This window comes from Anabrus simplex, chromosome 1 (genome assembly GCF_040414725.1).
Source record: "Anabrus simplex isolate iqAnaSimp1 chromosome 1, ASM4041472v1, whole genome shotgun sequence".
Classification (NCBI taxonomy): Eukaryota; Metazoa; Arthropoda; class Insecta; order Orthoptera; family Tettigoniidae; genus Anabrus; species Anabrus simplex.
This window is the reverse complement of record NC_090265.1, coordinates 842,844,227-843,420,942: the sequence shown is the minus strand read 5'-3', so window position 1 is coordinate 843,420,942 and position 576,716 is coordinate 842,844,227. Positions and strand designations below refer to the sequence as shown.

The window sequence follows — 576,716 nt, the reverse complement described above, 5'->3', positions numbered from 1 at the left end:
ATGTTTGCTGCTGATGATTGGTTTTATTGAGTCATCGGTCGTCAATAATTTGATTGTTACGATAATTATTATCATCATCGGCAAAATATTTATGACTTACTAACAAACCGTCAACTTGAAAGATAGACACGTAGGACTGAAAAGCGTAGGATGGGGACAATTTCCACACTGTGGTGGGGACCTTTTCTAATGTCGATAACGGCAGCGTTCTATTATTATTATTATTATTATTATTATATTAGTATTATTACTTTTATTACTGTGCAGCCTGGAAGTAGCCACCAGGGATTTGTTGATAGCTATGAAACATTATTCCCGCGACGTCCTTGTAGGAAAACGTGAAATAATATTGTGCGAAATAATGACAATATTACTGGCAGAGAATTTATTGCAAAGATACATGTGTAGGGCGTTCAGAAACATACATGATGTGCTGTAGTATCACTTATTGTTCTTGTACAACTCGTTGGCTGAATGGTCAGAGTACTAGCCTGCGGAACAGAGGGTCCCGGGTTCGATTCCCGTTCGTACCTTAATTAAGGCCACAGCCGCTTCCTTCCACTTCCTAGGCCTTTCCTATCCCATCGTCGCCGTAAGACCTATCTGTCAGTGCGACGTAAAGCAAATAGCAAAAAAAAGTACTGCTTACATCCCACCGCTATTCTTCGACCTTCGTTCAACTTCTAAAGACTACACTCTGTTTTGTTCCTTTGCACAGTCCTGTGTTGCAATGATAACCGGCAAAACGGAGGGTGTATTTTGTTCATTGTTTAGCTAGAACAGAACGACGTTCTGTCTGATGATTTGCTTCGTGTACATACATCACATTCCGGACGCCTAATCTTAATGCCCTACATTATATCTGCCAAAAGTATGATATAAGTATAAACTATTCACGTGTCCCCTCGGACGATTGTAGACAGTGAAAAAATGAAATGGCGTATGGCTTTTAGTGCCGAGAGATCCCAGGAGGGGTTCGGCTCGCCAGGTGCAGGTCTTTTGATTTGACTCCCGTTGGCGACCTGCGCATCGTGATGAGGATGAAATGATGATTAAGCAACACATACACCCAGCCCCCGTGCTAGGGAAATTAACCAATAATGGTTAAAATTCCCGACCCTGCCGGGAATCGAACCCGTGACCCTGTGACCAAAGGCCAACACACTAACCATTTAGCCATGGAGCAGGACACTGTGACAGTGATTTTAAATAATAATGTTATGAGTTTTACGTCCAACTACGTACATTTTTATGGTTTTCGGAGATGCCGAGGTGCCGGAATTTAGTCACCCAGCAGTTCTTTCATGTGACAGCAATTCTACCGACACGAGGCTGACGTATCTGAGCACCTTCAAATATCATCGGACTAAACCAGTATCGAACCTGCCAATTTGGGCTCAGGAGTCCAGATAACTATGCTATCATTATTAGAATAGATGGCATATTCAGTGGAGTGGGTGAGAGACGCCGTGAACGGATATTTTCATACTTTATTATGCGTATGTAGTTGTAGTATTATCTTTCGCAAGTCATCATCAAATTCAGATTATTTATTTTGCTCACACATTAAGAATATTTATATCGTACCGGTCTATCGGCGACCACTTGTACATTATGCTCCATCCATCCAACAGCGGGCGAGAGAGCGAACGTGTGACGTCATGGTGTCATCTAAGGCTCTGTAAGTCTTTAGAGAGCCCTACTGTCATCGAGTCTTCGCAATCGAAACGAGCCCGGTCCTGGACTCGAAAGAGTCGAGTACCGCGATTCCAGGCATCACTCGCGCACATCACCAGATTTAGCATATCGTTACGACAACAAAGACAAGAAAATTGTGATGCCTGACTATTGCTGTGTCCCAATGTCCCAAAATCAAGGTCGACCGTATTCATACCATCAATTTCCCAAGCAAGATGCTTTCCGTAAAAAGTGGCTGCATGCGATTCGTAGGCAGGACCTACGAAATAAAAATATAACTCCTAATATCAAAGTCTGCTCGAAACATTTTACAGTTGAAGATTATGTCATTACTGAAACTGGTAAGTAAGCTAATTAGTACTAATTAAGAAATAATTTTATAATAAGGTAGTCCATTCTTAAAAGTTAATATGACCTATTTCAATAATTTTAGGCGAAAGACGAAGACTTAAGGAGAACGATGTACCTTCGATATTTTCATGGTGTGGCACCGGTACCTTGGAAATAACTCTGAGAGCAAGAAGATATAGAAGTAGGAAAACAGCCATAACACCGTGTGCGGTACGGTAGGCTGAATCACGCAGTGACCTATAATTTGACACTGGAGCAGCATCAATTTCAGACTTCCTGAACAGGAAATAACTCATTACTTCCAAATTTGAAATTTTTATACCGGTATTTGTCTTATGATCCGAAACAAGATCCTGAAACTCGTGCGCTACACGGAAATGAAGTTCAGTCGTACTGGATGTAGCCCCAGGCACTGCTGTCACACCAATGCCGTGCCTAATGTACGCCTATAACCGGCAAAGAAAGGAAAAAATACTGTATTAGGAATGTTTTCAAAATGCTATTTGTACTTTAAGAATTCAATCTTCACAAAAACGCTAAAAGAAGGAGTTGCTGCATTTATTCCTTACTGGTACCTTTCAATCAATTCTTGCATTTTTTCAGATACTTTTTTGCCCCTTATCTTTAATTCTGCTTCCAAATCCGCAATCGTCATTGCACCTATACCATTTCCCGTCTTGTTGAAAACATTAGCAGAATATGGTAACCATTTTAATGCATTTAAAGCAAAAGTTTCGTTTCGATGATCGCAAATGTAGGAATACCCCCCATATAAGTCCCATGTAAAACAATCGAGCAGCGGAAAGCGCATACCGGGTATTACCATTACGCTGCCTAGCGGACAAGTTTTGCGTGATGCATCCATATTGTTTCTTAACAAATGTTGGAGATGTGTTCGTGAAACAGGCACCTTTAAACGATGTGTTAAATTAATAACCATTGTTAGTTAGCATTTAAGTAAAATTTAACATAGAGTTGAAGAAACCGCGCCTTAAATTTTCAGCAACACAAGGATGAGAAACGGCTAGGAACAGGAGCAGTCAGACTTAGGTACAGTCACAGCATTTGCCTGGCGTGCAAATGAGGAAACCACAGAAAACTATTTTCAGGGCTATCAACCCCTATATCTCGAACGCAAGCTCACACCTACGCGACCCTAACTGCACGGCGAACTCACTCGGTTCCACGATTTTCAAACAACTACTTCCGCCTGCATTACTATAAAAAAAAAAAGTCTGAAAATGGACTATTTTATGGCGCACAGACTCATGTCTTATGAAAATTAAGATAGAAATGGATTAGGAATATACGTCGTGATTATTTTGAAGTCCATGCCAAAACTGCAGCGTGCATACATCATTTTGAGAATAAGTCTGAGGTTAGGGAAGCCATTTCTCTACTTTCAAACTATTCGTATTCCTCGAAAAATATTAATTTAGATAGAATGTAATTGATATTGTGTTATTCAGTCAGTGTCTATGTGCTTCAAAGTGTCGAGTGATTTAGATGTAAGTTTATTTTACAATCTATGCTTTGTCTGCGGAAATGATTTGCTGGATCTTGGAGTATAACAAAACTTGTGACAAATGGAGCACCCTGCGGAAATGATTTGCTGGATCTTGGAGTATAACAAAACTTGTGTGACAAATGGAACAATCTGTATACTGTTACACGGAAGAAATGGTGACTTGGGAAGGCTTAGCTGGGTTTCTAACCCAGGGTTTTAGACTACTAACACCTTCCGATTCATGCTGGAGTTGTGTGTTATGTTATAAAGCAGGCTACACCGAACTGAAGCTCGTCCATGTGGTTAAATATTAGTATTCAGAGTCAAGAGATTTTTCATTCGTGTTTTTTAATGGGTAAAAACCTATTATTCTTTAGTGTCTGAACGTTTCGTTACTAAGGTTACCTTCATTGTGGGAAGTGTCGCTATGCCATATGTCAACATTGTGTTAGCATTTCCAAGGCCGTTCATTGGGTAAACGATAATTCCCGGGTGTACTTGGGCTGAGTGGTTCAGACGGTTAAGGCGCTGGCCTTCTGACCCCAAGTTCAGGTCCGATCCTGTCTCAATCCGGTGGTATTTTGAAGGTGCTCAAATACATCAGCCTCGTATCGATAAAGTTACTGGCACGTAAAAGAACAACTGTAGGACTAAATTCCGGCACTTCGGTGTCTCCAAAAACCGTAAACAAGTAGTTAGCGGGACGTAAAGCCAATAACATTATTTCGGGTGTACTTCCCTTTCGTTGGGTGCTGAATTTAAGAAATTGTCCACGACTTCAAAACTAAGGCAACAAATTAAAGTTCATAGTTCTCATGAGAGCTAATACATTGGGGAATGTCGCACCTTAATTTATTTTGAAATATTCAAAATGATGCTGTACAGACTTTTGGGCTTATGCCGTGTCAAGAAAATAAGGTGAAATTCTTAACGTTTCGCAGAAGCCCGAAAGTCTATACAGCATCATGCCTATAAGTACGGGCCGTGAAAGCATTAATGGCAATATTCAAAATGTTATATCTTTTTTTAAAATATATATTACGGTCTGAGGATTGGAGTCTGTCTTGTTTAAATTGGCTCTCAACAGCTTAGGTCATCGGCCCCTAATGGTACGAAGTGCAACAAAATGATACCATAATTAAAACTTCAAAATGTATCCACTGACTGGCATCTAAAACGAATGTTATTGAAAAATGACCGTGAATTCAATTCACAATCCCTTATTTTCAGAGATGCTTGTTGTCCAAATGGGTCCAAAATCCAGGTCACCAGCCCCTCATAACAGTAATCACTGGTAAAGCAGAACCATGGTGATCCCATAGTGGTACTAACACAGGTAATGTACACTCATGGTGTTCCTCACATGGTGGTAGTAATCACAGGTAATGTAGACCCATGGTGTTCCTCGCAGAGTGGGAACAATCACTGGTAATATAGACCCATGGCGTTCCTCGCAGAGTGGGAACAATCACTGGTAATATAGACCCATGGCGTTCCTCGCAGAGTGGGAACAATCACTGGTAATATAGACCCACGGCGTTCCTCGCAGAGTGGGAACAATCACTGGTAATATAGACCCATGGCGTTCCTCGCAGAGTGGGAACAATAACTGGCGTCAGTATTCCCGTGGTGTTCCTCGCAGAGTGGGAACTAATCACGGGCCACGTATACTCATGGTGTTGCTCACATAGTGGTACTAATCACAAGCAACGAAGATGCATGGCGTTTCTCTCATAGGTAACGCAGACCCATCCTAAACACAGTGGAACAGACCGGTGGAATGCACACGATGACACTAATCACAAAGAACGCCCATACCCATAGTGTTCCTCGCATAATAATACTGCTCTGATGTAACGGGTACCAATGGTGTTCCGCACGTAATGGTATTAATCACAAGTAGTCTCATTAGTCTATGTTATTCCTTGGTCGCCCCTTTTAGTCTCTTATGATAGGCAGGGGATACCGTGGGCGTATTCTTCTTCGTCCCTCACCCACAGGGGATACAGCGCAAATTAAACTTCAACTGAATGCTGATAAAGAAAAGTGTATGCAAATTGTTTTTTTTAAATGATTGCATAGTAAATATAAAGAAGATAAAGCTTCGAACAATATTTAAAAGACACAGACAGGAAATATCAATAGTGGTGGTGATTGTTGTTTTAAGAGGCAACCATCATCTATAGAACACTAAAGCAGAAAAAAATGAAAGGGATCCGACACTTCGAAAAATGAAGGTATCGGGCAAAGAAAGGGAAAGGCCTTGAAAATGAAAGACGTCCTAGGCCTCGAATGCTGTAATACCGTCCGGGTCGAAAAAACAAGAGTTGACCAAGGAGTTCGGACAGGATATATGAAAGCGGGGTGCATGACAAGTTTAAGCAATACCAGGACTCTAAGGGCCCCGTGGTCGCCAACCCACGCTGCAAGTCGCCTCATACGACAGGCAGGGGATACTTTGGGTATTATTCTACCGCTCCCACCCCCAGGGGGTGGAAATATCAATAGCCTACGTGACATTTCTTGTATTTTGTACTAACATTATCACATTCTGAAGTTTGCTACAACCGACAGTCATGACAACACATACTTTGAAATAAATGGCATACTACAGAAAGAATATAATTACCTTAACATTACCTTAATATAAATTTCATAGAACTCACTTAACCACACGTTTCTTTTGATTTCCCTGAGTTAGATATGATAAATTGCTTATTTTCTTCCAAGTTCAGATAAATATCCATTCCAATGCAGAAATAGTACCACGCACCTATCATTTGTAAGTTATTTAAATGTTGAATAATAGCGGAGTGGCCGCGGATGTTAACGACCTACGAGTACGGAACCACGCTCTGCATTCGGGAGACGAGTGGGTTCGAACCCCACCGTGGATTGTCCTGAGAATTAATGTGGTTTCCCATTTTCACTTTCAGGCAAATGTCGGGACAGTTCCCATCTATAGGCCACATCCACCTTCTTACCCTAATCCATTCACCATCAGCCCCTCAACAGCGGTTGGTGACTGGAAAGGCATCCAATCACAAAACCATGCCGTAATTTAATCTCGCCTTACCCCCGACTGCGCATCGGAGAAATGATCGAAGGGGTAGTAGGCATACATTAGACGACCTTCAGAAGTGTTAATGTGTAGTTATATTTTATAATTAAAAATCCCGCTGCTGTATGCATAAAACATTTTTAGGAATCATTTATAACCACAATAGACAGGATTACTACGTTAAAAGGGTCATTAATAGAGTAATGGTGAAAAATACCTACGCTTACAGAAAATGCTGCGCCATCAAACCTTCGCACTGTTCCAAAACTTTACATGAAAGGCCGGGCTGATGTATAAGATGGAGATTTAGAACAGGCTTTTCAAGAAAGCAGAGTAAAATTAAAATTGAAACGTGATTCAATAAATGATATACCGTAAATGACATTCATTTCAACGATCTGGCCCATGCTTTCTCTTCCCATTGCATGGAATACCTGCTTCCATCCACCTAAGGGCCCCGCGGACGCCAACCTACGCTCCGAAGTTAAAACCTCGGCTGTCCCCTTTAATAGCCTCTTACGACAGGCAGGAGATATGTGGATGTTTTTCTACCGTCCCCACCCACAGGAAGGTAATGTGAAAATACATTACAGACGTGTAAATGACAAAACCCAACTGACAGAGTGCAATAAATCGTTACAATACAGTTACGCCAGTACACGTCTGTAAACAACTGATATTTAAAATAACAAAGTCGTTCTAATTGAAAGCTGAACAGATACATAATATTTATCTTCTCGATGGACATTTATACCATCATGGGTAACACGTGGCTGTCGAGACTTTCTGGAAAAATAAGTTGGAATATATCTTGGCTAGGCCTTGCAAATACATTTTTTTGGTGATTAGAATGTTGAAGATGTGCGTGTGTCCGTATCGTAATTTGATGTATGCCGGGCTGAGTGGCTCAGATGTCAGGAGGCCTGCGCCACAACCTCCAACTTAACTTGGCAGGTTCGATCCTGGCTCAGTGCGGTGGTAGTTGAAGGGGCTCAAATACGTCAGCCCCGTGTCGGTAGATGTACTGTCACGTAAAAGAAATCCTGCTGGACTAAATTCCGGCACCTCGGCATCTCCAAAAACCGTTAAAGTGGGACGTCAAGAAAATAACATTATTACCCTTCTGTATCCACCAGGGGATATAAAAGTTACAAGTTCGTAAAACACACAGAAAACCACCTCAGTAAACGCATAAAATATATACATATAATTTCAGCAAAGTATTTCAGTAGAACTTCCTTTTCTGAATAGCAAGCAAGAAAATAATGTCTCACTGTTGTGGAAACAGTCACGAATGCCGGCGAAACGTGTTACGTCATACTTGGTAGTATCAACATATTCTTAACAGTAATAGAACTGAAAATTAATTATAACAATTTATCGAGGTAAAACGAGCGCTATACAGTCAAATGAATCAGACCTTTCGTTTACTCCCTTCTCCGTGAAGAGACTAGCGCCATCAGCCGATTCCAATACGTCTACCTCGTCAACCATGGTTAAGTGTTCTATGCTGCGCAGCGCGTGTGGTGCGTAGCGGAATGAATAGGGCACCGCCGTCTCGATCCTCCTGAACTGCCTGCTCTATACCAAGGAACGTAGAATACACCTTTGCTCTATACGAGGCTTTTTTTGACTAGGCTGCGACAAAATTTCTCCGCCAGATGGTAGGCACAGACACACAATGTTCCAAACTTATTCTGACGACAGCCTACAAAACACTATGTAGTATGATCACTGGTCATATGTTCACTGAAGCTCGTAAATTACATCAGTAATATTAAATATCGGCAATATTACCTGTATGAGGTCGCAGTTGGTCTCTTCATACACAATTTAAAGATTTTCTTGGACGAAGGCTTGGAGTGGTACCGTACTTTGTGCTCTTGCCAACGCCATCAGTTAACAGAGGTCTTACGATAATACCACTAACAGTTTGATGTTCTTTGACCTCACACTGTAAGAGAAAAACATTCCGGAAGAGAAGACGTCGCAAGTCCTCGTATTACGCTCGTACGTTTGAAGGATTCCGACAATAGGGCACAGTAGCTTAAACGAACTCCTGCAGATACTTATTTTGCTAGTGGCTTTACGTCGCACCGACACAGAGAGCTCTTATGGCGATGATGGGATAGGAAAGGCCTAGAAGTTGTAAGGAAGCGGCCGAGGCCTTAAGGTACAGCCCCAGCATTTGCCTGGTATGAAAATGGGAAACCACGGAAAATCATCTTCAGGGCTGTCAACAGTGGGATTCGAACCTACTATCTCCCGGATGCAAGCTCACAGCCGCGCGCCCCTAACCGCACGGCGAACACGCGCGGTGCAGATACTTCACCAGAGCAACAAAACAAGCTTTTGGGTATCGAACTCCTCTGTCCTGATGAATAATCAGTTCCATTTAGCGGTCGAGATGTTGCTGACACAAATGTCACACTCCATCCTTTCTTCAACAACACAAACCAAGCACCCGCAAATTAGGATTTGATTTCCTGTTTCTAGTTTGATTGGGATATTATCGTCTAGATATTTGAGGTTGTCCAAAATGTCTAAACATGAAGACGTTTGTTCTGTGATTGTCCGTCACAATTCTTATCACAAGGAATCCACTATCCTCCACGGCTTTAATCACCTTCTGAAAAAAAAAAAAAAAAAAAAAAAAATCCGCAGCCTGTTTCCAGTCATTCGACCGACCGGGTCAGGAATGGAATGAAGCCCCCATCTAGCGGCGAGGATAGGAATTGTGCCGGTTGCCGAAGCCTGTCGCACTCCACTGGGACAATTACTGAATGACAGATGAAATGATATTCAAGAGTGTTGCTGGAATGAAATATGACAGGGAAAACCGGAGTACCCGAAGAAAAACCTGTCCTGCCTCCGCTTTTTCCAGTACAAATCTCACATGGAGTGACCGGGATTTGAAACACGGAACCCAGCGATGAGAGGCCGGCGCGCTGCCGCTTGAACCACGCAGGCACCATTATAGTTGGGGACAAAACATGACGACCTCAGTTCCTGGAAGCGAGCTGAAAGCCAGTAGTCAATCACACCCTGCACCCTGCTGAGTTAACGAGCTCTAAGTGATCCTTGTTTGTTTTTGAGAGACTGCCAAACCACTTTCTTCCTCACTCTCTGTAGTATTTACCCTTTCTTCATGTACAGTGCAGTTGCCGATTTGGCAACTCTGGCTGCAGTAGAGGTAGTAAATCCTATAAGTCGCTAATAGACACAGAACTGCCGCTAGAAAGTAGTGGTATGAGGCGAGGTCGTCATGATTTGTCCCCAACTATACCTTCTGAAGTAAGGTGTAAAGGCACAGATGCGCGAGTAATATGAGGATATCCAATTAAGTTACTTCCTTTATTAGGTCCTTGCCTAGATAAAGCCGACAGCCGCTTTTCTCTTCATTCCCTTCTAGACTGTATTTCATGGAGTCTTATCTATTCCGGCTGCGAACCACCTTGCCGAGATTGGCAAAATGGTACGCAACCGTTGAATATTTCGGGGAAAGAATCTGAAGTTTCAGCTCTACAAAAAAATATATCTTTCACAAACGGAAAGAAACAAGTACACCTTAAAATCACTTTTGAAATACCGGCATCAATAAGCATAACATGATTTCACAATTCTTGTAGAACGGAAGTGACCAGACAATATTTATGCCGACGTCGCGAACAACCGAAATTAAGCTTCAGGAGTGGAAAGAATAGTAAATGAACTCCATTGTCATAAAGCAGCAGGAATAAACTAAATTGAAGACCTGAAATGGTGAAATACAGCGGGAAGTCAAAGATGAACGTCTTCACAGAGTAATGATTAGCATGAAATGAGTAAGGTACCCTCTGATTGGACGAAAGCTGTAACTGTACCCATCTATACTCAAGGAAACGGGAAGGTTTGAAACAACTGTCAAGGTAGTTCATTGCTCCGTATACCAGGCAAGGTGTTCACTGACATTTTGGAACGGAGGTGCAATCTGTGTAGGAGAACAAGTTGGATGAAAATCAGTGCGGTTTCAAACTGCAGGGGCTGTCAGGATCAGATTTTCAGTATGTGCCAGGTAACTGAAAAGTGCTACGGGAGGAATAGACGGTTATGCTTATGTTTCGTAGATCTGGAAGGCAAATGACTGAGAACCGAGGGAAAAGATTTTCGCCATACTAAAGGCGACTATGAGATTAAGGACAGATTATTAAAAGTAGACAAAGGCATTTATGTTAATTGGGTTGCAGTGGAAATTGATGGTAAAATTTCTTGACTCAAGGTAATTACAGGGATTACACACGGCTGTAATCTTTCAGCTCTGTTGTTCCTACTTTACTATGTATGAAGCAGCGAGGAGGGATTCAGTTAGGTGGAAATGTAGTAAGCAGTTTGGCCTATGCCGACGACTTTTTGTCTTAATAGTAAATTGTGCTGCAGTATAGTATCTTCGAACTTTAAAATAGGTGCAATGAGTATGATATGAAAATTAGTTTGTTAATATATCTCCGAACTTTTTGCAGTTCAAGTCCCTGGAGTAGTAGTTTTGATAGAAATATTTGAGAAATTATTGTGTAGTACTGGTGTGGTAGAGGTATCCGTAGAAACTCTTACTAAAATATTGTTGAAATTAGGATAGGCTTAATTGCAGTTTGGAATTGTGTAGTTCTTGTGTATTACTTTCGATATTCAGTAATTAACATCAGCTTTTACCCTGTTAGGGGTTGTAGGATTAAAAAAAAATAGAGCACGACTAAGTAGTATTGTAGTGTAGTCGTATACTAATTACCTTATTGTTGTGTGCTATCCCAGACAATATATCCCTCCGTTCATTTATTTTTTTGCAAATAAGTTATTTTATTTTTTTTATTTAAAATTTTCCCCCCGTAAAGAATGGCTAAGGAGCGCGAGTGTACTTATTGTGGGTGTGGTGAGGCATTGAGGGGTATGAGGGAGGAGTGGGAAAGTTTGAGGGAGATAATTAGGATTCTCACAGAAGACGGGAAGGAAGATAGGACTCCCTCAAACAATGTACAGGTTACAGTAGGTGTACAAGAGGGAGAGGAAGGAAAGGGATGAGTTGTAGAAGACAGGTGGTCTAATGTTCTAAGGGGAAGGAGATTGCAGGCCAAGGGCTCTATTCAGGATCAGAATTCAGGACAGGTGTCTGTGCGAAATCGGTACGAGTCACTCCAGGTAGAACAACAGAGGGAAGATGAGGGACAGGGAACTGTTGCTGAGATGCGTGGAAGTAGGAGGAAGGGAAAAGGTAGGAAAGGGAAATGTAGAGTAGAGGATAGGAAAGGACAGGTGGAACAGGATCATGGGAAGGAGAAAAGGGAGGAGGAAGTAGCTTCTGCAGCTATCAGGAAAGATAGGGCTGACCAGGAGGGGAGGGGATCAAATGAGGTGGGTAGGGTTGAGGCTCTGGTCATGGGGGATTCCATCGTTAGACACGTGGGGAAAGTGTGTGGAGGAAAGGGAACCAGGGTATGATGTTATCCAGGGATTAGGTTGAGGCAGATGTTGAGGAAAGTAGAAGAGAGGGAGGAGGGGAAGGAGAAGGTGGTAGTGTTTCACGTTGGTACCAACAACGTAAGGCAAGCTGATGTAAGTACCAACATAGTTGGAGATGTGTGGGATCTGGTAAATGCAGCACGGGTGAAGTTTAAGAAAGCGGAGATTGTTATTAGTGGAATACTGTGTAGGAGGGATACTGACTGGAGGGTGATTGGGGATTTAAATGAGACTATGGAGTGGGTATGTGGGAAACTGGGAGTGAAATTTCTAGATCCTAATGGGTGGGTAGGAGAAAGGGATCTGCGCTCGGATGGCCTTCATTTAAACCGCAGTGGTACGTATAAGTTAGGAAAAGCCGGAAAAGCCATCCATCTAATTTTTGATCTGATTTTTGATATGCTCTATTGGTGGAAAAGAATCTAATTCCCTCCATGGGAACTTAGAATTTCCACTGGAGTGTGTATCGTAGAGATAGGATAGGAAAGGTGGGAGGGGGAGTTTTCATTCTGGTGAAAGAAGAATTTGTAAGCTACGAAAAAGTTAAAGACGAGACACATGAAATTCTAGGTGTAAGGCTCATTTCTAAAGATAATAGGCAACTTGATATATTTGGAGTGTACAGATCGGAAAAGGGTAGCACTAATGCGGATTCGGAATTATTTGATAGGATAGTCAACCATGTGGGAAACGACATGGAAAGAAATGTGATTGTAGCGGGAGATCTGAATTTGCCAGATGTCAATTGGGAAGAAAATGCGAACGACAGGAAGCATGACCAACAAATGGCAAATAAGTTAATATGGGAAGGACACCTGATTCAGAAAGTGATGGAACCAACCAGAGGGGAAAATATTTTGGATGTGGTGCTGATAAAACCAGATGAGCTCTATAGGGAAACTGAAGTAATAGATGGTATTAGTGATCATGAAGCTGTTTTTGTGGTAGTTAAAAATAAATGTGATAGAAAGGAAGGTCTTAAAAGTAGGACTGTTAGGCAGTACCATATGGCTGATAAAGCAGGTATGAGGCAGTTTCTAAAAAGTAACTATGATCGGTGGAAAACGGTAAATAAAAATGTAAACAGACTTTGGGATGGGTTTAAAGAAATTGTTGAGGAATGCGAAAACAGGTTTGTACCTTTAAGGGTGGTAAGGAATGGTAAAGACCCACCTTATTATAATAGAGAAATAAAGAGACTAAGGAGGTGCAGACTGGAAAGAAAGAGTTAGAAATGGCTGTGGAAGTAAGGAGAAACTGAAGGAACTTACTAGAAAATTGAATCTAGCAAAGAAGGCAGCTAAGGATAACATGATGGCAAGCATAATTGGCAGTCATACAAATTTTAGTGAAAAATGGAAGGGTATGTATCGGTATTTTAAGGCAGAAACAGGTTCCAAGAAGGACATTCCAGGAATAATTAATGAAAAAGGGGAGTGTGTATGTGAGGATCTTCAAAAGGCAGAAGTATTCAGTCAGCAGTATGTAAAGATTGTTGGTTACAATGATAATGTCGAGATAGAGGAAGAGACTAAGGCCAAAGAAGTAATAAAATTTACGTATGATAACAATGACATTTACAATAAGATACAAAAGTTGAAAACTAGAAAAGCGGCTGGAATTGATCAGATTTCTGGGGATATACTAAAGACAATGGGTTGGGATATAGTACCATATCTGAAGTACTTATTTGATTATTGTTTGGCCGAAGGAGCTATACCAGATGAATGGAGAGTTGCTATAGTAGCCCCTGTGTATAAAGGAAAGGGTGATAGACAAAGCTAAAAATTACAGGCCAGTAAGTTTGACATGCATTGTATGTAAGCTTTGGGAAGGCATTCTTTCTGATTATATTAGACATGTTTGTGAAATTAATAATTGGTTCGATAGAAGGCAATTTGGTTTTAGGCAAGGTTATTCCACTGAAGCTCAACTTGTAGGATTCCAGCAAGATATAGCAGATATCTTGGATTCTGGAGGTCAAACGGACTGTATCGCGATTGACATGCCTAAAGCATTTGATAGGGTGGATCATGGGAGACTACTGGCAAAAATGAGTGCAATTGGACTAGACAAAAGAGTGACTGAATGGGTTGCTATATTTCTAGAAAATAGATCTCAGAGTTAGAGTAGGTGAAGCTTTGTCTGACCCTGTAATAGCTGAGAGGGGAGTTCCTCAGGGCAGTGTTATCGGACCTTTATGTTTTCTTATATATATAAATGATATGAGTAAAGGAGTGGAATCGGAGGTAAGGCTTTTTGCGGATGATGTTATTCTCTATAGAGTGATAAATAAGTTACAAGATTGTGAGCAACTGCAACGTGACCTCGAAAATATTGTGAGATGGACAGCAGGCAATGGTATGTTGATAAACGGGGCTAAAAGTCAGGTTGTGATTTTCACAAATAGGAAAAGTCCTCTCAGTTTTAATTACTGCGTTGATGGGGTGAAAGTTCCTTTTGGGGATCATTGTTTGTATCTAGGTGTTAATATAAGGAAAGATCTTCACTGGGGTAATCACATAAATAGGATTGTAAATAAAGGGTACCGATCTCTGCACATGGTTATGAGGGTTTTTAGAGGTTGTAGTAAGGATGTAAAGGAGAGTGCATATAAGTCTCTGGTAAGACCCCAACTAGAGTATGGTTCCAGTGTATGGGACCCTCACCAGGATTACCTGATTCAAGAACTGGAAAAAATCCAAAGAAAAGCAGCTCGATTTGTTCTGGGTGATTTCCGACAAAAGAGTAGCGTTACAAAAATGTTGCAATGTTTGGGTTGGGAAGAATTGAGAGAAAGAAGAAGAGCTGCTCGACTAAGTGGTATGTCATAGATGTCGATTCCCATGGGGAATCTGAAATATTTGTCCTGAATGAGTAAATTTATAATACCAATATAAATGGTCCGTCATTGGACATTATAAATTTTCCAGCTAACTCATTCTTGGTTGCCAGCGTTTCGCCCTCGTGTGCTAGGGTGGGCTCATCAGTTGGTACCTAGCACATCTACCAATACGCTGGCTAGTGTATACCGTGGAGGCCACTGCGTAGGCTAACTGGAGCCACCGGCAGTGCCAATGCACTAAGAGACTTTGTCTCATTATCAAAAATTGATGCCTGCTTGGCCATCAGATGACATAGATGTTGATTCCCATGGGGAATCTGAAATATTTGTCCTGAATGAGTAAATTTATAATACCAATATAAATGGTCCGTCATTGGACATTATAAATTTTCCAGTTAGCCTACGCAGTGGCCTCCACGGTATGCACTAGCCAGCGTATTGGTAGGTGTGCTAGGTACCAACTGATGAGCCCACCCTAGCACACGAGGGCGAAACGCTGGCAACCAAGAATGAGTTAGCTGGAAAATTTATTATGTCCAATGACGGACCATTTATATTGGTATTATAAGTGGTATGTTCCGAGCTGTCAGCGGAGAGATGGCGTGGAATGACATTAGTAGACGAATAGGTTTGAATGGCGTCTATAAAAGTAGGAAAGATCACAATATGAAGATAAAGTTGGAATTCAAGAGGACAAACTGGGGCAAATATTCATTTATAGGAAGGGGAGTTAGGGATTGGAATAACTTACCAAGGGAGATGTTCAATAAATTTCCAATTTCTTTGAAATCATTTCGGAAAAGGCTAGGAAAGCAACAGATAGGGAATCTGCCACCTGGGCGACTGCCCTAAATGCAGATCAGTATTGATTGATTGATTGATTGATAGCTGCAATGAGTACAGTATGATACGAAAATTAGTTTTTCAATACTAAAGTGATGTCAGTAGGTAAGAAACCTAGGTTGGGGACCAAGTATTTAAGATGTACATTCTGCCAGGTTGGTAGTATAGCACAGAGATTGAATCAAGTGTGCAGCAAAGCTAATGAAGTGAGATCGCAGTTGGGATCAGCAGTATTCTGTAAGAAGGAAGCCAGCTCCTGGACTATACCTTTATAGTAGTTTCTTTTCAGGCCACCTTTGCTGTACAGGAGCATGACGCAAAAGCTGGGTGGACCCAGGATATCTTAAGAGGGGACCGATATGAAAGTAGCTAGAATGATCACAGGTACAAACAGGTGGGGAAAATGACAGGAGTATATTCAGAATGAAGATCAAGTTAGGATGAACTCTTATTGAAACTGTATGCATAAGTCAGCTTCCATTGTGGGGTCATGTGAGGAAAATGGAGGATAGGTTACCTAAGAGATTAATGGACTGTCATGGAGGGTAAGAGAAGCGGAGGGAGACCAAGACAAAGATGGATAGAGTGTTTCTAATGATTTAAGGATAAGAGGTATAGAACTAACAGTGTCCACAGAACTAGTTTCAAACAGAGGATTATGGCAGCATTTAATATATTTGCAGAGGCTTGGAGACTGAATGCTGAAAGGCTTAACGGTCTATAACGAAGATTTACAATATGTATAAACCAGGAAAAACTCAAGGCATAGAATGGGAGTGTGTGACCCCCCCCCCCCCCATGTGTGTAGGTAGAATGCATCCATGGTATCCCCTGTCTGTTTTGAGAGGCCCAGGGGCTCTTAACTTTGGAGCATGGGTTGGCAACCTTGGGGCACTTAGCCCAGTCCTGACATTGCTTCCAATCATGCCAAACTCCTCACTTTCACTTATTAAGTCACACTTCTCTTCGTCAGCTCTCTTTTCTATCCTAGACGGTGTTGAGCATTCGAGGCCTAGTGGGTCATCTTCATGCTCTTCTCTTTCATTGGCAGATAGTGTCAGATCCCTTCCTGTTTTCCCCTCTGATTAGTGTTAAAACAGGATGGTTGCCCAGTTGTATTTCCTCTTAAAACAATAATCACCGCCACTATGACTGTCAGGCGATGGTCTCAAAGCAGACTATAAACACAGTGCTGGTGTCTTATGCTCTTGAGTATTTCAAAAAGTAGGGATTTCAAATGTGCTCAAACAAGTACAAACTGTTTCTGCCCTGCCATGACACGATACCCCCCCCCCCCCCCCTGTTACAATCAACATTGGTACAGATATTATGTAAGTCTTGTGCAAAATTCACCTCGTACACTTTCCTTTTCACATGCCATAAGACAAAGGAACATATCTGTAGGTGTGCTGCACGACCATCCGTATGATGTCCGTTGCTTTACATCACATGCAGAAAATCTAGTAGATACTTATGAGGGAAAGAACTCAAGTGGAAAAAGATCAGTGGAAGGAAAGCATTTGTTCCATGAAATAAAGTTATATCTTAGGAAGAATATGTCACTAGGGATCCCAGGAAGCTTGCCACGCACTTATTGAAACCAACATTTCTGAATAACAATATGAAATGGGGTCTACAGATTAAGAATTTAGCCAGGATGAGATTTCAGGAACTGACCGACCACAATGTGAAGACATGTGGACTAATAATAAAGCCAGAAAAAAATTATTCATCTTTTTGTGGTGGACTTATTGGTGATGATGAAATTCTGGAATTAAAAGGACTTCCCTTTGAATGTTTCTGATTGGGAAGTCTAAAGTAGACTGCGTAATTCTCGACTGGAGTAGGGCCTTTGATCAGGCACCTCATCAACGACTTATTCAGTGGGGTCAAGTCAAACCAAACTTCAGTCACCTAGGGCCGCTTCTGCACACAATATTTAAGCTGGATCTGCCAGGTTGTGTATTGTCTACCATGGCACAGATCGCTGATGACACCATTGTTTACAGATTCACTAGCAATGAGAGAACGACTTAAACAGGTTCCAGTCAGATCTGGATAATGTGGCTCTGTGGTGCAAAATGCATAGAATGTCTATAAATGTACAGAAATTTAAATATATCCACTTAACTAGGGCAAGATCACCATTACAACACCAAATGTCACTGTGTGGTAAAAAGCAGATTTCTTGCACCCCAATAAAATTGCTCGGCATATTGTTATTGTTTTATTCCACCTGTCTCTTTTTTTCATTTGTTCATTATGTTTTTAGCACATTTTTAGCTTGTATTATGTAGATTACTTTAACCCCCATTTCTTATTTCACTGAAGATGGTTCAAACGAGACAAAACATGTTTGAATTTCATTGCTCCAGCTAAAGATGGAATTATGTTTTGTATTGAATTAAGAAGATAGGCCTACATTTCATTTTTTCCTTTGTAAAGTGAAAACCGACAATATGAAACGATTCTAATATCTTGTAAAGGTCTTGTGAATACCATGTAAATATGATAACTGTATACAAGCACACAATGTAGAACATAATTGTATATTTTAATATTGTAATTTTAAGTGAGGATGGAGGCACGTTTGTGTATGTGGGCTTATGCCCTTTCTCCATGCGTGAACTGTACCTACAATTTGTGGAAAATAAATAATAAATATTAAACTACACTTTACAGGTTTTTTCATGCCTGAATGACAAACAAACTTTATCAAAAACTGAAGACTAATAAACAGTGGAGCAACTGGTGCTTCTGGGAATGTGAAGCGTTGTGTGAGGGCCATAGCTTTGTTCCACATCATTAAGTTCTCATGGAAGACCACTTGTTTACCAGGGGTCATTGACAGTCTGCAAACCTGTGCCCTAATTTGGATGTAGCACACACACCTGGTCACTGACCTTGATTTCACCAACAAATGGACGTCCCAGTTATCTGCTATAGAAATCAACCATGAACACCACCTCAAGGCATGGGTCAGGCAAAGTTCAGGCTTATAAAGCCTAAGGAGATGGATGAATCAAAACAGAGATTTAGGGGAAATTCAATACCAAGAATGACTAGAATGGAAACTATAAGCATTTACCAGATCTCAAATGACAAAATCTGGCTGGAAATTAATACACTACACAGAGTAGTCATAATATTTGACTACAGTAATTTAATTTGGGCTTAACACTTGCAAGAACTCATTTCTTATTTATGTACCCTGTATGAACAGTTTCTGAAAAACAGTAGTGAAAGAATATCACCACCTCTACAGATGAAGCATTTAACAATGTTGAAGTAATTTTCATGTTATAGGAATGACTACACTCTTCCCTATATTTTTAATTAATGTGTGTGAATGTTGCTGCTAAATCCTATGCTACTGCCATGTTTACCCTAATGTGTGCTGTAAACCATCAGTAGAATTGGGAAAGGGCCTCAAGGGACTTGAGATTCGTAGGCGTACACATGTCTATCATATGTCAAGCCACAGAGTTCAACACTCATTCAAAATTTTCCAGAACCCAGTAAAGTAGTAGGCTATGTACTGTATAAACAAAAATGCCTAGGTTTTTTTTTCCCCCCCTTCCACGCCTTGCCTTCCAATAAATACATCCACTATATACTATCCCCTGCCCACGACAAAAGGACACAAACTCCAGAGGCTTTCAACATGGGTTCATATCACAGACCTGTACTAGAGCCTGGTACTACTTCCACTTGTGCTGGGCTCCATACTTTCATCTTTCCTATCTCTTGTCCTCTTCAAATCCTGATAGTATTAACTTAGCAAGGTTAGAGGGTCTTTTCAAGCCCTTTGTGGCCCTTCACTTTCTTTATACAATATTTTCATTCTATCAAGTGTTGAACCCCTGCTTTTTTCACTCTGATTAAAGTTAAGAAGGGATAGTTGCCAAGTTGCAATCCCCCCTTAAAACAACAATCACCATCACCAGTACTTCACAGCATGTATTTATACTGCAGAGTGAAACTGTTAGTGATTAACATCCCTATGGCCAGCAAACTTAAAATTCTGGGAAATATTTTTGCTATTATGATGGACTTTTTGACACTTAAAATATAATTTCCTTCTGCTTGCATTCTAATATAATATATAAAAAAAGTAACCTGAAAATGTCATAGATAAATTATGTTCAAGATGAGCAGGACATGCAAACCAACACTCTCTTACAAGCCTAATAAAGTTCCCACCTATACAATATAGTACAAGATTCTTCAGTTTATTTACTAATGTTTTACCTTAGAATTTTGGACATCAGCTTACGCTTGAATGAGATTTAAAACTAAAAACAAAAGGTATCATACAGCAAAACATTAAGCTAAAACTATATCGAGGCTAAAATGACAACTTCATGTCAGTTGAAAATTTCTTCCGAAGGTTGTATGATGCAGCGTTGACGTTCTTTAAGAAAACCAGATTTGTTGTTGACATTAAAATGCAGCCTTTGGTATTTGAAGATGTAAATTCCAAGTCTTGGCTTATGTTAGGCGTTACATTTTGGTGAACTCTTAATAAAGCTGGACTAGGAAAAGTTAATGTGTAGAAAAGAATATACCGGTATATCCTTGCCAGCCGGCCTTGATTACAAGGTACTAGTATCATTCCGTATTGACGGTTTTCACTTTACAAACAAAATTTAATATGTCCTATTCAATACATAAACTAGGTCCAAAGAGAACAAGAGTTGACCAGAGGTCTGATATGAAAGATGAAAGCAAGGAGACTGGTACCAGTGGAAGCAATATCAGACTGGTCACCAACCCATGCTGCCAAGCTGAGAGCCCCTAGAGGTTACCGAATTTGCCTACAGGGGTTCTTTTACGTGCTGGTAAATCTACAGACACAGGGCTGGTGTAGATAAGCACCTTCAAATAACACCAGACTGAGCCAGGATCAAAGCCTTCAACTTGGGTTCAGTGGCGATTACTAGGGATCAGAAGTTCACATATTTCCATATATTTTTCCCCACCATTGTGTGAATATGCTGGTAATTATTTATGCAAATCACTAATATCTGAACACAATATAACCACTTTTATTATGCATAAAAATGCACATGTCTCTTTAAATCCATGCATCATATTTAGAATTTTATACCTTAAAATGGCATATTAAATGGATTTCATTTTTATTATGCTTATAAATCAGAGCCGTCTACATTTTACAAGCCGGAGTCATGCAAGTTTGGCAACGTCCAGCGGAGGCGGAGGCGAAAGCGCGGGAGCTATCTGTGTATGTTGATGTGTAGTGAACTTCGTGTTGTGTTTATTTGTATTTTTCATGGATATGTTTGAGTATATGTAACAAGGTAGGTGACTGAGGGACATACGTAGAACCTATTATCGAAATACGTGAAGGCATGCCCGAATTTGGGTTATTAATAACACGTTTCATGTATTTGCAGATGCCCAGAAAATGTTGTGTTCCTATGTGTCGTAGCAACTATGACATTAAAAAGGATGGTTGTTACCTCATTTAGGTTTCCTTCTGATGAGGAATTAAAACAAAAATGGATTCGTCAAGTTAAGCGGGATAATTGGGAACCTGGGAAGGATTCAGTCGTGTGTATAAAACATTTCACAGATGATAGTTTTTCAAAAGGGAAAAAGTTTTGTGATAGTAAAGGCAATATAACTGTACAACCACCTAAACCTAATGAACTTCTTCCTAATGCATGTCCAACTATTTTCCCAAATTTGCCCAAATATTTGTCATCTAAGAATGTAAAAAGAAAAGATCCTGAAGATAGGAGACTGGAAATTAAGAGTAGGGAAAACAAGAGGAAAACAGATTTGGAGGAATCAAAGCTTCAAGATGACTTAATAGCTGACTTTAATCATTTAAGATCCCTTCTTCATACCAAAATTGACATGTCAGTATGGCAGATCAGTATCTGTAATGAATTTCTTTGTATACACAGATTAAATCTGGATGATTCGCCAAATGTAAGTAATTTACTAAAAATTCACCAGGATATGCATGTGACTGTATATGTTAATAGTTATCAGGTGTCAGTCAAAGAAATTAAATGTTTAGCTGATGGTAAAATCTCCAAGTGGTCTCAGCTAAATGAATATTTATTAAATTATACAGGAGCCACTGCTAGTAGTGTTAGTGTTGAATGTGTACAAAGTAATGTACTTAAAATGCTTGACAAGCTCATAGAGTTTTGTGAGGTTAGCAGTGAAAGCACAGACTTCTCATCTAACCTTGTTTTCTTAAGGGAACAATTCGAACTTTGTACTAAAAGGAAAAAAGAGTTACTCAAAAAGTACATTGATTCTTGCCTTTATGTTGAACTGTCAGTCTCACGCTGCTTATTGTTCTTTGCGTGAGAGTGGTACACTGATACTACCACACCCTAAGTACCTTGAAAAATTAGCAGCAAATTTACAAGTGTCACCTAATTCAGAAAAGGAAAACAAACTTTCTTTACCGAGTGACAAGGAATTTATCAGACATTGGAAAATATGTAGTTTTAAGTCTTGATGAAATTTATGTGAATCCCTCTCTTGAGTACAAGAACGGAGTACTCATTGGTCAAGCCAAGAATAGCCCCTTACAAGAAGCAAGAACAATACAAGCTTTCATGGTGCATTCTGCATTTGGATCCTTTAAGGAAGTCATCTCTCTCACCCCAGTGAAAGCACAGTCCGGAGATATTTTATTTAACCTGACAATGAATACTCTGACACTTGTTCAGAATACAGGACTAATTGTTATGTGCTTAATATGTGACAACAATAGGATAAATAAGAATATATTTAGCAGTATGTGTTCATTGTTAGGAAGTGAAAGTCCATATTGTGTACCAAATCCCCAACACAAGAATTTACAGATATTTCTCATGTTTGATCCTGTACATATATTTAAGAACATCAGGAATAACTGGCTGAATCAGAAAGACAAAACTTTTATTTTCCCTGATTTTGAAGTAGATCAGATTATCCGTAAGGCGTGCTTTAATGATTTAAGGAACCTTTATGTGTACTACAGTCATGCATCCAACCTGATTGCTACAGCTTTTAAACTTAATTATAAAACAGTGTATCCCAACAATCTTGATAGGCAGAAAGTGTCACTTGTTAATAATCTGTTCCATGACACCACCATAGCTGCTTTAAAAACCAGTCAACTAGATTCTAATGCCACTGCAATTTTTTTTTTAGAAATTATTAGTAAGTGGTGGCGTATTGTAAACGTCAAAAGTGTAACTAAAGGAATTTGCAAGAGGGACCACAATCAAATGCCTTTTACTGAACTAGATGATGACCGCATTCAATTTCTTCAACATTTTTGTGAGTGGGTAAGCAGTTGGGATGATTTAAATTTGGTTCATGGTCACTTAACAACTGACACTTCAAGAGCTTTGGTACAAACCACAACTGTCCTGTTAAAAATTATCCAATTTTCATTTGAAACTGTGAGACCAAATTATTTACTGTTAGGGAAGTTTCAGAGTGACAATCTGGAAAGAAGGTTTGGTCAGTACAGACAGCTTAGTGGTTGTAACTACAATGTTACTGCACTTCAAGTTATAGAAATTGAGAAGAAAATTAGGATTAAGAGTGTTCTGGGCTTGCACTCATCTAGGTATGGAAAAGTGCAGTTTGACTGTAGCCAGTTAGCAATGTCTGATTCCACCAAGGCAGATGATATTAGGCTCAATATGGCAGTGATAAAAAAGTTTGACTCACTTCTATCATGTGACATTTCTGATGGGCATTTTGAGATGTCAGGTGTAATATACATTTCTGGGTATGCAGTAAGAGCAATATCCAAAAGGATAAGCTGTGACACATGTTTAGGTCTTCTGCAGTACAATGAAACAGATGACCCCTATTTTGAAGAACTTCAGAGAGGTGGGTTAGTGGTGGCATCAGATTGTGTTGTGTGTGTCTGTAACAGTGACAGGAATGTTTACCTTGTTGGTGTCTGAAGACTACAAGGAAGACTACCTGGATTGTGGAAATCACAAAGAAGTTCTCTTCTCTCTATCCCGATCTGCTTTAGGGAGATGAAAATCAACAGTTCTGGTTTGAACAGGGTAACTGTGGGCATGACAATAATAGTCTAATAGACTGTTTATTGTCCACATTTTGCAACGTCGTGTTGAATAATTATAGAAAGCAGATTAAGAACAAGAGTTATGCCAGCAGTGATGATAAAATCAGTAAACGAAGGAAGCTGTCAACACTCCATAAATATTGAGCTTGTGAGTACTGTTCTTTAAAGGGTTTTGTTTTTATGCATGTAAAATGTGTATTTCTAACTTTGCACGCAACATAGTTTTGACACATAAATGAGCGAATGATGTGGGTAGATTTGTCAGTGGGAGGAATTAGAACAAGAATTGTGTCCGTGTATTCACCATGTGAGGGTGCAGATGAGGATGAAGTTGACAAGTTTTATGAAGCATTGAGTGACATCGTGGTCAGGGTCAACAGCAAGGATAGAATAGTGCTAATGGGCGATTTCAATGCGAGAGTTAGGAATAGAACTGAAGGATACGAAAGGGTGATTGGTAAATGTGGGGAAGATATGGAAGCTAATGGGAATGGGAAGCGTTTGCTGGACTTCTGTGGTAGTATGGGTTTAGCCGTTACGAATACATTCTTCAAGCATAAGGCTATTCACCGCTACACATGGGAGGCTAGGGGTACCAGATCCATAATAGACTATCTTAACAGACTTTGAATTTAGGAAATCTGTTAGGAATGTACGAGTTTTTCGCGGATTTTTCGATGATACAGACCACTATCTGATCTGTAGTGAACTAAGTACATCTAGGCCGAAGGTAAAGAAAGTGAAATCTGTCTGCAAACGAATAGGGTAGAAAGTCTCCAGGACGAGGAAATTAAGACAGAAGTACATGGATATGATTAGTGAGAAGTTTCGAACAGTAGACAGTAAGCAGGTTCAGGATATAGAAAGTGAATGGGTGGCATACAGGGATGCTGTAGTAGAAACAGCAAGGTAATGCCTAGGAACAACTGTGTGTAAAGATGGGAAAAGGCGAACATCTTGGTGGAATGATGAAGTGAGAGCAGCCTGTAAACGTAAAAAGAAGGCTTATCAGAAATGGCTCCAAACAAGGGCCAAGGCAGACAGGGATTGGTACGTAGGTGAAAGAAACAGAGCGAAACAAATAGTTGTTGAATCCAAAAAGAAGTCATGTGAAGATTTTGGTAATAACCTGGAAAGGCTAGGTCAAGCAGCAGGGAAACCTTTCTGGACAGTAATAAAGAATCTAAGGAAGGGTGGGAAAAAGGAAATTAACAGTGTTTTGAGTAATTCAGGTGAACTCATAATAGATCCCAGGGAATCACTGGAGAGGTGGAGGGAATATTTTGAACATCATCTCAATGTAAAAGAAAATCATCATGGTGGTGTTGCTCATGGGGAGGAGGAAAAGGATGTTGGTGAAATTATGCTTGAAGTGGAAAGGATAGTAAATAAACTCCATTGTCATAAGGCAGCAGGAATAGATTAAATTAGACCTGAAATGGTGAAGTACAGTGGGAAGGCAGGGATGAAATGGCTTCATAGAGTAGTCAGATTAGCGTGGAGTGTTGGTAAGGTAACTTCAGATTGGGCAAAAGCAGTAATTGCACCTATCTATAAGCAAGGGAACAGGAAGGATTGCAACAACTAGGCAAAGTATTCACTGGCATCCTGGAAGGGAGGGTGCGATCAGTCGTTGAGAGGAAGTTGGATGAAAACCAGTGTGGTTTCAGACCACAGAGAGGCTGTCAGGATCAGATTTTCAGTATGCGCCAGGTAATTAAAAAATGCTACGAGAGGAATAGGCAGTTATGTTTATGTTTCGTAGATCTAGAGAAAGCATATGACAGGGTACCGAGGGAAAAGATGTTCACCATACTGGAGGACTATGGAATTAAAGGTAGATTATTAAAATCAATCAAAGGCATTTATGTTGACAATTGGGCTTCAGTGAGAATTGATGGTAGAATGAGTTCTTGGTTTGGGGTACTTACAGGAGTTAGACAAGGCTGTAATCTTTCACCTTTGCTGTTCGTAGTTTACATGGATCATCTGCTGAAAGGTATAAAATGGCAGGGAGGGATTCAGTTAGGTGGAAATGTAGTAAGCAGCTGGGCCTATGCTGACGACTTGGTCTTAATGGCAGACCATGCCAAAAGCCTGCAGTCTAATATCTTGGAACTTGAAAATAGGTGCAATGAGTATGGTATGAAAATTAGCCTCTCGAAGACTAAATTGATGTCAGTAGGTAAGAAATTCAACAGAATCGAATGTCAGATTGGTGATACAAAGCTAGAACAGGTCGATAATTTCAAGTATTTAGGTTGTGTGTTCTCCCAGGATGGTAATATAGTAAGTGAGATTGAATCAAGGTGTAGTAAAGCTAATGCAGTGAGCTTGCAGTTGCGATCAACAGTATTCTGTAAGAAGGAAGTCAGGTCCCAGACGAAACTATCTTTACATCGGTCTGTTTGCAGACCAACTTTGCTTTACGGGAGCGAAAGCTGGGTGGACTCGGGATATCTTATTCATAAGTTAGAAGTAACAGACATGAAAGTAGCGAGAATGATTGATGGTACAAACAGGTGGGAACAATTGCAGGAGGGTACTCTGAATGAGGAGATAAAGGCTAATTTAGGAATGAACTCGATGGATGAAGCTGTATGCTTAAACCACCTTCGGTGGTGGGGTCATGTGAGGCGAATGGAGGAGGATAGGTTACCTAGGAGAATAATGGACTCTGTTATGGAGGGTAAGAGAAGTAGAGGGAGACTAAGACGACGGTGGTTAGACTCTGTTTCTAACGATTTAAAGATAAGAGGTATAGAACTAAATGAGGCCACAACACTAGTTGCAAATCGAGGATTGTGGCGACGTTTAGTAAATTCTCAGAGGCTTGCAGACTGAACGCTGAAAGGCATAACAGTCTATAATGATAATGTATGTATGTTATAGCTTCAGACCTGCCGACTGTGGGGCTTGAACCCACCCCTGAAAGCAAGCTCACAGCAATGTCATCGAACTGCACAGCCAGTTCACTCAGTTTCTTATGGCGTGTAATAGGTCTACCACATGGGCTTGCTCTCTCCCAAATTACAGTTTCAACTTCTACCACAAGGCGATCCACTTACCTGCATATGGATCTTCAGTTTTTCAATTATACATATATTAAAAACATCATGTATCTTAGTAAAAGATACTTCGCTAGTCTGTAGTTTGATTGGTGTAGGTATAACAAATCTGATGATGCTTGCTGTTTAAAGGGGCCTAACATGTAGGTCAACAGCCCCTAATGGTACAAAATGAGACAAATTGTAATGACAATTTAAAAGTTCGAAATCATCCACTGACCAGAATAAAAAAAACAGGACGATGATTAAGAATGAATGGATATGAATTTAAAACAATCAGAGGATCCAGTTCAGAAACTAACATAAACAATAATATTGCTGACCAAAGCACAATCCTGAATCGAGGATGCGTGTTGCCTAAAGGAGTCCAAAATTCAGGTAACAGCCCCTCATAATGGTACTTACCGCTAGTAAAGTAGAACCATGGTATTTGTCATGGTGCGGTACTAATCAGAAATAGTGTAGACTCACGGTGTTCAACACATATGGTACTACTCACTAGTATTCTACTTTGTACAGGTAACAAAGACCTATGGTGTTTCTCACATAATGGCGCCACTCATAGACAACGCAAATTCATGGTGTTCCTCACGTAAGTGTACTAATCACGGGCGCCGGTATTCTTATGGTGTTCCTGCCATGGTGCCGCTGATATAGTGGTACTAATCACTGGCAACGCCCAGACACGTGGTGTTTCTCACAATGGTACTAATCACAGGTACTGGAAAACCCATACTCTCACCTTATGTTGTTACTAATCACAAACCTATTCTGTACCTAACATAGTGGTACTACTCGCAAGTAAAGGTGACCGATGGTGTTCCCCACGTGATGGTACTAATCACAAGTAGTTTCATGGTTCTAATACAATCATCTCTTCGTCACACCTTTTAGTCACCTCTTACAACTGGCAGGGGTACCGTTTTCCTCAGTCACTGATTCAAACGGTCGGCCAGAATGAGGATCATCTTTAACCCCAAAATTCCCCATCTGGAACTCTTTGTACCAGCGGAAAATTGCTGTCTGATGTGGACAGTCTTTCCCCAGCACAGGAGTCATTTCCTCCAGGTATTGATCAACAATTAATCCACGAGCAAAATTGTAGCAGATAATTGCGCGAAATTCACCTTTAGACCACAATGCCATCTTAACATGCTTTTAATCCCACTGCTTGGTAACAACTGGTGTGAAGGTCGCGCCTTGCTGTCTTCTAGACCGGATTTCACCCCTCTTTTCATCCCTCACCATAACAGGGTGTCCAGCCAACCGTTTTCGCATATTGCAAAACTTCCCTAGTGCCCTTTGTACTGCTTCATATATGGATCACTCTGTTCAACGTGTGTTTTACAACAAAGATAATACCTGAAGGGTGGAGACAGTTGCATAATAAAATGCTCTTCAAAGGCAAATGCGACAGGGATGACCCTGATTCGTATAGAGGTATTTCCCTCAAAAACAACATTTGTAAGACCTATGCCAAGATCCTTAACCCTAAAAGTGATATGAGTCGATAACGACTCATTTATGCCTTTGTGAAATGATAAAGTCGTTATTAACAACTCATTTCATTAGAGACTTGTTGCTGGGCAACCATTTAATGAATATCATCGAACTTTGCACTAATCAATAGTTCAGTTCATTGGCTATTTTGATTCATCTAGCTGAATTATCGAATAGGTTTTCTTGCTTATGTACTGTCTAAAACAAGTCTTAGCGCCGCTCGCTCGACGTGCCACACCGCATGGCAGTGTTCTAATGTTCTTCTACTTGATTGGTTAGTGTTTCAATACACTAAAATGTGCGATCCATGTCGTTCTGACAATATTCGGGATATGTTAAAAGAATATTATGAAAATGATTTTTTTCAGTCATAACAGTGATTTGCCAGGTGATGAAATACCAAAAGCAGTTTCTTTGAGTGGTGACTTGTCAGAAAATGATAAAAATAAAGCGAAGCAAATGCTGGTGCCCTAAGTAATTGTGGCATTCATCCTACTTGCTACCGTAAGTTGAAACAACACTTCTACAGGCCCATAGTAAAAGGGAGGAAAAGAAAAACTCTTGCAAGTGACTCGAAATAAATAATTATGCCCGAAGAGGAGATTTACATAGTTTTGGTTTTTTGTACATAACTTTGTTTAGTTTTATGGTAAATATGTACTCTCTTTTGTTGCTAACAAAATGGTGAACATTCTATATATTTACCTTTTGTTTTTGGGTCTCTTATAGCTTTGAAGCTACATACAGTGAAAGTTGAAAATTGTTTTTTTCAAAAGTGAAAAATTGTAATTCACCACCCCCAATAAAATGGAATCAAGGTGTGTACCCAATATTATTACATAATCACATTCTCTAGTCTATAATGAACAAAAAGATTTGTAATATGATATATTTTACTGTCATTTTGTAAATTTTATGAATGTTTAAAAGAAACTCGTACTAAGACGTTACAGTCGCTTATCACTTAAGAGGTTTTTACATATCGCTTGGAGGGTTAAGAACAGACTAATTGCAGAAACAGAAATTAAGCAATTTGGTTTCATGAAAGGAAGAGGGACATCACAGTACGGAACCTTTTCTTGATACCAGGTTTTACGAGGGTGAGGAGTAAGCTCTCCCGGTTCTGGTTATACTGCCAACTGAATGGAAATGAAATCTGAATTGAATCTATAGTATGATCGATCGATACAAATTTTCTAAACCTTTATTATCTTAAGCCAACTGAGTCGCACACACATTATACAACATTCTCGATGCGAATCTTGTTCCTAGCATGAATTCTATAGTTTGGCTTTCTTGTGTCAACAACAACAGTACTAGTACGTAAAGTGTGCACCAGATGTCTCACGGCAATTCATAGTTTGTGTCAAAAGTTGCCAATACAAATCTCGAAGATAACCGAGGTCTACCGATGCTGCACAAGGGAGCACATATTATTGCAAGTAATGAAAATCATTTTCTCCGTATTGAAAGAATCTTAATTTATAATAAGAAATTTATTTTAACTCAACCTATTCAATACAGTATGTGTACTGTAAAAATTCGGAGCTCAGGTATCACGAAAAGGTTCACGTACTGTACAAGCAATCAAGAATCTCTTTGACAATATACATGATTCAATGAGGTGGTCAAAGAGAAAATTTTATGTAATCTTTGTGGACTTCAAGGAGGCTTTTGACCTCTTAAACAGAGAAATACTCCTTAGAAAACTAGCAAATATGATTGGAGCAGACAACCCACTAACCATAGCCATGAATAACTAACATACTTGCTCACAACAGCGTCACGATATAAGATGGCAAAACATTTTCAACAGCCATTCTACAAAGCAACGGGATCTCCTTAGCCCGATACTATTCAACATTGCCTTAGCAGATATCACAAATACCTCGCACAATACATCAGTTGAGATGTACCATTATGCAGATGACATAGCAATAGGATCAAGTAACAGATGACCTACAAGCTGTAGTGGATAAGCTTGACGAGTATGCTGACATCAACAGTCTCAATTAATAGAAAGAAAACAGTTTTCTGGAAAGGAGGGAGAATAGCAGCAAATGACAGGATAATAAGCAGTGAACGAACAATCCTAGAAGTTGTGAATTCATTCGAATACTTGGGGGTTACGCTCCAGCCCTCTTCTTTTAGAATTCATTTAAGAGAAGGTCATTGGCAGCCATCAGAAATTTATATGATCTGAAGGAACCCACTGAACTGCCCTAATCATTATTATTATTGCATACTAATGTACATAGCTGAAATTAAAAAGGAAAATGTGCACCTATTGATCTTTCTCGTCTAGGACACATGGTTATATGGTATTTGTCGCACTGGTTATTACACAGTGCACATACACATTCATGGTTTGGTTCATGAAACTTTTTGTTCTTACAAATTTTATGGTGAAAACCATGGACTGCCAATCTTGTTATTACATTACTAAGGTCTTGATTTTCTTTTATCTCCTGCCGATCATTGCATCTGTGCCATAGAAGTCCAAAGGGATTTCTGCTCACTACTTCTCTTGTCTGGATCAGTTTTGTCGCTTGTTCAGTAGATGGCAGGGATAGTTTGTAACGTAAGTCCTCGATGTAGGTTTCTCTTGCCAATTCGTAAACAAGCCTGGAAGGTGTTATTGCCACTCCAAGCGCTCTTTTCAGATATCGGGCTTTTACTTTCTCCATTGAGCTTAGGTCTGATAAAGATAGGTTTTCCCATATTAATTCTAATCCGTAGGTTAGTACTGGCGATATTTTGGCACTAAATAATATCATAGCCGTCTGTAGGGATAGCCTGGTCATGTTCTTTATGTCATACAATCCTCTTAAAGGGTGATTCCTAGATATTTATAGTAGTTTACTGTCTGCAGTTCTTTCCCTCCTACCATCATTTTATCCTTTGGTGCTAATCTTCCACCTTTCCGGAACACCACGTATTTTGTTTTATTGCTATTCATACTGAAGTCATTTTCTTCTGCCCAGTTATGTAAGTCGTTTAGTGCTTCTTGCAATTTAAGTCTGTTTGAGGAACCTATGACCATGTCATCTGCATACATTTATAGAAATCATTAATTCGGTTTTACTAAGATCTTCACGATATCTGCGGTGGCGATGTCGAATAGGGTAGGGCTGATGGGATCCTCCTGTAGTACTCCATTTGTCTACAGGATATCTCTGGAAGTTTTTATTCCGTCCTTTATTTGTATTCTGTTATAGGTCAGTATATTTCTTATGGCTGTTGTAACTTCATTTCCTCCGTTTGTCATGGATTCCATTTTTGCTATGAGTTTTGTCCTGTTTAACAAATCAAAGGCTTTGGTGTAGTCGAAGACGGTTCTGATTTGCCTTTTGGATGTCTTAGTGCATGGTCGTTGCCATTAAGAAGATTATGTATTGCTTGTAAGGTGGACCTTCCTTTTCTGAAGCCAAATTGTTGGTCTGGAATCAGTGGATCTATTGTCTCCGTTAGACATTTGTTGGGTAACTCTGTGTAGACTTTAAATGTTATTTTCAAGTGCTATACTACGGTAGGAATTCGGATTATTTGTATCCCCTGAACCCTTGTAGAGGACTTTAATTGTCTACTTTCTCCAGCTATCTGGGATTCTCCTGAGCTGAGGCATTTATTAAATAATTCTGTCCATATTTCCATTAACACTCCTGTTGTTTCCTTTAACATCTCATAAATCCCGTCTGGTCCTGCAGCCTTTTTGTTTTTTGTGTTTCTGATTACTGTATCAACCTCTTCTGTTGTAATTTGGGAGGTGTTTTCTTCCTCATTCGGTGTCCCATTTTCATGTGATTTGTTCGTCTTTTATTTAAAATTTGAGAGAAGTGGCATTCTCAACTTTCCATTTGGATTTCATCTGGTGACCTTTCTTCTGAGTGCTATGTAGGGATCCTTGCGTGCTTCATCTGCTTCTCTTAGTACTTTTTCTATAAATTGCGTTTTCTTGTTTTTCAGGAGCGTCTTGTATTCCTTTCTCTTTCTAGCATATTCCTCTAGGTCATCTTTTACATTTTGAGTCTTGCTTTGTGTAGGGCATCTAACGTTTCTCTTCGGTGTTGGTAGCACTCTGTGTCAAACCATGGTTTCGATTTCCTTGTTGTGGCTGGTACCGTTGCTGCATTTATAGCATCTTGAATGGTAGTCACGATAAGATAGATATTTTCTCTTACGTGTCTCTTTGCATTTTCTATAGCTGGTGTATTGTTTTGTAACACTCCTAAGTTTATTTTTCTTGTTTTACGCGAGTCTGGAAGTGACTTTTCATCCATGTTTCTTACTAACAATCTGGTATGTATGGGGATATGTTTTGTGAGTGGTGTGTGCGAGGTATCCCATTTCCTCTTTTAGTTTTTAACTATGAGCGGTTATGTGAATGATGTTGATCCATGAAATATCACTAATATTTGTCACAAATGGAAGATTATTGCTTTTACTCAAAGTCTCAAATCGGAGGTCGATAAAGAAATAATCCGAAATATTTTATTTTGGAGAATACATACTTTACTGCCTTACAACTAGAACTACTATTTCTGCTACGGTGTAACAGTTCCGTAAGTGTTTTGTTTGCCTAACACTGTCGTGTGTGATGTCTTTGCTCATTGAAGTTCTTTGGTGTCGTTTTATTGACTTTTCTCATTCGATGTAATTTGAAGGGCTGTCACTTCATGTGCCCTAACTGATTCATTAAACGATATATTGGTCCAGGGATCATGCTATTTTTCTTTCAACGAAATATCCGCGTTGGACATATGGAAAAAAAAAGAGTGCGAATTCACAGACATACCACTCCCATTCATTGGTGCCAGCCCTGGACCTCAAGAAACAAAAGACAGCGCGAGCAGCAGAATGTAACATAATGGAGTCCCTTTTACAGCCCGTAAGTATGTATACATATTTCTCGCTAGTAACAAAGGTATTTCTTAATCAACCTCTGATTTGAGACTATTTGAGTAAAATCAATTACTATCGTCCATTTGTGACAAATATTACAGTGATATTTCATGGATCAACATCATTCACATAACCCTATGATCTTTCCTCTATAGAAAACTAAGTCTATTGTGCTTGTTCCATTGTACGCTGAATAGGTTATATCTTCGGCCTTGTTGAGTTTAAAACCTTCCTCCTGAAGAATATTCAGTATAGTAGTTGTTTTGTTATTTGGTTTGTCAATTCTGCAGTTGAAATCTCCTGCAATAATTAAGTTTTCTTCTGTTCTCACTTGTGATATAGCCCCTATTATCTGCTCCACTGTTTCTTCTATTGATGTGCCATATGTAATGTACATGCCCACTACTGTAATGTCCATGGATTTTATGATTGTCATGTTTTCTTCTTTTACCATCTAATTTTTCCCATGGTGTGTTCGAACATAAGGGATACACCTCCCTCCGGTCTGCCTAAAGCTTTCTGTTTAACGTAAGTGTGCTGTGTAGTATCCTGTGATGCCAAAAGGCTCCGTCAGAAATGTTTCCGTAGCTATTATTACAGCTTGTCCTATCCAAATATCATCTGGTGCTGTATTTACAATGCCCTTTAACCCTTCCACATTCCATGGTAGAATGTCCAATGTCTTGCCTGTCGTCTTCTGGAATTCTCTGTCTCTCGTCTTTATTGTTTATGAAATCGGTAAGTGCGGTAGGTTCCTCCGTTTGGCCAGAATTCTGGGTCAAAGACTATTCCTCGTACTTCCGTAGGTAGGCTATGCCTATTTTAAACGCTTTGTTTCTTCCTCGTGTGGGTAATTGTTCACATTCAATTACTTTAGTGATACTGTTGTTTGTGAGGTGTTCTTTCAGATCCTCTTCTGTGATGTCATCCCTCAATCTCACCACATATACCCATGCTGTCCTGGGTGCTGTTCTTAGTTTTCCTTTTTCTTTGCCTCCTGTGCCGTGTTGGTGATTCATATTGTCTTGTATCTCTTCTAGGAGAGGATAACCTGTGTTGGGCTGTTATTGCCAAGTTTCCGATCTCTTTCATATTCATAGCTTTTGCTCTGTTGTTAGTATGTTTATGTTGTGTCCTTTCTTCCTCCTTGTAGGTATTAGCAGATTTGTTTTGCTTTATTCCCTCCAGGTCCTGGACTGATTTATTTGAGACTTTTCCTAGTCCTGAAGCTAATATTTCTGCTTGTTGAAGTTGTGCTTCCAAGAAAAGTGTCTTTTGGTTACATCGCGCATTCCTATCTACAAAATGTCATCTTAAAATTTGTCACAAATGGAACATAACAATTGCTTTTACTTAAATGAAGTGAAAAATCTGCGGTAAAATAAGAAATACCATCGTTATTAGAGAAATATGAATACATACTTAACGCCTGTATACAGGACTCATTTATGTCGTATTCTGCTGCTGGTGCCATCTTTTGTTAATTTCTTGAGGTCCAGGGCTAGCACCGAGCAATGGGATAATTGCTTTTACTTAAATGAAGTGAAAAATCTGCGGTAAATTAAGAAATGCTGTCGTTATTAGAGAAATATTAATACATACTTAAGGCCTGTAAGACAGGAATCGGTTATGTTGTATTCCGCTGCTGGTGCCGTATTTTGTGAATTTCTTGAGGTGTAGGGCTAGCACCGAGGAATGGGAGTGCTATATCTGGATTCTCATTATCAATGTCCATATGACTAGAGCGGCCAGTTCAAACAGCGAAATGGAGGTCAATAGCATTCACGATGTTATTTCGTTCTTCAATGAGGCAAATGACCACGTTATAGTGATGTGGCTGGAACTCTACGGAAAAACAACTAAGGACGCATTCAACAACTTGGTGCTGCACATTACAGAGAAATATCGTTAGTACCACAAAAAAGATTTGTGTTGAAAGAAAAATAGCATGACCCCTGGACCAATAAATATTTATTTTTGTTCGAACGAAAATAGCATGATCCCTGGACCAATAAATCACTAGCCCACAGAATTCTTATGTACATTGGCCATAGCTTTTTGTCGCCTATTAAATCTTGCATATCGCAATACAATTCAGGAAATGATGTCATTGACAACTGAAGCAATGAAACGAAAGCAAAGAACATCAGTGAACACAGACATCACACAGAAAATTGTTGAAAGTGTAAGACAAACAAAAGACATACGTGTGTTACTGCGAGCGTAGTACCAAAAGTACTTGTAAAGCAGTAAAGAAGGTATACATAATATTCTCCAAAAATAAAATATTTCTTAATTTACTGCAGATTTTTAGACTTCAACTGTGTAAAAGCAATTATGTTCCATTTGTGACAAATTTTGCAGCGACATTTCGTAGACAGGAATGCGCGACGTAACCGCGTCTTTTTATCAGTTCTTCACTTGCTACTTCTAGTTTCTTTTTGATGTCGTCACATGTTCGTTTGTTTCTGAGTGTGGCTTGCCCAACTACGTTATTCTCTTGCATACCAGAATTGAGCCCGTAGTTTTTCAGATGATGCCTACACGACCCGTACATCCACATGAGGGATCTATTATTTGATGATAGTGCCTTGAATTCCGTCACGTTTACTGACGTGTATTTTCTGTGAAACCAGAGATTACATACTGTCGCAGCCAATAGCGCTATCCTCATTTGAGAATGCTGTATCGCATTTTGCACATTTGTTTTCTCTTTGATTGTCTCCCATTGTCTGCTTGATCTTTTACAAACTCAAGAGGGCTGTGGCTTTGTAGGCTAACCCGATATAAGGAGCGCACCCTGTTCACGTCACAAAGATGGCTTCCCTTTCAAAACTGAACTGCGTGATGTTAATATTTAACAAATATTTACTATGCTACACTTCTATTCGGTAGAAATTCAGTAAGGGTTACATTACTTTTATAGCATGATAAGGATGTAATATGTTGGAAATCTTAAGTGTAATACCTTGTAGAGGGGAGAGGTGTTCACTGCAACAGTTAAGAACCCACCCGCCGTCCCCCAGAAGTAATTTTACTTTTATAACCTAATACAATTTATCACGCACCATAGTCCATCGCCTAACTACGTTCCAGCATTTTGATTGGGCGATATACATTGGTATATAACGTCACTCGTAGCAATGAAGTAAATGAATTCCATTACCAACCCGCGCACAGAAAATACACAACTGCTCAGACAAATGGAGGTGTCACGCGGGATACTAGAGGCCTAGGGCCGCTTTGAGTCTTCTAACCTGGGCGTCCCCAGGCCCCCTTTGCTTGATACAGATGAATGGCTTTGTCACTGACCAATGGTCTAACCAATCCAAACCAATGGCTTTGTCACACGGGATACTAGAGGCCTAGGGCCGCTTCGCGGCTTCTAACCCCCTCTGCTTGATCCAGACCAATGGCTTTGTTTCTGACCAATGGCTTTGCCACTGACCAATGGTCTAACCAATCCAGACCAATGGCTTTGTCACGTGGAATACTAGAGGCCTGGGGCCGCTTCGCGGCTTGTAACCTGGGGGCTTATGCCCCCAGAATCCCTTTGCTTGATCCAGGCCAATGGCTTTGTCACAAGATTCGTAAATTCAAAAGTAGCGCCACTGCACTAGAACTAGTTCTTTACATGAACAGATGGCTGCTTTGTCCATCACACGATTAAGCCCTTCGCGAGACAGAAACAAATGACAGTGCAATCGCGCCTAGATGCGTGCGCTGGAAAATGTAACCTGTTCTGAACTTTTGCCCACTAGCTTCACCAGAACACTACAACACTGAATATATAAGATTCCAACACCCACTACTAGCTTAATACAGCCATGATGCTACTCTATGCAAAAGTTCTACCGGCCCTGTCATATTATGGTTTGGAGCTAATTAGCTAATTTGGGAATATCTAACTATCTGATCTTAAGAGTTATTGAGAATGTCCAGGCTAGATTCCTTAAAAGAATTTTAGGGATTTCCAAAATGTCACCATCAAGACTTGCTTATGAGCTAGGCAGAGAAACCTTCCTTATGGAAGACATAACGAATGAGACTACAATTACCCTCCACACGACAAGAACAGGAACTACTTCAAATTAGACTAAGAAAACTAGTGTAAATTGATTTGGAATTCTACTGGGCAGATGCAATGATTAATCGAAGCTGGACTGTACCGAACAACGAACTGAGGTATGCTCTGAACAGACTGGCCATACATGGTTTCCATCACAAACGGTGCTTACGACCTGGTTTTCATGACCCATCTGTGCAGTGCGTGTGTATGTTAACTGTGATCGATACCATTTTAGTTAATGCTGTAAAAGAACAATTTCCTTATTGGAGTACTCTAAAATGTAATTCACATTTGTGCACAATTTTCTTATTATTTTTATTAACTTATTAGAGGGTGAAAATAGAAGAGTCCCACAATTCGAAAAATTAAGGTATTCTGATAGATGAAAGAGAGAAGCCTGGCACACATGCGTCATCCTGGAAAAGTACTGCAAGTTCGATTATGAGTCACTTTGCAGCTTTATCAAATACGAAAACAGATTTTATCATTCTGTAAAAAAAATATGTCTCATTCTCTGTCTACATGAAATGGTATGGGTTTTACCACATGGCTCCCCGCAACAGCATTTGTGAATAACATCTTAATAATTACTTCCAGGTAAAAGTCGCCGTGATTATACTAGGGATATTTCATAAATTCGAAAGATAGTGGAATACACCTATAGAGATATTAAGTTACACCCTGCAAATCATTAAATACGTCTCATTGACAGAATTATTCTCACTACTTAAAACCATCCACTGGGATTTGGTGGACCAAAGGGTTTCTCCCTTCAGCACCAGCTAGCAGTTTTTGAATTCCAATCCTGAAACCCCAAACCCACACAAGAGAGCAACCACCCTGTTAAGAACGTAAGTTGGACTTACGTAATTTGGATAGGAATAATCTGCGAGGGGGAAAAAAAAAAAGTGGCTTCAAGGTTTCGCGAATTAAACCTAGAATAGCGTACATAAAGAAAGGGTCATAAAATATCTTATTCCACGATACAACACGTTGACAAGGCTATCAAAAAAGTCGATATTGGATTATGGACTGTCCAACTTCATTCTTAGTGTGACAGAAAGAAAATGTTTAAAAAAAAAAAAAGTCTAGTCTATTGTTGTTCTGACATAAATCGGCTGTAAACTCACCCGAAGAATGGATCATCTTCAAAGTCGCCCATGAGTGACCCGAAGAGAGACATTTTCAACGCTGACTATGGACGTACTTCCACGAACAAGCCGCCACAATTCGTAGCACAACAACCCAAGCACGATGCCAAACACTACTCGAGATCACTTGACTCAATCTGCATTAATAATAATCCCTTCCAACTCATAAAATGGCGATTTCTCTAGAACATACTACGTTAGTGATAAATTGTTCTGAATAATATCTGAAAGGCAACTACTGTAAGTTATGTGTTAAAATATATTATATTAAATTACTTGCATTTAGGATTTTAAAATTATTGCATGTTACTTAATTAAAATTAATGTCCGTTTTTCAATTCTTCAAATGAACTTCCGCATAAAACTCAATTGTTTCCTAGAAAGAAACACGTCACCAACGAATCGCGCAAACCCAAAACTGTCTTATACAAATGTTTATTTGAATACGCTACATTTTTTTAAAAAAAAATGTGATCAAATGTTAAAACAGACTAGTAACACATTTTATTTCGGAAATTGAGTGTCCGTAGGTCACTAAGATAATCTAAGCATAAATGAAGCAAGCAAGATGTCATTCTAACCTGTAAAGGTGAAACTGTTTTTTTAGTAGTGTGGAAGAAATAAAGCAGGGTAAGGTTCTAGGGAACAGAAATTTAAATTATTAATTTTTCTTTTCGTTCCTGCCTTGTATCTTTTGAATATTTAAGCCTAATGACGAACGCTTATTCTTTTTATGTTGTTTTAGTACGGAGTTTTCAGAAGAGTTGCCATGGGAAACGGCGAGGTAAACAATGTGCGGAAAGAGTCCACTGGAGATGCAACTAAGCCTCCATTGATGAAATTATCATCGTATGTGCTTGCATTACGGCCATGGTCGTTGAGTGCTTCTCTAATGCCTACGTTATTAGGTAGTGCTATTGCCTACAAATATGGACATGGTGATTTCAGTTGGCTTACTCTTTTGTTAACATCGTTCACGGTTGTGTCAGTGCATGGTGCTGGAAATTTAGTTAATACGTATTTTGACTACATGAAAGGAATAGATGGAAGGATGAGTGATGATCGTACCCTAGTGGATCATATCCTTTCAAAAGATGAAGTTGTTACTCTTGGTGCTATGCTTTATGCAGCTGGATGTGTGGGATTTATACTTCTTGTCGCTATATCTCCAGCCAAGATGGAGCATTTAGCACTTGTATACTTCGGTGGATTGTCGAGTTCCTTCTTGTACACTGGTGGGATTGGACTGAAATATATAGCTCTGGGTGATGTTTTGATACTCATTATTTTTGGACCAATATCTGTTCTCTTTGCATTCATGTCGCAAACAGGACGTGTTGAGTGGGCAACTATTTACTATGCCATTCCATTAGCTCTCAACACAGAGGCAATCTTGCATAGTAATAATACTAGAGATTGTGAAAATGACAGTCAGAAAGGAATTGTAACTTTAGCTATTTTAATTGGACATACAGCTTCCCATATTCTGTATGCTTTCCTCCTTTTCACACCATACATTCTGTTTGTTGTACTTGGACTCCGCCACTCATTGTGGTTCCTATTGCCTCTTATAACACTACCTTCAGCTTTTCGAATTGAAAAGCAGTTTCGATGTCCTGAAACTATACAGAAAGTGCCTCGAGAAACTGCTAAACTGAACTTGTACTTCGGTCTTTTGTATGTTCTTGCTTGTAGCTTCACCAATGTGAACCAGCTGCCATTCCTCCATTAATCATATAACAAACCATATTGTATAGGTAACCTCACTGAAGGGACACTTTATCTGGGCCCGGAGGAAACGCTTCCCAGTGATAAGTGTTTTATGATGAATTTTCACCTGCAGATGGCTTGGATGCCTTCTGTGCAATACTCATGTGTAAATGTGTTTTGACAATAATAGTGTAAGATACGATATTACAGCTTTCACGCGAAGAACTGTGACAAAACCCTTTTTTTAATTTTCATTTTTTGTGCCCTTTTTTTAATCTAATAATTCTATTCACTGTGAATACCTACTGTTGGAGCATTTTATATGTCTTGGGAATAATTACAAAATATACCTCTCACATAACCATTCCTGTCATGAATTGTACAGTATGCCTTATTTTATATTCTGTTGCTGGCTATTACAACGATTCCCTTTGCTGTGTTGTGTACTTCGAATTTCTAGGTTAGGGATGGTCTTATTCATTGCACGTTGTAGGCTGTATGAGTGGAGATAATAAAACAAAGTCCTTTTATAGTTCTTTGCCTATCAATTCTGTAATGAACTGAAATACTTGCTGAATTATATTAAATCTGGTGAGAGGTGAAGTTGCAGTAGAGGTAGGAAAATTGTGAGGAGCATTGCTTCAGACTGGTGTGCTAAGCAAGTGACCAGTAGTGTAGAAAATAATACGCAGGACATCATATTCCAACATTTGTATATTTACTTTATATGAGGTGAAGTACAAAGTTTAGGTTCATATACATCTGTAACATGAATATTAAATATTGCTTGAAAAACTGTATAATATTTGACATACTTTCATGAAAAAATTATTACCTGACACTGTTCCAAGGGTTCTCAATAAGAGTGCTACTTGTGATACATGCTTCTTTTTTTTCTTTTTTATTTAATCACAAAACCTTTTTATTCTCCATCAACAAAACTCCTCTTCAATCGCTAACTCCAGCACCTTTCAGCTTCCTCCCTTATCTTAATTTTCTCAATCTTTCCCATCATTGTTCCATGACTGATTTTCACCTCCCATTAATGTGTCTAACATTTTAGGGTAGAAATTATCTGTCTTTCTCTCTCTCTCTTATCACTCCCTTGCATGAGGTATGACATTGTAACTCTTCAGTTCAGGGTTGGTAGACAACCCGTATTTTACAGGATAGTACTGTAGTCTTGCTATATGTCCTGCATCCTGAATGGTTCCTATCCAGGACAGAAATTGTCCCATAGGCCTAATTCGTCATATTTTTCATCTCCAAAGATATATGCTGTGTTTCCACTTCTGGTGAATATCAGTGACTTTATTTCTTTCAAAGAGGACAGATTTCTTCACTCTTTAGTTTCTTTCCTCTAGAGTGAAAGTTTGTTGGGAAACATCAAGTAGGCCTAGCAAATGTTGTGAAAATGGTTTCTCTTTGAGCATATTTGTCAAATTGTAAATTCCAATTATATCAGTTTCTACGTTAATTATATATTTTTTAAATAATTTGAACATTGTAATTAGTTTAATATAATTTTAATATTATAATTATTAATACAATAAAACAAGTTCATTTTTAAAATGTTAAGGCATAATCTTCAAAACTTACCTAATTATTTATAGCCTATGTGAAATGCAGCCGCAACTCCTTTTTTCATGAATCCTCCAATGACTGTGTTATAAAAGGTTGAAGATGAGTTTCTCTTCATGGTTTCATTTAAAACAAGACTACACAAGCCCTACCAAATTCTTTATAAGTTATATACGCAATAACGTGACTCTCAGATATCTCGGTATGCAGATGGCAATAACAAACATGGCCAGCAGAATATTTTGTTTAGTTTTTCACATCCAGTTAACCACTTGTATACTTCGTATAGCTTTGTATTTAATTGGCGGTTGACAATGGCCATGCGGTTAAGGGCGAGCAGCTGTGAGCTTGCATCTGGGAGATTGTGGGTTCGAACCCCACTGTCGGCAACCCTGAGGATGGTTTTCCGTGGTTTTCCATTTTCACGCCAGGCAAATGCTGGCGCTGTACCTTAATTAAGGCCACGGCCACTTCCTTCCCACTCCTAGCCCTTTCCTATCCCATCGTCGCCATAAGACCTCTCTGTGTCAGTGTGACATAATGCAAATTCTAAAAATAAAAGGTAAACATTGACAGTTGAACCCTTTCTTATTACTGCATATCAAATGTACTAATTTAGGTACTGGTCTATTCCAAGAAAGTATTATTTGTTTTTCCTCAAAAGTCAGCAAGGTTTCCATTTTTTTTCAGCATCACTATGAGATTTCGTTGCAATCACCCATAATCACAATGCTACATGAAACTTACTAAATTATTGTCGCCGTAAGACCTATCAGAGCCAGTGTGATGTAAAGCAAATTGTAAAAAGAAAAACCCTACTAAATTAATTTTCTTACTGAAAACACAGCACACTTCACATACCAGCCTGCAAGAACACTTTGGAGACTGCACTGCAAGGTTGTGTACAGGAAGAAAGAAGTATGTGCTCTCAAATGGACAATAATGGTGTGTTGTGACACAGTCTGCTGCATACTGAGAGGGTTGTAGCTTTTAAGAGGAAAAACTGCATGTTCTCTCTCCCCTTTCTCATCTGTTTTGCCATGGCTTGTTCCTAGAAACTCTTAATTAGCAAGGTGTCCTTGGGCTTTCAGAGGCTCTTCGATATACAGGGACTGACTTACTGTCTTATGTAGGCTTATACTTGCTTGCAATCTAACCTGTAAAACTATGAATATCATTATAAAATTATGTAACAAATGTGTGAATAACAGAAGATACCTTAGAGCATGCAGTTTGTTTATTTATTTATTTATTTATTTATTTATTTATTTATTTATTTAGCATATGTTGCATAAAAGACAAAAAGAAATACATTTCCAAATACACAATTTAAAGCATTAGGGCCATATTCTCATATGTGGATTGAAAGGTTTGTAATCAATGCGTTTGGATTTCATCCAAGGAACCGGGATACGAGTGTAGAAGGCACTCCTGCGCTATGTGCTCAATTGTCTGCATTTCGAAACCACAGTCGCATCAAGGAGAGTATCCGACTCCACTGATGTAGGGCTGCATCAGTTCGAGGAGTGCCACACCAAATTCTGTTCAGTCTTGAGCAGACTGTCCAAGACAGATTGAAACCAGCTAGTGTCACAGATTTCAATGAGGCCATGTGGTGATGAGTTTAACCATTCGTCTCCCCAGTCATTCCAGAGGTTGAACTGAGTGAATGTAACATCCATAGCTGTTTTGCATGCTGGTTTTTGGAATTTCAGCTGCGTTGTAGAGAGCTGTTAGACATCTTAATGAATAGGAAGAGCATTTCTGACTTACCTATATAATAATGAAAAACTGCTGCAAAACTATAAAATTGTAACAACCCGCTCTGTAGGTTAGCTAGAACATCATGGGATGCTGTCTCCAACACACTCAGGACTACTGTTCTGGCTGTCATATAATAACACTCAGTTCTCTCCACATGGCAGATGCCGCCCACCCTCATCGGAGGGTCTGCCTTACAGTTATTAAATTTCTGTAAATTTGTCTTCATTGTCACAGAATTTTTTATAAAATTGCTAAGAATAATTAAACAACTGATAAGAGTTGCTCATAGGGATGAAAAATATATTGTAATTGAATAAGATGAATTAACATTAACAGTCCTCCTCCTCCCCCCACCCCAGAAAAAAGAAGACAACAATTCTAAATTTTCACTTTTTGATGTTTTTAAATATAATTGAAATTGTAACCTGGTTGTATTCCAGAACTGAATGTTCACCCTAAATGTTCACTCTAAATGTATATACTGTATGTTAAGTCATTAATAAATTGTTCTATTATGACAATATAATAATAAATTTGTAATTCTGAAACAAAGTTTACAGTTTGCAAAATCAAGCCTGTTGAATTTCTCAACTGCACATCTGTTCTGTAGTTTGATTCAGGTATCTGGCAACCCTGTCTCAGTTACCCTGTAAATATTATTAACACGAACGTTACAAGTCCTGTATAGAGGGCTATTGTTAGTTGTATATTTCAGATAATTGAATAGAAATAAATTAAGAGTGAGTTTGCCATGTTGTTAGGGTAAAGAAGTAAGTATAAATAACCACCTAATCGATACTTTATTAATGCCTCAGGCAAAATTGAATAAAATTAAAACTTACAGGACATGTTTCGACCACTTAGTGGTCCTCTTCAGCTTTAATTTTATTCAATTTTGCCTGAGGCATTAATAAAGTATCGATTAGGTGGTTATTTATACTTACTTCTTGATTAAACATCGATACGGTCATGAAATGGACAACTTGTAATATGTTGTTAGGGTTGCGTAGCTGCAAGCTTGCGTTGGAAAGATGGTGGGTTCGAATCCCCCTGTTGGCAACCCTGAAGATGGTTTTCTGTGGTTTCCAATTTTCACACCAGGCAGATGCTAGGGCTGTAGCTTAATTAAAGCCACAGACACCACCTTCCCAATCCTAGCTCTTTCCTATCCTTACCTTGCCGAAAACCTTTGAGTTTGTGTGCTCTCTATTGTCCTTTGGAGTTTCTTGATTTGATCACTCTTCTGGTGTAAAAGGAAGCCAAATATTGGATTAATATCTTAAGAATACTGACAGATGTACAAACCACTACCATTTTTATTTCTTAACTAGCTGTAGTACTTGACATTAATGGGATAATCACTTAGCATATGCGTGATTACATTTTTGTCTACCTCTCATATTGTTCGCCAGATTCTGAGGTACATAAATGGGTATGTGTCTTCTTGTCAGAAGCTTGTCATGACGTACTCGCTTCTTTGCTCTCTGCGGTCCTTTGCAGTTTCATTTTTATTTTCCATTACTGCTGATCTTGATTTGATCACTTCTTTCTGGTATAAAAGGTAGTCAAGTATTGGATTAATATTTTAAAAATACTAACAGATGTACAAAGCCTTTAAAACATCGGAACGACCTCCATAGCAACACCCTTTACAGTCTATAAAGTTAGTTACTGGCTCTTGGACAACTTTCGTACGGCTGTCACTGATATTTTCCTTATTTTTCACCACATCAGGGAAAGATATAGAATAAAAATTTACCATGAGCTATTTTCATGTAAAGAGGAATACATCATGTATTATGCTTTAGGCACCTTCTGAAGCTCCCCCTCCTGATTGACTTTTTGAAAAACTTATAGCTAATATTCTGGTGGACTTTATTCTAAACTGAAATACCAAGTTTCATAAAAATCAACCCATCCATTTTCCCGTGATGGTGTAACAGAAACAGACAAACATTAAACTGAACTGAACATAGGTCATTACGGTGACATTGGTATTCTTGTCAGAATGTCACAGTTAAAAGTAATGCTACCATAGATCAGGGGTTTCCAACCGGTGGTACTTGGGAATGTTTCAGGTGATTACGAGCATAGAGAAAATACAGATTAAAAACTGTAAAAAAAAAAGAAAATTCTTAACATGTCTACAAATGGATACGAGCGATAGGCTAGTAAGGGCCTCTGTGTGCGTGAGCACGCAAATTACACTGCTGCCCATCTGCTGGGCGCTGGTTGTCCGCCCTTCCACCGTGCCCCTTCTAACTTCCCCTACATTCCTCCGCTACACGGTTGCCAGTTTGCATCAGTGTGAACGTGACTGCCCCCCTCGGTTACATCAGCATAAACGGTGATTTTGCAATATTTATATGTTGTGTTGTGCATCTGTTACTGATGCATGTGTTGTAATTGTGCTTTTTGAAGCAAACTAAACTATGAAGCAATTTTTGATGACTCCTACTTCAAAGGATAGTGTTAAAAAACTTAAAACACAGGCCAGTCGTAAATACAATGAAAGCTACTTACAGTACGGTTTTATAGTAAAGCCCGGCACAGAAAATAGTGACAATCCTGTTCCCCAATGTGTTGTATTACACCCTTCCGGGTCTCGAATGGAAGACCCGCGCATAAGAATGCCTCCACATAACTGGGTAAACACCCACGGATGAGACTAGAGTAAAGGGGGGCTCGACTAGCCTAACGAGCTTTGAACCGATTCCCTTCCTACTTTCTGTGCTAGCCGCGGCAGCCCGAGCACTTGGGGAGTGGTTACGTTCAAAAGAAAGAAAAAAAAAAACAACAACAAATATTTAAGATGGAGCCTTATGTAATATGAAAGTAGGATTCTCCAGGTTCAACTATTACTGGATACTGCTTAGCATAACTATAAATGACAAGAATCATATAATGTGGGGTTACGAATACTAATTTATTCAAAATATGATATAATAAAAGAAGGAAAGTACACCACCCTATACAATGAACTCTCTGCATACGGGAGGAAAAGAAAAGTAATTGACACTCTAAATATGACTCGCCTAAGGGCGCCGCCGGCACAACGGTATAATTGAGGTTTTGGGGCCACTTTCGCCCATCTTTCCCTAATAAGTTCATGCTGTTTCATTACATTTTATTCTTCTGTCGATCACATCGTGTAATATGAGATGATGTCCACTTACATAACACATTATATTCTTAGCACGTAATCAACCGGTCCCTACGCTACATAATTGACACATCAAAGAGATATTTACATAATACACAACAAAAACACATACTATTTAGCTAAACCCCGGACCTCCCTGATCTATCACCAAGACCAGACAACGCTGAATGACGGTTCTGTTTTAACTCAAAATAGACGAGCCTTACATACCAAACACATACAGGTATATACACTTCATGCCGAAAAGAGTCCATTCCTGTAAGAAAAACATGGTTATCAGTATCACCTGCCTCAGCCCATCTGACCTGGGCTCGAACATATGACTCCGACCGAGAGGTGCATTCCTGAAAGAGAATCCTAACTAGCTACGGTATCATATCACCGGACATTGGGGAGAGATCCACATTCATTTATTAATTACCTTTTAAAATCACCGTGATATTATCATGATATAAGTATTCTTTGCTAAGCCATTTAAACCAAACAAAAGAGCACGGCGAAAACCCAGGGCCCAAGTCTTGCGACAATAGGACAGCAGGTCCCCTTCTGTCACAAAGGGGGCAAACAGACCCGCAAAAAAAAAGAAAGGAAGGATGGGTCATTCGCCGTACTGCAGCCAACACTTATTCATTAGCTACGTCAGCTTCTTGACTCCTCTCAGTTATAATGGCCAGGCCTCCTTTTCCTCGGAGAGACACATATCTCTGGCCCATTTGTTTATTCATCTTACCGTAGAATTCCCATGAGATACTCATTTATTCTATACCTTCTCATTCTTTTCATGAGCACCATCACTTCCGAATTATCTCATCAGAAACTATCTGGACATTCGGCCCTCTCATTACGTCTCATACCGCGTATCTTCTTTCCTTGGGCATAGAACTCTCATTATTCCTTGATTCCACGTTCTTCAACTTCTTCGCTTACCGCCCAGAGTTGCCTATATTTATATTTCTACCGTACATAAGACTCTGGCTTCCCTGGATCTCAGCCGGTTGCATACAAAAAAAATCCATACCTTTCTGGTTAAATAATCAAGAATCACAGGAAACTCGCGAACTGTCCCTCACTATTATACCTAAATAACATAATGCACCTCTCTCTTGGTCAGGATTTCTTCTCTCTTGTTGTACATGCACTTATCATATGTGTAAATTATGCATGCATCGTCTGATTGACCCATGAGTTTCCCCAGCAAATACAATCGCCATGTTGGACATTAACTAGCAACCTATGGACATGATCTTCTCTGCTAATTTCTTATTGTTCCAGCCACCCCTAAGGGAAACTCAACTATTCTCCTATCCTTGTCTCCCTTACTTGCTAGGATACACCACATATTACTAAGAATAACCCCTCACGATAAACTAATCATTAAGAAGGGGAAAAAAAAAAAAATGGGTCGTCCGAGGTGTTAGCTCCCTTGAATTTACGTTAACATTTTACAAAACAATAAGTTCCCATATTAGGACATGCATTATTTTACAACAATTTGAGTCTTTACAAATGAAAGCTCATCCTACCCCCGGTCATACATTATCGTGCTTAAGAAATTTATATTTGACATCAACTCATCTGTTTGGTGGCCGTGGTTTTTCCTTCCACGGGAGACCCATGGTGGAGCTTACTCCTGCATGACCTCGGCGCTGGCGTCGAGCGTGCTGTCCTGTGACCCTGGTACACACAGGTCCGACATTCTGGCTGGCTCGTTCACTGCTGAAATCTTAAAGTAATCCAAGGGGTAACACTCCACAACTCGTCACACGGTCCTGCTGTTACCACGACATGAACACAGAGTCTACCCCACGAACAAGCAGGTCATGCCACTTACAGCGAGCGCGTTCACAGCATGAATCGGGTAGCTCACAACACCTGAGCCCCTGACTTAGAGTAGCAACCTGGGTGATACCAATTTACTAATATTACGGACTCATTTAGGCTGGCATTGTACATAGCCGAACCCGCTACTCGTTTATAAACTCTACTTGCAGCTTATTTACTGACACGCGGCACAAAAACATTCGCCTAGGCTCGCTTGGCTTCCCGTCCGCACTTCACAAAGGCTTCGTATTTCACCGCTGCGAAGGACACAATAGCACTGTTTTAATACGCTGACAATAAGGTTCTGACTGTAAAACTGGGGCACAACGTGACACAATGTCCCCTCTCAACGACCCGCTAAGAACTGTCTTCAGCGAGGGTCAGCTCAGCTTTTATGGTTTACGCACCGGAAGATAATGGGCGTAAACGATTCACGGTTCATTAAGGACAAGAGCTCCTTTCACCCCAGGAATTCAGACCATTTAAATAGTGGATATTGTAGCCCTCTTTTTCCTCTCCTTATTGATCCAGGTGCGCTTAACCAACGATCGGCAATTATCCCGTAATTCGACTCCCGCCTTTAATTATTTCATTAGCGTCCCTCGGGGGTGGAGTCATCTTTTGAGCGTGACTCTTAGCTTGGGTGACGCTGTTGTATTCACATGTGTTTGCAATCTGTTAAATCTGGACATCTGGTGACCTCCTTTCTTCCCCTGAATAAAGTATTACATATTTTTAGTCTGGGAAACGCAGAAAATTCAGTTCTATTCATTGGTGTGTCTCACATAATTTTCCTATGTCTGAATCAAAATATCATCCCATTTTTACGCGCCAAAATCCGACGTTGGCACCCGTAACACGTGCATAAAAAAACGGAAGTTCCTTATGTTAGTTTGGAGTTCTGGGAAGCTAAGCCACACCTCGGGGCGTATCTGACTACTCCAGCATCACGTCCTCTTCTAGCTCTCTCTGCAAGTTGAGAGGGTCTTTTCGCAGGGGCTTGGCTCCTGCTCAGTCTTCCCTTTGTTTTCCAGGCGCTCTTCCGCGGGTTCAATTCTGGCCGGACGCCGCTCGATCCCCATCGCCCATACTACTACCAATGAGGCGACCTCTAGGAGTGATTTTAATGAAGTAGAAAGGCACCTATAATTCCAATGAGCTGTACAGGACACTGTACGGTTTCAGTATGTTTTGAAACACTTTCGAACCAAAGCATGAAGCCTTCTTACTGATGTGACACCAAAATTCTAAGCACTCTGATTTAGTTGGTAAGCCCATTGAATTTATTAAAAAAAATCTACTATTTTTAAGAAAGAAAATCAATGTATAACCAAGTTTGTTAATACTGATACTAACTTGATAAAGGCATCATACCTTGCTAGTTATAGAATTGTAAAAGATGGAAAGCCTCACACAATAGGTGAGACACTTTTACCGCCAGCCGCTATGGATATCGTTCAACCCTTGTTAGGAGAAAAGGCACCCAAAGAAATTTAAAAAATACCATTGTCAAATAACACAGTAAAAAGGCGAATTGCCAATTTGTCTTTCATTATTGAAGAACAACTTACTTTACAACAAAAATGCACATATTTTGCACTTCAAGTAGACGAAAGCAGCGATATCACAAACATGGTGCAGCTACTTGTATTCGTACGATTTGATTACCATGGAGAGGTGATAGAAGAGTTTTTGTTCTGCAAACCACTTCAATCAATCCACGAACCTGCTACGCAGGCGTAGTGGGGGAGAGGTGATACTCCCAGGTGGCGGATAGGGGGTCCTAACCGGCTTGCCGGCGGACTTGAGGGAAATAAAATACCTCTCGCGGACCAAACACACACCCCCTGCGGGTGGGGGAGGCAGACGAATAATACACCCACGGTATCCCCTGCCTGTCGTGAGGGGGGACCAAGGGATTCTTGGATTAGAACCATGAAACTACTTTTGATTAGTACCATCATGGGCAGAACACCATCGGTCGCTTTTACTTGCGAGTAGTACCACTCTGAGGTACTCCATATTTTTGTGATTCGTAGCACTCGAGTGGGGTTCAGTGTGTGTTTCCAGTGCCCGTGTGTGCAACACCACAGGTCTGGGCGTTGCCTGTGAGTTGTACCCGTATGAGCGACACCACGCGTCTGGGCGTAGCCTGTGAGTTGTACCACTATACGAGCGACACCGTAGGTCTGCGTTGCCAGTGATTAGTACCCACTCTGTAGGAACACCACGGGAATACCGGCGCCCGTGATTAGTACACCTAGGTGAGGAACCTCATCGGTTTGCGTTGGCTATGAGTGGCGCCATTGTGTGAGAAACACCATAGGTCTGCGTTACCTTTACGATGTACAATACTTGTGAGTAGTACCTTAATGTTTGGAACACCGTGAGTTTATGCTACCTTTGATTAGTACCGCAGCTTGAGAAATATCATGTTCTCCTTTACTACCGATAAGTGCCATTAGCATCATTGTGCTGTATAAGTGGTCCCTTGGTCACAATACTATTATTTACAATCTTTTTTGAGTCTGATCCACTGGTTGTTTTTTTTTTTTTGGTCAGTGGATGCTTTTCATTTTTTGTTATCTCATTTCGTACCATTAGGGGCTGATGACCTCGATGTTAGGCCCCTTTAAACAACAAGCATCATCATCAGCATCATCAGACCACTTCAAACACTACAGTGGAACTCATCTTTAACATCATTGATGAGTATGTGCTCAAAGCAGGCATTTCTTGGTCCAAGTGTATTGGTTTATGTACAGATGGGGCAAAAGCTATGTCAGGAAAATTTACAGTGCTAGCAACAAAACTAAAGAAAGTTGTTCCTGAATGCCAAAGTACACATTGTATCATCCACCGAGAAGCATTAGCTGCTAAACGTGTCCAGAAAATCTAAACTCCGTTTTATCAGATGCTGTGAAAGTTATTAACTTAATAAAAGCTAGTGCTCTTAATTCAAGATTATTCTCCTTGAGGTAGATATGAAGATAATGGGTGGCAAGTTTAAGACTCTGCTCTTACATACACAGAGGTGCCAACTACTATGGATTTCACCTCACGATTACGGTCAAAGGAGAAATTTTTACGGAAAAGCTGACATGAAAAAGTAGTTTTCTATGGAAAAAGAGAAAAGAAGGAAAAGTGTTCAATCCTTTCGAGCCTTTCTCCTAATCAAGAAGTTAGTAAAATAACCACCTAATCGATACTTTATTATTGCCTCAGGCAAAACTGAATATATATTAGCACTTACAGGACATGTTTCGACCACTTAGTGGTCCTCTTCAGCTGTATAAAGAAAGAATTGAGAAAAAACAGGACAATAAGCACAAATAATAAAAGTTCTTTGGAGACTCCTTTGTTAAAAAGTGGAGGTCATCAGAACAGGACATCTTGCCTCTCGTTCTTGTTTGGAAAAGATGTTTATTCTGCGCTGTCTAGAGGGTTTGTCTTTGAGCGCGTCCTGGTGAAGTAATGATGTGACACAGTCTGACAGTTCATGCAAAGCTCTGGAGAGAAGGGAAGTAAGAGTTTTGTCGTCATCTAAAATATCATGTGAGGGAGGAGGGAGATTGGGCTGTGCTTCTGCGATGTCGTGTTTGATTATATCTCTTGTCCGTCTTGTCTGTTTTAAGTCTACCCATTCCATGTTGTTCCAATGTTTTATCACAGAACTTACAAGTTGTGTGTAAATTTTATTCTGTAATATGATATACTTTTGAATAGATTGCTAGAGGGAAGGGCAAAAGGGGTGTCATTATCAAGAAGGAAGGAGCATGTTGTGGACTTGACTCAAAATTTTTCTCGGGGGTGGGGGGCGATTACTGATAATCCCCTTCAAAGGTTGGCACCTCTGCATACAGAAGCGAGTTGGTTATCTCGAGGGAAAGTTTTGATCCCTCTCTTCAAACCGAGGTCAGAAGTTTTTATGTTTCTAAGTAAAAAAAATAATGACATGAAATACTTGTTTGGAGATGAAAAATGGTTGTCAAGATTGGCATATCTAGCTGACATTTTTGACAGGCTCAACTCGCTGAACATGGGACTTCAGGGACCAAACACAACAGCCTTCACAGCCAATGATAAAATAAACTCCTTCAAGAGAAAGTTGGTCCTGTTTTGTTTACAAATACAGGAGGAGAATTTATCTGCATTCCCTACACTTGTCATAAGTTTTTGAAGGAAATGAAATATCTCCAATGCCAGATGTGGTTGCTGATATCATTGTTCATTTGGAAGCCCTTCAAGAAAGTTTTAACAAATATTTCTCCGAAGATTATTCCAAATTTGACTGAATCAGAAATCCTTTTTCGGGAACCTCACCAAATGAGTTGAAATTAAAAGAAAGTTTTATTGATTTAACAGAAGATAGTTTCACGTAAAACAGTTTTAAAGAGAAATCTTTAATTAAACTTCTGTATCGGGTGTAAAACCGAGTATCCAATGATCTTTTGGCAAGATCTGCTATTTTTATGCCATTTGTTACAAGTTACTTGTGTGAGATTGGATTTTCTGAACTTTTATACATCAAAAATAAGCAGAGAAAGAGAATAAGTGATGAAGAGGACGTAAGAGTGAAGTTCTTCCATTACTCCTGATAATGATATTTTAATCTCAGGCCAACAAACAAGTTTTGCACTAAAAGTTGATTTTTTTGCTTACTTTGTACTAATTACATAAAATTGTATGTTTTTAGACCTATGAGTAATAAAAAATTATAATTTGCAGTAATTGTTTTATTTTTTCCTTTATTATAAAAATGTTATTAATATACATATATTTCTACATATTTTTAAACAAGAATTAGCAAGAAAATTTTGAAAAAAAAAATATATTGTTGTCTTGATAAAGCCCAGTCAGCATTAAATTTCACAATGAATTCTGAGTTCACTGTGAATTTCAATGCTGACTGAGCAGTAAAGAAATATGTTGAAACTCCCAAAAACTTTTCTGCAAACTCTTTGTGAGTTAACAAATAATTCACTGCAAAATCATTTGTGGCATAATGAGGAGCAAATTGTGAACTCGCTGTGAAATTCAATGTTGACTGTGAGGGTTGAAAAAAACCAAATATAAGTGTGTTAATAATCAAGTATGAAGTTTTATCAGTAACTTAATTAAAATAAAACAAACCATTGGGCACTTTTCTGACAGTAAATATGTTTCTAAAAATGTTTAGGACTGTTGGTATGCCAAGATTTCTAAAAATTTGAAGTAGTTGCTAAAAGGTTGGGAACTGCTGATATAGATATTTGAGAACTAAATTTTAGGCCTTTCCCTAAACTACCATCTCACCCACCATGAAAAGAAAAAAGGATTTATAGCCTGCAATGTATTGCCTTACTCCCTGACTTTACATACCGATTTTCATTCATTTCTATTCAGCCATTTTCTCGTGGCTCAGAGTTGACATGAACAAAGTAACTAAAGTCTAAATTGATGAATATCTCTGTTATAGCTTAACATTAAAACTGTTTAAGACATAAATGATTCTCTATAACGTTTGCTAAGTAGTATTTATGGATAGATATGGCACGCATTTCAGTGGGCTTGGCAGACTGATGTGCAATAGCAACTTCTGGCTCAGCGAGGAAAGCAACTGGAAACTACCTCACTCCTCATTTCCCTAGTACGCCTCTTCAGTGACACCCAGGCTATGAATATGACAGCTAATGGTGAACCTGTTGAGGATCCAACCAGCCTTCGGGCTGAATACCCAACATACATACGTACATACATGACTACTAATAACATAGATATTTGAGAATTAAATTTTAGGTCTTCCTCTAAAATACCATTTCATCCAGCACGATTAAAATTTTTGATATAAAGGCCAAAGGCAGGCATTTATTCAAGTGGAGGCACTTGCTTCCCCTAGTGCACCGTCACTGCATTGTCCTACATAAGAGGCTTGCAGCGGTATCTCAACGGTGCACTAGCCGCTAGCGTCTTGAAAAGGTGTAGCAACACTGGTAATTTCACGACTGAAAAAGCCTAAAGAGCTTCAATATTTTTAACGTTTGCAATTGATGAAATTAAATTATGGTTTCCTTCTAGGAACCTTATTTTTGTTATAAAGGCAAAACGTAGGCATTTATTCAAGTGGAAGCACGTGCTTCCCCTAGTGCACCGTCACTGCATTGTCCTACATATGAGGCTTGCAGTGGTGTCTCAACAGTGCACTAGCCGCCAGTGTCTTGCAAAGGTATAGCAATCCAACTGATGAGCCCACTGCTACACTGGGGCGAAATGCTGGTAATTTCACAATTGAAAAAGCCTAAAGAGCTTCAATATTTTAAAAATTATTTATAGTTTGGATTGTAGTGCCTTATTCCCTGACTTTACATACTGGCACTCCTGGGGAGAATCAAGCTGGTGAATACCTTTCTCCCTGTCTCCTCCAGACTCTTTCATGGCCATCTGGAGACCTAAGGAAATAACCTTGCTCCACTCTTCTGCAGTCCAGTCCTAATACTGCTATGCAAAATTCAATTATGTTACCTTGTGCACTCATAAGAGCTTCAGTCCTGGTGCAGGAAGTCTTGACTTCACATTGGTCTCCTCTAGTCTTCGTCTAACTGTTCTCTCATTTACATGAACATTTTGGACATTTGCGAGGCGGTTTTTGGCCTGAACTACTATAGTATGGTGGTCCCGCAAAATCTGGAGGACCAGAAATCTGTCATCGCTTGGAAATGTATGTCTTCTATGTCCTGACCTGGGCCTTCTATTGTAAGTATCAAACTCCCAAAAACGTTTAATTGAGCGTTGAACGCTCCCATACGATGCCCCGAGAACATTTGCTACATAGCGTAAGCTTCTCCCATCATCCACCAAGACTACGGCCTTTACAATTTCATCCCAATTGAGTGACATCTTTACTCCACAGGATCTGTCCATAAACTGTCGCGATAGTCATAAGAGTGCACTGACAATCATTAACAATATTGCTGACTAATTGAAAACATTTGGCTATGATGCATTGTTGTATTGGCCCACTTTACCCAACGTAATTGCGGCAATAAAACTCATTATCTGCAATACCTTCAACAAAGCAGTGGCACACGACTCAGAGAGAAGGTTTTGTGGTTCCTCTGTTGAAGAAATGCTTACCATACTCCTATTATTTGGAAAACAGAAGTAATTTCCGTATGAAGTGCTTCAATTACAATTATCCCACTAGAATGTTATATTTCTCAGGTTATTCATTTTTTTGTGTTGTTCAGTGTAGTTTTGCATCTTAAAGTGTTAGGCCTACTTGTATGTACAACATCTAAGTGCATTTAAGAGCCCCAGTGTGTAATTACAGTGTGAGCTTTGAACAAACAAGTTTTTTGCTAATACCATCTGTGAGTTGTACTTACAAATCTCTGAGTTAGAGATTAAAAAGGGAGATATCGATGTAAACAGTAGGGGCTTGGAAAACCAGAAAGCTTTTTTTTTTTAATTATTATTAACAAATACATTGGAATTGGGAAATATCCCGGTGCCAGTGGTCACTTACAGTAGTGTGATAATAGAAGTTAAAAAATAGTTACCCAACAACTACTACTACAACAACAAGAATACAACAAGCAATTCCATGAAAAGAAAGTATAACAAGAAATACTACCAGTTTAACATTCTAAATTCAGGATCATATACAAATTCACACACAACTTGAGTATTTCCAGTGCTTAACATTACGGCTTATTATACTATGGGTTGAGAACTACAGGTACAGAAAATTACAAGTGACAATACAGCAATGTACAAGCAATTCCATGTAAAGGAAATATTATAAGAAATGCTACTAGTTTAACATTCTAAATCCAACAGAAAATCACAAATTCAGTGTTTGTCATGTAGAACTTTTACTTTTCACTTTACATTAGCACTAATGATCTTAAATGTTTTGATACCGGAAGGGAATCTATTAAAGACTGCTGCAGGTAATTTATTCCAATCCCTTATGATCCTGTTTACAAAGAAAAACTTGCCCACATTCGTATGCTGGTTTCTGGCCCTAATTTTATGCTTGTGATCATTTCTCGATAAGTACGAGGGAGGTTCCAAACTATTCCTAATACTGCTCAGGCAGCCTTTCCCATGTAGCTCTTATAAAGATCACACAGATGAGCTCTAGTTCTTGTACATTCAAGACTCCCAATTAATGGTGTTCCTCCTATTCCTGTTTACGAAATGCATCGCTCTTCTTTGAACTTTTTATAGCAAATTTATTAAACCTACCCTGTACGGATCCCAGCACACAGATCCATATTCAAGAATCGGTCTTACCAAACATTTATAAGCTTTACTTTTGGCACTCCATCATTGTTCAACATCTACACCAATGACCAACTGCTACCCGAAGGAACACAGAGCTTTATCTATGCAGATGACTGTGCCATTACCACTGAAGACACCTGCTTTGATGCTATTGAGCAGAAATTATCTAATGCACTTTCAGTGCTGTCTGCTTATTACAAGGAGAATCATCTGAGACCGAACCCCAGTAAAACTCAAGACTTGTGCCTTCCACCTCAAAAATAGAATGGCAAACAGAACTCTCAAAATCACTTGGGAAGGAACCACATTAGAACATTGCATCACACCAAAATATCTTGGAGTTACTCTTGATCGCGCTCTCACTTACCAGAAACACTGCTCGAACACCAAGCAAAAAGTGGCAGCCAGAAATAATAATATAAGGAAGATAACGGGTACTACATGGGGGGCACATGCCAATACTGTGAGAACCTCTTCCATTGCTCTATGTTACTCTGCAGCGTAATATGCATCCCCAGTATGGTATAAGTCAAGTCATGCCAAGAAGGTAGATGTTGCACTAAACGATACCTGTCGCATCATTACCGGCTGTCTAAAACCTGCTCCGTTGAACAAATTGTATAGTCTTGCTGGTATTGCCCCTCCTGATATCCGTCGAGAGGTTGCAGCAAAAAACGAGAGGAAGAAGGCGGAAACATCTGAAGCTCACCCTTTGTATGGATACAGGCCAGTTACTCCAAGACTCAAATCAAGGTAAAGTTTCCTCAGAACAACAGAGGCTCTTAATGGGACACATCAGCAATCCCGAATTGATATGTGGCGCGCAAGCTGCACTCGCTCCGAAGAATGGTTGACACCAAGTGAAGAATTACCACCTGGTCACATGGAGAAATGGAGTACTTGGAGATTACGGGTAGGCATGACAAGATGTAAAAGCAACTTACAGAAGTGGGGTTTTAACATCGAGTCATCATTGTGTGAGTGTGGTGCAATCCAGACATCTCATTTGTTGCAGTGTAGTAAGTGCCCTAAAACATGCACAGTACAAGATCTACTTCAGGCAACAGAAAATGCACTGGATGTCGCCAATTTCTGGGCAAAAGTAGTATAGACTTTTTCTTATAAGTGTGACTTTGTATATAATGTATATAATTCAGTAAGAGTATATATGTATTTATAGTATTAATGCTTCTGATATGAATAAATAAATAAATTCAGCTAAGATGTCCATCCCAAATACATCGTGAACAGTTTAAGATACTGACATTCTCTTTTCGCTTTCGTTAATGGTATTGAGGGGTTCATAGTTGAACATGCAGTACTTCACCAGGCTTTTGACAAAATGTATTGGCTCACGTTTTCATATGAGAACGTTATTTCATGCAATAACTGCCAATGATATACTATCAAGTTTACAGTCATAGTTACTGGTACGTCGCACAGCTTGCACTACAGGAGGATCAGTCTCGAGATCTGCGACGTCAGTCTCGAGACTCTCGAGCAAGAGCGTTGCCCATCACTACCTGCTGGCTCAGGATTTGATTCCTGGCAAGTCCAAGAATGTTAATGAGGTTCACTCAACCTCGTTGAGACCAAGTGAGGAGCCGTCTGTTATGAGAGGCAGCAGACCTAGTCTCAAAAGCCAAGCAGTGCTGCTGACCACTTGGCACTCCAAAATCTGCAGAATCCTCTGACTAGGCAGCAGTCCTCTTGTCAGGCCAAGGCCCTTAATGGGCTGTATGTCTCATGGATTTTTAAAAATATTGTTTGTTGATTTATATTGCTCATAGAAAATGTTCATGTATTTGAAACTATTATCCCTGCATATTATACATGCATGCATAAGATCAAAGTGCAAAATAGACATGGACGACAGCCACATGTAGTTCAGAAATAGCTTTGGTACCCGAAAGGCATTGTTTAGTGTCAATGTTCTCCTCAAATATGCCAAGAACAATGCAAAGATGTATTTGTATGTTTTATTGATTATTATGAAAAGGCATTTGAACAGATTCAAACATGAAAAACTGATCGAGATTCATTAGCAGAAACGGTTAGACATAAAAGATATCTGTATCATACAAAATGTTTACTGGAACCAGCGAGCAAGCAAGATTGGATGAACAAGAACTTCACAGATAAGAATCAAAAGAGAAAGTACACCAAGGTTGTATACTTTCACCGCTCCTATTCAACTTCTTTGCCAATCACAACTTCAGATACTGAGCCAGGTGTGAAAGTAAATGAAGTTGCCATAAGCAGTATTAGATCAATCAATCAATCACTACTGATCTGCATTTAGGGCAGTCGCTCAGGTGGCAGCTGTTGTTTTTGTATTTTCTTAAATGATTGCAAAGAAATTGGGAATTTATTGAACATCTCCCTTGGTAAGTTATTCCAATCCCTAACTCCCCTTCCTATAAACGAATATTTGCCCCAATTTGTCCTCTTGAATTCCAAATTTATCTTCATATTGTGATCTTTCCTACTTTTAAAGACACCATCCAAACTTCTTAACATCAATACCACAGAAACCAAGTTCATGGTATTTACAAAAGCATTGATGAAGGTGTCTCCATATCATTAAATAATCAAGCCCTTGAACGAGTAAGTCAGTTTACATAACTGATAATCTGGACTCTGAAAAAGAGATCAGATGCTGTTTTGAGATTTCCAAATCATCTTTCCAAAAGATGTCATTCATTTTTTTATGATAATCTAAACCTCAAACTCACCGGGCGAGTTGGCCGTGCGTGTAGAGGCGCGAGGCTGTGAGCTTGCATCCGGGAGATAGTAGGTTCGAATCCCACTATCGGCAGCCCTGAAAATGGTTTTCCGTGGTTTCCCATTTTCACACCAGGCAAATGCTGGGGCTGTACCTTAATTAAGGCCACGGCCGCTTCCTTCCAACTCCTAGGCCTTTCCTATCCTATCGTCGCCATAAGACCTATCTGTGTCGGTGCGACGTAAAGCCCCTAGCAAAAAAAAACTAAACCTCAAACTCAGGCAAAAGCTGTTGAGATGCTATGTTTGCTGGGCTGAATGGCTCAGACGGTAGAGGCACTGGCCTTCCGACCCCAACTTGGCAGGTTCAACCCTGGGTCAGTATGGTGGTATTTGAAGGTGCTTAAAAACGTCGCCCTCATGTCGTTAGATTAAAATGCCCTCTTCGGGACTAAATTCCAGCACCTCGGCATCTTCAAAAACTGTAAAAGTAGTCAGTGGGACATAAAGCAAATAACATAATCATTTTGTATTTTCATGTTTGTCATTTTCTCCTCTTTCTTTTCCTTCCAATTCTTGGCTGTCATTGTGTTTGTCCTATTACATGTTCTTACACATGTTTCTGTCTTTACCGAGGGAATGGCTGCACCATCATTGGGGTAATCACATGAATGTGATTGTAAATGAAGGGTACAGATCTCTGCACATGATTATGAGGGTATTTAGGGGTTGTAGTAAGGATGTAAAGGAGAGGGCATATAAGTTTCTGGTAAGACCCCATCTAGAGTATGGGACCTTCTCCAGGATTACTTGATTCAAGAACTGGAAAAAATCCAAAGAAAAGCAGCTCGATTTGTTCTGGGTGATTTCCGACAAAAGGGCAGCGTTACAAAAATGTTACAAAGTTTGGACTGAGAAGACTACTCAACTAAGTGGTATATCTTTCTGAAAGAATGTTTCTTGAGGGTCCAACCTTTTAAATACATTAGGTTTTTGATTAATTTACAAAAATAATGTTACATCATTACTGTGTCTTAAGCGGGACATATTTTGCCTATTTTTTAGACATCTTCAGCCGCTATTCCTAATATCTAAAGATCAAAATTTCCAGTATTCTAGGCTTTGTTTATGCTAAAATGCTTAAAATAGTTGGGCTAATATGAATTGCTCTGTCTAAAAAGTTAATTAGACAGTAATTCATGTCAGCCAGATGTTTCTATCAGATATATAGCATGCATAAACTTTTTATACAGAGCAATTCATGTTAGCCTAAACATTTTAAGCATTTTAGCGTAAACAAAGCCTAGGATACTAGCAATTCTGATCTTAGATTTTAGGAATAGTGGCTGAAGATGCCTAAAAAATAGGTGAAACATGTCCCACTTAAGACACATTAATGATGTAACATTATTTAAATTACAAAAAAAAAAAAAAAAAAAAAGATTTATTGAAAAGAAACATTATTTCAGAAAGGTATATGTTGTTCAATATGGACCTAAAGGTGAGATTTATAACTTGTAATAAGTGTTATGTTCCAAGCTGTCAGTGGAGAGATGGTGTGGAGTGACATTAGTAGACAAATAAGTTTGAGTGGTGTTTTTAAAAGTAGGAAAGATCACAATATGAAGATAAAGTTGGAATTCAAGAGAACAAATTCGGGCAAATATTCGTTTTTAGGTAGGGAAGTTAGGGATTGGAATAATTTACCAAAGGAGATGTTCAATAAATTTCCAGATTCATTGCAATCATTTAAGAAAAGGCTAGGAAAACAACAGATAGGGAATCTGTCCTAATTGCAGATCAGTGGTGAATGATTTATTATTATTATTATTATTATTATTGATATATCTAGTCAACACTGCTTTATAGAGTAGAGACCTGGACTGTCAAAGCTTCCTCCATGAACAGATTAGAGGCCTTTGAAATGTGGTTACATAGGAAAATAACCCGGACAGATTTTGTAACCATTAAGGAGAAGAGGGCTTCTACACCTCATATTACAAAGAAAGATGGAAGGAAAGTAAGGAGCTGGTTGACCTCCGATGTCATGGCTGCAAAACATCAAAGACTGAACTTCAAGTTAGCTAAAGAAAGGGGTGCATTCTCCAGGGTGATTGCCAACTTCTGGGGGACTGGATATGGCACTTGAAGAAGAAGAACAACCCTTAATGAATTAATTATTCTCAACTAATCTAATGAATAGAATTTTGTATAAAACAATGTACGATCTGTGCCTTATACCTGATGAACTTTTGCTGAAAATGTAAAAAAAAAAAAAAACATGTATACAGCAACCTGATTTTATAATTTAGGTTGGTATAAGAAAGAAATCATTTGAAATTTTTGCTTTATACTACATAGGGATCCCAGATGTTCTGTTTTACTTGGAGCAATCTTGTTTTTAGGAATTTTGTTCTGGTGTCTCAAGAAAGCCTAACTGGGCTGTGAAATGTCCTGTTTTCACTGAAAGAGTATCAACAATGAAGACAGTCTTTTTAATGATTTCACACTTGTGAACATGTTTGTAATGGAAGGGGAAAAAATCAAAGAATGGGATCTGAAAGTGTTAGAGAAAGATGACAGGAAACTTTTTCACACTTAAGTAAGGAAAGTTTAAGCAGTGTAAAGAATATTCAAGTAATGGTGTCCTTCTGATGGAGCCTGCCTGAGTAAAATGCCCTCATTGAGAAGGATTTTCTCATAAATGAATAGATTGTAGACCAGAGAGAAAAATGAACTTCAAGTATTTATAAAGACAGTCAAGTCACTTTTGTTGTTAAAAGATCTTACTTCTTTGAAAATTATATCTTTTAGTATCAAAAATTTCACTCTTCCAAAAAATATGCTAGGCCATCAACCTCCAAATCAACAAATTTATTTCTGATTGTCCCAAGGATAGCTAAATTTCTATAGTATTAAAAAATCTTTCTTTTTGTAGAATTAAATGTACCATAAGTAGTTTTTTCAAATTCTCAGCTAAAGATGAAAACAAATATGTAAAATTAGCTAGTTACGTATTGTACCGGGATTGACCGTACATCAAGTATTTCTTAAATAAAATACACCATAAAGAATTTATAAAGTATTAGCAAGTGTATTTTCAGTGCTCATACTAACAAAGTCTCACAGGAGCAAGTAGTCAACCTGCACGATGCTACTTTCGTCATCACACAGCCAGAGCGGTGTCAAGGACAGGTTGCACCATTTGATCCGGAAACATCCAAGCAAGGAATTTTTCTATATCCTAAACCAATTGAGGTATCGATTCAGAAACAACGGCATCTTATAGTGCACATTTCAAACATCTCCTCATGTTAATTTCTCCAAAATCGATCCAGGGATTATGGAGAAATTCAAGATTTTATAAAACATTATGTTGGAGCTAAATCTATATATAAAAGGCCATCCATCATTCTTGGTCCTGACAAGGCAGTTCACACTGGCAACATGACGATGTTGGTTCACCGCATGGTACAGAGTCAGCTTGCAAGGCAAAATTATGCCCAAGTGATGTGCGAATTGTGGAACATAGAATAATTCCGGTGTTACGTTACTTGCACACTTTCAGTAAGTTGAACCTCGTTGAGGGACTTATAAATATTGTAGAAGGTGATTCTAAGACTTGTATAACTAACATTTACATGTGTGCTAGAAGCCATAATAGTGAATTTTTTCTAAGTGAATTTGACTTAAACTTTAACATTACGATGTGAATAACAGAATATTCAGAGACTTTACTTTTCATACAACAAATGTTTATCCATTCACTTAGACATTATCTCAAATGTGGTAGTGAAAGTGATATGTTGTTTTTCTTCGAACAGACTTTACACAATAATAATAATAATAATAATAATAATAATAATAATAATAATAATAATAATAATTGCTTTGCATAGAATGCACTAGCAGTGGCGAAACTACTTGGAGTCATTTGAGGCAATGCCTACCCTAAGAAATACGATTAAACATAAATATCGTAACAAATTTACCTGCTATTCTTATTGTGTAAATCAATCAATCAATACTGATCTGCATTTAGGGCAGTCGCCCAGGTGGCAGATTCCCTATCTGTTGCTTTCCTAGCCTTTTCCGAAATGATTTCAAAGAAATTGGAAATTTATTGAACATCTCCCTTGGTAAGTTATTCCAATCCCTAACTCCCCTTCCTATAAATGAATATTTGCCCCAGTTTGTCCTCTTGAATTCCAACTTTATCTTCATATTGTGATCTTTCCTACTTTTATAGACGCCATTCAAACTTATTCGTCTACTAATGTCATTCCACGCCATCTCTCCGCTGACAGCTCGGAACATACCACTTAGTCGAGCAGCTCTTCTTCTTTCTCTCAATTCTTCCCAACCCAAACATTGCAACATTTTTGTAACGCTACTCTTTTGTCGGAAATCACCCAGAACAAATCGAGCTGCTTTTCTTTGGATTTTTTCCAGTTCTTGAATCAGGTAATCCTGGTGAGGGTCCCATACACTGGAACCATACTCTAGCTGGGGTCTTACCAGAGACTTATATGCACTCTCCTTTACATCCTTACTACAACCCCTAAACACCCTCATAACCATGTGCAGAGATCGGTACCCTTTATTTACAATTCCATTTATGTGATTACCCCAGTGAAGATCTTTCCTTATATTAACACCTAGATACTTACAATGATCCCCAAAAGGAACTTTCACCCCATCAACGCAGTAATTAAAACTGAGAGGACTTTTCCTATTTGTAAAACTCACAACCTGACTTTTAGCCCCGTTTATCAACATACCATTGCCTGCTGTCCATCTCACAATATTTTCGAGGTCACGTTGCAGTTGCTCACAATCTTGTAACTTATTTATCACTCTATAGAGAATAACATCATCCGCAAAAAGCCTTACCTCCGATTCCACTCCTTTACTCATATCATTTATATATATAAGAAAACATAAAGGTCCGATAACACTGCCCTGAGGAACTCCCCTCTCAGCTATTACAGGGTCAGACAAAGCTTCACCTACTCTAACTCTGAGATCTATTTTCTAGAAATATAGCAACCCATTCAGTCACTCTTTTGTCTAGTCCAATTGCACTCATTTTTGCCAGTAGTCTCCCATGATCCACCCTATCAAATGCTTTAGACATGTCAATCGCGATACAGTCTATTTGACCTCCAGAATCCAAGATATCTGCTATATCTTGCTGGAATCCTACAAGTTGAGCTTCAGTGGAATAACCTTTCCTAAAACCGAATTGCCTTCTATCGAACCAGTTATTAATTTCACAAACATGTCTAATATAATCAGAAAGAATGCCTTCCCAAAGCTTACATACAATGCATGTCAAACTTACTGGCCTGTAATTTTCAGCTTTATGTCTATCACCCTTTCCTTTATACACAGGGGCTACTATAGCAACTCTCCATTCATCTGGTATAGCTCCTTCGGCCAAACAATAATCAAATAAGTACTTCAGATATGGTACTATATCCCAACCCATTGTCTTTAGTATATCCCCAGAAATCTGATCAATTCCAGCCGCTTTTCTAGTTTTCAACTTTTGTATCTTATTGTAAATGTCATTGTTATCATACGTAAATTTTATTACTTCTTTGGCCTTAGTCTCTTCCTCTATCTCGACATTATCCTTGTAACCAACAATCTTTACATACTGCTGACTGAATACTTCTGCCTTTTGAAGATCCTCACATACACACTCCCCTTGTTCATTAATTATTCCTGGAATGTCCTTCTTGGAACCTGTTTCTGCCTTAAAATACCTATACATACCCTTCCATTTTTCACTAAAATTCGTATGACTGCCAATTATGCTTGCCATCATGTTATCCTTAGCTGCCTTCTTTGCTAGATTCAATTTTCTAGTAAGTTCCTTCAATTTCTCCTTACTTCCACAGCCATTTCTAACTCTATTTCTTTCCAGTCTGCACCTCCTTCTTAGTCTCTTTATTTCTCTATTATAATAAGGTGGGTCTTTACCATTCCTTACCACCCTTAAAGGTACAAACCTGTTTTCGCATTCCTCAACAATTTCTTTAAACCCATCCCAAAGTCTGTTTACATTTTTATTTACCGTTTTCCACCGATCATAGTTACTTTTTAGAAACTGCCTCATACCTGCTTTATCAGCCATATGGTACTGCCTAACAGTCCTACTTTTAAGACCTTCCTTTCTATCACATTTATTTTTAACTACCACAAAAACAGCTTCATGATCACTAATACCATCTATTACTTCAGTTTCCCTATAGAGCTCATCTGGTTTTATCAGCACCACATCCAAAATATTTTTCCCTCTGGTTGGTTCCATCACTTTCTGAATCAGCTGTCCTTCCCATATTAACTTATTTGCCATTTGTTGGTCATGCTTCCTGTCGTTCGCATTTCCTTCCCAATTGACATCTGGCAAATTCAGATCTCCCGCTACAATCACATTTCTTTCCATGTCGTTTCCCACATAGCTGACTATCCTATCAAATAATTCCAAATCCGCATCAGTGCTACCCTTTCCCGATCTGTACACTCCAAATATATCAAGTTGCCTATTATCTTTAGAAATGAGCCTTACACCTAGAATTTCATGTATCTCATCTTTAACTTTTTCGTAACTAACAAATTCTTCTTTCACCAGAATGAAAACTCCCCCTCCCACCTTTCCTATCCTATCTCTACGATATACACTCCAGTGCCATGAGAAAATTTCTGCATCCATTATATCATTTCTCAGCCATGATTCAACTCCTATTACAATATCTGGTAAATATATATCTATTAAATTACTTAATTCTATTCCTTTCTTTACAATACTTCTACAGTTCAACACTAACAATTTTATGTCATCCCTACTTGATTTCCAGTTCCCTGTTCCCTTATCACCGCTCCCTAGGCCATCCCGTTTCCCTGAATGTACCTCCCTATTACCCTTCCAAACAAATTTCCTAACTTATACGTAAAATAAACAACAATCTCTATTTGATATGTTCTACATGATGAGAGCAGATGATGTACTTCGCTGATCTCCCTGCTAGATGGTGACAGCAGGCTACTTGTTCTGACAGCGAGGCAGTCTGTAACTTGTCTCACCCAGGACTTTTTGTTTTGTTTCTCTTCCGTCAGCTTGGGATTGGTGCAGGGTGGCAGAGGAAAGATAGGTTACCGCCCGTGCTCCTCTCTCCGCGAGGTCTAGGCCCCAGAGAGGCATGCCTCCTCTGCTATTTGAGAATGTAGAAATTCTCTGTGCGAAGGTGACAATGAAGTACCATATTGTTAATTGTGCGTTATTCTTCTGAATTAGTTATTGGCTTTATTTGTTACAATTCAGACATGGGTTGTTAGTTGTGTAAAACAAGACTGACATCATTTGGTTGTAACTTGCACTGAAATAATGAGTGAATTAGACCCCTTCAGGAACATAACGAGTCTTTTGAACTCTTGAAAACGTAAACCATTCTCATCTTGGGCTTACAAAGAGAAATGTGAAGCCAAAAACAAAAGATGTATTATGCCTAATTTAGATATTGATTATTTTGACAGTAAAGTACCAGTAGTGAGAACATTTCAATTTTCTTGGTATACACGATATTTGTGGTTAACAGCCTGTTCCAAAAACAAGAGGCTTTTTTTATTATATGTGTGGTTTATTTGGTGGTGAAAAAGAATGGACTTTAAATGGGGTAATTGTTTAAAAAAAAAAAAACCCTTAGAAAAGCAGAGAATCATCAAAATTCAAATAGACATAAATAAATGAATACTGGATTAAAGCCACTATATTTATTTAATGAAGCTGAGCTTTCAGCCAAATTGCATTGTCCTTCATCAGGGCATGTTAAGTTCTGCTTCCGACAGTGAGCAAGGAAATTCGAAGAAACGTGGAAGTTATGACCGTACTATCCACGGCCTGCCCCACTAATTGGACTCAAGGATCGTCACGCTGTGATTCACTACCCTCTGTCGATGGTGCATTAAGAGAACTGACAACATCCATAAAGAAAAACAGCTATACGTCAGGAGACATAGCACGAGCTCTGAAGATCAAGGAGCCTAACAAGGATAGTACCAACCAGGACTACAGTAAAAAGAAGAAAGTATTCCTTCCTTTCGTGGCAGGTATAACTGACAGTATAGGGTGCATTCTTAGGAAGTACAATATAATTCCAGTTTTCACCACGGACTGGAAGCTCAAATCCCTGTTTCGACCATTCAAAGAAAAACCACATCTTGAAACACAGGGCATGTATGAAGTTCCATGTGGTTGTGGTTGCTCATATATTGGCATGACGAAAAGGCTTGTCAGCACCAGGGTGAAAGAACACATCAGGTTGGTAAAGAATGTCACTCTTTCATCCTCCACAGAGAATGTCATAAGCCAGTCTGCCATAGGAGAACATTTCTACAGTACAGACCATGGAATACTCTTTGATCAGGCGAAGGTCATCGCGCCTGTTAAAAGACTTGTATGCTCGACTGGTAAGGGAAGCCATAGAGATAGAGATGTGCCCAAATAACATCAATAGGGAAGATGGCTTCAAGTTATCAAATACATGGACACCTGTACTGCAGAAATACATGCATAACACCACCATGGAATAGCGGGACGCACTCACGAAATCATCGACAGAGGGCGGTGAATCACAGCACGACGATCCTCGAGTCCAATTAGTGGGGTAGGCCGTGAATAGTACGGTCATGACTTCCACGTTTCTTAGAATTTCTTTGCTCACTGTCGGAAGCAGAACTTAACATGCCCTGATGAAGGCCAATGCAATCTGTCTGAAAGCTCAGCTTCATTAAATAAATATAGTGGCTTTAATCCAGTAATTTTTTTTTTTTTTTTTTTTTTTGCTAGTTGCTTTACGTCGCACAGACACAGATAGGTCTTATGGCAACGATGGGACAGGGAAGGGCTAGGAATGGGAAGGAAGCGGCCGTGGCCTTAATTAAGGTACAGCCCCAGCATTTGCCTGGTGTGAAAATGGGAAACCACGGAAAACCATTTTCAGGGCTGCCGACAGTGGGGTTCGAACCTACTATCTCCCGAATACCGGATACTAGCAGCACTTAAGCGACTGCAGCTATCGAGCTCGGTAATTTATTTATTTACATTAATACAATGAGCCACAAAAACCTACGTTCATTATTCAAATAAACATATTCACAATGAAGAGAGATTCAGTTTACTGGGGCGCGGGAGGATAGAACATTCTTTATCTGAAGATGCAAGAATTCAAGCTGTTAAACATAACAAAGTCGTGAAACAAAATCAGCTTGTTGTTGAGAGAATTGTTGACATTCTGTGTTTTCTTGGGAAACAGGAGCTTGGATTTTGAGGTCATTTTGAAGGGGAAGACCCGTTCAACAGGGGCAATTACCTAGTTGTTAGATGTTCTTTCAAAACAGGAACAGTACATTCAAGATCATCTCCAGTCCACATCAGGCTTTAAAGGCACATCAAGCGAAATACAGAATGAATTAACTGAGTCTGTAACTGCCATAATTCAGGAGACAATCAAAGCAGAGGTAGATTCTTGTGATTTCATAGGTATTCAGGCAGGTGAGACCTTAGATGTATCAAACAGATCTCAAGTTAGTGTAATATTCCGGTTCTGTTCAAAACAGGGTCCCGCAGAAAGATTCATAGGTTTTTATGATGTTTCGATTGATAAGACTGCATCAGGCTTATCAGAATTAATTGTCGATATTCTGCGAAAGTGGGGAGTGATTGGTAAAGTCGTATGTCAAACATATGATGGGTGTTCCACAATGGCAGGAAAGCATACGAGTGTTCATCATTACGTTAAACAAGTTTGCCCAAGGGCAATATTTCTACACTGCTATACCCACAAGTTAAACCTCATTCTTCTTCGTTGCTCCAAAACAATAAAATCAGTCAGGCCCTTCATTCATAATCTGACAGCGTTTCATTCATTTTTAGTAGATCCTCAAAAAGAGCTCATATTCTGAAATCCAAAGGATTCAGACTTCCACAAGCGTGCATTGCCCGTTGGAGCTTTCATTCCAGAGCAGTCCACATAATATTTTCACACTTTGATGATCTAAGACTGGTTTTTAAGACATTGCAGAGAATGATGAGGGTTGGGACAGTGAGTCGTAAAATTCAGCTGTTGGGTTGTGTACCATACTCAAGAAGGCCCATTTCATTCATTTGTTCTGTCTCTGTAGAGAAATTTTCATTTATACAGACCATCTCCTTGATCTACTGCAACATAAAAGCACATCTGATGTAATTCTGTGCGATACTGAAATTAGAAAAACCACCATTTTGCAACCAAGAAAACTCAACGTTTGGAAATATTCTACAAGAAACTTTAAGGTAAGATTTTCTGCCTACCCATTCATTAACTAATAGCTTTGCCACTGTGCAGTAGTTAGGAATGATAGTGATTTTTCCTAGTGATTTACATGACATAGACACACTGCACTCATAGACATTCATGTAATGCAAGTGAAATTTCCAAGTGCTTCTGGTAGGTCGCTACAAACATTCAGTATCTTTAGAATTATACTTCTAAGAGTACAGTTATTCAATCATTAATTATTAGTATTAATTATTAATTAATCATTAATTATCATTATTAATTAATCTGGATGCTGAAGAATGCCACTGCTACCATATAATGATAAAATTAGTTTGCGATAATATGAAGGAAGTGGGAATTATAGGAACATACAGGCCTGGAAGAGAGGAAAGAGACATGGAAATATTTGAGAAAATAATAGATTATACTCATAAAAACAATAATAATGATATGGTAATAATTGGGGGAGATCTAAACTTGCCTGAAGTTGAATAGAATGGAGCTGCAAGTGAAACCCATGAACAGAAACTGGCAAATAAGTTAATTTGGGAGGGAGGATTTACACAAGTAGTACAAGAACCGACTCGTCTCAATAACTTACTAGATGTATTCTTGGTTAAACCATGGGAAATTGTTCATAAAACTGAGGTAATTGAAGGAATAGGTGACCATAAGGCTGTAATGATGGATGTAGGACTGGTACCAAAAAGGCTTAATAAGAGGGTTACACAAGACAAGAACTGTACAGAAAAACTAAAGTTGATGAATTTGGGACTTACCTTAAATCACAATTCAGTTGTTGGATAAGTGAAGGGAGTAATGTGGATACACTTTGGGCTAAATTTAAAGGAATCATTTGGGAAGGAGAGAAGAGATCTGTACCTGTTAAGAAGGGTAAAATGACCTCAGACCCTGTTTATTATACAAGGGAAATAAGAAAATTAAAAAGAAAATGTAGAATAGTAAACAGGAAAATCAAAGAGGATAGGGAGAGTAGAGAAACTAGAAAACAGCTAATGAGGGAACTGAATAGAATGAAAAAGGAAGCAAAAGAGAATTATATGAATGGCATACTTCAAGAGGGTAATGACCACAAAGGGAAATGGAAAAAACTGTATTCATATATCAGAAATCAAAAAGGAAAAGGAATCCAAATTCCTACAATGGTGGGAGAAGGGGGTGAACACTATTTAACAGATACTGAGAAAGCAAACCTATTTAGTAGGGAATTCAGAGATTCAGTAGATGATTGTCAGGAGTTGGAAACCGAAACAGACGATAGAGAGGGAGAGACACAGAGGGAAACAAGAAGCTTCTCATTCACAAATGAAGATATTTTCAGAGAAATCCAACTGATTCAGCACGGAAAAGCAGCAGGAAGTGATCAAATTACTGGGGAGGTGTTAAAGACAATGGGGTGGTACATAGTGCCTTATTTGAAATTTCTCTTTGACTATGTCATAAATAATAGTGTAATACCAAAGGAATGGAAGGAATCTATAATAATACCAATTCATAAAGGAAAGGGTGATAAAAGGAAACCAGAGAACTACAGACCAATCAGCCTAACCAGTATAGTTTGTAAAATACTGGAGAGTTTAATATCAAAGTACATCAGAGGGATATGTGATGATATTGGTTCATGAAGAGCCAGTATGGATTTAGAAAGAAATTTTCTTGTGAGGCACAACTGGTGGGATTTCAGCAGGACATATCAGATCAATTGGATTCAGGAGGCCAGTTAGATTGCATAGCCATAGATCTTTCCAAAGCCTTTGATAAAGTGGAACATGGAATATTATTAAAGAAATTGGAGGGAATAGGATTGGACGTAAGGGTTACACGTTGGATAAAAACATTTCTAAATTCAAGGGTTCAGAAAGTCAAAGTAGGAAATAATGTATCACGGGAAGAGAAAGTTTGGAAGGGAATTGCACAGGGTAGTATAATCGGTCCGTTACTTTTCTTAATATACGTAAATGATTTAGGGAACAATATAACATCAAAAATAAGATTGTACGCAGATGACATAATTGTTTATAGGGCAATAAATAATATTGAGGATTGTTCAGAATTACAAAGGGACCTTGAGAGTATCCAGCAATGGGTTGAAGAGAATAATATGAAGGTTAATGGAGGCAAATCAACTGTTACAACATTTACAATCAGGAGTTTTAAAACTGAATTTGAGTATACTTTGGATGAGGTAGTTATCCCAAAAGATGGCAAGTGCAAATACTTAGGTGTGAGATTTGAAAGTAATTTGCACTGGAAGGGTCATGTGGATGACACTGTTGGGAAAGCATACAGATCGTTACATGTCATAATGAGGCTACTTGAAGGATGAAACAGAGAATTAAAAGAGAAAAGTTACTTAAGTATGGTTCGTCCATTATTGGAATATGCAAACAGTGTTTGGGATCCTCACCAAGAATACCTAATAAAATAAATAGATAGTGTGCTGAGGAAAGCAGCAAGATTTGTAACAGGGGATTTCAGGAGAAAGAGTAGTGTATCAGAAATGTTAAAGGAACTTGGGTGGGAAACTTTAAGTAAGAGAAGGGAGAAAACTAGACTTATAGAATTATATAGAGCCTATACAGGAGAAGAAGCATGGGGAGATATACGTGAGAGGCTTCAGTTGGAAAATAATTATATCGGCAGAACTGACCACAAATATAAAATTAGAAGGAATTTTAGCAGAAGCGATTGGGGTAAATTTTCATTCATTGGGAAGGGTGTGAAGGAGTGGAACAGTTTACCAGGGGTAGTGTTTGATCCTTTTCCAAAATCTGTACAGATATTCAAGAAGAGAATAAACAGCAACAGACAAAATAAATGAAATGTTAGAGGGCATTCGACCAGTGCAGGTTAATGTAAATAAAAAATGTGTGTGTGAATAAATTAATTCCATCCCCTGGTCTAAGGAGTTTGGACAGCCAAAGTAGGGGACTGCCTGTAGGGGTGAAGTACAGTGGGGATTTCGAGGGCCCTGGGACCGCTACGGTAGCTGTGAAGGCCCTTCAGGAACTCTGAGAAGTGGTGGAAAAAGGGGCTCTGGTTAAGACGCAGCAGGTCGTTATGCTACTTAGGTTCTAGAATGGGTAAAAAAAGAAATAACTAAACAAATGCAATGTAAATTTTAATCTTATACCAGTTGTATAGTATCATTTGAAGTAATTCCACATACTGTAAATCAGTTAATCTAGTCGTGCCTTATTATCAAATAATTTCCTGGTACAGTATAGTTTCACATAAAAAAATGTATCCTACACAATTCTAATAATAAGCATACCGTACCTTATACAATGTAATATAAGAATCTCATAATTGACTTTACAGTAAAGAAATTATATAATTTCAACACTCCACCTTGATCAATAAAAAATGTTGATTAAAAATTGAATTAAAGATACATGTTTTGGTCCTGTTCGGTCTTCTTCAGTCTTGAAAAAGAATATAAAGTTTTTAGAAATGCTCTAAAAAAAACCCACCACATTAGAAGTGTGTAAGAAATTGATCTACAGCATGATATTTTTTTATGCAATTTATATTTGTTTACAAGCCTTAAAAAACAAGTGTCTTTTTAGGTATTCTTCTTTATAATTTTTGGTTATGTTTGTGTTTTTTTACATTGTGACAAGTTGAAACCTTTCAAGATCAACGCAGCGTATTCATTCCAAGAATTTTTATAAATTCTTTATACCTTCTTGTAGTAAGTGTGGAGTGCCCATGAATCCAAAACTAATCCACTTCAGAAACCTTATCTGAACTCTCATGACACGGTACATGTGAGCTTTTCGATACGATAGCCAAACCTCACAACCATACTCGAAAGAGGGTCTCGCCAAGGAACAAAACAGTGGCACATGCAATGTTACTGAAATCTTTGCAATTTCTTTTGATGAAATCAAGTAATCTGAAATCTTTTTTAATAATATTATCAATGTGTTTCTCAAAAGGATAAGCCATTCCTGTTACTCAGAATTACACCTAGGTCATTAAACACCTCCACATGATTTAAACATTCTCCACTGATTTTATATCTGTAACACACAGGCGTCATTTTTTGAGTAAATGACACCACACTTAATTTTATTTAGTCTGAGGCACCAGTCATCACACCACTCGCATATTTGCTTCAGATCCTCTTGTAGATAATCGTCATCACTGCCTTCTCCTGTGACTCTGTATAGTTGTACTTCATCATCATACCAGAGACATTCGCTGTTCTGAATGACTAAAGTACCGGTAATGTCATTTAAAAACAAAAGAAATAAAAGAAGCCCTAACAGTAATCCGTGTGGGACACCATATGAAAATTGGTAGTGTTATAGATCAACCTCAGATTTGACAATACATGTTCATTGTGTCAAGTAACTCTTCAGCCACTCGAAAATACTCCCGGACACTCCATACACTCTCAGCTTCTTCAACAAGGCCTCGTGTTTTAACGAGTCAAAGGCTTTGGAGAAATAAGTATATATCACATCAACCTGTTTACCTTTATCCAATGCATCTGAAATTGAAAATAAATAAACTGCCAGATTGGTAATGCTTGACCTGCTTTTAACGAATCCATGCTGTCATGGGTCTATATACTGACTAAAACAGTCATATATGTATGACTTTCTCCACCACCTTTGTTAAAAGTGAAAGAAGCACTACTGGTCTATAATTACTGAATAATACGTATTCACCTTTCTTGAAGATCCCCTCAGTTGGAAAAACCCACCCTTAAATTATAATTTCACGTAGTGGTGCTGCCAACTGGAAAGCACAATCACAGAGAATGATGTCAGGAACCTCTTCAAGCCCATGCGATTTGTTAATACCCATCTACCGATGGCAGGATCCCTGTCCCTTCTGACACAGAAGTTTCAACAGGCACTGGATCTATTGTGAATCGGGGAGAAAACATTGCATTGCAGGGGTCAGAAGTAGAATAGTACTATGTGAAATTTTGCACAAATATGTTTAGAATTTTATCTTTTGTGTGGGTTACCGTTCCATTTAGTAGTATAGGGGGGAGGCAGATGGGAAGTTTTTTTTTATTATTAATGAAATTCCAAATGGGCTTAGCGCATGTGATGATGTCATCTTCTACCGAAGTAACAAAGTCCCTGTACTCAGCACACTGCAGCTTTTTACATTCACCTTGTATGTGAAAAACTGCACATAGTTACACTCTTGGCCTGATCTTTTGCATTTCCTTCTCTCTTTTTCTTTTACCTTCAGTTTCTGGATTAGTTCTGAGTTGTACCAAGATGGAAATTTTCTGACGTTAATTCTGCAAAATGGTATGCTATCTTTTACGACCATAGTAAGTCATAAGAAGTGCTCATAGCTTCATCCATGGACTGGGATTCTTTAATCATATCCCAGGAGCACAGAGATAAAAGGTCCCTCATTAAAGGAAAATCAGCAATTAGACCTATGACTTTGTTTTGTGCTTTGAAGTGAAATGTCCTTGGCATAGGCAAGAAGATTCCGATGGCTTGGTGATCAGAGTGAATAAAATTTTCAGTTTTGATGGACTCTCCACTTCCAAGTAATTTGTTTGAGACTAAAATTAAGTCTAGAAAATTATCGTTCCTAGTTTGGAAATCACAGATCTGACTGAGATTGAATTCATTAATAATTTCTAGAAATAAGAATACCTCCTCGTTTCTCTGTTTGATAACGTGTTGGACTTTTGATGACTCATCAATTTTCCAAGCTAATTGGCTCAAGTTAAAATCACTGCACACAATGACAGTGTCCCATGAGTTGAGAACGGATGTAATCTTTCCCAACGTTTGGCATAGGTCTTTAAGCCGGTCGTTCACCTCATTTAGAGGCAAATAGCAGCACATAATGAAGACAACATGACCGGGTTGGAGTTGACCTTCACTACTTGACACTCCCAATTCCCAGCAAGCTCAGGCTTTAACTTTGGTCCAAGGTCAGGCTTCACAGCCAGTAAAACACCTCCCCCACCCAGTTTTGAAGTGTCCACGGAATTTCTGTCCTTATGAAATACAATGTAACTGTCCATTAATATTTCAGCATCAGCTACTGTTTCATTAAACCAGCTTTCACTGATTGCATATTATAAATCTCATTCTGTATTGACGGACATCACTTTACAAATAAAGTGTCATACAATCCTCCTTTTCAATACAAAACAACCATCTATATAGGTAGATATAGTTAGATAATGTCCCATCTAATATAGATGGTTGTTTTGTATTGAAAAGGAGGATTATATAAGACTTTTTATTTGTAAAGCACTTTCACTGATACAAATACAGCCATAGCCACTTCACTTAGTCCAGCATAAAAGCCAGCAAGTGGTTACACACACTCCTCACATTTTGATGGAAAAATGTCGTACATTGATAGCTTTGGTTGGCTCAGTTATATATCCCCGGATAGCACTAGTATTAGCATTATACTGTCCTCCCATGACTTCTTAGATTGTTTCACTCTGTTTCTTTCATCTGTGTACAATTCCTGCCTGTATCAGTCCGTGTTTAGAGCCATTTGTGGTAACTTCCTGTTATGTTTACAAAATGCCCTCACTTCATCATTCCACCAATCTGTTTGCTTTTCCCCATCTTTACACACAGTAGTTCTTAGGCATTCCCGTGCTGTTTCTATTACAGTATCCCAGTGTGCCACCTATTCTGTTTCTGTATCCTGAATCTGATTACTGTCTATTGTTTGGATCTTTTCACTAATCATATTCATGTACTCGTATCTAATTTCCTTGTACTGAAGATTTTCTACCCTTATTCATCTGCAGGCAGATTTCAATTTCTCTATACTAAGCCTAGAGCTAAATCTACTGACAACATTCGCTGATTTACATGTCTAACAAACTATGTTGCGTGCATTAGGATTCCTGATGAATAATCCTGCCTCACACTCTGTCCTCCTTTTTTAATACCTGTTAAGAACACTTTATAATCTCCTACCTCTATTTTATTATCTCCCCTTACCTGAATATTATTAACCTCTAACACATCCAGATGCATCCTCTTTACTGACTCACCTAGTTCTACTTTTTTTCTTTTTCTTTAATAAGCCCCATTAATATTGATAGTTCCCCATTGAATTCCATTTAGTTCACGAAGTTCAAGTTTGCCTGTCAAATGGAAGTGGGATATAGGTCTGAGGCTTGCTTAAAACATTCTGAGCAGGCTCAGTAAAAATTCTGTGCATCAGGATGTTACCATAATTACACATAGACCCAGTGAGGATCTCTCCTTTTATGGGTTAAGGACTATCAGTGGATTGAATAGTCCTAGACACCTGAGTACAAGGAGGGTCATGGCTCAGAATATGTCCTAGTAGGTTACTCAGCCGTTGCCCATGGTTTATGAACTAGGATGTGACGACAGCAGGCCACATCATGAACCATCACTGTGCATTAAAAATTTTACATCAATAAATTATGAGCAGAAGGGCACAGATGCTCCCCATTCACCATAAATCAAGGATTAAGACTCAAATGAAATGAATTATACTATCTGTCTCGTGGGATGACTGGGTTAAATACACCTTGCAACACCTTTTTTCCCCTACTTGAACATACTGTACATCTTTGCTATGAATAGAGGGGCAAACCACCTACCGACTTGTCCAGTTGATCATGATGTCAGAAGTGTACGTACTATTCTCGAGAGTCTCGTGAGACGTGTCTCATCATCAAAAAGTATGTAAGGCAAGTGCTCTCGTTTCCCATCCCTACGTGGCGATAATTAACAATGTTAGCGGCGTTATCTTTACCTTTCCAGATGAGCATTGTGATACTCATCTGCCAGATAGATGGGATATTTTTGTCTTCGATACATATTTTATTGAAGACGTCTGCTAGGAATTTTGCACTACATTGCCCCATTTTTTTCCATATTTTGACAGGAATGTCATCATGTTCAGTTGCCTTGCCATTTTTCATGGTTCTAGTAGCAGCTGTGACATCAGGTGTGGTGAAAGGTATGGGCTGGATCAAAAACTCCAGTTAAGAAATCAATTATGTAATCTTGTAGAGAAAACTGTAAGTATTATATATATTAAAGGAGGAATGATGTCAACTGTAATCCACTTGCATGGATTAGGTCCAATTTTTGTGTTAAATGTCATAAACCACCCTCATCAGCAGTGGTGTCATGTCTTAAGATCAATCAGTCACCACTGATCTGCATTTAGAGCAATCGCTCAGGTGGCAGATTCCCCATCCATATTCTAGTTCAGGTCTTACCAGAAACTTATATGCCCTCTCCTTTACATCCTTACTACAACCCCTAAATACTCTCGTAACCTTGTGCAGAGATCTGTACCCTTTATTTGCAATCCTGTTTATGTGATTACCCCAATGAAGATCTTTCCTTATATTAACACCTAGGTACTTACAGTGATCCTCATAAGAAACTTTCACCCCATCTACGCAGTAATTTAAACAGAGAGAACTTTTCGTATTGGTGAACTCACAACCTGACTTTTAACCCTGTTTATCATCAGACCATTGCCTGCTGTCCATCTCGCAACAATGTTGAGGTATTTTTGCAGTTGCTCACTATCTTGTAATTTATTTGTTACTCTATACAGTATAACATCATCCGCAAATAGCCTGATCTGTGATTTCCATCCTTTACTCGTACCATTATGTGTATAATATAACATATATCCAATAATACTGCCTTGAGGAATTCCCCTCTTAATGATTACAGGCTCAGATAATGCTTCATGTACTCTAATTTTCTGAACTCTATTTTCTAGAAATATAACCACCCATTCAGTCACTCTTTTGTCTAGTCCAATTGCACTAATTTTTGCCTATTGTCTCCCATGATCTATTCTCTCAAATGTCTTAGATAGGTCAATCGCGACACAGTCCATTTGACTTCCTGAATCTAAGATATCCGTTATATCTTGCTGGAATCCTACAAGTTGAGCTTCAGTGACGACCTTTGCTAAACCTGAACTGCCTTCTGTCAAACCAGTTATCAATTTTGCAAACATGTCTAATATAATCAGAAATAATGCTTTCCCAAAGCTTACATGTCAATTTGACTAGCCTGTAATTTTTGGTTTTATGTTTACCACCCTTTCTTTATACACAGGAGCTACTATAGCAACTCTCCATTCAATTGGTATAGCTTCTTCATGCAAGCAGTAATCAAAATAAATACTTTAGATATGGTAGTATATCCTAACCCACTGTTTGTAGTATATCCCCAGAAATCCTACCAACTCCAATTGCTGTTCTAGCTTTCAAATTTTGTATTTTACTGTAAAATGTATTTTTTTAAATCACAGAAACCAACAATCTTTACATACTGTTTAGTTAATACTGTACTTCTGCCTTCTGTACATTACAGGAGCAGTGCACCACTTAATAATAAAATTCAGGATCACCTACTTCACCTACTCTAATTATCTGAGTTCTATTTTCTAGAAATATAACTGCCCATTCAGTCACTCTTTTGTATAATCCAATTGCACTAATGTTTGCCAGTTTTACTTCTTAATTTTTTTCTATCTTATTTGTAAGATTATCACAGTAATTAACTTTATTCTCAACAAAACCTTGCTAGCAGGTATATAGTCCCTGGGACTATATACTCGTTTCATGTAAAGCACTGTTCCAGTGGAGCATGCTCGGTACCAGTGTTCCACTGACATGTTGGGGAGGCAGGGGAGGCAGGGGTTGGAAATGCTGGCTTGAGAAAGTGCAGCTCCTACTGTTGAGCAGTTAGTTTCTTCTTGGATTCGAAAAAGCTGCGCCTAGAACTGGGAGTGATTTATTGTAGAAATTAATTTAGACATACATTGCATTTATTGGTATATGATAATAACTTGATTGAATTAGTGTGTGTGTACAGCTTCTGAAAATTATTGTCACAATTTCAGTGATTACATCAGAAGCAGAACAAGTGTTTCAATGCTTAAACAAGAAAAAACATTTCTTTAAAAAAAATCAAGCCTCCATGAAATACTCCGTGCCCTTTATCTACAGAGAAGAAATTTATATCTAAACTCTCAAACTTAAGAAAGTAATAGAGAAATTCGCAAAAGCTAAAGAGAAAAATGTATGTGAATTTGGTAGTAAAATAACATTGCAAGAAAAATATTGCTGTAGTGTAGTGATAGTTGAGACATTATTTTTGTTCTTTACCATGAGACCTGCTAGGGACCACATATCAATTTAATTTCATCCTTCCTTGTTGTTTCTGCTTCCATTCTTTCCAGTATTTCTTCATCATTGCACTGTGCTTTATTCCTCTCTCCCAGACCACTTTGGACTGGGTTTCCTTTTCATTCTTTCTTGGAATCCTTCCATTCTTAAAAACTTATTTTTAAAAATCTCTCTTTCCATAGCTTCCTCTTCTCTTCTTTCTTTCTTTCTTTCTTTCTGAATCTTTCTTGAGCTCTTGTATCCAGCTTGTTGACTTTTTCTCTCAAAGTTACCTGAATATCTGTTTTGTCAGTCTATTACCATCTATTCTTTTGAAATGCCCAAAATATAGCAATCTCCTTTTTCTTATTGTTTTTGTTATATTTTCTGTGTTCTGGTACTATTTATTACTTCTTAATTTCCATTGTTTTTTGTTTTTTGTTTTCATTGGACCTAAATTTTTCTCATGATTCTTTGTTCTAGTACTTCAAGTTTATCTACACTCTAGTTCAAAACTAGACATTCACTTGCGCAAAGATATTTTGGTTTCTCTACTTTATTGTAGTGCCTTATTTTAAGACTTTTAGATAAGCATTTCTTGTAAAAATCCTTAGTGATGCCATATGCTCTTTCCATCTTGTGTAACCTTTCTACTATAGCAGATTTTTCTAGACAATTTCCTTGAATTATTTCTCCCAGGTATTTGAAATTTTTTGCTTTTTCTGCTCGCAAGGTTCTGTTCAGAATAAAATGTCAAAAATTTTGGAGCGTTTTATTTGTAATAAATTTGGTTTTGTCTACAGATCCTCAGACCTGGGGATATACTAAACACAATGGGCTGGGATATACTACCATATCTGAAGTACTTATTTTGATTACTGCTTGCATGAAGAAGCTATACCAATTGAATGGAGAGTTGCTATAGTAGCTCCTGTGTATAAAGGAAAGGGTAGTAAACATTTAATCTATATTATTATTATTATTATTATTATTATTATTATTACTGGTATTCCTGGTAAAGAGCCCAACCCCAGACTCTGCCCTTCCTTTTCTAACACCCGTCAAGTACACTGTCACTCCTATATCTTCCTCGTTATCTCCCCTTACCCGAATATCACTTGCTCCTAGCACATCCAGATGCATCCTCTTTGCTGACTCAGCCGGTTCTACTTTCTTTCTTCCATAAGACCCATTAATATTGATAGCTCCCCATCAAATTCCACTTCGTTCACCAAGTTGTTTCCAAGGAGTCCCTCGCCTGTCAAATGGGAGTGAGACTCTGTTACTCCCATAGGTCCGAGGCTTGCTTAAAATGTTCTGAGCTCGGTAAATTCATGAAGCAGGATGCTACCCTACATGCACATAGTCCAAGTGAGGACCTCTCCTCTAACGGGTTATGGACCACCGGTGAATTGTATAGTCCTAGCCGCCTGAGCACAAGCAGGACCATGACTCAGAATATGTCCGAGCTGCCCACTCCCATTCCATAGCAACTGGTATCCTGACTATCAGGACCACTTACTAGGCTACTCAGCCATTGTTCATGGTTCACGAACTAGGACATGACTACAGTAACCCACACCATGAATGACAGTAAGCAGGTTCAGGATATAGAAAGTGGATGGTTGGCATACAGGGATGCTGTAGTAGAAACAGCAAGGGAATGCCTAAGAACAACTGTGTGTAAAGATGGGAAAAGGTGAACGTCCTGGTGGAATGATGAAGTGAGAGCAGCTTGTAAACTTAAAAAGAAGGCTTATCAGAAATGGCTCCAAACAAGGGCCGAGGCAACAGGGATTTGTACGTAGATGAAAGAAACAGAGCGAAACAAACAGTTGTTGAATCCAAAAGGCCGTGAGAAGATATTGCTAATAACCTGGAAAGGCTAGGTCAAACAGCAGGGAAACCTTTCTGGACAGTAATAAAGAATCTTAGGAAGGGAGGGAAAAAGGAAATGAACAGTGTTTTGGGTTATTCAGGTGAACTCATAATAGATCCCAAGGAATCACTGGAGAGGTGGAGGGAATATTTTGAACATCTTCTCAATTTAAAAGGAAATCATCCTGGTGGTGTTGCGAACAGCCAAGCTCATGGGGAGGAGGAAAATAATGATGGTGAAATTACGCTCGAGGAAGTGTAAAGGATGGTAAATAAACTCCACTGTCATAAAGCAGCAGGAATAGATGAAATTAGACCTGAAATGGTGAAGTATAGTGGGAAGGCAGGGATGAAATGGCTTCATTGAGTAGTCAGATTAGCATGGAGTGTTGGTAAGGTACCTTCAGATTGGACAAAAACAGTAATTGCACCTATCTATAAGCAAGATAACAGGAAGGATTGCAACAACTACCGAGGTATCTCATTGATTAGTATACCAGGCAAAGTATTCACTGGCATCTTGGAAGGGAGGGTGCGATCAGTCGTTGAGAGGAAGTTGGATGAAAACCAGTGTGGTTTCAGACCACAGAGAGGCTGTTAGGATCAGATTTCCAGTATGCGCCAGGCAATTGAAAAATGTTACGAGAGGAATAGGCAGTTGTGTTTATGTTTTGTAGATCTAGAGAAAGCATAGGACAGGGTACCGAGGGAAAAGATGTTCGCTATACTGGGGGACTATGGATTAAAGGAAGATTATTAAAATCAATCAAAGGCATTTATGTTGACAATTGGGCTTCAGTGAGAATTGATGGTAGAATGAGTTCTTGGTTCAGGGTACTTACAGGGGTTAGACAAGGCTGTAATCTTTCACCTTTGCTGTTCATAGTTTACATGGATCATCTGCTGAAAGGTATAAAATGGCAGGGAGGGATTCAGTTAGGTGGGAATGTAGTAAGCAGTCTGGCCTATGCTGACGACTTGGTCTTAATGGCAGATTGTGCCGAAAGCCTGCAGTCTAATATCTTGGAACTTGAAAATAGGAGCAATGAGTATGGTATGAAAATTAGCCTCTCGAAGACTAAATTGATGTCAGTAGGTATGAAATTCAACAGAATTGAATGTCAGATTGGTGATACAAAGCTAGAACAGGTCAATAATTTCAAGTATTTAGGTTGTGTGTTCTCCCAGGGTGGTAATATAGTAAGTGAGATTGAATCAAGGTGTCGTAAAGCTTATGCAGTGAGATCGCAGTTGCAATCAACAGTATTCTGTAAAAAGGAAGTCAGCTCCCAGACAAAACTATCTATACATCGGTCTGTTTTCAGACCAACTTTGCTTTACGGGAGCGAAAGCTGGGTGGACTCGGGATATCTTATTCATAAGTTAAAAGTAACAGACATGAAAGTAGCAAGAACGATTGCTGGTACAAACAGTTGGGAACAATGGCAGGAGGGTGCTTGGAATGAGGAGATAAAGGCTAATTTAGGAATGAAATCGATGGATGAAGCTGTACGCATAAACCAGCTTCGGTGGTGGGGTCATGCGAGGCGAATGGAGGAGGATAGATTACCTGGGAGAATAATGGACTCTGTTATGGAGGGTAAAAGAAGTAGAGGTAGACAAAGACAACTATGGTTAGACTCAGTTTCTAATGATTTAAGAGGTATAGAACTAAATGAGGCCACAACACTAGTTGCAAATCGAGGATTGTGGCGACATTTAGTAAATTCACAGAGGCTTGCAAACTGAACGCTGAAAGGCATTACAGTCTGTAATGATAATGTATGTATGTATGTAATTATTATTATTGTTATTATTTATAGGAAGAAACTCCGGCTTAACCTGTTTTTCATATGTATGTCCAACCCTTGTCCCTTTTCTCTATGAGGTCGGGTATGTTAACTTCTGTTTTCTAAGAAACAATGTCTCATTTATAATTAAGAATTCAGGAGAATTATACATAGAGTAGAGTATCGCTCAACCGACCTTTGTTTATTCGACATTCCGTGTTATCTGACACTGGTAGACTTAATTTTAACTTTAGGTGAAGAATAAATTCTGGGACACCCGGTATGGAGGGTGCGACCGTTGGACAAACACTCGCCTGACTGCTGACGGTAGGACCGTTTTTTTCTCAAGGGCAGGTGCATCGAGTCTTCAGTCATTGTTCAGTGTAGTATTTGTTGGGTGCGGATGTTATAGTTTTCATGACCTCTGTGAGTATGACGAGTAAACGGAAGCAAGTGATTGTTTCTATGGAAGACAAGTTGAGTGCGTTAAAGAGACCGGACAAATGGGTAACTTTTCAAAACGGGCTTCAAATTATGGTGTTGGATGTGTTATAGTGGGAGACTGGAAAAGAAAGAAGGCAAAAATTAAAAAGCGGTGCTCTACCAGAGCACAAATGATGCACTAAAAATTAGAAAAACAATGAAAAAATGTGAGTACAAAAAAGTAAGTGAAGCACTATTCCTTCGTTCACTCAAACCGGGAAAAGGGCCTGCCAATATCTGGCCCCATTCTGCAAGAAAAGTTGGAGTATTTCTAGAAGGAGTTTAATGAAGGTGTCCCTAATTTTACTGCCAGTGCTGGGTGGCTCGATCAGTTGAAAAAATGGTACGGCATTAGGCAGCTTAATATCAGTGGAGAAAAACTGTCAGCTAAATCCGATGAGTTTGTGATATTTAGAAAGGAATTTCAAGAAATAATTCTTGCTGAAGGATTTACCGGTGATCAGATTTTAAATTGTGACGAGACTGGGCTAAAATTCAAGATGCTGCCGTCAAACACTTTTGCAGCCCAAGCGTAATAAGGAAGGAGTTACTGTTCTTGCCTATAGTAATTTTACTGGGAACTTAAAACCAAAATTGCTTATGATCGGTAAAAGCAAAGCAGCAAAGGGCATTTAAAAACATTCCTGTTAATGCTCTTCCAGTCCATTACATGAATCAGAAGGCTACCCTGGATGTCTGCTGACATCTTTAAAGAGTGTTCTTTTTACACAGTTTGTTCAAGATGTAGAAACATTTCTAGCTTCAAACAATCTCCCTAGAAAAGCTCTTCTTCTACTAGACAATGCTCCGTCACACCCAAATGAAGAGTATCTTAAAAGTGGTGACATCAAAGTCATGTTCCTCCCTCTTAACGTGACGTCATTATGCCAGCCAATGGACCAAGGTGTGCTTGGAACACTGAAGGGGAAATATCGGTGGAAACTTCCTTCATCTCTGATAGAGGAAATGGACAATGGAAACGACATGATAGAAAAGTTAAAACGAATCGACATGAAAGACGTGGCTTACTGGATAGCGCAGTCTTGGGAAGAAGTTGAAACGACGACATTAGCAAAGTCCTGGAACATATTGTTGAGTGAGGTTGAACATCGAGAAGAGGTGGCACAAGAAGACATGGAAAACATTGTTCCCTTACTGAATTGCATTCCTGGCTGTGAGGAGGCTAAGACTCAAGATGTGAGTAAGTGGTGTGCACAAGATCAGCTGTTTGAACTAACTAAGCCTGATATTATTAATTTTGTGAATGCTAACAAAAATGAGGATGATGAAGAAGAGGAACGAGGCAATGCAGAACAAAAGAAGAAAACCGTGACTCACAGTGAAGGATTAAGTGCATTGGAAATAGCATTAACCTACGTTGAGCAACAGCTGGAAGCAAGCGCAACGGATGTGTTGATTTTTCGTCGATGGTGGGATCATGCAGCAAGAAAACATGAATCAGCAGGCAAGCAGACATTGTTGACAAATTTCTTTTCATAAGACATTTGGAATGATTTCGTTCAATACTGCATGTATTGTACAGTTGAATTTATAATTCAATAAATGGAGTACCATCATGTCATTGTTTTAGTAATACAGTATAGCCTTCCTGTTTAAGTTCATTTTTAAAGTTATTCTGTATTATCCGACATTTTCGGTGATCCGACGTACTCCAGGTCCCGTTTCGGTCGGATAATATAGATTCCACTGTATATATTTTTTAAATGATATTTGTTCATGGTGTCGACCTCTGCTGAGCTTTCGCCACTACTTTCACCATATGATAGAAACCTGCGTGTAAGTGTAATTGCGGAAGTGTAGTGTTTAATGTGAGGAAAGGAACGTTATGGACAACACAAACACCCAGTCCCCAGGCCAGGGATATTAATCATTTACAATTAAAAACCCCTGACCCGGCCGGTAATTGAACCCGGGGCCGCCGGGTGACAGGCGGACACGTTGCCCCCTACACCACGGGACCAGACAGAATTATATTTTAGCTCCATGATCAATTGGTTAGCATGCTAGCATTCGAGAGAGAGTGGGTTCGAACTCCACCGTCGGCAGCCCTGAAGATTGTTTTCCGTGGTTTCCCATTTCTACACCAGTCAAATGCTGGGGCTGTACCTTATTTTAGACCACAGCTGCTTCCTTTCCACTCTTAGGCCTTTCCTATCCCATCGTCACCTTAAGACCTATATGTGTTTGTGCGATGTAAAGCAACTTGTATTACAAAAAAAAAGGAAAGTCATACTTGGTTAGTGGGGTTGGGGATAAGTATTTTTGAGTTGCTTTTTGAAGATTTTGTAGCAATCTCTCAATCGTGTTTTGTTGAATTCTTCGGTTAATTTCAGTATATCCTTACAGTGATATATTTTAATTCTCCGTAAGATTTGGATGGGTTTCTTTCCTTGCTTTATTAGATTTTTGAAGGATATTCCTGATTGTTGGGGTTGGTCTAATAACCATGCTCTATGTCTTTTCTCCACTGTTCCACAATTGATGCTTTTATGGGGTTTTATTGTGGCCAATTCTTCTGCAATTTGTTTGAAGTTGTTAACTAGGTCTTCAAGATTATCTGCAATTTTTATTTTCTCAGTTGCTTTTTGGTTATTTTCATTTTGGATTAGCTGGGTAGGGTCATTTTTATTTTATGTTTAGGGCCTTGGTTTTGTAGTTCCTTGTGGAGAGTTCATTTTGACTACATAGTGATCCAAACCTATATCTATTCCTCGGAGGGCTCTGACGTAAATCTCTTTGTGGTATTGTTTGTTCATGAAGACATGATCTATTTGCCATTCTCCGTTAGTGTGGTCATGGCGTTTCCATGCTTTGAGCTTTCATATGTGGAATTTTAGATTAAGCTATGGTTTCTGCAGAGACAGAAGTCTTCTTTTTTTTTTTCCATTTTTCTTTGTTCTCTTGTGGACGGGCCATTATCCAATGATGTCACTGTATTGTCTTTCTCTGCCTAATTGAGTGCTGAATTCTCCGAGTAATAGTTTGACGTGGATTTTGGGGATGCTATTTATGGTCTGGTCGAATAGGTTCCAAAATTGTTCTGGTTCCTTACTGTCTTTTGAAAAATTATTTTTATTAGATGCCTTTAAAGTTAGTGTTGAAATTCTTGAGGATTGTGAATTGAAAAAAATCTTGAATAGAGTTTATTATTTTAAGGCTGACCAAATGACCTGTTCCAAACTGTGGGTCATTTTTTTATCCCTCTCTTCCCCAGTATACCTTTGTAAAACCTGTATGATTACATGGCACAGAGGTGCCAACTATTACAGATTGTCCGTAATTATTACGAATTTCACCTCACGGTTATGATATTACTGTCGAAGAGAAAAGCGATGTTATCACGAAAAATGTTCATTCCTTTCAAGAATTACTCCTCAAACCTCCTCATTTCAGTGCTTGTGAGTTGGCAACTATCCTTATTCCTTCATCAGTTCCTTTTGCTATCCGTGAGTGTTGAGAATGATGGAGTTCTACTCTGATCTTCTCCACTATAACATATTAAGTAATGCTTTATTTGAAGTATGAAGGAAGAGTTTTCAGTGTTGATAGGAAAATCAGACAGAATTCAGCCTACATTAAGCATATCTAGGCCTACACTGAAAATCGCTTATGGTTCAGAAGACGAAAATGTTACACAGGGAGAAGGATGCTTTGGAGAAACCTAGCCTGCTGGAAGCGAGACAAGCTACAATGATTTTTTATCACAGAACAGGAAATATCATGTAATATGATATACTTTAGAATAGACTGGTGTTGGGAAGGGAAAACTTTGTGTCATTATTAAGAAGGGAGGAGCATGATTTGGATTTGACATGACAAGTTTCTGTGGTGGGTGAGTGGGTGGGATTACTGATAACCCGCTTCAAAGGTTGGCATCCCTGCATGGCGTCCTCATCTGTGTTTCTTATTTCTTGCAGTCCCATGATAAGAATTTTGTGTTGGTACATTATTGTTGATAAACTTAACCATGTTGTAGTGTCCTCCGACTTGCAGCTATGCAACCCGCTGTCGCATTGAAGCTCTGGAATGTGCGTGGTGTATCCAGCTAGCGCACTGACTCATGACTTGTGACATCAGCCAGCCAGTATAAATAGGAGGCAAACTCAGCAGCAGTAGGCAGTCAGCTGTGTCCAGCGATCAGCTCTACGCCATAAGTCAGACATGGAGGTACCCCTCTTAAAAATGTGGGCTGAATAGGCAGACTGAATTCTGATCGAGAGGTCTCACCTCTGGACTCACCACCGCCTCAATATTCCTGCCTTCCTCATAACTTGACCTACACACATACAGCATTCGGCTAGGAAGAACTTTGTATTACATTCAAGCCAGACTTCCAGACATTAGATAGCCATCAGCTATCAGGGACATTCATATGTTCGGGACATTCTACACTGTCAGTGTAGATCCAACTGTACATAATAGGGCAAAATTGTATAAATGTAAATACTTCTCATTCGAACAGCAAGCTTACTCACTGTATTATTTAGTGTGTGCTCCAAATAAGAAACAATTCCCAAGATAATTCATTTTGTATACTGTGTGAAAGATTTCACGAAAATAAACTTTTAAGTTGTGTTCTGTATATAGTGCTTCTTGTATACAACAAACCATAATAGGTATTTGTATTTGTTCCTGTACTGACTTGTCTGAAGCTATTAAAAAACTATTTAAAATAGTATATGCTTACTCCACCTTGCCAATACACTTTTATAATTGAAAATCATTTATTCAAACATGTTTCAGGAATATAGTACTTTTCCTTGATTGGACTTCACTAATGAAAGGTTATCACTTTTAGTTTACCAGTCTGCTTAAGTGAGTTAAAATTATGTATGGAAAAGTAGGTAATTTGTTTTGGTTTGTGTTTTGATTTTGTAAGTTTCATGTTTGTGTGTGTTAGGGTATTTCAGTGCATCCGATCGGATTTTATCGTCTAAGTGGCAGCCCACCGTATCAGAGTGCTGCCTTCTCTGAACTCTTGGTTCAGTCGGTGGAGTATTTCTTTAAAGACTTTTCATGGTTGACTGTCAAGGAGTCACCTGTGGTGGGACTAGGTCCCCAGTTACAACTTTGGATGTGACCCAGTGAGGTTCGCGTTAACGTCAGGGTTGGTCCTCTAGCCTTTGCAGGTCCCCTTACAAACTGCAAGGTAGCAGCTGCTGACTGAAGGTTCCTCCGCTCCTTCTGCCGTTGGGATGTTGCCAACACCGTCTTCCACCTTCCTAGCCATTGACATTCAGCCCAAAATTGTGTTTGGTCACAAGAGTTATTTTATTTCGATCAAGTCTGTCGGCAAGCCGGTGAGGACCCCATCCCACCTATCCGTCACCTGGGAGTGTCGCCTCTCTACCTGCTATGATAGCATCAAACTATCATTATATACTACTATAAATAAATACTTCGTTGCTATGGAAATGTGGACAGCAGACGAGCAATAAATTCAGTGTTGCTTATTTTCCCACATATCGTATTATACTGGTTTACATTAGGCTAGGTAATATTAAGTATTAATAATAATCTTATTTATTTTATGTCCCACTACCTACAAGTACTTTTACGGTTTTCGGAGATGCCGAGGTGCCAGTAAATCTATGGACAAGAGGCAGGCGTATTTGAGCACCTTCAAATACTAACGGACTGAGGCATGATTGAACCTGCCAAGTTGAAGTCAGAAGGCCAGTGCTTCAACCGTCTGAGCCACTCAGCCTGGCTATTAACTATTATTTTTAAGTTTACTTTGTATTACAAAGGATGCTGCTGTAATTGGGATAAAAATCCTCTATCATGAAATTATTAAATTTAAAAAATAATCACCATTGTTGTGAAATCATGATTCATTCAAAACAAAGCAGGACTATTGACAAAAATGCTGCATCATTGACAAAATGTTCCCATAGCATTTAAGTCAAATTGTGGAACTCCTGATGTAATTATAAAGAGCGAGAATGAAATTCATTGCTATTTAATACAATAAAACCTCATTAACACACACTTGCCCAAGATGAACACAATGTTAACAAGAACAAAATTTTAGTCTGGCAGCGAATGCATTATTTCTTACAGATGGTCTCTTTGGTTAACACTAAATTTGATTACTGCAAACTGTGAACTCTTTTTTCTTTTCTTAGCCTCCTCATTATATTTAACTTAACACAAACCACCAATGCTTTTTATTGTGTTTCTGTACTAGGAATGCAAGAAAGGTGCATAGTTCAAAGTAAACCATTGTCAAACCATAGTTTATTTGGATGTTAAGCTATGAGTAATTATGTTAACATTGGCATTTCTTGGTTTAATTAGCTTGACAAGTCCGAATTTTACCGAGTCAACAATCCGCTTGTATTCTTGCCCTACAGACTCATTTCAATAACATGCACATCACTATTGAAGATCAACAGTTGTTATTGTTTTAGGTAATGATAGTAACCAGGGCAACGACGTAATTCCACCTAACTGCTAGGAAATTTTAACCACCTTGAGTATTTTAGTTTTTCTGTAACATCCAAAGTCATTGATCAGTTTATTGATTATGTCAGTAACTTCCTGCATGAATGGGTTGCCAAACTGACAAAGTTGGCCATGAAGTGATGAGGCACTTTCGTACCCCTGATCGACAGCGAAAAATGAGTTGAATACCGTAACAGTTGTTAATGTAGTGTCATATACTGTACAAGGCACCGGTACTGTATAATACTGTACTGTAAAGTGACTAATATTTTAACTCTTAAATATGGGTATTAGTTTAACACGAACTCGTGATTTTCTGGTGCCTTGGATTTCATATTAAGGTTTTACCATACTCATACATCGGATGACCGGCCGATATTGGTCTTTTGTTCAAGTGCCTGTGTATCAATATGAAGCATATTCTGGACAGCGTCTAAAACAACCTCTGCATTATGACCTCACATTATAGGAGCATCTCTAACAGGAGGTAACCTTCAAGTGCCCCAGTTATACACAAGCATCATTCAAAGTTCCAGTTTTCTTAGCTCAGGAAATCACTTGGGATACAGGTATTGCAAATGGAATGACCTATCATGTATCTGCATATGTGGGTAACATATCAATATATTTGTCACTGTGATTGATACTTGCACATATTTCTGTATTTATCTATGTAAAATTGATATCCTCGATTCGTAAAATAAATAAATACTGTGATAGATTCCTTGTGACCTCCAGAGAAGTCCACAGGTGACTTGTACATCTGGGTATATGGTGGTGATTATTATTATTATTATTATTATTATTATTATTATTATTATTATTATTATTATTAGGGAGAAGGTGAACCCTGGTGTTGGGACATACTACTGCTCCTGTTGAATAACAGCAAGGGGCCTGCTCAAGGCTTAATGTCTCCATCCAACGGATGAATCACCAACAACAGCGTCATATGCCCTCATTAATATGAACACTGTGGAGAGGTTTTGAAAGGAACCCAGCTTTTGACATGCAATTTAGGATTAAAAAGTGTACGTCACTACCTCTCCTACCCCGCTGGCCAATATTTTGATGGCAAAAATGTTTTCCACCAACAAAACTCGAACCAGCTAATCATGGTGTAAGATAATAGACTTGACGCCTTAGCAATCATGGTCACCTGGTGGGCATTTTTCATTGTAATATGCTGTGAATGTAGATTAGTACAAATAATAAAGTTTACTTCCAGTATATGAATGAATGAACTTTGTGTTATGATAATTTTTATAACTGTTGTAGGTTAGGCAGAATATATGTTTCACATAACATTGTATTATTGTATCAATTTCTTTTTTTACAATTTGCTTTACGTCGCATCGACACAGATAGGTCTTATGGCGACGATGGGATAGGAGTGGGAACGAAGCGGCCATGGCCTTAAGGTACAGCCTGTGTGAAAATGGGAATTCATGGGAAACCATCCTCAGTGCTGCTGACAGTAGTGTTCGAACCCACTATCTTCCGAATGCAAAGTATCAAAAGAGATGCTCCACCGTACAAAGATACAACGAAGTTGTGAATTACTTCGAAAATATCTACATAGGATTCAACCCATGGTTCCATTTTTAGTTCCCAAAGACCTCACTGATTCATCCACAATGACGACACACTCTTGGCTTGCAGAAGGTGCACTATTAATGCATGCCTCTTCCATCTCAACATTTAATTTTCATCTCATATCTCAAATTTATGTTCTGCAACTTTCATTTAGGTTTCACAACAATAGATCACTTCACACAACCTATCAAATTAGCTGAATTAAGTGTACATGTGTTATAATAGCATGTTTGTGGAATGGTACTTCCATCTTGACCTGACAATTGCATAGGCCTATACACCTGTTCCTGTGCAAGGTTGACTCGTTTTACATTGCTGACACGCAGATGGCAAGGATAGTAATATTGACTTTAATGACTAACAGTGTTAGATAAATTCATATCTTCAAAAATTTTAAGGATCTGATGGACCACTCTTATAGAAAGACAAAAACAGTTTTTACAATTTGCCTTACATTGCACCAACACAGATAGGTCATATGGTAATGATGGGATAGAAAAGGTCTAGGTGTAGGAAGGAAGCGTCTGTAGCCTTCATTAAGATATAACCCTAGCATTTGCCTGGTGTGAAAATGGAAAACCACCTTCAGGGCTGCCAACTGTGGGGTTCTTTTTTTTTTTTTTGCTAGTTGCTTTACGTCGCACCAACACAGATATGTCTTATGGTGACGATGGGACAGGGAAGGTCTAGGAGTGGGAAGGAAGCGGCCGTGGCCTTAATTAAGGTACCATTTTGCCTGGTGTGAAAATGGGAAACCACGGAAAACCATCTTCAGGGCTGCCGACAGTGGGGTTTGGACCTACTATCTCCTGAATACTGGATACTGGCCGCACTTAAGCGACTGACTGTGGGGTTCAAACCCACTATCTCCTGAATGCAAGCTGATAGCTACGTGATCTAAACAGCGCAGCCATTCCCTCAGTAAAGACAGAAGCATGTGTAGGAACACGTAATAGGACAAACACAATGACAGCTCAGTACTGGAAGAAAAAGAAAGAGGAGAAAATGACAAACATGAAAATACAAAATAACAAGGACAATCTCCACAGTTATCTTCAAAGAAGATACACACTTTTTTGTTTTCATAGTCTCTTCTTCCTGTTGCTCGCTCCTCCCACACTGACCTGTCACAGTGTTTATCCTACTTATGTTCCTAACATGACTTGATTTGTCACTCTTTGTTCCTTTCTATTACAATGACTCATTGTGTCCCTTTTCTCCTTTTATGTTTGTCCTGTGCTCTTAGTCTTTTACCACCTGTATTCTTCTTGATCATTTTCTCTTTTCCCTTTTCCTGTGTTTATCTGGCTTTCTTCTTACGCTACACCTCTCACGTTAAGACTGAAGATCTGTCAAGATGGCCCCTCAGTGAGTGTTGAAGCCCGTTCTCCTGATGAAGCTGGGAAGCAGAAATGAGCTCACTGGGGACTGAGAAGAAATCTATGAAGAAGAATTAGGATTGATGAACAGAGAATCCTACCTATTTGAAGATGGCACTATATGGAGATTATCCTTGTCCTTTGTGTTTTCATACTTGCTCTTGTCTCCTCTTTCTATTGCTCCCTTTTCTTATGCTGACCTTTCACTGCATTTATCCAGTATTCCTACTCAAGTTTCTATACTTCTATACATGACTTAAAGTAGTTAACTCTATTCATTTCTTTTTGTACCTTGAAAGTAAATAATTTCTTTTCACCACCATTGCTCTGGATTGTACAACTAGCTCTCAATGATGTCCTCAGCAGCTTGTGCTGGACACTAAGAACTGTCTGATTCTCAAGTGAAAAAATATTCTAACCTCTTTGCAACAGACAACTGAACTGCACAACCTAATAACATAAGCAAGGACATAGGAGAAAGGATGAGATTAAATGATGAGAAACCAAGTTGCACATTTGGAAAACATTTATAAAAAGGTTTCTTTCCATGTTTACAGCAATCATACGAAGAGCAATGAACATAACTTTATCAACGGCTTCAGAGATAATAACCATATGAACTATCCACAAAACTTTTGTCTTAATATGCAGTTCCTTTTTGGATAAAAATATAACACTGTGTATTTAAATGATGAATAGAAGAGAAATCTAACAATAGGAAACATATCACAGCAATATTTTGAACATATGCACTGATATCGAGACAAGATATTAAAAGTAAATGGTATTGAAAGAACTCTCTCTTCATCACATTTGAAGCAATAAGGCTTGCATGTTTCCGCACTGTGTTAATTCAGCACCAAGGCAATTGCTTTCAGAATATTACTGATTTTTAAGGTTAATCAAGTCTATTAAAAAATCTTCATTATTGAGCACGTTGCATTTTAACATTTTATAAACAGTTATTCATCAGTCATTAACTCCACTTTATTCGTACTTATTGGAATCTCAACATTTCCTACTGAGGTTCAGAGACTTCATAGCTTTGAAGGTTGTTAAGTCACAAAACAAAGGTACAATGCACCTGATGCAGGAAAGGTGCTGCAATAATGTTGGTAATGCCGCGTTTACACGATGCCAGTTTATGAGACAATTGTTGACAAAAGTTGTCCTCTAATTATTGCAGGACAATCGCAGGCCAGTCCAGTTGAATGAGAACCCATTCACACGAGGAAGCTATTGCCACGGCAGCTGATGATGAGAAAATGGCTGAGTGCACAGCGTCTGTAGTGTCCTGTGAGGAATTAAATTAAATTTGTAATGATATGTGCCGGGAATTCATTGCTCAGTCATGCAAAGTTTTGACCTCAGCCACACCAAATCCTTGAGTGTTCATTTCATCGGCAATCTCAGAAAGTGCCACTTGACGAGCATTTTTCACTTTGCACAGGTCGTCATGCTGGCCTAACAAATACCGTTGTTCCCTATATAGCTTAACGAATTTTATGTTAGCATTGTCACCCCAGACTGGAGCCATAATTATGCGGATAGCTTACAAAATAATTTTAAAATTAAAGTATTTAAATTATCAAGACCATGCAGGCAGCTGCAATTCTTGGTTGACAAGTGAACTGGCACAAAATAAATATACAGCTACTGTCCTGTCACATTCACACAACGCCAATTGTCGTGGCAATACTGAGCTCCAGGTGGTGGGAGGCACAGCTGGTTGTCCTCAGTCTACTCTTGCAGACAATTGATTGCCTGGGCAATTGTGAGGGCAGCTGCCTAGACAAATGGACCCAAGTGTTCACATGTAGCCAATAACTGTAAGATGGTCAACTGTCTTCTAACTATTGTCTCATCAACTGGCATCGTGTATACGTGGCATAAAGGATACATAACTGTCCTGGGAGTCCACTGCTGAAGATGACCGAATACAATACTTCAACAAAATTTGTTTACCATAAGAAGAGCAGTGAAGTTGTTACATATCATTGTTAATGTTTTATCATCTGTTCTTCCCTCCTCGACCATATCACCTTATACAAACAAATGCCAAACAAAGTATATTGTGAGAACCAATCACTTTTACCCATCTCTTCCTTCGTCTTACTGTTTCATATGTAGGATCACAGGGACTAAATCCATATTATTGTTATTTATTTCCAAAAGATCAGAAGCACAGCCAGTGTAGGAGGTTTGTCTTCCATAAAATACAGTAGAAGTCTGCTATAGCGATAATTCATGACCGCGAAAAGTTTACTTGCTATAACGGATTGTCGTTATATCCGATTTTTGTATAAAAGTCGGAAAACTCACCATATACATTAAAATCGGTATGAAACGGCAATAAGTTTTTTCACATATCCACACTACGGCTTATTTCTTTGTTATTTTTCGAAATCCGATACTACATGAAAGTGAATGTTTAATTACATTCTGAAAAAAATATAGTACCGTATTTCTCCGAATCCAAGATGAACCCCTTTTTCCTTCAAAAAATTTTAATCAGGCTCAAACAGTACTTTGTAAAATAATACGAATTCCTTTGTTGTACAGTAGGCCTACGCAATTTACACTATTTTTAGACGCCGAACATTAACTTCTGTCATGCCGGGTTTTTTGCGGCTGCACAATTATTCTTTATTTCCGCGGGTTTAATGACCATTAACTTAAAATTGGCATCATAATACCGAAGAGAACCCGTTGAAAATGTGCCGGCAGTACCTATTCCATGCGTCTCTACAATACGACGAACCATCAGGAAACTATTATTGCTGTCTATAAAACTGTTACTTTTACCAAACACAATCTCTACTGCATTTGCTTTTACTAAGCGTCAGCTATAACCGGCTGCTGCTACACGCACGTCTCGCTTGCCGGCTAGCGATGTACAAGCCTAATCGCGGACGTTGGAAGTCAACGAACGAGTCGATTGCGCCACGGTACGGCCATTCCACCTTGCGTTTTTCGTGCACAAACCTCACAATTTCATCTTCGACTTCTTTTAAAGCGTCCTTGTTGCGGACCACTGAATGCATTTTTTGTACAGTACGCATTTTTTTTTAGCTCTTTGTCTTCATGCTAACGCCAAATATATGCTTTGGTTAGGCCTATGCCGTATTTTCTTGCGGCTGCACAATTATTCTACAGTTACGAGTGTTTAATAACGATTAACTTAAAATTTGCATCATAATATCGACGAGAACCAGTTGAAAATTTGCCGGCATTACCTTTTCCACGTATCTTTACAATACGACTATCCATCACGAAAATATTCCTGCTGTCTATAAAACGTAATTTTACTAAGCGTCAAGTACAATAGACGCATTATAACTCTGCCACTGAGTAGCCATTGCCTTTCTAAGAATTCGAAGGCTCGCATGTTTTGATGCCATTCTTCAGATTTGAGAAACGATTTTTGTAGAAGCTAATAGAACGCCATACTCTCTTCACTATTTCCCGAGATCCAGTGACGTTACACACAGGCACTGTACAACCGGTTGTCGCGGCTAGCGATGTAGGCTGTAGTAAAGCGGCGGTCGTTTATTGTCAACGAGTTTTGTGCGCGTGTGAAAAGCAGCAGCGTGGTTACCGCGGTAGTTGCCAGTGGTATCCATTAATTTACTGTTAGGCCGCAAATGCAAGACAACCCCTTGAGTTTGAGATTCTGAGAAATAAAAGTCTTGGATTCGGTATCACTCCAGAGGTTTCTGTGGCAAACACTTCAGTTTTCTTCTTCCAACGGCGTCATCTAACGTAACAGTATATGTCTCATGAAAACATATTTGAAACGCATGTAGAGAAATGGTAATACTCGCAAAAAATTTACATGTAAATAGCCTTTCCGAAATTTAACTAGACGCGAGAAGATATGAAATATCCTCTGTAATCGGTGATGTACTCTGCCATATCTTGAGGTGTATCACATTCTTACTTAATTTCCGTACAATAGACGCGTTATAACTCTGCCACTGAGTATCCATGGCCTTTCTACGAATTCGAAGAATTCAAATCAAGATATCGTTTACTTCAGTCATTATTTTTAACGAGTTAGACGCGTTATAACTCTGCCACTGAGTAGCCATGGCCTTTCTACGAATTCGAAGAATTCAAATCAAGATATCGTTTACTTCAGTCATTATTTTTAACGAGTTAACAACTGCTATCTGCCACGTTATTTAAGCATTTATTACGAAAACGTGTTATCCTCTTTCATTTCGAATTTTCTTTAGAGAACAGCAGTCGACGGGTATTACTAATCAAATCCATGATCGCCTTTAAATGTCGACGAGAGAGCTCGCAAATGCACAAAGTGAGAATACTATACCAGACCGAAGATGATCGATCGGATTTTGTTGCAAACGTTACAGTTTTCTTATCCAAACGGCCATGGGCGCCCGCAGGATCTTTTCCAATAATTTTCTTGAATATAAATACCAATATAACGTCAGCAACATTAGATTGTTTACATAAATTTGCGAATATAACACATGCTAGATGACTGTCAGTAAGTTCAGTTTATGAAATAATCTGGTATGATATTAAACAATTGAACATCAACTTTTTAGAATTCCAGGGGGGGGGGGGGGCAAGCGCCCCCCCCCCCTTGCGGGCGCCCATGCAACGGCGTCACCTATCCAAACTTAACCGTACTATACATATGATGAAAACACACTTCAAGCGCCAGTAATGATAACCTTCTCGCTAAACATTTTCATAATAGCCTTTCCGTAATTTAAGCAGACGCGAGAAAATATAAACTAACCTCTGAAATCAATTAAGCACTCAGCCGTATCTCGAGGTGTATTTAGCCTCAAAATTAAGCGGTCGTTTAGTCAGCCTTAATTTTTAACGAGTTAACAACCGTTATCAGACACATTATTTACGCATTTATTACGAAAATGTGTTCTCTTTCATTTCGAATTTTCTTTACGGAACAGCAGTCGACGGATATTACTAATCGACTCCGACATCGCCTTCGAATGTCGACGAGAGAACTCGCTAGTCCACATAGTGAGGAAACGATGCCGAAGGTAATCGATCGCATGCATTATCATCGCTGGGGTGCATAAAAATTGGTAATGTAAAAAATCGTGCGCACTTAATCGCTCGTAATAACGGATGCATCATTGATAGGGCTCTCGCTGTAACCGAAGGACGATACACTGTTTCATATAGGAATTTTGAAGGGACAGAAAACAATAGTCGCTATAGCGGAGTTCTCGTTATATGCCGTACTAGCTATAACGGACTTCTACTGTATACACAGACTCTAAGCAGCAGCAGTCTCTGTGTTTTGCATGGTTGAACACTGGCTTTTGGCCATTATATCTCGAGTTTATATTTTGGTGAATGCACAAGGCATGTTGACCACAAGACAAGTTTTGTCTAATTTACAGTTATATTTATATCAATTTATCGTTCATGAAACAGCCAGAAGGTAACAAGGTACAGTTTGACTTAAAACAACGATGGACTATATTCTGAATGAGAAAAGGAATTGAAAGCAGTCAACAGAGTCACAATTATGCCAGATGAATCTTTTGAAAAAAACTGAACTGAGTTAGCAAAATTCTGTCTTGAGATGAGCCAAAAGCTGACGAAACTTATATCATGGCCAAACTCTACTTAGCCCCTACACTTCCCTCAAAATTCCTGGGTGTCTCAAAATGTGTCCTCTCAATCTCTCTCCTAGTCAATTTTATCAAAGTATTCTCTTCTCACCATCTTAATTCACTATCTCAATCTCATATACACTTTGCCCATATTCCAAACACTCCCTTTTTTACTCTCAATTTTTCTCAAAGTTCTGTCAACAAACAAGACTGCAGTTGTAGAGTGACTTTAAACCTCGTAGTCTAAAGCTACAAGATACATGTTGCAGTGAGAAGTGAAAAGAAGGGTACCCATGATCTACGCTCTATGTTAATGTGTTTAAGGATAAGATAGAAACATTTTCACTGACAAGGAATATGTGGAGAACTGATCAAAGCAGCAAAAGGCTTGGGACAACTTATTTGAAATAGGTTTTGGAAATAATACTGTGAAACTTATTTAATCCAAAACACGGATAATGTAAGTTTTAGAATTCTGACTGTTTAAGGTATTTAACTTCTGCATTCTGTATTATGCAGAACACATCTGCTTTTTTCTCCCCTTCCTTGGTCTATTGCCAGTATTTTGCCTTTTCTTCCTTCTTTTTTCTCATTTGTTTTAAAAATTATGGTACCTGAAAATAATAATCTTCCTTTACTAACGTGTGTATATTCTTCAGATTGAAAATGTTCCTTTTATACTATATTTGCAAAGAAAAGGATTTTTATCTACAATAGGTTGCAAATGTCAGAAGATAATGATTCCCATAGGCTGCAGCTGTTTTCATACCATAAAGTTTGAGGAAATGTAAGTGTCCATGTTACATGCAAATAAATGGATAACTGAAAAGAGAGGATTTAATTTAGAATCAGAGAGAATTAAAAAAGTAATAGGTTTCACCCTGTGTCATATATCACAGTATTAACCAATCACAACAAATGTATACAGCTATATTTTAGAATTACGTATGTTTATATTACACAGTTATCTGGTTCAATTTAAAAAAAGTATTTTGTTCAATGCAATTCTACTATGACCATATTTCACTATAGTAAGCAAAAAGCTTCTGCTTTGAAACGTAAAATATTAACATACATTATCAATTTAAAGGACATAACCTTTGATTTCCATTAATTTACTAGAGAACATTTTCACATGAATATTTGACATTTACACACAATTTCTTCAAAATAAATTTTAGATTTGCTACAGAAATCTTTACTGGTTATGATCTAATAAATGGTCCGAGTTCATTTTCATAGCATAACAGCACTGGAAAAACAGCAAGCCTTATTTCATCATATGAATGTCACCATTTCACTTTGATTCTCAATAAATAAGAAATGAAATTAGAACACGTTTTATGAGGAATTAGAGTGCTTACTAAAGGTGTCATATTCACACATTTACTCTGTTCTTCATTAAGGGCAAATATATCCTGCAATAATACTAAGATTAAGTCACTATTTTAAAACACAAAGAATGAATTCTTGTAGTTTCAATTAATGGGGCTAAGGTCATTGTGGCTATCAGAAGGTGAAAATAAGATCCACATAGTTTCAAAGTCAGAGAAGTGCTCCATTTAAAACCAGGTTATAGCTGAATTAGGGACTCTGTAACTGAGGTGGTAAAGGCATACTCGGTTCACCTGGAAGGACATGGGTTCAATTCCCTATCAGGAAGTTGAAAAATTTAAGAAACAAGATTTCCACTTCTGAAGTGGCACCTGGCCCTTAGGTTCATTCAGCCTGCACCAAAAATGAGTACCAGATTAATTCCTGGAACAAAAGTAAGTGAGCGTAGGACTAACCACTCCATCCCACTCAGTGCCGAGGTTATGGAAAGTGTAAGCCTTTGCCTTTCACTCCTCCAAGGACCTTCATGGCATATACGGAGATGGCTTTGCTTTTATAGCTGTATTAATCAAGCAAGATCTTTTCAGAACCCCTTGATTACGAGTAGTTTTCTCTGGGATTCTCTCACTGTACACATAGACTGTCCACAAATTAGTGGACAATTGTATAATACCATACTATCATTAATACTGAACAGACAGACATTATATTACCACCATTTAACAGAGGGATATTTGAAGCTTTGTACTGCCACATGAATTTGATTTGTTTGATAAAAAGACTGCCTTGGCAACAGATCGTACCCAGCGTGTCCTCAATATCACTAACTTAACAGTGCTGTTGCAGTTCGCCAGGCATTCTATGAGCAATCTGGATATCCTGGTCCTTCCGTGTTGTCAAACCAAAGAAGGAACAAATAGTTTTGCAACAGAGAATGCATCTATCATCAAGAAGGGAGAAGATGCATGGGGACGCTAGTGATACTGAAGAAATGGTTCGAGTACGTGAAAGCTGGATGGATTGGATGAAAAACAAACGGCGACATCATCTGCATGTGCTCACCCTATTCACCAGATCTCACAGTGTGGTGTTTTGAGGACAATGCTTATATTCCTCTACTTTCAACCATATTGCCAGAATTGAGTAGGCGCATAAACACTGCCATCTGAAATGTCACTCGAGATGTTCTTCAGAAGGTTTGGTGGTGAAAACAGGAAAATAGCATTTATTGAAGTTATTAAATATTATGTTTTCTTGTTCAGTACTAGAGTAAATATAGTATTACAAAAACTAATAATTTGTGGATATTCAAGTTGCTTTTATTCCTCACAGTTCAATCACAGTAAATCTAAAAATTATTTTACTAGGAATCTGATGCCAAAGAAACCCCATCAGACAAAATGGAGCAGAAAAAGTTCTAAGGAAATATATCATCACATTTCAGAAGTGTAATTACAAGCTCTTACTTCCCCTCATAACCAGCAAGCAACACTTTCAACAATGTAAGATTACAGAGGAATGTCTGGCAACACTTTTACAGTAAGCACTCTAGAAAGTTCATATATTTCTATACAATGGTCATGTGCACCATACAAGCAAGAGGGTCTTCTCTCCAGTTTTCTTATAAAACAGCACTTCCATGTCTTTCCATCTCAAGCTACCAAACATAAGATTTGTAAAATACAGGAAAAAACAAGAACAACTCACTTCTTACGAGATTCCAGTCCAGGCCACCCCACTGATACCAGAATGAGCCAAGCAATCCAAGACACTGTCAGCAATGTTAATTATTGATAGTATTTATCAACACACAGTATTGGGCAACAATTTTGTATCACAAGCACTGCCTAAATAGAGAACTGGCAATGGTACTGATTCGATTTGTAGGCTCACTATGAAGCAGAACATACAAGACAATGCACGTATCACCAGCTTTTCACCTTGAATGTATTAAAAAAGGATGTTTACAATTATTATTGCCAGTAAATATTTAGATCATTTTTAGTGCTATCCTCTTTCAAATTTGAGCATATCAGCTCAAGATTTGACACTTTACACGTAATATTGTACTTCAAATAAGAACACAAGAGGGTTTTAAACATATCCATTATATAAAAAAATGTATTTTTTCTTCTCAAACAAGCATTGACTTATTTTCCCTTACCAAAACAAGAGTCATTCATAACAATAATCACTCTTCTGTCACTTACCTCAATGCCATTGCTGAAATTACAGGAATAAACTATTTTACACTTACCATTGATTATAAATTGAGAAAAAAAAACATGCTACCTTTGTGCCTAATGGGAAGGCTTTTTCGACCTGAATATCCTATCAACAACCATCAATACAAACATGTACTTTCAGTGCATCAATTTTCTATTTCCTTTACTTCATACTATAAATACAGCAAATCTCCTTCTGGGAAAACTTCCTAACAATTACATACAAGCATTTGTTTGATGAACATGAAGATACAGCCATAAGTTAACCATGTTCACATGGAAAATACTCCAGTAACTGTCAAATAAGTTATTCTATCTGAATTTGTGTTCTATTTAAACATAACATTTTTCATTCTATAATAGGTTACCAATGAGCATAACTACACTTGAGTCTCTAAACAAGAACATTAAAAAAAAAATCTTATTAGAGACTGGTGGGTACATTTGAAGCACTTCAGTTATGTAAATTCTTGACCAGAAGCAAGATTTTCTCCTTTATGACATGTCCACTGACAAGAAGGTTCATGGCTGGCTTCAGTGAACTATGCTTAGGCTACAGTTTGTAATTTCGATTTTATTAGATGTAAATAAAATATCACATTCTTCACAGCTGTCCAGGTAGTACCTAGTTCTAAAAATAATAATAATAATATACCAAAGAAGACTTGCAAATGCTACATATCTCAGCAGAAGAAGCCCTTAACAGAGATCGCTTCTGCAAGAAAATATTGATGAATGGGCTAAACCGAGACGAGCAACCGAAGAGAAGACATGGTGCCACTTGGACAGAGGAGCATAAGCAGACCGATTCACAAAGAATGAGGGAAATTTGGGCTCTAAAGAAGGCCAAGTTCAGTGTCAAATGCAAGAAGACTTAACGTGGTCCTTGATGGCCCCAACGAATTATATATTATAATAATAATAATAATAATAATAATCAGGTGAACTCAACGTACAGTAGCTACCTCTGCTTTTGATGCCATGATTAGAGGAGAAACAGAAGATGAAGTGAAAGGATGACTCGACAACTGGAGGGCCAAGTTCCAGGACTTCAACCTTGAGATCCACAAGACTAAGACAGTGGTGATAGCGATGGACAGAGATGGATGATCAGCAAGCATCAAAATAAGAAGCCAACAGTTGGAGAGTGTAGAGAGTTTCACCTGCCTTATCAGTGTAATATCCAGGGACAATTTAGTCACAAGAGAGATCCTTCTTCCACCAACCAGTGAGGACTCTTCTTTGGAATGCTAAGATTCCAAAGAAAACAACTACATCATTTCAGTTTTGAACTATGGCACTGAAACAAGCAACCTCACGAAGAGAGACTTGCCAAGACTAACTTAAAAATAAAAAACCCCTGAAAGTACAGTTTCAGCATGTCATTAACCTAGTCAGGAGGGGGCAAGGATAATGAACTAACTAGCCAGCTGGACTCCAGCCAACAAGAGAGTAAAGGTATTACACCAACTTGTATTGTATGCTAGAGTGGAGAGAAGTGAGGAAGTCGTTAAGATAAGTTCCAAATTTCAATTTTTAAGGATTTAAACATAAATGTATATACATTTCTAAACATTTTTTAGTGTGATTTGATAGAATCTGATTATGTTCTTTCAAGAATGAAACATGCCATTCTATTTTAATTAAGTTGTTTCTTTTTCAGGTATAATTTTGTTACCATATGTTTTCTCTTTCAGGTAGTTTATAAATGTATTCCAAACTAGTTTCAGCAAACTGAAGAATCTAACAGTTATATCAAAAAAGAGCATACAAAATACTTATCTGCTGATCATTACTTGGAGAGCAAAACAATACAGTAAAGAAGTCTAGAGAAGAACAAGTCATTTCATCATTTTGAAACTTAAATCACAGTGATGATCTGAATAAATGCAACAGAACATACAATATTAAAGCCTTGCCCTACCCTTCTTACATTAAGAAAATAGAATTCTCAAGAATGGCTCTCTCAATGACTGTGGATGCTCATCCTTCTATGGAAGAAATGTGCTCATTGAGGGACTGAGAAAAAATAGATCTGAAAGAACCTAACTATGAAGGTGTCCGTGTATGAAGATGTGGAGTTTATCTTTGTCTTTTCATGAGTAACCTTATCTTTCTTCCATAGCATGTGTTCCTTTCCTTCCTGTTTCCTATTCTTAATGATATTACACTATTAACACAAACCGAACATAGTATACAATTTTAGGAGTATTGTGGTTATTAACCCTCTTGATAACATCTTAAAGGTATATTATATTAGGGAGAGCAATATAAACATAGTTAGCAATGCAAGGTAATGCAGCAATTCCATAAGGCAGCACCAAGAGATACTGAGGTGATAGATGGACCGAGCACACAAGTCTCAGTTCTCCTAACTTCGTGGTTAATGCTCAAATAGGTCAATGATCTCAGAGTACAAATCTTGAGATGTTGCTGTTCAAATGAAGCCACACAATAGGACTGCAGCAGATAATCGAGTACGTGATAAGAGGAGTGTTAACTATGCATTGGTATTGGGTGTACACTGGAATGCCCATTGAATGAACAGTATCTTGGAAGAGGCTAATACCATGAGCACTGACACTATGATTATCAAAAATCAACTTTGATAGGCTGGCTATGTCACCCAATTGTCTAATACATACCTTCCAAAGCAGGTGATGTATTCAGGGAAGACAGTAAAAGTGATAAAAAGACCTTCTAAAGTTTAAAATGAAGAAGAGCCACATGGACAATCAGCAACCAGAAGGATGCAGCATCTGATCTTTCGATGTGGCGACATCTTGTCCGTAAGGGCCCCACAACATTCTGAACAGCAGTGATGAGGGCACGAGACCGATGAAAGACATTGCAGAAAAGAAAGAGAAAATCACAGAAGAAAGGATCACCAGGTTCTACAACAACAACAACAACAACAACAACAAGAGGTTTTATCGGTTCTCATGCACCAACATCGCAGCTGAGCTTGTGTTTCCAGTGTGTTTCTTTAGCTATCTCAGAACCCTTTATCAGTGAATTTGATGTATTCAGAATATTCCATTATACTTGCTAGTGAGTGAATGGTTATTATGATGATGATTTATGATGAAAAGTGGCCATTGGAAAATGTTTGTACCCATTTATAACACTCTGGACAACAAAGATACAAGAATGCACAGAAGAACTGATGAGGGGAACCTGCCATGTGAAACAATTTAATTTCCCACAAACTTCGCTCAGCAAAAGAAGGGGCTGAAATAAGCGAACACATGTTTCAGCTTATCCGTTGACACTCGACCATTTCCAAGAAAATAATGGTTGAAGTTTCTGATGTGCTTTATGTGCCCGTTAGAGCATAACGAATTCAACTGATGCAGTAGCTTCACACTTTTGCACTCTGTGTTCAAACTGCCAATGATTTTTTATTTTATTTTTTGGTTTTATATGTCAACTTATGTCCATTGATGATTACTATACGAATGTTTCTTATCAAGTTAGTGGTTGTAAAATTACAACTGGGTTTCATATATGGCATTTTTCAGGGATTACAATGTTTTGTAAGTTCATTCTTATATTAACACATCAGGGACATACGGATAATACCGATCGTAGAAACATTCGAAACATAGAAATTTTGCACACCACGAGCATCGTGCGAAGGCAGGTTTGCTACAGTTACATTTCTGGGAGAGAATGTCACTCAGGAAAGAAACGTCGTTAACATTACTGACGATTTTAAGTGATGGCAATAAGTTTGCAACAAACCACACATAACAAATAATTTTTCCAAAAACTGGTGCTTGCAATTGATTATGAATCAATGCGTGGATTTTTATTGCATCACATCTCGTCGTGATATCCCTTTGCTGTGCAATGAGTGTAGAACAATTGATGTTTTAAAATCATTTACCAGACAGAACATTAATAGATGAAAAAGGATAACAATATTTCAAAATACATTGAACAAAACCATCTGTGTAGTAATCGTCACTGGACAAAAGTAAATTTGAATTTGAATACGGGGCGCAAAAGTACGTGGTCATGGTAAAAGCCACTGTGCCAATGCGTCTGTGCTCGGCACTAATAGGCACATAAAGCATGTCAAAAACTTTGACTGTCATTTTTTCGGAAAAGGTTGTGTATCTAGGGATAAGCCAAAACAAATGTTCGCTTATTTTGACCCTCTTTCACTGACTGAAGTTTCTGGAAAATCAGGCCGTTACACTTGGTGGGTTTCCTTCGTGAGTGCACAGCATCTTAATGGAGTTCAGAGCAAATACTGGACCATCAGTGTCAACTGTACACCAACATTTGATTGCAGCCAAGTTAGAAACATGTGTGTGTTTGGTCAGACTTCTACCGACATAACCTGGCCAGAGATATTAAACATATGGTTATGTGGAAGGAGAATGAGGTAGTTGAACTTGGCATTGTATACAATTTCAACCATGGACAAGAATGTCTGTACAGGTTTAGAAAACTTTCGATTCAATTGGTAACCACAATACATCATGAGATGACAATAAAAATGTTGATTTATCAAGTAAGCATTGATAGGAAATAATCCAGTATGCTTATTACTTAGGAGACAATTCTAACAGCTAAATACTTAGGGCTAAGATTAAATTTTTTTACAAGACTTCTTGAAATAAGGCACTACATAATTCCCCAACATTCACGGTAGTATACAAGAATCAATCTTTTCTTCGACATGTCATCATAAGAAGCATAATGCAAATGTGTATGGAGGCTTGTAAATTGATTAAGGGTTATAATGGATGGGATTGTCATGGTCATGAAGTCTGATAACTTGGATTGGTGAACTGTCTATATTGTAATTAACTGGGAACAGAGCTGAGAAGGAAGCCAACTACAGCCAGCACATTGGGTAAGCTCATAAAGTTACAGTGGAAAAGTATCGGAAAACACCTTCTCAAATGACTGATAATGGGATTCGAGCCCTGTTCTTCATAAAATAAACTTAATGGTCCATATCGCACTTTAACAGATTCACAACCAAGTATTTTTTTATTTTCCATCTTGTTGATACATTAGTTGCTTAAGGCAACTTATTGGTTAAAAGTGGTACATGGTTCATATATTATTAACTTCAGCCACATAACACTGTTTAGATGAAAAATTTATATATTGACAAAGTTTCAATGATTTGAGAGAAGAAAATATATACATTCTCCTTGTTTTTAATGTTGTCATTTAATCTTCTTATGCTATTTTTAAAGACACTTTCTCTCAAAGCATTGATACTTTGTCAATACAGTAGAGTCTCGCTCAACCGACCTTCGCTTATCCGACACTCCGTGTTATCCGACACTGGTAGTCTTAATTTGAACTTTAGATGGATGCAATTCTGGGACACGGGGTGTGGAGGGTGCGACTGTGGGACAAGCACTGGCAGTCATGCGGTAGGATTGTTCAATGTAGTATTGGTTGGGTGCGGATGTTATAGTTTTCATATCCTCTGTGAGTATGGCGAGTAAACGTAAGAAAGTGATTGTATCTGTGGAAGACAAGTAGAGTGGGTTAAAGAGACTGGACAAAGGGGAAACTCTCCAAAAAATGGCTTCAGATTATGCTGTTGGACGTGTTACAGTGGGAGACTGGAAACATACGAGGGAATAAATTGAAAAGTGGTGCTCTACCAGAGCAACAAGTGATGCACTGAAAATTAGGAGGAAAAAAAAAAAAACAATGAAAATTGTGAGTACGAAAAAGTTCACTAAAACCCAGGAAAAGGGCTTGTCAATATCTGGCCCCATTTTCCAAGAAATGGCGGTGTATATCCAGAAGGAGTTTAATAAAGGGACCCTAATTTTACTGCCAGTGCTGGGTGGCTTGATCGGTGGAAAAAACGGTACGGCATTGGGCAGCTTAATATCTGTGGAGAAAAACTGTCAGCTAAATCCGATGAGGTTGTGAAATTTAAAAGACAATTTCAAGAAATAATTCTTGCTGAAGGATTAACCGGTGATCAGAGTTTTAAGTGTGATGAGACTGGGCTGAATTTCAAGATGATGACATCAAAACTCTTGCAGCCCAAGCCAAGACGTCTGCACCTGGCTACAGTATAGCCTTCCTGTTTGTTTTAGTCCATTTTCAAAGTTACTCCGTATTATCCGACATTTTCGGTGATCCGACGTACTCCAGGTCCCGTTTAAGTCGGATAATCGAGACTCTACTGTATATGAATTTTTCATCTAAACAGTGTTATGTGGCTGAAGATGATAATATACGAAACATGTATCACTTTCAACCAATAGGTTGCCTTAAGCAACTAATGTTTCGACAAGGTGGAAAATTAAAAAAAAATACTTAGTTGTGAACCCTGTTCTCTATGTGGTTTGGGTCATGTAGCTGTGAGCTTGCATTCAGGAGATAATGTGTTTGAAACCCACAGTTAGCAGCTCTTAAGATTGTTTTCTGTGGTTTCCCATTTTCACATCATGCGAATACTGGATCTGTAACTTAGTCAAGGCCATGGTTGCTTCCTTCCCACTCCCTGCCCTGTCCTATCCCATAATTGCTATAAGACCTGTCTGTGCAGGTGCAATGTAAAACAACAACAAAAAACTCCTTTCAAATACAGCAGTCATTGTAGCTTTATTTGTTTGACTTCCATTTTAGTCCGTCTCTGAGGTGTAGTGGTTAGTGTGATTAGCTGCCACCCCCGGAGACCTGGGTTCGATTCGCGGCTCTGCCACAAAATTTGAAAAGTGATACAAGGGCTGGAACGGGGTCCACTCAGCCTTGGGAGGTCAACTGAGTAGAGGTGGGTTCGATTCCCACCTCAGCCATCCTGGAAGTGGTTTCCCAATTCTCTTCCAGGCAAATGCCGGGATGGTACCTAACTTAAGGCCACGGCCGCTTCCTTCCCTCTTTCTTGTCTATACCTTCCAATCTTTCCATACCCCTGCAAGGACCCTGTTCAGCACAGCAGGTGAGGCCGCCTGGGCGAGGTACTGGTCATCCTCCCCAGTTGTATCCCCCAACCCAGAGTCTGAAGCTCCAGGAAATTGCTCTTGAGGCGGTAGAGGTGGGATCCCTCACTGAGTCTGAGGGAAAAACCGACCCTGAGAGTAAACAGATAAAGCAGAAGAAGAAGACTTCCATTTAAAAAAATCACAGTTACTGGTAAAGATGTCCAATGATTAAAATTGCTAATATGGTATCAGACAATCGTCGAATGAACCCTTAACTGACACGACCTAAACTTCATTTAACACTGATGATTTTACTCAGTGTCTCTTTAACCTGACAAGTAATGGTCACAGTGCATGTTGCATTGATATGATAAAATTAAAAATCATCTAAAAATTGCTATTAAAATTACTGAAAATTCAAAATACAGTAGATGGAGAACATGCATACAGTTTTTCTGCATAAGATAATAGAGCCAGACTTCTAGAGTAGAAGAATACAGAATACTGTACTACTCCATGCAATTTCTTGTGTCAGAATAGAATCCTGTACAACTCACTGTAATTCATTTAGGTATAAAACTAGAAAAAGTTTTAGACAGATTTAACTTGTAAGATACACCAGTTCCCTGTAACTTACATATGGTAAAGAAAACAAAACTTCGGATCTCAGTATACTTGATTTGAACTACAAGAACGGAGAATCTTACATGGTAACTTCACTGAAGTAAACCCAAGGCAAAGTAAGAATTTCATGATATTGGAATGTTATTATTCAATATTTCCTTCAACATTTTGTATTAATTGATGGATTGATTCTATCTAAAAAAAAAAACATTGATTAAATTTGAATTTTTGACATGTTAAATGGAATACTGATTAATAATTACTTGAATTTTCTCACAGATCAAGGAAGTAAGCCTATGGTACTTTATTCAATAAAAGAAATGAGTCTTCGGACTTGCCATGATCAGGTAATTAGTTGTAAAATGAGATGTAGCTACTTATAAAGAGCACAGAGTTGAGGCTGATATTTATATATATGATCAAATCTCCTCAGCAGGATTGTGCTTTCAAGCATATACAAAAAACAATAACTGGGTCATTAGGTAGCCTTCTTGGTAAGTAAATTTAACTTCTATTCATTGTACAATCTGCGCCGATCTCTCTGGCCTAAGACAGAACATCGGCCTGCAGGAGACACACTAACTGATACTAGCTGATGATGTGACTACTGCTGACCTCATCATTCACTTTATGTCTGAGAGTGGATTAATTAAGGTCAAGCATTCACTTACTCAGGGAACTTACGTTCCATTTTGATCAGTTGGTACCTTTTTGGTTTAATTATTTTTTTGTTTTGACATTTATTTTGAAATTCCTTTGTTGAACGATTTTGTTTTATTTTAATGTTTTTTTCTCACTTAATTTGTTCAGAGAGGATGATTACCTAGTTGTACTTCCTCTTAAGACAAAAATCACCACCACTCTGAAGAATGTACAACTGACTTCCTTTACTTCATACGGGATTCCTTTACCACGTGTTGTACTGCTTTGCATCTTTGTATTCTTCAAATTTAATTTTCATTACACTGTATGACTTCATTTGGCTCTTTGTTTTCCCTTGCCATCTCTATTAAAATGGGGAGTGTTTTGGCCTTGAGAGACTATTTAGATTTGTCCAACCAAGCAGATGCTATGTTGTCGCATTATTCCACTCACTCGATGTGCTCCATGGAGAATATCACTGCTTTAAATATCACTTGCACCAGGTCAAAATATTTTTATCTCATAAAACCGACCACCATAGGAGCAGGTTTTCCATTTGACACAGACAATACCAATAATACAACCAATAACTTATAATGAATACTATAAGTAATATGAAGATAGGCTTCATAAGGAAATTCCCTCACATCTCTTTTGAAGTCAGACAATGGATTTTAGGTTTCTCAATTTCAGTTCATATTAAAATGTCCATTTACCAAGTCTCAGAATATTCAACATTTTTAAGCAGACCCTCTTCTTTGACTTTCAGTTAGTTCATTCTAACCTATTTATCTTGGTTCATCACTAAAAAATGTCTCTTATACAAAGCAGTATCCTTCAAGGCAAGGAAAAACCATTTCTTCTGTTCCCACTGAATTGGCCTTCTAAACTTTTTTCAAAATCCGTGTTTGATCTTAGGTTTCTCTATTACACTGTCTTAATTCTGATTTTTTTCACACTGCTTCAACTTATTCTCTGGTTTTTTCTTGAAGAGTCCCCTGCTTTTGTTGTTGTTTCATATGTAATGGGGCTTGGGAAATCTTGATCAGCTTTGTTCTCAGTCAATGTAAAATTTTGTCCCATAACCTGGGACAATGGGAGATCTGTATCAGTTGCATTTCTTTTTAAAAACCTTGAAGTGTTTTTCACCCTGTTTTTTACTTTGTTGTCATTTCAGTAAGCTTATATATGCAATGTCCCTCTACTTTTTGTTTTGACAGCAATTCTCACCCAAATCATTGCCACAGGGCCTTTCTTACAAATCCAGACCATGCAGCGGCGTTTCTACTCTCCGAAACCTAAGCAACAGTACGGGTTCGACCGAGCATCAGTAGCCTGTCAATCTCAGCTGTTAACATGGTGAGACAGTTATCATTGCAACACCGTATTTTTATATGTACTCGACAGGTACATGAAGTATTTGTTCAGCAATTCCCTGATGAAGTGCCACCTAGCACAGATTCATGTAATTGTAAATAAATTTGAATTTACTGGCTCAATGCTCAATAAATGTGCGCCCACATGTACAGTTTTAACAGAGGAAAAGCTAGATGACATTGGTGCAAATCTTGGTCACTGAATAAATCACTTGCAAAATTAGCACAACAAGTAGGGGTTTTGGTTTCTTCTATACACAGAATTACAAAGCTGTTACACATCAAACCATACAGCTTTCAATGGGCCCATTGTTTAAAACCTGCTGATTCAGCCACAAGAGTGAGATATTGTGGGTGGTATCTTGCATCATTGAATGATCGTTTCTTCGACCCACAGCTTGTATTCTTTTCGGATGAGGCCTGGTTCCATCTTAATGGTCATGTGAACAGTCATAACTCTCGCTGCTGGTGTGCAGAAAATCCTAATGGTGTTTATGAGGTCCCTCATTATGAAGGTTGACACTTCCAGCATTTTTTATAAGGTAAGATTTCATATAAGATTGTATACATGCTTAAAGCAGGGCGGCCGCACGCGACGTAAGTTCGGCTGAGGCAGTTGCTGTAGTGCAGAGTAGAAATACCGTGTGTTCAGTCTGGGTTTATAAGATCCTGTACACTTCTCTGTTCTGAAGAGGTTTTGGGCTCCATAAATCACACTTAAAAGAAACATCTGGCAATGAAACTTCAGTATCGTTACTCGAGCCAGTATCATCATTTAGATAAAATTATGTCTCCATTTACAGAATCAATAATTATTGTAGTCTTCCTAGCCTGAAATCCTTCACTTCATTTAGGCTTTCAATCTGAACTTAGATATTTTCACGTACTCAGTAAATTCAGTGTCCATTTATTTCTTGTTCTGCGCACAAGTCTCCTGAATCCATATCAACTACATTAGAAATTTGTTTCTTTTATAATAAATCTACTAAATCAGTATTATTATAATTTCATAAACGTACCTTCTCTGAAGTGGACACAGCCCACTTTCTTAATTATCAGCTTGTGGCACTCAGTTTGCCATTGACACTGACTAAGATGGTTTGGGCACATAAAGCGAATGAGAGACGAAAGAATGCCAAAAAAAGTGATGGAAATGCAAATCCAAGGAAGGAGAGGCCGTGGACGACCACGATTGAGATGGAAGGATACCATCCAACGCAGCATTATAGAAAGAAACCTGGACTGGGACACAGTGTTGGAGGAGGAGTGGTGGAAAGACCGAAGAAAGTGGAGAGGAACCATATATGCCCCTACCCGGCTACAGCTGGATAAAGGGAAATGATGTTGATGATGATGTCTAACACTAGACACGGAAACCCTAATGATTGTTACACAGTGCAAAATAAACCAGTGTCATTTTCCAAACAATAACAATGATGATATTAGAATGTCTCAAAATTATATCCAATAAAATTCCATTAGATTTAATATGAACTAAGTAATTGACAACATCAAATTCAGAAACATGAATGTCATTGGACTAACACTCTAGATACAAAGCAATGGGGATTTGTGCCAAAACCTAGAGATGAAAATTATTCATGGTATTGAAAGTTTGAACGGTTATGGAATTCATTAAGTGAATTCAAGAAATCATCTTAACATACTGTATATACTGAAATCATCTAATCCAACCAGTGGATATAAAACAGCAAAATTATTTGGACAAATGGTTTTGTAATTACAATATTATTATTACTATACCTTAATACTAACATAAGCAAACCCCAATAAGAACATAAAAATATTCTATACAAACTCCTGAAAGAATTTTAATACATTTGTTGAATCACTGTATTTCTTTCTGAAATGATTTGCCTAGCTTTGATACTGTTTTAAAGGTAATGTTTTGTAAAAGATAAATATGAATTAAATTTCAATATAATTAATTACCTGGCAATGGACTTAGACAACACTTGACGGTTGGAATTTTGGTGTGGAATGGAATTTTTTAACATGTCCACAGATTTATAAACATGGATTTTTCAATTTTAGCATCTGTTAACTGTTAATGTTGAATAATAATCAATCCTGCTCCCTTGAGCACAAGAGGCAAGTATTTAACCAACAGCAGCACAGCATAGCATGAATTTGTTTATATTCCAATGACACATCGCAAACATTTGTGATTACATCTGTCATCAACACCTGTAAACTTATCTTGCAAGGCATTTCAAACAAAGACTGAACACGAGATTTCAGCTTTCAATTATAACAACACACTTATATTCATTCATCAATTCCCAGTTAAAGAGCAACTTGGGGAACATAATTAGCAAAGTACTTTAACTGACTTTCAACCCAGGTGGCCAAGGGTCGAATCTTTGTGAATCATGGGTTGGAATTTTCACCTATAAATATTACGCAGTATCAGAAAGTAGATTCAGTGTTAAGCCCTGACCAAAACCCAAAATTAGTCAGAATGGCTCCAGCTACCCCAGAACTATCTGAGATAAGCTGAAGAAAGTTTAGTTAAACGTAATCTATAATATTCTGAAACTGAGAGAAATATGAAATCTGAGGTGTCAAGCAAAGAATAAAATAAGAAAAGGAAAAATAACCAACTAAGGTAAAGATATTGGACACACACAATTTGGAGACCAGAGTGTCAAAAGAAATACACATTCTGAACAGCATTTCTTTACAAATATATTCCCCTCCCTCAAGGACCCTGTCAAAGTATTTGTGGCTTTTTTCTAATGCTACTTACTGTCCTATATGTTTTGCAAAATTCCTCTTCTTTGTATAATTTCTTTTGTACCACACTGAACACAGTCACCGAGTGTTGCTCAGGCTCCCATTATAATTGCCATATACACAGTGCTCAGGCTCAGATTTCTTAACTAATAAATCACCATATGCTAGAAATACTCCAATCACTCTTCTGGTAAAGATGAATGACAGCACTACAGTATCTTATACTACTGCTAGATGGGACAACTGACCATTACTGGATAGAATACAGATGTTTGTTTTGAAGAGAAGTAAGTTGTTTTTAATGGCTGCACGGTGTCTTGATTCTCTGAGCAATAGCATGCTAAAAACCCTAATAGTACATCAGGATCTGAACTGGAAGACAAAGTCATTGGAAGAGACTGGAAAACAATCGAGGAAAGGTATGTGTTAATACTGCCGAAGCTGCAATACACATCTCTGTTTACCCAAATGTTTTGATCTTTATCACATGTCAAAATTTTCTGAACTGCAACTGTAGAAAATGGATTACCTTTAATGACCACATTACTTCTTGAATACTAACATAACAATGTTAGATGAGAATTTGAAAGAAATTGAATTATATATACATAATTGGAAATAAATTAAGATTAAATAAAACTGAAATATGTCATACCTCAATGCCTTTGCTGGCAGAACCTAGTGTGTACAGTGCACTAAGTCTTCTGGTATGGGCTAGAGCAATTTTGTTACTTTCATTGAACTGTCTCTGTCTTATCCTTGGCTTTGACAATATGAAAGTGACTGAGGTATGAGCGATGCTAGTAATGCCATTCCTTGTGCAGCCAGTCCCTGCTATGAATGGTATGAAAATTTTGCTCATAGGGTCGGTTGGTGCATGCATTTCAGTGGGCTTGGCAATGTACTAGCAACTTCTGGCTCGATGAGGAAAGCAACTGGAAACTACCTCACTCCTCATTTCCCTAATATGCCCCTTCAGTGATGCCTAGGCCATCTAAGACAGCTGATGGCAGAGCTGTTGAGGATCCAACCAGCCTTAGGGCTGAACATACACGTCATACCTGGCGAGAGCAGAGCTACTAAATATCTGCAGCAAAGGGTGGAAATTGACATTCAGCTTGGTAATGCAGCTAGAATTCTGAGAATGTCACCAGATTCCACAGCTTTGGATTTTTCTTTAATATGTACAATTTCCAATGTTTCCCTCATTTTTTTCTTTTTTAAAAGAATTAATGTTATATGTATTGTGGTAGTGTCTGCCATTTCATTGTAAGACCTTGGGAGGAGCAAGTTAGCCTGGACTCGGCCATGAATGATGTTGCTGAGTTAGGGCCCCGTCATTCGCTGCACAGCGAACCGATCAGGAATGAGCCAGACACGCAAGGCCAGCCCCTTCTGCCACTGCTGTCATTGCCCGGTTATCTCACCGAAGGACTTCCGATAGTGGCAGCGATAAGGACCCCGCAGACCCTGTGGGGCAGGGGGGCCCATGACTGTTTCTTAATTCAGTAGTTGAAGAGTGATTTTACATATTGATAACACTACAGCACAAAGACAGTATTATTTTTATTAGAGGGTTATTCCAAACTTAGGCTGTCGTAGTGCAGCGTTACTATCGTCAGTAGGAGTACGCTGGTTATTTCTGAAAGAATATGGGTTTCCCAACCTGTTCTAATAATAACCATCCATTGCTGCCGCTCACAACAATCAACAATGCTTGAAGTAATTAAACAGGTCTGAGAACCCAGTAGTCAGCGAAGATGCAATGACAAAGACATCCTCCTTATCTACCACTAAATACAGAAGTTTTCAGCCTGTTTATAACTCTCGGCAGTCAGTGTAGCAAAGTAGGCCTACGATGGGTGGTTGAGTTGTAAATAGTAGTAAATTATTTGGTCCTAGGAACAAGATTATTTCTTAATATTGTGACGGTCAGCGTATTTTGGTTACAGTAACTGGAATATGCATTTCTTGTGTGTGGGTCACACAAGTGTGTTATTTTAATTCCTTCGGATTTGAAAACTAAATTGTGTAACTTATTATTATTATTAATATTATTATTATTATTATTATTATTATCATTGCTGTTCATTGTAATAATGTACAAGCTTGTACTACAAAATAATCTTGTAACTTTCCTTATCAGGAAACGAGGGGCCCATTTTCAATTATTGCGGAGGGAGCCCCGAGCTTCTTAGCACCGTTACTGCCTCCTGATGGCTGGAGAAAGACCTACAAGTGAACCCATAGCATTTGGATTTGAGGGGACTCAAGGGGCTTCTCCTTTCACAAAGTATCTGGAAGGGCCAGCCTCCCTATTTAAGGTGGGCTGAACAAGCTCAGTTGAGTTGTTCAGTTGGAGTTTAGTCAGATTTAGTACTGTGTGTGAGCACTGGGTGGAGTACTGTGTGCGAGATGTACTCCCGTGGAGTTCACAGTCTGTGTATGTCAGCCAAAGTGTGGTTCAGTGCAACTGAGCACCACAGCGCTATGAGTGCAGTTCTGTCCATGAAGTAAGTGTTCCTTCTGTCTATCGTCGAGGAGCAGTCTCTCATGTCTAGCTGCTGTGAGCGAACATGGGTGTCTCTGGAACAGCGTGAGAGAAGTAGGCAAAGGACAGTGCACAAAGATTGCTGTGAATGTACGGCATAAAGGATTGTGAAAATATATTGTGAACTACGTGGCTGTGATAGTGTATAGTAAGAATAACTGTAGAACTGATTCAGACTATAACTGACAGTTGTGGAAGGGTGCGTGGTGCGATTGTTTTAGTTTGTAAATCAGAATGTGAACAACTAGTGCGACTGAGCAGTGAGAGCAGAGAGCAATAACTGTTATATGTACTGTGTTATCCTAAGTTGTGGTCCTGGTGTGTCTGTGTAGTTGTGCAAGCAATTAGTACATACATACATACATACATACATACATACATACATACATACATACACTATCATTATAGACCGTTTTACTTTCCAGTGTTCAGTCTGCAAGCCTCTGTGAATTTACTAAATGTTACCACAATTCTCTATTTGCAACTAGTGCTGTGGCCTCATTCAGTTCTATACCTCTTATCTTTAAATCATTAGAGACTGAGTCTAACCATCGTTGTCTTGGTCTACCTCTACTTCTCTTACCCTCCATAACAGAGTCCATTATTCTCCTAGGTAATCTATCCTCCTCCATTCGCCTCACATGTCCCCACAACTGAAGCCGGTTTATGCGTACAGCTTCATCCATCGAGTTCATTCCTAAATTAGCCTTTATCTCCTCATTCTGAGTACCCTCCTGCCATTGTTCCCACCGGTTTGTACCAGCAATCATTCTCGCTACTTTCGTGTATGTTACTTCTAACTTATGAATAAGATATCCTGAGTCCACCCAGCTTTTGCTCCCTAAAGCGAAGTTGGTCTGAAAACAGACCAATGTAAAGATAGTTTCATCTGGGAACTGACTTTCTTCTTACAGAATACTGTTGATTGCAACTGCGAGCTCACTGAATTAGCTTTACTACACCTCGATTCACTCTCACTTACTATATTACCATCCTGGGAGAACACACAACCTAAAACACATAGAATTTAACACTGTCAGTGTTGTGTGTTTATTTACCTACCCGCCATCATGTTACAGTATACATATATGTATATATATATATATATATATATATATATATATATATATATATATATATATATATGTTACACATATATATATATATGTTACATTTATAAATAAAAATATCAAAGTGTGGTGTTTATTAGAAAATAATAAATATATTGGCCTCTTTTCGTATTTTTATGTTTGAACTGAAAAAAACAAATCAGTCTTGAGTTGAGATAGATAGATATATAGTTTCTAGATACAAAAATAATCATTCATTTAGATTAAAAGTTGTAGGAATTATAAAGCCTCAAAATATAGCTAAAATGTTTGGTATACAGACAGCAGTTAACACATTACAGTGTTCAATTTCATAATCAATACGTGATGAACAGAAATACTGATATGGTATAAAAGACAATGAGAAAACTGAAACAATAATGAAATATGCTACATACACACATGAACTTAACAATGAAACCTAACCATAAATTATAAAATATAATCTTCCATTTTTTACTCATGTATATTTTGTCTAAAATGCTGAATATACACACACATCCAGTTTGTACCTTCAATACTGGTGTTGGAAAAAAGTTAACTGAGCTTAAAAATTATATACATACATATCCCTCAGAAATCCATCCAACAGTAATTATTAGTACAGTATAACTAGATGCAATTTATGGTAGGAACATACAAACATCTTGATCTTCAAATGTTTAGTTAATTTACTCCCATATATGTTTGAAACACTATCAGTTATTTCTTATTGTTACATGAACCTGGATATTTATACAAAGCCTGCCTGATGGCCATGATCGTTAAGGCATCAAGTCTATACGGTCTGACACTGTGGTTAGCCGATTCAAGTCCCATCGGTCAAAAAAAAAAAAAATTCCACCATTAGAATGTTGGCTGGCAAGGTAGGACAGGTGGTGGTACACAATTTCTAATCACCAGATTGTGTGCCAAAAGCCTGGATTCAATTCTAAACCTCTTTGCAGTGTTCATATCGAGTGAGAACATGATGATATTGATGGTGATTTGTCCGCTGGATGGAGATGCTGAGCATTGAGCAGATCCCTTGGTGCTATTCGATACGAGTAGGCAAGTGCCGGCACCGGGTTTCACCCTCTGCCTTCCTATCGTCATATATCACGTCATTCATTTCATCTCATTAGCATGAGGAAGAGCATCTGGTTGTAAAAAAATCACTATGAAGATTCATCTCGCTTCATACCTGACCCCACAGAAAAACAGTATAAGCATTGGATACACACGCAGCCTGGATATTTATACTGATGGTCAGGTTTTATAGTCAGAGGCCTACACTGGGGACACATGCCTCCATGCGTTTAGGAATCCTACTATGGGACACACTACACAACTATGTAATTTAAGAAACACAACTTGTAAGATATGTCATGCAAAGAAAAATAAACAAGAAATCTTAACTATCGGTAGAATAATGCAAGTGAAAATCCCTCCACCTGAAGTAGCACACAATAACAGACATCACACCAAAGGCAACAGACTCTTAACAAACACATAATAACTTACCCACTCTTGAGGGAAAGATCTTTAATAACAATAAAATACAATCATTTTCTCATCTCCAGTCACCTGTCATACCAGAGAGAAAGTTTTAGGTGTGTCCAAACAAGGAATTACAGATCAAAACATGTTGAATTGGTACCATCCAGGTGGCCTATCTTCTAGTGTAATTTTGACATTCCAACTGTGTTACTGTCTAGCAACAAAGTCACAAATCTTCTGAATGGATTCTACAGCTAACTTAATCTTGTTGAGTGAAACCGAGTGCCCCACCAGAGATCTTTACTGTACTTGCTTCATAGGTACAATAAAGGTTGTCTATTGAGGTGGTAAAAGTGGGTTTGATTCTCCGTTAAGAAGTGAAAACAAAATTAAAAAAGAGATTTCCACTTCTGAAGAAGCACATAGCCTTGAGGTGTACTAAGACTACATTAAAATTGAGTATCTGGTTAATTCCTGAGGGCAAAGGTAGCTAGGCATAATGTTAATCACTCTATTCCAATTAGTGCCAATATTACAGATTTCCTTACATTCCACTTCTCTAAGAGCATACACTGCCTGTTTGAATATGGCTTTGATTTTCGTAAGTAGGGTCTTAATATGTTGGCAACACCAGTTCCTAGGTGTAGTGTTAACAGATAATACTGACATCTCAAACTCATTTGTAGCAAAATTGTGTTGAGAAATTATTTTCATTTATACGACATTAAAACACAGAATTCCAGCAGGTAACTTCCAATACAGATGTGATTACCTGGTACATGCAGTGGCTTACAAATTAAGTTTGAACTGGTCAGCAGATGAAGATCCTTCTCTGCTACAGTTGAGGCAGAAGCACGTGTTGTTCATGTTCATTTACTTGGCCAGGCTAGTTTTGTTTCGTTTGGTAATACATGTATATCCTCGAGTTAATATTCCAAGCAGTTAGTACTTGGAGATGGATTCAACTACTGTCAAACATTCACTGCATTTATCAACAATACAGTAGTAAGGATCGGCACAGTAGCAAATACATGGCCAAGGAGTTCAATTGTTGAAGGGTCTCTAGAGAAGTATGCTGTTTGGTATTACTGTAACGGAAAATTACTCCTTCCGTTTCTACTAATACCAGCTCCTCCCCTTCAATGCCTACTGCTAACTGATCCAATTAGGAGGTATCACTTTCAGAACATTGTCTTACCATCAGAAAGTAATTCCTAGCACAAAGTGCTTCTTTTCAATCTCAATGAATGCAGAACAGAACCTTCCACGGATGAAAATATGGTATGGAAACTCTTAGTTGAGGTATTCTTTGCTTCCGCTATGACTTCTTTACGCCTCTGCTGTTGAGACCTAGTGTTTACAGTGCACTATGTCTTCTGATATGGGCTAGAACAATTTTGTCACTTTCATTGACCTGTCTCAGTCTCATCCTTGGCTTTGACACTATGAAAGTGACTGAGGTATGAGTGATGCTAGTAATGCCATTCGTTATGCAGTCAGTCTCTGCTATGAAAATATTGCTCATAAGGTTGGTTGGTGCATGATGTTAGTGGGCTTAGCAGACTGATATGTAATGGCAACTTCTGGCTTGGTGAGGAAAGCAACAGGAAACTACCCCACTCCTCATCTCCCAAGTACGCCTCTTCAGTGATGTCTATGCCATCTATGACAGATAATGATGAAGCTGTTGAGGATCCAACCAGCCTTCGGACTGAACAGACAGACGTGACTTTACACTGTTGTCATGTAATAATGCTCGTCTTGTCTTCAGTATCCTGTAATTGCAGAGAGGAATGGTTTTAACTGTGTCTAACCAATGTACCACAGATGGACTTGTGGTGAATCACTTTCTTTTGTTAATTCATGTGATACCAAGATATAGATGTAGTGAATCAATTTAATGTTATTGGTTTCACATCCCACTAATTACTTCTGATGGTTTTCGGAGACACACAGATGTAATGAACTTCACCAGGTGTTTACTCACCTTCAACAACAGTATCTTTCCAAGTTACACGACTTGTTATCCATGGATTGTTTGGAAGAGTATCCTTAATTCTTCCTTTGTCAGAGCCTATAGATTGTCCAATGGGAGGGAGGAGTTCCCAGATCAAACTTTATTAAATTACTTCCAAAATGCTTGATCAGTTATCACATCCTCTCCACAGATAGCATATACCATATTTACACTAGTAATACCTGCATATTAAAAAAAAAATAAAATAAAAAAAAATTGAGGCACGAAATTGGGGTGCGGGTTTATTTGAGTCAATGTTGGCATTTTTTTTTTTCCTTTCAAAATCAGCCTTCCTAAAGTTAGGGTGCGGGGATTATTCGGTGGCGGGGATTATTTGGATAAATACAGTATTTTCTTCTGTGTTTGTGGCACAGTTTGCCCCTAACAACAGCAAAATACCATAAGATACTTTACATCTCTGCTTGACTGAGTGGCAGGTTATGGTTTCCTAGGACAGTAGTCATGTCTGGAACCAATTTAATTTGGAAATCAGTACTAGTAATGCAATTCACATCATAATTCTTGTTATAGGCTTGGAAACCTGTCGATGTGGTCCGTCTTGTATGGTAACATAACTCTCAGTCATAGTACTATGAACTGAGCCCAGTTAATAGACACAGACTGCTCAGACTAAGGCAGTTCGAGACAATTCAGAGTTTCCTAATTTGAGACATACAAGGAACAATAACAGCTACATTATATTTTCCTTTTGTTTTAAGTAAATATGTTATCATATGATCCAGACAATGGAACCTAGTCACAAGTCATAATAACTTTTTTAACTTATGCATATTTCTGTATAAATTTATCTTTTTTTTAAAATGGAGAGAGTAAAGAGTGGCTTTCATAGACAAGAATGCAACAGACAAGATCAAATATTTTGTATGTAGAAAGATGAGAAAATGAACACATAATACGATAAACACAATAACAGATCAGTGTGGGAAGTGGGAGCAATAGAAAGAGGTGATGAGAATGTTTTTGTTAGTCCTTATCTCCTCTTTCTGTGCTGTTCCCTCTTCTAACACTGTATGACTTGACCTGTCATTGGGTTTATCCTATTATGCATTGCTATTCATGTTCCCATCTTTCTATACATGACACAGTTTGTTGCTTGGTTGTTCTTTCCACTACAAAATAATTATGCAATATTTAAAACATGGAAATACTATGTGTGTGGGCAAATCATGTATCTGACTATGTAAAATACTCTTCCTCTCATAAGTCACATTTCAAGGTGCTTTGTAACCACTATTTTATTTCAAAACTTATTTTATTTGATCACAAATGTTTGGACTACCAATCATTTCCTTGAGACTCTTCATCCCATGATGTATTAACTGTCAGGAGGCAGAGTCAGAGGCAACAAAAACACAATGACAACACAAACTTAACACAAACTATATGTTAAAAAAATCAACAAACTGGTGCTGTATTTTAACAAATGCCTAATTTCTTGTAACACATCTTCACTGAATGAATGTAAGACAAATTCAATGATGGACCAATGAATGGTTCTACTTCTGTATGAATGTTCCTTCTCATAAAATGCTATTCAAAACAACAAACAAGTTACCACTACAAGTCCTAGTAATTTTTATGACACTGAGCATGTTATTAGGTATTGAAATTCTAATTTTCAATACCTTCCATTAGAAAACATATGAAATGACTGTAAAAAATTCCTGATACCCAGCAGTATCATAGAAAACACATTCAGACGATAATACAACAAAAGACGCAGCTTGGGTTAAAATTCTTCTATCACATGTATGAAATATCTGATAGGAAAAATCTGAGATCGTGTAGATTTACACTAAAATTTCCATATATATATATATTTTTTTTTTTTTCACTACCTCTGTCATATTACTTCAGTATTATTCCATCATAATACATTTCTCATAGCTCTAGAAATGTGCTATTATTTGCCAAATGGCACATTTCAAGACTACATCACTGGAATTCAATATATCAGGTTTCAATCTGGGCACAATGAACATCTTATCACAGGCATCAGTATGATAATGTTAGTACTGTAATACTCCATTTTTGGAGGATATTCAGTATCAATTTTCAAAAATTATCAAGATGTACAATGCTTTTGTACAATAAAAAAATTGGAAAAAATTTGTGGCATAAAATAAAAATGGAATAACTGCCACTTATTCTTGTCATGAGAAAAATTTCATTTCTATATCAGTATTTTATATCAAAAAGAATACAAGAAACATATTTACAGATGTATTTAAATCATGCTTAAGGCTTGCCTAAAAATCAAAACTTACATAAACTTTCCACTCATACTTGACAAAAACTCCGTGACAAATGCATTCAAATTTCTGAAAACATGTCAGAAATAAATATTTGTTTCATGAGCAGCCATGAGTTTGCAAAATAGTAGGGCCTAACAAACCCAGCCTTAAAAATAGCCACTTTTCTCTTTGTCCTTGATGCACCTTGCATCGCACCATTTATTTTATTTTACAAGGACATGTACACAACTAAACAAATACTTTAGGTTCTTGGTGAATGAATATGTCTGGAATTTTAAATAATATGAGAAACAGAATAGAAGGAAGCATTGGTCATTTCTAGATTTAGAGAACTACAGCAGGACAAAACTCGTACACACATTCACACCAGCACATAAAGTGTTTGGTAGTCCTGCTTTTTTTCCTTTACAAAGACAGACTGAGATATGATGATGATTGCAGCTACTGTACTGATTGTAATGCATATGAAATCAGTACAAATTGTATAGGCCTACTTCCTCTTATGCCCAAAGTTCCTTGAAATGTGAAGTTATATCTATCAGAATAAAAATTGTTCAAACCTAACAATAAAAGCAACAATATTCATCATCCTTCAAATTCTGTACAAGAAAGCAACAAGCAATTAATATCCCTTTTTCTTATGGATAATACAGTATATAAATGTGTTTGTGTGTGTGTAAGCTGTCCTGCAGTGGATCTTCATAATTCTTCCTTTTATAATTTTTCACATATTATTTATAACTGACTAAGTGTGTGAAGTCAGGACATAACATAAAAATTCTCTAATAAGGAGAATAATTTCACTTTTATAGTCAAGTTTACTGTAACCTGATAACCTAAATGACACACTGCAGCGTGTATGAGATCAGGACAGTATGAATACGGTCTATTATATTCACTGTTCCTTTAATGTAAAAGTCTGACATAATTGAGTAGTTTTAGAATTTCTTTTTTTTCTCTACAAAATACCTTTCTTTTGAAGGTTAATGACTGAGAAAAGTGGACATCAAAATTTGCTGCAGTCCACATCCAAACCTGTTAAAACATAACAGGTAGATATGAGAATTGTTTAATGATCACTTGTGCTCATTACAATCAAGGGGTAGCCTCAAGCCTGAGGTGCTGGCAGTAGAGATCATTTACTGGCTCCCTAGAAACAGTTTAAACAGACTGAGCAGCTTTCTTCTTCTCGCGCTTCCACACCAGGATGCGTTCCCTCAACTCCGCAGCTGCAACAAACAAATATCTCAGTAGCTATAAACAAAATAAATGATCTCATATATGAAAATGGAAGAAATAAGTGTACCATCTGCATGTTTTCTTGAGCCCTTAGCTTTCCTATTGGCAGAATGAATAAGCTTGGAAAAATTAATAATTAGAACTTGCAAATTCAAATGTATAAGCAACTACAGGACTACACATCACAGCAGGACATTACTAGAGTTCCTCAGTAAATTACTTAAAAAAAGATTAATATCTCAGCCCACGATGAGCTCATTCTGCTTCCAAGCTCCATGTGGAGGTAGGGTATCAGATCAGCATTCAACGACAAGCATGCTAAGAAGAAAAATAGACATAGAAGAATTGTGATTGATGAGGAGGGATCCCATCTACGTGAGAGAAGATGGATGTACAAAAGCTGGAATTAACGAGGAAAGGGCACATCTATCAAGGATGGTGGTGTATGAAGAGTGGAGATTGTTCTTTTGTGTTTTCTTTCTGCTTTTCCCTCTTTCCACATAGAACTGTCAGTGCATTTGTCCTGTTATGTGTTCTTTTCTATGTTCCTCTCTCACTCTCTCTCTTTATTTATACATACACACATATAGTGAAACCTTGTTAGTGCGTTCCTTATTAATACGTTTTTCCGCTTAGCATGTCGTAAATTTGAAGTCCTGATTCTCATAGTATTAAATGTATATAAAAATACCTCACTTATAGCGTCACAAATTTTTGCTATTAACGCTTAGTACGACCACATTCTGCCTAGCCCTGAAAATGTTATTTGTCATCCCTTGTGAAACAAACATAATTTCCAACTCGGGTAAGATCCGTCACCACAGTTGCGTGATTACAGAAAAAGCCCTTACATTCCTGAACTTCACAAGATAAGTTGCACATTCGGTTAAGCAAACTGTTAGCCTCAGGATTGCTGAATAACACAATGAGTCTATTTGTCTTGGTATTTCGCATTTCACTCAGAATTATAAATTTCATTTTTGTTCTGTACTGAAGTGCAATTACAAGAAATAAATTGACAAGAGGGGTCCACCTTTTCAATACAATATATCAAGTAAATGATATTACATCAGTCTTGGGATTAGTTTCAGTCACCTAGTTGCCATCTTCAGCCAAATAAAAATTAAACAGATCATGTGAAAACTAATATATATATATATACACCAGACAAAGACAATGTTGTAGGAATAATTATAACATTAAAATATATATAACAAAAATTATGGTTATGATCTTGATGATATAGATGTTGATTCCCTTAGGGAACCTGAAACATTTGTCCCGAATGAGTAAATTTATAATACAAATATAAATGGTCCGTTACTGGACATTATAAATTTTCCAGCTAACACATTCCTGGTTGCTAGCATTTCACCTCAGGGTGCTAAGTTGGGCTCATCAGTTGGTAAAGAGCACACCTACCAAGACGCATTGCTAGTGCATACCGTGGAGGCTACTGCGTAGGCTACTTGGAGCCATCGGCAGTGCCAATGCACTATGAGAGTGCCTCATTACAAAAATTGAAACCTGCCTGGCCATCAGATTCCCTATGGGAATCAACATCTATATCATCAAAGCACGCGAACTAGTGATTAAAGGAGGAATCAGCTGTCCGGATCTGAAAGTGAGCCAGGGTTAGATCCGTAGATTTAGGACATGAAAGGGATTGTGTCTGCAAAGGCGAACATCTGTCAGAGAATGCCAAGCAATTTCAGCGACAAAATCGTAGATTTTCATCGACATGTGATAGCAATGCGGAAGAAAGATTTTCATCACCATGTGATAGCAATGCAGAAGAAAAACTATTACTTCTTATCTCAAGTTGGCAATGCAAATCAAACCCTGATAAACTTCGACATGACATGCAACACCACTATCAACAAGAAGGGAGAATGTAGCGTGCTTGTACGTACAAGTGGGGGTAAAAAACAGAGTTGCAATGTCATGCTAGCAATAAACGCAGACAGAAGAAAATTGCCACCGTGCGTTATTTTCAACAGAAAAACAGTGCCTACAGCGAAGTTTCCCAAAGGCATTCATGTACGGGTTCAAGAGAAAGGATGGATGGATGGATACAGCTCTTGTCCAGGACTGGGTCCGTACAGTGTGGGGACCACGACCAAGAACACTGCTTCGATGTCCAGCAATGCTAGTGTGGGACACTTTCCGCAGGCACTTGGTGCAAGACACGAAGAAACATCTTCAGGAAATGAAAACTGATCTTGTTGTAATTCCTGGTGGACTGGCACATTGTCTACAGCCCTTATACGTTTCCGTCAACAAGCCCTTCAAAGACAACATACGTAAACTGTACACTGAATGGATGGCAAGAAGGGAGTATGAACTGATACCAGCAGGCAGAATAAATATGCCGTCAGTTGAACTCGTGTGTGAGTGGGTTATGCGGGCATAGGTTATGGTGTCGACAGAAGTTGTGAAGAGTTTCTTGAAGACCAGCATGGCAAATGCGTTGGGCGGAAGTCAGGATGATGCAGTATGGGATGGTGACCAGTATGATGCATGCGAGAATAGCTTGGAGATTGAAGGCAGTGACAATGAATAGGGTAAGTATGCCAGTTGTCTTGTTTCAATAGCCCAACTCAATTTTTAAGTTTTTCAGGAATACGGTCATCGTGGACACGCACCAAAAATGTTCACACTTATTTGTGGTAAAAAAAAAAGGGCGAGTTACATGCGAGCAAATACAGTACTAACGAGTGCGTTAATCCAAATGACAACACTCGTTCAGATATTGAAAATGCCCTCGCTGCTACTGAAGGAGATAATGATTCTTGTATCTACACTCGCATTCAGAGCGACCAAATATTACCTCTTATTCCACTTATCATGGGTTATATAAGGAAAGCCAACAACGTCTTGAAGGAATCAGCCAGTGAAGTAAGGAAATGAAGGAAGAAAGCTGATGTTGCAGGTCATAAGCCGAAAATGAGTAAGAGGCTTTGTATAACAGGAGAACAGTGCATTAACTACTGACAAAACTCTAGTATGAGCTACAAATCAATTCAAGACGTGGCAAGACCTGCCAGAAAAGTATGTCCACGATGCACCAAATTATCCTGTGAAAAGTCAAAATGGAGATACTATAATGACATATAATGACATTCCTGAGGAAGCTAGGAGAGAGTTGCATTCCAATTTCTGGAAAGAATTGAGCCTCACTGAAAAGAAACTGTACATAAAGTCGTTATTGGAGTATGTGCTAACAAAACAAGAGAGGGTTGGTGCTGGTGACAGAAGAAAAGTTACTTTGAAATACTTCACTAAAATTGGGGAAGGATGATGTGTGTGTACGGCAATATTTCTACAAACCTTCTCTCTAAAGGAATGTTGTGTTCATAATCGTTCAATGACTTCTAAGAATGGATCTCGTTAAGACACACACCACCAAGTATGCTGGGAAGTAATTTGATAACATGTACATGGCCGGCTCACTATTGCAGGAAGAACACGAAGATGTATCTTGAAACTGTTATTAATAGTAAGCAACACCTGACATTTACAGAGATAAATGTATATCCCATGGAAGGAAACCATTAAATCTTAGCAGACCAGGACAACATTGCTATCCACCAACTAGAAAATGGTGAGTGTGATGTATGTTGTTCTTAACAAGCAGGCAATTTAGGGAAAGAAGAATGGAAAAGGCACATTTTCCAAAAGGAAGGTACAAGAGAAGAAAAGAGAGAAGGAAATGTGTCAAAGAAATTAAGACAAAAATATGAAAGTGCTTACAGTGGACCTATGGTCAGTAAAATTGTGTCCTAACCAAAAGGCTAGTGCAATGTATTATAAGACAAAGCTTTGTGCACACAATTATACAATTTATGATTTATCCTCCAGCCATTATACTTGTTACTGATGGGCCATGTGTGGAAGTGAACATTTTGCATCAAATTTTGCTTCTTGTTTGATTGACTGTTTGAATAAAAATTGTATGAATACAAAAAAGTAATAATTTAATAATAATGTTATTGTTTTTACATCCTACTAACTACTTTCTTAACGGTTTTCAGAGACACCGAGTTATTGGAATTTTGCCCCGCAGGAGTTCTTTTACGTGCTAGTAAATTTACCAACATGAGTCTGAGCCAGGATCGAACCTGTGAAGTTGGGGTCAGAAGGCCAGCGCCTCAACCGTCTGAGCCACTCAGCCAGAAAAGTAATAATATAAAACAACAGCTGTGGACATCAAAACAAAAACACTGTGCTTGCAAATGCCTAACTCAAGTTTGCAGTGAAAAATAATATCGAGATTGAGCAAACGTATTTGGTGAAAGGACACACTCAAATGGAAGTAGACTCTGTCCATGCAATGACTGAAGCTATGGAATATATACATTCACCTTCTACCAGATTATACAGTTGTGATGATTGAGGCCCAAAGGAAACCTTTCCCTCTTGAAACAAAATTTTTTTGTATGATACTTTTTTAACTACGCAGATGCAGAGCTTTGAAGATACTCTTCTATTCAACCTGGACTTTGTGTATCAGATGCCATTGTCACGAGACTTGAAGGTTCTAAATTTCAGTCTCTTGAGAGTCATACACTACACTTCAATTTTTTTTTAATCAAGTCTGTGATCTGCCATGGCAGCCAAAGAAAATCAGCCATGAAATATAATGCAAACAAATGTACAAAAGCAGATTTAAAAATTCCAACTTTGAAATATCACCTTCAACATCTTAAGGAAGTTTTGCCAATTGATATAAATTCCTTCTATGACAATTTACCGCATTAAATTGGAGGAAAACTTGTCAGAACATTAAAATAAATGGTGATTTATTTTGAAGAGCAAACTGAATGGACATTTATATCAATGTAATTTTAAACTAATTTATACTTCTCATATTATGTAAACAAATGTTATTTCAAGGAATTACTGTGCTCTTGGTGAAAATTAAATTTCTACATAGTATTTCAGTATTATTTAACCCTAGATCACTAAACATTCGTCTGTAGGATGATGCGCGGAGAGAGAATGTTCTTCCCCCATCCTTCCAGTAGCAACTTTTTTGCTTTTCCTTTTCAGTACCTTTCCGAGTATGGGTTCTAACCTGAGAAAGTATGGAAGTTCTTTTGTGCCTAATTTCATTTTAGTGTTACGGAGCTGCCGTCATCTACGGAATGAATGTTTAGTAATAATGTGACAGTATGGACTTTAGAAGACCCAACACTGCCTTTTATGTATTTCTTTCTACATAATCATCATGTTCCTTGTCAATGGTTATACATAATATACTGCCACAATAATCTGAGGAAAGGAGAAAAACCAGTCTCGCAAACAACCTATGCACAACAGCTGAGTGATGATCTGATTACACCTTATCTTTGGCACTGGCTTACGCAGCCAGTTTTGTTGCAACCGTTGAGAGCAATGTTAGGTGAAATATTCAGAGGAAATGCAAAAATATGCAAACCTGAACAAGAGCAACCCCACAAGAAGAAAATGCTTGTCTTTTCTCCTTCAAAGTTGCAGGCTCACTTCATTTGCACCGTTTGCAATCTGGCAGTATGTGGTGACCACCGATCAAACAGAGTGTTTAGGTGATATGTAGGTAGTTTAGAGCAATTAGACAGACCTTAAAGTGAATCATCATTCATAAATATTAATAAGACACACTTAAAGTAGGACACAAATGCACTTGTCAACCAAGCTGCTGATAAAAAACATGACCCTGTGTTCAATTTTACAATGGTCATTAAGTGTTATGCTGATTGATGTTTTTGGAGAAAATGCAGTGATAGAGAGACTGAACCCAGAACAGAATGAAAGAAAGAACAATTGTGCAGTTTTCTCCTTTGAACATCTTGAAATTGATCTTTTCTTAGTGTACTGATTATGATGGAGATGTGCGGTGACCAAGAATTGAACAAGTACTTTCCATGTAGTATAATGACCATTAGGTCTTTGAAAATAGAAGAGTGTGCTTGTATATGTGTATTTTTAAGTTTTGGTTTACCTTTATTACGTGCATAACTGCAGATATTGGTGGTTTCATTTGCATAGTCCCACAGACAAATGGTTAGTGATAACGTTGGTCATGGGAGAAGTTAGTGATGAAGGGTTTTAATAATCCTAATTCTAAAACCTCTTCACTCCATGTTTGACAATATTATTTTTGATTATACCTCGTGTAACCCACAACAATGAAACGTAACCACAGAAACACAATTTAAAAAAACCAAGAGAGGTTACAGCCACTTATGACCAAGAGAGGTCGAACAACACATGCAGGAAAAACAGCCCAACCAATGGAAAGGGGAACAGAGGGTGGATACAGTTTTACATTACACTCAAGAAAACAGAACAACTTTACTGAAAACTTCAGTAAACAGGATATAATTAGGGGAACATACACTTGCTGCTAATTCTGCATGCCACTCTGGGCAGTCTCAAATAAAATTGTCACACCACACTCGTAAGTTAGTTTCTTCCTTGGAAATGTTTATTTCTTAATAAAATATATTACTGTATAATTAAAGTCCAAAAAGATGCAGAAACAATATTAAATTTACCTTGTTGAGCCAAATTTCATGACTTAGGAACATTTTTAAGCTTCCCTGAAAAAAGTCATATTTTGACTTACGAGGTTATGCTTCGTAGCAGTCGATATGAAGAATTTAACCAAGTTATCAAGCCTGGTAAAAGGTTCATGCCCAACGGGCGAAAGATTAGAGATCCAACATGGTGCTGCTTGGACGACGTCACATAACACTCAGTCGGTTTGCCAACATCTGGATTAGTTACATCTGGGTTGTGACAAGACCACTGGGCTAGATTGGTTAAGTCCGACTAGTGACAAAACCATGATCTGAATTAGTCAGTGACAAGACCATTGGGAAAAGGATGTCTTTAAGTTTGTTGTAGACTGTATCCATTTATTTTATAATAATCATTAACCTTGTCACAAAATCACATTAACAGAGTCCGCATATATCGGTATGATAATTAAAATTTTCTGCCTCTCACACTGTCCATCAAATGCATTGTTTCCTGCACAGAAGCCAATTCTGCTAGATATAAACAGCAGAGTGGAAATTTCCACTTGTTTGGTTCAGCTCTATTCCATTAAGTGGGAGCTCTACAATTGGCCTTGAAACACGCAGGGTAAAACCTGCCGTAGCTCCATTCCGCTATATGATGCACTCATACAATAACAATGACTAGAACAGGAAAAAAAATAAATGCTATATTCCTAGTTTCCCAAAATAAGATGATCCAAATTTTCAGACAGCCACGCTAGGGAAAATAAACTTTGTCTAATGCCTATTGCTCACGGTAAAGTGTTTCGTAAAATTTGTTGTACAATTAATTTTATAAAAATTTTGGTGAAAACAAGTTGTGTTGCTCACGGTAAAATTATTTTATAAAATCCGTGGAAGCATCGGGATGGCCATCTATGAACTCACTTCTGAACTAAGATGTGTATGTGCTGCCATCTATCGCTAAACTTTTAAACCAGGAATCAGCTGTTCAACTTAGAGTGTGTTTGAGAGTATGACTCCAACAAACAAAGCAAAACTTGCTGCTTTAGCTGCAATTATATGTTGTACAGTGGTAAAAAGGATGAAAAGTAATGCCAGGAAATGCTGGACTTGGGATTGGATCAAAAGAAGAGAAGAAGGTAGAGGATTGCTGTCCTTTGTCAAAAATTAGTTGAGGTTAGAAGACCAGCATTCATACAGGAATTCGGTGATTGTGTTTTCTGCCTCTTTTCTTGCATTTCTGTTGTGGTAAAGTGGCGTTTCAAGTTCGTACAAACAAGGATATTTCTGGTATTCGTCCAGTAAAACACTAACAGCTTCCTTAGTCCACCCAGATCCTGCCATTTTAGAAAGAAGTGTTTGTTTACAATCGACCTTCACAATCTTCTCACGATGTAGCGCCAGCATCATCGTGATGTCAGCTTCGCTAATTGGTTCGTTTCGTAAAATTAATTTTACGGAATAGAACATGTCCTATTTTATGAAAAGTTTTATCAGAGGTTTTATAAAACTTGAATTTGACCATGAGCAATAGAAATTTTATAAAATTAAATTATTGTACAATAAGTTCGACAGAAAATTTTAACGTGAGCACAGGCATTATACGCGAATAAATAAATATAAATATGATGGGATAGGAAAGAAGTGGCCTTAATAAGGTACAGACAGCCCCAGCATTTGCCTGGTGTGAAAATGCAAAACCATGGAAAACCATCTTCAGAGCTGCCGACAGTGGGGTTCCAACCCACTATCTCCCGAATGCAAGCTCACAGCTGCTTGACTCTAACTGCACGGCCAACTCGCTCGGTTCCAGTACTTCTATGAAGTTTTTAAAGAACCAACAATCATCATCCTCAAACTCATTTTCTACAGCATGGGCCACTGCAATATATATGGAAAATGTATATAAATAGTTCACTCTTCATGATGTAAGTAGCACTACTCATCCTATTACAGCAGGGAACAAAGACCTTATGCAGTTTTCCTCCATTAGCAGTGAGAGGCTTCAATAGTTATAAAACTAGTCTCTTGAATATCTCAATGACAGCAAGATGCGAAGTAAAGAATCAGGAAAGGATTTGATGAGTACCAAAACATATGAAGCGGTCATGGGTACGACAGCATCAGCAGTAAGCTGCATAAGGTATCCGATTACAATGAATTTTATTATGTGTAGATCATTTTTTTAAAATGTAAAGGTATTGTTGTTATAACTTTCGGGGCACGGTGTAGTCGCACGTGCCAGGTTTAGTAGGATGCTTCGAGGAATTTCCAGTTGCATCAGATTGGAAATTTTTCGAAGCTACGCCCAGTATTTGGTCAGCAGTTTTCTCTAGGCCCTTATCGGCCAAAATAAAATCTGGCCAGAGCCAAGCTTGTTCCCTCTGTCTTGTTTCTTTGACTGGCAAAGGGAGAAGTTGTCTCCTCCATCTGATGGGTCTCCCGGCCCTCTAGGGTAAGCACTATCTCGTTCTTATTTCGGATTTTTAACTTTCAAATGTAGTTTTTAATTTAATTTTCTTTAACCTCTGGAGTTTACCCGGGATTTCTCCCATTTGCCAATTTTAATTTCACATGAGCCTTTGTGACTAGTCATACTCATTTTGTTTTAGAGGCATTCCGCTTTTCCTTTTGGTTTTATTAATTGTGTTGTAATTATATAAAATTTTATTCTTTCTTTCCAGGTTTTAATTGTATAAATATGTAAATCTTAAGTTTCCCTCGGGTTGCCTCTAAGTAGTTCCGTTTCGTCTTTAACATACTCTTGTTCAGGATAAGTTCCTTATTCGGAAGTGTTTTAGAAAAGGTTGTTTCCTAAGCGGGCTCTGGGTTAAGATTTAATTATTTTCACCTTTTCTTTCCTTCTTTATGTATTAACATGTAGGTGTGATTTGTGAGCGTGTGCTCTTTCCTTTAAACGAATTTTGGTTAAAATGTTTCTGATTATTTCTGTATGTTATTTTAAACTCACCGCCATGAAGCTTGTATGCATCTCTCTAAATTTGCTGTGTTAAACTTGACTTGCATCATTGATGGCTCTGATTGTAATGTTATTCTTTTATTATTATTATTATTATTATTATTATTATTATTTTAGTAAATTATTGGAATGTTATTTTGTTATTATTATTATTTTAGTAAATTGTAGTACTCAAATTGAATCACCGCTAATTTCGTTTCACCAGCAATGCCAATACCTTCTCACCGCCCGGGTAGGGTCCCAACCGCTTCCCATCTCCATTCCTTTAGTTGTCATGTTGCCTAACCTGGTAGTTACATTCTTATGTCTTCTTGTACTTGTGCGTGAGTTTTCGATTTTGGTTGATCGGATCTGAAAATTATTATTCTCCTTTATAACGTTAATTATTATTATCATGTTTTAATTTTTGTGTTTGTGTACACCGATATAGGTTACAAATACGAACCCAACAAGTAACAGAGATTGCTGAAGTATATTAGTCGAATTCCACTCTGTATCTTGGGTGGCCTGCATGATATCCAGGGTATGTAATAAAATAAATAATATTTATAATTTCGTTAAATTACTTTTTTTTTTAAGCTTGAAAATTTAGTGAAAGTATTCACTTACGCAAACTACCATACAGTTATCTTCTCTGGCGTACATAGAAGGTCTTGTGGTGAAATAGTGGCTGAGGTATCCTGGACTACTTGCAAAGCTAAGCTGATCACTACCAACTGCCATTCTGCCCTTGTGGATATCTTTTCTTAATGGCAACAAGAACTTCACATTCTATTACCCAAATCTAGGTTTATAGCACTTTTGTGTGTAATAAAGATGTTCATAGAAAGTGCTATCTCTAAGGTACCAATGACATAAGAGAAAGAATTTTGAGAAATATTTATTACCTGCTTTGAAAGTTAGTAACATCCCCATGTGCACTGAAAGTGAAATGCATAGCTTCAGAAACAAAAGGGTTTCTTCTTCTTCTTCTTCTTCTTCTTGTACCATATCATCATTGGGTGTCGGCTGCCATCAGGGCGATCTGGTTCTTGTTCACAGCAACTCATAAAAGAGAAGGGGTACTGAGCCCATAACCATAGATTCCGTAGCCAAGATATTCTCCTTCTTCCCCTACTTCTTCTCTCTTCAATTTTACCTTGTAAGATAAGCTGAAGGTGTCTATATTTATCACTTCAAATGATACAGCAAAATTACTCAAGTTTCTTCTTTTTGATGTTGTACATGACCTCTAGCTCTTTTTGTTCAGGCGTTGGAGTACTTCAGTGTCAAGTATTCTGTCAATCCACGATATTCCGAGCAGGTGTCCGTAGCACAACAAAAGTGTTTGAAAAACCAAAATACTTAAATAGCAAATCCTAAGCTGCAAAGTTCTGCATATGTTAAGTTGCTGCTTCTAGTCAAGACATGCTGAAGCTAGTGTTCTAGGGAGGGAGCGCCAAACAGAGAAATCCGCTGATACTACTACCTATAACTAGTGAACAGGCACATTGCCGAGGCTTAAAGGTTATGGCTAGCAGGCTATGGTTGTTATAAATCTCTGCTCCTCTAAAGCTTGAAAATCATATTTATTTCACCCCTTCTTGGCTCCTCTGATAACGAGTTACCTCAATCTCACGAGCATAAGTGCAGTGCTTCGTGTAAGGGTTCCTTCGGCTTTCAACACCGTTTCTTGTTCTCCTGTATGACGTGGGCATGCTGGCTTGCAGTTTTGGAATTAGCAATGTTTTCCGGGTTGGTTAGCTCCTGAATGGGAGTCAAAAGAGAGTAGAAGTGACGTACAACTAGTGAGTTCTTTCATGTGTGATGGACAAGTATTCAAGCAATACAGCTGGATTTACACTCTCCATAGTACAGTACGCAGAGAAACATGATAACACAACAACAGGTCGTAAATTTGCGCATTGTGATGGTTTTGGGAAAAATCTCCAGCAAGATTATCAACTGTTTGTACCATTAACTGAAGGATACAGGGCAAGTTTAATTCACTTACAGAGTGAAATTATCAGCTGAAAGGAAAGGGTCATAATATGTAAGAAAATAATAATAAATCTTTAGGGTTTATGAACCTGGGTCAGGTTTAAATAACAAGATTTAACCAAGGGAAGCAGGAAAATAATAAGGAGCTGTCTGAAAAAGTACCTGAAAGCAATGCCAAATTGAGTTGGCCCACCCTACGTAGGCCAAGATGGAACGCAGCTGGAAGTAATAAAGTAGCAGGAATTTCATGGCACTAGTAAATGACCATTAAAATTTATGGCAAATGGCTTCTGGAACACCTGTTGTTGATTTCTCCTTATGGCACCATAATACTGTTGGATAACTCTGTTTATTTTAGTATTCTCATACGAGGAAACATTTGATGATGGGTTCTAGGCAGAAATCTACATCGTACAACAGTTATATGAAAAAGAAAAATTCTGAACATGGTGCTAAAGCAGGAATTGTCAAATTCCAATTCACAAAACTAAGCTTTGTATGATAAGCAGAGAACAGATGTAATGGCAGAAGTAGGTTAGCACTAGATTGTTCCACTTTTTTGCTGTAATATTAAATACAATTGCATGCTTAGATGAGAAACTGCATTCGGCTTTGTTCGCTGCCCAAATTATACTCAAATATATTTCTCAAATCTATTTCATCCAAAGTGGTAATGTTTGACATAGAAAAAACCTCAGGAAATGTGCATGCGCTATATGGGAGTATCAACTGTGATTGAAGTAGGAGGTATGTAATTTATAATTCTTATAATATCAATTTATAAATTAATTTTAAATTCTTCAATGTATAACTGTGATGCCATTCTTGAACAATACCCGGACACCATATTTGTCAGTCAACTTGGTGACAGTGCTTTTTTTGTGTATGTGGCACTGCATTTTAAGATTGAAATGTTCTATAAAATCATAAAATTCTTATGTTCCAATACAGGCAATTACTAGACTGCTACATACTGTCAACAGAATACACACATTTCTGTGATATTAAAGGAGATGCTGCTTTTCACAACTAAGATTCTATGAACAAAAGTACCCATCAAAGCAGAGTGAAAGTGTGAATTTAAAAAAAGGTACCAATAGGTAAAGCCAAGTTGTGAAAAGAAGTTTATATCAGAAAAAATATTTCAACACCCAGAACTTATACCAGCTTATTGTGTACACATTTCAAAGCTATCACTCATTTCAGGATATAAAGCCACTCTTACTAATGCACTACCTGTTCCCAAGCTGATTCATAAAGGCTGTGTGGCAGAACAGTCATTCTTAATGTGAGATGAGAACATGTTTCCTATGAGAAATTAGACCCATTTTACAAGGACTGTATTGTGGATACTTTGGTGGCAGTGATGGTGATTGTTGTTTTAAGTGGAAATAAAAGAAAAAAGAAGAGATCCAATCATATGAAGAATGATGATGATGATGATGATGATGCTTGTTTAAAGGGGCCTAACATCTAGGTCATCAGCCCCTAATGGTACGAAATGAGACAAAATGAAATGACAAAGTAAAAGCCCAAAATCATCCACTGATCACAATTCAAAACATGAGGACGAAGAATGAATGGATAGATGGATATGAATTTAAAACGATCAGTGGAACCGACCCACAGTGCCTTACATGCACAGAAGCTGGCGTAGAACAATAGTATTACTGACCAAGGGACAGCTTCTATAGCACAATACTGAATCGATGATACTTGTAGTTGAAAGGGGCCCAAAATCCAAGTCAGCGGCCCCTCACAATAGTACTTATCGCTAGGAAAGTAGAACCATGTTATTTGTCATGTTGCGATACTAATTAAGAGTAGCATAGACTTGCGGTATTCCACACATTGTAGTACTACTCACAGGTAATGAAATTTGCACATATATTACAGACCTACGGTTATTATTATTAGCGTATGGCAAGGAAATTATATACATAATATACAATATATACACATTGCAGCACCATTTACAGGCAACGCAAACCTATGGTGTTCATCACATAAGTGTACTAACTACAGGGACTTGTACTATCCCGTGGTGTTCCTCATATAGTGGGTACTAATCATAGGCAAGCCAGAACCATGGGTTCCCTCATCCCATGGTGTCGCTCATATAGTGCTGCTAATCACAGGTACCTATAAAAGCTGTCTCGCTCTCATTTGCTACTAATCACAAACCTATTTGGTACCTAACATAGTGGTACTACACGCAAGTAAAAGCGACCCAGGGTGTTCCCCGCGTGGTGGTACTAATCACAAGTAGTTTCATGGTTCTAATTTGATCATACCTTGGTCGCCCCTTTTAGTCGCGTGTTACGACAGGCAGGGGATACCGTGAGTGAATTCTTCGTCTGCGCCCCCCACCCACAGGGTGTTGTGTGTTTGGTCCGCGAGAGGTATTTTATTTCCCTCAAGTCCGCCGGCAAGCCAATTACGACACCCCTATCCGCCACCTGGGACATGCCACGTGGGAGTATCACCTCTTCCCCTGCTACGCCAGTGTAGTAGGTTCGTGGATATGAGGAATTAAAGAATCAGCAAAAGGAAGGGCATGGCCATGAAAGGTGACAAAATGAAAGACTCTTTAAATCTTGTACACTTGACACTGAAAACAAGAAACTTACCTGGCTGCAACATGTCTTCAGATAGAGGCTGTCGGCTGAATGGATCAGTGGATGAGTTGAGCAAGTGGCGCATGATCACTGGCCGGTCCATCACTTTGCCAGATGGAAGGGTGACTGGATCATCCATTAGTGTGTCCATAAGCGGATCTGCCAAACAAATAATCACAAAGAGTTTCACAACACACAATACTTGAATGTGCTTCCTAAGAAGTTCACTATGATAATCAGTAAACCAGACAGAACATAGCCAACATAGCAAACAGATTATGCAATATACAAAAAGAAAATTAAAAAACCTGTACTTGATTATGGATTTGAATACTAGACATAAACACTGCCTTTGATTATGGACTGGAATACTAATATTAACTAAAGTTTTGTCATGAAAAATACTACTTACATGGCAAAGATCTGCAAGACTTATCATCCCTGTTTCCCTTTTAGCTAAGAGCTTGAGATCTCTTTTAATAACATAGGAAGTCTAATACTCACCTCGGAATTCATCAGGAGCATCACTGTAGTCCACTTCTCTCTTGATGTTCTGAATGGCTATCTCATTTGCCTTTTCTGCCAGGTTGCGAAACTTTTCTATTTCCGTCAGAGTTTTGATCATAGCTCTCTCCATACGAGTGGCAGCATCTTCAAAGAGCTCCTTCTTAAAAGACCTCTGCAAGTATTACCATATAATGTATTACATTATAATGTCTATTGCTATTAAACTTCATGCATAACTATGGACTAGTCACCATTCTCAAAATTACACAAGACAACTGGATCTACAATTAGTCTCTATGGGCTTTTGTTTCTGCACTAAATAGCATGTTACTTTTGCTGTTATCAACTGCATTTTCTTACTTTACAAGGGAAGTATTGAAAATTTTTGTGCCAAGGCATACCTCTAATTTTGATAGTTCATTCCACGTGTTGAGGGGGACTATGCAAAAACTGAGCTGCCGCTTTGAATTGGAAGACTGACAAATTTAGGGCCAAACTACAATACAAATAATATGCGACTGCGAGTGGTTGGATGAGACAATCCTACCTGCTGGCCAGCTGCCAGCCTACCTCTGATGTTTGAATGTGCGCTGGGGAGGGGGAGGCGGCGGCAGATAAGCCAGAGAGTTGGTTCTAATATATCAGTTTGACAGGAAGTAATATTGTTACTTTGTGGATTGTTTAAAATAAAAGAGAATAGTCGTAATGTGTTCCTTACAGGGTGGTCTTCCAAGTCCTATTCATGCGTTACAGTACGCAGTGCGAGTTATTTCCGTAGTAAAAGATTTTCTTCTATGGGAGAAAGTAAATTCTAATGAAGACGACATGGGTCAGTTTGTAATCAATATAACTGATATTAATCAAACATGCGTTCATCATTTTATAGAGACGTCTCAATATAAATGTGAACAGCCATGAAAGTGACAGCTGCAGTGATTTTGATCATGAAATTCATTCTCTGAACACAAACGATGATGAAGGACCAGGTTTGAAACTCCAGCATGAAACCCCAGAATCAAGCGCTGCAACAAGCCTGTCTCTGTGTAAGTCATCGAGTTCCAGCTATATTCCTAGTCCAGAAAGGAAACCTAACGGCACCATTGCTTATAAGGAAAAAGCTGTGAAGTTCTGGATTAAAGAAGGTGGCAAGAAGCAATGATCATTTACAAACGTTCAAAGGCAATTTTGCTTGGTTACATTGGAATGTTTACATCTGGAAGAAGCATGAGGAAAATCAGTTGGGAAAATCAAACTGGAAGAAAAAAAAATGTACACAAGAAGCTTTATTCTTTCTTTCAGGACGCTAGAATAGTAAAAAGAAATGTTAGTGATGAAGACTTGCAACTGTGGGATCTGAAACTTTTGCAAGCACTTCTGCTTATAAAGGGTTTTTCCTGAGCATCTCATGCATGGACTGATCGAGTCAAGAAAAAACACAGAATTAAGAGCTGGAAGATTACTTTGTTTCACAATTCCATGTACTGTATATGATAATGCAGAAACTGACACAGTAGAGGAGGAATTTGTTAAGACAGTCAAAAGGCGATTTATTAATTATACGCCCTCCTCAATTATCAATGTGGACCACCGTGGATTTGGTCAAGAAATGCGGTCTAAACGGGCTCTACCTTTTGTTGATGGAAGACACACGATCAGCATGGATAGTTACCTGTTGCCAAAATTATGTATTGTGTGGCAGGAGCATGTAGGAAGCTTCAGTCCAATAGGTTTAAAAATATGTTTTAAGCACATACTGTAATGTCACAGCTATAAAATCAGGGAAATGGGAAAGGGAGAGTTAATACAGTGGTTTAGAGAAGCCCTCATCCCATATTCAGGTGACAGCTGTGCTCCGATTCTTGACTTCTAGACCACATATACTGACACAACTTGCTTTCAGGACATTCCACCTGGAAAAACCTATTGAGTTACTTAAAATTCCTCCTTGTACCACTGTAAAAATACAACCCCTCAACAAGTTGTTGTTCCGACAAGGGAAAGTTCAGCATTAGTGTCTTGACGAGACATCATACTCTCTGACAATAACGGATAGTACAAACTTAATCTGCCAGAGTGATGTATTTAGTTCTCGACAATATGCTTAACAGATATATCAGTAGTATGAATACAATATCTGTGCACAAGAATTTCCTGTCAGTTTTGACTAATAATGAAATGGTAGCCAAACGTAAATGTATTATAAAAAAAAACCCATGGCGCAACAGCCCCGAAGGGCCATGGCTTACCAAGCAACCACTGCTCAGCCCGAAGGCCTGCAGATTATGAGGTACCGTGTGATCAGCACGACGAATCCTCTCGGCCGTTATTTTTGGCTACCTAGACCGGGGCCGCTATCTCACCGTCAGACAGCTCCTCAATTGTAATCATGTAGGCTGAGCGGACCTCGAACCAGCCCTCAGATCCAGGTAAAAATCCCTGACCTGGCCAGGAATCGAACCCGGAGCCTCTGGGTAAGAGGCAGGCATGTTACCCCTACACCGCGGAGCCGGCTAACGTATTATAATCATTATAAAATATCAAAGACATCTTATTAACAGTGCTGATGGTAGTACTTATCATTATAATTTATCATATACAGTCACATCAGCACACTAAATTGTTTTCGGACTCTAAGGTCCATCATCAGTATTAAAATTATTTTAAGAACATTTGATTATTTTTTGTAAGCTGCTTTACGTCGCACTGACACAGATAGGTCTTCTGGTGACTATGGGATAGGAAAGGGCTAGGAGTGGGAAGGAAGCATCCATGGCCTTAATTAAGGTACAGCTCCAGCATTTGCCTGGTGTGAAAATGGGAAACCACGGAAAACCATTTTCAGGGCTGCCGACAGAGGGGTTTGAACCCACTATCTCCCGAAAACTGGATACTGGCTGCACTTAAGCAACTGCAGCTATCGAGCTCGGTAACATTTGATTTTACACGAGTGTGTTATCACATTGAGCTTTAAAATATATATATTGTGACCGTATCGGCACAATTAATATTTATTTCAAGTGATATGCTTGGTAAGGAAGCAGGCTGCAAGCTCTCTTTGTGTGGATGTTGGGTGTATCATCAGGTTGTGCAATAAGACGCCCGCCAGAGAGGCGCCTTCACCCGCCCACTGGGTGGCTTAAAGAATCCCCGAACTAGGCACACGTCATAGAAGAAGCAGGAGAAGAACACTATTTAGCGACTCCATATTGGAAAACAAATGCCAGCGTACAGCGATGCCAAAGCGATCGGGCTAAATTTAATGCATTTTCGGCGTAAATAAGGCTTGATTAGCAAAACTGCACCCGTCAGAGCAGTGTGCTGAATTTTGGTGGAATTATAAAGTCAGGAGTTCTGATAGAAAATACTCTCCAAGCGAAAGGCGTTGGTAAACAACTTATATAACTCCGTTAGCGTACGTACGCCTAGTGAAAAACCAGATGCCTTCGGGGACTCCCCACTTCCCCTCCAAGATGATTAATTAATTACTACAGATCCGCCGAACATATCCAATTCCGCATGGCACAGCGCACTTGTGCATAACCAAGTCACACAGTCTAGCGTATTGCTAATTTCGACAGGCTGATTTATCCAGGAGCAGTCGAAATAAGAGTGGGGATGAGCTCACTAAACCGCCCCTACTGCCGGGGCTAGTATAAGTTTTCTGCACTTCCAGGGAGCTTCAGCATTCGTTGAGGAGCTTTCGACGGGAAACGACGGCCAGTTCGCTATCGAATTACTGCGCCTTTGTATACTATGTGAACAAAGCGGGAGTGAAATTTTTCAGTTTTTTCGCTTATAATTTGTGATAGGCAACAGACGATTACGGTAATGAGATGTACTTAAGATATCGGTTGCAAAATAGACTAAGACTGCGTGAAATATGAAGTAGGATTTTGTATAACAACTACTGGATAGTACGCAGAATTTCTGTAGGAGAACAAAAAAACTGTATAAATCCACGCTGTTTCTGAACAAAGCGCAGGTCAGATTATTAACTGATTAACATCTAGTGAGGAGTGTCCCTGAACTATTAAACCATACAGAAGATAGGGGTAGAGAGTTCTGCATCATACGGATGCTGGGAATGTCCGGCTTAACAGTGCAATTCGGGTAGACTAGCTGAAAGTAGCCGGTATATTCATCTCCATGTAACTGGCAGTGGGTAGCCAAAGAAGTAATAGGAGTGAATGGTAACACGTGTGCAAGAAATTGATAAATTGTGTAAATTACAATCTAATTTCAGTGATCCGTGTGCTATTAAAATGGATTACGCGAGACAAGATATGGAACTTCTGAACTCCAGGACTCCAGGATCCAACGCCATGGAATAATCCAACATGGGTAGGCCTCCGGAACCTCCGGACCAGGCCGAAGACAGCAACCGTTGAGTACAAAGTTTTGTTTCTTCTCCAACGCTAGTATTTCCCTTTGTAAATACCAGTCATGAAGTATAGGGTTAAAAATAACATTATAAATAGGCTTAATCCGCCTGAGAATGGTCGGAAATCCTTTTATTCATTTTGGTTTTAATTAACCTGAATCCGCCCAGCGTGCCATATATGGCACGGCAAACTACAGTCTTCTTGGACTCTTATTATTGTAACCGCGCGCACTGTATCCAACGCTAAAAGTTACAACTTTATTCTCAAAAAATTCAATCTTGGGCGGATCCAGGTTAATTAGATATGGGAAGGGAGTGATCCTTTGTTTATGTATAGAATTTGGGACCCCTTTTAGTGGCTACATTTGCATGTTATCATATTTTGTTTATTTAGTGCTGAGAAGGAATTGAGGGGGAAAAGGAGTAGAATGCTATGTAGATTAATAATGTAGATCTCATCTGAGCAATTGCCTAAGTTACGCAGGGATTAGCGAGGTGACAGAGTCATCAACAAGTGCCCGTATAAAAAGGAAAGGCTTGGGCTAGAATCAGCACTATGTTCGTAAAGATATAGTTTGTTGCATGATAATATAAGTTGTGGCAGTACTGGAAGATGTTCAAGGATTGGAGTGCCGAGGTTTGAACCCCTGTCCCCCACTACACTAATGAGGTCTGTTAGTGTTTTTGGCAGGATTTAATAATTTTAATTAATTTTGATTATTATTATTATTATTGTTATTATTATTATTATTATTATTATTATTATTATTATTATTATTATTATTATTATTATTATTTTCTTAATGTAACTTGATCAGTGTTTTGATACCGATACATTTCAAGCAAAAGGTTAGAGGATTATTATTATTATTATTATTATTAATTTTATATTTTGATCGATGATTTCATGCCGATCCGTTTAAATGGCAAGTTAATGTTATGCCAGGTACACAATCTATACCCACACGGGTGAAATTAGGAGACGTTGTTCTTCGAGGAAAGGCGGTTGGAAGTGTGAATGAGGATACGATTGGAATGTAAGGGTTAAATTCCAATGGCTAGTATAATGAGGGAGTTTTTGATATAATCTGGTTGAATAATAAAAATAAATAGATAATTATTGGTCATAAGGATCGTAATGAGCTAATTTGAGCAGGTGACCCTGCATTAGCAAAATTGAATGATGTTATTGGCTCCTTGAAGGCCGCCTGGGAATGCGGTGAATTAGTCTCGCCGTGGTGCGAGAGGGGGAACGGACTGGGGTCCTGATTTATGACCAGAGAGAAAAAGAACTCGCCTTGTTAAGAAAACGTCTTTGGTAGAATGTTGCGTTCTACTGTGTGAAAGAAGACACAAAATTTATGTAAATACTACACACTGTCCATTAGCCTTGATCCGTAAAACAATGTAGAGAGTAACTACTGCACGAGACATGATTAGCTTAGTTAGGGTTTTGCATTACAGCTCCCTGGATGGAGACGACCAGAGTCTCAGGTTCAAACCTCGTGTGGGCACAGCAGGGATCAACAGCTCGCTAAGACAGCGGGTTACAATGGGTTAATGACAGCCATTGTCTTTATTGATACATGTGTTTGATATATTTCTTTTCCAGGAAGTGTTTTGTTTACTTATAATCGATGTCGATTTGAATCTAGACTTCGTGAAAGTCCACTGGTAGTGATTGCAAATGATAATTCGTTGTTCAAGTCTGTTTAATTTTATATGGAAGACTTGAGTCCATTGTTTTTATTTTCCTTCTCCGTGTTTTAGTGACGGATTTCTGATATGGTCAGAATGTTCGGATTAATTATGTTTTAATATTTACTTTAATGTTTTCTTAAGTTAGCCGACCATTCAAAAAAAAAGCGGACAGTTGTCTTGTGTGTAAATAGAGTCAAATGTGTAATACGGGATTCAGTCCCATGGAATACTCGCATTGGGGGGAACATGGCTTGTTTTGTTTTTTGTGAATATGGTAGGGTCATTTTATTGTGTATGTCGTACTCAAGTGGTTTATGGTAACCGGGTGATAGAACGCACAAAAACAATCGCGATAATACACAAAACAATTTGTGTAGCAGACATCCAAACTAATGTAATAGTTATGTAAGCAATATAGGACACAGGCAATTCAAAGTGATAGTATGTGAAAAGGTGAGATCATATTAATAACCTCTCGGTAATTCTCTGTTTTGGTAGAGAGGGATATGGATATTTACGTCTGTGTCAAAAAGGAAAATTTATTGGATTAGAGAAAGTAACAGCTAACGTTGCCGTCCACATAGATTTTGGTCTGTGGAATGTGGAGGTAACATCTGATGTCAATGGCAGCCCGGATTTTTCCGCTGCTAAAATAAGTGATTGCTTATATCAATTGTGTAAGAAGTATCAAGAGTGTATGTAAATTTTGTATATTTCACCGAGTGAATAGTAAATTGTTCTAAACGATTTTCATGCCTATCTATACCGAAAAACATGCATCCAGAATCCTCTTCCATTCATTGTAGGCCTTTAAGATAGTTTATGTTTGATAGCCTCTACTCTATATGCCGCGAACGTTCTTCGGCCCTGAGGAGTCCGTGTTCAGACCTCAGGAACGGGAGAGTAGCTTTGATCTAGCTGAGTCGAATGGTCGATAACTTTTCATGTGAGTGGATTAAGTATACAATCCCAATGAGGAGAAATCGGCACAGACCAAAAAGATCCCTTGACTATCGACTTCTGTGGAGCATGGTCCCATGTGTTCGTGACCCGAAAGGGTTGGTTTGTTGTCACATGGTCCCATGAGTCATGGGGGACGGTGGGAAAGGTCCCAATATATATATATATATATATATATATATGGCATACATTTTTACAAAATCATTATAAAGTTTTATGTGTATTGTGTGCATACTTTTATATTTGTTTTTTCTTTTTCTTATTTTACAGTTGATCTCATGGCAAGAATGTAATAGAGATAGAAAAGAAGGAAGTAAGATTAAGTATCAGGAAATTAATTTTTATTTTCATTTTTTGTTTTACATCGCACGTTCACAGATAGGTCTTACGGCAACGATGGGACAGGAAAGGCCTAGGAATGGGAAGGAAGCGGCTGTGGCCTTAAGGTACAACCCCAGCATTTGCCAGGTGTGAAAATGGGAAACCACGGAAAACCATCTTCAGGGTTGCCGACAGTGCGATTCGAACTCACTATCTCCCGGATGCGAGCTCACAGCTGCGCGCCCCTAACCGCACGGCCATCTCGCCCGGTAAATTAAAATTAAGTGTAAAAGAGTTGTAAATGAGGAAAAGAAAAAAACGTTGGGAGAGATTCACACAAGAGTTGGAAAAGGATGTAAATGGTGGAAAGGATGTTGTATGGATTGATCAAAAATAAGAGAAAGGAAAAAAATCTACACAAAACAAGGAAGAATGTGGAAATGTAATAACAAACCCAGAGGAGATAAAGAATAGGTGGAAAGATTATTTCAATAAACTCCTGAATGTTAGAAATGATGCAGAAGAGAGTGCAGTGGTAAATGAGGAGGATCCAGAAATGGCGAGTGATATTGCAATGGCAGAGGTGGAAATGGCTGTTAAATGAAAACAGAAAAAGCAGCAGGGATGGATGAACTGTGTATGTGGAAATGATAAAGGCAGCAGGACCTATTGGTCTACATTGTTTATATAGGCATCTAAGATGTATATGAAGGAAAAAGCAAGTACTGATGGTTGGTGTAAAGGTGTAATAATACCAGTATTTAAGAAACGTGACAGTAAGGTATGTGGCAAATATCAAGGGACTACACTGCTATCACAAGTAGCCGAAATATTGGAGAGAAAAATAGAAACGAGGATAAGAGAAAGGGTGGAAAGAAATTTAGAAGAAGAGCAGTATGGATTTCGGCAGGGTAGGTCAATGATAGACCCTATATTTAGCATGAGATTACTAATGGAAAAACAGTGGGAATATGGAAAAAGATCTGGGGATGGTATTCCTCGATCTAGAGAAGTCGTACGATAGTGTTAATAGAGAGTGTGGGAAACCCTGGAAAGAAAAGGATATGGAAGGCAATCAAGAGAACTAGTGAAAGCAATGTATAAGAACCGTTTTGGTTGTGTCCAGACTCCAGTGGGGAGAACCGATTGGTTTAGAAACCAAACTGGACTAAAATAGGGAAGTGCATTGTCTCCACTTATGTTCATAAAGATTATGGGTGAAAATCAAAAGGAAACAAAGGAAAGATATGGAGGGGATATGAAAATATTGTTGTTTGTGATGACATAGTGATCTACAGAGTCAACAATATAGACGTGCAAATCAAACCTGAGGCTTTAAATGACAATACTGAGAAATATGCTATGAAAATCAATGTGGAGAAGAACAAAACAGTGGTGATAACAAGAGGAGAAAGAGAAGGAAAAGGAATCGTTAGTATTATGGGACAAAACCTTAAGGTTGTTGAATACTTCAAATATTTGGGAAGTAAAATAATGCAAGATGCAAGGTTGGATAAGGAGATCTGCACAAGGGTACAAGTAGGAAATACATTCTACCAGAATGTAAGGAACCTGATGTGGAACAGAGAAGTTCCTAAGAAATGTAAAGAGATAATGTACACGGTATACTATATCCCTGTATTAATGTATGCATCAGACTTGGACTTTGACAAGAAGAAATGAGAATAAAATTCAGGCCAGTGAGACAAAGTTCCTGAGCAGTGTGGTAGGGAAGACAAGGAGAGACAGAGTAAGAAATGTTGAGGTCATAAAAGAGATAGGGGTAGGAAAACTGAGTGATAGGATGGAGAAGAATAAATTGAGATGGCTTGAACATTTTATGAGGATGGAGGAGGGAAGGATACCAAAACAAGTGTTGGAGGCTAAGATAGAAAGAAAAAGGGCAAAAGGGAGGTGCAGAGCAAGATGGATGGACTCTGTTGAGAACAGTATAAGATTAAGAAGACTGGACTGGAATACAATTACTGAAGAAGATTGCTGGAAGGAGAGGCAATGGTGGAGAAGTGCCAACAACACCCCGACCTGGCAGGAGCTGGAAAAGGGAAAATGAAAATGATGATGACCCAGACTTTGCCCAAGAAACTCTGCAATGTATTTGGGGTCCTACCAAAATTGTAGAGGCTGAAAGATATTACAGTACAATTTTACTGTAGGTGATAGAACGTGAATGGCAGAACTACATGTTCAGGTATGTTCTAGGATTTCTTTCAACAGTGTCACTGATTCATGAATGAACATGATTGATGAGAAAAAGTGTGGGAAACCCTGTAAAGAAAATGATGTGAAAGGCAATAAAGGGAACTAGTGAAAGCGATGTATAACAACTGTTTCAGTTGTGTCCAGACGCCAGTGGGGAGAAGAGATTGGTTTAGAAACCAAACTGGACTAAGATAGGAAAGTGTATTGTCTCCACTTATGTTTGTGATGGTTATGGGTGAAATTGTGAAGGAAACAAAGGCAAGATATGGAGGAGATACTGTAGTTTGCTGATGACATAGTGATCTGGGGAGTCAACAATACAGAAGTGCAAATCTAACTAGAGGCTTTAAATGACAATACTGAGAAATATGCTATGAAAATCAATGTGGAGAAGAACAAAACTGTGGTGATGACAAGAGGAGAAAGAGAAGGAAAAGGAATTGTTAGTATCAAGAGACAAAACCTTTCACATAAATTATTATCAAAACTATTTATCAGAATTCACATTCCATGTTTTTCAAAATGGTATAAAAACCTAAATTGCAAATGTTTACATGCAACCAAATCTAAATGCTAAATTTCTGATTTCAAAATGCTAAAAATCACCACCTCTAATTATTGTGTTCACGTAAGTAGATGCTCTCATTGTCGATCCCAATTACTTTACATCCATTTCTTTTCAATCAACAGAAAAACTTGTCCCTGTTGCCTGGCCTCATCTAAGGGGCTGGGCAATCATACTTGCTGAGAAGGCCATTCTTGAAAGATCTTCAGTCGTCGTCATCATAATTCGTAGTTTCAGTCTTAATGTAAGAGGAAAGCTTGATAATCACAGGAAAAGGAAAGTGACTAAAAAAAGTTTAAAAAAGAGGTAAAAAACTTGGAATGCAGCTCAAACACAGAAGGAAAAGAGGAACGCACTGAGTCATTGAAAAGTAAAAACTGAATTATATATTAAGGCAATTAATACAACTGTAAACAAAAGTAGAATTACATTAGCCCCAATTTACATGTATTTCTGAAATAAATGGCATGTACTTTTGAGATTTCTTTACTGACCTTCCCAGTTACTTGAGGTAGGCAATGCAATGGCATGTAGACTAAGCCATTTTCATGTCCAGATGTATTTCCTGGTGCCTACAAAACTAAGAATTAATTAATAAAATTTCTAATCCCTTTTTGGCCCAAGGAAGTAATAACTTTTACAGAAGTACTAAGTATTTCAATTATATAGCATCAGGTACTATTTCATATACCATGGGAATGTAAAAAAAAAACCACACACACACACACACACACACACACACACACACACACACACACACACACACACACACACACACACACACACACACCCCCTAAACAATCATGAATTCAAACCTTTCAACATTATAAGAACAGGTATGGTTTATTTGCAAGGATGTGGAGCAAGATCTTCATGGAACCTGCAGTTGCCTCATTTCACATGGCATGAATTCAATTTTTTAAATGTTCATTCTGCATCTCACAAATACAACTTTAATTAAAAAGTGATTTCCCTGCCTATGGAGAAAAAAAAAAGTGTTTCAGAATGGGTTAAAATTGAAGCAGCCACAGCAATAATAATAATAATAATAATAATAATAATAATAATAATAATAATAATAATAATAATAATAATAAAACCGAGCTCGATAGCTGCAGTCACTTAAGTGTGGCCAGTATTCGGGAGATAGCAGGTTCGAGCCGCACTGTCGGCAGCCCTGAAGATGGTTTTCCGAGGTTTCCCCATTTTCACACCAGGCAAATGCTGGGGCTGTACCTTCATTAAGGCCACGGCCGCTTCCTTCCCACTCCTAGCCCTTTTCTCTCCCATCGTCGCCATAAGACCTATCTGTGTCAGTGTGACGTAAAGCAACTTGAAAAAAAAAAAATATATATATATTATCATATACTAACTAGTATAATATGCACTAACTGTTAAACCTGTAGAAAAAAGTATTAAAAAATTGAATATTTTAATATAAGACAACCTAACAATTTCTAAAATCAAATCCTTAGAGTAAAACCCAGCCGAAAAGGTATACCACACGATGCAAGATTAGAAAATTAAAACACACAGCTGTTAGTGGTATTTGACTACAAACATTTCCTATGAATTGAATGTCTTGAGAATCATTTATATTATGGATTAATGAACCAGCACATACAAAATAAAAGAGCCTTAAATAACGCCTGGGTTAGAAGGTGGAAAAAAAGCAAATTTTGGAAATCCTATCGCTAAGATTCTTATTATTAATCCCAGTTGACTTAAAATTGACAAAGCAATAATCTTTTTCAAATCAAATTCTAAATCAGCTCCCAACCCAGGTATAAATATAGTTAAAACGGCCATAAGTAACAAAAATTTACACAACCACCTGCCAAACTCTTAGTTATAGCAGCTAGTTCCATGATAGCTCTAATCAACATTATAGTAAAAGAAATGTTACCAAAATCTAGGTAATATACATAATTTCATCTCCCATATCTATTTTGTAAATTTAGATTCAATCAGGTTGCCATGTTCTATATAAAACATACATACATTACATACATTATCATTATAGACTGTTATGCCTTTCAGCGATTAGTCTGCAAAATCCTCTATTTGCAACTAGTGCTGTGGCCTCATTTAGTTCTATACCTCTTTAAATCATTAGAGACTGAGTCTAACCATCGTTGTCTTGGTCTACCTCTACTTCTCTTACCCTCCATAACAGAGTCCATTATTCTCCTAGGTAATCTACCCTCCCCCATTCGCCTCACATGACCCCACCACCAAAGCCGGTTTATGCGTACAGCTTTGTCCATCAAGTTCATTGCTAAATTAGCCTTTATCTCCTCATTCCGAGTACCCTACTGCCATTGTTCCCACCTATTTGTACCAGCAATCATTGTCGCTACTTTCATGTCTGTTACTTCTAACTTATGAATAAGATATCCTGAGTCCACCCAGCTTTCGCTCCCGTAAAGCAAAGTTGGTCTGAAAACAGACCGATGTAAAGATAGTTTTGTCTGGTAGCTGACTTCCTTCTTACAGAATACTGCATTAGCTCACTGCATTAGCTTTACTACACATTGATTCAATCTCACTCAATGTATTACAATTCTGGGAGAACACACAACCTAAATACTTGAAATTATCGACCTGTTCTAGCTTTGTATCACCAATCTGACATTCAATTCTGCTGAATTTCTTACCTACTGACATCAATTTAGTCTTTTGCAAGTAATCAGCAAGTATCCCCCACATTGTTTTAACATCATTTTAATTTAATTTATATTCAAATAGTCTTTAAGAGGAACAATGTACCTGAAAATAATGTATTCAGAAATTTAGCGATTCACCCAAGCTTAACAACAGCTGAAGATGTTCTCAAGTAGAATGAAACATGTACTGTTTATAATTAATAATTTGCTAAAAAGCAAATAAAAAGTATCAAAAAGGTGGAAGAATTTCAACTATTGGAAGTCTCTGATCAATTTAGTCTTTAAAAGGCTAAATTTCATACCATACTCATTGCACCTATTTTCCAGTTCCAAGATATATATACCTTTCAGCAGATGATCCATGTAAACTACAAACAGCAAAGGTGAAAGATTACAGACTTGTCTAACCCCTGTAAGTACTCTGAACCAAGAACTCATTCTACCATCAATTCTCACTGAAGCCCAATTGTCAACATAGATGCCTTTGATTGTTTTTAATAATAATCTACCTTTAATTCCGTAGTCCCCCAGTATGGCGAACATCTTTTCCCTTGGTACCCTGTCATATGCTTTCTCTAGATCAACGAAACATAAACACAACTGCCTATTCCTCTCATAGCATTTTTCAATTACCAGGCGCATACTGAAAATCTTAACTTGACAGCCTCTCTGTGGTCTGAAAGCACACTGGTTTTCAACCAACTTCCTCTCAACCACTGATCGTATCATCCCTTCCAAGATGCCAGTGAATACTTTGCCTGGTATACTAATCAACGAGATACCTCGGTAGTTGTTGTAATCTCGCCTGTTCCCTTGCTTATAGATAGGTGCAATTACTGCTTTTGTCCAATCTGAAGGTACCTTACCAATACTCCATGCTAATCTTACTACTCCATGAAGCCATTTCATTCCTGCCTTCCCACTATACTTTACCTTTTCAGGTCTAATTTCATCTATTCCTGCTGCTTTACGACAATGGAGTTTATTTACCATCCTTTCCACTTCCTCAAGCGTAATTTCACCATTTTCCTCCTCCCCATGAGCTTGGCTGTTCGCAACACCACCTTTTACGTTGAGAAGATGTTCAAAATAATCCCTCCACCTCTCCAGTGATTCCCTGGGATCTATTATGAGTTCACCTGAATTACTCAAAACACTGTTTATTTCCTTTTTCCCTCCCTTCCTAAGATTTTTTATTACTGTCCAGAAAGGTTTCCCTGCTGCTTGACCTAGCCTTTCCAGGTTATTACCAAAATCTTCCCACGACTTCTTTTTTGTTTCCACAACTATGTGCTTCGCTCTGTTTCTTTCATCTACGTACAAATCCCTGTTTGCCTCGACCCTTGTTTGGAGCCATTTCTGATAAGCCTTCTTTTTATGTTTACAAGCTGCTCTCACTTCATCGTTCCACCAAGATGTCTGCCTTTTCCCATCTTTACACACAGTCGTTCCCAGGCATTCCCTTGCTGTTTCTACTGCAGCATCCCTGTATGCCACCCATTCTCTTTCTATATCCTGAACCTGCTTACTGTCTACTGTTCAAAACTTCTCACTAATCATATCCATGTACTTCTGTCTAATTTCCTCATCCTGGAGATTTTCTACCCTTTATCATTTACAGACAGATTTCACTTTCTCTACCCTAGGCCTGGAGATACTTAGTTCACTACAGATCAGATAGTGGTCTGTATCATCAAGGAATCCCCGGAAAACTCGTACATTCCTAACGGATTTCCTGAATTCGAAGTCGGTTAAGATATAGTCTATTATGGATCTAGTACCCCTAGCCTCCCATGTGCAGCGGCGAATAGCCTTATGCTTGAAGAATGTATTCATAACTGCTGAACCCATACTAGCACAGAAGTCCAGCAAACGCTTCCCATTCCCATTAGCTTCCATATCTTCCCCACGTTTACCAATCACCTTTTTGTATCCTTCAGTTCTATTTCCAACTCTCGCATTGAAGTCGCCCATTAGCACTATTCTATCCTTGCTGTTGACCCTGACCATGAAGTCACTCGATGCTTCATAAAACTTGTCAATTTTATCCTCATATGCACCCTCACATGGTGAATACACTGAGACAATTCTCATCCTAATTCCTCCCACTGACAAATCTACCCACATCATTCGCTCATTTACGTGCCTAACAGAAACTATGTTGTGTGCAATGGTATTCCTGATAAACAGCCCTACCCCATACTCTGCCCTTTCTTTTCTAACACCCGTCAAGTACACTTTATAATCTCCTATCTCTTCCTCATTCTCTCCCCTTACCCGAATATCCCTTACTCCTAGCACATCCAGATTCATCCTCTTAGCTGACTCAGCCAGTTCTACTTTCTTTCTTCCATAAGCCCCATTACTATTGATAGCCCCGCATCGAATTCCATTTCGTTTGCCAAGTTGTTTCCAAGGAGTCCCTCGCCTGTCAAATGGGAGTGGGACTCCATTACTCCCATAGGTCCGAGGCTTGCTTAAAATGTTCTGAGCTCGGTAAATTCCTGAAGCAGGATGCTACCCTACTTACACATAGTCCAAGTGAGGATCTCTCCTCTAACGGGTTATGGACCACCGGTGAATTGTATAGTCCTAGCCGCCTGAGCACAATGAGGGCCATGACTAAGATTATGTCCAAGATGCCCACTCTCCGTAGCAACTGGTATACCGACTTTCAGAACCACTTACTCGGCCACTCAGCCGTTGCCCATGGTTTACGAACTAGGACGTGACTAGAGTAATCCACACCATAAACTTTATAGGTAGAGCTTAAAAACCTACCGTACTTTTCTGCAAGGTTTTAAAAACTTGCTTCCCAAGGAATAAAAGTAAATAACTCACCCCGTAGGTTCAAATAAAAGGTATAAATCATATAGAACCTAAAAAATTAGATAATATAAATATCCTCAATGACAATAAATTATAAGATAAAGAAAACTTAGAAATCTCATATCCTAATCAACCCCCTAGTACTCTTAACAGCTAGAGCTAACAACTTTAATCTGCTTGGTAAGCAAATTATGATGGAAATCATAACTCAACTTATTATATATAATATTAGGATCATTATCATTATTATTATTGCTATTTGCTTTACGTCCCACTAACTACTTTTACGGTTTCGGAGACGCCGAGGTGCCGGAATTTTGTCTGGCAGGAGTTTTTTTACATGCCAGTAAATCTGCTGACACGAGGCTGACGTATTTGGGCACCTTCAAATACCACCGGACTGAGCCAGGATCGAACCTGCCAAGTTGGGGTCAGAAAGCCAGCGCCTCAACCGTCTGAGCCACTCAGCCCGGTGTTTATTATTATTATTATTATTATTATTATTATTATTATTATTATTATGCCTTAGCTACTGTGTAGGCAGGGATTTTGATTTGATGACATGTAGACCGCCTGCATGTCAATTTTTATGTTCTATTTTACTCCACCAGATTTGTGGAACATAGCTGGTTGACCTATTGCAGAGTTTTAATTAATTCACTGAATATATTATCAGAGATCTTTTAAATGCAAACATCATGTCATGTAAGGGCCAAATTGACTTTACCAACCTTCAAATATCCGACTAACTTTTCCAGATCTTGGTCCATAATATCAGGTTCTGGAGGCTTACACTCTACCAATGATCCACAGAGGGAGCTACTAGTTATTAGTGATTCCTCTCTTTAAAATGAATTTTTTTTTTACATGTACTATATTAAACCACTTACTTCATCTCCTGCAAGGGCAGCAGCGAATTCATCACAGTCGAGATGTAAGTAGATATCAGCAAGCTGACTAAGTAATCTGCGAGGTTCCCAGCCATACTTCTCAGGATTGCGTACCTTTAAATTTTTGCCTGCAAAGAAACAGTTAAGAGTTAAATGACTGTTCTCAAAAGCTACATCAAACAAAATTAAACAAATTATCATCTCAGCCCATTCTACTTATGAATTTATCATTTACCTCTTCCTCAACCAAGCTCTCTCAGTACCCAAAGAACTCATCTTCTCGTACATCACCACCACCCCATCAATTTCCCTTTTTTAACTTCAGCCAGATCAGAACGTTATCAGCACCTTTCTATCTTCCTCTATCCAACCACCATTGCTGTACCTCAACTGAGTTCCAATCCAGGCTCCTTCTCATGATGTCCTTAATTGTGCCCAACCACCTTTGCTTGGGCCTACCTCTTCTTCCTCAATCTTAGCCACCATCATTTGCTTCAGTATCCTTTCTTTTTCCATCCTCTTAACAAGCCCAAATTATTGCAGAATATTTCTTGTCATTTTTGTAATATGTGATGAGACGGAGAACTATTACTATGGGAAATATAATTTTAAAGTTTTTTATTTAACGTGTCTGAAGGATTTCATATTTGATTGTAACATCAAGATGTATTGAACTGGAAATGAACATTGCAAGATACGAGAATTGTTTTGAAGTGATTTTTTTTTTGTATATAAATTTTATGTAATTGATACTTTAATGTCAGCAAGCATGTAAAAAGACACTTGGGACGTTTTACTTGCAGAATTTCTTGAAGAATTATTTGAAAATTATTTTTTTTGTAATTCTATATGTCAAAATGGTAATCTGATGAAAATGTAAAGGTTCCCGTTGCTGTAATTTCAGTTCTATCACTTACTTGCGTTTTAAACTATACTTTGTAATGTATCATCATCCTTCTATTGTTAAATCAAATTTTCTCTAAGTTACTTAAGTACGTCTTGATTCCGTGTCGTGGAACTGTATTTTGTTTAAGTCTTTTAAACACCCTTCATTTGTGCATAAGTATCAGTTGCTATGTCATGACCTTGTTTCTTGTAATATTGGTTTTGATTATGTTAATATGATGAGTTTTGAGGTGATGATTGTAAGTCTTTTCTCCCCCATAACGCCATACCTTCCCATGGACCTCGTAGGGCCCTCGCACCTTCCACTCTCCTCTCTTAGTTGTCATTTTTAGGCCTCTAAGTGTTCCCTTGTATTTGATTTAATATTGCGTATCGAAAGATACTCGTCACGTTTCCATGTTCTGATGTGAATTCACTGCCACTGCGTCATTTTACTATTTCTTTATTCATATTATTAAGTGTCTATATTATGTACAACTATTTCTTTATTCACATTTTATGTCAACATTTATTATTTTTATTTTTGCATTATTGTTATTTATTATTCTGTGGTATTATTATTATTATTATATTTATTATTTATTTGTGTACGTCTCGAATCAACAATTACATTTGGTAGCAGAGCAGAGTAAAATGACGCAGTGGCGGTGAATTCACATCAGAACATGGAAACGTGACGAGTATCTTTCGATACACAATATTAATCAAGAAGTTAGTAAAATAACCACCTAATCAATATTTTATTATTGCCTCAGGCAAAATTGAATATAAATTAGCACCTACAGGACATGTTTCGACCCCTTAGTGGTCCTCTTCAGCTGTATAAAGAAAGAATTGAGAAGAAAAAAAAACAACAACATTAGGACAATAAGCACAAATAATAAAAGTTCTTTGGAGACTCCTTTGTTAAAAAATGGAGTTCATCAGAACAGGACATCTTACCTCTCATTCTTGTTTGGAAAAGATGTTTATTCTACGCTGTCTAGAGGGTTTGTCTTTGAGAGAACAGGACACCTTACCTCTCATTCTTGTTTGGAAAAGATGTTTATTCTACGCTGTCTAGAGGGTTTGTCTTTGAGCTCGACCTTGTGAAGTAACAATGTGACACAGTCTGACAGTTCATGCAAAGCTCTGGAGAGAAGGGAAGTAGAGTTTTGTCGTCATCTAAAATATCTACTTCCCTTCTCTCCAGAGCTTTGCATGAACTGTCAGACTGTGTCACATTGTTACTTCACAAGGTCGAGCTCAAAGACAAAACCTCTAGACAGCGTAGAATAAACATCTTTTCCAAACAAGAACGAGAGGCAAGATGTCCTGTTCTGATGACCTCCATTTTTTAACAAAGTAGTCTCAAAAGAACTTGTATTATTTGTACTTATTGTCCTAATGTTGTTGTTTTTTTTCCTTCTCAATCATTTCTTTATGAAGAGGACCACTAAGGGGTCGAAACATGTCCTGTAAGTGCTAATTTATATTCAATTTTGCCTGAGGCAATAATAAAATATCGATTAGGTGGTTATTTTACTAACTTCTTGATTAATATTGTGTATCGAAAGATACTCGTCACGTTTCCACGTTCTGATGTGAATTCACTGCCAATGCGTCATTTTACTCGGCTCTGCTACCAGATGTAATTGTTGATTCGAGACGTACACAAATAAATAATAATAATAATAATAATAATAATACCACAGAATAATAAATAACAATAATGCAAAAATAAAAATAATAAATGTTGACATAAAATGTGAATAAAGAAATAGTTGTACATAATACAGACACTTAATAATATGAATAAGGAAATAGTAAAATGACGCAGTGGCAGTGAATTCACATCAGAACATGGAAACGTGACGAGTATCTTTTGATACGCAATATTAAATCAAATACAAGGGAACACTTAGAGGCCTAAAAATGACAACTAAGGAGAGTGGAAGGTGCGAGGGCCCTACGAGGTCCATGGGAAGGTATGGCATTATGGGGGAGAAAAGACTTACAATCATCACCTCAAAACTCATCATATTAACATAATCAAAACCAATATTACAAGAAACAAGATCATGACATAGCAACTGATACTTATGCACAAATGAAGGGTGTGTAAAAGACTTTAACAAAATACAGTTCCACGACACGGAATCAAGATGTACTTAAGTAACTTAGAGAAAATTTAATTTAACAATAGAAGGGTGATGATACATTACAAAGTATAGTTTAAAACGCAAGTAAGTGATAGAACTACCGGGCGAGTTGGCCATGCGCGTAGAGGCGCGCGGCTGTGAGCTTGCATCCGGGAGATAGTAGGTTCGAATCCCACTATCGGCAGCCCTGAAGATGGTTTTCCGCGGTTTCCCATTTTCACACCAGGCAAATGCTGGGGCTGTACCTTAATTAAGACCACGGCCGCTTCCTTCCAACTCCTAGGCCTTTCCTATCCCATCGTCACCATAAGACCTATCTGTGTCGGTGCGACGTAAAGCCCCTAGCAAAAAAAAAAAAGTGATAGAACTGAAATTACGGCAACGGGAACCTAGGGCAAACTTGGACACATTAAATTTAAAATTTTGAAACTGACATTAAGCAAGGGAATACCGAAATACCAAAGTAATTAAATTAAATCAAACGAAACCAGAAAACATTGAGAATAAGATTGAAATAACACTTACCAATAAAAACTGGAGTTCCCGAGGGGAGGCCCCGAGCGCACGCGCTCGCTAGGGCGGTCGGATGTAAATGACGCCGAGCACACGCATAATTTTTTCCGAAGCTGGCAGAAGACCGGAAATAGCCTGATCACAATTAACCAATAAGAAACAATTTCCACTAGGTTCGCTATCTTTTCGCCAATAAGAAATCTCGTTATTCTAGCGAATGAAATTGCATGACCATATATGGTCATATTAAGATAGTTAGCAACTTCTCAAGATTTCCTATTGCGACATCTATTTTGACAGCAATAACCGCACATGCGGTATAGGATGTTTCAAACTAAAGCACCTTTACATTTTCATCAGATTACCATTTTGACATATAGAATTACAAAAAAATAATTTTCAAATAATTCTTCAAGAAATTCTTCAAGTAAAACGTCCCAGGTGTCTTTTTACATGCTTGCTGACATTAAATTATCAATTACATAAAATTTACATACAAAAAAAAATCACTTCAAAACAATTCTCGTATCTTGCAATGTTCATTTCCAGTTCAATACATCTTGAAGTTACAAACAAAAATTTAATCCTTCAGACACGTTAAATAAAAAACTTGAAAATTATATTTCCCATAGTAGTAATTCTCCATCTCATCACATATTACAATTTTGTCTGAAAGCTTTTTGACTCTGATTTCATTCCAAACACCTTCATTTCTTACCCTGTCCTTTCTTATCTTTCACTGCACTTCATAAAAATTTTGTCTCCCTAGCATGCCTTTGCTGGGAAGACCAAGTGATTACAGTGTACTAAAACCAAGTGATTACAGTGTACTATTTCTTCTGGTATGGACTAGAGCAATTTTGTTACTTTCATTGATCTGTCTCTCTTATCCTTGGCTTTGACAATACGAAAGTGACTTGAGGTATGAGTGATACTAGTAATGCCATTCATTATGCAGCCAGTCCCTGCTAATAATGGTGTTGGTTGGTTCATGCATTTCAGTGGCCTTAGCAGACTGATATGTTATAGCAACTTCTGGTTCAGTGAGGAAAGCAATGGGAAACTACCTGTCTCAATTCCCTAGTACGCCTCTTCAGTGATGCCTAGGCCATCTATGACAGTTAATAGTGGAGCTGTTTAGGATCCAAACCAGCCTTCTGGCTAAGGACTGAACATGCACACAGCCTGGATATTACTCTAGTGTTTTTTCATCAGTGTCCAGGTCTCTGTTGTGTATATCAGTATGGGAACAATTATACTTCTTAAACATCACTTCTTTACACTTTTCTGGTACTTTCCAAATCAAATTCCTGATACTCTGCTAAAATACATTTCTCTGTATATTCTTTTACTGATCTCTATATCCTACATCATTTCACTTCCCAACACTTCACATATTGCAAAAAATATCACATAGAAGAGCCATAAAATCAGATAGATTGCATATGAAGATGCATCTTGTCAACACTCTAGTTTCCCTTTTCTTATATGCATCTGATGCTGGACTTGATGTATACTAATGCCTTTGAAATGTAAAGCTGGCAAGAATAACTTGGACTTCCAGAAAAACATATGAGTTCTCCATGAAAGAGCTCAATCTGAAGACATGACTTAGTGCAATGCACTATTAGAAGAAAAAGTCTAAAGAAGACTGTCATTCGGAGAATGACTGAGGGTCTGAGAGGCTGAGGAAGAGTGTATACTCAATGTCCAGACTTACTAAGCCCACTCAGTGCAGTGCATTAGGATGGCAGATAATAAGAGACTTAATATGAAAAACGACAGACATCACCATGCAGTCCATAACAACATGATACTTGAACTGAGTGACCGATAAAAATAGGAGTGTGGCCTTCGGAGAGGCCTGGTGCAGGGCTTTCGAGTTGATGCTATGGGTGACCTGCTCATCTGTGAGGATGGAGCCCTATCTGGCAGTGTCTCTTTTTTTTGCTGTAATTGTAAGGAACAGAAACTCCAAGCTTAGAAATCAGTCTACGCAGCAGGTATTAAGGGTAATAAATGTGCCACTGCTGAACATTAGGCTAAAGGCAGCTGACCTGAGGTTCCTCCATGGAATCTTAAATGGGTATTACTGCTTGGAATATCTTGTCCCATTCTTCTCTCTCCTCAGTCCTTCCCATTCTACCAGAGTCAAAGACATTCCCCACAATACTCCAATGATTTTTTTACCTCCCAACTCTCTCTTTAATAACATTAACAAGAGACAAGAGTTTCATATAGCATCAAGTAAATTCCAAATGAGAGCAAATATCTCTTAAGAATAGGTTGCTGTGAAGTGGTTATACTGCCATCTTGACCTATGATAACTTGGTTACGAACATGGAGATTCGCATGTGTTTCGATTTCTTCTTCCTCTTCATCATGTGCCATGTCCTCGTAGAACGTTGGCAATCAGTAGTATCATCTGCTGTTTGATGATAGCTGTTCTGAACAGAGTAAGCTTCGTTACCCCAAACCACTAGCTGAAGTTGCTGAGCCACGATGTTCTACTTCGTCCCGGACCATGTTTACCATTAATTTTTCCTTGGGGTATTACTTGTAGAAGGTGGTATTTACTGTTCCGCATCATATGATCAAAGTATTCTAGCTTCCTTCTCTTGATGGTAGTGAGAATTTCTGGTTCTTTGTTTATAGGGTGCAAAACTTCTATATTGGTCATTTTAGCTGTCCACGGTATCTTCAGCATCCTTCGATACATCCACATTTCAAACGTTTGCAATCTCTTGCACATGGTCTCAGTTAGTGTCCATGCCTCGTTGCCATATAGTAGGATGCTAAAAACATAGTACGGGAGTAGTCGTTTTTGATTTGGGCAGTTGTTATTAAAAGGTTCTGTACCTGATCTTGATACTCATCTGTTATGTTTGTTATATTTTATTTGAAAGTTGACATTTGTTTATTAGTCCGTTGACAGTACAAGTGAAATGTGCTGAGTGCAGCTGTATCTTGTGCATAATAACTAACTAACTAACTAACTAACTAACTAACTAACTAACTAACTAACTAACTAACTAACTAACTAACTAACTAACTAACTAACTAACTAACTAACTAACTAACTAACTAACTAAATAAATAAATAAATAAATAAATAAATAATGCTGAAGACAGCACAAAGAGCTAGTCCCCAATCCAGAGAAAATAACCAAAGAAGATTAAAATCCCTGATCCGGCCATGAATCAAATCAAATCAAATCAAATCCGGGACCCCTTGGTCCAAAGGCCAGCATGCTAACCAGATAGCCACAGAGCTGGACTGATGATCATGATGTTAAACATAATAATTACATTGTAATGTAGATAAGCAAAACACATAACTGTTTGAAACGTTGATAACATTTTTAGAGGAGAGCCTTACTACCGTATATTCACATGATAGTGAAAATATATCATTAAACTGTCAATCTGTCAATCTCAAGTGTATAATTCCATTATCATTGAAAATGCCTGCAGCATTGAAGATTATGTGGCAGGCATATGGCAAGAGATGTTTGAAAGAACTTCCTAGAATTAAGATTCAGAGGAAGTACAAAGGATACCAACAGTTTAAAATATTGAAAAATAGAGAAGTTTAAGAAATTCTGAAAGTAAAGGCTCTAGTTGAAAACTGATGAGTATTTCATTAGTGCCAGCATACAATTTGTTCCAGGAAAGTGTTAATATAAGTTAATGTACAGTATATACATTGAATCATATATATAGAAAGATAAGAACATGAATAGGAACACAATAGAATAAACATGATGACAGATCAGCATTGAAAAAGGAAAGTAATAGTAACATTCTCTTTTCCCATGTTTATCCAGCTTTCTTCTTATCCCACATGTTCCTCATACTGAAGATCTGTCAACAGGGTCCCTCAATGAGTGATGATGTCCAACCTCCAGATGAAGTTGGGTAGCAGGCCAGTAGGCTTTACACAACAATAGTGCAATGTCGTAAATATAATCCCAAACGCTGCATCATTTGCTTATACCACCTCAGGCTTGCCTTAAATTCAGTTATTGGAACTCACGTACCACCTTCAATGCCTTCATTCTAAAGTTATGACAAGGTAAGCGTTTTTCAATGTAACAATTTTTTTGGGAAATGAACACAAGTTTTATTCCACTAACCCCGGCTAGACCATATGGTAAATAACATGATTATTTAAGTGTTAAATGATGCAGGTTTTGGAATCCGCCACCCACACAATGTATTTTAATTTCGTTGCCTCTGTGTCGGGCCCTGGTGTAGACCACCATACATTTTCAAAGAACTTAAATGTTTTGAGAAGTCATGACAGATTTAAGCATAACATAAAAAGTTATTGCTCTGTTATTACCTATTAGACAATGCCATAAACAGACAAAACAGAGGATGTGGCCGATACATTCAATAATTAGTGATCAACACTGTTGCCTGTACACTACGTACATATAGCCGCAAAAAGTTGCATCCTTTACCTGAATTACAATTGACAAATTTCGTTGTAATGGACCGTATTGATATAATTTGATTAACAACTTTATTTCATTTAACCCTAGAAGTGCCGAGTGTTTTTCCCTAAATGCCAGGCCATTTTCATATGCATTACACATTTAAGTTTTTAACAAATTTAGGCACGCTTAGATAGAGAAACTTTATACATGATGCATACCATATTACTCAGAAAGCTTCATTTAACATCTTTATATAAGTATTAGATTATTTACTTATCTGGTGCGTATCAGGCGATCAAAAGTTTGAAAAACTAAAAAAGATTTTGTTTTTTCTTAATTTCAAGTTCACCATTAGTAACAAAAACACTCGTTTAAAAAAAATCACTATACACAAAACACATGAAATTTCTTCTAGTTTATAAAAATATTATGTTTTCAAATGTAAACACAGAAATAAAATCACACAAGAATTAATTATTTCCGAGCTGCACACAGTTCCGTCAGCCGCTGAGCACTACTGGGAGTCATTCTCGGAGAGTTTTCTTTTCCTGCCAGGACTCATAGGCCTCCAGAAATGTTGCAATTTATGAAAGCATTCACAGTGTACCCCCCAATTACATCTGGGATACCAAAAATGGCTTGGTCTCCTTTTTTCACGTGACCACAAACAATACACAACCTTCCCTTTCGCCCGGGTAGATGAGAAAGTTCATTTTTCAGATCACCTTCTTCAGCTATATTCGCTAGTGAGTCTAGAAAACGATTCTGCTCCACGCCCACTTCTTCTATAATATGCACCATGAATTCGTGTCTTGTCAGCGGGCTATCACTGTTTTTCGTGTACAGAATGAATTCATTCAATAGGGCCATGTCCAGAAAGTTGTGGAAAATTTTCAACCAATATCTCCTGGTGGGTCTTGAACAAGTTACGTGATAAATCGATTTCTTCTTTGCATCCACCCCCCCCCCCCCCGATAAAAAATATACAGGTTTATAAGAACTGGTTTCACAATTTCTTCTGTTCTTTACCACCTTATCTTCAGCGTGACAGCCGGTAGTAATGAGTCGCCTTTTCTTGATATCCCACAACAAGCATGTCACTTCTTCTGAAGTAAACAGCATCTCCTGCCTCTTCACTCTTCGACAAATCCTTAGTGGATTTATTTTCAGTTCCAGTCAAATACGTTAGGCTGTCCAATAATCTCTAAGCCAGTGGTAACTAGGTATAATAATTGTCCGTAAAAAGATGATAGCATTTATTTAGCAACCTACATTTGGTCATCAAGTCCACAACAACTTTTTCCGTAAAGGGATAATTTCCATCAGCCAGAAAGTCCTTTCTACTATACATCTCCAAATGTAAAACATTATGACTCTGTCACACACCTCGAAATTGTTTACATCAAAGCGGGCATGTCCCTTATTGGGCTAACTGAATCACGTAGCTCATCTTCCATGATGAAAGTTTACACTTCAAAAGAAACAATTTAAAAATAAACTCAAAAATTTATTAAAAGGTAAAGAAAAATATTCACAGAAACTAGCAGGAACAGAGAGCGAGTGCGAAGTTATATAGCTACTGAGACGACAGGGGGATGAGGAAATAGTAGCTGACTTTACACCTACCCTGACCTTGACTGAGTCATTTCCGGCTAGTGAGAAATGTGTGATGAAAAACTTGAAGCTTCCTCTTCAATGTCTTACTTGTTAAAATAGCGTAGGTGAATGAATGTTATAAAACTGATTAAGCGAATGCATGTACTACATGTTGTGCATACAACGTTGGCATTCTAGTGACATTATAATGATTCGCAAGCGCGACGTTTGGCAGTTCTAGGGTTAAGGTATCCACCTAATACACATCACTTCACAAGCGAAAACAAATGCAATTTCAATGTCAAGCGTAATACGGTACATGTTTTGTCTTACTGGAAGATTTCTTCAGCCGTAGCGTCTTATTAGAAATATAACTAAAATAAAATCACACTGAATATCACTCTTGAACACATTGAATACATCAACTTGTCTTCTGAGGAATCTTTAGAAATTGTCTGTGTGGCAGCTTGTTTTGGTTACATTCTACAAAATTTCTTAAGAATATTTTAAAATGCACACTTAAAAGAACTGCATTTTCCCACTGTCATAGACTGACTGATTATTATACTGTACCATGTTTCAATACGTGCAAAAGTACTGTAAAGAACAGGCGAACGCTTAGCTTGGGAAGCAGTCAACCCTAGGGAGAAGTACAAGTAGGACCTTGTTATTGACCAGATTTCTGTTCGAAAGCTTCCAGCACTTAGAAAATTTGACAAAACCAACTGTCAGCGAGGTCCCTTTTCTCTTCCACCTCCTGAGTTATAGCTCAAAACATACACAATCAGTACACAAACTTTAATCAAGCAACAATCAGCTGATAACTATTTTTAATAATGGCTTTTATAGAGAATGACTGTACTCTAGTTGTTCTTTTAAGTGTGCATTTTAAAATAGTCGTAAGAAATTTTGTAGAATGAAACCAAAACAAACTGTCACACAGACATTTTCTAAAGATTCCTCAGAAGACAAGTTGATGTATTCAATAGTATTCAATGCATTCAAGAGTGATATTCAATGTGATTTTACTTTTAAGTTATTATTCTTAACAAGAAGTAGTCTTCCAGTAAGACGAAACATGTACCGTATTACGCTTGGACATTGAAATTCATGTGTTTTCACTTGTAAAGTGATGTGTATTTTTATTATTATTATTATTATTATTATTATTATTTATTTTCCTTAAATTGTACTTTAGGGGTGGTAGATGGAGAAAGGGCAAGCCCAACATACACGAAAGTGCCTCCATTCCCATATGTATGTGTACATAAACTCTACTGAATATTTACATATATGTAGACAATTTTAAATTTACATATTTACACTCTAAACACTGTACTCTTAGAATAATAATTATCTTGATTTATTCTATACATATTAGAGTAAGAATACCCAGCCATTTGTACTCTCACTCATACCCCTGTATACACACTCATTCACAACCACTCCCACACGTGCATGCGTACACATTCACTCACATTCAACTGTACTTGCACCCATCTTTCTTACAATTCTAATTTAGACAAGTTACAGTATATACATCACATATAGATTTCTATTTACATATATATTTTTCTTTACTGAACGGAGGAAGTGAGGAAGAGGGAGCAGTTTTATCTCAGGTAGTAGAAGATTCCAGGTATGAGCAGACCTTGCATAAAAGCCATTTAAATAAGTGGTTGTTCTGGCGAAGGGAGGGACAAGAGTAATACCTTGGCCTCTCTTAATGGAGCGGTAATTAAGCTGCAGGCGGTGGAAAAGGGAGAGGTGTGTGTTGTCTGTCAGGGATTTCTTAAGGAAGGCTACGTCTATTTGTGCACATAACGAGTTCACTAGTGGCAATGACCTGGCTCTGTTTACAGGAATGTGTTTGTTAATCGTTCTGCTCATTGTTGGACACCCTCTAATTTCCTCTTATTTTCCGTTGCCAGGAAGGCTTATAGTAGTATAGGCCGCACCAGGGAAATATAAGCCGTTCATAGGGCTTTATTCTTCCTCCCGAGGGACATCTACTGACAAAACATAGCGCTCTATATGCCTTACACCTCATTTCCTCCACGTGCTTATTCCATTTCAGACTGTCCGTAATGTGAATACAAAGCAGTTTGATGGAGTTAGAAGTCGGTAGTTGGATTCCACATGGAATAGTTTGGTTCTGGAGTGGTTGTCTAGCTCTGCTTAGTCTTATATATTTACACTTCTTAATATTTATATACATTTTATTTACCTCACACCACAGAGCTATACTATCCAGATCCGAATGGAATTTTAGAATATCATCGTTGTTTTTCATGGCTCTGTAAATGACTGTCATTGGCATACTGCGCCATGGTCGAATTTACACAATCCAGTAAATCGAGAGCATAAATAGTGTGCAGGAGGGGCCCTATCACACTGCCCTAAATTACTCCAGAAGTAATTGTGGTTTGGTCTGATTTGGCTCCTCCGTACACAACACACTGTGTTCGACCTGCCTTGCCAGCAGTTTACCCTGAATGCCATAGTTGTTAAGTTTTAACAGAAGTCTTTGATGTGACACCTGTTCAAAAGCTTTGCTCCAGTCCAGAGTCACACAGTCTATTTGTGAGACATAAGTATGCTCCAAAGAGAACTGCCAGTCATCAATGACTTTTGTTAAAAGTGTTGTGCAGGATTTTCCCAGAATGAAGTCCTGCTGGTTTGAGTTCAACAGGTTTCTCTCCTTGAGAAAATCCTACATACATTAACAACTGGATGTTCCATACATTTACAGACCCCCGATGTTATCGAAAGTGGGCGGTAATCAACTACGTTTTCCTTATCTTCATCTTTGATAACCGGGACTACGTTGGCTTCTTTCCACTCCACAGGCACCAGCCCGGTATTCATGGAATAGTTGAAGAGAGCACAAAGAGAGGGTGCCAATGCAGCTGCATAATTCTTGAGAATTCTTGCTGGCACTCAGTCTGGCCCGGTTACAGCACGTGGTCTTGTTTTCAGAAGGCTCTACTCGACTTCATTTGTTGAGAAATAGGGGTTGGTTAGAGGGAAGAGAGAGGTAAATGTTGTCCTTGAATAGAGAATGTTCTCTTCCTCAGTAGGGGCGGAGAAGTTATTTTTAAATTTCCTGTTGAAGGTGTCCACAATTTCTTGTGGTGTGGAGACTGCCGTACCGTTATGTTTAAATACAGATGCAGCTCTGTTGCAACCTTTACTTCTGAGAAAAGCCCACAGTTCCTTGGAGTTGGTGTTGATACTGCGAATATAAGAATCGTAGGAATCTCTGATAGATTGTTTAGCCTTGTTCCTAGCCAGCCTGTATTTCTCCCACTCACAACCAGCTGGGTTTCTTTTCCATTTCTGGTACAGAATCTCTCGCACTATCTCCTTGGTAATCCATGGGAATTTCTGTCTGATGGTTATATTTACTACTGGTGAGGTTCCTTCTATGCATTGGAAGAAAATTTTCTTCCAGTCTTGCCATATCTCGTTTATGTCAGTACTGCCAGTGAAATATGAGGTGAGAACAGGGAGGCGGTTGGATAGTAAAGTGGATAGATTGTTCCAGTTTGTTCGGGAAAAATTACAAGCTGTTTTGGAGTTCTTTACCGGAATGTAATGAACTATGATCCATTCTTTTATGTTGTGACCTTGATGATGATGATGCTTGTAGTTTAAAGGGGCCTAACATCGAGGTCATCGGCCCCTAATGGTATGAAATGAGACGAAATGGAATGACAAATTAAAAGTCCAAAATCCTCCACTGACCAGAAATCAAAATGTGAGGACGAAGAATGAATGGATATGAATTTAAAACAATCAGTGTATGCGACCCGTAATGCCTTACATTCACAGGAACTGACGTAAAACAATAGTATTACTGACCAAGGGACTGCTGCTAGAGCATAACACTGAATCGATGATGCTTGCAGTCTAAAGGGGGTCAAAAATCCAAGTTATCGGCCCCTCATAACGGTACTTATCGCTAGGAAAGTAGAACCATGGTATTTGTCATGTTGCGGTACTAATCAAAAGTAGCAGAGACTAGCGGTTTTCCACACAGTATGGTACTACTCACAGGTTATGAAATTTGACATATAATACAGACCTATGGTTTTTCCTCACATTGCGGCGCCATGTACAGGCAACCTAAACCTATGGTGTTCATCACATAAGAGTACTAACCACAGGGACCTGCACTATCCCGTGGTGTTCCTCATATAGTGGGTACTAATTATAGGCAAGGCACAACCATGGTAGCCATCATCCCATGGTCTTGCTCATATCGTGGTACTAAGCACAGGTAACTGCAAAAGCCAACCGCACGGAGCTCCTTTGTGCTACTAATCACAAACCTATTTGGTACCTAATATAGTGGTACTACGCGCCAGTAAAAGCGACCCATGGTGTTCCTCGCGTGGTGGTACTAATCACAAGTAGTTTCATGGTTCTAAGACAATCATCCCTTGGTCGCCCCTTTTATTCGCCTCTTACGATAGGCAAGGGATACCGTGGGTGTACTCTTCGTCGGCATCCCCCACCCACAATGGGTGTGTTTGGTCCGCGAGAGGTATTCTATTTCCCTCAAGTCCGCCGGCAAGTTGGTTAGGAACCCCCTATCCGCCATCTGGGACGTGCCACGTGGGAGTATCACCTCTCCCCCTGCTACGCTAGCGTAGTAGGTTCGTGGTGTTGTGGCCTTGGGGATGGCTTTGTACTTCAACACTGCGTGATAATTTCCATAGTGTCTAGCCATGTCGTATTTCCCATCACCAAGTGCACTTCTTGGTTTGGTTTCTCCTGCATGAACACAGTTACAAGCCTATCAGTTTTAATAAATTTTCATGCCTTTGATGCTCCGAATGCTTCTCGACATGCCAGTATTCTTCAACTTTTTGTAGTCTTTCCGCCTCTTCAACTTTTCATAGTGTTTCCGCCTCTTCAACGTTTCATAGTCTTTCCGCCAACGTTATTTGTTACACTAGAAGATCACCTTTTTCTGCAGTCTGTACAAAGTCTATGGATACTATGATATGCCTTCAGGTTATTGCAAGAGGCTTGTTTTGTTTCCTGTAACACACCATAACTAATTTTAAAGTGATGATCAGTTCCGTGCAGCTTCTCCAAGATCTCAAGCCTCTTTGGTAATCACGTAATTCTCGCTCTATCTGTTCTTTAATCCCTTTAGAGAATCTTGTATGTGCAGTTTAAGAGAGAGATACAGTTGAGACTAGTTTATACATAACTCAGTTCTGTGTAATTCTGTTTTCTGTATATATTTCTGTACATCCTGGAAAAAATATAGCTTAACAATATTAAACTCATTTGTACATGTAATTCAATGTTATAAGTATTAATTTTCATTAAAAGCAGTTTATTTGTATGTAACAAAGGTAAAATAATATCGCCGATGTATGCATTTCCTCTGATCAAAACACAGGCGAGTCAGAAATGGGATGATCCATTAGAGTCAACTTTGTTGGCAGTGGATTTTGGCTGCCGATGTCAGATGGATGCAATGTGATAGTGTAATGAACGTCGTGGGAAGCATCTACATGGCTTTTAACTAAAAGAGACAGATTACAAGTCTGACACCTGTTCATGGAATAAGCTGATTTGCTCATAACAAAGTTCAAATATGTCGTAAACATATACGAATTTCCTAATGTTACTGAAATACAGGTAAGTCAGAAATGCCTTCTATCAAGATGATTAGATCTTTCTGAGATTGTCTCTCAACTTGCCTGATAATATGGGTGAATATTTTTCTGATATTTTTTAGGCTGATCGCATTTTCTTCTGTTTTGTGGGTTTGAAATTTTAACCATGCCTGGTATATTTCTTCATGAATTTTTGATGTCCACCAGGCATGTCTTTTACATGAATTTAAAGAGGCCAAATTTGTAAATTCTTGTTTGGGAAATTATATTTCTTCAACATCATCCGCTGATTTTATGGTTCGTGAAGTTTCTTGATATTTCTGATTAATTGGTGTGGGTCACACATTGCTCTTCCTTTCTTTGTTGGATTTTGGTTTCTTCTTTTTTTAATGGTGTGAATTTAATTTTGATTTTGACTATAAAGTGTGTCTATTCCTCTTAATACTTTAACACTGTAGATTTCTCTATGAACGGATTTGTCCATGCACACGTCATCCAGCTGCGATTCCCCTTCCTCCAATCAGGATGTTTCCAAGTTTAAAGTTTGCGTGGCCTCCTTTTGAATGATGTGGATTTGGAGATGAGGTTGTGCTCTCTGCACAGTTCGACAAGTCTTTGTGGCCATTTCTATTTGTATGTTGATTTGGAGACCATTTCTCGATTATATCTCTGTATTTTTTCTCTTCCTAGCTGGGCAATGAAGTCCCCTAATAAAATCTTAACATTATTATTTACTTGGTTTACTGTCTATTTGAGGAGATCCCGAAACTTTCCCATTTCTTTCCTGGTCTTTGTTAGAAAACTTTCTTATTAGTACGGGAATGGGCATTTATGATGGTATAAACTTTGTTACCTGTTTTTAAGGTAACGTTGCAATTCTTTGTAAGATAGCTTGAAATCAGTTCTAGAATCTATTATTTTTACATTTACTATAAAACCTGCTCCAAATTTGGGACACTGTTTCATAACCCTTTGTCCATGTTTCCCATTGTAAATTCTGTATTCTTGAGATTCAAATAGTTCTTCCATTGTGTTTCTCATCTCCTGGAGCCCCGCTGTCTATATTTTTAAATTTTTTTTTTGCTATTGGCTTTATGTCGCATCAACACAGATAGGTCTTATGGCGACGATGGGTCAGGATAGGGCTAGGACTGGGAAGGAAGCGGCCATGGCCTTAATTAAGGCCTGGTATGAAAATGGGAAACCACGGAAAACCATCTTCAGGGTTGCCGACAGTGGGGTTCGAACCCACTATCTTCCGAATTCTGGATACTGGCCGCACTTAAGCGACTGCAGCTATTGAGCTCGGTCCACTGTCTATTAAATTCTTGAGTTTTCCAGTTTTTAGTACAGAATTAATACTGAGTGTTGTGATGTAGTTGTTCTAGGATGCTGGTGTATGTTCGGGTGATTGTAAACTTTCAGATTCATTGCTGCATTCTAGAAGGCTACCCACCAGATCTAATGTAGCCATTTCCTGCTTTCTTACTGGGCAGGAATGTGGAATTCTTTTCCCAAAAGACCTTTCCATATTTGACTTTTGAAGGTAATCATCCTTGAGTGGAGCAAGCTTTAATTTACAACTACGGTTGTCAACTGCAGAGGAATTCTGTACTTTACTTTCTTGAAATCTCCAATTTTCCATGTGGAGGCATGAACTAATGTTAAGAAGTTGAGTTTGGAGAATATTATTTTCGGAAATTACTTCAGCCGGAATATTTTATATTACAGTTTCTATAAATTTTGAGAGACTATGTTGTAATTGTATGCTATTTGAGGAAATATTTTAAGTTATTCTTCTGTAAATTTCATATGAATTTCTAGACGATTGATTTTTTCGTATCTGTTTTACGTTCCACTGACTCAGGGAGGTCTCAAGGCAATAATGGAATACAAGAGGACTAGGACTGGGAAGGAAGCAAAGTTCTATGGACACCTACAACTGAATGGACAGCAACAGGCTTACCAAGATGATCTTCTCTTTGGTTAAAAGCTGCAAGACTGGAAGCTTGTGGCTTAGTGAAGTACAGAAGGACTTGGATTTGGCTGGGATTTCAGACATTGATATAGAAGATCGTTCCAAATTTTGTGCTATGGTACAGTCTTGGACCCCACCACTTAGAGTTCCTAGAAGTCGGAAGCCCCTTTCACAGGAGAGAAAGGGGCAATTACCAGCAGGGCTCAAGAGATATTGGGAATGAAGAAGAGCATCGAGTGCTCCTTAATGGGCTTAAATCAATAATAATAATGATAATAATAATAATAATAATAATAATAATAATAATAATAATAATAATAATAATAATAACAACAACAACAACAACAACAACAATAATAATAATAACAATAAGCAAAAACCTTACTTGAGTATTTTATTTTGATAAAAAGCATCTTAGTCTACAAGTGATTTGAGAATTTCTGTAATGCAATCAGAGTCCAAGCGCCAGATGGCATTTACAAATGCGGAGCAGATTAATACAAAACTAGCACAACATTTCTACAGGAAAGAACTATCAAGCACAATATCACAGTACAATGTTGTTCATGTTTTACATTCTATAGTCAATAATAACTCTTATTAACACCCTTACCCATGTTCATTATAGTGTATGAACTTCACAACTAAATGATGCAAATTATAATAGTAAAATCAACATAAGAAAAAGAGTAAAGTTCACCTTCTCAAATGGTTTCATGAGTTATTTCAAAATCAGGCTTTCTTGAAAAACCCTTAGTATCATCAGCTATGGTAGGAGAACTAACTGTTGATAAAACTTCAAACAGTCTTTAGGGATTAAGTTAAACATGGACTTCAGATCACGTCATTTTTCTGAGCTTATTGGTTTTCCTTCAGGCCACAGTTTAAGCAGTTTTCTTGAGAAATGTAGGCTGTCACCGGTAGATTTTCGACCAGTCTTTTTTCCAATGTTTATTTCCGTGTAGGTTTCTGCCTTAGATCACTTTTTGCAAAATCTAACAGAGGCTCTGATTTCCTGTGCTAGATTTTCTTGAACAGTAACCAGTTTACCTTTTCACCCGCAATGCTTTTCTTCCTGTTGGTGATCGCGCCTTCTATTGCCGATGTACCTACAAAATCTTCCTTTACCATTTGGAAGACTTGTGAAGGATTTCTCGTTCTACAAGACTTCATTATTTTAATGTAATCTTCTGGCACATAGAGACGTTGCTGGAACTTTAATGCAGACTAAATATCACCAAAGTCAGAGTCATTTTTCAGGAAAATGTGCCCAGGAACTAGAAAGCATTGTGTAATAGTCAGCAGGCTAGAATGTTCTAGAATAGTTTTCAGCAACAAAGCTATTTTTATATTGCGATTCTGCCCCCCACATGAATCCTACCAGAGAATCAAATGTGTTGCGCCAGGTGATACATGAGCCAGTACGTATTTTCTTAAACACGATCCAATTTCTTGGGCTCCTCTTCCAGTATCTCCTTCCACCACACATAACAAAATCCTTTGTCCTTAGAATCACGAATACTGCAGTTATACAACAAAAGTTGGTGTTTATAAAACACTATATTTGTTGGCATTCTTGGGAGTGCAATGTCCTTTCCAAACCGAACGAAATGCAGTCAGTTTCTCTCGATGTTTCATTGTTAGCCTGCATGAAATTTCGCTTCATGAGATTCCTTGCAAGGTTTACTTCCTCTAAATTACTTTCATGTTCTTCTTTTGCTACTGAAGAATCCAATCCCGATGAATTCTCTATCCTCATGGTAAGAGCATTACATGTATTGCATGTGTCTTTCTTTAATGTTTTACACTTTAGGTTGAACTTGGTTAGAAATATATTTTTTAATATAATGCTAAAGAAACAGAATTCGCATAGTTGTCACATTAGAGACCATACATCACATTGAGAGTAGTACCTGGACTTAAATATTCTGCCTTTGTTTGTAAATGACAATAATGTGATTTGTACTTCGGAAATTTTGAAATGTGTTCACATACTTCACGGACTTCAGTTTCTGGTGGTTTATTATGTCCTCCAGCACTCCCTCTCCCATCCACGATTTCATATCGCTTCATTTTTTAAAAAGCTTCGTCAACAACACAACTCCACACTCGTAATGTTTGTAAAAATATTGCTTTACACTCTTTCCTACTGCACAAAAAATACTCTATGGACGTATTCTGCTTCTCAGATCCTACTGCTCTCTTCCACATAATACTGACCTCTTTAACCATTCCCGCTATAATTTGGCATCCAGCTTCATAAAAGCCAGCTTTATGAAAATGAGTAAATATCGCTCGTCTCTCCTCCACTGTAACTAATTCGTGGCATTTGAGCCTGCTATTACATTCGTAATCCCGAAATTCTTTACCGAATGTAACTATCCCCTAGTATTAATGTAGTCTTGATTGGTATTCACCTTCCATTTCTTAATTTGTCATATTTGATCTTCAAATTTTCGCTTACTTCCTTTTCTTGGTCAGCCATCTGAAATAGCACCGCTAGTGTCCAATTCCATCTCCACATCTGATGTCCCAGTCTTCTTGTGGAGCGAAATTATTGAAGGTGCAGGTTTCTAGAATTTCGTCACAATTTTGGCATAAAATATTTCCTGATGTGCTAGGAAATATTTTATTTATAATCAGAATACCATTATCTGAACACTTGTCGTAGAAGCATGGAATACCATCACAGTCTTCCTGAGGCTTTTCATCAGAAAACACTTCTTTTAACACACGTACATCTTCGCCAGGGTGGCTTATTTATCCAACATTCCCTAATTTTGTTTCTATTAATTCAAGCATCTCAGGGTCAGAATACTTCAATTTCAACACATTCCTGAGCTGTTCTGTCGGAACTATTACCAGCACTCAAATTTGACATTAAATCATCAAATGTGGCGACTTCAGATGAACCATTTACACATTGTTTTCCAACTGGAAGTGAAATATCACAAGGCAGAAGGTTCTGGTTGACTGAAGGTGAAAATGCATTACTTTCACAGTGAATCATGTCCGTTTTAGGTCGTTCAAATTGATAATGTAAATCAGAAACACCTCCGCCGCGTTCAGTAGGTATAAGAAAATGGTTTGAAAGTTTAGTGCGGCATTGGTTACTTCTTGAATGCAGTGTTCAGCATGCTCTCTGTCAGAAGGCCTAAAAAGTATACTGAAAAATGTTAAATATCTGCTTATAAACCTTACCACTCCATCCGATTTAACAGGAATATGAAAAAGCTAAATTACCATTTTCTTAACAGTTATTCCTAATGCTTCTAACATCATCCTTCCTCCTGAAGGATGCATGTTTAGAGCTTACTAGAAGATCTGTAAATACAGCAGCAGTTGCTAAAGAATACAGAAGTGGAATTATAAAGAAGGAAATACACACTCTTAGACACACAAACCTGTCAGAATATACTGCAGCTGCTAAACAATGCATATGCTGAATACAGTATTAAGTAAAAGAACCTTCATTCTTAAACCAAAAGCCTGCCAGAACTAAGCATCAACATTAAGAACCAAAGCATTTATAGACCAAGTGACAGCTTTGGTCTACAATTGCAGAATGTTTAGTCGGTTGGTCTACTATGGCCTTTTAAGATAATACATTGTCTTCAAATGCAAAACACAGTAATGGACTTAAATCATGTGGTGCTTAGATTTTTCGATATTACAGGAAATTTTACTGAAGAAAGTTGGCACTTCTTATTTTTATATTGAAGTTTGAAGTCTTGGCCAGCAGAATCCACGAAAAAACCTAAAATGAGCAAACTGTCGCATAGTCTACGAATGCATAATTACGTCCAATTCTCCACTGCTGGAATAGCTACTAGCACTGCTATTAGCTAACCCATAATCGCGAGGTAATTCCCCCTCAATGCTGAGAAATACATTCAATTACCAACCATGGCAGAATTAAAGCATAACTAAATATAACCAGTATCAATAGAACAACAGAGGTAATGAATCAACAAAAGACAGTTACTGGAGAGACTTGTGAAGCAATGAATCCACACCAATTAATTCAGCTTTTCACCACTAGCCTACAGAGAATGCGCTGCTATTGCCCTACACAGAATGCTAAAAGCCTAACAGACCCCTTGCAAGCCAAGTCATGAGAATAGGCCCCTTTGGAACCACACGCCCTTTAAAACACTTTTTTCCTATCGTTGCAGAGCATACTGTCCGCACAGCAAGAATAAAAGTTCATTTGGTAGCTGTCACCAATCTTTGTACATCCAGGCTTATCTCTGTTATGAGAACAGTGGCCCCTTCATGGGCCAGAATCCCTTCAATATGCTTTTTGCTATGGCCACGGCGCATACTGTCTGCACGACAAGACAAGAGGTCATTTAGCCTTTTTGCCGCACCTAACAATGTACACCAATCGTTTTATCCCTAGTTTCTAAGCAGACAGATTCGCAGTTTTGTACACCATGCAATCACGCCATCTGGTCACACCACGCCTAGATGTTTGCAATGCAAGTGGTGACCCATGGTACTAATGTTGCACAAACCAAGCTGGAGTTTTGCCCTGGCTAAATGCAAAAGACTAAAACTAAGAATAGTACAATCAGCTGAAAAGCAAAAAATGACCACCTTCCCATCTCATCAATGAAATATTTTAGCTTAAGGGCACAGTAGATTAAGTGAGAAGTAAGAAAATCAAGAATTTTAGCTAAAATGAAACATAATAGGTGAAATATATTATTTACACACTGTCCCCTGGAAAAAAAGAACCAACAACAACAACATCAAGTGCAAGGAAGGATAATGATACTTACACTTTGGCCCACACAGTTGCTGCAGGTTAAAATTCAACATTGCAGCTAACCGATCTACAAGCTCAGGCCGGAGAAAAGGTTCCTTGATGTCGACTGTCAAGTAGTGAAACATGTCTACAGTTTCTTTAGCCAAAGTCAAATACGACCTGTAAAATATCAGCATATTAATCCTCTTTCCCACAGAATACCTCATAAAAAGGACTTCAAAATGAATGAATGAATGAATGAATGAATGAATGAATGAATGAATGATATATGTATATATAAACACCATGTCCAGTCAGCTTGCGTGGGGGTTTGGCTCTGAACTGAATAAGACACTTGGGTGGTGGACCTCAACCCCGACATGGTGCTTCCGAAGGCTGATAGGGGAAGTTCCTACAGATATATAGTACAGGTGTGAATGAGGCTCAGCCTAATAAGAACCTGCGGATCAACTGAGGTAAAGAAAAAAATACTCGACGGCCTCAATGGCGGAAGAGGAAAAAACTCCCAATGGCAGAGGGGGCAGAAGAACCAGTTCTGCGGCTCACAGCCCTAGTTCTAATGATGGAAAGAACAATCTGTCCCACCAAATGAGTATGAAGTAACAGTATGCATGATAGAAAAATCTTTGGAAAGGTGGTAGCCAGCAATGGGAATCCACCGTCGCTGCAGGTGACGCACACAGCCCTTTGGATTCTAGGGAGCCTGTACCAACCGCAGGATGGGGTCAGAGACATCCACAAAACCTCACACACAATGAGATTCAAATCCACAAAACAGTACATTTACTCAAACGTAACCTACAAACTACACAGTGTCACTACTTTGGAACCGAAATTTAAATTCTCCCAACTCAACATCTTCACATAATTTTCGGTTCGCGCCTCCTCGTGGTTCGGCTGGTTAGCCTCTGGTAAACTGGAGATTCCCAGAAGGTGAACTAAATTGGAATTCCTCTGCGGTTACCAACCGTAGTTGTAAATCGGAGTTAGCTCCACTCAAGTTTGACTACCTTCGAAAGTCAATTATGGAGAGGTCTTTTAGAAAAAGAATTCCACCGCTCGGCCCAGCAAGAAAGCAGAAGGAAGTTACATCGGATTCGGTAGGTAGCCACCTAAAAGACAGGAACGAGTCAGAGCGTTTGTAATCACCCAAACATACATCAGAAGACAAGAATAGGATCAAAGCATAACGAAATCAACTACATTGCGACACACAATATAAATTCTCTATTGAAAGCAGGAAAACTTAAAAGTTTTATTGATGAATCGAATAAACAGATATTATCATCATAGACTACCATGAACTTTCAAGCCTTTTCACCAAGAATTGCACTTTAAAAACAACGAATAAAATTTATACTATCATAAATGCCCATGCCCCCACAAATGAGAAAAAATTTCTAACAAAGACCAGGAAAGAAGTGGAAAATTTTTGGGATCTCCTAGGACAGACAATAAATCAAATGAATAAAAACAATATTAAGATTCTATTGGGGGATTTCAATGCCCAACTGGGAAATGAAAAAATACCAAGATATAATTGGAAAATGTGCTCCACATAAATTTACAAATAAGAATTATCAAAGACGTGTTGAATTATGCAGAAAACACATCCTCATTCCCAAATCCACATACTTCAAAAGGAGACTGAACAAACTTAAAACTTGGAAACACCCTGACTGGAGAAAAGGAGAATGGCAGATGGATCATGTGTGTATGGACAAATCCTTTCATAGAGAAATTTACAATGGTTTTTTTTTTTTTTTTTTTTTTGCAAGTTGCTTTACGTCGCACCGACACAGATACGTCTTATGGCGACGATGGGACAGGAAAGGGCTAGGAATGGGAAGGAAGCGGCCGTGGCCTTAAGGTACAACCCCAGCAGTGTGAAAACGGGAAACCACGGAAAACCACCTTCAGGGCTGCCGACAGTGGGGCTCGAACCTACTGTCTCCCGAATACTGGATACTGGCCGCACTTAAGCGACTGCAGCTATCGAGCTTGGTAATTTACAATGTTAAAGTGCAGAGAGGAATAGACACTGGTTCAGACCAATACGTAGTCAAAATCAAAATTAAATTCACACCATTAAAGAAATCAATAAGCAATAAAGGAATTACAATCCGCACTAATTAATCAAAAATGACAAATATCAAGAAGTCACACAGACCATAAAATGAACAGATGATTTAGAAGAACTTATACCAATTCTCAAACAACAGGCTGAAAATTTAGCCCCCTTAAATCCATGGAAAAACATGCTTAGTGGACACCAGAATGTGACAAATGTCATGAAGAAAGACACCAGGCATGGTTAAAATTTCAAACTCACAAAACAGAAGTAAATGCCATCAATTTCAAAATTATTAGGAAAAAATTCACCCAAGCTATTAGAAAAATTAAGAAACAATTTCAGAAAGATATAATCACTTCAATAGAAGAAAACTACCACAAAACCAATTCTAGAGATTGGTAGACAACTAATGAAATTCAAAGTGAAGATGGAAAAATGGCATATAGTAATGAGGAAACTGCCAAACTTATGGCAAAAGCATTCAATAAACTTTTGATCTGTGAAAAGCCTGAAGAACTTTTAAAAATTAACACAAACACCCACAGTAAAAACCAAACCTGAGTACCTAAACCCCCCAACATTCCAAGAGGTGGAAACAGCAGTCGAGGAGATGAAAAACTACAATGCATGAGGAGAAGATCAAGTTTTTGAAGAAATGTGGAAATATGCCAGTGACACAGTTGAAATCTCCCTACACATGCCTCTATCGAAAATATGAACAACAGAACATTTTCTCGAACATTGGACAGCAGCTATCATCCACCCACTTCACTGAATTAACTAACCTCTGTAATCAGTAATCCACTCTGTGCCGTATTTTCAGGTATATTACATTCTTACTTAATTTCAGTACATAACATTAAAATTAAGCGATCGTTCATTTCAGCCTTTACTTCTAACAAGTGAACTACTGCTATCAGACATGTTATTTACGCGTTTGTTATGGAAACACGCTCTCTTTCATTTTGAATTGTGTTTGCAGAACACCGGTCGACGAGTATTACGATTTTTATTAAGAATCCACCTAATCAACACTACATAATTCTGAACACAAAAATCTTATCCCATCTCATAAAGTGTAGTACCAGTTTCAGTCAATGTGTGGCCATGTTCAGCTATATAAGTCTCTGTTGATTTAGATTACGAAAAACATCTACATTGTGCTATTGTTCAAGCTTCTTGAAACTTGTCCTATGAATTAGGAATACACTTTAAAAAATCGGAAAGGCTCTGATTATCTTTATAGACAAGTAATCTTACCATTTTTCCAAAATGTTAGTCAAAAAAGTATGGCACATTCATGAGTTAAAATAACACAAACAGACTTGTTTACAATTACGTCGTTGGTGAATTACTCAAATGATGTATTACACTTGGTCAGCCAAATTTACATTAATTACTGTTAACTATTGTTGACACCAATGACACTTGGTTGTTATATTAAAGAAAAATGCTGGTGGGGCCTTATGAGAGAGAGAGAGAGAGAGAGAGAGAGAGAGTATCCTTATGTCAGAATGGAAACCAAGTGAAATTGGGAAATCAAGGTGTTTGATCCTAAAGTTCCAGGCAATATTGATAGAAAAGGAAACGGCTCCTGCAATGGTAAAAATAGAGAAAAGGTACTATAGTTGGAAACTAACTACAAACCAGAAAAAAACTTGATATATGTGTTAAAATTCGTGCTTACTCCCTCTCGCCCGTGATCACCTAACCAGTGCCCTGTGTACCAGGCGTATGCATTCGTTTTTTCCTGTTTTTGTGGTAAAGAAAACATGTAATTTTCAAGGCAAATTCATTTCTTGTTTATTCAAAATATTGGCCTCAGCTTCTACACACTTTGTCCATCTTCAGGTAAGTTATGAATACCATACCAGAAAAACGGCTTGTCTTTGGTGGCAAACCATTCGTCGAGCCATTTTCGAACTTTTTTGAAATTGCTGAAGTGCTGCTCTGCGAGCAAAGAGGTTATAGTCAGATGATGCCAGGTCGGGGGAGTATGGCTGGTGCGGAAGGATGTCCTATCCAAGCGATTTCAAGGTGCTTTCACTGGTTTTGCTGTGTGAGATGGCGCATTGTCGTGTAACAAAATCACTTTGCCATGTCTTCTGGCCCATTCCGGTCGTCTTTCAATCAATGCGTGATTTAAATTAATCATTTGTTAATGATAGCATTGTGCATTAACAGTTTTGCTGGGCTTCAAGAGTTCATAATACACAATACCATTCTGGTCCCAGCAGACACAAAGCAGGGTCTTTTTGCCAAAGCGATTGTCGAAACCATGTCTCATGTGTTGTAATCCATGGAGCGTGTTCAATCATATGTTTCTACCAGCCAACAATGACTTTCCACAGCCTTTTCTTTTGATTAAATAAGAAAAACAATGCTTGCCTCAAATGTTCTTTTTCAGGCACAAATGTTGACACGATAGTGAACAACACAACACAAGCACTAGTGTTCGGCAGACTCAACTTGTGTGTGTAGGTAGGTTAATGTCAGACAAACAAACTGGTGTGTCAAATTCATATGCTGCGTACTGTTTGCTAGCGCCATCTCTTAGTGAAACTGGAAAAGGCTTATAGACTGGCTGGTATAGACTGAATGTTGCCAGCTATTGATGGTTATGAATTTCATGTTTTTGGTCCGTATTGAACTGAGAATAATATATAAGTAATAATAATAACGTAAACGTTTCCACCTTTTCAATACTACAATATATTCACAAAATTACAAATTACACGGTACTAGTTTCGACCCATCTAGGGGTCATCATCAGCCGTATTGGAGCAAAGATCATTTGTGGCGAAATCCTAAGAAGTTTGTTCTTTTTCAGGCACAAATGTTGACACGATAGTGAACAACACAACACAAGCACTAGTGTTCGGCAGACTCAACTTGTGTGTGTAGGTAGGTTTCTTGCTTCAAGGTTCATCAGAGCAGGCGGGGGGAAAGAGGCGGAGTCAAGTTTGAATGTGTTGGGGGCGCGGAGGAGGTAGAGGAAAGTATAAGTTTACTGGAATGTTTAGCAGTAATTTCTTTATGGTACTCTTTGAGAATAAAGGGTTTGACTAATTCAAATAAGATATTACGTTTCTCTGCGGGCTCGTTCAAATTTAAGTCTGGTACTACTTTTTATGAGATAGGATAAGATTTTGTGTACAGTGTTATGTGTAGTATTGATTAGGTGGATTTCTAATGAACGTCCTGCTGAAATTGGGAAATCAACACGGATTGTGAAAATTACAAACTATGGAGTATTAGAACACCTTCGAGCTCGAATGTTGACGAGAGAGCTCGCCAGTGCACATAGCTAGAAAACTACACCGAACTTGATCGATCGCCTTCAATATAATCCCTGGAGTGCATAAATATAGAACGGAAAAATTAACACAGTTTAATATAGGAATTTTCAAGGGACAGAAAATAACTGCCGTTACAATGGAGTTTTCGCTTTATGCTGTATTCGCTATAGCGAACATCTACTGTATTGTCTGTGTATTTGTTCTGCTGCAAGTCTGAAACAGCTGGAGATATAATTAGGTGTACTTTTTTCTACAGGTTGTTTTATGTCGCACCGACACAGATAGGTCTTATGGCGACGATAGGACAGGAACGAGCTATGAGTGGGAAGGAAACAGCCGTGGCCTTAATTAAGGTACAGCCCCAGCATTTGCCTGGTGTGAAAATGGGAAACCACGGAAAACCATCTTCAGGGCTGCCGACAGTGAGAATGATATATAAGTAATAATAATAACAACGTAAACGTTTCTAACAAGACACATGCAGTAAAAGAAAATGTACAGCAAGTTGACAAATATTTCTGATATTGACCCTTAACATACCTGGCATTCCAATATGATTGCAGAGATTAAAATTGGTATGGAAATGATTTTTGCATCTTAACTTAGATCTATAAAATAAGTAACAAAAAGCATGTCTATTTCCAGTACATAGCTCACAATAAGCATTTTTGTGGTTTACATATTTACTGTTTACTGAACACTAATGTTTGTGTGATTATTATGTAAAACCTGACATACTTCACAGAAATAACCTACCACACGGGCAAGTGGATTTAATGTCAATGAAAATCCAAAGAAAGCAGCTTGATTTGATCTGGGTAACTTCTGACTAAATAGTGTTTACAAAAGTGCTGCAAAGTTTGAGGTGGGAAGACTTGGGAGAAAGCAGACAAGCTTCTTAACTAAGTAGTGTGTTCCATACTTCAGTGGAGAGATGGCATGGAATTAAATTAGTAGACAAGGAAGTCTGAGTGGTGTTTTTAAAAGTAGGAGGGATCACAATAAGAAGATAAAGTTGGAATTCAAGAGGACAAATTAAGGCAAATATTTGTTTATAGGAAGAGTACTTAGGGAGATTTTTTAAAATACATTTCCAAATTCTTTCAAATGTTTTAAGAAAAGTTTAGAAAAACAACTGATAGGGAATCTGCCACCTGGGCGACTGCCCTAACTCCAGATCAGAGGTGATTGATAGCTGTAGAATTTTGCCAGGAGCTTTCCTTTGTTTGCGTTTGGTCAGTTTTATCAAATTCTTCCTGAAGTATAGAGGGTCTGAACTCATCTTGTTCAACCTTGTTTTCTAATTCTAGTAAGCTGTTGTCTAGTTGCCCTTCATACACATCTTCTACATACTCTTTCCATTTTGATAACCGATTCACTTCTATTATGACACAGGCAGATGTATGGTGAACTATTTCCAGAAAGAAGGACTCCATATCGGCATACGATCAATCAATCACCATTGATCTGCATTTAGGACGGCAGCCCAGGTAGCAGACATTCTACCAGTTATTTACCTAGTATTTTCTTAAATTATTTCAAAGAAGTTGGAAATTTGTCATCTCCCTTGATAAATTATTTCAGTCCCTAATGCATCTCCCTATAAACAAGTATTTGCCCCAATTTGTCCTTTTGAATTTCAACTTTATCTTCATTTTATAATATCTCCTACACTAATATCAATCAATCAATCAATCAATCAATCAATCAATCAATCAATCAATCAATCAATCAATCAATCAATCAATCAATCAATCAATCAATCAATCAATCAATCAATTCCCATATACTGTATCTGCATTTAGGGCTGTTGCCCAATGGTAGTCTGTTTCAGTTGTTTATCTACTCCTTTCTTAACTGACTTCAAAGAAACTGGAAATTCATTTAATTTATCATCATCGTACCCCTTGTCCAATTTGACCTGGAGTTGGGTTATGGCTCATTGATTTCCATCTCTGCCTGCCATTCCACCAGTCGTCATCAAAGACATCTTGAAAGTTTGCCACTCTCTTCCTTATGTCTTGTTCAGTTTGTTCTTCCATCATTTCCTGGGTCTACCTCCAGCTCTTTTACCTCCAACCTCCAGTTCAAGCAACGATTTTGGGATTCCTGTTCCATTCATTTTACACGCCCATACTACCTGTCTCGATCATTCTACCTCTCTCCCCCACTCCGCATACACCGAACATTCCTTATATTACTGCATTTCATATTCAGTCCTGTAGCTGCTTCTGTGGATCCATGGTAGAGTGTCGGCCTCCGAATCCCAAGATAGCGGGTTCAAACCCGGCAGAGGTAGTCGGATTTTTGAAGGGCGGAAAAAAGTCCATTCGACACTCCATGTCGTACGATGTCAGCATGTAAAAGATCTCTGGTGATACATTTGGTATTTACCCGACAAAATTAATTAAATCTCAACCATAGACGCCCAAGAGAGATCCGGTTTACTCTAGGTCCGCTAGATGGCAGACAGAGTAAACCGGAACGTTGAAATTGACGAGCAGACAGCCAGATGGCGTCAAATCGAAATGTCTGCAAACGGTAGCTGAGGCCATACGATTATTATTATTATGATTATTATTATTATTATTATTATTATTATTATTATTATTATTATTATTATTATTATTCAGTCCTGTCTTGTCATGGCCAGCATACTTCTTAGGAATTTCATTTCAACTGGATTTTGCTTTACAAGAAATAAAATTCATTTTTAGCCCGAATTGTCAACCTTAACAAGTGTTATGGTACTTTGAGGAGAATTCCACCTTTACAATATAAATTAAATTTATCTTTTCAGAATAACATTAAATCATGGTACATGTTTTGTCCTCATTGGAGGACATCTCAGCCATCAAAGTTCAAAAAACAAAAGAACAAGTAACATAACATCTGGATTTTACTTTCCTCTGCTTTGGCCATTACCCAAGTTTCAGCTACACACATCAAGATTGGTAGAACGTACTGCAGTTCTTGTACATGATTTCCTTGCATCGTATTGGCATTTCCTTTCTCCATAGTAATCCTCCCACACTCTGAGAAAACCCTCCAGCTAACTGCATCTTCTGCTTATCTTCGGAGTCATTATTCCATTTTCCGATATCACACTCCCAAGGTACTGGTTCTTACTGCCTCTAATTGTTCCCTCTGAACTGTTACACCATCTCTTCCATTCCTTGGTCCTTGTAAATTGGTAAATTATTCCAATCCCTAATTCCTCTTCCTATAAACTAATATTTGCCCCAATTTGACCTCCTGAATTCCAACCTTACCTTCATATTATGAATGTTCTTACTTCAAAAAACTCCACTCAACCATATTTGTCTACTAATGACATTCCATGCCATCTCTCTATTAACTACATACCGCTTAGTCGAACAGCTCGCCTCCTCACTCCCAAATCCTCCCAGCTCAAAGTTTGCAACATTTTCGTAACAGTAAATTCGTATCCTTGTGCTGAGGTGGTGCAAGCCTCTTCAGGCACTTCCCCATTGGAAGTAAAAGACATGTACATACCTGCCCTCTCCCCAATCTTAAAATCTTTCCAGAAGGATATAGTGTACATAGAACAGAAAGGAGAGACAACTAGCTGCAAATGTCACTCCACATTACCCGATTATAGCTCAGGCTGAATGTTCTCACCTCTCATATCTAGTTTAGTTCTAAGAATTACAGAAAGAGGAAATAAACTGGTGTGGAGAACTGCGCCTGCCCACATTTTATCATTACTTCATTTCGTCCTTTTCACTAAGAGGATTTCTAACCTAGTCCATAGTTTCACCTCTCTAGGTCAATAGCTTCTCTTTCTCGTCTCTTCTAGTGAGAGGTTGTCTTGTAGCAGCTATACAGAGAATATATGATACTGGAAAAGTCATGCCCAGGTGTGAAGCTGGCCTAGCCATTATCTTTGTGTAGAGGGCCGCACATTAGAACTTATTGCAGAGGACCCCAGCAAGAGTACTCGCCAAAAAGCGGCAGTGTGGTATCTTCAATTTTCACAACATGCATGTGGGATCAGAGAACAATGCCCCTTGCTATGAAAAGTTCCCACCATCAGGTTTGGTTTTCTATTAATGTTTGGACAGATGTTGGAAGGGCATTATCACAGGACCTGTAGCATTACCTCATAGATTGACTAGCATATCATATCTACAGTTTCTGGAAGGCACTCTACCACTACTACTGCAGGATGTACCACTACATACCCGATGGCACATGTGGTTCCAAGATGATGGAGCATCCCCACACATTACAAACGCAGTGTGCTGCCACCTGGACACCACCTATCCACAGCGACTGATTGGGCATTTGGGGCCTATCAGCTGGCAAGCAAGAAGCCCCAATTTAAACCCCTTAGATTACTTCTCTTGGGGGTACATGAAATCTAAGGGGAATCACCCCCAATGGTAGACATTTACAACACCTGCCATAACAACGTACACCATTTCCCACAACCAATATGGTCAAGTGTGTCACACTCTGAAAGGTACACAAATGCTTCGCTGTAGTATTCTCATATTTTTTTACTGTCAAAAAAAGGTAAACTACGCTTAGAGTTTTATGTGACTTTTTACTTTTGAGATTGCAAGCCATAGGGCCTCCATTTTATGTGGAATTCATCCCATAGGATGTGACATTTCCTTTTGTAAACCCCAAATGCATTGGCTGGGAATCAAACCTGGACCGCCTTGGTGAGAAGCAACCAATGATCCCGCTGGGATTATTAAACATTAAACCCTATTTTATCCCATTTTTTTGTGTGTGGTTAGGGATTGTAGGAGATTTGGCAGTTTTACGGCCGGATGTCCTTCTTGATACCAACCGTTAGACGAGAAATGCCTGCATGTTAATGTAGAGGTGGTGATGAATGTCATGTCTTGCTGTGCGCTACGTACAAGTGTTGAAGACGACAGAAACACCCAGTCCCCAAGCCAAAGTAATGCACTTGTTAATGTAATAATCCCTGGCCCAGACAGAAATGAAATCCGAGGCCTCAAAGGCAGAGGGCTAGTATGCTAGCCATTTAGCTATGCAGCTGGACAGTTTTGTTCTCATTATGGTATTATTTATTAATGGGCTGGCCAACCCCAGCAGCGTGGTGTGGTTATCAGCGACATGCTATTTCGGCAAGTTTGTTGCAATCGGATGGCGAGTGGTTTGAATCCCATTGCCGGCCAACTTGAAGACAGTGTTCCGTAGTTTCCCATTTTCACCTTCAGGGTACAAATAAGGGGAATGAATGATCATCACTGGAATAGGCTGTTCATGTTTACATGAAGATCCTGGTAATTTAGTATTTCTAACTAACTTTCCTTATTTATTACAGGTCTTTTATATGTCATCTACTCATGTAGAATTTACAGTATTACTTGCGTGCTCCTCTTGACCTTCTTTAATCATCTATTCACAAGCTGCCCTTGACAGCACTGCTCTGTTTGCCAGTTCATATTTCACTGTGTCACTTGCTGCCTGTAACCAGCTCTCCCTCCTTGTTTGTTTTCTAAAGTCTCTGACTGAAGGTTTTCTCCATGCCAAACCGCTTTGTCAATGGCAAGTCTATTTGGTATTAGCTCTTGATAACATAAGGTATTCCTCCGCGTTTTCTTTTCTCTGTTCTGACTACCGATTGGCTATTTTATTTAATATTATTTATGATCTTTAGTTATTTAATGAAAATATTTACAGATATTATTTTAGGGCTTATATTTGAATTTTGTATTATATTTCATTTATTTCTGTTAGTTAATTCTAGTCTAGTGCCTTTCAGTTCTATTTTCTTCACCTCGCCCTGTTGTGAATAAAAGGGGCACCTTTCTCCATTCAAGACCTCTGTTCTTGGCTGGCCATCCTGCCTGCCTCTCTACATCAAGAACCACACTACCAAACTTCATTCTCGACAACTTTTTACTCCATCCAGCATTATGCTGGTCATTCTATACTTCAATAAGCACCAGCACATCATTCCTTGTTTAAGGTGCATTCCACTTCATAGTTGGCATTAGTTGGAGCCTGTTTTCCTCCTTACTCCGTCAGGGACATTACGCCATTTCCCAAATATTTGGCAACCCTGGAAGGTTTGCCCTCAGATAATCAAGCTATGAGTTTGATACTTTATTGATTTTAATCCTTTTACTAAGAAGAAAAGTTATTCCTGAAGAATTCTATTTATCAATGTTTTAATATTTGAAAGGAACTTTTAAAGGATTGCTTGGCAATGAGTTGTTATGGCACTTTGCCAGTTTTGTAAATTTTTCTCTTTCCATTAATGTTAATATTATGAAGGCTCTGCCTAGTTGAGTACTCACTAATATCAGATTTTAGAAAATAATGTTGCCTTTTATTTTCATATCTTTGCTGACTCGTATGGCGTAAATGTAAAATTAACCTTACCACTCAAGTTTGCCTTTTAAAATGTCATGTTTTTTGTTTCTTTGTTGTATAATTTACATAAGCCAACTTGGGCTTATCTAATGAATAACCTTGCAACGATGTTGCCTTTTCGATGTAAGGCTTTGGCCTCATAATCTATTCAACAATCTGTTGACTTCAGCTAAATCAAGTCAATTCAAAGACTCAATATTCTAGTCATATATTTTGCAAATAAATTATAAGCATTGTAAATCTGTAGTTCCAATATTCTGTTAACCCCCATTCCCGCCCCTCCTATAATCTGTCGTCTTTTCCTTTCACTTTTTCCCCTATGGTTTTTTATGTATACCTAAATCCTAGTCCCTCCATAGGCCAACATACGCATGATGTCATATTGTTGAATAGTTACCAAACGTTCATTACGTTTCTTAAGTTTAAAACATGAAATTACATCGTGTACTATCACAAAACTCTGTCAATGCACTAGTAATTGCTGTTCCTCTGGAAAGAGGATTTATAAGTTATTGTTTTTATTGACAATGGACGCCCGATCTTGAAGATACACCAGCAGGTCGCAACCGGTTTAAACACTTCTGCACATTCCTAGCAGCCTTATCAGTAGGTACTGCCGGCCGCTGTGTTGCAATTCTTGTAATTCACAAAACGTACTTTTCCTCGACAAAGGTACAAGCTACAGACCAGATCTACTACTTGTGTTAATTTTGTGCATCAGTTACCTTCAATCCTGTATATCAACCAAGGACTAATTTTACCTCCACATTCTGACATGGCAACCAAGCCTGTACAGCATTTTTCACTGTTTCGTATGTCTGCCTCTGTAGCATAGCGGTTAGCGCAATTAGCTGCCATTCTAGGAGGCCTGAGCTCGATTCCTGGTCCTGTCAAAGATTTAAGGACAGCAGAAGGGCTGGTATGCGGTTAAAAAATGGTACATGCAGCTCACCTCCATTGGGGGTGTGCCTGAAATTAGCTGTACTACCTTGGGATGAGGATACGAGTTTACTTACAGTTTTTTGATATCTGACAAAATTTTTGACATATCTTACCCACAAACAGAAATTCAGGGAGACAAACAGAAACAATAGGCAATACTTCCAACTAGAAGATGTTGAATCAAAGATTAGTCACCTCCAACTCGTTTTGATGTAAGGGCTTATTTTTTGTAGAATAACTCTTATGCCGTTTACGCACTAATACAAAAAAGAAGATCATTTCCTATGCACCTCTGCCTTAGAGTAAATCCAATTTTTAACGTAAATAATTTATATTATGTACATATACATGTTTATAGCTAGTCTTACATATATTTGGACGAGTTTTAATTTGCTGTATTTTCAATCCATGTACAGATACAAAACGCTTCTGCCCTCAACTCACCTGCTCCTTAATAAATATTGTATCACGATAATACCATCCAGTTACACTCACCGACACTGACGTTCATCTGCAGACAACTGTCTCTGCCTGCTTTGCTGCTGATCTGCAGGCAGCTGACCCCACGCTTCTGTTTCAGCCATTAACTCTTGTACTTCATGGATTCTCTGCAAAACCATCAAAATAGAGTAAAAATGTGCCTGGTTTAAATTAGAATTGTTTCATGGTAAGGGCTTTGTTAAAAAAAAAATAAAAAAAAAAGTAAACAAAAGCAGAACATACATGGTTTGGTAGCAGATGGAGAGCAGCATCTTACCAGGTTAGGTGCACTGATAATTTATACATTAATTAAGGAAAGACAATATCACACAAATTTCACTTATTTTGGTTATCTGTCACCACACAAGAGAGAGAGAGAGAGAATAGTAATGACTACTGTTGAATTCTATGCTGTTATGGGATAGAGGACAATGATGATGTCAATGACGATCATTGTCTTCATGGTCTTAACATCTAGGTCATCAGCCCCTGATGGTACAAAATGAATGATAATTTAAAATCTTATCCACTGACTAAGATAAATACGCATATGAGTTTAAAATAATCAAAGGAAGTGATTCACAATGCCTTATTTTCAATAAAAAACCCAATAAAATTCAGTAAGTTAATTCATAAATATTATAAACAGTTAAAAGCTAAAATCAAGTTTAAAGAATAAAACTACAGTAGAAGATAAAAACACAATTAAAACACTGAAAGACTAAAAATAATTGAGCAGGTACTGTAATCTTACGGAACAAGGGATATGGCATTTGGAAGATGTAGACTACAGCACAGATCAGCCAAGTCCCCTCATTCCATAAAAATATGTTCTATGGTCAGATGGGCACCATAAATACACAAAGGGGCTAGGGGGAGGGGGCAGGTGCTTCTCTCTTCAATAAGTAGCATTGTTATACCATGGATGGACAGCACACCACCACTGGTGTCTCACTGAGATACCTTCGTTGTTCCTTTAGGGTAGAGGCAGAAGTACTAGCTGCCCAATAAGTGGTACTGTGGAATTTATGGGTTTGATCCAACAGATCCTCAGAGACACATATTCACCAACTTAAGTTCTTGGGTGAGCTCACAGAAACATTAAAAATTAAAAAGAGTACTAAGACAGTGGGATGGCCTCTCCCTACTTCTGTTCAAATGTGTTCTGGAAGAAGTCGTCAGAGAATGGAGTTGAGAACAAATTATATCCAAAGTGGAGTAAGAGTAGGCTGCAAAAGCACTGGTATCACATTTGATTGCCTGGCCTTTGCTGATGTTCTGGTGTTCTGGAAAAAATTATGCGTGAATGGAATAAGGTATGTCCACCAACTGATAAAGATTGGAAGAAATATTCAACTGAATTGTCTCGCGTTTGCTGATGATCTAGTACAGTGGTTCCCAACCTTTTGTGGCCCATCTCCCCTTTCTAGAGGTTGACTAATACCTATCGCCCCCTTCTAATTTTCAATGTATATCTAATTCTAATTTGAAGTGTAAATAACAAAGCAGTTTTATTATTTTAGACATATATAAAAACAACCAAACGAGTTTCATCTGGTCACTCTTAAACAAAATAGAAAAAATTAAAATGTAAATTTTTACAGAGATTTTTAAGAACAAAGAAGTGAAATAATAAACTAAGATCATTGATGTACATTTAAAGAAACAGGAGTACCGGTACATGTTTTCAACTTTAAATTGGAATCTGGAAAAATTGAAAAAGGTGTCAGTTAAAATTTGAAAAAATTAATGAAAGTTTGAAAACTTTGTTATTGTTTTATTTTACCTTTTCCATGACTGCCTTGTGCTTGGTGGATTTCAGTTAAAGCTTGAATATCTGGGTTTATGTTCGTCAAGTTCAGGCGCAAGTCTCCTTTGAGGCACATGTCCAACTTATTTCTTTGTTTAGGGGCTGCCTGGCCGAGGCGGTAAAGGCATGCTCGGTTCGCCTGGGAGGATATGGGTTCAAATCCCCGTCAGGAAGTCGTAAAATTTAAGAAATGAGATTTACACTTCTGGAGGTGCACATGGCCCTGAGGTTCACTCAGTCTACAAAGAGGTTTAGGGAGAGGAGGAGGAAGATGATTAAAGTTAAATTCCCAGTTAATTCTTTGAAGACTTAGATGTATACGGTTTGATTTAAGTGATCCAACGTGGGCATAAAATATGTAAATAAATAATAATCCTATTGATAAACAAAAGGATGAAAAAATAAATTAACAAATAAATAGGAACATGTTTTCGTTTCTGAAGTAGGAATTAGATGGTCTTCCCTTCTTCATATATTAGCTAAAAACAAACAACACATCTAGTTTAAGATTATATCACCTCATACTCAATCAGATAATGATGATTATTATTATATTATTAATTTTGGTGTTTGTACTGACATGACAGAAATGTGTTTGGCGAAAACTTCTCCAGGGGGAAACTGAAATTCCTTGGTGCAACCAGGCTGTTTGAATCTGGAGAGACTCGAACATCATGTACGGAAGAGTTGGAGCTCAGCTGGGGATCTGTTTAGGTCAGAAGAGGCAGGGTTTGGAGGTGGGCTAGCTTTTACTGATGAACTGGCATAGATAGCTAAAGATAGGTAAGGTAAGGGTTGTACTGCCCGAAGGCAGGTCCGAACCTCCGCAGAGGTGTTCCTGAGCCGGAGTTTGCGTGTGGTAGGGTGGCCAGTTCCTTTCCGGATAGCTAAAGATAAAGAAGCCCAAATTATGCTTTAAAAAAAAAAAAAAAAAAAAAAAAATAAAAAAAAAAAAAAAAAAATCAGAAAAAGCAGGACTCAAGATTTCCTATGATAAAACAGAGTAGGCCTACATGGAATACTGGCATGGTAGGCAAAAAAACCCACACCTGAAAACAAAGTTTGGAAAAAGCAAAGGAAAGGGCAAATTTAAATATCTTGGTGAATGGATCCAGTCAAACGGGCTTGATAAAGAAGTACATAAGGAAAGAATTAGGAGCACGGAACTAGCGCAGAGATAGGTACAGAATAAGTATCATCAAGTGTCCGACTCATTGGCTGAATGGTCAGCATACTGGCCTTTGGTTCAGAGGGTTCTGGGTTCGATTCCCGGCCGGGTGGGGGATTTTAACCTTCGTTGGTTAATTCCAATGGCTCAGGGGCTGGGTGTTTGTGCGGTCCCCAACATCCCTGCAACTCACACACTACACATAACACTGTCCTCCACCACAATAACACGCAGTTACCTACACATGGCAGATGACGCCCACCCTCATCGGAGGGTCTGCCTTACAAGGGCTGCACTCGGCTAGAAATAGCCACACGAAATTATTATAGTATCATCAAGTGAGAGATCATATAAAGCACAGACATTATACCACAGTTATCAAGCCAGATGGGATAATTCGGGCAAGGTGAATGCCAGGTGAATAATACCCCTGCCTCCTGCCTGTACAAGGCCACAGTGAAATTTTTGGAGGTACAATGACAGTGTAGGAAGCCTCCGTAGCTCAGACGGCAGCGCGTCGGCCTCTCACCGCTGGATACCGTGGTTCAAATCCCGGTCACTCCATGTGAGATGTGTGCTGGACAAAGCGGAGGTGCGAAAGATTTTTCTCCGGGTACTACGGTTTTCCCTGTCATCTTTCATTCCAGCAACACTCTCCATTATCATTTCATAGCATCTATCATTCATTAACCCTTTCCCGCCCTTAGCGCTCGAAAGCGCCCGACTCTTCACTTTACCTTCCGGTCCTTAGCGCCCGAACGCGCCTGGCTGCATTATCTGCACACTTACGCGAGCTATGCGGTAGTTTTCTGTTTTATTCGGCTTTGAAGTGTTTACGAGGCATTTATGAACATGCAGTACGATCTATAAGGCTTAGGAAATGAAAGAAGAGCGATAATCTGTCTTGACTTCGCCTAGGAAACGGTCTTGAACTTCCGCGAGCGCGGGACAGCTGTTGCATTCATAAACATGGCGGGATTGAATACTGCGGATATTGAAACTGAGCTGAATATAGGCGACAAAAGTGACACAGAATCGTTGAGTAGGGGTGGAGGTGAATTTTTAGTGAGGGAATAACTCATCAACGAAGATAATTTTAGTGACAGTGATGAAGATGAAAATGAAAACGGATATCGAGAATTCGGACCTGATTGCGATGCCGCGGCATTTCAGTTAACACAAATACTGTATTTTGTTTCGTTACACCGAATGATTATATGGATGATGTTGAACCTGTCCATAATTTCGAAAGAGAATTATGAGAAATATATTATTTTTGACATATGTTAGGAGGAGACAAACTATTCAGTGAGATAGCCACTTGCATATATATCAATGCAGCATTCAAACATTCACATTCCAGAAACATAGAAACAGAATGTGAAGACACTTGCTCAGGGGAAATAGAAGCTGATATACAGTATACATTCAACTTCCAGAATCACGCGGTTATTGGTTCAGAGGGATTCATACAACATGAGAATGTGACAAATAGAGCCTACCTTTGTGTCGAGTACCACAATTAGGGGGGGGGTGGGGGTGGGGGGGTGGGGGTGGAGGTTTGAACCAACAACCTTATGACTCAATGAATACGGAAATGGATGTGATGGCATGTTTTCTAATATTATTGAAAATTTGAATACATTGTGATCAACAGTTTTTATTATATTTAACTTTTTCTGAAACAGTGTGCTCTGCTTCAATTTTTCCTAAATAATAGGTTGAAATCGGGCGATAAGCGGACTGAAAATGTGGGCGGGAAAGGGTTAATAATCACTTTGGGAGTGGTGACCCCATCGTACTAACAGCCTATATATGCTTCATTCATTACATCCCTGACCTGGTCAATGACTGGAAAACAGGTTGTAGGTTTCCATTCAATGACAGTGTGGAGGAGTTTCTCATGGAACGGACTTTGCCCTCTCAGAATACTACAGAGCACATTAAAGGCAGAAGGATGTAAGGCATTTTGAACAGCTGCATGCTGGCTATGGCAGAAGACCAGTTCAAAGCATGATAATGCTTCCTGCCATAAAGTGGAGTCCATTCATGAGTGGTTTGTGAGCAATAAGACTTTGGCAATGCACTGGTCAGCCCAGGACTCTAACTTCAACTAGAATGGCAATTGCTCCAGATCCTAACAACCCACATCACTAACTATGCATGCTACAGCACTGTAGGAAGAATGATCTGCCATTTCCCTCACGGGATTCAAGCTGTAATAAAAAGTCCACTACAGGGCATTATATCCAAGGAACATTTAGAGGACAGTGACGAGTAGCTGTCCAGATACTTTTCAACAAGCATATCAATCAAAAAGTTGTTTCTGAAAACTTTCATATGGAGCTTCAGACTGTATGGAAGTGGAATCTGAACAAATACTGGTGAAGACAAAAGGAGAATGAGAGCTCCCGAAAATGTGGTGTTTCTGAAGAATGTTGAAGGCAAGATGGGTAAATCAGATAACAAATGAAGAAATACTGAATCAAGTTAGGCAGGGAAAATATTTTGCAAACTTTGATCAGAAGAATAAACAGAACACATCTTGAGATATTCACTCAGGACTTGATCAATGGCATCTGAAGGACGTGTAGTGGAGTAATAAGGGTAGGGCAAGTTCAAGACTTAAATATGATGAATAGATGGAGGCACTCCACTACAAAATATCCAGAAGGCAAAACTGAAGTGATTTGGCCATGTAAAAAGGATGAGTGCCAGCAAAACTGCAAAAAGAGAAGTAAAAGAAAAAAGACCAGTGGGCAGACTCAAAGAAAAATGGACTGATCTAGTCAACGAGAGAGGACAAGATTGGGAGAAGGTTACAAGAGAAGAGTGATTCATAGGCAAAGATGGAGGGGCTTGTATACCACACCTGGGCAACAGGAGTTGGTCAACGATTGTGATGTTCTTGAGCTGACTTATCCCTAAAGCTAGTGCTAATAGTGGAAGTGTATTTTTAAATATACATGTTAAGAGAGTAATAAAAATCCCACTTTGATTTCTGACAATTATATGAAGAGAAATTTACCCTACCTTGAGAGATTCTAAACTTTCATCAAGGAGGAAAGTTGTGTCGTTCATCAACATGTTCACAAACTTGACAAACTGTTTTCCAGACCTGAAAATAAGATAAAAATTACATGAAAATATAAAAATGGATGTTTGTTCTACCTCTACATATCCACCTCAGATGGTACTCACTTTGATTCATTGACAATAGCTTGGCGATGTACAGGGCTGTCCCACATCCCTTTGAGAATCAGGCTTATGTGATATCGAATGGTGAACTTATCATAAAATTCTGAACTAGAACCAGTTGTCTCCACATCTGAAAGTACAAAAAAAATCAGGTAAGCACATACTCAAATTCTGGGCATTTGCTAAATTTTATTTCCCACTCCTTTGTTTTCATTTTTAAGTCTTTATAAAATTACTATGAATAGTTAAAAAAAAATTCATAAGAAAATTACAATTACATATGACAATTTTTAAAATCTAAAATAATTATATTTTTGGTTTTATGCTATGTTAACTACTTTTACAGTTTTCAGAGCTACTGAGATGATAGAATGTTGTCCTGCAGGAGTTTTTTTTATGAGCCATTAAATCTACCAATACAAGGCTGATGTATCTGAGCACCTAAAAACATCAGATTGAGCAGGGATCGAACCTACCAACTTGAGCTCAGAAGCCCAGCGCTCCACCATTTGAGCTACTAAATCTGGAAATTTGAAAATTTAATTTATTGTTGATATTAGATAAAGTGCTGTTACAGATATCCTCCCTCGATTAACTGAGTAAGGACCTTCCCGCTTAGGTATGTCATTTCATGTTGCATAAGTTTTCAATGTATAGGAAAGTTAAAAAAATAAAAAGTAGGTAATTAAAAATGACAAAATTCCTCATTTTTCTGAGTTTTCTATACATTAAAATTTTTATGGTTCTAACGCCTTCTTCTTCCTGGCCTTTTCTCCACAAAGGTCCAGAAGAAACACATTATATAATTTCCTATAATAAAAACTTTGAACTGCACAGAAATTTAAAATCTGCCAAACACAATGCTAATGCAATATAGTATACCTTGATTATCCATCTCTTGATTAACTGATCACTGAATTAAGCGACAATCTTATCCATTTTTAAATAGTCAATAATCCACAGTAAAATTATAAATGCTTGTTAGAATATAATAAATCATTACAATTCTTAGAAAGATTGACTGGTCCAGCCTTTGCTGATGATATGGTACTAATTGCCAAAAACATCCCAGATGCAAAAAAACAACCACCTATACTACAAGAACAAGCAGAGAAATATGAACTTCAAATATATGAAAAAAATAAATTTATGACTGGCATCAAAACAGAGAATAGTACTTGAAAAGAAATCCATAATATCAAGAATTCAGGAGATGGAAACTGCTTTCTAACTAACAAAAATTATTTATAACAAACAATGCCTCTCCTGGAACAGTAAGATTCAACATTACATAACAATGATTAAACCAAAGCACCATATGCTTCAGAAAACCTTCAATCTGCAACAAGAAAGGAACAAAACATTGAGAAAAAATGCTAAGGTCAAGAGTTAAAAGTGGAATTCATTACTCTAAACCTTATTGTGAAATATATCAGCATGTTTCTAAAATCACAGATTTGGCGAGACTGAGAGAAAACCAATTTAAAGGACATTTAGAAAGAATGGATTCTACCAGACTTTCCCATAAAGTTTACAAATTTCTGCAAGACAAGGCCACTAGAACAAAGTGCATACCTGCCAACTTTCAAAAAGAAAAATCCGGAAGATCATAAAGCAGAAATTTTTTAACAATATGCGCCTGCATCGCAAAGTCTTGAGACATAATGAAAAAGGACGGCAAGGGGGAGGATTATAAACAATACTAATACAAGTCAAATATATGTTATGATCACCCCTGAAATTAAATATTTACACAAAGTTACATCTTGATGAATGCTTATCTATTTTCACCTAACACTAGGAACACTTTCCGTGATCATATAAAATAAGGAAATTAAGCAGAATATATCTCCCTAAAAGACTGATAATATCCTTTCTTAGTTGAACTCATTACAAACACCACTAAAGATACTAAATCACTTACAAATTCGTCATACAATTCTACGAGTTTCAGAACTACCGCCAATGTAACTCACACGCACAAACAAACAAAGCCTTTCACTGCTGCTACGAAGCACGACGCAGTTACTAAAGTTGTTATATATAAAATTCACAGCCTGCTACTTTTCACGGATTTCTTTTCTTCAAAATCACAGCCTGCTACTTGTTTGGGAACATCTCAGTGAATGAAGTAACATTTGAGGTTGAACAAGTGACAAAAGCACGGTGATAATCAATTATGTGATTATCAATACATTTACCGGTCAAATTTCACACACTGCATCTCGTATTACCAGCTACTATCGAAACTCAAAACAAATCCAATTTGACCGCAGAAAGCGAAACCAAGCGCAGATATTCAAAATCCGTACAGTAACATTGTTCATCCATACAACCGTAAAACACACTTAAAATCCGTGCATTTTACAGAAAAACTGGAATACTTGGCAGGTATGAAAGTGGTATAAACTAATGGAAAAAGACATTACTGAACTAGGATCACAAAATTTACTACAGTGGAATGAAATCAGAATTATAGTCCAAATATGGGGAGTTAAGTAAGAACAAGAACCTACAAGAGATAAATGGTCAGAGGAATGAAAACCTGCACAGTCCTTAGGAATGAAGAAGTACTGAGCAAGAAGGAAGGCCGAAAAAATGTTGATTCAGCGAGGTCCTAAGTAACCCATTTAATAATAATAATAATAATAATAATAATAATAATAATAATAATAATAATAATAATAATATGATATAAAAGGTGCAAAAAGAGACCCTTTGAGAGACTATACAGTACTTGCCATTCACAACATATGGTATTTTCATATGTTTAGTCACTGAGAGCCTTATTGGCTAATGTTGAGGCCAGCCTACTGAACATCACCGACTGATTTTTTATTTATTTTATAACTGTTAGGTTCATCAGTCTGTTGAAATTAATTTATTAATATATAAATGTAGAAATTACCTGGAAAAAAAAAAGAAAACAAATGATAACAGAATTATACCTGTTTTCTCGTTCAGAACCTAACAGTTATAAATTAACTGGGTTGAAATTGAAAAGAAATGGCTTCAAATATCACACATTCATTCATTCTTTCATTCAAGAAAGTTTTTAAAAGATAATCACAAAGTTACACCTCATCAACTATAGTCAGTTGAATCCTCACTTTAAGCATAAATGTTTTCTGCAACACTATGTCTTCAAAATAAGTCGATAAGAGACAATGCAGGAAGGTGCTGGACAATGAAACAAAAGTTAGAATAATCGAGAGATTTGAAAACCATGAATTGGTGGCTATGGACAGTGACAAGGAAGAAGAGAATGTATCTTGAATCCGTATTCTTCTACAAACTGGACTTGAATTAGCAGAAATCCAGAGCAAGAAAATGAGACTTCATTCTTAGTCAAAATTAGAATGGACGTTAGAAAAAAAATGCTGGTAGTAAAATTCAGAAGAATGTTACAAACTTCTTCAAAAGAATTGTTTTTTTTGCAAGTTGCTTTATATTGCACTGACACCGATAGGTCTTATGGCAACAATGGGACAGGAACGGGCTAGGAATGGGAAGGAAGCAGCCGTGGCCTTAATTAAGGTACTTTTTCCTTTCCCTCTCTCTTGTTTCCCACCTGTGCATTTAATCTCCCATTATAATCACTTCCACATCAGTTATTTCCTTTTCTAGTTTCTTCAGAACTTCCTCAATATCCTCTTCTCTGTTTCCTGTCTGTGGTGCATACACTTGCAACCATTTTCAGGGTTGCCCCATCAGTGAGGTTCAAACCCACTATCTCACAATTACTGGATACTGGCCGCACTGAAGTGACTGCAGCTATCGAGTTCGTTCTTTAAAAGAATGTACAAAAACAGTGAGAACAACTCAAAAGGATTATCCATCTTTTTAAATTCTAATGGTTGGGGAGATCCACCAAAACAATACAGCCTTACAATCACTCTTAGTGATCAATTATATTTACAAAAAACACAGTACAGGTTTTGGCTCCTAAGAGCCATCCTTGGCTGTTACAATAGTCTAAATTAAAATAGCTATAAATAAAACATTGTCTATATAATGGTGTGCATAAACATAAGAAACATTTAAAAAAGGTCTAACACATTAAAAACACTGTATGCACAGTATGTGTTTTTATGGAATTTGTTGTTTCAGTCTCTCCAGAAATTATTCTTGTACACTCTTATCTTCTAATTTCCATACTTTTATTTTACTACCTCTTATCTCCTTTAATTTTTCCATTTTCCCCACTCTCATTTTTTGCTATCACAACTTAAGATCACCATCCAATGCTTTTCCTGGTAAAGCTGTTACATCCATCAATTGCCTGTGATTTGCCTCTTCCACCAGAAAGTAATCAATTAATGATTTTATTCTTCTGTCACCTTTATGTATAGATGTAGATTCCAATAGGGAACCTGAAATATTTGTCCCGAATGAGTAAATTTATAATACAGTACCAATATGTAGACAGTGTTTTATTTATGGCTATTTAGCTCTTTTTCTTCCAAAACCATGTGTTGCCCACAATCTTTCCTTTCCTCACACAAAACTAGTTTCTCTCCTTCTTCAATCCTTTTCCCATTTTCATATGGTCCGATCACTTCTTCCTTTCCTTGTCTTTTGTCTCCCACCTGTGCATTTAAGTCTCCCATTATAATCACTTCCACATCAGTTATCTCCTTTTCTAGTTTCTCCAGAAATTCCTCAATATCCTCTTCTCTGTTCCCTGTCTGTGGTGCACATATTTGTATGAAATCCTTCACTTCATTCCCCATTCTCAGTCTAATTTTCATTATTCTGACGCTGATGTACTCTACCATATCAACGTACTCCTCCAGCAGTTTTGAAATTATCAGGCCCACTCCATTTTTCACCTCTCGGCCACCCCCAGTATAGCTAGTGTATATCCTTTCCTAATTCTCTTCTTTCCTTTCCCCTTCCATTTAACTTCGTTCAACCCCATTACTTCTATACCCCTTTTCCCCATAAAATCCACTACTTTGGCCTTACCTCTCGGGGTCATAAGATTGATTATACCCACTTTCATGATGTTGGCCACTGGTTGCCTATTTTTCAGTTTCCATCAGTGCCCATAGAACTGTGTGTCACTTGCAGAGCACACTAACTTGTCCAAGGCAAGTTCAGAAATAACGTACCATATATAGGCTATTATCATGGTGGGAACACCACTCGCAGAGGCATTTTACTCCCACTGCCAGGTGTAACTCTAGGTCGTTCCTCAGGAGTATAGACACCTTTTGCAACCGCTTCAATGAGGTACAGACGTTGCTGACAGGAGAAAGTTCTTCTGTTTTATCTGCCGTTGGGATTGGTGTCCTCTTCCACCATCTAAAACGTTGACCACGTTCTCCTTTCTGGTGAATTACTGTGTCATGTCCTATGGAATGGCTTCACAAGGCTTCTAAAAAATGGGCTCCTCTGCCCGTAGCAGTTGGATCCCCACTTTGGGTATCAAGTTTGGTAATGGCCACTTGACCCTCGGCCAGACAGTCACAGGTAGTACTGTCTATTGTCACATATGGTAGCAGAATGATCCTGACCTGACTCATCAAGTAAAAGGCCATGTCTTGATTCCACTTGCAGCATTGAACCAGGATGATCTCGAGACTGAATCCTTAACTTTCCCAAATCAGACTATTCCTCACTCCAGGATAAGTCATTACTGAAATATTTGAGTGTTTCTTTGCCAAGGACTAAAATCCTATGATGGAAAAATAGGTCACTTGTTGAAGTTGACTCCATGGAAAAGACCTGTGTAATGTAAAGAAACAAAACTTCCACTTGTTTACTTGTAATGGCTGATTTTATGAACAATTGTAAATAATAGTGTATGACTATATATATTTTTCATCCAAATAAAAGATCTCATTGTGTGACATTTAATAATTAGGCAACTTAATTGTATTACCAAACTTCACAAGAACTTGCTCTCATAAGAGACGTGCAGTACCGTATGGTACCAGGCTATTATTGACAACCCATAGGGCCAATTTATATGAAAATAGCTTTTCTTTTTCTATCAATGAATATCCTCAGATTTTATAAAATGAACAAGGTAGGAAAAAAGTAAAATCTCGGCCCTTCCCTGGATAAGTGCCCAATATTAATTATTGTATTTGGTAGAGATCTTGAGCTTAAATAGTTTTAGCTAATTTATTTCAATTCTGCATTCAGACATGTCAGGATTGGAAGATCTGCCAAGGGCAACTACATTGTAGAATGAATATATACTTCACGTTGGAGAAGCAATGAAAGCTGAGATTAAGGAGTGCCTACGAGGAAAACTTACTGTTCAAGTTGCAGACAAGACTTCAGATAGACAGGAAATATATGCTTTCACGGTTTTATTCCAAACAATGTGTAACAAAGCAGTAGGTACTACTTGTAGCAGAGCAATCACTGACACCTTGTAAGAATATGATATCTCTTATGAAAATGTACCTTGGTTTGGCATCAGCTCGATACATAGGGACATGTTTTAAAGCATTGGAGACTATAATTGGGGACCATCTTATGCAATTTCAATGTTTTGCACACAAGGTAAAACTTAGTTGGAGATCTGATTTTAAAAGAAATGTCCTAAACCATTTTATTTCGAAACTGAAAATGGCTTTCTTACATTCAAGAAGAATGGAAAGTGCTTATATGAATTTTCTTGAGGAAAGGTATCCAAAATCTTCCAACAGTAGTATTTCCTTTCTCCGTGCTCACATGCTGGAATTCATGGTTCCAATCTGTGGAATACATTAACAAGTATTTAGATGCTTCAGAAGAATTTTTACAATCTTTGGATGAAAATTTATTAAAGAGTAGTTTAAATATTTTAATGATGAATGTCATTATTTTGAAGCACAGTGTCAGGCTAAATTTCTGACTCATGTCTCTGTCACATTAATAAATTAATTACCTTGATGGAGGGCTCTTCCTACCCTTTTGCACATAAGTTGTGGGGTACGTTGTTAACTTCATGCACTGTGCTGAAAAGGTATGCTGGAGGATGGTTACCCACACATATATTGCAATTCATGGACTCTTTTTCAAATGGAACTGTAAAACCCAATCTGAAAACATTTTTATGGAGTGTATGCTTATGTGCAAGAAAAAATTGAGCAGTAACATGGCAGAAAATTCAATAAATTGTTTTTTCCCCCTAAGAAGTTGGCAAGTTTCTCAATCCTGTCACTGTTGGCTGAGTATTGTCAACAGATTTGAAAGATGTGATATTAAAAGGAAGATCCAAAATTTTTGGGATAATAATAGGGATAGTTTTGTTGAGGGATATGAATATTATGCAGAAAAATAAAGATGTAGACCGCCTGAAAATACTGTTGGCAGTTAAGCTCAAATACTCAGAGTTGGACCAAGCAGCTCTGCAATGTATTTGGGTTCCTACCAACAGCATGGATGCAGATTGATATTTCAGCAAATACAATTTCAATGTAAGTGACAGGAGAACATGAATGACAAAATGTTGAAGTATGTTCTATGATTTCATTCATCAGTGTATTGATTCATGAACTTGCATGGCTTAAGGCACTTTTGAGTATTTTCTCTTTAATATTCCAGTTTTGCATTAACTATGAATTTCTCTTTTTTTCTGCATCAATTATTCCATCTTTATCTGTGTTACTTTTACATTAATTTAAAATAAATGCACAATTTACTTTATACATTTTTATCTCACTATTAACCTTTTACAGGTTTTTACATTAAGTTTAGGGACACCTCTTCAAAGTAGTATACCAGCTCCTGGACCCAAAGTTTTTCAATAGTTGTTATCTTAGGTATCTTTCCAATAGTGCTTCAAAATGGGCTCTTCCAGCAAAGACTGCAAGTTCCTATGTCTGCCCGTTTGTTATTTATGCGCATGTACAACTTCTGACACATAGCCTAAAACCCTGTTTTTTTTTTTTAAGGATATTATTAATATCATTTTATTGGTTTACTTTAGTTTAATGAAATCTTTTGTACAAACTTAATTAGGAGGTATCTACTTTGATCAAGTATGAAAAAATCAGAAAAATTCTCTGCCAGTATGAGAGGGGGTTAAATGTTTTTCAATTTTGTGAAGAAAAAACCCGAAAACATAGGTAAGAATAATCCCTCATAAAAATTATGACATCTCACCTCCTGCACTATCTGTGTGCTGAGCTAACAACTGTTCTGTGTCAGTACCATTGTGGATGTACAGTCGATACTGTCTATTCCCTCTGAACAGCTTCTTAGATGAGAGTTATTTCCATTCTGTTTGGCATTTAAGTTGGGATTGAAACATGGGGCATGAGTCTGTAAGTATTGATGTTAAGTGGCAAACTGTGAGTACAGTAAAACCTGCCTTAATGGACACCTCTCACCGGCGGACACCCCTCATTGGCGGACGATTTTCTAGGTCCGTATTTAAATGCCATGTTGTGTATGAGTAATTTACCCCTCTTATACAGACACCCTTTATTACGGACGCGGACACACCATAGCCACGAGAAACTCCAATTAAACCTCTCCTAACGGACACTTTCTTTTTAAAAAATCTGTATTTGTGTCCTGTACAGTATGTATTCGATTAGTTTTTGCACAGGCGGTACTTCCATGAATCGCAGACACCGTAACTTTTGATCCAGGCTGTACACATTCTTGGAAGGCAACACTAACCTACGCTATCACTTCCGGAAGTTGTGTGATCTGACATGCTCGACAGCGCTGGAATTCCTACCTTCACTGTCAGGTTACTTTTCATTGACTCGTGGGCTTTTGATGTGTTCAATTTTACGTTAGTAAGTTGGTGTAAACATGACTGAGGAAGTTTTTAACTTTAAAAGGAAAGGTAGGCATAATAGACTATCATAAACGTGAGAAGTGTGGTGCACGTAAACTGTCCGAAGTGTTTAAGATTGGAAAGGCACAGGCAGCTGAAATTTGTGAAAAAGCAAGAGGAACTCGTGAAAGAATGGCATTTAAATGGCAACGAACAGCGCATTAAACTGTTTCAAAGTGGTAGTGAAGCTCTCATTGACAAGGCAACGCTAAAGTGGTTCGCAAAAATAAGAAGTCAGAATGTCCCTGTGTCAGGACCAATGATACAAGCAAAAGCGTTAGAATTTGCAGCAGAATTAGGTATTGGAGATTTCAAAGCCTCGAATGGCTGGCTAGAAAGATTCAGAAAGCGACATGGTATCAACTTCAGAGTGATTTGCGGAGAATCATCCAGTGTTAATATGGGGATTGTTGAAAACTGGCGAGAAAAAAATACCTTCAATCATAGACGGGTATGCTCCGGAAAATACTTTGAATGCCGATGAAACTGGATTATTTTTCCGTGCTTTACCCGACAAAACTTTGTGCTTCAAAGGAAATCGTTGTACTGGTGGAAAAGTTGCGAAAGAACGTCTTACGGTCTTGCTATGTGCAAGTATAAGTGGAGAACGGGAGGAGCCCCTTGTGATAGGAAAAGCTGTAAAACCAAGGTGTTTTATGAATATGTACGTTACGAAGTTTGGCATTGATTTAAAGCAAATAGGAAAGCATGGATGACCAGAGAAATAATGACAGAATGGCTAGGACAATTGGACAGAAAAATGTTACGCCAGGAGCGAAAAGTGGTATTATTCCTTGATAATGCAGCATCGCATCTGGATACAATTAAGTTACAAAATGTGAAGCTTGTCTTTTTCCCACCAAATGTAACATCAGTTTCTCAGCCGCTTGACCAAGGAGTGATCCAGAACTTCAAGGTAATGTGCAGGCAGTTAGTGATGAAGCACATAGTATCAGAACTTAACGAGAATGAAGTAACCCTTCAAACACTGACAAAGGGGCTGAATGGTCTCCAGGCAATTTTGTGGATAACCAATGCATGGAAAAAGTCATGGCCTCAACAATTCGTAACTGCTTTCTGAAAGCTGGGTTTCCCGCTAGTGGTGGACATCCCGAAATAGAATCGGATACCCTTCCTGACAGCATGGAAACAACACAAGAGTTGATTAATGCAGCAGGTTACAGTGTACAAGTGAACACCTATATCGAAATAGATTCAGATATTCCAACAGTGTGTGAGAGTGGAGACGCGAAGACGATTCTTCAGTCAATCCAAGGGAAGAAGGACAAAAATGAAGATTCTCACGATAGCGGGAGTGAAGGTGATGCTAATGACGACTTTGAAGAAAATATGGAAATTAATGTGCTGCCAATAACCTCGTACAGGGAGGCTCTCGGCTTTGTTAAGCGACTGAAAGAATTCTATTATAAACAAAATGATGAAAAAGGTGTAAATTTGACCCAGGATTTAATTGCACATAGTGAAAACATCACTGCTAAACCAAAATGGACCAAACAAACGAACATTAAGGATTTTTTCAAGTGCTAATGTTTTACTGTGCTGTGCTAGAGATTGCTACATCTACATACTGATTTAAAATTTCAAAAACTCATACGTTCTTCTTAATTTTGACATAGTGAACGGTAATAGTGTACAGTGTGCTTAATAGAGGTTTCCATAGAAGTGTTTTTGTCTCGTTAATACAGTACATTGCAGCTGCAGCAGACCATCTACAACTTTCTCATGTGAGTACAGTGCAGTATATTGTACAATACTGTATACAATATACAATTAAATGTACATTTGCGAGAGAATTGTTAACACATACAGTACATGGATTATTGTGTTCCAACTTATGTTTAATGGTACCGGTTTCATAATCTCTCTCGAGCGGACACCCCTTCATAACGGACACTTTTTCGGTCCCGAAGGTGTCCGTTATAGGGAGGTTTTACTGTATATTGTCCAGTTCCATGGCTAAATGGTTTGCGTGCTGGCCTTAGGTCATAGGGGTCCCGGCTTCAATTCCTGGCAGGGTTGGGAATTTTAACCATAATTGGCTAATTCCGCTGGCACGGGGGCTGGGTGCACGAGTCGTTTTCATAATTTCAAACTCATCATGGCGCGCAGTTCGCCAATGGGCGTCGAATCAAAAGACCTGCATCTCGAGAGTCAAACTTGTCCTCGGACACTACTGGCACTAAAAGCCACACCCCATTTCATTTTTTATGGTTATGTTTATGAGTGGTAAATCATATCGAGAGACTAGTAATACATTAGGTGTGTCCAAAACTTGCATGCAGAACACTGCGACCAAATATCAGAAGTGAGGCATGATTGTGACATTCCCCTGAGTGGTATGCCAAGGAAAACTCCCCCACCCATCAGAATTGTATGCACTGATTTCTTTGACTAAGGGTAGCCAAAATATAAGCTGTAAGGAAATTGGCAAGCATATTTAAGGACATTCACAAAGTTGACTTTCGTTTTAATACTGTTTTGTGAAAAGGGTTTGAAGTCTTTAATGCACTGCGAAGAATGGATGCTTGGAGTTTTGTAGTTAGCGTCAAAACTGGTTCAAAGAAGCATGGAGGCGTATTTTCTTTTCTGACAAATACTGCTTCAAGGTATTTCCTAAGAGGGAAATTTTACTCTGACGCATAAAGGCAAAGAAATGTTTGCCTTCATGTGTGGCACCAGCTGTCCAATAGGGTGGAAGGGCGATTATTACTCAGGACTGCATTTCATCTGAAGGCCCTGAAGAGATGAGAATTGTTCATGGATACATGAACAGTGTGCATACTGCAGAACGCTCCGAAGTGATGTTGCCATCCACCAATAAACTTCTTGGAGAAAACTTCATTTTTCAACATGATAATACACCGGCTCACAGATCAAGAATTACCAAGACAGGGTTGGAGGATCACAACATCGAAATTCTGTCCTTGCCTGTGACAAGTTCGGACCTAAACCCTACAGGAAACTAGTGGGATACCATGGCTATAAGACTGATGAAACTGAAACTAAGCAACCTGGCTGAATTGAAGCTGTATGTCACCCAGCTCTGAAGGGAAGTTTCTAAGGAACGATGTCAATAATTCATTGATGCTATGCCACATATGTGGAAATGTGCAGGAGAGGCCCCGAGGTGGACCTATCGACTATTAAAATGTTCTCACTTAGTTTACAAAAGGAGTACATTTATTGTTCCACCTATTCAATACAATCAGTACCACGTTATGTGGTCAAAGACATAGAAAATCTAAATATTATGGGGACATGTTTTGCCCTTCTTATTGGGCATCATCAGCCACACTAATTTAATCTTAAAACAAACATTGTTTAGAGGACAACGACACTTTATAATTTGTAAAAACTGAACTATGATTTCTTATGATATTAACTTTACAAAATAGTGGTTATAACATATGCTGTTAGGACATGACATGTACAACACACGCTAAAATTACTGTAAACTAATTTAAAATCTTGTATAAAAGAAATTTTGTGTCAATATAAAGTTCTAAAAACGGCACATGTCTGGTACTGATATAAGAGTCAGCATATATTTGCTGGGGCAGTTGTCAACGTAAATTTTCTATGGACTAAAATGGTTGAAAACTTGAGGGTGAATCTTGTTTATATTCCGACATTAAAAGATTGGCTAAGAGAAAAGGCGAATCTTATGATGTTATCCTCATTAAGTTGAATGGTCTAAAATATTATCTGATGTAACCATTGGCTAAGAGAAAAGGCTGTCTGTTTGCAATCTTTTAATGTCAGAATATAAACAAGCTTCACACTCAAGTTTTCAACCATTTTAGTCCATTGAAAATTTACAATGACTACTGCCCCAGCAAATATATGCTGACTTTTATAATGAAGAGGATCCACTTCAGTACCAGACATGTGCCGTTTTTAGAACTTTATATTTGCCGTTGCTCACGTCCGCAGGATTGTACCTATTGATTGCCCTGCACGTGTCCCCCGGGTTGTGCTAAGCGAGCAACAGCGACCTAAGGTGATTGAATTGAACGACATAAAGTATCAAACTATAGGAAATAACGGTTCTTTTCAGAACCACTCGACAATAGACATTGAACCTTCAGTCCGTATTTACCAATTAAATATTGAAGGCTTAAGTCATGCCAAGTGTGAATATCTTAGAAAACATCTGAATAACCTCGACACTGATATCGTCAACATTCAGGAGACGCACACAACAGATGAACAGGACTTTGATAGAAGAGGACGAATATTGGGCTATACCCTTATCGACGCTATCCACCATCAGCAGTATGGAATTGCCACCTATGCCAAATTCAGTCTTACAGGAGTTTGGGTTGTTCAGTCAAGTGTAAAGGATTTCATTTTCTCTATAGTAATACAGGTTAATAACGTAACAGTTGTAAACGTGTATAAGCCTCCTAGCATTAGATGGCCTCCTAGCATTTTGCCAACCTTCAGCCATCCCTGCATTTACACTGGTGATTTTAACAGCCATCATACTAACTGGCGATATGACACAGTTGATAAAGATGGTGAGGCATTAACTCAGTGGGCTGAAATATCCGATTTGTACCTAGTTTTTGATACAAAAGACAAGGGCACCTTCAATTCTGCTCGCTGGACAAGAGACTACAACCCCGACCTAACATTTGTGTCCAAGGATTGTTTTGATCAACCTCTCAGTAGTACACGTACAATACTGTCGAGTTTCCCAAACAGCCAGCATCGACCAGTCCTGTTGGAAGCAGGTATGAAGATACCGCTGGTGACCTCAGTACCTGTACCCAGGTGGAATTTTAATCGTGCAAACTGGCATAAATTATCTAAAGATCTTGATCAGGAGCTGTGTGATACAAATCTAGAACCAATTGCTAGTAACTATGATGACTTCGTCAGCTTAGTCGTTTCAGCTGACAAATCGAACATCCCGAGAGGTTTAAGAAAATATTATGTGCCTGGTTGGAATCCAGAAAGTGAGGCCCTGTATGAAGAATATCAAACAACAGGTAACCATGAAATAGGTTCACAGCTTCTACAGTCATTAGACAAGAATAAGAGAGAAAAGTGGGAAGCAACAGTGAAAGATATGGACTTTGCAAAATCGAGCAGAAAAGCTTGGAGAGTCTTAAATCGACTTACTGGAAAACATTATTCTAAAAAGCAACGCACTAACTTGAGCCCAGATGCCACTGCAAATAGAATGGTTGAAGTCATCTGAGCCAAGAGAGATAAATGCCATACGAAAACTGTGAAACGTAAGCTCACCGAGCTCAAACATGGAACAAAGAATGAGGAACTGTCTAGACCATTCTCTATTCAGGAAGTTGAAGCTGCTATCAAAATGCTGAAAACCAGTAAGGCTGCTGACTGCTTTACTTGCAAATATAGCGATATTAGATCAATATTAGACTAAATCAAAAATACCAAGAAATGTGCAGGTATTCTGAGAATTTTTGAAAATGCTGACCTCTATTTAATTTGCAGTGAACCCAGAGTGAAGTAGTCAGGGAAGCAAATGCATATAAAGAGAAGGCACATATGATGAAATGACTTCAAACAAAGAGGACAGTGACACTTTATAATTTGTAAAAATTGAACTATGATTTCTTATGATATTAACTTTACAAAATAGTGGTTATAAAATATGCTGTTAGGACATGACATGTATAACACATGCTAAAATTATTGTAAACCAATTTAAAATCTCGTCTAAAAGAAATTTTGTGTCAATTTATTTATTTAATCGTATGGTTTCAGCCACTCTACAGCATTTTCTGAAATAAATTCATTACAATTCAAAATTTTTATATATTCTAGTAATGATAGTTACCTGTATAAAACTTCATGAGACAAGATGGGAGGTGCAACTGGCAGATGGGATGACCCATCACACGAACATGCAGTTGGTCGGTGCGTGACTGAATGCCAGGGTTGATGACGAACAGAACCTCTATCATCTTCGCAACTAGGTATGGATTCTTGATGAACTGGGGACAGCACACAGCTACCAGCAACCACGTCAACATGGAGTCTTCTGTACTTTCTGCCACCACGTTGGGACAGAATCTAGGAGGCAACATACATTTACATAGACCCTATTAACATTATAATACAATATTCCGTCTCTTACTTTGCAGATCAAGATCTCTTTCACTTCTAGTATCTTGTTTTTCAATCCCCGATTTTCAATCTCGCTACCATCAACCATCTCAAGTCGATCAATACGTAGATTTGGTTATTGCACTTTTTTTTTTTTTTTGTTAGCCAAATGTCCATGAGCTGCCGCTGCTGGCTGTCAGGTGACAGATAAGAATTCCTCTTATCAGTTGGCATGGAAGTGCCGAGAGTACTGTGTGACCCTGAAGTTGCAGCAGTAAAAATAAAAACGTAGTTTCTAACTTCAACCAATCTGGCCTTGTTATGCTTGTTAATTTATTTCCAGAATCTCGTGTTTAATAATAAATTGTAATAAAAATTATTTCTCCTTACTGTCCACAAACTTTAACAGGGTAAAATTGTATGCCTGTCCATGGAACCACTTCTATGGCAACACAACATGCAGTGCCTATGAAGGAGCAAAATATTTCTGGTGCATAATTAACGTGTTAAAACTGTGTGTAGTTTAATGTAATTTTATATCAATAATAATGTTATTTGCTTTACGTCATACTAACTACTTTTACGGTTTTCGGAGATGCCGAGATGACTGAATTTTGTCCAGCAGGAGTTATTTTAAGTGCCATTAAATCTATCAACACGAGGCTGACATATTTGAGCTTCAAATACCACCGGACTGAGCCAGGATCGAACCTGCTAAGTTGGGGTCAGAAGGCCAGCACGTCAACCATCTGAGCCATTCAGCCCGGTAATTTTATATCAGGCAATAAACCGAGAGAAAATGTTCTTAGAAATTGATGAATAAATAGTGTATGAATGTGTAGATGCAATTTATAAAATGTTGAAACATTAAATTTTCCCATCTCAGATACCTTACCCAGTGATTTTTTAATTTTTAAAAAATCAAATGAGGTGGTTGAGACCAACCAGCACGTGAGCAAAACCTAATTTCTGTGTACTTTGAAGCAGTGGTCAAACTGATCCCCTTTGCTATGTTGAGTCGACCAGCTATTGAGAATTTTTTTTCCTCAGCCATCATGGGAGTTCAACATGAAAGTACCAAGAAACACCTCAGAAGTTATGAGGTATCATACACTGTTTTCAGTTTCTCTGTCTGGCTCCATGGCTAAATGGTTAGCGTGCTGGCCTTTGGCCACAGGGGTCCCGGGTTCGATTCCCGGCAGGATTGGGAATTTTAACCATAATTGGTTAATTTCCCTGGCACGAGGGCTGGGTGTATGTGTCGTCTTCATCATCATTTCATCATCACGACACGCAGGTCACCTGGTGACTTGTCCTCGGACACTAAAAGCCATACGCCATTTCATTTCATTTCAGTTTCTCTGTGAAGTAAAAGATGAGCAAAAGTCAAGTGACAGCATTGTCATAGGAAAGGCATTGGAAGTCCACATTGGCCATGTATGATGTTTGAGGGGTGGGGCAAACCCAAGGACACGTGACCACTCTGAGCCCTATCTTGAACTCAGATCAAGTTTTTTAAGTGGAATGATAGGCATGCGGCCCATCATTTCCACTGTTTTTTTTCTTGAGGAGTTCAATGCTGCAAACCCTTTTCTAATTACGGCCTGTTTCACCCTTTTATCTTTGCAGGTATCACCAAACTGAATAATGGTACTAATGACAGAAAAACACATGGAGATCATCCTCATGTGTGGAATCCAAGATCCACGATAGGGAGCTGTCTCTTGGAATGAGAATGATCTCCTCACTTTCTTTAGTCGTCAGTATTATTATTCAGCCAGTATACCTACAAAGATAAAAAGACAAAACAGGCTATAATTAGGAAACAGCTCAGGACAGGACATAAGGGTTTGTGGCATTGAACTCCTCAAGAAAAAACAAATAGATGTGATATGTTGCATGCCTATCGTTCCATTAAAAAAAAACTTATGTTGAGTTCCATATGGCAGATTCCAAGATGGCAGCCAGAGTGGTCACATGTCCTTCGGTTTGCTCTATCCCTGAAACTATATGGCCAATGTAGACTGCCAGCATTCCATATGACAATGCTGTTACCTGACTTTTTGCTCATCCTGTAGTGTCAAAAGTACTGCACGTAAGAAAAGTAGTCGACTCTAGACGGTTTGACAGGAACATAAAGAAAATTTGTTTCTCCCTTCCTCTAGGTGTTTTGGGTCTAAAAATACATTCAATTCTTGGGGTTCAACTTGAAACTAATATTTCCATCAGGCTCCATTCCAAACCAAGTTTTATTTTATTTTTCCTTGTCTTACACAGACAAGAACAGAGGAACTTCATTTCAGTTGCTATAGCTGACTGTTAGCTGATCTGATCAATGCTGCAGCTTCTAGTCCATAGGTTAAGATATGTAGAGGGTGACTCTGAAAGGCTGTGAAAATGCTCTATCTCTATTGAACAGGAGACAGAATTGTGAATCGGTTGAAAAATTTAAATCACCAAAACAGACAAATGATTCATTTGTAAAAAAAAAAAAAAAAAAAAAAAAACCCTGTTCATGATCTGCAAAGGAGTGTGTAATAGAAGCAGTATGTTCATACACAATAAGAAAACAATATAAAAGTCAAATGCCATTAATGGAACAGGATCCACACTCTCAACATTAAACACGCACATACCAAGGCAGATGCAAACATGAACTGTCAGCAAACTTGTTAGCATACACCAAAGCAAACATTTCAAGTGATCGGTCATTTTCATCGAGTCTATGTTAAGTGTTGATGAGAAACAAGAATGCCTTTTCCTGTCAGTAGTTGTGAACACTGACAAAAGCGAGAACAGTAATTTTGCTTTTGTTCTTAAAGCTGTTCATTCTCATGTCGTAGAGAACTTATTTTAACTGTATGTACAGCCCTAAAATGTTCTGTAATTTCTGGATCCATAATACTGACGCAAGTGAAACAAAGAAGTGAAAATGACAATGTACATCGCTTACAATTACATAAAATGACCACTGTACTTCTGTGAACTGAGCAAACAACTCGACATGCACCATCTATCAATCTATCAAGTACCGTTGACCGCTCAGCTCATGTGCCCATGCAAAGTACCCACCATCTGGTGTGTGCTGCAGCTTTTAAATCCATGTGATGGATAATTTGCATTTGTGTTCCTGTTTGAGTTTGCCTGAGAGAGAGAGAGAGAGAGCGCACACTTTAATGGTGCTATTGTAGAGTTAACATGTTTTAATGATGTGCAACAGAGAAAAAATATGATAAACATATGAGGAAGCAGCCTTAGCCCTTAGTTAAGAAGGGCACGTGATGTTAAGAAGAAATTTAGTACACTCAGAATTGGAACACATTGGTTGTCGGGTTAGGAGAAATCTTGCTACAGTATGTGACAGCAGACGGTACTACCTGCGACTGTCTAGCCAACGGCTGGGTGGCCATTAGCAAACCTGACAACCTTTGAGAGAACTAACGGCTCTGGGCGGAAGAGTTTTCTCTTAGAAGGCTTGATGAAGCCTTTGTGTAGAAAATGAACACAAATTTATCAAAAAGCTGCTGCCTTGCAGCTGTAATGGGGGATTGCCAGATGCTAAGGGAGATTCACCCTGAAAGAAAAATTCTAGAGTCTGCTTAGAAGTACCCTCTAAATTTAGGGCCCTTAGAGAGCTGCTGTCCTGTAGTTGGTTGCTGGATCATCAAGGAATAGGCCCACTGCTTATAACTATGGATTGGTAACATCCGAGTGACAGGCCGGCTGATTTACTTCTGTCACATCATTATGGCTCAATGTCAGTTTAAGGAATGGAACAAGACTAGCGCGTCCCCACAGGTAATGCATGTCAACCTCGTCTGATTGACAAGAAGTGTGCAAGCTACCGGCAATACCAGAGCGATGCCAATTAATAACCAAGCTCTAAATACAAAATTAGTTTCATTAAATGTTGGATCTATAACAGGAAAAGCACATGAACTACCTGGGTCTTTAAAATGACAGGGAATAGACATCTGCATGGTACAGGGAACCAGGTGGAGTAGTGAAAAATCTACAGACATTGGCTAGGTTTATAAAACCATCTATAACGGTAGTCCTAAAACCACCAATGGTACTGGAATCACTGTTAGCAAGACATTTTGTGACTCCATAGCCGAAGTATAACATTTTGATGACTGTCTAATGAAGATTGTATTAGTCATAGATACATGGAAAATACTGTACACATTTTCTTGTGTTATGCTCCACAAACTGGTTACTTACAGACAATTAAAGATGAATTTTGTAAGATGCTGGATGAAAAGGTTTTGAAGTACCACTGGATGAAACTATCTCTGGGAATCTAAATGGTCATGTTGGTCCAAAGGCTATGCCATGGGAAACATGGTACTGGGCAGGGGAATGAAGATGGGGAAAGAATTTTGAACTTGACTGATGCCCACAACTTTGTTATCACCAATACCTATTTCAAGAAGCAAAATTCACACCTTTGGACATACTACAGTAGTAACAGCGTGGCCCAGATTGATTTCATATTTGTATGCCAGCAAGTTATCAAGATTGTTCTGAATGTGAAGGAACTTTCTTACAAAACAGTTGCAACACATCACCACCCACTAGTAGCTTGACTGTGCATCAATCCTCCTACTGTAAAGAAAGAGAAATGCACCGGTCCAGTGTGGATAAAATGGTGGCCTTTAAGAAGGAAACTAGCATAATTTTGAACATCACTCTTCTACCTTTAATGATGTTGAAACAACATCTTAAAGTATATATATTAATGTAAATTTTACTCATATTTTGCAATTCCTAATACATTAATTCTAAGCCAATGTTATTTATATGCAGCTGAAGATGGACTAATGAGGCCAAAACATGTACCGTTTTTAATCTGATGTTTTTGAAATTTTGAACTGTGAATAAATGTGAATGTACTGACTAGGTGGAACAATTATACTGGATAGCAGATTGCTAAATAACCCAGTGAATGAACCTATTTGTGCTTGTATTTCACATTACAGTCAGAAATGTATTCTTTGTTGAGTTGTACAGTGAAAGGTAATGAATATTTGTCAAGTGATAGCCTACGTATGGATTAGAAATATAATCCTGAGGAGTTAAGTAGCATAGTGCATATTTATTTTGTGATAGCCAAGTTATGAACATGGAAAAAAGAGTTTTGAAATTACTTACTCTCGCACCTTAAGCATGTAGAGCTAGCACAAATGTTAAATCTAGCTCATTCGACTTGAGTTGGTCTGAGCTAAAGCTGGGTGTACTGCTAAAGTTTTGTCTATTCAAGATGGCGGCCAAAGTAATTCTCTCGCAAATGAGCAAGTGTACCATCTGAGTAATTCATGGTCGAAGAGGGTTACACGGAAACTAAGTTTAGTAGCCTGCTGTCCGAAATATAAGGCTTCAACTAACAGTTCAACATTATATTTGTTTTAGAAAGAGTGGGACCTGCAATAATACCTTGATACTTTTATGGACCCTAATGCAAAGGTTTTCATATTTGTTATCTCATGTTATTTACACCCTTTGAAACACTGTTATTTTATAAGCGCCAGTGAGGTTTTCAAGAAGTCATACATAACTACAATTCACTTGTGCCATGACACAAGTATTACACCTGGAACTCTCTTTGAATATGACCACTGCAGATTTCTTATGGCATTACAAAGATTTGTAAATCGCAGAGGTTTCCCTAATACAATTTATTCTGAAAATGCCAAAGCATTCCAAGCAGGAAGCAGAGAACTAAATGAATTATCTTCAATCTTCTCTTCTCCCAAAACATTCCACTACTTTGCAAATATGGGATTACATGGAAATTCATTGTCCCATGCACAGTTTGGTGGGGAGGATGGTGGGAGCACATGGTTAGCACAGTTAAATGGTGTCTGAGGAAGAATCTGGGGAAATAGCAAGTAGACAAAGAAGTGTTTAGTCTATCTTATCTGAAAAAGAAGCCACTATCAATTCACAACCTTTAGTTCAAGATGAGAAAGGTGACTGCTTGACCCCAGCATACTTTCTCCATGCAGTTACAATTAATCTTGCAACACACTTGCTTAGCAGTCCTGCAGTTCCATTAATTTTCAACAAAGCCACATGAAAGGCATGTTTACTTTCCAAGGGATATCAAATGAGCATCACTTTGGAATTATCAATTTAATCATATAATTCTTCTCATTATTCAAAGAATGTATAAATTCATTAATGTTACCAAACCATTTTCTCAGGAGTTATATGTATGTTTCTATGACAACACATAAGTTTACTGACTTATAACAGTTTGAATCCTACAACCTTAGTATGTTATGCAAACTTCATACATTTGTAGCCGAAGGAGGTCACAAATAATGACCAAAGCATATCCTACTAACTGTAATTCATCACATGTTAAATTTTTTAAGTATTGAAAGATGGAAGAAATATATTATTCCATTTATAGGAATAAATTAATCTGCTCTCCTTGGAGGTAAACTGAGAGTCATCCCTGCCAGACGAAAACTGAACATCTATGTCAACTTACACAAGCATTTCTGCCTCAGCCACCAACTCTCAGAAAATTTCTGGAAGAGATGGACAGGGCTGCTCCAACTCTGCAGCTACCATCAAGTTTGGCAGCCACCAAAAGGAAACATGAATCTCCGAGTTGGTGACCTAGTTCTTGTACAAAAGGAGCTATGTCCAAGGTACATATATGTGGAAGCGGGCACATGTAGATGAGTTACATCAAGGGCAGAATGGTGAAATGAGAACTGTTGTGCTTCGTACTGCAAATGGAAGATTTAATGCACCCTGTGCAGCTGGTCGTTCCCTAGAGATTAACCAGAGTGGGGAGGATGTTGGGAATTCATAAAGAATGCCATTCTTATTTTTATATGCGCTTTTAAGGAAGTCATGCCCATTGTAGATGATTAAGGATTGAATAAATTAAATGCAAGTCGTGTTCTTCTACACTCCTGCATTATTCCTACACAACTTTCACCAACAGCACTGCCGAAATAGAAGATCATTACTCTATGTCATTTAATATTGTATCACCTACCGGCTTCAATGCAGACTCTGCCCAGCTTTCTATATTGGCTTAACTACGAACACACTAGCCAAATGAACATGTGGCCACCACAATACCAGCAAAATGAATGCACAAGTCTGATAACAGAGACCCTAGAAAAATACAGAAAAATCAGAGAAGAAATGACCACTAGAGGTTTGACAGTTTTGATGTACCAGCATTGTGGCAGAACTTGTAGTTCTACAAATTATTTCTTTGATCATCTAAGAACCCATAATCAGCAACCTTGAGGAACTCTGAAGACATTATACTAACTCACAAGTGAACGCTTATAATGTGCAAAACTCATAACATTAATCTTCCTATCCCCATTCATGCCTGGCTCCATCAAACCATATTTGATTAATGTTTCACTGTTGAAGTCCTTCAACATTTACCCCTATCTTCCCACCCTCTTGCCCTTAGAGATTCTGAAGTTGGACATCAAATAGTGCCCAGCACCTGGCCACAACCAGTTATAACCGCTTCTTTCTTCTGTTCTCTTGTCTAGCCCATCCCCTCGTTTATCTCACAGCATCCATTTTTCAACAATGGTCACCACCATTCTTACCCTATCCACCAATGATGAAAGCGGCAGCCAGAAATTTTGAACTCTCATTTCTTTTATGTGACTTATAGTGTACTATATCCACACACACTTACATGATAAGACACTGTCCTCAAGTTATTTTCCTCTGCATACGTACTCTTCATTATAGTAAAGGCAGTTTACTCCACGAACCTACATGGTGTCGTAGCAGGCGGAGAGGTGATACTCCGATGTGGCAAGTCTCAGGTGGTGAGGTCCTCACCGGTTTACCGGCTGACTTGAGCGAAACAAATAGCTCTCGCAAACCAAACATTCTCCACAATCTCATTTTTCATCATATCATATTTCATTCATCACCTTTCCAGATTAAATTCTAGTCATTGTTGATCTTGTTCATTGATCAGACAATCAACCTAGTATGGGGAGTCTTCTATTGAAAGAATCCACTGGTTTGGACTTTGAGAAATCCATAACGCTTCTAAGTGACAACTTGGGGACCACTGTTGACAAATTAAAAGCATTAGCAGAAGAAGTTGTTCCCATTAAAAAAAAAAGGCATGCATGGTGGAATGAAGAGTGAGATATAGCAATATTACGCCAGCATAAAGCTGGGTTGAATGACCAGCAACAAAAAAACTGAAAGTTCTAGGGAAGAATTAATCAATGCTAGACTATTAATGGCAAAAGAAACATCCACGTCAAGACACTATTTGGATATGGTGGGGTGTCAGATAGAAGATTAAGGCGAGTTGGAGTGCCTAGAGACATACAGACACAATCATCCAGACTAATCAAACTAAGAATGTACTGAAGTTCAACAAGCCAGGAAAGTTCTCGTATTTGGCAACATTAAATATCAATTGATTGATGAAGATCGGTAAGTTAAAGCATCTAATTGATATTTTGGTTCAACACAAAATTGTGATCACAGCTCTTCAAGAATTACGCAATACTGATCAGAACCCAATTGAATCAGGTGGCTATCATCTCTGTAAGGGACCTCCAGGTGAGAGAGTTATGAGCAATGTTCCTCAATATGGAGTTTGTTTCTTGGTACACAATAGAATTCTAGATTCCATTATTGATTTTTCCTCAAATTCCCTATGAGCAGCATTGTTAACGATTTGAGTGGAAAACAAGATACACACATTGATAAATGTTCATGCACCAACAAATGAAAAAAACAGAACTGACAAGGAGGGAATGGATCAATTTTGGGATGAACTTGACCAATTGGTTACGAATACACCTGATACTAATATTAAAATTTTACTTGGTGATTTCAATTCAAAGACTGGATGTGAGAGGTGATTTTGTGCAGTGGTGGGGAGATGACAAACAAGAATGGTGAGCGGTTAATTGAATTTTGTATTAACCATGGACTAATTTTAGGGACGACAAGGTTTAAAAGAAAACCACATAAATTAATGAGTTGGAAATGTCCTAATGTTAAGTTGGGTGAGTCTCAGATAGATCATGTGGCCATCACCTTTCCTAGTAGCAGAACTTTGGAAGAATGCAAATTTGGAATTTACATAAACATCAATTTCATAAAGAAATTTGTAATGTAAAGGTTCTTTGTGGTGTTGATGTTGATTCAGATAATTACATTTTCAAATTAACTCATAAAAGGAACAATAAACAGCAACAATTCATTAGGAAGAGAATGTACAATCCTAGTTCAGTCATTAATAATCCAGTATACTTTGAGAAATGCATAACGCTTTTAAGTGACAACTTGGAGACCACTGTTGACAAATTAAAAGCATTAGCAGAAGTTGCTCCCATTTAAAAAAAAAAAAAAAAACCACCACCACATGCATGGTGAAACGAAGAGCGACATATACCAATACTGCACTGGCATAAAGCTGGGTTGAATGAGCAGCAACAAAAAAACTGAAAGTTCTAGGGAAGAATTAATCAATGCTAGACTATTAATGGCAAAAGAAACAGGAATCAGAAGGAATATTAAAATTGACTGATGAAGCTTTCAATTGCCATAAAACAAGAGACTATTACAGGACATTTAAACAATACCAAACAAATTATACTCACCCTATTCTTCTGATGAAGGATACGAATGGAAAGGTGACCCATAATGATTATGACAATGCAATAATTTTGGCTGAATACTTCAAAACACTACTTAATAGTGATGAACCTGAAGAATATTTTGAATTTGATCTGTATCCCAGAAATAAAACACCTCTGGAAAACATCATACTACCGGTTTATGATGAAGTGCATGCAGCTATGGATTCACTTTAAAATTTTAAGGCGGCGGGAGAGAATCAACTAGCAGCGGAACTTTGGAAGAATCCAAATGTATACAGACTATTCAGAATTTACATAAAAATCTCATTGACATATGGAACACTGAAAAATTGCCTGAAGTATGGAATGTTGCAATTATACACCCACTACACAAAAAACGTGATAGATCAGATCCTAGTAATTATCAAAAAATTTCTTTGCTGGATATCACTTATAAGATTTTTTCTAAGATTTTATATTCCAGAATTCATGAACAACTGGATATGAATTTGGTGAATATCAGGGTGGATTTTGCCAAGGACGAAGCTGTCCAGATCAAATTATCAGTATCAAATGGATTATAAAACATCTAATGATTAGGAGCAAAAATTTAGAGATCACTTTTGTTGATTTTCAAAAAGCTTATGATAGTACCCATCGTGAATCATTATTGCATATCCTTACTAAATTTGGTTTACATCAGAAACTTGTTAACCTTATTGTGGTCATTCTTAGAAATACAAAATCTAAAGTTAGGTTCAGAAATAAAATCTCTGAGCCATCTGAAATTCATACTGGTCTTCGACAGGGAGATGGATTATTCCCAATGTTGTTTAATTGTGTGCTGGAAAAAATTATGCATGAATGGAAGAAGGTATGTCCACCGACTGTTAAGACTGGAAGAAATATCTGACTAAATTGCCTCGCACTTGCTGATGGTCTAGCATTATTAGCAAATAGTATTGAAGAAGCTAAATTTCAAGTAAAGGAATGGGAACGATTAGCAGCAAAGGTTGGATTGAAAATTTATTTTGAGAAAACAGAAATGATGCCATCTTTTCAAGTTGACACTTCACATATTATGTTAAATAATACTCAGAAAATAAAGGCTGTAGACAAATTTAAATATCTTGGCGAGATTATATCATGGAATGCTAACGAAAAAGCACAATAATAGTTATTAAATTAATGTTGTATGATCCTCCTTTTTCAATACTATATTATGCAATATTATTGAATTACATTACTAAACTAGGGACTAGTTTCGGCCTTGGCTGGCCATCTTCAGTCTTAATATAATACATCTGATAACTAAACAAATGTAAAAACACAAAATTAGCATTGAAATCTGAGATGAACTAAGTGTAAAATCTGAAAAATAAATTAGGCTCTTAATCCTTAGCATCTGTAGTATGCTCATCATCCAGATCCTTTCTTGCATTAATATTCATAGAATGGTTAGTTCCATCACTGTTAATCATTACAATTTCAATTGCGACTTTCAATTGCAAGTTATCAATAACCAAATCTACTTGAGTGGTGTTAGCAGTATGCAAGCCACTAGACGCCACTGTAAATAACCACCAGCTGACGCAGAACTGCTAGATGGTGTTTTCACATCAACTAACGTAAATAAAATGAAGTGTTCCTGTAGTGCTTGTTAAAATCATGCTGAAATGCTGTTGGACATTGCCAGGACGGCACATGAAGATGTGGTTAAAACAGGCAATTCTTAATTTGTGGCTGGTATAAATTCGCAATTCATTGCAGTGTCCATGAAGTTAACCTGAATAAATGATGGATAAAATTAGATAAAATTAATGAATTGAAGGAGAGAGCGTGTTAGTTCAAATGGCATAGGTTATATGAGACTTACCTCTCGTTGCGGCATGTGGTGCATGGCCTAATTGTTGTGTGCCTCATACTAATGGTTGTGAGATTCAAAGGAAAAGGAAGGGACTGGGCAAGGAGAGAGAGGCAGGACAAGGGGAGAGGGGGTGGGGCAAGGGGTGAGGTCGTGGAAAGGAGAGGGGTTGGAGAGGAAGAGGGGGGAAATTTAAGGCAGGGCCGGAGGATGTGGGGAAAAGAGATGGCTGCTGAGGAAAGATTCTGTGAATATTATGAAAAACTGAATTATGACTTGTTGGTTTGACGTTTCTAAAAATGGGAATTAGAAGATCAAATATGATATTTGGCTTTTCTGAAATGTCATTAAGAATATGATTCGGGTTAAAATATTGATCTATATGTATGAAGCAGCTTTCACTAATGTTAAGGAGAGGTCCTTTGTTGATGATTTTGAGAATTTCCATATCTTGTTTTATGTCTGTGAATTTGTGATTATAGTCATGCATATGCTGCCAGCAGCTGCTTCATACATATAGATCAATATTTTAACCCGAATCATATTCTTAATGACATTTCAGAAAAGCCAACTATCCTATTTGACCTTCTAGTGTCAAACCAACAAGTAATTTCTAGTAATTTCTAAATATTAACATCTTCATGTGCCGTCCTGACAATGTCCAACAGCATTTCAGCATGATTTTAACAAGCACTATAGGAACATTTCATTTTATTTAAGTTGGTTGATGTGGGAACACCATCTAGCAGTTCTGCATCAGCTGGTGGTTATTTACAGTGGCGTCCAGTGGCTTGCATACTGCTAACACCACTCAAGTAGATTTGGTGATTGATGTTCTGATTACAGAATCAACATTTACCACTTCCCGTTTTGCAATTGAAATTGTAATAATCAGCAGTGATGGAACTAACAATTCTATGAATATTAATGCAAGAAAGAGTTTGAATGATGAGGATACTAAAGATGCTAAGATTTTAGAGCCTAATTTTTTTATTTTTCAAATTTTACACATAGTTTATTCCAGACTTTAATGTCAATTGTATTTTGTACATTTGTTTTTATGTAAATTGTGTGTTTGTATATTTGTTTAGTTATTAGATGTATTACATTAAGGCTGAAGATGGCCAGCCAAGGCCGAAACTAGTCACTAGTTTAGTAATGTAATTCAAGAATATTGCATATTACAGTATTGAAAAGGTGGACCATTACGACATTAATTTAATAATTATTATTGTGATCACAATTCCATGCGGATCAAAACCATGAAGTTTATATCCTATGAAGGAAAATTTGTCAAGTGTTAAAAGCTGAACTTATTCTTTGAAGACTTTGTTGTATAAGGTTTGATTTTGGAGCTCCAATGTGGGCGTAAACAGTGTGAATACTACAGAAAGTGCCAGGAATGACTGGAGAATGTAAACTGAAAGTAATGTCATTTTTAGATGATTAAATTATATGGGAAAATAATAATAATAATAATAATAATAATAATAATAATAATAATAATAATAATAATAATAATAACAATAACAACAACTATTATTATTATTATTTTTTTGTGTGGCTATTTCTAGCCGAGTGCAGCCCTTGTAAGGCAGACCCTCCGATGAGGGTGGGCAGCATCTGCCATGCGTAGGTAACTGCGTGTTATTGTGGTGGAGGATAGTGTTGTGTGTGGTGTGTGAGTTGCAGGGATGTTGGGGACAGCACAAACACCCAGCCTCCGGGCCACTGGAATTAACCAATGAAGGTTAAAATCCCTGATCCGGCCGGGAATCAAACCAGGAACCCTCTGAACCGAAGGTCAGTACGCTGACCATTCAGCCAACGAGTCAGACTGGGAAAATAATGAAAATACAAGAATACATGGATGCAAGGGAGGGAACAGTGAACACTATATACAATGAAATTGTCTGTAAAGATGATAAAGTAGCTGTCACGATACACAAGAAGAATATACCAGACATCAAAGTATGGAGGAGAGAACCAGCAGAGAATAGGAAGTTTCAAACAGGTGTTTGAGAAATGTGATCGAGTAAAGTAGAGAAAACAAGGCTGAAATTAATTAATTGTGTGGAAAAGCAAAGGAATTCTTCAAGTGTGTAATGAGCCTCATCTGGATTAAAGAAATGCAAAGGAATTTTGTACAAGATCTACTGGGTACCCATCATGACCGAGGCATTGAAGATGAATAACAAGAGACCAAAGCAAAGAAGGGAGAGGTGAAGAAGATATACTTTACAAAGATCAGTAAGGATATAAGAAGAATGCAGGCAATACTACAAAGCATGTCTGACAAGAGATATGGCTGAAAGTAGTAGAGTGGTGAGGTACAGAAGACGATGAGAAACTAAAGACCTGGAAGGCTGAAAACTAAAATGGTTACTCATGCTATTATTCTTAATTTCTATACACTTTCTTATCCTTCCACATGTGAACAACAGGATGTCAGTTGGTCTCGTGAAGAAACATGCCATGCACATTTTTACTAGGGATGGGACAAACGGTTACTTTCCTGTATCATGTTCCACTGTATCCGTTACAGTGTAGTATTAGGTTGCAGTATTAGGATATAAATGTAACCTAATACAAGGTACAGGGCAGCTTTTGGGATGAATAGTCGTTAACCCCCTGCTGCCTCTTGCAGCTCCTAACCAGTACGTAAATAGCGGTACTCTATCTCCCTCTCGCTTTCTCCACTACCTCCATCCCTTTCACTTGGTCGTCACTTACTATTCCAAGAAATGTTTGCAGTGACCCATTTACATTCCTAGAAATACTACTACGTAGTCAAAACAGGGACCAGTTAAATGACTTTTTAACATCATACACATTATTACATTTATACAGCATAGTGATAGACAAGCAAAGAATACCCGAGCAATTGATATTAATTCATGATTATTATTTCATTTATAAAACTATACAAAATAAAACCCAACATGAGCTGCAATACTTTAGGAGAAGATTAGTCTATACTCTACGCAATAGGTACGAATTCATGTTTAAAAACAAAATCCTGCCCAAGTTCTTTGAGCTTAAGCGTGTTCGGCGATCGTTTATCACTTGCCCTGCTTTAGAGAATAATCTTTCGCAGGGCACAGAGGTAGCAAGAATGTTGAAGTTCAGCCTGACCAAGTTCGATAAAGTTGGATAGATGTAACAGTTCTCCTTCCACCATTGTAGTGGGTCCCGACTTCGGTGCAGCAATTCGTCATCCAAGTAACGGTTAATTTCAATGGCAGCAGCTGACAATGGTGTACCTAATAAAGAAAAGAACAATTATAATACTATGTCTCATAGGTGTTCATTATTATTATTATTATTATTATTATTATTATTATTATTATTATTATTATTATTATTTATCACCATCATATCAACCTACCTGTGGGTTTTCTCGAAGATGTCACCTTATCAAAATCAGTCCAAATAGAGAATTCACTCCTGTTGTCATCTCTTTCCAGAACTTGTTTACCATCATCTGCGTTAGCTATAACCTGCTCTTGTTTGTTTAATTTTGATAGCAGTTCGATTGTACGCTTCTTTGCTAGTTCTCCTGCAGTCTTGTCTGTGAATGCCAGTAACTTGAATCTTGGATCCAGAAACGTACATAAGGCAATCGCTTCGTTGTACTCTAGATTTTTGAATCTTGTAGTGAGTCCCTCATATAATTTGTTTACAACGCCGATTACTGTTTCACTGAAGGGCTCAATTAACAGTTTTCGGCAAACATTTGTGAGGCCATTTGTCAAAATAAGTACTTGGCTGCCTGTTACATACTTATGGCCACTCATTATGAGTGTAACCTCTTCAAATGGCTTGAGAACAGTACAAAGTTCCTTACAAAATGTCCATTCCTCTTGCGAAAGGACCGGGATACCTCTATTTATGAGAGCTATTGAAGTTTTTATTGCGTCCTCTAGTTCACAAAACCTTTGTAACATATGGTAGGTGGAATTCCACCTCGTGGGGACTTCCTGAATGAGTTTCTTGGGATGAAAAGAACCCATGTTCTTTTGCGCTGTCAGTAGCTTCTCCATGCCCGTCGTGCTTCTTTTAAAATACGCCACTACATGTTTTACTTTCTCCAGTAATAACTGTATCTGTTTCAATGCATCCTGGACGATTAAATTTAAAGTGTGCGCATAACAGGGAAAGTGCTTCCATTGAAGTTCATTTACAACAGCATTTTTCATATTAGATGCGTTGTCCGTTACAACGGCTACAATTTTTTCGGACAAATGAAATTTGTCTGAAATACACCTAATTTCAGCAGCTAAATTAACACTTGTGTGGCTATGAGGCAAAATTGAACATTCCAGCAAAACTGACTCTAGTTCGAAATTTTCATTTATGAAGTGTGCAGTGACAGCTAGGTAGCTCTCTGAATTCCTAGACGTCCAGGAGTCTGTAGTTAAACAGACGCTGGAAGCCGACATTAAATGTTCACGAACAACTGTCATACACTGTTCATATGCTGCTGGAACAAGTGATGATGAAATAGTCTTCCTATCAGGCAAAACGTAGGCAGGGTTTAATCCAGTACAAAAAGCTGCAAAACCTTCATCTTCCACTATAGAAAAAGGCTGAAAATCCACGGTAAACAACCGTAATAGTAGCCTGTCCAGCTTCTTTTTCTGCACATCACTCATTTTCCTTTGCACTGGCAAAAATGATGACAGCGACTGTTGCTTCACTGCCCCACGGGCTGCAGGTGATGATGAAGATTCAGGAGGAGGGATAGGTACACGAGGTGGCACTTGCGATGGCTGTCCAGGACCTGATATTTGAGTACTATGAACATTATCAGACCCACATGCACTGGTAGAGTTTTGAGAGTTTAACACGGAAATATTTATTGTTGGGTGCCTTCTTTCAATATGTTTCTTCAAGTTAGAAACCGTTCCCCTGTAACTAAATTTTTGCCCACATAAATCACATCGGGCAGATTTATTTACATCGTCTGTGACAGTGAAATAAGACCACAGAGGACTCGTCTTCTGTCGTTTACTCATCTCGTACAGCACAATGTAAAACACGAAATATTAACTGGAAAGACCACGCGGAACTGTTTCGAGAAACTACACAACTGTATGTATTCCCTCTTGTAAACCTAATACAACGCTCTTGAGACAACTAATGAATATCTGTAATTCTGTAACCGGCTGACAAGTAACAGTGTAGGAATGTCAGTACTGCCTCTAAGCGGTTACAAATGTATCGCTCACGCATGCGCAGGAGTGCGCGCTTAAGTCTAGCTGCCATGCTTGCTTGCAGTCTAACATCCGTTAACCAATCAGGAGCTCCCTTGGTTTCGCTGAGACAGTTACTTTTGTATTAGGGTCTCGGATGGAACATAATATTTATGGAACAGCTTACTGCGATGGAACAGAATACAGTATCATAATACGATATGTAACTCCCATCTCTAATTTTTACCTCTATTTTGAATGACTATTCAAGTGTTTCATACTGATTTGGTACTTACTGTAGAGCGAAGAGAAGGAACTCTGCAATGTCCTCCACATACCATTCAGGAAGAGCGGAGAAGATATGAGGTGCATCAACTGGAAGTGTGAGTGAAGCTGTAGGTTGTGGTATCAGCAACCCAAGTAAGAATTCGGCCACAGACGTGTAAAACTGCAATGAGCGTCGCAACAGAGCCTCATCGAGGAGGCCGGCATCATCGCATGCCTTGCTGCGGTTCAGTCTTCTGATCTGCTGCTTCCACCGTTTGATGAGCTCCTTGTTACGGCTTGCCAAATGGAGCTCCCGCCACTGGGGCTCGGTTGCCTGCATCTCATCCACCTTTAACAAACCATCTTGCTCCTATTGACACTTGAATAAATAGTTCAAATCTATCGAGCACTACAGTATATACAGCTCATGAAAAAAAAAAAAAAAATAGGATCCTTGCTAAAAAGAGGCTATTGTGTTCTTATGAAACTGAAACACAAAAACCTACCATAGCTATTTGATATTCGTGAGACAGCGAGAGGTATAGTTGAAATCGTATAAAACTGGTCCCTAGAAAGCAAGTATGGCAGACCTCAGTAAAATCCATCATTCTGGCAACTTGAATTTTTTTTACAAGTGGTTTTACGTCACAATGACATAGGTTTTATGGCGATGATGAGAAAGTGAACGGCTAGGAGTTGGAAGGAAGCGGCCATGGCCTTAATTAAGATACAGCCCCAGCATTTGCCTGGTGTGAAAATGGGAAAACATGGAAGACCATCTTCAGGGAAGCCGACAGTGGGGAAACTTGAATTGTTACTTACAAAAAACACCACACCTTACCAGCACAATATTATCTCAATGCAAGTAGCAATAATGGAGATTCACTTTTCTGAGTATATTATTAATGAAGCTCAAGACGTAATCTTGCAAAAACTAGATAATTAAATACATTATTTGTATTATTTGTTCATGTCACTATTCTACTTACCAGAGATTATCCTAACAATCTTAAGGAAGTACTATAAAGTAGAAGTCCGTTATAGCAAGTACAGGATATAATGACAACCCCGTTGTAATGACAGGATTTTTACGTCCCTTCAAAATTCCTATATTAAACTTCGGCTACGAGAATCCTTTCAGTGACTCATCTATTATTACGAGAGATTTTAACGTGTTTTATTTTCCGTTATTGGTATTTATACACTTCAGCGCGAAACTATTGATTATATTTTCTGTGTAACTCTTGATATTCCACAAACTAAAGTACGGTAAATATTTGTATATTACTGTGTTAGTTTTACACACTTAGATTATAAAAACCTTCCATGAAAAGTTCAACAAACATTGCAGCAGCAGATCTCTTGCAAAGGATTTTATTGGCACCATTATACTCTCGTTCATATCAGCATTCAGACAAAGCGATAGTTCTTTTGGATCTCAGGAATTATTTTCCGTTATCGATAAGTTATACTATTCGTATGTATAAGCAAGAAAAGGTTCCACCTATCAATACAATTTCATTATTGTAAAAATTAGCTTACAGGACCACTTTTGACTTTAAATAATCATCATCAGCTGTACATGAATACCTTTACATATGTGTCAAGCCTTAATTGGTATTGCCCTTTTCTAAAGGGAGATGCCATAGCGAAGCATCACGTCTTAGTGTCCAAATTGGGCATGTTGAAGTGTAAAATGGTTATATGTTATGATTCAGGTACTTAGGTACAGAGCTATCTCCTTCGGGCCTAGAATTTGTCTATGAAACCAAACTTAAGCTTAAATCTAAATTACAAATACATTAAACACTTTGAAATACACAGTACATGTTAAAATCCTTTAAAATAATGAATATAAAACATTTCATGGAATTAAATGTATGCGTCTTGCGTATATCTATATTCTCGTTTTGAGTCCAATGTTATAAATAATTCAGTGCTTGCGTTCATGGGCGATGCTGTAGTTCTCTTAGGAGGTCTTATTGTATATTTAAATGGTGTCTCCACTTGTATGTGTGGTGAAAAGCTTCTATTGTTAACAGAATCCAATTATATAAACGGAGGTAAGTATGTGCAGCTGTGAGTGGAATATTATCTTTCAGTATTTGGTCTTGGTCATACGTAAGTATTTCTTGATGCAGAGTGGTGGCTCCTTCCTCGTCTATAACTGTATGCAGATATGTATTATCTGTGGAAGACGAAAATAAAGTGTGAGTAGAGTTATAAGCTGAAGGAATGCCCGTCTGTGTGTTAATGTGGGTTGTGTTAGATCTGAGAGCTTGGTGTGTACTGTTTCGCGTTCTCCTTAGGTATGTGTGTGCTGCTGCGAGGGGAGTGGATAGAGGGGTGGGGAGAGTTGCTGTTGTGGGGGTAGGGGTGAAGTTAGGCGTGTCGTTTTACGGTACTATTGCACGTGTTATGTTCTGTTTGTTGATTATTTTGAGATAGTCATTTTTTAAGGTGGGTACGGCTTTATTGAAAATGGTACTAGTTTTTTCTGTAATTTCATTTATATTATAATTAGGGTTGGTGTATTGGTCTAACAATATGTAAGAACCACATTCAACAAAACGGAAACTGAAATATTGAGCAAGGGACCAAAACATAACTGGGCCAACATGTCAGCTTTCCAGAACATTACAACCACAATTACAAAAACCGAAAACGCCATACAAAAGATTCCACACGATTTACGTGAAGAAGTCGGACACGAAATCATAAAAATGCTTCCACAATACATCAACAAAATTCGAAACAATAATCCTAACAATAATACTGCATATAAAATACACATAAATAAACTTAAAAATAAAATAAAACAGAACAACCTACTCATAACGAAAGCCGACAAAGGCAACACCACTGTTATCATCAATAAGGATGAATACATAACAAAAACTACAGAATGCTTCCAAGACAACACCTTTCTAATCATACGTAAAGACCCAACTAACAACATACAAAGAAATCTCAAAACCTTACTAAAGAACACACATTTTTTTAGTTACTGAAACAGAATCTACAAATATTATAGTAATGAACCCCCAACTACCAACTGCTAAAGCCTATCCAAAAATACACAAAGAAAATATACCAATGAGACCTATTATAAACTACAGAGCAAGCCCAACAAATAAACTCTCACAATTCATCCAAAAATTCCTTAAGAAACATTACTCATTCCTAGCAAACAAAAGTATACGGAATTCAATAGATTTTTGCAACAAAACCAAAGAACTAAAAATAGAGCAGTACCATACCATCACATCATTCGATATAACTAACATGTATCCCAATATTCCCACCAATAAAACTATAGAAATAATTGAATCTAATCTAAGGAACCACAGTAACTTAAGCACTCGGAAATTGAAGAATTTATGAAGCTACTTGAATTCGCCACTAATAACAAATATTTTAGATTTTACGACACAATCTACCAACAACAGGGCCTACCAATGGGATCTCCTGCTTCTGGTATACTGGCCAAAATTTACATAGACTACTTAGAATACACATCTATCAGCAAAATAGATAATATATTCTTTTGGTGCAGATTTGTTGACATTTTCATCATCACTGATAATAGATCCACTGACGAAAATATCGTATTGGATAGACTTAACACAATAGACCCCTGCATAAAATTTACCAAAGAAACTGAAAACAATCACACCTTAAAATATCTGGATATAACAATAACTAGACACGAAAATCAATTATCATACAAAATATACCGAAAATCCACACATACATCGAACATGATCAAAATAGATTCCATCCATCCCAATATCCATAAAAAAAAGCAGCTTACTACAGCATGATCTACAGAGCTTTTAATATACCGTTAACAGAAGATGACTTAAAAGAAGAAATACAACTAATCCACAAAATAGCTCAAAATAATGGATACAAGAAAGAAATGGTCAATACAATTATTTATAAAATCAAATCTCAACCTAAAACCAGATTGACAAAAATAGACAAACCTAAAAAGGATTACGTATTATTTACTTTCAACAACGCACACATATATCCCATAACTAATATCTTCAAAAAACATACCTTAAAAATAGCATTCAAGACCACGCACAATAGCACTAACATCTTACACAATACCAAGATAATCAACAGTAACAAGTACAATCAGTCAGGAGTATACCGTATCAGATGTAACAATTGTGAGACCAGCTATGTTGGACGTACCAGTAGAAACTTCACTATCCGATATAATGAACACTTAAATGCCGTAAAATAATCATTTTTCCGCAATAGGCCAGCACATCGAATAATATAAACACAGCTTCACGAACATCGCAAATGACATGAAAATATTAAATATAAATCCTAAAGGCCCCTTGCTCAATATAACGGAAGAGTTTTACATATTGTTAGACCAATACGGGAACCCTACTTATAATAAAAAATGACTATCTCAAAATAATCAACAAACAGAACACAACACGCGCCATAGTACCTTCGAACGACACGCCTAGCTCCGCCTCTACCCCCACAACAGCAACTCTCCCCACCCCCCTATCCACTCCCCTCACAGCAGCACACACATACCTAAGGAGAACGCGAAACAGTACACGCCAAGCTCTCAGATCTAACGCAACCCACATTAACACACAGACAGGCATTCCTTCAGCTTATAACTCTACTCACACTTTATTTTCGTCTTCCTCAGATAATACATATCTGCATACAGTTATAGACGAGGAAGGAGCCACCACTCTGCATCAAGAAATACTTACGTACGACCAAGACCAAATACTCACAGATAATATTCCACTCACAGCTGCACATACTTACCTCCGTTTATATAATTGGATTCTGTTAACAATAGAAGCTTTTCACCACACATACAAGTGGAGACACCATTTAAATATACAATAAGACCTCCTAAGAGAACTACAGCATCGCCCATGAACGCAAGCACTGAATTATTTACAACATTGGACTCAAAACGAGAATATAGATATACGCAAGACGCATACATTTAATTCCATGAAATGTTTTATATTCATTATTTTAAAGGATTTTAACATGTACTGTGTATTTTAAAGTGTTTAATGTGTTTGTAATTTAGATTTAAGCTTAAGTTTGGTTTCATAGACAAATTCTAGGCCCGAAGGAGATAGCTCTATACCTAAGTACCTGAATAATAACATATAAACATTTTACACTTCAACATGCCCAATTTGGACACTCAGACATGATGCTTCCCTATGGCATCTCCCTTTAGAAAAGGGCAATACCAATTAAGGCTTGACATGTATGGAAAGGTATTTATGTACAGTTGATCATGACTATTTAAAGTCGAAACTGGTCCTGTAAGCTAATTCTTACAATAATAAATTGTATTGATAAGATGGAACCTTTTCCTGTCTATACATAGGTGAACTCTTAATACGGAAATGAAACTAGTAAATCAAGTTACAGTAGAAGTCCGATAGTCCGGTATGTTTGAGACCGGACCGGTGCCGGATTACCGAAAATGCTGGACTATCGGGCGGTACCTCTTACTACGATATAGGTTAAGGCGTACAGAGAAAACAGCTGTAACACGGCGTTTTGCAGTAAAATGTTGATCAGCAGAATCATTAGTTTAATAACACACTCCTCTTTTCAAACGTGTTGTTTCTTACTGCCATTCCGTAATAATGCCGGAGTTCATCGATGTTTTTATCTGTAAGTCTTCCTTTACCATTTAGCCTTTCCATCTACAACTTCTCTTTTCCTTCCGCCCGTTTCAATTTTTGAAGGAATGTTCCCATCCGTTTTTGAACGTGGCCCATACATCCAATTTTTTAAATCTGTTTTTTATCATATGGTTGGATTTCCAGTACTCAGTGTAGCACACAGCCTTCTAGACTAAATATCTCCCGAGGTAGAGATATTTTAGTAAGTCAATGCATAACAACTGGACTGTATCAGATACATTTGCACTATTAACTTTGAAATAACATAAAATACACTTCCAAGGGTTTCGACAATTAATGCATCAAATTGTTCAGAAGAGATCATTATTAAGAGATAATAACATTAAAAAATCCTGGAATGGTGCCTGACCATCGGGCATTCCGGACTGTTGGATGCCGGATTAATGGAATTCTACTGTATACTATTCAGCGTAAACAGTTAGCAAAACACTATCGACTTTTTTTTGTCCGTGTAACTCTAGATAATCCACGAACTAAAGAACGGTAAATATTTGTACATTAGTGTGACCGTTTTACACAATTAGGTTATAAAACCTTCTACGAAACAATCGACAAAAATTGCAGCAGCGGGTCTCTTGCAAATGATTTTATTGGTACCATTATACTCTCGTTCATATCAGGAATTCATGAGAAGTGGTAGTTCTTTTGGATGTCACAAATTTGTTGGGTTCTTTATTGAGCTGCTATCATTGCTGTCAAAAATTGTCGTTCCTCGTGGTGTGACTGAACCTGACACTTTTATTTATTGCTGTTGTACGCAGAGTACAACCACTTCTTGTGTTGCTTAAGTCGTGATTTCCTTAGTGCACGTGTCTAAAATTGCTTTCTGCGTGAGATGTGAACAGATTGTCCTACTGTTTATTTAAAAGATTGAGTTTCTTTTCGCAATGTGCGAACAAGTCATGTAGGCCCTATTAGTGATATTAAAAGCAAACTGACTGTACTGTGTAGTGTTAATTTAAATTTTTGTTTGTCTTTACTTTTTGGTACTGTGAACAGCATAGTTCGAACTGTCGGCTGTTTCTAAGTTGTGTTTGGAAGTCTTTGTTCCTTTTGAAAACAGTATCGGTAGTAAAAAAAAATCCACTTCATTCTTCTGTGACTTAACACATTACAATGTCGAGTGGGAAACAAAAATCACTAGATATGGCTACAAATTATGAAATTGTGCAGGCTTGTGACAAAAAGCAGTGTGAGCAAAAGTGAAATAGGCAGGTAGTGTTAAGTTTTTTTCATTGTTACGAGTTGCTTTACGTTGCACCGACAAAGATAGGTCTTATGGCGACGATGGGACAGGAAAGGGCTAGGAGTGGGAAGGAAGCAGCTGAGGCCTTAATTGAGGTACAGTCCTAGCATTTGTTATGGATAACCATCTTCAGGGCTGACGACAGAGGGGTTCGAACCCACTATCTCCCGAATACTGGATACTGGCAGCACTTAAGCGATTGCAGCTGTCGAGCTCGGTGCGGTGTAATTGAACATCTTCGACTCCATTTATTATCCTTAAAAATAAGGAAAAAATCAAAGACACTGTTTTAAAAGGTAGCATTCCAAGCGGGAGTAAAAGCTGTGTGGTGCGGACCATGCTGACCTTGAAGCTGCCTTTTTGAGTGGTTTACCCAGAAACGAGCTGCAGGAGTTCCTATTTCAGGGCCCGTGTTAAAATTTAAGGTGCAAGACTTGGCACTCAGACTAAATATTTCAGAATTCCAGTGCAGCGATGGATGGTTAAATTGCTTTAAAGCCAGGCGTGGCATTTTGCTTCACACAAAAGGCGAATCGAGAAGTGTAGACGGAAAATCCATCGATGACTAGCTTCCAATTCTCCATGAAATTCTTACAAGGTACGAGCCCAAAGATGTCTACAACGCTGATGAATCTGCACTTTCTATAATTTATTACCACACAGTACTCTTGCGGTGAGGGCGACCCATGCAGAGGTGCAAAACACAGCAAAGAATGACTAATCATTCTTTTGTGCTAGATATGGCTACAAATTATGAAATTGTGCAGGCTTGTGAACAAAAGCAGTGTGAACAAAACTGAAACCGTTTATTATTGGCAAGTCAGCCAACCTGTGAGCATGTAAAGGCGTGCATAACATTTTGTGCACGTATGAAGTGTACACGAAAGCATCGGGCAAGTTGGCCGTGCGGTTAGGAGCGCGCAGCTGTGAGCTCGCATCCGGGACCCCACTGTTAGCAGCCCTGAAGATGGTTTTCTGTGGTTTCCCATTTTCACACCAGGCAAATGCTGGGGCTGTACCTTAATTAAGGCCACGATTGCTTCCTTCCCATTCCTAGGACTCCCTGTCCCATTGTCGCCGTAAGACCTATCTGTGTTGGTGCGACGTAAAGCAAAAAAAAAACCCACAAAAGCATGGATGACATCAGCGCTTTTTAAGCAGTGGCTTCAAGCACTTGATTCAAGAATGGGATCGAAGAACAGAAAAGTCGTTCTTTTTATAGACCATTCCCTCGCTCATCCAAACGTTGAGATACGGAATACTGAACTGGTATTCCTACCACCAAATTGTACCAGTGTGCTACAATCACTTGATCAGGGCATATTTTAACTCCTTGAACACCGTTTTCGTAGCATACTGGTCAATTCAGGCTTCAGGTAAAACTAGTACTGAAATGGAATGTACTGGAAGCTATCCGAGGTATCGCAGTGTCGTGGGGAAACCATATCTCCCGGTGCAATATCTGCGTATTTCAGACACGCTGGCTTTCCATGAAGTGAAACAGAAAGCAAAATTATTGAGGAGGAACTTCATCTCAAAGTGCCAGATAGCTGAAATCGTACCTCTTCTCAGTTGGAAGTCACCTGTCAATTTGACGATTATCTAAAATCTAACAAAGGTGTGTTTGTGTGTGAGGATCTGAATGAAAGTGAAATTCTTGAACTCGTTAAGCCGATTAACTCTGATGACTAGGGCGCAGATTTTTAGGTTTTAACCTATTTTTTCCCTCGCTATTTAATTCACAAATTTCGATACATTTGTTCGTTTCACACTTCCTGGAGCAGAATATGTGAATTTCATTGCAACTAAAAAAAACTAAATTAGGGGTTAACACCTGAAATAACCTAAATAGCCGTTTTACCTTCTTCAAATAAATGTTATTTTCCCTGCATTGTAAAATTATTTCCACCGCAATTACAAGCAGTAGGACGGAGATAGTTCATGTTACTACCGTTAAATGCAGCACATCCCATGCTTCCCACTATATATGTGACATCTGGTGGCTTCTTGATGCATCTGATAGCAGGTCAGGAGGAATGTAAACAGTTTCACCTCCAGTCGTCCATGGAGGGTACAGCTGGCAGAGTGTGTGGTGACTGGTTCCTGCAGTATTTTCTAACCGTAATTGCTGTATAGCGAAACAATGCCAAATCACACTTATTGAGAAAATGGATTGCTACAGATGGACACTTCACTACAGACGGTCGAGTAGTCTTCTGTCAGGCATGCTCCTAAGAAATAAGCTTTCCATAACTGATCTAAAACCTGCATTGCAACACCCTAGCTCGCTTACTGAAGAGTACTTAGGATTTGGATTCTTAATTTCAGGTTAAATGTGAGCAGAAATCCCATCTTGAGCAGCATAAATCTGCAGCTGCTCACATGGCTAGCGTAGCGAGGAGAAATAAGTCCAGCAGCAACAGTAAGCAAATGTTTATTTCTTCCACAATTGGCAAGCCTGAAGATAACTTTAACTTTTGCCTATGTCAGGCGTTGATGTCTGCAAACGTCCCATGGAACGTGCTAAGTAACCTGACCATGAAAACATTCTTAGGATATCGTCAGCGGCCGCAGTATACCTAATGAATCCACTTTAAGGAAGAATTATTTGCATCCTGTTTACCAGAAGACATTAGATGAAATAAGAGACGATATAGGTAATCACTATATTTGTTCTGTCGATGAAACATCTGACAGTTGCGGTCGCTTCATTGTGAATGTGGTAGTAGGTAAGCTGGATCAAAATGAACCAGGTAACACTCATCTAATTCTTTGTAAAGAAATAGAACAAACTAACAACAGCACAATAGCCTGCGCTGTGAGGGATGCTTTACACATATTGTGGCCAGCAGAGAATCAAGATAGTAAGTTCCTTTTGTTAGCGATAGACACTGCCGTCTACATGTTGAAGGCAGGGCAGGTTCTATAGTCCTTCTACCCGAGCATGCTACACATTACTTGCTTGGCTCACGGCCTGCACCGCCTTGCGGAGGAGATTAGAAGCAACTTCAGTGATGTCAACAGCGTGGTTTCTTCAGTCAATAAAGTTTTCCTCAAAGCCCCAACACGTATACAGTTGTTCAAAGAGAAACTACCAACAACACCTCTTCCACCTGAGCCGATACTTACCCGCTGGGGAACTTGGTTGTCTGCCGCTATTTACTATGCTGAGCACCTAGAAGGAATTAAAAATGTTGTCAATGACTTGGATGAAAGAGAAGCTTCCTGCATCTCAAAGGCCAAGAAATCGCTTGAGTACCCGACCCTCGTCGCTTCCCTAGCATATATTAAGACACATTCTTGTTTTACACCAGAAGCTATTCTCCAGGTGGAAGGTGCAACCTTGCCACTCAAAGATTCCCTGGATATCATTGGCAATGTTTCCAGAAGAGAAATACCTGGGCCATTGGGAGTGGCATGTTCTTTGAAGCTGCAGAAGATTCTTCAATGCAATCCTGGTTTTGAAGATATGAAAGTCATCAATTCAGTATTACAGGGAGAAAAGTATTCAGGAAAATTACCCCTACAACCTAATATATTAGCATCTATGTACTTACTCTATGTACTCCAATGATGTCACGTTCTGTTGAAAGAACTTTTTCGTCATATAAGAATGTGTTACGTGACAACAGGAAATCATTTACGCCAGACAATTTGGGTATGTACGTTGTTATTTACTGCAACGCCAAAAAATAACTTACAAAGGAAACAGTACAGTGTATTCTCTGTGTATTTTTATGAATATGACAATGTAAACTTTTGTGAAATAAGTACATAAATAAATTTTGCAGAACTATGAAAACCAAAAAATATTGCTGCCTGGAGGCAAAACCTAAAATAACCTATTTTAAGAATACAAAAATCCTAAAGTGAAGGTTTATGCCACCTAAAAATCTGGGCCCTACTGATGATGTATCCGAGAAGAGTGAGGACGGGCACATCGCAGACGTACGGTACCAACACATTCTGCAGTCATGAGTGCTTTAGATGTTTTAAAAACATTTTATGCAGTAAATGACACATCACTAGACGATTTGGTGTCTATCCAGCGAGTGGAGAATTTTGTGATAAGGAACACCATTGCTGGCACAAGACTGAAGCAAGTGACTTTGGACTCCTTCCCGAAGCCTCTGTAAGGTATCTACAGTATTCAAATTTAGTGTTGTGAATGGAAACTTTAAATGCAAATGTAATATAGCCTAGAATAGTTTTGACTTTCATTTTGCATGGAGAAACATTTTTAATCACTGCACTTTTTGCCAGTTTTGGTAACTGTTCTCTTATTTGAATTATGCTGGTGTGTTTTATTTTGTATTATAAAAAGTTGTGTGTTGAAACTCAATTCATGTCCTGACAATGAAACACTGACAGAATTGACCATTGCAATTTCAGTATTAAAAGTGTGCGCTAAGTCGTCAGGCATACTTTGATTGCTATGAATGTAAACAACCAAAATGGCTTTATGATCGGGGCATGTTGCGTGTTTATTAACTGCTAAAATATGAAGCACATCTCTGCCTTTATTTAGGGAATTCCGTAGAGTACCACAATAAAATGAATAAAACGGAAGCATACAAAAGATAGAAGAGAAATTTCTCAAGGAAGTGGACAGCTTTTATATTTATTACTGTACGATAACCTATAAGTAACCACCATCCGCAATGTTTGATTTATGACGATCTTCGCATATTATATTTATCAGTAGCAAATTTTCCCAATATTGGAAGATGTTAAGCAAATAACATGATCAATATGTAATTGGCCTTATGTAGTACTAACTACTTTTACCGGTTTTCGGAGATGCCAAGGTGTCCAAATTTAGTACTGTAGGAGTTCTTTTACGTACCATTAAAGCTATAGACACGAGGCTGACGTATTGCAGAACCTTCAAATACCACCGGACTGAGCCAGGATCAAACCTGCCAAGTTGGGGTCAGAAGCCAGTGCCTCAACCGTCTGAGCCACTCAGCCCAACAGTACTAGCTCCAGTAAAGAAATAAAAGTGTGATACATCTCAAGATAAAACAGTATGCATCACTGATTTCAAAGGTTAGTTTATTACAAAGCTGGGTTAAGTTTCAGAAAGGCTGTTCCCTCATAAATTTACAGCGAATATATATATTTTTTTTCTGGGTCATACAATGTTTCCATGACACATACATGGCGAAGTATCTGGTTTTTTACGTATCTTTTCTGAAATTCAGGGAAAATCGGGTCTAACGATCCGCTATAAGGAGTAAATTTTTTACCGTTGTAAATTCTCGCTATAACCGACTTCTACTGTATGTTAATCTAACTCCCAATGTACCCACGAAGACTTCTTTTAATATGACAACATGAATATTGAAAATATTTCAACTTCTCGCAAATCACAGGAAGTGCCACAAACATACAAGTTGAAATATAACTGCAAGTTGATGTATTGACAAACAGAATCTCTTTGCTGAGTGGATGGAAACATAGAACATAATGCAACATTTAGAAAATAACTATAAATCAATAGATTTAGTGGTGCTGGCAACTTGATGGCAACTATGTCATAAGAGGCAAGGATGAGCCAAAGGTCCCAGTCTCGTCCTAAAGGGGCATTTCATCTGATGATGCCACACAAAGATACTGACATGAAACACATGTAACATTCAGAATTAACTTTCTATTATAAATTACAGACTAGAAAATTATTATCTTCAAGGTTTTGTTAGGCTATAGACAAATTTTTAACACATGTCTACAATTTACCTACAACACTAAGCCACCTCGAGAAAATTAAGCATGCTAGCCAGATTGAAATTTTCTGCAGAGGTGTACATATGCCATTTTACTGTGCAGTACACCTTGCATAAGAAATAAAACTGTGGTCAAACACATCCCAGTTGGTCCGTGTAACAGAAGTCACACACTCATTAAGAAAAGCTTTCTTCCAAGCAATTAAAGTTGAGATACCAAGAAACAGGAACTGAAGCTCATATATACAGAATTATTTGTTGACTACTGCCTCTTTTTTTTTTTTTTTTTCTTCTTCTTCGCTATTTGCTTTACGTTGCACCGACACAGATAGGTCTTATGGCAACGATGGGATAGGGAAGGTCTAGGAATGGGAAGGAAGCGGCCGTGGCCTTAATTAAGGTACAGCCCCAGCATTTGCCTGGTGAGAAAATGGGAAACCATGGAGAACCATCTTCAGGGCTGCCGACAGTGGGATTCGAACCCACTATCTGCCAGATGCAAGCTCACAGGCTGTTTGCTACCAGCAGAAAATGTCTACATTCTCTTCAGCTAGGTTGTTGAATGATGTTAAAACAAATAATCATTTTATCACAAAGATGTGAAAATCATAAAACTTACCAACTTCTGTAGATCACGCAATGCTCTGATTCTACGTTGATAGTTCTGACATGCTGGAAGCAATGCTAAATGGTGACAATGAAGAGTGAGGAACCAGCATTGGGTAGGAAACTTTGGTTCTTTCCACTTGTGAACAAGAGAGCGATCTGAAAATAGTACACAACACATTTCATAATATGAGAAACTAATCACAAATATTCTGTATGACATTACTGGTATCTGATGACATTATCACCAAACAAGCCCTAAAGTGGAATCAACAAGGAGAGAGGAGAAGAGGAACTAAAAAGACGTGGACGAGATCAGTGAAAGAGGAGATTCTACAGATAGTTGGAGAGAGTTACAGCAAATCAGGATAGAATCAAATGGCGAATCCTGTTTTTGGCCCTATGCTTCTCCCTAGGAATTAAAGGAAATAAGACCAAAAAAATCTGACTGGTAAGTGACTTATTGCTAGAGGTTTATAAGTTTGACATCCCTCTAGGAGGCAAATGATAAAGAAACCTCTTTTAACCTAGGTCTAATGGTAGGAAAGTTAAGAAAATGATATTTTAATGAATATTTAACTGTACTCAAATTGAATTTTCAACTTATTAGGTCGTGTTCAGATCATATAACATATTTTGAAGAGATTTTAAGTCATCATCATCATCATCGGTTTGCCCTTCCGGCGAGCCGGGTAGGGTGTTTGAAAACGAGCGTCTTCCAAAGTTGCCTATTCAAAAACATTTCGTTGTCCAAGACAGATTCCCAATTCCATCCTCTTCTCTCCACGTCTTCCCTCAGTTGGTCCATCCATCTTCTTCTTGGTCTTCCAGCTGGTCTTCTACCTGTTATTCTCTTTTCCAAATAAGCACATGGTAACCTTGTGCTATTCATTCGTTTAACATGCCCAAACCATTTAAGTCTAGATGACCTAAGTCTTTCCTCCATCGATTCATTTAGACCTAGGTTAGATCGGATCTCATCATTTTTCACATGATCAAGTCGGGTCTTTTGGAGGGCAGTTCTAAGAAATTTCATTTCACAGGCTTGAATCCTACTATAATCCTTTGATGTTAGTGTGCAGGTTTCCAGAGAATATGTAAGGATAGGAATGAAATATGACTTGTACAGGGTCATTTTTGTTCTTTGTGGGACTTTCTGATCCCATAGTAGGTGTCTAACGATGCTGTAAAAGTTAGAGCCTTTGGTTACTCTGTTTGTTATTTCTCTCTCAGCTCTGTTATTACTAGCGATTACGCTTCCTAAATAACTGAATTGGTGTACTACTTCAACTTGGTGGTCCTGTATTTATATGTTGCATTCTGTATAATGTCTGCTGATTTTTAATGCTACTGTTTTTGATGGGTTCAGTTTCATTCCATAGTCATCAAACTTCTTACACCATGCATTCAGATTATTTTGCACTCCCTCCTCTGTTTCATCCCATATTGCCACATCATCTGCAAACACCAGAGCCTGAAGATCTTTATTACCTTTTCCTTTTAGTACAAGACAAAAATTGCCAACTGGATACCGGATGTTATGACAAGTTAAAAGGTTTCTAGATTAATTCCTTCAAATGGATTTTTTTTTTTTTTTTTTTTTTTACAGTTGGCGTAACGTTGCACCAACACATATACGTCTTATGGCGACGACATATGGACTTTTAGTGTGGTGTTTTTCTATAGTATTTTATAAACTTTATATATCTTTTAACAAGGCTGAAGAAGGTCAATAGAGCCAAAACATGTACCTTTATTGTATTTTTACTTGACATTTAATGTATTGACCAAGGTGGACCAATTACATATTTTTAAAATTGTAGATTTATTACTCATTGGGCTTTGGCTTTCATTTGATGGAGTTAAAAAGGAATCAGGAAAAGGTGTGAGGACCAAACATTAAAAAAAAGAAAAAAAATGTGATTATGAAGAATGAATATTTACCAAATTATGCACACATGTAGGCTAAAGACAGTAAAGATGATGTTGGTCAGATATTTAATGGTTTTTCAATTTTTGTTTAAGAATCTTTTCCTTTTCTTATGCAACTAACTCCAGTAATCAATAAATTACTAGAAATATATTCAGTAATAATGTTACACTATCTGGCCCATCTGGTTGTGATGATCGTTCAATGCTTCAAGTCTGTATGGTCTGACATCGTGGTTAGCCGGTTTGAGTCCCGTCGGTTGAAAAAAGTTACACCATCAGAATGTTGGCCAGCAGGGTAGGAGAGGTGGTGGTATACAATTTCTAATCACTAGGTTACGTGCCAAAAGCCTGGATTCAATTAAGTTCCAATTCCAAAGCATACAATGCTATTAATGATTCATCAGTCGGATGGGGACATTAAACCTTCAGCAGTCCTTGGTGCTATTTGGCAGGAGTTGGCTATGTGCTGGCACCAGGTTTCACCCTCTCCCTTCCTACTGTCATAATGTCGCATCATTTCATCTCATTAGCTCCTCTGATAAGGCTGACGACGTCAGGAATGGCATCTGGTCGTAAAAACTTGCTACGAAGATTCATTGATAAACTTACTGCATTGAAAAAAAAAAAAAACCCCAGTAGATAAAGAATCTGTCTTGTCGATACTTACTAATCAAAAACTATATACAGTTGAACTTGACTTATACGTATATAAAGGGGAAGAGAAAAAACTACTTGTAACTCAGAATTACTTAGAAATCAGACACAATACATCATATATTTACCGAAAACCAATGGAATAGACCTGCATGTGTAAGTCCTTGCAAATAATAAATACATTAAGACAGAAAATATTATTTTGAACTTGGTCCAGCCTTAATGAAATCAGATAGTTTGGCTTGTTTCACCTTTCTTGCATTAAGAGTATAAACCTCCTTTTGCAAAATTAGTAATGAATTCAAAGCATTTTCACTACAACTTTTCGCACTGATGTAACGCCTACACACATCGATTGCATTTAACACCTCACTCAGGTCAGGTGTTTCATGATTCAAGTCGTTATCTCCATCTCCATCACTGTCACTATCACTTGTAGTTGTTAGCATACATCAGCAATAATCTCTTCATCCGGTAGTTCTCCACATACAGCCAGATTATAATCGAAATGCTCAAAAGTATTGAATTCTACACCCTCCGGTAGCGTTAGCTCATTGCCAGATGAAACTTCGTTCCCATAATCATCATTAGAGGCAGCCTCTTCTAGTAAGACACCAGCTTTGCGGAAACAGTTGTTGATTGTGGAGGATAACACCTGCTTCCAGGCAGCCGAAATGAAGTCCATGGCTTGTAGCAAATTAATGGAGAGGGGTTCATTTCTTGCATCACTCAGTGTTATTAAATGTTGAACCATCATTTTTCTATAATGCACTTTGAAATTTGCAATGATGCCCAAGCCAAGCGGTTGTAGAACACTGGTACAGTAAGGAGGGAAATATTCCACTCGGGCATTCTCCAGAACGATTTGAGGTGGATGTGCTGCACATTGATCCATAAGAAGGAGGATATTCTTCTGTTTCTTTTTCGTTTTAATGTCCAGTTTTTTCAACCACTGTTCCGTTAGAAGCATAGTCATCCAAGAATTTCTGTTGGATTCATATTCCGAAGGTTTTGTTTTCGCACCCTTAAAACACCTTGGATTCTTCGATTTTCCTATCACAAGTGGAGGAAGTTTGTCAGATCCATCTGCATTGGTGGCAAGAAGTACTGTTACACGAATTTTACTTTTCTTCCCTCCATGGCATGAGTCATCCATTTCAGCTATGTTTTATCAGGGAGGAGATTATAGAATAGGCCGGTCTCATCACAATTGAAGATGTTTGGAGGCTGATAATCGCTTACGATACCCGGCAGAACCTCTTCTTTCCAGTGTTGCACTATGATATCGTCCACAGCTTTCGAGTCCCGCAAATTGTTCTCCCTGTGATTCCTAGACGATATTTAAATCCGCGCAACCATCCCGATGAAGCCTTGAAATCAGCAGTGATAGTCATCTTTTTAGCTAAATCTGTCGCCTTTGCCTTCAGCATGTTGCCACTTATGGTAGAGCTGCAGCCCGCTTTTGCTGAAACCATGTGAAAAGTGCTTTCTCCAAATCTACGTACCTTCTTTCTTGCTGGCGGCTGCGCTTTGCTGATTTCGAACCAAGTTTTAAGAACTCATCCAAAATAGCGTTTATTTTAATGATGACTGTACATAGCGTGGTATAAACAATCCCTAACTGTGAAGCTATTTCTGTTTTTGTTTTGTGTGGATTAGTGTACACTTCTCGTATAAATTTTACACTTTCATCTAGGGTATAACTTTTCCTTTTTCTGTTTTCCATGGCTAATCAAAGGCAACTGAATGACAAAACTACTGTTCAACAATAAACACCAGATACCGGCACCGTGGACATTTTACTTCTCCATTGTTCCCACGAAACAAATTCTCATATTCAAGCTAATTTACTGTATTTTCTTTTGTTTCTGCACCGAAAACGCTCACTTTTTGTAATGTATCTTAATCTTTGGTGGCATTGTGAAGGTCAGAAACGACGAAGGTAGAGGAGGCGCGAGGTAGAGAGCGAAGGGGACTCGCTCAGTTGGCCTTTGTTAAGCCGCCAGTAAGTAAGGGTCAACAATGTCACTCGACGAAATTCTTTGTCTTCTGTTTCAGCACTGAAACCAGACCGCTCTACTTCCGCCTATGCCGACAAAGAGGAAACTTGTGCTCATTACAATTACGCAAAACTCAGTTATATTTCACTGAAGCTAAATACGTATAACAGTGAATTACGTATAAACGGATAACGTATAAAAAAGGTTTAATTAACACGCTTTTAAATAACATTTTGCCAGGACCTAAAGGAAATTACGTACAAATACGAATTACACAGGACAGAGTTACGTATAAGGCAGGTTCAACTGTATATTTTTTTACATACCAGTAGTTTAAACCCCCATTGGAGCACTTTAATCAGTCATATACATTAAAGTCTAATAGTATTCAATAGAGTCAGCTTTTCAGCTGCTTCTTCCGCTCTCAAAACTTCTTCATCCTGTCAAATCTGGCTGCCAAATGGTTATCTCACTTAATTTACAAAAGGGATTCATTTATTATTCAACCTATTCAATACATACAGAACCACATTATGTGGTTAATTGGACATAAAAGATCTGAATATTATGGACATGTTTCACTCTTTTTTCACCGGTTTTAGAACTTTATATCGATACAAATACTTTTTTTAGACAAGATTTTAAATTAGTCTACAATAATTTTAACATGTGCTTGTACTTCCCAATATCATATTTTTTAACCACTGTTCCATTAATTTTAATATTATAACAAATCTTAGCTCAATTCTTATAAACTATAAATGTTATCTTTTTTTTAAAATGTTTGTTTTAAGATTAGTTAATATGCTGATGATGCCCAATAAGAAGGGCAAAACATGTCCATAATATTCAGATCTTTCGTGTCTAATTAACCACATAATATGGTACTGTATGTATTGAATAGGTTGAATAATAAATGTATACCTTTTGTAAATCAAGTGAGATCGCTATTTTCAATATGAACCAAAAATGAAAGTAATGACTTGTAATGCCAAATGGTTGTCGGTAATGGTGTACTTCCTTCGTTTAAATGTTATGAGTTTGAATCGTAAGTGTTGATTCCTTAGAATCCTCTTATCTTCTCTGCCTTCAATTTGGAACATTGATAAATTTAATTCTTCAAAATCATTCATGATCTCTGTGAACAAAGTGTTCTTTGTTTTATTTTTCCAGAAGGAACTAAGTAACTGCTTCACTAGTCTGGTTTCTGGCAGTCTGAATACATAAAAAAAAAAAAAAAAAAAAAAGCAAGTCTCCTTTTCCACATTGTATCTATTATCGATTCGCTTTCATGATATACCACTTCATTAGGTAACATCAACCTGGTGTTTCTTATTCATGATTGTCCTGATGATTCTTCTGTCTACTTTCTGTAATTTATCGGTTGTTGATTTAGTGTTCAACTTGAAGAGTGTTTCACTAGCATAAGTTGCTTAAGGTTTTTACAACTGTATTGTAATGTGGAAATTTAGCATTCATGGAGATTTTTTTTTTTTTTTTTTTTTTTTTTTTTTTTTTTTTTTTCAAATTGGCCAGGTGATTAGCTGTTCTGTTTCCAGTTGAGATGTTCTGCTGTTGATCAATGTTTTCTCTTTTGTGTTCCAGGTTATAATTTCCCAAGATATTTTAGCTTATCCTCAATCTTAATTTGTTTGCTAGTGTTGAGGTGATTGGCTGGTGTTTTAATTCTGAAGGTCGGCATCAACTCAGTCTTTGCAAACGAGATTTGCAGTCCGATTTTTGCAGCTTTTTTCTTAAGTTCTTCAATCTGAAATTTAGCTTCTTTCACACTACTTGCTAGTAACGCAAGATTGTCTGCAAATGCTAGGCAATTAAGTTTAATACTTCTGCCTATCTTGATGTTTGAATGTTTTAACCATTCTCGCACAACTTTCTTCAGGGCACAGTTAAACAATAATGGCAAGAGTCACAGATGGCAAGAGTCCATCCCCATGTCAAAGTCCAGTGTGGATTTCAAATGGCTCAGACAATTCTCTTCTTAAGCTGACTTTCGACTTAGTATTCTTAAGAGTGATTCAGTTAAGATTGATGAGCTTTTGGTGTAAATCAAATTCTTTAAGGACTTTCAGTACTGACTCACGATGAATACTGTCATTAGCTTTTTTGAAATCAACAAAAGTGATGATTAATCTGTTTTTCCGAACTCTATGGTGTTTTATGATCCACTTAGGACTGATGATTTGATCGGGACAGCTTCGTTCTGGTTGAAATTCTCCCTGACATTCTTCCAGTTCCTGGTCAAGTTGTCCTTGAATTCTTATATATATATAATTTTAGATAAAATCTTATAAGTAACATCAAAACAGAGATATACCCCAATAATTACTGGGATTCAATCTATCACCGTTTTTGTGCAGTGGCTGGATTATTGCTGTCCATTCCTCAGGAATTTATTCAGTATTCCAGATGTCTGTCAAATGTTTGGGTAAATTTTGAAGGGTTTGTTTATTTGCATTTTTCCCATAGTTCTGCTACCAATTGATTCTCTTCCGCTGCTTTGTAGTTCTTGAGGGAATTTACTGCTTTGATCACTTCATCATAAGTTGGTGGTATAACCTTTTCCAGAGGAGTTTTATTTTTTGGGGAAGGATTTTTTTTTCTCTATTTGCTTTATGTCACACCGACATAGATACGTCTTATGGCGACGATGGGAGAAGAAGGGCTTCGGAATGGGAAGGACGTGATTGTGGCCTTAATTTGCCTGGTGTGAAAATGGGAAACCACGGAAAAATCATCTTCAGGGCTGCCGACAGTGGGGTTCGAACCCACTATCTCCTAGATGCAAGCTCACAGCTGCACGCTCCTAACCGCACGGCCAACTCACCCGGTGGGGAAAGGATCAAAACTGAATTGTTCTTTAGGATCTTCACAGTTAAGTAATTCTTTAAAATAGTTGCCATAATTTCAGCATTATCCCTATTATTGTGTGCCATTTCCCCATTTTTATTTTTCATCATAAGTGTAGGTGGAGTGTACTTTGATTAATATTGTTGAAATGTTTCGTAATAGTCACCTGTTTTATGTTTCTTTTTGATAATTTATTTTAATTCTAATTTCTTTGGCTGTTTGTCTTCTGGCATTGATGAGTTCTTTGCGAGACATTTTGATTTTCTGTTGTTGGCCAGATAAACAGGCTTTATGCCTTTCTTGAATTGCACTGTCACATTCCTCATACCACCAGGCATGTTTCTTTCTCCGTTTAATTGGAGCTATTTCCTCAGCTAGTTTTCAGTTTGTTAATTATCGTTCCCAAATTGTCACTGAGGGGTGTTTTAGATCTCTCCATACATATTTTATTATTTATTAAATAACTGGAATCATAATTTCTTCATCTGGTGGAATGAGATTTTTTTGTCTCCGTTTAGGTGTTGACTTTATTTTTATTATATAATGATCTGAATCAATGTCAACCCACCGGAGGACTTTCACATTATACTTCTTTGTAGTAATCTCTATACATGGCCACATGGCCAATTTGAAACTCCCCCAATTTTACATTAGGACTTTTCTAAGTCATTAATTTGTGTGGTTGTCTCTTAAATCTTGTGGTTTCCAGAAATAAGTCCATGGTCCTTACAAAGTTCAATTGATCTTTGCCCATTTTTGTTTGTGAATTTATGAGCTGGCCATCTTCCTACTACTGTACTGTACAATATTTTCTTTTCTGCCCTATTTTTGCATTGAAATCTCCAAGCACGAGTTTAATGTTCACATCAGGGATGTTTAATAGTAGATGGTCCCGTTCTTCCCAAAATTTGTCAGTTTCTTCTTTTTCCTTGGCATTTTTGTCGTTTGTTTGGGCATGGACATTTATCAGAGTAAAAGTTTTATTCCCCACTTTAATTGTTAACATTGCCATTCTTAGAGAGGTTGATGAGAAGTCCTTGATCGAGTCTATATATATTTATTGAACGAATCAATGACTTCCCGCAATTACAGGTTGCCACAATGGACAAAGTAAAGCATACCAGGATAGAGGATGTTTTATCGAATAGAAATATAGCGGTGATACTGTTATGGACTAGGAATCCCATTCCAAATAGGGGAACATTCTTCAGTACCCTTTTTCCTGGAGGGCCTTTGTAAAGGCGATATCCTCAAGATTGTATTGGATCTTGATCCGCATTCTTAAGTTCCTGAAGAGCTGTTATTAATTATATCTGTTAAATGTTTCATCTTGCTGAGTTTCATTAGTGAGTTTATGTTGAGTGTGGCAAAATATGAACATTTCCCTGGCTTGTTGAATATAAGTGTTCTCTTAGTTTCCTGCGGCTGCATGCTCCTTTGGGTTTTCAGGCGCTCCAACTCGCTTCGATCTTCTACATGACACCCCACCGTATCGAAATGGTGCCTTTGCTCGGATCTGCAATGTATGTCCGAGCCAGTCTTCTTCTTCTTCTTTAGCGTTTGTCCCGCCTGGTGGCAGGGTCCGCTGTATGGATTCGTTGTCTCCATTTAATTCGGTCACGGGCCATGTCAGGATGTAGTCTTACAGCTTTCAGGTCGTTGTGCACTGTATCGATCCATCGCTGTCTTGGTCGTCCCTTGGGCCTCTTTCCAGCGACTTCCAATGTATACGCTGACTTTGGCAGTGTGTTGTCTTCTGCACGAAATACATGTCCAAACCAGCGCAGACGATTTTCCTGCATTTTCTTCTGAATTGGTGCAACGCCAAAGCGTTTCCTAATATTGTCATTTGAAACATGATCCAGTCTAGTGATGCCAGCTGTCCACCTAAGCATCTTTGTCTCCATGACGCTTAGTCGACGTTCTACCTCCTTCGTAGCAGGCCAACACTCTGTGCCGTAGAGAGCGACGGGACGGATAACAGTCCGGTAGATCTTAGATTTCAGATGGTCCTTCATCCGACGGTCGCAGGTGACGCCCGTTGTCATTCGCCACTTCAGCCAGGCTGCGTGTATCCTTGTGTTGACCTCATCAGCAAGTCCGCCATCGGCAGAGAGTGTGGAGCCCAGATATTTAAATTTCTCTACTCATGGTAGATCTCCACCATCAACGTGGATGGTTCCAACTTCTCGAGGATCTAATGCCATGTACTCTGTCTTCTTTTTGTTGAGGCGCAGGCCGTATTGCGCTAGTCGGTTGTTCCACTCTTCTGTTTGGCGCTGGAGATCAGACTTATTCTCAGCAGCCAACATGACATCATCAGCATAGAGAAGTGTCCATGGTACTGGCTTGTGCAGATCGGATGTAACAGTGTCCATCACAAGAGCCAGTGGTTTCAATTAAATTTAAAACAAGAAATAAAGGGGTTCAACCTATTCAATACAAGGAAAATAAGAAATGTAATGTTACATTCTTATTTGATTGAAAGCGGTACCAGTTTCGACCACTATTCTGGGTCATCATCAGCCGATTAAATAAAAAATATAAAACAATGCATAGGAAAACAATAAGTAAAGGATAAGTCTCTCACTAAAAGCAGTTCAAGAAGCACTATAACACTATGCCTTGTTTTATATTTTTTATTTAATTGGCTGATGATGATCCAGAATAGTGGTCAAAACCGGTACCGCTTTTAATCAAATAAGAATGTAACATTACGTTTCTTATTTTCCTTGTATTGAATAGGTTGAACCACTTTATTTCTTGTTTTCAATTTAATTGTGATACAGTTCAATATGGAACATTTTGAAATTTTTTATCGTTAAATCCAGTGGATTCATTCTTTAGAAGACTCTTCATGATTGGCTGATTATATATATCTGACCATTACGATCGAAATATTTCTGACTGAGGTCAGGGTTTACAATTCCAGATGTGATCTGGAAAGGCGATTGGTGAGGTACGAATTAGTGATTGATGAGGTTGTGAAGTGTGTGTTAGGTCTGCAAGAGCTATTTTATTTTGCTCAAGTCTGCCGGTATACCGGTATACCGGTGAGGACCCCCCTATCCACCACCTGGGACACACCATGACAATGTAATAGGTTAATTATGGTAATTGTACATGTTTCGAGAACATATCATTCTCTTCTTCAGCGAAAGTATTTCACAATTTCAATAACTTGATTAAAATTAAAATAAACATATGTTCAATTATTCAATTAATATGGTCAAGTTAATAGATTACAAAGATTCATCTCACTTCATACCTGACTCCATAAAGAAACAGGACAAGGGTTGGAGATACATACATTAATGTTACAGTTTCTCCTGTATGATTAATGAACTATAGTTCATTTCATGTTAAGAATACAGTATTGCTCTTATGACAGCAGGGTTGCCATATCGAACGGCTCTGTTCAACAGCATCACGGGAAAATGGCGGCACATAAATTTGTGAAATTCAGTATTGAAGTTCAAAATAAAGTGGAAGAAATTTTTATGAACTAAAGCTTAAGGGGATGGGGGTTACAGGGGCTATTTTTGGTTTGTACGGAATCTTTTTTTTTTTTTTTTGCTAGTGCCTTTACGTCGCACCGACATAGGCTAGATAGGTCTTGTGGTGACGATGGGATACGAAAGACCTAGGAGTTGGAAGGAAGCGGCCATGGCCTTAATTACGGTACAGCCCCAGCATTTGCCTGGTGTGAAAATGGGAAACCATGGAAAAGTGAGATTCGAATCTCCTGGATGCTGGCTCACAGCTGCACACCCCTAACCACACGGCCAACTCAACTGGTTGTATGGAATCAGAGGTAAACTACGGTACATAAAAAAACTCAGCATTGGAGTGTAAGGCAAACTGGGGGAGCAAATAGAAAAATATTTTTTATGGGCTCGATAGGTGAGGGTTGCATTGGATTTATTAAATTTTCCGAGGCACCGCGGGGTACTACTGTGCTGTCGTATCGCTCAAAAAACAATAGTACAAGTTAAATGCAGTCACGAAGAAAGTGGTAAAATTAAAATGCGCTTAAGAAAGAAAAGCTGAATAACAAAACCAAGCATAAATAAAACACATGGTAAATATTTTTTTCAGTACAAGTTATGCCATGACATATCGCTGCACACCACAACACCAAAAGTTTCAGTAATAACTTCTGTACAGTACGATAATAATGGAACAGACACAAATACTGTGCAATATACAATGACCTCTCCCTCAACACAAAAGAAGTATGCACTGATTTAAAGCATAAAAACACACATGCAACAACTAAACACTACAGAAGTGAGCTGCCGGCGGTTCACAGGTTGAGAGGGACTATGCGAGGCTTGTACCAGAGCAACACAGAAGAACGAAAATGAAGGAAGGCAACGAAGTGATGACTGTTCCTGCCATTATGCTTCCTCCCCATGAATATATTTATGAAAAAGAAAATGGCATGTAGGTATTTTAATAACTCACAGGCAAAAATGCTTCATCTTTTTTATCTGTCTTTCATAATACATTACAAAGTACAGTATAATATTCCGTAGTCACGAGGAATTATGGGTGTTTCAAAGGGGGTGTGTTCACTCCTTGTAGGTCCGTAAGAACAATACTGTTTTCTTAACGTGGAATGAGCTATACAAAAGTGAAATACATTAAAGATCCAGATTTAAAAACAATAAAACTATTTTTAGTACTATTTTGTCTGGAGAATTTCTGTGGAGTTAGGTGAATTTTGCTGATGGACTCGCTTATGGGGCAGTGCCATGGCTGAGACAGTATGGGCTCCTTAGATATGGGTGGTGCTAAGTAATGACATTTGGAGCATGAACAGTGAAAGGTGGTTACTAATCATAGGACTAGTCATGTTGCAATAGCACTTCCTTGCTCAGTGAGAAAAGCAATGGTAAACTATCTCACACTTCATCATGACAATGGACGCCACACAGCCTTACGTGGTGCTATTTAAATATCCAACCAGCCTGCCTGAAGTCTATAGTGTCTGACACCACGGTTAGCTAGTTCGAGTCCCGCTGGTCGAAAAAATGTCACCATCAGAATGTTGGCCAGCAGGATAGGAGAGGTGGTGGTATACAATTTCTAATCACTAGGTTGCATGCCAAAACCCTTGGATTAAATTCCAAAACCTCTCCGTAGTGCTTACATGGAGTGAGGGCATATGACGCTGTTGATGGTGATTCGTTCGACAGGAGTCTATGTGTTGACACCAGGTTTCGCCCTCTCCCCACCTTATTTCCAACATCCAAACACGCAGGTCACCTATGGGAGTCAAATGGGAAGACCTACACCGGGCGAACCGAACATCCTCTGACACTCCATGCACTAAAAGCCATACGATAAATAAACAAATATCCAACCAGACTCTGGGCTGAAGATTTAACATAATATTCCGTTGTATAAGCCATTATTCCTTACCTGAAAGTCTCTTCTTGCTTGTTATTTAAAGGGGCCTAACATCTAAGTCATTGGCCCCACCCAAAGTCTCTCCCAGGCTTCACTTATCATTTAAAACCATTTCCTGTAACTTTGCAGCTGGGAGTGGATGTAACATCCACTGTGCACAGCAAAGGAACAGTGAATAATGGTGTGCCAACAATTGTGCCTTGATAATGAAGACAATGGCAATGATGATGGTTATGATTAATGTAATATTTTTGTAGTAGTATACACATTTTGGTGAATGAGGTTGCATGTGTATACACAAACTATCAGTAGTGATGGTAGTTTTATGGGCCTAAACTTGATTACTGGCTCTTATCTCAACTGGCTGCCCATCTACTTCACAATAATTCACTGAACAACAAAAATTTCTGTACAGCCCAAATAAATCAATCAAAATCAACTATGTGGGGATTCTCTGTAAACACTTGCTATCCAATCCATACCAACTGCACATAAAGGACAGCGCATTTGATCCATGGTGTAAGTATAATGGTGAGGTGGTGCGTGGGTACCGTCTACTCGCTCTCATGCTGATGATGTCTCGCTGGGAGCTCCAGCCTTGCCTTGTGACACAGCGCGGAGCATTTGAGAGAGCTTTTGTCTTACTAATATAACTTGGCGACATTAATGAAAACATTTACTATAATATTGTACTGTACATATATGGTATACAGTGATAATGTTTAAGTAATTGAGAACACGCTTCTAAAGAACATTAATAGTACGTTTACGAGATACATTCATTTCTTACATTGGTTAAATTTTGATATTTTATGATCCAATTTTCTTTGTGAATTGCTTAAACTTATTTTTCTGTTTAAGTCACACAACCTGATATATGTTCAGCTTTGAGCTAAACAGTGAAAAACCTCATATGGAATATTAATATGACGCAATTTTTCCATTGTGATTCTGGTTAATTCATTGAATATAAACATATCACTTGATAGCGAATTGCCATGAAATTTAAGCAATTCAGCGTCCATTGCTATTGCAACTTCCATAGGATAAGTTCATTACAGGGACACAGAAATTTTCTTCTTGAAATAAACTGGAGTCAATTTGGACCGTCATTAATGGGTTCTAGTTCTTGAGATAATGTTCCCAAGTTATTTGTCCCTGAATCTGTGTGCTATATATCCTGTAATGTATTTTAAACTTTCGTGGTTCACTCCATCTTTAAAATCTTCAAGATCAAATTCATCTAAATAATAATAATAATAATAATAATAATGTTATTTGCTTTACGTCCCACTAACTACTTTTACGGTCTTCGGAGATGCCGAGGTGCCGGAATTTAGTCCCGCAGGAGTTCTTTTACGTGCCAGTAAATCTACCAACACGAGGCTGACGTATTTGAGCACCTTCAAATACCACCGGACTGAGCCAGGATCGAACCTGCCAAGTTGGGGTCGGAAGGCCAGCGCCTCAACCGTCCGAGCCACTCAGCCTGGCTCAAATTCATCTAACAAATCATTGTGTTGCTAGGTCATTTAAAAAAAAAATCTTGTGTCCATTTTTTTTTTTTTTTTTGGCAATAAATAAACTAGAAACTAGTTTTTCTTTATCAGGAACATCCACGATATCAGGAATATGGATGGCAACATTTACTAATGCAGTCTGTGTAAAACAGCTGCCTGTTTCTAGTTGAATTGGTTTAATCAGACACTATTAATCGACATCCTCCTCTGTACTCCTATTTACAGTAAAACACTGAAACCGAGTGCATCCCCGAAATGTACCATCTCAATCTATATTTACTGTAATGTCCAGATGAGTTGTAATTTGACAATTGCTGTCGTAGTGGAATTTGAAAACTGTGTTCAATGAACTGAAGGGAGAATATACAAGCTGATAATAATAATAATAATAATAATAATAATAATAATAATAATAACAACAACAACAACAAGAACAACAACAACAACAAACTCGACCGGGCGAGTTGGCCGTGCGGTTAGGGGCACACAGCTATAAGCTTGCATTCAGAAGATAGTGGCATCGAACCCCATTGTCGGCAGATCTGAAGATGGTTTTTTGTGGTTTCCCATTTTCACACCAGGCAAATGCTGAGGCTGTACCTTAATTAAGTCCACAGCCACTTCCTTCCCACTCCTAGGCCTTTCCTATCCCATCATCGCCATAAGACCTATCAGTGTCGGTGTGACGTAAAGTAAATTGTAAGAAAATAAATTAAAAACCTCCACTCGTAAATGTTACCTAGTTTATCTATTCATTTCTATAATTATATAATATTTACAGTCTGAAAATGCATGTAGGCCTATTCCAATGTGTCAATTTTAATGAGAAATAATTTAACGAATAATTTACTGCTATGAAGCTTAACTGCCATGTTACAACAAACGTTCTACTTTCAGAAACCATAATTTGCCGTGCTTTAAATTAAACTTGTCCTCCCTTTGAAAAGCACCCAGCCACGAGCTCACTACATCTTCATCCTGCGGAAATCCAAATACTCCATATTCAACCCTTTTGTTTTCTTGGAGTGGTTGTTGGAACCATACATAGCACAACCTGGCACTGTATCACATGTTCCTTTTACATAGATTAAGAAATATTTTCCCTAGCAATGCAGATAACTATCAACATAAACACATTTCAATCGACTGTGAATTAGACATGCATTTCTCCCACCTCGCCAGAACTCCCTGCTGCTCCCAGCATGTCATCATGTGCAAGATGAAACTAAATTGAGTCAGAGATCTGCCTCACTATTAAACTTACACCATAATTTGATCCACCCCTGCCATCAACAAGAAAAAAAGGAGCACATGACTGATGCAGTGACCACTATCAAGAAATGGTTGCATGAACTGGAGTATTGTATCGACTCAAGTCATGTCACCCATGGCGGAAATACTGAATATTTGTATGCATGACAAGAAAATGTCCAAGTTCCTATTTGGACCAATGCTTGTTTTGTTACAGTAAGTGCAATACTATTCTGTAATAAATTACCATGCTGTTTCCTTTCAGAAGGTGTGGAAGTAAGGAGAAATTGAAGGAACTTACCAGGAAATTGAATCTAGCAAAGAAGTCAGCTAAGGATAACATGATGGCAAGCATAATTGGCAGTCATGCAAATTTTAGTGTAAAATGGAGGGTATGTACAGGTGCTTTAAGGCAGAAACAGGTTCCAAGAAAGACATTTCAGGAATCATTAATGAACAAGGGGAGTGTGTATGCAAGGATCTTCAAAAGGCAGAAGTATTCAGTCAGTAGTATGTAAAGATTGTTGGTTACAAGGATAATGTCCAGATAGAGGAGGCGACTAATACTAAAGAAGTATTAAAATTTACCTATGATAACGACAGTTACAATAAGATACAATAGTTGAAAACTAGAAAAGCAGCTGGAATTAATAAGGACAAGAAAGGACAAGATCAGAAATGAATAGGAAAGTAGCTGGTATTGAGGTTCCTATTACCAGTGTCATAAAGAAACGCAGACTTCAGTGGTATGGGCACATAACGAGAATGAACAGGGAAAGACCTGCAAGAAAATATTTTGACCTTAACTCTTAGAAAGAAGACTACAGGGAAGACCAAGAAAACGTTGGATAGAGACTGTAAGATCAGATGTGGAGGAGAGAGGACACAAATGAGAGGATGTACTGGAACAGAAGATGTATGAAGACAGAAGGAGATGGCGAGCGCTTGTACACCACACCCGGGAAACTGGAGTTGGGAAATAATGATGATGATGATGATGATGATGATTAAAGACAATGGGTTGGGATATAGTACCATATCTGAAGTACTTATCTGATTATTCTTTGCATGAAGGAGCTATACCAAACGAATGGAGAGCTGGAATTGATAAGGTTTTGGTGGATATACTTAAGACAATGGGTTGGGATATAGTACCATTTCTGAAGTACTTATTTGATTATTGTTTGCATGAAGGAGCTATACCAAATGAATGGAGAGTTGCTATAGCAGCCCCTGTATATAAAGGAAAGGCTGATAGACATAAAGCTGAAAATTACAGGCCAGTCAGTTTGACACGCATTGCATGTAAGCTTTGGGAAAGCATTCTTTCTGATTATACAGTATTAGACACATTTGTTAAATTAATAACTGGTTTGATAGAAGGCAGTTTGGGTTTACGAAAGGTTATTCCACTACAGTTCAACTTGTAGGATTCCAGCAAGATATTGCAGGTATCTTTGATTCAGGAGGTTAAATTTACTGTATCGTGATTGACCTATCTAAGGCATTTGATAGGGTAGATCATGGGAGACTGCTGGCGAAAATTAGTGCTGCACTAGACAAAAGAGTGACTGAATGGGTGGCTAAGTTTTATCTGACCCTGTAATAACAAAGAAAGGAATTCTTCAAAGCAGTATTACTGGAAATTTATGTTTCCTTATACAGTATATATACTAGCAATGTACCCGTACTTCACTACAGTTTTAAACTGAAAGAAGTGTTACATTTTGGAGAGTCCACTGTCAACCGAGCCTGCAAAATTAGCTCTCGGTTCATACGTCAAACAGTTTTGAGGGAATGATTATTTACTTATCTACTGTAACACTCATTTGAACCCCATACAGAAAAATTTGAATGTTTTAAACCCTATCTCATTTAACATCTAGGATGCAAAAGCAAGCAACCTGTGAAATTTTGATTTTGTACGTCGAACAGTAATAGAGGAATGAATACTTTTTTAAAGGGTGAATGTTTTAATTATTTATTGACATCTAGGATATAGAAGACCACCCTTCATAAAAAAAGAAATTAAGTTCGTGCCTGAAACGGTTTTGGAAGAATGGATACCGGTAATGTGTTTTTGAAAGGCAACCACTATCCAAACACCTTAGGGAAGAAATATGTTGAAGTATACGAAATTTTACACTTAGAACATTAAAGAAGACCCTTCTTGTAAACTTACAACTTTGGAGAGATGAATAATTTTGTTTACTGAGCTAACCTCATTTAACATCTTAGGGGGTGAAACGTTTAAAAACATTTCCTATTTCACACCTAGAATTTAAAATATATACTGTTATTTGGAATTTTATCTTCATACGTTAAACCGTTTCGGAGGAAGGAATGAATATATTTGTTTTCGGATCTTAACCCCCGTTCAACTCTCTGAGCGGTTAAGTTTGTTTCAAACCTGTTATGTAACACCTATGATATCATTTGAAATTTTAACTTCGTAATTCAAACGTTTTCATATAAATGCATATTTGTGTTATCATTTCTCAAACCCCCAGTCAAAACCCTCTTAGGTGTGTATTGTTTTAACTTCTTATTTGCATCCTCATAAAAAGAATTCAACTCCTTTTATACCCCACTTAAGTTGATTTCAACCCTGCCCCTCCCCCCCACAAAATATGAGTCTTAATTTTTAAAGGAGATTACAAATACCTCGGCCATAACATCCTTTGTTTTCAGGATATAAGTATCCTCAAACAAAAAATTCAGCTCATTTTTCAATTCATTTATCCCCCACCCCCGCCTTAAGTGGATTTTCCAAAAACAAAAAATATGTTTTTTCTTTATTTTTAAAGTTCCAAATACAGTACAAATATTCATGTCTGTAACACCTTCAGTTTTTGATATATAAGTATTCTCATAAAAAGAATTCAACCCCCTTTTCAGTCATTTTACAACCCCCTTAAGTGAATTTTCCAAAAACAAAAATACATGATTCTTTATTATAAAGGAGATTCCAAACACCAATTTTCATGTCTGTTATATCTTAAGTTTTTGGAGATACCAGTACCCTAATAATAATCCAATCTCCTTTTTTTAGTCCTTCCCCCCCCCGGTCATCCATCCACTTAAGTGTTTTTTCCGAAAACAAAATATACATGTTACTTTTGTGCCACGAATTGTATCCCCCCATCAATTTCTTTATTCCGTCTTCACTTTCATGCTTGTAAACTGCTCGAGCTTTCTCTTATTTTTAATCAGTGGTTATTAATTGTTACTTGATGTATTATGTATTATGCCATTTAGGCATTTAATTATAAAATGATATCTCCCTCCTCTCCAACTTATGGCTCTAGAGTAAAGGGATGTGTATTTCCGCTCTAGAGTAGCTCTTTCCCCAAGGTTGGCCGCCGTGCCACTTGCTTCCATGTCCCTTGGCTACTTGCCCAGTCTCTTCCTTGGCGGTCACTGAGAGTCAGTGGGTCCTGCACATATACTCAGGCTCTTGCCCCATCAGGGGCTTCGGATCGCCGTGACACGCGAGTTGAACTGTATCAGCTGATTGTGTGGGCTCGCCCCTTGAGGCTCGATTCCGGACCACAAGGGCATGGAAGTAAGCTTTCAATGTCTGTCAGGGTGAACAGGGGATGAAGGGAGGAATAAAGTTACTTAGAATGTGAACTACCTTCAACGGATATCCGGGTACGTTTGAGTGCCCCTCATAAACTTTAACATTTAATTGTTTAGTGACTAGAGTTTTCACATTTTACAACTGATTGTCACTTTCTGGAACTCTACATACCTAGTCATTGTCAGTATGGACTAGCTGCTGTTACATACCCGTTTTGCCACCTTGGTTTATCGGTCCCAATTAATTATAATTGCCGACCTGTATCAGTACCCAGGCATTGAAAAGGTTTGATGGTTAAGTTCACTTTGTATTTCCTTATTGAAGCCACTTGGAGTCTGCTAGTTACTTTGTAATTTACCATTTGTAAAGGTATTTGTGAAGTACCAGTGCTTTCTGGAAATTTCTGGGTTTCTTGAAGCTTCCTCTCCCCGGATTGGAAGTCTTATCATGCCTGAGGCTATTCCTATGTAAGATTAGTAATTTGTATGTCACTAATGTAGATTACAGTTGGCTTTCGTGAGTTGATTCATATGTTGGTATTTCTTCAGAACTATCTGGTACTCGCCCCATGATCTAAATGTGGGAGATCTCTCTCCGACAACTAGTTAGTTTGAGAAGCTTCATTTTATGAGGGCTGGTTTCCCCATTGGATGTTGTGTGTTCAGGGCTAAAAAACCCTCTTCTTACATTGTTGTGTAACATATTAGAATTAACTTGGTGTGCATTTCTAGTCATAAAAGGGAAAATAACTGAAGCAAAACAAATTAGCCCAAGCATTTGAAATAAATTGATGTTCAAACTTTTAACATGGTATAATTATGTCCTGATCCTGGCCCACACCTTCTTCCAACTGCTACCCGGAAAAATCCTGGTACAACTTTATTTACCAATTTTCACGTCTGTAATATGTTAAGTTTTTGAGATATACTGTAGATATGCTCATTTTAAAAATTCACCCCCTTTAACAGTTCCCCTTAAGTGGATTTTCAGAAAACAAATTGTGTGTGTTCCTTTACTTTTACAGAAGATTCCAAATACCAATTTTTACGTCTGTAACATATTACGTTTTTGAGATATTGTATTGTAAATATACTCATTTTAAAAATTAACCCCGTTTGTCTTTCTTGATTACCCCCTCTTAAGTAGATTTTTCATAAACAAAAAAATATGTCTCTCTCTATTTTTAAAGGCAATTCCAAATACAAATTTTCATGACTGTAATATTTCAGTTTTTGAGTAACATGCTGCGAGCGACACTCCGTTTCTTATGTCTTCATATTCTGACGTAACCTGCCTGCTGGCAGTAGTTCCCCTGTGAAAATCAGTTGGTAGACATCCCATTCATCATTTGTGCGTGCGGGGCATTTATAAGTAGAAAGTACGGCGTTCAAGAGCCACCTGCTATATATATATATATATGAATTATTATGTATTGGGAATGGAAATAGTAGAACTGCATTATAATCGTCATAGTAGGTGAGGAGGTGTGGTGAAGGAGAGGAGGGGAATAGGATAGAAGACAGGAGAAGGGAGGGTGGGGGAAGGGAGGGAAAACAGGACGTGCGTTACTACGGCGGAAGGCACCTCTCTGCACTATCTGTTGATAATAATAGTAAGGTATTGCACACACTGCGCATTAAGGTGCAATCTCTGATTGAGGACTGAAACTACAAGGGGCCACCTGTTTTGGAACCGAAATTTATTATTGACTTTCATCTCTATCCCATTATATCCTCTTTGCTAGGCGATGATGAATCAGTCAGTCAGTCAGTCAGTACATGTTATTTTATATATGGGAAAAGAAGTGGAATCAAAGATAAGGCTTTTTGCAGATGATGTTATTCTGTACACAGTAATAAATAAGTTACAAGATTGTGAGCAACTGCAAAATGACGTTGATAATGTTGCAAGATGGACAGTAGGCAATGGTATGATGATAAACGGGGTTAAAAGTCGGGTTGTGAGTCTCACAAACAGGAAAAGTCTTCTCAGTTTTAATTACTGCATTGATGGGTGAAAGTTACTTTTGGGGATCATTGTAAGTACTTACGTATTAATATAAGGAAAGATCTTCATTGGGATAATCATGTAAATGGTTATGAGGGTATTTAGGGGTTGTAGTAAGGATGTAAAGGAGAGGGCACATAAATCTCTGGTAAGACCCCAACTAGAGTATGGTTCTAGTGTATGCGACCCTCACCAGGATTACTTGATTCAAGAATGGGAAAAATCCACAGAAACGCAGCTCGATTTGTTCTGGGTGATTTCCGAAAAAAGAGTAGCATTGCAAAAATGTTGCAAAGTTTAGGCTGAGAAAACTTGGGTTGAAAGGAGACAAGCTGCTCGACTAAGTGGTATGTTGATAAACTTAACCCATTGAGCCCTGCATATTTGTTGGATTGAAACAGCATTGGGGCTGGGATTATTTTGGAGGAAATATAGTGCGCTTCATATCATGAGAAATTTCTTACTTACAAGACCATTAAATATTTAAATATACATTCAAATAAATGGCTTTCATACCACGAACTGTGGAACAAGGAATACATTTAAAACACTTGATTTTATTAGCATCACGGGTCCGTACTCAGTCCGCCTGCTGAGCTGTAACACAGTCTTCTCCTTGCGCTTTCTCTTTGATTTCCACATCTATTTGTTGTTCAGGAGCATTGCTCACACTATTACTAATATTACTACTAATTTCACTGAAAAAATGGCATTCCTAATCATCATTACTTTCTACAAGGGGTTATACAGTATATCAGTAAATTTCAGTTCTTTACTGGCAGCCATCTTGTTTACAAGCAAATCTCAAATTCTAGATAGCCCCCTTCAAACTAATATTAGCAAGCACACTATTGATATATATTAGCAAAGAGCATATAACATTGCAAAGAAAGAGTCCCTACACAAATCACAACTGCAACTCATTCTGCCATCTCTTGAGGAAAAGTTGAATTACGTAGTAAAGTAAGACAATGGAACAGTTCCGTGGTCCGGCATTTGGTCAACCAAGATGAAGCATGAAACGGTTCAGTGGCCCGGGCCCAATGATTTTACCATAATAGGTATTCGGCCAAAAAGAAAAAAATTTATCAATGTTTTAGAAAGTTTAGAAATTTATCTTGCTCAAAAAAAAAAAAAAGACTTTGAATCAAGTTTAAATGAAAGAAGTACAGAGTACAGAGTTAGGATACAATATTCTTTAAAATGAGGGCTAAACTAAATATAGTGCCATATTGGTTTTCTATTCCTTGATTTGACTTCACTGTTGAAAGGAATGCAGATTGCTCCTGAAACATATATGATAGAATAGGCCCAACAAACTATTTTAAATAGTTTCTTTAATAGATTAAGTGGTATGTTCCGAGCTCTCAGTGGAGATATAACATGGAATGACATCAGTAGACTAATAAGTTTGAGCGATGTCTTTAAAAGTAGGAAAGATCACAATATGAAGATAAAGTTGGAATTCAAGAGGGACAAATTGGGGCAAATATTTGTTTACTAGCGCTTTGCCCGCGGCTTCGCTCGCGTCATAGTTGAGTTATGTCCCATTATATTATTTTATTTCCCATTTTCTTTTGAAGTCCAATGAACCAACCATGTGTTTATCGACTTTCATAAGAAATGTAGGACACGAACGTAAACTGTGTGTTTTCCCGTCTCGGCTTTGGCCGAAATTGAAAAGTTTCACGTGTATTCCGAGTTCAATGTTAAATGAAATTCTCCTGGAGAACACCCTGTCATAACAGTAGCTTCTATTATCTTTTTAAACACATCATATGTAATCTAGTGCCATTGCACAACTTAGGTGGTTTGAGGTTGCATGACAACATTACAGGTGCTCCTACTTTCAAACAAAGTTTGCGAGATGGGAATCCTGGAGGATTAAGAGTATTCAGGAATTCTACTGGATAACCGACAGCATCGTCCGTTTGAAATACCATGTCGACCGATTTATACTCCACTTCTTCTGCATCAAAATATGTAAGCAATGCTTCATTTATTTCATTAGCCGTCTCATTAAAGTAAATCTGCAAAAATCCAGGATCCTGATGAGCATCTGGCAATAGACTGCCTATGGAATGCTAAATTTGACCTTGTACTCCAAAAGTTGGCATAAAGCCAGGTTGGCTGACTTGCTTAACACCTAAAGATGTCATTTGAAAACAGCTGCTATATTTTCTAATTCAACCAAAAAAATGACCATGATCTGGATGGGCACCCATTAGTAACAGTACAATGGTTCCGGTGGAGATTAGAGTGGTGGCAGCTGAACCTTGTCAGAATCGCAACACATGCCTGGTGTTTCATCTTTCCACTTGAGAGCATTGCAGAATTGGCATTTATGGATCATTGTACCAGTGGTTATTAAGCTGTTATCTTCCTAATTAATTTCAGGATCGTAAGACATCCCGGAACGAAACTTAATTTTACATGGACGCAATCGTCTTTCTTTTCGGACCCCAGGATGATGTTGCTCATATCGCTCATATTGTCCTGTGATATTCGCGATTATTTTGCTGGTGTGTAACTGCCACTGCTCTATGAAACTCGGGATTATTTTTCTGGTATGTTGGTGCCGCTGCTCTATGAACCTTGGGGTTATTCTTCTGGTACGTGACTGCCGCTGCTCTATAAACCTTGAGATTATTCTTCTGTTACGTGTCCGCTGCTGCTCTATGAACTTTGGGATTTTTCTTTCGGTATTTACTTGCAGGAATGGTATGTGCGGAAGGATTATTCTGTAAAAATGTGTCTGCTGCTTTTTTTAATTGTATTTTTCTCCTAGCATTTGAGTATCGAGTATGACGTTTTTCAGAAACTTCTGTAACAACGAATGAAGCACTTGTTTCTTCGCACAGACATTCATATACAGTTCTTCAAAATGTCCGTCAGAGAGATTACCAGTAAATGGCAATATTTTTTACGGCATTAGCTTCATCACTTAATGTCCACTATAACTTTTGATCACGATAAATTTCAAAGCGGAATGGAAATATTTTGCCTGCTGCCTTTAACTCACATGTTCCACCATAAGTGGAATCTTCTAACACGAAAAGTCGGCACTCTTCTGAGAAGGAATAGTTATTACTAAGATGATTTTCGGACAAAATGGAGACAACTTACGAAACAATAGCTTCACGAACTTCTTTATGCCGTAACTGAGTAGAATATAAAATGTAAGAAAGAGATCTAAATAGACACGCACTGTCACCTACAATAGAAACAATGTTATGTGGCAACACTTCACCATTAATGTTTAGATAAGTCACTGCCATCATGCTGTGTGCGTGTAACAGACGTTAACGCGCTGCACTCTGTCTCCTTGAAATATCACACACCAGTACGTTGTTCTTTTCTGATATGAAATGTTGGTACTCTTCTGAGGAGGAATAGTTATTAGCAAGGATTGCCGAGGTTCAAACCCTTATTGCTCAAGAGTTCTATCACACTCACTTCATTACTGGTCGACAATATTATGCAAGTTGCCTCCTTCGTCAATATGAGTGACATATCTTCGAACCATAGACGCATGCGCGCGCCGAACTGGTACTGCTTTCGCCTACCCTGTTTTACCAGTTGTACAAATGAAACAATTCATTTAAACTGTAAGCAGCTGAACTCGCTAACAAAATATAAAACTGTAATAAATTTCCTTGATAAAACAATATTCCAGTGTTAGAAAAGGCCGCCAACAGGCAGACTCAAACCTGCATTCTTGCAGTCTGCAGAGTGTTGACTTAACCATTGTGCTATCAGTGCAGCGTAAAGCAATTTCTCATGAATTCACTCACAAACATTCGTATACGTATGCCTATATGCTGTTAATTGTATTTTCTCTTCTTGAAGGATTTGGTTTATTACCGTCTTAAAATACACGGAAGCGGAGTGAACTGGCGCGAACACTTATATATTGGAAAGTGCCGCAGCCATTTTTAATTGGCAAAAGCCAAAGATTCATGCGCGCAAGGGAAGTATTTCATCTGGAAAATCTTGAAAATAAATATATTTCCGTTGACTTTTCAAGAAATGCAAGATTTTTGCTGTACTATTGAGACTATTTGGAAGACTGAATGAATACATATGTACAATATTGTTAAAAAAAACGGAGATATTGAACACAAATGTAAAACCACATATCACCCCCTTTCACCCCTTTAAAATCGGAATTTTAAAAGTTTATTTTAATATAGTATTTATGATATACGAAAATAAATATGTGAATGAATATAAGTACAATATTTTTCACAGAAACGGAGAAATTTAACAAAAAATAAAATCACATTTCACCCCTTTTCACCCCTTTAAAATAGGATAATTTTAAAATCCTTTCTTAGTGCGCATCTAAGCTACGGTAGGAACATGTCCTCAAATTTTCATGCAATTGTCTCCAGTAGGCTTTGCTGTGTGTTGATTATCAGTCAGTCAGTCAGTCAGTCAGTAAGTCAGTAAGTCAGTCAGTCAGTCAGGACATCTTGCTTTATATATTGTTTATAGGAAGGGGAGTTATGGATTGGAAAAACTTAGCAAGAGAGATGTTCAATAAATTTCCAACTTCTTTGCAATCATTCAAGAAATGACTAGGAATACCACAGATAGGGAATCTGCCAGCTGGCCGACTGCCTTAAATGCAGATCAGTAGTGACTGATTGATTGATAAGGTTGGCGACAATCCCATTATGAGTTTCTTGTACCAAAGTTGCCGTATCATGTATGTCAAACCACTGTCAGAGGTTCCGTGTCCAGGACAATCTTCTCCATCCACGTCCTCATTTCTCTTCTGTTTTGATTTCTATAACAATCAGCTGGATTAGGCTGCATTAGTCATTCTGAAAGAAGTGACCGAAATAGGTTGCCTTCTTGCATTTTACGAAGGCTAAGACTTCACAAGATTTCCTGGTATGAAGGAGTACTTCCTCATTGGTGATGCAGTCTACACGTAAGATCTAGAACATTTTGTGGTACATCTACATTTCAAAGGTGCAGTTGTTTACTGACGAAGCTGTTAGTGTCAATTCTTTGACAATGTAAGAATTGTGTTTCTATCTAGGGTGATAACAGCATTAGTGATTTTCTGCTTGCTGATTACCACAAATTTAGTTTTCTGAATGTTTATTGTACGAAAAAAAACCCTTGCTTACTTCTTTGATGCTGTTTAGGAGGAATTGTCACATATATTTACACAGCGTTAATTCTGGCAAGTGGGCCAAGTGCACGGCAGGGCTCTATGACATGGGGCATTCTGCTGATACTTCTCAAACTAATTTCCTCACAGTTGTATTTGTTAAGTAGTGAGACAGTACCATACTTAATTTCCTCACAATTGTATTTGTTAAGTAGTGATATAGTACCATACTTTGACTAAACCATACCTCATCAAAAAATAAGCTGATAGTCCACCTCAAAATAAAAAATTATCTGCAAGATCCAAAGACAGAAATGTAGTCTTACTGCCAGACTGTGTGGTTTCAGATGATGCACTGTAGTAGATACGCCAAGCTTGATGTTGACTGTTATAACTAGCAATGAGTATATTGTTGTAATTTGTAGGTAAAAATGAAATGGCGTATGGCTTTTAGTGCTGGGAGATCCCAGGACGGGTTCGGCTCGCCAGGTGCAGGTCTTTTGATTTGACAACCATAGGCGACCTGCACGTCGTGATGAGGATGAAATGATGATGAAGACAACACACACGCCCAGCCCCCGTGCCAGGGAAATTAACCAATGATGGTTAAAATTCCTGATCCTGCCAGGAATCGAACCCGGGACCCCTGTGACCAAAGGCCAGCACGCTAACCATTTAGCCATGGAGCCGGACTAATTTGGAGGCGAAACCAATGAAGCTTGCATATTTTGACTGGAAGAGTATATTTACATAAATAACTTATGTGAAGAAACATAATGCAAGATTGGTGCAAAAGAAATTCATGTACTAGTTTCCAAGTGTTTGCAAGTTTCAAATACACACATATCGCTGGTAAAGAAAGTAAGGAAAACGGGTCATTTTTCAACAAGAAAGAACATTTCAACTACTGAGTTCTTCAAGAAGAGATGCTTGACAAAATTTGGGTAACCTTTGAATGTTCACCTCAGAAATCTGTTAGAAGTATGGCTAATTAGACTAGAGTCAGTCCAGCATTTGTTCAAATTGCCTCAAAAGTATTAAAGCTAATATCACTTAAAAACAGGCTAATAAATGACCTGAAACCGAATGATCTGACAGCAACACTATATTTCTGTGTTTGGATTTTGCAAATCATTTTTTAAAGTGAGGAAGATTCACAACTATTTCCCTTTCTGAAGAAATATGATACTGCTCAGACATGCACTCAAAACTAATGCACAAAATTCCACTTTATGAAATTCTTCTTTTGTCATCAGTCCTTGGACTGGTCTGATGTAGTTCCACAATCCATCTCCCCTTATTCCAAATGATTCCAACTGAGGTGCTCCCACAGCCCTGGCCAACCCCGGTGCTGTGTAGTAGCACCAATGAGGTGGTGGGGGAAGGAGGGGAAGGGGCAGAGACAGAACCAGAGGTTGTCAAGTCAGCGTGCAGCTTATCAAAACAATATTATTTATGACAATTCTGTGAACATACAAACAATTTATTCTGCACATACTGAGTTTGCCTTAATGTACATTTAGTGTTTAAATCGATTGTTGACATAGTTATGCGGCAACTAATTTACCAGTATTCGGTACAATCGATTTTGGCAGTAAAATTCTAAGTACAGCCTCTATGACAGCATTGGATAGAGAAGTCCTAGTTCTACATTTATTTAAATTCAGAATTGAAAACATCTGTTCGCATGCAGAAGTTGTACCGGACAATGACTTAAATTTTAAGGCAAGGGCATGAAGTCTGGGAAATTCTTGTGGATGAACACCTTTGTAAAAGGAAATTAAATCACTGCTGTAGTGGTAGTACCTGTTCTTTGGGATTGCGTCATAATGTAGTTTTACCAGCTCTGCTTGGAAATATAATTGATATTTTTCAGGATGCGCTGAAAATGGGGTCATAAATATTTCAAGTTGAGGTGTCATATCATTCATTTCTTTGAATCGGGCATTGAATTCTTCGTGCAAGGTCTGTAACAACATCTGATAGTCTCCAAGATTTTCATAAGTAGACAAATGTAATGATTTTAATGAAGGAAAATGGTACAAATATCTGGCTTCAAGCTAACTTCTCAGTAACAAACTCTGCATTTTGAAAGCCTTAATTCTATCACACATGGTGCTAATCAATTTGGGCCGATTGCAGAAACGGCATTTAGACGATGTCTACGGTTAAACAATGCCTAAGTATGGCTGCCGCATTGCAGAGACGTTATTTATCACGTAGACACTGTCTAAAACCGATGTTCAACCGGTCATGTTTAAACACTGCCGAGAGCACTGTTTAACCTCAAATGACAGGAGTGAATTACAATCGGAGGTTATGTACCGTGAAATATGTAATTTGTATTATCATGTTGAGACGATTCCGGGAAGAAAGGTTAGTCCGACGGCCTCTCTGTGGGTCGCCCGCTGCTAAATCGCAGCAATTCGTTTGACATGCATGGGGAGATAATAAAAAAATAAGGTTCCGCTTTACGAGAGACTTGTTTCTTGAGACTGACAAAGTGATAGGCCGGTAACTGTCAACTTGAATACAATTCTTGGCAATCGATATATTTTATTATATACATGGGGTAATTTCCATGGAATTATAGGTCACTTCGACTACATACATATCACAATTATGTGTCCCGATCGTCTGAGGGCTGTCACATACATCAACCGGGAGAGATTCACTTATATTTACTGCCAAGTAAACACACATAATAGTGAAAACTAAAAAGTAGGTTGTATGGGATTTTTACATATATAATCGCATAGGTTTTTGGTAACTATCAGATAGGAAAAGGCAAGTGGTGGTGATTATCGTTTAAAGAGGACTGGGGAAGAAGAGCCGTGGCCATAATAGCCCTAGTATTTGCCTGGTGTAAAAATGGGGAAACTACGGAAAACAATCTTCACGGCTGTTGATGATGCGTTTCGAATCTACGATCTCCAGAATGCAAGCTACATCTATATGGCCCGTATAACACACTCGGTTACACATTACTATTGCTTCATCTTCCCTTTGTCGAAGCTACCGTATTTATGAGTAGATTACACTCACTGTAACAACATTATAATGAAAGCTACACTTCCCCGTACGGTGGCGTGTCGCTTTAGTGTCGATAATATTATGAGATTTAATTTGCACCAAAAGCGATACTCTTATCTGTGGGCAAGTCATGCTCAGCCATATTTGAGTAATGTGTAGGAAGACAAACAGCTGACTGGCGTTCGGCGCGCGCACCGACGAATTTCATTGGTTGCGACAAGCAAAGAGTTACATGAAAGATACTTCAGTCTCCATTTTTAACCTAAACTGAAACTTTAAGGGATGTCTTGTTAAACATCGACTGAACATTGTTTATGCAATGGAAGATCATGAATGATTTAGACGTTGTTTAGGTAGACGATGCCTAAGGCTTAAAACTAGTCATCGTTTCTGCAATCGGCCCTTTGTTTCTCCCTTGCAATGAAATATTTAAATCATTCAAATAAGACGTTATATCCACCAAGAAAGCGAAGTCAGCTACCCATTGTTTATTCTGCAAAGCTGGTTGTGGAGAACCTTTCATCTCCATGAACAGAGCAATTTCTTCAATTATTGCAAAGATGTTCGCTAGCACTTTCGCACAACTTAACAAGCGCACAATACAATAAAAGGGAATGTCGCTAGATTCTGCTTCGAGACTTTTTAAAAATTCTTTGAACTGCTGATGGTTCAAAGCTTGCTTTCTGCAGAAATTTATACATTTTGACACAGTATCCAAAACAGATTTAAAGTTGTGAAAGTTTTTTGCACATAACTGTTTTTGATGTAAAACACAATGTACCGATAATATTGGAGGTAACCCAGCATCGCGCACCTTCACTTTGATGCGGCCTGTAAAACCTTGCCCATCCGCAGAGATCACCGGTGCTCCATCAGTAGAGACACTACACTGATTTTCAAGTGATAAGCCCATGTCGTTCACTGAGTCTTCAAGAGCTGCAAATATATCTGTGCCTTGGTAGTATCTTTGAGGAGAATAATGTCCAGTAGTTCTTCAGTTATAGAGAAATCTTCTCAGATTCCCCTGACGAAAATAGATAGCGGTGCCGCGTCACATTTGTCAGTAGTCTCATTGAGAGCAATCTAGTACTTCTCGAAAGTGCCACATTTGCTTCGCAACTGCTCTTTTTTTTTTCTTTACGTCGCACCGACACAGATAGGCCTTATGGTGACGGCGATTGGATAGGAAAGGGAAAACCACATTCAGGGCTGCCGACAGTGGGGTTCGAACCCACTATCTCCCAATTACTGGATACTGGCCACACTTAAGCGACTGCAGCTATCGAACTCGGTAAACTGCTCTTTCAGGTTGGCACCAAGTTCCTGTACACGACGAGAGATGGTTTGTTTTGACAAGCTTATCGTCTTCAAAGTGGACCATAGCATATGGACACAATATTTCTGAGCACTCTATTAAACGTTCTTTTACAAATTTACCATCAGTAAAGGGTCGCCCACTTTTTGCAATTTTCAGAGCAACAATATAACTTGCTCGAACTGTGCCCTCTTAAGTCTTGGGTTCAAGTATCTGTGGGACAGGAAGATAAAATAATTATCTTTGTCTTTTCTTAGCAGTACATTAAATCTAATTCTAAACAGTTCATAATAATGTTGTTGTTTGAGTCATCAGTCCATAGACTGGTTTGATGCAGCTCTCCATGCCACCCTATCCTGTGCTAACCTTTTCATTTCTACGTAACTATTGCATCCTACATCTGCTCTAATCTGTTTGTCATATTCATACCTTGGTCTACCCCTACCGTTCTTGCCACCTACACTTCCTTCAAAAACCAACTGAACAAGTCCTGGGTGTCTTAAGATGTGTCCTATCATTCTATCTCTTCTTCTCGTCAAATTTAGCCAAATCGATCTCCTCTCACCAATTCGATTCAGTATCTCTTCATTCGTGATTCGATCTATCCATCTCACCTTCAGCATTCTTCTATAACACCACATTTCAAAAGCTTCTATTCTCTTTCTTTCTGAGCTAGTTATCGTCCATGTTTCACTTCCATACAATGCCACGCTCCACACAAAAGTCTTCAAAAACATCTTTCTAATTCCGATATCAATGTTTGAAGTGAGCAAATTTCTTTTCTTAAGAAAGCTCTTCCTTGCTTGTGCTAGTCTGCATTTTATGTCCTCCTTACTTCTGCCATCGTTGGTTATTTTACTACCCAAGTAACAATATTCATCTACTTCCTTTAAGACTTCGTTTCCTAATCTAATATTTCCTATATCACCTGCCTTCGTTCGACTGCACTCCATTACTTTTGTTTTGGACTTATTTATTTTCATCTTGTACTCCTTACCTAAGACTTCATCCATACCATTCAGCAACTTCGAGATCTTCTGCAGTCTCAGATAAAATAACAATATCATCGGCAAATCTCAAGGTTTTGATTTCCTCTCCTTGGACTGTGATTCCCTTTCCAAATTTCTCTTTGATTTCCTTTACTGCCTGTTCTATGTAAACATTGAAAAGGAGAGGGGACAAACTGCAGCCTTGCCTCACTCCTTTCTGGATTGCTGCTTCTTTTTCAAAGCCCTCGATTCTTATCACTGCAGACTGATTTTTATACAGGTTGTAGATAATTCTTCGTTCTCGGTATCTGATCCCTATCATCTTCAGAATCATAAATAGCCTGGTCCAATCAACATTATCGAATGCCTTTTCTAGATCTACGAATGCCATGTACGTGGGCTTGTCCTTCTTGATTCGATCCTCTAAGATCAGACGTAAAGTCAGGATTGCTTCACGTGTTCCTACATTTCTTCTGAAGCCAAATTGATCTTCCCCCAACTCAGCTTCAACTTGTTTTTCCATTCTTCTGTAAATAATACGTGTTAAAATTTTGCAGGCATGAGATACTAAACTAATAGTGCGGTAGTTTTCACACCTGTCAGCACCGGCTTTCTTGGGAATAGGTATAACAACATTCTGCCGAAAATCGGATGGGACTTCTCCTGTTTCATACATCTTGCACACTAAATGAAATAACCTTACCATGCTGGTTTCTCCTAAGGCAGTCAGTAATTCAGAGGGAATATCATCAATTCCAGGTGCCTTGTTCCTATTTAGGTCACTCACAGCTCTGTCAAACTCTGACCTCAAAATTGGGTCTCCCATTTCATCAGCATCAACAGCCTCTTCATGTTCCAGAACGAAATTATCTACATCGTTACCTTGATACAACTGTTGGATATGCTCCTGCCATCTTTCTGCTTTGTCTTCTTTCCCTAGAAGTGGCTTTCCATCTGAGCTCTTAATATTCATGCACCTAGATTTCCTTTCTCCAAGGGTTTCCTTGATTTTCCTGTATGCCGCATCTACCTTTCCCAGGACCATACAGCCTTCGACATCCTTGCACTTCTCCTTCAGCCATTCTTCCTTAGCTACCTTGCACTTTCTATCCACTTGATTCTTTAATCGCCTGTATTCTTTTCTGCCCTCTTCATTTCTAGCATTCTTGTATTTCCGTCGTTCATCAATCAGGTCTAGTATCTCCTGAGTTATCCACTGATTCTTAGTTGATCTTTTCTTCCTTCCTAACATTTCTTCAGCAACCCTACTGACTTCATTTTTCATGACTCTCCACTCTTCCTCTACTGTGTTTCTTTCGGCCTTATCATTTAGTCCTTGTGCAACATGTTCCTTGAAACGATCCATCACACTCTTTTCTTTCAACTTGTCTAGATCCCATCTTTTTGCATTCTTTCCTTTCTTCAATTTCTTCAACTTCAGATGGCATTTCATGACCAACAAGTTGTGGTCAGAGTCCACGTCTGCTCCTGGGAAAGTTTTGCAATCCAACACCTGGTTTCTGAATCTCTGCCTAATCATAATGAAGTCTATTTGATACCTTCCAGTGTCTCCAGGTCTCGTCCACGTATACAGCCGTCGTTTGTGGTGTTTGAACCAAGTATTGGCGAGGACTAAATTATGGTCAGTGCAGAATTCAACCAGCCGACTTCCTCTTTCGTTCCTTTGTCCCAATCCAAATTCTCCTACTGTGCTACCTTCTCTTCCTTGGCCTACCACTGCGTTCCAGTCTCCCATCACAATTAGATTCTCGTCACCTTTGACATATTGTATTAAATCTTCTATCTCCTCATATATTCTTTCAATTTCTTCATCATCCGCTGAACTAGTAGGCATATAGACCTGCACTATTGTGGTGGGCATTGGTTTGGTGTCTATCTTGGCAACAATAATTCTTTCACTATGCTGGTCGTAGTAGCTTATCCGCTGCCCTATTTTCTTATTCATTATTAAACCAACTCCTGCATTACCCCTGTTTGATTTCGTGTTGATAATTCGGTAGTCGCCTGACCAAAAATCCTGTTCTTCCTGCCAACGTACTTCACTTATACCAACTACATCTAACTTTAGCCTATCCATCTCCCTTTTCAGATTCTCTAACCTACCACAACGATTCAAACTCCTAACATTCCACGCTCCGACTCGCAGAATGTCAGTATCCATCTTCCTGATGATCGCCCCCTCTCGTGTAGTCCCCACCCGGAGATCCGAATGGGGGACTAGTTTACCTCCGGAATATTTTACCCGGGAGGAAGCCATCATCAGTACATCTTTCATACAGAGAGAGCTGCATGTCCTCGGGAGGTGGTTACGGCTGTAGTTTCCCGTTGCTTTCAGCCGTGTAGCAGTATCAACACAGCTAAGCCATGTTGAGTATTATTACAAGGCCGTATCAGTCAATCATCTAGACTGCCGCCCTTGCAACAACCGAAAGGCTGCTACCCCCCTTTCGATGAACCATTCGTTAGTCTGGTCTCTCAACAGATACCCATCCGATATGGTTGCACCTGCGGCTCGGCTATCTGCATCATTGGGACACGCAAGCCTCCCCACCGCGGCAAGGTCACATGGTTCGCAGAGATACAAACCCAAAAACGAAAACAAATCTCCTAAATTACATGTAAAAAAATTCCTAATGAGTAAGTTATTACTTACCTCTGAAAAACTTGGCAATTCTGATTTTAACTTAGCAATTTGTTCAGTTCTTGCTGCACCCAATTTGTTCAGTTCTTGCTGCGCCAACAATGTCATCGTAGGCTGAAGCATGTTTATTGTGGTAGAGTCGTTGAATGGTTGAAGACTTTACGCTTAAAATGACTTGGCTTTCCTTTTGGTATTGACAACAAAATATGAATCCACCCATGAAGGATTAAACGATGTTTTTAACTACGGAGAAACGAACTGCTCTGCTGCCTGTTCTATCGAATAGATTCTACTGAGAATGACACGCACAAGAGTGAGAATGAATGTACTGTTTCTTATGCACACCTGCACCGACCACTGCGTGGAGTAGGTGGGGAAGGAGGGGAACGGTGCTGCTGAGTGCAGTGCTCGTGCGCCCCAGCACCGAGTGCTCTAGTTTGAAAGGCCTGCCTTCTTCTATCCCAACTCACTCTTCCAATTAATCTACATGTAAGGGTTCCCCAACTGAAACTCAGCCTTTTATAAGTTGCTGTATTGGTTTTTTGTTTCAAATATGTGAACGTACAGGAAGTAAAGAGTGATGTATGGGCGACATAACTACCTAGATTTTGTTACCCTGTTGGTTCAAGCAAGTGTCCCAGCTATCCACTTGGTAACAGATCCTCCAAGTAAAAGTCTGTAGTTGGCACCAGAACCATTCTTCAATGGTATCTAGAACTCGCCACTGCTTGCGAACCGGCATCCTTTGATTGCTTTTTACTCACCAGGCTGCCCCCTGTCCCTGAGCTGGGTTTGACATGTCCGAGCTTATCCAGGAGTCAACGTCGACTTGATGGCACTTGATCATCATCATCATCAGTTTATCCATGTTTAAATTCTGAATATCACCTGAATAATGTACACCATGATACACGTCCTTCATATGATAGTAAATGTCTGCTTTGTGGACATCATCTACCACCATAAACTGAGTAACTGATGCTGGGCAATTCCGGATGAATTCATGGTAAAACCATAGCAATGTTTTGCTTCTGCCTGTACAAATAGCATACTAACAATATCCAACAATACCAGATTTATTCCTGATAGACATACCAATCCACTGGCGCATACAAAATGTTCTCTTTCTTCGAATAATGACGCTCATATTTAAGTCTTGGTTTCATTTGAGCAACCATTGTACTAACCTTCCGACTACAGACTGTCCAGCCCTCTACACTGAATCTCTTAGTCTCTTGTAGCGAACCAGGCTAGCTCTCCAGGCTCAACTAGGTCATTATGCATATAACGTCACCACAATGTAGGTAAACACCAATATCACATCACTCCTGACCCTTCTGAGGAGATATAATGAATATTAAGGTATTACCCAGTTGGTCTGATTTGATTCATTACACTAAAGTGTGCTATTTGTGCAAACTTCGCTTTAGGACCAATTTTAAAAATGAAAAACTATTAACTATCATACCTTACCAAAGTACTGCAGCCTTTCTATAATGAGACAGAAGATGAAGAGAAAACGTACACATGGTTCCAGGGATACTTGGCAATGGGTTAAAGAGTCAAAACTAGCTAGGACATTTTCATTGGGACTGAGAGAAAAAAATTATAAACAGGAAACATGCTAAAAAATGATGCTATTAAACTTAAAAGTTAGGTTTGAAGGTAAAAATAATGATAAAGGCAAAGCAACAAGTGTTTACAATTATAATGAATGAAATGAATAAAGAAATAATACATTTAAAGAACACCAACACAGTAAAATATAAAGGAAAAAAACGTTCTTAGAAATGTGAACTATGCGACCATATTTGAATAAAAAATTTAAAATGTACAAAAATTGTCAAGAATTTGATTCAGAATAAACCAACACATGTTTAAAAATACACAGAGTAACTTACATGTCATCACTTGCATGTAAGAAATATATCTAATGTAGACTGCTTTTTCTTTCGTTCCAAATTATATACAACAGTATCGAGTTTGGTAACGCAATCCATTACACTGTCACTCACGACAAAACTTAATACATAACGCCGTACTATGTTCATAGTTTCTACCGCTGCTGAATGTGTTGGTACTGCTGGGCATGTCTCCTCAGTTTTATTTTCATCCTCGGGTTTTTGCTCATTACTGTCTTTGTCAATCATCGGCTGTTCATGAATTTCATCTATCGCCTGCACTTCGCAGGTGGCAACATTGTCATCACATTCAACATATGCAGCAAAATTCATGTTGTCCTCGTGTGTCCCAAGCTGATGACATTCTCATCTACACTAGTGTCCAAAAGTTAAGCATAATCACTAAACAAGGCCATACTGCCCGATAGGAATGTCAGACGGACTGCTGAACTAAAGGAAGCTGACTCACACACCATATGTCACACAACTTGTCCAAAAAAAAAAAAAAAAAACAGTGTCGGAAAGGTTCTGATAGCTAAGGTGCACATTTGACAACAACTAACAGAACTTGGCAATGTCTTCCAAAATAAAATATGCTGCTAACAGGGTGTATAGTTACCCCTAACGGCCACACACAATTCGCAGCGATGTGGCATGCTCTCTAGCAGATGGTCCAGGAGCTCTTGTGGCAGTCGATCCCATTCTTTCAAAAGTGCAATTCGAAGGTCTTGGATGGTCCTCACCAATGCATGTTATGTAGGATTCAGATCCGAAGACCTCGCTGGCCAGTTCATGTGACGAATGTCTTCCCCAGCCAGAAATTAATCCACCAGAGCAGCGCGGTGCGTTCGGGCATTATCGTCCATTAAGAGGAAATCTGGACCAACTGCACCTCTGTGGAGTCGAACATATGGTCTCAGTACCTCATCCCTGTATCTCTGAGCGTTAACAGTGTTCCTCGGACCACCCATGAAGATGTGCAGGTCCGTACGGCCATTCAACATGAAACCCATTCAGCATGACACCACCACCATACTGGTCCCGTTCCACGATGTTCCTGTGGTTGTATCGGCTACCCGGTTCTCTTCAGATTAATGTGCGACGAGAATCGTTCTGCAAACTGAAGTGGGATTCATCTGTGAAGAGCACATGCCTCCATTTATTCATGGTCCATTTTCGATGTTGAGGGCTCCACAGTAAACAGGCCTCCGTCTCTGTGTTGGAGTGAGCGGGACGCACACTGCTGGATGTCTGGCAAACAGCCCTGCTGTTCTGAGCCTCTGGTACACAGTTTGCCGGGAAACGGCAACCTCTGAGAGAGCTGCAAGCTCCGCTGACAACTGTCTTGCAGGTGCACTCCAATTTCGTTGGGCGGTTAAGGCCAGATATCGGTCCCCTTTGGGGTGGTTACCCTTGGTCGACCTGGTACTGGCCTACGACTAACATCTGTGTCTCAAAATAGTCTCCAAAGCCTGGAAATGACACTTTGTGGTACATTCAAGGATATGGCAACTTCGGTCTGTGTCTGGACTGCTTCCAGGCAGCCGAGTATTCTACCCTGCAAAACAGGGTCCAAATAGCGTCGTCGTGACATTATGTTGTCACATTCATCACGAGGCTACACTCCACACACTATAACAGGGCAAACACGACTGAAGGAATATGGGGTGCAGGCACTGGCTGTGTTTACCTTGTGGTTACTCCACTAGTCAACACAGGGAACACTCCTTTCCTATACCGAGCGAACACGTAAGGTTGGTAGGTGCATATGTTATGCGATTTGCGGTCTATTTCCTGTTGCCCTGTTTACTCGTAACATAAGCTTAACTTTTGGACACTAGTGTAGATCATCAGTGCTTTCCATAATTTCCAACGAAATGTCACCAGTTGCTGAATGAACGAAGCCCGCTTTGCGGAAACAGTTTCGAACTGTAGTCTTATAAGAAATGCATGGCATCCAGAATTGTAATTTTATGTGAAGCTGTTTCCAGGAATGCCAATCTCTTCTGCACGAGAATCTTTCTATATTTCTTCTTCACAATCAGATGATGCCCTGGTCCAGCGGTTGGAGATGGCTTGTACAGTTCGCGGGAAGAAACACTACACGTACATTTCTCAAATAAGATGTGTCAACTGGGTGCATGGCACAGCGGTCAACGAATGTGATTTTCCTCTGCCGCACTCCCATTCTGGCATCAAGTGATCACAAAGAAGTTCTCAAAAATCGATGACGTCATTCAAACATTGATATTCGCTGTGTACTGGCATGGAAAGGTACGCACATTCTGAAAACTGTGTGGATTCTTCCACTTCCCTATTACGAGTGGCATCAATTTCTCTGTACCGCTCTCATTGCAGCATAACAGCATTGTCGGTCTCTCTTTACCTCCATGGCATTTCTCACACTTGAACGCATACGTTTTATCAGGAAGAAGCTGGAAAAATAACCCAGCTTCATCTGCATTAAAAACATCATCAGGGCTATAGTTCTTTAAGATTTCTGACAGTGTCATATCTCTCCAAGACTAGACAGTATTGATATTGACACTAGCAGCCTCCCCATGGATGGATTTATATGAAAATTTATTCTTTTTTTTAAACCCTTCAAGCCATCCATTAGACGCCTTGAAGTTATGGAATCCCATTTTGGCAGCTAAATGTGATGCCTTGGCCTGAATCAATTCTCCATCAATAGGAATATTCGAAGCCTGAGCTTGTTTGAACCAGTTTGCCAGAACATCTTCTAATGTCGGAAACTGGCTTTTATGGACACATTTCATTTGGCTAATTTCCTCCTGCCAGCACCTTCAATCATCTTGCAGTTGCTTACTCATCATCATCATCATCATCATCATCATCATCATCATCATCATCATCATCATCATCATCATCATCATAATCATAATTTCCCAACTACAGTTTCCCGGGTGTGGTGTACAAGCGCTCGCCATCTCCTCCTGTCTTCATACATCTTACTATTGTATTTAAAGTTGTCGTAGGAATGTCCAACAACCGGACAATCTGCACATGTTTCATGTGTGGATTAGCATCCACTTTCTCGATAAACTATAATTTTTCCTTGTTGGTGAACTGTCTAGCTTTCTTCTTCTCCATAACTTAATGTCTTGCAAACCGCTAGTCCTATGTTTAAGTACAATAGGCCTAATTCAACGTAAAGATAAGCGCTACACGTCAACTGTATATGTACGTACAGTAGGCCTAACTGAATAAGGTATACTATTCACTTACAAATGAAAATCAAGCACCAAGATAAAGAAACAACACTCCGACGAGGTACTGTTGTGCTACCCAAACAACCACAGCAAAGACTGGCTTGGAACTCATGCTACCTGTAGCCAAGGCAACTAGCTGTAGGCCAACACGCTAGCGCGCTATGTTGCCTGGGTAGTCTGCAGCCGTGAAATTAAGTTCTCTGCCAAATCCTTACGCACGCCAGCTGTGGCTGGAGAGTTGTGCGCGCAACTTGGCCCGAAACACTAAATTCCTTATGGTGGGAGTTATGAATGTACTAAAGAGTGACATAAATGTGCAATCCCGGTTTCTTTAGCATGTATTTAAGATAATACGACATGAACTGGGACGTAGGAATAATGACGTAATAACCGGGTATGAAAATTAGCCTCTCGAAGACTAAATTGATGTCAGTAGGTAAGAAATTCAACAGAATTGAATGTCAGATTGGTGATACAAAGCTAGAACAGGTAGATAATTTCAAGTATTTAGGTTGTGTGTTCTCCCAGGATGGTAATATAGTAAGTGAGATTGAATCAAGGTGTAGTAAAGCTAATGCAGTGAGCTCGCAGTTGCGATCAACAGTATTCTGTAAGAAGGAAGTGAGCTCCCAAACGAAACTATCTTTACATCGGTCTGTTTTCAGACCAACTTTGCTTTACGGGAGCGAAAGCTGGGTGGACTCAGGATATCTTATTCATAAGTTAGAAGTAACAGACATGAAAGTAGCAAGAATGATTGCTGGTACAAACAGGTGGGAACAATGGCAGGATGGTACTCGGAATGAGGAGATAAAGGCTAATTTAGGAATGAACTCGATGGATGAAGCTGTACTGTACACATAAACCGGCTTCGGTGGTGGGGTCATGTGAGGCGAATGGAGGAGGATAGGTTACCTAGGAGAATAATGGACTCTGTTATGGAGGGTAAGAGAAGTAGAGGTAGACCAAGACGACGATGGTTAGACTCGGTTTCTAACGATTTAAAGATAAGAGGTATAGAACTAAATGAGGCCACAACACTAGTTGTAAATCGAGGATTGTGGCGACGTTTAGTAAATTCTAAGAGGCTTGCAGACTGAACGCTGAAAGGCATAACAGTCTATAATGATAATGTATGTATGTATGTATGTATGTATGTATGTATGTATGTATGTATGTAACCGGGGAAACACGCTAAAGAGGGATGTCCTAACCAGTTTCAAATGTATAAAGTTATTAGAGGTCACATAATAATCAACCCACTAATCTGACCTCAGCCCTTGTGACTTATCTGTGGGAAAAACTGAAAGAATGTACAGATCAAACCCATACACTGGGAAAGGGCTGAAACAAAATATGTTCGTGCAAAACAAAACATGTCATTCTGTTACTAATGCTTTCTTTTTTTTTTTCTTTTTTTTTTAACATGTATATTGTAGTGCTCTTAGGACCCTATTATATTAGATCTCTGATGGTGACACCTGTTAACATGGGCATTGTGTTATATAGAGCTTATTATATTAGGGACACTGGTGTCCGGCTGATGGATGAGCCCGGCAACCGTTTGGAACACCAACGGTATCTCAGGACATATGCCTCAAATGTAGCCTATCATACTAGGACACTGGTGGCGACAACTGGTTGCGACCCATTCCCGCCTCCCTTCCTGCTTATTCCTCAATCAATTCCACTCCTGTTGTTCTCAAAATAGTTTTTTTGTTTTCAGTTGTGTTTACATGACGACCAATTTCTCCTCTGGTGTAAAACTTTTCTTCATTCTTGTATGAACACTGTTATGTCTTCTTTGATGTACATTAAAAGCTAAAAAAGATCTTGAAATTTGAAATAATTAGAAAATTTACTAACAACTGCACAATGTTTACCATACAGAGTGTAGAACATTCCGTTTTCTTTTTTGTAAGCAGAACTAGAAAAAGAATATTCTCACTTGTTGACAACATCTTAAAATTAGTCTATACATGATTTTTGGTGGCAACACCAGTGTCCTAGTATAAAAGAGGCTTAAGAATTATATTTCCTGTTTTGACAGTTATATTAACTACTGTAAGACAACGCTGAAGAGAATGGATTCCTTCCTAACCAAACAAAATATATGTCACATAATTGTTTTCTGGAGACAAATTGTGATGAGTAAACAGAAACTTCATCTGTACACGTCGGTGGTGCATACACGGTGAAGGACAGCAGTTCTAGAATATTTTGTAAAAAGTGAATTCTAAACATTTATCTTTTTCTTTCTTTCTTTCTTTTTTTTTTTCCTCCTTCCTTCCAGAGCTAGTCATGCATGGGAGACAGATGAACTGGCAGTAAGCAGCCTCTGAAATGCTTTGTGTGGTTACCTAAACTCTGTAATAAGCTATCTCTAAGGTAAGCGACAGTACTTACTGAGATCATCCAGCCATGATGCGGACTCCTGTGAAGTAAACTTCAGTCTAGTATCATTCTTCACTTCTATCATGCAAGAAGGGTGAAAAGGGTAGTAAGGATCCACCTTATCCAGTTTCACCTGAAAAACATAGAACATCTAGTAGATTTCTGAAATACCAGCAACAGTTTCAGAATAAAAACAAACTACTTAAAGTGAGGAATTGAAGATTAATATGAAGTAAATACTTTCAGACATTATTATTGTAGTGGTTTTAGTGTTGTACCAACACATTGAAGATTTCTGATGACACAAGCATGGGAAAGGACTAGGATTGGGAAGGTAGTGGCCGTGGCCTTACTTAAGGCTCAGCCCCAATATTTGCCTGGTGTGGAAACGGGAAACCATAGAAAACCATTTTTCAGGGCTGCCGACATTGGGATTCGAACCAACCATCTCCTGAATGTACGCTCAGAGCTACATGACCCTAACCAGTTGGCCCACTCACTCGGTGACATTATTATGCTACGATGGACTGGATATTCTGAATATTAAAAATATATTAAAAAATAATTCCAGGCAAATTGAATTTATCATCATCATCATCATCATTCCCCTTGTTCAATTTAATCTTGGATTGAGTTGTAGATCACTGATCACTGATTATTGTTCCATTCTCTTCACATGCCCATAGCACCTCAGTCTTGATCATTCTACTCTCTCTACCACTCCACATATACAGTATACCGGTGACCAAATTACAATGGAAGATTAAAAAATGGGATTTTGCATTCCTAATGGGTGTTTTTGTATCTAACGTGCTTTGTTTTATTAGATTAGAGAATTAAAAACTACTTGTGGTAGATTGTTGTTTGGTTGTACTGATGTGTACAGTGAGTACACATTCCTTATGCAAGTTCGCTGCCAATGGCTTTTCCAGTACAGTACTTGCTCTTCTTTGAATCATTTTTTCTTTTCTTTAAATTTCATTGTGTGAGATTATGTTTGCTGGTGAGTTATCTAAGTGCATTATCTGAATACTGTAAATGCACCTTGATGGATGGATACATTTTGGAAATTTTTTTTTTTTCTCTTTTATGGCATTTGAAATGTTTAAACTGTGAATCACAGTTAATTGCATGCAGTAACGGGTCTTAGAATACTTAGAATTACAATTTGGCGGTTAATTCGAAATCATGTAATTTGAAGTCCGATTTTTGCATCTCACTGACTATGAAGTAATCAGGTTTTACTGTATAAATTTTCAGAAATACTTCAAGAAAATTAAAAACACCCTAAACACATTTTGCACTCACAAATTCTACTTTTCGTGCACATTTTCCGCACACTGCTTTGAGACACTTGCTGTATGAATCGCTAGATTTGTTGCCTTTACACAGACCAACTTGACATTTCTTCCGCTTTTTAAATTGACATGGTCCTACAGCTTCCTCCTCTTCCTCCCATTGTTGTTGTTGTTGTTGTTTCCCTTGCTCGTCCCGTCTTGTTCTTTCACTTGCCAGCTGGAGGATGAACTTCTGCTTTATCTTCCTATCCTTTACTTACTTGTAAATGACCCAAGCATTGACAGCTGTTAGGTCTAGGGTATTGTAAAAGACATGCATTGGTCACCTCCTGCATGCAGACTTTGTGGTATAATTCTGAGACATTTAGTCGACCACATCTCCTCGGTCCAGTCCGTGTTCTTGTGTTCTTTCTGATCATTTGATTCTGTGTGTTGATTCATTAGACGAAGCATCGATTCATCAAAGAGGAGATGAAAGGCATTAATGACAGTAGTGAACTCTGCGGTAAGCATCTGTGGTAGGATCTCCCCGCTCTTTCAGGATGTTTATTGCAGCTTGCCTTCCATATGAAGAGTTCAAATCCAAGACCTTCCACTCGATTGCTTCTCGGGCGACCATCTTTGTTGATGAAACGCCTAACTCAGATGTTTGGGGCGAGTTTGAGGCAGATTAGCACTTTCGATTTCTCCTGTAGATAATTTATCCTCTGTATCATAATGATATTCATCCTTACTATTCTCGCTTGTCTCAAGCAAGAAATCACCATCTGAATCGGATAGTTCACTTTCGGATTCAACACCTGAATTTTCTAGCATACGAGACACCTCGTCAGTAGAAATACGATCATAACATGCCGTCTATAAGAAGAACACTTTCTAAATGACGAGATGAATACAATAATCCCGCTAACTGGAACACTCATCCGACAGTAAGAACTCAAAACAATACTAATAATCCAGGCCGGGTACACACTGTTGTCTGACAATGCAAACTGCTGCGTAGTAATAAGAAATTGTACAGAGGTCAAAATGAATCCCCACCGCTGTCCAGATTACGTCATAGCAAAAATCTATGAAAATGTAAATATTTTGGGGTGCAATACATCACCGTAATCGGAACGATAAAACAATGTAAGATATTTGAAGAGAAATGATACAAGAGTGCGCACATTATTAAAGAAAAATTGAAGACGAGTGTCATTTTGACCCCTTCCACTGTTCTAGTGTTAAGGGAAACACCTTCAGTCAATACATCAGAGATAGGACTACTCAAGCAAAGCGATACATGGCATAAAAAATATAAGCAAGCTGTCTACGGCAGCACCAATAAAATTCTTCCATACAAAAGTATTACCAATATCTACATACGGCCTAGAACTTGTATGAGAACATCTCAACGTCAACAGCCTGAGGAAATTGAAGTGAAAGCAGCATACCTCAAAAAAGCATCTGGTCTTTCTGAGCACGTGCTTTCACACACAGTATATCAGTTAAGAAGAGAACCATTCCTCTCAGAGGAGCTTCGACTGAAGCTGCCCCTGCCTTGTATATCAACCTAAAACGAACTGCCAAACGAACCGCGACAGGAGAAAATTGCAATTTGGCTAGACTTCTACAGTACTGATGCCATGACCTCAGAAGACTGGAAGAAGCTCAACTACGAGATGCGCCATCTCATGACTCGACTAGCAGTACACAGATTCCACTATAGGATTTGCAGATTCTGAAAGTAGCCTGCGCAGTGACCTCCACTATATGCACTAGCCATGCACCGTGGTAGGCGCGCTAGTTACCAACTGATGAGCCCAAATTGGCACACTGGGGCGAAATGCTGGTAACCAAGAATGAGTTAACTGGAAAATTTATAATGTCCAATAATGGACCATTTATATTGGTATTATAAATTTACTCATTCGAGACAAATATTCCAGGTTCCCTATGGGAATCAACATCTATATCATCTGATGGTCAGGCAGGCATCAATTTTTGGTAATGAGACAAAGTCTCTCATAGTGCATTGGCACTGCCGGTAGCTCCAAGTAGCCTACGCAGTGGCTTCCACGGTATGCACTAGTCATGCGTTTTGGTGGGTATGCTATTAACCAACCGATGAGTCGAACTTAGCACACTGGGGCGAAACGCTGGCAACCAGGTATGGGTTGGCTGGAAAATTTATAATGTCCAATAACGGACCCTTTATATTGATATTATAGAATTCCAGAACCCAGGACCAGAAGGAGAGTTCAAACTCTGTGATGTGACATGCAATATATATCATGTGTTAAGATGTGAAAATAGAGGACACTCCCTGACCAAGTTCTGTATACAGAAATAACCACATGTCTATCGCCTATTATTGTATCATTAATAATGGCCATTAGCTGCAATAAATCATATATAACAAAGCAAGAAGGTACTATGCTAACTCCAAGATTACTGAATCCTCAAAGAACTTCTTAAAACCTTATGAACTTCTCAATTTCACACTGAGTTACCTTGACAGCCAACAGCTGCATCACAGACAACAAGTTGAGCATGAAGCCATCGCCAGCCAATGATCGCTCATCAACTTGGATTTGGGCTCGCTTCTCATTATGCCGCAGCAAAGTAGCCAGGTAAGACAGCATTGCTTCTCGAGAACTGCTGCTCACCAGGATATCATGGAACACTTTATGAAGTAATGTCTGTAAAACATACAAGAAGCAACCTTATATATTATCTTTTTGTATGTTCACAAATTGGATTGTGTTACTGTTAACAATTACTTCAAATTAATGTTTGATAGCTAACAAATCTGAAAACAATGGAAGGATAAGGACAACTTCACACCTTCATTCAAGGCTATTACCATATTTTCTCACACAGATATAAAACACTTTCCCTCTGAAAATTCAAGCTCACAAATTGGGGTGTAAAATATACCAGGTGTATGCATACGTTTTTTCCAGTTTCACTAACAGATGGCGCCAGCGAACAGTATGCAGCGTATGAATTTGACACATGTCAGTTTGTTCGTCTGTCATTACCCTACCAACACACACAAGTTGAGTCCGCCAAATACTAGCGTCTGTGTTGAATCGTTCAGTGATCATGTCGACATCAGTGCCTGAAAAAGAGCATCTGGAACCATTGCTAACTCCAAGAACACTGAATCTTCAAAAAACTTAATTGGAATTATGAAAGAATTCCACAACCCAGGACCAGACTGAGAGTTCGAACTCTGCGCTGTGACATGCAATATATACCATGTGTTTTTCAAAAGAAAAAGGCTGTGGAAAGTCATTGTTTGCTGGTAGAAACATATGGTGAACATGCTCCATCGATTAGAACATGTGAGACATGGTTTTGACAATTTAAACGTGGTGATTTCAATGTGAAGGATAATGCGTGCTCTGGTAGACCACAAACGTTTGAAGGTTAAAAAGGAGTTGCCATAGTTATGGAAACAAATAAACATGAGTCAAATGAAACAAGAAAAATGAAAGTGCGCATGGCAAGAATCAGACGATGGCTCATGAGCTTGATCTGAGAGCACAGATCAGATATCTGGGTCGCTGCAAATAGGCCTGGCTCACCCAATCGACACCATAACCAAAATAACTTACACGCTGCATGGCACGCATTCATATTGCATATCAAGGCGAACATAAATCGTACAGCATCAGTGTTAAACCATATTACAGAGCATAAGCTCAAGCTAGACGTCAAAGCCGAAGAGAAATAAAAGGTCTCCAATCAAAAACCACAAACAAACTCATCATGCACACAAAACAATCAGATCAGTGCTATCTTTCACTCAATGTAGGAACAATAACATAATAAGTAGACATGAAGAAAAAGGAAGGACACTGAAAAAAGTCTGCAGCAAATAAATAAAAGAATAATACACAGAACAGGGATCTCTCAGTAAACAAAACCAGCATAACTATGCCAAGCCAAGGAAGGATAAATACCTGGAGATTGAAGAAATCAATTGCATTGATTCTAAGTAATCATATTCATTGACTCTGAACTGAGAGAGCCATACAAGGTAAAGTATGAATCTTTTTGAAATACCATTTACATACCTGCCAACTTTTAGAACCCAAAAATAGGAAGATTTTTTAATTCTTGGATTTCATCACGCATATTTCACCACAGTCTACGTGAAAATAGCTCAGGATAAAAGACACACATACCTACAGTTACAATGCGAATTGATCATTAAATTTAAAATCTTAAACTAAGAAAACATAAAAATGGTTACAAGAAAATGTACCTAATCACTCTCATTTATGACACTTGCATGCGAATAATAATATTTATGTCACACCGACACACACAACAAAATCCATAATACCATATTTTCTCGCGTATTTAACGCCCTTTTTGGACGAAAAATACAGGCGAAAACTGCGGATGCGTAAATTATTCACGGAATTCAGATCTTTACAAATTATTTATCATTCATTTACGTTTAAAAGATACATCAAATATAATATAAAGACAATTGGTTCAACTCATTTGCGATTATCGTCATACAGCGTAAAATTCCGGCGTGAGATTTTTTCTGAAAAGTCAAATAGGGTACATCAGGTAAGTTAGACACGTGGGTTTCAAGTACCGACACTAGAAAATATTCTTCTCATTACGAGCTGAAAATACGACCTGAATGGCATACCGAAAAAAAAAAAGAAAACTATCCAACACGAGAAGGGCCGGGCATCGAAGAAGGGACCCTGCTACATTACCCCAAACCGTTCGTATCTAATCTTGTACGAGTGAAGTGTCCATCCATCCTTTCTGTTGAATACGAACGTGGATCACTCGCGGAAATTTTGCTTTCGGCATTGTTTTTCGTTTTAGTGTAAAGTGTAACCTTTCTGCCATCAGCAAGCATTGCAGTACATCGTTGTTTTTGGCTTTCGATAGCGCGCACGATAACACTATATGTTCCTTTCTCATCGATTCTTCGACTTTGTGGCGTACGGAAACTGATTGGCGTCTGACGTGCAGTTCCTATAAAGGGAGATCAAATATTCCTTCATTTCACGCTTCTCAATCACAAAGCGATGACAATGGTTGAAATCATTCATCATTTTTTGGCATAATGTTGTTCTTCGTCGAAGAGAAAGTTCATTTCTCTTCAGAAAATTAATCAAGCCTCGGCTAACCTTCAAAACCGAGACACTGATTCCATGTGCCGCGGCTATTTCTCATTCTTTTAAATACAGCATTTCGTGAGAAACGGCTTATCCAACATTGCCCAACAAAATCATATAGGCCTATTTAAGCAGATAATCCTCTACTTGCAGAAACTTGCCGCTTTTTGGTCCGCGAAATGCTTTGGGAGACTTGTTGGCCGCTTGAAGTGCACTTCTGTTACCGCGGTAGCGTACGTTTCATTTGGACACTGAATACTTGCTGCCTGCTGCTCTATTCCCGTATGTTTCGACGTAAATGATCACCGCGAGTTTGTATGATGCAGTATTACTGGAATACTGTGTACTGACAAACAATTTTGAGATCAAAGAAGGTCCCGTACCCGAAACACTCGTAAAACTAGTGCAGTGGGATTTCCTGACGGCTAATAACAGCAAGTTATGTGTGGAATGCCTGCTTCGCGATAGGAAGCCTGCTACTTGAGTAGTTAGCATCTTTATTTCGAAACGCATCCGGAGCTGAGTGATGGATGTTCGAAGTTGTGGGTGCGTCAAATACGTGAACATTTCTTTTTCTCCACTTTGGACCCAAAATTATTGGGATGCGTAAATTATGCAAGGGCGTTAATTACGCGAAAAATACGGTAGTTTCCCTTAGATGGTAAAATGAACGGAAATTTATAGGTATCTCTGAACACTTGGAGATAACGTTTGTTATATTTTTTGGCCATAACAAGAAAAGAAAATGCCAGAAACTGTCACCGACAAGAACCCCCTTAAAAACATTAAATTCATTAAAATTATGCACTTACTGTAAATACGCGAAACTACCACATGCAAAACAATTCAATATGTCCCATACATTATTAACAAACGACTTTGACAGAGAGGGGGAAAAACACATGGCCTACCACTCCGACGAAACTGTGCACAGAAAAGATGTCAACAGCGCGCGAACAGCACAATAAACTCGTTCTTTCGTCCCGATTAACTGAGTCGCTAGCGCGCGCTGGCCTCTTGCTTGCGGGACGATTGTCGCCCCGAATCCCCAAGGTACGTAGAATACAAGGTAGGGATCACGAGAGAGGTGCGCAGTGGCAAAGCAGAGCTGTGACGTCACGCAGGACCCTCGCGTTGAATCTGCTCTGAGTGAGGTAGAGGTAGTTCGAGTAAGAATTGCTGTGCACGCAGATGCTAGGTGCTAATAATACACGATAGTAACATATCTGTGGTGTATAAGAAACCGTGTGTGTTTATTTTATGAGATAAAACGTAAAAAGCAGTAATAATGTACACTTTTCAGTATGCTTTGTCATGCCATTGAAGGCTGCACAAGTCATAGCAGGCACGCGAAGGAACGAAACATACACTTTCATGAATTCCCTAAAACCACTGACGTAAATAAATGGTGACAGAAGTAATCAAGACATTATCGAAAGCTATCTTTCTCAGCTTCGAGGGTTCGGAAGGCTTTATGACGATCCTCTTCCGACAGCTGTGACGCGAAAGGTGAAATCATTGCTTCTAGCCTCAATGCTTCCAAGGCGATAAGAAATTCCAACTGTTCTCCGGAAGATTATGAAATATTACGCCCAAATATGTACTGATGAACTCGATCAAAACTCGGATATCGTGTGCCAGTCTAAAGCCAGCGTTGAGCCCACAACATCCTATTTTTTATCGGAGGATGAGCAAAGGTTCGTTAAAGCCCTTGAAGATCTAGTAAAACAGCTCGAGGGGAGTCGTGAAACCAAGGATCTGCTTGAAGACTTCACTGGCTATATAGCTTTTAGGATAAAGAAGAACCTCGATATAGAAAGTAATTGCGGAGAGAAAACAGGTCAAACTACAAGGGGTGGAAATTAAATTTCAAAAAGATCTTTTTTTTTTTTTTTTTTGCAAGTTGCTTTACGTCGCACCGACACAGATAGGTCCTATAGAGACGATGTGACAGGAAAGGGCTAGATATGGGAAGGAAGCGTCCGTGGCCTTAATTAAGATACAGCCCCAGCATTTGCCTGGTGTGAAAATGGGAAACCACGGAAAACCATCTTCAGGGCTGCCGACAGTGGGGTTCGAACCCAATTTCCCGAATACCGGATACTGGCCGCACTTAAGCGACTACAGCTATCGAGCTCGGTAGTTTCAATTTTACCACGGGAAAGAACTGAAAGAGGGTTCTAACATCATCACAAACCTTACGGATATCCTGAAAAAGAAATTCTCCGAAATTTATGAGCTTGCAAGTTGCTTCGTGAGAAGCCGTTCTTTTATTCGAATGGACGCTTTAAACAAAAGTAAGACATTGAAGAGACCGGGTTTCTGTTAATACAACACCGATAAAGAAAGAAGAAAAGCAAAGAAATTCCACTGATGCTATGGATAAGTGTGTTTTGTTATATATTTTTTTAATATCAGCATTATTCTTTGTGTATAACATACCCGTTATTTTTTTTTATGAAAGGCAATTTATTATGTTGTATATGAAACCAGTGCTAAGAATGTTGATATACAGGCTCATGAATATGGCCTATCTAATGTTAACGTGGAATTTGTCATTTCTTGGCACTTGCAGGAAAACATTTACTGTACTGTTTGTATTGTGGACAGTTTCCTAACATTTGCTGTTTGTGTTGTTGACGGTGTATATAGTTTCCCAATACTGCTTGTAACAACGGACGTATTTCTTGCAGTCATCAAGCTTTATGTTCGAGTCTGTAACAATTAGAGCCCCTTATTATTGTTATCATAGGTGTTGAGAACATGAACATATGGAATGGCCATTCCACTGCTATCACAGTCTTAGCATTGGTACATCCTTTTATACAGATCGAAATACTTCACAAACGCTGCTGGATTCACACTGTATTTGATCTCCTATTATTATCTCCTATTATCACTCTACTGTAATAGTGACGTGGAATGCATTTTCTTAGGTGATGGTAAAATATCAATGAAGTTATCTCTAACTTGTGGCTAAAACAGAATAGCTTACAGCTGTGTATTAGCCTACCTCATATAGAGGACAAGGCGCTGAGGGTTCAAGTGACGTCATCGACGGCCAAGCTTGGTGGGGAGACCTGCGCGTGATCCCTACCTCTTACTCTAACTACCTTGCCGAATCCCCAGCTGCATAAAGCGCGCACGCTGTTGTGGTGTGCGGGAAACACGATACACGGAGGCGACGGACGGAACACTCACGAAATAAAGCAACAAATAAATACGCTTGAAAATAAGGTTTCGTAAATTACACAAGTACGTAAGAATTTATCCTTCATCGAAGGGGAAGAGTATTGGCGGTACTAGAGGTTATATTAGTAAAAAATCGGAAGAAGTAAAAATAAATCGGAAAATCGGAAGACGAGTTAAAAACCGGAAAGTTTCCGGGTAAATCGGAAGGGTTGGCAGGTATGCATTTATATGAGATGAAAATCATCTCGTAGACTAACGTCTCCATCTTTTTTATCCAAGCCGTTATTGTCCCCAGATCAGAGATCACATGATTCAAAGATAGGCTAGAAAGAAATGCTTTGGTAATCCTCCGTTACATGATGTGCCATCTGCTTAATTGGGATGAACTACATGTCAAGTTAGGCGTAGAGAATACCAACTAGTCACAACTAACAGATCTATGACATCGTAAGGAATGCGATATCAGTAAAGTAAGATATGAAGGTAATGAGGTGCGGCACAGTTACCTATCCTTGATAACAAATATTATTGCCTTATTCTGTGAAGTGTTGAATTATTGTAACCTTAGGTTTTTTAGCATTGCTGAGTTTTTCCTTACTTTCTTGTGATATTACTTACCTTTCCAATGTTATCCGTGGTGATAGTGATATTGTAAAAGGTGGATGACCTTACACCGAGATCTTGTTCTTAGCATTGTTATTAAGTGAAGATTGTTGTTGAGTAACTATTGCTAGCACCCACCATCCCTATTGATTACTGAATCTCCTTTGATCTTTTCTCTCATTGTTTTGCTTAGACAAGTAAATTTTCTTAAACTCCTGTGGATGTCATATAATATGAACTAAATTTTTCTGAGAATTTTCTGCACTCTGGTCCCCCAAATTTTAGTCATCCTCATCTAGTCCTTCTTAGATTTGGTGGTGCACTTGTGATGTTGATGGCTCTGTCCAAATTTGTTCACTTAAATGTTATCATTCTCTAACTTACCCAATATTGATAATTTAATCCCATATAATTCGAAGCATCGTGAATTCATCCTGCGTTTATCTTGGAGTTCATGGTTGCTCCCTTTCTATTGTGTTACAAAGATGGTATTAAGACGATTAATTGGTGAAGAATATTTGATTTGTGCCCTATCATTATGTTTTTACTGTGTTCTGCTGAACCATTGGTAAGTTTTGGTGGCTGAATTGTATGCGAAATCCTGTGTAGTTGTGAATGTGTAATTGGTATTGTCTATGGTGTCGAGGCGTGTGTTGGGATTTCTGGTATCCTTTAGCCTTATGTAGCTTTGCACTCGTCCTTGATGTCAATTCTAGTATGGTGTCTATAAGTCCTTCTGATTATGCGACTTGTTTTCAGTGTACTATTCCTGGGGTTTGTGTGTTCCGTTGTATCATATTCATTCTACTTTTCTCATATATAATGAATCTTTCCTGGGGTTTGTGTGTTCTGTTGTATCATATTCGTTTTAATTTTCTATGTATTCTACTTTGATTTGGGTTGTATACCTAATTTGCTTTCTGGTATTTCTTTAACTTAGTGGTATACTGTAGTCCTAGGTCAATTGACTGTAGTTGAAAGTTATATAACTTAATATGTGGATATTTTTATCCTGGTAGAAATATGTTCACCAATTTTGTCTTTTTTCCTATCCTTCCTTGCACTGTTTGCGTTTGATTTTGTCCATTAATGCTATTTAAGTGATAGAAAAGAAACAAGATGGTGTGTTTCTTTAAAATTAAAATAGAAGTCCTACTGTTAAGATTAAAACTAGGTTTGAAGTGTTAAGATTTCAACGTATGTACGTATTATGCAACGAATTTAATGGTGGATAAGGTATAATATACTAACAATTGCAGACCCTTTGGGACATATTTACTATGTGTGTGCCAGTGAAAGAATTGAACAGTTGTGTGAACTGTGAAGTAACTTCCAAAAATTATAATTTGGAAAGGCCTAGTATGTGATTATTAGAGGCACCTGTTTGTGTTGAAAATTTTTGCCTAATTTTGTCATTTTTTAACAGTTCTTTTGGTATATTTTTAGTTACTTTTATTTTATTTCGTCAATAATTTTGCTAAATTTTATTTCCACATTTCATCTATAAAAGTATAACAACGTTGTATTTTTGCATAAGCATATAAATACATGAGTTACACTTCTGCTTAAAACACAATACAGTATTACACATTATATCAAAACATGGAAGTTTGAAAAAATTGTATCAGCTGTCCCTAACAAGTATGGCCTAGCCTAAGTATATAATTTACATATTAGTCTGAAAAAGACAGACATACCATGAGTTCCATATTACTGGGAGTCAGAGCCGATCTCTGTCAGACATTACATTACAATACGTTCAGAATGCCCTCTCACTATCAACATTACTGACAGGCCTTCCACTGCAGCTTCCACAAAATGCTCATATTCTGGTTTCAGGGAAAGAAGAATGGCAATTACATCAATATCTTTACCTGCTCTACATGAACTAGTAACTAGATCCCTAAACACAGTGTATGGTTGAAGGTATTCTGACGTTGAAAGTTCTCGTAAGATGGGAATTTGCTTTATTAGACGAGAGAGTTCATCATTTTCTAAATCCCCTTCCATTATGCTTCTTGCATCAAACAGTTTACCAAGAGAAGAAATGATAAACTTTCCTGTGTCAAACTCTATTAACTGGTTCAGGTTTTTCAGGCTTGCTCTACCTACAGATTGAAACAAAGATATTAATTGTGTCTGCATTGGTTTTGGTAGTTTGGAAAGTTTGTCCGAGCTTGTCTCAAAAAAGCGTCCTCTAGTAATTTAAAGCCCTTCGAAAGGTCGCTAAGCTTAGACTTAAGTACATGAATTAATGGCATGTTGGAACTCTCTAATGTGAACAGCAAGTTACAACATTTTGAGCAATGCTCAACAAGAAAAACAGCTAGGTAATGAATATTTGTTACTTCATTTGGTGTCAAGGCTTTGAAATAGTTTACAGCAACACTCTCGTCTTCAATAGTTTCAACAAAGTCTACTAGATAATGAAGATATTCTCCAAGGTACTCAACACTTTTAAACCACGAGTGTTCCACCTGGTGATCACAGGAATAGGGAAGAGTTTAGCTTTAGTGGGTTTGCCTTCATATTTCTGCTTGAGGAATTGAATGTATGCATGCTTTCTCTTTCGTGTATTAAGGAAGATGTGTTTTTCCCGTACAACACATTGCTTTTTTTTTTTTTTTTTTTTTTTTTGCTAGTTGCTTAACGTTGCACCGACACAGATAGGTCTTATGGCGACGATGAGACAGGAAAGGCCTAGGAATGGGAAGGAAGCGGCCGTGGTCTTAATTAAGGTACAGCCTCAACATTTGCCTGGTGTGAAAATGGGAAACCACGGAAAACCATCTTCAGGGCTGCCGACAGTGGGGTTCGAACCCACTATCTCCCGGATGCGAGCTCATACTTGCGTGCTCCTAACTGCATGGCCAACACGCCTGGTCAACACATTGCTTCAAAGCACTAAGCTCCACTGCCCACCAAATTCAGTTTATGAGCCCAGCAATGCGTGTGTACCAACCCTTCTGAAACTAGAACCCTAATTGTGTTTATACACTTGCCAATGTAACGTGGTGAATCTGAAGTTATAGAAACTACATTCTGGTACCGAATTTCAAGTTTGTGAATTACACTCACAATTGCTTGTGAAAATTCTGTAGCATTAGCATTTGCAATAACTTTCACTCCCCCTATAAATAACTTCTGAACTGTACTATCACCACAACTAAGCACTTTTATCAGAATCATAAATACACATTGCCCTTTTTTTATCAGTAGTTTCATCACAAAGAATTGAAACTCTCTCATCTTTCACAGCTCCTTTTAATCTTTCCTCCTCCTCCTCCTCCTCTTTGATGATTCGAGGTACAGAACCTTTCCTCTGTCTTCCAGCTGTGGGCAAGTCTCCAGTACCTTAAAAAAATCAATAGGCCTAATATTAGAGGGCTATTTGACATCATTTGAATTAATTAAATGATTTATAACTGTAAGTAAATGAGGGATCTAGCATGCATTATCTAGGCCTAAGTATCATTAAACAAGAAAACTATAATAACCGTACAAAGTTATCAGAGAAACATAACCTCACATCTCTTCCTCAGAAAAAATTTATAGTATTGCACAAACCTGGTATATATTTCTTCATCCACTCTCTCAGCTTCAGATGATCAACTTTTCCCAGTGGAATATTTGCCTCCATAAAAGCTCGAGTTGTAGATAAAATGAATGCGTCTTTATCGTATTTCGCTCGTTTTGCCGCTGAACTAGTGTCTGTGAGACTAGCTTGTCTTCTGATGCCTGTCGTCGTTAGCGCCTTTTCCTTGTTCTTCTTATATGAAACTCTGAAACTCTGTTATTAATATGTTTCAGGCACGAGTCCTTTCTCTGCCACTCAATTCGCAGATTGCAGTATTTGCACATCAGTATCTTTCTAGTTTTGTCAAACACGTAAAATACTTCCGATGCAAATTCCTTTTCTCGATCAAAAACTGTCACAATCATTTTAATACAATGAGCACAAAATAGGAAATTAAAAGCTCCGATCAGCAGCGATTTTCAACAAGCAAGAGGAAATTCAGTGACGTGTTTACACATAAGCCTAATTGAATACCATACCTGCCAACTTTTAGAAACGAAAAATAGGAAGATTTTTTAATTCTTGGATTTCATCACATATATTCCACCACGGTCCAGGTGAAAATTGGTCAGGATAAAAGGCATACGTATCTACAGTTACAATACGAATTGACAATAAAGTTTAAAATCTTAAAACTAAGAAAACATAAAAATGGTTACAAGAAAATGTGCCTAATCATTCTCATGTATGACACATACAAATAATAATATTTATGTCACACCGGCACGCGCAACAAAATGTATAATACCGCATCTCTCTGATAATTAACGCATTCTGGACCCAAAATATTGGGATGCGTAAATTATGCAAGGGCGTTAATTATGCGAGAATATACAGCAGATTCCTTTACCAGACAGTAAATTAACGGAAATATATAGGTATCTCTGAACACTTGAAGATAAAGTTTGTTATATTGTTTGGTCATATCGAGAAGAGAAATTTCCAGAAACTGTCACCGACACAAGGACACAGCCCCCTTAAAAACATTCAACTCATTAAAATTATGCTCCTAAATACGCGAAACTACCACATCCAAAACAATTCAATATGTCCCATACATTATTAACATACGACTTTGACAGAGGGGGATAGTATAGAAACGCAAGGAAAAACACGTGGCCTACGACTCCAACAAAACTACACTCAGAAACGATGTCAAGAGCGCGCAAACAACACAGTAACAAACTCATTCTTTCGTCCCGAATCCCCAGGTGTATACAGCGGACACGCTGCTGTGGTGAGCGGGAAACACGCGAAGGCGACGAACGAAACACTCGCAAATTAAAAATTCAAATAAATATACTTGAAAATGAGGCTTCGTAAATTACACAAGCACATAAGAATTCATCCTTTACCCTAGGGGAAAAGTATTGGCCGTACTGAAGGTTATATTGGTCAAAAATAGGAAGAAATAAAAATAAATCGGAAAATCGGAAGACAATTTATGAAACGGAAAGTTTCCGGGTAAATCGGAAGGGTTAGCAGCTATGGAATACCAAGGATCGATGAATACGATAAATTTAATTTAGCAATAATCGATATACCTTAGCTTTCGATATATATCGAAAGGGTATAAAGTCAATTGTGGCATCGATTATCGGATTTTATTGCCACAACTCGCCTCGAATCTCCGTTGTAAGCTTCAAATGATGCAATTCCAAATAAGTTCGTTAATTATTTCGCGTAGGGATGTGGCGACCCCATCGCCCAGTGGGCAACCACTGCAATCAGCCTCCCAAGTATTGGCGGGAAAACCATAGACTTAACTGACATGAGGAAATGCGTGTCAGGCACTGACCATCTAGTGCATAAAAAGTATCAATGCGAAGATCCATGGTAGGCCTAGCAAGCCAGTGGTAGCGTCTTCGAATTGCTTTCAACATTGCACGTTATAAATTTCATATTAGAGCCCGTATTGTCAAAGTATCAACTTGTGAAAATTTAGATTTTGTAATTCCACCTTTACAATACTGTAATTGTCTTTATTACAAAGACTACATTAAATTACACTCGTGAAACGTGTTTCGTCCTCTTATAGGACATCTTTAGTCACAAATACAAGGCGAGGTAAAGTTTTAAAACCAATTGTGACATCCAGTTCACAGAGAAGATAGAAGTAAAAGAAATAGGAGAAAATAAATTCTCGGTAACACAAATTTTCACGGCAAGATGCCATTTCTGAAAATGTTCATAAAGGGGGCTAAAAGTAACCTCAGTTACAGCCTCCCTCTCCGAAGCTTGCCATATTTACAAACATAATTAGCTTGATAGTACTGTGGTCTAGAAACATACTAAATTTTCAATACAGTCCACATAATATAATGGCCACTGCTACTGAATCCATCTTCATATACCCATAGCATGTTGATAATGCAGCTTAAACGAAAGCCTTTTACGGTTCAAATTCATGTCAGGTTTACTGTACAGAATACATAACAGACACAGTCATAGTCCATTACATTTCCAGTGAAGTTTGAATTTTTCACGCACCAACACCCTTATGTTTGCTTTTACACTTCTGCGTTTGGTTGGAGAAATACATGATCAGAGTTCACACTTGAGTTAAGGAGCTCCATGCACAAGATAAATTACAAACAGTATGTTTCAACTGAGTCGGTAGCAAAATAGTTTGTTACGTATTTTCGGTCACGTTAGAACACATCAATAATCACTAGAGGCACCTGTTTTTCGCAAAGCACAAAATCGCAAAATTTTTTGCAAAATTTTACACATTTGGCTCAAAAACACGAAATTATTTACGTTTAAACAAACTCGCGAAATCATCATCATTGACCAACTCCAGTTTCCCAGGTGTGGTATACGAGCCCCTTCCATTTTGTTCTGTCCATGAACCATTCTTTCGTTCACAATCCACTTCCAATCCTGACCTCTCTCTCCTCTACATCCTTATTGATATGATGAAGAGGAAAAATCTATATCCTATAAGAATGATAGGATCATTAAATTATCTATGCAGCTGGAGTCCACAAATTACATGGTAGTGCAGGTATATGCACCACAGGTTGGATGTAGTGCTCAAGATAAGGAACAATTCTGTCAAGTTCTAGAAGATATAATTGATGAAGAAAATGCCATCATCATTGGGGACTTAAATGCACAAGTTGGGACAGACAGACTTGGTTATGAGAAAATCATTGGACCACATGGGTTTGGGAACAGAAATGCAGAAGGCAAAACAACTGCTTGATTTGTGCAGAAGAAATGGATTGATCATAAAAAATACCTTCTTCCAAAAACAAGACAGCCACAAGATAACAAGATATAGCTGGGATGGAAAACATAAGTTGCTCATCGACTATATCATCACTAACAAAGGAGGAGGGAAATATGTACCTGATGTCAAAGCTATCCCCAGTGAGAGTATGGACAGTGATCATAGATTATTGACTGAAGACCTAAATCATGTGGCTAACACAACCCCAAAGAAAAGAAAAAGAAAACGTAAAGTGAAGACTTGGAAATTAGAAGAAGCCAAGCTGAAGGAAGAATATAAAATAAGGATACACAGACACTTACCAAAAGGGAAAATGAATACAGTAGAAGAAGAATGGAAAATTTTTAAAGATAGGTGGATGAAGCTAAAGACCTGTGTGGAGTAAGAGGATCGACCATGAAAGAAAAAGAGACACCTTGGTGGAATGACAGAGTCAGATTGGCTATAAAAGAGAGAAATTGGGCAAAAAAGATGCTAGACAAAGAAAAGAAAAACAAAGAGATGCACAAGATCCAGGTGGCCAAGAATTAACTAAACTACAGGAACTCTACAGGGCAAAAAAACTTACAGCTAAGAGGATAGTAAGAGAAGAGAAAAGAGAAAAAATGGAATGAGTTTGTGGAAAAGTTGGAAGAGGACAGTAGAGGAAACAAGAAACTTCTTTACAGAGTAATTAAAAACAAGCAAAATAACCTAGAAGACATCAAGGTAATAGAGCAGGACAGTGGATCAGTAGTACGAGAGGAAGATGGAATCAGGAGAGAATTCAAGACCTACTTTGACAAGCTCCTGAATGGAGAGGCATCAAATGTAATTCAAAACAGAGAAGAATCTGGAAAAAGTTTTAAATAATTATTTGATCCCATTCTTAATATTAATCTTCTTTTTATTTTATATTAACTTGGAATTCTTTGAGTTAAAATCCTCCTTGCTTAGTCGTTGCGATGGTGATGGCCATGATTATTGTTGACTGAAGAAGCTGGCGTGGCTGTTTGTGGATGTACTTAGTGTTTGTGGTGTATTTAATGTTTCTTTATTTTTATTTCTAAGTGATTTTTGCACACTTTCTTGCTTCTTCATGGTAATATTGTTCTGATTTAATTATATTTTGATGTAACTGACTTATGCTCTAACTTGTGGATTATTTTGGTGTTATGCCTTGCTGAAACTCAGTGGGACTTCTTGTAACAAGCAGAACTTAACTACAAATTGGGAATTTGTTTAAATAATACATTAAGAGTCTACCTGAATTTATTTTAAGTTAAATTTATATTACTATGTTTAGCGTTTCTACTATTTTCCTTTTGCGTCGGCTGATCACGTTTCAAATAGAGTTAGTCTCTTGTGGGTGAATCTTGTTCTCATTTAAATAATTATTATTGTTTATACCTTCTTAGATTGTTAATTGAAGATAACTTTAAATTTTGCTTTCTGTTCATTTATTTTCAACCTTTATTTGTTCTCCATTAATTCAATTTTAAAGCTTTAGTTGTTTTCCTAAATTAAATTTCGTGGTTCAATTTAAAAGGTGTTTTTCTTTTAATTGATATTAGTGTTCATACCGTATCGGGACGTTTCCTGATCCTCTCCTTCCACATCTCTCCTCTGGGTTTTAATGTAAGTTGTGTCCTCTGTCTTCCTTTGAGCCTTGTATTTTATTACTGCTATTGTAATCATTACGTGTTTTAACTTGTGCCCACTCATTTCGGTACTGTGACAGCGCAGTATTTGAAAATGTCAACTGTACAGAATTTTCTCTTGCGACTCCATCATTTTCCATCTTCATATTATTTACATTTACATCTAGACCTAGACCCTGGGGATGTGATTACCACAGTGGCTTAGCTGCTGGCTTTCTGCCCGGATGAATGACGTTTGAATCCTGGTTAATCCTGGGTTAGAATTATCCAATGAAAAATCATGTGACATCCAACCTCAAAGCCCGGACTAAAACCAAAATTAGCTTGGGTGGCTCCAGCAACCCCCAGAAATAACTGAGATAAGCTGAAGAAAGTTTCACTTTCTAGTCTGAGATTCTGTGCCTTAGTTTCCAATATGGTGCAAGTCTCTTACCAAAAATAACTATGCAGTAGCTTTAACGTTGCTGACTGTAATAAATTAACATTACCTTTTCTTCTTTCTCTGAGCATTCATCCAGCGCAGCACATGGCTTGCCAATTGGCACCACCTCTTTGGCTGCCCTCTCAGATGTTCCTAAGGGTCGTTTTTGAGAAGAGTCTTTGCATTGGAATTACGAGCACTACAAAGCACATAACCACACAGCATAGATTGGTTTCAAGCATTTTGTCCATGATGGGAGCGACACCAAACCTTGTCAGGATCTCTTATTTTCTTAAACGCTAAAGTCTAGTACATCCCAGTGACCAGTATAACATCCTTATTTCTCAGCACATGAACGTTCTGTTCTTCCTTTTTTGTAATGAGGCAACATTCTGTCCCATGAATCAGAACAGCTCTCAATACTGCTATGTAGTTTTGGTATGTTACCTCTTCAGAGTTAGATAAATTTTGTCTTGTAAAATGCTGTTATTTGAGTTCCTTTACAAACTAAAACACCCCAAAACATGACAGTAATAACATTGGTCACAGAAGTAATAGGGCCTATATCAAATACTGTATGTATAAAATATATCAATAAATAGTTACTTCTTGAAAACCAACTTACCCTTGTATTCTCCAGCTCCTGCTGCAGTGTTTGATTCAAGGACTTGTCAGCGAGAGGATTTCCTGAGAAGAATTTCTCAGCCACCTTGGGTTCATCTTCAGCAAACACTGACACTGAGAGGAATGGCCCCAGGAAGGAAGTTTTAGCCAGTTCTCTCCCCACAGCTTGTGTTACGACATCTGGTAGGAACTGTGTCTGAAAGGAAAGAGCTTGTTTTAGATTAATGCAGTCCTAGATTTGCTTCACATTAGCAACAATCCACAATTGCACATACCTGTTGTGTAATAAGCTTGCAAATAGGACGAACATTGCCAGACGGGCCGCATCGAATCTCTACCAAATCACTAAGAGCCTGGATGGGTTGTCTATGTCCGTTGCCCACAATCGATACTGACTGCATTGTTCTGAAAAGTCCCTGTAGCAGTGGACCGAACACCTGCAAACATACAGTAGCAAAAAATCAAACAAGGCTGAGATATGAGTTACCTTACATATTGATAAATGATCAGCAGATAGAAAAATCCCAAACGGTGAGATTTCTCAATGAAGAAAAGCTATATTTCTTGAAAAATAAAATGATTTACAAACACTATACAGTAAAACCTTGTTAAGATGTTTCTGCAGGAGACAAGGAAAAAGAATGTGTTAAGTAAGAAAACTTACTACTGAATACACAAATAAAAACTATTCAAGAGGGATATGGAAACACCAGATATGATTTTTTCTAACATGACTGCATTTTATGTTGGGTCTCCATTGGTACAATCAAAACTATTATCTACAATTTCTAAAGATGAGAGGAGAATATTAAAAGGTGTGGAAAACACAAGAGAACAAATATGAAAAACTTTTCTGCTGGGGATTATAAAATAACAAGTGTACTGAATGGTGTGAAAAACACCAGACAACAAAAATATGAAAACATTTACATGGGGACCAATAAAAATATCAAAGTATAATCCCAGATCACACTCTTTATAAAACCAAATGTTAGTAGAAGCTTTTTATTTTGGAGCAGTGGGTTATTGAACACTATTTTCTGGTCACCCTCGTAGACAAAGAATTGAAGGTTACACTCGACCATGTGCGACTGCAACTTTGGCAGCCATTTTGAAATCAATAAAACACTGATTCAACCAACTCTTTTGTCCTCATTAGTAAGGAATTTGAGAACTTTTTCCGAATCCACAAATAGGCTTTCACAAGACATAAATGCACCACACAAGTCAACTTCACACAATTAAAATCCTAATCCAGATGTAGGCTAGCAGGTGACAAATATTCGCTACCCTTCACTATACTACTCAACACAAAATCAATTTCTAATTTCTGAATGAAATGCAAAATACTAGCACAAACTGGCTCTCTGTGTTATTCAGCAATCTCGCTGCTAACCGGCAAGCAAAACTCAACATTCTTGAGGCTAATGGCTCGCTTCCCGAAGGTGCAATTTACCCCATAAAGTTCAGGAATTCAAGGCCTTTCTCGTTATCATGCAACTGCAGTGAGGGCTCTTTCTTATTAAAGTTGGAAATCATGTTCCTTTCATGAGGGATGGTAAATAACATTTTGAGGGCTACAAAAAATGTGATCGTGCTAAGAGGTAATAGCGAAAATTTGTGACATGATAAGTGAAGTATTTTTATATAGATTTAATATGAAGAGAATCGGAACTTCGAATTTATGACATGCTAAGTGGGAATATGTGTTAATAAGGAACGCACTAACAAGGTTTCACTGTACCTTCATATGATTCCACTGGATTATATAATTTTAAATGTGTTTGAATGCCTTCATAAAATTCATCTTTGAGAAAGATTTAGCTGTTCAAGGAATCGGGACAAGAATGGCCTGTCTATTAACCATGTGAGAGTGCAGATGGAGACAAAGTTGACAGTCTTATGAAGCACTGAGTGACATCGTAGTCGGGGTCAACAGCAAGCATAGGATAGTGGTAATGGGCGATTTCAATGCAAGAGTTAGAAATAGAACTGAAGGATATGAAAAACTGATGGGTAAATGGGGAGAAGATGTGGAAACTAATAGGAATGGGAAGCATTTACTGGACTTCTATGCTAGTATCTTTTTTTTTTGCTTTACGTCGCATCGACACAGATAGGTCTTATGGCGACGATGGGATAGGAAAGGCCTAGGAAGTGGAAGGAAGCGGCCGTGGCCTTAATTAAGGCACAGCCCCGGCATTTGCCTGGTGTGAAAATGGGAAACCACGGAAAACCATCTTCAGGCTGCTGACAGCGGGGCTCGAACCCACTATCTACCGATTACTAGATACTGGCCGCACTTAAGCGACTGCAGCTATCGAGCTCGGTCTATGCTAGTATCAGACTGACTGTTATGAATGCATTCTGCAGACATAAGGCTATTCACCACTACACATAAAAGACTATATGATAACTATGAATTCAGGAAATCTGTTGGGAAAGTGCAGGTATTCCAGGAATTTTCTGATGATCTACAGTTAACTAAGTATCTCTAGGCCTAGAATAGATAAAGTGAAATCTGTCTGCAGACAAATAAGGGTAGAAAATCTCCATGACAAGAAAGAAGTACATGCACATGATTATGGTGGTGTTTTAAGAGGAAGTACAACTAGGCAACCATCCTCTATATAACACTAATCAGGGAAAAATGGAAGGGATCTGACACTTTGAAAAATGAAGATATCGGCCAAAAGAAGACAAGGGCCACGAAGGGCATGAAAATGAAAGACTCCCTAGCCCTCGCAAACCTAATAGCGTCGGGGTCAGAAAAGAACAAGAGCTGACCAAGAGAGGTCGGATAGGGGTGATGAAAGTCAGGAAGCCTGGCACAAATAAGTGGAAGCAATGCCAGGACTCGGCTAAGGGACCCGTGGTCGCCAACCCACTCTCCAAAGTTCAGAGCCCCTGGGGCCCCTTTTAGTCGCCTCTTATGACAGGCAGGGGATACCGTAGGTGTTATTACTGCCCCCACCCACAGGGGGTTGCACATGATTAGTGAAAAGTTCCAAACAACAGAAAGTAAGCAGGATACAGAAAGAGAGGGAAGAGGGGAAAGAGAGGAAAGGAAGGGAATTGGTGGTAGAGTGCCCCAACCCCTCTTAACCTAACTACCGGTTAGCTGTTGAGAGGTGGGGGGGAGGGGGGGGGGATGATCCAAGAGAGGGAATAATGCGTTGACTCAGCTCAAAAACAATTGTCATGGACTCGATACGTGTAACCCTTTTTAAGTTTTCTGTTTTTTTGTTAATATTTCCTCTACGTAGCTGGTAGAGAAATCTGTAGTGATTTAGAAGAAAATAAAGGTATGATATGATAGAAATTGCCATTTGCTTTACGTCGCACCGACACAGATAGGTCTTATGGCGACGATGGGACAGGAAAGGCCTAGGATTGGGAAGGAAGCGGCCGTGGCCTTAATTAAGGTACAGCCCCAGCATTTGCCTGGTGTGAAAATGGGAAACCAAGGAAAACCATCTTCAGGGCTGCCAACAGTGGGGTTCGAACCCACCATCTCCTGGATGTGAGCTCACAGCTGCGCGCCCCTAACCGCATGGCCAACTCGCCTGGTAATATGATAGAAAGAGAATGGGTGGTATACAAGGAATCCCTAGGAATAACTGTGTGTAAAGAGGGAAAGAAGCAAACATTTTCAAGCAGCCTGTAAATGTAAAAAGAATGTTTATCAGAAATGGCTCCAAATAAGGACTGATGCAGAAGGAGAATTGTACGTAGATTAAAGAAACAGAGCAAAACAAATAATAGGTGAATCCCAGAAGTTATGCGAAGATTTCGATAATGACCTGGAAGGGCTAAGTCAATCAGCAGGGAAACATTTTCGGACAGTATTGTTTTAAGAGGAAGTGCAACTAGGCAACCATCCTCCATATAACACTAATCAGAGAGAAAAAATGGAAGGGGTCCGACACTTCGAAAAATCAAGGTATCGGCCATAGGAAGAAAAGGGCCACGAAGGGCATGAAAATGAAAGACTCTCTAGGCCTCCATAATAATACCGTCGGGGTCGGAAAAGAACAAGAGTTGACCAAGGGAGCTCGGATGGGATAGATGAAAGTGAGGAGCCTGGCACAAGTATGTGGAAGCAATGCCAGGACTCAATTGAGGGCCCCGTGGTCGCCAACCCATGCTCCAAAGTTCAGAGTCCCTGACGGGGGGTGGGAAAGGAAATGAACAGTGATTTGAGTACCACAGGTGAATTCGTAATAGATCCCACAGAATCACTTGACAGGTGGAAGGAATTTTGAAAATATTCTCACCAACAACTGAGCTCATGGGGAGGAGGGCAATGACGTCAGTGAAATTATGCTCGAGAAAGTGGAAAGGATGGTAAATAAACTCTACTGTCATAAAGCTACAGGAATATATGAAATTAGACCTGGAATGGTGAAATATAGTGGGAAAGTAGGGATGAAATGGCTTCATAAAATAATAAGATTAGCATGGAATTTTGGTAAGGTACCTTCTGATTGGACAAAAGCAGTAATTACACCTACCTGTAAGCAAGGGAACAGGAAGGATTGCAACAACTGCCAAAGTATTTTATTGATTAGTATTCACTGGCATTTTGGAAGGGAGGGTGTAAACAGTGGTTGAGAGTAAGTTGGATGAAAACCAGTGTAGTTTGAGACCACAGGTCCAGGTTTTCAGTATGCCCCAGGTAACTGAAAAATGCTATGAGATGAATAGACAGTTATGTTTCGTAAAGCTAGAGAAGGTAGATGGCATAGTATGGAGGGTAAAGGTGTTAGACATAGTGATAGATTATAGGATTAAGGGTCAATTTTTAAAAGTACAATTTATTGGTTCAAGGTACTTGCAGGGGCTAGACAAGGCTGTAATCTACTGAAAGGTATTAAATGGTAGGGAGGGATTCAGTTAGGTGGAAATGTAATAAGCAGTCTGACCTATGCTGATGGCTGCATCTTAATGGCACACTGTGCTGAAACCCTGCAATCAAATACAGTAGAACCCTTATTTAACGTTTTCACAGAAACCTGATTTTTAAACCTTAAATGGAGATCTACCTTAAATCGAGGTTTCAGTAAAAAGCATACCTTTTCCAGAGCTCTTTGCCACTATTAACATGAATTGTACTGTCATACATTATTTACAGTAACAGCAATAAAACAAGGTGATATCAACCGTACACACTGTACTGTAGTTATGGTTTGCGCTTCATTTTGACAAATTTTTGTCAGCGAATGCAAAACCGCTTCGATTTAAAGTTCTTATAATGTTATACAATAGAACCTCGATTATACGTTCCCGGAAACTACGTTTTCCCGTACTATCATTCAATTACGTGGTTCCACGAGCATTCTAATTAAATCACGTTGTAAAAATTCCGCATTATCCGTTCCTCGAAGAAACGATTTTCCGGATCCCCCGTCCAGAAAGTTCAGTCCCATCAATGCTAAATCCTCGATCACGCGTTTTTCTTGAAACTGTATCATACGAAAGGACGGCTACAGCATACTTACGGATCTTGATGTTGATGTCCCGTCATTGTGGTAATTTGAGGAAGTACTGTAGCCTACTGGAAAAGGGATCGGCGGTGAACTTGAATAAGGGATCATCTTAGCATCGCATTCGGGTGGTATTGTTTAGAGAATCCTCAGAAATCATAAAGCAGAGAGTGCCCACAACAATTGGAAGGAGACAGAGCACATTTTGGCAGCTCTATTTGAAGACGGAACAAGTTTCGTCAGATATTCGTACTTGCAAAATGTCTACATTATGTCCAGGGTTAGATGTTTATTTTTTAGAGTGTATCGCCGAACAGATTTTCGGCATTTCCCTCAGGGTACTGTAAAGTCACTGGGCTTTCAGGCAGGAATTGAAACTGCTCCTCCTTAAGTAACACAAATTAAGCATTTTAATATTATCGTATATGATTATGTTATCAAGACCAGAACAGATGTTGCACCTTACATACATAAAGCCATGGGAGGTTTTGGGACTGCCTATTACTGTTTTCGTCCTAATATATGACTAGGAATTTCACGTTTTTGTGTTAAAATTTTATAAAAACTGGCGCACATTACATTAAAAAACTCTGTATCATTTCGCACTTGTACAGACTTTTACAGTGAGCGCGCTTTCCAGCTGAACTCAAGGTCGCGAATAATCGTAATTTCGGAGGTGTTAATGATATTTTTTTCTCTTTGCAATTTGATTGCAATTAGTGACGGGCAGAATTGAATATAATTCATTCGTGAACTTAAGGATCGATACTTATATTTGAAACCATATTCTCGAGTTCAACATAACCTTTAAAAGTCGATGTAGGCCTAATTTACGTGGTACAAAATTTCCATAAACTGACTAGGAACAGTATACCGGTGACCAATTTACAATGCAAGAATTAAAAAAAAAAAAAAAAAAGAATTTTGCTTTTGTATCTAATGTGTTTCATTTTATTAGATTAGAGAATTAGAAACTACTTGTGGTCGATTGCTGTTTGGCTTGGCATTACAGGTATTAGATTTTTCGAAGAGTCTGGCTGATCAAAGTTGCTGAACTGAAAGAAGTTTTCAAAGGAATTTGACAAAGTTTTCAGAGGAAACTGACTAAGTTTCCCCGGTAAAACTGAATGTAAAGTTTTGAGATTTTTAAGTCACGTACCGGTAATTAATGTTTAAAGCCAGCCCCGCGGTCTAAAAACTTGCCTGCCTCTCACCCGGAGGACCCAGGCTTGATGACCGGCCACACCAAGCATTTTTACCTGGATATGAGGGTTGGTACCATGTCAAGTCAGAATATATTCTGCTATCGTACGCGACAGTAGATGGTACTACCTGCGACTGTCTGGCCGAGAATCTGGTGGCCGATACCAAACCAGGCAAACTAAGGGAAAACCAATAGCTGCGAGCAGAGGAGGTTTCCCTTAGAAGGTTGGATAAGATGAGACCTTCGTGTGGGAAACAACACATAAATTCATCAGCTGCTGCCTTGCAGTGAGGCAGGGGACTGCCAAAGGCTAAGGGAGACCACCCTGAAAGAAAATCCTCTAGTATGTTAGGCCTAGCAAGTTAGTACAGGAGTACAATGCAGTTGCTTTCAAAACGAAAACGAGCCTCGGAAAGAAACATATTTTGAATGTCGACGATACTTCAAGTACTCTTGGAACTAATGACGACGTCAGATCCGATGTTCATTCAAGTTGCACGAGAAGAACCGATCATAGAAACAAGCTTTGGATTGGAACCTTAAACGTTATGACTAACAGGAAAATGCAACAAAATCACGGATTTAATGAACCGTAGACATATTCACTTCCTAGGGCTAAGTGAAACCAAATGGAAAGGTTGCAACACAAGAATGTTAGAGGACGGATATAAATTATACTGGAGTGGTAAACCTGCAGTGGCGAGGAATGGAGTTGGTTTTATACTCCATAAAGACATTGATAGTGTAACAGATGTCTCCTTCATCAATGAGAGATTAATCAAAGCTAAAATATGCCTAAATGGAGAAACTCAAACTGTAATCCAAGTTTATGCTTCCCAGCAGGGTTGTAGCGATGACCAAAAAGAAAGCTTCCTAGAAAAACTAGAGGACATCATTGATGAAGAGAACATAATGATAATTGGCGATTTTAATGCCCAGGTAGGAACTGATAGGTCAGGTTGTGAAGGCATTATTGGTCCATATGGATTTGGTAATAGAAATGAGGAGGGTGAACTTCTACTTGATCTATGTACACGAAACCAACTTCTGGTGAAGAACTCGTGGTTTCAGAAACAGCATAGCCACAAGATAATGAGATACAGCTGGGATGGTCAATACAGATCAGTGATAGACCTTATCATCACAGATAGGTCAAGTGGAGATAAGGTGCATGATGTAAAAGTGATACCTAGTGAGAGCCTTGATAGTGACCATAGACTCCTCATTGCAGACCTAAAGGTCACCAAACCTATTACTAAAGTAAACAAGAAGAAAAAACCACGAATTAAAGACTGGAAATTGAAAGATGTGGAAGTCAAACAGCAGTTTCAAGAGGAAATCAGAGCTAAAATACCAATTACAGACACAAAAAGAGGTAATGAAGAATGGGATGATTTTAAGGCAAGTCTGGTCGGTAGCGCAGATAAAATATGTGGAAGAACAAGCAAAAGAGTGAGAGAGAAAAGAACATCTTGGTGGAATGATAAAGTGAAAGAAGCCATAATAAAAAGGAATAAAGCCAAAAAAACTTCTTGATGTGGCGAAGTCTGACAGAAGAATCAACAGCGACCGAACAGACAATACATTGGAAGAGATGGCAAAGGAATATAGATACAGAAAGTTGGAAGTTAAGAGAATTGTAGTGAAGAAAAAGAGAAAAGTTGGAAAGAACTTACAACTAAACTGGAAGAAGACAGTAAAGGGAATATGAAAATGATATGTGGAATAGTAAAAAGTAAAAGATCAGATAAAGAAGCAATTACAGCTCTAGAGACAGCAGATGGGAATATAGTTCGCAATATGAAAGATATCACGGATACAATGGGGCAGTATTTTGACAAGCTCCTAAATGGTCCTAAAGAGATCTCTGTTGAGGATGTAGGACAGAAAACAATAGAGGAAGATATCCCAATTACATGGACAGAAGTAGAGCAAGCTCTCCATAGGATGAGAAGTGGTAAGTCAGCAGGAGCTGATGAAATTACAGCTGACATGATTAAAGCTGCTGGTCTGCCAGGAATACAGTGGCTGTATAGAGTTCTCAGAACAATATGGAAGGATAACAAAATACCTGAAGATTGGACAAAAGGGGTGATAGTTCCTATCTTTAAGAAAGGGAGTAGAAGGAAAAGTGAAAATTATAGAGGCATTACCCTCCTATCACATGGCCTTAAAATTATGGAGAAGATCACTGAAGCCAGAGTAAGGGGTATACTAGAGCCTATCTTAGAAGAGGAACAACATGGCTTTAGAACTGGAAGAAGCACAACAGATCTGATATTTGCTTTGAGGATTTTGGCAGAGAAACACTGGGAAAGAGGAAAAGACCTAATTATTGTGTTTATGGACCTTGAAAAGGCGTATGATAATGTTCCTAGATCAAATGTTTGGAAAAGTCTTAGAAAACTTGGTGTACCGGAGTACCTTATTAGGAAGATCCAAATGCTATATGTAGAGTCTCGCTCATCCGACCTTCGCTTATCCGACATTCCGTGTTATCTGACACTGGTAGACTTAATTTGAACTTTTGGTGGAGACTAAATTCAGGCACACCCGCTGTGGAGGGTGCGACCATGGGACAAGCACTGGCCTGACCGTTGGCGGTAGGGCAGTTTTTTTTCTCAAGGACAGGTGCAGTGAGTCTTCAGTCATTGTTCATTGTAGTATTGGTTGGGTGCGGATGTTGTAGTTTTCATATCCTCTGTGAGTATAGCGAGTAAATGGAAGAAAGTGATTGTTTCTATGGAAGACAAGTTGAGTGCATTAAAGAGACTGGACAAAGAGGAAATTCTTCAAAATGTGGCTTCAGATTATGGACGTTGGATGTGTTACAGTGGGAGACTGGAAAAAAACAGAGGGAAGAAATTTAAAAGTGCTTCTCTACCAGAGCAGAGAAAAAATGAAAAATGTGAGTACGAAAAAGTAAGTGAAGCACTATTTCTTTGGTTATCTCAACACCGGGAGAAGGAGCTGCCAATATCTGGCCCCATTCTGCAGGAAAAGGCTGTGTATTTCCAGAAGGAGTTTAATGAAGGGGACCCTAATTTTCCTGCCAGTGCTGGGTGGCTTGATTGGTGGAAGAAACGATACGGCATTAGGCAGCTTAATACCTGTGGAGAAAAGTTTCTTTTCGTAAGACATCTCGAATGTTTTCGTTCAATACTGCATGTACTGTACAGTTGAATTGATAATTCAATAAACAGAGCACCGTAAAACGTGTCATTGTTTTAGTACTAGAGTATAGCCTTCCTGTTTGTTTTAGTTCATTTTCAAAGTTATTCCGTATTATCCGACATTTTCGGTGATCCGACGTACTCCAGGTCCCGTTTAGGTCGGATAATCGAGGCTCTACTGTACTAATTGTAAAAGCTGTGTCAGAATTGGAGTACAACAGGGAAGTGCCTTATCACCTCTTCTATTCATAGCAGTTATGGATACCATTTTAAAAGAACTAAAAGATAAAGGTAATAAAGATCTTCAGGCTCTGGTGTTTGCAGACGATGTGGCAATATGGGGTGAAACAGAGGAGGGAGTGCAAAATAATCTGAATGCATGGTGTAAGAAGTTTGATGATTATGGAATGAAATTGAACCCATCAAAAACAGTAGCATTGAAAATCAGCAGACATAATACACAATGCAACATAAAAATACAGGACCACCAAGTTGAAGTAGTACACCAATTCAGTTATTTAGGAAGCGTAATGGCTAGTAATAACAGAGCTGAGATAGAAATAACAAACAGAGTAACCAAAGGCTCTAACATTTACAGTATTATTAGACACCTACCATGGGATGAGAAGGTCCCACAAAGAACAAAAATGACCCTGTACAAGACATATTTCATTCCCATCCTTACATACAACATGCGTTCCATAAGTAATGCGACCAATTTTTTTGTGATACAACTGTACACCGCAGCGTGTTCTAACCTGCTGGGCTAGATGGAGGGGGGTGTTAGCTTCAAACGCTCTTTGTCTCATTCAGCAGCGAGCTGCCGGAGAGTCAGGATGTGCGTTTCCGTCAAAGCCCGTTTTGAGTTCATGTAACACAGCACAATGATCGTTCTGTACAGCAACGGTACGCTATCAAATTTTGCGTTAAACTTGGGAAGTCCGCCACCGAAACGTTTCCATTACTTCAGCAGGCCTTTGGGACCGATTGCTTGTCCAAATCACAAGTTTTCCGATGGCACAAGTCGTTCATGGAGGGCCGAGAGGAGATCACCGACAAACCTCGCAGTGGACGGCCATCAACCTCACGAGTCGACGAAAATGTGACGCGTGTGCGCGATTGTTTGAACTCCGACAGATGGCTGAGCCTTCAATTGATAGCACAAACTCTAAACATGGCAAAAACAACCGTTTTCCGCATTGTGACCGAAGATTTGAACATGAGAAAGGTGTGTGCCAAACTGGTCCCAAAAGTGTTGACCGACGAACAAAAGGACATGCGAGTGCTTCGGTGCCAAGAAATGTTGGAAATGTGTGAAAATGATCCTAATTTTTTTAAACTCAATTATCACAGGTGATGAGTCATGGATTTTTTAGTATGACTCTGAGACAAAAAGGCAGAGTTCAGAGTGGCACACCCCATCATCGTCCCGTCCCAAGAAGCAAGTCCAGGATCAAAACCATGCTCATTGTCTTCTTTAATGTCAGAGGCATTGTCCACCACAAATTCGTACCTACCGGGACTACAGTGAACTCAGCTTTCTACTTGGAAGTGCTCAAAAGACTGAAAAGAGGGTCTCGCGCTGCCGAAGTGACATCAAGGACACGTGGAAAATTCATCATGACAACGCGCCGAGTCACAGCGCCTTCACTGTCAACGACTTCCTGGCCAGGACCAACACCCCATTGGTTCCCCAGCCTCTCTACAGTCCTGACCTGGCTCCCGCTGACATTTTTGTTTCCTCGGTTAAAAGGAGTCATGAAAGGAAAACATTGGGACATGATTGAAAGAATCCAGGCGCATGTTACATCGGCTTTAAAGGACATTCCGGAAAAGGCCTTCCAGAATACCTTCCAGGCATGGAAACACCACCTCCAGAAGTGTATCGACGCAAGAGGGTGCTATTTTGAAGATTTTTTATTATTTGTACGAATATATTCAATAAATGATTTCTTATGAATTTGGTCGCATTATTTATGGAACGCATCTTGTATTCTCTGGAAACCTGCACACTAACATCAAAGAATTGTAGTAGGATTCAAGCCTGTGAAATGAAATTTCTTAGAACTGCCCTCCAAAAGACCCGACTTGATCATGTGAAAAATGATGAGATCTGATCTAACCTAGGTCTAAATGAATCGATGGAGGAAAGACTTAGGTCATTTAGACTTAAATGGTTTGGGCATGTTGAACGAATGAATAGCACAAGGTTACCATGTGCTTATTTGGAAAAGAGAATAACAGGTAGAAGACCAGCTGGAAGACCAAGAAGAAGATGGATGGACCAACTGAGGGAAGACGTGGAGAGAAGAGGATGGAATTGGGAATCTGTCTTGGACAATGAAATTTTTTTGAATAGGCAACTTTGGAAGACGCTCGTTTTCAAACACCCTACCCGGCTCGCTGGAAGGGCAAACCAATGATGATGATGATGATGAGGGTTGGTTCCAGGTTCACTCATTCTACGATTACCTTTAACTGAGGAACTATTTAATAGTGAGATGGCAACCCCGGTCTAGAGACCCAGGAATAACGGGCGAGAGGATTCGTCACACTGACCATGCATCACCTCATAATATGCAGGCTTTTGGACCAAGGACGGTCACTTGGTAGGCGGAAGGCCCATCGAGGCTGTAGTTTGGTTTGGTTTAGGGGCGTTTGTAAGATTATAAGTATACATATTTCATTTTTGTAATGTTTAGCCAAATTGCTGATAGTTCATTCGTTCCCGCATTTTCCGTTTTCCCATGTCGTACGTTTATTTTTTCCGGGGTCCCTCCAAAAATGGAGAATCGAGGTTCCACTGTACATGATTTTCCATTGAAGTTTGGAAAGATATCAAGCTCGCACAAAAACACATTCAAATCGGTATGAAACAGCAATTGGTTGGTTTAAACATTTTTGTGGATGTTTTCCAAGCAGCGGCTTACTCATTCGCACATATTCTCTAATTCCAATAGTCTGAACACACTTATTCAGTTTCATTCTTAAAAATTGCAATAGCAGCACTCCAGAGGCTTGTGGCAAACATTTCCATTTTCTTATGTCAAAGAGCGTCACCTTACCTAGGTTTATTGCGGACGTATTATGAAAACATATTTCAAGCTCCCTGTAGAATAATAAGATTTTCACTATAAATTTACATGAGAATGACCTTTCTAAAATTGAACAAGATCCGGAAGTACATAACCTAACTTCTGAAATTAGTTATGCAACCGCTGTATCTTGAGAATGAGAAGTATCACATTTTTATTTTATTTCAGTGCATAGCATTAAAATTAAGCAATTGTTTACTTCAGCCTTTATTTCTAAGGAGTAAACAACTGCTGTCATTGCAATTATTGCAAAAACATGTTATCCCGATGTTTGTTTACACCAGTCTGACGTGTGAGTTGTGAGCAGTCTCGCTCAAGATCGACTCGCTCACGCATAGCGAGGAATCGTTACGAAAGATGATCGCATTCAATATAAATGCTGGAACAAGTCCAAAGAGGATAGAACTATCAACTACAATATTATTTTCGCTGGAGTAGACCAGTAGGGTGTATGAATATCGATAACGCATAAAAACTAACACGCCCGAATTTGCTCGTAATAGCGGATGAATCTGTAAAAGGGGTCTCATTGTAACCAAAGGATATTGCACAGATTAATACAGGAATTTTTAAAGGTTTAAAAACTGAGGTTCTCTTCTACTACAGCGGCCACGGTCGGATGTGTATCCTAGTCCCGACATCTCACTTTAGCCCTTGGTGCCCGTGCATTAAATTCCTCTTCTGTCTTGAATCATCCTTAGGAAGCTTATGACATCTTTTTCATAGGTTAATGTCCCATAACCAAAACAAATAGAAATAAATATCTTGTGAATTTTTTAACATTTCCTTAACACTAAATGCAGGTTTTGCCCTGTTGTGAATTACGTTAAATCGAAATAAAATTGCATTGCTCTTATGGAATAATTTTCGGGACTGGAAATTTCTTCTGTTAAATGCAGGTTTACGGTAAATCAAGGTCATGCAAAATCGGGGTTATACTGTATCTTGGAACTTGAAAATAGGTGCAATGAGGGTGATATGAAAATTAACCTTTCCAAGACTACATTTATATCAGTAGGAAAGAAACCTAAGAGAACTGATGTCAAGATTTTTTTAGAATTAGCTTTACATCGCACCGATGCAGATAGGTCTTATGGCGATGATGGGATAGGAAAGGCCTAGGAATGGGAAGGAAGCGGCCGTGGCCTTAATAAAGGTACCCCAGCATTTGCCTGGTGTGAAAATGGGAAACCACGGAAAACCACCTTCAGGGCTGCCGACAGTGGGGCTCAAACCCACTATCTGCTGGATGCAAGCTCACAGCTGCGTGCCCATAACTGCACGGCCAGCTCGCCCGGTTGATGTCATATTGGAAATATAAAACTTGAACATGTAGATCATTTCAAGTATTTATATTTGTACATCGTTCCATTTTCAGACCAACTTTACAGGAGTGAAAGCTGACTGGACTCAGGATATCTTATTCATAAGTTAGAAATAACAGACATGAAAGTAGTGAGAATGATTGCTGGTACAAAAAGCTGGGTAGAATGGCAGGTGGGTACTCTGAATGAGGAGCTACATTAGGAATGAAATCAATTGATGGAGCTGTACGCATGAACCGGCTTTGATGGTGAGGTCATGTCAGGCGAATGGAGGAGAGGTTACCTAGGAGAATAATGGACTTGGTCATGGAGGGTAAGAGAAGTAGAGGGAGCCCAAGAACACGATAGTCAGACTCGTTTCTAACAATTTAAAGATGAGAGGTAAAGAACTAAACGAGATCACAGAGCTAGTTACAAATAGAGGATTGTGGCGGCACTTGGTAAATTCATAGAGGCTTGCTGACTGAATGCTAAAGGCAAAACAATCTATAATAAAGATGTATGTATGTATGTATGTTCCCATGTAAGTCCATAATTTTTCACCTTCATCCATTTCCTCCCAAACTACTCTCTCAGCACCAAGAAAAGTACTTACATCCCACTGACTACTGCGTCGTCTTGTTCACAGAGTTACTTCTAAATTAGTGCCCATTAGTTTACAAGTGGTGAACCATGTTCTGGGGTGTGATCTGTATTGAGTAATCAGGTCCTATTACGAAAGTAGAACACCCGGAGTAGCAGGAAGTTGGAGTTGAAAATTACACAGGTGAGTAGCTAAGAGATCATCATCATCATCATCAACATCATCATTTCTTCGCTCCAGCAAGCCGGGTGCGGTTGTGTACGAGCCTCCTCCAGTTTGTTCTATCCATCCACAGATGCTGCTCAGAGATCAAGTGGAGTAAATCCAGCTTTCATGGTGAGGTTGTGAGATCATATACAATGAGTTCCCACTTGGTATAACTCCATTTTACTTGGAAGACCTGCCCAACTTCCCCTGACATTGACTTCCACCTTTGAACACATCAATGTGAGCAACTGCAGGGGGACTTAAACAATGTTTCGAGATGGCCAACAGACAATGGTATAAATGTAAACGGGATGAAAAGTCAAGTTGTAAGTTTCACCAAGAGGATAAGTCCTCTTAGTTTTAATTACTGTGTTGATGGGGTGATAGTACATCATGGGGAACACTGTACCTAGGTGTTAATACAGGGTGCGGCAGAAATACCTGACGAATTTCAAACGTAAATAACTCTGCAACGCAACAAGCCATTTAAAGATTTATTGCCCAGTTGTAAAGAGTAGTGTTTGCCATTTGTGTCAAAAATACACATACACACTAGGTTTTGAAAATAATGTCATCCAAATGTCAACTGTCCTGTTTGATGCACCTCTGAAGCCTCTCCCTGAAGTTCTGCATGACTCACTTGAGCATGTCTTGTGGTATTGCCTCGATTTCTTCACGGATGGCAGCTTTCAGGTCATGTAGTGTTCGCGGCTTACGTCAGAAGACGCGATCCTTAAAATATCCCCAGAGAAAGAAATTGCACAGGGCGAGGTCAGGGGAACGGGCTGGCCATGGAAAGTTCCCCGTAAGGAGACGAGATGTCCTGGAAACATTTCTCTGAGGAGACCTATCGACGCCCTGGCTGTGTGTGCAGAGGCATCATCTTGTTGGAACCACACAGCAGGATTCGTTAAGTTGGTGAGTGTCGGCTGCAGAAAGTTGCGTAACAGCTGTACGTAATGATCCAATGTTACTGTTACAGTTTTGTCCTCCTCTTCAAAAAAGTAAGGGCCTACAATTCAAAAATCAGCGACAGTGCACCAAACAGTAACACACTCACTGTGTAGAGGTCGCTCATGGAGCTGTTGAGGATTGGTTGCGCACCAGCACCGAAAATTTTGTTTATTAACGTAGCCTGACAAATGAATGTGCGCTTCATCACTTGCCAGGACACTGGTGTCAGCTGCTACAGCTTCCAGGATTGTCTCACAACACGCTTTGCGGTTGGCCGAATCACGTTCCCTGAGTTTCTGAACACCCACCATTTTGGACGGATGGAACTTCATGTCTGAGTGTAAAATCCTTCTTACGATGCGATTCGAGAGTCCCATAGCACGTAAATGCCTATGCGCAGAACGTTGAGGAGATTGCGTAACGGCGTGTCTCACTGCACGGTCGGTCTCTGGTGTTCGGACACTACGAGGCCTACCAGGCGGCTTCGTTTTCACACTTGAACCACTTTTTCTCAAACAGTTCACCCATAACAGAATGGTGTTCCCGCTCGGAACTTTCTCATGACGACCTAAGCCAAAGTGTCTGTGAAACAAACGCTGTGTTGTGGTAACAGAGTCGGCATTTTTGAAATAAATCTCAATCGGGAAACCATGGTGTTCACCAATCCACGCCATGCTAGCGACTGGCTGACTGAATGACTAGCCCGGACAAGGCGATGCACGTGTTCTCTAAAGCCAAGGCCAAGACTGCGCGCACCGCGACAATAACACCTTTTTGAAAGCTATGGCCAATATGACCTTTAGTTCGCTCCAATCTACTGTATGCGACACAAATGGCTCTTTTAAACTGCGCAACAAAATTGCAAATGGCTTGTTGCGTTGCTGAGTTATTTACATCTGAAATTCGTCAGGTACTTTTGCCGCACCCTGTATAACGAATGATCTTCATTGGGGTAATCATATTAATGAGGTTGTTAAAAAAAGTTAGAGATCTGTTCAGATGGTTGTGAGTATTTTGGAGTTGTAGTAAGCATATAAAAAGGAGAGGGTGTATATGTCACAAATAAGACTGCAGTTAGAGTAAGGTTTCCATACATGGGACCCACACCAGGACTACTTGATATGAGAACTGGAAAAAAATCAAAGTAAATCAGCATGATTTTTTGTGGGTGATTTCTGACAAAAGAGTAATTTAGTTTAGCAGAATATTCCAAAGGATGTTCCACCAATCAACACTATCAAAGAAGTACAATATCAATTTTTAACTTTGATATTGTACTTCTTTGGTAGTGTTGATTGGTGGAACATCCTTTGGAATATTCTGCTAAACTAGATAATCATGAACACGGAAATGAAAATCATCAACTATGAAAGGAGGAAGCAGGCCCCGCGGTGTAGGGGTAGCGTGCCTGCCTCTTACCTGGAGGTTCTGGGTTCGATTCCCAGCCAGGTCAGGGAATTTTACCTGGATCTGAGGGCGGTTCGAGGTCCACTCAGTCTACATGATTACAACTGAGGAGCTATCTGATGGCGAGATGGCGACCCCGGTCTAGAGCTGACCACACGACACCTCATAATCAGCAGGCCTTCAGGCTGAGCAGTTGTTGTTTGGTAGGCCATGCCCTTCGGGGCTGTTGCACCATGAGGTTTGGATTTTTATGAAAGGAGTAGCGTTACGGAAATGTTGCAAACTCTGGGCTGGGAGGACTTGGAAGTATGGAAGACGAGATGCTCGACTGTGGTATATTTCAAGCCATCATTGGAGAGTTGGCGTGGAATTACATTAGTAGACGAATAAGCTAGAGTGGAGCTTTTGAAAGTAGGAACGATAAAACTGGAATTCAAGATGACAAACTGGGGCAAATATTCATTTATAGGACGAGGAATAAATAATCAATAATAAATATAAATAAATAAATAATAAATTAATAAATAAATTAAATAAATAATAAATTATCAAGTGAAATGTTTGATAAGTTCTTTGAAAATGTTCAAGAAAGAGCTATAGGTAAACAAATGATAGAGAAACTGCTACCTGGGTGATAGCTCTAAATGCATATTACTGGAGACTGATTGATTGATTGATTGATTGATTGATTGATTGATTGACTGACTGATTGATTGATTAATCACAGGCCTTATTAGACCCCCAACTGTCCACTGACTTCCAGTTCTCAGCAATATCATGCCACTACATCCACAAAGGCAAACTATTCTCGCTCAAGAATACAGGAAAATTATGGCAAATCTGAACTTGCCAAACCATGATGATATTTCTGACCTACAAAGAAATAGAATGAAATCCAGACCTCCAACAATCAATCATGTGCACAGTCTACTAGAGAGCCATTTTAGCATGAATGCTCTGCAGAAAGATGAGTGGGTCACCAAAATCAGCCCTCAGCACAGGTCATTTCTAGAAGAGAGTAAATCTGTTCTTGGGTTTGATCTTTGAAGAACATAGTCAACACTTAATAGGATATGCACCAATCAAAGTATGTGCTAAATCCTTCTTCAAGTGGGGTAAAATTTCACCCTAAGCAGAAAAGCTGTGGTGCTCCTTCTCAATCTATTCAGCACATAATATTTGAGAGTAAAGCTTGAGCATACGAACTAGGAGCGCCCGATTTCTTCTTGCAATACAGGAACTGGATCTAAGGATATTTTATTGTTCCACTGCCATGTGAATTTGTATATATTGTAAATATTTTGTTCAATTTTACAATAAATGAATGAATGGAATAAATGAATGGGGTAAACAGATTTGCTCAATCGTTATAGCAACCTGAGAAAGGTCATTGCTGCTAGGGGTTACCCAACCCAACTGATTGATTGCCAGATTTTCCAAGCCATGTACTTAGCCCCAGGTACCCCAAACAAATAAAACAACAGCCTTCATAACCATGTATCATGGTCTCCACAAAATCAATTTACAAGTACCGGTATTCAACCTTCTCTTATCCTCACCCCAAACCTAAAATCTTTCAAAAAGCTCCAGTCACATTGAGGCACACACAAACCTCAAAAACATTCTCACTCACTACAAACCAGATCAAAACCCCATATCCTTCTGTCTGTCTCCCCTGTGAACTAAACTGTACAGGATCTACTGTCTATATGTATCCAGCAACACCACCACCATCAAGTCTTTTCCAATACAAGATGATCATGATAGCTCTTCATCTAAAATCATCTACCATCTTCAAAGCAGACTCTGGTCAACTTTCTGCATTTAACAATCTGAAAAGATTTCTTTCTTTTTTCTTTTCAATGTTAGGTTGGGTACTTAAGACCAGCAGAGTTATATGAATGCATTTCATGGAAAAATTTGTTGCTATGTTTATGCCAACATGGTATTTGGGAGAAAATAATATACACTCTATATTGATTGTTACACATACCTTGCTAAAAGTATCCTGGTGGAGATGAGTGCGTGCAACAAGTTCAGGTAAGAACCCTCGGGGAAGAGACTGACTTAAGACTGGAGAAAGCAGAGGAGATGCACGAGGTGGTTCTTCTTCACTCAGCACAGCCTGCAATGTCAGTGAAGCGAACTGCACACACTGTGCTCGGATGTCAGACAGCACGTCGCTCAATGGAGGGATACTACTCCTCTGTAAAAAAAGGTAACACTACTCATTACCCCTTTGCTTTAAGATGCAACCTAATAATGTGAGCATTTAGTAAGTACCTATACTGAATTGATCAGCAACAAATGTAGCTAAATTTTTTTTTTTTTTGCTAGGGGCTTTACGTCGCACCGACACAGATAGGTCTTATGGCGACGATGGGATAGGAAAGGCCTAGGAGTTGGAAGGAAGCGGCCGTGGCCTTAATTAAGGTACAGCCCCAGCATTTGCCTGGTGTGAAAATGGGAAACCACGGAAAATCATTTTCAGGGCTGCCGATAGTGGGATTCGAACCTACTATCTCCCGGATGCAAGCTCACAGCCGCGCGCCTCTACGCGCACGGCCAACTCGCCCGGTGTAGCTAAATTGAACTCAAGGCAACTTACACTAAAGATGTGCAAGTTGTATTTATTTATTTATTTATTTATTTATTTATTTATTTATTTATTTATTTAGAGTATGATGCTACAGTTGACAATCGACTCTATGTACACGTTTTGGCACACACCCAAAAAGAAAAAAAATATATATATTGTACCAGAAAGGCATAGGCCCTGGCATATATGTGTTGTAAAATCTTTATTCATTAGAGAACGGCTAAGTTACGATGTCCGAACTGCTGTACCAGAGAACGTTCTCGTCCATACTGCTCTGCGTGAGGAAGACAGCACGAGAGGGGCAAGGTAGAGTGACGTCAACCCGCATGCATCTCACCTCCCCGCCGAAACGTCTCGAAACAATTTTTTAACTTCTCAACGACTTGACCAATAAATATGAGGCTAACACCAAATTGTAGCTTACATTTTAAAAGTAGAACGTTGCAAATTTGAGAATAATCAGCCTAGTGGTTTCAAAGATATAACGAGTTGAAGTTTGGGATGTATATCCACCCCTTTGTCGCCTGACACAGAGAGCTGCTGCCAGCCGGATATAAATAGGTCGACGACCCGAGTGTATAGTCACTGTATCTTAAACTCTACAACTCATGACTAGATGCCACTATGCTCCGTCGCGCTATGAAAGTTACACTCTAGAACTTTGAGATTTGCAAGGTCGTCGCAAGTGAAGTTTCAACCGCGTTGTGACGTGTGAAATGTTATAAAATTTTCTCAGACTGAATCATCATTGTATAAGATTTACGAGAGTCTTAACCAAGTGAATTTATGATAGAGACTGTGCATTGAAGTACAATTGAGAATTCAAGTGCTTAACTTACCAGTTGACGGTATTGTGGACTTTACAACAGTGTCTAGAACTAAAATTGATCCCAAAATTTTTGAAACCTACACAGCGAAAAAACTTATCTAACCAAAGTTTGATTAGAGTTCAAAACAAGGTCAACGACGTTTGGTTAAGAAATGAAATTAAAGCGTCATATAAAAAGAAGTCGCTTTTAAATCTGCAGTTATATAGAGTTCATTTAGCGTTAGCTCAGGCTTTACATCCGTTAGAATGGAACTCTTTCCAACTACATGTGGACAATAAACTGATTGCTTTATTGGATAGGAAGCAAGTTACTCTCGACAAGAAACTATCTCAATTAAAAGCATCCCAATCACGATTACCAAAACGTAGTTCAGACACGCAAAAAGCGGCTCCCTCACAGAACAATACACCCACAGTAGTTAATTTGACAGACGTACAGTTCTCTGAAGAAGAAATGGGGATCTTGAATAAAGGCTTAAAACATAACTGGCCTAGCAGGAAAAAAGAAACGGATATTATCAACACAGTAGCTGAGATCGAGGCTAACATTTCTAAACTCCCTTTAGAAACACAAAATGATACCAGATTTGAGGTAAAAAAGAAACTACCAAAACTAGCGGAAGAAATAAACGCATATTCAAATTTCGACCATAAAAAATTGATCCAGAACGTAAAAAAGAAAATAGACGACAACAACATTATTGTCACAAAAGCGGACAAAGGAGGATCCATAGTTCTCCTAAATCAAAACACATACATTCAAAAAACAGAAGACTTTTTTAAGGACAAAATATACACAATAGTCAACAAAGATCCAACCACGAGAATTCAGCGAAATCTAAAAACTCTAATAAGAAGTTCTAACTTTCTTTTCAATGAACAAGAACAACAAAAACTTTTTAACATGAACCCTAGTATTCCGACAGCCAGAGCCTTACCAAAGATTCATAAGAAGGACATTCCAATACGCCCTATCATAAACTGTAGAAACAGCCCCACCTATAAAGTATCAAAATTCATTCACGGCTTTCTAAAAAAACATTACGTATTCAATAATAAACACCCTTTAAAAAATTCATTCACATTTTGCGAAATTTTAAACAAGTTTAAGCTGCGCCCCAATCACTCAATGTGCTCCTATGACGTCGTAAATATGTACCCAAACATCCCTACCAAAGAAACTGTAAGAATTATCAGTGATAATATCAATAAACACAGCGGCCTTAGTAAGATGGAAATTGAAGAATTCATGAAGATATTAAATTTTGTCTTAAGCAACAACCTTTTCTCTTTCAATGGAAAGTTTTACCAACAAAAAGGCTTAGCGATGGGCGACCCTCTTTCTGGCATCCTAGCAGACATTTATATGGACACAATAGAACACACAAAAATTATAACACAAATAAAAGGCGTATGTTTATGGCTGAGATTTGTAGACGATACCTTCATAATTTTCGACAAAAATGTCACTAATAGTGACGAGATCTTGGAGTCCCTAAACAAAATTGACCCCAATGTTAAGTTTACTAAAGAGGATGAGGTTAGGAACTCATTAAACTTTTTGGACTTAACTATTACACGCGGACATAATACCTTCGATTTTCGAATATACAGGAAACCTACACACTCTCCCTTAACTATTATAAATTCATCCCTACACCCCAAGTCCCAAAAACAAGCCTCTTTCTATAATTTAATTTATGGAGCTTTAAAAATTCCTCTTTCTCCCAACAATTTAAAAATTGAACTGAAGTACATAAGGAATCTTGCTCAACTCAACGGGTTTAAAATAGATATGGTCAACCGTTTGATTAATAAAATCAAAATTAAATTGTCCACTAACCTCATCCCAGAAAAACCTAAAAAAACTAGTTTCGCCACATTTACATATAACAACCCAGCCGTCCATCAGATCGCAAATACTTTAAAGAAGCACAATATCAATATAGCCTTCAGGACAGTTAACACTAATCGAAACATATTTTTTAACCACAACAAGGTCAATCACAATAGCAACCATTATTCAAGGTCCGGCATATATAAACTAACATGTACACAATGTGGTTTTTCCTATATCGGACAGACTGGCCGCAGCTTTAACACGAGATATCTGGAACATTATAACGCTCAAAAACACAATAAATACTCAGCGATGAGCCAACATATGAGAGAAACGGGCCATCACTTTACATCCATAGAGAAAGATCTTACCATCATTAGAAGCATAGGTAAAGGGAAATTAATGAATGAACTGGAACACCTACACATCTTTTTAGACCAAACCTACAATAAAAATGAAAATCTCAATGACGTCAATGAAATTAAAAATCCTTTGTACGAATTAACACCTAGATTAATTAATATCGTGAATTCAGATCAAAACAAAATCCCTCAATTATTTAAATCTCCACACTCAAATGTTTCATCCATCATGCCAAAAGTTAAACCCGCCCATATTGCTTCTAGAAACTCCCCTCCAGCAACAGCACACACGCCCATAGACCAGCCTACCCCCACTCTCCCTCCATGCCCCGCCCCTCCATTACCGCACCAGTACAACACCAGGAGTAGAAATGGTGATAAGACAGGCGCTGCCGGAACAGACAGATCCATCTAGTATTAACTGAACAAATATTCTTAAGATCCCTCCCAAAGACCAAGCAACACATCAACGGGAACAATTTTCACACAAGATTGTATCAAGTGTCTAGGATGTTTCTTCCCAATTAAGCAGCAGCCTAAAACTATGAAACAGCTAAATATTGTACTCTTGTCAATTCCTTGACGTTACATGAGACCCAAAGTCAAGACGCTAACAGTTTCATTCACAACGTTTTTGACCAGTCTACCTACAACAATCGGCTTTTGAATCTCCACTTGTGCATGACAACACATTTAAATATTAGTTACGTCAAGAACATGAAAATGAAAATCGTGGGTCAAACAAGCTCCAGTTTTAATATCACCCCTTCTCAAGAAAAAAGAAGATCCGTTTCATTTTATTTTTAGTTTTGAACATTTTAAGTTAACCAGAATAGAACTGCCAAGTTAAAAACACATTTAATTTAAATTTATATTTTCAATCTTGACCAACCTACAATCAGTTCAAATCTCCACTTATTGTTGACGACACATCCTGTCACCAGACACGATACGTCAAGAACTTAATATGATATAGGGGTCACATAAACCCCGATATGCAATCCTCTTCACCGAAAAGAAGATCCATTTTAGTTTTGGACATTTTCCATATTAGATAGATTAGGACCAAAAAACTTTACTGTATTGACTTATGTTTGTATATATTGTATATAATGTATATGTTGTATATAGTGTATATATTGGTATGTTTATATTGGTTAAAAAGGTCCCAAACCTTGACCTAAAGGTTGTTTACAGGCTGAAGATGCCCAAAATAATGGGTGAAACATGTACCTGACCAAATAAGTCTACATAAAATCATGTAGATAATAACCACATTAAACGTGGAAAGTATTGAATAGGTGGTTTTTTATTAAATTATCCTTGATATCTATGCCTAATTGTGGACTTTGGCAATCTCTATAATTTTGAACTTTGTCATTGACAGTGACAGCATACTAGGACATTGTGCGTAATAAACTAAACTTCCAATTTACGATAATTTAATTAATTCTGAGACGCATTTCTCGTATACTACTATGATTGTGAACTGTTTGAAATACCATTCTATTAGAATTTTCAAGAATTGACAGGATTAAATGTGACTATTTTTCACGTATTTTCTCGAACTTTCGACTATTACCATGAGAAACTAACTAAAGGTTAAGGACATTTTATGGCAATATTAGGTCATACGAACTCGTGTGATGCAAATTCAGTCATAAAAACCTCTTAATCTATGAACATTAGTATTCAAGAGATTGTTCTAGGAGCAATATTAATTGCATTTTCTCGAGTGTTTCATGGACTGTGATGTTTACTCTACAAGTGAATTTAATCAGTGACTTATGAACTGTGACAGTGTGCAATTCGTTTTATAAACTGTGAGTGAAAGACTGTGCTTTCCATTTTGAAAACGACTGTAGGTCATTATTGCATTAACTTGACTTATGGATCACACTGTAGCATAGACTGTGATATTCTGAGTCACGTATTTAACATCGTAAAACAAAAGTGAGAGTACAAACTGGGCATTAGGACTTATGTCAGTGTATAATACAACTCTTTAACGATAATTAAGAGTTCTACAGACCATTATATTGTGCCAATTGAACTTTCTGTGTTTCAACATTTCTCTTTAAAAGAACATCGGAAATCTTGGCGAAGTGTCGTGATATAACACTACGCAGAACGTCATCTCCAGGGCCCTGTTTCATAAAACATCTTTCACTAATATTATTAGTAAGAAACCAATAATATTAACTAATAATATTAGGGTTCCGAGGTATCTGTTGAACAGCAGATGTGAAAGAAGGTGCGGGCTGGAATGGGTCTAACTACAAGTCCGAAAGATGAATTAAACATTTAAATAAAGGTTATATTTTCAATAGACAACAAGATTTAACAAATTTCTACGTAGAATTTGAAAACTTAACGAGTACAACAAGTCAACAGCTATCCAATAATCAGGTACAAGACCAGAAAAGCAAGGATTTAGAGACAAATTAATGATCTGGGCTTCAAGCCCCACCTTTTACAATCTCTGAGCTCTCAGCTCACAACCACAAATTACCAAAGGGCAGAAAACTCCTCATTACATGGAGCACTTGCTCCCACATGGTAATGTCAAGCCTCCTAGAGGCACCTTTCAAAATACCAGAAAGAGCTGACCCGCTCTCAATCGTCCAAGCCTATTAAAGGCAATAACAGACTATTACACTTAACTGCCATCAAGGCACAACTTATAATGGAACAGGGGTATCTCATACCCAATCTACTGGGCCTTCGCAGGAAGGAAAACAAAAACGGGTTAAGTTAATGGCCCAAGATACAAAGCTGAATGGAGGCGAGTACTTGCACTCCTACATGAAAGCTTGTTAAAACCTAAGTGGCGCTAGGCCAATTCAACAGGGGCTATTCCCACACTAGGGAGGTGACTCGTATAAGAAAATTTTAATACATTAAGAAGGAGAAGAAAATCGGTTATGAAAACGTAGTCACCTCAAATCAGAATGAAGGGAAGCTCGAGAGGGTAAAGCACTCTCTATCCCCGATTTACAGTTAAAGTAACATGAAAAATTTTACATCGAAATGGTATAGGTTACAACAAAACGGTTTCGGACCTTCCCCGAGGATTAAACTGCTGAGCTAGCAAGAAAATAAAGATGTTAAACGGCCATTACCTTTTTGAAGGGCTGCTGACTGATGAAAGAGGCGCTTCCCGCCTCCTGCTATTCTTCCATACACTAAGCTAGATGTTGTACGAGTGGCTGAGAGACCAGAAAATCAGCAGCTTTTATACACTCGTGGAAGATTCGAGACCTTTCATGAATAATTAAGACACACCCACATGCGTTTACTGGTCTGCTAAAAGTTACAAGTCAAAAATGAAGAAGAAACCTGTGATTGGAGGGATATTAATTACAGAAATTACTGATTGGGTAAATTCAAAACAAGCGGAAAGAAAGGATTAATATTGCCAACCACCAACAAAAGAACGAAATTTAGTAAAGACAACAACTTATGAATACAAAATATCTTCAAGAAAAGTTCCTTCACTTCGCACCAGGTGCATGATCATAGTTTTTGGTAGAGACATCTGTGAGAGAATGTCCACACTTCTTGATAATTAGTAAACAGAAACAATTCGAAATTAACACAGTGACATCTTCCGATAAACGGTTGAATTAATTCAGTTTTAAAGTTCAGAGTTTCAGCTGTAGAGGAGTACTTTAAGGCGGAAAATTCAAATGTGCGGCGTATAGGTGTACCAACCGGTACAATTAGTATTATGTTTCATAAAATTATTAGCTAATAATATTAGTTATTAGTTTATGGGTCGAAATTATTAGTAGATGTTCCTAATAATATTAGTAAATTATTTCATAGACAGCATGACTAAAACAAGTTACTCATATTATTAGGATTATTTCCATGAGTGTATTTTGACTCATAATTCATATTATTAGTGAAACCAAAGTGAGCGGTATTTTAATATTTTGGCATAAAATCCTGAAGATCATTGAAATGGTCGACTTTGATTCAAATAGTGATAAGGAACAAGTGTAGGTTTTCACCGGTCAATAAATGTTACGTCAAAAACAGCCTGTACTGGAATATAACAAACATATGAATACAATGGGAGATTTAGGTTAGATTACAGAACTACTGAGTATTTGCTTGATAGGATTGGTAATAGAACGTTCCACTGCAAGGAATGAAGCATAACCTTAAAATAGTAGCTTCGCATTGCACTCCACCGGTTGGTAGTGATACACAGTATCATTGTGTTTCTCTAGTGCAGTTGTGCTCAGACACTCCAGGTATCCTTTAAAATCTTGGCTTATACCACAAATAAACCAAGATGATGCTGGTGATGATTATTGTTTTAAGGGGAAGTAGGCTACAACTAGGCAACCATCATCTATAATAACACTAATCAGATAGAAACATGGAAAGGATCCGACATTTTGAAAAATGAAGGTATCGGCTAAAGAAAGAGAAGGGCCACGATGGGCGTGAAAATGAAAGACTCTCTCGGCCTCGCAACCTAATACTGTCAGGGTTGGAAAAGAACAAGAGTTGAACAAGGGAGGTTAGAAGGGTAGATGAAAATGAGCCTGGCAGAAGTTAAAGCAATGGCAGGACTCATCTCGGTGCCCCATGTTCGCCAACACATGCTCCCAAGTTGAGAGCCCTGGGAACCCTTTTAGTCGTCTCTTACGACAGGCAGGGGATACCGTGGCTGTTATCCTGCCGCCCCCATCAATAGGGCGTAGTAAACAAAGATTTTGCCTGTCCATCACAGAGATTTTTAAGAGCACATGAAATAAAAAAGTAAAAGGAACAAGGAGGGTTATAGTGTGCAAAAGGCTGCGAATAGTTGACGCTTTAACTCAATCACTTTCTGCAAAGTAACTTTCTTCTCTCACATTATTTTCACTTCTTTTATCCATTTTTATATGTATTGAAGTCACAACAACGAAAATATCAAGTGAGCCTTTTGAACATGTGGATTAATAGTCGGTTGTAGTCAAGCATTAGCCTACTGCGAGGAACAAACCCAAACCAAGAACATATGCAACAGACCAATTCTAACCTCCATTTGTATCAGCTGACTAATGAACTAATATTATTAGTCATGTGTAAATCTTTATGAAACAGAATTTGGTTAACTAATAATTATTTTTATGAGTTCTAATATTATTAGCTAATATTATTAGTTAGTTTTAGGAAACAGGGCCCAGCGTGGGATTAATCGTGATTTCTTCGAGAGTGGTTTCGACGAGGGATGATAATGTGGTGTTTTCATTGGATGAAGCTTGTCACGCCGCTGGTGTTGAGTTCGAGTCTTGGCTGCATGCTGCAGAAAGTACCAGTCACCAAGCCGCAGGACAGTACTTCATCAATCCTTATAAGCAGATTGTAGGTGATATGAGTGTTTATCATATATTTTTTGAGTGAGTAATTCCACTTAGACACCGACTGACTATTAACAAAACAATAATTCATAGTGCTACACTCGTCAAAAGAAAAGTGCTTCGTATGGAGTCTAATCCTACTGTTCCTAATAATTGTAGGAGGTTATTCAGGAAGATTTCAGGTCTTATTTTGAACTATAGATTTTCTTTAAAATTTGTGTAAACTGAAGTCATTTCACTTAGATGAACTATAGGCTTGCCATAAAACAAGTGCACTATTTTCTTTTCTTATAAAATTGGTTTAGATGAACTGTAGGAGTTTACAGCAAGTGATTGAAAACATTTATTTGAACTATCAAATTATTAATGAAAGTGTGTGTTAGTATTATGTTTAAAAATCTTAGAAAAACTGTAGGTTTGCTTCACAAGTGATGGACTTAATTTCTACGCAATCTAGGAATTTGGTTAACTGAAGTTCTATGTACAAAGTGTTATTTTGGAATTTAAATTTATATAAGAGATCCTAGATGAACTATAGGGTATTTAAGATCTCGGAAAATTGGTATTCATTTTGGTATACATTTTTAACATCAAGCAGATGTCCCAGAATATAACTGCCCCTATATTTCATTTTTTTGTCAAAAAACGTTGCCAACTATTATTAGCCTTGTGAAAATATTCTTCTCTGTACCTGCTCCAATAAGTAACTGCACACTACCCGAGATCCTTCCCATGCTCTGGCCCCATAAACCTTTCCTAGTACAATATATAGTAGAAGCCCATTATAGCGAGAATTTACAACGGTAAAAAATTTACTCGCTATAGCAGATTGTCGTTATACCCAATTTTCCATAATTTTCAGAAGAGATATTAAAAAAAACAAATACTTCACCATGCACATATCATGGAAACATATTGTACGTCCAAGCATAATAATAATAATAATAATAATAATAATAATAATAATAATAATAATAATAATAAAATAATATTTTATATTATATATAAATATTATATATATAAATATATATAATATAAAAATATTATTATTATTATTATTATTATTATTATTATTATTATTATTATTATTTCGCTGTAAATTTATGAGGGAACAGATTTTCTGAAATTTAACCCGACGTGGTAATAAACTAATCTCTGAAATCAATGATGCATACTGTTGTATCTTGAGATGTATCACATTTTCATTTATTTACTGTACCTAGTACTAAAATCAACTGCCAGACTGAGTGACTTTGACAGCTGAGGCACTAGCCTTCTGACCCCAACTTGGTAGGTTTGATCCTGGCTCAATCCGGCAGTATTTGAAGGTTCTGAAATACGCCAGCCTCGTGCCTAAAATTTACTGGTATGTAAAAGAACTCCTGCAGGACTAAATTTTGGCGCCTCGGCATCTCCAAAAACTGATAAAAGTAGTTAGTGGTATGCAAGGCCAATTACAAAGTTATTACTGATATAAGTTATTTTGGCCTTTATTTTGACCGAGCTAACGAAAGCTCTCTGTCACCTTATTTACGCACTTACGAAGAAGAATTATGAAGGCAAGTTCTCTCTCATTTCGACTCGAATAATTCTTTTCACCAGTCAATGGGGATTAATAATTGGCAGCGCGAGATAGCTCGCTAGTGTGGGTAGTGGACGTAGTGAGAAATCGATATGGATGATAGTGTTCAATTTAAATCTAGGCTTCAGAAACACACAACTAAAATTGGTTGTTGTACACAATCACATTTTTCTTTCAGTACAATACTTCACAAAAAAAATTTCAAATCTTGTCAAAGACTGTTCAACATTGCTGAAGGTTTGACAAGATTTGAAAAGATTTGGCAAGGTTTGATAGAATTTTGTTTTAATGTGGAGGAAAGTCAACCAGCAATTGTGGTTCTTGGACCAGCAGTGTGATATATTCTTAAAAGGATGAGAAACACGCAGTAAGGTATAATTGACATGGAAAATTAGATTTCGATATTTCTCTACATAATTTTTGTAACGTATTTACTGCCTTAACATCATTTGCAGAGGTTATGTTATACTGCACTTACGTACATGATTTGAATAAAAAATATAGCAATGCAAGGGAAATTCGTATCTTAATTAATAATGTTATTTGTTTTACGTCCCACTAACTACTCTCTTACGGTTTTCGGAGACGCCGAGGTGCCGGAATTTAGTCTCGCAGGAGTTCTTTTACGTGCCAGTAAATCTACCGACACGAGGCTGACATATTTGAGCACCTTCAAATACCACCGGACTGAGCCAGGATTGAACCTGCCACGTTGGGGTCAGAAGGCCACGGCCTTAACCGTCTGAGCCACTCAGCCCGGCAATTCGTATCTTATTGCACGAAAACATATTAGGAATTCAATAATAATACTGATCGTGTTATTTGCTTCCAATATTGGGAGAATTTGCTAATAATAATAATAATAATAATAATAATAATAATAATAATGTGCAAAGATAGTCATAAATCGAACGTTGTGGATGGTGTTTACTTACAGGTTATGATACAGTAATAAATATAAAAGCTGTCCACTTCCTTGAGAAATTTCTCTTATCTTCTTGTATGCTTCCGCTTTATTCATTTTATTGTGGCACTCTACAGAGCTCCTTGAATAAAGGCAGAGATGTGCTTCATACTTTAGCAGTTAATACGCAACATCCCCCGGTCATGAAACCATTTTTGTTGCTTGCATTCCTACAAATCCCTTAGCGCAAATCCCTTATGTAAGCTTTTTCATAATCATCAAATTGACAGGTGACTTACAACTGAGAAGAGACACTATTCCAGCTATCTGGCACTTCGAGATGAAATTCCTTCTCAATAATTTCGCTTTCTGTTTCACTTCGTCGGAAGCCAGCGTGTCTGAAACATGCAGAAATTGCAGTGGGAGATATGGTTTCCCACGACACTTCGATACCTTGGATAGCTTCCAGTACATTCCATTTCAGTACTCATTTTACCTGAAGCCTATGCATCAATGAGTTGACCAGTATGCTACAAAAGCGGTGTTTAAGGAGTTTAAATATGCCCTGATCAAGTGGTTGTAGCACACTGGTACAATTTGGTGGTAGGAATACCAATTCAAAATACCGCAGCTTGGATGAGCAAGGCAATTTTCTATAAAAAGAACGACTTTTTTGTTCTTCGATCCCGTTCTCGAATCAAATGCTTGAAGCCACTGCTTAAAAAGCAGTCATCCATGCTTTTGTGTTTGCTTCATACGTGCAAGGAATGTTACATGCCTTTAAATGCTCGCGGGTTGGATGACTTGCCGATAATAAATGGTTTCAGTTAATCACTACCGTCCATGTTGCAGAACAAAAGAATGGTTAGTTGTTCTTTGCTGCGTTTTCCACCTTTGCATGGGTCGCCCTTCACCACAAGAGTCCTTTGGGGTAATAAATTATAGAAAAGTACAGATTCATCAACATTGTAGAAATCGTTGAGCTTGTACCTTTTAAAAATTTCATGGAGAATTAGAAGCCAGTCATTGATTGTTTTTTTCGTCTACACTTCCCAATTCGCCTTTTATTGTGTGAAGCGAAATGCCACGTCTGCCTTTAAAGAGGTTTAACCATTCATCGCTGCACTGGAAGTCTGAAATATTTAGTCAGAGCCAAGTCTTGCGCCTTATATTTTAACACGGGCCCTAAAATAGGAATTCCTGCAACTCGCTTCTGGGTAAACCACACAAAAAGAGCAGCTTCAAGGTCAATATGGTCCACAACACACAGTTTTTTTACTCTGGCTTGGAATGCTATCTTTTAAAACAGTGTCTTTGATTTTTTTCTTACTTTTAAGGATAGTAAATAGAGTCGAAGATGTTAAATTATACTGCCTGCCTATTGCACTTTTGCTCACACTGGTTTTTTCACAAGCCTGCAGAATTTCATATTTTGTAGCCAAATCTAACTATTTTTGTTTCCCACTCTACATCGAAATATGTTAAGTCACAGCAGAACAAAGTGGATTTGTTTTATTACAGATACTGTTTTTAAAAGGAACAAAGCCCTCCCCCCCAAACACAGCTTAGAAATAGCTGACAGTTTGAACTATGTTGTTCACAGTACCAAAAACTGAAGACATACAGAAATTTAAATCAGCACTACAGAGTACAGTCAGTTTGCTTTTAATATCACTAATAGCGCCGCCTACACGACTTCTTTGCACGTTACGGAAAGAAACTTGATCTTTTAAAAAAACAATAGCACAGTCTGTTCATATCTCACACAGAAAGTAATTTTAGACACGAGCACTAAGGAAATCAAGACTTAAGCAACACAAGAAGTGGTTTTACTCTGCGTACGACAGCAATAAATAAATGCGTAGGATACAGTCACACCACGAGGAACAACAATTTTTGACAGCAATAATAGCAGGTCACGTCGCCATAAGACCTATCTGCGTCTGTGTGACGTAAAACAAATAGCAAAAAAATAAATAAATAGCAGGTCAATAAAGAACTATTCACTGCGACAATGCATAACCATATCAGGTTGACCAACCCAACAAATTTGTGACATCCGAACGAACAACAGCTTGGCGTGAATTGTTGATATGAACAAGAGTATAATGGTACCAATAAAATTGTTTGCAAGAAACCTACTACTGCAATTTTTGTCAATCGTTTCGTGGAAGGTTTTATAATCTGTGTAAAATTGTCACACTAATGTACAAATATTCACCGTACTTTAGTTCGTGGAGTATCGAGAGTTACACGGACAAAAATAATCGATAGTGTTTTGCTAGCCACTTACACTGAAGAGTATAACTATCGATAACAAAATAATCTGTGACATCTGAAAGGACTATCACTTCGTGTGAATGCTTGATACAAACGAGAGTATAACGGTACCAATAAAATCCTTTGCAAGAGACCCGCTGCTGAAATGTTTGTCGATCTTTTTGTGGAAGGTTTTATAATCTAATTGTGTAAAACGATCACAGTAATATACAAATATCTACCGTAGATTAGTTTGTGGAATACTGAGAGTTACACGGAAAAAAATAATCGATAGTTTTTTGCTAGTTTTTATGCTGAAATGTAGAAATACCATGAACAGAAAATAAAACACGTTAAAACCTCGCATAATAATGGATGACTCAGTGAAAGGGTTCTCGATGTAACTAGGGTATTGTACAGTTTCATATAGGAATTTTGAAGGGACATCAAAAAACCTGTCATTAAAACGGGATTCTCGCCGTATCCTTTACTCGCTATAACAGACTTCTACTCTATGTGTATATATATTTTATATATATATATATATATATATATACAAAGCCCACATTAAAAAGGTTAATACAAAGGACTTCCAGTCTCTTACAGACGAATGTCCAGCTCTTTCAACCAAGAGGATGCCTCAGGAGTCACACAATGTATGTCCTCAATGGAACCAGCAAAAGCTCGCAGAGGGTAGTCCCTCAGAATGTGAATGATGGTTTGCAGTCTTTCTAGCCCCACTGATGTAGAGCAGAAGCACTTCTTCTGACTCCGCAGCATATCCTGTTAAGTGTGCTCCAGATAGGGCGAGGAAGGTTGAACCCAGGTAACTTTTTAGTTGGATCCCTGATGTTGACAATGCAGTGAGGGTGTGATTGAGACCATTCAAGTATCCATGTTTCGTCAGGTTTAAAATGTGATTTAACTAATTCCTTTGCCGTCTTCCAGATAGGTTTTCCTGATTTCAGTCTCACTACAGCATTTTCATCTGTATCCTGATGTAGTGGGAGGTAACTGTTCTTCAGCATCCTGATCCACAGTTTAACAAGGGCGCTTTGCCGTCTGATGTGACGAGGCTGAATGTTCTGATCTTGTGGAAGCAAAGGATAGAATCAAGTCATGAATAAGAACACATAACAAGATGAACACAATGACAAGTCGGTATTGGAAAGAAACAAGTTGTCAATTGAAGTCATATATATTGACATATCTACCAGTCAACATACTGTATATGACAATGACACGTCAGTGTAAGAAGAGGGTACAATAGAATAGGAGACAAGGACAAAAGCGAAAGTTATCTCAGAAGTTTTTATACACTGGACAGAGTCCCAAAATGCTGATCTCTATATCCCCAATGTTGTTGTTGTCATGCATCTACAGAGATCTTCAAGAGGTTCTTAGAAAGATGTATATCTGGATCATGCAAGTGTCTCTTCCTATTTCTTGTACAATGTAACTAGGGTTGCAAGTTATATGTAGAAAGAGAGGAACATAAAAGAAAGGATAAAAACAATGACAAGTCAAGAGTGGGAAGATGGAGCAACAGAAAGGAGACAAGGACAAACATGAAAACACACAGGGCAAGAACAATCTCCATTTCTTCATACACTGCCGTTTTCAAACAGATTGGCTCTCTCCACAACAGTCGCAGTTCTTCTCAGCTCCCAATGAACTCATTTCAGCTTCCCAGCTTCATCAAGAGGGCAGGCATCAAAACTCACTAATTATCATATGATGAATCAAAATTATTTACATATACAAGGTGTTAGGTGTATACATGCAGATATCTTGTTAGTCGGTGAAGAAAAGTACATCCCACAACACATACTATATACGTTTTACCTTGTCCTATTAGTTTCCCTATAAATGAGCCAAATATTTCAGGACCTAATGTGTTTTGAATTGCCGTAGTAGGAAACGCTGATTATGTCATACTGTCCTCGTGTCGTTGAGTCACGTGTTCAACTACAGTAGCAGAGTATAGGAGTTGTTGAATCTGTTTGCTGTCGTAGGCCAACGCATCTTGGTGTGCTCCTCCCCTTTTCGCTGGGGAAGAGGGGTGACAGCCCACGTGCGAGATGAGGTTATACTGTACTCGTAAACCGGTCTAGCTTTCGTAATAATAAAACACCAATAATAATAATAATAATAATAATAATAATAATAGGTTTCACGTCCCACTAACTACCTTTACGGTTTTCGGAAACACCGAGATGCCAGAATGTTGTCTCACATGACTTATTTTACATGCTACTAAATCTACTTATGTGAGGCTGACGTATTTGAGCACCTTCAAATATCACTGGACTGAGCCGAATCGAACCTGCCAAGTTGCGATCAGAAGGCCAGCGCTCTACCGTCCAGCAAATCAACGCGGCATTAGAGCATCCGTTTCACCATATTTAGGACATTATACACCCACTGAGATCCATGGTTGATGAGTGTTTTCTAGGCAGAGGATTAATTACGAGTAGTCAGTTCTTCTTCTTCCTATTATTATTATTATTATTATTATTATTATTATTATTATTATTATTATTATTATTATTACACATGCCTTTGCACCATTGATTTATTCCAAAATGCATTATTGTGTTTATTTTAAATGTAATATGTTTGAATCTCAAGACACTGTTAACTCTACGTTTACCAATCAGATGACGAAATGATCTTACGCAGCTGTTATGCAAGCAATCCAAGTGACGTTATACTCAGCAGTAGTGCATGAACCAGTGAATGTGACACACAGGATGTAGACTCCATGCTACCTGCACCACTGTCATTAGTGGCAAGTTGTTGTCACCTGTCCTGCAGTCATGGGCTAACAACATCACTGTAGCCAATTGATTACATAACGGAAACATTTAGATGTGCCGAATTAGCTGATGTTCACCTCGTTTACCAAGCTGTATAGAAAGATTTCCAAACAGCCGTATTTCCAATAGCTGAACGTTCACCGCTGTGTGCCAGAGGCTCTGGGAGTCAGGCTTGCTTCATTCTCGGATCGAGTGCCGTGGATCGCATCGCAATCCATCGGAGCTTTGGCGGGAAGAAGGATTTAAAAGAAAACTTGTCCAAGAGGGACCGACTATAAGCACAAGGAGCTTGGCAAGACAAGGAGGTACATCTAACTAGACTGCTCATCGTACATTGCGTGAACAGCTATTGTAGCCACAGCACTACCACAAAGTTCAGCATCTCACCGAGCAAGTGGCCGCGTGGTTTGGGTCACGTACTTATCAGCTTGCATTCGGGAGATAGTGGATTCGAACCCCACTGTCGGCAGCCCTGAAGATGGTTTTCCGTAGGTTCCCATTTCCACATCAGGCAAATGGTGGGGCTGTATCTTAATTGAGGCCACGGTTGCTTCTTTCCCATTCCTAGTCGCAGTAAGACGATGGGATAGGAAATTTTTTTTTTATTTTTTTTTTAAGTTGAATATCTCCAAAAGCGAAGGCGGGGGGGTATAATTATTTTTCACAATGCCCATACCTGAGCAGAAGAAGACCCTCAATGCCATTCACCAAGGTCATTTCCAGCACAAGTTTTCTAAAAATATTAAGGCTGTAAATTTGGGAGATCTGCTTCTTGGACCATTAGAGCTGCCTGCACGACTGACTGGCTCTAGTTATCTCCATTTTATGCAGGTTTTTTTTTTCTGCCAGAGCCTCTGGATGATGTTCCCCTACAGATACGTAAGCGGCTGTGGCTCATGCACGATGGGGCACCTCCTCACCTCAGCATGTATGCTCATCGAACACTAGAACGCCGTTTCTCTAATCAGTGGGTTTGTCGGTGTAGTCCCGTCAGCTGCCAATCGAGTTCATCCGAGTTCAATCTACTAGATTTATATTTCTGGACACACCTCAAAGACTTGGTGTACCAAGTGCAAATCCCTATGAATTTACTGTAAGACGACGTATTGGGGATGCCATCATAACCGTGAGCGCTGACAGAGGTGTGCGAGGGATTTATGCTGTCACCACATGGAAGTCAGTCGTCGAGTTAACAGACGACATTTTGAGCACCTCCTAACAGAACAGTACCTTCGAACTACATGTTCAAGTAATTTTGGGGTCGTGTTCAGAGTTATGATTAACAATTCAGATAATAATTTGGAGTTGTTGACAGTTCACTATTTTCTTTCTCGTATATTCTGACAAATTAAGAGCTACAAAGTTTGATTGTGACAGATAGCTTTTATTTTAATAATAATAATGTTAATTGCTTTCCTCCCACTAATTGTTACGGTTCTCGGAGACTCCGAAGTGCCGAAATTTCGTCCGGAGATCTGAGGTGCCGGAATCTTGTCCCACATGTATTCTTTAACATGCCAGTAAGTCTACTGATAGGAATCTGATGTATTTGAGCAGGTTAATATACCACCAGACTGAGCCAGAATTATGGCTGCGAAGTAAGGGCCAGGATGCCAATGCTTTAACCACCTGAGCCACTCAGCATGCAAACTTGAATTTTGATGGGGTTAATAAGCACTGCAAATGCAGCAATAAGTTAATGATTCTTTATTCTACCATTATACATGTTCTTTACGTTAGGAAGGATTAACTGTAGGTACATTAATTTATGTAGTTTAATAACATGCACATTATCCATTTAAAACAAAACTTACGATGTGCTTTAATAATTCACTTTCAATACTACTCATTTGGACATCCTATCCCATGCATTATTTCCTTTACGCGAGGAATGTTATTTACGTATACACCAGCATGATTTTGCCTTATTCATTCTCCATTTATGCAATGCAAAATGGGGATAGTAGCATATTTCATGTCCTGGAGTACCTATTCCGACTCTACTCTTGAATAATTATAATACCACACAATCTTACAGACCCCATACTGACACAGATGATCAGGCCATTTCCAGACTCACTAGAGCATGGAACTGATGACCACAAACACCCCAATCCCATAAAGGACCTAACAGCAACAGAACCCACATTAACACCAGCTATTCAATACATCTCCATTATGTCAAAAATATATCAGATGTAAGGCTTTTCAGGCATTTGCTCTATTTACCAGCGTTTTGTCTTAGGTCTGACATTAGACTCATCAGAGTGGGATGTGTCAGACCCTACCCACTGACGCTGGGGTGTATGCAGGTGAACTTATCAGAATCCCTTATAAGAGGCACAGTCTGATAATTGCATACGGGAGATAAATCTCCACAATGGAATGACTGCCCGCCTAGCAATTCCGAATGAAAAATTCTAAATTCCCATGGAGGGAATTAGATATTTTTCACCAATAGAGCATGTCAAAAATGTCAAAAACATATCAGATGTAAGGCTTTTCAGGTGTCTGCTCTATTTACCAGCGTTTCGTCTTAGGTCTGACACTAGACTCATCAGAGTGACCGAGATCGTTGACTGAGGGCTTCTGAAGATCTTGAAAATGGAAGTCCACAGCCTGTCTCCAGTCATTTGACCGGGTCAGAAATGGAATGAATGAAGCCCCATCTAGCGGCAAGGATAGGAAATGTGCCAGCTGTCGAAGCCTGTCGCACTCCTCTGGGGCAATGACCTGCAAGTGGCGATCCGAACTTGTCCTCGGGCATTCCCGGCACTAAAAGCCATACGCTGTTTCATTTCATTAATGACTGACAGATGAAATGTTAATAGAGAGTCTTGCTGGAATGAAAGATGACAGGGAAAATCAGAGTACCTGGAGAAAGCTGTCCTGCCTCCCCTTTTTCCAGCACAAATCTCACATGGAGTGACCGGGATTTGAACCACGGTATCCAGGGGTGAGATGCTGATGTGCTGCTGCCTGAACCACGGAGGCTTTCTGAAGTTCTTGAAACAGAAACAAAATGCTAACAATTTATTGTGGACAGGCTGCTCGTAAATTAAAAAAACTGGTTTGGGAAGAATGTTATGTAACATATCATGAACCAGTAGCACCAGCCTTCAGCTGTTATCTTGGACAGGCTGCCCAAACACATGAACAAAACCAGTTTGGCTGGTTTGGAGTATAACTTGTCATGATCCAGTAGCACCAGCCTTCAGCTATTATCGTGGACAGGCTGTCCACATACATAAACAGAGCAAAGCTATCCTTTCACATCAAAGAGGTGTATTTTAACTACTCTAAAATCATCATATCCCTTTGCTCACAAAAGTACTTACGACGATTATTAAACAATCGATATATTATGTTTCGACACATCATTCTCGATTGCTGCAAGAAATATCTGTACGTATACCCCTAAAACCATGTATACAAAGTTTGTGGACAAATGTGCACAGTCCAAGCTCGTACAATCTTACAATTCTAGATCTAGTACTCTGACATATTCTATTGCTTCAACTGATGTATGAATGAGAAACCACGGAATACCATCTTCAGGGTTGCCGACATTGGGGTTCGAATCCACTATATCCTTGATGCAAGCTCACAACTGCGCGCCCCTAACCACATGGCCAACTCGCCTGGTCGTAACGAGTGTAACAGCCTGCCTGAATATTGGTGGGAAGTAGCTGGGGAGTTAGATACCTTTCTTCTTTAGAATGCTATTCCTCTGGTTCATAAATTTTCTGCTACTACTGGTACGTAACACACTGATTCATCATAGCAATCTTGCTATTCAACCCCTATTCTGAGACACTGATTAGAATGCCCAGTTTGCATATATAACGGAATAATGTCAGAGGAGTGTTTGCGGCTCTCTGCGGCCTGGTCTTTCCAGCTGTGGAACTTTGGACTGTTGGATCAGCACCGTAGTACTGTTCGTTAAAAGTGGAAAAATGTGCGGTTTATCGTTTGATAGAGTATTTTGTACGATAACATTGCTTTTAATCGCTACATTCTTACTGACATTTTTGTAGTGACCTATGTTGACTTTAGTTAGGAAAACTACAAAGTCAGTCTTTCTGAGAATCCTGTAGTGAAGCATGGGTACAGCAGCTAGTACAATATAAATCCTAGATGATGGCATATGAAGATATGGAGATCGTCCTTGTCCTTTGCTTGTTCATGTTTGTTTTAGTCTCTTTCAATTGCCTCCTCATTCTACGCTGACCTGTTATTGTGTTTATCATATTATGTAGTCCTTATTTCCTGCCTTCCTAGCTTTTTACCACCAGTAAAGTACTTAGGAATAATGCGAAATAGAAGTCTCACCTTCAAGCGACATCTCTCCAATGTGGCTGCTAAAATCAAAACGAGAAGTAATATTCTTCAAAAACTTACTACCGGGCGAGTTGACTGTGCGGTTAGCGGTGCGCAGCTGTGAGCTTGCATCCTGGAGATAGTGGGTTTGAGCCCCACTGTCGGCAGCTCTGAAGGTGGTTTCCCGGGTTTTCCCATTTTCACACCAGACAAATGCTCGGGCTGTACCTTAATTAAGGCCACGGCTACTTCCTTCTCACTCTTAGGTCTTTCCTATCCCTTCATCGCCGTAAGACCTATCTGTATTTACAAGATGCAGTAAATTCAGTACTGGTTTCGACCCCTATGGGGTCAACCTCAGCTGTTATACATTAAATCGGTTTCAAAAACATCACATAAGGACTAATGTCTTCATATCACGGACCCAATTTGACAGATCATGAAAAAGTAAATACAGTAAAACCTCGTTAATTCGAAGTCATTGGGACTCAAAAATCGGACTTCGAATTACGTGATTTCGAATTAACCGCCAATTCGCAATTCAGAAGTACCAACCCTTGCCGCATTACAAAATATTCTATGGCCTGTTACTGCATGCAGTTAACCTTGATTTACAGTTTATACCCTTCAAATGCCATGAAAAAAGAACTATTCCCAAAATGTATCCAAGAAGGTGCATTTACAGTATTCAAGTAATTCACTCGGATATCTCACTGGCAAACATAACCTCACGCAACGGAAAAAAAAAAAAAAAAAAAGCACGATTCAAAGACGAGGAGAAATCTATGCTGGCTCCCATCTGCACGTGCTTTATTAATTGGATTACTATACTTAATGCATTTTAGATGCCTTGTATTTACAAAGGAAGTACCCGATGCCCTTAAAATCGAACTTTTCTATGACTCTATCCTTGTACGATTTCCCGCCAACTTCTTTCGTACTTCAGAAATGTAAACACTTGCCGCGTCACAAAGTGTTCTAAGACCCATTAATACATGCAATCACCTCGATTCACAGTTTAAACCTTTCAAATACCATGGAGAAAACTATTTCCGACATGTATCCAACAAGGTGCATTTACAATGTTCAAATAATGCACTTGGATAAATCACTGACAAACATAACCTCACGCAACGAAAGAAAAAAAAAAATTCACACAATCAAAGACGAGGATAAATTATGCCGGTCCCCCTGTGCAAATGCATTATTTTTTTGGATTTCTGTACTGTTCGCATTTTTATATGCTTTGTACTAGCATGGAAAGTGCCCGACGCCCTTGAAACATTGTGGTTTATCGAACTTTCCTATGACGAGGGGATAAAGTTTCTCGCTTCCATCCCATGAGCAGTGCAACGTACTACTATGCCCCATTTAAAACCATAAGACCGTTTGGGCTTGCATTAAAATAAAGCAATGCAGTTTCACCGGCAATGACAATATTGTTCGGTGCCTACGCTTTTTCGTCAACTGTCGGCATCGCCAGTGTTCGCGGATTCTGTTTTTCCACACACTGCCTGTTGAGTGATATTACGGCGTTCATTAAAAGGTTGAATATAAAAGAATTCCGATTTCATTCAATTTAGCAATCATGAAGCGCAATGTAGACCCACCGAAGTGAGTGTAAGTGCGGAAAGCTACCCTTCCACGTTAAGGAACGCGCGTTCTATTATGACGCGGAGCGGATAAATTTCGAGTAGAAATTACTCTGTAACATACTATTGTTTTAAAATGTAAAGGCAGATTCGAATTAAAAGTCTGAATTTCGGTAATGGGGCCGACATTGTACTTCGAATTACGAATTATCCGTATTTCGAATTAAACAATTTAAATAACATGCAAAACTGTATCTCATGTTTCCGGGTACGAGAGCTTCTTCGAATTAGGCGGGATTTTGAATTAACCGATTTTGAATTATCGAGGTTCTACTGTATAACAGTGGTATAATGGATCTTTTCTCATTGACTAGAAAGTTGCTTATTATGTAAAGCGTCATCTCATTGTAGCCTGAGTCTACTAAACATCAAAGAAAGTTTACAACGGTTATATGTGGAATTATTACATATTTACGTATATATTATTGAAACGTACATTGTCTATTAAAAACGAATATATACACATAAAATTTGACCCGCTATAACAGGCCGTTTAAAAGTGGATGAAATGATAAAAACCAGTTAAAATGGGTCCACATTTAACTCTAGTTTGTACTGGTTTGTTGTTGCTGCATTATTCTTGTAATATGGTAACACCTTAATACACAACTGTATGAAACACACCTGAAAGCCTCACGTGACTTACCAGACACTTATTGGAACAATTTTCAACAAATAACCAATGAAAAAATAGCAAACATAGCCATACATAAACAGAATACATTGAATAAGAAACTAAATGTATTAAAACAATCACATAATCAGCACATACGAAATCACACACCCAACAAACAACACTTGGCTAGATCTACTGACAATGATCAGCATGTATTCCATCCTCCAATGAAAAACTTAACTAATGCAGTATTCAATGAAACTGAATCCACTATACTGAGCAAGGGACCAAACACAATTGGGGAAATGACTCAATATTCCATGATATTACTACTATCATTACTGAAACTGAAAATGCCATAAACAAAATACCACATGAACAACAAGATGAAATCAGATACGAAATCAAGAAAAAATTACCACAATATATTAATAGAATGAGTAAAGAGAACAATAAACAAGATATCATGAACCACATACAACTCAAAAAGCTCTAAAACAAAATTAATCAAAACAACTTACTAATAATCAAAGCAGACAAAGGTAACACAACGGTTATCATGGATAAAGATGAATACATAACTAAAACCAAAACTTGCTTCCAAAACGAAACTTTTCAAATCAAAAATAAGGATCCCACTAACAGTATTCAAAGAAACTTAAAAACTTTACTAAAAAACACTCACTTTCTTTTAAACGAACAGGAAATCACAAAACTTATCACAATGAACCCAGGACTACCCACTGCTGAAGCATACCCAAAAATCCATAAAGACAATATACCGATGAGGCCTATAATAAATTATAAACCAAGTCCCACCTACAAATTATCACAATTCATTCAAAGATATCTCAAAAAACATTATGTATTCCAAGCCAAAAAAGCCATTAAAAAATAGAATTCTGCAACATCACTAAAATTATAAAAATAGAAAAGTACCACAGATTAGCATCATATGATATAATAAATATGTACCCCAAAATACCTACAACGAAAACCATAGAAATCATAGAATCCAATCTCAAAAATCATGGCAAACTTAGTAAGCTAGAAATAGAGGAATTCATCAAATTATTACACTTTGCCATCAACAATAATTACTTTAAATTTCACGATACCATATATCACCAAAAATGACTACCGATGGGATCTCCAACATCAGGTATACTGGCAGAAATATATATAGACTACTTGGAACACCAAGAAATCCAAAAACTAGATAATATCCCCTTTTGATGCAGATTTGTTGACGATGTATTTGTTATAATAGACAATAGGCATACCAATGACGACAAAATCCTAGAACAATTAAATGGAATAGATCCTCATAAAATTCACTATGGAAACAGAAAACAACAATACCATAAATTACCTAGACATATCTACAATTAGACATAATGACCACTTAACATATAAAATATACAGAAAACCTACCCATACATCCAATACAATAAAAAAAGACTCTACCCCCCCCCCCACACACACACACAAGAAAGTCGCATATTACAGTATGATTTACCGAGCATACAACATACCACTTACAAAAGAAGATCTAAATAAAGAATTAAATTTAATCCATGATATAGCCAGACAGAATGGATACGAAAAAGGAATGATTAACAAGATTATTAATAAAATAAAAAAACAACCAAAAACCAAGTTAACCAGATCCGAGAAAGATAAAAAAAGACTACGTACTATTCACCTATAACAATAGACATATACATCCCATAACAAACGTTTTTAAAAAACAAGGCCTAAAAATAGCCTACAAAACTACACGTAGCAACGCCAACATCTTACACAATTCTAAATCCGTCAACAATAAAAATCAATACAACCACTCAGGTGTCTACTGCTTGAAATGTAATAACTGCGAGGCCAGCTATATAGGGCATACCGGAAGGAACTTTCAGATACAATATAACAAACACATAAATGCAGTTAAGCACAGACATTTTTCAGCTATGGGACAACACATTGATGACCAAAAACATAGATTTACAAATATTAACCATGACATGCAAATTCTGAATACAAACCCCAAAAGCCCCTTGCTCAGCATCTTGGAAGAATTTTACATTAATTTAGATCAATACGTCAACCCAAATTTCAACCTAAATGAAATCACAGAAAAAACTAACATTCTTTTCGATACATCATTATTATCTGAAATTATTATTATCTGAAAAGAATCAAAAAACAACAGCCTACACATACAAATGAACCGCCTAAAGACCCTCTCTACCCTAATTCCGCTCTCTCCACAAATGCCCCTCCCATCCCTCCAAACTTCCCCTCCGTATCCGCGAACTACAGCCCCAGAATAACACGTAACAGATCTTGACGTGCAGCTGTGCAGCATACACAGTGCCAACACTCAACGTAAGTATATCATTACATATATTACACTTTTCTTAGCCCATTAGATGCCGTTTCTTACACAATCTATCTCTAATTTCAGATATTACAGTCTACAATATAAAGGAAGCCCTCACGTTATCACCTAGAATTTATGTCTATTGGTTGACATCGACATAGCTTTAATCCCAAGATGCACGGCATTACTTAATACTCCAGTTTACAATAGGCATTATCTTAACTTAGCAATGGTGCATGCAATTTCTCATAATAATTTAGTATATCAAGACAACTGTAATATATTATACTAGCATTAATCGAGAAAACATCCGAATGACAAAAACTAAGTTTAAATATTAGAATACAAACACTGTGTACTTACCATATTACAAGAATAATGCAGCAACAACAAACCAGTACAAAGTAGAGTTAAATGTAGACCCATTTTATCTTGTTTTTATCATTTCATCCACTTTTAAACGGCCTGTTATAGCGGGTCAAATTTTATGTGTATATATTCGTTTTTAATAGACAATGTATGTTCCAATAATATATACGTAAATATGTATTAATTTCACATATACCGTTGTAAACTTTCTTTGATGTTTGGTAGACTCAGGCTACAATGAGATGACGCTTTACATAATAAGCAACTTTCTAGTCAATGAGAAAAGATCCATTATACTACTGTTATATTTACTTTTTCATCATCTGTCAAATTGGGTCAGTGATATGAAGACATTAGTCCTTATGTGATGTTTTTGAAACCGATTTAATGTATAACAGCTGAGGATCACCCCATAGGGGTCGAAACCGGTACTGAATTTACTGCATCTTGTAAATAAACGTTGTATTGATAAGGTGGAGGCTTCTATATTATTTTTATATTGTAGTAGCAATCAATACGGAAATGAAGCTCATAGATTATGATAGACCTATCTGTGTCGGTGCAACGTTAAGCCAATTGCAGACAAGCCAAGTCTCCCGATTTGAGCGGGAGACTCCCGATTTGAGCGGGAGACTCCCGATTTTTCAATGTTCCTCCCAATCTCCCGATCGCCGGGTCCGATCTCCCGATTTTCAGGGCAATATCCGTAATTTTCGTAATATTTTAAACTCCCGCGGATTTCCTCGTTCTATCGATATATGGCTGAGTATGGCTGGTCAATAGTAGTTCTAATAATGATACCAGATGGCAGTATGGGGCACGGTGGCCAGTCATGTGCTGCTCTTTGGTCTATAATACAGTCATTCTCTTTGCAAGCCAGTCGAGCAAGTAACATTCTCTGTGGAGTAACCTAACTTCAGAAGTAGCACATCATAGTTGTTCTACCCGGGGCAAGACCTGCAGAAGTGCTCGCGTTGTGCCTTAATATTTGTTTTGGCCAAAATGTCAAAAAAGAAATATGATGCAGTGTTTAAAAGTGTTTATAGGGAAGAGTTTCCGTGTTTGAGTGAATCCAGAAAGAGACCAACGTTCACATTCTGTACTATACGTAGGTATGATTTTTCAGTTGCACATGGCGGGAAATGCGATATACTCAAGCATATGCAAACGAAAAAACATAAGGAGAGTGTCCAGTGTGTAGAAAGGAACCAGAAACTGAACTTTTCATATAAAAACCAAGATGTAAATCCTGTGACGAATGCTGAGGCGTTATTTACGTCATTTACAGTATAGTAGAACATAACCTGTCTGTAAATTGTGCCAATCACCCGGGACCTTTGTTTCGCAAAATGTTTCTTGATTCGGAAATCGCTAAACGATATGAGTGTGCTAGAACAAAAACAGCGGCTATCATTACAGAAATGTGCATGGAAGAAAGGGCGAAAATTGTATCACATATGCAGGTGAATGCATTTTCTGTTGCTACTGATGGTAGCAATAAAAGTGACTTGGAAGATATATCCCATTGTTGTAACATTTTTTAGGCTTGAACTCAATGAAATTCAGAGTTGTCTACTCTCTGTGCCTAATTTAGAAGGGGATGCTACTGGAGCTAACATTGCTCTCAACTTTTTGGGAATTCTGCATTCCGTTGAAAAACTGCCTAGCTCTTGGTGCTGATAATGCTCCAGTAATGGTAGGATTAAAGAATGGTGTGGCAGGATGTTTGAAGCGGGAAAATAGTAATATAATCATCGTAGGCTGCTCTTGTCACCTAATTAATCTTGCTGCCGAGAAGGGTGAGGCGTGCTTCCCCGTAAATATAGATGAAAGTATAATTGATATATTTTATTATCTGCAAAGGTGTGCAAAGAAGAAAAGTTCAGAGAATTTCAGACTTTACACAACACAGAGATCACGAAAATTCTGAAGCATGTGTCTACTCGATAGTTATCACTAAGAAGGTGTTTAGATAGGATTTTGCTTCAGTGGGACCCTTTGATTACATTATTCAGGAGCAAAATTGGGAGTAAGGATTCTCAGATGGGAACTTTGAAGACTTACAAAATTCATAAGCACAGTTTAAGTACAGATGTGTCTTGTTTGTCTGAAAACGATAAGGATTGTCATAACATTTCACCTCACTCCTCAGTTAAAAGGAAAACCCAGTCATCAGTTTCACTAAAAAAATGGAACTACTTATGACACTAAGAGCCATGCATTGTCACGTGAAGAACGACGTTTCATGTTCCTTTCATCAAATTTACATAAATCTTTTTGCCTTTTTCTCTCAAGTTTTATGGATATCTTTGAGAATCCAAATGTAGCTCTTCAGTCAAGTATGCCGCACATCCACTTATTGAGGTCAGTTTTAGAGGAACTATTGAAGAATGTGATGGCAAGGTTTGTGAAACCAGACATTATTAAAAGATCTTCCTCTCTCCTTGATGTAGATTATCATACTCCAGCGTTTGTTTTAGTGAACACCTTGAAGTCTGAGGGAAAGTGCATATTCTTTAAGTCTGTTAGAAAGTGTTTCTCTGCATCGTGTAACTACATGGTACACAAAAATCCATTCAAAGATGAAGTTTTAATTAATGCAGAAGTTGCAAATATTTCTGCTATAAGTAAGGCATCATTTTCTAGCCTTAGATTTTTCATTAACAAGTGTCCGAACATTTTGACTAGTGAAACGGAACATTTGGATAAAGAAACTGATATTCTGCATTCCCAGTTCTGTAACTTTCAGCTTGAAGAAACAGACCTGACAAAAGGAAGAATTGATGTTCAATGGGCATTGGTAGGTCAGATGAAATCAGCTGATGGTGTACTTCAATATGACAGACTCTCTAAGGTGATGTTTGCTATTTTATCAATTCCACATAGCAATGCAGAATGAGAAAGGATTTTTATCAGAGTCAAAAAGACAAAAGCACAGTTCAGATCCTTGCTGTCTGAACAAACTTTGGAGAAACTTTTAAGCTTGAAATCAGTTCAGCAAGGCAAGTGCTTTGAGCAAAAATTTAGTTCCAAGTTTCTGAAGAGGGCTAAGTCAGCTACTGTTGTGTTGACAACAATTAGTCGTAATGTGATCACCATGTTGAAGGATGAGAAGTCACATGTTCCTACAGTTCAGGTATGTCCAGTATTTAGTATTCACATGTAAATGATGAAAAATATATATATGGGCAAATAGAATTGATAATGTATTGAATTAAATGAATTTGTACATGTTCTGCCATCAGTGATGTGTCGTAATACGTCGCGTTTCGCTGCAAAATTTCTCCTGATTTTTTACTTTTGAAAGTTGGCATGTCTGCAATTGTAAAAAAGAAAAAAATCTTGCTGATACATCATGGGGAGCTAATACTCACATCCTACGATCCACAGCCTTAGCCCTATCAGATTCTATTGCTGAATACTGCTGTCCAACCGGGATTAATAGTGTTCACACTAAGAAAATAGATGTACAACTCAATCAAGCTTTTATCAGCTTTCGTTATAACTACGTCACTTTGTCTAATTTTACGCTGAAGATCCTTCTCAATTTTAGTGTTTGTGGAATTGGTCAGTAATCCTTTAATTACAGAGGGAATTTTTTTCTTTGCTTCGTACCGTACGTCATTCTGAACGTCGACTGGAAGGGTTTGTATGGCCATTTCTGTTTCTGCTAAAGTTTGTATTAATACTTGTCTGTTATCGAAACTATGCCAATTGTGATTAGGCCCTTTGCTTAATAATTGTATTTCTTGTTCTGTAAATGTCGTGTTCGACAAGTTCATGAAGGGGGGTGGGAATTTTTCACAATTAAAAGAAGATTTAGGTTGATGCTTATTAAGATTTGTTGGGGAATTGTTTTTTAGGTTTTCTAACTTCTTATTCAAAGTTGTACGTTTCTTGTTTATTAGATTTTCAACTTTATCTCTGCCGTATTTTTGTATGGAATCCCATTCTAGTGGAACTAAGTTACTAGAAGCAGAAAGGTGCGCTAGGTAAAGTTCCCGGTTGAGGAAGGATTTCTTCCTATACATAAATTTAATTTCTCGTTTAAGCCATATGCGGTTAACTGTTCTTTGTGTAGAAATTTGGAAAACTGAGCGTATGTTGTTTCTTTGTGTCCCTTTTAAGAATTTAGGAATTAGATTATTATTTAGACATTCTTTAAGGAAAAATATATCTGTGCTTACTTTTGCAAGTTTCATCTGCAGATTAAGATAGATGTTCGTATTGTTTCCTGCTTGGTTAGCATTCGTAATACAAGTTGTCCATTTCATGACCGTATCGATGAGTATAATCAAGAAGTAAGTATAAATAACCACCTAATCGATAGTTCTTGATCAACCAAGCTTTGCGAACAATCACGGGATGTATTCGGACTATGATCAGACTATGGCTAAGAAAAAGATCACAAAAACTTTTAAAGGTATGGAAAAACATTCAACAGAATCAAGAGCTGTTCATTCACCAAGAAATTGCACAAACAGAACATTAACGCTTGAAATCAAGGAAACCACCGTGGCGCACAGCAATTAACCTTGAAAGATCCTCCTTCAAAGTTACCAGTTCATGGAAAATCCAGCAGAAGCAATCTTCAGTATTCAATATACATCTAGTTGAAGACCCTTCTAAGCGAATACAAGGATTCGACCTTCCCAGACATCAGTGGAGTATCATCAACCGGATACGAACCAGACAAGGCAGATGTGGATATCTGTCACACACATGGAGATGGGCTACCTCTGCATATTGTGACTGTGGTGCCTGCTGTCCACCACGTTGTCACTGACTGCCTTCTTCATGCTTTATTACAGACTTATTACAGACAAGGCCACTTCCTTCGCACTCCTAGCCCTCTCCTATCCCATCATCGCCATAAGACCTATCCTGCCTGTGCGATGGAAAGCAAATTTTTAAAAAAATACTCAGTACGCAGCAGTAATCCTATCTATCGGCATCAGAGGACACAAAGCACATCACAACAAACAATGGTCAATGTAATGTTATTGTTGATACATTTTATGAGCTTTCTATATTGTAGGCCTTCACATTTAGTTTTCTCTCGACTCTGCGATATTAGGGTGTCTTATACAATTATTTATAGTATAGACTGTAGTTCCTTATTCTTCGACTTTACATACCAATTTTAATTAAATTCTGTCAACACATTTTCTCGTAACTTGGCGCTGATATGCACTTAACAAAAATTCAAATTCATGAACATCCCTGTGATCATAGCCGGTACGGTAACAATGTACAAGATATACATGATCGGAAATTTAATACTATATAACTTAAGTTATGAAGTATTTATCGATACAACCACTAATAGCATAAATATTTGAGAATTACATTTTAGGCCTTCCCCTACACTACCATTTCACTCAGTGTGAATAAAATTATTTATAGCCTAGATTATAGAAACCTCTTCCCCGACTTTGCATACCGATTTTCATTAAGACCATTAATAAATATTTGAGAATTGAATTTTAGGCCTTCCCCTAAACTACCATTTTTCTCACTGCGAATACAGATATTTATAGCCTAGATTGTAGCGTCTTATTATCTCAACTACTAATAACATAAATATTTGAGAATTAAATTTTAGGCATTCCCCTAAACCACCATTTCACTCAGCGTGAATACAATTATTTATGGCCTAGATTATATCGACTTATTATTCAGACTTTGCATACCGATTTTCATTACGATACGACCACTAATAACAAATATTTGAGAATTAAATTTTAGGCCTTCCCCTAAACTACCATTTCACTCCATGTGAATAAAATTATTTATGGCCTAGATTATAGTGACTTATTCCCCGACTTTGCATATCGATTTTCATTAAATTCTCTTTGGCCATTTTCTCGTGATGCGTGTACAGACATACATAGAGACAGAGACTAACAAATAACAGAAAATTAAAAAGTGCATTTCCTTGTTACTGTGGACACAACTGATACAGAAATACCATTCTTTTTAAATCCTGAGCAATGTACAGACAAACTCTTATTTTATATATATAGATGTCTGGCCAGGGCATCCTGCTATGGTAATGAAGTAGGCTGTACAGCCAGCGACTCAATGCCGAGTGTTGAGCGGCGGTAAATAACTCAACTCCTTATGGGGACAAACGGCTTCAGGCGGATGAGTCCCTTTAGGTGGGGTGATGGTCCCCAGAGTGGAGGAAATGCCACCTGAACCCATAAAGCAGCGTCTGTTCTCCATGTTAGGAGCGGCTGCCTATTATTGCTAGGCAGCAGTAGTGTAGGTGGATGTCTACGGCGGATGAACACCTAGATGTCAACGGCAAGGACATGATGACTGCACAGGAGAAGGCAATGGTAAACCACTCCTGTATTATTACCAAGAAAATTCTATAGGAAGTCTCTCAGGTGTTTCAAGTATGGTACCCAATGGTAGGACTCCCAATGCCAGTAAGTACCGAATATGCTACTGGGGAAGAGCAACGGTCACTTACAAGTAATCGCGGTTTGAATGACGTGAATGGGGGTAAATCCTTCTGGAGACCCACTTGCCGATGTTGTCCCTGATGAAAGGAAGGATCTGCGCTGTATGACAACTCATCATATCGCAACATGTTATGTTCGAGGAATGAGTAAAGGAAAAATTGACATAGTTAAGAATGAAATGATCAGATTAAACATTGATCTGCTTGGTATTAGTGAGTTGCATTGGACAGGAAATGGCTTCTTCAAGTCTGATGACTTTACAGTTTATTATTCTGGGAATGATAACAGAAAGCAGAATGGTGTAGCTTTCATTGTTAACAAGAAAATTGCAGCAACTGTGGAAAGTTACACAGTAGTCAGTGACTGTATTTTAGCCATCCGTTTACGAGGGAAACCACTCAATATCACTATTTTACAAGTCTATGCTCCAACGTCAATAGCATCAGAGGATGAAATTGAATCCTTTTATTCTATATTAGAAGAAAATCTACATCAGATGCCTAAAAGGGATATAATATCATGGGTGACCTCAATGCAAAAATAGGGGCAGAAAAAGACCTCAGCATCACCGGTGCCTTTGGTCTGGTGACCGACTGTTCTAGTTCTGCATGGAAAATCAGTTTAGAATCATGAACACCAGATTCAAATAACCTAAACATCAGCTGTATACCTGGACATCCCCTGATGGTGTATATCGCAACCAGATTGAATACATTTTATGAAGCCAATGCTGGAGTAGCTCCATCCATCCTGGGAAAATCTTTCCTGGTGCAGACTGTGGCTCAAATCATCAACTACTTGTAGCAAAAATTAAAGATCAATTTTGCAGAATTAAGAAGCTTGCTCCTCCCAAAAAGTATGATGTCTCTAAAGTCCAAACTTCACACTCCATTGAGCTTAAAAACAGATTTGAATTGCTTGATACTGATGAAAAGCATCCTGATGAGCTATGGCAAGAAAGAGAGTCCATCATTACTTCAACAGCACAAGAACACGTACCATACAAGAAACCAGAGAAGCGTTACAAATGGCTCTCTGCACATACCATACAGATCGCAGACCAAAGGAGATCAGCCAAGGCTAATGGTAATAGAAATCTCATTAGACAGCTGAATGCGGATTTTCAACGAGCTGCAAGGAAAGTCAAGGAAATACACTGGAGTCAGCAGTGCCACCAATTAGAAGAGGACTCCAAGAAGGGTCACACCCGTAACCTTTTCATGCAGGTAAAGAAAGTTCGAACTCCTTTTAGTGCTTGTAAAGGAGCAATAAAGTTCAAGGATGGGAAGATCTTGAATGCACAGCTAAGTATTAAGAACAGATCGCGTGAGTATACTAAACAGCTATATTCCCACAATGGTAAAGCTGTTCCAACATGTAGCGTTGAACCATATGAATTAGAACCAGATATCCTGCAGGAAGAAGTGGAGTAGGCACTGAAACAGTTACCAGATAATAAAGCTCCTGGTTTCGATTGCATCCCAGCTGAACTGCTAAAGCCTGTCCCTTTGGCAGCTATCACTGCTTTGTGCCAGAAGATATGGCAAACTACCACCTGGCCAAGGGGATGGAAAAGATAAATCTTTATCCCATTGCCTAAGAGAGGAGATGTCAGTGACTGCTCTAATTATCGTACTGTAGCTTTGATTCAACATGCTAGCAAAGTTCTTCTAAATCATACAGAAACGTCTTGCGCCCACCCTTGAAGCTGAGTTACCTGATGTTCAAGTTGGTTTCCGTTGAGGTCGTGGCACACGCGATCATATTGCTAATCTGCGGTGGATCATGGATAAAGCACGTGAATATCTGAAAACAGTCTACATGTGTTTTATTGACTACAGAAAAGCCTTTGACTGTGTCGTGCATGGCAGACTATGGGAAGCAATGCTGGAGTTGGGGGTACCCTTATATCTGACTCAGTTCAAACGTTTGCTTTATACAGAACAAGAGGCAGCAGTTCGCACACCACATGACAACACTGAAGTGTTTAAAATTGAAAAAGGTGTCCGTCAAGATTGCATTTTTTCACCATTCCTTTTCAATCTGTATGCAGAAATAATTATGCGGAAGTTAAATTTAGAGGAACTCAACATTGGTGTGAAGACTGGAGGAAGAACTATAAACAATTTGAGATATGCTGATGATACAACCTTGCTGGCAGAAACAGAAGAAGATCTAAAGCTTTTAATTTCCCACCTCAATGAAGAAAGTGAAAAAAAATGGGCCTCTATCTCAATAACAAAAAGACCAAAGTTATGACTACGGATGAGCATAGTACAGTTTGTCTAAAACTAAATGAGGAAGAGATAGAGAGTGTGCGGGATTTCATCTTCTTAAGAGCCAAAATCAGTCAAAGTGGAGATTGCCATCCTGATATCAAAAGACTGATTTCGCTTGGACGTATCGCTATGATGACTATGTCCTCGATCTGGAAGAGCAGAGATATCAGTTTGGCTACCAAGTACAGATTTGTCAATGTGTTTATATTCCCACTGTTCATGTATCGATGTGAGAGCTGGATGCTTAAACAGGCAGGAAAAAAGAAGGTTTGACGCTTTTGAGCTCTGGTGTTGGCGAAGAATCTTACAAATACCATGGACTGCAAAAATCACCAATAAGGTAGTTTTAGGGTGCATCAAGCCCCGTATGTCATTGGTTGGTAAGATCATGAAACTGAGACTAGCTTACTTTGGCCACATTATGCGATCAGGTGCAATGGAAAAAAACATCATGCTAGGAATGATCAGCGGTACAAGAAGACAAGGTTGCCAAAGGACTCGTTGGTTAGACACCATTAAAACAGACACAACCTTCACCCTGGAACAACTAAAGGAGGCAGTGTGGAACAGGACAACTTGAAGAGCACTAATTCATAGAATCGCCGATGGTCGGATTCGACTGAACGGATGGCACCATCAGGATTTAATTTATTAATGGTTTGGCTTATGTTACAAACTAGTACAGCCATTACAGCTTTTAGACTTACTTTGGGATGGTTCCTCTCTTCAACAGCCACTCTGGCATAACAATCGACCAGATACATGAGACTCCGAGTGTGCACCGTCTGTTGAGTCTCCGTCGAGGTGCTTCCCATAGGATAGTGAGGAAGTGTAACTACGGGTGATAACAATGGACTCACTGCCACAGGACTTGTAGGACTATCCAAATTGTCTGGAGTGCTTGATGCCCCAGGTGCAACACAAACCAGATCTTGCAGAGGATTTTCACCACGTCCAAACTGTGACAGGACCTCCATCAAAGCTTGACTTACTAGGTCCTAAACAAACAAAATTAAAATTTTAAACAGAGATAATCCTATAGACATGATATAGGTTTTTGGGCTTATGCCGTGTCAAGAAAATAAGGTGAAATTCTTTAAGTTTCGCAGAGAACTATGCTCTGCATCATCAGAAGAAAAATCTCAACTGACCTTGAGAAAGGCTTCTCAAACAATGAACTCTGAATTTAGACGTTATAATAGAAGTGGAAATGATATGTTCATCACCAGATGACTCCCCGGACGCGGTACAGCGCTAGTGTTCGAAGCGGAAGCTGACTGAACCATCAGAATGAGAGGGTCACATAAAATGTGTATGCAATATATGATGTTGGCAGGTGTATGACATTGATACAAGCCCGGAATGAAACATCTGGCGATGAGGAACGTACAAATTTGGAAAACACCGAAACGAAATAACAATAGTGAAGGGACAGGGAAGGGAACTACCTACGTAAATCCTTAATGGCTGGCAACCAGGTATTAATTGATAGCCAGTGTCCCTGTTGAAATTGTTAGGATTTCTACGTATTTCCACAGATTCCCGTATAATCCTGGACCTGTAGTGTCTAGTGTGGGTAAGAGCTCGAGCATCTTGGAATATGACATCATGACCCAATGATAGAGCGTGCTCAGGTATTACTGATATGTCTGGCTGGTTGAGACGAACATTACGTTCATGCTCCTTGATACAGGTACCAATGGACCGGCATGTTTGCCCAATGTATACCTTACCGCAAGTACAGGGAATTTCGTATACCCAGAATGTAAAAGTGGGGACAATTTGTCCTGGATTTTACCCAGAATGTGAGCAATTTCAGTGACGGTGCCAAACGCCGTTTTTATATTGTGTTTGCGGAGGACCTTGGCAATTTGATCTGTGGTGTTGCACAGTCAACTTCTATTATAACATCTAAATTCAAAGTTCATTGTTTGAGAAGCCTTTCTTAAGGATAATTGAGATATTTCCTCTGATGACGCAGAGCAAAGTTCTCTGCGAAAAGTAAAGAATTTCACCTTATTTTCTTGACACGGCATAAGCCCAAAAGACTATATCATGTCTGTAAGTATGGGCCATGAAAGCATCAATGGCAACAGACATAATCCTATAAATCTAGTTTGCAAATTAAAATGGTCTTGTAATTATTTCACAACATGAATAGGTAGATTTCCTAATTTGTAACAATGAGACATGAAAAAAGCACACCTTGGCAGTGCTTCTCTTTCAGGACACCTCACTTGTTCATTCAGTTAAATACACATCCAATTAAAGATACAGTAGAGTCTCGCTCAACCGACCTTCGCTTATCCGACACTCCGTGTTATCCGACACTGGTAGGCTTCATTTGAAATTTAAGTGGATGCAATTCTAGGACACGGAGTGTGGAGGGTGCGACTGTGGGACAAGCACTGGCAGTCATGCGGTAGGATTGTTCAATGTAGTATTGGTTGGGTGCGGATGTTATAGTTTTCATATCCTCTGTGAGTATGGCGAGTAAACGTAAGAAAGTGATTGTTTCTGTGGAAGACAAGTAGAGTGGGTTAAAGAGACTGGACAAAGGGAAAACTCTCCAAAAATGGCTTCAGATTATGGTGTTGGACGTGTTACAGTGGGGGACTGGAAACATACGAGAGAATAAATTGAAAAGTGGTGCTCTACCAGAGCAACAAGTGATGCACTGAAAATTAGAAAGAAAAAAAAACAATGAAAAATGTACGAAAAAGTAAGTGAAGCACTATTTCTTTGGTTCACTAAAAACCAGGAAAAGGGCTTGTCAATATCTGGTCCCATTCTGCAAGAAATGGCGGTGTATATCCAGAAGGAGTTTAATAAAGGGACCCTAATTTTACTGCCAGTGCTGGATGGCTTGATCGGTGGAAAAAACGGTACAGCATTGGGCAGCTTAATATCTGTGGAGAAAAACTGTCAGCTAAATCCGATGAGGTTGTGAAATTTAAAAGACAATTTCAAGAAATAATTCTTGCTGAAGGATTAACCGGTGATCAGATTTTTAATTGTGATGAGACTGGGCTGAATTTCAAGATGCTGACATCAAAACTCTTGCAGCCCAAGCCAAGACGTCTGCACCTGGCTACAGGCGTAGTGAGAAAAGAGTACTGCATCTACTGTACAATTGAATTAATAAGTCAATAAATAGAGTCCCGTAAAACATAGTACATAATACACTATAGCCTTCCTGTTTGTTTTAGTTCAGTTTCAAAGTTATTCCGTATTATCCGACATTTTCGGTGATCCGACGTACTCCAGGTCACGTTTAAGTCGGATAATCGAGACTCTACTGTACCTGTCTAATAGTTTCAAAGTTCCTTATACAATCTGTCATTTCTAACTTGAATACTAAAGGCATTCTGACCAAGAATCACAAATAAAATACATTACAGGAACAATTTATACCAAGTGAGATGTAAATAAAATAATAATATTTTCATGTGGCTATTTCTAGCCGAGTGCAGCCCTTGTAAGGCAGACCCTCTGATGAGGGTGGGCGGCATCTACCATGTGTTGGTAACTGCGTGTTGTTGTGGTGAAGGATAGTGTTATGTGTGGTGTGTGAGTTGCAGGGATGTTGGGGACAGCACAAACACCCAGCCCCCGGGCCATTGGAATTAACCAATGAAGGTTAAAATCCCCGACCCGACCAGAAATCGAACCCGGGACCCTCTGAACCGAAGGCCAGTACGCTGACCATTCAGCCAACGAGTCGGACAGTTAGAAATAAGTATGTATATCAGCTTCAAATTACAATTACACTAGATTGAATTAATATATTATGCTGTAACAAACAACAATATTAATCTCCTTTTTCCTGCTTTCAGTAATAAAAGATAACTAGGAGTTTCCATTTAAAAATACGTACATCTGTGATGAAAATTATACTTCAGTACACTTTTAAATTAACTCCCCCTAATATGTGCGGCGCAACGGTACATCCACTGGTCTGCTACGCTCACAGCGTGTATGACGCAATGGTGTGCCACGACATTTGAAACGCTCGCTATGTGGATTTTGTAATAGTCATTTGCTTTATCGTAAGATGGCAGAAAGAGGCAACTTTCGACTATACTTTGAGCTATCTATTACTGCCAATAGATGTCGCATATATTTGCAGTAATTTATTTTTTTAAAATGTTTCAAGTTTGTTTTCAAACACGGTCCTGGCGGAGTAGTTTGTGATGCAGAAATAACTAATTTACTCGTTAATAATAGCGAGGAAAGTAATTCAGAGTGTAAGAGTAATAAAGAGGACGAGTTTGCTACAACTTCCAGTGACGATAGTGACACTGATAATGTAATTCATAATACGCCGAGAAATAAAAGCACATGGGGCGACTGCTACACAAAGTCATATTACTTACGTACAGCTGTCCAGGGATAATCAGATTAGCATATAGTTACAATATGTTATTGTGCATATTAAAAATATTTTTTCCTGTGCCCATTTGGAAACTATAGCGAAATCCATAAAATACCACACTCAGCATTGGGCGTAGGCTAGAAATAAAGCACCCTGTGGGAGCAGCTTGGAGTTTAACAATGTCACGCTTGAGGGGTTAATTGTATCCACTTATTACATGAGCTCACCTCCTAAACATTCTGTCCGTAAAAATTGTTCTACAAAATTCCTTGTTGTTTAAGAAATATTGACAGTGGTAATGTTAGGTGACACCCTGTATACCATTGTAAGTATCTTGGAGAGACCATTTCCTTTAACTCATGAGAGAAGAAAGCCCCAAAATATTGAGTCAAACATATGGAAAGAGCATTTTACCTCTGTAAACTCACGTCATGGTGTGGGTTACTGTAGTCACGTCCCAGTTCGTGAACCATGGGCAACGGCTGAGTAGCCTAGTAAGTGGTCCTGAGAGTAGGGATACCAGGTGTTACGGAATGGGAGTGGGAATCTCGGACATATTCTGGGTCATGGCCCTCTCTGTGCTCAGACGGCTAAGACTAAACAATCCACCGGGGTCCCTAACCCGTTAGAGGAGAGATCCTCACTTGGACTATGTGAAAGTAGGGTAGCATCCTGCTTCAGGAATTTACCGAGCTCAGAACGTTTGAAACTAGAATCGGACCTATGGGAGTAACGGATTCCCACTCCCATTTAACAGGCGACGGACTCCTTGGAAACAACTTGGCGATCGAAATGGAATTCGATGGGGAGATATCAATATTAATGGGGCTTATAGGAGAAAGAAAGTAGAACTGGTTGAGTAAGCAAAGAAGATGCATATGGATGTACTACGAGCAAGTGATATTCGGGTAAGGGGAGATAATGAGGAAGAGATTATAAAGTGTACTTGATGGGTGTTAGAAAGGATAGGGCAGAGTATGGGGTAGGGCTGTTTATCAGGAATACCATTGCATGCAACGCAGTTTCTGTTAGCCACGTAAATGAGCGAATGATGTGGGTAGATTTAGCAGTTGAAGGAATTAGGATGAGAATTGTCTCAGTGTATTCACCATGCAAGGGTGCAGATGAGGATGAAGTTGACAAGTTTTATGAAGCACTGAGTGACATTGCAGTCAGGGTCAACAGCAGGGACAAACCAAACCAAACCCCAAGGCACTACAGCCCTTGGCCTACCAAGTGACTGCTGCTCAGCACGAAGGCCTGCAGATTACGAGGTGTCGTGCGGTCAGCACGACAAATCCTCTCGGCCATTATTCTTGGCTTTCTAGACCAGCGCCGCTATCTCACCGTCAGATAGCTCCTCAATTCTAATCACGTAGGCTGAGTGGATCTCGCACCGTCAGATAGCTCCTCAATTCTAATCACGTAGGCTGAGTGGATCTCGAACCAGCCCCCAGGTCCAGGTAAAAATCCCTGACCTGGCCGGGAATCGAACTCGGGGCCTACGGGTAAGAAGCAGGCACGTTACCCCTACACCACGGGGCTGAACAGCAGGGATAGGATAGTGTTAATATGCGATTTTAATGCGAGAATTGGAAATAGAACTGAAGGGTACGAAAGGGTGATTGGTAAATGTAGGGAAGATATGGAAGCTAATGAGAATGGGAAGCGTTTGCTGGACTTCTGTGCTAGTATGGGATTAGCAGTTATGAATACATTCTTCAAGCATAAGGCTATTCACCGCTACACATGGGAGGCTAGGGGTACCAGATCCAAAATAGACTATGTCTTAACAAACTTCGAATTCAGAAAATCTGTTAGGAATGTACGAGTTTTCCAGGGATTTTTCGATGAAACAGACCACTATCTGATCTGTAGTGAACTACGTATCTCTAGGCTTAGGGTAGAGAAAGTGAAATCTGTCTGCAAACGAATAAGAGTAGAAAATATCCAGGACGAGGAAATTAGATGGACGTACATGGATATGATTAGTGAGAAGTTTCAAACAGTAGACAGTAAGCAGGTTCAGGATATAGAAAGAGAATGGGTGGCATGCAGGGATGCCGTAGTAGAAACAGCAAGGGAATGCCTAGGAACAACTGTTTGTAAAGATGGGAAAAGGAGAACGTCTTGGTGGAATGATGAAGTGAGAGCAGCACGTAAACGTAAAAAGGCTTATCAGAAATTGCTCCAAACAAGGGCCGAGGAAGACAGGGATTTGTATGTAGATGAAAGAAACAGAGCAAAACAAATAGTTGTTGAATCCAAAAAGAAGTCGTGGGAAAATTTTGGTAATAACCTGGAAAGGTAGGTCAAGCAGGAGGGAAACAGTTGAAAAGAATCTTAGGAAGGGAGGGAAAAGGAAATGAACAGTGTTTTGGGTAATTCAGGTAAACTCATAATAGATCCCAGGGAATCGCTGGAGAGGTGGAGGGAATATTTTGAACATCTTATCAACCTAAAAAAAAATCTTCCTGGTGGTGTTGCTAACAACCAAGCTCATGGGGAGGAGGTAAATGATGTTGGTGAAATTATGCTCGAGGAAGTGGAAAGGATGGTAAATAAACTCCATGGTCATAAAGCAGCAGGAATAGATGAAATTAGACCTGAAATCGTAAAGTGTAGTGGGAAGACAGGGATGAAATGGCTTTGTCGAGTAGTAAGATTAGCATGGAGTGTTGGTAAGGTACCTTCAGATTGGACAAAAGCAGTAATTACACCTACCTATAAGCAAGGGAACAGGAGGGATTGCAACAACTATCGAGGTATCTCACTGATTAGTATACCAGGCAAAGTATTCACTGGCATCTTGGAAGAGAGGGTGCGACCTGTGGTTGAGGGGGAAGTTGGATGAAAACCAGTGTGGTTTCAGACCACAGAGAGGCTGTCAGGATCAGATTTTCAGTATGCGCCAGGTAACTGAAAAATACTACGAGAGGAATAGACAGTCGTGTTTGTTTCGTAGATCTAGAAAAAGCACATGACTAGGTACCAAGGGAAAAGATGTTTGCCATACTGGGGGAGTGTGGAATTAAGGGTATATTATTAAAATCAAAGGCATTTATGTTGACAATTGGGCTGCAGTGAGAATTGATGGTAGAATGAGTTCTTAGTTCAGGGTACTTACAGGGGTTAGACAAGGCTGTAATCTTTCACCTTAGCTGTTCGTAGTTTACATGGATTACCTGCTGAATGGTATAAAGTGGCAGGGAGCAATTCAGTTAGATGGAAATGTAGTAAGCAATCTGGCCTATGCTGTCGACTTGGTCTTAATGGCAGACTGTGCAGAAAACCTGCAGTCTAATATCTTGGAACTTGAAAATAGGTGCAATGAGTATGGTATGAAAATCAGCCTTTCGAAGACTAAATTGATGTCAATAGGTAAGAAATTCAACAGAACTGAATGTCAGATTGGTGATACAAAGCTGAAACAGGTAGATAATTTCAAGTATTTAGGTTGTGTGTTCTTCCAGGATGGTAATATAGTAAGTGAGATTGAATCAAGGTGTAGTAAAGCTAATGCAGTGAGCTCGCAGTTGCAATCAACAGTATTCTGTAAGAAAGAAGTCAGCTCCCAGACGAAACTATCTTTACATTGGTCTGTTTTCAGACCAACTTTACCTTACGGGAACGAAAGCTGGGTGGACTCAGGATATCTTATTCATAAGTTAGAAGTAACAGACATGAAAGTAGCGAGAATGATTGCTGGTACAAACAGGTGGGAACAATGGCAGGAGGGTACTTGGAATGAGGAGATAAAGGCTAATTTAGGAATGAATTCGGTGGATGAAGCTGTACGCATAAATCGGCTTCGGTGGTGGGGTCATGTGAGGCAAATGGATGAGGATAGCTTACCTAGGAGAATAATGAACTCTGTTATAGAGGGTAAGAGAAGTAGAGGGAGACCAAGACGACAATGGTTAGACTAAGTTTCTAATGATTTAAAGATAAGAGGTATAGAACTAAATGAGGCCACAGCACTAGTTGCAAATACAGGACTGTGGCGACGTTTAGTAAATTCACAGAGGCTTGCAGACTGAACGCTGAAAGGCATAACAGTCTATAATGGTAATGTATGTATGCATATAATAAATTTGCAGAAGTAGATTTCATAACATTATATACTTTCACAAATTGGTATTTTATGTATGATTCATTTCTTGTATATAAAATACAAATTGAAGTTATTTTTCTTTTTAGTATTACCTATAAAAAGGCTGCAGAAATTATTCATTTATACAGGTAAATTATATTCTAGTTCTCAGTTCGCCAGTATTTTCACATTGTGAATTGTTACAATACATTAGAAATGAGACTCCGAAGCAAGCAGTACAGCCACGGCCTGTCCGAGTGCACAGCTCGGGTGGCAATAATATCTGCTCAGGGTAGATGTAAGCGGACAGTAAATCGAGAGATTAAAAGCACAACGGTTCTGTAATTAATGGCATGTGGCCTCCGAAGAGGCCAGGTTCAGGTCTTTTGACTTGATGCTGTATAGGCGACCTGCACGTCTGTGAGGATGTGGGGCCCTACTTATGATGAATTCTAATGATGAAGATGGCACACACATGCCCAGCCCCCAAGCCATTGGAATTAAGGTTAAAATACCTGACCGGCCGGGAATCAAACCCAGGGCCCCCTGAACCAAGGGTCAGCACGCTAATTGTTTAGCCATGGAGCCGGACAAACAGTTCTGTAATATTGTATTACACAAAGATAGACTGTTAACGAAGCCAATAACAAAGCAACTTGGAAAGGAGTGAATTGTAAGCCTACTGAGCAAGTGCCTGTTTGGTTTCGGTCACCTAACTATCAGCTTTCATTCAGGAGATATTGGGTTCGAACCCCACTGTCAGCATAGGAAAATGCTTGGGGTGTACCTTAATTAAGGCCATGGCTGATTCCTTCTCATTCCTAGACCTTTCCTATCCCATCATTACCATAAGGCCTATCTGTGTCGGTGCAACGTAAAGCAAATTGTAAAGAAAAATATTAAAAAATTGTGAGCCTAATCATTCTTTTGCACTTAATCAGGTTTACAAGGAAGTGTAAAGAGGTAAAGTAAAAAATGTATTATGCACCCATATTGCCCTATGTGTCTGAGAACTGGACAAGTAGGGAGGAGAGTAGAATTCAAGCCAGTGAAATGGAATACCTAAGAAGTATGATAGGAAGGACAAGGAAAGATTGAGAAAGGATGTCGGAATAGAAGGCTATAATGAGAGAACTGATAGGAGTAAACTAAGATGGTTTGGACATGAAGAGAGGATGAAGGAGGAAAAAATATCAAACCAGATGATGGAGAAGAAGTTCGAAGAAAAGAGAGCAAGATGGAGACCTAGAGTGGATCGATTCAATAAAGAGGAGTGCAAGAAGAAATCTGGACTGGGACAAAATGATGGAAGAGAAACGGTGGAAGGAGAGAGGAAGGTGGAGAAGTGCCATAACTGCCCCTACCCAGCAGGATCTACATAAGAGGAAAGGGGGAGGAGGATGATGAGTGCCTTAAAGTGAGTGTACAGTAAGTTCTTGCCACCTTGTTTCACAAGCCACTCCCGCACCTGCGCAGCACATGATAAGTATCAGTGTGCTCACTCACTAGTGGTAAGGACTGATCAGAGAAGTATAGTTTTCATTACCATTATTTACAATTAGACACCTCACCCCAACTCACTATTTAACATGAATATTCTTCCATTTACCTGTTCAAATCTCTTATTTCCAAAATGAATAATAATTTTGCCTAGACATTGGTCTAGCTGAACTAATAGTTGTTTCTTGTTTAGATAGAAAGGTAGAATTACCTGCACATCAAGGGTCACCTGTCCATCCTGTAGCAATTCATTGAAAGCAGAAGCTGTTTCTGGAAGGAAGATTGTCCCCTCAGTCTTTTCTCTCCAGGAAACACAGAGAACACGGGACACGGCCGAGTGCACTTGTTCCTCGCTCACTTCAGTACAGGAGCTGGATGTCTGCTTGCAAGACACAGCAATGTTACTAAAATATTCATAACAAACAAGAAAAGCTGTATTTCACCTTTCACACAATAGTACATACCCGGTGTCTTACCCCAGTCTCTTTGCGATCACTCTCTTCCACCTCCATGTTCTCAATACCCGAATCCACATCGACCTGTGAGACGAGACCACTCTTCTCGCAATTTGGCTCATCCACCTCCATCTGTGATGACGTATCTGTGCTTTGCGAATCACTTTTCTGAGTACCCAAGGGTGGAGGTGTAACTGTAATAAAATAAATATTAACATAATTATTGTCAATAAAGAGACAAGTTTGAATGGAAAGAAACAGAATACCAAAACTTAACTTGTACTAGATGCAAAACCAGAGAGCAAGAGGAATGTGAGAAGGTCATAGCTAAGAGGATTGGATAATGTCCCGGAAGCCCTCACAATAGCAGGAATAAATGGGTTAGGGAAAAAAAAAAAGCCCAATTGGGGAAGAAGTGGGAAGGACGATGTAATCTTCTACAGTTATGTTTCCCAACTAATATGAGACAAATGCTTTCCCCATAGAACATGTGACATTTTATAAGCCCTACTTGCTACCCATTCTCACCTATGGGCTGGAAGCTGCAATGCTGACCAGTAAGAATAACAATCAATGACAGGCAACAGAAATGAAGTTCCTTATTATAAAAGACTTGGCCATTGTGATAGAAACTCTGTCCGTACTAGTAACTCCCGTCTCAGCCAACGAGTGCTAGCATTTGGCCTGCATGAAGCACCTAGGCTGCAGTCTGCTATCGCAATGTGCTGTGCTTAGTATCATTACTCAGTGACAGAATATTGATTGTCATGGTTTACTGTTATGTTTCACTGTGTAATAACACTAAAGAAGGAGAGAAATAAGCGTCCTTCCATGAGTTTTCAGGAATCGTCTTATAACAGAGAAACGGTTGAAGGCCATTTCCCACCTAGGTAAGCGCTGGTGCCCATTTCTTTTGTATTTTCATTTATCAGGACGTCATACAAAGCAATACTGTGTCAAAAACAGACAGTAGTATCGAGAATGATAATTCAAATCATCTTTGTAAGTGCAAGGAAGTCAGAAATTTAAAACGTGTATTCTGAATTCTTGCAAACTACTATAAAGAAACTGAAAAGGCAACATGGTGAGATCCATAAAAAATTCAATAATATAAGCAAATTAGAAACTGCCTCCGAAAATAATGAAGGGAAGGCGATTTTCCTTCAAGAAGAGTTATGTACCTTCGGGAAAGTTGAACGCAAGTGGAGTGAAATGGTCATCAGATACTGCGTTTTATGGCAAAGCAAATCTCCATCTGCATATGAGTTTGTCCAAAATGTACCTTTGTTTATATTTTCCCCAGTATATCAACAAAAACACTATGTCGGCACCTGTTCAAAAGAAAACATTACTGAACATTCTTATTCTCCTTCTTAGGATGCCATCTCCCTACGAAGGTTGTGGATCCGACTGATTATGATAACTTGCAAAAAAAAAAAAAAAGCCAGCAACTCAAATGATTTCAACAGAATTTTATCCATACCAACTGCACAAACCTTTAAACCAGGAAGTTCTCAGTCTCCCCACAGATTGTTGTCCTTAAATTTTCCCCTCGACGATGGGTTGGAGAAGTCCATATCGTTCACCTCTCATGATGTGTCCGATGTACCTGAGCTTCTGCTCCTTGATGGTTTTTAGAAGCTCTTTTTTTCTTATGTAACAAGTTGAAGACTTTCTTAGTGGCCTTCCTTTCTACCCAGAATATTTGAAGCATTCTTCTGTACAAGTACATTTCAAAAACTTCACACCACCTCTCCAGCAAAGGGCTGAGCGTCCAGCCTTCAAAACCTCACAGAAGGCCAGGGAAAACATCCAAACTCCACTGGCAAACAGGCCCTCATAATGCTGAACAAATTTTTTGCTTGCCCGGTTCATTCTTAGGACCATAATGCTCCTCCACGATAGTCCCTAGATATTTCAAGGATGAATGAATATTACTGAGCTTATATTATGCAGACTATTAGAACAGAAAACCTTAGTTGGTGATGAAGGAGGCTTTGGTTCTCTTATTTTTTATATGATATGATTATTCAACCTGAAGCTCAATATTTATGTGCAGGAGATTCCGTTATCTGTTCACAGGATATGGAGGGACTGGAAAAAGAATGTTGCAAGGAGGGTGATATTGCCACACAACTTACATGCTATGTCTTTCAAGAGTTAGCATCTCATTTTGTAATTCCTAAGCACTACTTCTTCACTGACAATGCGACACGGTGCAAGTTAAGAGAACTTGCACAAAATCACCGTTGAAATAGAAGATACTGGTTTTTCAGTTATTAGAATAGTGACAGACAACTATGCTACAAATGTTAAAATGTTCTCCAGACTTTGTCACCGAAATACACTTCTTAAAAGTACAACTAGGCAACCATCCTCTATGTAACACTAGTAAGAGAGAAAAAAGGAAGGGATCCGATACCTCGAAAAATGAAGATATCGGCCAAAGAAAGACAAGGGCCACAAAGCTCTCGCATGCTCTAATATCGTCAGGGTTGAAACAGAACAAGAGTTAACCAAAGGAGGTGAGGTAGGATAGATAAACGTGAGGAGCCTGGCACAAGTAAGTGGAAGCAATTCTAGGAATTAGTTAAGGGCCCTGTTGTTGCCAACCCACGCTCCAATGTTCAGAGCCCCTGGGGCCCCTTTTAGTTGCCTCTTACGACAGGCAGAGGATACTGCAAGGGTTATTCTACTGCCCCCACCTACAGGGGAAACTTGGTGTGTGTGAAGAATGACAATATTCATAAAGAAAGTAAGAAATTATTATTCTATGTATACAATAGAAAAATATTAATGTAAGGAGTATATTTGTACAGGTACATCTTCCCTCCCTCATGCTGTTTAACTTGTTTTGCATTCAACAAGTTTTATCTATATACATAAAATAAGAGTTTTGTCTGTACATTGCTCAGAATCAAAAAAGAATGGTATTTCTACATCAGCGCCAAGGAAATGCAATTTTTAATTTTCTGTCATATCTGTCTGTACATCACAAGAAAATGGCTGAACAGAATTTAATGAAACTGTACATAAGTTGAGAAATAAGGTACTACAATTTAGGTTATAAATAATTTTATTTACGCTGGGTGAAATGGTGGTTCAGGGCAAAGCCTAAAATGTAATTCTCAAATATATATGTTATTAGTGGTCCTATCAATAAATACTACATAACAAAAGTTGTAGAAAATCCAATTTCCAATTATTTTTGTCTTGTACAGTTTTACCGCACTAGCTATGATAACAGAGATATTCATTAATTTAGATTTTTGTTGCTTAGTCTGTATGAATGCAGAGCCACAAGAAAATGGCTGAACGCAATTTAATAAAAATAGGTATGGTACTGGTATATAAAGTCTGGAAATAAGTCACTATAGTCTAGGCTATAAATAATTTTAGTTATGCTGGCTGAATGGTAGTTTAGGGGAAGGCCTAAAATTCAATTCCCAAATACATAAGTTATTAGAGGTCCAATTGATAAATATTACATCACAAAAATTATAGATCAATATAATTTTTGATTATTTCTGTCTTATACAGTTCTACCATACTGGCTATGATAACAGAGATATTCATAATTTATTCTTTTATTGCTTTATCCATGTCAACGCTCAGCATTCGCTGACATGGAAATATTGTTCAAGCGTATTAACTGCCAATGGTAGTTTTTCATGACTGTCTTACGGTGAAAAATCATGTGGTCATCAGCCCATATCGACAAGGAAAATTGTAAAAATAACTATCAAAATGAGAAAAAAATCCTGAAGGAACATCACGAAAGGAGGACTCACTTTATATTGGATACCTTAATATCACAGAGTTGGAAGGAAACTACCTGTAAATAACAAGGCCTACAATATTGAAAGCTCATAAAATTAATCAACAATAACATTACATTGCCTATTATTTGTTGTGATGTGCTTTGTCTCATCAGTTGTCACCCATGTCTAATAGATGGCATTACTGTTGCATGCCCAGAAGCCTAACCTACCTGAATATTGGTAGGAAGTAGCTGGGGAGTTAGAGAACTTTTGCTTTTAGCATGCCATTCCTCCGATAACTAGTGGTATGCAACACACGGTTTCATCGTAGTATCCGGGCTAATCGATCCCTGCTATGAGGCGCCAATAGGAATGGAGAGCATGCACACCTAACTGAAAACGGCAGAGCACAGCAATGTTCACCACTGTCTGTAGCCAGGTCATTCTAGCTGTGGAACTTGGCACTGTCAGAATGCCAGCGTAGTACTGTTCGTGAAAAGTGAGAAACTATGCCGCTTTTCATTTGATCGAGCATTTCGTATGACAGCATTGCTTGTAAGTGCGACCTTCCAGTCAGTTAATATTATATTCTGATAAGAATACTGACGTCATCGTAATGAGTGACCTAGTTTAATATTTGTCTGTGACTGTTACAGCATCACAGGAAAAATAGATGGATTTAAATGAAACTTTGTGTTTCTGTTTAGAATATTTGACAATCTATCACGGTGGTATAATGTTAAAGTGAAAGGAGAAGCCATAGTTCATCCCTTCTTTCATAGCATCAGACTTAGTATGAGGCTACAGTATGCATGAAATAAAGATCAGAGAAGACTCAAATGTGCAAAATAAACTGTGCTTTATTAAAGACTAGCTGTAGTACTCATCATTTATGGGACAATCACTTAGCATGTGCATGATTACATGTTTGTCTACTCCTCATGTTGTTCCCTAGATTTTGAGGCACCTGTCAGCGTCTAATCGTGACGTATCCACTTCTTTGCTCTCTGTGGTCCTTTGTGCTTTAATATTTTTGTGCATTATTGCTGATCTTTATTTCTCTTCCCTCACCACTGAAAAAGGAACTGATAAATAAATAAAAGAAAGTCAGGTATCCAGTTAGTATTAAAAAAATAACTGGCATGTGTACAAAGCCTTTAAAACATTGCCAGAACAATCTTCATAACTCTCCTTATAGTCTATAGAGTTAGTTATTGGCTCTTGGAACTTTCTCACGACTGCCACCGGTATTTCCCTTATTTTTGGCAGTATCGGATAAAAGTATAGAACAGAAAATCATTGTGAACTGTTTTCGTGTAAAACCAACCATAAGAGACATCAAGTTTTATGCTTTAGACCCTGCCTGAATTACACACTCCTGCTGAAATTTGTTGAACAACTTATAGCCAATAGATCTGCTCTCTCTCTCTCTCTCTCCTTCCTCTTCACCAGTCAAGGATACAGTCACAAGAGATCTGAAGAAAACTGCACCTTGGTCTCTACTGTATGCTGATGAAGTGCTCTTAGCCTATGACCCTCAACATCAAGTCCATCTAGGAAGTACCGCCTTGCTGAAGTTAGCCTGTCTCAAAGTAAATTTTTTTTTGAAAATGTCAAAATCATTCAAAAACCATCAAAATCAGTGGTGTTTATCTACCAACAACAAGAACTTAAGTATCTTCGCTTGACAACTGCTGCTGATGGAATCCTCAATGCAGAAATCTAACCACTTGAACAGTGCACAGCTTAAATGGCAGTCTGTAGATGGTGTACTCAGCGACAGGAAGATTTCGGACTGGTTCAAGTTGAAAACATACCGTTCTGTGGTCTGCTCAGTTGCCTGTATTGTGCTGAATGCTAACCTCTGAAAAAAAGAATGGAACGACAATTTGCTGTCATGGAAACAAACAGGTGGACATCTGCCCTGAAACAGCATGATCATGTCACAAATGACAAAAGTTCGCAGGCTGTATGGAGTGGTACCAATCACTGAAAAGATGAGAGTAAGCTGTCTACACTGGTATGAGCATGTACTTCCGAACAGAAGCAGCAACAGTAGCAAAGACTGGTTTTATTTTGCAAGCAGATGGGAAATGGCTGGCAGGAAGATGGAGGCAGCACTGGATTGACACACTGCATGAAGATCTCAAGGCCTCCACCCTGATTAGGCATGTGATCGTGCAAAGTGGCGACAGAGAGTCAAAGAGTGGACCCTGCCAGCATGTGCTTAAGCACCAAGGAAGGTAAAGAAGAAGATGAAGAATGAAGAGGCCCGACTCTTCAAAATAGCTAATTTTAGCATAAAGAGAAGTAAAAAAAAAAAAAAAAAAAAAAAAAAAAAGAGGGAAAAACCAGGAAGGGCATGAAAATGAGAGATTCCTTAGACTTCACAAACTAATGCTGCCAACGTAGGAAGGGAACAAGAGTCGACCAAGGGAGATCGAACGGGGAAAAAAGTGAAGACCATGGTCACAAATACAAAGAACCAATATCACATGCAGCCAAGGGTCCCCCTTTTAGTCATCTCAAACGACAGGCAGGGGCACAGATCTAACCACTACCCTATCTAGTGCCAAGGATATGAATATTTGAAACTTTTACCTTTCACCCCTCCAAGAACCTTCATGGCCTCTACGGAGATGACTTTAATGACAGCCAGGGGATACTGTAGATGTGTTCTATGGCTCTAAACTGACATCCACAGGGGAGCCTGAGGACAGTTATTATAGTACCAACAAACATTAATATTATTTACTCGACACGCAGGTTGCCCATACGGCGGCAACTTGAAAGACCAGCACCAGGTTTCTCTCCAGAGGCCATGCGTCATTAATTATTAAATCATTAAATTTTAATGCCTGTGAATTCACTCAGCCACAATGAGCTCCTTTAGTACATTTAAAAAATGCATTTCAGTGTTAGTCCACTTCCACACTTATTCAAAATCTTCAGTTTATCTCTCGTTCATACAATATACAGGGCATTTCAAAATGAATATTGTTTTAAGGCTCTGTAGTACTTACTGCATTGAATTTACAATTATAAACAATACATCAAACGAAAGAGCAACTCAATGTTCAACAAGTGTTCGTTCCTGTGCACATGCACTGGTTCTTGTGTCTAGTAGCTAATAGCGAAGATGGCGACTGGGGAACAGAAAGCTTTTTGTGTTTTACAGTTTGCAAGGACTGAATCTGTAGTTACAGTGAAACATGTGTTCCATTGTAATCCTCCAAGTGATAACTTCCATAGATGGTATCATAAGTTTGAAGACACCGGAAGAGTACTGGACGACCAACAAAGGAAGCATGTGTTGATCAAAGAGAGCCCTTCATGCGTTACTCCAAGAAAACAGTTCGGAGCCAGCAACCTAACAGATTTAAGAAACAGGACTGAAGCAGCTGTTGCAACAATATTACCAGACACACCGAGCAAGATGTGGTACGAACTCTGTTATCTACTCGATAGGTGCTGTGTGACAAACGGTGCTCAAGAGTGAATACTTGCAGGACAAACTGTCCGAGTTGCTCTTTCACTTGATATACTCGTATTATTTAACAAATACAAGTTCAATGTAATAAACACTACAGAGCCTTAAAACCCCGATATTCATTTTGAAACATACTGTATACTGGAGTTCATTTGCTGACTTGAAAAAGAAATACTTGCTTTTTTGTTGTTGTTATGTTTTAATCTGTAATTGTAAATATATGAATTAATAGGGTGCTGATTAATCAGAAGAGAACAGATTGTTTATTCATACACACATGTAGACTGAGTGCTTTTAGGTACAACAATCCATAATGAAGATGTATGCATGTATCCTTAGATGATGCTGTAAAAGTTACAGGATTCACATGCTAAGAACACCATCCATTAAGCATTTCCTGAACAGAAACATTTCACAGATGACCTGAATTTTAGGCAGAAATGTCTTAACGAGGTTTTAGTGTATATGTAAATACAGATTTAATATTGCGTGTATCAACTCCAATGCTAAATAGATAAGAAATTATTATGCTGGACCCATAAATCCATATTATTGTATGAAGATTGTTTCTTCAATGGAATCTGAACTGCACCAACCATTCTGTTTTAAAAATGCATAGGGTGGTGGCAAAATTTTTCCTTACATAAATCCTAAGACAACTGATAAAAATGATCAATGTAGCGTGATAGTAATAATATCTAAGAGCTATTTGGTAATCTTTCATTGTAGCAGTGGTATCAGCCAGTGACACCTGTCAAAAATACTCCGAAGCACTACTCATGTACAAATTTAAAATTGGTATAATCTCCTTAAACACAGAAATTAGGTATAGGAAAGACATTCATAACTATCAAACTAGGTCAACAGATCAGGTTTACACTGGCCATGTATCTCCAAGGTATGGAATAAAAATTACAGCATATTCTGCCCAGCATCATGTAACAAATTGCCAACTGAGTTAAGGAGTATTAATTTTTTTTTTCACTATTTAAGAAGTCTGTTTTTAGATATTTTTTTCAAAAATATATAGAAATGGATTAATTATTGCCACAGTTAAATATAATAGTTAATTATCTCCAGTGTACTGCCAATATTGTTGTGACCAGCATATATTATATTATAAAATATTTTTACCATTAATTGTAAATGCCAAAACTGTAAAGGGCAGTCCCTCACTCGAGTTATTAGCTCATTGGGACAATACTGATAAATAAATAAATAAATAAATAAATAAATAAATAATAAAAAATCATGTATATCATTCATGTGGTTTTCAAGTTATAAAAAAGGGAATGCAGTAAAACCTCGATAAATTGAGAACATGTGTAACACAAAGTTTTAGTCTGTTAGCACCTGGAATTGATGGCATTCCCTCTGAATTACTGACTGCTTTATGAAAAACCAGCATGGCAAGGTTATTCCATTTAATGTACAAGATGTATGAGACAGGAGAAGTGCCATCCAATTTGTGGCAGAATGTTGTTATACCTATTCCCAAGAAAGCCGGTGTTGACAAGTGTGAAAACTACCACACCATTAGTTTAGTATCTCACGCCTGCAAAATTCTAACACGTATTATTTACAGGAGAATGGAAAGACAAGTTGAAACTGAGTTGGGAGAAGATCAGTTTGGCTTCACAGAAATGTAGGAACATGGTGAAGCAATCCTGACTTTACGTCTGATCTTAGAGGATCGAATTAAGAAGGGCAAGCCCACGTACATGGCGTTTGTAGATCTAGAAAAGGCATTTGATAATGTTGATTGCACCAAGCTATTTGAGATTCTGAAGATCGGGATCAGGTATCGAGAAAGAAGAATTATCTATAATCTATATAAAAATCAGTCTGCAGTGATAAGAATCAAGGGGTATGAAAAAGAAGCAGCAATCCAGAAAGGAGTGATGCAAGGCTGCAGTTTGTACCCCCTCCTTTTCAATGTTTATACAGAACAGGCAGTAAAGGAAATCAAAGAAGAATTTGGAAAGGGAATCATAATCCAAGGAGAGGAAATCAAAACCTTGAGATTTGCCAATGATATTATTATTTTATCCCAGACTGCAGAAGATTTGGAGAAGTTGCTGAATGGTATGGACGGAGTCTTGGGCGAGGAGTACAAGATGAAAATAAATAAGTCCAAAACAAAAGTAATGGAGTGCAGTCGTACGAAGTCAGGTGATGCAGGAAATATATTAGATTAGGAAATTAAGTCTTAAAGGAAGTGGAATGAATAATGTTACTTGGGTAGTAAAATAACTAATGATGGCAGAAGTAAGGAGGACATAAAATGCAGGCTTGCAAAAGCAAGAAAGGCTTTTTTTAAGAAAAGAATTTTGTTCACTTCGCATATTGATATAGGAATTAGAAAAGTATTTTGAAGACTTTCGTTTGGAGTGTGGCGTTGTATGGAAGTGAAACATGGACAATAACTCACTCAGAAAGAGAATAGAAGCTTTTGAAATGTGGTGTTACGGAAGAATGCTGAAGGTGAGATGGATAGATCGAATCACAAATGAAGAGATACCGAATTAAATTGGTGAGAGGAGATCGTTGTGGCTAAATTTGACGAGAAGAAGAGATAGAATGTTAGGACACATCTTAAGACACCCAAGATTTGTGCAGTTGGTTTTTAAGGGAAGTGTAGGGGGTAAGAATGGTAGGGGTAGACCAAGGTATGAATATGACTAGCAGATCAGAGCAGATGTAGGATGCAGCAGTTATGTAGAAACGAAAAGGTTAGCACATGACAGGGTGGCATGGAGGGCTGCATCAAACCAGTCTATGGATTTATGACTCCAACAACACAACAACAGCAGCAAAATGTTGCAAAAATGCAGTTCCATTTTTATTAAAACATCAATTCTTACATAATTATGAATGTATTGATCGGTCTGTTCACACAAAAAAAGAAATAGATTTTTAGAGCGCTTCACCCTCTTAAACGACATATACTTCTGTATGAGCTAAAGGCCAAACTAATACAGACACTGATTCTCCTTATTCTTGATTACTGTGATGTTTTAGTTGACACGGTAAAGGAACAAACACTTCAACTTCAACGAGCACTGAACTCCTGCCTGCGATTTATTTATGATATCAGGTATGATGTTCACATCACCCCATAATATCAGGCTCTCTCATGGCTGAAGCCTGATAAACGCCGGCAGATACACATTTTAATAATGGTGTTAAGAGTGTTAGCTGAAGACCAGCCACTGTATATTCCTTCTAAATTCACCTTTCTTTCATCTTTTCACAATCTAAATACCCGTTCAAGCTCAGTTCTATTCCAGTACACCACACAAATAAAATTAATAGATCATTAGTGGTGCCCGATGCCAGATTATGGAATTCGCTGCTTGCTCAGGTCAGAGAAACTAGCTCTTTATTGTACTGTCTCTTAAAACAAAAATCACCACCACCAACTAGCTCTTTACCAAGACTTAAAGTCACCTGCCTTGACTATCTGCTGAAGACAACTAACTGGAAGAAGTATGAACGTGCGCATGTCTGAAGTTTAGTTAGAGTTTAAAGAGTTTTCAATATTAAGAAGTTTTAATATTAATTTAGTCAATAATTCATTTAAATTAATTTTAATGATATTAATTTATTCAGTTTCAACTATTTTAATTATTTTAGTATTTTATTTATTTTAATTAATAAGTGGTTAAGGGTAAAAGAGAGCCTAAACTTCGCCACTGAGAAAGGCTCAAATAAATAAATAAATAAATAAATAAATAAATAAATAAATAAATAAATAAATAAATAAATAAATAAATAAATAAATAAATAAATAAATAAATAAATAAATAAATAAATAAATCAGTTATTAGAAACTATAACACTGATTTTATAAACAACAATCTTTTCAACTAAGTTTTTATTAAATTTCAGAATGTATCTGAAAGACATTACTTTTCTACAATTTTTCTTAAAATCGTCACAAACCAATTTTTTAAAATTTAATATTGTTAAACTGAAAACTTGATCATTCGAAACAGTGGAAACATGTTCCTCTTCCCTTGAGATTTGATTTATTGGAGTTTTACAGTACTATGACATTCACAACACTTACACAAACACTTTAGTTGTAGACTGTTAAGCCTATGCCTTCACGAACCTTGTAATCACGAACACACTCTTCTGACAAAAGAACAAATTTAAGACTTCCTGGCAACACCCCAGACCAAAACCGGGTATCTAATCGATTACGTGATTGTACGTACCCGAGACAAACGGGACATATTCATCACAAAGGCTTTGATAAGTGCTGATGTCTGCTGGACTGAACACTGACTGATATGGTCTGTTATGGCTCTGCAAGTTAATCAGAAACACAGGAAGCACGGAAAGCGTATCAGATGTACGGTGAACACTGAACGTCTCAAAGACGATAGCGTTAAATCGAAATTACACCAACTCCTTGATGAAAAGCTGCCTGAGAATTATCTAGAGAATGTCAAAGACCATTGGCAAATGTTCAAGACAGCAGTGCTCTCAGCCTGTGAAGAATCGGCTGGTTTCGCCAAAAAGAAACATGCAGATTGAAATTCAGTCTCTCATAGAAACAAAAAGGAAAGCATTCAATGTCTGGCACAATAACCCTAAATCTACCTCCAAAAGGCAAATGTATCAAAATGCAAAAGCTGAAGTCCAGAGGAAAACTTGGGACATGAAAAACCAATGGTGGATATCTAAATCCCATGAATTGCAGCATCTAGCTGACACAAACAACACCCATGCTTTCTTCAACGCAACTTCTTTTTTTTTTTTGTTGCTAGTTGCTTTACGTCGCACCAATACAGATAGGTCTTATGGCAACGATTGGACAGGGAAGGGCTAGGAGTGGGAAGGAAGCGGCCGTGGCCTTAATTAAGGTACAGCCCCAGCATTTGCCTGGTGTGAAAATGGGAAACCACGGAAAACCATTTTCAGGGCTGCCGACAGTGGGATTCGAACCTACTATCTCCTGAATACTGGATACTGGCCGCACTTAAGCGACTGCAGCTATCGAGCTCGGTAAATGCAACTAAAACTGTATATGGTCCATCTCACAATGGAATAAATCCCATAAAATTGAAAGATGATACTGAAATTCTCCTGCTGAAAAGAACATTTTGAAGAACTACTGAACAGGGACACACAAAATGATGGCAACATCTTTACCCAAATTCCTCAGAGCCCTATACAAGACCACCTTGACGAAGCTCCCATTCTATTAGAAGTGAAAATTGCCATCAGTCAACTCAAGAATAATAAGGCACCAGACATGGATGGAATTCTTGCTGAGCTCTTCAAGGAAGGGAACCCATCACTAGTTCACCACATACATAACCTCATTGACAAGATCTGGCAAACTGGAACCATACCTGGTGATCTAAGGGATGCCCTGACAGTAACCTTATTTAAAAAGGGTGGCAACTATCGAGGGATATCGTTGCTTTCTGCTGCTGGCAAAATTCTCACCAGAATACTGACCAACCACCAGAAACAACTGGCCAAAACATTGTTGCCTGAAACTCAATGTGGCTTTAGACCAAATTGAGGCGCAATTGATATGATCTTCTGTGCCAGGCAATTGCAGGAAAACTTAAGAGAACAAGGCCAGTCTCTATATATGGCGTTCATTGCTATTGTTAAGACCTTCGATTCAGTCAATCGAGAAACTCTTTGGAGGATCCTATCCATAATTGGTTGCCCTCCAAAACTCAATAAAGAGTCTTTGATTACTTCATAATGATATGACTGGTGCAGTCCTTAACAGCAGTGAACCTGGAGAACCATTTAAGATCGCATGGGTGTAAAACAGGGCTGTGAGATTGCCCCCACACTGTTTTCCATACATATTGGTGTCAGACTTCATTTGGTCAAAGACAAAATTCCAAAGGGGGTAGAAACTGCATACAGGACAGATGAGGACTATTCAATCTTAGCAAACTGCAAGCAAACACTAAGATATCTACTACTTCTATTCTTGAACTTCAGTATGCTGACGATAACGTTATATTGGCAAACTCTGAAGATGATCTTCAGCATACTCTGAACGCATTTAACGAGGCATATAGCAGCATTGGTCTAGACATAAACACTAGTAAAATTTTATATCATCCTGCACAGACCTGTAATGCTGCTGCTTCTGCATTCATGGTTAATGGAACTAGCTTAAAAAATATTGAACACTTTCCCTATCCAGGCAGTCACCTTTCAACAAATGCAAACAATGACACTGAAATTTAATATCGTCTCAAATGTGCCAGTGCAGCCTAGGGTCATATGCGAAGTAGGGTGTTTGACAACCGGAACATCAGTACACAAACTAAGCTGTATGTATACTAAGCTGCTATTGTTCCAACTCTATTCTATGGTTGTGAAACTTGGATTACATACAGAAGGCACTTACTATGCCTGGAAAAATACCATCAATGCTGCATTAGGAGAATCCTAGGAATAAAATGGCAAGACAGACGCACTAACATAAGCGTTTTGGAGCAAGCTAATACAACCAGCATTGAGGCTCTCATAATAAAACACCAGCTTTGATGGACAGGTCATGTAATTCGCATGCCTGAGTCACAACTCCCAAAACTAGTCATGTACTGTCAGTTGAAGGATGGACAGAGAAAACTGGGTGGGCAACAAAAACGATATAAAGACATTCTGAAGGCGAATCTAAAGAAATGTCAAACTGACCCTGAAAATTGGGAGGTTGTGGCATCCACTCGTCTAGAATGGCAGTGCATCGTCCACCACGGAAATCTATTCTTTGAACTACAATGGAGGAAACATCTGGCCAACAAATGCAATGCTAGGAAAGAGCGGATGAAAAGCATAAGTATCAACCCCCAAGGACCAGTGCCAACTTTGTGGAAGAGTCTGTAGTTCCAGAATTGGATTATACAGCCATCAAAAAACAAATGTGATTTAACATACCTCTGAAAGACAATCATACTAGTTAACGAGTGATAGCCTAATAATAATAATAATAATAATAATAATAATAATAATAATAATAATAATAATAATAATAATAATAATAATAATAATAATAATAATAACAATAATAATAATGCCTTTCTATACTCAGTCTGCAAGTGTCGTTCAATTAACAACACACATCACTGCAGGTTTGCTTGGTATATATATATATATATATATATATATATATATATATATATATATATATATATATTACGTGGAAAAAAAAAAAGATGGCAATCGGTCTTAACAACAGTAAGGTAATTTTAATTTATTTTAGAGAATGTTATAATTCTGACAATACAACAGAGTAGTTGCCTTTTCCTGTCTTGTCACACATTAGGCAAAAAGAAGTGACCTTGATGAGTTGCCAATTTAAGTTATTTCTTAATCAGAAGCTAAAATAGTAATTACATTGACCTATTTATAAAAATAGCTACTAGAAAGAATTAGATTATGTGATAATTTGCTGGATTCCAGATTCTTTTCAGGACTCTATTTACTATAGTATATTGATTTATATGATATAGTCTATGTCAAAGAGGAAGACATTTCCTTTAGTCGTCTTTATGAAGTTAAAAATATTTTGGACTGGCACAAATGATATTTAACATGGTGAAATTTTCCACACAGCGCAGCACACTGAGTGGGTGGGATAACGCAATAACATAGAAGCCGCTCAGCTGGACAATTCTGAGTAGCCTCTCAAAGCCAAAACACTTCCCATTCTGACACTGACAACAGGTAATCAGATAATGAAAGAAAACTACATTTATCATTGTAATATAAAACTTCAGCCTTTCTGAGAGTTACCATAATGTATGCATGTTTCTTTATTTTTCTAATTTATTTTTGTTTCAAGGGACAAACTATTGATCTCTGTAGTGTAACAATTACCATGTTACATTCCCCCAACTAATGCAACTAGCCACAAGTAATTTTAGTTTATACATAGTGGGCAAGGAAGAAAAATCACAAAATTTGAAAAAATCTACCTATTGTCGCAGCCACCAAATTAGGCGGGTCAGAGAAATTACGCTGTTGCCAATGATATGTAGCAACTGGCGAAGAAAAATCTAACTGAACACATCATTTCGGAGCGCGAGGCAAGTTATTGTCTCTCAAGCTCTTGATGTTACTTCATACAATGTTTCGAAACAAATTATACTACAAGCTTCAGAAAAGACTGCTGATTTCAGTGGAAAGTAGACTCAAGACAGAATAACATCGCAGCAGGTGGGATGGTATGGACATATGCGACGTATGGATGCTAACAGTTTTTTTCCTTACAATTTTCTTTATGTCACACCAACACAAATAGGTCTTATGGTGACGATGGGAAAGGAAAGGACTAGGAGTGAGAAGGAAGCAGCTGTGGCCTTAATTAAGGTACGGTCCAAGCATTTGCCAGGTTTGAAAGTGGGAAACCGCAGAAAACCATCTTCAGGGCACCTGAATGTGGGGTTCAAACCCACAATCTCCCAGATACAAGCTCACAGCTGCGCACCCCTTACTGCACGGCCAGCTCATCTGGTCTAACAGGTCGTGGTGGTGATTATTGTTTTAAGAGGAGTACAACTAGGCAACCATCCTTTGTGTAACACTAATCATAGAGAAAGACTAAGGGCCATCAAGGGCGTGAAAATGAAAGACTCCCTAGGTCTCGAATGCTCTAATACCATCAGGGTCGGAAATGAGCAAGAGTTGACCAAGCAAGGCTGGATAGGATAGATGAAAGTGAGGAGCTTGGCACAAGTAAGTGGAAGCAATGCCAGGACTCAGCTGAGGGCCCTGTGGTAGCCAACCCACACTCCCAAGTTCAGAGCCTGTGGGGTTCCTTTTAGTAGCCTATGATGACAGGCAGGGGATACCATGGGTGTTATTCTACTGCACCCACCCGCAGGGGGATGGATGTTAATAGATTACCAAAACTTGGAGACAAAAGACCAAGAGGGCGATTAAGACTCAGGTACAAGGACATGGTGAAAACTAACACTGAACAGCGAGGACATACTTTGGAAAGCACTGAAGAGGGGGAGAGGTTCAGAGACCAGAACTGGTGGAGAAGCCTTGTTCGCTGACCCATCGCTTAAGATGGAACAATATTGGATATGTTTGTGCGTATATATGTATGTATGTATGTACTGTACTGTACAACAGCAAGCATTTTCTTCTTCTTTTATGACCGCATAGGATCACTTTAGTCAGTCCATCGTTCAGGTCTCTTTGAAGGGATTGTTTGGGCCTTGCGGTCCTACCAGTACTTCTTCAGACGCTCCACGATCTTTGTGCCCTTTCCTCGGTTGAAAATATGTGTGTTGTTGGTTTGTTTCGTGTAAGGGTAAAGTGGAGGTTTGTATTCTTGAGTTTTGTACTCAATTTTAACTTATTTGTGGTGTCTTCTGTTGTAAGGCTTATTTCCTTCAGATCCTCTCTTACTTCTCTGATCCATTTACATCCTGTTGTGGTATTTTTTGATACGAGATTGTGTTGTACTAGTTGTTTCAGAAGTCTCGAATCCTGCATCCTCATGATATGTCCAAAGAATCCCGGTCTCCTCTCACACATAGTATTTGTAATGGGTTCTAGTTCTTTGTACATGACTTTGTTAGGTAGTATCCGCCACTGTCCATCTTTCTGGTATTTTTTGTTGATGCACGTTCTTCCAATCCCCCTTTCCATTTTCTGAAGTCTGTCAGTCTTTGAAGCATTTTATTGCAGGGTAACAAACATTTGCAGGATACCCCTAGTTCAGTGTTGATCCACCATAACACAGAGACAGGCAGTGATAGAGTAAGTCATGTAGCAAGCTTTGCAGTCAATACACTTCGTTATTCGTCACTAAGGCTTAGATTTCTACAACGTCTTTTTTATCTGGTCTAATTTTACACAGTTACATTAAACATATTTCTAGCTGTTGTGATCACTTTTGTGTTTAATAAACAATTTTATAAAGTACCATTTTGTAATAAAATAAAAATTACTGATTATTTTTGAGCAATTTATGTTACATCCTATTTTACACACAATAATACTGATAACATCCTTAATATTATTTATTCTTAATTCATTATTCCAAAGTTAACAGTAGAAAAAAAACTTCCATAATTTTTTTAGATGTAAATATAAAACAGAACAAGGAGGAATTTTCTTTTAGGATACATAAAAAGTCCACCTTTACTCCTACCACAATAAGAAACCACTCGTTGCATCAGAATCACAAAAAAATATCAGCCTACCAGTCACATACACAGACCATTCAACACACCCCTCTCCCATAGAGAACGAGGAAAAAAGAACTACTCTTTATCTGCAAACAAGCTCAATATAATTGTTTTGGACTTAATATGGTAAACCAAATAATTAGAAAATTCAAACAGAAGTTTCAAACGAATCTAACATCTGAACTAAAGAAGAATGATACAGTATATGATAAATATGCTAGATTCACTTTCAACAATCCCAATATATATGCAGCAACGAATCTGTTCAAAAAATATGACTATAAAATTGCGTATTTAACTAGCAATAATACTAAGCAAAAATTGTTCAACTACAATAGTGTTAATTCCCTAGGGAAGGACAATCATTTAGATTCAGGGGTGTATAAACTGAACTGTCACCAATGTGAAAAATCTTATGTGGGGCAGACCAGACTTAATTTTACGATAAGATATCTTGGGCACGTTAATGCTAAGAGGCACAAAAAGTTTTCCTCTACGGGCCAACAGGTGGTGGTGGTGGTGATTATTGCTTTGAGAGGAAGTACAACTAGCCTACCATCCTCTATATAAGACTAACCAGAGGGAAAAATGGAAGGGATCCGACACTTCGAAAAATGAAGATATTGGTCAAAGAAAGACAAGGGCCACGAAGGGCATGAAAATGAAAGACTCCCTAGCCCTCGCAAACCTAATAGCATCGGGGTCGGAAAAGAACAAGAGTTGACCAAGATAGGTCGGATAGGATAGATGAACGTGAGGAGCCTCGCACAAGTAAGTGGAAGCAATGCCAGGACTCAGCTAAGGGCCCCGTGGTCGCCAACCCACGCTCCAATGTTCAGAGTCCCTGGGGCCCTTTTAGTCGCCTCTTACGACAGGCAGGGGATACCGTGGGTGTTATTCTACCGCCTCCACCCACAGGGGGGTACGGGCCAACATATATATAGATCAATATAAAAGACAATAACCTTATTGATGAAATTGATAGTAAGAACCCCTTATACAAAGGAATACTTGCACATCTGGAAGCATTAGGTATAAAAAATTGCAGCTCACCGGTTAAATGCTTGTGGCACGCTTCATAAAGGGAAAAAACTACTGAGTACAAGTGTTTGAGGAAAGCAAATGAAAACTACCTCACTCCTCCTTTCCCTAGAACGCCTATTCAGTTACGCCTAGACTACCTATGTTGAGGATCAAACCAGCCTTCAGGCTGAATACCCAACATACAAGTATTATTACTGAAATGTAAATTTGAGTGATAGCGATGATAATATCGTACATAATAATGTAAGTATCCCTGTACATACATGCACTCTGCCTTTTGTAGAGCCATTAATTGATACTGCTCCAAAATTGGAAGATTTCAATGTAAATACTGGAATTAAGAGTAACTAAATACTTGTCAAATGTGAAAGTGACTAGACTGCCTAGCACCTGGCTAACTGTGTTAATAGGCAGGATTATCCAAAATTTCAATGAATGAGAAAATATAAATTAATATGATTGATTAATTTTTATATGCTATACTTAAAATGATAACTTATTTCATCTTCACTAGTAGACAGTAGTAGTGGTTATTTTTTACGAGGAAGTCCAACTAGGCAATAATCCTCTATTAACACTAGTCAGAGGGAAAAACTGGAAGGGGTCTGTACACCTCAAAAACTGAAGATATCGGCCAAAGAAAGAAGTGCCTTGTGGCCTAATACCGTTGGGGCTGGAAATGAACATAATTGGCCAATGGAGGTTGGATAGGATATGTGAAAGCGAGGAACCTGGTACAGTGGTGGTGGTGATTACCGTTTTAATAGAAAGTACAACTAGGCAACCATCCTCTATATAACACTATCCAGGGTGAAAAAAAAATACGGGATCCAACACTTCAAAAAATGAAAGTATCAGCCAAAGAAAGACAAGGGCCACGAAAGGTGTGAAAATTAAAGACTAACCCTCGAATGCTCTTATACCGTCGAGGTCGGAAAAGAATAGGAGTTGACCTAGGGAGGTCAGATAGGATAGATGAAAGTGAGGAGCCTACCACAAGTAAGTGGAAGCAATGCCAGGACTCAGCTGACGGCCCATGCTAGGGTCTGAGGGTAAGGTATGACTAAAATCACTCATATGCTGAAGGAATCAATCAGGACACTGAGGCATCATCTACACACATCCTCATTCTAATGTACCCATCATGGTTTAAATTACAATACTTCTCTTTGAGTAATTTCTTTCATTCATAACTGCTGTAGATATTGATTTATATTGTTATGAAGTAGCTAATACTGTTATCACTCACAATTTTTATACATTTCTACTCCACAAGGCTTTTCAGACCTTTTTAGGTGGTGAAATGGTGACATTTAATTGTTGCTCTATTTGATACACAATTGTTTTCGAAGAATATTCTAATATTTTATTGATGGGTAGGTGCTAAGTGCATTATGAATTTGTTACAAGCGATGGTGGTGGTGATTATTGTTTTAAGATGAACTACAACTGGACAACCATCCTCTATTAATGCTAATCAGAAGAAAAGCTGGGCTGAGTGGCTCAGAATGTTGAGGTGCTGGCCTTCTGACCCCAACTTGGCAGGTTCGATCCTGGCTCAGTCTGGTGGTATTTGAAGGTGCTCAAATGTGTCAGCCTCGTGTCGGTTAGATTTACTGGCACGTAAAAACACCTGCGAGACAAAATTACGGCACTTCGGCGTCTCCAAAAACCGTAAAAGTAGTTAGTGGGACGTGAAGCCAATAACATTATTAAACAAAGGGGAAAAAATTATTCAAAATTATTCAAAAATGAAAATGAAGATATCAGCCAAAGACAACAGCCAAGAAGAGCATGAAAATGAATGACTCCCTAGGTCTCGGTACCTAATACCGTCGCTGTCAGAAAAGAGTTGACCAAGGGAGGTCAGAATCTACAGACCAATGTGAGGAGCCTGGCACAAGTGGAAACAATGCCAGGACTTAGGTAAGGGTCCTGTGGTTGCCAACCCATGCTTCCAAGTTCAGATTCCCTGGGGCCCCCTTTAGTTGCCATTTATGACAGGCAGGGGATACCACCCCGACCTATAGGGAGATTAATTTTTTACATTTATGTTGGGTCAACTATAGGCGTGTGTCATCTCAGAAATATACAGTTGTTACTAAAGCATAATATTGTTTTAAAATATTTGTTTTCAATTTGATTATTGAGCATGTGTGGGGATCGATTAATTGATGTCTATAAATCTCTAGTGTCTAAAATGTTCATTTTTATCACTTTTGGATGTGTGTGTGTGTGTGTGTGTGTGTGTGTGTGTGTGTGTGTGTGTGTGTGTGTGTGTGTGTGTGTGTGTAAAACAGTGAAATAATTCTGTATATTTGATACATTGTGACCTGTCTCAAACTGATGTGCAGCAACCACTAATTTTTCATACTTGTGTAGTTGAAGTGCCATCAGGTGTTCTTGAAATCTCTTATGAAGAATGTTGATCTTTGTTACATGATCAATCTGTGTTCCATCATTCCCCATCCTCAAAGTTTTTACTTTTGTAGTAAATTCATCACACACTGCACAAGTGTCTGTCTGAGGATGAGCAAACAAAATATTAAATTTTCTGTTGAAAATCATTCAGTATGTGTCAAAAGACACAGTAGTGGTAGGATGAAGTTCTTTAAAAAGATTGAAGATATTCTTAATGTTTAAATCTTCTGGCATGTTCTCTTGGAGTCCTTGAGGCTGTAGTGACTCTGACTGGCTGCCTCTGAAATATTTAATGTGACTCTCAATCATAGTCGCAACTGCCTTATCTATTTGTCTGTGTTTTGTAGAAACACGGGTACACATCCGAATGAGTTCAGACCTTTCTGCAGATAGCAAAGCTTACTTTTGCATGCCATGAATTGGAAAAAACGCTTTCGCACATACCTGAACGTCCTGAACCGCCAATGCCTCTCGACCAACACACACTATGTAAGCTTCGCAAAACTGAGTTACTTCTTCATCTTTCCACGGCCTTCCTTGCGCCACGGGCATAACCATAATCAACCCTCCCAAATACCTATTTTGTTCATTGTGAGATTGTAGGTAACAGGTAGAGATGCTCTTAGAGGCAGCTCTGCCCAGGGAGTGGCGCCCCTGCCTATGCGATTCCCAGAGCAGACTGACCCTGTGTGTAACATCTGGTAAAGGGTCCCAGCTCAGGGTAACAAGTGAAGACCTCAACGGCAGCAAAAGTGGAGAATATGATTCGGTACGGTGGAGCTGGCGGAGGAGGCAACCCATTCCTCTGGGGGTAGTACAGATGGAACCCACTGCCTTGTGGGATGAGGAAGTATCATCAAAGACTAAGGGAGTAAACCCTAAAAGAAAATCCTCAATTACGTTAGACCTAGCAAGCCAGTAAAAGAGCTTATCTGTAGTTGCTTTCAAAACACATACGAGCCTTGCATTGCATTTATCAACAAAATGAAGATGCCAGCATGAGCAGACTCACGTAAGGGATGATGGTTTATGACCTGATGATAGAGTATTGCAAAAATCCTGGAGGAGACTAACACGGATTGGGACCATCAACTTATTTAGTCTCGCAGGAAAATGTGAAGAACTAGTGGACGTCATGGAAAGGAGAAAATTAATGATACTGGGGCTGAGTAAAACCAAATAGAGAGGGAAAGGAATAAAGAAATTAAGTAAGCAGTATACACTGTATTGGCATGGCAGAGATGAGGAATGGTGTTGGTTTCATCATGAGTAAAGATCTAGGAGAAGTCGCTGACATTCAGTATGTTAGTGAGAGAATAATAAAGGTGACTGTGCATTTAGGAAAAAAAAAAAACTAACTTTGGTACAGGTGTATGCACCTCAAAATGGATGTTGTCAAGAGGATAAGAACCAGTTTCTTGATGATTTGGAAAAAGTTATTAGTAAAGCGAGAGTAATCATTATAGGAGATCTGAATGCACAGATTGGGACAGATAGAACAGGATATGAGTACATAATGGGACCTCATAGACACGGTGGAAGAAATATAGAAGGTGAACATCTCCTTGACTTCTTTATGAGGAATGGGTTGGTGGTGAAAATTAGTTGGTTCAAGAAGAGACAGAGCCATAAGATAACACAATACAGTTGGGATGAACTACACAAGACTGTAATTGATTATGTCATCTCAGATGAAGAAAGGAGCAGAATGGTAACAGCTGTAGGAGTAATATCCAGCGAGAGTCTTGACAGTGACCACCGTCTGTTAGCAGCAGACTTGAGAAACTTCCATGTGCCAAAAGTACAGGACAGGAAAATGCCAAAAATCAAAGCATGAAAACTCCAGAAAACAGATAAGAGAACTGAGTATCAGAACTGCATAAAAAACCTGTTACCAAGAGATAAAAGGAAAAATGGAGAGGCAGAATGGACTAGACTAAGGGACACATTGGTTAAGGAACCAACTGAAGTTTGTGGAAAGGCAAGTATGAAAATAAGGGAGAAGGAAAGCCTTGGTGGAATGAAAGAGTGAGAGCAGCAATCAAGGAAAGAAATCTCTTGCGGAAAGAAAGGAACTGGGAGAAATAAAAAACCAGATCTTGCTAGAGACGAGGCAAAGATCAGAAACCTTGAATAATTATACCGAAACAAGAAACTGAACGGTAAAATAACAGTTACAGAAAAGACCAAGGCATGGAATATATTCACTCAGAAACTGGAGGAAGACAGCAGAGGCAATAAGAAAGTACTGTACAGTGTTACCAGGGGTAAAAGGAAACCAATGAATACCATAAAGGCACTTAAAGATAAAAATGGAAATCTGGTTAGGACAGGAAGTGATATGAGAGAAGTCCTGAAGAACCATTTCGACCACCAGTAACGGACCATTAAATTGGTATTACCTACTGAATAGACCAGTTCAAGAACAGAATACAGAACCGTAAAAATCCAAGCCTACAATGAGGAACCTCCCATCACCTGGGCAGAAACTGAGACAGCCTTAAAATCTATGCCTAAAGGAAAATCTTCAGGTGCAGATTAAATGAATGTGGACATGATAAAGGCAGCAGGCATCCAGGGTATACAATGGCTGCACAGAGTACCAAATGCTGTATGGACAGACGACAAAATACCTGCAGATTGGAGCAAGGGTGTTATAATTCCCCTGTTTAAGAAAGGCAGCATATGGAAACCCACCAGCTATAGAGGAATAACACTGCTGTCTCATGGGCTAAAAATTGTAGAGAAGATCATATAAAGAAGATTGAGAATCATCATTAAACCACAGTTAGAGGAGGAGCAGTATGGATTCAGAAGTAACAGATCAACAATGGATCTAATTTTTAGCACCCGCATGCTGATGGAAAAGTATTGGGAGAAAGGCAAGAACCTGATGCTTGTTGTTTAAAGGGGCCTAACATCTAGGTCATCGGCCCCTAATGGCATGAAATGAAATGACAAATTAAAAGTTCAACTCATCCACTGACCAAAATAAAAAATGTCATGAAGAATGAATGGATGGATATGAATTTAAAACAATCAGTGGATCCGACCCAAAAACTATCATAAAAAAATAGTATTACTGACCAAGGGACCACTTCTAAAGCACAATCCTGATGATGATGCTTGTTGTCTAAAGGGGTCCAAAAGCCAGGTCAACGGTCCCTCATAATGGTACGTCACTAGTAAAGTAGAACCATGGTATACGTCATGTTGGGGTACTAATCAAAAGTAGCGTAGACTCACGGTGTTCCACACATGATGGTACAACTCGCAAGTATTGTACGTCGTACAGGTAACGCAGACCTATGGTATTTCTCACATAATGGCGCCAGTCATAGGCAATGCAAACCTATGGTGTTCCTCACCTACGTGTACTAATCACGGGCGCCAGTATTCCCGTGGTGTTCCTCATATAGTGGGTACTAACCACAGGCAATGCAGACCCACGGTGTCGCTCATATAGTGGTACTAATCACAGGCAACACTCAGACCCGTGGCTTTTCCCACAATGGTACTAATCACGGATACTGGAAACCTACAGTGAACCCCTCTGTGCTGCTACAAATTACAAACCCATTGTGTACCTAATATAGTGGTACTACTCGCAAGTGAAGGTGACCCATGGTGTTCCCCGCGTGATGGTACTAATCAAAAGTAGTTTCATGGTTCTAATACAGTCATCCCTTGGTCGCCCTTTTTTAGTTGCCTCTCACGACAGGTAGGGGATACCGTGGGTGTATTCTTCGTCTGCATCCCCCACTCACAGGGGGCAGCCAGAGAGAAAATAGAAGAACAAAGAAGGGATCCGTCACTTTGAAAAATGAAGAAACGGACGAAGAAAGGCAAGGGCCACGAAGGGCGTGAAAATGAAAGCCCCCCTAGGCCTCGAATGCTCTAACACCGTCAGGGTCGGAAAAGAACAAGAGTTGACGAAGGGAGGTTGGACAGGATAGACGAAAGTGAGGAGCCTGGCACAAGTAAGTGGAAACAATGCCAGGACTCAGCTAAGGGCCTCGCGGTCGCCAACCCACACTCCCAAGTTGAGAGCCCCCTTGGGCCCCTTTTTAGCCGCCTCTTACGACAGGCACGGGATACCGTGGGTGTATTCTTCATCTGCATCCCCCACCCACAGGCAGTAGGCAAGGTCCTGGTCATTGTATTCCTCGATATAGAAAAGGCTTATGATAGTGTTATAAGAGATAAGATCTGGGAGTGCCTGAAGGACTGGTAAGGAGAATTCAGATGTTGTACAAAGACTGTACTAGCTGTGTACAAACTGGGAAAGGTCGATCATCATGGTTTAAGACCAAGAGTGGAGTTCAGCAAGGAAGTGCACTGTCCCCACTACTGCTCATCACTGTTATGAACAATATAATGAAGTTAGGTGAACTGAATGCAGTGGCCTTTGCTGATGATATAATGATCTGGGGTGAAACAGAAGAGGAAGTACAGACCAGACTCAACGTATGGAAATCCCAGTTCCAGGAATATAACCTCAACATCAGCAAGACCAAGGCAGTGGTGATGGCAGTCAACAGGGAAGGGCGTCCAGCAAGTGTAAAACTAGGAGACTAGCTGGAGTGTGTGGAAAGTTTTCCTTACCTTGGAAGTGTAATCTCCAGTGTTAATTTGGTCAGAAAGGAAATTACAAACAGAGTGCAGAAGGGATCAGAATTCTACCAACAAGTAAGAACACCTTTATGGGATTACATGATTCCAAAACCGGACAAACTGATGATGTTTAACAGCTATTTCATGCCAGTATTGAGATATGGTATTGAAGCGTGCGCCCTCACAAAAAGAGATTCATCAAGACTGCAAGCATCACAGATGAAATTTCTTAGATCCACCATCCAGAAGACCAAGATGGACAAGTTAAGAAATGAGGACATGAGAAGCCGGAATAAAGGCATCCCTATTAGACAGAATCGGCGCATTCAGACTACGGTGGTACGGGCATGTGATAAGGGTGGAGCCTACAAGACCAGCCAGAATAAATTTGGAAAGACAGGTGGAGAGGAAAAGACCTGCAGGAAAACCTAAAACCCGATGGATGGACATGATCAAGGTTGATCTAGTTGCCAGAGGATGGACAGTGGATGATGTTCTCCATGACAAATTGTATATGGACAGGAAGAAGTGAAAGAGGCTCATCAACAGTACCTGGGAAACTAGAACTATACAATGATGATGATGTGAGATTGTAGACTGTTGAACTGGTGTAATATTTCTTTCCTGTCCCCTTCAGTCGTGATGTTGTAACAGTCAAATCATTTACAATGACAAGGGATGCCAGGTTTGTTAGTGAAAAGTTTCAGTTCCTTATTTACCTCTGACAACTATCCAGTAATCTCTTGTTTTTCGCTTCATATTTTAAAATATGATGTTCATCAGCACTGGAAGCCATAACTACTAAAACACACACACGACACACAGCTCACAATAAAACCATCACCTCATGAATGAACACAAACAACACATCAACTAAATGGAGGGAAACACAGAGAACAAAGTCCAAGACAGATAGAGCCACGATTGTTTGCTCTGCCCTCTCGTAGTCAGCTGAGACAACATTGACTTCCCTACTTTTTCCCCTTACAGCAAAACTATGAGTGCTAATTTCTCCTGACTCACCTGCTTTTTCCCACTTCCGACCTCTTGATTGATGCACATGATCAATCTGAAGCAAACTGTAACAATATCTCCATTTAGAGAAAATTGACTTACCTGGTTTTCCCCCCAACACTTCAATTGATGTTTTACGTCAGAGGCTATTGTAACAGTATGACGAGCCACTGTATCGACCTCAGACACTCGCAGAACCTTTCTCCATGCATGATCGTGCACATTTACACGGCTGCAGGAAGAAATAATTTCTCACTAATGATATGTGGTGATTTGTTACGTGCTTTCCAATGAATTTGATATTTCTGTGTAGTTGTTAATCATAACGCTTAAACATTTCTATATGTTTATTTACACGGTCTGGATATTTTGTCTGCAAGTGTATCTTAGGTTCCACAGGCTTAAAACTTTCGTTAGCTAAAATCTCCAAACAAAGAACGCATTGAGGTCGTTCCTGATTATTCAAAAGAATGCTGGTAAAACCAAATGTCAGACAATCGCCTTGATATTTACGCACTTTGTTTTTGGGTATAGAATTAATTTTGCTATTGGGAGCAGAAGTTAAAGCAGAAGAACAATGTACTTCGATTCAATTTTAATCTTGTTCTTTATTAGGACTGAAATTTTCGAACGAGGGCAAGCATTCAATAAATCACTTCCATGGGACCTGTTTTTACCATTGCTAATAAGCCACTTATCAATGGGTGTGGTGATTCTTGTATCTGTTTATTGTAAACCGGGCTAACCACTTCCACTAAAACCGTACTAGAATTCACCTGTTCACTCACTGTCTCCAAACTGACCGCAAAGGCCTGGCTGAAATAGAGTCGAAAATGGCAGAAATAGAAGAATCTATTCTTGTAAAGAAGTAGCGGTTACACTCTTAAGCGGCTTACTGTAATTAGTGGTTGTTAAGTGTTTGTTAAGGTGATATCACTGCGGGCGGGAGCTGAAAAGGGTGGTCAGTGGGAATATGTTATTCGCACCTTTTCTCAGAATACGTGCTGGCAGATCTACTGGTAAGTTCGTGTGAAATAAGACAGTTTATTAAATTCAATGGGTGTAAAGAACTAGATGAACTATTTTATAACTGCCACTGCTATTCAATAACTTACACTGTAACATTATATTGAATAATTAGCGATTTAAATGATATAAACAATCTCTTTATTGACAGTCACCATTACATCCAAAGCATAAACAACAATTCTCTTCTCCCTGATCTTACAACACACACATCGACCTCCTTCATATCCATAGTACAGTAATCACTCCTTTTTTAATTTTATTTTAAATCCTGGGGGTTTCCTCTCCCGTTGACTTTGTCTCAGTCCTGATTCTTGGCTCCCTTCTTCTTCTTCTCTGGTTGATTTTCTTTTTCTTCTGGTTCCTCTGGTTGGTCTTTCACACTCTGCGACGACAGCTCATGAAAAGGCCGGAAGAAGGTAGAGTTGAGAGTTATTTGTCCACCATTCAAAGTCTCTACTGTCATAGCGTTGCCATTCTTCTTGACGACTGGGTCCAAATGTGGTTGAAGATTTGTTTACTTTGGGGTTACGCATCAAAACCTTGTCGCTCTCTGATAATGTATTTTCTCGGGCCCCACGTCTAATGTCCGCGTATTCTCCCTTTTTAAACTTTTGAATAAGGTCTGATTCCACCACCTCTTCTAATGTTTTTTCTGTTTTGTAAGGGGCCAGACGGAATTTTGTCCCTCAATTTTCTGTTAAAAAATAACTCTGCCGGACTAACCCCTGTAGTCTGGTGCTCATGGTTCCGGTACATCAGTAGGTACTTGTTTAGTTCTAACTCCCAATCTAATTTCATGGCATTGGCAATCTGTAGTCGTTGAGTTATCCCTGGGTTCAGTCTTTCAACTGTGCCATTTGCTTGTTGGTGTAACGGAGTAACTCTGTGGTGATTAATTCCGCACTGTTGCAGGTGATTTTCAGTCTATGTGCTGATGAAATTTGTGCTGTTATCTGTTGAGAGAACCTCAGGATACCCATATCTTGCAAAAATACCATCTAGGGCCTTTATTATGCTTTTAGAGTCAGTACTACTTAGTTTTGTCACTTCCATGAAACGGCTAAAATAACCTATCACGATCAATAGTTGTACCCCATTAGGAAAAGGACCCCGAATATCAGCAGCTATTCATTCCCAAGGATTTTTACGAATTACTGTCGGAGATATTTTTTCGGGCTTCTCGGGTTTACTGGTAATCTGACAACCCAGACATGTTCTCACTGTCCGTTCCACTGTTTTTTCCATTCCGGGCCACCATACTTTAGATCTGAGTCTGTCTTTCATTTCCGAAATTCCCGGGTGACCCTCGTGTGCCAAACTAAGGACCTAAACTTTTTGGAACTACCAACTTAGTTTCTTTCAGTAATATATCATCCATGACGCATAATTGAGACATCATCGCCCGAAATGGAAGGAGGTCAACGTCATTACGATCCAACACCCTGTTTGTAAATGTTACCGGATCAATTGTGGGATCAATTTTTGAATACGTAGCAAAGTGCATCAGATAATCGTCCTTCTCGGCTTCACCGATTGAATTCTCCCTTAACCATGATAAAGGATCTGCTGTTATTTTTCCCTTTTACATACTTAACTTGGAAGTCAAAAGATTGGAGTCTCAGAAGCCAACGTTCAATTCTCGCGCAGGGTTTTGATCAAAGCCCAAAAATTACCTCCAGTGGTTTATGGTCCGTATACAGGCAAAACTGCTTACCTGTCAGGAAAATCCTTAGACGCTCACATACCCAGACAATCCCAAGCGCTTCTTTCTCCGCCTGAGAGTACCTTTGTTCGACGTCCGACAGGCTGCGACTAACATAGCAAATTATGCGTGGGATCCCTCCATTGTTCCGTTGTATTAGCACCGCACCAAGTCCTTCTGGGCCAGCGTCTGCCATCACTACCGTTTCGTCTTTAAGGTTGAAATATCCTAAAACTGAGCTAGATATAAATACGTTTTTTTATTTTATTAAAAGCCTCTTCGTGTACTTGTTTCCATACAAACAGTGCAGTTTTATGTGTAAACTGTCGCAGTGGTTCTGTCATGGTTGATATGTTAGGAATAAAACTACTTACGTAGTTCAGTAGGCCTAGAAAACCTCTCAGCTCAGACATATTTTGCAGTCTTCTGCAATTCTTCAGAGCTGCCACTCTGTCTTCGGTAGGCTTAATGCCATTTGCTGATATGATGTGACCCAAGAACTTAATTGAAGTTTTACCATATTCACACTTTTCCTCATTCAGTTCAATACTGTGCTTGCGAAAAACTTCAAGAACCTTTTTTTAATCTTGAATCATGTATTTCTTTAGTTTGCCCATACAGCAGAATGTCATCAATAAATACGTGAACTCCTGTAGGAATCTTGTTCCTTATCAGATGCTCTATTATCTTTTGGAACTCAGGAGCTGCCCGATTCAAACCAAACATTAGCCGCTCGAACCTATATAAGACTAAATGTGTGCTAAATGTGGTAATCTCCTGTGAGTTTGGATGCAACTCCACATGGTGAAAAGCTGACCTAACATCCAACTTTGAAAAGTATTTGCTTTCACTAATTTCAGGGTGTAGGTCTTCTATGGTTGGTAAGCGATGGCTAGTCTTTAGTACAGCTTTATTTGCCATTCGCATATCAACACACAGTCTAACGCTGTCACCTTTTGGAATTGGTACAAGAGGGGAAACCCATCTTGACGGTTTCAATTATGTCATTTTGCTCCAGCTCAAGGATACGTTGTGCTACTTTTTGTTTCAATGCCAATGGCACCCTCTGCAGAGGTTGAATAACTGGTGAGACTTTCGGGTCGATTGGTAATTTAAGCTGAAAATTCTTTATTTTGTGTCAGAAACCACTGTCTGGTTAACCTGCTCAGAAATTTGTAATATTCTCAGTTTTGTAGCTGAGGAACATCCCAAAATAGATGGTCCCCTACCTTTAATAACTACAACAGTTGTACTAATTTTTCTACTGGAATGCATTATGTCTGCCTCAAACTCTCCTAAAATATCCAACGGATCGGTTCTACCATGAGTGAAAAGTCTTTTCAAACTATTTAGTAATTTTACTTTATCAGTTACCTGCTTCCTTTTAAATTCCTTCCCAGTTTCTTGGTCAATAACATCACAAGTAGATCCCGAGTCAATAATAAAAACGAAGGGTACTCCTGACAATGGACAAGTGGTCTTCCCTTTTTCTTCATCATTTGTAAGAAAGGTGTAGTCTAAGTCACTACTACATCCAGGGCCGACTTCATATTTGACGTTGCCCACCATTGCTATCTACCGGTCCATTCCAAGAGCTTCAGAAAACACTTAAGAAATGTGCGGAAACAGTCCCCGAATTCTATGGCAATGACGCCATCAACAGATAACTCCCCCGATTCTAACGTATATGTCCTTTTTGTTCTACAACACTTCCGATAGTGCCCCATTAAATTACAAGCCTGGCAAACTTTGTTTCTCGCAGGGCACTGGGGGTCACTTGCTAAGTGATTTGTCTCCCCGCAGCGATAGCATTTCCTTTCTCCTAACTAGTTTTCGGCGGAGCACCCGTGCTTTTGCCACTATTGGAAATAGTTCTTTGTGAAGTCCCATATTTCTTCCTATTCGACATACTATACACCTCTTGCTCAGAACCGTCATCCTTACTAAATTGTGATGTCTGCATGTTTATCATTTCGTGAGCCCGTCCAATGTCAACCAAATCGTCTAGTGTGACAGAGGATTTTTCCAATATTCTCTTTCTAACTTCAACTGATTTGCAACCCTCTACAAACTGGTCGCAAATAAACATGTCTTCCAATTCATTATTTTCTTTTTTTTTTTCTTTCTTTTTTGTGGTATCTTTAAAATCACATTTGATAACTTGTTGTCCCAACCTAGATATAAAGGTGTCAGATGTTTCATTAATATCCTGTTTCATAGACTTCATAATATGCCACTCAAATAGTGGATTGTTTTTCGGTAAAACATGTTTATCTAACAATTCTAAAGTATATTCATGCATAGCATTACCTGTAGGAATAGTGTTGTGTTCAGGGATAGAATAAAATATGTCTTGCCAGCCTTCTCCACCTGAATGTAGGTAAATTGCCTATTTTCTAGCAGAATCTGTTATTCCTTTTGCGGCAATATACAATTCGACTGAACGTTTCCATTTTTTCCATCTAGAAACAAGGCTAGTGACATCTCCATTTACATCGAAAATTGTTATAGTACTGTTTCTTTCCATTTTAATGTCTTCTGTACGTTTAGTTTACGGATTTAACCAACTGCGCCAATGTACTGAATAATTAGCAGTTTAAACGAAATAAACAATCTCTTTATTGACAGTCGCCATTACATCCACAGCATAAACAACAATTCTCTTCTGCTTGATCTTGCAACACACACATCGACCTCCTTCATATTGATAGTACAGTACTAACATCAACTTCACAACCAACAGATAATTAGCTTCCTGGACCTCACCATCACAATCACAGATGAGATACACAAATTCAACATTTACAGAAAAGCAACAGCAATGACTACCATACATAATTCTGCTTGCCTCATCCGGGAAAGTAATTCAAACAAATGGGGTACCTCAAAGAGACCCCCAAGTCTGCTACTATTCAACGTAGCAACGGCAGATATCACTCGAATAATGAAGGACTCTCCTGAGACTACTCTAATAATGTACGCTGATGATATAGCACTGGGGTCGAGCTCAAAGGCAGAACTACAGACGACAGTGATGAAGTTAGAAGCTTGGGCTTCAGATAACAATTTTTAAATTAACCAGGAAAAGACAGTACAGATGGTGTTCAGGAAAGGTGGCAAGACGGCCAAGGACGACACTATAACATTAAAAAATAAAACACTAGAAATAGTCAAGAAATTCAAATACGTGGGCATCATGTTCCAAACGAGCATGACATCCTTCAATAATCACGTTACAGACAGAACGATAGCAGCAATCAGAACCATTCACAACATCAAGAATCTATCTATGCTAACCCTTAACACAGCGATGACTTTATTCAAGACTGCAATAACACCAATTGTCACATACGGAAGCGTAATTATATGGGACAACCTGACAATCAGTGACATGGAGAGGATAGAAAGAGTCAAAGCAAGATTCCTCAAAAAGGCCCTAGGAGTAGATAAACTGGCACCCTCCAGACTCGTTTATGTACTGGCACAGAAAACCTACTTCATTGAAGATCTACGACTCAATGTACCATTGCTATCTACTGGTCCATTCCAAGAGCTTCAGAAAATACTTAAGAAACGTGCGGAAATAGACCCCAAATTCTATGGCAATGACACCATGATTGATCATAACTGGACCAAACAACTTCAAGAACAAAGGCATGTCATAACAAGACATGCGATACATGGCTTCCACCACAAAATATGGACAAAGGAAATTTCACAACCCAACAGATGACTGTGTTTGTACACTGTGTAAGGAAGAGTGTGACTGCTACCATTTACAAAAAAAAAAACACAGCAAAATGTAAATTAACAAACTTAATACTCATTTGAGTGCTCCAGATATATATAATATCAAACTCTGCTTGCCGTACAACCTCACAATAAATGGCAACATTTTGAAGTAGGTACTCGTATGCTTCAAAGAACATGTATCTGAAGAACGTATAAATAAAGAAATCAATTTGTGAAGCAAAATGACCACAAAAATATACATGAAATATAATAGGTAAAATGCTTAACTTCACCACTGCCGGTCCTTAGTTCGGGGCCTCATCTCACAAGTGATAAGGAAGGAGGAGGGGGAGGAGTAACACCTCATTAAAAAGCCTGGGTTCATCTGGCTCCGGATGGTAGTACCCTGTAAGGGGCCCTGCCTAAGGTTACTAGGTGAAACCTTGTCAACGATCTCAAAGGCAGAAGAGGAATTTAAGATTCCCAACGATGGAGAGAGCAGAAGAGCTGCCTCCAGGACTCACAATCTTGGTGGAATTTTTTTAACTTCAGGCCACTCCAGAAAAACTTTCATCAGTCATGGAAGTGTGTGATGTCAACTTACCCCAGGTGGATGATCCACCGTACGCCAGTACGTCATCAGACATTCGTATTCTAGGGAGTCTGCAACGTTACACAAAGACAATTCGGAGTGTCTTGGAATCTCATCCGAATTTCAACATAGACAACCAATGTACTTAGCAACTTTTAATATAAACTCATTGTTAAAAATTGGAAAACTCAAACATCTAAGAGATACACTAAGAAGCCACAACATACTCATAACAGCCATTCAGAAACAAGACACATAGATAGAGATACCTTCGATTCTGAAGGTTATACAAAGGGAAAGTGGGGCCGAGAATGATGAAAAACGTACCACACCTTGGAACAGCCTTTATAATAGACACAAAAAAAAAAAAAAATTGATTCAATAACTAATCTTGATTCCTAATCTGAAAGACTCTCAAATCTTACATTCAAAAGCACAAACAAAATCTATACAATTATCAATGCACATGCACCAATAAATGAGGATAACAGGAAAAACAAAGGAAAAGTGGAGATTTTTTTGGAATCAACTAGATGACCTTATTCAGAAAATTCTAGATATAAATATAACATCATCCTTCTTGGAGACTTTAATGCACAGACTGGTAAAGAAAAGAAATATAAGAAAATCGTTGGGAGATTATCCTGCCCAAAATAGAACAAATAGAAATGGCATCAGGCTAATAAAACTTTGCAAGGCACATAATTTAATTAATAAATCTACTGCTTTCAAAAAATTACCATGGAAACAAAAGACATGGGTATCCTCAAATCCCAATCTAGGGGAATTCCAACTTGATCATGCGGCAATCAAGAAAACCTTTCGCAAAGAAATCACAAATGTTAAGGTACTCAGGAGTGCAATTTGGATTTGGACCACTACCTCTCTAAAATTAAGTTCAAAAGTTATCCCAAACAGGAAATACAAAGTGAAGCAAATTAAGGGTTGGAAGTACAGCACAGAAAAATACTAAGTTCAGATGACTTCACAACAGCAACAGAAACAATTCAGACCCAAAGTGGGGAGAATATCAAGAAAATCCTACTTACTAAAGATGAACAGATAGCACTTCAAATACAAATTAGAAAGCATGCCTGGTGGTCCGCTAGAATATGATGCAAACATTGAAACAAGAAAACAGGCATGGCAAAATTGACAATCACAGAAAACAGAAGAAAGCAAGCTAAATTTCATTACATGAGAAACTCTTGAATTGGAAACCAATACTCAAAAAATTTGAATCAATCCCAAATAACTTTGAAAAGCCAGATTTAGAACCACTAACAACTGAAGAATTAAATTATGAATGTTAAGGTACTAAGAACTAAGAAACAACAAAGCATCTGGAGAAAAGCAAATAGTGGCCGAATTGTGGAAAAAAAGCTGACAAGAATGCAATTACATCCCTACAATGTGCTTTTGATAAAATCTGAAGAAAAAAAAAAAAAGAAAAAAAAAAAAAAAAAGACGAAATACCCATACAGTAGAAAACAGCTATCATCCACCCTATTCACAAGAAGGCTTGAAAACAGACCAAAACAAATACAGGAATATCATTGCTGGATGTAACATATACGATCCTTTCCAAAGTTCTTTTAAGTTGGACCCACAACTTCGGGAATACCAGGGAGGTTTTATAACGGGTAGGTCATGCTCTAAACAAATACTACCACGCGAGTTGGCCGTGCGGTTAGGGGCACGCAGCTGTGAACTTGCACCTGGGAAATAGCGGGTTCGAATCCCACCGTCGGCAGCCCTGAAGATGGTCTTCCGTGGCTTCCCATTTTCACATCAGGCAAATGATAGGGATGTACCTTAATTACGGCCACGGCCGCTTCGCTTCCTTCCAACTCCTAGGCCTTTCCTATCCCATTGTCGCCATAAGACCTATCTGTGTCGGTGCAACATAAAGCCACTAGAAAAAAAAAAACTAAACCTCAAGCGCTTGAGAAAGTAGTTAGAGAATGGAACAAAAACAGAGTGGAATTAGACTTGGTTGCAAGAAGAAGAACCTTAAAATCCATTTTATTGCTTTTGCAGATGATATGGCCTTGTTTGCTGAAACAGTGGAAGAAGCAAGGGAGCAAATCCTTGTAGTGTTGGCTACTGAATGTATGATTCGAAGCAGTGTATCGATTCATTCAAGTGTCCGAGTGAATCGATTCACAGGAATGGCGAGCTCACGGGACACGATTCAGCTTACTCCCAGCGGACAGTGCTGAGTGGCGCACCCACTGGACGTTGACGGGGAGCCGAGCTTCCGCTGCAGCGAGACAGTGAATCATGGCACATCGAAAGAATCGTGAACGAGCGCAGCACAGTGAGACACATGATACACACGGATGCTTATCGGCTCACTGGACACGCGGAGAGCCGAGCTTCCGCTGCAGCGAGACATATAGTGAGCCATGGCACATCGAAAGAATCGTGAACGAGCGCGGCTCAGTGAGACACATGATACACTCGGCTCCTTATTGGCTCACTGGACACGCGGAGAGCCGAGCTTCCGCTGCAGCGAGACAGTGAATCATGGCACATCGAAAGAATCGTGAACGAGCGCGGCACAGTGAGACACATGATACACACGGATCCTTATCGGCTCACTGGACACGCGGAGAGCCGAGCTTCCGCTGCAGCGAGACATACAGTGAGCCATGGCACATCGAAAGAATCGTGAACGAGCGCGGCTCAGTGAGACACATGATACACTCGGCTCCTTATCGACTCACTGGACACGCGGAGAGCCGAGCTTCCGCTGCAGCGAAACAGTGATTCATGGCACATCGAAAGAATCGTGAACGAGCGCGGCTCAGCGAGACACATGATACACACGGCTCCTTATCGGCTCACTGGACACGCGGAGAGCCGAGCTTCCGCTGCAGCGAGACATACAGTGAGCCATGGTACATCGAAAGAATCGTGAACGAGCGCGGCTCAGTGAGACACAAGATACACACGGCTCCTTATCGGCTCACTGCAGTGAGACATACAGTGAGCCATGCTACAATGAAAGAATCGTATGCTGTAATGGACTCTCAAGCTCAGCCCATATGAAAATAATACCCATTTGCATTCACTGTCCTCTTCTTACAGGGAGATTTAAATAATAGATGACCGAGCTCGATAGCTGCAGTCGCTTAAGTGCGCTCAGTATCCAGTATTCAGGAGATAGTAGGTTCGAATCCCACTGTCGGCAGCCCTGAAAATGGTTTTCCGTGGTTTCCCATTTTCACACCAGGCAAATGCTGGGGCTGTACCTTAATTAAGGCCACGGCCGCTTCCTTCCCACTCCTAGCCCTTCCCTGTCCCATTGTCGCCATAAGACCTATCTGTGTCGGTGCGACGTAAAGCAACCAGCAAAAAAAAAAAATAGATGGATTTATTTGCAGTGTTAAAAAGGTAGTCACAACATAATTCTAAAGTAGCTAGTAAGTAGGTAGGCTATTAGGTTATACTAATTATTAGTTTAATGAATCTTAGTATTATAACTTAGTTGACATTTGACAATTAAACTCGACTCTAGCCTGCCCTATGACTATGAGTCATGCTCATGACCACTCAAAGGTACCTGTTTTATATTGGGAAGAACGGCTCAGTATTCTCTCAGTTCATATGTCACATCGTTGCACAAGACTTCAATCATATGTGGACAGACGCAATAACAGTATGTTGAATCAGAAAACCAGCGGGCTACTGTACATCTCGGGTAGCCTATACAAAATATGACTATTAAAAAAATCCTCAGCTGATAGAAAAATACTTTTTTTTTAAATGACTGAGCGAGTTGTCGTGTAGTTAATATCGCGTGGCTATGCACTTGCATTCGGGGGATGGTGGGTTCGAATCCCACCGTCGGCAGCCGTTAAGATGATTTTTCTGTAGTTTCCCCATTTTCACACCAGGAAATGTACCTTAATTCAGGTCATAGCTGCTACCTTCCTAATCCTAACCTTACCCACCCTGCGTCGCCGGAAACCTTCGATGTATTAGAGTAACTAGCATTTTTTCTAAGAAAGGAGGCCAGATGGCAGCTGCGAGCACTGAATGCTGTTGCTGCTGTCTTACCAGCACATACTACACAGATGCAGTAGGAGCGGTGACCAATGAGCCGTGAATCGGCAGCTAAAATACAAGGTCTTCATATCTCCTTCGAAAAAAACAAAATCATGACAAACAACAAACACCCACATAAATACCTCAAAGCCAAAGAACAAAAGATTGAAATAGTAAAAGAATTCAAATATCTCTGAGAAGGATTAGTTGGGATGCTGTGGAATGCAAAGCAATGGAACCCAGGAAAAATAAACTTGAACTGGCTTTCCAACTAGCAAAAGATACATACAACAAGAAATCCCTTTCTTGGGGATCCAAAATTAAACAATATAAAACAGTGATTAAATCAGAAGCACTATACGCAGCAGAAACACTAAACATGAAGTTCAAAGACCAGATGGAGAAACTCAACCTAAAAGAAAGGAAAATTTTAGGAAGAAAGATCATAGGACCAAAATTTTAGGACAATAAGATAACATACATCAAGAATGAAACACTCTACAAGAAAATTGAAAAACTCTCAGATACTACGCGGGGAAAAATAAAGAGATAAATTTTTACAGTCATCATCTCAGAATGAACTCTAATAGATTAACCAAACAAATCAGACTTCTTCCGTAACCGCAAAACAAAACCCAACTGGTTTAAGGAAACTGAAAAAGACCTAGTAGAATTAAAAATGACAGAAAATTCACTATTCAATCGAACAGCTAAAGTAATAACTAAAGACGAAAATATAAGGTTCCAAGACAAATCTACAGTAAAAGCCAAACCTATTATTGCAGAAGACAAGAGGAAATGAAGATCAGAAAGAATGAAGAAATATTGGGCACTAAGAAAGAAGTGATTGATTCAAGGTACTCCAAAGAAAGTGAAACGAAAGAAGAAAGATAGAATGCTTAGAAACATCAAGGAAAAACAGCAGAAAAACCAGTGCAAGGAAGTAAACACACACACACAAAAAGGACTTGCAGTATCTTAACATACTATTCATTCGAAAAGCATCACACCAAATAGCCAGAGCCCTCAAACAGCAAAATATGTTCATCAGATTCTCAGTTATAAACAACCTGGGCCAAATTCTGGCACACTCAATGAATACAACAGATAAATTCAAATCACCTGTGAAAAAAGTGAAAGTTTTTAAATTGGACAAACTGGAAGAGAATCTGACTCCAGACTTCAAGAACACCTGAGGGCACTTCAGCCACATAAGCATAAAAATCACAGTTGTTGCAGATTTAGATGACACAGCTCTTGTAGTGTCAAATATACGAAATTATCTCACTGTTTTACACACTCGTCCAAAAGGGATAAAACTGAACTGAATGATAAAAAAAGAAAATTAATATTTATAAGCAATATTAATTATGAACAGATCCTTAATACATACTCAATGATTAAACTGAGAATTAATATTAAAAACAATATTATGCTTTGGCAGCAACTGTATATTTCTGAGATGAGACACAGCCCCTACTCTTCAATGAAATATTAGAATATTCTTTGAAAACAATTGTGTATCAAACACAGCAACAATTAAATGTCACCATTTCACCACCTGACGACAAAGTATAAGCTCTGTAAATCGTGACTCGTAACAGTATTAATTATTTCATAACAAATTAACTCACAGTCGTGATCAAGGCCTTCTTTAAGATTATCAATTTATAAACTTGCTGTAGTAAACTGGATTCTTGTAGTCACTTATAATTTCAGGCAGATTAATAAAAATTTAGCAACTTTACTAAAGGCCACGCATTTGTGTTGAATTGCATAGCTCTTGGAAATAATCGTGAAGTAACTCACGACTATTCCCATAAACAAGCAGCAACATAATACACAATTTCCCTTAAAAGTTTTCAGCAGTCTGCAACAATACTACTATAAGCTGCACATTTGAATAACACAGAATAATACACAAATACAAGGCAAATGCAAAAAGAAATTAAAAATTAACTGTAAAGGATCCTTATGAAAGAAAAGGTAAAATGAAACTAATAAAGAAACAATAAGGGAGAAACTTTTAGAACTAAAAATCCACATATAAGTATGAATAAAATAGTGCAGTACAGACCTATGCCACTCGCACTATATGCAGCAAAGCCCGAGAGCTAGATTATCCTATACCAGTACTTCTCAGTTGTAAATATCCTTTCCAATGAAGAAGCACATTAGGCCTATATATATATTATTCTGTGTAGGTTGATTGATTGATTGATTCAGAGTATATTTCTATCAAGAAGCTACTGTGTAAAACTATGCAAATTAATAAATTATAGCAGGAAATTGCCAATCTATTAATTAAAACTGACTGACACTTCAACATGCCACAAATTCTTTCCGTTTCCAAATTTATCAAATATTATGTAGAGGTAAAAACTGAAATATAATTAACAAACCTAGTTCAGGTTGAGAGTTCGAAGGCCCTGGAGTTGATGGAGATGGTGGTGCTACATTGCTGGGAGAAGGGGGTGCCAATTGCCCTACTGTAGATGGACCAGCACCTGTATCTATAGCTGCTAACCTTGCAAGTCTCCTCTTTCGAATCTGTAAACAATTCCCTCCATATGAAGCAAAAGACTGGTGAAGTAAGTAAATGCAGAACTCGGGAAAAGATTGCGTAAAAAAATAAATAATAAACTTAATGGATATAACATCCACATCAAAAATAAAACATCCATTATCTTTAAAAACATTTGGTTTATTGATCAATCTTGAGACACAACTTCTTTACATCCTTCGTGCTGTGAATTTGACTTCCTTTGTACTGATTTATTTCTCATTTGTCACCATCAATAAAACACAAAGGTTATATTATTATTGATGGACTTACCTCTTCTTGGCTCAATTCGCTCATGTTAGAGGCTCTTCTTATAACAGGATACTAAAATGTTACTTCGGCCAAAATAATTACTAGAAAGATATAAAAATGCCCTGGAATTCCAAAACCCAAGCATACGTCAAGTCACCCTACTGTTTGGCGACTTTTTGTGACGTCATATACTCAGCTGTTTGTAGTGAGGACAAGTTGACGATAGACGGCGATGGGACACAACGGTAACCAAAGAGGTAACTGACAAACGGAAGATATTTTGATCCGAGGGACAAAAAACTGCGTTTACATCTAACCTTTTTGGTGAACTGCGTCAGAGAATGCAATGTGTTATGTGATATGCTTGAGGTATACGTGGAAGAAAAGTCCTGAGAAGGGAATTTAGTGGTGAGGAAAGTCTTTGTAACGGGGAAATGGTAAGATGATATACGTATGAAAGTAAGATCACTTTACAGGTTATTCTCTTTGATTGTAGTTCTCTATTGTTTTTCCAATTCATTAACCTGTATGTGCGGATGACTTTTCCAGCGTCAGTATTTATGCCCGTAATTTTGCAATTAATAAAAACCGAGCATCTGCATTAGTTGGCTTGGATTATGAGTGGAAGGTTGGATAGTGATGATAAATGGATAAATATGACGACTAGGAACGCGGAATTAAAGAAGCGACTAAAATTGGGCAATTTTATTCGTTTCATGATAAGTTTATGAAATCTTTCTTTTGAATTATTGTTCTTCAGTGTGAATTTCTGGAAATTCCCATTATGATGCACATTAACGCCCCGAGTTGTGTTGTTTGATTCAATTTAAGTATGGTTTTCACTGAGCAAAACGACTATTTTATTTCTAGTGCTTCCTTTATGGTAGAAATTTACAGCGCGTGAGTGGTAGTATAATACTTATTCTCTTTGCCTTGTACCTTATTTGTCCATTTGTGGCGATAACGAATGTACAATAGTTCGTAGTCTATTGAGATGATTCATCTCTCTGTTGATAAGATAACAACAGTTGCTCATGTCAGATAATTGTTTAACTCATATGATTGAAGATTCCCGAGTAGAGCAAGCTGACGTCTTTAGATACCATTAGATAGAGATGGCTGGACGTGAAGGTGACAGCGAAATTGTGGACGTATCGTCACTTGGTAAGTTAACTCCAAACGTGAATACATTATGTTACTTAAATGAGATTGTGAACTCCAATTCCTATAAGTTTATTTTCTTTCTAGAGCCCAAAATTCAAGAACTCATTAAAACCAGCGTAGAAGCTAGAAAGTTGGCATACTGTCCTTACAGCAAATTTCAAGTTGGAGCAGCTTTGCTCTCTGATGAAAATGAACCGGTAATGTACACTGGATGTAATGTTGAAAATGTAGCATATGGGATGACTATCTGTGCTGAACGCACAGCAATTGTCAAAGCTGTGAGTGATGGAAAGCAGAAATTTAAAGCTATTGCTGTTGCTGCTGACAACAGTGTTCAAGACAAATTCACTTCACCTTGTGGCACTTGTCGCCAATTCATAATTGAATTTGGTTCAGATGTAGATGTGTATCTAACCAAACCAGGCTCTAGTAATGTCCTAGTGACTACAATCGAAAGCCTTCTTCCGTTGAGCTTCCGGAGTACATTTGGCCACTAGGCCTGTGGATTGATGTAGTTAATAATAAAGTAACAACTTCTTTCTAACTCTAAAGGCAACAGTTGTATTATCCAGGTATTATGAAGACCGTTTATTTGCAAGAATATGTTTTTTCACTGTTAGTTTCTTAGCATATGAATGTTCATTCTTCTGCAGTGTTAAACTTTAGAATATTCCTTGTCTCAAAAGAAGAAAATAGAGTGAATATAAGTTAATTTTCAAAAGATTGGAAAACATCTTACTGTTATGTTGTCTTTAGAGATGTCAGATATTCAAAGCTTTGGGACTTTTTACAATGAAGAAAATTTGTCTCTTGTCATTTGTAATGCCATGATTCCTTTAACAATAAGTTATACTGGTACTGTTAAGTGTGCTGTTGGAAAGTCATATTAAATATTAGCTCTGAGAATTGATAAATTACTTTGTAATACTTTCTGTGAGATTACAGTAGCTGTAGCTTTATATAATAGCTTGAACCTGGTAATTGGGGTATTATAAATTTTATGAGTGGAAGTTTTATAGCAGTTTTATATATAGACTGTTTAAACAGTGATCATAATTCATATATTAGGCTTTAGTGTTTTTATCTGATCATAATTTATACAGGGACATTATTTTATCTGTTCGGTGGATTCTCACTCGCCCGGTCGCCTGCGCTGTGAACTAGTCTCCCGCCAAGCACTTTCCCATGTTTTCACACAAAATTTCCTGTACTTTATGAAGGTATTACGTGTATACACATGCTCACATAATGAAAATGGCATTTGAAACAACACACTGAGCACTAAACACATGAACACTGGACTAAACTGAACCTTACGCTCATAAAGCTGTCAGCAGACTGCATAGGAGGGGAGTTTGTGGCACCGAGAAGTGCATACGGTAACAGCAAATTGCTTGGCGGGAGACAGGCTCGCTGCGCAGGTGACCGGGCGAGTGAGAATCCCCTGAATAGATAAAATGTCACCTGTATATTAAACTCTAATCTTTTTATCTGATCATAATTCATATATTAGTCTCCATTGGTTTTAATTGTATAATAACAGTGTATCTTTCCTTTATTTCTTTGATTGAATTAAATAAAAAGGTGTATGGTTTAATTCTAGCATGTCAGTTATTTTGTAGAATATTATTTACTCTTGGATGTGTGGCATTGATGCTGGTACCCTATTTTGGGGTAAAATTCCTGCAATCCCTTGTCTCTTAAGATCATTTGCAGTTAATGGGATGTTAAAAACATACCGGCATAACAAGTGGAAGAGATAGTGTGAGCTCATAAGTTGTTCCCTGTTGGTTAGTATATGTAGACTGTTTAAACATTGATCATAATTCATATATTAGGCCTTAGTGTTTTTATCTGATCATAATTTATACAGGGACATTATTTTATATATTCAGGGGATTCTCAATCGCCCGGTCACCTGCGCTCTGAACCAGTCTCCCGCCGAGCACTTTCCGTAATGCGGCCAGCGTGTGTTTTCCCACAAGATTTCCTGTACTTTATGAAGGTATTATGTATATACACACACTCACGTAATAAAAATAGCATTGGAACAACACACTGATCACTAACCACATGAACACTTGACTAAACCGAACCTTACGCTAATAAAGCTGTCAGCAGACTGCATAGGAGGGGAGTTTGTGGCGCCGAGAAGTGCATACGGTAACAGCAAATTGCTTGGCGGGAGACAGGCTCACAGCACAGGTGACCAGGCGAGTGAGAACCCCCTGAATAGATAAAATAATGTCCCCTGTATATTAGACTCTGGTTTTATCTGATCATAATTCGTATATTAGGCTCCATTGGTTTTATTTGTATAATAACATTGTATCTTTCCTTAATTTCCTTAATTGAATTAAATAAAAAGGTGTATGGTTTAATTCTAGCACGTCGGTTATTTTGTAGAATATTATTTATTCTTGGATGTGTGGCATCGATGCTGGTACCCTATTATGGGGTAAAATTCCTGCAACCCCTTGTCTCTTATCATTTGCAGTTAATGGGATGTTAAAAACATACCGACATAACAAGTGGAAGAGAAAGTGTGAGTTCTTAAGTTGTTCCCTATTGGTTAGTATATGTAGACTGTTTAAACATTGATCATAATTCATATATTAGGCCTTAGTTTTTTTTATCTGATCATAATTTATACAGGGACATTATTTTATCTATTCGGGGGATTCTCACTTGCCCAGTCGCCTGCGTTGTGAACCAGTCTCCCGCCGAGCACTTTTCCGTAATGCAGCCAGCGCGTGTATTCGCACAAGATTTTCTGTACTTTATGAAGTTATTATGTATATACACATGCTCACATAATAAAAGTGGCATTGGAACAAAACACTGAGCCCTAAACACATGAACACTTGACTAAACTGAACCTTATGCTGATAAAGCTGTCAGCAGACTGCATAGGAGGGGAGTTTGTGGTGCTGAGAAGTGCATAACGGCAAATTGCTTGCGATGAAGACAGGCTCACAGCGCGATGAATCGTCCGCTAGGGGCAGCACCGTTACTATCTGAGGGTTGGTCTTTATAGTTGTAATATGGTTATGTTCAGTAGTGTTGTTCTGTATAATCAAAAACTTGTGTCTTGCATTATTGTTAAGTGAAAGTGAAGAGCGTGCGATTTGGTGATGGTATTCATTTATTTAGTGTATATATAGTGCTGAGTTTATAAAACTTACAAACATACCAAGAAGGAAAAAATGCCTACTTGCTTCGTTCCAGGCTACAAAAAGTAAACACTTCTTCAAACCACCTAAAAATGAAGCACAAGTTTCAAAATGGGAAAAGGCGATTCACATAAAAGACAAAAAGCTTTCTGATAAGTGTTATGTGTGCGATTCACATTTTTCTGATGAATTCATTGTTAATCAGATTCATTTGTAATACAAGGCGAATAGGTAGAAATTCTTAGATAGACGGAAACTGAAAACTGGCGCTGTCCCTCATATACTTCCCAATTTGCCACAATATCTCATGAAACAAACAAAAACAGATCAACTTAGAGGCATTTGAAGGCAGTGAACTGACAGGAACGTTCACTAGGGAATTCAATATCCTAATAGTATTAAATACTTCTACACCAGCAGGGGTTCTTGACAAGGATTCAATAAGGCATCAAACCTTAATAAAATGGAGAGATAACCTCAGTGGGAGTGCTTCAGAAAGAACTCTTAAATCCCTAAGAGTAACAATTGAGACCACCATACTGGTGTCCAAGTATTTATGGAATAATGAATTCCGATATGTGCTCACAGCCATATTTAATCAAGATCCACTAGAACGGCACTTTGGCATACTACGCTCATTAAGTTGTGACGACCACCCTTCAGCAATAGATTTTCTAAATTTACGCACATTGCAGTCTATTTATATTCCAATTAAACTTGCCCTGTCATCGGGTAGTAATTGTGAGCCCAAATTTGAACTGATATTGACTTCATTCTTCAATCAAATGAGAACACTGGCTAAGAAGACAGAAGAGGCAAATAAAGCTATAGTAGCAGATGCACAAAATAAAATAAGGCAAGCACTAGACTTCACTGAGAACTTGGATGACCTCTTACCAGACTGGGAGGACAATATATAAGTCTAATTAACAGTGATAGCCGCATTCTTGCAAAGGAGTGTTTGATTTATCTAGGAGGATATATAATACGCAACATATCCAAGGCCTCAAAATGTCATAAATGTGTCAGCCTGCTTCACGGAAAGCCTACAGAAGAAATGCTTGCCGCAGCCCTCACGTTTATTAGGGACTAGTAATAAATATAGTATTGACAGCACTTTTCTCACCCATCCTTCAAGAGTACTTTATAATGTGTTCATGCAAGTTAAAAGTGTAGAGAAACAAAAACTCTCCTGTGAACAAAGTCTGTGGGGCGATATATTTTACGAGTGTTTTGACAGTTTGCACAGTATCGCTAATTCGAAAAATTAGGCTGCTGCGATGACCATGTTGCAGACATGATCCCTAAACTTGTGTTATATTATATGAAGTGTCAATTTTATTTTGTAACAAAACAGATGAGAAAGGATCTGAAATCTTCTAAGACTACAAAGGCCACCCAGAAGCTATCTAAACTATCTGACAACCGACTTCTGGAACGGTAAAAAAACCATAATATTTTGCATGTAATAATTGTCTTTTATTCATATGCTGACTTGTAAGCTCAAGCTCACTTACTGCTGGAAGAGCAGCCTAGCGGAGGAACCGATGAACTAGGCAAGAAATCACATTTCTACCTTGTACTCTCTATGATACCGGTACCATGACGAATATTAAGACCAAGTGTGAGGACTCAGCCATTATAGCATGGTAGTTTGTGGTCCCGCCATTGCAAGCAATTATATCCAACACGTGCTCCAGTAATTCCGGCAAGCCAGGTATAGAAAAGTGCGGGAGACATTACTGTGCGAGATATTTCAGTGAATAAGTTGAATTTTCTTTGCTTTCAGTTCCTTAACTCAGTTCACTGTTGTGTACTTCAAGCATGTATGTTATGTGGCTTGATTTATTTAACATTTCAGCATACCGTACTGCTTTGTGCCTGGCTGTAAGGCAGGTTATGGTAGAGTAGTTAATGATATGCGATTTTTTTTCACCACCGAAGGATAGAAATCAATTTTTAAAATGGGCCAGAACTATTCAACTGAAGGATACTGAGTTAACGCGTAATGGCAGAATTTGTCATGTTTATTTTTCTGATGATTTGTCAGTAAAATCAGATCATTTTATTTTGAATGGTGGAAAAGTGGATATCTCTTGTGTGAGTACATTGTTAATCACTCTTCTAAATTTATTAAGTGTTCGCCCTGTGCCCATTCTCTATGTGAGAATAATCAAAGTAAATTTTCAGTTCTCTCCAAAATAGAAGGCTGCGGTTCAAGCAACAGTGAAGTGTTTTTAACACGTTCGTAGAAAAGTGTATGTGACATTCTTTTCCAGGCTGAGAAAGTAATTAATGGAAAACTGAACTTAAAATCGATGTGGGGCGAAATACTTTTTGTCTTTATCGACTCCTTAGAAAACATTTCAGCTGATCCTTTAGGAGCTGGCTGTTTTCTTCAACATGTTATGGATATAATCCCCAGACTTGCTTATCATTATCTAAGGTGCTAATTTTTCTTCAGAACGAAGAAAATCAGGTGAGATTTACAATCTTGAACATCCGCCAAATCTTCACGCAAGCTTTCAGATAGTCCAGTAACTGACAAATTGAGTTGGTAAGTAGAGTATCACCTTTAAATAGTGAATGGTCAGCGTACTGGCCTTCGGTTCAGAGGGTCCTAGGTTCGATTCCTGGCCGGGTCGGGGAATTTAACCTTCATTGGTTAATTCCAGTGGCTTGGGGGCTGGGTGTTTGTGCTGACCGCACCATTCCTGCAACTCACACCACACACAACACTATCCTCCACCACAGTAACACGCAGTTACCTACACATGGCAGATGCCGCCCACCCCCATCGGAGGGCTGCACTCGGCTAGAAATAGCCACACAAAATTATATTACCTTTAAATAGTTCATGGGTGTTTGTTTTAATATCCTGGGAGTTATGTGCTATTTAGCTGTACATGTACACTCCAGTAACCTGTGCTTTCCGCTCTTCCATGTATGATTTTTGCCATTGTACCCTGCCGTATCTCTCTCTCTCTTTTTTCTTTCTTTTTTTTTAAGACATTTGTATATACTTATCAGCTACGGAGTAATACATTTCCTCTGGCATTTTTCTTAAGACTAGCTGATCGGTATCGTGGAGCTTGCCCACTGTAGCACTTTCTGGCGGGATGCGCTTGAACTCGAGGAGTCCTCACATTTGTTCTTATATTTGTCATGCCGGTACTGTAATTATATATTTAATATCATTACAAAGTATGGAAGAAATCATTTAATTGAGCAAGTTGGCTCCACGGTTTGTCATGTTGCTATGAGCTTCCATCAGTCACAATCGGGTTGGGGAGTTTTCATTATGATGGCAGACTCTCTCCACCTGCCTTTTTACATCCTCAGAAAGACTTAGTGGTTTTCCAAACTGAAATGAACATAGATCATTACAAGATGTCAGTACAGTTGTCGCGATTAAAAGCAATGTTTTCATATGAAATACTCGATCAATTGAAAGACCACACATTTTCACACTTTTAATGAACAGTACTACGCTTCTAATCTAACAGTCCAAAGTTCCAGAGCTGGAATGTCCAAGCCGCAGACAGCCATGATCCGTGAACACACTTTGTATTTTTTCGGAGAACACATTCATAGAAGACAAAAGAGCTATTTAAAAAATTAAATAATTAGTGAAATAAAATAACTTCCTACTTTGTAAGGTTTGCAACTGAAAGAGATACAAGTACTTTTATTTACTTCCTTGTCCAAAACAATTAAACAGGTATGAAAGAAATATACATAGGCTACAATTAATATATGCTTACACTATGCCTGTCCAGTAATTAGCAGCTGTAATTGCCCTGTCATTTGCACCGAATAAATCCTCTTCACTGTGCGGTAGAGCTTATTACTTGCAATCGGCTCCTGTACACCTTTGCGTTGACTAAAGGCTTTAGATAGTTTTTGGAAGTGGTACATCCTGGATATAAATTAAGCAAGGAATTTTAGGTGCAAAATTTGGGTAGAAAAGGTGCAATAATTTTAGTTTTAAAAGATGCCGATTTAAAATATATATTCACTACAAAGTGTACCAAAAACATAATTATGTATTAGGACCCAAAATTACACATGTTAAAAAGGCTGATAAAAACAGCCCCAAAGCACAATTTCGATTTCATTTTTTTTACAATTTGCTTTAAGTCACACAGAGACAGATACGTCTCATGGTGATAATGGGATAGGAAAGGGCTAGGAATGGGAAGGACTCAGCATTTGCCTGGTGTGAAAATGGGAAATCATGGAAAACCATTTTCAAGGCTGTCGACAGTGAGAATTGAACCCACTATTTCCCGAATGCAAGTTGACAGCTACGTGCCTAAACCACACAGCTACTCGCTCAGTAACAATGTTATTAAAATTGCTCGTCCAGAAGCTGTTAATTATTCTTTTTCAGTGAAACTGCACTCCAGCCACTAAGTGAGTGTATGTCCAAAAGGAACGTCAGCAGACATAAGTGGTGCATATTAGATCCTTGTTTGTTGCAAAATCTTCAACATCAGGGGTTACGGCTAAGCCTGCTCCAGGTTCTGCTTTCCAATACCCTCCACTACTTCCTTCTCATCCATCAGAACAGCCCATTGCGCATCTTCGTGAGGACACTACTACTCCAGTTTTGTAACGGCAGTTGCCAGGAAGAGTGACCATGCACAGTAAAAAAGTTCATCTTGCAGTTCCTGTTTAAATGCTAGTTCTTCATCTTTTGTCACAGCTAAGAAATCATTTGGTAAATCTCCTAAGGAATCATATGTAGCCTTAAAATGGTTAAGATAAACACTGTGGCCTTCAAGCCAGTACCCCATCTAATGAGCACTGATGTTGGTGGAAGATGAATTTATTATTGAAATACCACAGACATTGCACCTCAGAGCAGACAATCATTTTGAATATCATCTGCACTAAACTATTTAACATCATCCATTTCTCCCAGTGTTCATTTTCTGTTTTGACATGCTGAATATCTGTTATGAAGGAGAATGACGACACCACATACTAGACTTAAAAATTACAACATTTAAATTTGTTCTCCAGCAATACTGATTGGTTATATTGCTAATTGGTCAGTTTGACTTCAGCTTCCCCCTTTTCTTCTTGTTCGAAAGATTTTGCCTACCATGACTGTGCTGAAATGTGTGATACCAACCCGAAAACCATAAATTATAACAGAAATTTACACCAAGTAGGAGGTTTGTCCATTTATTTAAAAAATTCAACAGAAGAAAATGAGATTAAGCAGCAGATGTTCGGTTTCCTTTGTTGGAAATTTTATAGGAATAAAACTCGACAAAGAAGCAAAAACATGAGGTGGGGGAGAGTGTAAAAAGAATGCTGTCATTGAGAAAAGTGCAACCAAAACACAGTTGAGATTGTTTCATATTTTCTTTGTAAGACAAGTCAATTTGAATATCTTTAATAGAAAAATATTATTAAGGTACCTAAAATTCCTACCTCTAGATATAAAACCCTTTGCAGTGGAACCGTCGTAAATCACCTTCGGGTTTTAGAGGACATGGTCAAATTTAAAATAGCATTGCCACTGGCTGTGTGCGAAAATGTAGCATTAGGATGGCTATTTGAACAAAGTGCCCACATGATTGATGAAAATGGGAACGGTGTTCTTTTACCCTGTGTACTGCAGAAATTGACGATGGACATACGGCGGAAGTTTTGGCGGACTGTCTACTAAAGGATAGAGGCTCTTATCATAGAGCCTCCGGCGGCAGGGCGCCGGACTCTCGCCGCTGGGTTTTGTGGTTCAAATCCCGGTCGCTCCATGTGAAATTTATGCTGGACAAAGCGGAGGCAGGACATGTTTCGCTCCGGTATTCCCTGTCATCTTTCATTCGAGCAACACACTCCAATTTCATTTCATCTGTCTGTGCATGCTACTGTTGTTTTTCCGGTATGTGTGTTTTACCAACACGACGCGAGTCACGCAGTATGCCCTATCCATCACAGTGTGTGGCGCATCGCTTTCTATCTAATGCCTACACGCATGCAACCCTTTAATATTTGCAAGAGTACTCCTTGGATTTGCAAAATACACACATCACTGAACGTGTCACTCGATTCTTAGTTGTTTTAATCGGTGAAATTAGTATAGTCTCATTTAAAAAAAGTTACTACCGGTTTTTCGTTAATTACGTATGTGATGGGGACGAATTGGACATTGTTTAGGAATGCCTTAATACAATTTATGAATTTGAAAACAAAGTGTCTTTATTTTTAACGGATCAGAAGATATTTTAGGCGGGCAACTAAGCTGAATAACTCGGTATCATACCTGCCAACTTTCCCGATTTAGGCGGGAGACTCCCGATTTTCGACAGTTTTTCCCGCCTCCTGACTATTCTATTATTTCTCCCGATTTGAGTTTATTTTTTGGTGAACTTCAAACGTTTGTTTTTAAATCCCACCATTTCAGCTTATTTACGCCAGTGGCCGGAAGTCCTTCTGTCATTGGCCGCTTTCAGGCGAAATATCGACGTTTATTAATGCGAGAAATGTGCGCGAATGTGCGATGCTTATTGCAAGACCGACACACAGTACAAAGCAGATATTTTTGAAATAGAGCATGAATTACGTCGTGTAGGTATTAAGTAATAGCTCTCTCTCTCTCGACAGTACAACAGCTTAAACACCTTCCTACAATCCCAGCGCTTACCCTCACCTAAGTCATCCTTCTGTAGTATATAGTTGATCGAGTAGCTATATTCGTATAGACTATTTTCCAACATTCTCCCTTCCTTAGAGTGTTAACTCCGCCTCTAGATGTAGAGCCGGTCTCAAGCCCGCATAAAGAGAGGAGAGGCACCCTAGCCTATTAGTCCTTAGGCCTACAAGGAATGTGCGGCAATTTGATCTTCTTAGAACAAAGGTATCCCTAACATGTTCTAAACATATGTTGTGTCGAGTGTATTGTTCGATTCTAGTCTTGTTATTACTTATTTAGTGATCTGAACACATCAAACAATGTTCTAAACGCATGTTGAAGTTTACGATATCGAGTACAGTGTTCGATTCTATTTTATAGTTTTGTTATGTTTCATTTATTTCTTTTGTAATCTGCCAATTTAAACGTGCACAACTATGATGACGTCATCGCTGCAGCACATGCACACTCTTGCTTTCGTGATGCATACTTATTGCATTCCTTTACCTCCTTACTCTTGAGAAAACGATCCAGTCTAAACATGTACAATAACGTCATCACTGAAGCACGTGCTCACTCTAGCCTTCGCGATGCATGTTTGAACTTGTACCTTAACAGAGGAGAAGGTCTTAACAGCAGCCACCATCTTGTGTAGTAACCTCTAAGTGCTAATTAGCGTTGGGAAGGGTATCTTGCCGTAAACTAAGGATAGTCTCCTTCAAGATGGTAGATGAGAGGTTAGGTTCACGTATGCACTAAAGTTGATAGCGAACGGATTTTTTCAAATTACCCACCACCACATTTCAAAGGTATGTAGCTAAAGATAGCAGCACGGTGCCCTGTTGATTATCGATGGTAGCTGGATACAATTTCAAATTGCTGCCACCACATTTCAAAGGTAGTAGCTGAAGATGGCAGCACGGTGCTCTGTTCATTAAAGATGGCGGATGACAGCTGTTAGAAACGCATATGGAATTTTTCAAATTGCCCGCTACTACGATAAAGATGGCAGCATGATTTGATTAAAGATGGCTGCTGTCAGCTTGTCAAAAAAGCACGTGGGTTTGTTTCCAAACAAGAGCACGTAGAAATTACCGCCACATCATTTCAAAAGTAGTAGCTAAAGATAGCAGCACGGTGCTCTGTTGATTAAAGATGGTTGCTGTCAAAAAGCATGTGGATTTTTCAAATTGTCCGCCACCACATTTCAAAGGTACGTAGCTAAATAGGGCAGCACTAAGATTAGCAATGCAAGATGACGGATGACAGCTGTCACGTGGAAATTGCCCACTACTACGATAAAGATAGCAGCACGGTGCTCTGTTGATTAAAGATGACAGGTTGTCAAAACGAACGTAGCTTTAAAGAGCACGTGGAATTTCAAATTACCCTCTACCGCATGCATAACAGCAGCCGCCATCTTGCTCAGTAGCCTCTAAGCTAGCTTTCTTCATAAGAATCGCCGCCATCTTGTGCGAGCACCCCTAGGCCGTCTCATAAGGAGCTGTGTATAGCCGCCATCTTGCGCAAGCATCCCTAGGGTGTCTCATAAGAGCAGCAGTCATCTTGTGCAAGCAGTGTCATAAGAAGCTATGTACAGCCGCCATTTTTTGTCCGCCATCTTGCTCATGCATCCCTAGGGCGTCTCATAAAAGCAGCAGCCATCCTGTGCAAGCACCCTTAAGCAGTCTCATAAGAAGCTATGTATAGCCGACATCTTGTAGAATTAAATAGCTATCAGTGCCAAAGGGCCTAAATAGGAACCGAACCGTTGATCTCATCATTAGACTACTTTTTCTTATGCTACTGCGAACCTATGTGTCGGAGAGGTGAATTTTGTCCGTTTTGTTCTACGACGCACCGTTTTCGAGATATTTAACATTTTGTATTTAAGCCCCAAATTTAATTAATCGAACCAGCACGGCACGTTAGCCTCTAAGCTAGCTTTCTTGATAAGAGCAGCAGCTATCTTGCGCAAGCACCCTTAAGGTGTCTCATAAGGAGTCGTGTATAGCCGCCATCTTGCGCAAGCATCCTTAGGGCGTCTCAAGCCATCTTGTGCAAGCACCCTTAAGCCGTCTCATAAGAGCAGCCGCCATCTTGCGCAAGCGCACTTAAGGCGTCTCATAAGGAGCCATGTATAGCCGCCATCTTGCGCAAGCATCCCAAGGGAGTCTCATAAGTGCCTATGAATACCAGCCATCTTGCGCAAGCACCCTTAAGACGTCTCATAAGGAGTCATGTATAGCCGCCATCTTGTGCAATTGATGTCGGGAAGGGCATCCAGCCGTAAAACTGAGGTTAAGCCCTTCCATAAGGTTAGGCTTACTGTCTTGTCTTAGGTTAAGCCCCTCTAAGATAGCGGATGTGAGGTTAGTCGGTGTCTCATAAGGAGCCATGTATAGCCGCCATCTTGTGCAATTGGCGTCGGGAAGGGCATCCAGCAGCAAAACTGAGGTTAGGTCCTTCCATGAGGTTAGGCTTGCTGTCTTTGTTAGGTTAAGTCCCTCCAAGATAGCAGGTGGAAGGCTAACCTCACTCTCTTAGGCGTCAGGAATGGCAGCCGGTCGTAAAACTGCGGTTAAGCCCCTCCGTGAGGTTAGGGTCGCGCTCTTAAGCGTCAAGAAGGGCAGCCGGCTGTAAAAGTGAGGTTCGGCTGGCTCTCTTGCGCATAAAAAGTTAGGTTAAGCCCCTCCAAGATGGCGGATGTGAGGTTAGGGTCGCGCTGTTAGCCAGCGTGTGGTGGAGGCCGCTCCCGATAGGGTTTGGTGGTGGTGGAGGAGGAGGGCTCTCGCGAGAGCGTGAGGAGGAGGTGGCGGTGGTGGCGCCAGAGCTCTCCATTATGTCTACTTACGTACACGATTCCAACTTTCACTAATCAATCTATTGAACCACGAAAACTGTACATTCAACACTTATCTCGGCCATTTTGGACATTTTCTTTTTCACTCTCTCTGATTCTCATGCCGATGAAGGCTGAAATTGGGTTTGAAAGGCATCCAGAGTGTCACAGTTCTATTCAGTGAGACAGAAAACTACGGACTCGGCACTAATATTCGTTGTTTTCGACAATTTTGTACATGTCACTCCTCAATCCCCAACCGTTGACAGGGGCGGCTTTTCAGGTGAAGTAGGTGAAGTGCCTCTTCACCATTTATTTTTACCAGAATGATTTTTTTAATACTTTTCTTATGACATTTGTTGGTTTTACGGAAAGAAAATGTTTTTGTACGGCGTTTGGAGCACTAAGAGTTCGCATTACTTGATGAGAACCCAAGGTACGTAGAATACAAGGTAGGGATCACGAGAGAGGTGCGCAGTAGCAAAGCAGAGCTGTGACGTCACGCAGGACCCTCGCGTTGAATCTGCCCTGAATGAGGTAGAGGTAGTTCGAATAAGAATCGCTGTGCACGCAGAAGCTAGGTGCTAATAGTACACGATAGTAACATATTTGTGGTGTATAAGAAATCGCGTGTGTTTATTTTATGAGATAAAACGTAAAAAGCAGTAATAGTGTACACTTTTCAGTATGGTTTGTCATGCCATTGCAGGCTGCACAAAACATAGCAGGCACGCGAAGGAACGAAACACACACTTTCATGTATTCCCTAAAACCACTGACGTAAATAAATGGTGACAGAAGTAATCAAGACATTATCGAAAGCTATCTTTCTCAGCTTCGAGGGTTCGGTAGGCTTTATGATGATCCTCTTCCGACAGCTGTGACGCGAAAGGTAAAATTATTGCTTCTAGTCTCCATGCTTCCGAGGCGATAAAAAATTCCAACTGTTCTCCGGAAGATTATGACATATAATACGCCCAAATATGTACTAATTAACTCGATCAAAACTCGGATATCGTGTGCCGGTCTAAGGTCAGCGTTGAGCCCACATCATCCTATTTTTTATCGGAGGATAAGCAAGGGTTCGTTAAAGCCCTTGAAGATCTAGTAAAACAGCTCGAGGACAGTCGTGAAACCAAGGAGCTGCTTGAAGACTTCACTGGCTACATAGCTTTTAGGATAAAGAATAAGAACCTCGATATAGAAAGTAATTACGGAGAGAAAACAGGTCAAAATACAAGGGGTGGAAATTAAATTGCAAGAAAGAATCCCAATTTTTTTTCAAGTTGCTATACGTCGCACCGACACAGATAAGTCTTACGGCGACGATGGGACAAGAAAGGGCTAGGATGGGAAGGAAGCGTCCGTGGCCTTAATTAAGGTTCAGCCCGTGCATTTGCGTGGCGTGAAAATGGGAAACCACGGAAAACCATCTTCAGGGCTGCCGACAGTGGGGTTCGAACCCAATCTCCCGAATACTGGATACTGGCCGCACTTAAGCGACTAGAGCTATCGAGCTCGGTAGTTTCAATTTTACCACGGGAAAGAACTGAAAGAGGGTTCTAACATCATCACAAACCTTACGGATATCCTGAAAAAGAAATTCCCCGAAATTTATGATCTTGGAAATTGCTTCGTGGGAAGCCGTTCTTTTATTCGAATGGACGCTTTAAACAAAAGTAAGACAGACATTCAAGAGACCGGGTTTCAGTTAATACAACACCGATAAAGAAAGAAGAAAAGCAAAGAAATTCCACTGATGCTATGGATAAGTGTGTTTGATATTATTTTTTAAAATATCAGCATTATTCTTTGTGTATAACATACCTGTTATTTTTTTTATGAAAGGCTATTTATGTTGTATATGAAACCGGTGCTAAGAATGTTAACATACAGGCTTAGGGGCCGATGACCTTCGATGTTAGGCCCCTTAAAACAACAAGCATCATCATCATCATCAACATACAGGCTCATTAATACGGACTATGTAATGTTAACGTGGAATTTGTCAGCTCCTGGCACTTGGAGGAGAACATTTACTATACTGTTTGTGTTGTTGACAGTGTATATAGTTTCCCAATATTGCTGTAACAACGGGCATATTTCTTGTAATCATCACGCTTTAATGTTCGAGTCTGTAACAATTAGAGCCCCCTTGTTATTATTATCATAGGTAACATGAACATATGGAATGGCCATTCCACTGCGATCACAGTCTTAGCATTGTTACAACCTTTTATACAGATCGAAATACTTCAGAAACGCAGCTGGATTCACACTGTATTTGATCTCCTATTATTACTCTACTGTAATAGTGAAGTGTAATGCATTTTCATAGGTGATGTTAAGATATCAATGAGGTTCTCTTGTGGCTAAAACAGAATAGCTTACAGCAGTGTATTAGCCTACCTCGTGCAGAAGACAAGGCGCTGAGGTTTCATGTTGACGTCATCGACGGCCAAGCGTGGTGGGGAGACCTGCGCGTGATCCCTACCTCTTACTCTAACTACCTTGATGAGAACCAGGGGAACTCACGAAAGCGCCGGCTGTTGGCCACCCACAGTACGGCGCGTGAGCTTGAGTGAAGACGAGAGTTTGGTTTTTTTTTTTTTTTTAATACGGGGGGGCCCCCGTAGCCCGCTCCCCCGCCGTGACCATCGACTCAATCTACATGGCCTCCGACATGCTATTAATTTCTAAGAATAAAAGAGATAGCTGGGTAAAGTGGGAAGTGATACAAGGAGTATCTGCCTGTTTCCATGTCAGACACGTTACCAGGCGAGATTGTATTAGGTATATGGTGTTGAAGTATGGTATTGAAGGGTCAGGGAAAAACCACATAGGCAGAAAGAAGAAAGAGCCTACATGTAAAACCTGACATCTTTTGGATAGCACACGCAAGGATGTGGGCTGGAAAAAGACCAGAGGTTGTGTTAGTTAGGAACAGGTACCATGCACAAAACATAAACCCATTCCTTGCCATTCCATCGCCTGGGGATCAGTCCGTCTGGGCACTGCTGTGACTAGCGCGGTCCTTACCGGCTGCGGAGCCATGCGTCGAGTACCACTAGGGCCTGTCGCACGGCTCCACCTCCTTGGGGTACCTCGTACCCAGTCTCCGATCCCAGAGAATGAGACCAAGCCCGCCGAGGCGGGGGCCTCCTGGAAGAGGGTGGGTCATGGCGCCGGGCCTCCTCCCTCTCCGCCCGCGCCATGGCCCGGTAGACAGGGCAACTGCGATGGGAGGCCGGATGGCCCGCCGAGCAGTTGGCGCACACCGGCGCCTCCCTAAGTGCTGCGCAGGCCGTGTAGTGGTGATCACCACCAGAGCGGTTGCACCTCACCTCGAGCCCACAGCTGACCTGACGGTGGCCCCACCTCAGACAGCGGAAACACTGCAAGAGCTGCTGAGGGGGGACGTTTCACTCTCACCTGACTGCCGTTACCCGCTGAGGTCCTCTCCTGATTGGCTCCTCGGTTGACTGCTGTCCTGGGAGCAGTCTTGGGTTGCGGCCCTCACCTGAGGGGCCGGCGTCGCCTTCTCCTTACTGGTCCAGCGTCATCTTCTTCTTCCCTGGGGTTTCTTCTCGGCAGGGGAAGAGGCCTCGTCCTGGTGGCCCTCCTCCCGGTCTGGTGACCCCGGGGTAGCTGATGGCTCCGCTGCGTCGCCGTCCTCTTCCGTCTCCTGGCTGGCGGCGGCGTCTGTCGATGCTATGACGACTGCGTTCCCTGTCCTGTGGGGCGCACATCGAGGTCTGCAGCTCGACAGACTGGCTGGTAGGCTGGGCCTGGACAGCAGTCACAGAACGCCAGGGGGCGTCCTCCTCCACTGCTGTGGTGCCGTCGCGGGCGCTTTCCTGGATTGCGCCCGGGTAACAGGCCCTTCCTGGTAGGCCTGCGTCTGCGTCCACTTCGTGGAGGTGGTCCATGGAGGAGCGGTCTGCGTCCACTTCGCAGTACCGAGCCGCTCAGCCTGAGCCACACAGTCGCGGCGCCAGGGGGCAGCATGCTTCACCTCCGTGGTGGCGTCGCTGGTCTCCGGCTGGGTGGCCTGGACTAGGTCGGTTTTAACCGCCCTATGCCTCTGCCTCCTCGGCGTCTGGGTGACGACCTCTCTGGTCTCCGTCACTGCCCTGATTACGCCGGTGTTCAGCCTTGGCACTCCGTCCCTTCCTGGTAGACAGATGACCTGGAACAAAGTAGAAAGCTCCTACTCTGCGTCGCGCATCCGCTTCCGGTCGTGATGCCTGATGATGAGGCCTCCTGGTAGGAAGCTCTCGACGGGCATGGTTGTCGAGATGTTCCTGCCTCCGTGGCGAGGGCGCCGCAGTCTGTCCAGGACGAGGCCCCGTTCAGAAGATGCAGGGCGCTCCGGCCTGTAGTATACTAGCAGCGCCTCGTACTCCGGGTCATTGTAGCCTTCGGAGAAGAGGAAGCCGTCAGGGGGGTCACACCCGTCCCTGTACGGCTCCGTCTCCACCTCGATCTCCGGCTCCCCCTGCTGCGGCTCCGGCTCGGGTGCAGGCGACTTGTTGTCCGCCGTAGTCATCACGTTGTCCTCCGCTGTCCAGCAGTAGTGCGGCGATCGCCACACGTCCGACTTCTTCATCCTGGTCACGGTTACTAGACTAGACGGTAGGGGTCACGCGCAGGCTGGCTTTGGCTGATGACGTCATCGGGTCTCCTCTGGCCGGCTTGCAGTGAACGCGACCCATTGTATTTGTGCGTTTCTGTTAATGATTTGCTTGTTTTTATTTAACCATTTGCTTAATATTTTTCAATTTTGTCAAATGTAATTGCCGGTTGTTATGTGTAGATAATTATGTTGTAATTTATTTGAGTATTTTTCAGAAGATTACAAGTAATATAATGACCCTGTGCTTAACGAACTATTCCAGTAGCTTTCTCAGTATTAAATTATCTTTCGCCTCGCAAATAAATTATTTACGGTTCGGTTTTTCGTATTTTCTATCCATCCAGTGATTTTAGAAAGATTTTATACATATATTTATTTCTAAAACTCGTTACTAAAATTAAAGAAACATGACCAATCGCACGGGATGTTGTTTACCGTTGTTTTGGCGGATTGTTGATGTTAAGTAGTGTTGTAAACACCTAATATTATATTTATGTATAAGTAACTATTTATAAATCTGTATTGGCCGATGGAATGTTGGTAAAAAGCCCCTGAAGAAACGTCAATCTCTTCCACCATATCAGGGGTCACTCTTTTTTGGGGGGAAAGAGGCTTCCACAGGCTTAGGCCATATAGACCTGTGGTACGGAGAAAACCCTCACAGTCAGATAATGCGATCAAAAGTTCAATATTTAAAAGTACCTAATAAATACACCCAATTTTTATGATGGTGCTAAAACTGCATACATATTTACATTATATAGGTACCACACAAAATATTTACATCTAGATGTTATTTCGTTGTTTTACATTATTTAAAATCAGTCTATCCAACAACTTTCTTAACTTTTTTCACACTTTTCCTTTTTTCATTAGGAGTTCGTTTACACCTTTTGTAAGAATTCATGTGCCTAAGTTTGTTTATGTTTTTCATCCTTATGAAGGTTCTGGTTCTAACAAAATATGAAACAACAAAATCTTCAAGATCAGGCTATTTTTTCTTAATTTTTTCATTTAACAATCTAAAAACTCCTGGACATTTCATAATGTAGTTTCCATGGAAGGCACTAAATTCATTTTCCATTTTAATAATAGAATTAATGCACTCATCCGTGGGTTTCATTAAGTACCCTCTCGAAATAGTTTCTAGTCAATTCCTAGGTGAAGGAGAAATGTTCACGGTTTGGATCCCGTACATATTAGCTTTCTGGGGGTACTTTTTCTTCACCCTATAAGCTACATAGTCAGCAATCATTTCTAGTAGCTCGTTCTTCTCTCTAACTACTTCGACAGACACGTTTGCATTATTTTCATCTTGAAAATGTTCCAGAAGTCCATTGACAGCTGAAGTGAAATCATCATCCTCAACATTACAATTTTTGTCGCAAGCTTCTCGATTTTGGTTGGACACTGCTTGGCAATGTTCGTCATTATAAAGTATGAAGTATTGAGGCACCTCATCTTGCGCAGACAAAACGTCTGCGCTCAGAGATTGGACATTTTTTTCATCTGGACAGTTTTTGCTGTTTATCACTTCACCTGCATTCCGGCTTAAAATTAATGATTTAATTCGCTGCGATACAATGGTGGGGAGAGGATGATCATAAAAGCGAACAAGTCCTCGGATCTGGGAAAAGTAGCTCTCAATTATGTCCTGGTTACATTTGGCCGCCATTACGTAAGTATAGCCTTCTGATTTTTAAGTCCTTATATAGACCACGAAGGCTACTTATTGACATTAGAAAACCTTCTTGAAAAGGAAGGAGTTTGTTTTTGCCAATTATTCTTGTTACCGTTTTTTTTTTTTTTTTTTTTTTTTTTTTTTTTTTTTTTTTGCGGTAGTTAGAGGTGAAAGAAGGTGCGGGGTGGTGAACAGGTCTCAAGCTACGAAAGTAAAATTAATTTAAAATTTAACAAGGTTATATTTTCTTTTCAAAATAAAGAAATAACAAGCATGGCAGGTACGGAGTAGCAAGTCAAAAAGGTAGTTACAATATTTACAGGATTTGGGCTTCGCGCCCCGACTTCACAATGCTTGGGCAATCAGCCCAACCTTACTTCAAAATAAGTATTAACAGAGGGGCAGAAAACCCCATTCATGCTCAGGAGCACTTGCTCCAATTTACACCGAAAAGCCTCCACGAGGCATACAACACTCAATTTTCGAAAAAGAGCCACTCGCTCTCAACTTTAAGCCTCTCAAAGGCCACACCAAACTCCACCTTCAAGTTGTCCTCTCTGGACATAGACACAGGGGTAAAATACCCAACCTACTGAGGTCTATTAAGTGAGAAAAGATTAATTACATGACCTCTAGAATAACAATTTGAGGGGAGGCGAACTTGCGCTCGTAATACGCTTTGTTTAAAACCTACTTGGCACTAGGCCGTTAATACAAGGGCTAATCCCATACTAAAGAGGTGACTTAAGAAGGAAACAATTTACATTAAGTTAAAGAAGAATAGGTTGAGAAAAAAATAAGTTCACCTCAAAACAATATGAGTGGGAGCTCGAGAGGGTTAAGCACTCTCTATCCCGATATGCAGTTTAAAGATAGAATAGATACAAGTTTCTTTACATTTTAAGGAAGGTTACATAATGGAAAAACTTCGGACCCGCCCCGAGAGTTACACTGCTGAGCAAGCAAGAAAAGAAGTAATTAATCGGCCATTACCTTGTTGTTGACCGCTGCCGGAGAAAGAGGCGCTTCCCGCCCCCTGCTATGTACTTTACACACTGAAAGATGGAACAGAAGTGGCACAGAGACCCAAAAATCAGCAGTTTATATACTCTCGCGGAAAGTTCGAGGCGTTTTAGGGAAGAAAACACCCGCCCACAATCACTTTATTGGGTAGGGTACAGCAACATATCCCAGTTGGAGGAAGATACATCGGATTGGTCAGAAATTAATTAAAGAAATTCGGGATTGGCTAAATACAAAACAAGGGGAAAGAAAGGGTTAATATTGCCAACTTAAACAACGACTGAAAGAAATTTAGCAAAGAACAAACTTTTGAAATTAAATTTTCTCAAAAAAAAACAGTTCTTTCACTCCGCACTAGGGTGCACTATTGTTGATCTTCAGTAGTGTCCTCTAGAAGAGAAAGTTCACACTTCTTACTACAAGCAAAACAAAAATACGTCGAAAATGACACAGTTCAAAAACTCCAAAATTTCCAGGTAGTGACATCTTCTGAGAAACTTGAAAATTAATACCGTCAATAAAGTTCAGACTTCCTCCCGCAGAGGAGTTTCAATTGGCACACATTTTAAATTAGCGGCGTGGAGGTGTACCGCCCGGTACAATTCTCATGGTGAAAATTAATTCGAATAATTTGTCAAGAGCATGATTTTGTTGCTCTATAGTCTATACAATTCCCATAGGCACTTTTTAAGCTGTTTGTGCCACACACGTGGACACGGGAGTTTAGGACGTCAAATCCATTATTAATCGTGATTACAGTCTCTCCTACATAGCTGAGCTCTGGGAAGTTATGGCATATTGTTTTACCCACAGTCAGTGATAACAGTTCAGCGGCTTTCCATACATTTTGCCTCTCCGTTCCAGTCACAAGGATATGCTTCATTGAAAGCTTGTGAGCATATTGTAGGTCTTCGCCCTCACTTTGCATTTCAATTAATTTTGTAAATGCTTCTTTTGTGAAACATTGCCCACTTTCCAGTTTATATCCTTCATCAAGAAGGTGATTCCGCAGTAATTTAAGTACATGAGGCACATCACAAAAAAACCATATGTTACGTTCTTTACTTGATGGGTTTTCCAGCGACGGTTTTTGCCACGAAATATTCAGATCTGTCATACATTTCCTATTTGAAGGTTCCATGTCACATACAACTGTCCTAACTTTAAATCCGGTGCTTTCTACGACATGAATTACCTCTATTAACAGTTCTCTTGACATCTCTGTATCAAAGTTGTAGTAGATAGGTTGCATCCACTTTTGAACTGAACTTCTTATTACAATGACTTGGACATTATCATGAGGTCCTCTAATCATTTCTTCATTTTGATCAAAGCACAAGTCGTTGTTAACCTTCATTTCATCAAAGCTGGAACAACATCTCTTTCAAAATGTGTAAAAAGACTTGATTGTGTTTTTAAGATATTAATGCTCAACTCAATGAATCCAGGAGAAATAGAAAACTGTCTTAGCCGTCGTTTGATTGTAACTTTGCTAGGAAGAGGGTAATTAATCACGTCTCTAACAAAACACAATGCTTTATATGATATAGACCGTAAGGTTACCGCCTTAGCAATATCCTCAGATGACCAACTTGAGCATCTGCCTTTTACTAAAGCTTGCTGTTGACTTTTAGAAAAAGTACCCTCAAAATCTTGAACATTATTTTTTAATTTTATTATCTCGGTATTAGCTGCACTAAGACGGTCCTGAAGATCCTTATTTTGCTGTTTTAAGTCACAATTTTCTAGTCTAATTAACTCCAATTCTGCAGTCAGTTCAGCAATTTTCTCATTACAGAAACACTGATGTTTGCTTCTGTCATCTAATTCCTTCCTCAAGATTGCATTATTAATATTTTCTGCTTCAATTGGCGCCTGCGATTGTAAAATTTGCCGTATCTCCTTACGGTGATTTCGCTTTTGTGCCCTTATTTCACGATCTTTACAGGACTGACTCGCTAAATTATTACTACTCAATGATAAATTTAAATGTGGTACTGCGTCAGTCCTTAAATTACGTTTAATTGGAAGATTTAACAACTCACCCTTCAAGTCCCTTCTGTAGTCCGAGTTGTCGAAGTGTACAGAGCACACACGAGCATTCTCAACAGTAAAGGAGTCGACCCGTTTACAGGCATTAATCCACTTTAATTTAATGTCACTAGTAGTATAATTGGATGGTTCGCCCGCCTCCTACCGCGGGAAATTTGAATTCTGGCGGGAAATTTGAATTTTGGCGGGAAATTTGAATTCTGGCGGGAAATTTGAATTTTGGCGGGAGATTTGAATTTGCAAACAAAGCCACGTGCTTTTTGACAGCTGTCATCGACAACAACGCATCGCTAACCTCACTGCTGCCATCTTGACGGGCCTAAACCTCAGTGGTACCAACTTAATCTAACTAGCGCGAGGTAAACAAAGCCACGTGTTTTTGACAGCCACGTGCTTTTTGACAGACAACAACGCATCGCTAACCTCAGTACTGCCATCTTGACGGGCCTAAACCTCATTAGTACCAACTTAACCTAACTAGCGCGTGGTAAACAAAGCCACGTGCTTTTTGACAGCCACGTGCATTTTTGACAGCTGTCATCGCCATCTTTAAACCACAGAGCACTGTGCTGCCCTCTTTATCGTAGTAGATGTAAAATTCGTCACCTGTCATCGGCAGTGCTGCCATCTTGGCGGGCCTAAACCTTAGTCCTACCAACTTAACCTCACTAGCGTGAGATAAACGAAGCCACGTGCAGCTGTCATCCGCCATCTTTAATCCAGAGAGCACCGTGCTGCCCTCTTTAGCTACTTACCTTTGACATGTGGTACGTCACAGCTGTCATCCGCCATCTTGCATCGCAAACCTCAGTGCTGCACTCTTTAGCTTGAAATGTAGTGGTGGCAAATTCCACGTGCTCTTGTTTGGAAACAAAGCCACGTGCAGCTGTCAACCACCATCTTTAATCTAGAGAGCACCGTGCTGCCCTCTTTAGCTACTTACCTTTGAAATGTGGTACGTCACAGCTGTCATCCGCCATCTTGCATCGCAAACCTCAGTGCTGCACTCTTTAGTTTGAAATGTAGTGGTGGCAAATTCCACGTGCTCTTGTTTGGAATGTCATCCGCCATCTTTAATCCAGAGAGCACCGTGCTGCCCTCTTTAGCTACTTACCTTTGAAATGTGGTACATCACAGCTGTCATCCGCCATCTTGCATCGCAAACCTCAGTGCTGCACTCTTTAGCTAGATACCTTTGAAATGTAGTGGCGGCAAATTCTTTATGCTCCTGTTTGGAAACAAACCTATGCGCTTTTTTGTCAGCTATCATCCGCCATCTTTAGTCTAGAGAGCACCGTGCTGCCCTCTATGTGGTGGTGGTAAATTCTACGCGCTTTACAAACCCATGTGCTTTTCTGACAGCTGTCAACCGCTAGAGAGCACCGTGCTGCCCCCTTTATGCCGGTGGCAAATTCTACGTGCTTTTTGACAGCTGTCATCCGCAAGAGAGCACCGTGCTGCCATCTTTAGCTAGATACCTTTGAAATGTGGTGGCGGCAAATTCCACGTGCTCTTGTTTAGTAAACAAACTCACGCGCTTTTTGTCAGCTGTCATCCGCCATCTTACATCGTAAACCTCAGTGCTACACTCTTTAGTTGAAAAATGTGGCGGATAATTTAAAAAGAAAAATTCTACAGCAGCCATTTCTCAACGCTAATTGCACAAGATGGTGGCTATACATGACTCCTTAAAGTGCTTATGCGAGATGATCGCTATACATAGTTTCTTATGAGACCGCCTTGGGATGCTTGCGCAAGATGGCGGTTATACAAGGCTCCTTATGAGACAGCCAGTACTCGATACAACATGTGATCAGAACATTGATTGATGTGTTCAGAACACAAAATAAGTGATCAAGACTAGAATCGAACACTGTACTCGATGTCGTTAACTTCAACATGTGATTAAAACATTGTTTGGTGTGTTCAGAACACTACATAAGTAGAATCGAACGCTGTACAACATGTTAGGGGATACCTTTGTTCTAAGAAGATCAGATTGAAACATAACAAGACTAGAATTGAACACTGCACTCGATGTCGTTAACCTTAACATGCGAACAGAACATTGATTGATGTGTTCAGTTCACTAAACAAGTAGAACCGAACACTGTACAACATGTTAGGGGATACCTTTGTTCTAAGAAAATTAGATTGAAACATAACAAGACTAGAATCGAACACTGCACTCGATGTCGTTAACCTTAACATGTGATCAGAACATTGATTGATGTGTTCAGATCACTAAACAAGTAGAACCGAACACTGTACAACATGTTAGGGGATACCTTTGTTCTAAGAAGATCAGATTGAAACATAACAAGACTAGAATTGAACACAGCACTCGATGTCGTTAACCTTAACATGTGATCAGAACATTGATTGATGTGTTCAGATCACTAAACAAGTAGAACCGAACACTGTACAACATGTTAGGGGATACCTTTGTTCTAAGAAGATCAGATTGAAACATAACAAGACTAGAATTGAACACTGCACTCGATACAACATGTGATCAGAACATTGATTGATGTGTTCAGATCACTAAACAAGTAGAACCGAACACTGTACAACATGTTAGGGGACACCTTTGTTCTACGAAAATTAGATTGAAACATAACAAGACTAGAATCGAACACTGCACTCGATGTCGTTAACCTTAACATGTGATCCGATACAACATGTTAGGGGATACCTTTGTTCTAAGAAAATTAGATTGAAGCATAGCAAGACTAGAATCGAACACTGTAAGAACATTGTTTGATGTGTTCAGAGCAAAAGTACAACTTCAGTGATTTACCTAGTGTAAAACACACACACACACACACACACACACACACACTGTGCACATATCGCATAGCTATCTCGCCTATCACTTGTCTAGTATGAAAATCAAAAACACACTGTGCGCATATCGCATAGCTAACTCGCCAACACTTCAAATGATTTGCTTAGTATGAAAATAAAAAATCTATACCGCGTAGCTAACTCGTTCATCGCACTGCTAAGACGCTTAGTAATTGCAAATACACTGATATGTCATACGAAAATCAAGAAAGCACACTGCGTAGCCAACTCGCTCGGGTCACTCGCTTAGTAATTGCAGCACGACTAGAACACTGATACACACACGGATAAGAATGTTGCGAGATACTACATACTTACATGTTTTTTAAAAAAAAAATATTGGGGGTGAAAGATCATAAATTATATGTACACATGTTGTCTCCTCCAAGTTGTAAGACGAAATAGACGCAGTACTGCGAGTTTCCGCTCTAGCTGGCGAACGGAAGTAGCATGATATCACAGCAAAAAAAAAAAAAAAAAAAAAAAAAAATACGCGTGAGCTTGCATACATGCAAGTCAGACACAATGATGGATACCGCGATTCAAATCCTGGCAACTTATGCCGTCAGGAAGGGCATCCGGCTGTAAAACAATAGTTCATGATACAGCGATTTAAAATCTAAGAAGAGCATCTAGCTGTAAATCCCCGATTCTCGTGTTAGAAGTTGTAAAACAGATTCTTAATCCGAGTTCTTTGACGTCAGGAAGGGCAACCGGTCGAAAACAATAGTGTATGATGTAAGAGGCTAGATACTGCTAGTTTTGCGTCAGGAAGGGCAACTAGTCTTAAAACAAATTCTTGCGATTTAAAATCTTAGTTTTGCGTCAGGAAGGGCATCCGGCTGTAAAACAATAGTTCACTATACAGCGATTTAAAATCTAAGAAGAGCATCTAGCTGTAAATCACCGATTCTCGTGTTAGAAGTTGTAAAACGGATTCTTAATCCAAGTTCCTTGACGTCAGGAAGGGCAACCGGTCGAAAACAATAGTGTATGATGTAAGAGGCTAGGTACTGCCAGTTTTGCGTCAGGAAGGGCAACTAGTCTTAAAACAAATTCTTGCGATTTAAAAATCTTAGTTTTGCGTCAGGAAGGGCATCCGGCTGTAAAACAATAGTTCGTGATACAGCGATTTAAAATCTAAGAAGTGCATCTAGCTGTAAATCCCCGATTCTCGTGTTAGAAGTTGTAAAACAGATTCTTAATCCAAGTTCTTTGACGTATGGAAGGGCAACCGGTCGAAAACAATAGTGTATGATGTAAGAGGCTAGGTACTGCTAGTTTTGCGTCAGGAAGGGCAACTAGTCTTAAAACAAATTCTTGCGATTTAAAATCTTAGTTTTGCGTCAGGAAGAGCATCCGGCTGTAAAACAATAGTTCACGATACAGCGATTTAAAATCTAAGAAGAACATCTAGCTGTAAATCCCCGATTCTCGTGTTAGAAGCTGTAAAAGAGATTCTTAATCTGAGTTCTTTGACGTCAGGAAGGGCAACTGGTTGAAAACAATAGTGTATGATGTAAGAGGCTAGGTACTGCCAGTTTTGCATCAGGAAGGGCAACTAGTCTTAAAACAAATTCTTGCGATTTAAAATCTTAGTTTTGCGTCAGGAAGGGCATCCGGCTGTAAAACAATAGTTCACTATACAGCGGTTTAAAATCTAAGAAGAGCATCTAGCTGTAAATCACCGATTCTCGTGTTAGAAGTTGTAAAACAGATTCTTAATCCAAGTTCCTTGACGTCAGGAAGGGCAACCGGTCGAAAACAATAGTGTATGATGTAAGAGGCTAGGTACTGCTAGTTTTGCGTCAGGAAGGGCAACTGGTCTTAAAACAAAAATTCTTGCGATTTAAAATCTTAGTTTTGCGTCAGAAACTGCATCCGGCTGTAAAACAATAGTTCGTGATACAGCGATTTAAAATCTAAGAAGTACATCTAGCTGTAAAACCCCGATTCTCGTGTTAGAAGTTGTAAAACAGATTCTTAATCCAAGTTCTTTGACGTCAGGAAGGGCAACCGGTCGAAAACAATAGTGTATGATGTAAGAGGCTAGATACTGCCAGTTTTGCGTCAGGAAGGGCAACTAGTCTTAAAACAAATTCTTGCGATTTAAAATCTTAGTTTTGCGTCAGGGAGGGCATACTGCTGTAAAACAATAGTTCACGATACAGCGATTTAAAAATCTAAGAAGAGCATCTAGCTGTAAAACCCCGATTCTCGTGTTAGAAGTTGTAAAAGAGATTCTTAATCCAAGTTCTTTGACGTCAGGAAGGGCAACCGGTCGAAAACAATAGTGTATTTTGTAAGAGGCTAGATACTGCCAGTTTTGCGTCAGGAAGGGCAACTGGTCTTAAAACAAATTCTTGCGATTTATAATCTTAGTTTTGCGTCAGGAAGGGCATCCGGCTGTAAAACAATAGTTCGTGATACAGCGATTTAAAATCTAAGAAGTGCATCTAGCTGTAAAACACCGATTCTCGTGTTAGAAGTTGTAAAAGAGATTCTTAATCCAAGTTCTTTGACGTCAGGAAGGGCAACCAGTCGAAAACAATAGTGTATGATGTAAGAGGCTAGATACTGCCAGTTTTGCATCAGGAAGGGCAACTAGTCTTAAAACAAATTATTGCGATTTAAAATCTTAGTTTTGCGTCAGGAAGGGCATCCGGCTGTAAAACAATAGTTCACGATACAGCGATTTAAAATCTAAGAAGTGCATCTAGCTGTAAAACCCCGATTCTCGTGTTAAAAAGAGCATCTAGTTGTAAAAGAGATTCTTAATCCAAGTTCTTTGACGTCAGGAAGGGCAACCGGTCGAAAACAATAGCGTATGATGTAAGAGGCTAGATACTGCCAGTTTTGCATCAGGAAGGGCAACTACTCTTAAAACAAATTCTTGCGATTTAAAATCTTAGTTTTGCGTCAGGAAGGGCATCCGGCTGTAAAACAATAGTTCGTGATACAGCGATTTAAAATCTAAGAAGTGCATCTAGCTGTAAAACCCCGATTCTCGTGTTAAAAAGAGCATCTAGTTGTAAAAGAAATTCTTAATCCAAGTTCTTTGACGTCAGGAAGGGCAACCTTGTCGAAAACAATAGCGTATGATGTAAGAGGCTAGATACTGCTTTTTAAAATCCTAGAAGGGCATTCTGTTGTAAAACGGATTCTTGTGATTTAAAATCTCGCGTCAGGAAGGGCAACCGGTCGTAAAACAAATTCTTTCGATTTAAACTCCTGCGTCAGGAGGAGGTACTCGGCTTTAAAACATATTTTTAATCCCGGCCCTGCTACGTTAGGAACCATATCTAGCTGTAAAAACAGGGGCTTCAAACATTTACAGTTTTAAGCTTTAGGAACGGGTTATGGGTTACATTTTCTGTTCTACTACATAGAACACTATCTTTGAAGTTGTATCGGCGCAGTCGTTCAGAGCGAGGTATGGAATGCATGTGTTAGCTGAAATTGTACACTCGGCTTCCGGCTACACTAACCTTGAGCGAAGACACTGCATGCTGATGAGCGACTTGTAACTCACCGTGTAAGCTCCTAACATAAATTATCATGATTGTACGGAGAGGTTAAAACACACAGTGCTAGAATATAGTCCCCCCCTCCTATCGAAAGAGCCTGCACGGCGCCAGCATGTAGGCTACTCCTGTTGAAGGAGCCTGTACAAGGTTTAACACCCCTCTATCAACAGCCCTTACTTAATACTAGCTTTTTTTTTGCACACCCTCGAAACTGCCTAAGAATGTAATATACTACCGTAGGGAGAGGGTAAAACTCGGTGCCAGCACATAGCCTACTCCTACCGAAGAAGCCTGCACACAGCTTAACGCCTCCATCCGACAAATGAATCACCCTCAACACTCTTGTACTCACAATCAGTTTCGGGGAAGCCTGCACAAGGTTTAACACCCCCATCAACAGCCCTTACTTAATGCTGGCTTTTTGCACGCCCTCAGCCTGCACACAGCTTATCACCTCCATCCGACAGATGAATCATTATCAAGATCTTGTACTCACAATCATTTTCGAAGGAGTCTGCACAAGGATTAACGTCCCCATCAACAGCCCTTACTTAATGCTGGCTCTTTGCACGCCCTCGAAACTACCTGTGAATGTAATATGCAACAGTAGGATCACCCACATCCGACAAATGAATCGCCCTCAACACGGGTTTTACAGCTAGATGCACTTAGATTTTAAATCGCTGTATCACGAACTATTGTTTTACAGCCGGATGCCCTTCCTGACGCAAAACTAAGATTTTAAATCGCAAGAATTTGTTTTAAGACTAGTTGCCCTTCCTGATGCAAAACTGGCAGTATCTAGCCTCTTACATCATACACTATTGTTTTCGACTAGTTGCCCTTCCTGACGTCAAAGAACTTGGATTAAGAATCTGTTTTACAACTTCTAACACGAGAATCGGGGTTTTACAGCTAGATGCACTTCTTAGATTTTAAATCGCTGTATCACGAACTATTGTTTTACAGCCGGATGCCCTTCCTGACGCAAAACTAAGATTTTAAATCGCAAGAATTTGTTTTAAGACTAGTTGCCCTTCCTGACGTCAAAGAACTCGGATTAAGAATCTGTTTTACAACTTCTAACACGAGAATCGGGGTTTTACAGCTAGATGCACTTCTTAGATTTTAAATCGCTGTATCACGAACTATTGTTTTACAGCCGGATGCCCTTCCTGACGCAAAACTAAGATTTTAAATCGCAAGAATTTGTTTTAAGACTAGTTGCCCTTCCTGACGTCAAAGAACTCGGATTAAGAATCTGTTTTACAACTTCTAACACGAGAATCGGGGATTTACAGCTAGATGCTCTTCTTAGATTTTAAATCGCTGTATCATGAACTATTGTTTTACAGCCGGATGCCCTTCCTGACGGCATAAGTTGCCAGGATTTGAATCGCGGTATCCATCATTGTGTCTGACTTGCATGTATGCAAGCTCACGCGTATTTTTTTTTTTTTTTGCTGAGATATCATGCTACTTCCGTTCGCCAGCTAGAGCGGAAATTCGCAGTACTGCGTCTATTTCGTCTTACAACTTGGAGGAGACAACATGTGTACATATAATTTATGATCTTTCGCCCCCAATATTTTTTTAAAAAAAACATGTAAGTATGTAGTATCTCGCAACATTCTTATCCGTGTGTGTATCAGTGTTCTAGTCGTGTTGCAATTACTAAGCGAGTGACCCGAGCGAGTTGGCTACGCAGTGTGCTTTCTTGATTTTCGTATGACATATATCAGTGTATTTGCAATTACTAAGCGTCTTAGCAGTGCGATGAACGAGTTAGCTACGCGGTATAGATTTTTTATTTTCATACTAAGCAAATCATTTGAAGTGTTGGCGAGTTAGCTATGCGATATGCGCACAGTGTGTTTTTGATTTTCATACTAGACAAGTGATAGGCGAGATAGCTATGCGATATGTGCACAGTGTGTGTGTGTGTGTGTGTTTTACACTAGGTAAATCACTGAAGTTGTACTTTTGCTCTGAACACATCAAACAATGTTCTTACAGTGTTCGATTCTAGTCTTGCTATGCTTCAATCTAATTTTCTTAGAACAAAGGTATCCCCTAACATGTTGTACCGGATCACATGTTAAGGTTAACGACATCGAGTGCAGTGTTCGATTCTAGTCTTGTTATGTTTCAATCTAATTTTCGTAGAACAAAGGTGTCCCCTAACATGTTGTACAGTGTTCGGTTCTACTTGTTTAGTGATCTGAACACATCAATCAATGTTCTGATCACATGTTGTATCGAGTGCAGTGTTCAATTCTAGTCTTGTTATGTTTCAATCTGATCTTCTTAGAACAAAGGTATCCCCTAACATGTTGTACAGTGTTCGGTTCTACTTGTTTAGTGATCTGAACACATCAATCAATGTTCTGATCACATGTTAAGGTTAACGACATCGAGTGCTGTGTTCAATTCTAGTCTTGTTATGTTTCAATCTGATCTTCTTAGAACAAAGGTGTCCCCTAACATGTTGTACAGTGTTCGGTTCTACTTGTTTAGTGATCTGAACACATCAATCAATGTTCTGATCACATGTTAAGGTTAACGACATCGAGTGCAGTGTTCGATTCTAGTCTTGTTATGTTTCAATCTAATTTTCTTAGAACAAAGGTATCCCCTAACATGTTGTACAGTGTTCGGTTCTACTTGTTTAGTGATCTGAACACATCAATCAATGTTCTGTTCGCATGTTAAGGTTAACGACATCGAGTGCAGTGTTCAATTCTAGTCTTGTTATGTTTCAATCTGATCTTAGAACAAAGGTATCCCCTAACATGTTGTACAGCGTTCGATTCTACTTATGTAGTGTTCTGAACACACCAAACAATGTTTTAATCACATGTTGAAGTTAACGACATCGAGTACAGTGTTCGATTCTAGTCTTGATCACTTATTTTGTGTTCTGAACACATCAATCAATGTTCTGATCGCATGTTGTATCGAGTACTGGCTGTCTCATAAGGAGCTATGTATAACCGCCATCTTGCGTCCGCCATCTTGCGCAAGCATCCTTAGGGGTGGGGGGCGTCTCTAGCCATCTTGTGCAAGGATCCTTAAGCCGCCTCATAAGAGCAACCACCATCTTGCGCAAGCATCCCTAGGGTGTCTCATAAGGAGCCTTGTATAACCGCCATCTTGCGCAAGCATCCCAAGGGCGTCTCATAAGAAACTATGTATAGCGATCATCTCGCATAAGCACCTTTAAGGAGTCATGTATAGCCACCATCTTGTGCAATTAGCGTTGAGAGATGGCTGCTGTAGAATTTTTCTTTTTAAATTATCCGCCACCATTTTTCAATTAAAGAGTGTAGCACTGAGGTTTACGATGTAAGATGGCGTATGACAGCTGACAAAAAGCGCGTGAGTTTGTTTACTAAACAAGAGCACGTGGAATTTGCCGCCACCACATTTCAAAGGTATCTAGCTAAAGATGGCAGCACGGTGCTCTCTTGCGGATGACAGCTGTCAAAAAGCACGTAGAATTTGCCACCGGCATAAAGAGGGCAGCACGGTGCTCTCTATCTGTTGACAGCTGTCAGAAAAGGACATGGGTTTGTAAAGCGCGTAGAATTTACCACCACCACATAGAGGGAGCACGGTGCTCTCTAGATTAAAGATGGCGGATGATAGCTGACAAAAAAGCGCATAGGTTTGTTTCCAAACAGGAGCATAAAGAATTTGCCGCCACTACATTTCAAAGGTATCTAGCTAAAGAGTGCAGCACTGAGGTTTGCGATGCAAGATGGCGGATGACAGCTGTGATGTACCACATTTCAAAGGTAAGTAGCTAAAGAGGGCAGCACGGTGCTCTCTGGATTAAAGATGGCGGATGACATTCCAAACAAGAGCACGTGGAATTTGCCACCACTACATTTCAAACTAAAGAGTGCAGCACTGAGGTTTGCGATGCAAGATGGCGGATGACAGCTGTGACGTACCACATTTTAAAGGTATGTAGCTAAAGAGGGCAGCACGGTGCTCTCTAGATTAAAGATGGTGGTTGACAGCTGCACGTGGCTTTGTTTCCCAACAAGAGCACGTGGAATTTGCCACCACTACATTTCAAGCTAAAGAGTGCAGCACTGAGGTTTGCGATGCAAGATGGCGGATGACAGCTGTGACGTACCACATTTCAAAGGTAAGTAGCTAAAGAGGGCAGCACGGTGCTTTCTGGATTAAAGATGGCGGATGACAGCTGCACGTGGCTTTGTTTATCTCACGCTAGTGAGGTTAAGTTGGTAGGACTAAGGTTTAGGCCCACCAAGATGGCAGCACTGCCGATGACAGGTGACGAATTTTACATCTACTACGATAAAGAGGGCAGCACAGTGCTGTGTGGTTTAAAGATGGCGGATGACAGCTGTCAAAAAAGCACGTGGCTGTCAAAAAGCACGTGGCTTTATTTACCACGCGCTAGTTAGGTTAAGTTGGTACTACTGAGGTTTAGGCCCGTCAAGATGGCAGTACTGAGGTTAGCGATGCGTTGTCTGTCAGAAAGCACGTGGCTGTCAAAAACACGTGGCTTTGTTTACCTCGCGCTTGTTAGATTAAGTTGGTACCACTGAGGTTTAGGCCCGTCAAGATGGCAGCAGTGAGGTTAGCGATGCGTTGTTGTCGATGACAGCTGTCAAAAAGCACGTGGCTTTGTTTACAAATTCAAATCTCCCGCCAGAATTCAAATTTCCCGCCAAAATTCAAATTTCCCGCGGGAGGAGGCGGCCGAACCATCCAATTATACTACTGTCACTGTTCTTTGGAAAACGATGAAATTTAATGTCTAAATCCTTCTGGTGTCTATCATGGTTGGTGCAACCGGCGACAGCACAACACACCATGACACAGCACAGCACAGCAGAGCACAGAAAAATTAAATTCTTACACTGTTGACAAGGTAAACACCCACTAGACTAATAGCACTCTGCTTCGTTTAGCGAACAAGGGTGCCTTGTGAAGTCAGGAGGCGTGGCTTGCTATTGCGCACCCAACTGATGACCCCTACCGTCTAGTCTAGTGACCGTGATCCTGGTCCTCGTCCTTTCACTACGACTGTCAGCTCGTCCTTTAAAGACGAGAGATTCAGCAGCTGGCTTTACCTCCCAAGTGCCGCTTGGCCTTGGCGGTTGCCATGACAACCGTGACGTCACCCGCGTACTTAACTCGGTGCGAAATGTACAAGTGAAGTTGCGGGAAGATCGGAATGTTTTGTCTTCGCTGCATCATCCTGTGTGAAGTACGAGTACTTACGTATCGTGGTTCATTCGTAGTGTTGTGCTGTTTTATTTAAACATGTATCCTGTTTATGACATAATGTGTATTTTATTAGAAACACCATTTTCACGTTAAAGAAACGAAGATCAGAATGAAGTTCTGCGTTTATGAATATTTTTTGCAAACAGATTTTCCAAATATGCAGAAAAAGGCTGCCAAATATCTATCAATGTTTGGCTCAACATATCTGTGTGAGAAACTCTTCTCACCAATGAAGATAAATAAATAAATGTCCACGAAGAGTCACTCTAACTGACGCACATCTCACAGCCGTTCTTCTAATTGCAAGTGCAAGATCGATCGCACCACATATAACTCATTTAAATTTAATTTCATCTTATATCCATAATGAACTGAGAACGTAAGAGAGGTAACTCATCTTCTTCAGCGAAAAGATGCGCACTCCTCCTGGTGAAGGAAACTTGTTGTTCGCATGAATGGTTTACTGATGAAAGGGATGAAATATTAGGGATAAAATTAGTTTGTGATAATATGAAGGAGGTGGGAATTATAGGAACATATAGGCCTGGAAGAGAGGAAAGAGACATGGAAATATTTGAGAAAATAATAGATTATACTCATAAAAACAATAATGATACGGTAATAATTGGGGGAGATCTAAACTTGCCTGAAGTTGAATGGAATGGAGCTGCAAGTGAAGCCCATGAACAGAAACTGGCAAATAAGTTAATTTGGGAGGGAGGATTTACACAAGTAGTACAAGAACCAACTCGTCTCAATAACTTACTAGATGTATTCTTGATTAAACCATGGGAAATTGTTGATAAAACTGAGGTAATTGAAGGAATAGGTGACCATAAGGCTGTAATAATGGATGTAGGACTGGTACCAAAAAGGCTTAATAAGAGGGTCACACAAGACAAGAAATTGTACAGAAAAACTAAAGTTGATGAATTTGGGACTTACCTTAAATCACAATTCAGTTGTTGGATAAGTGAAGGGAGTAATGTGGATACACTTTGGGCTAAATTCAAAGGAATCATTTGGGAAGGAGAGAAGAGATTTGTACCTGTTAAGAAGGGTAAAATGACCTCAGACCCTGTTTATTACACAAGGGAAATAAGAAAATTAAAAAGAAAATGTAGAATAGTAAACAGGAAAATCAAAGAAGGTAGGGAGAGTAGAGAAAGTAGAAAACAGCTAATGAGGGAACTGAATAGAGTGAAAAAGGAAGCAAAAGAGAATTATATGAATGGCATTCTTCAAGAGGGTAATGACCACAAAGGGAAATGGAAAAAGCTGTATTCATATATTAGGAATCAAAAAGGAAAAGGAATCCAAATTCCTACAATGGTGGGAGAAGGGGGTGAACACTATTTAACAGATACTGAGAAAGCAAACCTCTTTAGTAGGGAATTCCGAGATTCAGTAGAAGATTGTCAGGACTTGGAAACCGTAACAGAAGATAGAGAGGGAGAGACACAGAGGGAAACAAGAAGCTTCTCATTCACAAATGAAGATATTTTCAGAGAAATCCAACTGCTTCAACAAGGAAAAGCAGCAGGAAGTGTTCAGATTACTGGGGAGGTATTAAAGACAATGGGGTGGTATATAGTGCAGTATTTAAAATTTCTCTTTGACTATGTCATAAATAATAGTGTGATACCAAAGGAATGGAAAGAATCTATAATAATACCAATTTATAAAGGAAAGGGTGATAAAAGGAAACCAGAGAACTACAGACCAATCAGCCTGACCAGTATAGTTTGTAAAATACTGGAGAGTTTAATAGCAAAATACATCAGAGGGATATGTGATGATAAAAATTGGTTCATGAGGAGCCAGTATGGATTTAGAAAGAAATTTTCTTGCGAGGCACAACTGGTGGGATTTCAGCAGGACATATCAGATCAGTTAGATTCAGGAGGCCAGTTAGATTGCATAGCCATAGATCTTTCCAAAGCCTTTGATAGAGTGGAACACGGAATATTATTAAAGAAATTGGAGGGAATAGGATTGGATGTAAGGGTTATACGTTGGATAAGAACATTTCTAAATTCAAGGGTTCAGAAAGTCAAAGTTGGAAATAATATATCCCAGGAAGAGAAAGTCTGGAAGGGAATTGCACAGGGTAGTATAATCGGTCCGTTACTTTTCTTAATATACGCAAATGATTTAGGGAACAATATAACATCGAAGATAAGATTGTATGCAGATGACATAATTGTTTATAGGGAAATAAATAACATTGAGGATTGTACAGAATTACAAAGGGACCTTGACAGTATCCAAGAATGGGTTGAAGAAAATAATATGAAGATTAATGGAGGCAAATCAACAGTTACAACATTTACAAACAGGAGCTTTAAAACTGAATTTGGATATACTTTGGATGAGGTAGTTATCCCAAAAGATGGCAAGTGGAAATACTTAGGTGTGAGATTTGAAAGTAATTTGCACTGGAAGGGTCATGTTGATGACATTGTTGGGAAAGCATACAGATCGTTACATGTCATAATGAGACTACTTAAAGGATGCAACAAAGAATTAAAAGAAAAAAGTTACTTAAGTATGGTTCGTCCATTATTGGAATATGCAAACAGTGTTTGGGATCCTCACCAAGAATACCTAATAAAAGAACTAGATGGTGTGCAGAGGAAAGCAGCAAGGTTTGTAACAGGGGATTTCAGGAGAAAGAGTAGTGTATCAGAAATGTTAAAGGAACTTGGGTGGGAAACTTTAAGTAAGAGAAGGGAGAAAACTAGACTTATAGGATTATATAGAGCCTATACAGGAGAAGAAGCATGGGGGGGGGGGAGATATCTGTGAGAGGCTTCGGTTGGAAAATAATTATATTGGTAGAACTGACCACAAGTACAAAATTAGAAGGAATTTTAGCAGAAGCGATTGGGGTAAATTTTCTTTCATTGGGAAGGGCGTGAAGGAGTGGAACAGTTTACCAGGGGTAGTGTTTGATCCTTTTCCAAAATCTGTACAGATATTCAAGAAGAGAATAAACAACAACAGAGATAATAAATTAAATGTTAGAGGGCATTTGACCAGTGCAGGATATTGTAAATAATAAATGTGTGTGATTAAATTAATTCAATCCCCTGGTCTAAGGAGTTTGGACAGCCCAAGTAGGGGACTACCTGTAGGGGTGAAGTACAGTGGGGACTTCGAGGGCCCTGGGACCGCTACGGTAGCTGTGAAGGCCCTTCAGGAACTCTGAAAAGTGGTGGCAAAAGGGGCTCTGGTTAAGACGCAGCAGGTTGTTATGCTACTTAGGTTCCAAAATGGGTAAAATATAAATATGTAAATAAATTCAGTGTTAATTTTAATCTTATACCAGTTGTATAGTATTATTAGAAGTAATTTCACATACCGTACTGTATATGAGTTGACTATGTTTGTAAGATATTATAAGTAGAATTTTGTAAACAATATAAATTTATTAAGGATGATGTGTGTGTTTAATAGAAAAAATTATTAGCGTAAATTGTATAATATTGTATTCTAGGAAAATTTTCTTCGTCTCCTGTTAATTTAAAATTTAGTGCTTGGCAATAATGTATTTTAGTGTACCATTTGCCACCGAGGTAGACACCTCATTTGCAAATAAAGAGATTTTGATTTGATTTGATTTGATCATCTGCTGAATGAAATTTCAGATGTAGAAGAACACATAGGCCTATGTTTTGTTTATGGTAAATTATATTTATTCTTATAGCTTATTTACTTCTGACCAGGCGAGTTGGCCGTGAGGTTAGGAGCGCACAGCTGTGAGCTCACATCCGGGAGATAGTGGGTTCGAACCCCACTGTCGGCAGCCCTGAATATGGTTTTCCGTGGCATCCCATTTTCACACCAAGCAAATGCTGGGGCTGTACCTTAATTAATGCCACAACAGCTTCCTTCCCATTCCTAGGCCTTTCCTGTTCCAACGTCGCCATAAGACCTATCTGTGTCGCTGCGACGTAAAGCAGCTAGCCAAAAAAGGATATTTACTTCTGCACTTAACCTACAGCTAGTTTTTCGTTCATTGTTTATGCTGTGTTCTAAACAAGTTTTTATATTGGCTTATTGTATTTTCAGGACTATAGATAGTAGTCAAACGAGTATTTAGTTTTGAGATAACTAATGAAGGGAATATAAGAAAACGTATTTACTTAGCAACATAATCTAATGCACTGAATACAATGTGACATTAGACACAACAAAAATGTCAAATGTTTAAATCTGTTTTGATACGCTTGTTCCCAGTTGTAACGGCAAGCTGTGCAAGCAGCGACAAGGTTACCTTCCGTCAGAATAGGTACTCTGCTCTTTTTCCTGCCTGAAATGAAGCGCCGCCCATTGAGTCGAATTGTGCCCGCCTCTGCTATAGAGGTACTGTGATTCATATATCGTGGTGTAAAAATACCCATGTTCATAAAAATCAGAAAACCTTGAAGGACTATGGAAAGGAAGTTCGTATTCACAGGATATGTGCATTAGTATGTTCTGAAGAAATGATTAACATCTGAACCATGTCGGCCCTCAGGTACAAGGTCCACATCAATATCTCGGAGTAAACCATCGCCTGGTAAAATGTGCCAGCGGCTCTCGTTGTCCCTATAAACCGAAGGTAATGGATCAGAGTGACTTGAGCAGACGCGCAGGATGCCTCGCAGACGTATGCGAGAACCATGCCGTCAAATGAGTGAGTTTGAACGAGGGCATGAGAGAACGTAATGCATCCATCCAGGAAATTGCTGCTCGTGTGGGACGAAGTGTGCTGTCAGTGCAACGAGTGAGGCAGAATGGTTCACAGAAGGCCGTAGAACACGACGAGATGGGTTCGGTCGCACTACCCAGATCACCCCACGAAAAGATCGACACCTCATCCGAATGATATTGCAGGACAGACCTGCGTCCTCCTCGGCTCTGGCGCAGCAGTGGAACAGTGTAACACATTGTACGCTATCAGGAGTGACAGTCCGTCGCCGCTTATTACGGTCTGGGTTACCGGCGCGTCGTCCACTTCTCCGCCTACCTTTGACTAATGTGCATAAACATGCTAGACTGCAATGGTGTATGGAATGACGTCACTGGAGACAGGAATGGCAGCAGATAGTGTTTTCAGACGAATCCAGGTGCTGTTTGTTTGAAAATGATGACCGCATTTTGGTTCGCCGCAGACAGGGGGAGAGGCATCACATTGACAGCATTCGCACAAGATATACAGCGCCAACTCAAGGCTTTATGGTGTGGCGTGATATTGGGTACAACCTCAAATCACAGTTGGTACGTGTCCAGGGCACTGTAACGAGTTTGACCTACGTGAATGACATCCTGCGAGCCGTAGCCATGCTCTTTCTGCACGACATCCCAGACGCCATATTTCAGCAGGACAATGCACAACCACATGTTGCTGCACGAACGCGTGCCTTCTTGTTGTAACAGGATGTCAGACTGTTGCCCTGGCCCTCCCGATCACTGGACTTGTCGCCAATCGAAAATGTGTGGGATATGGTGAAACGACGGGTGCGGCTCTGTGACCCATTGCCAACCACCAAAGATGAACTGTGGAACCAGGGTGATTGCAGCATGGATGGTTATACCCCAGGACGCCATTCGCGACTTATACACGTCGATACCATCACGCATGGAACAAGTTATCAGTGCCCATGGAGGACCAAGTGCCTACTAGGCAACAGGACACATACTGATCTTAGGTGACTGAATGCTAATCGTTTCTGCAGAATATACTAATGAACTTCCTATCTCTAGTCTTTCAAGGTGTTCTGTTTTTTATGAACATTATCATAATTTTAATATACAATTTTACATTGTAACTCTATAAATGCTTCATACCGAGCTCGATAGCTGCAGTCGCTTAAATGCGGCCAGTATCCAGTAATCGGGAGATAGTGGGTTCGAGCCCCACTGTCGGCAGCTCTGAAGATGGTTTTCCGTGGTTTCCCATTTTCACACCAGACAAATGCCGGGGCTGTACCTTAATTAAGGCCACGGCCGCTTCCTTCCAATTCCTAGGCCTTCCCTACCCCATCGTCGCCATAAGACATATCTGTGTCGGTGCGACGTAAAGCAAATAGCAAAAAAAAAAAAAAAAAAAAAAAAACTTCCTATTTTCCGCGGTTTGTGATAACCAAGCTGATCAAACATTGAAAGGTAAGTACTATACTTGATATGAATATAAGGTAAAGCAAAGTAAAGTCATCTCCGTATTCATTTTTGGTGTAGGCTGAGAGAACCTCAGGACCATATGCACATCAGGAAGTGGAAATCTCCTTGTTTACATTTTTTCGACTTCCTGGTGGAGAATCGAACCCACGTCCTTCCGGGCGAGCCGATCACGCATTTACCGCCTCGGCCAAGCAGCCCCTATAAATATAAAGTAGTATGGTAAATTCGGGTAGCATTCCCGGTGGACTAAAAATAAGAACATCTTTTAGTGATTTTACTAGTAATCGTTATTTTCATAAAAAATAATGTGATTTTCACTTGTAATTTTCTTCTTGAAACAAAATTGTAATCGTTACATTAGTAACAGATACACATCGCTTTGGGAGTTGTCAACTTTGGAGCCCCAGCACTCACGATAAGCCATGCCAAGGATACGACGGGCACTTGTTCATTTACTCGCAGCTTGTTGTGGTCACTAGCTGACATTTAGGTAATCGACTTTATGAGGTTGCACATAGTAAAAAATGAAACCGAAATAAACATGCAACTGCGAAAGGGGCTAATGAATTTCGATTCCCCTATTTGAATAAATACAGTATTTTGAAATAATTGCACCTCAAAATGGCTCTAAAAAGTACAAGTAAGAAAACTACAACTAACACATCACAATACTTGGAAGACAATGCCAAGGAAAAGTTTATAACACGCGACATATTTAGGACTCCATAGCCATAACAGTAGGTGGTTCGTTTACAGTTTCCATAGGTTCTTCAGAAGGTAATTTCTTTGCACAAACTTCTTTAACAATGCCATTTGAAATACACTCAGTATCACCATTTACAATACTATTTTCTATTTGTTCAGTCTTAATTCTTGCTTCCTCTTGATCAGTCTTAATCTCATCGCACATCTTCACTCTGCTTTCTCCAGATTTGTTGTCCTCTTTCCCACCATCTATTTTTGTTTCTATGGGCAAATCACTTGCATTTGTGATCTCAACTTCCATTTGGCCCTTCAGCTTTGTTTCAATCTTCTCTGAACTACCAACACTCATTTTGATCAATTTTGCGCAAGGCCCTTCTTTCGCTTCCTTATAAATTTTCATGTTCTTTACTACAATCTTCTCTTCTTTATCTATAGCCTTGTCCTCTGTTATTGATCCATCTTTTCCTCTATCCTAGATGCTTCCTCTACTTTGCCTGCTCTCATCTACGGCTTTCTCTTTTCCTCTGATCGCTGAAGCTTTCTTTAGCTCCACTTCATTAGCGGCCTTAGATTCCAATTTTCTCTCATTGCCTTCCACTTCCTTTGTTATGTCTTTCATATTTAATTCCTGTCTGTTCTCAGTTCCCTCCTTCATATCTGGCTCGGATTTCTTCTTTATCTCTTCATACACTTTTGATTTAACCATTTTTGTTTTCTTTATTAAGGCAATTTTATCATTACCTACAGAATCAATCTTCACCTCCGCTTCTTTACGTGTAACCCCAACCAAATTGGATTCAACTTCTTTCATGAGCTCATCTGTCGTGGACTCAACTTCTGCTGCAATCTTGGTTACCACTGCCTCCTTTTCTGCCATCTTATCAGTATTCACTCTTTTCCTTCTGTCACAAAACCTGATTTGTACTATCTACATCCATTCTAGAGTCTTTCTCTTATACCATTTCTCCAGCTCTTAATTTAATTTGATCAGTTTTTTAATCTGATTCCATCTTTGAGTCTGGTGGTAGTTTTGCAACAGATTCATCTCTCTTTATATTACTTTGAGAATCAGATGTATTCATTTCTACATCGATTTTAGGTACGGCTTTCTCTACATTGTTTTCTGCTTCTTTAAATGTATCCATTTATGACTAATTTAGTAGTTTCATCCTCTAAATTTTTCCTCTCTAATATCTTGTCTACTTCTGATTTTGTATCTATTCTCACTAAATTGTGTCCATTTTAGATTCAGTTTCTGCATCACACACACTTGATTCTGTTTCTTTTGCTACTGCTTTCGATTCAAAATTGTCTTCGATTATCACTTCTATGTCATTCACTGTAGTCTTTGTTCCTGATCCTACTTGCTCTGTTATTGTGTCTCCTTTTGATTCCACCTGGTTCTCTACTGTGTGAGCTTTTGCCTCTTCCACTAGGGTATTTACTTTTGATTCTTCAGCAGATACTGTGACTGGATATGATTCCATCTCTTCAGATGCAATATTTTTTAAACAGTAACTTCTTCCAATTTGGCACCATCTTTCGGCGTAACCTCCTCAATCGCGGCATCATTTTTTGACTTTGCCACATCAGCGCTGTCGTCATCTTTTGATTTTAGCTCTTCTGAGCTCGCATCATCCTTTAACTTTGCCTCTTTCACAATAGAATTTTCTTTTAATTTTTCTTCTGCTGCAGTATCAACTTTTGATTCTCCGTAGGTTGCAAATCTTCCACCTTAGAAGTGACCTTGAATTGCATATCATTCGATATTGTTTCACTCTGTGCTGTGTTGACTTTAGGTTTCGAATTCTCTGCTACATTTTCTACTTTGGTCTCTATCTTGGCTGATAAAGCTTTGCTTTTCAAATTCACTTCACTTGATACAGTGTCTATTTCTGATTCAACTTATTTTGTCGTTTGTGCTGTTGACTCCATTTCCCTGTTTCTAACTCCATCCATGTCTCCTGCCTCCGTAGATAAATCATCCATTTTTGAACCTGGAAGCATACTTTCTACATCTGCCGACTGCTTATTTTCACTTGATACACAATTTGTCACCTCTTCCACTGTTTCATTACGAATTTCTTCCACATTTTCTACAGGCTCAGAATCTTCATCAGCTCGTTCTTCTATCACTGGTGACAAAGTTGTGCGAGGGACCTTTTCCTCATTGTCTAAGAGTTCAGATTCTTCAGGTTTGAGTTCTTCAATTGTTATTATTTTTGTGTCCTCTGTAGTCACTTCTCCTTTTTGTGAGTGGTAACGATGCACTGGTCTCTACAGCAGTAGCAATATTTGCCGCAGCCATAGTTTCACCCGTTTCAACATGTGATGAGGCTGATTCCTCACTAAATTTAGGGTAACTCATGTCCATCATTTCAATATCTTCATTATGCTAATTTGCTTTAATAGGAATAGACTCTTCCTCAGCAGATAATCTTTTCCTCTTGATAGAAGTTTCAAAGATAACATCGCGAAATGAATTACAGCAAAATCAATACGATCTTCTTCTGAAAGAGGAGCATTACCAGGACGGGACACCAAGACTGCATTTACACCTACAGAGCGGGCAGCTCGTGCTTCGAAATGTCCCGCAAACAACTCCAGAAAATCTCCTTCTTCAGTATGGCCAAATAGCAGCTTCTGCGCTTCTACACTCCCAGAGGAGTAGATGTGCAGCTGTCGGTTGCTATGAATCAACGAGCGTAAAGCTGGAACCACGTCATCAAACAAGCGGTTCTTGCCACTATCTCTCACCTCTACGCAGATGACGTCGTACTAGGCTCGCACGACAGGAAGGCCCTGCAAGACACTGTAGATCGCTTCCAGGAGTGGGTTGAAAACGACCAACTTCAGCTGAATACCAACAAGACGGTGCAAATGATTTTTCAGGGCGGGGGGGGGGGGGGGGAGAACCTCTGCACAAGACAAAATATACTACGGAGCAGAAGAGTTAAAGATTGTAAACTCCTTCAGGCATCAGGGCATCACCCTACAACCATCGGGATCATCTTACAAAATTTACATACGGGAGAGGGCAGCCACTGCTATCAAAGCCATCTACGATATTAAGAATCTGACAAGACTAGCACTAGACACCGCAATAACACCTTTCTACGCAAAGATAATACCTGTTTTGACCTATGATACTGAGCTCATATGGAACAACCTGATAACTAGAGACCTCTCGACCCTTGAGTGTGTGAAAGCAAGATACCTGAAGAGAACTTTGGGAATATCAAAATACGCCTCTTCAAGACTGGCTTACGAGCTTGCAAAAACGCGCTTCCTCATAGAAGACTTGAGGTTCAGACAACAGCTGCCAGCGACCAAGCAAGAGTCGGATCTACTCCGGGACAGACAAAACAAGAGAGCGGACATCTGGCCCGAATTCTACGCAACGGATGCGATGCTGGATCGGAGTTGGACGGGACCAAACAAGGACTTACGAAGCGCCATACTTAGGCTCTCGGTGCACGGTTTCCACCACAAAGCTATGAACGAGAAAAATTTTCCACAAACCCTCTCCAGAGTGTGTATGCAGCCTCTGCGGGAAGGCCTGTAAGCGCTAGCACTTCAGAGAATGCCACAAACGCACTAAATCACTAATGGAATATATCAAAGAACAATGAACCTTAACTCTTTGCACGTTTGTGCGCTTTTCTTATTAATAATAAAAAATGCCTCTGAAAATGTGACAGAATTGGTATCATTCCAACCCTATGTGAAAAAATTGTCAGTGGTTTTCTAAAGACTATCGTTCTGTGAAGTACAGTAATTTTATTGATTACTAGCTGGTGTACCCGTACTTCGCTACGGAATTGGCAGGTTCGATCCTGGCTCAGTCTGGTGGTATTTGAAGGTGCTCAAATACGACAGCCCCGTGTCGGTAGATTTACTGGCACGTAAAAGAACTCCGGCGGGACTAAATTCCGGCACCTCGGCGTCTCCGAAGACCTTAAAAAGTAGTTAGTGGGACGTAAAACAAATAACATTATTATTATTATTATTATTATTATTATTATTATTATTATTATTATTATTATTATTATTATTAAAACTTAATAAAACATAAATGAACGGAAACTGCATTCTCTATAACTTTTGTTATGTAGTACCTACTTTTCGATAAGACCAATAGCATAGGTTTTTAAATATTACATTTTAGGCGCCTTCCTCTGAATTACCATTTCACCCAGGCTGAATAAAATTATTTATAGCCTTGACCAGGGCTGTCCAACGTTCGTTTCTACGCGAGCACATTCACATGATAACTAAGGGCATGCGGGTGCCAGGTACGATTCCACTAATTCGACTACTGTTATCGGTACTACAATGACTATATAATAATAATAATAATAATAATAATAATAATAATAATAATAATAATAATAATAATAATAATAATAAACTACTGAGTATAACGTCACTCGGATTGCTTGAAGTTCTTGAAGTTCATCAAATACTGTTTACCTGTTATCTCGTGGCTCGGAGTTGATATGGACATAGCAACAAAAATACAAATTCATGAATATCTCTGTTATCTTAGCCGGCACGGTAAGAATGTTTCACACCTACCCGGCTGCCGGGTGACCGGTGTCGGGTACACGGTTGTCAGGGCAAGAAGTGTACGAGACGTTTCACACTTGCCCGGTAAAGGTCGTTGCGTTATAAACGGCACCCAGCTGCCGTGCTATTGTAGTAGGAAGCCGGCAGTCCCCAGTGTACTGGCCGGCTGCCGGGTGAACAAAACCAGATTGGGAGGGTAGTGGTGGCTGTGAGTCAGTGGAAGTTTACACATCTAGCCACCACGGCAGTGTCTACAGTCTTCTCGAGTGTTACGTTTCCTTGTTTTTACGCTCTAGTGTATTACGTATTTGTTGTTATGCCGGAAATTGACACAGAAAGTTTGCACACTCATCCTAAAATAGTTGAAAAATTTGTCGCTGTCATTTCTTAAGTCTTCAAAAAGTAAAAAGAATGCCCCAAGTTCGTCTCTTCTCATATTGACTGGATTCACCCATAGCAGTCTATTTTTCTCCTTTTCTTCAAACGCCTATACAAGACCATAAACGCTAGTAATTTATTGCGATCCATTCCAACGCGCGATGTGTACTTGTCGTGTTCTTGCCGGGTATATGTGAAAAAGGATTCCCGTTCTTGCCGGAGCCGGCTACTGGTTACCCGGCAGCCGGGTAGGTGTGAAACAAGCCTAAGACATAAATGATCGGAAATTTAATTCTATATAACTTTAGTTATGTAGTATTTATGATAGGACCATTAATAACATAAATATTTGATAATTAAATTTTAGGCCTTCCCTAAACTACCATTTCACTCAGCGTAAATAAGATTATTTATGACCTAGATTATAGTGACTTATTCCCTGACTTTACATACCGATTTTTATAAATTCTCTTCAGCCGTTTTCTTGTTACTGTGGGCTCAACTGATAGAGAAATAACATTCTTTTTAAATTTTGAGCAATGCACAAACAAAACTCTTATTTTATAGATAGTGTGTTAGGGGTATACGTGCAGATATTTTGCTAGTCGGCAAAGAAAAGTACATCTCACAACATATACTATGTACGTTTTACCTTTTCCTATTAGTTTCCCTATAAACGTGCCAAATATTTCAGGGCCTGATGTGTTCTGAATTGCCGCAGTAGAAAACGCTGGTTATGTCATACTGTCCTCGTGTCGTTGAGTCGCGTGTTCAACTACAGTAGCAGAGTGTAAGAGTTGTTGAACCTGTTTGCTATCGTAGGCCAACGTATGTTGGTGTGCTCCACCCTCGTCGCTGGGGAAGAGGGGTGACAGCCCACGTGCGAGACGCGGTACTCGTAAACTGGTCTAGCTTTCGTAATAATAATAATAATAATAATAATAATAATAATAATAGGAAAAAGAAGAATTGACTACTCGACGAAGGGATAGGAAATTGTAAACAAAAAAGTTGAGCATCTCCAAGAAGCAGATTACCTACGAAGAGCTTAATTTTGTACCTGGTTCTTGTAACAATGTGAACATAATGCAGACGTCCCGCACAGTGAGTGTGTTACAGATGAGGCATCCATTACCAGGGGGGAGGGGTATAATTATTTTTCACAATGCCCATACATGAGCAAAAGAAGACCCTCATGCCATTCCCCAAGGTGATTTCCAGCACAGGTTTTCTAAAAATATTAAGGCTGTAAATTCGGGAGATCTGCTTCTTGGACCATTGGAGCTGCCTGCACGACTGACTGGCTCTAGATATCTCCATTTTATGCAGTTTTCTCTGCCAGAGCCTCTGGACGACGTTCCACTACAGATACATAAGCGGATATGGCTCATGCACTATGGGGCACCTCCTCACCTCAGTATGTATGCTCGTCGATCACTAAAGCGCCGTTTCTGCAATCGGTGGCTTTGACGGAATAGTCCCGTCAGCTGCCAACCGAGTTCCTCCGAGTTCAATCCACCAGATTTTTATCTGGGCGCATCTCAAGGATATGGCGTACCAAGTGGAAATGCCGATTAAATTACTGCAAGACGACGTATTGGGGATGTCATCGTAACTGTGAGAGCTGACATGGAGGTGTGGAGGTGGGTGGGGGATTTATGCTGTCACCACATGGAATTCTTGTCGTCGAGTTGACGGACGACATTTCGAGCACCTCCTATGAAGGAACAGGACAGTAACTTTGAAGTACATGTTCTAGTAATTTCGGAGTCGTGTTCAGAGTTATGATTAACAATTCGGATAATAATTCGGAGTTGTTGATAGTTCATTATTTTCTTTTTCGTGTATTCTGACAAATTAACAGCTACAAAGTTTGAGTGTGATGGATAGCTTTTATTTTAATAATAATGTTATTTGCTTACGTACCAGTACTTTTTAGGTTTTCGGAGACTCCGAGGTGCCGGAATTCGTCCGGAGATCCGAGATGCCGGAATCTTATCCAACATGTAATCTTTAACGTGCCAGTATGTCTACAGATAGGAATCTAGCATATTTGACCACGTTAAATTACCACCAGACTGAGCCAGGGTTAAGCCTGCCAAGTAAGGGCCAGGATGCCAATGCTTTAACCGTCTGAGCCACTCAGCCCGTAAACATGAATTTTTATGTGGTTAATAAGCACTGCAAACGCAAGAATTTAATGATTCTTTATTCTACCATTATACGTGTTCTTTTCGTTAGGAAACATGAACTGTAGGTACGTTAATTTATGTACAGTTACTCCCATAAATATTCGGTCAGTCTGATTTTTCACACACTTTTATTGGGTAGTTATTCTTACACTATAATGATAACGTTAAATACAACAAAACGTGTAGGAAAACACAGTAACACGTTCTACAAACATTGTGATGTAATTCAAAATCTTCTGACAGTCATTAGTACGCCCTCTGTCGTACATTAAATAAAAGCAATAATTCCAGTGCCACCTCAAAAATATTCGGCCACTATACAAAAAGCAACATAAACTCGCATAATTCACAACAATGTTACACATTCAGTACTTTCTAGGTCCACCTTGATGTTTTAGGACCTATTCCAGTCGATTAGGCATACTGGCAATAACTTTCTTGATATAATCAGGGCTTAATGCCGCCCATTCTTGTAGCAGTCTCCTCTTCAAGTCTCTGAAGGAACTTGGCCGCCGCAATTGCGGAGCTGCCTTCATTCGACTCCATACCTTCTCGATGGGGTTCCGGTCGGGTGATTGTGGTTGAGTTTCAAGACCTTCGGGCAGTTGTACAACAGCCACTCCCTGACAAGTTACGACTTGTGCTTGAGGTCGATATCTTGGTAGAACTTCAAAGTACACTGTATACCAAGTGCAAATTGTCGCAAATTGTTTTTGAGGATAGCCAAATACCCCCTTTTCTTGTCAAAGTATCTTCAATGAAACTCAGTGCACCAACCCCGTTCGATGCTACACATCCCTACACGATTGCTCTTCCTCCACAATTGTTTTACCGTTGCTTGTAAATTGCTTGTTCTCAGTTCCTCGTGACGTTTCCGCCACACAAATTGCTTGCCATCGGACCCGAAAACGTTGAACTTTGACTCATCAACAAATAACACATCCTCCCACCAAGCACTGGGTTTGCGTACGAAGGTTTTTGCGAACTCTAGCCGCTTGTTTTTATTTACTGCACTAATGTATGGTTTCCTCCTAGCTCTTCTCCGAAAGAACGCATTCCTTCGCAGTGCTCTTCGCACGGTATCAGTACCCACTTTCTTTCCACACTCCTCTAAAACAGCTGCTGCCAGTTTCGGAGCACTAATTTTCGGATTTCGTTTTCCATTCTGAAGCACAACCGCTCCTCTCGTTGTGTCAGGCTTCTTGGTCTGCCTGTCTGGGGAATTGAATCAATTCTGTCTTCATTTTTGGATCATCTTATTATATCTCCAATTGTTGTTCTGGTTATGTTAAGCATCTGCGATATCTTTCTATGCGATTTACCTCGAGCACGATGGAATATCACGAGCTGGCGTTCTTCAAAAGTGGTATTGTGTTGTCTTTTGCACGCCATATGATACCATTCCGCAACACTGCAGCAAATGATTTCTGCACGACGTGTCCCGCGACACCGCACTCCTAAACTGAACATTTTGCAACGCTATCTGCCCTGTCTCCGTCAATGAACACAACGGCAATCCCGGCCTTTTCAGGTGACCGAATATATTTGAGGCGTGTCATTTCACCCATGTCCACTATGGCCTTTCTTTTACAGCATACTGTACATCAATGTTCAGTGATTCCTCTTCGGCCTAAGCAACCAAATGTAGTTTCATAATTTGGACACATTTGGTTTCACATTCGGCTCATGGGTGCGTTATTGTCATCACTTTTTCATGGATTTTATCAGTGGCCGAATATTTATGGGAGTGACTGTAGTTTAATAACATGTATACATTATCTGTTTGAAACAAAACGTTCGATGTGCTTTAATAATTCACTTCCAATACTACTCATTTGGATATCCTATCCCAAGCAGCATTTCCTTGACGCAAGGAACGTTGTTTACGTATACGCCAGCATGATTTTGCCTTATTCTTTCTCCATTTATGCACTACAAATCCGGGATAGTAGCATACTTCATGTCCTGGAGTACCTAACCTAACTCTACTCTCGAATAATTATAATACCACACAGTATTACAGACCCTGTGCCGACAAAGATGATCAGGCCATTTCCACACTCACTAGAGCATGGGACTGATGACCACAAATATCCCAATCCCCTAAAGGACCTAAAAGCAACAGAACCCACATTAACAGCGACTATTCAATACATCTCCATTAACCGAGATCGATGACAAAGGGCGTCTGAAGATCTTGGAAATGGAAATCCACAGCCTCTTTCCAGTCACTCGACCGGATCAGAAATGGAATGAATGAAGCCCCATCTTGCGGCGAGGATAGCAAATGTGTCGGCTGCCGAAGCCTGCCACACTCCTCTGGGGCAATGACCTGCACCTGGCAATCCAAACTTGTCCTTGGGCACTCCCGGCACTGAAAGCCATACGCCATTTCATTTCATGAATGACTGACAGATGAAATAAAATGTTAACGAAGAGAGTTGCCTGAATGAAAAATGACAGGAGAAACCGAAATACCCGTAGCAAGCTGTCTCTCCTCCGCTTTGTCCAGCACAAATATCACATGGAGTGACCGGGATTTGAACCACGGTATCCAGCGGTGAGAGGCCGACGCGCTGCCATCTGCGACATGGAGGGTTCCTGGAGATCTTGAAACGGAAGCAAAATGCTAACAATTTATCGTGGACAGGCTGCTCGTAAATAAACAAAACTGGTTTGGGAAGAATGTTACGTAACATATCATGAACCAGTAGCACCAGCCTTCAGCTGTTATCTTGGACAGGATACACATACACGTAAACAAATCCGGTTTGACAATAATGGTACGTACCTTGTCATGAACCAGTAGCACCAGCCTCAGCTATTTTCTTGGGCAAGCTGCCCAAACACATGAACAAAACCAGTTTGACAGGTATGGAGCATAACTTGTCATGATCCAGTAGCACCCGCCTTCAGCTATTATCCTGGACAGGCTGCCCATATACATAAACAGAGCAAAACTATCCTTTCACACCAAAGAGGCGTATTAACTACTCTAAAAACATCATATCCGTTTGCCCACGAAAGTAACTTTCGACGATTATTAAAAATTTATATATATATATATTGGTTCGACACATCATTCTCGATTGCTACAAGAAATATCAGCACGTATACCCCTAACATTCTGTATACATATATTTATTAGAAGTAATTGTAATTGAGTAAAATACAGTATACTAAGTTTACTGCAATTCAGCCTAATTACTTTTAATGTGTACTTTACTGACTACTGTTGGTGAGCATATTAATTTTATACCCCTCTGTACTTCACATGCCATACATATTATAAAGCTAAAACGGCCCCGGTACGAGCTACTTCGTATTAGATAAGGAATTCGATGTAGTGTTTATTTCCTGATCAGTAATTATAAAGTCATTGATCTGAATACGATAGGTTAAATACGATCTAAATAAATCACTGCTATTCCGCGTATGCCATATTTATCCGATTTATCGGGGAAAAATGTATGACCGATAAGATCAAAGGTATACTGACTGATAAGTCTAGATATCTGTGGTCATTGCATCTCTTATCAAGACTGTTGAACCACATCGCCTAAATAACTAGAAATATCATTTTCTGCTGATATCCCTCATGAATCCGTATTATATCTCCGATAAGATATTATTTTTGTTTATGAATGGCAGAACTCCCCTATAAACATGACTTCAAGTATGTTTGCCAGTCCCTACATAATTCTAGTTTGAAGGCAGTCATTTCCATTCCTTTTTAAAAATAATGGCTTATTTTTTCCTATTTTAAGCAGTTCTGGGAATGTTTCGGTTGAAAGCCAGCTACTACAAATTTGTTCTGGAGCACTATGTGTTCCCACACTTCTAACCTAGTATGGTATATCTGGAATCTCATCAACACATGACGAATATTTACTCCTTAATTTGCTTATGATTGTGAGAACTTTTCCGCCGTTACACGATAGAAAAATAAAGATTCATAAGCAATGTGTTACGTGAAGGTAATACTGTATTGCCTTTATCATTATGATATTTTCCCATGCACTATTACTCAAATAGTAATAAAATATACCCGAAATAATGTTCGGATCATATACAGGTTTATTATCAATCACCAATAAAATGGATTATCGAGACTTCCCGTAGTATTAGTAGTTTCCCTTTTCATGACACTCCATGTTGTTTTCTTTTGTTTCTTATGTATGCTATTAATGAATTATTTACCATTCTTTTGACCCGCCTGACGATTGTGTTATACTTCTTAAAATATAGAGCAAATTCAGAGCTGACTTATATTAATCCGCTTACTCCGGTCTGACACTAATACTGTACACAGAGTGAAGCCGAACTGCACCGACAAACTTTCGGAGGTTGTTCAAGGATACCTTCCGAATATATTTGTACAAGGAACCCATGCACTCCGGGGGCTCGTAACAAAGTAATCTATATATTAAAAGAGTTTACTAAAACGGCCCGTTCTACTGGACCGATTTGCTTCATTTTCATTTTATTCTCTCCGGAATTACCTGCCTGTGAATCATCAGGCACTGATAGGCTCTCTCCCCGAACAATGCTAACAATAATAGTCCCTTCGAACTATCGACTGAATAGTCGAATATTTTCAGTCGAACGAAAGTATTCATTACTTCCTGTCTAGAAGATTGAATAGTCGAATGATTTCTGTCAAGTGAAAGTATTCATATAACGCAAGTAGTCAATCGTTCCATGAAGAACATTTGAATGTTTCCAGTCGAAACACTCCGTATCAAAAGTGGAAAGTCGTACTTTTACGAATTCGACTTATTTTAACGCAATTTATCAATAATTAGAAATCACTTGTACAGACACCCATCAGAACAAAATTAATGTTATATTGAGTGACTTACAAATTTAGTCAAAGGGACCCACGTTCGCAGCTGAGATGTTCACTTCACTCCACATTAGGAATAAGAAGCTGCATCATCCGGAGATCCCAGGTTCGTATTCCATTCACTGACAGCGGATACCGAACCCTTAATGTAGTTTCCCATGGGGTTTTCTATGTTCATTCCTGGCAAATGCCACAATAGTACTGTACCTTGGGCGCATACCCCAATCTCGGACTTACATAATCACACTATCGAGGAACTCACAGTTGCTCGTTTAAATCCGATTTACGCACTCATCCGTACACGGGGCTAATAAATAGAGACATGCCCTTAATACGAAACATCATCATACGAATGGCCTTTCTTGGTGATAACTGGACAGTAAAACGTAGAAAGACGGCAATGAGGCTCTCTCCCCGAACAATGCTAACAATAATATGTAAAACTTGTTGCTGTAGTACACAATCAGGATATTTGAGAATAACCAAACACACTACTACGCTACCACTGTATTTTCTAGATTATTATTATTATTATGCCTTATTTATTATCCGACCCCGTAGAGAAACGGGACTAGAGTTGGACAAACACTTATGACTTATTTATGAATAACGTAATTAATGTAAACAAATATACAACGAAATGAAGTGCACATAAACGACAAGAGAAAATCGCCGTATCAAGTAGGTACCTATAAAGTTAACATATATATTACACATCCGAAGTGACCATAAACCGATAGTTCCATTCGCTTCCACGTCGCTATGACGGGAGTGCGACTGAATTCAGTCGACTTGTTTTGTGCTGACTGGAGAGTAAATAGTGGAGAGATCAGTGACGGGAACTGCGACTGAATTCAGTCGACTTGATTTTTAAAGTAGTCGACTGTTACGATAGCTGTCAGTCGATAGTGCCCATCTCTAATTCTTAGAATAAAATCACTAAAGCAGGCCACTCACTAGCAAACTTGCTGGCCAACATGCTCCCCGGCGTACTCGGCAACATGTTGAGGCAGCGCCAGATATGGAGTGACACGCTCGGCTCCAGCGGAGGCTTTTGGATATTTCTTCACGAGCCTGCAACTTGCTAGCAACTTGGCAGCATGTTGACCAACCAGCCCACACACAAGTGAACTTGGGCAGGCCACGCTCGAGCGAACCTGCTGGCCAACATGTTCTTTATTGGCCACACACCGAGACGAACTTCAGTTACACGCGAGCTAGGAAGTGGGAAAAATGGCAGTGTTGTCTAAGAAACAGAAACTGGCATTTGGAATAGGTCTGTAAATAGTGATGGGAAAAGGTAGAAAAAAAAGAAGGATATGGACAAAGCAATGGCTATCAAATCGCAGAAAATACACCCATATGAATTTGTTGCAAGAACTGAAACCAGCAGACTTCCAGAATTATTTAAGAATGGACGATAATACTTTTGCAACGTTCTTAGAGCTAGTGAGACCAAGGATTGAGAAGCAGGACACCATAATGAGGGAGTCAGTCAGTGCGGAAGAACAATTAAGCTCAACTTTATTACCACTTAATAGTGCAATTCAAAAATAAAGTATTTTGAAAAACATTAAACTGCAGAAGATACAGAGATAATATAAGATATATAATATTAAATGGTACAATACAAATATATTATAATATAGCCTTACTATGACGCCACTTTAGCTAGCATTTTTATTGCTACTTAGCACGAGAAATTCATCTACCTAGTTCAATAGTTGGTGTTTCTGATCCATTGTTTTGTTCGTTTTGTTGGGAAGCACAATAATTTGAACCGGAACTCAAAGAGCCATAATGGTCACGTGCATGTGAACTACGGGTGATTGTGGGAAATTCGTAGCAGGATACTGGTGATTGTAATAATACTGCGGTGGATGTTATAGAGGGCAGGGATAATCTGAAGGCAAAATATGCGGATAGTGCGTATTGTATGTAGGTTTTGCTAACACAACGGAGTTTTCGGTGAGATCCTCTAGTTTGCCGTGGACTATAATGTCAGCTAAATTTTTCGACTATTATTCTTTGCTTTACATCCATTTCCTTCAGTTGCAAGTCAATATTTTTGCCACAAACGCTTGTTTCATAACATTTTCCATCTCTGTTTAGCAAAAAAAAAAAAAAAAACTGGTAGCTATTGCTAGGAAGTCGTCTTTCTTCTTTAAGGATACTTGAGGCATCTTCACTTTAGCTTTGCGAGTTCTTCATCGTGGTACGGCTGACATAGATGATGCGGATTGGGCCGATGATGCTGGTACATCCCCCACCTGAAATGAGAAGGAAGAAGATAAATGTTTATATTTTATTATCGAAACGATAACTATATAACTTCCATTTATCTTGTGCAATCGATTTAAATGTTTTATTGTAATGCCGCCAGCGGTACAATATTCTTATTGTATTCCTCCCTATAGATTATAATTATGTATACTTCAGTATTTCCTTTTTGAAAGGTTGCTATAATCTGTAACTTTTTTTTGATGATAATAATAAATAAAAATAAATAATAATAAATAAAAATAAATAAAATTACTCAAAAACTTAATAAAATTAATAAGCATAATTAACCGAAATGTCCGTAGTATGGGCGCCAGAGTTCACCAGAATGGATCCCTCGAATTTAGATAAGAGCATGATAGACTTTATATCCCAGGGCGTGTACATAATGTTGCGTACTGGTACATCTGCAGCAGGCCTTACCTAACCTCCTGAAAACGACTAATTAGGTAGGAACTGCACCTAGGTTCATCAATAACACTGATTCTAAAATAGCTAACTATATTCTGAACAAATTCCGTGCATGAGCACCTCATCAACATACAACATTATACATATAATCAGCGGCGGCTCGTGAAAAAATCGTCCTACGTGCTACAAAAAACGCTAATGTTTTGAATTTTAATGTTATACAGTTAAGTAACGTTGAAAGTCATAATAATTATAATTTAATTTAGTTATTTTTATAATTTATTTTAAACACTTCCCCCATATCCTGCGATCAACTGAGTGAGCTCTGCATCGTCGCATGGTCCTGCATTCGTATGACCTCCACTACTGTTTACATCTGATTGCCCACCAGATGACACCACGGTTTCATAAGAGCCTGTAATTGTTGATGGTTGAGGACTATAGTTACACTCTACCACAGTGTTGTACCCCTCTTCTTGTATAAACAAGTCCTCAATCTTCCGCCTTAGCGCAAGTTTCCTGTAACCTGGTATAGCTCTCAAAGAGGGCAAAAGGCTCATCAAAAAAATGGTAGTCAGCATCGTGAACTTCTTGACTTTGTGTAGCCGCCTGTGAAGAGACCTTCGTTTAAGATACTCTTCAACCTTTTTTCTTCTAACATAACCATTTATTGCAACATTTTTTTGAAATTTTTAGGACGTGTCGGTTGTTTTTTATTTGTGTTTCCACCACCTGCAGGTGTAGGAGTTTCGGCTGTTGTTATGGGTATCGAAGGTTCCAAATTAGTGTCAATAACTGTCATTTCCGTTTCACTATTTTCATATGCACTGGTTGTATCTTGAGGGTCATCGTTGGTATCTTCATTTTCAGAATGTCGTGTCACATTTTTGGAGTTTTTGTACAAACCAGGACCCATACTTTCCGAGGTGTTTCGAGGTACAAACTGGTCTTTAAGGAAGGATTAATCGTCGAAGTGTGCCCATGTACTCTTCCAGTTATCACCTGCAGCCTGGCCAGTTGTGCTTCGTTGTTTTGTTTGTTCTTTACGGTAATTTTCACGGAGGGCCCTCCATTTCTTCTTGGCGTCACTACCTGCACAGAACAATAATACAAGATGAAATGAAATACGTTACTAAGGTAATTCTCTAGTAAAAGTAAGTGTGATGAAGGTAGATAATTTCACATATTTTTTTGTGTGTTTTTCAGGTACCTATCAACAGGACTTGCATTTCGATCACTAGCATTTTCCTTCAAATTGGCTAACAACACAATTCGTGGGATTGTGTACGAAGTTCGTGAAGCTGTTTGGGAATGTTGTTATCCAGTTCACATGCCTGAGCCGACCAAAGAATCTCTAGAATCAGTGGTAGCAGAGTCTATGAGAGTCTGGAAATTTCCTAACTGCTTGGGCTGTATTGATGGCAAACATGTGCGTCTAAAATGTCCAGCACATTCTGGTTCACAGTTTTACAATTATAAGGCGTTTTTCTCAATTATTCTACAAGGAGTTGCTGATGCTAAATGTAGGTTCATTTGTATTGATGTTGGTGGTTATGGCCGTCAAAGTGATGGCGGGGTTTTCCAATCGACGCCTTTGTATAAACAGTTAGAAGAAGGTACTATCGTGTGATAGTACATATATCACACCCCCGAATTATATGTAGAAGTTAGAGATATTATTGTCAGTATTCGATTTATTATTATTATTATTATTATTATTATTATTATTTCATTTATATATTTTGCCATTTATATTGGTAAGCTGGAAGATATCCACATATGTAGGTATGAGTAATTTGTTTTGCACGAGTGGGAAAACATTGCTTTAATAACTCTGGTAATTTGAATGAGTCATCTGGCTACCCCAGTGTTTGTTGATGTACTTGTGTCAGGAAATTCCATTAGTCATGTATATATCCCAGCCTGATGAGATGAGCTTGTTGTTGTACCAGGGAAATTTGATGATTCATGTAAAACTCCCGAGTGTTTGTTTATAACTTGGGAGAAAGAAGAGGTTTACTCATGATTGGCTGGCAAGCACCAATCCAGACGTATCATCTGAGAGGAGGGGGATGTTGATGTCTATAAAGGTTGATCATACGGCGGCAACCAGGGACTTTGTAAGAGAGACATTGTAAGGGTGATTGTAGAGGTGATTGTAAAGGAACGAGAAGGAAGATAACTACAACTACAACTGACGCACTGTACGGGAAGGAAGTGGTGCTGATACACGGTACTGGAGTGACACGGCTGCAATGGACTGGACTTCAAACGTTCGTGGAGCGTAGTCTTGTTATGTTTGTGGAAAGTGGCTGATTGTGGAGAGTGCTTGCGCATTAAGTATTGTAGCACTTGTGGCGGCCTAGCATTATATGTTGGTGAAAGCTATCTCAGACTTTCCATAAATTTATATGTTGAGGATCGACAGACGTGTGTATATATCTTTACAACAAGTGTTAAAATATGTGAACACAGTAGTACAAGGTACAGTATCTGTGTGATGTGATAACTGCCGATTATGAGAATCGGTAAATCGAATTGATATAGAGACAGTGAAGGGTGTTTATCTTCATTCATGTACATTGTTCATCGGACCATCTACAAATGGTAGCTTAGTTCTCGCTTTCGTTTTCCCACGGTTTTCATTATTGTTGTTGTTGTAAATATGGAGTCTTCCAGCAATATTTTATGTGTGTATTATATGTATAATGTTGTATGTTGATGAGGTGCTCATGCACGGAATTTGTTCAGAATATAGTTAGCTATTTTAGAATCAGTGTTATTGATAAACCTAGGTGCAGTTCCTACCTAATTAGTCGTTTTCAGGAGGTTAGGTAAGGCCTGCTGCAGATGTACCAGTACGCAACATTATGTACACGCCCTGGGATATAAAGTCTATCATGCTCTTATCTAAATTCGAGGGATCCATTCTGGTGAACTCTGGCGCCCATACTACGGACATTTCGGTTAATTATGCTTATTAATTTTATTAAGTTTTTGAGTAATTTTATTTATATATTTTTATTCATGATTTTATTTATTATTATCATCAAAAAAGAGAGTTACAATTGGCTTCCCAACGTGTGGCTGAATGATTGGTACATCTGTTAGGCTTATAAGCGTAGGTGCACTTGTCAGGTGTGGTTGGAATTCTGCAAACTATGTCAGTGAAGTGTTTTATATGTTTCATGTGTATTTTGGAGTATGACGAAATGTTGTAGCGAGTCCAGTATTATAAAATTGAGAAGTAGAGAGGTTTTTAAAGTTGCTGGTACTAAGAATCAGGAGAATAGAAGGCAAAAGAATTCCACCAAATTGAGTTTATCTAATTTAAGTAAGAGTAGCAAAATAGCTGATAGTGGGAAGGATCTATTGGCAACGATGGGTGAGGAACCGAGTAACCCGTCTCAAACTCAGCACGTAGGGGTTGGTAAGGAAACGGTTCAAGGGGAGGCTTTAACTTTTAGTATGATTAAATCGCTATTTAATGAAATGTCCAGTAAGATTGATAATAATAATGTTGAACTGTCCAGTAAAATCGATAATAATAATGTTGAGCTGTCCAGTAAAATCGATAATAATAATAATGTTGAACTGTCCAGTAAAATCGATAATAATAATGTTGAACTGTCCAGTAAAATCGACAATAATAATGTTGAATTGTCCAATAAGATTGATAGTCAGAGTAAAGAGTTGAAGAGTGAATTGAGTTTTTTAAGCAATGAAATATACAGTATTAATAGTGAATTAAATTCAGTTAGTACGGAACTGTCTAGTAAGATTGAGAATCAGAGTAAGGAATTAAATTTAGTGAGTGCTGAATTGTCTAGCAGAATTGATAGTTTAAGCAGTGCTGTGAATGGTAGAATAGATGAATTGAACCAGAAGTTTGACCATCAAAGCAGGGAAATTCAGGAAGTCGATAATAAGGTTGAATCTCAACGCTTGGAATTGACTGAGAAAATCGAATGCCGATTTAATGTTGTTAGGAAGGAATTTGTTGAAAACAGCAAGGAATGTGATAAGAGAATAAAAATAGTGGAAGATAAAGTCGAAGAAATAGATAGAATTAAAACCAGCCAGAATGTTTTAGCGAAGCGAATAGATGAAAAGACTGAGAAATTGGAGAAAGGCCTCAAGTCAGTAGAAGGAAATGCCAGAATGGTAGTTGAAGAAGGAATTAAAGCATGCCATGTAAAGTTAAGGCAGGAGATCAGTCAAATCCAAATAGGTAGCAGCATATGTAATAGGTACGTATCTTGTACGAAGGACTCCGAATTACCCAAGTTTAATGGTCGGCAGTTTAATCCGATGGAATTCTTGAAAACGGTGGAGAAACGGTTTTCCAAGAATCTTGACGATGGTTTGATTGAGTGGAGTATGGTTGATGAGATGTTGGATATTGCATTTGTTGGAGAAGCGAGATCCTGGTTTCAAGTTTATAGACAGGGTATTTCGAGTTTGGAGGAATTTAGGGAGAAATTTAGTTCTAAATTTTGGAGTGAACCTATTCAGGGAAGGGAAAGAAATCGCGTGCTATTTGGCAAATATAGATCTCAGGAAGGTGTATCTATGACGGAATATTTCTTGGCGCATGTTCTGATCAGCCAAAATATTGAAGGTCTAGCATCGGAGAGAGATACAGTCCGCCAGATGTTGAGGCATTTTCCTGAGAAGGTCGGATTAGCTGCATGTATGCAGAATATTGTTACGATCAAGGAATTAGAGCAGCTGTTAGAGAGGTTTGATGCTTTGGAAGGGCAGGGGAGGACTAGGCAAAGTGAAGGTAGGAATTACGGGGATAATGGGAGACAGGGTAATCAGCTAGGGGGAGATAGGAATAATCAGAATTTCATTCATTCTAGGCAAGGGAATCAGGGTGGTAATTCCGGAAGGGGAAACAGGCAGTCTAATCAGGGAGTTAATCACCAGGAATATTTTGGCAGAAGACCTAATCAAGGGAATCAGAAAGTAGGGGGCGTACGGATCAAAGACCTCCAGATCAAGTGCCGAGACATGATAATAGTGAACAGTCCACGTCAAGTAATTTAAACCGGAATCGGACTTCTTAGTTGGGTCAGATAGGCAGTCCGATACCGAAATTCCTATTCACGCGATGAAACAGGTAAGTTACGAGGTAGACGTGAAAGAGGAATTATTGTATGACCATGTGTTTTGTGATCAGGGAGATTTTGAGAATAGGGGGCGTGATGAAAGTAAGAATGATGTGTCGGATGTCTTACTTTGTGCTAGTGGTGATGGTAATAGCGGTGTTGCGATCGATAATCTTGTGGAAGTTTCTGAAATTGAAAGTGAAGTTTTTTGTGAAGTTGATGAAAGTTGTTTTGTGAGTGAAGAGTGTTCACAGAGTATACATCTTGAGGATGTTTTTGTTGATTTAAGTGTACGTGAGGAGAGTAAAGTTAGGTCCATTATGTGTGAAAATGGTGACTTTGAGATTAATGAAACTTCTGATAAGAGAGTCGAAAGTAGCAGTGTTGTTGGCATGAAAGTGGTGCAAGTAGTAGCCGATATGGAAGGTGGTGAAGATGGATTGATTGTTATGGCATTAAGTAGTAATGATTCTGATCTCGAAGTGAATTATGGTGATGATTTCAGTAGTAGGGTGAGCGTGAGTGATGGTACGTGTGCTAAGTGTGGTGTGAATGAGATTGAGGTAACTGAAGTACGTATGTGTGATAAGTGTGTGTTAACTATGACCGTTGTTCGTGAAGGGTTGTTTGAAGCGGATTATAAGTCATATTTTGTGCTTAAGGGGATTCATAGAAAGGGTGGTAAATTGTATGGTGATTCAGGGTTTGAAGATTTTGTGAGAAATTTTTGTGTCAGAGATCATGTGCGTGTGTTGGGAATGTTTAAGGAAAGTGAGAATGGAAGTGTGCGTGAGATGAAAGAAAATCTTTTCAAGCGAGTGTGTAATGTTTCATTTAAGACTGAGAGTTGTGTGAATGATATGAATTACGTGCTGAGTGATAGCGATGTGGAATGTGTGAAAAAGTATGTGATCTGTTTGCTTGCATTAATTATGGTTTTGTGGAAGAGTAAACATTGTGAGATTCCCGCGCATTTCAGAAAGAGGGATTTCCTTTTTATGTATGTTCCGAATGAAAGTTTGTATGATACTTTTGTGACTGGATGGTATGAATGTTTGTGTGTGAGATAGAGTGGATTCTAGACGTACTTAGATTTTATTACGGTACGCGTTCCTCATTTGTCGAATGCCGATCAGAAAACTATGCATAAGTTTTTTCAATTGTATCAGGGTCCATATACTGTGGACAGTAGAATAGGCAAGTGTGCTTATAGGCTCCTAACCGCTGAAAATAAGGTTCTTGGGACATTTAATATCTATAGCCTTCGCAGATATAAGAGATAGGATCTGCACCTTAGATGTATATATTATCAATTTTAATGTATGTATACAGTAGCAAGAAGGGATTGTGTTCAATGGTATATGAAACAATCGGAGTTGTGTGTATATAGCCATATTATTATTATTATTGTTTGGACAAATTGTATTTCGTGTGTGCGAATACAATGCAGTAGACGCAATGTATATATCATTATTACAGTAAATTATGTGTTCAGTTATGCCATTATAAGGTTATGTGTGAAGTTCTGTTTTATGGTGAATCATAATATATGATATCATCGATTCACCAAGGGGGCGTTATGTGATAGTACATATATCACACCCCCAAATTATATGTAGAAGTTAGAGATATTATTGTCAGTATTCGATTTATTATTATTATTATTATTATTATTATTATTAGTATTTCATTTATATATTTTGCCATTTATATTGGTAAGCTGGAAGATATCCTCATATGTAGGTATGAGTAATTTGTTTTGCACGAGTGGGAAAACATTGCTTTAATAACTCTGGTAATTTGAATGAGTCATCTGGCTACCCCAGTGTTTGTTGATGTACTTGTGTCAGGAAATTCCATTAGTCATGTATATATCCCAGCCTGATGAGATGAGCTTGTTGTTGTACCAGGGAAATTTGATGATTCATGTAAAACTCCCGAGTGTTTGTTTATAACTTGGGAGAAAGAAGAGGTTTACTCATGATTGGCTGGCAAGCACCAATCCAGACGTATCATCTGAGAGGAGGGGGATGTTGATGTCTATAAAGGTTGATCATACGGCGGCAACCAGGGACTTTGTAAGAGAGACATTGTAAGGGTGATTGTAGAGGTGATTGTAAAGGAACGAGAAGGAAGATAACTACAACTACAACTGACGCACTGTACGGGAAGGAAGTGGTGCTGATACACGGTACTGGAGTGACACGGCTGCAATGGACTGGACTTCAAACGTTCGTGGAGCGTAGTCTTGTTATGTTTGTGGAAAGTGGCTGATTGTGGAGAGTGCTTGCGCATTAAGTATTGTAGCACTTGTGGCGGCCTAGCATTATATGTTGGTGAAAGCTATCTCAGACCTTCCATAAATGTATATGTTGAGGATCGACAGACGTGTGTATATATCTTTACAACAAGTGTTAAAATATGTGAACACAGTAGTACAAGGTACAATATCTGTGTGATGTGATAACTGCCGATTATGAGAATCGGTAAATCGAATTGATATAGAGACAGTGAAGGGTGTTTATCTTCATACATGTACATTGTTCATCGGACCATCTACAAATTGTAGCTTAGTTCTCGCTTTCGTTTTCCCACGGTTTTCATTATTGTTGTTGTTGTAAATGTGGAGTCTTCCAGCAATATTTTATGTGTGTATTATATGTATAATGTTGTATGTTGATGAGGTGCTCATGCACGGAATTTGTTCAGAATATAGTTAGCTATTTTAGAATCAGTGTTATTGATAAACCTAGGTGCAGTTCCTACCTAATTAGTCGTTTTCAGGAGGTTAGGTAAGGCCTGCAGCAGATGTACCAGTACGCAGCATTATGTACACGCCCTGGGATATAAAGTCTATCATGCTCTTATCTAAATTCGAGGGATCCATTCTGGTGAACTCTGGCGCCCATACTACGGACATTTCGGTTAATTATGCTTATTAATTTTATTAAGTTTTTGAGTAATTTTATTTATATATTTTTATTCATGATTTTATTTATTATTATCATCAAAAAGTTACAATCGTTCCGGAAGACAAACCACTTCCATTTTCAGACAATGCACAAACAACCCCTATCTCACATGTTCTTCTTGGAGATCAAGTTTACCCTTTGAAGGACTATCTTTTAAAACCATACAATCGCCAAACTGCTACTGAACACCAAACATTGTTGAACTACAAATTGTCATCTATACGTCGAGTTATTGAATGTGCCTTCGATATTATAGTGGCTAAATGGCGAGTACTCAAAACAGAAATACAGTGTGCGCCGGATAAAGTGGATATGATTGTAAAATGTGTGTGCCTACTACACAACATTGTCATGGACAAAGAAGGTAGTGAAGAAGTGAAAACATATCTAACAGACCATCCTGGAGGTAGGAATCATAAATATCTATCATCGGTAGATCAACGTAGGTACAACAGAGTAACCAAAAAAGCAATCGAGATCCGAGACACATTCATACACTACTTCCAATGTGGAAAATAGACAATGAATAAAGTGTCGAGGAATGTTTTGTGCTATTCTTAAAGTATTCATACTGATTTTTTCAGAAAACGGTGTGAAGAGACATATTTGATAATTACATAATAGTAATGTATAAAGCTTCAATTTATTTATAACTTGCTTTTCTATTGTTGTATCAATTTGTGGTTTAGGCTTTATTAGCGAATTTACGTAAGAAAAATGACCTATTCATGCCGTTAGCATGGTAAGACCTAATCGTATTGAAAATAAAATTTATCATTTATTGTACCTGTGCTCTTCAGTTTTTTACCACTTGTTGTCAACAAATTGTCGGTTTACGCTACATTTGCGTTTGGTATTTATTCCTTGTGGTTGATAGTATTTGTACTGTGAGGCCAAAGATGTTTACTGAAATATTTCTTTTAACTTTTCACAGGTACAGTATGTTTTTTATTGTGCGTGAGGTCTTACTGTTCACAGAACTACTAGTTTAGCTACCTAGATATATTGTATTCATTTGCAATATCGTCCCAAAACTTCTTGATATGGTCCCTATTGCCGTAAAGCTTTAACGATGCGTCCCAAATCGGTCTTCTTCTCACGGCATCGATAAGCGTTTCCGTATCCATCACCGTAAACACACAAATCCACGACACTGCACTGCCACTGCCTCGATGGTCAGAAATCAACTGAGATCATGCACGCTTGCAACTATATGATTTTTCACGAGAGTTTAATCCTGATGTAAACAAGGCATGTCCACGCCTCAGCCAAAGAAAGAGTTGTGATTCGCTGAGAGTGTAGTATCGACCTCCGCCCCGTCAACGTCTCGTGTTCGGACATACAGTGCTGCGCATATGACCTAAAATAGACGAGGAACAGTTTTTGAGGTGTGTAAAACTAAACAGAGGGGTCTGAAGGGAGATTCTGGATTCCGTTCACTTATTTTATTAAAAACATTCACAACGCACTGCCTATGGTCACTTCTGAGCGGTTTTCCTCTTTTGTGCTTCACTACAGGCGATGGTCCTACCTCTTGCTCCATTTCTCTCACTATGAATACTGACACTGACAGCTGCTGCAAGATGCAACACCTTATCTCCACGCTGTACAGCTTGGGACTTTCCCACACTATGAGAAGACTTCCTGCATTACACCACGCCTTCTGCCTTCATATCTCGTTATTTAATCACTGTTTTATTTTAAAAAAATAGATATATACCGGCATATACAACCATATTTTAATTTGATTATGTACTCCTTCAGACTATCTAAATGTAATAAACTAAGATAAAATTAAATTAATGCGACGTACTAATTTTCTTCGAGCTCGCATACAGTCCAGTGAGTACGACGGTTGATTCTCCAATCAACTACGTCTATGTCCACGTGCAAAGCCAAGATGCTCCGCCTATTTGTTTACATCAGGATTAAACTCTCGTGAAAAATCATATAGAAAACAAATATTTTTGTTTCGGACCAAGCTTGCGCAAGCGTGCACTTGCTTGTGGCGAGCGGTGATGGACCCGTCACCACTTGTTTCTGTTGCTCTCCTGCAGTTTTTGATTATATGTGCACGCTTGCGCACGCGCGCGCCACCAAATTACTTGCGCAAGCGTGCCTCCAATGTGATCGAAGCCTAACTCACAGCATGTGTCGACCCAGGCCTACACATCGTCGAAGGAAGGGTGCTCTGCAATCGAAGGTGGGGCAGCGCTACTTGGAGGCACGGTCTACTCGTCCCAAGTCAGGGCCTGGATCACCCTTCCTTGCCAACCAGACTTAGTGTCAACCTTGAAAGACTACTGGCAGTCATTCAACCCGGACCAAGAGTGTTCTTGAGTTAAACTAGATTTCCTTATTGTCAATTTGGCAAAATGGGCTAACTCTCCTTTGAACATCTGACGCTGCCAAACCTCCACATTTACTTGAAAGCAGTAATACTGTTTACAAAATGAGCAATAAGAATTTTAACAACACAACACACTGTACCATACTATGCTAATTGCGTAAACATAATATTCTCAGCCCAGTACAATGCTGTAGCTATGCTTGCGCCTTGACTCCGCATATCGTCATCTAGTCTTTACAGCACAAACTATTACATAAGTATTCGGGAGATAGTGGGTTCGAATCCCACTGTCGGCAGCCCTGAAGATGGTTTTCCGTAGTTTCCCATTTTCACACCAGGCAAATGCTGGGGCTGTACCTTAATTAAGGCCACGGCCGCTTCCTTCCCACTCCTAGCCCCTTCCTGTCCCATCGTCGCCATAAGACCTATCTGTGTCGGTGCGACGTAAAGCAACTTGTAAAAAAACTATTAGACGTCAGCTGCTCCCGGCTCCTCTACTCTGCCCGCGCTCATGCAATGTTCCAACACACAGTTCGGAACGAGTTCAGAACCGATACCAACAACTGTGAATGCGCAAGCGCTTACTGATTACCGTTCAGAACCAGTTCGTTATTGCAGCATGTTTGAACCATTGGTTTGAACGCAGGTGCGTAAACATCGTCATCTAGGGACAGCTGGAGAAACTAATATTTTATTTTGCGTTACTGTAATTGTAAACTACTTACATTAACTAGCGACGGGTTTAACTAACGGTGGTTTCTATAAATGTAATACATTAAAATATTAATATTGTAATCTATATATATATATATATATATATAATAAGAGTTTTTTCTGTACATTTCTCAGAATTTGAAAAGAATGGTATTTATGTATCGGTCATGTCCACAGTAACAAGGAAATGCACTTTTTAATTTTCCGTAATGTCTGTCTGTCTGTCTGTCTGTCTGTCTGTCTGTCTGTCTGTCTGTCTGTCTGTCTGTCTGTCTGTATGTATGTATGTATGTACACGCATTACTAGAAAACGGCTAAAGAGAATTTAATGAAAATCGGTATGCAAACTCGGGGAATAAGTCGCTACAATCTAGGCTATAAATCATTTTATTTACGCTGATATAAATGGTAGTTTAGGGGAAGGCCTAAAATGTAATTTTCAAATATTTATGTTATTAGTGATGCTATCTTAATGATATTTGATATGAAAAGTTGGGGAATAAGTCGCTACAATCTAGGCTACAAATAATTTTATTCACGCTGAGTTAAATGGTAGTTTAGGGGAAGGCCAACATTTTACTTCTTAAATATTTACGTTATGAGTGGTCCTAACTCAATTAAAATTGGTATGCATAGTGGGAGAATGAGCCACTATAATGAATGTAGGCTATGAATCATTTTATTCGCGCTAAGTGAAATGGTAGTTTAGGGGAAGGCCTAAAATTGAATTCTCAAGTATTTATATTATTAGTGGTCGTATCGATAACAGGGGCGTAGCTAGGGGGGGGGTTACTGGGGGTTAGAACCCCCCCCCCATTGAACTTTCACAAAAAGAAAATAAATAGAAACTGACAGTAAACAATAAACTTCTTTTATGTGATCAAGATAAACTCCCTGCAATCTACTGCTTGTTGAGAGTGTTTGCCACCCTACCTGTCACCACTGCAGCCAGTGAGAGATCATTTTCAACATTAAGACGCCTTAAAACCTACCTCAGAAATACCACAAGTGAAAGTCGACTCAACGGGTTGGCTCCCTTGAACATTCACAGAGACATAGTTGTAAAACCAACAGATGTATTTTCTAGGAAGCCTCGAAAATTAGATTTTAGATTGTAAACTGAACATACCGTTTGAGATAAAAACTGCTGACCTCGATCATATTGTTCTTGTTCTGTATTTTAAAGTAAGAATTTTGTAGTGTATTGCAATCTGAATATCACATACAGTAATTCACTCTTGTATCAGTATGCTTATGACAGTCATGCATGCGCGTACCAGACACGCACAAGCACAAGCACTTTCATTATGTTATATCTTAATTTTGTAACTGCAACCCCCCCCCCCCCCAATTGGCCGATCCTGGCTACGCTACTGATCGATAAATACTACATAACCAAAGTTATACAGAATTAAACTTCCGACCATTTAAAACGTATACATTTTTACCGTACCGCCTACGATAACACAGATATTCGTGAATTTGTAATTTTGTTGCTAAGTCCATATAAACGCCGAGCCACGAGAAAATGGATTGACAGAATTTAATGAAAATCGGTATATAGAGTCGGGGAATAAGAAACAACAGTCTAAGCTATAAACAAATTTATTCACCCTGGATGAAATTGTAGTTTACGGGAAGGCGCCTAAAATATAAATTTTAAATACCTATGTTATTGGTCCTATCGAAAAGTATTACATAACAAAAGTTATAGAGAATACAGTTTCCGATCATTTTTTGTTTTGTTCAGTTTTACCGTATCGACTATGGTAAGAGTGGTATTTCAGAGTCGGAAGAAAACTAAAAGTGAAGACCTACAATATCGAAAGCGCATAACATTGATCAACAATAACATTATATTGACCATTGTTTGTTGTGATGTTCTTTGTCTCTTATGCTGCCTCTCAACTCCGATAGATGGGATTACTGCTGCGTACCGAGTATAACAGTCTGACTGAATATTGGCGGGAAATAGCTGGGGAGTTAGAAAACTTCTTCTTTAGCATGCCATTCCTCTGCTTCATACATTTTCTGGTACAGCTGGTACGTAACACACTAGTTCATCATAGTATTCCAGCTATTCGATCCCTACTTTGACGCGTTGTTTTGAATGAGCAGTGTGCACTTTAAGACCGAGGCTCACTTAGTAGTACGGTAGTAGTATGATCTGGTCTAGAATTACAATTTAGGCATATTCCAAATTATAGCACCACAATTCACTAAATAACTCAAAATTCAACCTGAAAAGAGCCGTTTCTTAAGCAAAGCGTCTTCCTCTTCTCTTTTATTAAATTCTACATTCATTTTATTCCAAATTAGCAGTGAAGAGGGAAAAATTTGTTTCCAAGTCAGATAGATTTTTCCGCCGCCAGTGTAGTGAATTAAAATTTTTCGACTCATAGGGTACTCCCGCTGAAAAAGACGAAGAGTGTTCACGGACCACGGCTGTCTGCGGCTTTGATCATTCCAGCTCCGGAACTTTGGACTGTTAGATCGACAGCGTAGCCCTGTTCGTTAAAAGTGAGAAAATGTGTGGTTTTTCATTTGATCGAGTATTTCATATGAAGGCATTGCATTTAACCGCGCCATTCTTACTGACGTCATTGTAATTATTTAAAAATGCAGGTGGAGGTTGAGTGTCTACTATTATAATGAAAACTCCCCAACCTGATTGTGACTGATGGTAGACAAGTGGGCCTACCATTACAATGAAAATTCCCTGACTCAGTTTTCATACGAGAAAAGACGTTTGGTGTCTTTCCCGTCGTGTTTCTAGGGTAACGTTAAGAGCTATGCACTTTAATACAATCCTGCTCACAACGTGTACACTACCTAACCTTCTGTATACAATGTAAAATTCCGTATCGAAGCACGGGCACATCAGCTAGTTTATTAAATAAATAAATAATTATTTTATTTTAGAGTGGATTTTCGAAATACACAAATGCCAAGTTTAACACGGTGTGTAATGTAACATAACCCTGCCCATCACGGTTGGCACAAACACTCTTTCCCCTTCCAGGATTTGATTTTCCAGTCCTCCCCATAGCAGTTCTACATTTTCCCCTCCATTTGTCCAATTATCAATTTTTTTCGCAAAGTAAGAACTTACTGCTTCCGTGTCTGCCTTAACTTTCCTTCTCTCCCCTCTTGTTCCAATGTTAATTTATACCATAACTGTGCTATTATCACTCATTCCTTCTATTCCCTCTGTTTTAATAAACAGGGTCCAACCCACATGGGCAGAGCATCTTGCTCTTGAACGTGGACATAGACATAGTTGATTGGATAAGCACCTGTGGTGTAGGCCTAATGGTTAGCACAACGGACTCTGAATCCAACAATTCGAGTTCATATCTTGGCGGGATCTCAATAAGCAGGTTCTAGGAAGGACATTCCAGGTGCGTGTATTATCCGCACACTTTATCTTGGTGCATTTGTGTACGGGGGTGAGGAGTAAGGAGGGAGCTGTCCCGGTATCGATAGTACTGCCTGGTGCTGCCAACTGAATGAAAATGAAATCTGAATTGAATCGAGAATATGATCGATCGATATGAAATTTCTAAAACGTTATCATCTTAAGCCAACAACTGTGTCACATACACATTATATAACATTATAAAACATTTCTCGATGCGAATCTTGTTCCTAGCATGAATTCTATACTTTGGCTTTGTTGTGTAAACAACAACAGTACTAGTACGTAAAGTGTACGCCAGATGTCGCACAACGATGCTTAAGCGATTCATAGTTTGTGTTTCAAAGGTTGCCAGTACGAATCTCGAAGATCGCCGAGGTCGACCGATTCAGCACTAGGCAAGACCAACTACAATTATTGTAGATGGTCTTGCACTAGGATGAAAATGCACCAAGATAAAGTGTGCGGATAATACATGATTGTGAGTATTTACAGAAGGAAAAAATCTCTTTTCTATCTTTTTTTTTCCTGTTTGTTTAACGTCGTACTAACACATCGAAAATTTTCGGCGACGCTGGGATAGGAAAGGACTAGAAATGAAAAGGTAGCGGCCGTGAACGTAATTAAGGTACAGCCCCAGCACTCGCCTGGTGTGAAAATGGGAACCACGGTAAATCATCTTCAGGGCTGCCGGCAGTGGCGTTTGAACCCATTGTCTCCCGAAATCAAGCTCATAACCGCGGCCAACTCAGTCGGTAATAATATTTACTTATTACTTTTAGATATTGTAGAAGTGCATACAATCTTGTAATATCAGATCACTGAAGTAAGCTTTAAAATCGACGGAAATTTACTTAGTTGACTTATTCCTACTGTAGTGGATTAGAGCATACCGAGGAATTTTCAGTCTCCTTAACGGTGGTGGTGGTGGTGGTGGTGGTGGTGGTGGTGGTGGTGGTGGTGGTGGTGGTGGTGGTGGTAGTAGTGATGATTTTTATTTTAAGAGGAAGTACAACTAGGTAATCATCCTCTCTGAACAAATTAAGTTGAAAAGTGTCTTCTAAATCGCATAATTTCGTGTTCTGCGGTAAAGGTGCATTTTTATGTTTCAAAAGTAGAAAGAAAACCATTTCTCCCATTTTTTACTTATATAGTTACAAACGGCTCATATTTATCCGTCTACTTCAGATACGGGACATAGATGACTTGTATTTGTTTTTTTGCTTTCCTCAACCGGATGCGGTAAGTCAGAAGTTCCCTAGCTTTATTGTGTACGGTGTGTCTGAAAACGAGACATAAGCTCAGCAAATCGTAATACTTGTTTGGACGGAGGTATACTGATAACATGTTTCCATCAGGCCTAAAATCTCGTGAAAAAGACGTAGTATCAAGATAAAACATTCGGTATTATAGACCTATCTAACTATAAAGATTGGATTATTAGTAATAAAATAATGTTAATTCTGTATTCTCAGTATGTTTATCTCTAACACATCCCCATCACTTGAACTGTCCTAAAAAAAAGTCACTGTCACCATGCAAATCACTCATTTTGATTACTTTCCTTAAATCTCAGAAATGTAGGGTTAACTTGCGGCAAATACTTTAGTTTCTCGATGACTCTTCAGATGCAGTACTGCAAATCTGCGCATGACCAGATCGTATAGTTCTCGCTCTGGACCAAGAATCGCTTTCACCGGTTCAGAACTGTTCCGAATCATTTCCGAAATATGTTGGAACAGCAAGCTGGGAGTTCAGAACCGGTTCTCGTTTATGTTGGAACGCCCGTCGAGTTACTGTGCATGTGCGGACAGTTCACAACCGATTCGGAATCGTGTTGGAACAAATCTATTGGCTCAAGGAGTGGGCCTCTCATTGCCCACCTATGATCCATAGTCAGTGTACCGGAAGTTTCAGATACTCCGCGGTAGTATGGGTGGTCTACCTAATCCATTGCAGGAGCTTTCATTCTGATGTAAAAACGGCTACACAGAACAGCGTGAAGTCGGAGAAGTTGCAGGGGCTACAGACAACTAGAAACTCAATTTGCTGAAACGCCACTTGAAGCCTGATTAATTTGTGGTTATGTTGCTCATATCTGGATGAGCGACAAACATCCGTGTTTTTGTTTTGTTTTTTGTTTTTTTGTTTTTTGCACAGCAATAAATATCCACTTAGAAGACATCCAAATCACAGAATATTCCAGATGAAATTACGTTAGTATAGTTAGAGTAGTTCGCCTCCGTAGCGTAACGGTTAGTGTTATTAGCTGCCGTCCTTGGGGGCCCGGGTTCGATTCTCGGTACTGCCAGAAATTTAAGAATGGCAGGATGGCTGGTATGTGGTTCAAATAGTACATGCAGCTCACCTCCATTGGCGGTGTCCCTTAAAAGAGCTGCATCACCTCGGGATCAGGAAACGAGTTTACTAATTACAGTAGGGTTGCAGTAGGTGGGCTGTGAAAGTACTGTATCAAGCGCTGATTAGCTGTTGGGTGTGTGACGTCACAGCGCGGGAGATTTGAAAGGTGTGCCCTTAAAGGTACAAGTCAAACGAAGCAAAGCCCAGACGACATGATGATGTAACATATCGTGCCTGTGTAAGCCATGCTCGAGTTGCTCCGCTCAGAGTTAGCAAGCAGCAGCTTGCACACGCTTGTATACCCCGCTAGCCATGCATTCGCAGTAGCACTGATAAGGGACTTAGAAACTCGCTAGCAAGTCTTTTTTTTTTTTTTTTTTTTTTTTTGCTAGGGGCTTTACGTCGCACCGACACAGATAGGTCTTATGGCGACGATAGCAAGTCTTACAGCGGCACCCGTCATGGTCTCATTATAGACGGGTGCCTTATCAACAAACGCGTGATGTCAGAGCGTTCAAGGAAAAATTGTGGTTTCCTTATCTTTGCTTTGTGTAAGGTAAGATTTCATATAATATTGTATACACGCTTAAAACAGGACGGCCGCGCGCGACAAACTCGTAAGTTTTTAACCACCTTCTGGGTGGGGGGTGGTAGAATAACACCAACGGTATCCCCTGCCTGTCGCAAGAGGCGAATAATAGGGGCCCTAGGGGCTCTTAACTTGGGAGCGTGGGTTTGGCGAACATGGGGCACTTGGATGAGTCCTAGAAATGCTTCCACTTACTTGTACCAGGCTCCTCACTTTCGTCTATCCTATCCGATCTCCCTTGGTCAGCTCTTGTTGTTTTCCGACCCCGACGGTATTAGAGCATTCGAGGCCTAAGGAGTCCTTCAATTTCATGCCCTTCGTGGCCCTTGTCTTCTTTCAGGCCGATATCTTCGTTTTTCGAAGTGTCGGATCCCTTCCATTTGTTCTCTCTGATTAGAGTTATATAGAGGATGGTTGCCTAGTTGTACTTCCTCTTAAAACAATAATCACCACCACCACCACCTCTCCCATATAAACTAAGACCGAACGCACTTTGTTTGTAGTCTACGCTAGGGTAGTTGCCTCAGCCTAACTTACGAGTTTGTCGCGCGCGGCCGTCCTGCTTTAAGAGTGTATACAATATTATATGAAATCTTACCTTATAAAAATAGTGGAAGTGTCATCCTTCCTGGGTTATACACGCATTGTTTCTGGTAACCACATTCTGGCTGACGCGACTGTGTTCTGCCCCTGTAATGTTTCTGATTTCATTCGTAATACTTTCTTTCAGTTCTTCCAATGTATGAGGATCTGTTCGATACATCATTTTAGATACACCTGTCTGCATTTACTATCGTCTCTTGAAAATAATAGGCCCAATCATTCGTCTTGTACTAACAGCACACCAAACACCAATCTTTCTGTCATAACAAGGGACTTCATAAACACCATTAGGATTTTCTGCACACCAGCAGCGAGAGCTATGGGGGGGGGGGGGGGGAGCCACATTTCCATAGGTCCCGGGGGACCAGTGGTGATTATAGCCCTTCGACCGTTTTTAGGCCTTGAGTGCTATTTCTTAGGTTAGAATGTTAGTGGCATAACGGGATGGGTGGGTGTGGATTGTAGTAAGGGATCGAACTGGCCAGGATATGGCCTGGGCCCCAGGGGGGCGGAGGGGGGGTGCCCTTAATAGGGCAGTGGTTGGAGGGGGACGTTGGAACTCTAATACAAGAGACCAACGGAGAAAGTGGAGCAGCATCAGGTGGATGGTCACCCATCCAATGAGTGACCATTCCCAATGTTGCTTCATAATTGGATGTGAGAAGTGAGCCTAATTGAAGGAGGAACGTTATGGAAGTCCGAAAGAGTGCAGGTGGAGCAGGTGGTAAGATGAGGAGTTAATACTTGGTACAGGGCGGTGTGTGACCTGGGGGGGGGGGGAATTAGCTAATAATTAGCTGACGGCTTGGCATGGGCTGGTTAAGGGACGAGAGTATGTGGATGAGGAGTAGGTTAAGGAGGGTAGAGTTGTCAAAACTTGGCGGGGTAGGGTTTGGGATAGGAAGAGAAGTTGGGTTCGAGGTGAAGACAGAACGGTGTTGAGGCTGGGGTGGGTGTGAGGTGTGTGCGTGTAAGTGTTGTGAATGTTTGTGATGTGCTTTAATTGCCCGCTTCAGGTAGGGGCAGCCAGGGTAGGAGGCTGCGTGACTGCCTTCACAGTTAGCGCACCTCGCCTGGGCTTTAGGAATCGTGCAGACAGTGTGGCGGTGAGCACCTCCACATCTGTTGCACCTGGTAGCCTCTGAGCATGAAGCCGCAGAGTGGCCCAATTGCAGGCAATTGTAGCAATGTGTAATGAGAGAGGAGGGGCGGGGGCGTGTAGGTGTGCTGTGAGTGTTGGGTGTTGGTGGGGGTTTTAACCGGGAGGCAGGTTTGTTACGCCTGCCCCCGGTTTGAGTGTATTTGTTGAGAGTAGCCTTGTCCGGTTGTGAGACTAATGGGGTCTCACTTCCGGACTCGGTAGATGGTGGGGAGTCCGTGACCTTGGCCGGTTGTGAGGCTAATGAGGTCCCACTTCCAGGTTCGGTCTCGGATTCGGTAAGTGGTGGAGAGTGTGCGACCTTGTCCGGTTGTGAGGCTAATGGGGTCTCACTTCCGGGTTCGGTAGGTGGAGTAGTGTGAGTGAGGGTGGATGTGAGGTGGTCAGGAGGGATGGTGATATCAGATTGAGAGCTCGCATCCACAGATGAGGCATCGAGGTGGCAAGTGTATGGGAGCAGCTTGAGTTGGGCAAGCTGCCCCCATAGAGCCTGAAAACTTTCCTCGTTGTCCGTAAATATTATTACGTACCCGTTCTCTAATTCCTGCATCAGCTGGATATGCTCGGAGATGGAAGATATGGCTGTGGATACGCGCTGACGGAATTTAGTGGTGGAGAGGAAATCGGTCAAGGGGGGGAGGACCAGTGGTAGAAGCCGGGTATCAGGATCCTGAGCACAGTGAAAAAGAGGCTTGCGGTAGAGGTCTTTGGCTTTTTTGGGTTTGGGTGAGTTGGTATCAGGAGGGGATTTATAAGCGGGTGGTTTACGGGAGGGCGTTTCAGAGACAGGGGTGAATATAGAGATGTTCGGGTCCAGGACAAGAGGACGCGCCTTAGCAGTTACGTGATGGGACATGGCTGGGGTTATCAGGGTCCCAGCTACTCAGTCCACCGGGATTGACCTGACAGATGAGGGGGGTCAGGGGGGGAGAGGTGAGGATGTTCACACTGTGATAGTACATATATCACACCCTCGTACTACATGTAGAAGTGAGATATATTATTGTCAGTATTCGAATTATTATTATTATTATTATTATTATTATTATTATTATTATTATTATTATTATTATTATTATTATTATTATTATTATTATTATTATTATTATTATTATTATTATTATTATTATTGTACTAGGCGATACACTTCCGCGCCGCTAATTCAAACTTTGCGCCAGTTGAAACTCCTCTACTGGAGGAAGCCTGAACTCTAACAACCATGTTAATTCTAAAGGTTATCAGAAGATGTCGCTATCTGTAAATTTTGAAGAGTTCTGAACTGTATCTTTTTCGATTTATTTTTGTTTTCTCTGTAGTGAGAAGTGTGAACATTCTCTTCTAGATGGCGCTACTGAAGAAATACAACGGTGTACCCTAGTGCGAAGTGAAATAACTTTTTTTTTGAAGAATTTTAGTATGCATAAGTTTGTTCTTTGTTAAATTTCTTTCAGTCATTGTTTAGGTTGGCTGTATAACCCTTCTATTTCCACCAGTTTTGAATTCGACCAATGAGTAATTTTTGTAATTAATTTTCCACCAATCCTAGATGTCTTCTTCAGTTTTGACTTGTAATCTTTTGGCCGTCCAATAAAATGCTTGTGGGCGGGTGTTATCATTCATGAAAGGTCTCGAATGTTCCGCGAGGGTATATAAACTGCTGATTTTCGGGTCCCTGCGCCACTTCAGTAACATCTATCATTGTGTAAATTATGTAGCAGGGGGCGGGAAGCTCCTCTTTCGTCGGGCAGCAGTTCTTCAATAAGGTAATGGCCTTTTAATAACTCCTTTTCTTGCTAGCTCAGCAGTTTAACTCTCGGGGCAGGTTCGATACCTTGTATCATGTAACTTTCCTCTAAAATGTAATAGACTCTTGGTATAAATTCTATCTCTTTAAACTACATATTGGGATAGAGAGTGCTTAACCCTCTCGAGCTCCCACTCCTATTGCTTTGAGGTGAACTTATTTTCACAACCGTTTCTTCCCTTCCTAATGTAATATAAATTATTTTCTTATATAAGTCACCTCTTTAGTATGGGATTAGCCCTTGCATAAGCGGCCTAGTGCCAAATAGGGTTTTAAAGAAATGTATTAGGAGTGCTGTTTCGCCTCCTCTCAAGTTGGTATTTTGGAGGCCATGTAATTGACCTGTTTCTTTACTTAATAGGCCTCAGTAGGTTGGGTACTTTTACCCCTGTTTTCATGTGCTTGGAGGACAGCTTGAAGGTCGAGTTTGGTGTGGCCTTTGATAGGCTGGAACGTTGAGAGCGGGTCGTTCTTCCAAAAAAATTTGTTTCTGTGTGCCTCGAGGAGGCTTTACTGTGTAATTGGGAGCAGGAGCTCCTGGGCATGATTGGGGTTTTCTGCCCCTTTGTTGAATCTTGTATATGGGTTAAGTTGGGCTTATAGCCCATGAATTGTGTGTCTGGCTCTCGGAGCCCAAATCCTGTAACCACTGTAATTGTACATTCTCGATTTGTTGCTAGGCTACTAAGTACCTGTTATATTTGTTATTTCTTGATCTTGAAAAGAAAATATAACCTTGTTAAATTTTTAATTAAATTTAATTTCGTAGATTGAGACCTATTCATCCCAGCACCTTCTTTCACCTCTGCTGATCCACCAAACCACGGTAACAATTATTATTATTATTATTATTATTATTATTATTATTATTATTATTATTATTATTTGTAAGCTGGAAGATCTCCACGTATGTAGTATGAGTAATTTGTATTGTACGGCTGGGAAAACATTGCTTTAATAACTCTGGTAATTTGTATGACTCATGCGGAAATCCCAGTGTCTTATGATATGTACTTGTTGTTGTACTCGGAAAGTTCTATGACTCATGTGAAACACTCCAGAGTTTGTTTATGTCTTGGGACCAAGAATGAGTCCATGGCATGGTCTTGACAAGATGATACACCCATGATTGGCTGGCCAGGATCAATCCCGACGTATCATGTGAGAGGAAGGGGAATACTGAGGTCTTGATATACTTCGACATCACAGCGGAAGTCAACTACAACCAAACAGACATTATAGAGGAATAAAGTGGTGCAGACAGACGCTACGGGAAGGAGGTAGTGCGGATACACTGTACGAGAAGGAAGGAGACCACATACGGTACGGGACTGAAGTAGTGCTGATATGCGGTACTGGAGTGAGACTGCTGCACTATACTGGACTAGATCAAACGTTTGTGGAACGTAGTATTTTTATGTTTGTGAAAAGTGACTGACATACAACTTAGTATTGTAGCACTTGTGGCGGCCTGGTAGTATATGTTGGTGAAGGCTATTTCAGACTTTCCATAATTTATGTTCAGAATCGACAAGCTTGTGTTGCTCAAATGTATATAACTTTATAACAAGTGTTAAAGTCTGTGAGCACAGTATTACGAGGTACAGTATCTGTGTGATATTATAAGTGCTGATTATGAGAATCGGCAAGTCGTATTGATGCAGAGACAGTGAAGGGTTCTTACCTACATATATGTACATTGTTCAACGAACTAACTACAAATGGTGGCTTAGTTCTCGCTTTCGTTTTCCCACTGTTTTCATTGTTGTTGTAAATATGGAGTCTTCCAGCAGTCTTTTGTTTGTGTATTATAAGTGTATTTTGGTGTGTTCATGAGGTGCTCATGCACGGATTTTATTGAGAATATAGTTAGATATTTTAGAATCAGTGGAATTATTGATGAACCTAGGTGCAGTTCCTACCTATTTAATCGTTTTCAGAAGGTTAGGTAAGGCCTGAAGCGGATGTACCAGTACGCAGCATTATGTACACGCCCTGGGAGATAAAGAATTATCATGCTCTATCTAAATTCGAGGGATCCATTCTGGTGAACTCTGGCGCCCATACTACGGACATTTCGATTAATTATTTTTATTATGGATATTTAGTATTCACAAATTGTTACAACACGGCCATTAAGATGAAACCAAGCCTTAATCGAAAAGAACACAAGATTTGGGTCGAATAAACGATCATTCAATGATGCAAGATACCACTTAAAATATCCCAGTCTTGTGCCTGGATCAGAGGGTTTTTAAACAGTAGGCCCGTGTAAACCTGTAAGGTTTGATATGTAACAGCTTTGTAGCTCTGTGTGTCCGCCTCCGTAGCGTAACGGTTAGTGTTATTAGCTGCCGTCCTGGTACTGCCAGAAATTTAAGAACGGCAGGAGGGCTGGTCTGTGGTTGAAATGGTACATGCAGCTCATCTCCAATGGGGGTGTGCCTGAAAAGAGCTGCACCACCTCGGGATGAGGACACGAGTTTATTTTTACTTTAGCTCTGTGAGCAGAATAAACCGAAACTCCTACTTGTTGTGCTAATTTTGTGAGTGATTTATTCGGTGATCGTTCAAGATTAGCACCAGTGTCATCTAGCTTTTCCTCTGTAAAAACTGTTCGCGGGCGCGCATGTTTTTTATTGAGCATTAAGCCAGCAGTTTCAAATTTATTTAAAATTACGCGAATCTGTGCTAGTGAAGGTGGCACTTCGCCAGGAAATTGCTGAATGAATGCATCGAGTACCCTTCGAGCCGACAAGTATTCTCCGCCTCCAATACTGCAACTTACTTATCGGGGAGTAAAAAAGCCGTTTGGACGGTCTTAGTTTATATGGAAAATCCTGTATAGTACGCTTCGTATGGCAGGTCGGACACTGAGAACATGGCAAAGTGAGTATGATGAGAGAAGCTGTTACGGCAGAACCTCATACAAGTACTAGAAGTGTGGAACATGCATATACCAACCCTTCTGCCTTTCTTAAATTTCTGGCAGGACCGGGAACCGAATCGGGTCTTCCGAGGGCGGCAGTTAATAGTGCTAACCGTTAAGCTACGGAGATGGACGTCCTTTTGTATCCATCACCTCAGGTCAAACAGGTGGACAAGGCCCTCAATGAGACGTGTAGGTTGGTGAGAGGTTGCTTAAAGTCTACTCCAGTCAAACGGCTGCATCAGCTTGCAGAGATTTCTGCACCCTGTATTCGTAGAGAAATAGCTGCGATCAAGGAGAGGACTAGATTAGAACAAGAAAGTGTTCATCCCCTGCACGGCCATGTACCCTCAGTTCAAAGACTCAAGTCCAGAGAAAGTTACCTGCGAACATCACGGCAACTAATAGGATCTCCTGAAACGGCAAGTGTACAGTTGTGGAAAACCAAGATCCCTTGCACAGTATATTAGGACACTGGTGGCGACTGGTGCGGTGACACTAGTTGACGTCGTCATTCAGTTATATGGAGCTTGTTATATCAGGGACACTGGTGACGCCACCAGGAACTGCTGTCCGGCTGGTGGACGATGCCGGCAACAACTCGGGACACACGCTGGGCATTGCTTCAAATGTAGCCTATCATACTAGGACACTGGTGGCTACAACTGGTTGTGACCCATTCTACCTCCTTACCGCTTATTTCTCAATCACTTCCACTCGTGCTATTCTCAAACTAGGTTTTCGTCTTGAATTGTGTTCATGTGACGAAAAATTTCTCCTAAGGTGTAACACTTTTCCTCATTCTTGTATCAACACCTTACATGTCCTCTTTGAAACAGCTTGAAAGCTAGAGAAAAAGTACGATTTTGACATGCGAAAGTAATTTTTAAAATTTATATCGTCTGCTCAAAGTTCACTGAAAAGAGTGTAGAACATTCGTTTTTCTTGCCTCGAATTCAAAATTAGGTGTATGCCAAACCCTTTCGTCGTTTTTTTCTTTTTCATACGCAGAAGTATCAAAGGTAGGTCCTCACTTGTCTATCTATCTAGGTATTCTGCCTTATGGCAGGTCTTGTCATGGGATGAACCTCTTCCACTGTTGCCTGTCTTGCGCCAAGTTTTTCATGTCCGAATATTTATTTCCTTGGATATTGTCCAACATTTGATATTTTTTCCTTCCTCTTCCTCGTTTGCCTTTCACCATTCCTTCTATTCCTTCTTTCAGTAAACAGTCCCTCCTCAAACAATGTCCAACCCAGTTCATTTTTCTCCTTCTAATGGTTTGTAAAATACTTCGTTCTTCTCCAACTCTTCGTAATACCTCCTCATTCCTTACCCGGTCTTCCCATTTCACTCGTTCTATTCTCCTCCATACCCACATCTCTAGTGCCTCCAATCTTCTCTCATCTTTCTTTCTCAATGTCCAAGTCTCTGCGCCATACAGCGCTATGCTCCAAATGTAACACTTAGCAAGTCTTTTCCTCAAATCTTTGTTTAGTGGTCCACAAAATAATTTTGATTTTTTCCTAAAGCCTTCTTTTGCTATGGCAATTCTTTTCTTAATTTCTGTTGTGCAATACATATCATCTCTGATCATACTTCCCAAATACTTGAAGTTACTGACTTGCTCTATTTCTTCTCCTCCTATACTAATATGACAACTTCTACCTTTTCCTCCAATTATCATACTTTTGGTCTTCTTCTTATTAATTCTCATTCCATATTCTTCTAGTTTCATGTTGATTTTATCTAACATTTGTATCATTTCACGTTCGCTTTCTCCCATCACAACCATATCATCTGCAAATCTTATACATTCTACTCTCCTACCTCCAACACAAACTCCACTATTTCCATTAAAACTTTCATTGATTATTTCTTCGAGATAGATGTTGAATAGTGTCGGTGATAAAGAGCAGCCCTGTCTTACACCTCTTCCTAATTCAATTTCTTCACTCAACTCATCTCCTATTCTCACTCTTGCTCTCTGGTTTATATACAAATTCTTTATTAGCCTTCTATCCCTCCAATCAACTCCATGTTTCTTCAGGATTGTCATCAATTTGTCCCATCTGACACAGTCAAAAGCCTTCTCAAGGTCAATAAATACAGCATAAACCTTCCTGTTTTTCTCTATGTACCTCTCTCCTATCACCCTCAGAAGTCCAATGGCGTCTCTTGTTCCAACTCCTCTCCTGAAACCAAACTGTTCTTCACCTATAAAGTTATTCAGCTTTCCATATATCCTTCTGTTGAGCGTCCGCAGTAAGACTTTGGCTGCATGTGAAATTAGACTCAATGTCCTATGTTCTTCACATTTTTTGCTGTTCTTTTTCTTTTCCATAGGGATTAAGATGATTTCACTGAAGTCCTTTGGCCATTTTCCTGTCATGTATATTTGATTACATAACCCAATCAACTCCTTTCTCCCTTCGTTATTTAACGCTTTTAACAGTTCAACAGGAATCTCATCTATTCCCATTGCTTTTCTATTTTTCATCTCGTTCAGAGATGCTTCGATCTCCCTTCTCAGTATGGTTTCCCCTTTATCATCCTCTTTAACCATATCTTCCTCCTCTAATTCAAGTTCTTCTTCATTTGGTCGATTGTCCCGATCATATAGCCATTCTATGTATTCTTCCCATCTTTTCATTATTTCTTGGGGTTCATATATCATTGTGCCATCTGTAGCCTCTATTTCCTTATTGCTGTTGTTCCTTCTCTTTTCTCTGAATACTATATTTGTTGCTTCCTTGTACATCAAGTCATATTTCCCTTCTTTCTCCAGTTGCTCTATCTCATCACACTTTTCTGTCAACCATTTCTTCTTTGCCTTTTCTGTTTCTCTTCTTAATTCATTATTTAACTTCCTGTAGTTACGCTTTCCTTCTTCTGTATTTACTGTTTTCCATTTCCTGCGTTCCTCCATTTTACTTATCATTTCTGATGTTATCCATTCCTTCTTTGCCCTTTTCCTCTCTTTGACTCCAAGCGTTTTCTTAGCTGCTTCTTTTATCCCATTTTTAAAAGTTTCCCATCTCCTTTCTACATTTTCTGTTTCATTTCCTAATGTATTATTGTTACAATACTCATCCTCTAGTTCTCTACACTTGTCTTTATCTTTCAGTTTCTCAATATTAATTTCTTCTCTCTTCTTTCCTTTCCATACTATTTTCAATTTAATCATTACCTCTGCTACAACTAATATATGGTCAGAATAAATGTCTGCTCCTGGGTAACATTTAGCATTCTTTAGGCAGTTTCTGTACCGTTGTTGTATCAATATATAATCAATTTGATATTTCTTGTCATCTAATCGAGATATCCAAGTATACCTTCTCCTTTTGTGGTTGTCAAACAAAGTGTTTCCAACCACCATGCAATTTTCATTACAGAATTCAATCAACCTTTCTCCCCTCTCATTTCTGTCTCCCAATCCAAATTTACCAATGGTCTTACCATCTGATCCTTCACCAACAACCGCATTCCAATCACCCATTACAACAATACATGCATTCTTTTCCTCTTTCTCAATGAGTTGATCTATCTTCTCATAACACTCTTCTACCTCTTCATCAGAATGATTACAGGTCGGCATATAAACTTGAATGATCACTAAGTCTTTTCTTTTCCCGTTCAGTCTTATCATCATAATCCTTCCATTGATATATTCAACCTTCATAACTTTGTTCTTCAGTCGTTTTCCAATCAGTATTCCCACTCCATGCAATCCATTTTTATCTTCACCCGAATAGTACATTCGGAAGTCACCGCTTTCTAGTTCTTCACATCCACCCCATCTCACTTCACACATTCCAAGTACATCCAAATTATTTCTCTTCATCTCATATTTAGCGTTTTCTAATTTTCCTTCCTGTAAAAGGGTTAGAACATTCCATGTCCCTATCCGCAATAATTCTTCTTTCTTCTTCTCCTTCCTTCCATATTTTAAAAACCTCGTTGTACACCCCTCCCGGAGATCCGAATGAGGGGAATCTTTACCTCCGGAATCTTTTACAAAGAGGTCCATCTCATGAACGTCTTGGAAGATACTGCCAGTGGTGGTTTCCCGTTGCCTTCCACTGTCCTCCACATCCTGTCGGCTCGCTGACCCAGATTCCCGCTGGGGTTGATACCCAACCTTCCGCTGGGTTGCTCAGCTTAACAGGGGCACCACGTGTAGGTAGAATTGTGGAGAATTGGGGTGAGAGAGGCTAAGAGAACTCTCTTGTTGAGTTCTTATATTCGCATCTCACCCCCATTTATTAGCCAGAGTCACAAGGTTGAATTAATGACTCCCCCAGGTCATCTCCTCACTTGCAGACGACTTATTTTAAAATTAATCTATACATGATTTCGTGTGGCGACACCAGTGTCTACTGAACTTCCCCGTTGGCGACTCATTCAGCCACCAGTGTCCTAGTGTAATAGACACCTAACATCCCGGACACATGGCAGTAGCGGAACGTTTACCACCTGGCTACAATGAAAACTGTACTGTATGGAAAACTGTCAGGTCCTAAGTCAGCCGTGTGAGATGGGGCTAGACAACATAGAGTGCGAATGCGGCGAAGAATAAATCAAGAAACAGTTGCTTAAGTGTCCAATATATCCTTCTTGTACCGAAGATGAACTAGTTCAGGCACTGCAGAATACGCTTGATGTTGCAAGATATTAGTCACAATTCTTGTAACATACCTACCTTTTTGGTGTTTCAAAATAATATTTGGCTGTGTTCTTGATGTTTTTTACCCGAGAATTAATAAAATCCGGAAGCAAATGACGGCTGTGTTCTGGGATCAGAAGGGAATCTTTATGTTGGATTGGCCGCACACCGCATCCTCCAATATGGAAATCGACAATGATCGGTACTGCAATTCACTACGCAAAATACGACAATTCCTTCAGGAACGCCACAACAGAAAATGGGTTGCGGCATTTTACGTCAACACGACAGTGCTCGGCCACATGGCAGTCGGCAGGCCATTGCCACTCTGTGTGCTGTGGTGCGTCATCCGCCATACTCGCCTGATCCTACCCCTAGCGAGAACGCTCTATTCAGTGTAGGAAGTCATGCGGGATAAGTTCACCTCCGATGACGAGCTTCAGCCAGCTGTCCAGCAGTGGCATCTGGATACTCCAAAGGATGGTTTGTTGCGCAAATATGGGAAATGCCGGAACAGCAGCAAATGTGCATAGACCTTGGCAGATAATACATCTAGCATAAATTGTATTCATTTTGTTTCAAGTAAATTGTTACTGTGAAGGAAACATATTTCGTGCCAATCATTTTTGAACGCTCCAAGTAAAAGAGGGAAGACGCTTTGCACTATATTTCTACATATTCGCCAAATTTTTTGCAAACACTTTTCTGAATGTGAGTCTAATACTGTAATGTTTCTTCTCCACTCAAAGTTACAGTTTATGTGATTCTGAGTGACTGAGACTGTATGTGGGTATGAAAGTGCCGGCCTAGCTGAAGTATATGTGGGGATTTAAGTGTGTGTGTGTGTGTGTGTGTGTGTAGAATTATTTGAATGTTGAACAGATTCTGTGAATATTATGTAAATCATACGTCTATGTAAATGCGGTAATAAGCACATTCTGTAGTCTATGTTGTAATTATTTAATATTGTAATTTTACGTGAGGATGGAGACACATCGTGTATATGGGACTATGCTCTCTCTTCGTTCACCATCCCTGAATTATCTACAATTTGTGGGAAATAAATAATAATAAATAAACCAGCTTTCCGAAAAGATGAAGGTCGATGTGCGTAGCAAATTTTGCGATCATCGTCGGTGTGACGCTTTGTTCCCTGAAACTGTACAGTTCCTCTGACCTCGATCTTGGAATTATAATCGAGCTGATGCGCCATTTTGAATACTTGCTACATTGCACCGTTTTCATTGAGGCATAGAACATATTCAACAGACGATCTCAATATGAATTCATTTTCAGTGCGGGCGCTACGCTTATTGCACAATTCTACCAAGAGATGATGACAACTGCAACTTATTTTTTGAATCTCCTACAAATGTGGAGAGAGTTAGTGGTGAATCAGCAATTCAGACGAGATTCGCGAAACTCATAACCAGTAACATCCCTGGCGGTAGATTACGATCTCATCAAGGTTCACATTGAAGCCAACCCAAATTAACTACAGGATGAATATTTTAGAACGTGCTTTGTTATGGTATTTAGGTCCCATACAACCTAGCTGGGGTATTTTAAAAATGTTGCTGTATGTCACACCGACACAGATAGGTCTTATGATAACGATTGGATAGGAAAGGGCTAGGAGTGGGAAGGAATCGACTGTGGCCTTGATTGAGGTACAGCGTGGTTTCAAAGTGGGAAACAACGGAAAACCATCTTCAGGGCTGCCGACAGTGGGGTTCGAACCCACTATCTCCCAGATGCAAGCTCACAGCTGCGCGCTCCTAACCGCACGGCCAACTCACCCGGTGAAACTTCTTGTAGGTGAGAATGGTAACATCATTCAGAATACAGCTACGTACCTTAATCTCGTCTTTATGCACGCACAGATATTGTTTTCTCTTCGCTTGTCTACACTCAAGCGGTGACATTATGTAATAATGGAAATATAGCGCTGTATGTTTTCCTTTCTGCTCTGCTCTACTCTCCCTGTCTCACTCTCTTGTCACGTTTGTTATTCCCATAAATTTGAACTCGTGCTTGTTGTCCAGTTCTGTGATTAGTGTCACCAGTGTTGCCGACTTAGCGGATTTCCCGCTAAATCGGACGCATTCTACATCCTTCCAGCGGCGAAAGAAGCGCATTTAGCGGCTACCGGAATTTTTAGCGGAATTTTGATGTGTCCGCGGATTTTCTCTTGGCTTTGTAAAATGCAAATATAATGGCACACATTTATAGCATTAATATCACTAAATGTAATTAGGGGGAAAATTATAATGTACGAAATCCCCGGGAGAAGTACCACTAATATTGTTTCTCGATTCCGTCAGGCCGAGCCCGTAAATCCCCTTCATGTGATTGGGAAGTACAATTTTTTCAATGGACTAGCTCTTTTTACTTTTTTACAATTTGCTTTACGTCGCACAGACAGATATGTCCTATGGCGACGATGGGATAGGATTCGGAAGGGAGTGGCCATGGCCTTAATTAAGGTACAGCCCCAGCGTTTGCCTGGTGTGAAAATGGGGAAACCTCAGAAAACTAACTTTAGGGCTATCAGCAGTGAGATTCGAACCTACCATCTTCCATAGAAAAGGGTTTTACTTGGCAATAAATATCCTATTGCTTGCATTAATTACTTTCATTACATTTTCTATTCAGTGTATACCTCACACAAACGAGTACTGCAGACAAAGTGGTTAAGGCATAAACGAACCTTGCACCTTGAGCATTTGATAAGAGACAGTTCGCTACAAGAAGCACATGAAATGTCAAAGTCCATGGAATGAAATCGGATTTTCAAAGTGGTCCGGCCTGTCATGAACATACGCTGTCTTGTACAACGCATTAATTTCACATTTTTGTAGACTTTGGAGAGGACAGATGATTGTGTACAAAGGCTTGGATGCGAAAAATATTGTTTCTCTCGTGAATATTGATGTTCCGATTGTGGAGCAAAACAAAATCGTAGAAGATTCTGATGAATTGTTTCCAAATTTGGAATCCGTAAACATCTAGAGGCTAGCGCCCTTCAGAATCATCTTTACACATTTTTTCCCCTTAATTTCGTACCATTTTAATGTTGTTATCTGTCTGACCCGTCCACTAGTCAAGGAAAAGTACACTTGTATCAGGTACATAGGGAAAATATGCACTGTCGGAATAAAAGCATGAAACATCCGCAAGGACAAGGTTATTGAACTGGCTAGTGGCTTTACGTCGCACCGACACACATAGGTCTTATGGTGACGATGGGATAGGAAAGGCGTAGGAGTTGTAAGGAACTGGCCGTGGCCTTAATTAAGGTACAGCCCCAGCATTTGCCTGGTGTGAAAATGGGAAACGACGGAAAACCATCTTCAGGGCTGCCGACAGTAGGATTCGAACCCACTATCTCCCGCATGCAAGCTCACAGCCGCGCTCCCCTAACCGCAGGGCAACTTGCCCGGTGACAAGGTTATTTTACTCACAAGACATGTGACTGGTAGTTTATTATTGCAGGAGAATATGATTACAAATCCAGACTAAATGAAGTGCGCATGTCACAATAAAGGGTGCCCAAACAGTCGCATCAATACACGGTATACGCCCCCCTCCCTCCCCCACAACTCTGGCGCATTGCAGGCATGTATTCGCGTATGCAAAGCATCATAAAGGTGCCGAATGGCATCCTGCGATAGATTGTCCCAAGCATCTTGCACCATTTGATGCAATTCGGTAATGGCTCTTGCAGGCTCTGGAGAACGCACAAGTATTCATGTCGCGTACGTGTTCAACTGGCGAGAGATCCGGTAATCTTGCTGGCCAGTGCAGTTGTTGTACACCACGTAGAACATGTTGCGTCGCAGCAGCTGTATGTGAACGTTCATTGTCCTGCTGAAAACAGCACATCACCTTCCTGTCAAAGAAATGGCAGTAGCGCGGGGTCACCAACCTGTACAATGTAGCGGGCTCTGGTTACGTTACCCTGCAGAAACACCAGCTGTAACCGCGAGTTGTAACTGATGGCCCCCAAACCACGAAGTCTGAGCGAATGTAATCTGCAATAGGCCGCTCACGAGGTCTACCGCCATACATTTATACGTCCATCACTTCCATACAGACAGAACCTACTCTCATCACTGAAGACAACAGAGCGCCATTCCCCTCTCCAGTGTACTCTTTCACGACACCAGAATAGCCGTGCTTTGCGGTGTCGTAGTGTCAGTAGTGGTCTGGACAGAGACACACGCGATCGTAATCCTGCTGCAAACAGACGGTTACTAATGTTTGTTGGTGACACAACAGGTGCAACATCTGACCGGATTTTGTTCCTGGATGATGTTCGAACGGCCACCGCTGCTGCACAATACGTCGATTTTGACGTGCGTCTGTACTACGCGGACGTCCGGAGCCTAGTCTGCGGGTGTGGGAATGTTCCACAGACCACTGCTGACAGCAGCAACACACCACCGATACATTGTACCCAACATGTGCAGCAATCCGTCGATACGTTCATCCAGCTTTCCGCAGGTCCATAATATAACCCCGTTCAAATAGCTGCAGTTGTTCAACATGAGTACGTACTCTTCGTCGGGGCGTGGTTTTACCCTAGAATGAATGTTGCAAACACTGTTCACCTCTAACTTCAGCACGGTTACTCCCTGCAGAGTCTAAACAGAGTGCGCACGGACAGGCCTCCTGAGTGCCATCTGATCGCCGATGACCGTGACAAATGAATCACTAACACAACAACCCCTCAATATGCACAAATTATACCCTAGTACCAGTGAAAATAGTCCTTGAGGTCGTTGCATGCCTTTTTTTCCCGACAGTGTACATTGTTTAACCACTCTTGAAAAATATGTTTGTCTAATTTTCCGGATTTAGAGGCAACGAAGTAGAGATTTGTGGATTAGAACAAGCCCTCCTTAATCCTTGGGCCAAAAATGCAGTATTTCTTGAAAAACAATAAGAACCAATGGTAATAAATGTCCATCTGCTTATATACAGTAATAGGTTGCACAGTGTAACTGTGAGTTAATGCGTTGAGTGATTGCGCGTCGGCTAATAGTCTTGTCCCCACGTTCTTGTAATGTCCTGCTACCATGAAATTCAAAACAACCCCTGATTGGTCCGTGTTAAAAACAATAGGGAGGCCATATTTGCTGATTTTGTCTTTTTCATTACTCAAAAATGTATTCGAATTTGAAACAATACTGTTGTAATTATTTGTGTATTGTTTGGTGACGAACGTTGTAATTTTTCTTGACACGATATTACAGTACCGTTTAAATTTTTCCACCCACGAACTGAAACCCTTGAAAGAAAGAAAATGTACCGTTGAGCAACTTCGTGTGTCCTTCTTTTTAAATCACGATCATCGACGACTTCGCATGCGATCTTTAAATTCTTGAACTCTTGCAACCTTTCTCGGAAGACGTACTGGATTTTTTTACGTTGTGACCCTTCTTCCTGTGCCTGTTTTTCCCACTTATAAACATCTGATTATTTTGCCGTCGGTAAGTGTGTATAACAGACTTCATATTTTTTCTATTTACCGCCGTCATTTCGCCAGTAAAGGACGCTTTTTTTTTAAGGAAATCCCAGTAAAATTAAATTTCTTTACCGGCATGCTGTCTTTAACGTCTTCACCATAACTCCCCGCAGCGTTAAGAAAATCACTTTCATATTCAAAGGTGCCATCATCGAGATCAAGAAATTGTAGTGAATTATCTGTAATTACGTAAAGGAAACCTCGTTCTTAGCACGTTGTGTAAATCCTGAAAAAATACAGTAAATTAATTAATTAACACGCGGTCTTTTCCCTTGTTTTTGTTAAATGAATATGAGCTGAAAACTTGTTATTCTTCTTCTTCTTTACTTCATGGGGCCTCTAAATATTAGTTCCTAATTAGCGTCGACCTCTAAGATCTTTTGCTACCATGTTTTTCCTTCATTCCCACCTAGATATAACTGGTCCCTTCACAAAGCTGCAGGTTGTTCTTATTGGGTCTTCTTGGATTTTTTCTCTCTCTTCATCTGGTAGTCCTAGAGTGGAGAGTTTGATTCTACCTAGCGCCTCACATTCGAAAAATATGTGTTCATCTGATTCCTCTGCTTCATTGCATTTCCTACATATGTTGTCTCTTATTACTCCAATTCTATGTAGGTGGGTTTTTTTTTCAGATGGCAGTGTCCTGACAACAATCCTACTACCCATCTTATATTTTCTCTGCTGAGTTTCAACAGTTCTTTAATATGCTTCTTGTTTGGTCCTTTTATTTCTTTACAAGCCTGCATCCGGGAGTATTTTTTCCAGTTCTCCATTTGTTTCTTTTGTACCCATTTCCCTATGTAGTGTCAGGCTTGTCTATAGGAAATCCCACATACAGGTTCTGGGCCTACAAAATATGTTTCTGCCCCTTTCCTGGCTAGTTTATCTGCCTTTTCATTTCCGTCTATACTTGCATGCCCTGGTACCCATATTATTTTGACAATGTTTTACTTTGAGAGCTTCAGGAGAAGTGAATGGCAATACCAGACAATTCTGGATATTATCCGGGCTGCTTCTAGTGCCTTAATGGCCGCTTGGCTGTCCGTAAAAATGAAAATGTTCTTATTCCTATAGTTCATTTTCAGATTTTCTTCAAGACATGTTGTGATAGCTATCACTTCAGCTTGAAAGACTGTAGTGTGTCTGCCCAGGCTCATCTGGATTGATCTCTCAGGTCATCCCCCGGTGATCCCTCCTCCCGTGCCATCCCCAGTGTTTGAGCCATCAGTGTACCACACTATATCTTCTTTTTCAGTATTCCATTTGTTGATATTCCAATCTTCTTTTTTTATTTCCTGGGTCTCAGACGGTTTTTCAAAGTTGTACTTTGGTATCATATGATCAGAAGGCACGTGTAGAACTTCCTCTATTATTACTCTGTTAATTTTCCTGTGTCCTAGATTGAATCTTCATGCATTCCAGCACTCTTGTGGTGCCAATCTATATGAACTCATTCTAGCCTGTCCTTTTATGAAATTGCATAGTGATGGGAGGTCTAGTGAAGTATTCCAGGCTTCTGTCGGCGTAGTTCTCATAGCCCCAGTTATGGCTATGCATGCCATTCTCTGTAGACTATCCAATCTACTGCTGACTTTTCCTTGACTTACTTTCTGCCACCAGATGATTGCAGAATAACGGTCTAATGATCATTGTGTATATCCACATTACCATCGATGGTCTTAGACCCATGTCTTCCCGTCGGCTCTTTTACATGCATATAGCAAGTTCTTGGCCCGGCTTATGTTCCTTTCTATACGTGGATTCCAGTTTAGATTTTTATCTAACACTACACCTAGGTGCAGTACCTGTTCTTCCATATATATCTTGTCGAAATAGCTTCAGTGCTCTCTTTCCCTGTAATTTTCTCCTTCTTGTGAAAGGGACAAGAGTTATCTTGTTCGGGTTGACTGATAGTTGTTCTTCCCGACATCAGTTCTCCACAGGGTGATCTTTGCATGAGGTCCTGGATAATACTCATCACCTTACCTCGTACTACAATCACTAGGTCATCTGCGTATCCTTATGTAAAAAAAAACCCTGTTCGTTGAGCATAGCTATGATTTTGTTCACCACGAGGTTCCACAGCAGAGGCGAAAGAACTCCTCCCTGAGCACAGCGTCGGGTGGAACCATCATCGTTTCTTCAAGCAGGGTTGCTTTTATCTTCCTTCCGTCTAACATGGATTGAATCCATTTGATGACGGGTTTACTCACCTTGTTTTTTCCATGATCATAGTCATAAGTTGTTTTGCTGAAGGCTCCTTCTTTATCTAGAAATGCCGCCAGTACAATTTATTTATATTCTAGGCTTTCCTCTAGTTTACAAACCAACTGGTGGAGTGCTACTCCAGTGGATCTGCAAGGTCTATATGCAAACTGATTTTCATGCAACGTTGAGTTCAGTTGCACCGTTATTCTGATATATTTATCCAGAATTTTCTCCATTGCTTTAAGCATGAAGGAGGTTAAACATAATGTTCTGTATGCTCTGGCTTGAGCATAATTTGCCCTTCCAGGCTTAGGTATGAATACTGCTTTAGCTTCAGACCATGATTTTGGCAAGTACCCTAAAGCTAGACTAGCTCTGAAAAGGTCCGCCAGGGCATTGACGAGTATCTCCCGTCCTTCCTGTAGGAGTATCGGAAGTATCTCATCTGGCCCCGGAGACTTTATTGGATGAAACGTGTCGATTGCCCATTTTACATGGTTATGTTTTATTAATCTGTTGGCACAGTTCCAGTCTGCTCTTCGAGCTCCGGTCTCTGTTCCAACCGTTTCCTCCTCTGTCATCTCCTCAGCCTCAGGAAAGTGACACGCCATTAATATCTTCAGCGTGTCCCTCCCAGCCTGAGTAAATGACCCATCTGGTTTCTCCAGTGCCCCACTTGATTTATATGGGTTGCTTTCAGAACCTTTTGGAGCCTTGCTGTTTCAGTGTGTGATTCCACTTTCCCACAGAACAGTCTCCAATATTTTCGTTTTGCTTTCCGTATCTCTAGGTTACACTCAGTGAGTTTCCTATGATATACGTCCCACATACCATTTCTAGATGATATTCTATACAACATCCTAACCTCTTTTTTTCATTTTGGCTAGTTTGTTGTTCCACCACCTTACTTTTTTGGTGTTTTTCTTTTCTTTGAGAGGACAGTTGTCATGGAATGAGTCTATAATGGTCCCTTCTAATAGTTCCACTGCCTCATCCAATTCTTTCTGTCCTCTCAAGTTAGTTGGGATTTTTAGTACAGCCTTCCCTAGAACTTCTCTGTATCTATCCCAGTTAGTTCTTTTCGGGTCTCTGTACACCTCAATCCCACATAGTTTCGCATCTATTGCGAATTGGATGTGCTGGTGGTCTGCCAATGATGATTTCTCCAGCATATTCCAGTCCTTAATAAAGTTTGCAATATGCGTAGTGCTTAGTGTAATGTCTATTACCTCCCTACGATTTGTATTTATAAATGTAGGCTTGTTTCCTAGGTTTAGTATCATCAACACAGTTCCAATAATAAACTCTAGTAAAGACTCACCTCTTGCATTGCAGTTCGTGCACCCCATGCCGTGTGGTGTGAATTTTCATCTGCTTCAAGGATGAGGCGTTCGCCTTTCCTCTTTGCATTGCAAATTAGGTTCTCGACTTCTTCTGACGGGGGAAGATTAGTTAAGTCATATGGGAGGTATGCAGAGCTATGGTTATTTCTCTGCGTCCCTCCCAATTTCCAAGTTTAATCATGGCCACGGTTAAGTCCCGTGAACAGTGTTCCTGCAACATAAGACATTTTAGTTTCATGTTCACAAGAAGACATGTTCTGGGTATTTCCGATGTTTTATCGTACATCAGCTTACCTCCAGATTCCGCCAGTCTTGCTACTCTGCCCTTGACTGCCCAAGGCTCTTGAATAAGGGCCAAGTCAATAGCCCCGGACTTGAACTTCCTGGCGAAATTGACCACAGCTGCTTTTTTATGCTGAAGATTGGCGTGTGAAGGACCTTCAGCACCATCTTTATCAACATTGGGTTTCGTTTTACCCCAGATGATCTGAAACTTGATCTGCCCAAGTCCGAGCTTAGCCTTAAGGCATCTCTTTTTGAGCTCTTCAAATTCTCTTTCGCCAAGGGCTAAAACGACTGTCCTTGTCTTGTCGATTGAAGTGGCATTCAGCACTCTCCACTCTTGGGTTAGAAGTTTGGTATCGTGCTGATTGATTCTGACAAGAACATACTCCACTTTCATCTTGTCAAAAGGTGGTGGGAACTTGGTGATGACCTTGGTCGTGTTCAGCACCTTATTTGCGTCCGCCACCTCTAGGGTCTCCCCTTTCCATGGGTTGCAATTTGATGCTGCCTGTTCCAGCCCGCTTTTCGTTTCTGGATTTGCACAGATCAGTACCATAGCTCCACTTTCCAGCCTTGGTGACTCAAGGAAGCCTGGCAGACATCCGTCGTACAGCGTCTTCATTTGTGCTATCAGAGCAGATTGCAATTCAATAACGTCTTCCTCCTTGAGTTTTCCATCTGGAAAGGTCTTAGGTATTATTGCGACCTTAACTGAGGATAGTCTTTCCGAAAAGGACATGTTTTTTCTTCTTTCTGTTTCTTGAAGGGTGCTTTTGTAGCCGAACATGATGGCGAGCTTTCCTCCGACCTTGGCCTTTTGGGCGTAGTCATTGGCGTATCGTCTCGCCGATCCCCGTTCCTTGGCTTCTTCTTCACCCAAGTCCCAGCCGCTCTCTTGGCTTCTTTCCTCGCCATCTTTTCCTTTTAGTAGGCAGTTGTGCGAGGTGGTCTATCTATATGCATCCTATTTAGTTTCGATGCCGATATCTTCAGGTCTTTCTCAGTGAAATCTCCTGTTTCCTTTTGTCCAGAAGTCTGTTTTCCTGTCGCTTCTTCTGTTTCTTCCTCAGATTTGGATTCAGCCTGCCCTACTGGTACTCCTGTGTCCATATTCTCCTCTTGGGCCTGCCACTGGACCTGCTCTTCTGGAATTTCCATAGCTTCCCTTTGTATTTGTTTAGGTGGTTCATTTTGAATGTTCATGGTTCCATATGACGTAGCGTTTTTGTCCTTTCTAGGGTCCTGAGCGGCGTTCTCACCATCCGTGATGAAGCATTCCGCCAGACATTGTCCTCCCTCAACTCAGGGTCTCCATAGCAGGCGCCACGCCTCTCAGCCGTACATCCAGCAGTCCGCCCCTGGTCCGAACCCGACCATGACTGAGTTCACAGCCATGGGTTCCCCCTAGGTTGGGTTCGCGACGTTCCCAACTCGCGGGTCGTCCAGGCTACGTAGGGCAACGTGATATATACCGTAACTTTTATTTCCTCAAATGTAAATTTCAACCTTTAAATGTAAATTTCAAGAAAGTCGAATGAATTTAACCGAAATCAGGGAATAAAGAGTGTGTATCACTCTTGTATTCCCTCTCAACTTGATATTGAGGTGACTATGATTTTGTAACCTTTAAAATCTATCTAGTAATTTCTGTAACTTAAACAATTTTCTCGATCTAGTCACCTCTATATTATAGGCTTAGTCTCTGCAACGTCGGACCATAAGCCCAAATAGGGTTTTATGAATTTCATGTAAATGTCATGGAGTGCAAGTGTTCGCCTCCTGACCATTTTGGTTTTCGACCAGTAACTTTAACGTTTTGTTTTTACCAAAGGCCATGTAGAATGGGTACTGGTTACCCCTGTTAAACTCTATTTCATTCATTTCATGTTAAAGGTATCAGACTGTTGAGCACTTAAGACAGTGAGTAGTTTAATTTTGTTAAATGTAGGTTGTGCCTTTGATAGGCTTGGAAAGTGTAAACCGGGCGAGTTGGCCGTGCGGTTAGGAGCACGAAGCTGTGAGTTTGCATCCGGGAGTAATTGGGTTCGAACCCCACTGTCGGCAGCCCTGAAGATGGTTTTCCGTGGTTTTCCAATTTTCATACCAGGCAAATATGGGGGCTGTACCTTAATTAAGGCCACGGCCGCTTCCTTCCCATTCCTAGGCCTTTCCTGTCCTATCGTCGCCATAAGACCTATCTGTGTCGGTGCGACGTAAAGCAAATAGGAAAGTGTAAATTTGTAGAGCAAAAATGCTCTTTCACTGATGTAAAAATTGGGAGATCTGTCTCCTTGACTATTGATTGAATGGCGCAGTAGTGCTCAGGTAAAATTTGTAATTGGGGAGCTTCAAGCTCATCTTGTTACTATTTTTTTCTATTTGCTTAATGTCGCACCAACACAGATAGGTATTGTTAATTTATTGTTATGTGGTTACTCTTGACCTCTCTAAAATGTTCCTCAAGCTTACGAGCTAAATTTTTGTTCCTGATTTGTTACCTGCTTAGCAAAGTGTAAAATTTAAAATTTGAAAAGAAAGACAAAAGATATAAGGAAGAAATATAGCTCCAATTTTAAAGTTTTAAATTAATCTTCTGATTTTTCTATATTTACCCGTTCATGCCCGCACCTTCTTTCACCTCTGCTTTCCACAATCTTTCCGTAACAAAAAGAACTGTAGGAAGGTCCACCTGATCAATACAAATTAATATAAGATGTAGTAGGTCAGTGTTGTTTTCATCTTGGGCGTGAACACACACTTTGACATCACAATCTGAAGAGACGCACTATGCCAAAACATGATCCATATTGACGAATTAATAGTCCACCACAGATATATTTTGTATCTAAGATCGCCAGTACTACAAAACATCACTCGCCGAGCTCGATAGCTGCAGTCGCTTAAGTGCGGCCAGTATCCAGTATTCGGGAGATAGTAGGTTCGAACCCCACTGTCGGCAGCCCTGAAAATGGTTTTTCGTGGTTTTCCATTTTCACACCAGGCAAATGCTGGGGCTGTACCTTAATTAAGGCCACTGCCGCTTCCTTCCCACTCTTAGCCCTTTCCTGCCCCATCGTCGCCGTAAGACCTAGCTGTGTCGGTGCCACGTAAAGCAACTAGCAAAAAAAAAAAAAAAAAAAAAAAAAAAAAAAAAATCAATCATACAATACCGAGTTCGATAACTGCAGTCGCTTAAGTGCGGCCAGTATCCAGTATTCGGGAGATAGTGGGTTCGAACACCACTGTCGGCAGTCCTGAAGATGGTTTTTCGTGCTTTCCCATTTTCACACAAGGCAAGCATTCGGAGTGTGCCTTGATGGCCGCTTCCTTCCTACTCCTAGCCCTTTCCTGTCCCATCGTCGTCATAAGACCTATCTGTGTCGGTGCGACGTAAAACAACTTGTAAGAAAACAATCATACACTTTTGGCAACAACTCAGGCACATCTACCATTTGTACATTTGACACCAACTATAAGATAAATATAGTTTCTTTTGCAATAGACTCTCATCAGCCGAACCTGATAATATTTTATTTCATCTTCGGATGCCAACACAACAGCTCACGGAACCAATTTAACAATAATTTTAAGTGTATATGTGCATGTGTTTATATCAAGGAGTGAATAAGTTTTAGATTATCTGTTTATGTTACTCTTGCCGTAAACATAACACGTGGACGTTAGAATTAATAATTATATTATTTTAAGTCGCCTATTGCCATTCCTTGATGGATGCAGTACTTTTGTATCCGTCTCTTGGCACAGGCCAGAGCAAAGTGTAGCTTCCACTGAAGTCCAAGTCTCATCCATGGCTGTGACAATATGGAAGCTACTGGGGTATGGGTGGTGCTGAGTAATGACACTCGGAGCACAAATAGTGTCTGAGTGTTATGAAAGGTGTTGCTCATAGGGTCAGTCGTGCTGCAGTGGCACATTCTGGCCCAGTGAGGAAAGCAATGGCAAACTACCTCACTCCTCATCTTGCCTAGTACGCCTCATTTGGGCTCTGCCATTGGTTTTTGTGGTTTCCCTATAACTGCATAGCCTTTGGTGGTGCTATTTGAGGATCCAACCAGCCTCTGGGCTGATGACCTAACAGACAGATTATTTTAAGACTGAATAATCACATATTTCTCTACGTTTATAAGATAAGCCATAATTTAAAGTGTCTATTTAACCATTCACGTTAACATTCCTTTTACATACATGTCAATTTTACCTGTATAGCTGAAGTTGGCCCTTAAAAGTTCGAAACTGGTCCCATGATGTTATTGAATATAAATATAAACTACATCCTATATTAATTTGTATTGAGCAAGTGGACATTCCTCCAATTCTTATAATTATGAATGTTTGTCAATACGGATCATAATGAAATTCATATCCTATGAGACTCCAGACTTGAACCCCATTGAACATGTGTGCGCAATGTGGAAACGCCATAAAAAATATAAAAAACATGGCCTCACCTCACCCTCCAGCAACTATTTCAAGCCGATGGATACTGGACGAAGTATTAAATCATGTATAATACAGTCCTTTTGTATCCGCTTACAGTAGGCCCTATTTGGAGTAAACTGGCACTCGCATGAACTGAATGGCACTTAGCATATTTACACCTCTATAACAATCCATCGGAGGCCAGTGATACTGAAATAAACTACGCCCTCGTTTCAAGCATTCGGGGTGGAAATACAAAGACTGTTATTATAGTGCAGGAGTTCAATAAATTAAAAAAATATGTCAAATTTCCGCTAAGCCTCCGTAGCTCAGGCGGCAGCACACCAGTCTCTCACCGCTGGATTCCGTGGTTCAAATCCCGGTCACTCCATGTGAGATATGTGCTGGACAAAGCGAAGGCGGGACAGGTTTTTCTCCGGGCTCTCCGGTTCCTTGCCATATTTCTTTCCAGCAACACTCGCCAATATCCTTTCATTTCATCTGTCAGCCATTAATCATTGCCCCAGTGGAGTGCGACAGCCTTCGGCAGCCGGCACAATTCCTATCCTCGCCGCTATATGAGGACTTCATTCATTCCATTCCTGCATGACTTTGCATTCCTGACGCGCTTGAAACGGGAAACACCGGGCAAGTTCGCCGTGCGATCAGGGACGCGCAGCTGTGAGCTTGCATCAGGGAGATAGTGGGTTCGAACCCCACTGTCAACAGCCCTGAAGGTGGTTTTCCGTGGTATCCTATTTTCACACCAGACAAATGCTGGGACTGTACCTTAAATAAGGTCACGGCCTTTCGTATCCCATCGTCGCCTTAAAACCTCTCTGTGTCGGTGCGACGTAAAGCACATTGTAAAAAAAGGCTGGAATCAAGCTGTGTATTTTTATTTTCATGTCAAATTTACCTATGGGAAAATCAAATAATCATGATGATGCTTGTTGTTTAAACAGGCCTAACGTATAGGTCATCGGCCCAAAAATGATCATAAATATTTATGTCTCTCGGTCATGGCCGTCCATCAACAGTTGCTAATTTCAGATGGCAATCAGCCATAATACATAGCCTGCACGGCTTTTAGGTTTTCAGTTCCGTCACACATTTATCTTCTTCTTCTTCTTCTTCTTCTTCTTAATCTGCTTACCCTCCAGGGTTGGCTTTTCCCTCGGACTCAGTGATGGATCCCACCTCTATCGCCTCAAGGGCAGTGTCCTGGAGTGTGTGACATTGGGTCGGGGGATACAACTGGGGAGGATGACCAGTACCTCGCCCAGGCGGCCTCACCTGCTATGCGGAACAGGGGCCTTGCGGGGGGATGGGAAGATTGGAAGGGATAGACAAGGAAGAAGGGAGAAGGAAGGAAGCAGCCGTGGCCTTAAGTTAGGTACCATCCCGGGATTTGCCTGGAGAAGAAGTGGGGAAACCACGGAAAACCACTTCCAGGACGGCTGAGGTGGGAATCGAACCCACCTCTACTCAGTTGACCTCCCGAGGCTGAGTGAACCCCGTTCCAGCCCTCGTACCACTTTTCAAATTTCGTGGCAGTGCCGGGAATCGAACCCGGACTCCGGGGGTGGCAGCTAATCACACTAACCACTACACCACAGAGGCGGACACACATTTCTCTTACGCAACACTATTTCGTTATGCATATTTTCAGATGACCCACAGCTCTAAGACATATGTATATCAAAAATAGCGATACCATTAATCGAACCCCAGATCTCCTGGTTGATAACTAAGGACCTTTCTCTTATACTAATACTGACACACCGTGAAATATTTCACGAGCCAGACTTGCCCCTTACTTCACATATTAATTTAACCATTATGGCAGTTTCTCTTCCAATTCATTGTATTCTTGTATGTTATTTTGATATGCGGATAATTGCATTGTGTGCTGACAGTCGTATTTCGCCAGGAACGTGTCGTTTAACGATAAGCGAGTTGCATCACTTTTTGTTGTGAGTGTACCACCTTACCCGAGGACGACGACGCTCGACACAGGACTTTAAACTATTTCATGCGTCAATATTTGATTGTTCCACTGTACTTCATCCGGAGCTCATTGTCCGTGTAGTGCAGTGAACGGTAAAGGAAGTGGTGGCATTTTTAATGTGCTCACTGTATACTCAGTGATGAAGCCAGATTAACAGATGTTTTTCCAGCGGGTATTATCATAAATAAAAACTGTAAAGAATAACTGTTAGGTTCTTCCAATCTTCCCATCCCCCACAAGGCTCTTGTTCAGCATAGCTGGTGAGACAGCCTGGGCGAGGTACTGGTCCTCCTCCCCAGTTGTATTCCCGATCTAAAGTCTCACGCTCCAGGATACTGCCCTTGAGGCGATAGATGTCGGATCCCTTGCTGAGTCCGAAGGAAAAACCAACCCTGGAGGGTAAACGGATTGAGGAGGAAAGAAAGGTTCTTCTGTCTTTCGAAACTAATTTATGAATGAATAAATAAATATAGTTGATAAAAAGATCGGAAACGACCTGAAAAAGATAACAGAAAAAGATAAAATATTAAATTCAATATTAAGTTCAACTCAATAGTTGTGATGGCTGTAGTGCCGGACCTGTAACTTAGATCCTTTCCAACAGGGTAAATCTGACGTAGGACACCATAGCTCAACTGGTAAGAGCCTCTGTAGCGAAATCGAAAAGTCGTGTGTTCTGATCCCGCTTGTGTCCGGTTGACCATTTTATTCTGTATTTAACATCTCTTTGGCACATACTGCCTTATACCGAACACAACACAAATTTTCAATGGTCCGTATTGACTCTAATTCAACTTTGATTCAGAGATGGCTTCCACCTTTCAATAATTGTTCTTTCTTTCTTTCTTTCTTTCTTTCTTTCTTTCTTTCTTTCTTTCTTAACCCATTTACCCTCCAGGGTTGGTTTTTGCCTCGGACTCAGCGAGGGACCCAACCTCTACCGCTTCAAGGGCACTGTCTTTCGGTCGGGTATACAACTGGGAAGGAAGACCAGTACCTCCCCCAGGTGGCCTTTCTTAACTGACAGGGGCCTTGTGGGGGGATGAGAAGATTGGAAAGGATAGACAAGGGAAAGGGAAGGAAGTGGTCGTGGCCTTAAGTTAGATGCCATCCCGGCATTTGCCCGGAGGAGAAGTGCGAAACCACTGAAAACCACTTCGAAGATGGCTGAGGTGGGAATCAAACCCCCCTCTACTCACCTGACCTCCCGAGGCTGAGTGGATTTCGTACCACTTTTCAAATTTCGTGGCAGAGCCGGAAATCGAACCCGGGCCTCCAGGGGTGGCAGCTAATCACACTAACCACACTATACCATAGAGGCGACCTTTCAATAATTTATTTTCCTATATCACATAGCCTATAAATAATACATAGCATGTGTGTCTTTTTAGTACCGGCACATGTTTCGTCACTTTTATTATTATTATTATTATTATTATTATTATTATTATTATTATTATTATTATTATTATTATTATTATTATTATTATTATTATTAGGACAGCCACCCAGGAAACGTAAACACAGACGGTGGAACACGACCTGCGATAAAGACTCGAGGAAAGGTGTTCACAGAAAATATTCAAGAGAGAATCATAGAGATAAGTAAGTGCTACTCTTACGTTAACCTTGTTTTCAATTATGTTACGTACAGTGGCGCTGACCTTGGGAGGCAAGGCGTTTTCTGTCCCCTTAGGAGGGCAGAGTTTCATTCCCCCACCCAAAAATATCGCCTTCTAGATGTTAAGTCCCTTTACACTGAAACGTGGAGTTCGGCATATACACAATGAGGCTGCTGGAGAAGGTAGCAGATGATTTCATATCAAGAAATGAGATTAGAAAGCGGGCATTCCTTCTGAGAACTATATTTCGTAATGGAGACTGTTAAGGTGGTACATCTTGTGGTACAGCTTTTTTACATTTCATATAATGAAATGAACAATATACAGTAATGGGACATTTATTAAGAAAATGTATTTTTTGAAGCAAGTTCTATTTGTTTCTCTTTACTTGTGGTTATTTTCGATAACTTTGTACATAAGACATTCCATCAAGATATGTATTTATTAATCAATTTCTATTTTTGTTTATTTTTTAATATTATTGAAAACCCCGTACATAAGATTCATTCAGAAAATATACTTGAGAAACAAGTTGTATTATTGTTCTGTTTTACTGTTTGATTGTGAATATTGTTAATATATAGCACTGTTTGCATTAATAGTTGTTCATTATCCACACGCCCTTGTTCATGTCAATAATGCCCCCTCCCCGCAATAATTACCTGAAGTTGGCACCCCTGGCTCCGTTCAGCGTACACGAAGTCAAACAGTTTTATGAAATAGTTAAGAAGTCGAAGTATCAGGAGGTGGGTACTTTAGTCATCTTCACCTAAAAAGCTTTGTCCGACACGTCATCCCGCTTTCAGACCGTGAGATCACTGCAGTTTGTGTATGTCGATGTCATGAAAGCTCTCTCAAGAATAATTCAGGAAACAATTGTATATGTCGAAAGATCTTAAGCAGCTGCTTTGAAAAATCGACTTGAACATTTTGAATTTGTTTCTCAAGTGCTATTGCAAAGTAAAATACCGGTACTCGAATCTGTACACTGCGTTCCCAAACTTCTGCAGTCGGAGGAGAACGTCAACCTTGACATTGGCTAGTTTTAGGAACAGTTACCAAGAAGCAAAATCGCCTGCATCGTCTCTTTCTTCTAAATGGGTTATTGCTTCAGACTTTGAAAATCGAAGATTTGGACGAGTTAAACAAGATTTAAATGGATTTTATGGAGATGATCGGTTGATGGATCCAGAAGCATAGTTCAGAGGAGCAGTTTTAATAGGACATAGTAGTTAATCGGATTAATGGCATATAGGAAGGAAGGAACAATGTAAGGTGCCACGATTTCTGACGTCTGCCTCAGATGAAGATTTGCACAGTGAAGCGTTAAACCTCCAGTCGGAATACGAGGATGACCTGTCAATAGACTTTCCCCACCAGATTCTGAGTTTCAGAAATGCATTAAGGGGTGAAATGCTGTGCATTAGAAATGAGTCCCCACAGTAAGCTTGGCTGACGGTGATGCTGCACGTGTCGGCGACGCTACAGCCGACCCGAGCGGGATCAACCAAGGCGGCGTTGGCGTAAAGCAATGCTGTTAAAGTGAAGGTTGTAGTCGGTAGCGAGCGAGACTTAAGACACTTTACTACAGAGGAGCGAACGTGTTTGGTGGGTTTTCCTAGAACGGATGCAGTGAACAAAATTTTGTGAACGGTTTCCCGACTCAGCTCTACCGCATCGTGATAATGAGCGAGATTTAATAAGTAAATTTCTTAGCTGCGATGCCTTTTTCGATGCTCCGAGACCGACAGTTTTAACGGAGGAGAATCTTTTGGATATTTCAGACACGGTCTTTTAAAGGTCCGTCTGAATCCATGCTGAAATTTGAACAGCAGACGCGCGTGCACCGTCCGTAGCTTCTCATCATGGTACCGTGCTTTGAATCCCAGACAATGATTGTAATTTGTAAAGGAAGTTCATGTGCAAGTGATTTGGAATCCGCATCGAACTTGGGAATAACCATGCAAACTCGAGGAAAGGTGTTCACAGAATATATTAAACAGAGAATCATAGCGACAATTAACCAGGTTTCATTAGAAACAGCAAGAATATTATTCAAGATGAAAATAACACCAATGGTCACCAAACGGATTGGCACTTATTTGGGAATATCTTGGCAAACAGGATTTGAAATAAATAGAGATTTTACTATGGCGATATTATTTTATGTCATCATCACATATGCAAATTTATCTGCATGAAATCCTGTCCCCCTTTCTGAGTACCGTAGCTACAGTCTTACTTGTATTTGTTTTTAATTGATTTTCATTAGACCATTTTTAAAAGAATTCTTGTAATTTGTTAGGATGTGGTAATAATAAGACCATGTCGTTCGCATAGAGATCTTGACTTGATCTAAGATGCAGGCCTGAACTGAATCATGTGTTCCTATATTGAACAATAACGGACTGATTGAGTTCCCATGAAGTACTTCTACAGTTTGTAATGCAGGCTTCGAAACGATAAATTGTCGTAAATTTGCAATGTCTAATTTAGCACCGAAGAGAGACGGAGGAAGACCTAAATGGAGAATACCGTGTCTCTAAACCCGGGGCTGTGTCCGTTCAAACGATTACATAAAACAGACAATATGCTCTAATGATCAAAACATCAATATGTACATTTTCTAAACCTTGTTCTTGTTGAGGCCTTACATCTAGCCAGGATAATAAGAAACATATACAATTTTTTTGTAACCATCCAGTTACTCTACACATTCATTGAGAAAGTTCTGCCAGACACGCATAGTTTGACAGGATTGCCGATGAAGTAGGTTTACAGGGAAAAACTCTCAAAAGTTTACCTACAACAAGAAGGGCCGCAGTGGCTAGTGGCACAATGATATATCATGTCTATAATAATGTGTACCCCTGTGAGTAGGGGCGGTAGAATAACATCCACGGTATCCCCTGCCTGTCGTAACAGGCGAATAAAGGGGGTCCCAGGGGCTTTTAATTTGGGAGCGTGGGTTGACGACCACGGGATCCTTAGCTTAGCCCTGGCATTGCTTCCATTTACTTGTGCCAGGCTCTTCACTTTCATCTATCCTATACGACCTCCCTTGGTCAACTCTTATTCTTTCCCCACCCCGACAGTATTAAGTTTTCGAGACTTAAGGAGTCTTTCGTTTTTACGCCCATTATGGCCCCTCTCTTTCTTTGGCCGATAGCCTATCTTTATTTTTCGAAGTATCGGACCCCTTCCTCTTTTCCATCTGGTTAGTGATATTAGGGGATGTTTTTCCAGTTGAACTTCCTCTTAAAGTAATAATTACCACCACCAGAGGCGCCGGGTTTTGAAAATTAGTGGGGGTGCTCTAACTCACAGTCCAGAAAGGGGGAAAGGCCCCGGAAAACATCGGAATTCAACCCTCATGAAAATGCAGCTTCAGGTGTTTTTGAATGAGCAAAACTTGTTGGCACTTGTTCAACAATAATGAATAAGTAGAGACAAAAGTGTCCGGCTCCATGACTAAATGGTTAGCGTGCTGGCCTTTGGTTTTAGATTTTGTTCTCCATACTCCACTTCCATTTCAGAGACAAAAGTCCACATAAATTCACATTAAATTCACATTAAATCCAAATAAAAGGTAAAGGTGTGTTTTAATACTGAAAAAAATAAGATATTTTACATTTTAAATATGTGTGAATTAAAATGATGGAAGCTAAAGAAATACATTTAAAAAAGTCTAAAATCTTAAGGTAAAAACATAACAGTCTAGTTTTCTCTTAGCATGATACAAAACTGAGTTTTAAAAAGTAAATGGACTCAAATTTGGCACTTATTGTTAGTATAATAATAAAAGAAAAACTGAAAATCTTACGTCTTTAGTACAAAATTTAAAATCTTTGCGTAATTCCTAATTCTCGCTGATAAAGTGTGTGTTTCTACGTACAGTCGAACATTTGATGAAAATGTTCGCCACAGTAAAAATGAAATGGCGTATGGCTTTTAGTGCCGGGAGTGTCCGACGACAAGTTCGGCTCGGCAGATGCAAGACTTTTTTGATTTGACACCCGTAGGTGACCTGCTTGTCGTGATGAGGATGAAATGATGATGAAGACGACACATACACCGAACCCCCATGCCAGCGAAATTAACCAATGATGGTTTAAATTCCAGAACCTGTCGGGAATCGAACCCGAGACCCCTGTGACCAAAGGCCAGCACGCTAACCATTTAGCCACGGGATTCGCCATAGTTACGAGGTTCAATGTATATTTTTTATTTCTTTATTATGAACATGAAGATAAGTTTTTTAATCTTCTCAGGGTGGAAAAAGATCGTTCTGATGTAAATGTAAAAACGGGGATAGTTAAAGCGATCTTTAGCGACTTATTTACCTCTGGAATCAATTAACTTTTATGAAGCTTTGGATGAATCAGATATAATAAACAAAATAAAATATCCTTATACCTCACTTGTGACTGGAATAATGTAAACAAAAATTTCTAAGTGGGCTCCTCAGCCCCAACTTTGGTAGTGCACGGGGCAAAATTATCGGCATTACTTTCTTTCTTTCTTTCTTTCTTTCTTTCTTTCTTTCTTTCTTTCTTCAATCAATCATTACTGATCTGCATTTAGGGCAGTCGCCCATGTGGCAGATTCCCTATCTGTTGTTTTCCTAGCCTTTTCTTAAATGATTTTAAAGACGTTGGAAATTGTTTGAACATTTCCCTTGGTAAGTTATTCCAATCCCTAACTCCCCTTCCTATAAACAAATATTGCCCCAATTTGTGCACTTGAATTCCAACTTTATCTTCGTATTGTGATCTTTCCTACTTTTAAAGACACCACTCAAACGTATTCGTCTACTAATGTCGTTCCACGCCATCTCTCCGCTGACAGCTCGAAATATACGAGTACCACTTAGTCGAGCAGCTCGTGTTCTTTCTCCCAATTCTTCACAGCCCAAACTTCGGAACATTTTTATAACACTACTCTTTTGTGGAAAATCACCCAGAACAAATCGGGCTGCTTTTCTTTAGATTTCTTCCAGTTCTCGAATCAAGTAATCCTGGTTAGGGTCCATGGTGAGGGGTCTGTCTTTCTTTCATTACCTTCCGTTACTGTATCATCTCTTTTGTATCTTTCTTCTCCCTGTTTGTGAGGGGTGCTGAACACCCCTACGAAAATGTAGTGGGGCGGGGGGTTGCTCGAGCACCGTAGCACCCCCAAAGTCGGCGCCCCTGATCACTACCACTCTACAGAGGTGTGAAAATTGTTAGCCTCAACGGAGAAGACAAACAATTAAATTGCCTTAGTTTTAGATTTTGTCCTCACTTGTCTTTCTAATTTGTTCTTTCCGACTTACTAAACTTTGTGAAATACTGTATTATTCGTATTTTTAAAATTACTATATTGAGGTTAAAATATTTCTGTTTGGTCTGTTGCTAGTCCTACAACATCAGTTTCCAAGAGTTTGGATTGTAAATACAGTCGAAACCGTCTATTGCGACATCCCTTTTAAAACCCTTAATTATTCGCGTCGGTTCGCAGAAACCAGAGTGATTAAAAAAAAAAAATCCTTTGATATATGGTTTTATATAATATTGCCAGTGCTATGTCATTTTTTGATCTGGTGTTGAGTTATTCGTCATAGTGCACTAGGGGTGATTGTTGCCAGTAAGTTCTTGCGCATCTCCTATTGTTATGGGATTTGATCCGACGTGAGTGCACGTGTTCTGCTAGAAGATATACGTAGGAATGACTAGAAAATCAGTGAGCGGATAAACAAATTTGTTATTTTATAATATGTAAGCGTTACGTTATGGTGCGGGTCTATTGTTTAAGTGGTTAGAATTCCGGTCTTTAGCCCAAGGGTTTCTGGGTTCGATTCCCGGCTGTGTCCGGGATTTTGACCTTCGCTGGCTATTTCCTTCAGCTCGGGGCTGGGTGTTTGTGCCACCTTCAACATTAGATTTCTTCCCATGTATTACCCCCACTCTCCTGAGCGAGCAGGTCGCCCGTGGGCGTCAATTCAAATTCCTGAAGCACGCCTCTCCGGAGGCCATACTCTATTATAATTAATATATTTAACGTTCTGTAGTGGTCGTTATTGCGATGTGTACTGTTTGTTGACACAAACCTCCAGTCCTCGATCGAGAGGAATAAACTATAAGAAGTTAACATCCTCGGTCCGGTCAAGAATCGAACCCAGGGCCCTTTGAACCGAAGGCCACTACGCCGATCATTCAGCCAAGCATCAGAAATTCATATTGTGTATCAGAATGAATGTTTTCCTTCATAGTACGCCATGGGTACATTTAGAATTTTTATTTGCAACTGTGGGTCAAAAAGACCCGACGCGAGTGTTTATGTACCTTTCTGACACGCGAGTACTTAAGGGTTAATGACGTACTAGATATAACGGCGAAATGTAACGGTCCCGTCTAAATCCTTTAGAAACACTGTATTTAAAAATCATTTAGTACGACGTCGCTTATTACGACATATCGTATAAAACGACGTATTTTAATCACATTTTCGGAAAAATGGATCGGTTATAACGCCCAGTGTAAGTATTTGGGTGTTACTGTCAACAATGCAAGGCTTTTAATTGTAGATTTCAAATTAGTCTGTTAAAGTCCAGACAAACCGCTATTAAAAATATCGCAGAAGAAAAGGAAAGTGTTTATTATTGAAGAAAAGTCTCACATTACGCGGCGATTAGAAAATGGGGATGCAAACATCAGCATCGTGATGGAATTGGTTGTATCACACTAAACGACTTCTACAATTTCGAAGGACAGAGGGAAAATGCATTCTCTTTTCGAGGTAATACCTTTAAAGATCAAGCGGGCCACAACATCTGGTGTTGAAGAAACTTTACTTAAGCAGCAAACAACAAACAGTGTGCCGACCAATGGACCCATTCTTCAAGCTAAAGCCAATGAAATTCTTCTCAGTCCCACTCTACAAATACTGTACTGTAAATATAGTACTTACTTCAGTTACGTTTTTTGAGTTTTAATTTAATTCTGTTAATTGACCGTGTAAGTGTGCAGCCCAAAACTTACAGATATGATGTTTTTAGCAACAACAACAAAAAATCCGGTTTGTTCGACTATCGGCTATAACGAGCATCTATTGGCGGTCCCTTCGGGCAAGACCGACTCCAATCCTCAGACCGTAATACTGTATCAAAAAACATGGCGGCCGAAGTAGCCGGATTGCTGGTATTGGCTAACACGAAAATATCAGGTACATATTACATAAACGGCGGTAATTGAACATGATAAATATAACATCATAGGTAAAATAACGTTTTCACGAATGAAAACGCTTCACCAACAAGTACACACCACATATAATCATCTAGAACCACTATTCTATTAGAAAAGAGAGCAACAATTAGTCAAATATCGTTTTCTCTTAGATTTCACTTCGCTCGATACTGTAGATGAAAATACATGATAAAACTGTTAAAATGATATTTACAACATCACTTTGAATGTTTCAAAATAAATTAAGGTGCGAAATTCCTCATTTTATTCACTTTCATGAGAACGATGAAACATAATTTGTTGGCTTAGTTTTGAAGTGGTGGACTTTTTTAAATATATTCAGCACGCAATGAAAGGGAAATACACCCGAAATGATAATGCTATTTGCTTAACGTCCCACTAACTACATTTTTACGGCTTTCGGAGACGTCGAAGTGCCGGAATTTAGTCCTGCAGTAGTTCTTTTAAGTGCCAGTACATCTACTGGCACGAGGCTGACGTATTTGAGAACCATCAAATAACACCGGACTGAGCCAGGATGGAAACTGCTAACTTGAGGTCAGAAGGCCAGCGCCTTAACCGTCTGAACCACTCAGCCCAAGTACACCCGAAATTATTATATTAACCCAATGAACGGCCCTGGTAATGCTAACATAATGTTGACATATGGCATAGCAGCACTTCATACAATGATGGTAAACTTAGTAATGAAACGTTCAGACACTATAGGTTTTTACCCATTAAAGAATATGAGTGCAAAAACTCTATTGACTCTAAACATTGATATAAAACCACATGAACGAGTTTCAGTTCGGTGTAGTCTGCTTAATATCAGATAACCACAGCATGAATCGGAATGTGTTGATAGTGTAAAACCCTCCGTTACAAACCCCGTTAATCCCTCCAAGTACCGAGCTCGATAGCTGCAGTCGCTTAAGTGCGGCCAGTATCCAGTATTCGGGAGATAGTAGGTTCGAACCCCACTGTCGGCAGCCCTGAAAATGGTTTTCCGTGGTTTCCCATTTTCACACCAGGCAAATGCTGGGGCTGTACCTTAATTAAGGCCACGGCCGTTTCCTTCCCACTCCTAGCCCTTTCCTGTCCCATCGTCGCCGTAAGACCTATCTGTGTCGGTGATCCGTAAAACAACTAGAAAAAAAATCCCTCCAAGTCACCATTTCTTCTCTGTAACAGTATACAGATTGCTACATCTGTCATACTTATAAGTTTTGTTATACTCCAAGATTCAGCCAAACATTTCCGCAGGCAAAGCACAGATTATTGTAAAATACACTTTCATCTAAATAGCTCGACACTTTGAAGCACATAGACCCTGACGGAATATCACAATATCAGTTATATTAACATTTTTCGAGGAACGCGAATAGATTCACCGTGTGGAATTCGAGAAAAGTCTTCCCTAACCTCAGACTTTTTCTCAAAATGGTGTATGCACACTACAGTTTTGTCAGACTTCAAAATAATCACGACGTATATTCCTAATCCATTTCCCTCTTTATGTTTTATTCCGTACGAAACGTAAGAATAGTTGCATGAGAGGCATTGCCATAGTTAGACTAAAACCTGGTCCACAACACGATCAAAACAAGTATATTCTCGCAAAACTGCGTATAATTACGAATACTAAGTGTCCACTGATTCATATAAACACACTCGCACACTTATATTCTACAAATAAACTAACATTTATCGTCAACTTTCACGAAGTTACACCGACTACATACGATAACAATACACCAAAACAAACCCACTTTTCCAACATTTCCGGCTACTCGATTCGCCATCTTTGAACGATCGAGAGTAGCATTAAGGTCTGAGGATTGGAGTCGGTCTTGGATTGGCTAACGTGAAAATAACACGTACAATGGCAGTAATTTAACATGTTAAATAACATCATAGGGAAAATCCCTTTTTCACGTATGAAAATGCTTCGCCAAAAAGTACGCACCACATCAACTAGAACCACATATATTCTACCAGAAAAGATAACAAGCTGATTACTGTATTTAGAAATTTCATTTAGTCAAATAACGTTTTCTCTTAGATTTCACTTCGCTGGATAGATGAAAATGCATGATAAAACTGTTAAAATGATATTTATAACATCATTTTTAATGTTTCAAAATGAATTAAGGTGCGATATTCCTCAGTGTATTCGCTCTCATGAGAACTATACAACACAATGTGTTGCCTTAGTTTTGAAGTCGTGGAGAATTTCTTATATTCAGCACCCAATAAAAGGCAAGTAGGCCTACACCCGAAATAATAATGTTATTGGCTTTACGTCCCACTAACTACTTTTTACGGTTTTGGGAGACGCCGAAGTGCCGGGATTTAGTTATGCAGTAGTTCTTTTACGTGCCAGTAAATCTGCCGACACGAGGCTGATGTATTTGAGCACCTTCAAATACCACCGGACTAAACCAGGGTCGAACCTGCCAACTTGGGGTCAGAAGACCAGCGCCTTAACCGTCTGAGCCACTCAGCCCAAGTACACCCGAAATGATTATGTTAACCCAATGAACGGCTCTGGTAATGCTAACACTAGCATATAAATCTCTCGACACTTTGAAGCACATAAGACACTGACGGAATATCACAATATCAATTATATTATATCTAAATTAATATTTTTCGAGGAACACGAATAGGTTCACCGTTTGGAATTAGAGAAAAGTTTTCCCTAACCTCAGACATATTCTCAAAATAATGCATGCACACTATAGTTTTGTCATCGACTTCAAAATAATCACGATGTACAGTATATTCCTAATCCATTTCTCCCTTAGTGTTTTATTCCGAAGAAAACTTAAGAATAGTTGTATGAGAGACATTGCCATAGGTAGACTTAAACCTGGTTCACAACATAATCAAAACAAACACATTCTCACGTTACTGCGCATACTTACAGATCCTAAGTGTCCACTGACTCATATTGTATATACCAGGGGCGGTGCGTGGTATTGTTGCAACTCCCAATAATTTTACATTTCATTTGCCGTCTTTTCTTCCAATGTTTTAGTTTTATAAACCTAACATATATTTGAAAACATGTTAATATCAACCATCTTCGGTTGTTCGCTGTACTAATGCTTCGTAACGGACCAATGAACGCTGCTGGCTTCGAATCAAACTCAGGGGGTTTGATTTCCTACGGCAACTCCCTAGCGGACAGCAGGGCGCAATGTACCTCAGCAGGAACGAGCATAAGCCTGCATAGCATCAGGTAGCATGTTCGCCAGTATCGGTATCAGGGAGTTGCACAGCAAGTCCCCTACCGAGAAACAGTTCCAAATGTCCCCGTTAGATTACGCCACTCTGCGGAGATTACTTCATTCCTACTTTCTCTCCTCTCGCAAAGGTAATTTCATTTCCATTTTTTAAATTTACAATTTTTGCTTTACGTTGCACCGACGCAGATAGGTCTTACAGAGACGTTGGGATAGAAAAGGGCTGGGAGTTGGAAGGAAGCGACCGTAGCTTTAATTAAGGCAAAGCCACAGCATTTGCCTGGTGTGAAAATGGGAAACCGCGGAAAACCATCTTCAGGGCTTCCGACAATGGTGTTCGAACCTAATATCCCCCCGAATGCAAGCTCATAGTTAACCGCGCAACCAACTTGCTGGGTGATTTATTTTTCACGCCATACCAGATCACCCATAATATTACCAACATCTTGCTTCAACGAAAATCAGGAGGGCAAATTTTCAATTCAAGTTAGGCAAAAGTAACTATGCCAGGCTAAGTGACTCAGACGGTTGAGGCGCTGGCCTTCTGACTCCAACATGGCAGGTTCGATCCTGGCTCAGTCCGGTGGTATTTGAAGGTGGAACGTCAGCCTCGTGCCAGTAGATCTACCGGCATGTAAAAGAACTCCTGGGGAACTAAATTCCGGCACATCGGCGTCTCCGAAAACCGTTAAAATGCCGTTAGTGGGATGTAAAGCCAAAACATTATTATTGAGAGTAACTGTAGTTATAGTGTTAATTAGCCTCTTATTTTCTGGGTTGAAATTACCAGATATATTTCAGTTTTATTAGGAACTAGCTGATGTACCCGTGCTTCGCTACGGGATTCTCAGAAAGACTGTCTTTGTGGTTTTCCTACCTGAAGTCGTTAATAGGAATGTAGCGATATAAAATACTCGATCAAATGAAAAACCGCACATTTTCTCACTTTTAGCGAACAGTACTACGGTGCCGATCCAACAATCCTAAGTTCCAGTGCTGGAATGACCAGACCGCAGACAGCCGTGAACACTCCTCTGCCATTATTCCGTTAAATATGCACACTGCTCATTCCAATCTGTGCCTCAGAGTAGGGATTGAATAGCTCGAATGATATGATGAACCAGTGTGTTACGTATCAGTAGTATCAGAAAAATTATGAACCAGAGGAACGGCATGCTAAAGAAGAAAGCTATCTAACGCCCCAGCTACTTCCCCACCAATATTCAGGCAGGCTGTTATTTTCACTACGCCTTTCGAGTTGGCCGTGCGGTTAGGGGCGCGCAGCTGTGAGCTTGCATCCGGGAGGTAGTGGGTTCGAACCCCACTGCCGACAGCCCTGAGGATGGTTTTCCGTGGTCTCCCATTTTCACACCGGGCAAATGCTAGGGTTGTAACGTAATTAAGGCCAGGGCCGCTTCCTTCCCACTCTTAGCCCTTTTCTATCCCATCGTCGCCGTGAGTCCTATCTGTGTCGGCGCGACGTAAAGCAAATTGAAAAATAAAACCTCGGTGTACAGCAGCAATCCCATCTATCGGAGATGACTGGCAACAGAGACACCAAGCACATCACAACAAACAATGGTCAAAGTAATGTTATTGTTGATCAAAGTTATGAGCTTTATGTATTGTAGGCCTTCACATTCAGTTTTCTTTCGACTCTGTACTATTGGGGCGTCTTATAAAATTAATTATGGCGTAGACTGTATTTCCTTATTCCTCGACTTTACATACGGATTTTCATTAAATTATGTTTACCCATTTCCTCGTGGCGGCACTGAAATGGACTTAGCATCAAAAATCCAAATTCACGAATATCTCCGTTGTCATAGCCGGTACAGTAAAAATGTGTAGGACATAAATGATCGGAAATTTTATAATATATAATTTAGTTATATAACTTACTATTTGTCAATAGGACCACTAATAACACAAATATTTGATTATTCAATTTAAGGCCTGCCCCTAAACTGTTATTTTACTCGGCGTGAATAAAATTATTTATGGCGTAGATTGTAGCGACTTATTCCCCGACTTTGCATACCGATGTTCATTAATATAGGACAAATAATAACATATAACATATTTGAGAATTAAATTTTAGCCCTAAACAACCATTTTTTCTCAGCGTGAATAAGATTATTTATGTCCTAGATTATAGCGACTTATTCCCAGACCTTACATACCGATTTTCATTAAGATAGATCCTCTACTAACATCAATATTTGAGAATTAAATGTTATGCCTTCTCCTAAACTACCATTTCTCTCAGCGTGAAAAATATTATTTATGGCTTAGATTGTAGCGGCTTATTCCCGAGATTTACGTACTGATTTTCATCAAATTTTCTTCAGCCGTTTTCTCGTTATGCGTGTACATACATACAGTCAAACAGACAGAAATTACGGAAAAGTAAAAAGTGCATTTCCTTGTTACTATGGGCATGACCGATATAGAGGTACCATTGTTTTAAAATTCTGAGCAATGTACAGACAAAACTCTTATTTTATATATATATAGATGTAGTTCATTACTTAACGATAATAGAGTATCTTGTTATTTCTGTAAGCTGTAAAAATGTGACACTGAAAAATTTGGTGCAACACCCAGCTTATACCACCAGCCGCCACTGATAAATACACTCGCACGCTTATATTCTAAAACGAAACTAACATTTATCGTCAACTTTCATGAAATTACACCGACTACATACGATAACAACAAACCAAAACAAGCCCACATTTCCAACATGCCCGGCTACTCGATTCGCCATCTTTTGAACGATCGAGGGTAGCAGTAGGGTCTGAGGATTGGAGTCGGTCTTGCTTCGGGATCCTTATAACCGATTTCGACTGTAGTACAAAGCACAGCGAATTACCAGCGCTCAAGTAAAGCAAAATATCACAGAACCACTTCATGTAATTCTATTTCATCTAACTAAACTCAAAAGAGAAATTAAAAATACTCAGCATTAGAATTTAACTAGCAGTTTCCCGCTGGCTCCGCCCGCAACGTACAAAGTATGGTGTTGTTCGTTACTATCCTCACGGATGCATTTGCAAAGTTTCGAGTTGATGAAATAAATCACATGATCTGCTGTGGTAATAGAATGTAATATTACACTGACTGACAGAGCAAATGCAACACCAAGAAGGAGTGGTCAGAACTTTATTCCAATTGCAGGGTAGACTGACGTCACTGAGGTATGCTCATGATGTGAAATGCGCCGCTGTGCTACGCACGTAGCGAACGTTAAATGGGACACGGCGTTGGCGAATGGCCCACTTCGTACCGTGATTTCTCAGCCGACAGTCATTGTAGAACATGTTGTCGTGTGCCACAGGACACGTGTATAGCTAAGAATGCCAGGGCGCCGTCAACGGAGGCATTTCCAGCAGACAGACGACTTTACGAGGGGTATGGTGATCGGGCTGAGAAGGGCAGGTTGGTCGCTTCGTCAAATCGCAGCCGATACCCATAGGGATGTGTCCACGGTGCAGCGCCTGTGGCGAAGATGGTTGGCGCAGGGACATGTGGCACGTGCGAGGGGTCCAGGCGCAGCCCGAGTGACGTCAGCACGCGAGGATCGGCGCATCCGCCGCCAAGCGGTGGCAGCCCCGCACGCCACGTCAACCGCCATTCTTCAGCATGTGCAAGACACCCTGGCTGTTCCAATATCGACCAGAACAATTTCCCGTCGATTGGTTGAAGGAGGCCTGCACTGCCGGCGTCCGCTCAGAAGACTACCATTGACTCCACAGCATAGACGTGCACGCCTGGCATGGTGCCGGGCTAGAGCGACTTGGATGAGGGAATGGCGGAACGTCGTGTTCTCCGATGATTCACGCTTCTGTTCTGTCAGTGATAGTCACCGCAGACGAGTGTGGCGTCGGCGTGGAGAAAGGTCAAATCCGGCAGTAACTGTGGAGCGCCCTACCGCTAGACAACGCGGCATCATGGTTTGCGTGCATCGCCGCTCGCGGTGGTCCTACATCCTACTGAGTCGATGCCGTGCGCATTGTGTAACCTGCATATCGGTTTGAATTAAACATCAATTATTCGTCCGTGTCGTCTCTGTTTTTTTCCCAACTTTCATCCCTTTCGAACCACTCCTTCTTGGTGTTGCATTTGCTCTGTCAGTCAGTGTATATCAACAAAATACTTGAGAATACACTTGGAACAACACTATGCGCCGAACTGTTAAAAAGTCCTTCAAAGATCTTCATCATGGAGACAAATGTACTCCTAACTTTTCTCAGAATCTACCAATTTAAGTAGTTATTACCTCAAAATAAAGCGCTTGATCCACTGAGTGTTTTTAGACCAAACCGAACTGCGTACCTCAATTAGAACGAAAGATATGATATGATTGCTTCAATGAGAGAAAATGTTGAAGAAATGAGACGTCAAATTGAATGTGCACTCATATCCTTAGAATCAACCAATTTGAATAATTAAGAGCTGAAATGAAAGAGCTAAATAGCTTGTTCCACTGAGTGTTCTTAGGCCAAAACGAACTCCGTACCTCAATTAGAACCAAAGATATGATTGGTTCAAAGAGACAAAAAATTGAAAAATCAAATAATTTGAGGAAGGTGGAAGTTAATGACGGCGAGAGAATCAATCTATCGTGTTAAGTTTTATAATCAGTTATTTCAAGTTTATGTTTTATGTTTACTGTTAATATTTTATTGTACTTTTAGAAGAATAAGTATGTTTTCTTTTTATTTATTTTTTGAAAGTAGTTTAATTCCAACTTTGTTTTTAATTCTGGGTTGAGGGTATCAACCCGAGCGACTACAGGCTGGGGTATGTTAACTATTTTATACCTTATTAGCTTCACTGCTCCTATTAGTTGGATTATTTTATGTCTATAGAATTTATGGTAATTTAGATTTAAGATTATTAATAAATGTAAGTTTACCTATTCAATGTTATATTTTATTTGGTTTTGATTTTGCCTTTTTACTTAAAATTCCAATGTTTCTCTCAGTTAAAAAAAATGAAGGAAGTCGACCGGATAGAATGGCCGGACTGACTGACTTTAGTTTTCATATATTATATATAGATATTGATAGAATAGTCTATTGATTGTAATATCGTCACTGATGTAATTAAATGAAAATGTAAGTTATGCTCTATAATTTACTTTAAACAGACAACAAGTAACACATTAAAGGAGCTCCACTTGCAGCACAAAAATATTTTTATGGACAGGTAAGTAATACGTAATGCGACAGTTGAAATAAGAAACAGTTAGGGTTGAGTCCGCTAATTTTCACATCTCTGTATAATAATGTGTGTGACAGACTCAGTATGAATGTACAGAGGAGTTAAATATAAACCCGAGTTTCCTTGACGACGGCTTCCTTCAGCTCGGCGGACAATCACCCCACCTTTATGCGTCTTATGCACAAAAATAAATGTTTATGTTCCAAGTAGTTCTCGAGGCTTGGCTATACCCATTACGGTGTAATATGTTTTTGCTTGTTTTGTCTTGCATAATACTCTTGTACAGTAATTAGCCTACTGTTGGTGATGAACGTTTACTTTCAGACTATACTGTTTATATGACTTTAGAGTGAAAAAGGTTTTAAAAACTTTCCACACTCTCCCTACTTTTACGCGCTCAGGCCCCTGCCACCGGACATTCAACAACATTGAGAGACGTTAAGCTTTATCTGATCCTGGAATCATTAAGAGGGGAATTCCTCAAAGCAGTATTATTAGACCTTTATGTTTTCCTACATATATATAAACATGATATGAGTATAAAAGAAAAGTGGAATCAGAGATAAGGCCTTTTGCGGATGATGTTATTCTGTATAGGGAAATAAATAAGTTACAAGATTGTGAGCAACTGCAAAATGACCTTATATAATGTTGAGAGATGCACAGTAGGCAATGGAATGATGATTAGCGGAGTTAAAAGTCGGGTTGTGAGTTTCACAAATAGGAAAAGTCCTCTCACTTTTAATTAGTGCGTTGATGGGGTGAAAGTCCCTTAGGGGGATCACTGTAAGTACCTAGGTGTTAATATAAGGAAAGATCTTCATTGGGGGTAATCACATACATAGAATTGTAAATCAACGGTACAGATCTGTGCACATAGTTATGAGGGTATTTAAGGGTTGTAGTAAGGATGTAAAGGAGAGATCACATAAGTCTCTGGGAAGACTCCTGCTAGAGCATGTTTCCTGTGTATGGGACCCTCACCAGGATTACTTGATTCACGAACTGGAAAACAATCCAAAGAAAAGCAGCTCGAACAGAGTAGCGTTACAAGAATGTTGAAAAGTTTGGGCTGGGAAGACTTGGGAGAAAGGAGACGAGCTGCTCGACTAAGTGGTATGTCCTGAGCTATCAGTGGAAAGACGGCGTGGAAACACATTAGTAGATGAATAAGTTTGAATGGTGATTTTAAAAGTAGGAAAGATTTCAATATGAAGATGAAGTTGGAATTCAAGAACGCAAACTGGGGCAAATATTCGTTTTTAGGAAGGGGAGTCAGGGATTGGAATAACTTACCAAGGGAGATGTTCAATAAATTTCCAATTTCTTTGCAATTATTTAAGAAAAGGCTAGGAAAACATCAGATAGGAATTCTGCCACCTGGGCGACTGCCCTAAATGCAGATCAGTGGTGATTGATTGATTGGTTGATTGATTGGTTGATTGATTGATTGATTGATTGATTGATTGATTGATTGATTGATTGATTGATTGATTGATTGATTGATTGATTGATTGATTGATTGATTGATTGATTGATTGATTGATTGATTGATTGATATTAAAAACAAACATTTAATTCTACAATGCCCCTATGAGTATGTATGTTTACCCCTTAGTCCCGTTTCCTGATACAGCGTCAGGAATGAGACTGTGGGGTTCGAACTCACCCCTCTCTCGAATGCAGAGCTTGGCTCCATTGCCACTCCGTTCGATAATATTAATTATATGTGTGAATAATACGGTACTATTTATCGCCTGTCGTAAGAGGCGACTAGAGACTCTCAACCTGTGAGCATGGCTTGATGACCACGATTCCTCTAAGCTGAGTCTGCCAATGCTTCCACTCACTTGCTTCAGGCTCCTCACTTTTAACTGGGCGAGTTGGCCGTGCGCGTAGAGGCGCGCGGCTGTGAGCTTGCATCCGGGAGATAGTAGGTTCGGATCCCACTATCGGCAGCCCTGCAAATGATTTTCCGTGGTTTCCCATTTTCACACCAGGAAAATGCTGGGGATGTACCTTAATTAAGGCCACGGCCGCTTCCTTCCAACTCCTAGGCCTTTCCTATCCCATCGTTGCCATAAGACCTATCTGTGTCGGCGCGACGTAAAGCCCTTAGCCTCACTTTTATCTTGCCTGTCCGACCTTCCTTGGTCAACTCTTGTTCTCTTCCGACCCCGGCAGTAATAGGTTTGCGAGGCCTGAGGAGTCTTTCATTTCGACGCCCTTCGTGGCTCTTTCCTTTGCCGATATTTGTATTATTGGTAGTGTCGGGCTCTTCCATTTTCCTTCTGTTTAGTGTTAATAGAGGATGGGTGCCCAGTTGTACTTCCTCTTAAATCACCACCACTATCTGACAACGAATCGAACGCAAGTCCTCGGCTAGACAGCCCCTACATGTAAAAACTGCGTAATTTAAAAATATGTTTAAAATGTGACTTATTGGAATTGAGAAAATGAAAAGCTTTATGAAAAAAAAACAGAACCGGAAATAAACCAGAATTATTGTAATTGGCGACAATATGGAGATCGTTTTAATTCTCTATCTCGCTGTCCCTCAGCAGCATAGTTTGTCACCTTCTTCTTCTTCTTCTTCTTTTTTGCTATGGGCTTTACGTCGCACCGACACAGATAGGTCTTATGGCGACGATGGGATAGGAAAGGCCTAGAAGTTGGAAGGAAGCGGCCGTGGCCTTAATTAAGGTACAGCCCCAGCATTTGCCTGGTGTGAAAATGGGAAACCACGGAAAACCATTTTCAGGGCTGCTGATAGTGGGATTCGAACCTACTATCTCCCGGATGCAAGCTCACAGCCGCGCGCCTCTACGCGCGCGGCCAACTCGCCCGGTCTTCTTCTTCTTCTTCTTCTTCTTCTTCTTCTACGTTCCCTAACTGATTACAGGTCGGGATCTGCTGCGAAGCCGGCCCAGGTCTTTCTGGGTACTGCTGTCCTTCAAACCCTTCACTGTACTGGTCGCTGCCGCCAAATAAACCCGTGTAGCATCCTATTATCTTCATTAGGCGCGCCGATTTCAGGTAATTATTGGGGTGGGGGGGGGGGGTGATTAACATGAACACAAGCATGTGAAATGATGAACAACTATTAATGTAAACATTCCTATATAATAACAATATTCACTAACAGAAAAACACAGAACAATAATAGAGCCTGTTTCTCAGATACATTTTGAACGAGTTTTATGTACGGAGTTTTCAATAATATTCACAAGTAAATAGAAAAATAGAAGTTAGTTCATAAATAGAGTAAATATTTTGAAGAAATGTTTTATGTACGAAGTTATAAAAAATAATCACAAGTAAAAAAATTAGAATTTGCTTCATAAATACATTTTATTAATAACTATCCTAATACCGCACTGAATATTATGCATTGCATGATACGAAATGTGAAAAGCTCTACCACGAGATGAACCGCATGATCAGTCTCCATTGGGAAATGCCCGCTTTCTAATCTCATTTCTTGAAATGAAACCATCTACCATCTTCTCCAGATTTAACGCCTTAGCAGCCTCCGAAGACTAACATACTCCACGTTTTAAGGGGACTTAACATCTAGGGGAAGAGTTTCTTTTGGGGGGGGGGGGGGGCAGAAAACGCCTTGCCTCCCCCAAAGTCGGCGCCACTGATCATCATACAGCAGACATGACCAAACCCCCGACGTACCCTAATCTATTGGTGCTTCAGTAGTTGATTGGTCATCACATTGTTCCCGGATGGTTTCATTTCGAAAGTGGTCACTGAGAATAACGACCAGAATCTGACGGAGGCATGTCGTCTGGCTCGTTTTAGAAGGATTAGTGTCTCGGAACCGTGCAGAAGGACTGGTAGGTTCAGTGTACGAAAAAGGAGGATCTCCATCTTAAGCCTGGTTTTACTCTTCTTCCACGACCTTGTGTTGCCGATTTTTATAGCACAGTGCTTTGTTTATATGTATATGCTTCTTGCACCTTATCTTTCATTGTAGTTTACACTTCGGTGTGATTTTGTTCAAATATTTCGTTAGCACTTAGTTTATAATTTATTTAGATCCCTTCGTAGCACTTAGTAAACAGTGTAGTACTTGATGTCTTGTTCCGTTTACCATGATATATTTCATGAGAATTAGAATGAGATGTTTGAGTAATTTTAGGTTAGTTAATTGCAGTTGGGTTTTGATTTTACATTTTCCGTTAGGCTATAATTGTCCAACGGTTTCGTGTCCCGTAACCAGTAGCGGCGTTAAGAATCTGGGCTCCCCCCCCCCCGCCGCAATAATTGAAAATAGGCCCCTCATTTCCTGATTAAGGAACGTTGCAAGTATATTTCGTATTAGAAGGTTGTATATAATTACAATGAACAGCAAGGACTATAATAATAATAATAATAATAATAATAATAATAATAATAATAATAATAATAATAATAATAATAATTTATACAATTTAGTTTTCAAATCCGAAGGAATTAATTAATGTTATTGGCTTTACATTCCACTAACTAGGCTTACTCTTTTAACGTTGTCGGGGATGCCGAGGTGCCGGAATTTAGTCCCGCAGGAGTTCTTTTACGTGCCAGTAAATCTCCCAACACGAGGCTGACGTATTTGTCCGAAGGAATTAAAATAATACACTTATATGATACGAACACACACACACACACACACACACACACACACACACAAGAAATGCATATTTAAATTATAGTAACCAAAACACGCTGACCGTCGCAATATTAAGACATAATCTCGTTCCTAGAAAGAAACAATTTACAACTCAACCGTTCATCGTAGGCCTACTTAGCTACACTGACCGCCGAGAGTTATAAACATGCTCGAGACTTCTTTATTTAGAGTTTAAATAAGGAGGATGTCTTTGTTATTCCATCTTCGCTGACTACTGGATTCTCAGAACTGGCTAATTACTTCAAAAGCCTTGTTGATTGTTGTGAGTGGCAGCAAGGGATGGTTATTATTGGAACAGGTTGGGAAACACACATTCTTTCAGAAATAACTACCATACTCCTATTAACGAAAAAAGTTCTGCACTACAACGGCCGAAGTTTGGAAAAACCCTCTGTAATAAAAATAATACTGTGTTATGTGTTGTACCTTTATCAATATGTAAAATCACTCTTCAGCTACTGAATGAAGAAACAGTCATGTGCCCCTCACAAGCCATGGGTCCCGCGGGGTCTTCAGGGTCTTTATCGCCGCCACTGCCCGTCACAATGAAGCAGTTTAAGTGATGTAGAAAATCTAACGCTGCAAGCCCTAAGGCCGCGTGCACACCGAGCGCGCTTCGCATAGTGTGTCGCGTTGTTGCTCAACGCTAAGCGTCACGCTAAGCATAACCAGAACTTCGTTCGTAATCCACGTGTTCACACCGTCCGCGCTCTGCTGCGCTGAACGCCACCTTACAGCAAGCGCCAGACAACGCGCAGTGTTGGTTTATTGCTTAGCGCTACCCAGCTGGTTCTGAATCTATGAAAGAATAAATTATTCATGCAGTATTTCAAAGAGAAGAAATATGGAACCCAAGACACAAAAACTATAAAAATGTAACTGTTTCAGTTGTATCGCATTGCTACAGTAAACATATACAGTAATATTACTTCTACTGTCACACTTTACTGGACTTAACATTGTGACAGGATGAAATTGGGTATGGATTTTAGTGTCGGAAGTGTCCGAGGAGAAGTTCGGCTTGGCAGGTGCAGGTCTTTTGAATTGACGCTCGTAGATGACCTGCATCATGATGAGGGTGAAATGATTATAAATACACACATACACCCAGCCCCTGTGCCAATGCAATTTACTAATTATGATTACAATTCCCGACTCTGCCGGGAATCGAACCCGCGACTCTGTGACCAAAGGCCAGTACGGTAACCATTTAGCCATGTAACCGGACACTTTGTGACAAAGTGCATAGAATCTCCCAGACTCTGTCATATCGTTTTAAATTTTGCCAGTGGAGGGTGGTAACATGAAGAATATCACTCTGCAGGCTAGTAGTGGGCTTGGAAGTAAATATTTCTGTTTATTAATTATATTTGTCACACATTTACTCCACTTTTGTTACGATGATTAATTGTGTATGCTAATTGTAACAATATTGCAAAATACTATTTATAATTAATATATAAGGAGCGTGATTTAGCCGGAAATTTAATTTCCACGTGTTTGCTGCAAGGTGCTCCTAGATAATTCGGAAAATTGAATTTCTCCCAATACTTCTCTGCTACTTGACGCCACATTTCAGTTGCAGGGTTTGGAAGGTCAAAGGTATTTTTTTGTCATTCTTAAGTAATCATAAAATTTATCGCGATAAAGTCTTGCATCTCTGTGCAAACGATGGAATTATCTGAAAGTAATTCGTTCTTCATTAAATTCAAGTACCCACTTTCGATCCTTTTCCCTAATTTTCAATTTTAGGTAACTGTTATCCATCAGTAAACTGTTTCTAGTGTATTTGGATAACGGCATTAGTTTGTGACCACCCTAAAACGCCTCGCACCGAACTAAGCTGAGAGCACGGCGTAGAGTTTTCGGTGTGAACAGCAAGCACGCCTTGCGCTATGCATAGCATTTCACGCTACACGCGACACACTATGCGAAGCGCGCTCGGTGTGCACGCGGCCTAAGTGAACATGGTCAAAATAATTCGTTTTTACAATGTGCACATAGAGGAATTGTCATTTGGTTGCATTTAGCAGCAGTCATTATAATTGTGTTGAGTGTAAAACAGCGCAGCCGTCTCCCGGCATGTCCGCGACACGCTACTCACTAACGACCTGCACCAGATTATTTAAAAATTATTATAGCAATGGACTGATACCAAAATGCCACATTTTAGTTCGAAAATTATATTTTATTGATGAGCAGTCCACCGGAGATCGTATTATGGACAAATGTTGTTGAACATTTACCTTTTGTCACACATTTAAGGCCTATTCGACAATAATGTATAAGGCTAATAAAAAGTTGGTGTAGTAGCAATCAGTCACCTCATTTTCAAACGATATCTCTCTGCACGAAGTTAATAATAGACTAGACTTAACATTTGTGCGGTTCGATATTTTCAAACTTTATTTGAACAGTTCTTGATTTTATTTTTGTTCGTATATTTTTTGGTCTTGTAGTCCGGCTCTATGGCTAAATGGTTAGCATGCTGGCCTTTGGTCACAGGGGTCCCGGGTTCGATTCCCGGCAGGGTCGGGAATTTTAACCACAATTGGTTTAATTTTTCTGGCACGGGGGCTGGGTGTATGTGTCGTCTTCATCATCATTTCATCCTCATCAAGACGCGCAGGTCGCCTACAGGTGTCATATCTAAAGACTGCATCTGGCGAGCCAAACATGACCTCGGACACTTCCGGCATAAAAAGCTATACGCCATTTCATTTTGGTATTGTAATCGGATAAATTATTATAACCGAGACTTCCGTATCGGTTACAGAGTATAGTTATTGAAAAATGAAACCAATTAAAGTGGTAAAGTCCAGGATCCACCGGCTGTGTGACGACATTGAGAGGATGAGATTTATCCCTTTATTTGTATAACTTGTCAATATATTGCATTGCTTCTACCTGCTGTAACTAAATGCATATTAGTTGTTTATAAGTGTTACATTTTATTTAAGGGGGCCCAAGGCAGGCGGGCCCGTATGATATACGTTATGTCCCTGTGGCTCTGTAAGTGACACGGTGATAGAATAATGAAGTACGTTATTGCACACTTTTTCTTTTTTCCCCCAGCGTTCCTTCTCTGCATGTGATCTTCTCCTTCGCCGCTCCCTTCTGCGTCTCGGCGTCAGGCCTTCCAACCATCTTCAATAATAAAGCATGTCCCGAGTCAGTTGCCTTACTTCATTTGGGTCATTTCCTCGGAGCTTCGCAGTTTCACCGACTGTCTGATCCCAGTCCATCCGTGAACGTCCCTTTCTTCTAACTCCCTCACGTCTAGCCTCATACACTTGCTCAGATTTCTTCTCGGCATCCATACGGCTCAGGTGATCAAACCATTTGAGTGATATAAACCATTAGAGATGTCACCCCAAGCTCTTCTCTTACAGGTTTGCCCCGTATTCTCTCGCGGGCCTGAGTTGCTCGGACGGTATAGCTCTGGCCTTCTGACACCAAGTTGGCAGGTTCGTTCCTGTCTCAGTTCGGTGGTATTTGAAGGTGCTCAAATACGTTAGCCTCGTGTCAGTAGATTTACTGGCACGTAAAAGAACTCTTCCGGGACAAAATTCCGGCACCTCAGCGTCTCCAAAACCCGTAAAAGTAGTTAGTGGGACGTAAAAACTAATAACTAACCGTATTCTCTCTCTCTCCTAGCCTTGTTGACCAGGCCCGGTGACAGGATTCTCGGGACCCTGGGCAACTTGTGATAGTACATATATCACACCCTCGCACTGTATTCAGAAGTAAGAGATATTATTGTCATTAGGCGATTTATTATTATTATTATTATTATTATTATTATTATTATTATTATTATTATTATTATTATTATTATTATTATTATTATTATTATTAATGGTTCATGTTTGTGGGTTACTGTAGTCACGTCCTAGTTCGTGAACCATGGGCAACGGCTGAGTGGCCTAGTAAGTGGTCCTGAGAGTCGGGATACTAGTTGCTATGGAATGGGAGTGGGCACCTCGGACATATTCTGAGTCATGGCCCTTCTTGTGCTCAGGCGGCTAGAACTATACAATTCACCGGTGGTCCATAACCCGTTAGAGGAGAGATCCTCACTTGGACTATGTGCAAGTAGGGTAGCATCCTGCTTCATGAATTTACCGAGCTCAGAACATTTTAAGCAAGCCTCGGACCTATGGGAGTAACCGAGTCCCACTCCCATTTGACAGGCGAGGGACTCCTTGGAAACAACTTGGCGAACGAAATGGAATTCGATGGGGAGCTATCAATATTAATGGGGCTTATGGAAGAAAGAAGGTAGAACTGGCTGAGTCAGCAAAGAGGATGCATCTGGATGTGCTAGGAGTAAGTGATATTCGGGTAAGGGGAGATAACGAGGAAGAGATAGGAGATTATAAAGTGTACGACGGGTGTTAGAAAGAGAAGGGCAGAGTCTGGGGTAGGGCTCTTTACCAGGAATACCATTGCACGCAACATAGTTTCTGTCAGGCACGTAAATGAGCGAATGATGTGGGTAGATTTGTCAGTTGGAGGAATTAGGACAAAAATTGTGTCGGTGTATTCACCATGTGAGGGTGCAGATGAGGATGAAGTTGACAAGTTTTATGAAGCATTGAGTGACATCGTGGTCAGGGTCAACAGCAAGGATAGAATAGTGCTAATGGGTGATTTCAATGCGAGAGTTGGGAATAGAACTGAAGGATACGAAAGGGTAATTGGTAAATTTGGGGATGATATGGAGGCTAATGGGAATGGGAAGCGTTTGCTGGACTTCTGTGCTAGTATGGGTTTAGCTGTTACGAATACATTCTTCAAGCATAAGGCTATTCACCGCTACACATGGGAGGCTAGGGGTACCAGATCCATAATAAACTATATCTTAACAGACTTTGAATTCAGGAAATATGTTAGGAATGTAAGAGTTTTTCGCGGATTTTTCGATGATACAGACCTCTATCTGATCTGCAGTGAACTAATTATCTCTAGGCCTAGGGTAGAGAAAGTAAAATCTGTCCGCAAACGAATAAGGGTAGAAAATCTCCAGGACGAGGAAATTAGACGGAAGTACATGGATATGATTAGTGAGAAGTTTCGAGCAGTAGACAGTAAGCAGGTTCAGGATATAGAGAGTGAATGGGTGGCATACAGGGATGCTGTAGTAGAAACAGCAAGGGAATGCCTAGGGAACGTATGTATGTTGGGTAATCAGCCCGAAGGCTGGTTTGATCCTCTGCAGCTTCGCCAACGGCTGTCATAAATAGCCTAGGCGTCACTGAAGAGGCGTACTAGGGAAACGAGGAGTGAGGTAGTTTCCCGTTGCTTTCCTCACCGAGCCAGCAGTTGCTCTTACATATCAGTCTGCCAAGCCCACTGAAATGTATGCATCAACTGACCCTATGAGCGATATTTTCACACCATTCATAACAGGGACTGGCTGCATAAGGAATGGTATTACTAGCATCACTCATACCTCAGTCACTTTCATATTGTCAAAGCCAAGGATGAGACTGTGACAGGTCAATGAAAGTAACAAATTTGATATAGCCCATACCAGAAGACATAGTGCACTGTAAACACTACATCTCACCAGCAAAGGCATGTCTAGGGAACAACTGTGTGTAAAGATGGGAAAAGGCGAACATCTTGGTGAAATGATGAAGTGAAAGCAGCCTGTAAACGTAAAAAGAAGGCTTATCTGAAATGGCTCCAAACAAGGGCCGAGGCAGACAGGGATTTGTACGTAGATGAAAGAAACAGAGCGAAACAAATAGTTGTGGAATCCAAAAAGAAGTCGTGGGAAGATTTTGGTAATAACTTGGAAAGGCTAGGTCAAGCAGCAGGGAAGCCTTTCTGGACAGTAATAAAGAATCTTAGGAGGGAGGGGAAAAGGAAATGAACAGTGTTTTGAGTAATTCAGGTGAACTCGTAATAGATCCCAGGGAATCACTGGAGAGGTGAAGGGAACAAATTTGAACATCTTCTCAATGTAAAAGGAAATCATCCTGGTGGTGTTTCAAACAGCCAAGCTCATGGGGAGGAGGAAAATGATGTTGGTGAAATTATGCTTGAGGAAGTGGAAAGGATGGTAAATGAACTCCGTTGTCATAAGGCAGCAGGAATAGATGAAATTAGACCAGAAATGGTGTATAGTGGGAAGGCAGGGATGAAATGGCTTCATAGAGTAGTAAAATTAGCGTGGAGTGTTGGTAAGGTACGTTCAGATTGGACAAAAGCAGTAATTGCACCTATCTATAAGCAAGGGAACAGGAAGGATTGCAACAACTATCGAGGTATCTCATTGATTAGTATACCAGGCAAAGTATTCACTGGCATCTTGGAAGGGAGGGTGCGATCAGTCGTTGAGAGGAAGTTGGATGAAAACCAGTGTGGTTTCAGACCACAGAGAGGCTGTCAGGATCAGATTTTCAGTATGCGCCAGGTAATTGAAAAATGCTACGAGAGGAATAGGCAGTTGTGTTTATGTTTCGTAGATCTAGAGAAAGCATATGACAGGTTACCGAGGGAAAAGATGTTCGCCAAACTGGGGGACTACGGAATTAAAGGTAGATTATTAAAAGCAATCAAAGGCATCTATGTTGACAATTGGGCTTCACTGAGAATTGATGGTAGAATGAGTTCTTGGTTCAGGGTACTTACAGGGGTTAGACAAGGCTGTAATCTTTCACCTTTGCTGTTCGTAGTCTACATGGATCATCTGCTGAAATGTATAAAATGGCAGGGAGGGATTCAGTTAGGTGGAAATGTAGTAAGCAGTCTGGCCTATGCTGACGACTTGGTCTTAATGGTAGATTGTACCGAAAGCCTGCAGTCTAATATCTTGGAACTTGAAAATAGGTGCAATGAGTATGGTATGAAAATTAGCCTCTCGAAGACTAAATTGATATCAGTAGGTAAGAAATTCAACAGAATTGAATGCCAGATTGGTGATACAAAGCTAGAACAAGTCGATATTTTCAAGTATTTAGGTTGTGTGTTCTCCCAGGATGGTAATATTGTAAGTGAGAGTGAATCAAGGTGTAGTAAAGCTAATGCAGTGAGTTCGCAGTTGCGATCAGCAGTATTCTGTAAGAAGGAAGTCAGCTCCCAGACGAAACTATCTTTACATCGGTCTGTTTTCAGACCAACTTTGCTTTATGGGAGCGAAAGCTGGGTGGACTCAGGATATCTTATTCATAAGTTATAAGTAACAGACATGAAAGTAGCGAGAATGATTGCTGGTATAAACAGGTGGGAACAATGGCAGGAGTGTACTCGGAATGAGGAGATAAAAGCTAATTTAGGAATGAACTCGATGGATGAAGCTGTACGCATAAACCGGCTTCGGTGGTGGGGTCATGTGAGGCGAATGGAGGAGGATAGGTTACTTAGGAGAATAATGGACTCTGCTATGGAGGGTAAGAGAAGTAGAGGGAGATCAAGACAACGATGGTTAGACTCGGTTTCTAACGATTTGAAGATAAGAGGTATAGAACTAAATGAGGCCACAACACTAGTTGCGAATCGGAGATTGTGGCGACGTTTAGTAAATTCACAGAGGCTTGCAGACTGAACGCTGAAATGCATAACAGTCTATAATGATAATGTATGTATGTATGTTTAAAGCTGGAACGTCTACATATGTGGTATAAGTAATTTGTTTTGTACAAGTGGATGGGAAAAGAGTGATTTTAACTACTCGGAAAGTTTGCGTGAATCATGCGGATAACCCAGTCCGATGACGCGGCCTGGTTGTTATTGCCATGGAACGCGGAAGTGGTTCAGGGCGTGGTTTTAGAATGGCTAGGGGATATTCTAATTGTGATTGGATGGCCAGGATCAATCTAGACGTATCATGTGAGAGGAAGGGGGAAGCTGAGATCTATTTAGGGATGTGAGAAAACAGCGGAGACTTGACTTCAAATTTTCGTGGAGCATACTTGACTTCAAACTTTGCTGGAGCATACTTGACTTGAAACTTTGGTAGGAAGAGGAGATGTAACTTTTGTGGAACATGGTTGACCTACAAACTGTGGAGTGCTTAGGCACTTGGTATTGTATCAATTGTGGCGGCTTGGTGTCTTATATGTTGGTGAAAGCTATGGGGTACTGTATCTCAGACTTTCCATAATTTACAGTATGTTCTGGAACTGCAAGCGTGTGTTGCTCGAGTGAATGTATCTTTAAACCAAGTGTTAGAGTCAGTGAATACAGTATTATAAGGTACAGTGTTTGTGTGATGTAACTAGTGCCAATAACGAGAATATGCTAGTTGTGTTGATACACAGAGACACTGAAGGGTATTCATCCACACATACATGCTTTGTAATGAACTTTCAACGGACTGACTGCAAATGGTAGCTTGGTCCTCGCTTTTGGTTTTCCACTGTTTTGTTTTTGTTGTTGTTGTAAATATGTAGTCGTCCAGCGGTATTTTTTTAGTGTATTTTATGTATATTTTGGTGTGTTGAAGAGGTGCTCAGACACGGACTTTATTTAGAATATAGTTAGATATTTTAGAATCAGTGGAGTTATTGATGAACCTAGGCGCAGTTCCTACCTATTTAGTCGTTTTTTGGAAGGTTAGGTAAGGCCTAAAACAGATGTACCAGTACGCAGCTTTATGTACATGCCCTGGGAGAGAAAGAATTATCATGTTCTATCAAAATGCGAGGGATCCATTCTGGTGAACTCTGGTGGTGATACTACGGATATTTCGATTAATTATTTTTATTAATGTATTTTATTTCAATTATGTTATTATTACTATCATAAACTAGAACACATTTTTCATTTGACGCCAAAGCGTGAGGCGATTAAGTATTTTATTTTATTCAGATTTGATTATTTTAATCACAAGACATTGGTTATGAATTATTATTATTATTATTATTATTATTATTATTATTATTATTATTATTATTATTATTATTATTATTATTATTATTATTATTATTATTACAGAAAAGTTACAAACTAAGGGATCCGGGCCCCTAAATCCCGCCCCCTCACTTAATTTAGACCCGAACTACGAACTTGCAGGTTATATTAAAACGAAGACTTACCTGATTATCAGCCCATGACGGCAGAGATGTAAAATTTGTACAAAATTTTTATCAGTGCAAACGTGGTGTATTTGTGGTGCTAATTTGGGGCAAAAGCGATAATGGATGCACCGATTTAACATTAGTGAAAAATGCACGAAGACACCATAATTACACCGCATATTTTTTTTACATTAATTTACACAATTTTTACACCAACAAAGTTGGTGCAGGAGAAGTGACATTTTACACCATAGTTACACCAAAAATTAAGTACAGTAATCAGACAATTTCTTCGTCAATTTCACTCCAAAAATACACCAAAGTTTTTCTTTCAACCTTCTTTATTGTCAACACCACTGTTGAACCAAATTTGCTTCAAAAGTGCTCCAAAGTTTCACCAAGGATTTGGGAGCATTTGTGGAATCACAGTGATGTAATTTTAGTGCAAAATTTGTGCAGTTTTCTTCGTATTTACCCCACAAATATAATGGTTCAAAATTGATGTAATCTTGATGAAAAGTTGGTGTATTTTTGGTGTACCTTTCGAAGCAAGCATTGTGGTACATTTGTGGAGTAACATTTGTGTCACTTTGCTGCAAAATTAGTGCATATTCTTTCGCATTTACCCCCAAAAATATATTACAAAATTGGTATAAAATTGATAACAACAACAATAACTCTAACGTCATACTTCTCTGCTGCACATTGGCACACGCTCTAACTTTATTCGTTTTTTCAGTATATAAACAACAGAAGTTTGTATTCTTATTGGCATTTAAATGTACTTAAAAATCAATTTCTTTTTGTCCCGGGCCCCCTGGGAATTTGCCCCCTCTGAACGCCCCCTTATCGCCGGCCATTTTGTTGACATTGACAACTCGACATAGGTATTTTATTTCCGAGCTTGTTACTCTGCAGTCATGCTTCTTTCCTTAGTCCAAGTCTCTGACTCATGCAATCAAGTGGGGAGGAACAAAGTCTTATAGATCCGAAGTTCCGAAGATTGGTCTTCTGTGACACGTCTTTCTTGCTGACTAAGCTGTGACTCAGCTGGATTTCTGAACTATGTTATTGATTTCATGTTCTATCTTGGCATCTTCAGAAATACTGTGCCCAGATAGTTCTAGAATTGACTTGCTCCAGTTGTTCTCCCTTCCTATTGATGTCCTCTTTCTTGCTTCCGACTTTCATCTATTTGCTCTTAGAGGTATTAACCAGCAATCCTCGTTCTTCAAGTGAACTTGCTGACTCTATTACTTCCTCCTGTAGATGAATAATAATAATAATAATAATAATAATAATAATAATAATAATAATAATAATAATAATAATAATAATAATAATAATAATAATAATAATAATAATGTTATGTGCTTTACGTCCCACTAACTAGTTTTACGGTTTTCGGAGACGCCGATGTGCCGGAATTTAGTCCCACAGGAATTATTTTACGTGCAAGTAAATCTACCAACACGAGGTTGATGTATTTGAGCACCTTCAAATGGTGTTAGTGGTGGTGATTATTGTTTTAAGAGGAAGTACATCTAGGCAACCATCCTCTATATAACACTAATCAGAGGAAAAAAATGGAAGGGATCCGACACTTCGAAAAATGAAGATATTGGCCAAAGGAAGACAAGGATCACGAAGGGCGTGAAAATGACTGTCTAGCCCTCGCAAACCTAATAGCATAGGGGTCAGAAAAGAACAAGAGTTGGCCAAGGAAGATCGGATAGGATAGATGAAAGTGAGGAGCCTGGCAAAAGTAAGTGGAAACGATGCCAGGACCCAGCTAAGGGCCCCGTGGTCGCCGACCCACGCTCCAAAGTTCATAGCCCTTGGGGCCCTTTCAGTCGCCTCTTGCAACAGGCAGGGGATACCGTGGATGTTATTCTACCGCCCCCACCCACAGGAAGTAGCACCTTCAAATACCACCGGACTGAGCCAGGATCGAACCCGCCAAGTTGGGGTCAGAAGGCCAGCGCCTCAACCGTCTGAGCCAGTCAGCCCGGCTCTTGTATATCTTGAGGATTGTTGTTAATTAAGACAATGTCATCTGCATAGACCAAACTCTGTAAGTACACAGGGCATAACTGCCCACTGTAAATGTATTTGTTCTGTTTTTACATTGCTTTATCACTTGGTCCATGAAAATGATGAATAATAGAGGACTTGGTCTATTTCCTTGTTTCATGCCCTTTTCCGTTCTAAAGGGCTTACTTCTCTGTCCATTGATCCAGTCCAGCTGTTAGAAAGGAATACGTTTAGGAACACAGTGAAGAATTTGGAAGGGGTACAAGCCGCAGGAAGAACTAAGGACGAAAATGTAAGTCTTACTGCATTGTCCTAAGTTTATCAACTGCAAGAATATTTCTATCACCTGGAAGTATGAACACTCGGAAAAGTGCAAGTTATAATGCACTCGTCCCTAATTGTAGAAATAATCAATCACCTTGAAACGTTAATAACAGAACTGTGTGGTAGAACTTGCATTTCCTTCTTCGTTTCCTTAATCCATGCTGTAGTGGTCTTTTTTCTCCAGAAGTAATCAAATATCTGTTTGGTAAGTCTGTTTGCGTCCATTTTGTACAGATGTCCGAGAAACGCCAGTGATTGAATTATTTCTACTGTCTCCTTTTCTTCATGGTCTCTGAGATTCTTTCCACCTTCTGGTAAACTTCTTTGTTGCTCCGAAGTTTCTATCCGCTTTCAGTTTGGACAGCTCCCATATAATTTTTCTAAGGATTCTTCTTTCCAGGACCTCTAGCTTCTCCAGCTTGTAGTTCATGGACAAGCATTCACTGGCATACAGGCATTCTGTTTTGAACACGGTGTTGTAATGTTTTCATTTGGAATTCCAGGATAAGCACTTCTTATCGTAGATGCTTTTTGACAAGTCGTATGCTCTCTCCATTTTTGAGATCCGATCTGCCACTGCATGTTTTTCTAGGTCCATTCTCCTGTATGGTCTCACCAAGGTACTTGAACTTCTTGACCCTTTCTATCTGTCCTATCTCTGTTTCCAGGAATTTTGGTCCACCTTTGATGTTCGTCATGAATTTTGTCTTTTCTGCTGAGCTCCTCAGTCCTGTTTGACTGGCGATTCTTTCCAAGAGGTTAATGTGGATGGTTACGACCGCTGGACTTTCTGGTAGCATAGCAAAGTCGTCAGCGAAAGCCAAGCAGTAGACTTTAATCCCTCCTGATTTTCTTCCCTAGGCAGATCGGGATTATCCCTTGATGTTCGAGTTGTGAGTTCCATATTCTCACTATATTTTTCTAGAACACAGTTGAATAGGAGCGGGGATAGTCCATCGCCTTGCCTCATGCCTGGCTTGATTTCAAATGATTGCGAGAGATGTCCGAAGAATTTTACGTTGGAGGTTGTGCCTGGTAGGGTCTCCTTGATTATATTTGCCAGTTTGGTTTCGACTCCAAATTCCCTTATGATCTTATCCAAGGTCTCTCTATTATTATTATTATTATTATTATTATTATTATTATTATTATTATTATTATTATTATTATTATTATTATTACAGTAGGGTCTCTTTAATCCGAACTAATTGGGAACGGAGTCTGTTCGGATTACGAAATATCTTCCTAATAATAATGTTATGGTTTTTCGTCCCGCTAACTACTTTTACGGTTTCCGGAGGCGCCTATGTGCCGGAATGTTCTCCCGCAGGATTTCTTTTACGTGCCATTAAATCTACTTACATGAGGTTGACGTATTTGATCACTTTCAAATACCACCGGACTGAGCCGGGATCGAACCTTTCAAGTTGGGGTCAGAAGGCCAGCGCCTCAACTGTATGAGGAAAATAGTTTCTACAATACAGTACATACTGTAATGTCCATTCTTTAGCATTTACATTAATAAAATGCTGTATAAAATTACAGTAGGGTAGTTAAGAACCCGTAGAGGAGAAAACGACTAAAACTAGGTTAAAACTTGTTTCCTAATAAGTAACGGGTTACACTTTTGCATTGTGCCCGGGATGCGAAGAGCTGCTTGTGGTGTATATTTAATAGCGATTGGATGGAAGCTGATTCATCAATTACAAACAGACCAAGAAATTGTAGCTATGGTAGAGAAAGAATCTGAAATTGATGAGGAACAGAGTGACAACGAAGAAGACCACAATGAACAACTAGTGTCAGATTCAGATGCCGCGGCCGCCTTAGAACTTGCCGTACGCTATGTCGAGCAACACTCCGCTGCTACGCCCACTGATGTGATGTTGATGAGACGCTGGTAACACTGCATCTTCGAGTAGGTTCCAATCACTACGGCAAAACAAACATACTTCGTAAAGATAAACTACCAGTAATTGATGCTTTATGATGTGTAATTATGTTTACATTAAGTTATTCTAGTAAAATATGACAAGTAAAATGCAAGTAAATCTGCATTTTATATTATATTCTTTCATTTCAATAAGGATAATTTTTCAAAATTGAATATTTCACTTCGGATTAACCGGACTTTTAGATTAACGGGACTCTAGTGTATTATTATTATTATTATTGTTGTTGTTCTTGCTTGTTGTTTTAAGGGGCCTAACATCGAAGGTCATCGGCCATATTATTATTATTATTATTATTATTATTATTATTATTATTATTATTATTATTATTAAACTTTCCCCTTGTTTGAAATATTTAGTGGGATGTCACTCTCCTTGATATGATTACTTGATACAAGAACTGGAAAATATTAAAAGGAAAGCAGCACGATTTGTTCCTGGGTGATTTCCGACAAAAGAGTACAGTTATGGGAATGTTGTAAACTTTGGGCAGGGAAAACTTGGAAGTTAAGGAGACGTACAGCTCGATTAAGCGGAATGTTTCGAGCTCTCAGTGGAGAGGTGGCTTGTAATATTAGTAGAGTTTTTAAAAGTTGGAAAGATCATAATCTATATAAATAAAGTCCTAGGGGGTCCGCTGTCCGTAATTTCGTTTGTTTTGCCAATTTTTCAGATATTTATCCTATTTAGGCCAACTCAAGACCGTATCAGTGGTTTTTAGCTTTCGCGTCTGTTTGTCCGTCTGTTCCACCATCGCGGCGAAACGGGTGGATAGATCTCCCCCAAACTTCATATATGGAATATACTCATCCAGGGGAAGGTTTAGATATGCATTTAATTTAAAAGTCATTGAATAGAATAGGGTTTTATGGGAAAGCCACAAGAGTTTTCTTCCATTTTCTCTTATAGGCCTACTATTGATTTTCTGTAAAATCCGTGGACTTTACGTGAAACCTCCCTTCATTTTAAACAACTTTTGTTATGAGCATAATTTCGCTTACTCTTCAAATGACTTTCTGCGGGTTTCATGCTCTGCATTGAGTGGCCGACAGACCGACAACGAACCTACCGGTACCATGACAACGTATCTGGCTGCTTGCCGGCAGGGAAGTAACATGGGCTAATGTCATTTTCTTCGAAATTCCTGTAGACTCGTGGTTGTTCCTTGCGTAGAGGCGAGAGTCACGCTGCCGTTCTGCGGGATATTTGCGGAGTCCCGTTCGAGGTTACAATCGTCGTTGATTAGCTCTAAAGGGGCTGTTAACATTTCAACAACCCCCTGTTGTGGGGGACGCAGACGAAGAATACACCCACGGTATCCCTGCCTGTCGTAAGAGGCAACTAAAAGGGGCGACCAAGGGATGATTGTATTAGAACCATGAAACTACTTGTGATTAGTACCATCACGCGGGGTACACCATGGGTCGCCTTTACTTGCGAGTAGTACCACTATGTTAGGTACACAATAGGTTTGTGATTAGTAGCAACAGAAGGGGAGTCTATATGGGTTTTCCAGTGCCCGTGATTAGTAGGCCTACCATTGTGAGAAACACCACGGGTCTGGGCGTTGCCTGTGATTAGTACCACTATATCAGTGACACCGTGGGTCTGCATTGCCTGTGATTAGTACCCACTATATGAGGAACACCACGGGAATACCGGCCCCAGTGATTAGTACACCTAGGTGACGAACACCATGGGTTTGCGTTGCCTATGATTGGCGCCATTATGTGAGGAACACCATCGGTCTGCGTTACCTGTGCTAAGTACAATACTTGTGAGTAGTATTATAATGTGTGGAACACCGTGAGTCTACACTACATTTGACTAATACCGCAACATGACAAATACCATGGTTCTACTCGTACTTTACTAGCGACTAGCTGTAGTATCCGGAACACGCTAGGGTCCTCTTGGCTCCCATAAGTAAATCGTGTGACCTCACAAGTAAATGAAATGAAATGTCGTATGGCTTTTAGTGCCGGGATATCCCAGGACGCGTTCGGCTCGCCAGGTGCAGGTCTTTCTATTTGACACCCGTAGGTGACCTGCGCGTCGTGATGAGGATGAAAGGATGATGAGGACAACACATACGCCCAGCCCCCGTGCCATTGGAATTAACCAATTAAGGTTAAAATCCCCGACCCGGCCGGGAATCGAACCCAGGACCCTCTGAACCGAAGGCCAGTACGCTGACCGTTCAGCCAACGAGTCGGACTCCTCACAAGTAATCTGCCCGGATAGTTTCTGAATATTTCCCTTTAAGATTTGCATTACCAGTTAGTTATGTGTGAAGTGAATTTTTATAGAATTACTTTTTGACTTGCAAATTGATATGTTACGATCTATAATGTAGTTTAAGAATTATTTAGATGTGTTTGATTTCAAGCTTTAGATGATTTAATTTTCGAGTAAAACTTCGTCTTTATGGAAGCTCGAATCGACTGGGAAGTATTTGATCCTGTCTAAAATTAATAAGTGATAACTATATGTATTTAGCCGTCGCACTATAGATACGTTGTACAGGATTTCAACTGTCAATCTGTCCCCCTCTCGCCCCCCACCCCTAAGGGATAAAAAATCTGGATTATCACCATTCATCTCAGTGACCCCGAAAACTGTAGATTCGACACTGTTTTCGATTATTTTTATATCTCACTCCCCCGCCTCACCCTCACCCCAAAGGAGGCGGAACATGAACTTTAAAAAATTCGGAGTATCACTATTCATTTCAGCGACCAAGAAAACTATGGATTCGATACTATTCTAGATTATTTTTATACCCCCCTCGCCCCCTTCCATAAGGGTGCTAGGGGTGTCTTACCCCACGCGGTTTGTCTCCTGATACTAATTGATAAGTGTACCAAGTTTGGTGAAATTGCTCCAGTGGTTTAGGAGGAGATGTGTCATTTACACACTCACACACACACCCACGCACACACATACATCCATTTTTATATATAGTAAGAAGCAGCAGAAGAAGAAAATATTTTTTTCCTTTATTTTTATATCTCACCTCCTTCGCCCTTCACTTGGACCTGTAAAAAATTCGGAGTATTACTATTCATCTCAGAGACCCTGAAATCTATGGATTCGAAACTGTTTTTAATTATTTCTGTATCTCACCCACATTCGCTCCCCACCTAAAAGGGGACTGAACTTGGACTTTTAAAAAATCTGGAGTATTACTTTTCAACTCAGCGACCCCGAAAACTATGAATTCGACACTATTCTCGATTATTTTTATAACTAACCCCCTGACCCCCCTCCCTTGAGGGCGCTAAGGATGGCTTATCCCCACAGTGCTTGTCTCCCGATAGTAAGTAATATGTGTACCAAGTTTGGTTGAAAATGCTCCAGTGGTTTAGGAGGAGATGTGTCATTTACACACACACACACACACACACACACACACATCCATTTTTATATATAGTAAGATAAGATTTTTATACTGCGCCCCTTTTCCATCCCCACCCAAAGGAGTCCTATGAGTGCCTTACACAACAGTATACTTTTTCCAGATAGTAAGTCTTATGTGTACCAATTTTGGTTGGCAGCTATGCCCAAACGTACATGCATAATCTCGCTGCTCTAGAATCCTGGAACTGACGTTGCCATGGTTACGGCAGTTCATTTCTTTTATCCGATTCCTATAGCGGGGGCAGTGTGGTGCCAATAGCTCCGAAACGGTTGGTTTTACGGCCTTAAAACATGGTTTGCGGGCCCGTTGGGCTTACCAAGTTTTGTTCTTTGAGTCAAGAGGATTAAATTGAGCTTTGTCTCGTCCTTATACGACAAATTCGATATTTTGCCTATATTAGCCTATTATTTTTATATCCCCCCCTCCGCGTCCCCCACCTCTAATTGTTTTGAAAATAAAATAGAGCTCATGTTACTCCCTGGCAATGTAGCTTTCTATAGGTGAAGAAATCTTTAAAATCGGTTCAGTAGTTTTTGAGTCTATTCGTCACAAACAAACAAATTTTTCCTCTTTATAATATTAGAATAGAAGTATAGATAAGTACCATTATGAGGGGCCGTTGACCCAGATTTTGGACCCCTTTAGATAACAAGCATCCTCGATTCAGGAGTGTGCTTTACAAGCAGTCCCTTAGTCAGAAATACTATTGTTTATTGTTTATTCCATGGCTAAATGGTTAGCGTGCTGGCCTTAGGTCACAGCGGTCCCGGGTTCGATTCCCGGCAGGGTCAGGAATTTTAACCATGATTGGTTAATTTCTCTAATGGGGACTGGGTGTTTGGGTCGTCTTTATTTCATCCTCATCAAGACGCGCAGGTCGCCTACGAGTGTCAAATCAAAAGACCTGCATCTGGCAAGCCGAACTTGTCCTCGGACACCCCCGGCACTAAAAGCCATACGCCAATTCATTACTATTGTTTATGATAGTTTTTGGGTCGGATCCACTGATTGTTTTAAATTCATACCCATCCATTCATTCTTCATCATCACGTTTTTTATTCTAGTCAGCGGATAATTTTGAACTTTTAAATTTAAATTTTAGGCCCCTTTAAACAACAAGCATCATCATCATCATCATCATCATCATCATCATCATCATCATCATCATCATCATCATCATAACAACAACAACATTTGAACAGTACCGCGGAGTGTAGCCCATGATTTCACACCGTAAGGTGTTTTCTGGCATTTACTATACATTTTAACTGCATTTCTCTTCTACTTCTGTTTTCCGCGTTAATTTTTTGCCTCTTTAGGCTTAAGTAATAACACCATCATTTTCTCATCTGTTTACCTAAGAATCCTTGCGCCTAAATTTCTCCTCTGTTACTACCTTCATATATCATAACTCATATCATCACAATTTAGTGAGGGACATTGCATGTTACAATACATCCAGTTGCTATTTACATATCTGTCCCATCCGGTTGTCCTCAGTTATAATCATATTTTCTATTAATTTCAACTTTCTTAACTGTAATACTTCCTTCTTTAATTACTCTGTATGCATGCGAATGCTAATCCAGAAACCTGGACACTCTTTCCTTTGAGCAAAAATTCCAAGCTGTTCAAGTGTATAAATTTTTGGCCCCGGAACAAATCGAAATATGGAGGCAGTTTCACCGACGGTGCAGACCTTCGTTTCGGGATAATTGATGGCTAAACGGTGAGTCGTATCACAAAACAGAAAGCACAATCGCGTTTCAATTTCGAGAGATCTACAACTTCGGTCCTATGGCATATTGTCGTATCTCGATCCCTTATACGTTGGATAGAACCGCATTTCTCAATTTTAAGTTAATTTTGTACTTTTTACACGTACTGTATGTCTTATCGTTTGGCACACTTATAGGAAAGACAGCATCATCAAATGCGGCACGCACATTGACACGGCCAGTGGCCATATGATAGCCAAATTTTATGATTCCAGCTGCTGCATAATTATCCGAAAAATAAAGTAATGTGTGAAAACTGTACCCAAATGTCACCTTATTTAATGCTTCTAACTCAATCTAACCCACAAATATAGGAGATACGAGAAAACATAGGACCAAACATGTAGAACACTAAAAGAGGCGTCCGATGGCGGAATCCGTTTGTTGATATTAAAACCAAACACCAAACCCTATGGCACTACAGCCCTTGAAGGGTCTTGGCCTACCAAGCGACCGCTGCTCAGCCCGAAGGCTTGCAGATTACGATGTGTCGTGTGGTCAGTACGACGAATCCTCCTGGCCGTTATTCTTTGCTTTCTAGACTGGGGCCGCTATCTCACCGTCAGATAGCTTCTCAATTCTAATCACGTAGGCCGAGTGGATCTCGAACCAGCCCTCAGGTCCAGGTACAAATCCATGACCTGGCCGGGAATCGAACCCGGGCCATCCGGGTAAAAGGCAGGCACGCTACCCCGACGACACGGGGCCGGCTTTGTTGATATGACCTAACGTTTATTAGCAGCAAATCTCGAAACGAAGGTCTGCCCATGCTTATCTATATAAATAAAGTACTAGGGGGTCCGCTGTCTGTAATTTAGTTTGTTTTGCCAATTTTTCAGATATTTATCCTATTTAGGTCAACTCACGACCGTATCAGTGGTTTTTAGCTTTCGTGTCTGTTTGTCCGTCTGTTCCACCATCACGGCGAAACGGCTGGATAGATCTCGACCATCATCATCATCATCATCATCATCTGTTTACCCTCCAGGTTCGGTTTTTCACTCGGACTTAGCGAGGGATCCCACCTCTACCGCCTCAAGGGCAATGTCCTGGAGCTTCAGACTCTTGGTCGGGGATACAACTGGGGAGTATGACCAGTACCTCGCCCAGGCGGCCTCACCTGCTATACTGAACAGGGGCCTTGAGATCTCGACCAAACTGCATATATAGAGTATACTCATCCAGGGGAAGGTTTAGATATGCATACGAATTGAAACATCACTGAATAGAATGGGTGTTTATAGGGAAACCACAAGAGTTTTCTTCCATTTTATCTTATAAGATTCTATTGATTTTCTGTAGAATCCGTGGACTACTTGCGAAACGTCCCTTATATATGTACATAATTTCACTTGGTCACTAGTCACTACACACTCTTTCCTTTGAGGGAATATTCCAGGCTTTTCAAATACCGTATATTACTTTTAGGCTCCGGAAAATATCGAAATATGGAGGTAATTTCAATGACGGTTCAGACCTTCGTTTCGTGGTAACTGCTAAATAAACGGTACCGTACCGGTAAGTCATTTCACAAAGCAGATTACACAATCGCTGCTCAATATGTAGATATCTTCAACTTTGGTTCTATGCCTTATTGTAGTATCTCGATTCTTTATACTTTAAATAGTGCAGCATTTCTCGGTTACAATCAAATCTCTCCAACTCGATTGCGACTGGCATTAGGAAAGGGAGCCTGTCGTTATATTGAAAACTATCCATCTCAACTGCGAATGGCAGCTGGCAAGTGAGCATGCCGTTATTGTAGAAACTCCCGAACTCGATTGTGAATGGCAGTAGAAAATGTGGCCTCCCATTAAATTTTCCCAACGTGCACCTTACATCGGAAACAACGTATGGGGTCTTTCCCCTATTGTTTCTCGGATAGCGCTATGGGACGTGCAATTTAATATAATCTTACTTCGTGTGCAGTAACTTACGTAGAACTCCGTAGCCTATACAAGTTATAATACCGTAGCGAAGCACGAGTACATTTGCTCGTATGAATTCAAGATGACAAATTGGGGCAAACATTCGTTTATAGGAAGAGAAATTATGGATTGGAATAATATTAGCAAGGGAGATGTGTGATCAAATTTCCAACCTCTTTGAAATCATTTAAAAAATTCTGATGGTGATTGATTGATTGATTGATTGAAGAGTCAAAGTTGGCGCAAAATAATTTCTTCATACTGGATATGGAATTCTCACACACATCTTTGGCCCTGCAATTTACTTTCGCTCCCAGGCCCCGCAAAATCGATGGGACGGCCCTGTTCACACATTCGCTCCAGCCGGGAATCAAATTGATTTTCTCCATTTACCTGAACCACCTACATACCCGACTTGCCGAAGACAGATACGATGGCTAGATGAGAATAAAGTTGTTGATTGCAATATTAACTATTGTACTCTATCGTTACGTATTAGGATAACTTAGCCTATACGATCGTGTGATATACTGCGGACGTTCTGTCACTTCGCAATCTGGAGCCTCGGCTGCCGCACGACCGCCAATTCGTGCCTGTACTTCTCCCCTCCGCGCATCGCTTTATAGATTGTCGCCCGCTCTTAGTCAAGGTCACGTTGGATATATTGGTCCTTCATCTGTCGATGATCGTGTATTTCATTGAAACACGTCGTGTAATTTAGAAATTTCAGGTGTGTTCGCCTGAAAATGTGTCTGTCGACTTTCTGGGACAGTACACTAATCATATTGGACTGAATTTAGTAATACATTCACTCCAAAAGGTAGACATGCTTAGGTTCGCTAATAATTAGCCGGCATTGCAGGAAGTGAAGTTGATCCACAAAGAATTTTTAGCACCATGGATCAATTAATTAATCCCCCTTTGAGTGGGGGCAGTAGAATAACATCTACTAAAAGGGGCCCTAGGGGTTCTTAATTTGGGAGCATGAGTTAGTGACCATGAGGACCATAACTGAGTCCTGGCATTGCTATCACTTACTTGTGCCAGGCTTCTCACTTTAATCTATCCCATCTGACCTCCCTTGATCAACTCTTGTTCTTTTCCGACGCCGATGGTATTAGGTTTCTGAGGCCTGGGGAATCTTTTATTCTCACACCCTTCATGGCCCTTGTTTTTCTTTGCCCAATACCTTCATTTTTTGAAGTGTCGGACTCCTTCCACCTTTTCTCTTTCTGATTAGTGTTGATGGGGGATGGTTGCCTAGTTGTACTTCCTCTTAAAACAATAAACCACCACCACCTCAGTTAAAGCAAATATAAAACATTAATATCAATGAATAAAAGATCAAGCTTCTAGTGTGTAGTGGGAATGACGAGAAATCAACCAGAATATTATAAGTGGGAATTGTATTCTCTAGGAACAGAAAGAACTGAATTAATAAAAAATTAATTTCCCAATGTAAATTTGTGTCCTTGTCCCGAGGTGGTGCAGTTCTTCTCAGGCACACCCCCAATGAGACCTTTCTAACCACATAACAACCCTTTTGCCAAACTTAAATTTCTGACAGTACTGAGAATTGAACCCGAGTCTATGAGGATGAAAGTTAATAGTACTTACCATTACACTACAGAAGTGGACAAGTTTGCTATAGGGAAGTAAAATTTAATTTCACCGATATTCCTGGCATACACAGGAATGCGGTGACATGTCGAACATAAGAAGCAAGTAAAAGATTCATTACACCATCTATATCAGTGGTATTCAAACTTTTTGATTGGCATACAACCCAAAATCCAATTGTTTTACCTTCGTACCCCTGAAATACGAGTATATTGTGGTTAAACAAGAAATACCAAATAATATTATCTATAATCATCATCATCATCTTCTGCAGCTTATCTTGCTTGCTCAGGGTCCCTGCACGCACTGAGGAATGAAAGAGGCATGGCCAGGGATTTAAGGTCGTATACCCTTTCTGACACCTCGTAATTTTCAACTGAAAATCCCAATCCCAGCAACACCAGGAATCAAATCACGGTTGTCGGGATGACAGGCCAGCAGCTAAGCCACTACACCACCTTGTTCCTCAGTAATAACAATACTGTATTGTATAAATATAATTCTATGCCAAGGAAATCTCAAACCTCTTTGGAGTGAAGTTTACAGAAGAAGCCCAAAATTGAGCGGTCAACAATGGCTGAAGAACTGTTCCTGGCATTTTCATTGCTTAACGATAGCCCAATTATTCGACCACTGGAGTCTTCTGTTCCCTTCTCAAGTAACGCAGCAAGCCTTTATAAGACAGATGGAGAACCGTGGTTTTCTTGTGAGTAAGGTTTTCATTGCCCAGCAATGATATACATGTATGTATGTTTACTCCTCAGCCCAAAGGCTGGTTGGATCCTCAACAGCTACGCCATCAGCTGTCATAGATGGCCTAGGCATCACTGAAGAGGCGTATAGGGAAATGAGGAGTGAGGTAGTTTCCCGTTGCTTTCCTCACTGAGCCAGAAGTTGCTATTACATATCAGTCTGCCAAGCCCACTGAAATGCATGCACCAACCGACCCTATGAGCAATATTTTCACAACATTCACAGCAGGGACTGGCTGCAGAAGGATTGGCATTACTAGCATTGCTCATACCTCAGTCACTTTCATTTTGTCAAAGCCAAGGATAAAGCTGAGACAGATCAATGAAAGTAACAAAATTGCTCTAGCCCATACCAGAAGACATAGTGCACTGTAAACACTACATCTCGCCAGCAAAGGCACAATGAGTATAATTATTAATGCAACAGTTATTTGCACTATACACACTGCTACTTACAAAATTTGAAGTGAGTGAGTGGATTTCAAAACAAAAATTTAAAAGGCAATGCAGCATAAGCAAGCATTTTTACATACCTAGTTTATGGGAAGTATGAACTGACACATATTTTAGAATGAATAGTTCGTAAAAGAAACTCTGTGTAGTGGTAGGCAAAAATACTAAATCACAAACAATATTTTATTGAAAATAAGCAGGCTCAAATCTTTTCTTAACTGTTTACTGAAAACAGAATCTACGGTAAATATGCGTACCCCTTGAGACAACCCCGCATACCACACTTTGAATACCACTGCTCTATATAACCACCTTCTGCCAGACTGCTGCTTGAGGTCAAGGTAGAGCTTCTTCCCTAGATCTGAATCTCTCGAAGCACCCTAGAAAAAACCAATTGTTTCTGTAGCGAAAGAATAAACTGAATATCCTAGACATGGAAGTTAGGGAAGAGTTCCTAGAGATGATCCCTCTTTGGCCCTATGCATCTGGAAAACCTTTGTTTAGAAGTGGGGACTTCTTCCACTAGGGAATGGTACTCATTATGAATGCCGAGATGTCCAGGACCAAGCACATCTTCTGTTCTCCAAGAGACCCAGCGAATCAGGATCTGTTGGAGGAAAATTGAAAGGCTGTTTCGATTGCTTAATTTTGGAAATATTCCATTTGACATAGACAAAGCAAGCAAGTAAGTAATATAATAAGAAATTGAAAGTATTCAGTGTAATAATCAGTGTTTAGCCTGCTGCCACACTGGGCTGAAATGCTGATTATTTTATGAATGAAATTATTTGAGAAGCAAAGTTTTTAAAAATCTGTGAAGCTGTAAGGAAATTATTAGAGTTAATAAGGCAAAAAATGCATTTAATAAAGTATTTTCTTATCATATATTTTCCAAGGTGACATCTGTTCACAAATTGTGAGTGACCTCGTGAGTGGAAGCTAAATTATGAGAAAGGTATGTACTACTCTATAGAATAAAATGACCCACAACAATATTGTGAATAGCACAAATTAGAATCTGTAAAATGCCATGACCTATGTATGATAGAGATGGTGATTTAGAATGCTGGCCGAGTCTTTTATGATATTTATTATGATATTCTCTAAAGTAGGGTGATGAATAACCAACCCCTTCACGAGACTCCATGTTCAGTACCTTGGAAATTCGTCTATGGAATACAATGTAAATTCGGGAATCATTCAGGGTTCAAACCTGGGGCCAATTATGTTTGTGATTTTCATAAAGGATTTGCTTAAACATATTTAAAAAATCCAACTGTCTCCTTTATGCCGATGACTTCAAAATATTCAGACTGGTTACCTCAACACAAGACTACCTCCTTTTTTTTTTGTTTTTTTTTTGTGGTATTTGCTTTACGTCGCACCGACACAGATAGTTCTTATGGTGACGATGGGACAGGAATGGGAAGGAAGTGGCCATGGCCTTAATTAAGGTACAGCCCCAGCATTTGCTTGGTGTGAAAATGGGAAACCATGGAAAACCATCTTCAGAGCTGCCGACAGTGGGATTCTAACCCACTATCTCCCGGATGCAAGCTCACAGCTCTGCGCCCCTAACCGCACGGCCAACTCGCCCGGTAGACTGCCTCTTGCTACAAAAAGACCTTGATGATATTCTAATGTGGAGCTGTATGAACAAACTAAAATTTAACATCTCAAAATGAGTAACAGTATCATTCACCAGAAAAAAGAATAAAACTATATTTCCATACAAGCTGGGTCCAAATGCCCTGCAGGAAGTTGAGCAAGTCATTCCAGCCTGACAAGGGTCTTACTTTCACAGCTCATGTAAACAAGGTGACAGGGGAGGCCTTCCACCATTCATCATACATCATTTTGTTCCAGCCCAGGTTTCCTCTTCTTGCACTCCTCTTTATTGAATCAATCCGCTTTGTTCTAGGTCTCCCTCAAACTTCATCTCTGTTATTTGTTTTGGTATTCTTTTCTTCTCCATCCTATTTACACATCCCAGCCATCTTATTTTACTCCTATAAATTATCTCATTTTGGTTTTCCATTCCAACCTCCTCTCTCACATCTTCATTTCTCAATCTTTCTTTGTCTTTCTTTAGATCTTAGGTATTTCATTTTGCTGACCTGAATTCTACTCTTCTCCCTGTTTGTCAATGTCCAGGTCTCAGTCGCGTAAGTCAGTATGGTTGCATAATACATTTTATGCATTATTTCTTTATACTTCCTTGGTACTTCCAAATTCCAGACAAGGTTTCTTACACTCTGGTAAAATGCATTGCCCTGTTGCAACCTCTTGCTAATCTCCATGTCCATGTTCAATTGGATTCATGTTGGGACTTACGGATGGCCACTCCATTTGTTGCACATGGTACACTTGTAGGAATCTCCTAACGATGTTGGCATCGTGCACTCTAACATTATCTTACATGAATACTGCATTTTCTCCCAAGTTGCCTCACATAAGAAATCACATATACCACTAAGATTGCAAATGTACCGTCAAGCAGCAAAAGATCCATTGCAAGTGATCAGGAGATTGATTTCCATGTCAGTTCTGAGGCCTACTGGCCTGCTCACACCATAACAGATCCACCTACATAAGTAATGGTAGATTGTACATCTGTCAGATGAAATCACTCCCCATGTTTTCTCCAGACTCGCAGATGACCATGTGAACGATATAATGTCATCCGAAAACAGCACAGAACGCGCCAGAGTCTTAGTTGCCAGTGCGGATGATCTCTAGCAAACTGCAGCCTCCTGTAACCTGGTGGTTTTGGAAAGTTTATAGACGCAACAAACAATCCTTCCCCGGGCTTGTTTCCCTTTGGTGGCCTGTGCCAGGGCACCTAGCAATACTTCCAGTCTCCTGGAAACATTTCCACAGATACAAAATTGTATTCTGAGCAACCCCTAGCATTCTGCTAAAGTATCTCTGCAAGGTGCCTTCTTGAAACAGTGCAAGTGCACAAGTGGCTTCATTCGATGACAACTGCTTTCACATTAACCTACCTTGGCATGATCAGCCATGACTTGTAAATACTACACTCCCTACAGACCAACCTTTGCATACATTTTGAATTGAGGCACTCGTACCTTTCAATCGAAGCCGACACCTCCTGAACATTGGGGGGATATTGGTGCCCTCTATTAGGTAAAAAGGATATAGGTATTAATGCCATAATAGTCCAATCTCCATTCTACTGTGCATCATTCGTACAATGTAGTTTGGAGCATCCAAAGACATGACTAAATTTATTTTTTGGTGGTGTATAGGTATGATTGACATAGTAACAAATCTTAACTGTTATAAATGCAATTACTATACTACAATTAGTGTGAAAAAGATTTTTTATCATTATCCTTATATTATGTATGCTTTAAATATTATTTTTTGTCAATACTCTGCCAATTTTTGTCATTCAGGCCTCTACAATATTTCTGTTCTGGTTTTATGGAAGAGAATTATGACAATCCTATGTTGTGCCTATAATAACAATGGAGTTACATCCTAAAAAAAAAAAAAAATTCTTTTGTGTAGCTATTTAAATGAACACAGAAAAGGAATACATTTCTGAGGGCTTAAGGTCATTAGCTCATTGCGTTAAATTTGATAAAATATTAAAATGCAGAGTATAAAAAATACTTTATAGAAATGAATTCAGTTGAAAAAGTTTGTGATGTTCTTGTCTTTCCAATGAGATATTCTTGATTTTGTGGGTGTATCTCCCCATGTCCTTAACCACAACATGTCCGTAGGTTTTGCCAATGTATGCTATCTGATCTATTTCAATAGTTCACTGTTCACCGTTTTGTTGTGACGGGAGAAGAATGAGCAGTGATGCCACGCTTCCATGCTGAAAAGCATATAGGTGAACTGGATATTCTGAGAGGGTCTACTGTAATAGTTTCCTCACCATGATTAGAGAGGAAATCCAGGATTGGTCCTTCGTAGGATTACTGTATGAGTGGTTCCAAAAATTTGACTATATTGTTGATTAGCTTATTTGTTACCAAATGGACTGCAATGAGGAATCATTGGGAGTAATATTTTCAGAGTGAAAGTGGTTAATATGGAGTATATTTCTTTTTGCCGGCCCCGCAGTGTAGGGGTATCGTGCCTGCCTCTTACCCGGAGGCCCCGGGTTCGATTCCCAGCCAGGTCAGGGATTTTTACCTGGACCTGCAGGCTGATTTGAGGTCTACTCAGCCTACGTGATTAGAATTGAGGAGCTATCTGACGGTGAGATAGCGCCCCGGTCTAGAAAGCCAAGAATAACAGCCGAGAGGATTTGTCGTGCTGACCACACGACGCCTGGCAATCTGCAGGCCTTTGGGCTGAGCAGCGGTCGCTTGGAAGGCCAAGGCCCTTCAAGGGCTGTAGTACAATGGGGTTAGGTTAGGTTAAATTTCTTTCTGCTCTTTCTTTCTGTTCTTTTTAACTAAATGATGTTGTTACAGTATGTATATTAAATGTTTTGCTACTATAAACATTAAATTTCTTAAAACATCCAAAATGCCTGGAATTTTACTTACTTGGATAGTCATGGTTCTACTGAACTCTTCTCTTTCAAGCAAATAAACGTCGTCTTTTTTTCATCTGGTATCAGAGGAGCGAACCTGGCATAACTGCACAACTTCAGGCAACAGACTTACTGTACAGTCCTTCTGTTTCTAAGATAGCAGGTTCATTCCTGGCTAGCAGGGCTCCACACGTAGGTCTGTGAAGACCCTTTGTGTCCCTTAAACGGGTTTCCCTAGTCCAGCCCTAGTGCTCCTATAAAGAATACCAGTGTCCGGATGTTGGCATTCCTGATGTCTTCCAGGCTCATAAAATGTGAGCCAAGATATCAATGTCTAGTGCTTGCAAGAGCCTCGCACTGACATAACACATGCGCGGAGGTCTCATCCTCCCTACCGCATCTTCTACACATTGGATCCTGACTGATTTTCATGATGTGTAGGTGTCTCTGTAAGGTATTGTGGCCTATCAACAGTCCAACTACCATTCGTATTCTGGTCCTATTCAAATTTATCAGGAGATTTTTATAACTTTGGATAGGCCCTTTGATAAGTTCACATGCCTGCCTTGCTGTGGTTAGCCTCTTCCAAATGTCTAAGTGAGAATTGTTTGTCCACTGGGATATTACCAGTTTCACACTTCGGAGTGACACTCCTAGGAAGAGCTTTGGTCCTATGAAAGGACCTTTTTAGCCTTGTTTCACTAGTTTGTCAGCTTCTTCATTACCACTGATTCCTGTGTGCCCAGGGACCCATAATAGGCTAACTGGGCTAAGTTCACACAGCTTATCTAACATCCTTTGGCACTCCCATACCATTTTTGATGTTGTTCTAACTGTGCATAGTGCTTTTAATGCTGCCTGGCTGTCGCTGCAAACGGTGATGCATCTTCTACGTCCAGGCATGTTCCATACATGTACAGCACAGGCTAGTATTGCATATACTTTGGCCTGGAAAACAGTAGCATATTTACCCATGGGAAGGGAGAGCCTTGTCTTAGGCCCTCAGACCCCGGCGCCTGTGCCCGTCTCTGTCCACGAGCCATCTGTGTACCATGTACAGCCCCCAGACCTAAGACGGGCCCCAGCATCCGCGGCCCACTCCTCCCTTGTGGGTATCACCACTGTGAACTTATAATTCAGATTAAAACTAGGCTTTATCAGGTCCCCGATCATCATTGTCGCACAGCAGGTCTGGTGCAGCCTTGTAAGAATAGAAGCATGACCTCTATTCAGATTCTTGAAAGACCATCCTCCGAGTGACCAGAGGCGGTAAGCACTCATTCCCGCTATTTTCTTAACATATAAAAGTAAGAGGGGAAGACATAGGATGGCCTCCATTGCACATAATGGTGTAGTATCTAGTGCCCCTGTTATTCCTAAACACGCATGTCCTTGGACACTGTTTAACTTGGTGGTCACAGGTTTACTCTCAGAACCTGGCCACCAGATTAAAGATGCGAAGGTGATCGTGGGCCGTACAATAGAAATATAAAGCATTCCTGGCTAAGGTCGGTAGGACTTAAGGATGTTTAGACCCAAATGGGACAATTTTGTATAATCGGCTTTCGGTGCCTTCTGAAACAACTTCGAGGACAAATTTCTGACAACTTGCCATCTCTTAAAAATATTAATAAATTTGAAGAGACATTATATACAAATAACATTTCTTTTATTCATTACACCCAACTAGGGAGCATGTTTGAACATATTTAGCACATTGTTTCTTGTTTCCTTCCCAGTACCGTATCTATTCATCATATCATCATCAATGTACTACTCCAGTCACCCGGTTGTAGTTAACAAGCCTCCACCACTCCTTTCTGTCCTTCCCCTTTTCCTGCTCCATTACTTCCACCACATCCAATCCAGCTTCTCTAATGTCCTTCCAAATCTGATCCATCCACCTTCTTCTCGGTCTTCCAACTGGTCTCTTTCCCTTAACTTCTCTTTCCAATTCCCTTCTTGCTACCCGTTCCTTTCCCATTCTTTTTACATGTCCGAACCATCTCAGTCTTGCTTTCTATATCTTCTGTACTAATGGTTCTATATTTAGCTCTTCTCTGATTTTAATATTTTGAATTCTATCTCTTCTTGTCTTTTTAACCGATTTTCTTAAGAATTTCATTTCTACTGCTTGGATCTTACTATCTTGTCTCTTATTAGTTACCAGTGTTTCTAGTCCATATGTTACAATTGGTATGAAATTCTGTTTACATAATGTTAATATTGTTCTCTTGGGTACTTTGTCATACCATAAAAGCTCTCTGACTTGATGATAAAATGTTGTACCTTTTCTTAGCCTGTTATTAATTTCAGTGTCGATTTCATTAGTTCCATTAATAATGCTACCAAGATATGGAAACTGTTCTACGTTCTCTAACCATTCTCTGTCTATGTTCACTTGACTTCTCTTTTTCTCTTTTCCACAGTGCATGACTACAATTTTCTTTTTACTAATTACCATTCCAAACTCCTTCAGATTTTCATTCCAAACATCCAGTGTTGTACTTCCTTTTCTCCCTTTCCCCAAATCACCACATCATCTGCAAATACCAAAGCATTCACTTCATCACTACTAATACTCTATTTTACACGTTTTATGATTTCATCTATCAATATAATAAACATTAATGGCAACAGTGCACTTCCTTGCTTGAGACTTTTTTTTTTGTATAAAATGTTTCAGAGTCACCACTCCCCACATGTACACTGCTTTTACTCTCATGATACAACATTTTTGTCTTGTTGATTAATGATTTTGGTACATTCCTTTTCAGTAGGCATTCTCATACATGTTTTCTCTTAACTGTATCATAAGCTTTTTCCAAATCCAAAAATATGAAGATTATTTCCTTGTTCCTTTCCAGATGATTTTCCATTATCGTTCGCACTGTAAATATCAAGTCAATTGTTGATCTATTCGGTCTAAAGCATACTGTTCTTCCTCTAACTGCATTTCTATTATATCCCTCAGTCTTTTGTCTATGACTTTCTCCATTATTTTTAGCCCATGTGATAATAGGGTTATACATCTATAATTTTCACATTTCTTCCTATTTTTCTTTTACTGAAATTATATCAAACTGGGTTTGAGGAATCATTAACGACTGGTTTAGATCATACCTAGATAAATGATCCCAGTTTGTTGAAATTACACATTGTAACAGTAAAGGGCATAATGAGACATATCACTCTCAGGTGAAAAACACAGACTCAGGTACTCCGCAGGGTAGTATTTTGGGGCCTGTTCTTTTCTTGATCTATGATCTTCCTCACAATAATCAAGTAGAAACTGCAGTTCTGTATGCTGATGATACAAACAATTATTAATAATCTTGACCCTATGTCTATAGAAATTGCAGAAAATGCAGTCCTGTCTAGGTTAGAGTCATGGTTCAGAAAAAACAAATTAATATTGAACCTAAAAAAGACCCAATATATGGAATTCAAGGAATCTAATTGTCGTGACAAAACTGCAAAAAAATGCAGTCTTATATTAAATGCAAATGCAATTGAAAATACGTTGACCACAAAATTTTTAGGTGTCCATATAGATGAGAAATTAAGATGGGATTGTCATATTAAAAAAATAGGGTAGTCTCTGAGTTCTGTTTGTTTTGCCTTAAGGATTTTGTCTAATAGAATAGGTTACAATAGCATATTTTGGATATTTCCATTCAGTCATCTCTTGTGCTATTGGTCTCTGGGACTGCTACAAATCAAATCTTGATGATATTTTTCGAATACATAAACGAGCTATCAGAATTATATCGAGACGTAACAGGTTAGATCATTGCAGACTAAGAGACAAATGAAAAAAAAATATTGATCACTTCAGAAATAATTTTGAGAATCACAACTACCAGACCCAAACAAGAAATAATATTTTTATCGGGCACAAGAGTAAAACCATTGCCTCGAGACATGTAGACTCTGTTGGAATCAGATTGTATAATAAGCTTCCAAATAAGATTAAAGATATTAGTCCTGTCAGTTCATTTACCACAGCTTAAAATATCTTCTGAGTAGCTGCTTCTATAGTACAGAAGAATACATGATGAAGTGCTGGTAATGATGCTATTACGGTACTTATTAACTTGTGAACGTCCTTAATATCTAGTATATAGGCTTAAAAATATGTTGATGTCACATTGATTATGTACATATTGTTGACACCACACTCATAGATTTTTATTTTGTCTTGTAAATATTGATTATTAATACAGTATTTTTTATTATTTTAAAAAATTAAGATGTGCTGTCCTAACATTGAGGTATTTGGTGTTCTTGTTTTTTTCTTTTTCTTATTTTTCAAACTGTTCATTTTTGCGCATATATTATTGTTAGTATTAAGAAATCACTCGACAACTTCTATACTGTTGGCATATTTCAAAATATCATCTTCTTTGTCATCTTCTTTCATCTGGTATCAGAGGAGTGAACCTGGCATAACTGTATAACTTCAGGTACCAGCTGTTCATTTATGTATACTTCTGTCCATCCTGTATCTTCTTTTCTTCAACAAATTTTTGTTTGTTTATGACAGTTCTGAATTTTGTTATATCTTAAATGGCTTTTTGCTAATACCAATTTCTTATTCATATTTGTTTATTTCTATAAGCCAATGTTTTGGGTTTTTCATGGATAGTACTAAGTTTAGAAATGTTTTGTTAGACTACTGTTATTTTTTATAGGTGACATCATCAATGTCTAAAGGCAATGCCTTGTTGATTCAACCATTGTCTTCTGTCTTCAGCTTGTCGTTTCAGCTCACAGTAGGAACTACACCTATGTTTTGCATCAATACTTGAAGGAATTGCTTCCTAGGTCGACCTCTTCCCTTCTTTCCTAAGATCTTTCCTTCTAGTAGATTGGTCAGAAAGGTATTATGACGCACTGTGTGTCCAATGAATTTAGCTGCTCTTCTATGTATTGTTATCATCAGCTGTTTCTCCTCCTGTATTTCTCACAGGATACTTTTGTTGGTTCTTTTTTCAGTCCAACTGACTTTTAGCATTCGCCTCCAGACCCACATCTCAAATGCTTCAAGCCATTTCCTATCCTGTTCTTGGATTGTCCAAGATTCACATCCATATAAGAGTACGCTCCACACAAATGACATCACAAAACTTTTGCTAATCTCAATATCTAGATGTATATTGGTCAGAAGATTTCTTTTGTTGCTGAATGCTTGTTTGTCAAGTGCTATTCTTCTTCTTATCTCTTTGCTGCAATGGTTATCATTTGTGATTAGACTTCCGAGGTAAGGGAAACTGCTGACTTGTTCCACTACTTTGTTAGCAAGCCTGATGTTGGTGTGATTTCGCTCAGGATGTTTACTTGCAACTAATATTTTTTGCTTTCTTCATGTTAATGTTTAAGTATAAATCTACTAAATTTGATGACAGTATATTCAGCATCTTGGATAATTCTTGCCTTTTAGGCTACTGAGGGTATCAATGTTAGGAAGTATTACTGCATTTTCGAAAATGAAGCCCTTGACATCAAAACAATTGCAGTGAATGGAAAAGAAACAGAAGAAAATGGCAGAATATCTAGAAAATGCAAAATTGAATGATGAAGACAGGAAGGTGAGTTTGCTTTAAATTGCTTTCCATCCATTGGCTAATGAATGTAACTGATTAATAAAGTATTGGGTATAATTCAATGCAACTTTCAAAATTATTGTATTGTACTTGTTGAAGGGTACCGGTACTTGTTACTTACAGAATTACTTCTAGGGCTATATACATAGTAACAGCTATTTAGGAAGTTACTAATTGTACTTTTGTGATTATAATATTACAGAAATCTCTTCCATTAACTATTCACTTGATTTTCAGTTTTTACCTGCAGGTTAAAATCATGTTATTATTTATTCACCAGGCGAGTTGGCCATACGGTTAGGGGTTGGCAGCTATGAGCTTGCGTACGGGAGATGGTGGGTTCGAGCCCCACTGTCGGCAGCCCTGAGGCTGCTTCCTTCCCACTCCTAGCCCTTCCCTAGCCCATCGTCACTATGGGACTTCTCTGTGTCGGTGCGACGTGAAACAAATTGTAAAAGAAAAGAATTAAATTAATATTTATTCTGTTCAAATAGTTGGAACCTTTAAAAATATTTGAAAATTACATCTTAGTTTTCCAGATGTTTATGATAGTGGTACAGTATATGATAATGTGAATTTTGCATTGATTTTGAAAGAAATTGCCTTAACTGACCCATTTAATGTTCTGTTGCTATCTGAATAAATACAGCAATTTTACTGAAAAGTACCATACTTGTAGGATAGGTAGAGGGATGGATGCTTGTATTGTTCTTCTTCTAAGTACGTTGATCTTTGATGTCTTATCTGCTTTTGAATATCCTGGACAGGGTGTCCACCCGTATGGAAAACCAGGGAAAATGGGAAATGTCAGGGACTTCAATAAATTATGGGAAAACCAGGAAATGTCACGGAATTCAGAAAAAAATCTGGAAATTCCTTCTTCAGCCAATAAAATGGACATACCGTATTTATCCCTGCAATAGAACCACATTTTTCAGTTTTTATAACATTAAACTAGGGCATGTCTTTTATGACAGGAATAAATTGCAAAGAAAACTTAATAAACATTTTAGAAGAACAAGTGTGATCTTGAATGTGAAGTAACCGATAGCATCAATGGCTTTATGGATAGCCTATAGCAATGTTTTGATCTGCTTGCTATTGAATATTCTGTGTTGTTGGGGAATGGCTAGCTTGATGAATTAGTTCTATATTGTGTTCTCAGTTTTTCTAATCACTTAAATACATGGCCTTGACAACAAAATATGCAGACAAAATTCCACAACCCAACAGATGACTGTGTTTGTTTACTATGTAATGGTGTGTGCGATAGTTACCTCATAAAATGTAAAAACAGGCCAAAAACACTGACTGAATGCAGGAAATTGTGAAATTCACTTAAAATTAATACTCTTTTGAGTGCTCATTATTATTATAATTATCATTAAATTCCCTGATGTGTGAATGTGTAAAGTAGCGTATATGAGTCCAACACTTGGCCAGCTGGATTCCTCGCCTCGCTGCAAACCTTATAAGCAAAGAGAATGCTTGTAAGGAGCAGTAAGGAGTCTCGATTTTAGTAATAGCCGTGTGAGCGCTAAAGGGGTGTTTTGTATGTGTCATCTGTCAGCATTCAACTAAACTATTAGAATGGCGGTAATAGCCAGCGATTTGAATTTCTATCACGTACTACTTCCTATTGAATTTGGATTTTTGCCCTGTTCTATTTCCTAGCATTTGGCGGCAAGGGTCAATGATTTGAATTTTTAGAACGTCGTACTTCGTAGCGTTGCGTGCTAAACTACCACTTTGTATAGCTTTCTGTGCGTCTGATGTGTTTCACTTGATCTATTATTACGTTACTATTATTATTATTATTACATTAAAAATTGTCTTGGATTCTGGATGAAATTCTCGATTTACAGTTATTATTCTGAGCTTTTCTATTTTTACATTTAACTCTGCTTGGTTTTTGGTACATCGTCTTGGATTCTGGATGAAGTTTGCACGATTTACTGTTCTCTGATCTTTTAATTAATACCGGTAATTATAATTACCATAATCAATTTGCTCGATATGTTTCACTTGATCTGTCTGAGACAGGCTGGCCAACAGTGAAAAATTAAACCTCAAGATAAATTTGACACACTTACGGACCCAAGCATGCTATATCAATTAAATAAATCAGTAAATAAATAAATGTCCGCCTCTGTGGTTAGTGTGATTAGCTGCCACCCCCGGAGGCCCGGGTTCAATTCCCAGCTCTGCCACGAAATTTCAAAAGTGGTACAAGGGCTGGAACGAAGTCCACTCAGCCTCGGGAGGTCAAATGAGTAGAGGTGGGTTCGATTCCCACCTCAGCCATCCTGGAAGTGGTTTTCCGTGGTTTCCCACTTCTCCTCCAGGCAAATGCCGGGATGGTACCTAACTTAAGGCCATGGCCGCTTCCTTCCCTCTTCCTTATCTATCCCTTCCAATCTTCCCATCCCCCGCAAGGCCCCTGTTCTGCATAGCAGGTGAGGCCGCCTGGGCGAGGTACTGGTCATCCTCCCCAGTTGTATCCCCTGACCCAGTGTCTAAAGCTCCAGGACACTGCCCTTGAGGTGGTAGAGGTGGGATCCCTCGCTGAGTCTGAGGGAAAAACCGACCCTGGAGGATAAGCAGATAAATAAATAAATAAATAAATAAATAAATAAATAAATAAATAAATAAATAAATAAATAAATAAATAAATAATGTCATTCCCATAGCCCCTCAAAATTCCTCAAAAAATAATTTTCCCTCCAAAATCCTCCCTGACTCTTTTATCCCCCAACTCGCCCTCTAGGACGATTAAATTCCCCTAAATTTAGGGGGGAACCCCCAGGTTGGCAACACTGCTTGAAGCCCAAGCATGTTTTCCAAGATGCCATGAAGATGGCAGCACTATCTAGCCTGCTTTCTTGAGATGTATACTATTTTATATACTATGCACTGCCAAGAGTTGCAGTTTTAGGCATTGTGTGCAGTACAGAGAGTGAATAAAAACCTGTGTAATATATTATACAATGCCAAGTTTATGGTTAAGTCAGCCAAGTATGCCTGTAAGTATGTGATCAAAGGTAGTGATCAAGCCACATTTGCCCCAACTACCTGCAGACTCATGATTTTGTTCAGCAGTAGACAAGGGGTCCTGCCAAAAATAAAGCTTGCAGTGTTTCGTGAGTAGCGTGAAGGACCATGGCATTAAGCTTAAAACAAAAATTCCTCAGTTTCATCCAAAAATAAATAATAACCCTAAACCCCAGGTGGCGAATGGACATTCAGCTAGTTTATTAATAAGCCTTCAAACTGGTAGATACATCAGCAGCTTGGAAGCAGTTTGGAGACTACTGTTTCCCAATTCATGAAATATTTCCACCAGTAATGCATTTTTCTGTTTACTTGGAAAATGGTCAATGTACCAGTTATCTACTAAACTAGCTTACAGATAATGTTGTAGATCAAGTCACCTGCCCTAAAAATACAAGACTCATGTCCTTCTTGAACTAGGCCTATGTCAAACAAACAACTTTGCTAAGTCCCTTTTATACAATAAGTTGCCTGTGTACTATTTATGAAGGAATAATAAGATTATTAGAAGGAAGCAAGGAACTCACATTCTGGTGTAAAAAAGTGACAGAGTGATTGCCTGGGTTTACACCATGCATCCAAACAACTCAGAATACTACCACCTCCAATTACTCTGCACCATGTCCGAGGCCCAACCTACTTTCCAGACCTGAGAACTGTATGTGGTGTATTGCACCTTACATAGCAGTCTGCCTGTAATGAGCTTGGACTGTTAGAAGATTACAGTCAGTGGGATAAAATATTGCAAGAGGCAGCTGTGTCAGATTCATCTGATAAGCTGAGAGAGCTTTTTGCCTTAATGTTACTATTTTGCCAGGTGACTAACACAGCAGTTCTGTGGGAAAAGCACAAAGTTAACTTCTCTGAAGACATAATGCAACAGGTTGAAAGAACAACTTTCATGGAAGGGTCCGGAATTTTAACCATAATTGGTTAATTTTGCTGGCACGGGGGCTGGGTGTATGTGTCGTCTTCATCATCATTTCATCCTCATCACGACGCGCAGATCGCCTACGGGTGTCAATTCAAAAGACCTGCCCCTGGCGAGCTGAACTTTTCCTCGGACACTCCCAGCACTAAAAGCCATACGCCATTTCATTTTTTTTACTGATAGTAAACAAAAACAATCTTTGGTCTATTCGAAACATTAAAAAACAGTGAAAAGAAAACAAACAAAACACAATTAACAACAGGCACCATACTTTTTTTTTTGCTAATTGCTTTACGTCGCACCGACACAGATAGTTCTTCTGGCGACGATGGGATAGGAAAGGCCTAGGAGTTGGAAGGAAGGGGCCATGGCTTTAAGGTACAACCCCAGCATTTGCCTGGTGTGAAAATGGGAAACCACGTTAAACCATCTTCAGGGCTGCCAACAGTGGGACTCAAACCCACTATCTCCCGGATGCAAGCTCACAGCCGCGCACCTCTAATCGTATGGCGAACTCGCTCGCTGCAAACGTTTTCATAAACACTTCAAAATACGTAAACTCACTAATACAATGTGGAAATTACAAAGGAGAGATATGAGGAAGGCTGATAGAGTACGCAAAGTGTAGCACCGGTTCTCTTCGACAGCTAAGCAGACGGGCAGGCATGGGGAGAAGGGAAACGTGTGGTGGCGAACCAGAAGGAGGGGTGGAGGTGTGTAAGGGAGAAGATGCAGAGATGTTGCACAGAAGCAGACAGTGTGCCGGCTAAGCATTGGCCAGCAGGTATTCATCGCTGTTCGCACTGAACTTGAAATGTCGCAACTTTTAGGCCCCTTACTTAACGCCCTAATGAATGTCGGCACCCAAAATTGATGCTGACATCATTTTTACGTGTACTTCAATGTGTTTTCCAAGTTTCATCACGATCGGCGACTTAACCTTTGCTGATGTTTCCTTGTAAGACAAATGCCGAAACAGTTCCTAGTATAGGCAACAGCCGCCAACCCCATCACTTTCACCGAAAATCTCCTTCACCTGATAAAATCTCCATGGTCTGAGATACAGTGTTACTGTCTAGGAGGCCCACCGTCTCCACCAGGGACGGAGTGAAAACTTGGGTGGTGGTAGTAGTTTAATTAATTAATTAATACTTTGTTAATGGTAATACCATTTTACATAACAGTAGAGAAGAATAAACAAAACAAAACACACTAAAAAGAAAGTTCAATGGAGTATAAGTAGAAAAATATGTACAGATATATACACAGGTTATATTACAAGTAATCACAGTAACGTAATAGTCAAAGTTGGAGATTGTGTAAGTGATTTCTCAATTTTGACAATGAGCAGTTAAATATATCAATATCCAGTTTGTTTAGAGATCTTGACATTCGTTCAATTGGCCCATTGAACGCGTAGTTTGTAATTTGTAGACAATGTATTCTTGAACCTTGTGCGTCTGTCTGGTACATGTACGTTAATTTTTGCAAGGAGTTGTGGACAATTCACTAAGGAATGAAGCAATTTAAAAACGAAGAGTGTATCCAATAATTCACGGTGTTGTGACAGGCTATGCATATTTAAGGACTGTTGTAAGGATGTATAATCAATATTATCATATGAGAATCCTGGTCTAAATGAATATAAACAAAGAAATTTATGTTGTACTGAATCTATTCTATGGATAGAGGTCTGATGAGAAGGGTTCCAAACAGGTGTACAGTATTCTAGTATAGGGCGTACCATAGACACATACAGCACTTGATAGGTAGCTAAGTTTGAAAATTCTCTAGAATATCTAGTAATGCAACCCAATCTCTGAAATGCTTTCTTAAAAATATTTTCGATATGTTCATTAAATGATAGGTTATAACTGAATAAAACACCAAGGTCATTAACTTGTGAAACAGGAGTTAGAATGTTGTTATTACTAAATTTGTACTGAAATGATATTTTCTTCTTATTTTTAAAAAACAATATTATTTTACATTTCTCATGATTGTTTCAACCCATTTTGAATGCAATACTTTTCCAGATGATGTAAATCTCCTTGAAGTTTTAAACAATCAAGTGGACAATTAATTTGCATAAAAATTTTTGCATCGTCAGCAAACAAAAGCAATTCAGAATTCTTAAGTATATTTTTAATGTTATTTATGTAGAGAGTAAAAAGTAAGGGTGCAAGGTGAGACCCTTGAGGAACTTCACTGGTAACAATAATAGGTGCAGATAAATGATTCCTTATTTTAACAATCTGCAGGCAATTTTTAAGATACGATTCAAACCATGAGAGGAGAGGCCCATTGATTCCATAGCCTGTTAGTTTTTGCAGCAAGATATCGTGGTTGACAGTGTCAAAAGCTTTTGAGAAGTCTGTATAAAGGCAGTTCACTTGGGAGTGGTTCTCTATTGCATCCAAGAGGAACTGATAGAATAAAAGAAGATTGCTACAGGTTGACCATCCTGAAAAGAATCCATGTTGCTTATCAATGATGATGTTTCTAAAGAGAGGTGTGATTTTGTCAAGAATTATTGAGTCAAAAATTTTGGAAATATGAAAAGAAATTATAACTGGTCTATATTGTTTTATGTCAGTTTTATCACCATTTTTGAAAACTGGACTAACAAATCCTTTCTTCTATTCCACTGGAAAAACGCCTTGGTTTAATGATAAGTTGAACAGATAAAAGAGTGCTTTACATAAAATAAATGAGCAGTACTTGAGCAGGTACGTTGAAACACCATCAGGTCCGACAGTTTTCTTTAATTCCAGAGATATCAGTTTGTTGTAAATTTCTGCCTTACTAATGTTTATAACTGATAGATTGACAGAGAAAGGATAATCATATGACATACTACTACTATTCTAATAAGAAGAATAAACGGATAAAAAGTGGTTAGCAAAAATACTGACAATATTTTCTCCAGTATTATCTGTAACTTCATTAAGATGCCTTGTTGAAGGAATTTATTACATGACCTTTTAGAACTTAGATATTGCCAGAATTTCTGTGGATTGGAAGTAATACTTCGTTCACAGTTGGAGACATACATTGTATAGCAAGATTTAGATTCAGACTTGCATTCATTTCTTAATTTCGAGAAATGCTGATAATCACTATTGAGACCTGATATTTTGTAGTAGCAGTAGTTTTTTAAAAAAATACAGAAAATGTATAACTTATCACTATTATTGCGTGAAAGTATGCCCTCCATTACGTTAATACTTTAATTATATAGTGATATTATAGATTCCAAGTCCGCCTCTGTGGTGTAGTGGTTAGTGTGATTAGCTGCCACCCCCGGAGGTCCGGGTTCGATTCCCGGCTCTGCCACGAAATTTGAAAAGTGGTACGAGGGCTGGAACGGGGTCAACTCAGCCTCGGGAGGTCAAGTGAGTAGAGGTGGGTTCGATTCCCGCCTCAGCCATCCTCGAAGTGGTTTTCCGTGGTTTCCCACTTCACCTCCAGGCGAATGCCGGGATGGTACCTAACTTAAGGCCACGGCCGCTTCCTTCCCTCATCCTTGCCTATCCCTTCCAATCTTCCCATCCTCCTACAAGGCCCCTGTTCAGCATAGCAGGTGAGGCCGCCTGGGCGAGGTACTGGTCATACTCCCCAGTTGTATCCCCCGACCAAGAGTCTGCAGCTCCAGGACACTGCCCTTGAGGCGGTAGAGGTGGGATTCCTCGCTGAGTCCGAGGGAAAAGCCGAACCTGGAGGGTAAACAGATGATGATGATGATGATAGATTACAAGCTGATAGTTATGTAACCCTTTTGCTGGGTGAGTGTACGTCTGGTGGAACTGATTCCATAAACAAAAAACTAAATAAATATTCAGAGGCATAATGGTAGAACCAACAGATCTGTTGAATCTATTCTCTAAGAAGCCTCAAAAGTTGGATTTTAGATTGTAAACTGGACATTTCTTATCATTCGCTGTAAAACTGTTGACCTTCATCATATTGTTCTACTTCTCTATTTTAATGCAAGATTTTGTAGTGTATTGCAATCTGAATATCAACTTATTTCACTTGTATCAGTGTCCTACCAGGTTAGTTGACTGTGTGGTTAGGGGCATGCAGCTGAGCTTGCATCCGGGAGATATTGGGTTTGAACCCCACTGTCGGCAGCCCTAAAAATGATTTTCCGTGGTTTCTCATTTTCACACCTGGCAAATGCTGGAGCTGTACCTTAATTAAGATCATGGCCGCTACCTTCCTACTCCTAGACCTTTCCTATCCCATCGTAGCCATAAGACCTATCTGTGTTGGCGCAACATAAAGCAATTTCTAAAAAAAAAAATATATATATATATATATCAGGGTCTTTACAATGACAAGTCTTGCATGCATGCACAACACACATGCGCAAGCACCTTCATTGTGTTCTTTAATCATTTTGTAACTATAATCCTCCTCCATCGGCTGATCCTAGCTACATACTGCAAACAGCTGAAATTTTCTAGTGCTCTTAACGGAGCAAGGGTGCACATTCACTCAGAACTTCCAATTCAGTTGTGCCATGTTTTACAGCACAGCACTTACAGACTTGAACTCCTCCTTTAGCTCATAACTAATCATCCTATATTTCTTGTCACGTCTTTTGCATTTTTGACATACATCCAGAAATTAAAAGCGAATGCAAATGTAAATTGAACCTACTCTATTCTGGCACCAATGTAATGGGAATATTTTGAATGTAATAAATATTACTGTTAACTTTTCACTTATTAAAGTGAAACTTTTTAAATCCATAACTATAGAAGATAGTTATATATTGTAATGGTTACAGCGTCCGCCATGCCAAGTCGCTACGCGCCGAGCTCGTCACCCATCGCCCCACCTCCTAAGGCTCGAGCGCGCCAATCGCGAGCAACATTTAAGTGCTGGGTGGGCCCTTCTCTCTTCTGTCCGTGGTTGCGCCGCATGGGACGACGGAAATTACTCGACGATTAATCTGGAGTCTTCCATCTCGCGAGGTTCCTGGAGACATCTAGCATCCGGACTGTTCTGGAAGGCCCAGAGCAGGTATATAAGGAGAGGAGTAACTTGGAGTCGGTCAGTCAGTGAGAGTTAGACGGAGTGAGTGTGTGAGGAGTGAAACTGAGTTCGCTGGCGTGAGTTAGGAAAGAGCGCAGTCAGTGACAGCCTGATCTGAGATGTCAGCTTGATAGAGTATCTGCCTGTTGGAGCCGAGGACTCGTTCTTGTTCCCCTGACGTCATGTGTGTGTGAGTCCCTTGTGGCCGGCTGCTAGAGAAGAATTTTGGGTGTTCTGGAGCGGCAAAGAAGGGTACACTGGATAGCAACGTGTGTAGACTGCGAACGGGGTTCGACGGATTGAGTGAACAGCGGATACTATCCCGACCTGCGAGACTGATGTGTAGGCTGTGGACCGTGACAGCGCTAACGAGTGTGACTGAGTGGCTGAGTGAGTGTAGTGTAAATAATCGAGGACTCTGTGTGTATGTGTCATTGTAGATGGGACATAGAAAACTAAGAGAGAGAGCGCGAATCGTGTAAGTGTGTAACTGTGTACTTGTGTAACTTGTAATCTCGGCTATCGTCTGTGTGTGTGTAAATCTGTAATTGTAGTGCTAAGTTAATAAATCTTAGAAATAGGTTGCTACCAGGTTCTGTACTCATTTATTTACTTATTTACCCGGCCAACACGTTACAATATAGAGCCCAGATTTCTATGCACTATCAAATCTCAAAATATGCATGCATTCATGCATCATCAAATGACGGAACAGGTAAAATAAACTGGAAAATATCCACTATCAAAATTCAGTTCAACATTGTTATCTTTTCACTTCTTTTGAAACATTGTACAACAACTAATTTCTTCACATTTTCTTCATTTAAGTTCATTCATTTATCTGACAGAACATTCCTGAACACAGAAAATGATCTTTCTATGTCACAAAAAGTGACAGGTTCATACTTAAATGAAGACATTTAGGACGAAGTATACTTATCTGAAGTTATCTCTGTTCAAAAATTAAATTATTTTCCTCAATCCATTTAGACACGAGGTCCCTTTGTATACTTTCAACAGGTGGCATGACACCAACACTTCACAGCACAGTCCAACAATAAATTACAATTTGAAGCGTGTAAGTTTGCTGCTTTCCAACTCCCTTCTTTTCTCAATTATTTTGGCCTCAGACATGTGAACAGCGAGAGTTCGGAGTAGGAAATTCCAGAAAAACAAAACAGGATTCAGTGCAAAACCAAAGTTTGTAAGCTGATTCTCAGTAATGTGACATCACAGTAGTGTCATTCAAGTTTTGATTTTTTCATCTAACATAAACGAAAAAAAGAAATAGCATTTAGTAATGCAAAATTTAGGCTTCAGTTTTTACTGGGAC

The 576,716-nt window shown here is 39.2% G+C and overlaps 4 protein-coding genes across 9 annotated transcripts in view; 2 read left to right on the top strand and 2 right to left on the bottom strand.

Annotated features, from left to right (window-relative positions):
• Positions 1-38,743, bottom strand: part of Mlf (myeloid leukemia factor) — a 185,822-nt gene extending 147,079 nt beyond the window's left edge. For all 5 annotated transcript variants that reach the window (XM_067136405.2, XM_067136407.2, XM_067136408.2 and 2 more), the window contains exon 1: positions 38,548-38,743. In XM_067136405.2, the coding sequence (XP_066992506.1) occupies positions 38,548-38,600 (53 nt within the window). In that variant the 5' untranslated portion in view covers positions 38,601-38,743. The remainder of the gene's footprint in view (positions 1-38,547) is intronic.
• A 219-nt stretch (positions 38,744-38,962) lies between these two features.
• heix (UbiA prenyltransferase domain-containing heix) lies at positions 38,963-44,100 on the top strand. Its single transcript, XM_067136404.2, has 2 exons — positions 38,963-39,198; positions 39,314-44,100. Exon 2 carries the CDS (start codon positions 39,338-39,340, stop codon positions 40,298-40,300), a length of 963 nt encoding a protein of 320 aa, XP_066992505.1. The 5' UTR covers positions 38,963-39,198; positions 39,314-39,337; the 3' UTR covers positions 40,301-44,100.
• Positions 44,101-122,542: 78,442 nt separating this feature from the next.
• On the bottom strand, positions 122,543-410,202 carry Ube4B (Ubiquitination factor E4B). Of its 2 annotated transcripts, none has more exons than XM_067136402.2 (21): positions 410,051-410,202; positions 409,617-409,764; positions 369,576-369,760; positions 369,323-369,490; positions 359,851-360,141; positions 324,494-324,706; positions 305,342-305,503; positions 305,068-305,262; positions 289,129-289,317; positions 285,348-285,468; positions 243,467-243,612; positions 230,179-230,498; positions 212,944-213,179; positions 198,317-198,443; positions 198,149-198,233; positions 192,153-192,265; positions 178,975-179,120; positions 156,976-157,103; positions 140,440-140,614; positions 139,948-140,094; positions 122,543-125,838 (listed from the first exon to the last, which is right to left on the bottom strand). In XM_067136402.2, the coding sequence occupies exons 1-21, from the start codon at positions 410,072-410,074 to the stop codon at positions 125,771-125,773; spliced, it is 3,387 nt and encodes a 1,128-aa protein (XP_066992503.2). In that variant the 5' UTR covers positions 410,075-410,202; the 3' UTR covers positions 122,543-125,770. The 2 variants fall into 2 exon arrangements, with proteins under 2 accessions (XP_066992503.2, XP_066992504.2); XM_067136403.2 differs by having other exon boundaries at positions 369,588-369,760.
• Positions 410,203-410,447: 245 nt separating this feature from the next.
• On the top strand, positions 410,448-412,927 carry LOC136857616 (cytidine deaminase). Its single transcript, XM_067136401.2, has 3 exons — positions 410,448-410,466; positions 411,098-411,193; positions 411,278-412,927. The coding sequence occupies exons 2-3, from the start codon at positions 411,145-411,147 to the stop codon at positions 411,688-411,690; spliced, it is 462 nt and encodes a 153-aa protein (XP_066992502.2). The 5' UTR covers positions 410,448-410,466; positions 411,098-411,144; the 3' UTR covers positions 411,691-412,927.
• The last annotated feature ends 163,789 nt before the right edge of the window (positions 412,928-576,716 follow it).

Bases quoted from the DNA above. Each gene is read 5' to 3' on its own strand.
- heix (XM_067136404.2), top strand. From the start codon at position 39,338: ATGGGAAACGGCGAGGTAAACAATGTGCGGAAAGAGTCCACTGGAGAT.
- Ube4B (XM_067136402.2), bottom strand. From the start codon at position 410,074: ATGAGCGAATTGAGCCAAGAAGAG. The intron at 305,504-324,493 runs GTATGTGTAACA...GTATGTTTGCAG, and splicing joins ACCAGGATACTTTTAGCAAG to GTGTTCGGTCCACTGCTACA. The intron at 243,613-285,347 runs GTAAGTACTGTC...TACTATTTTCAG, and splicing joins ATCATGGCTGGATGATCTCA to ATCGCTCTCTTGTTCACAAG.
- LOC136857616 (XM_067136401.2), top strand. From the start codon at position 411,145: ATGGCTGGACGTGAAGGTGACAGCGAAATTGTGGACGTATCGTCACTT. The intron at 411,194-411,277 runs GTAAGTTAACTC...TTTTCTTTCTAG, and splicing joins TGTGGACGTATCGTCACTTG to AGCCCAAAATTCAAGAACTC.